This window comes from Rhinolophus sinicus, chromosome 11, assembly GCF_057876585.1.
Source record: "Rhinolophus sinicus isolate RSI-liver-muscle chromosome 11, RSI-T2T, whole genome shotgun sequence".
NCBI classification, from domain to species: domain Eukaryota; kingdom Metazoa; phylum Chordata; class Mammalia; order Chiroptera; family Rhinolophidae; genus Rhinolophus; species Rhinolophus sinicus.
Genome location: NC_142511.1, coordinates 1,001,783 through 1,533,079, shown reverse-complemented (window position 1 = coordinate 1,533,079; position 531,297 = coordinate 1,001,783). Strand labels below are relative to the sequence as shown.

General features: G+C 48.5%; 1 protein-coding gene, 1 long non-coding RNA gene and 1 other non-coding gene across 3 annotated transcripts in view; 1 reads left to right on the top strand and 2 right to left on the bottom strand.

Annotated features, from left to right (window-relative positions):
• The first annotated feature begins 61,751 nt into the window (after positions 1-61,751).
• On the top strand, positions 61,752-512,017 carry LOC141569347 (uncharacterized). Its single transcript, XR_012492884.2, has 7 exons — positions 61,752-61,891; positions 76,048-76,105; positions 128,387-128,527; positions 192,488-192,557; positions 224,180-224,280; positions 389,723-389,844; positions 511,196-512,017. It is a non-coding gene; the product is annotated as an uncharacterized LOC141569347 (long non-coding RNA).
• Positions 152,773-152,876, bottom strand: LOC141569407 (U6 spliceosomal RNA). Its single transcript, XR_012493019.2, has one exon. It is a non-coding gene; the product is annotated as a U6 spliceosomal RNA (small nuclear RNA).
• Positions 512,018-530,157: 18,140 nt separating the features above from the next.
• The window catches only part of NUF2 (NUF2 component of NDC80 kinetochore complex), a 17,994-nt gene continuing 16,854 nt past the window's right edge, over positions 530,158-531,297 (bottom strand). Inside the window, exon 14 of the mRNA XM_019747323.3 lies at positions 530,158-531,297. This exon is cut by the window's right edge and continues 409 nt beyond it. The gene's annotated coding sequence lies outside the window, so the exon portion shown is untranslated.

The following is a 531,297-nucleotide window of genomic DNA, read 5'->3' as shown; positions in this document are numbered from 1 at the left end:
GTCTTGTTTGAAAAGAGACTTAAGGTGCTTCAAATGATACATACACATAGCAAACAAGATGACTCAAATTGCAAACGGGTAAGAAAGAATGAAAACAAGTTATATAGCATGAGGGGAAAAAAACTAATAGGAAACTCGGAGCCGAAGTCCTATACCACTGTTCCAGGTAGGCCATAAATTTGCCTCCAGTCTTTTCAGCAGGCAAGGTGAGAGGGGAAATCTGAGGATAGCCACGAGATAAAATCACAGATGGATTACTTAGGAAAAGCCCAGAATATTTTGGAATATGACATAGTCTACTGTGTAGCCAGCCCTCTTCCTGACTGGCAGAACAGCCAAAGGAAACGCACTGCCCCACTTCAGCCTGTGAAATGGAACCCAGCCTGGCCAGCTGCTCCGAGAACCTCAAATAAAATGTTATTCTTTTCATCAGCCCAACCTCCTTCCAACCTCATTACAAAAAAACTAGTTTGGCAAGATAAGGGGCACTTACGAAAGGATTTCAAAAAAAGTTCTTAACAAGCGACTTGGCACTGGCATGAGGGCATGCAATAGGGAGTGTTAATTGTAATTACAATGTCATATTACTTCATAACAACTGTTCTATTCACATACATACCCTGACTTGTAAACTGGTTTTTTTAATCAACACTAATAAAAAGTTGAGTACAAAACTACATCCTCAAATCACACATCAATCACACTGAGTGTGAATTATCATATTTCTCACGATGATGAAGTTATCACATATTAAAGCATGAAAAGAAATTAACCCAGGGCCTATAAGAAATCAGTTTGTGAGCAAGTAATTCTCACTAAAAATCTGATCAAAATTTGCCAGGCAAAGTTACGGAAAAGGTACCATCCACACCAGAAGGGCATTGCCACCTGGGAACATTTTAGCAGGAAATAAGAAATGCATAGAACAATAATAGGAATGAAAGTTAGGATGCATTAAGTGCTTTGCAGTGACTCTATGTGATAGTCAGTGCTTGATTCATTTAATCACCACAGTTGTCTGGCCTCAAAACCTGTGCTTTTAGTGATTACCCTATAGTGTTGCCAAAATATGTTTCAATACATAATAAGTGCTATAGACGGGACACTGTGCCTTAAGCCTCCGCATGGGAGGAGAAAGGGGGGTGAGCCCGTTAGGGGGATGAGAAGTCACCTCCGAGGTGAGTCTGAAGGATGAACTGCATGTGGAAGGCAGGGTTCTGGCATCGGACAGGAAGGTGTTCCAGGGTCCTCTCCAGGCACGAGGGAAACAATAGGAAAGGTCTGACCGCGAGGATCTGAGCTTTATTTGGGGAACACCAGGGAGCCGCTGAGGAAAGCAGTGGGTTTGTTTCACGCAGGGGAGCAGGCAAGTTGGTTTTAGGAAGAATTATCTGGTTGCCCAACATAAAATCTTCTGAGAAGACGAAATAAGGAAGACGAATTAGGAAGATGGCAGAAGAGACGCAAAGGAGAGAACACTTATGAGGAGCATGGTCAAGGAGGAGCCACCAGGACCTGGGAACTAATCGTGTGGGGGTGGGAAGGCCAAGGACAGCGCTTCCGAGCTGGAGTGAGAAGAACGCGGGGCAGTGACAGAGCGACAACCACAACGGCAGATGCAATCTGTGGACGCCGATGGTTTCTGACGGTGTGGACTTTACCAATGATTTTTAACAATTGGACACTAGTTCTACAACTTCCTTGTGAGGTTATAATGTCCAGTGTGCAGACGAAGAACCCTTATGGGTTGTGACGGTGGGTGGGAAAAGCTTTTTGTGTACCTTCCGTATCTCAGCTGTGCTCGACTCCTAGGAGGTATTTAACACATGCGTGCTGAATGATGACGCTAGCCATCACGCTGAATTTCTTCAGAACAACACCTGAGCGCCACGGAATCACGTTTTAAGGACACGAGTCATTATCAAAACGTGACCGACCAGCGAAGTAGTTCTCAGTCCGACTTTCCTCGAATGTTTACCTCTACATCACTGAGGACCCTCCTCAGATGTCCTGAGGAGCCCACATTGTCATCCTCATCAAGGGACGAGGAGCAGGGAGCAAGCAAGGACAGGGCGCCCGGATCCCGCCATCCCCCAGCAAACACCATGGGTGCAGAGACGGGTCCCCTGGCATTGTCACCACCGCATGGCCTTCTGTCATCGAAGCACTCATCTATGCATCTTTATGATTAGTTTGGAATTGGTCCCTAGGTTTCTATAACTCTTCTGCTTTTATGGGAGAAGAAATTGTCCTCTGTCCTGAGGTCAAGACCAGACTTAGGAACCAAAGAGCGTGTGACAGGTGATGGCCGCCTAGTCCCCTGCCCAAGGACGGTGTCTTCCTGTTCCGCCCTCTCTTACCCTTCCTCCTTGCTCTTCCTCCATGTTCCCACTGCTTTCTCCACCCCCTCCCTGCGCGTCCTGCTTCCTGCGTGTGGCACTGAACTCTTCCTACAGCCGAGCAGGGGTCTTCCCCCAGGGCCCATCCGTGAGCCTCAGGAGTCCTGGGAGGCCTTGGACGTGGAGCCCCAGACCTGGCGGCATGTCCAACTTTACATGCCTCTTACAGCAGCGGCCACTATGTTTATCAGAGCCTCGAGGGATTTCAAGACCCAAAAAAGGACACATCTACTAGTGTTGGGTGATGGAGTCAAGTACAGTGGTCTGTGGAGACCAGGTGGCTCTCGGCAGATGAGATTTTCTATGGAGTATCTGTGCCTGTTTCCTCAGAAGAGCAAACTACTGGACTGTGGACAGCTCCTCAGGACGGGCTAGTGCATGACAGCCAATCCTGTGTCTGCCTCTTGTTCATGGATGGTGTCTTCTCACTGTGTGTTCACACGGTGGGAGGCTGGAGGGCGGCTGCGGGGTCTTGGGAAAGGGCACTAATCTCACTCATGAGGGTTCCACCCTCACCACTGAGCACCTCCCAAAGGCCCCACCTCCAAATACCAGCTCCTTGGGGGTTAGGGTGTCAGCACATGCTCTTTGGAGGGACACAGACACTCAGTCTGCAACACCGGAGAGCAGTATCCTCCGACTCTTGTTCTAAGGGCCTCGTTTTCCTCAACGCAGAGACGGGATTTGCGGGCGCAGGACGAATCTTGAAGGAGGTATGACAGTGGCTTAGGCCGGAAATGAAGGCACCGTGGGTGAGGTGATAGCACTGGCCATGGCACCACCTGGTCAGCTTCAGGGGCGTTGAGGAGGCGAAGACGGAGGGACTCACAAGAGGCGGGTTGTGAGTGAAGGACTAGGAAGCAAAGGTCGCTTCTGGATTTCCGTTTAGACAGTTAAACAAGACGTGGTGTCACTCGTGGGGATGGCGAAGGCATCCGCTGTCAGGTAAATCTCATCACCCCCATTTTACAAGTGAGAAGACTGAGGTTCCACATATACAACCCAAAGGCATATGCGTCGTCCACCATGGCACCTTTACCAGGAGTGAGGATTCCCGGGTCGGATTGGCCAGTCAGGAAGAAGATCCACAGCAAAATCAGGGCAGGTAGTCTCACTGTGCGGGAGGGTGTGTGTGCACGTGTGTGTGTGCACGTGTGTGTGTGTGTGTGTGTGTGTGCGTGTGTGTTCTAATAATCTTGTTGAAGAAAGAGTCAGAAGCAACTCTCCTAGATTTGTGTCCGTTCCTTTATCCTGTCCACCTAAGAAAGCGAGAAGAGGAGAGAAGTGAACCCCAGCCCGTGCAGGGGACACTGGGATGAACTCTGGCAAACTGAGGCTGACAGTGTAACAAAAAGTCCTGACACCGCAACTGAGACACTTGTCATCTCTGGTCAGCGGCGCAGCAACCAGCACCAGAGTCCGAGGCCAAATGCAAGCTGCACGGCAGACCCCGGTGTTTCGAGGTTTCGCAAACTCTGGCTCTGGAACACAGCAGCCTCATGACCTTGGCAAGTAAGTTCGCCGGCACAAAGCCCCACTTCCCCAGTTTCTAGGACTGTGGTTAGGTTGACATCAGATCATGATGAATGTTAAGCATTTAGTATCGTGCCTGGAAGAGATGTCCCATAAATGACCAATGTTTAGATTCTTACTCTCACTCTTGGGGAGTTGCTCCCAGAGCCCCTCATTTCCCTCTTATTGGGGAGGCCAGTAACAATATCATGTTTCCTCCATGGCCCCTAGATGCCGGAGCCATTCCACATAGTCACCTAGCGACCTGCCTGAATATTTTCTTTTGTCTAGTCTCCAAATCAAACTTCTTTCACTCGAGACTGTTCCCAGTCAGATTTGACTACAGCATTTTACCACACGGTATAAATAAAATATAAGTGCAAACCCTGAGATAGTGGTAGGTTTCCCAAAAGGAAGCTTTATTTTAGGGAATCCCAATTGTCAAAATGTATTAATTATCTATTGCCATGTACCAAAGCATCCCAAAACGCGTGGCTTCACAGTGTAACCATTTCTTATTGCTCACGACCCCACAGACCAGCTGGACAGTCTGCTGAGCTGGGTCATGGTTGGCTGAGTGGAACTGGTCTTCTTAAGACAGCTGCAAGGTTGGTGGGGGCCTGCCTGGTCTAAGATGGCCACACGCGATGTGTGACGATTGGGGTGACAACTGCGATGGGTCTTGCATTACTTGTCACTCATCGTTCTAGCTCAGACTTGCTTACATGAGGGACAGGTTTCCAACAGAGGAAGCAAAATTGCATGCTGGCCTGTGGCACTGGCCCATAGCCACAGTATTCTATTGACCAAAGCAAAACCCAAGGCCGGCCCAGATTCGAGGGTTGGGAAATCGGCACCATCTATACCATCTCGATGGCAGTAGCAACAAATTCCCATTGCAAAGGGACAGGTGGAGAATTGGGGACATTTGTGGAATTAAGAACCGGAGGGATCCTTGACCTAGGGCCTTTCTTGCTCATCCTGGCCTCTCTTTCCTTCACCCCTTGTCTAGTCAGTCAACAGACAGAAGTCAGTGTACGTCTGTGGGCCCAGTAATATCAGTCCAGGCTACTCTGCTCTCCTCACACCCAGTCTTCCTGGGTCAGCCTTGTCTTGGACTCTTCTCCCCTGTGAGAGGGACGTTTGGAGGGGGGAGAAAAGAATGTATCGGGAAGGCACTTGCTACTGCAGAAAACAGGTCAGACTGTCAGTCTCAGGGGGGCGTCCTCCCTGAGGAGCCCTCAGCATCTCTTTACGAAGCTTGTAGATCAAAAAGATCGACAGACACTCTGACCTGTAAGAGAACATTCTCCTTTGTCTATTGAACAGGCAAATGGGACTGGCCGACTCAGCTAATTGTATGCCCCCAACCTACACCTTCCTTCCTTACAAATCACAATTTATTTTGACAGCAGTGTACCCGGCCAGGTAACTTAATTTCCCAGGCCCCCTTGCACTGAGGCGTGGTCATGTGTCATAATTCTGGGCAATGAGGTATAAGAATAAATGCCTTGGGTTGAACTTCTGGGAAAGCTATTTTTTAGTGCTAAAAATGGACAGGCTTAGCATACACACGCCTTTTGCCCTTTCCATTCTCATTTATTGCCTGGGACATAGACATAATATCTGGATGTAAAATAACCATTTTTGGACCATGAGAATAAGAAGTGTTGCTATGGATGGCAAAGGAGGAAACTAGATCCTTAATGATTTCCTTGAAAACCATACTGATCCTTGGCCTCCTGCCTCTGGATCCCTGGTTACGTGAGACAAAACGATTCTGTGTGTGCTGCAGTCACTGTCAGTGGCTTACTGATACACGGAGCCAAACACTATCTTAACCAATATAACCATGGCAGTTGCTCACAACGGTACAAAGTGATGCTATTGTAACAATATAAGCGACGCAGAGGAGATAGCAGGAAGCCATTTTCTCCCACGAACAGCAAATGTCATCAAGAGTCTGTGGTTTCTCCCTGGATCATCAGCTCTGGTTGGACACTGGGGGTGGGCAAGGTATGGGAATCCCGTAAAAGGAAAATCCTGCCATGGCTGTGTGCACAGGGAAGGAGCTCGCGAGAGAAAGGACGCACCGGTGCCCACGGCACAGCCGCCCACCATCCCCAGCTGTCCTCGCAACACCACGCGGAGAGGCTGACTGCGAGCTGACCCAGCTCTCGTTCTCCTCCTGAGCTTCCTTCTTGTCTGCCTCTCGTCTCAGTTAAGGGCATCTCCACGGACCCATCCCCTTAGGGAAAAAAATGTTTTCTCTCCTCCAGTTCCACAGCCCTCAACGCCCACGTCCTCTTCAACGTGCCCTCTTTCCCTCCGACGCTTCTGCGCATGTGGGTGAGGAAGACAGATGCACAAAGACAATTATAAGTCACGGCGCAAGACCTCCCCGTCTCTCATCGGGACCGTTGCGTCAGTTCTCTGTCCGCCATCATGTCCTTCTTCTCCTCTTCAATCCAAGATTCTGGCAGGGCTGCGTTCCGAAAACCCAGCGTGGCACGGGGCTCCTTGGCTTTAGGCTATTAGAAGCTGCGTGTTTGGATTGCGTTCCAGTCCCTTTGCGTCTCCAGCTCCGTTTGCTCTTACTGCCTCCCAAGCGAGCCCAGCACCGTAGCTTCTCTAAGCCAGTGGCTGCTCTGTCAGAAGTGTCTTCCTCCTCTCATTGGCTACACCCAGCTCAAATTCCTCTGACTTCCCCAGGCAAATTCATTATTAATTCTTTAGGCCCCTACATTCTATTCAAATAACTATCTGCCAGTGGCCTGTGAGTGCCCTGAGGGCAGCCTCAGTGCCCGAATGGCTGGCACACGGGGACATCGCCATGTAGCTAAGAAAGAGGAAAGAGGGACAGCTCGCATGACAGATTCGTTTCTTTTCTTTTTATTTCTTCTAATTAACATGAAGCTGAATCTATTTCTTCATATACAAAGTGAAGCATTTTTAGACAATTAGTTTTTAGGATGGGATTCATGTTTCAGAAAGAAGCTGGACCTAAGATCCCTTCTAGCTCCAAAATTCTATGCAACGTTCTCTTTTTGAATTGCTGCATCAGAATATTTGAAAATCAAAAGTTAGTAGAATTCAGTTATACAACTAATTGTCTAAACTCTTCCCTGCACTTTGTATTTATATACTTTGTATTTAGACACTTTGTACATAAAAAGTAAATTGAAATCAATGAATTTTACATTCCTGAATTAGCACTCTGGATTTTGACAAATTTCCAGTCAGCATAAAATAGTTTAATAGACTAAATCATGATGACAAAATGATGGAAAAAATTATGTTTCTCTTCATTGCATCACATTTTATAAAGTCAATGTCAAATATATAAGTTAATAGCAATTATTTTCCTTCACTCAATATTGATTACCTATATTCATTGGGATTAAATAATTTTTTGGTCTGACACTTCCCCAAATTACGAGGTAACTGAAAGCAAGACATTGCTTGTCAAATAGGGCAAAGAAGAGAGAGAAAAGCTGAATTCAGGATTCTGGCCAGACCTTGCCTTCCTGCCTGGACCACTCAGGAGCCAGTGTAGCTGAGCGTGTAACATGCACCCGACTCTTTGCTGCCTCCACGGTGAAGGCGGCACCGCTATCACTCGTGCAAACAGGGACGCTTCCTGTCTATCGTGGAGGCTTGATGATGAACAGAAGACCTGAAATTTGTTCAGTTGGTTTGTGTTCACTATAACACAAGACCCGTCAAACTCTGGGGAGAGGGGAGGGGCTGGAGATTGAGTTAAGCACCAGTGATGTGATCAAGCACGCTACGTAACGGAACCTCCATTAAGACACTGAAACATGGGGTGTGGAGAACTCCCAGGTTGCTGAGCACACGGAGGGTCGCGCGATGGCAGAGGGGAGGGCAGCTCCGAGCGCTCCTTGCCTCAGGCACCTGTTCCATTCGGCTGTTCCTGAGTTGTATCCTTTGTAATAAACCAGTACTAGTAAGTAAAGTGTCTTCCCGAGTTCTGTGAGCCATTCTGGAAAATGACCAAACCCAAGAAGGGGGTTGTGGGAACCCCTGACTTAAATCTGGTGGGTCAGAAGAATGGGAGGCCTGGAGCTGAGATGGCTGTGGAAGTGGGGGCAGTCTCATGGGACTGGTGTAGAGAATTGTTTCGGGAGGGCAAGAAAAGCCAACCTTCACACATTTGGTGTCAGAAATGTTCCAGGTAGGAACAGACCTCAGTACTTACACAACAACGGAATCAAAGAAAGACAGTGCTGCCGCTAAGTCGGAGACTCACTGATGCCCTTAGACACTGAGACCCTTATGCTTCTGCTCAACCAGCCCTTGCAGTTTGGCTCTTATCATGTCACCAAGGAAGCTGCTAGAGCACCCACCCTCATATCTATGTTAAGGCAGAAAGAAAGGGGGAATCAGCTATTCCCAGTCATGTTTGTCTTCCTGGATCAGTAAAACAAAAGCTTTCTCAGAAACTCCCTCAACAGGCTTCAGCTTAACATGATTGGTCAGAAGTGATCATGTGACCTCACTTAGCTGCAAGGGAGGCTGTAAAAGTCTGAAACACAATTGTCACACGGGCTAAGCAAATCATGACCCATCTCCTGGCACTGGTATATTGTGGTCATGAAGTCAGCATCCTGTTAGCCAGGAAACAGTAGGGGGTGGGCACTGCTATGGCTAAGTAACTAACAGGGTCTGCCACAGGTCCCTTCTGCTGAAGGACTCTATATTTTTTAAGTCCCCAAAGATGGACTTTCCCAGGTTTCTATGACACACTTAGAGTTTTGCCCACAATTTGGAAATGTCTCAAATACCTGAAGCCACCTGGAGAAATTAATTCCAGCCCAGATTCACAAGAATCCCTGGACATTGGTCATATCATTAGAGTCTAATCTCTTTTCTTTTCAGCACTTAGAAAATCTGCCTTATGTAATACTTAATAAATATTTAATGAACGGATGGGTAAATTCTTAGAACCCCTGAAAAACCTGAGGCAATTAAATCAGCAGCTCATTCTCAAATCATGAATCATGTCCCAACATTGGGCTCTAAGGGTCTTTCTAGTTGGCCAACTTATCAAAACTGCTATATTTCTAGAGTTCACGGAGACATATACTATTAAAAAAATCTGACTGCTACCCCAAAACTGGCAAAGTAATTACTGTATTTGATCTCAGGCACATATTTGGAATTCTAACACATTTCTGGAAGGACTCCTTGACATAAGTGCACTGTATCTTAAAAGAGTTGGATTTTTTTTTTTTTTTTTTACATTTAATTCCTGTTTTAAAAAATAATCAAAGTAAGATACACATAGCTTTAAATGTCAGGTTATACTTCTAGGTTTTAACCAAGAGCGTTAGTCCTCTGTCCCTTTTCAGTGGAGTCCCTCTTCCCAGAAGTGACAATAAACAACAATGCTAGCTGTTCCTTCTGGCACTTTTTAAATACTGCCATATTTCTAATTGGTGTACTTTTATTTAAATTACTGATTTTTTTTTTAAAGTAAGACTTTCTGTATCCATTTCCTGTCATATTGTTAATCATTCATCTCCTAGACATTCACTAGGCCATTCCATTCTGGAATATTATATCCTTCAGTTCTGGGGAATTTTCCTGTATGATTTCAGTGACACTGTGATTTGTAATAAATATAGACCAGGTCTCTGTCCCCTTCCTACCATGGAGCTCCTAAAACCTTTGGACTTTCCCAAGTGGTAAGAGCTATAAAAGAGGCAATGGAATAAAAAAAAGTGAAGTCTTTTGTTATTCATAGTTAGCCTATTTCAACCACACCTGAAATTATGCTAATGAGGCAACTTCTGGAAAGCCCCAGAGGATGGATGGAAGGGGGCTGTTGCCAGGGAAATCAACGGGGGTTTGAACTTTCAGCCTACCTCTTACCTCTGGGGAGGGGAGCAGGGTTGGAGATTGACTTGGTCACCAAATAGCCAATGATTCAATAAATCATGCCTGCGTAGGGAAACCTCCATAAAAACCCTAACATAAAGGGCTGAAGAGTTTCCATGTTGGCGCACACGCGGAGGTGCTGGGAGGTGACACACCTGAAGAGGGCATGGCATATCTGCAGCCCTGTGCATCGCTTCCATCTCGCTGTCCCTGAGTTGCACCCTTTTATAATAAACTGTGAGCCAGTAAGGGAGCTGTTTTCCTGAGTTCTGTGAGCTCTTCTAGCAAAATACCAAATCCCAGGGGGGTGTCCTGGGAACCCTGATTTACAGAGAGTCGACAGAAGCACCAGTAACAACGTGGGGTGGGTGATCCATGTCTGAAGTGGGAGCCAGTCTGTGGGGCCGAGTCCTGAACTTGTGGGATGTAACTCCAGGTCCAGGCAGATAGGGTCAGCATTGAACTGACCTGTAGGACACCCCGCTGGTGTGCAGTGTTAGAGAATTGGAGGGAATGGGGATACACCCACCCCCATTTTGGTGGCCAGAAGTACTGAGTATAGAAAGAAGAAATAGACTTTTTTCCTTTGAACTTTCTAAATAATTCTTCCCACCTGTTCTCTCTTTATGGAACTTCTGTTTATGTGGTCTTATACCTCCCGGATCGAGCCTCTAACTTTCCCCCATATTCATTTGTTTTGCTTATTTGTTTATTTGTTCATTTTACCTTTTTGGGAGATTTCTTTAACTTATATTTCCAAGCATTCTATTTGACTTTTTATTTCTATTACATGTCTAATTCCTAAGAATTCTTTCTTAGTCTCTATTACTTTTTTATTGTATGATGTTTCCCCACTGTGTAAAATACCTTCTCTATTACTAATTATTATATAATTGTTATTTTAGTATTTTTCAAATTTCTTCATATTTCTATTAGTGGATTGTAAAATCAATTAATTAGGTAATAGACATCATTTTTTAGAGATAATAAATATATAAAATTAACAAGAAAATGTTTAATTTTCTTTGTAAACCAAACTTGTGTTTGTGTGTATACAGATACACGGGGCCAGAATACAGAGTGTATTTCTTACTGTTGTTTATGTTAAAAAAGGCTTGAAAGCCACGGATTTAGCTAATGTTATACAGTATGTAAAGATTTGTGTTTGTATCAACAGTATTTCTGGCCTATATTTTTCTACTCATTGGGCTTTAGGACAGGGACTATTGCAGGTACAAGTATGAACCACTAAGCCTTCGTAACTAGGAAGATGTCTGCATAATAGTCCTCAAATTCTCCTCCATACTGATCCTTCCTTGCCATCACCAAATTCTATTTCCTAGCAAAAAAAAAAAAAATCAGTGAAATAAGAGAGCCTGATAAAAACTGTTGAGATCAACTGTTGTAGGTTAGCGAAAGTTTATTTATTGAACAGGAAACGATTTAGATGGTTAAAAAATGGAAACTTAGAAAACAGTATGTAACTAAAAATCGCCCCCTGCCCCCCCTCCAGCCTGCCCTGAGTGGAAAGTACTCTTGTGAGATCCGCGTGCATATATTCTAACATACACAGAAGCATAGATGGCATACACACCATTCTGCGCTGTTTTACTTAACTAAATATATTTAAAATAATTTTATATCAGTACACATTATTGCCTGATTTTTTTTTTTTTTATGGCTACATATTAGTCTATTCTCAGGATATACCACAACTAATTTAGTGAGAGGCTTATTGGTAGATATGTGGGTTGTGTTAATTTTTTTTTATAACAAACACTGGTTGAAATGAACAGTTTTTATACACCTCATTCTGCACTTGTGTACATGTATTTCTGGGATAAATTCTGCCATATTTTATTGCCCTCCATGGAGGTCAGATCAATTTTTAATTCTACCATCTATGCTTGAGTTTCTATTTTCCTCCCTCCCTACCAAACCAATGACATACCAAAGTTTATGATCTGTGCCCAACTAATGGGTGAAAGAATAATATCTCAGTGCAAACTTAGTTTGTATTTTAGTGGGTAGACTGAGTACTATGTCATAGATTTAAGCCATTGGATTTCTTTTTAATCAAACTGCTGGCTAATACTCTGCTCATTTTCTTTTAGATTGCTACTGATTTCTAGAAGGTTTTTATGTTTTAGAGAAATTAATCCTTCATGATCTGATTTGCAAATATTTGTTTCCAGTGTTGTCATTTGCGTTTTAGTTTTGCTTATGGTGCTTTTTGCTATATATATATATATATATATATATATATATATATATATATATATATGATAGTCAAATTTATCAATATTTTGTTTTAGGACTTCTATGTTTTTTGGGATATTCTAAAAGGCTTTTATAAAGAGAGTATGGGGCATTGCTCCCATTATTTCTTAAAGCATTTTTTTTAGTGCGTTATCCAGACATGTATTTGAGATATGAGTCCAACTTAATATTTTCCAAATACACAGTTGTTCTAAATTTATATGCACATAATAAAACAGTCTCAAAATATATGACAAAATATTTTCAAACCTACAAAATTCACACTTTTGGGCAGACATTTTTAACACATATCTGTCAAGAAATGATAGGTCAGACATTTATACAGCCTAATAAAATGGATAAATTCCTAGCAAGACTGATCAAGAGAAAAAGAAAGAAGGCATTTAGGAATTTAAAAGGGCTATCAACACAGATTCTGTAGCAACTGAAAAAAGATAATAAGAGGATATTGTGAATAAATTTGCCAATAACGAGGTGACAAATTTCTAGCAAACTGAACTTACTAAAATGGCCACACACAGAAATGAGAACGTGCATAGACCTACAACTGCTCAAGAACTTGGATCTGCAATTACAAACTTTCCCCCCAAAGAAGCTCCAAGCTCAGAAAGCTCCACTGTTGTATTTCTACAATTAAAGAGCAAAGAACACCAGTCTTGCACATATTCTTCCAGAGAATCAGACAACGACACTATCTAGCTGCCATATCTTTGATGTCTATAATCTACCAAGACATTGTGAGAAAAAAAAAAAAAAACAATGACAGGCTTGTCTCTCTTATGGACAGAGGTGCAGAAATCCTACACAAAACACACTATTAGCAACCCAAATCCTTCAATATGTAAAAGGGTATACATTATGAGGGAATTGAGTTTATTTCATTAATACAGGTTTGGCATTAATGAAAATACCAATATTTTTTGACATGTAAGTACAATGAAGGAAAACAATAATAGCATTAATTGATTCTGCAGTAAAAGCATGTACTAGAACCCAACATCCATTCATAACAAAACCTTGTTATAAACAAGAAACACAGGGACTATTCTTAATTTGATAAAAGACTGTAAAAATACCTCTAGCAAACACAAGTCTTAATAGTTCAGTATTGAAAACTTTTCCTTTGAGATTAGGAACAAGACCAGGACGCATAATATCCAGAATAATATTCTGTCTTTTACTGGAGATTCCAGCCAGTAGTATCAGAAAATAAATAAACTATCATTGCACATAAATTATGTACATGTATAGAGATTCCCAAAGGATTCATACATAAAGTATTGGAATTGATAGGTGAATTTGATGGATATAAGCTCAAGAAACAAAAATAAAAAATATTTCTACAGTCAACTATAATCAGAAACTCAAATTTTAAAAAGTTACCATTGACAATATCAAAAAAATATCAAAAACTGATCAATAAATTGAATGAAATGTGGATGAGGTCCCTATGCAGAAAACTTTAAATCATAATTAATTTAGAAAGATCTTAATAGAGACAGATAACATGTTTTTAGGTCAGGAGAGCTAATATTTCAAGATGCCAACTTCTTCCATATTGAGTACACTGATCTATATAGTCAACACAATTCTAACAGGATATTTTGAGGAACTTCACTAGCTAATTGTAAAATCTACATGGATATACAAAGGACCAAAGAGACAAAGCAATCTTGAAGAAGAAAAAGCAGGAGGATTTGCTTTACCTTATATCAAGGCACACCATGGACCTAATTTACACAATATGGTATTGCTACAAGGACCACTACATAGAAAATAGATGAAACAGTACACCTAGCTAAGAAACAGATCTATGCACATGTGAGAGCTCAATTCATGACAGAGTTGGTTCTCCAAAACTCTGGTGAAAGGGTAGTTCTTTGAATGTGTAAGGCAGACACACAGCTCTTCCTATGGGAAAACCATGAAAATTTACCTCTACATCACACGGCAATTATTCCAAGTGGACCGTGTGCCTCAATGTGAAAGCAAAACTATCACGTTTCTAGCAGAAAACGCAGGAGTGTATCTTCCTGGACTTAGGGTAGGGTGACCACAGGCACTGATGCTCAAGGAAGAGCTGGGTGAACTTGACCACATTAAACATGAACAAGATCTACTGATCAAAGGACACTTCAGATTTTAAAAAGGCAAGCTGCTTTGTGGGAGAAGATATTTGCAACACATAAAACCAACAAAGAACATATTTCTTAAATTCCAACAAACTAATAAAAAAAGAACAGACGACCCAAGACAAAAAATGGTCAAGTGACTTCAACAGTCACGTTGCCAAACGGGGTATCCAAACGATGAGTAATGATAGGAAAATATGCTCAATCTTGTTAATAATCAGGGGACAGAAAATTAAAACTGCAACATGATATCACTACACAATTTCCAGCATGTCTACAAAGAAGAAAACAGAACATACATACCACGTGCGGCGAGAATGTGCAGAAATCGGAGCTGTCCCAGTCTCCTGGTAATACGTATTCTTTGAGAAATATCATTGACTGGAGTTAAATATGCACACATCTTCACACTGGCAATTTCGCTCTTAAGTGTACATGCAACACAGTGTACACACGTGTGCCAGCTAACGCATTATTGGTACCAGCCCCATATTGGAAACGAGAATGGATAAGTATACCGGTGTATTCGCGCACTGGAACACCATATGGTCATAAAAATGCTGCTACGTACAACAACACAGACGAATCTCTTAAAGACAGAGCCGAATGAAAGAAGTCAGATATAGCGGAATACCACTTACACAAGGTTCGATCTGTGCAGAGCTCAACTACGCTAGTTGGGGACCCAAAAATTACAAGAAAAATAGGATGTGATCACCATAAAAGTTAGGATAATTTTTATCTCTAGTGGTGAGGAAGATTATGATATGAAGGGTCCCCAGGGGCTCTGGGCTTCTAGGTTCTACTTCCTGTCCTGGGTGATGGATACACAACGTGTACTTTATAATAACAATGGATATAACAATGCATTGTCACACACGTATGGTTTGTGTCCTTTTATGGATATGTGGTATATTTAATCATAAAAGTGTATAAAAAAGAAATACATTTTATATCTTTTATACCCTCCACAGGAATGAGGTTCATAGGTGCGACTGAAACAGAAATTTCAGGAACTACTACTTACCCTGACCAGGTGTGATATACTCTGACACAGTCACTTCTCCCTTACTCTATTCTGCTCTGTTTTATTTTGTGCCATTAAAACCATGCTGGCCATCAACGACTAAACTGATGTAATGATTCACAGTTTGAAAGCATTCATGGAACTCATTAAAAAACTCTTGGGGTTTCTATACAGCAATTGGGAATTCCAAGTTGGGGTCAGGAACGACTCATCTCTCTACAGCAGGGTTTCTCACAATCAGCAACATTGGCATTTGGGCTGGGGATTCTCTGTTGTGGACAATTGTGTGTCCTGTGCACTGCGGCACGTGTGGTACCAACCCTGGCCTCTACCTACCAGGTGGCAGTGTCACCCACCCACGTCCTCTAGCTGTGACAGCCTAGAAGGCAGACTCCCCCTGGGTGAGAACCACTGCTCTAGAGGGTCTTCAGATTTCTAAAAGCAGCCATATCTTCATGAAGAATCTGTACATTAGCATTTCTCAAACATTAGTGCCTTTTGGAATCACCTGGACATCCTGTTTGAGAAGTGGACCGGTCACATGCCTTTTTACTAGGACCTGATTTTGATTTAGGTGTTTCTGAAGATCCCACTTTGAGAACCATTGCCCTGTAGGATTGCAGTCTTGGAAGAAAACCCTCTCGGGGCTACTGGAATGCTCCATATATGTTATTTTTCACGGACAGGTCAAGCATTAGGAGATAATAGTTATCTACTGGTTGGGAAACTGTGAAACACATCTAAGAGCCCTTTGTGAAGCAAACCTAGTGCAAACACGAGTGGGACCACAGCAGTGAAATCTTTTTTCTCTGTGTCCCTGTCCTGTGACATGTTTGGAGCCGAGAAGAGAGGTGCCGGGGAACTGGAGAAACTGAGTCCGACCTTTCCAAGGCCACCCTTTCCTTGACGCGCACGTGTCAGGACAAACCGGAACCCCAGCTCACACGCTGCCTGGCGTTGCCAATTACTTCATGCCTGAGAGGCAAGCTGAAATGCCTCCCGTACTTCAGAGTTTTTTTTTTCATCCCAGTTAATTGTTCTTCCTAAATTGAATGATCTATTTTTGGAACTAAAAGAGATGCAGTGTAGAGAGAAAGGAACTGACAAAGCCCAAGGCAGAGAGGGAGGGAGTCAGAGGAAATGCGGGAAGATGGGAGGTGTCTGCGTCCATCTTTCTCATCCCGAGGAACGAGGAACAGCATTCTCTCCCTCCGGGAGCAGGTGGGTGAGACACCAGGGGCAGGAGACTTTGCTTAAAAAGTGAGGAACACATGAAATTACAAAACGTAAAATTCTGGAAAGAGTGTGACCTGGAGGCCTCGGTCTCACAGCCTCTGGGTTTGACTTGACCCCAGCCGGTGAGCACGTTTGTGTTACTGCGTCAGAAGGCGAGAAAACCTGCTCCTTTACTGCGTTTCCTCACACAAATTGACTTGGAAAGCACCTTAGTCCCATAAGTGGGTGTGAGTCCCAACTGGGCAGCGGGGCTGTGAAGCGTTTGGTCCACATGAGGCACATACAGACCGACTCAGGGCGGGGCCTGAGGCCACCTTGATCGGGTTCACCAGCTACTGTCAAAGGCACGTGAAAAAAGACTCAGCAGACACTTGTCTAAGCATCAGCGGGGACCGGCTTCTGACGTTTTGCTGCCTCCACAGACGGTGCTTTCGCTGAGCCCAGGATGCTCCTCCAGAGGAAAGCGCAGGCGCAGCGCTCCCAGCCGCCCCCGCTCACCCCTCTGCCGCCCCTGCTCCAGGCGCTGCAGGCGCTGCTACACTTTACAATGACTCTCTTTTATGCCTTTCAGCAAAACTACCAAGCCAAACACACACCGTTTTCTTCAAAACACATACGCATTTGGGCCTGCAAGAGAGACGGCTCCAGGGACAGCCAGCTTGACTTTCAAAGGCACGGGACAAACTCCCATACGTCGTGTCATTCTGTTCCCCTTGGGTGGCTTTTCAACAATACTTGTGCTTCACGCCTGCAACGATTCAACTAAGGAGGGGACGAAATGCCTGGTAGGCTTGGCTTTCACTGGCATGAGGTGTCGCGAGAGGAGCCCTGGCTGCCCGCCTGGGCGACCAGTCTTCCCACCCCCTGCCATTTTCATCTTAGCATCCAGTGGGTAGTGAGCGCACCCATGCTTTTCTGTGCAGCTGAACATTCGACGTCCGTCCACTTGAACAGGGGCCTCTAACACGAGGGTGGTGACGAATGGAGTGAGCGTGGGGGATAAAAAGGCCTGGGAATGACCCCAGTCAACCAGACAGGCTGTGCGTATCCCTTCGTGTCAGGTGGTGACACAAGAGACCTTGAGGCCATGATGTGACCCCCTTGCGCATGTGTGCTCGCCTATGAAATTGAGTAGCAGGATGTCAGTGGGGCTGTTGCCATGACAAACGGTGTGGCTGGACGTCAGAGCACTTAGGAGGCTTCCCACCTATTAATTACAAAAAGTAGACGTTGTAACCATTGTTCTCGTCAGGAGCATCGTATTGTTTCTTGCATACATTCAACATCACCGCCAATGATGTGGTAGACTGGATTCTAGAAAATTCTGGAGAGCAATGTCCGCAGTCCGGGATGGACGCTGCCCCCATCCACAGGTTCTGTCAAGTCCTTTCAGAACCTCCCTGGGTTGTGTATTTCCAGAACGACCCTAGGAGTGTGGGTGTAAAGTGTATGCATCCGGGTGTAGAGGTGGAATATTTTTCTGGAATATTTTTACCATTCCACTCTGAGTTTGTTGTTTCTGAGGAGCCTCGTAGGAATGAGGAAAAGTCAGAGCCACTTGCAGTGATTGGGATGTGGTTCCGGTGGAGAGAGAGAGAGCCTTTGGGTCATTTCCTTGTAGTCTCCCTTTTTGTGGCCTGGTACTTTTTCCTGCCTTGAGTAATGCAACACCCCTGAATGAAAAAAAAATCATCCCTTTACTTAAGCTTGCTCCAGATTGTTACTGTTTCTTGAAATTAAACTCATCTTGACTGGGGACATCAGGATGAGGACTGGGTGGGCCATTGAGCTGATTGGTCCCACAGGTTGTAGCGACAAAGACAACACAAGATGAGGTGAAGTTGACCCCAAACGGTGGGGAGAACTTGGGACCTGAGGATCAGGCCAAAAGTTGGCATCTAAGAGTTTATCCAAAATGGAAAAGGCAGAGATGCAACTTCTGGATACAGAGGCCATCTTGAGCTGCACATGTTTTGTGCCAGGACAAGCTTCTTGGGTTACCTTATCCTCAGGTCAGCTTGGGGGCCCTTCAATAAGGAAAATTAAAACAGAACCCCAAACATGCCAGTCTCCATCACGCCGCTGCTTCTCCCATCTCTGTGACCGCTCCCCTGGGTCTCCTGTCTTGTCTGCTCGGTAATCAGCCCCATTTCAAGAACACGTGTCAGCGCCTTCTCTTCTCTCCTTACTCTCCCATTGCAGTCTTGTGTTTCCGTGGCTGCAGCACTGGCCTGTATGTATCTTGACTTCCATCCCCAACATGGTAGTGACTTTATAACCTCTTGTTGGACATATGGACTCGGGTGTCCAGTGACCCTTCAGAGTCAGTGAGGCACAAAGCGGGTACGGAGGCTCGCTTGGGGTCAGACTGTCTGGGTTTGCACCCTGCCCCTTATTAGCGCTATGACTGGGGGGAAGTAATTCAAATTCTGTAAGTCTCAGTTTTCCCATCTGTGAATTGGGAGGATAACAGCCTGTATCACCGAGTGGCTACAGAGATAAGCTTACAGGTAACTGTCGGCTTATAAGCATCCACTTTCTTACTGTTGTCCTTATTTTTGCTATTAAGTGTGCTCTCCCTTAGGCTGATAACTTCTCCTTGATAACCTTTGGTAAGTTATACGAATGCTGGAAGTCACAAGTTTGGGATTCCAGTCTAACTCTGTCACTAATGGCTGCGTGACCTGCAGTCAATTTCCTAAACTCTCGGGAACTTAAATTTCATCTGTCAGACTAAAATGTACAAGATGAACCCTGAGGGCTTTCCGAGGCCCAACACAAAACACAGGATCTCCTTTCCTAAATTTTAAAACTTTTGGTCATTTTTGATTACCTTCCTTTTTTCACCTCCTAAATCCAATTGGATTCCAGTTTTTGTCCATTTCACCTCCACGCCCTCTCTCATACCTGACTTCCCTCCGTGTCACTTTACTTCCTTATTCTATGCTCTTATTACTGCTTGTGGGACTACGACCGCGGCTCCCATCCACTCTGGGACGCTGAAGTGGCTCCCTGTTTCCTTGTCATTTCTTCCTTCTGTGCCATTTACACACCGCCAATTAAACTGTCCACATTTGCACTTAATTTTTATTCCCACGCTATGTCCAAACACTACTCTCCTTCAGATAATAGTCTGTTCTTTCATATCAGCTTTTGATCATCTACTCCTGTGAAATTTATTATTCATGCTAATAAACACCATCCTTGCACTGTTCCTCTTAAATGCGAAGCTGACAAAAAATCCTGGCTCTTTCATCAGGGTAGTTGATGTCTATGGAAATTAAATTGCTTGTAGGTCAGTTTTTTATTTTTTCAGTTTTAGAAAGACCATGTTCCATACAGACAAAAAAATTGAACAGACCTGGCAGTCAATTCCTTTGTGAAGGTAGCTAGCTAAAATGTGTCATTTTGGGATCCTGTATTTTTTGTATCACACACACACACAGCCATTGACGTCTTATGGCTTTATCAGCCTGGTGGGTTTTGGATGCATTTCACAGGCATATCCGTTATGTTTTTCTGTAAGGGCAATGAGTCCATAATGAACAAATTAAGGCATGACTATCAACATGCCATCTCCGAATACGCTGCTGATTCTGTGTTATGATGTCACTTCAATATGTGAGCGGTAGTTCTGAAGGCCACTCACTGGTTTCCTCCCTGACCAAGAAATTGGTCTCCTAAAAGTAATTTAAGTGGAGTCAAAATCCAATTAACTTGGCAATTCCACGAACCGGAACATCATTTTAGCAGATGATTTGAGCTGGAGTATTAGGAAACCTAAGACGTCTCGTGCTCTCGTCAATAGTGGAGGGGGATAAAAAGAGAGGGGGGAGGGAGCAAAGTGGTTTCCAGCCTCGATCCTTCCAGTTATGAGACAGAGTATTGGATAAGACAGCTGAGACTGACATAGTCTGCGAGATGTCACGCGACTTCTGTGCATCTGTTTCTGTCTCTGAAAGGGGAGCACGGAAATAGGGAGCCTCTCCACGTGTCTTCGGTGAGATTTAATGAGACCTCATTGTGCAGTGTGAGGAAACACACACTGCTGTTGTCTAATACTCAGTTTACCTACAAAAGGTGCTTGTCCCTTTTGTCCTCCGTAATCTCTGATGGCATCACTCTCTCTCCAGTCACCCACGCTGCCACACTAGCATTTTCTCTGACCACCTTCTCCTCTCCATGGCTCTCACAGGGCACTAGAATCTATACATTTTATCTCTGAAATGTCTCATACTGGACTATAGAAAACAGAAATGTGACTATGCCGTTCCCCGGGTTAGCAATCTCCCCTATGGGCGCAGTGCAGAAGGCGGTGAGGTCCATTTCCACACCCCACATGCCGTCTCCCCACTGTCATGGCTGCACGCTGCCCACATCCTCACCAATCACCACGCCGGGCTCTTCTGAGCCTCTGCGCCTTCGGACACACTATTCCCCTCGCCGAGAGCCCGCCGGTGAAATACTGTGGGTCCCTCAGACTAAGTGTGACGCCTCTGTGACACGTCCCTGGCTCCTACTCTCTCTAAAACAAAGGGAATTTCTGCCCCCTCAGTTTCCCCCGGAGGTTTGGTGGGAGCACTATTATTCTCTGCCTCGTGCTTCACAATAATGAGGTATTTACGGGACCAGGAGCGTCTTGAAACCAGGGACTGTGTTTGGTCATCGTTGCTGTCACCTGCTTCAGTTCTCGGTTTAATACAAGAACAAGGGACTAAACTAACGCAAGCGTGACTTTATCCCATCAGGTAAGACAGGGCCGACGTTGGAAGAAGTCACTGTGGCCATTCCGTAAATGCACTCCCAACACAAAACACATCGAAACTCTATTCAAAGCACAGACATAACGCTCTCTCCATCCGCACTGAACAAATAGACACTTTAGGAGATAATTAGTCTGATTATTCCCCTGCAAGGATTAAATTTCCTTTCACTTTATTAAAAGATGGGACACAGGGTTCATTTGCTCAGGCAGTTTCCGCCCACAACTAAAATCAAGTGTAATTTCCCCTTTAAGGTCAAATGAACAATGTGAGGGAACCTTCCAGGATATAAAGGCACGTGGCACAGTGTGTGGCACTGAGTGGGTGTCAGGCGATGGCATTCATGCGGAGGATGGGAGAAACACGACGGCAAAAAGCGAGACTGGTAGATGCTGCCGCCAACACAGGATGGAACAGCACTGGAGATAAGGCAGTCCTGAAATGTGATGCTATTCGGTAGGTGAACGGGATTTCTTGTAGAAATAATTCACCGGGGATTCAAGCCTATGAAGCAAAGTGTGCATGTAGATGTTTGTATGTCACCATTTCCAAGCTTTGTTGTTTCTACAGAAGCTCAGAATGTCAAAGTCTGCTTTCAGGTTCGTCGGGTCCAGGGGTATCCGTGGAAAATGCTCAGAGCAGCCCAGGAGCCCGGGGAGGGGCCCGGGCATATGTGTATCTCTCTCTCTCTTTATCTCTATCACTATCTTATCTCTCTTTCTCTCTCTCTCTCTCTCTCTCTCTCTCTCTCTCTCTCTCTCTCGCTCACTATCTCTCTCTCTCTACCATCCCTATCTGTATCTATCACATTTTGATAATAAGATTGATGTAAACTTTGGATGGCCTGTAAAAGGTGGTCATGGAATTCAGAGAAAATTCTTTGTTTGCAGAGAAGATTCAAAGAGTCATCAAACCTTGGCCTTACAGAGACTGGATTTGCCCCAGGAAGAGTCCTGCACCCATGTGATTTCATTTCCCTCTCACTGCTGGAGGACAGGGGGTGGTCACTGGCGCAACTAGAGGGAGAGGATAGAACAGTGGCTGGAAGACCATCAAGTCACTTGATCAGGAAATTAGTTTTAGGTGCCAGGGCGATGCATTGAAAGGCGAGGAAAGGCTACCGTGATGATCAAAGCTGACCGGGAAGCCAGGTGACCGTTTGGACCCAGGAGCTCAGCAGCCTCAGGGGAGATGACGCGGGTCCCAGAAGAGCCCAAACAAAGCCGCCTAAAAGCTACGTCTGAAATGTAGTCACCCAAGAATCAATTACAAAATGAAGGGGTAGGACTCAAGCAAGAGGGAGAATGTGAAAGGGGAGACTGAATCTGACAGTGGGAAAAGGAAGACGAACAACGGACAAAACAAGTGTAAGGAGGTCAAGTTTGGACTGAATCAACTTCCAAAAATGTCAAGAGGGAAAGACCAGGCGGAAGGAGACGCTACTGAAAAACCAAAGTGGAGAACTTGTTGGCATCTTGGTGAATATAGTCACAGCAAGGTGTATCCAGATGTGCTGGGCCGCTCACCCGGGACAGCGAAGGAGAAAATACCGTGGTGACTAAAGTTTCAGAACTAAGCTCCTCCCGTGTTTGGGGTGAACTAGGGCGAGTTCACGCAGAATAAAGCAATTACCACAAGGAGCTCAAGTGAAGGTTTCCTGCTCCCAATGGCACGTGAGGCTTTGGGCCATGAAACCAGAGTAGACACGACTCCCGCAGCCACTGGAATTCCAGCAAGTGGCAGACGGTACATTTCAGGGCAGAATCGCTTTTCCAACTTCAGGAGTGAATTAAGGAAGGCTTGGAGGATTCCTTATGCTAAAAGATCATATTGGAAATCACTAACAAAGTGAAAAAATGTATAATGTGTGTGTGTGTGTGGGGGGGGGGAATAAACCGGACTGGAGCATGGAAAGTAACTTAACCGTTTCAAGACACAATTGTTTCATTACTATTGACTTTTCCCCGATTAAATATTCATGATGCATCCTCCCTCATCTGACAGCGCTGCACCAGCTCAGCACATTGGAGGCCTGTTAGCCATTCAGGCTGACGGGGGACTCTCTGCCAAGGGCCCCTTAGCCTGCAATGGGCTGAAAACCCATGATGAGCTTGTCTGGGCAGAAGCAAGAGGGAAACAGACTTGCCCTGGGCTGGGATTCTAGTGGAGCAGAGGTTACAGCGTCATGGTCCCCCAGGAACAGAGAGGAGGGGGCAGGAGCACCTAAATGAACATGGGCAAGTGAAAGCGCTCTCTCTGGGTGCACCGTGTCCCGTGGGGGGCCGTACTCTACACCAGAGCAGGACTAGAACGGGGGGCTCTTGCCACTTAGCACCAGGCTCCCACCTGCCGCCATGACGCTGAGCAACAGACAACCTCGATTTGACCTCGCTTAGCCATCTGTAAAATGGGACCAGCAGCACCTGCCTGGGCAGGAGGCTCCAGGAGGCGGGCACACACCTCAGCCGCCAGCCTGCAGCTCCCACTGTGGGCTGCAGATGGGATGGCAGCACGGGTCCACCTGGTGTTGGAACAGCCGCCCCATGTTTCCTCTGAACTGCGAGTTTCTGGAACCCCTAGATGGCGTTGTGTTTATTGGGGTTTCCGAGAGTCTAGCGTGTGCTCGTGAGTAGACACAGTACTTGTGTTTTCAACAGCGTAGCCTTCGAGAGACAGGCCTGATAGAAGCGGGAGTCAGTTCTCTTCATTGTGCGAGCGGGTCCATCGTGGAGGTGCTCACAGGGTGCAGGGGGAACACTGAAGTCCATGATTTAAAATCAAATGCGAGCTTCCTCCAAAAGAACTTGCTGCTAGACTCCCCCGAAACAGACATTGAGGAGCCCAGAGAGACGACATCTGTGCGAGGCGGAATAATGGCTTCCCAAGCACGTCCACGTCCCAGTTCCTAAAACCCGTGCATATGTCACCTTGCATACAGCTCTTTTAGGTGAAGGACAGTGATAAAGGAGATGATCTCGGGTTCGTCTGGTCACCCCCAGTTATCACACGAGTCCTTACACATGAGAGAGGAGTGCGAAGAGGGGGCTGGAGAGACGCCACCTGAGGAGGGTCTGACCTGCCACCGCTGGCTTGGAAGATGGAGAAAGAAGCCATGAGCCAAGGAACGTGAGTGGCCCGTCAAAGCTGGGACCTCAGCCCTACAGCCGCAACTAACTGAATGCCATCAACGTGGCAGAGGGAGCAGGACATGGATTCTGCCCGAGCGCCTCCCGGAGGGAAGAGGCTGCTGACACGTCCATGTCAGCCCCGTGAGACCCAGCTGCCCCTGGCCTGCAGAGCTGTACGGAAGCAACTCCGTGTTGTTTCACGCCACTGCACCTGTGGGGTTTCTTAGGCCGCCACAGAGAAGTCGTACAGCACCTCTGCCGAGCAGACCACACTCCCCACTCAGCTTCAGACTCTCTAAGGATTTCAGCAACAGTGGGCTGTGCTAAGACGTTCACGGGTGGTCGGGGTGGAACCACAGTGCACAGAAACTCTCCTTAGGAAGGGGCATTGGCTTTCATTTCTATCGCCATCTGTTCAGAAGCTCTGTGGGCCCCCATTTGGCTTAAGTGGGGAGCAAGGTACAAAGCCTGATTTTTAATCTGTATTATTTAGTGTGTTTCAGCAAATGTCTCCAGAGCTATGTCACGGACAAAGTAAAATCACCTCCACGCTGTATCTTTAAAAGCCGGGAGTGCACAGAGGGCTGCAGCAGTCAATACCAATTTCCACACGTGGATCAATACCATCGGACGGCATTGCTCTGGAGCTGCAGAGATCGCTCGGCACGCACGCTCGGGGACGGGAGGCCCAGCCCGAGAAGGGGATTGCTCTGAACGATTCATGGTTCTCAGTATTCCCTCTCCCCTTCTTGCCTTTAAAAGAAATAAATGCGTAAAATTAGAAGCCAAATTTACGAACCTGTCAGTCTGCGTCCCACCCAGCATTTTCCCCTAACCTGTCACCAGTAGTGGCATCTAATCGAGCAGACTGCCTTCTGCTGTGTGGGGGGCCCTCTGTACTGAAGAGGACAGTGATGACACTGTTTGCAGTGACGCCGTACGCAGAATGCTCCCTGCATGTGGATCACGACCTCTCCTCTAGGACTCGAGGTCCGGCAACCAGGAAAGCAGGGCCAGCAGCTTTGTCAACAGCAAGTACCAGCTTCCACCGTGTCGTATGCCTATTAGGGTGACATGGCACTAAAACGTAGCCCGGCTTTGTGGTTCTCAGGGACAGTGTCCTGCATGAGTGGGACTGGGTGGCGATTTTCCACGCGGCAGAGATGCTGGAGCCGCCAAGCGACTGAGTGTGGTGGGGCCCGTGGGGAGCCCTGGGGTGCCCTCAGCTGGGCTGCAAACCTCCCCAGGAGATCAGGGCCGCAGCCACTGCTCCTGCTAAGATGGACGTGGCTTTGTTCTGCAGCGCCTCTGTGAGGCCGGGCGGCCAGCTCTGCGGCCAGCAGCCACCGGCTCACCTCGCTCACAGGAGGCACACTCGTTCTCAGGAGGAGCCAGACAAAGGAATACATATGTCCCCTCTGGGCCCTGACAGAACGGGCAGGCTGGGTCTTCGGCTGGGAAACGCCACAGCCATGACCTTGACCAGCTGCGTCTTGAGGGCAGATGTGACTCAGGGATGGTTGTGTGCCACCCGCAGCGGGAGGGCGAGGGTGGCCTGACAGTGGCTTTTCTGGACAGTGATTAGAAGAACGCTTTTCCTCTTCCCCAGCACTTGCATTTTTATCCTGCTTTCCGGTGTCACAAAGCGTTGCCATATAGATATCTGCCCCCCGCAGTGCCCGTACCTGGGAGCCCTGTGCCACTGGGAGGCTGGGAGGCAGCTGTCCCGTGGTTGGGGACGGCGATCAGGGAATAGGGAATTAGGGGACCTAGGTGGCCAGCCAGCACCGTGAGAGTCACAGGGACAGCAGCAGGGCCTTAGTCTCATAGCTCCTTCACTCTGACGCTGTACGTTTCCACAAATAGAAGCAGAATCACAGACTCCTCAGGTCCTAGCTGCCCTTTTAAAAATAGGCTGTCTCTCCATGTGGATTTCAGCCATCTGTGCCCGGGCTCTCTCTGCCCTTCAGCTGGGACCCCACACCCCTACCCTCTGCCCAGTCTCCCCAAGGACAAACCTGAAGCAGCAACTCCCCAGGGACAGTCCTGGAGGGCAGCCCGTTTCTGAAATTCTTACGGCCTTGCTTTAAGAGCCAGGAAATCCCCACTAAATTAATCTTCACTGAACAAGATTTGAGAAGAGCACGAAACGCCACTGTAATTCTGCAGAAGACCCTGGCTTCACTCAGGTTCTCAACCTGCCCCGCCTGCATTTACCGCTTCTGAGCTTGACGCCCGCCCCCCACCTCCTAAGTCACTTAACAGCACGTAGTTTGATTCTGAAACTGTAAAAGCATATGTAAACAGCCCCCATAAACCTCCCAATAAAGCACCTCAGAAAACAAAACCTTCTGGCTAACAGCTAGATTAAGTGTGTGTGGTTTTTTTTTTTTTTTTTTTTTTTTGGGGGGGGGGGGTGTTTGTTATGCTGCTGCCACATTAGCCTAATGAGACGTTTTCATTATAAAACGTGCAGCAGAACATAGGGGATTGGGAGGTAACCTCAACATTTTCTGGTCAGGGAAGATGAGTGGATGCCTTGGTCGCCATGATTTTACTGAGTTTCCTTTAGCTTCCCTGAGAGCTATGCTGTCATTTCAGGTACAAGGACCACCCATCACAACGCGAGGTCATTTGCTTTGCAAGGGAGACAGTTTTCGGTTAACCAGCCCAAGCCTCGTTGAAGAAATTACCGTGATTCCATATCATGGGATGGAAGTTGCAAGGGGCCACTTTTATACGAAAAGAAGACATGTGAATATATACCAGTTCCCCTGTATACTAGCGCATAAATGTCTAGATGTTTACAGAAAGTCACTGGGTGGAGCCATCAAATTCCATGGTGGCCAAAGGGTGTTTATGGGCGTCTGGCACGTATGGACACCAACGACCACAGAAGAGATGGACAGAAGATGCCTTGTTATCTGTCCCTCCAGGAGCTTTTCTGTTTGCATAACTGATAATTATGGCCATATAGTTTAAAGCAGCCATGAAAATGGCAAAGCACCAAACTAAGCATTAAAAAGAAAACACAGCATGTTACAGCACTTAGGTTTTTCTTTAATGTCCCTGCCTGGCCGCCTGTGGACTTCCTCCGACTTCCCTGTAGTTTCGGGGGGTCTAGGCAGCCAACACTTAGCATCCCATGAGAAAGGCTCAGTGTGTGTTTCCCTCACTAGCTGTTAGAAGGGGGTCAACTGCATTGGTGGCTGATGTGATCCTGGCCTCGGGAAAGGAGGCCGAGCTGACATCAGATCTACGTGACGTCTTCCTAGGTTCTTCCTGTGCTTGCCAGTTCTAAACCCTTTGTTTAGGGCACATGGGATTGGGGGGCACAGAACTTGCATTTGTCTTATGCTTTGTTTTCACACGTTCTGTGAGGTTTCTCGAGTGCCCACTGAACGCGCTTGCCATGTGCCTGGCGTTCATTCAGTCACGTCACGTCCTGTATCGCCCGGCAGCGCAAGTTGTCACCGCAGGTTAGACGGCTGGGACTCTAGGGTTACCCAGTTTTCCACGTGGCTGTTTTCCTCATGTCCTTCCCTGGGTGGTGGAAACGAGAGTGAGTCACAGCTGCTCAGAGGTGTGCAGGATGCATCACACGCAAGCCCAGGTGAGGCAGGTGAGGTGCGGTTATTTCATCCCCAAAGTGCCAAGAGGAGATTGGTGGAAGGGAAGCCTTGCTTTTACTCTTACATCGCAACAGTTACAGATGTTTTCTTTATTTGTTCGCTGTTTTCTAGCTTTAGTGACCACTAGCTGGTGTCCATACCAACGTTGTTAACAGGTGGGTTAGCCAGACTGGATCCCGCCCTGAGAGATTTCCGCGGCAACAAGGTGAAGACTCACATACGCCTGCTCCGGCGCTTGTTGTATCAGACCAGGACCGTTCTGTTTCTGCCCGTGCGGTGATCTTGCTTCGTTCTGATGGCCAAAGACACCCGAGCATCACCTCAGACATCCGAGCATCACCCCTGCCCTCTAAGCTGGCAAGAAATGCATGTGTGTATTTACCACCAAACGGGCAGACATCACCAACAGGTTGTGTCTAGCTTCCTGATTTCAGAATAATCAGTTTATATGCTTAAAAGTTGTTTGGTGTGGTACGTACAGTGGTACCTCGGTTTTCAAATGTCTCTATTGACGAACATTTCGGTTTACGAACACCATAAACCCGGAAGTAAATGCTTCGGTTTTTTAACACGCCTTGGAAGTCGAACATGTCATGCAGCTTCCTCTGAGTGCAAGATCCTGAGGTCTCGCTGTCGGCTGTTTTCCAACGTTTCAGAACTCGAACGGTCTTCTGGAATGGATTACGTTCGGAAACCAAGGTGCTACTAAGTCCCAACACACTGGGGCTGGGCCACGGTGGGGCAGGCACGAGTACGCCAGTGACATCCGAGTGGCTTGTCAGAGCAGGACCAGGGACAGGGGTCTTGAGACTAAACTACAGGTCAGGCACCCGGAGGTCACCAAGACCCCAGATCAGGTGGGAAGGGACAAACTGTGAGCTGTAAGATGAGGTGCTAATTTGTAAAGGCCAGAAAGCCTAGGCCACTTTTGTGATCGCCGTCCCCAACCACGGGACAGCTGCCTCCCAGCCTCCCAGTGGCACAGGGCTCCCAGGTACGGGCTCTGCAGGGGGCGGATGTCTATATGGCAATGCTTTGTGACACCGGAAAGCAGGATAAAAATGTAAGTGCTGGTGAAGAGGAAAAGCGTTCTTCTAATCACTGTCCAGAAAAGCCACACTCAGGCCACCCTCGCCCTCCCGCTGCGGGTGGCACACAACCATCCCTGAGTCCCCTGATCTGCCTTCAAGACGCAGCTGGTCAAGGTCATGGCTGTGGCGTTTCCCAGCCGAGGACCGAGCCTGCCCGTTCTGTCAGGGCCCAGAGGGGACATATGTATTCCTTTGTCTGGCTCCTCCTGATGACAAGTGTGCCTCCTGTGAGCGAGGTGAGCCGGTGGCTGCTGGCCGCAGAGCTGGCCGCCCGGCAAGAGGCCAGGAGTGGACGGGACTGCGGGCTTGGCCTGCGAGGATTCTGTAGGTGAAGATAAAGATTTCGGATGTTGTTCTCTGTGTGACTTAGAGCCCAGCGGAGGGAGGGCTCCGATCGAGCGCACGACGAGAGACAGAAGACGGAAAGATGGAGAAGCCATTGCAATAACCCCGGGAGGGAGACAGCAGGTCAGGACAACTGGTAACAATGGAGAAAGCGACGGCAGTTAGTCCTGGGATATGTTTGGACGGTCACGCCAGTGGGATTTACTGGTGGATGAAATGTGGGCATGAGAGGGAGAGAGAGACAGCAGAAAATCGAGGCTGACTCTCGGGGTTGGGCCTGAGCCCCTTGATGTCATTACTGGTGGGGAAAGACTGGAAGGAGCGTGTTTGGAGGAGGAAGGGACCAGGAGCTCGGTCTTGGCCGTGAAGTCTCAGAGGCCGTTCACACATTCAAGCAGAGAGGTCAAGTGGGCAAGGGAGACATACGTCTGCCGCCGGAGCAGTGTTTGGAAGCTCGAGATGGGAATTAGGGAGAAGTCAGCACAGAGATGATTTACATCCACGGGTGGGGCGAGGCCACTTAGGTATGACCATCGCTGGGAAAGAAGCAGCAACCTTGAAGAGTGAGGTTTGCAAACCTGGATGTTTGCAAAGAGCAGCACACAGGCGGAGGAAGAGGAAGGGGGCTGGAGAGAGTCTGCAGGGAGAGAAGAGGAAAAGTGAAGGAATGTTTTCATAAGACCGGGTACGCGGAACCGTGTCACTGCCGCTGACGGGTAAGACGAGGTGAGACTGGGCACTGGCCATGGAACTGAAGCCCAACGTCAGAAACCATGACAAGAGCAGTTTCTGTGGCGTGGATTCCAGAGAAAGGGGGTGAGGACGTGGAGACACCGAGATGGAGAATTCTTGCGAAGAGTTGTTGTCAAGGTGAGAGAAGAGAGATGTAGCCGGGGGAGGTAGGTGATCAGAGGAGAGACTTTCTTCTGTTTGTTTTTGTAAAAAAGATGTTTACATGCTGATGGGATGATTCAGCTAAGAAGGGAAAGTTGCTGACACAGGAGAGAGAGGGAAGGGGGGGGGGGCAGAGTCTCCGTGTGGGAGAGAGAAACTCTGAGCCAGAGCCCAGGGGGCAGACTTGGCACCGTCACACATTCAGTTAGTGATGAAGCTTGGACTTAAAAACCCAGCCAGTCTGCTGGCAGAACCGACCTTCACAACCACGACACTATGCTGCCTAGAGCTGTAGCTTTAAGTATTTTTAAGCAGAGAAAATAGTTTCTTTTTTCCAAATGCAATCCTATAATTTGTGTATAAGAGATAAATCGTGGTGGCCGGGGTGGGTGAGACATGGAGAGGAGACCAGGAACCCAGCAGCTCGCTGCCCCGGCTCCCCTCCGCCCCCAGCGGCCCTTTCAGTGGTTCTCAGAACTCGACGCCTCCACGGAGCACAGTCGGAGCAGCTGGGGCCTGGATAACCCCATCACCCTCAAAGCTGCACGGGTCCACACTGTAACTGGATGGTCCTTAGGCCCCCTCCCTGTTTAGGACACTTGCTGTGCCCACGCCCTCCAGCTCTGGGACAACAGCCAAATGAACTGGAAGAAACGAATGGAAATGTTTTCCTCTTATAGATGCAGAATTCCTTCCGCTCACCCCCAAGCCCCCCAAACCTAGGGAGCCATTTGCAGAACTCGATCTCCTCACGGCAGTCTTGTTAAGCGTGTAGGCGCGTCTGCGTGAACATCTGTTTTCACAGCACATGTGTGTGGGTGCAGTACTTAGCAGGCTGACCTCGGCTCTGTCTCACAGAACGTAATGGATTTTTCCCTTCTTGTCTTAAAGCCCTTCCCCTACACAATTAGTCAGTTGAAAGTGAAATCGTTCTGCTGGGGCCTGAAACAGGAGATCAATAACTATCCGCCGATGCTCTGTGCAGAGCCCCAGGTAGCAGCCATCGCCAACGAAGCCGTGGAGAAGTGAGTTCACCAGTGTCTGAGCTCCGACGCCAGGAAGTGGCCCAGGAAGACGGCCCCAAGGGCCACCTGCCAAGAGCAGAAGCCAGGGTGGAGACAGTGGGCTGTGAAGCCAGCTGTGGGGAGGGTCACACAGCCACCTGGAAATGAGGAGAGCACTGGAGAGTCTGGGAGAGAGTCCTCACAGCCCAGGAGTCCGGGACCTGGGACGACCGGGAAGACGACAGCGAGGAATTCTATTCGGACTTTTCTGTTCATTCAAGTATTCGATGAAGCCTTCCTGAGCACCTGTTGTGTGAAGCCGGCCATTATGTGCACACGATACAGCCTTTGCCCTCACGAAGTAAATATTTACTGGGTCAGATGAAAGTGAAATTGAACTTCATCATTACAAGCGTATCCGAGGATGGAGATATGCACGTGGGTCGTGTCTCATTGCATATCTTAGCATTTTAATCTCCATTTTCCTTCGATTCACTTCGTAAAAGAACGCAACGAGTACCTATTTGGCTGAGGAACAATTCTTTCTGTGTCCTGGGCATAGAGGAGGGGCCACGTAAGAGTTGTGGGAGCTGAAATTAAACAGTGCTTTTCGTTGCCTGCACGTGAATTATCCCATAAGTGCCTCAAAATCAGCCTCCCCGACAGATAAGCCTCGGCGTTATTACCAGGCGCATTTTCTGACTTGGGGTGACACCACTTCGCGGAGCTTGCTGATGAGCTAATTCCCATGACAGTGTCGGTAACCGCTAGATACCAGCGTGCAGCGGCCCCGGAAAGCTGGCTCCCGCATCAGATCAGAACTTCCGACACGGCGTCAAACATAAGCTCCTATTTTGTGGGGGATGGAAGACTGCTGGGGTCCCTCAGTCACACCGTGGAGCCTGCTGCCACGGACAGCACTCCTGGCTCACGTGCAGTGGGCACAGGCGTGTGAGAACCAGCCTCCCTCCCATCTTTAGCCCGCCCACCATCACGCAGTTTACCTGAGGACTCAGGTTAAGCAATCTCTCCAAAGCCATCGGGCTAGGGAGTCACCGGGGTGGGACTGCAGACAGGATGGGTCTGACCCCAGGTGCTGCCCTCACCCTCACCTGATGCAAACGTAACGATGCCGACTCGATCGGGTCTGGGGGCTCAATTGTGCTGGGACTGCTGACTGATCTGGGAACACACAACCGGGAGCCAACAGTGAGCAGCTGTGACGCTGGCCCCAGGCTCTGGAGAGTCAGGATATGGCAACTGCTCACAGCACTGCGTCTAGAGCCAGAGGACCCGGGGCAAATCCCAACACTGCCGCCTACTGGCTGGACAGCCTACGGGGAACCGCTTTCCATCTCTGTGCTCCAGGCTCCTGAACTGTCACTGCATCTGCCCCCAGCAAGGGCTTTTGGGAGGATTAAGTGACTAGACATATTCCTACTCTGGACAGCCGAGACGTTATGTAAAAGTTAGCTACTCCGACCATTATTGTCTTTCTGTACAATTTCTACCCCACCTGGCTGTCTCCATCCACACCTCTACCTGCACCGTTAGAAGTTAGGGAGCACGTGCTTTGGAATGGCACCCACCCCAAGTTCCTTTTGGTGACGACCTCACTTCTGACAGATCTACTGGTGGTTCCAAGGTGATAAAAATAAATCATTGAGCATTTCATTTTGACCTATAGGATCTTGTGATTTCTTAGACACAGGGACGTTCCCCTGCTCTCTTCATGCTTCTCCACATTGGGCACTGATGGCTCAAGTTCTTTGCAGAGGAAAGAAGGAAAGCCAGTGACATGGTCTGTGGGCAGGCACTGCCCAGGCACTTACCACAGACAAGGCCCTGATACATATGTAACAGCCCTAGGAAGTGGCTACTGCTATCTCTGTGGGAAGGAAACTGAAGATCAGTCACGCACTGTCCCCACTCACCCTAGTCACAGAGCAAGTAAGGGGCTGAGCTGGACTTTGAAACTACATCAATCACACCCCAAGTTCAAACTCTCACTGTACTTCTATGGACAAAATCTTCTATCACACAAGTGAGGCCAAAACTCAGAAAGCAAATGTCACTGGAGAAGTAACCCTGATGTATGTTCATATCCGGGGACAAGATTGCCACCAGACCTCCCCTTGCAAACAGGCTTTGATAAGCGAGAGAGCAGATGAGGCAAGATGCCCGACAGTCAGTAACAGAGCAATGATGTGGGACCGCCAGGCAGGAGCTGCAGAGTATGAGGGAGTGTATGAGTTTTCCATTGCTGCTGTGACAACTCGTCATAAATGCGGTGACACTGCCTGCCTTACAGCTCCGGAGGTCAGACAGCCAGTGTCACCAGGCTGCGTCACGGTTCAGCAGGGCCGCCCTCCTTCCTGTCAGCTCTCGGGCACAATCCACCGCCGGCTCATTCAGGTGGCAGAATTCAGTTCCCCGGGGTTGTAGGATGGAGGCTACTGTTTTCTTGCTGAGAAAGGTCACCATCTTTCAGGCTGCCAGCTCAGCCTGCCCTTCGCCCATCCCTAGAGGCCTCTCTCTGGTCCTACACCTGACCCGCAGCTTCTCAGAACCAGCAATGAGGTACTGAATCCTGTTGAAGCTGCCATCTTCCAGCGGACTCTTCTGCCTTCCACGGTCACAACTCTACTCCAGATAGGAAAGGGTCTTCACATCTAAGGACACATGTCATCAGACCTGGGCCATTCCGGAAGCTCTCCCCCCCCAAGGGCCTGCCTTAATCACACCTGCAGGGTCCCTTTTCCATGTGAGGCAGTCGCAGGTCTGGGTGCAGGGCACAGCCATCTCTGTGAGGAGGCACTCCACTCTTCTGTCCACCACAAGCAGAAGTCCCCGACAAACCGTGCCTGCTTCCTTCCCACCTTTGTCCTGGGTCTCATGGTCCCGGACGACAGTTTTGCCAATTCCCCCACGTTGTTCCCTAGGGTGGGGCTGAAAGGTCAGGGCGAAGAGCAAGGACCGGGAGGCTCTGAGCTGCTAAGAAACAGGCCCTGACCTGCCTCCAAAGGGTGTTGGCCCACCAGCCTTCCCAGTGTCCCTTGAAAGCAATTTGTAGCCCGTTATCCTGTCTCATTAACCTGATTAGTATAATTGCACCCAATTACGTAATCAGTGTAAATACATGCAGAATCCCATAATTAGCCGATGTAATTAGGGAATTAATAGATGACGTGGGAACCATCCCTAGAAAACATTCTGAAGTGGACTCGGTGCCTGGTGCCTGCATGAAGCGGCAAGTCCCCCACTTCAGCATCTCAGCCAACTCGCTCTGTGGGCAAAGGGAGAGCTCCCCAAATTAATTAGAATCCAAACCATAAAATCCTTGTCCTGAAAACTCTTGCTGTCTTGTATCATGTCTCTGCACCCCAATTTTATAAATAAATGGTCAGGTTGTCTCTCTGCGCTGCTCCTGGGAGAGAAACTGCTCCCCCAGAGCTGAGCAGGATGAAAGACCCCGGTCCAGTGTAAAGCAGATCTGACAGTGAGCCTGTGGCTAGAAGGAGACTGTTATTAAGGCCACGTCTGCACGGCCGAAAGCAGCCGACTGCAGCCGAGGCAGAGCTGGCGGCTCCATGGACAGTCTTCCCCGCTGATTGTCATCGGGGCCAAGTCAGGGTGACATCAGCACATATTGCTTAAGCAGACCCAGCAACTCTTGGGGGTTCAATGGAGAACGAGGGGCGAAGGGCCCTGTCAATTTCACCTGCAAATACACCCTCAGTTTATCCTCGTCATTCCGCCTGAATGGCCACCACCCTCGGTCCCTTCACTGGCAGGTGTGTCACTCAGGCTGCAGCAGCACCGTCCTCCGGAGCAACTCACATCCTTTCCCACCTTCCCGTGTCCTAAGATCACCTCAATCCACTGTCAAGCGCTTCTGACCAGAGAAAAGCCCACGTCTCCACCATGGCCCCCTGCAAAGTCCCGGGACATGAGGCCCCCGCAAAACCTCTCCAGCTCTTCTCGCCCCTTCTCCCCAGACGCTCTCTCCACACTGGCTTTTCTTCCACGTCTTCCACAGCACGAAGCCCTTGCCCATTCCGGGCTCTCCCACAAGCTCTTCCCAGCACTTGGAGCTCGACGTCGCTGGTCTTTCACTGATTCGATCCATTCATCCTGCGAGGCCCCTCGTTCCTTAGAGACGAGCTCTCACCCCTTCATTTACAACATTTCCTTGTTACAATCTCCCGTAACACCTGATAGATACCTTTTCTTCCTGGCGTTCATCCCAACCTGCCAGCCTACGTTTATTATCTGCAGCACTATTTTATGGTCTGTGCCATTCGCTAGATTGTAGGTTTCATGAAGGCAACCGCCATGTTTTTCTTTTGGCCACTGAACCCCCAGTCTCTAGCACACATTAGAAACTCAACAATTATTTGTGGAATGAATAACGTGTTGAGAGGGGGAGCTCCAAGAACCAAGAAGAAGTGACCACATCAGTGGCAAGGGCCAGGCCAGGCCAGCAGGATGAGGGGCGGGAATGGGGCTGCAGGACCGTAGACGAAAGCATTTAAAAGGCAAGTTCCTGGGAGAGCTGTGACCCCACCCACGTATCACGTATGTCCATCCTCACGTATCACAAGCCATCAGGTTAGTTGTTTAGTTACTTGTCTCTCCCTCACAAGAAAAGTAGTGCCAAATGGCAGAGACTCTCTGTGTTATTTATCGTTGGTGCCGGGTATGACACCTGGCCTCCAACGTGCTGAGTAAATGTTTGTTGAATAGATAAAAGCATAACAAGAAACGCTGTGAAGGACGGTTATAACAATGACTATTGTTATAACGTCCCCGCCCTGGAGGAGCTTAGAGTCTGTCTAGCGAGGAGATAAGACAGGCACAAAAGAACTCAATATTGGATGAATGTAGTTGGTTTTTTTTTTTTTTTTTGTTGTTGTTGTTGTTGGGTTTTTTTTAAAATTTATTTTATTGGTGTTTTTAATACAAATGATGCGCAAAGTGTGAGGGTGATGGGTCAGCAGACAGAGGAAGCCAGTCTGTTGGCACCTCTGGGAAGACTTCCACTGGCCTTCGTCACTGAAACCAGGACACAGAGTCAACTGTACGTCTATGTGACATTTCCGGTTTAGGAGTCTAGAGCAAACAGGTGAATTAATAGCATATCAACTGCTTTGACACATAATTCATTGCAAAGTTTTTCTAGCCTTTTGCCTTCGGACAGTTTACAGATGGGGTGTATCTGATGGCTTTGGTGGAGCATATCCAGGAAAAACACAAGGGTTGCACTTGACTCTGTCTGGGGAGAGCCCAGCACTTCACTCGAGGGGCAGTCACACTGGCGCTCACCACAATTTGAACACTGATATCTTCCTTCTCCAGAGGCTGATACACTTGAGGCTGTCTGTGTTCTTTACGGTAGAAGCTACTGGGCCCATTTGAATCTGAATGTTCACCTTGCCCTCTGAAATTAAGAGTAAGGAAACCACTTTGAACCATAGGTCTATTTTGGAAAACAAACAAAACAGGCTTTATTTTGTGAGGTTCCTTGGCCGGTTGCTTTTCATATCAGAGGGTTTCCTTCCCTTGATGCATCACCCCAAATTGCCAGAACGGTTAAAAGTAACAGATGTTTTTAAAGGTTGTGAGGCCCCTAGAGGGTTCCGAACTCTATGAGTCTGTGAAGAGGCCCCGTATGCAGAGAATGGTAGGGTGTCTGTGTGTCTGCATCCTGCTGTCTGTGTGTCTGGGAGCAGGTGTGGGTGCTGCTGCCAGGCTAGAGAGGGCACTGCCTGAACCTGCAGTTGGCAGGTACTGGTGACGACACCCAGTGACACTGATGCCATTTGTCCTTTGCTTGTTACTTTAGTCTGTTGCCTTGACAACTGCCATGGAAGGTGAAACCTTTGGAAAACATTAGCTTAGCAACCTCTCGTTGAGATGGTTCATGGTTCTCTGGCTCAGCCCCCTCTTTCCAAAGAGTAGCTTTAGTTTTCTTCCCATTGCTGTGGTGACGTACGTGTGCCCCCAGTGCCAACATGGTCTCCCCACACTGAAGATGGGCAGAACTTACATGCTGCTAAGGGTCCTCCAGGGAAGATGGGCCCCAGGGAGGGTCTGAAATGCAAGCATTTGGAGAGAAACCAGCTCTGTGGAATTTCAATCTGCCGTCCCTGAAAAAGGCTGCGGCTGTAAATCATCCCTCCATTCAGTCTTCTCTATTCTCATCACTGCTTTCTGTGCTTCCTGGTTCCTTTGGTTTCTTCCTCAGTTCCTCTGCTCTGTGCCACAGCTCTCTTCTCATGTGTCCCCAGGCCTTGCGAGGAGCTGACAGCGTTTCTCACTGTGACTCTGGCAATTATCCTCTGTCCCAGCAGGTGTGGCACGGCCATCCCAGGGACATCCTGCAAAGGGGCGAAGGGCCCCTGTGCTATCCAGACTCTCGGAGAAGAGTCTTCTTCCTGGAGCAAGCCTCCAGCCTCACAGAGAAGGGACGCACGCTCCCTGAGCTCCTGGCTTCTCCTTCTGCACTGCTGACAGTGAAGTGGACAGGAAAGGATTTTCCGCCCAGGCGAACGTTCTGAGATGGAAAGGGGTGCCAGAGCCCTGCAGGGGGCGGAATGACAGGTGGAGGGCCTGTCATTCCAGAAGCTTACGAAAGTTTTGTGTTGCAGGTACCATTTGACCTGAGTTTTGGAAAATGGTAAAATAAGTTTCAAGTATCCAGTTTTTCTAGAACACAAGCTTCCCACAGGGAAGCAATGGAACGTGAAGCTAGACTGCAGAGGTCTGTATCCTTCTATCAGGAGGTCTACAGGGCTGGTCCGGTAGGAGGCAGAATCCATAAAACCGAACTTAACTTTTGCAAGGCTTTTGAACGCATCTTTCACAGACTCATTACCAGTGGACTGGAAAACAAATTCTAGTTCCAACAATGATGAGGCGGGCAAAGAGGGAACTGTAGGCTTACGTTGATCGTTGTCTCTTCATGTGACTTAATAAACATCAATTTGGGGGGAAATGGAAGAGGAGGGGTCTGAGGACCAAATCTGGCCCCTCACCTAGTTTTGTAAATAAAGTTTTATTGAAACACTGCCTTGGTCACTGTTTATGCATCGTCCATGGCTCGTTTTGCACTCTAGTGGCAGAATCGAGTGACTGTAACACTGGAAGGTCTGTAGAGCCTAAAATAGTGCGTATCTGGCCCTTTGCAGAAAAAGTTGGCCAACCCTTAGGACAGAGCTGGATCACTAAGCTTGTAGTGCAGACCAGGTTGAGTGAGCGCGCTTGCTGACTTACTGTCCTGTTAAAAAAGTTTGCTGGGTTGGAAGCGTATCCCCAGAAAATTAATGAAAGTCAGTAAACACGAGGACGGAGTATTTAATCTAGGAGAAGGGAGTCACTGTACAAATGAGTATCAGAACGACTGATTCTGTGTAAATGAGGCAGAAGAAAGATCACTGCAGAGGCAGGCCAGTCGACCATGGGCCCACACGCAAGCACAAGTCCTGTAGAGCAGCAAGAGCTCTTGAGTTACAAACGAAATCACAGCACTGTTAGGTAACACTTCTTGTACCTGGTATGTTTTGAGTCTTTACATGTGTCAACTCAGTCCTGACAAGCACGTCATTATTAGGCCCATTTTAGAGATGAAGAAATTGCCCAAGGTCACAAAGCAATTGCCCAAGGTCACACAGCTGCGAGGTGATGGATCCAAGACTCGAACTCAGCCATCACGGTTCCAGAAGCCATGCTCCTAACAAGTACATAATGTTGTAGGTTTATAATAAATCCCTATTGTTTATCAAACAGGCGTGACTTTATGAGAAAGGTGGTAAGTACACAATCTAAGTGAGGAGGGTAATTAACCGACCAGTAGCAGCAACACCAAAGCATTTGGATGAGGACCAAGCCCTCAGAGCAATATCCACTCGCGGTTTTAGCTCAGAGGCTACAAATCTTTTCCTCTGCAAAATTTTCTTTCCACAGAACTCTGGCTAATAGGCAAACTCCATAGGACAGCCAATACTATTTTTAGGAATTATTCCAACGCGCTACACTCTTAAAAATAAGAAAGCTTCATATTCTGAATTTGGGCATTAGTGACTGGGAAGAAAAAAGAATCTAATTACTTAAGGAAATCCTCGACGTATTCCACAAGGTGAGAGCCCTGACGGGGAAGCAGAAAGCATCCGTCTGTCCTCTGGAAAACTTCAGGGCTACAGGGAAGACTGATGGCTGAAGCCCCCCCTCCCATCCACGTCTGCCGCCCTTTCCTCAGCACAGCAGGTGTGGGGTGCATCTGGGGACTCTTCCAGCTGAGGACGGAGACAGAGACAATCTCTGTGTGCCTTGGGTTTTCTGGGAAGCAGACTCTGAGATGGACATTTATAGAAGTGCTGTCCCCAAGGGAGGGAGGGGGACGGGGGGTCAGTGCCTCAGTCCTGGGGGGCTCTGAGAGGCCTATCACAGTGTCCACTACAGGTTCTCACCCATTTGTTTTCCCCGTACAGACCCTGGCCTGAAAATTCAGAGAAGTATCAAGGAAGCCGCTTCAGCTCACGTCATCCACAGTTTATTCCAAAGGTCCAGCTAAATCAAGGGTTACAATTCTGTGGCCCTAGGAGACGCCAGCGGTCTTTCATGAGTGGCATCCTTGAGTCTGTCCCTCTGTCCTCAGCCTTGGTTATGGGCTTGCCAAGTGCACGGCTGAGGAGGAGCTGGGGTGACATTCTGTAGTGTGACACACTCAGGGAGATTCCTGAGGTGGGTGTGAAGACAGAGTCAGTCTCCAAGGTCCCACTGCTCTCATTACATCTGACTTGAAGTTTTCCCCAGAAATGCACGTGACATTGCAATAGGCTGGCAGCCCTCTCCGCTGGGGAGGGCTTGTCGTGGGTGTGTGAGCCTGGGGAATTGGGTGGGGCAATAAACTAAATAAGATCTTTCGATGTTTGTGGTTCCCAGATTTTAGTTTGAAGCTCAGCCTTGAGCATAGTTTTTTAAAAACCTGATTTCTCACCTAGACTTTCGCCTCCAGTTTCCTGAATCAGTTGCCCTCCTACTGAGTGTGAGCCCCTGGGACACAGGGCACGCTCTACTTCGGGCGGGTCACCAGACCTGCACACTTAACCCAGGTGACGTGCCCTGGCAAGAATGCTGGCGGGAGGCTCAGGACCCCGGAGAACAGTCTCTCACAGACCTGGGATGATGAAAGCGGAGTTAGTGTCTGTGAGGACCAGGCCACCTGGAGAGACGCACAGGAGCCAGTTAGAAGGACCACAGATAGAGCAGTAAAGATGACAGACAGGAAGTAAAATACTGAGTCCGACTGCAAAGCAGTTAGGAAAGCGTGGCAGGCAGAGAGAATTGGCTGGAATTGTAGAAACAAGCCCCGTTTTCCCAGGAAAGAAAGGCGCGAGAAGAGCCACATAATGTCATACTTAGAAGCCATCATCTTTCTTCCTTGCTATGCTCGGCAGTTTCATCTCCATGAGCTCAGTGACCCTGCACAGCAAATCTTCAGGTTAGATACCGTTTACCTTATTTACATATGAGGAAACTGAGACTCAGAGGTTCTGAGTGATTGGCCAGGGGAAGCCAGGATTTCTGGTGAGCTCAGTATATTAATCGAGCAAAAGATTGTTTGGAGGTCAATTCTAGATGGATACAAAAGCGTCTAGTGATTTAAAAAAACAGATGCTTAAGACATTTATCCATGATTAGCATGACATTAGTTGCCATTAAAATCTTGATCATTTACTGTTTGGCTAGATCAAAGTGGAAATGTCACCGCATCAGTTCACTGATTTTAAAGATCATTTTCAAGTCACGTTGGTCCCGGGAAAAGACTATGGTCAGAAATGGTAACGTGGCCAAAGGATCTAAGATAAGTAACCACAGGCTGTGACCGTCCATATGTAAATGATGCTAATAGAATTATTATCTCAGATCGCTGTGCTGGAGATGAGCTGGTTTCTGAGGCAACTGATTCAAGCTTAGGTATGTTTCGATGGTCACGCATGATGGAAAGTGGTAGAAAGGGTAACCAAAGTGTGACCCAGTTCCACTGTCTACGATAGTTTCCCATCTCCTGGAAGTTCTAGGTCCCACTTCTGTCTTAGGCTGCCAATACTGGATTTTTTTTCACAAGAAGGTCACTGTATCTGGAGGGACAAGTAACGGGTTCTTGCCAAGTTCTCTAACTTCTTATTGTGATCAACATTGACAAGCTATAAAACGTCCCAAAGTGTTAGTTTTCTTAGCTTGTAACACTGACCTTGCCTTCATCCTAGGTTACTGGAAGCCCCAAACGACACAATGCAGATAAAAATTCACTGTAAGCTTGAATGCACTATGCAAAGTTGAGGGAAAAAATGTGTTGTTAAGGCATCGTCAGACTAGGGGGACCTACAATGCTACTTCATTCAAAGTGAGATCTTGAAAACATTATAGTCACGTTTGCTTAGTGATTAGCTCCAACCCTTAGCAAGTTTCATAAGACGGAACACGTAATATTGCCAATGTTCAGAAATACAGCATTCTGCCACTTACTCAGGTGAAAGAATTCTTCCCCTTGTGACTGTGAGGGTGTGAATCAATCCTTATGGGACCTCCTTGTGAAAAGGGGCCAGTGTGACCCAGACTCTGTAGAGTCACATGACATGGAACCATCACGCCAACTCCAGAGGCTTTGAAGCATCAATTTTTACTGAAGATTGTCTTGAAAGGGGTTAACCTCAGATTTTAGCCAATGTACCAAACACAAAGCTTCTAGGAAGCCTCTCTAAATCTTATTTTCGTCCCAGGCATTCTATCCTCATGAGAACCACAAACATCCCTCCTGCTGTCTCCTTTCCCCACCTACTTCCTCAGTAAACCTGCCATGTTCCTCCTCCACGCCTCTCCGATTCCTGCGTCTGCCCACTGGGCAGGCCACACAGTCCTGGTCAGCGCCATGTGTCATTACTTTCCCTTGCTTGAAAAAAAAACGCCTAATTCGTTATTCTACTTTCCTTAAGAAGAACTCTCACAAACCATTTCTAGAGGATACAGTTGACTCTGTTATGTCCGTGACAGCTAGTTCTTTGGTCAGGTCGACCTTGGAACCATCTGTACATTAAACTGGGAGTCAGAAGCATTCTATCTCTTGCTTCCGTCTCCCCTTCTCCTCAGTCCCCCATTTCAGTCCCCAGAAAAAGACATGTCTTCAGTCTTTATCAATGGAAAACTTGGGATTTATTTAACTGGTGTTAGAAATTAGCCACCACGGACAACACTGGCCACTGGACAATACCTGAGTTATAAACAGCTCTGGAACGTGACCCACGTGTAAGCTGGAGGTTGCATGTCTACGCAGATCTGGGCATCCTGTCTCACTTTTCTTTTCCTGAGAAGTGGGATCAGGGATATTTACCTGAGCACATATCCCACGTGCTTGCCCTATTATGGGAGCAACACTGATAAGAACAGGCCATGAGTTACATGCATTTTACCCCAGGATTCTCTCCTTAACTCTGCTCCTTTCTCTCCATCTCAAAATTCCCTATCAGAGTGAAAGTGGGTGCGAGAGATATTACTACTGGGATAAGTTTGCATGCACCTTACTTTCTGTTAAGTAAACAATTTGCAAATGCCCTGCTTTATTTTTAGTAACACGCCACTGTCAGCAAACTTGAGAACTAATGATGATTTACCGAGCGCTGGGACCTGGCTGAGAACTGTTGGGCTGGGGTGTGAGTGTACATTACACGGTTTTCCTGAACTTCCCTTTTTGTTTACCCAGTCGTCCTGGCTATGGAACAGAGAGCAATTACAAGCTTCCCGGGGTGTGTGTGGATGGCAGCCGTCTATATTTCCCTGCCACGGGTGGGTGTAGGGAATGAAAGCAGGCAGTGCGCAGGCACTTAAGTGAGCCAGATATAGCAAACTAAGGCAGAGAGCAACATGGCCTCGGGCCGCACGCAGCAGAAGTCAGCCCTCCCTGACAAGAGCAACGGCTCTTTCGCCCTGGAGGCCCTCCGTTCCCTGGGCTCTGAGCTGTCATCCTCCTCTCCACAGAACACGTGGGGTCATTAAGAGAAATGCTGATGCCACGCTAGGGGCCATGATCTTTCCTGCCACTGGGTTGCGGCTGACACATGGATGACATGCCTTTGGTGTCAAATCCAGGCAGAGCGTTGTCCTACCTGTCCCAGTATCTGTTGGAAATCAGCTCTTGGAAGGAATTTAATTGGCTCTACCTCAATTCAGATAAGACCGAGAGGCAAGGATAAAGTCGCCACCCGGGCCAACCCTGGATTCCGAGTAACCCTGGGATGTCCCTGGGTGCAGAGGATGCTGTGAGCAGGTTGGCAGGGACTGAACAGCTCTGGTGACACCCAAGTGTCGAGTGTGCCCGATATGTCACACTTACGCAGATTGCATGTGCATGCTTGTGTCTTCAGCGACACGGAGTAGTGGCCTTGTTAATAATGAAAATATGGCCCTTAGAACTTTCATTTCCAAGCTAAGGTGGTGCGATGGGCACGTCCATTGTTCCGGGGCACAGCTGCTCTTCCTCTGTCACTGCGATGAGCCACATCTTCCCCTCTTGTCCCCTATTCCTCACAAGGTAGCAGGTGAGTCACTGGGTACCTGTGATGCACTCACCCTCCCTTCCTTCCCATGGTTCTGCTACTAGGAATGGACACAGAGAACAGAGCGAGACCAGGGAGGAAGAGTCCTCCCTGCTTCTTGAATAATGCTGCACTGGGGAGGTCCTTTCTCAACTGGGCCTGGGCTTTCATCAATTAGCAGGGGCCAGTCCCCAAATCAGTGACACTGTCACCACTACCACCACTCTCCCTGTGCCTACCATCACCACCGGCACCACCAGCACCACCAGCACCACTATCACTGAAGTGGAGCTGCTTTTGTCTCCTTTATTCAGAGCGCAGCTGTGGGGGTATCAGACGCTTCTCTAGAAAAGCCATCCTTGTAGACGCTAGGTGTGCCGTAGGGCTGCCAGATTTGACAAATAAAAACCCAGGTCGCCCAGTGAAATGTGAATTTCAGATAAGCAACAAATAACTTTTTGTATAAGTATGTCCCCAAAATTGCATCGGGCCAGTACCCCAATCAGTGACACCACCGCTAGCACTGCAGATAATATACTCATGTCACACTGTGCAGTCTGATGATAGAAAGGGTGGCATGGGTGCTTCTCTCCTCTACTCCAGGGTCCCAAGGTCAGGCCTGACCTTGTACTCAGCCCCTCCACACCCTGCCACAGCCTGCGTTAACTGTTCATAAGTAAATGTATTTGCTCAAAGGAGGACACATTTTCAAGTCTTCTGAAGGAGGAGTTTGCACCTCTGCTAAAAGGAAGCGACGTAGAGGCCGTAGGATCTCAGCTCCAGTCACTGTATGAACAGCCCTGACAGAGGCCCCCGGGGGCACACAGTTAGCTCCTGAGGGGCGGAGCTGCAGTGAGAGGGTCCCAAATCCGTCACTCTGTCCTATTCAGTATGAGCGGCACCCGCAGGACAGAAGCAAGTATGTGCACACCCGTTGCCTAGCATTATTCATGTTCCACGTCTATTCTATTTGCAAATTTACCAAGGCCCCGTCTTAGGTTTTATTTTAGGTACAGTTCCGCAAAACAAACAACTTTTTTCTGATAGATGTTCTAATGCCAACTTTTAAAGATGAAGGGAAGAGAGCCTCGGAGGAGGAAAATGAATTCTCCAAGGTTAAGCAACCAGCAATGTAGAGATCTAGAACACAGAACCAGACCCTTTTATCTAAATTCATTGCTTTATCACTCAAAAGGGCACTGCGGTTCCTTCACAAACAAAGAGTAATATTTACCGTTTATCAAATACTTGCGATGGGTCCCAGGCCTTACTTAGTACCTATGGGATAGTGCAGGGTTGGTATTTCTATTTCAAATGTAAGTGTGGCTCGGAGCAGTGCAGTGGCCAGTCAGCCTGTCTGCGTTTGAATTTCAGCCTCGCCTGTTACCAGCTCCATGGCAGCTGGCAAGTTACCTGCCTGTACTTCACTTCACTCATTTGTAAAATGTGGATAATAATAGTACCTACCTCTGAGCATTGTTGTAAATATTCTATGAATCATGTGTAAAGTGCAGAAACAGTTCCGGCACGTAGTACACACTTAAAAATATTAACTATTTTTATTACTGTGGTGGTTGTTGAAAAATCTAGTGAAATTAAAAAGGGAAGCTTTTTGGCAGATACTCAAATAAAATTAAGGTTCCATGAGTGAAAAAATCTGTGTTCCCGATCGCTACCCAGTTCCACCCTTCTGAACAGTCCTGTCTGAGCACATTTACACTCTGACCTCGTCTACACACATCTGCACGTCTTTCAGGCTTTCACACAGGGATTTTCCATCAAAGCCTAGACCACCTTTACGAGGCTTCTCTGAGCCCCCCAACCCTTACTGAGCTCCAAGTTATATGTTTGGCTTTTTGTGATTTACAAAATTCTGTTGTTACCTAAAGGTTGTTTTATGTCTTACACGTCTCCTCGATCAGATTGCAATTTCTTGAGAGATGAGAACACTTCTGCCTCTCTCATGATGAGCATTTCAGAGAAAAACAGAAAGTTGAATGTTGGGGGCTGTCTCTTCTCATTTACTTTTCCTCTTCTTGGTGAACTGGCCCGCATTCCTTCTTGATCTGTGTGGTTCCAGCAGGCCGGACTCCGTCTTCTATTCCGACCTCATCTCCATCAGGGGGGCCGTGGGCGGGCTCTGTGTCCCTGGCCACCGTGATTGGCTCAGGTGCAGCCATGGGGTCTGAGCCCAGACTATCAGATGCCATCCTGACTTGTTGGAACTCTTGGGAGGGGGACGCTCTCTCTTCTCTAGGATGTTGCACACCAAGGACCACACAAGTCTTATTTGTCGCCATGTAGAAAAATGGGCCTCGAAATCAAAGCCATTCAGAGGACGAAGACAGGAAAGAGCGGACGAGTGAGAGACACCATGGCGTTGCTGAGTTCCAGAATTGGGCTGTGCCTGAAGCCGGGGGTGTCCCTGGACCTCTTTTAGTTCGAGGTTTAGTTGAGTAAGATTTGTCACTCGGAATTCAAGCAGTTCTGGGGACTATGCTAGCATGCTGACTTTAATTGGTGTTGCGATGGTGTCTGTTGTTTCATAGGAGTTTGGAAAGAGTGGGGCAGCCATCGCATGGTCACTCCTGTGCTGGGCAGTCCGACTGGCTGTTCTCTTTGAGGGGTCATCACAATAAGGACTTGGAAGACAGTCACATGCCACCCCACCTTAAAGTGGCCTTCCTGGAGCAAGGCTTTATCTAATGAGGTCATTAACATATGGTGACATATCTGGGCTGCCTGATACCATCACTGAATAAAGGATCATTTTTCCTTCTTCTTCGAGAATTGGGATTACTGTTGCACACTTGAGATGTTATGAACTTGAGATGTAGGACAGTGACGTAATAGACATTAATTTTCAGTCAAGGCAGGATAAATGTAAAGTAAGTTTTCTTGGTATGATTGCTTGTTGGTCTCTATTAATGAAACCAGTGAGATCTTTCCCTGGGAGAAAAGAACGTGGGTGTAGGGCTGCTGTCTCTGCAATTGCATTTTAGAAGCAGAACTATGCAGCAGGAAACTGCCGGCGCTGGCCATCGACAGAGCCCGCTTCTGCCCCTGGCACGGCACTAACAAGCTCGGTGATAAAGAGAGATGTCTGTGCCCCTCCCAGTCTCCCCCCCAGCCCTGTGACCAAGGGCACACTGTGAGGTGGCCGTCTGGTGCTGCCATGCGGCGCTTACTGTCTGCACGGCCCTGGCAGCTGGGCTTGGCACAGGGCTGCATCCCACTTGGCTGAGGAGCCCAGAGCTTGGACAAAACGCTCCGAGGCACCTGGATGAACTCTGTCATGTCGTTTGCTCACATAAATCCAGCACTGACTTTTCCAACGCCGTACGGCCATGACTTTAGTCCATAATGGACCATCGTGTCATGTTTGGTGAAATGGTCTTTCACGTGAAAACAATGGCTAGCAGTTCGATGGGCCTTTTAGTGGGGCTGCAGTGGATTTACGAGGAAGAAGAGTCTTGTGGCGGCCTTGGAAACACCCTGCGCAGATCTCCCCCCAAAGGACTCGCTGCGGGAACTCAGCTGACTGAGCTCCCCCTGTCGCCGCTCCTTGGGAACCACTATGGCAGTCGCTCTGAAGCCGTACATCCCACAGGCTATTCCAGCCAATGGTTGAGCAAGGCGCTGTCCCTACAGCCAGGCCATTTCGTCCCAATGCACGGTCTCTTTATGGACAGTTTGGGTCAGGAACTCCCCCTGGGTCTGGCCGAGGTTTTCTGAGAACTCCTCTGCCATCTCAGGGGCTTCTTACCCAAGTCTCTCCTTCACACATGTAAGTCCTGCGTCACGTCTGTGCACACTTTCCCCCTTCACAGGCATGTCCCCCAATAAACACTTTATAGTCTCATCTCACGTTGGCACCTCCTTCTTAGAGGACCCAACGATGCGTGCAGCATTGGAAGTGCTCCAAGAGCACAGGCAGGACGTTGGGGTTTTAGGACAGGTCCACTCGTTGTCCCCCCAGCAAGGAGGACAGTACGTCGAACGAGAATAGTCCCAGGTCAACAAGGCAGCCCAATTGCTAAATATGTTACAGGTATTTATTTACCTATGAAGAAGTCCCAGTACAGAGAAACGATATGCCCACCGCTTTCAGAATCACCCCCAATTGTTGGTAATGTTTTGTTATTGGTACAGCAGATGTAAGCTGTTACGCTAATGCAGGGCCCAGGTCTGTGGTTAGGTTCCTTTTTACATGAATTAGTGTAGATTCAGGTTTAGCCTGTTAGAGTCACTCTGCTCACCACGTTCCCATGAGCTTCCATGTGCTGGGGAAGAGTGGGTGGAGTTACAATTATTAAGAAACCTACTTAACCCATTTCCTATTTTATCTGCCTGGTGCATGTCAATGCACTAGGAAAAAGAGATTAAGAACCATTGGTCTAACCAATCAACTGTGCTAGCTAAATAAAGAGGTATGGTGGCCAATTTAACACTTTCAGACTTTTAAAGGTCTGGGTTGGGTTTGGCCCAATGGTGGGAGCAACTGGTGGATAATTCCAGCCGCCCTTTAAGACCAGAGCCCTGTCCCTTGGCTGGGCCTGGATATGAACTGGCTCTTCAGGAGGCACGAATATCGCGTGGCGACGGTCCCACAGCACATACCAGGGGGGTAGGCCCTGCAATCTTACTGTTTCCATAGGCTGTGTGGGTCTTTCCCAGTGAGGCTAAACCTAGGAGCTGCCCCCAAAGCAGTTTGTGCCACCAGGTATCAGAAAGTCTCACAGAGCTGGTGCAACACTTCGGAATGAAAAATGCTACATACAGAAATGTGAGGTATCGTTACACAATATGGGGACAAGACCATCAAGAACAAATGGCCTTTACCTGCAGGGAATGAATTATATTTATTCTATTTAATGCGATCACTTGTTATTTGACTTGGAGAGGTGGTACAGGAGTGGGAAACTACCACGTGCTTTGGGAAAAAAAACACCCCAAAACCTGCACTGAGCACTGACTAATGATTTCCGGGCTGAGAGTAGATGTCATTAATGACCCTTTTTTATTCATGCAGAAGTTCCCAAAGAGGAGTGTAATGTTCCATTAGTAATAATTGAAAAGTCTCTCTTCGGGATTATGTCAAAACCTAAAGTTGATGCTTCTGCCAAAACATTTTGGTGAGGAATGTGTGAAGCATTTGACAGAAGGTGCGACTGCAGGGTGAAGAGGCTTCTTGAGGACAGTCTCGGGGCGTCTGGAGGAGAGAGGCTGAAATGACACGCTGAGCATCAGCCTGTAACTCCCACCTGTGGTCCTGGCCTTTGAGGTCCCAAGTCTCCCTGATTGCGGTAGCCCAGCCTCTGCGCACACTCCACAGTTTTGACCAATATTGGTGGCAACCTAAAACCAAGACCCACTGGATAGGGAGGGCTTCCCACGACATAATTCCCGCTTTCATCCTTTCTGTAGAATGGGCATCTGTATGGCTCACGGGACTGAGAGAAATACCACGGACTCTGACGCCAGAGGCCCAGTCTCAAGACCACGGGAGGCCCGCTTCAGCCCTGCCTCCCCGGCCGACCTCAGCTGCCCATCGCCTTTGCTTTGATGCTTGCAGGTCCCCGCTGCATTTTTCATTTACACTTTTCTCCTCAACTCCTATTCAAGTGCTTGAGCGCTCACCACATGTCAGGGCAAAGGCTCAGCTGGACGCTGCCCTGGAAGTCATGCTGATTCAGAGAAGAAATAAACAAACAGAACTTTCCCTCTGGTCTGGCCCTGACCTCAACTGACCTCCTGCAGTTGCCTCTGTTCTCTGTGGGAGTCTCTGTGGGAGTCTCAATGCATATGTGACTCGGTGGCTTCTGGTTTTGCCGTGTCTTGTCTTTCTACTAGGCTGCGAGTTCCTGCCGGCCTGGGACTCTGTCCACTGAACTAATAAACCCTTAGCTCCCACGACCTGCGTGAGTGTGGGCAAGCTGCATAACCTCACCGAGTCTTGGTTTCCTCATCTGAAGTTGGAACAGTAATAAAGAGTTTAGGTTGTTAAATATCAAAGGAGAGAAATCTTATTAAAAAGTCAACTCACACAGAGCCTGGCACATCATCAACGCTCATGACGAGAAGGGAAAATAGACATCGGGCCCAAGATGGAGGTTAAAAACTAACAAGGAATGAAATGTTTCCAGCAATCAGGGGTCTTCAGACCAGGGGGTGACCAAGGTTGTCCCCACAAAAGCGCTAACCTCAGCTTATTCTTGTGTCCCCCAGGACACAGCTGGGGTCTGGCTGGTGACTGAAGGATCGTGGTCGGATTCACAGACTCAGGATGAGGACGCCCTGTGTGATGATGACACGGAACTAATGTTAGACCAACTGAGTCACGCGCGCAGTGAGTCTGGGACACAGAGCTATGAGAGAACACAGGTTTACAAACAGTGATTACTGAGCACTCATTCCACGCCTCCTGGTGTGACAGCATATAGAGGTCGGTCAAAGGGAGGTTACTGAGTCCTTAAAAGCTGGCGTTTCAGAGTAATTCGCTTGTAAGCTTATAGGTTCATTCTCCATCATACACACTTCTTATTTTAACGTAGTAGTTTGTCAGATTCTGAGTTGCCCCTCAGATACAGAAGTGTTTACTCCTGTTTTCAGCCTCTCATGCCCTTGGACTCCCTTTCCTGGTGGGAGTGGCAGGTGTGAATGGACCCACCATCTCCCTGGTGATGCCGGCCACAGACTTACGTGATCGCTGACTGTCATGACCTGACCACGGAGGTGTTCTCTCTCCAGATTTAACTGGATGACACTGATTGAACCTGAAAACTTGCCTCCGTAGCACTCGTCTGGCTGATTTTTGTCCAGAGATAGTTGTAGGGACATTTTATTCATTAGATTTCCCAGCAAAGCGATAAGGTGAACAAACTCAAAATTCACCGCTGGCTTTACGATGCAGGACTTTGAAGATGAGTTACAGTCCAAGCTCCGCAGCAAGGGCGTATCCCATGTATCTCCTTTAGCCTTGTTTTGTGTCGTGTTTTCTTCTGTTTCATTTTCTGCTGTGGCTCCAGGGGTCTGTAGCCCATGAGCCAAGGGAAAAGCATGGTTTCCCATGAGCAGTGGGACACGGGGCCGCCACACGTGGTGTCAAGTCCTTGGGAACAAGAGGCAGCATAGGTCCTGAGTGACACTGAGTGGCACGTGGGGTTGCCCTTGAAATCTTCCCCTCACCCCGTTCTGTGCTCTGTCCATACCTCAGCCGGTTGCTTTATCTGCCACAAAGTGTCCTGGGACCTCACTGTTTTCTCTTCTGGGCGTGTTGCCTTCACCCCCACTCCTACCCCCAATGCATCCTTTCTCGGAGGTTAAAATGTTACTGATTTGCAGAAATCACTTTAACATGACATTCTGAATCCGCAGCTGAGCCCTTGGAGGCGTTTCTGACAGGCGAGTCTTGTCCGCCCCCAAAATCCAACTGTTGGGGCACATGCCAAAGTGGCGATGTGTGTGTACAGGCGGAGGTAACCGCAATGGGAAGTGGCCAGGAAACCCCGTCACTGAGGTCTCCAACAGGGGTCCCCAAGTCGCCCATACTTTCCTCGGGCTCCCGCAACGTTTTGAAACAATCGATGCTACATTATAGCACTTTGTGTTGCTAGTCCTACCCTGTGTAAAACTCTTGCCTGCTTTATACCCAGCTTAGGTTACCACCGGTCAAGGACAGGATAAACCATGACTCCCTCCCCTTCACCCAAAAGCTTGTTTGTTCAAGGCTTGTGCCGTTGGGCGATATTTCCAGCTGTTTCAGCAGAGCGCTGGCATGTGCGTGCCAGCATGGGTGTCTTCCTAACTCCGCCAACCTTCCTTCCAGTGCCCGACCTGTCCGCCAGCCCCCAGCCCCGCTCAGGGCCGTCTGGCTCCGCGCACAGCCTCTCGCTTCTCCTGCTCTTTCCCTTCAGTGTTCTGTCTCCACAGCCTGCTTTCTACCCAGGACTCTCATCTCCTCCCACGGCTTCCTCTGTTACCTTTCACGGCCTGTTCCCCGGAACTGCTCCATGGTCTTCAAATCTGTAAGTCCCTCCAAGTCTGCACTTCTTTCCCCATCTACTAGATCACACACCACATCGTTTCTTCCACTCTCTCCAGCCGCTACCGCTGGCCACCTTGCTTCTTTATCTTTCCAACACATCCGCCCCCAGCACACACGGACGCGGCACCGATCCAGCCAGCCCACTCGTGTGTGATGTCCAGGTGCTACGGCTACTCAGGAACACGACACACATCGTATAAATTATGGCTTCCAAAAATTGATGGTTCGTTTGTTTAACAAACATTAATTAAACACTTACTGTGTACCAGACACTGGCCCAGAGTCTAAGCAAACACACGGTCATAAACAAAATGGAATTCTAGGGTCTGTGACCACACATGAGCTACAGAGAAAAGGAGAGAGAGGCAGGGAGGGAAGGAGGGAGGGAGGGAGGGAAGGAGGGAGAAAGTGTCAGCAAATGGTTTTATCCTGAGGTGCTACCCTTCCCTTATTATATCAGATGAGCTAGAGAGGCCGGGGAAGGCAGGCCGTGTTGTGTCATGAAAAGGGTGTAAACTTGCAGTCAGATGGACCAAGATTTGAATCAGAGAAGCACACAGAGGGCTGCTGCAGTGACGAGAACCTGAACCAGACTCGTGACAAGGACATTTGAGCAGGAGGAAGTTTTATCGGCTATCACCTGACACTTTGATTTAAAAGTGAATGACGCAGCAAAAGTAGAAACATTTTTCAACTATCAGAAACGCTATGTTTACAAGATGGCAGATTTTCAGATGAGAACACAATGCATTCTTTAAAAATTTCTGGGACAATGGCTCGGAGCAGCAAAGGCAGCTGAGAAAGGACTGAGCCTCTGATTTTTTGGAGAGTGAAACAATCTAGCATTCTATGGTAGATAACTAGTCCAGAGCTATAATTTAATTTATTACCATCTCGGCACAAACCACATATGACCTTCTTTAAGTGTGTCTGCAGAAACCTAGGAAACCCAGCAAAGGCCCCTTTCAGCCAGCCTGGCGGTGCCTGCTGGCAGTTTGGGAGCACGTCTCTTTCAAAAGGTCACCAAGTGAGGGACCGTGTCCAACTCTGTGTTCAGTGCAGCACTGTTGGGGGGACGCCATGGGTGCTGTTGCCTATGCAGGCTGGAAGCATAGCTAATGGCCTGCTGGGCACAGAGGGAGCTGGAGGCCCCCCACGGCCCCTCCTCTGCCCCCTCCCTCTCAAAATCCCTTTCATCCAGGAAAATGCCTGGAAGAGGGGAGAATGTATGACAGTTAGACCAGCCAGTGCTCTCACACTTTTCGGGCCAGAGGTAGTGATGACTTCCCCCCGCCCCTCTGGTGGAAATGCCAGAGATTATAGCAACTTGGCAAGACTTCTTACATCAAATGTCTGGGCCATATAGTCTGTCTAAATCACGCCCTTTCTTAAATTTAAACTAAGCCTCCCTCCCTCCCTCCCTCCCTCCTTCCTTTATATATCTGTCCATCTATGTATCGCTGATAAGATTATTGTAACAGTTGAACATTACTTTGGACTAAGATATTTTGGCAGACAGGACTTGAAGTAGACAAGACTCAATCAACTAATTAGACAAACAAAACACACACACATACACAAGTGAAATTTTACTGAAAAATAGTAAAAGAGTAAAAAAGTTGTTTACCCTCAAGAACAGGAGACAAAAAAAAAAAAAAAAAAAAAAGGAGGTAACAGTAGGTGGGAGAATTCAACCCCGTGAGAAGAAAGTAGAGACACGGGTTACGCGCCTTAGTGGAATGGGTGAGGTGGTAGCTAAAGGTCTGCAGTTGTGGAGACTGACATGAAATGAACCGGTCCACGCAAAACCCCGAGCCTGAGCGTCTGAGGCACATGTGGGGACAAGAGGAGGACGTGGACTGAAAGTGGGGTTGGTGGTGAGTCTGTACTCAGCACGGCTGTGGCTGCAGGTGCCCTGCCCTGCCCACCAAGCTGGGGGCTTACGTGCTGCCCTCCCTTCTCTCCTGTAGGACAGAGGTTCACACTGCGAGGAATTATATGTGCTCATCTTTGGGACACCAGTGGGTATAGCAGAGCGCAGGGCTGAGAGGAGGGGCCGAGAACAAAGGGATTCGACGAGACTCTCCACAGCACATTACGAGACCTCAGCTCCCTCTCACGTGCACAATCTACAATGTCAGGAGCCAGCAGGGAAGATTTGTCCCTGGAAAAACTACATTCAGACATCGATATCGGGTGGTCCCAGTGACATTGTCAAGGTGCTGTCATCTTACAGAGCAGTGTCTGAGGGAAACGCTACCATTGCCAGCAGAACAATGCTCACTCTTAAGTATGGAAGCCAAATTGTCAGACAGTAATTTGAGTATATCATTCTAAGTGAGACACATTTTCAGGACAAATGTAACTACCCTGTTTCCCCGAAAATAAGACCTAGCTGGACCATCAGCTCTAATGCGTCTTTTGGAGCAAAAATTAATATAAGAACCAGTATTATATTATATTATTATATTATATTATATTATATTATATTATATTATATTATATTATATTATATTATATTATGTAAGACCCGGTTTTATATTTATTATATTATATAAGACCTGGTCTTATATTATAGTAAAATAAGACTGGGTCTTATATTAATTTTTGCTCCAAAAGATGCATTAGAGCTGATGGTCCAGCTCGATCTTATTTTTGGGGAAACATGGTATACGCAAATCTTAAACTATAAATAACCACATTATTAATAACAATGTGGCATTGTTATATAAAAAACAACTTTAAAGCAAATAGGCAAGATTTTTCATAGTAAGAGAAAGAAAGTACAAATATAAATCAAATAACTCAAGAAGAAAAGGAAAACCAGCTTGTTTTCTACTATCTCCACTGAAAAGGCCTAGAACCAGAGGACCCCAGTCGCCATGAGCAGCTCTGGCCCGACACTGGTCTCTTCCAACCACAGCAGTAAGAGGTGCTAGGACTCCTTTAAGAAATGGCTGATTCCAGGTCTGAGGCAGGAAAGGGGCAGGGAGCCTGGACCATCCCATAGACTCAGAAAGCAACAAGCTTTCTAAGGCCAGCAAGACTTGTGACCAAAAGTCTCAGACGTTACCCTGGCCAAAGTCAGGATAATTTACATGGAAAGAAAATCCACAGTGGTTTAAAATACACAGAACATGTTAAAATCCATCAATTCATTACAATATTACCAAACAAAAGTGTCACGTGCCACCTTCGGAAGATGTCACAGAAATAATTCATGATTCTACAAAGTGATAAATACAGGGAAAGGATCAAGCATTTTCCGGAGCTTTCCGGTACAATCGTGTGCTTTAACACAATCAAACAGCCAGTGGGGGGAGTTCTCTTTAGAAAGCCAGCTAAGAAGCATGTCCGGGATGACTCACGCAGAAGTCACCTGGCTGCAATCCCCAATAAAGGAACAAACCAGGCGATGCCCGCCAGTGCCTACTCACATTGGGTGGATAGGCTTGCAATTTCTCAGCCCACTGCTCAGTCTTCACATCACAACGCAAGAGGCAACCAGATATATTTAAGAAATATAAAAACCCCCAGCAAACCTGAATCTGAGCAAATCCTTATTGCTAAGAACCTGCTTTGTACCATCTATAGGCAAAGAAACATGTTAAACAACATCACAGGAAAACAATCAGCAGAATCCACAACGTGGGGAACTGCCGAAAAAGTAGCAAGGGAAACAATCAGAGAAGGAAAGTTGTAGCATAAAAGAAGCTTAGAGACATACCAACCGAATGTAATGGGGAAACAAAATGTTTAAAAGAAGATGAAATAATTCATGACACATGGGGGAAACATAAACACGATGGCATATTTGGCAGTAAAAGAGTTCGTGGTAGCTTTCTTTTTTTAGGTATGAGAATAATATTGTGTTTATGTGTAAATAATTCTTACCTTTTAGCAGCATTTCCATGGGAATAGCAGAGATGGGCTGAAGGTGCATTTATTTTGTCTCTGACACAGAAGAGCGTCGCTGCCCAACCCGAAGTCCAGGTCCGAAGCCAGGAACCGGTTAGTGCTGAAAGATTAACATTTGTTGGCAATGACACACAGGAAGTTGTTTTATGAACAATGTATACTTATTGCTAAACCTGCTGCGAATCATGTTATATTTTTAGACCACACCATGTTTGGGAGGTGGTCGTATTTAATTTTTCCAGATATCAAATGATAATAAATGCAGAAGACTATCAGAACTGCAAAGCATTATCAAAACATAAATTCCTGTAATTACAGGAAGTAATACTCTATTTAATATTTACTCTCTAAACCTCTGAGATACAGTTCTCTGTTCTAATATTTTGAGCTTTCTGACACGATAGAAAGAGCACGGGTTTTAGATTCAGAGACCTCTCAGTTCTAATTCTCATATTGGAATTTGGTGATTATGGGAAACATAAAACCTTTTGGAGTCCCAGTTTATTCACCTGTAAGCTAGACATAATGAAACTTATGTCTGAATGTTATTTCAGTTCTCCAGGGAAATTATATATGTAAGCCCCCTAGCACAAAATAAATGTTGAATAAATGTTAGGCATTTTTTCCCTAAATGTTTAACAATCAAAGCCATAGGTAATAATGCATAACAGAAACAACCAACATTTAGCCTGTATTATAATTTTAAAATTTATAATTAACATCTCCTGCACGCACGAATACAAGGCGAGCTGTCTCTTAATTATTTCCTGGAAATGAAAGGATGGCTTTACCTTTGAGCCTAGATGCTCTCATATGCCATGCTCTCTCAAATATCTTTTTCCTAAACAGCAAAGTGTTTTTTAAAAGAAGACAAGTTATCCTGAAATCATGTCAGTGAATGCTCGTTTCAGTTGCTTAAAGAAATCATCGGATGACATTTTTAAAATAAAGGAAGGCAAAGATACTAGTAATCTAGTTATTGTTTCCGGGGGCATAATCTCACAATTGCAAATGTTCGATGTCACTGTGGACAACTTTAGAAAGCAGGACAGTTAAGTGGCTCAGTTTTGGAGAGAATATATAATAAGTTATAGTGTCATAATTATCGTGATTATAATTGTAGGATGAACGCAATGATGGATGCCCACGCCCCACGTGACTGGGTACTTGTGGGTTGCAACACAGCTCCATCTGGTGTAGCCTCAGACATGGACCCCAGAATTCTGCATCTCGAATGACTTTAGAGGCACAGAGCAGGACATGCGTTGCGAGACTGTGTCAGAGGACTCAAAATCTGACTTCAATAATGAAAAGTTATTCACACTAAAGGCGCACATGAAGAGTTTGAGTCTAATTGTTTCACGAGATGTGAGAACTGGAAGAAGCATTATTTCTAAAATAACATCTTACTTTATTTAATCTGAGACTTTAAATATGTATGTGTAACTAAATTAAAAAATGTTATTAAATATTATATGGGCTACTAATGGCAGAGAATTGCTTTTCCATAATCGCAGTGTAATTTAAATCTTCCTAGGCTGTCCCTCAATGATTACCACTTTCTACTCTAAGCCACTGACATGCTTTCCCTCTAGGTTCGTTCTAATTCCTCAGCCTCTTTCTAGAGGGGTGGCAGCTGGAAAGCCATGCATTTCAGAGGAGACACTGGCTCCGTTTTCTGGGTAGATGCTAAATGTGTTGTGCCCCGTATTTTACAATACCCTTTTGGATAATACTCATCACCTTGACGACCTTTGCGGCCACGCACGTTGCGATTAAATTCTCACATCCGTTTGTCAGACCACACCCGCGCCTTCACCTGTGATTCAGGTGTGGCTACCTCTTACCTAATTGCATGGCTTCCCATCCTGCCTGCTGCCATGAAGCTCACCTACGGTTTCCATGTGAACCCACCCAGGGCCTAACACATATTTAATCCAGTCCTTTTGTTTTAGGTGCAAAAATACAAACAGTAAGTCCCGGGGACGGGTGTGGGGAGCGGGGAAATGACTCCACAGCTGCTTGGTGGGAGGGCTGGAGCTCTTGCCCTCCCTCCCCCACGCCCTCCCTCCCCCACGCCCTCCCCCCCCACGCCCTCCCTCCCCCACGCCCTCCCTCCCCCACCCCCTCCCTCCCCCACCCCCTCAGCACACTGAAGGCCCCTGACGCCACACTTGCCAGGATTTGATAAACGACAGGAAATCGTTTGCCTCAGGTCCAGGACGGGATTTTCCAAGGAGGCCATAGGAGCTTTTTCTGGTGTGGCTCCCGGAGGGCCGGGAAGTGGTCAGTGGGACCCACTGCTGCAGACTGAGCCCAGCATCTCGGGCTATTCCTTGTTTGCTCGCCCATTAGTCCAGATACGTTTCCATGAGCGGCGTCCGCAAGGATACAAAGCAAGGGGCTCCTATTGCAAGCCCTGCTCGGAAGTTCAGTTTGGCAGCTGTGGGAATGTGGGCCTGACAATCCCATCCGCGGGGCCTGACTTTCCTCAGCGCCAAGAGGCAAAGCAGGAATCCTTTGCAGCTGGATGAGAACGAGGCCTTGCAGGTGACCCCCTCCCCGCCCCGGGACCCGGCTCCTGCGCCTCCGTGGGCTCCCGCAGGGCCACCTGCGGCCCCTGGGCTACGAGCCGGCCCCGCAGGTTCCACAGCCACGGCCACGCAGGCCTGTTTCTGTGCCGAAGCAGAGCTCCGCGTGGCAAAGGCGCAGCGCAAACACGCGCGAAGGGAGCAGGGGTGGGTGCACCTGTGCGGGCGCTTCCCGCGTGGAGCCTGCAGCACCCGCAGCGGAGGCCTCGGACACAGTAACGCCGAGCCGAGCACGAGACAAAGCGACGCGACCCACAGGCCGCAAACACCCACCCAGGGCAGCTGCCGGCCAAATAGAGCATCCGACGTCCGGTCGCGTGACGTCAGGCCGCCTGTGACGTCAGACCGTGACGTCAGCCCAGGTGGCGGCAGTTGCTCCATCAGGACGCGGCTGAGGAGCGGCCAGTGCCGGTCAGAGCTGCTGGGACGGACGGACGGACGGACGGCCTGAGGTCAGTAAGACGAGCTGGGCGGGGAGCGGTGTTTGTGGGGTGACGCTCACGCTGAGAAGAGTGAGGCCCAAGCCCGCGTGTGACCGCCCTGAGGTCCCGCGTCCTGTGGCCACGCGGGCCCCGCTGCCCCGCGCTCTGCCAGCTGCTCCGTGGGCTCCGTGTCCCGAGCGGGGCGGAGAGGGCGAGGGGGCGAGTGGGTGGGCGATGGCCCACGTGGGTGCCAGGGGCCCTGGGACACGGGGACTGTCCTGCGGGAGGGGCCCCAGCGCGCGTTCCGGCCACAGGCCAGGCGTTTCAACAGGTGCCCTGGAAGCGCCCTGTGACCTTGGATTCGGGGTTCTAGCAGGTCCTGGTTCCATCTCCAATGACTTTTCTCTTTGGGGGGCAATTCACAGACTCTCTCTCTCTCTCTCTCTAAATAATTCATGCACTCATTTATTGCATTTCTCTGGAATTCAAAATAAAGTTCTAAATGTAATTTTTAAACACCCTCTAAGGTTTTAAAAAATTCTTCAGTAACTATCAAAATGTTATGAGTCCCTTAAAAGTTCACCAACACCATGTAAAAAGCTGTCTAACAACAGTCAACAGAAGCCGCCTCAGACACACAGCAAGTGTACTACGGGTTTCCATCCCGATTAAAAAATTAAAAATAACTTTTCCACTCCACTTGACGTACACTATTGTATTAGTTTCAGGTGACAGCGTAGTGGTTAGGCATTACTGAGGAAGCAGTCACCTAGTTATTCCAATGTTATTGACGGCACGAGGTTATTAGTTATTACCGTGCGCAGTTATTACAGTTATTGACTCTATTCCCTGTGCTGTACTTTACAGCCTCATGTCACTTACCCTCTTTGAGCTCAGCTGGCTCATCTGTAAAATGAGGTTCGGTTACCCGTGACTCAGGGTCATTGTGAGATGCCAATGAAATAATGTGTGAAAGCATTTCTGCGTTTGAAAGTGCTCTAAGGAGATGAGGCATTATTTTTTGACAGTTGATTCAAACGTGGGCCTATAGTTGAGCTTAGCTACTTCCTGCGTGTGTCTGTGAAAGATTATTGTAATGCTCTGATACAGGAACATTTTGAATGACTCATGTTTCTGTAGTTTTGTTTTCCATTTTGAATGACCCGAAAGTATTTTTCTAGCTTGAGAGAAACAAAACAAGAACACAGTCAGACTGGAGCAAATACAGTCTCTTTGCCGGTCATGGGATTTCATCTTGTTAGGGCACAGAAACGTGGATCGTCTGTGAGGTTTGGAGAACATGTTAAAGTTAAAATAAGAGTAGAGATGGATGTGAAAACTTGAGGCCGTTTAATGATGTACAGAGACAAGTTATAACTATTGTTACTACTATGGTAGAACTGAATTAAATCCGGTGTAGGGGAATGCGTGTTCTAGTTAGTCAGTCTGTTTAACTGAAATGTACCACACACAACAGTCTGCATCTTCAAACCATCAACCTAAGAAGGAACAGAGGAATCACCCACTCCATTCTCTCAGTTAACAGGTAAACAGACCCGGAGTGACCAAAGGTTGCAGAGCTGGTTTTCAGTGGCTTTGCACGAAAAGAGATGGAAGAGGTGCGTTCCCATCTGGGACCTATGACGTTTCATATAGCTCTCTGTGTACCATGGGGCTGCCCTGCCAAATCTTTGGAAAATTGTGCTTTTCTCCAGTGGCTAATAGACATGAAAGGCTTACACTGGGCAGAGCAAACACATTCTGCACAAACTCGACAAGTCTTTTGTATAAAGTTGTTTTCTATAATTTGGTGTTTGTTACTCTTATTTCTGGTTTACTGAGTATTCTGGCAAGATGAATGCTGGTTAGTTGACATTTTTTCTTTTCTTTCTTTTTTTTTGCTTTGGTTTTTTTCAGGTAGAAGATGGTAAGCAAACAATCTTACCTTTTTCAAATTAGTGTTTTTGTTTCCTTCAATAAGTACCCAGAAGTGGGATTGCTAGATGGCATGGCAGCTCTCATTTTAATTTTTGAGGACCCCCCAAACTGCTTTCCATAGCGGCTGCACCAATCTGCAATCCCACAGACAGTGCATGAGGGTTCCCTTTTCTCCACATCCATGCCAACACCCGTTGTTTGTTGATTTATTGACGGTAGCTGTTCTGACAGGTGTGAGGTGACATCTCATTGTAGTTTTAATTTGCATTTCTCTGATGATTAGTGATGTTGAGCATCTTTTCATATGTGTGTTGCCCCATCTGTATGTCTTCCTTGGAGAAATGTCTATTCCGGTCCTCTGCCCATTTTTTAAATTGGTTTGTTTGCTTTTTTGGTGTTAAGTTGTATGAATTCCTTATGTATTTTACATGACTCCTTATTGGGTGTATCATTTGCAAGTATCAGTCAGCTGTCTTTTGGTTTTGTTGATGGTTTCCTTTACTGTGCAGAAACTTTTTAGTTTGATGTAGTCCCATTTATTTATTTTTTCCTTGTATTGCCTTTGGTTACTTTATATTTTAATCAGATCATTAGTAGGTGTGGTATTATCAAGCACAGCTCCCACTATAAGAGTGAGGCTTAGCTTCTAGCCGAATAAAGGAACTGGAAATAACTAAGCGCTGTGAAGAGAAGCACCAAGAAATAGAGAGATAAGCAGGTGGTGATAGATGGGGCGACAGGGAGAATTAGGATTTGTCTGGGGCTCTGGAGCTCTCACCCTGCCCCTTACGTTCTATATTTAACTTCAAATGGCAGAACGAGGTTGCTGAGAGTTAGAAGCTGGAGCCCAGCCAGAAGCGCTGGCACCAAAGCCGTGCACTTTGCACGTCCCCTTCTCCAGGCTGTTCCTGTGAGGGGCTGGGTGACAACAGGATCCAAAGAAATGACTTTGCCTTGAGCCGAGGGGACATCTCTTAGGAAGCCTTCTCCAGCAGGTCCAAGGAATCTCTCGAGGATGCAAAAATGCATGGAGAAGCGGTGAGCACTGCTGCCACTTGTCACAGGAGCTACGGATAAAAGGCTTGCAGTGGAAGTTGTCCCCTTTGGGTTAGAGGGTTCTGGGGGCGGGGTGTGTGTGTGTGTGTGTGTGTGTGCGCACGTGTGTGCACAATCTGTGTGAGTGCAGGCGTCCCAGAAGGCAGATATCACTTATGTCCCCAGTATTATGCAGAAGTGTTGGGATCCTATCCCCAATTTTCATATTTACCTCTAAATGTTTCTGGTTGTCAGAAGCCTTTCCCCAGGCGTCTGCGTTTTTACTGATATTTGTCGTCCTTCCTGAAGTGCTCTTTTCCCCTGTAGGTGTCATGGGGCAAGTTATGTTTTCCTGAGCTGCCTGCAGTAGTGTCTCCAATTCCACATGTTCTGCTCATGTGACCTTGGCACTTCCCATTGAGAGATGGGGTGTGTGTGTGACGGGGGGTGGGAGGTTGGGGGGATCTGTATTCCTTCCCCTGGAATGTGTGAGACTGTGAACTCCCTTGAAACCAAAAGAAGGTGGCAGAACAGGGCTGCCACCTGGGCGGCTGGAATTGTGCTGGGGCCACAGCCTGCGTCGGTGATCCAAGTGCCCTGAGGCCACCACGCTGTAAGGAAGCCCAAAGGAACCCTGGCTGAGCGACTGCCTGGAGAAGCCTGAGCCGAAACCAGAGCCACACGGCCAGCACCACGGCTCCAGCTTCTGCTGCCACCTGACGGCGGCCACCTGAGGGCCCCTGCCACTCCCACCGGCTGAGCCCTTGCCCCACAGCAGCCATGAGGTCATAGAACACGGTGTTTTTAAGCTGCCAAGCATGGCAGGACTTACAGTGTAGCAGTGGAGTCACATACTCGAAACCTTTTCTCTTGAATGCATTTAAGGCTCATTACCTCGGCTGTCGCACTGCTGTGATCTTGGGTGCGTCCATTCTGGTCGCTGGCCTCCGATGCCAGACCGGCTAGAGGACGTCCAGAGGAGAGCTGGGGGCTTTGCGTGGCATCCGGTGTGGCTCCTTCATGGCTGTGGGTTTAAGTCCACTAGGAAGCGGAACACGCATGTGTGGCAAGGTCTTTTCTAGCTTTGTTCACGTTTTAGCCCGACGTTTAGATGAATGTTGGCACCTTGGGGCTGCTCTAGCTTTTTTTTCCTTAAAAGATGAATTCTAGAAAGACTGAAATAAACTTTTCATCTGGATGCTGTAATTCCTTACTGTAGAGCTGTTCTCACTGAGGACGCCCATGGGAAATGCATCCCCGGAGGTCTGCAGAGTTGGCTGGCAGGGCAGAGGGGTACATACTGGAATGTCCCAGTGCAAATGCACCTGCTGGCTGTGTGTCTCTGACGGGTCACTTTGACCCTCATTTCCCTTGTCTGTTGAAGGATTCCATCACTTATCTGACAAGGTCACGGTCAGGATTATAGTCTCAAGGTATCCTCAGTGAGGTTCGTTGTGCCTGGACCCTGTTCGTGCCCCCTTCCCTCCTGCAGAGATGAAGCTGTGCTGTCAGGCTGTGCTGAGGTTTTCCTGGCAGGCCGAGCCACTGGAACTTTAGAATTCAGAAGGGTGGCTATGATTTGTGGCAGGAGCAGTGTTTTCTCTGGGAGTTCTCTGGTCTCAAAGGTGATGGATGGGCACCTCTCAGATGTAGTTCCTTGATCAATAAGCCATAAAGTCTCAAATTATTTTGTTAGATCCATTGATGAAATCCATCAGATTTGTCCCAACTCTTTTACTGTTAAGGTGATGTTTACTTTCTCTCTGTGCTACATTTTTCCTTCCATTTGTTTGGTTTTAGGGTGAGAAAGGCAAGAGTGGGAATGAACGTTACTGCCCCCATGCACAGAAGGAAAAAGGCTTGTTTTGGTTGTCTGTTTCAGAATAAAGCAATGTGGGTTCTCTCTTTGGTCTTTCAAGAAGTCCCTCAATGTACTGTTTTGGGGGCATGTTTGCCTTTCTTGTACACTTCCATCCATCCATCCATTCATGTAATCATTCAATAAACACTTACCATGCGCCGAGTACCATGGGCTGGTCATATTTGCACGGCTGTTTGTTTTTTCTTTACGGCACAGCTGGGTTCAGCGTCCTGGAAGCTGCACGATTTGCTAGGCACACGACCCACGGCATTGCCGGTTTTTATTGTTGGATGAGAGGATTGAATTGTTTCTGGAGTAATTTGCTAGGTGTCACTTTTACTCACTTAACAAACATTTACTGAGTACTTTCTAACACAAATAATAGCACCCAACGTTGAGGATAGTCTTTAAGATAAAAGCATATACTAGAGAGTCGTTAGCACAATTTCAGGTACGACATAAATCCCGAGTAACTGGTAGATCTTATTATCATCATTGTCTCCTGATAGATTTGAGTTATGGCAAGGGGGTACCACGTCCTGTTTACTTGGTTGGTTTATTTTAGAAAATCCTATGGCTGAGACTCTGACCCAATACAATAATTGAAATGATTCAGTTCGGTGTATTCTTACTATCTTACCTGACACCTTCTGTCCCCCCAACACACGCACAGTTATTTAACTCAGGAACAATGCCACCATCATAAAATTACCCAGCCCTCAGGGGTCCTAGAAAGGAGAAGTGTAATCAAGTCTTATCTTAATGAGTAAAATACACTCATCCTTGGAAATAAAGACACTTAGCTCCCTGTATGAGGCAAGCTGCCTCAGGTAGCTAAACATCTTTTTTCCAATAAGAGTTTTATTCACTCTCCTTAAAAGTGAATCCAATATTTAGTAATTAGTTTATCTGTGTTGTTTATAGAGTAGTTTTCCACGGATTTCCAACAGAGAACTAAGATTGCACATACTTTTAAATATTTCGTGTTAAAAACAGGAAAGAACCTGAAATTTATTTGTATCCTTCCTCTTGGCTTTCGCCCCCGTTCCTTCTGTGCTCATTCTGTGTCACCTAACAAATGAGATGCAGGCACCTTCTAGCTGCGCAGTGCTTTCTGCGTCTTCTCCTGGCTCTGCTTAGTGCTCTTCCTTGGCCTTGATCGTTTCCCTGCCTCCCCTCCCTGGACGGCCTCCACGGTGTCTCAGCCCCAGTGCAGAGGAAAGCCTAGTGCACACGCTCTGTCGGCCTCCCCAGAAAACTGTACAACTTGAGGGTGGGGACACGGGCTCATAACCCTGCTGTCCAGCACGGTTTCTGACGTTTGGTGGCTGCTCATCAAATCTCTGTCAAATGAATGAATGAATGCATGATGGAATAAATGATTGAGCAGTTGTCGGTGTGTTGGTGCAAAGTAAGACGTGAGGGGATTACTCTGTACTTGGGGAAATGAGGTACTTTTGTGAGAGAAGAAAACCATATGTAAGAGTGTTAACAATAGTTTATTCCAAGACGTAGTGTTTGTTACGTGTAAAATTACAGGAAAATGCATGGAGTGATTTTATTTCACAGAAGAGAGAGTCTGTGTGAGTTCAGATGGTGACAGGGTTGAGATGATGAAGGTGGCATTTAAGATGGGCCTTAAAGGAGGCATCTGAGTTAAATAGAGTCACAGAAAATGGCGCTGAATGTAATGAATTACGTCAGTTTGAGTTGTCCAGTGTTCATTCCACTGAGAGGATCTCCTAAGCAGCAGAATTATGAGGCATCGCCAACGAGTGCACAGTGGTTATGCACAGCACGAATATCAGAATAACATTCGAGCGGTGTCACGTGCTTTCCTCTTCCATGGGTCCTATTAGAGTTACCGTCAATATTCATCAGCAAATTAACGGTATCTACAGACGTTTTTGAATTATGTAAATCTTGTTTAGAAAAAGATCCCCACATCCCCATGTTTTCTGACTTTTTTTTTTCCGTGCTGTCAAATGCAGACAAGGAGGCAAAACTCTCTGTGCTCCTTTGCTTTGTATGAGAAAGACCCACAGACTTTCATCAACTTTATGAAAGTTTCTGATTTTAGAAATTGATAGAGACAAAGACGTGTTCAAGGCTGCAAACCTACGATCAGCGAGCAGTGGGTAACCGAGGACCGACACCACGGTGGGGTCAGAAATGGTAGACCAGTTGTTCAGTGAGTCAGGGGACACCGCTGTTGCCAAAGTTTTAAGTTAATTGCTGGCACCTCTCTCTGTGCACGGGGTCAGACATGAGAGGGAGAAATTCTTCTTGTCCTCATAAACTGTCAACAAGCCCAATGAAATATGTGTCTTTGGAGTGATTGGAAACCTTTTTCATTCTTGGAGAAGAACATGACGCAATGATCTGGGCACCTGGAAAGCATAGTCCTTTCACCATTGTGCTTACTTTTTGTATTAAAGTAATGTACTGATTGCGTACTTGAAAGGGTGCATTTGGACGGTCTTCATAAGATTTTCTTCAACTTGACAGGAAAGCGATATATAGCCATCTGTGAATTGCCCATATGTGGGTTTTCCCATTTGTGAATTATCTGTGGCATATTTTCCAGCTCTGATGGCCTAACGCTGTTACCCAGTGTATCGTAGAATTATCCCCTCTTGCTCAGAAAATGAAGAAATCATTTGAATATGAGCCCAAACACAATGCAAGTCTGCAGGTCAATGTGTTGCAAAAATATAAAACTATCATGGGGCACATTTTCAAAGCCCTCTAGCAGAATGAATGGCTTCCTTTCTATTTTATTTTTTAACCAGCTTCTATTATAACATTTATCACATTGTATTATAGTTTCTCATTTGCTTGTCTGACCCCCTAGGCCTCTGAGAGATTATGGTAAAGGGAGGTCTTAAATTCATTTTTCTTCCCTTAGCCCCACATTCTGTATCTGGTAGCCAATAACTTTCTGTTGAATTAATTGATTCATTAAGGTGCAAATGAATGAAAAAATGAGATTTTTGCATGATTGAAACCAATGTAGGGCCTGCTAGGATAGGCAGAATTGGCTGTCAATAACTTTTGTATATTTCAGAGCATTTAAAACTGAGATAATCTTAGAGAACATCCAGGAAAAAATGAGCAAGTTTTTAATCTTTGTTTTTTCTTTAAGCAAAAGAATTCTCATTTTAATAAAATATGACTTTGACCTTTACACAGTATAAGGCAGAAGGACAGAAAGCTGACCTAGGCGCGGATTAGATGCATAGCCCGGTATCCCGTCCCCTGGCTCTCTGGCCACACCACGGCCCAGCCCTCAGCACAATCTCAGGTCTCCATGGAAGCGACTGTGCGAGTCCAACCTTGCAGTTTTTCAGAGGAAGCCTGAGGTTATTGGCTTTCCCCATGTTTATTTCCCAAATCGAGACTGGGATTCAGTTCTCCTGAGCAAGCCATGCTTTTTCAGCTGTTCCACGTTTTAACCTCATCATGATTTCCATGCTGTTTCTGATTCCCCAGACTCAGCCTCAAGGAGACAAAGGCAAGGCAGCAGACTGTAGCATCAATTAGTGTGAGAGGAGACCCCTGTGGCTGAACTGCTGCCCTGGGCAGTACTCGCTCGGTTTTGCTTCTAGAGTGCCATTGCCCCGAGTGGGCTGGGCTGCGGTGTGGCTGAGGGCTCACTGGACAGGATGCCATGGGGGCCCGGATGTGAGTTATTAACCTGAGTGTGTGTCTGTCCTCCCAGGGGCGAGAGTGGCTCCACCAGCTCAGGTCTCTGTGGTCTGGGGCAATCGGTGTAAGAAGGATGACAGACTCCGTGGAGAATTCCAGACTTCAGGCCCCCGCTAGCTCCACTCTCTCTCCTGAGCTTCGGTGTGCGTCTTCCCAAAGGCAGCCTAAGTGACAGTCTTGTCTTAGTGGGTAGAGACGCGGGCAGGCCGTTAGGAGAATGATGATGGTGACAGTCTGCCCACAAGTTGAAATGCACGTCGGAGTTTACAGAGCAGAGAAGGCTGTGTGCTCTGTGGTGTCCTTCACGCGATCTCTTGAGGCAAGAGAGCAAACATACAAAAAGTGACGCAACTGAAGGTGATGCTGGAAGTATTTATCCAGGTGGTGCAAGAAATGGCAGAAACGGGAATGAAACAAGGTGATTCTCCCTGACACAAGACGCCCAGGGCACAGCAGCATTTCCGCAGAGGGGGCAGCTGGTGGCTCCCAATAGTCTGAGTGCCGCCCAGCCCTAGTCTTCCCTCCCACCCTCCCTCGTTCTGTTCTCTACACCACTTCTTTCTCATTGTTATCGGAACAGAGTCAATCAGGGAAGCTGGGCTGCTGAGTATAATGGGACAGAGATTTTCTAGTGCAAATTAGTCTCTACACGAATGTGGGAGCAAGAGGGGAAGTAAAGGGCCCACAAAGGGCGCGGGAAACCAGAGAGGCTGTGACCCAGCTCCGGCACAATGGGGCAGGGAACTCGGGCCAGACCCCTGGAGGTGCCACAGGAGGCCCACAGAAGGCGCTGCCTCTAGGTGGTGGTTGGTTCTGCACAGCTACCTCCTCTGGGAATTCATAGCGAACTTCCTGGGGCTGCCGTGGCTGTTGGTTACGAGGACAAGCTGTCAGGAAGAAGAGCTGGACATACAATGGGGACGAGAGGGAAAGGGGGACCTGTGAGCCCCTCTGTAACCACCTCTTTCCATGTCTGGCCAATGGAAACCTCTAGAAAGCAATGGCGGCTGCGTCCCTTTCCCTGCCCCAATCTCATGCCACCTCACTTTGGGCCAACGCCCTTCCTCCCCCCAGAACCATACAGAGAAGGGGGGTTTGGGGAACGTGGGTCCCAGTGTAAACAGATTGGCACTATAACAATCCAGCATACTTCTGTATCTCTGCACTTTGCTGATGACACAATTTCGTACAACAGAAAGATACGCCTTCCACACAGAGTCAACTACTAAAGACTTAAAACTTCTAGAAAAAAGACATAGGAGAATGTCTTTGCAGCATTAACATAGGCAAACATTTCTTACATAGGACCCAGAAAGCAATAACCATAAAGGAAAAATTGAAGAATTAGAAATCATCAAAATTTAAACTTCTCAAGAGAAAACACGACACAAATGAATGAATCAGTACAATATAACACAACACAATGCAAATGAAAAAATCAATAGGGAAGCAACAGACTGGGAGAAGATATTCTCAATACATACATCTGTAGCACAGGACTTTATCCAGAATATACAAAGAACTCCTGCAAAACAATAAAAAAAGACAAACTGCTCAATGAAAAATGAGTAAAAGAGACACTGCACAAGGGAAGACACACAAGTGACGAATAAGCACATGAAAAAGTGCTGAACATTTTCAGTCACTAGGGAAATACAAATTAAAACCACAATAAGATTCCACTGTGCACTCACTAAAATGGCTAAAATTATAAAGACTAACAAACTCAAGTCAAGATGAGGACCTGAGACGACCGTGATTCTAACGCATTGTTGTTGGAATGAAATTGTACAGCTGCTTGGGCGATGAGGTTGAAAGTTTTGTGTGACATGCGACAAATGCCTACTCTGTGACCCAGAAGTTTCACTTGTAGACATTTAGCAAAAGAAATGAAAAAGCACACACTGGAAGGCTCGTCTAAGAATGAGCACCGTTGGGCTACTCCTCTGCCGCAAGAAAAGATGAAATAGGACCATTTGCAACAACGTGGATGGAGCTTGAGATTATTATACTGAGTGAAATAAGACAGAGAAAGTCGAGAACCATGTGATCTCACTGATACATGGGATGTAAAACTGAAAACAACAAAGAACAAGACAAACACATGAAGAAACAAAACTCATGGACACAGACAATAGTTTAGTGGTTATCAGAGGGTAAGGGGGAAGGGAGGTGATAGTTGAGGGTAAAGGGAATCAAATATATGGTGATGGAAGGAGAACTGACTCTTGGTGGTGAACACACAATGGGATTTATAGATGATGTAATACAGAATTGTACACCTGAAATCTATGTAATTTTACTAACAATTGTCACCCCAATAAACCTGAATTAAAGAAAATTAATGACTAGTGAGAAGATCATCTCTAAATGTCTATATTTATAGCAGAGTAGCAATTCATAAATACTGAATTCTGCTTTTATCTATAAACTATACTTGGCAATTTTCTATAAATGCTGGGCTGAGAAGCTCAGGTTTGTAAAACTGCAGGCATTGATGATGATAATACAAACTGTTTAATAAAAGATTTAAAAAAAAAGAATGAGCATTGTAGCTTTACTGATAATGGTCCCAAATTGGAAGCAACCTCAGTGTGCATCAGTAAGGAACGAATGAACAGATTGTGGTGTTTCCATCCAGTAGATAGAACACTTCTCAGGACTAGAAAGGAACAGACTTCTGGAGCAGCAGTGTGGATGAAGTTAAAAATATCATGGAGAGTGGAAGATGCCAGATATAAAAGAATGCGTACTGAGTGATTCCACTAAAGGGAAATTCTAGAGCAGGTAACAACTGTGGTGGAAGAAATCTGAAGAGTGTGAGCAGGAGGTCAGTGGGGATTGAGCAGGGAGGAGTAAGAGGAACTAAGTGGGGCATTGGAAAGCTCGTGTCTGGGTAGCCTGCCAAGGACTGGCCTCGATGCATTTATCAAAACTCATTGAACTATAAACCTATGAACTGTACATTCGAATATATACACATTATGCCCCGATATAAAATAAAATAAAAATCTGTATTTTGTTTGTATCCTTGCGTACAATGTAAGTACAGCTTTGACCTTGGTACTATTTACTGTGTTCCACCCCTACGCCAAATTTTAAAAGCACAGACGCTGGCATTACAACACATGAGTTTAAAACCCAAATTCACCATTTTTGATAATACCCGGGTAATTGTAGGGAAGTCATTTATACTTTTTAAGGCTCAGCTTTGTTACCTGTAAATGGAGATGGTGACGTTATCCACCTGCTAGGGTTCTTAGGAGGATTAAGTGAGATAATGTGTGTAAAGAGCTTATCACAGAGCTTGGAGCTGCACTGCTCAATCCTGCAGCTACTAACTGCATGTGACTCTCTAAATTGATTAAAATTAGAGAAACTGAAAAATTCATTCAGTCACACTGACCACATTTCAAGTGTTCAATAGTCACACAACGCTAGTGTCACCATCTATAGATACAGAACATTTCCATCGTCAAAGAAAATTCTAGTTGGACAGCATTTTGTCTTCGAGCGTAGACAGTACTAAATAAATATCAGGTATGATTACTGTTAAGAGAGAAACAATTCCCTTAAAGATTTCACATTTTATTGGAGAAACTAGACCATGAAAAAGTTAGAACAGAATGTGATGAAATGCTACACTGAGGAGGGATGTCATGGGAAGAGCGAGAAGGTCCTTCTGTAGGGCACTGCAGGCGAACCCCAGTCGGTGTATCACGGCATATACACGCACATGATCGCCTGGCTCCGAGGTCCTAGTAGTGACACTATAACGGGAAGGCGGGAGCAGAAGCCTCTCAGTTGGCAATTCTTGTAGCTGCTCTAACAAGGGGTACGATTCCGTTACAATTAGCCTATTCCTTGTCTGAAGGCACATGTTCTTTCTAAAGGTCCCCATTCTTGACTAGGATAACACTTGACTTGTTCCTACCAGTAGTTGGCTTGGCAAACCCTCTCTGCAGGCAATCCTAGTACATGTGTGCTATGCGGTAATCTGCCACGCAGACACAGGTGACTGTGACTCTGACCAGGCTCCCCCGAGACCCCACCGGCTCGCGTACCACCCAGGGCATCGTCTGTCTCCCTAAGGATTGCCCTGCCCTGGGCCACACTGGCTGAGTTTACTGCATCTGAAGAACGTCATCACTTCCTACAGTGTTGCACTTGCCCAGAACACAGCACAGGCCCAGCACACAGTAGATCTCAAGAAGAGGCTGTTGGAAAGAGAAAAAAATGGACAGAGACACGTAACAAATGTCAGGCATGAATGAGCTGCTTTTCCTTCTATTTTTCTCATCCTGTTTTACAGTTGACAAAACTCGGGAATATGGAAGGAAACCCTTCCACCTCCCACTCACCACGGCTCTTCCGACCCCTCCTTACAAAACACTCGGGCAGTTTGCCCTGTGGACTGGGAGCAGGAGAGCGTTGCTAACGGAAGGCCAATGGAATCCCCGGGAAGCTGCCCTTCAACTACGTCACACAGCACCAAGCACCTTAAACACTAGACAAGTCTCCCAAACATCGTGTACAAACACCTTTTCCTAAACCCACAACAGTGAGCGCCATGACGAGTTACTTAGGAGGTGCGGTGGGTGTGGGTAGGGGGGAGGCGGGCTGTGCATGGCACCTACATGGCACTTTTCTCCACGTACCTCCCTGCCAAGATGCTTGGTCTTCACAAATTGCTTCCCCTACTTTTTCCAGTGCACGTGGCCTCACCAGCCTCTTTATGCGTCTTGAGTTTTTCCATCTCTGTGCATGCTTTTTGTCTTGTTTTCATTGCAGTGAAACCTACATGTACAGAAATGCACAGCTCATGAGTGCGTAGCTTACTGAACTGCCACGTGACGGCACCCATGTGAACACCAACATAGATCGAGACGGAGAACACTGCCAGCCACCCCACCCCCAACTTCTTCCCGTGCCTCCCCCCCCCCCGCCACTACCCTTGCTCCCCAAATATAACCACAGCCTCTCTCTGGACTCTAACGCCGTCAGTTTTGCCTTTGGAAGGATATCAATGGCATCGTGTGTAGCATGCTCTCTTTCGTGTCTAGTTTCTTTTGCTTGAAATTATACACGTGAGAATCATCCACGTGCCGTGTGTACTGGTGGTTCACTAATTTCATTTCTGTCTGGTATTTATTATACGAATATACCACAGTGATGATAGACATTTGGATTGTTTGGGGGTTTTGGCGATTGCGAACTGCTTCTTAGTACATTCCTGTCTGTGTTACTGTTGGTGGTTTTCCGTCTCCTTGAGCTCCCCTCCTCCCCAGCTGTGCCCCGAAACTCCTGAACTCCTAACTCAGTTTATCTGACCTCTCTGGCTGTAAAGAGCTTCCCCTGCCCCCAAAGCTCCCAGCTTCCTACTCTCGTAAAGCACGTCGTGTACGTCACACAAACGGTTCCTTCTATTAAAACCACTTGTGCATGTGAATTCCCTCTGCTATTAGATTATAAGCCTCTGAGGGTAGAAAGTGTCTCATTCTTCTTGTTATTTCCAAGTTCAGTGTCTTGCTTGTAGTAGAAACTCAAGAAAGGCCCAGTTAATGGATGAATGGGGGACTTAGGAGAACTTCTCCCCGACCTGAGGTTGTGCACCTGTTTGGTTGGATGTGCCCCGTTTGGACGATGGGCTGAATAGCAGTAAGCTCCCTGGTGAAACAGTTAAAATCTGGGTGTCTTTTCTCAATTCAACTGTAAGATTCCCATGGTCAACAATTAAAAATATCTTAAAATTAGTTTTTAAAAATCAGAAAGTAGGGTACTCTTAGGTGGACAATCTGTAAATAATCTCCTGTGCCTCTCTGAGTAAATCCTTTGCCATATTGTTTAAAAATATTGCTGTAGTTGGGATTCTTTCAACAAATAATTACTTTGTACTTACTATGTGCCAGGTGTCATGCTAGACCCGCAATATGCTCTCTATTTCGTGTATTAACAGAAAAAGGGTCAGAACTTGTTAGGGGGCTATTTTGAATTCTTCATTATGGTCGCGATTTCGCTTGGAGGAGCGTCTTTCAGACAAAGCAGCTCCGGACATATTAAGCTGCACAGAATTAATTAAGATCAAGAGGCAAAGAGAGAAAAAGAAGAGGAAATGTTGGTGTTTGGGGGACGTTAATCACTCACCAGTCTCTGTTTTGGCTTCTAAGCAATTAAGCACAGACAGGAAGCCAAATAGAGACTGCAGTATTAGCTTTTTAATTGGCTGGGCTGGATTGGTGAGCACGACGGAACCTTCTGTGTCTTGCTCCAACGCGAATGCACCCACCCAGTCACAGGCTGGGCAAGGAGATGAGCAGGCCTCCTCCCCAGGGAAGAGATCCAGCCTCCAGGAGCCCAGCCCTTAGGGTCAGGAAGCAGAGAAAAGCTCATTTCTCTGAAGCCGGGTTGGTTTTGAGGGATAAAGAGCAAGATAGGGTCGAGCTTGCTTTATATTTTCATATTTTAATCTCTTTGCTCTTGGGTGGCCAGGCTCTCCCCAGCCTCAATAATCTGATGTTCTGTCTCTGATCTTCACGCTAATGGGTGGTTGGGAGCGAAGGAAGGGTGGAGAGGTTACTCAAGTAGTCCTGTCCTCTGAGCCTGGAGGACGGCCCTCCATCTGAGGGACTTCAGCGGAGGCAGAGAGAACACAGGGAAGAGACCACAAGTAAGAAGGGGAATGAGCATGACAGAAGGCGGGAGCCTTTCCCCCGAAATGTTAGCTATCACAGCAGTTGAGAAACGCAGACAGGCCCAGGCAGACGACAGAGCAGAGGTTTAGTGTGCGTTGAAAGCCAGATCTTGAGAGAGAGAGGGAGTGAATGTGTAGATATTAATAAAAATGGAGTAAAAGAGAAACTGTAGGACATGCATCTCACTGTGCTATTTTGGTGGGTCTCTACGGTCTAGAGCAGGGGCGTCCAAACTGCAGCCCGTGATCCATTTTTTATTGGCCTACAGCAAATTCCAAAAATATGTTTAGTTTACTTAAATAAACCAGGTGAGGCAATACGTACTTCACCTTGAGTGAGTGGCCCGGCTGTTTGTGTATTTTACCGCATATGGCCCTTGGTGAAAAACGTTGAAAAAAGTTTGGACACCCCTGGTCTAGAACGTGTGAATTGTGAACATCAGGTCCCGGAAAGGCCAGTTACCAAGGGCACCTGCCGCACTTCAAGATGGAGAAGGGGAGGGAGGGAGGTGTCTGCACACACTAAGTGGGGGACCTTGGCTGATATCGTGGGCTGTCTCAAGTTCAAGCTTAGTTGTTGGGTTGAGTTGGGTGCTTTTTTTTCAGCAGAGAAAAATGTAGCAATCAAATATGTTTTGAGATAAAGAGTGAGCAATGTGTAATGGGGGCTGCGTGGCTGAAAGAAAAGTGTCCTTGAGAAAAGATCTGTTTCATTTTTTCCTCTTTTCGCTCCCCCAATAAATTCTGCATCCTCTGCCTTTTAGTAAAAGCTTCATCTTCTTCAAGTTCAACTCTGCTGGTTTGTTTAAGCTTTTCACTAGATTGCATTACACTTTTAATTTCTTGATTTTAATTACTTGATACCAGAAAATCTGAAAATTCTAAACTACCTACAGTGCATTGAGAGGTGCACCATATTGACATACGTATGAAACCTGAGAATTTTGCCTGAGCCGCCGTGGGGAGCGGGTGTCAATACCAGACCCATTTCCTCTCCACACCCCTGAATGCGTTCTTTGAATCTGCTGACGCTGCATTAGAGCTGATGGGAGGCCCGACGTCCTCTTGCCTGTTGTCTGGCCTTTTACTGGCTTCCTTCTTACACCAAATGCTGCAGTAATGCCTTAGTCTCAATTCTGCCTTGATTTTCACACTCCCTGGAATATTTTCATGGGAAATTCAATTTTTATAGGGCCATTTAGCATGAAGAAGTGGGGGGGGGGGGAACCTGTACTTCCTCAATTCAGAAAGACACATCAATAGGGAAAGAGACGATGATAGAGGGCAGAGCCCAGAACCGTTCAGCAGCCAGTGTCAGTGATGAGATAGCAGTTCCCAGAGGGCGGGGTATCCATGACCTGGGAAGTGGGGGGAGCCCTGGGAAGTGGACTGTCTGCCGGTCAGAGCACTGAGGACGTTCTCTAAGCTGCGAGAAGCCCTCATGAGTTCAGGAGAGTCTTGATTTGGGAAGAAAATATCTTGATTTCCTAAGCAAACATGTGTCCAATAACATCAAAGCACTTACTTTAAATGAAACGACGAATAAATTGAGATATAATATTGAAGGCAAGGATGTTTGTAAAAAAGCAAAACGTATAGAATATTGGTTAAGATGCAAAGCGTCCACACGTTTTCTGCTTCTTTGTATGCCTAGTATTTTTTGTTAGACTCTGGATAGCATCCTGTTATAACTGTTCGTGTTGGAACTTTGATGTTTCAATGTAAAGCGCATTAATTTTATTTTCCGGATAGTTACTTGCAGTTCACACTTACCTTTTTGAGGCTTTTATTTTATTTATTTTCTCTTTGCTGAGGTCTAGATTTGTAGCCTTTAGTTAGAATGAATTTAAACCGAAAACTAAGGCATGATCCTTCATCTATCTCTTCTCAATATTTCAGGTTTTCAGTGAAGTCTGCCTGCTTTGTCTGCCTGGAATGGAAACATCGCCTACCTTGTGTGAGTTATGGGAATTTTCCAACTTATCTCTGTCCTGTAATTGTTCTTTGCCTCGTTTTATGGAGTTTTACCCTATGCATAAGCGTCTTAGGAGTCAGCAGAAGACTCTAGATGACTTGTAAGCTGGTCTCAGGATATCTCCCTCTCTCTGTCTCTAGTTTCCTCTCTCAAGTGCTCTCGCCACAATTACTAGCTCTTTCTAGCACAATTCTAACTTCTGTCTTTCAATTCATTAAGACCCTTATTTTAAACTTCATGCCTTCCTTTTTGTGCTATAACCTGGAAAACGTACACTGAAGATATACACGTGCAGACAGGACAGAGAACCTTACATTGATTGTGTAATAACTCCATCAGGCATTATCTTATTGGAAACATTAATTATTACCATAATCACAAGTAATAATTCTTCAGGTTTAAATATGAGGAAACCGCGCTTTGGACAATTTAACTTGAAAGCAAATTCGTACATTTACTCAACAAGTATTGTATGTACTGAGCGTTTCCTCCGTGGCAGACTTTTTGAGGCAGCTCTAAGATGCTGATGAAACAAACAGACGTGCATCCTGTCTTGTGAGGGTTTGGTGTGGTGGGGAGTCTGAAACTAAATAATCAAGCATACAAGGAAATATCTGTGCACATATTGTAATACAAGCCATGAGAGGGATAGAGATGTGATAGAGTAACTCTCATGGGGGACTTGAAAGAAAGGTGGGAACCCGGGGAGGCAGGTGGAAACCGCCGTGTGGCATTAAAACCTTGAAATGGAGACCTGAAGAAGGCTGATGAGAAGCCGGCGTCAGAGAGGTGCAGGTTAGCGCTCGACACTTCAGCAAGATGAAGGGGTTTCCTATGATAAGATACATGGTTGCGAAAGGGACGGTGTGGTGGAGTGTACTGTTGTTTCTACTCGCCCAGCAGCGTGTGTCTGTCCCCTCGTGCGCCTGCTTCTGCTCCTGTGCTGCCCGGGGACAGGGACAGGCCTCCTTGCCTCAGGGAGTCAGACTCGGCCGTGTGACTTGCTTTGGCCAATGACCCGTGACCAGAAGTGTCACTGAGCAGCAGCTCCGAGAACCATCTTAAGGTTCTGTCATGACCACCTCCCCTCCCTGCGTTGTCGTTTCCAACAAGGGTTGATCCTTACGTCTAGATCCCAGGCGTTTCTAGCAGAGCTGACATTTCACATGAGTCAGAGATAAGCCGTTATTGTTCTAAGGTGCTGAGATGTTGGGGTTGTTTGTTTCTGCTACTTAAGTCAAACCCGACTGATCTAGACAGAAGGGCAGCCGAGGCGTGGAGGAAGTGGTCTTCAGACACGCACGGCCGAGGTTTGAGAGGCCAAAGTCGTCCACATGCAGATTGAAATGGCCAAATACAACGACTAGTCAGGTTGGAAAGGCATTCTGTGGACAGAGAGGGAGGAGGGCGCCTCAGCAGGGTGTGGGGAGAAACACCGAGTGAAGCGGAGCGATTGCTTAGAGGAGGGCTTTCTGTGGGAACAGAGATGGAGTTAGTCAGAGGAAGGACAAGCACTAACCTGCCTCCTGCTCTGCGAGTGCCAGACGGAGGAGCTGCTTCGGAGCTTGTGGAGGAGGGTGGGGCTTTGAGATAGGGTTGTTTTTTCGTAAATGCAATTTGCCAAAAAGAATGTGAAATGGTACTGGGTCGTGTGAGGGAAGCGGCTGATAATTCCAGAAGGCAGTAAAGAAAGGTTGAGAGCAAGAGGAGTGAATGATTGAGCAAGACTCGCAAATATGCAGAGATTTTATCATTTAGACTTTGGGGGATGATGGCTGAGCTGTCAGGACGGGAGGCTGGATGGAGTAGTCACGGTGGGAGACCGTCTCCTGCGCTGTGGTCCCCCTGGTGCCATTGGGGGGGTTCGGGGGCTCCTTCACACCCTCATCTATGTTGAAGGATGCGTCACGTGATGGAGTTAAGAGGCGAGAGCTGGGGTTTTAGGTTTTCCCTTCTCCCTTTGGTCTCTCTCCCGCCTCCCACTCAACCTGTAGACGTTCATGTTTCTAGCCTCCCAGACAGCGTCTCTTCTGGGTTCTCCCTCCCACATGGGACGTTCGGGAATGTTTCCTCCTCACACAAAGTCGCCTTAATGTTGGGACTTCAAAAACCATCGGAGGTCTCTGAGAGAAATGTGTGTGGTCACCAAGCATCCAGTGCCCTCACCTTACTCTGCCTCTACAGGACTGACTTCCCAACTGGGGCGTTCCCTCTGGATAAAAACAGCATTTCAGGAAGTCCAGAGGTATTATTAGCTGAAGTTCTCGGGTGCTCCATAATATGAATAACACCATCATTTTATATCGTTGTAACACGTAACACTTCGTACTTTCTTTTTCATTACAAGAAGATCGCTTGCTAAAGTTGGGAATATAAAAAAAAACACCCACATTAATAATTAAACCAAAATGGGGTTAATTGCCCTTGCATGAGCAATTGCTAGTTTATTAAATTGCTTACTCTCAGAATATGGTTCAGTGTTCAAACACTTAAGTAGCAGTCATTAAGACTGCTAAAATGATAGTTCCTATTTATTTAACACCTTCTACACAATGACCTCAAATACGTAAATCAAACTTAGAATACTTTGTGGAAATAAACATTGACCTTGAGAGCTCTGAGTGGATTTCTGCCGTGATTATTTCACTCTGCTTATCCGATTGGATTCAGGTCCCCTTTGCATTGGTAAAACCTTGGTTTTTGTTGTCTTCTGTTTTTAATACAAAGAAATTGGATCTACCAACTTGAAGAGGATTTCAATAGCAGAGTGAGGAAGCAGGCAAATTGACTACATTCTACCGTGGGGCTTCTTCTCAGTAGATCAAGGGCTTTGTAAGAAACTCAGTCTCTTCCACTATCACTGCCCCAGGTGAAATTTACAGCAGGGAAAAATTGCAGAGATGATGGTGATGGTGGTGACGAGGAATATAATGATGGTGACGGCAGCCATCCTGACTGAATGTCTCTTTCGCTCCAGCGACTTTACATTGATTTTTTTTTTTTTTTTTGGTCCTTTTCACAAAACCCCTACAAAGTGGGCTTTATTATTCCTATTTTGAAATTGAGGGACCTGTGACTCAATGAGGTGATAAAACTTCTCCCCAAATCACAGAACAATTGTATGTGGCTGAATCAGGACCTGGATATAGCGCTGGCTCCATCCCAGGCCGACTCCCAACCACAGGAACTGCTGTCACCTTCCTGGCACGTATCATATCAAACATTACTATGATTTCCTCACTCCTTTTTGTCAGGGAAATAAAAAGTTGTCCCTCTTTAACAAAATGTTTATTGAAATGGTCATAATCAGAGTAATGAAACACGTTCATGCTTATTATTTCTATCGATCATCGCAAAAAGCCCATGTGGGTCTTACTGTCAACCCCAAAACTGGAACTCACAGAAACGATGTAACTTGCTGGAGGCCACGTAGCTACTAAGTGACAGAGCTGCTAATTTTGCTCAAGTCTTCTACCTCCACGTACGCTTTCCACCATACCCTTGGGTCTCTCGAAGGATTTTTGTAGAGTAGATAAAAGTTTACAAAGTCCTTTTATGCATATTATTTAATTTGAGTTTGTTGGTGCTTCATGATAGAATTTTGTTCTACGTGATGAATTTCATAAAATTTTATTAGGATTTATCTGAAACTGATTGCTGATGCTTGTGGTCTGATGTTAGATCATTTCGATGTCTACCTGTCTCTGTTTGTCTGACACTAGGTAAGTGAGTCCCAAAATGAGAGCCAACAAATATGTTTTAGAACATAAATAACCTAAAATAGGGAGAAGTGTCAGTCGTCTCTGTTTCCTGGCGACGCCGAGACTGTCAGATGGCTAATTGAGCCACACTTGGTTCCTTCTTGTTGTCGCTCCCCTAGAAGAAGAGAGAGGCTCCAGCAGTTGTTTTCCTCTCCCTTCTGTGTTACAGCCCGAGATCACTTAGCTGGTAGGAAATGGAACTATACTTTGACTCCACGTCTGACGCGAAGGCAGACATGTCCCCCTGGTGTGTTTTGCAGCCATCCTGAACTCATGGACGTTAGTCCTTCAAGCTTTCTAGCCCGACACTCTCTGGGAGAGGTGGTTCTCCTGTCCCTGCACTCGCACGGACCACTTGATACATAGTGATTCATGTTTCACAATCCAGCTCAGATACGGCTGTATTGATTCAGCAACATTTGTGGACCCCTAAGTATATGCTGGGGATTATGCTAATGTTGACGAAAACATTTGTGAGAAAGACTCGTTTCTGGCCCCCAAAAGCAATAGTCTCGGGGAAGACCCTGAAACCAATAGCAATGTGAGGGGTGGCGAAGGCAAGGAGGGACCCAAGGACTGAGGACAGCACTTTGCCTGAGGTCCCAGGGGGCCAGGACGGGGAAGCTTCAACTGTGACTATAGCACCCAATGTCGTCTCAGCGTAGCTCCTGAATTCCTAGGGTGTCGGGAACCCAGGGGTCGCAGCCCGCTGGGATTGTTTTCATGAACGTACATGGTCGCACTGGCTCAGTTTGATTGTGCCTTTGGTATAACCAGACTCCGCGATGCAGGTTGTAATCCTGGTGAGTTCAGTTTCCCTACAGGTTTGTTTTCACGCTCTACTGATGTCCCTGTGCCTGTCACTTTTCCTACTGACAGAGGGCGTTGTGCCCAGGTCAGTGTCACTGTCGACGCGAGTGAAGACTCACTGGGCGACCTCACCTCACAGTTCCCGAACCCCTTGTCGCTGAGAGCGATTAGCACACTCCACTTGGTCACCAGCAGGCTGCCCCTGTGATGAAGTCCGTATCCCAGACAGGAGAACATACCCGCGTTTTCTGTAACATCAGGATTCTTAGGACTGCAAAATGAGGAGGCAGGACACAACTATCCCTAAAACCTCTCCCAGTGCTAAGAGGCTCACATACCCTCTCCTGGAATTAGGGGTCACCCCCCGAACTGAACAGTCCATTCGTAAGCCTGGAACTGCTGTCAAGGAAGAGTTATCCACACGTCACTGGCCCGTTCGGGCCCAGTTCCTGCAGACCTGAGGATAATTATTATGAAGAATGATAACCAAACATTATGATCGTGTCTACACGTGGCCAGTGAATCAAACCAAACTGGGAGTTTAGTCATGATTGATTTTCTTGGCGTCCTGCTAGGTGATGACTGTTTTATAGGAGCAAATGAGTGGTTTTGTGACTCGTGGTGCCACCATTTCCCAGCCAAACTGATGACTGCGTCTGCCACCTGGGGTTTTGATGGCAGGAAGCTGTGTCCTGGTGTCTGGCCAGCTGACTCAGCCGCAGCCTGGACCCTGAGCCAGTGACTCTCCCCAGAGGACTGGACCCAGTCTTCCCTTCAGTCCCCCCCAGGAGGGTCTCAGAACAGTCTGTGCTGTTCGCCGCGCTCCTTTGCTTCTAGTAGCTGTATCGTCTAGAAGCTGGATCCTGGTCATTTCTCTCAGTCTCTGTTTCTTCATATGTAATGTGGGGAAATATCTACTTCACAGGGTTGTTGAGAGAATTATATGAGACATAAATCTCCTACAACATCAAGCAGGACTCCAGTAACTGTCACTTTCCTTTGGCCACGTTACCCTTTCCTTATCCGTGGCTGCCATGGCCCTTGGCTCAGCTGGGACTTGAAAGTTTCATTGCAACAGTTACTCACTGGGGCAAGAACGTGTCCCAGTTAAACCCAGCCCTTCAGCGGCTCGGCTGCCCCCGCACAGCTGGACGTGCTGGACAAAGGCAGTCATGCTGACGGATGCGACTCCTGCCCGCCAGACAGGTGGGCTCCAGGCTGCCGGGCAGCCCAGCCATCACTCTTCTGCTTCGTGGCAGCTGCCCACCTCCCTCTCTTCTCAGGCTCTGTCGTCTCCTCCGCGTCTCCTCCTTGGCCGATGGCCGTCTTCCTCTTCCAGTGATTCCCGTCTCAGGCCAAGGCTCTGAGACGACCTCCGCCAGCCCCTCTATGGCACCTGTTTCTGCAGCTCCGGGGCTCCTGGACGCCACCTTCTGTTTTATTTGTGGGGGTCAGCTCTTCACTGCGTCCATGACCACCACTTCCCTGAGCAAAGACGCCCCTCCCTCCTTGGTTCCCAGGATGCCGCTCCTGCCACCTTTGTGGCAACACACCGTGTCTCTGCGGGAAATACATACAGCCTCAGACCAGTAGGGCCAGCCCCTGGGGGAGGCTGCTGAGTCACAGAGCAGTGGGGGACAGGACCAGGAACCCCAGAGCCAGGGGATGGTTAGCCACCCATCAGGGAAAACGGGCATCAGTCAGTGACCCCGGCGTTCACCGTATGGCCCTTTGGCTCCATCACGGGAGGCGGGCACTACACCGGTGTTATCAGGAACCAGCAGGAAAGGGAACGATTCAGCTGTGATGAGTGTTATGTGGAGACTCAACAAGGTCCTGTGAGAGAGAACAAAAGGACAGGTGGGCAAGGATACCAGGGTGTTCCAGCAGGTCTTCTGGAGGCGACGGCATCGAAGGAGAGACACGGCTGAGAATGAGCCAGCTGTGCCCACATCTGGAGGGAGCATGTTCTCGTCAGAGGGAAGAGCGAGTCCCCAGGGAGGGACGTGGCCTCCCATTTCCTGAGACCTGCAGAAGGCCAGCGTGTCAGCGTGAGGGGGGGAGTGAACAAAGGGCAGCGTGACACTGTACCTGGCGGAGGAGTGGGAGGCTGCATTGCCAGGGACCTGCAGGTCGGCTTGGCCCTGGGCAGTCTGAGCGTCACCTTCTCTCCTCTGGGAGTTCACAGTGGGGTCGAGCTCAAGGTCTTTCTGCCTGGAACAGCCTCCGGAGGGAAGGGTGTTAAGTGTGGAGCTGCCTGGCTCATGGGATGGGAAGCTGAGGACGGCTGCCTGCGAGGAGACAGAGAGGCAACGTGTGGTAGAAGCTCAGACAGGGCAGCACAGAGGGAACACCTGACTGCATTTAGCCGCATGTTCTGGTGCCTTCCATGAGTCCCGCCCTGGAAGGATGAGCCGACTTCATATAGTCTGTTTGCCTTTCTTGCTTAAGCGAATGTGGCTCGGACTTGGTTACTTACAACCAAAAGCTGTTAACTGATGCACGTGTCATTTCTGCGAGTTTGACATTCTTCGAAGCAAGTTAACTGACCCACGAAATCTCTGTCAGTCATTCCCAGCTAAGAATCGTTTTTCCAGGTTTGGTCTCTTCGGTTTCTGCTGGAGGAGCAGCTAACATGCGGGAAGGGTAAAAATTAGACCAAAAAAAAAAAGGAAAGGACACCCCTTATGACTGCAACTAATTCCTGTCACGTAAATATGTTTTCCATTTGTCCACAAAGACTGTTCTGTTCACATTCTGTTCTCTTTTTGCTTGTGTTGCCCATATTTTTGAGATGTTTGTCACATGTTTTTCCGTAGCATTTCTCTCCCATCATGACAAGTTATTAATAATGATCAGGGATTTGAGTACAGGAAAGATTAACCATTTCTACTGCTGTGACCACACAAAACATTTCTTAAAAGAAGCATCAATTTCCCATCATTGCTTGTTGTGCTTCTCATCACATTAATGGGACAGCAGTTCTTCTGTCACCCGTGAAAACCACCCCTTTGCTCCTCCTGTAGAGGTGGCGCTCGCATGCACTCCTGAATTTGTTTTGTGAATTCTGTCTTTCTGAGTCTTTTCTTTACCCTTTATTTGGTTCACACATTGAAAAGTCCCATCTTTCCTCGTCCCCAGTCCAAATCCTCTGCTTCTGAGACCTAGTTCATGTGTTTAATCTTCTGCTGGAAACCTTAGGTTTTTGGCTTCTCTGGTAATCTTTTGCTCTTTTAATCGAAATGACTGAGTTTAGAATGTAAGCATTTTCCCGTCCCTTCCCTTCCTTTCTCTTTGGAAATACATCTGTGTCCTGGCTCCTCAGTAAGATTATACATTTTAGAGAATGGTGTCTCCGTGTTACCTGCTGTACCAGTTAGGATTAAATTTTGCTTCATAAAACAATAAAGCTGAATACGTTGGTTGAACAATATTTATTACTTGCTAATGTCCAAGAAACCTGGAATGGCAGTTTCGGGTGTCGTGGAAGTTCCACTGTCGTCAGAGGCCCAGGCACCTTCCTTCCTTTTGTTCCACTGCCCTCCCTGTGGGCCACGATGGCTGCCTCAGCTCCAGACATCAAGTCAGCATCCCCGGCAGGAGAAAGGACGGTGAGGAATGGACAGATGGCTACTCTGGAAGGCGCCCACACGGCTGTGGTTGTCCCATGGCACTTGGCACCGTGATAGGCACAGTGTAGAGGGCTGACCGTGTGCCAGAGACTGTGCTCAGCACCTAACAAAACACCTTACACACTCCACTCGCTCACCATGTGACACAGATAACGGCTGCCTCGTTTTGTGCAGTAGTTATTTGAGGCTAGAAAGCCTACAAGCTCCAGAGCCAATGATTGGCAGAACTAGGACTCAAAACCAGGTCCCCCTGACCCCAAAGGTGGTGAGACACAAGGCTCAGTAGCTTTTCCAAACTGGGTCAGGGGGAGGTAAGGAGACTAGGAATAATGGCACATATTCTTCTAAGCTGAAGAAACATTTGGGAAAGCAATAATTAGAGGAACTACGTGGAAATGAAAGCAGACCTAACTTAGAGATGGAAGATGGGCATGAGTCCGGCTCTGAGCCCCACTCGAGTGTGCGTCCCAGAGTGAGTGGTTCACCCATTTTCTCGTGTGTGTGCAGAGTGGAGTTTTGGAAAGGCCTGCTCTGGCTTGGGTCACGCCCCAGCTTGTTCCCTGCGCGGTGGGAGCGCTGTCCACAGGACTCCGTCTCTGGGTTGGTGTGGGTCCCTGGACTGTGCTGCAGAGTGCCCACCCCTCCCCCCAATCCTTACACACCCATGAGTGTGACCTTATTTGGAAGTAGGGTCTACAGATGTGACCGACTTCGGATGAGGTCATGTGGGATTAAGGTGGCCCTAAATCCAATGACGGGTGTCTTCATAAGAGCAGCATTGTGACATGACGGTGTTCAGATTATTCGCAGTGTAACGTATAGAGTAAAACATCTGTGTGCAAAGGACTGACTCCTTGTGTCGGCTTCCAGACATTAGCGACCCCCCGCCCCCAGAGGTACTTTTGCTTTGGAAGCTCTTCCTGACACTCTTTCACCAGGGCAGGATCTTGAACTGACTTCTTTAGTTCATTCTGGGTTCTTTACCATTTATTCTTAGACTTCTAGCATCCAAGTAATAATAAACCCAAGTAACTCCCCAGAGAGGTCGCAGCTTGAGACAAAAATGCCGAGAACATGTGTGTGTTCGAACGCTCTGCCCCGCAGGTCTCAGGGAACGGACTCAGATTTGGCTGCCTGCCCTCTGACCTCTTCCCAACGGGGTTTCACCTATTTTCAGTCATATTTGCCTTCGTGGGGGAAAAAGGCAAACTGCTCCTGGGGTGACTGCAGCTGTGTCACTCGTCTTATGTTTGTTTCATGCAGAACTTAGCAACACTCCGTTAATTGGGTTCAGACTGCTCGGAGAGCTAACGTGCCACCTTTATGTGACTTGCTCCTGTTTGTCATGAAAGAGAAGGGCACCTATGTTTGTCATCCCTGAAATTCAGCCCAAGTACAGTGACATCCTGCAGGAGACAGGATGGCCTGGCACACAAGTGCCAGCACGCGAAGGGTGACTGCTGCTATGTAGGGCCATTGTGTGGGGACGCAGACCCTCCTTTGTGGGTTACAGGGCCTGCATTCACAGGGGAGGTAAGAATGAGAAGATTGTGCATTTTCCCTGTCAATGTGATTTTTTTCTCTCAATATTTATTAGGCTGATAAGACCCATATAAACTCAAGTTACAGTATTCTCACTTCCAAGAGAAAAGTTGAGGCACAATTGGGGCAAATACGTGGTTGGTGCCATTGAGCTGGACGATGAAAGGCAGGAATGAAAGTCGGAAGTGCCCGCCCTTCCGTCTGTGCTGCCGCTGAGGTTTGGTGCTGAGCCGGTTCCCCGGCTGGAGTTTCCCGGTCCCCACTGTCTCCTGCTTCCTACAGACTTTCGATTGTTTCGATTCTTCTTTGTCAGTAGCTGTTTGCACATGGTTAGGACTTGTCTTTATTCTTAGACCGACTTCTCAGAGCTTCTCCCCCGGTGCCTGGTCTTTCCTGAGGCCCAGCCCTTCGCTCAGGAAACAGGACAGGCTCTGTCGTCACACGCGGCTGCTGAGTTAACTGACACGAGCTGCAAATGTAAACTCTACGCTGGATTTCAAAGGCCAAATATCAAAACAAAGACTATAAAATATCTCATTAATACATTTTATATTGATTTCATGTAGAAATGACTGTTTGGAGATATTGGCTTAAGTATATTATGACAATTAACCGGTTTCGTACGACGTTTTTCACTGTGACTCCCAGAGAGTTTTAAATCACGTCTGACTCACACTGTGGCTCAGATGCTCTTTCTGCCGGTGGCACCGCCCTGCAGCTTGTCACTGAGGAGGGAAGAGACGTCGGTTAGGGTTGTAACGCCCAACGCCAGGTAGCGGAGTCTGTGAGTCCGGAAGGCGTCCGGATGCACGCGGAGCCCAGCCTGTGCCTGTGATGGAGGCCGCGGAGCCGTTCGTGTACACGTATATCCAGGGCCGGCTCGAGCCGTGCCCAGCTGATGTTCACGTGCTGGTTGTGGAGGAAATCCCAGGACGGGATCAGCCACATGGGACAAGAGGCAGAGTCACAGTTTCAGAAGGGGGGCCCCCCTTCTTCTGGGTAAACTCTCCTTTTGTGATGCTTGGGGCTCTGACTCCCACATTCACAGACTCGTTCCCGCGTTCTCCCTGCAGACGTCTCTTCCTGCAGTTGGGACTCTCGATCCAAGGCCTCCCCGAGGTTCTGATGACGACGTGCAGCCTGGGATTCGCTGTTACTGGTCCTTCGAATGTGCCGGCAGCTACTGAGGCTCCTCAGCAATGCCTCCCCTCACTCGCATGCTTCTTCTTGAACAAATGTTTATTTAGTGCCCATTTTCCACACCGCATAGGATTAATTATTGCTGGTAGATTGAAAAGAAACTATCAGAAGTTTACAGTGACGTTCTGTCTCCTCCTGGGATGAGGCACACCTTTCCTCAGTAGGGCTTTCATAACCCTTCCTGTCACGTTTTAAACGCAGTCTGTATCCAACTTGTCTTTATGTGCTCAGCCTGTTATCATCACCTGAAAAACCTACCACTTTCTCTCCCCTTTGAGTCCTCAACGCGAGGCCATTTGCCACATTTTCTTGCTTCTTCCCATGGCTAACGATTTATGATTAAATGCCAGAAATTGTATGTAGAAGAAACATAGGAAGTAAAGAACATTCAACCTTAGGAAAAGGCATGCCCCTAGTCAGGCCACTGCGGGTTGGGTGGGCGGTGAGTCAGTCTAGTCTGGTGGACGTGCGTGTGGGCTGTGTTTGCTTCACTTAGACTCACGTCACCACAGGCTGAGAGCCTGTCCTCCACTGGCTCTTGACTTACGGGAGGGTTTGTCTCCGTCCCCTGCCTTGGCCTCGGGGTGGGATGGAGGTGTCCCTTGGCTCTCCTGCCTCTTCTCCAGCCACAGGTACCTTTGCCCTCATACTCAGTGTGGGGCTCAGCGATTTCAGAGGACTTGATCTGCTCTCGGACGTCAGTGGCTCCGCGTACTCCCGGGTGCCTTTCCCAGCTGTGGCAGCTGCTGCCTTCTGTCCCATGTCCCATCAGAAATCCCGAAGTGTTGTCGGTTCTGCTCTGCCCCAGACCTCTACGGCTCCTGGGAGCGTTTTCGCATTTTGAAGCCACTCTTTTTGTCTCTCCCTTTCTGATATCTTTTGGCGTAGCTCAGCCGTTCCCCAGGGCAGCTTCTCACATCCTATCTTTTCTTTAAAAACCGACAAACCATTTCATGTCCTAACTCTCCACTGTCTCCAAATAGTGCAGACGGAGTGCAAGAAAAATGTCCCCGATGTCCTGGGCAGTGAGCTGAGCCCTTTCACAGGCGGATCTCACATTGTCATTAGGATGGAGTGTTAGTATCACCACTGTGCTGATACAGAAACTGGGACTCTCAAGGAGCGACCTCAGGTACACGAGAAGTAATGGTGCGCGCTTCCTGTCGTCTTTGCAATGCTGAGATGCCCATTGAAATATTTCTGAACTGGTGACACATCACACAATAGATTCAAACAAGTAATATGGCAGTAACTCTGCTGCATCCGGAGGCTGTCTCTAACCACTGAAACGTTAGGTTAGGGAGAGTAGTGTAGTGATGAAAATGCCTCCCAGGGACTTCGTAACTCCATGGAGATTACAGGCCTCTGAGAAGTGGAAAAGAGACTCCCACCCACATACGTTCTGTCGTCACACTAACCTGAGAAGCCCCCAGGTTGCAGTTTCCTAGTTCCCAGCATTGATTCCGTATCAATAGCTCCCAGCTCAATGTGGAGTACGGAGGAACTGAGTGAATATTAATTAATGAATTGAATTGAATTTTTGGTCTTTTAGTCTCATCTAGCTGGAGCTGCTTCAATTATTAAAGATTTCTGCTCTTTTTTGTTGCCTCATCATGTCCCCGAGCTGGCCTTCCGACCCTTGGGGCACATTCCTCACCGGGGGTGCTGTTCTTCCATTCCGGTTCAGCCGTGCCCAGCTGTCTCCTCCATCTCTGGTTGGTGACGGGCCGAGACTCTGCCCGCAGGTGCGGTACCAGTCGGTGCTTTTTGATTCTTTGATTTTGGCTGAGTCACCTTTCTGTCCTTGGGCCACTCACCTCTACTCAGGCTTGTCTTTGGGTGTGTGGCTCCTCCTGGAGAAGCTGGCACGGGCCTGGCTTTGTGGAAGTGTGCCTCGCTGGCTTTGGAGGCAGTGCCAGCCTCATTCCGTGTGGTCTGTGCATGTGGCCACCGTCTGCCCTCTTGTGTGTCCTCCGTCTATGCTTTTCCTACCGCAATAGATGAGGGATAATCCATAAGGTCATAATAAGGCCACTAACCGTACAGCAAGTGCTCCCAGGCTGCCTCTGTCGGCTACTGTGGGGCTCAACCCCGGGCGCAGTCTCCGCAGGTTTTTTCTTGGAATTCTCAAGGAAAGTAAGGGGTTATTTCACACATGCCAGGAGGGCAGCACCTTCGGCTGTCATGTGACCACTGCTGGGGTCTCTGCTGCTGCTTGGACCTTTTCCCGTTTCCCACTTCCTTTGTCACCTGTGATACCCAGTGAGGACACTTCACAGGTGTGGGGCCGTCAGCTGCTCCCCATCTCAGTGGCACTGTCCCCAGGCCACCTGGAATTCCCGGATGCCCAAACCACCATGTGTAAGCCCAGGGCTATTTCTGACTTTAGTAGGGGAGGGTGCCCTTGCGCTGTGCCCGTCACGCGGGGAGAAGTCCTCCTGCCACACGTTACGTGATAAGGTGACAAAACAGTGTTCTCTTGCAATGCTGTATAATAGAGTGAAGTTTTTATGAAGAAAGTCGCCCTGTTTTCATAGGACTCAGATGTGACTCCAGAGGCCTCAGGCCAGAGAACAAATCAGGTGACACCCCACTGGGCCCAAAATCGTGCTCCCATAGGTACACCTGGGGATCATAATTGGCCCGGGCTTTTGTGCTGTACTCTCTCCGTTGGGGGCGGTCTTTCCCAGTTGATCTTCTGGGGCATTAGGTACAGAATTCCCACAGACACCCAGTGCTATAGACGCACCTCAGTGTGTTCAGATTCCAGGAGGAGATCGTTTAGACTCCTCTCCACCTGCCTCGTCCCCTCTTCAAGACTCTTTTAAGTGGCCAGAAGTTAATTGATCTTTTTAGTCCTTAAGTGTTTTCTTCTGTCCAGTGGGATAAAGACAGCACATTACCGCTTAATGTAGGAATGTGGAAACCTGTAAAATAGACCAATGTCTCGGCTGGAGCTGCTGCGTTGTGTCACCAAAGTGCCTGATGGCACACGTATGACTTGGCTTTGCAGCCAGTGATTCGTGTCACATCTAGTGAGGTGCACGTAGTTAGTATTGCAGTTGCGGTGTCTGTAGTTTGTCTAAATTTGTGCTATTTTCAGAGCTAAACCATCTCCAGACCCCCAGCATCTAGTAATGAGTTGCTTGCAAAAAAAAAAAACAGTGACTTTTTTTTGGTTATACATCTTTTAAAAAATCAATTGAGATGACTGGAGTATAGATTAAAAGGATAAAAGCAGAGTTAATGCATTATGAGGCTGATATTTTCAACATTAAATGTAAAAAAGTAACATATGGTTTGTCAGCCCAAATAGTATGAATAAATTGAGGTAAGTTTAATGATCATTAGGTCAGAAATATATATATATATATATATATATATATATATATATATATATATATATAGAGAGAGAGAGAGAGAGAGAGAGAGAGAGAGAGAGAGAGAGAGGGAGGGAGGGAGGGATATGGGTAAATGGCATGGTTTACAAGATAACATTGCTACATACAATGTACCCATTGTCATAATGAAATCTGGCGTTTTAATTCATATGCCCTATAGATTCAATAATCACCATTTTGTGGAAAAAAAAACATGCACTAATGGTCCCATTAAAAATAATGACTTTGTGCTTGTTAAGTGCCCATTGATTACTTAAAAACTCATGCTCATTTAAGCTGGAAGAATAATTAATAGAAGAATCATTTCAGAGCTCAATTTCCCAATTACAAAGTTTATTTCTACACTTACTGTAAAAGAGACAATATGGTCCCAAAACGTAAAGCTGCAATTGGCCCCGTGTGAACAACCGCTGGTCTTCAGACCCTTCTGAGGGTGCACCTGCTCCTCTGCTGAGCAGAAGGGTGTCAGGACTCACCTGCCACGATGGCGACAGGTCCCGCGAGACCCCCTGAGGTGGGACGGGCGCGTGGTCCTACTATGCACTGGTGAACAAGTGCTTCTTGAACTGGAATTAACTTTGCAACGGACGGTGTTTAACTCGGCCCAGATGTGGTCTGCTGTGACAGAGTCTGAAATGCTCGTTTGGGGACCACACGCCATGCCTGACTGATTTCTTCATGGCACCTAGAGTTTCAGAGAAGGCGTGAACATGGAGGCCAAGAGAGGGCCCTAATCAACAATTTGCTTATAGTCAATTTCCAGGGCAAGGTCAAAGAGCCTGCATCTGCTGTGGCTCTTTTTCCTGGGGGTCATAAAGGGCTCGTGCTGCTGTGTGCTGTCCTGCTGATTTTGAGAAAGGATGAGAGTCAAAATACTGAGGTGCGACAATTAAGTTTGTGAACTTGTTGCAGTGATGTTGCTAACCTTCTTTGATATCAGAGGGATTATTCATTATGAATTTGTACCAACTGGACAAACAGTTAACCAAGTTTATTATTCGGAAGTGCTGAAAATGCTGCATGAGAAAGTTAGAGGAGCTGAACTTTTCGCCAACAATTCATGGCTCTTGCATCACGACAATGCACCCACTCACACGGCACTGTCTGTGAGGGAGTTTTTAGCCTGTAAACAAATAACTGTATTGGGACACCCTCCCTACTCACCTGATCTGGCCCCCAATGACTTCTTTCTTTACCTGAAGATAAAGGAAATATTGAAAGGAAGACATTTGAATGACACTCAGGACATCAAGGGTAATAGGACTACAGCTCTGATGGCCATTCCAGAAAAAGTTCCAAAATGGCTTTGAAGGGTGGACTAGGCGCTGGTGTCGGTGCAGAGCTTCCCAAGGGGAGTACTTGGAAGGTGACCATAGTGATATTCAGCAATGAGGTGTGTAGCACATTTTCTAGGATGAGTTTGCGAACTTAAGTGTCCGACCTTGTATAATTTATAATCCTCCGCCCCGTCCCCCAGCTGGGTCCAAAGAGGCCTCCCTTCTTAAGGCATCGAGAACTACATTGGTCACCTGGGAAGGCTCTGCAGTGGCTTCTCTCTGGAGGCAGTGGGCAGTGCCATCGCTGAGATGATCCCATGAGTTCCCTGGGCACGCTGGCGTCCAGGGAGGGGAGAGGGAAACACTTAGCACCAGGGGCAGGTGGCGGAGCTCCGTGTAACGGGCGTCGTGGCCCAAGCAGGGACCTCAGTGCATTACTCCTACATGTGAAATCAACGGGTGGCCCACTGTTCCTGGAGCTGTGTAAGAAAACAATCAAACAAGAAACTCTCGTGGGTCACCTCTTTCCTAGCAGTGATTTCTTCTCCTGACGCTCCCGTGCCTTGATTCTGATAACGACTATTAATCTCCCTGTGGCCTAAGACATGACAGTGGTTTGGCACACACAGAGTTAACGTTATTGTCGTGTGTGTCTGGGTTTATGAGAAAGACCCTGTGGCTGGCTCAAAGGAGCCTTAGAAATAAGAATCAGACTAGGCCCCGGGGAGGGATAAAAACTGTTACCACTATGGAGCAATCTTGTGTTTATTCTGCCTGTTTGCTTATGGTTTTTGTTTCCCTTTCTTTAGCCCCAGTGACAAAGCCTTGACCCTGTCACTTTGCAGGAAAATCTCTGAGCATTGCTTCTGCTTTGCTGAGTTCACAAGCACCAATCATTGAAATTGCTCTGAGCCATTCGTTGGCACCTCTTGTCTGTGACGCCACCGGAAGATGGAGCACAGCACAAAAGTGACACCACAGTTCATGCCCACAGACTCTGCTCCTCAGTAAACAACATGGCGCTCACGTCAACATGGCTGCCACTGACTTAGTCCCACCATTTATGCCAGGGCTGAAGTTGTCACAACTGGGTAGGGAGTGTCTGGATTGGAGACTAGAAACTTGGGGCAGGCGCCTGAAAGTGGACTCAGCTGCAGATGGTAGAAGTGATAGATCCGGGCAGGTCGATGGGATGCTCAGAAAGAACGGCCATGAGGCCTTTCCGAGCCCTTCCCCCCGCATGGTGGTGCAGGGCAACCTGGGGGTGTCTTCCTGGGGTGGGGGGGCATTGCCTGAGGCAGAGAGATGCAGATCAACGTCGTGTGGGTGCTGGGGAGTTACAAAGATCAACAGGTCTTGGGGGCCAGAGGGAGAAATCAGCTGGGAGATGGAGGAAGGAGTCCAGAGTCAGGGAAACAGGGCCAGGCAGAGCAGGTTAAGAGGAAACAGGGAGCCCAAGAAGCTTATGCTCACTACCTGGTTGGAAGAGAATTCCCAGGACAATAGAGGCAGGTTAACGGTCAAGGAGTCTGAGGGCAGGAGGGGGAGCAGTTCGTGAGTAGAAGGCGGTGCCTTGGGGACAGGTGTTCAGGGGAGGCCTCTGGCTGGGGAGGGAGTTGCCAGGACTTACATGCGGTGTCTTTCTTGGAGGAAATGAGGTAGGATTTTGAGGTGGAACTTCAATCCGAGTGAAATGAGGGAAGGGCAACCCTGGGACAGAAGATAAGAACTTGTTCCCAGAAATGAGATACAGGCTTAGGTACCTCAACCAGGACGGTGATTTCAGGACAAATGCATCACCACATTAAAGTTCATTACAGCCTCCTGTAGAATAGAGTTGATTTCAGGGTCTGGGCTGGAAATGGACCGAGACTGCAGGTAAGAAACCCCAGCTCTAGATGGGGAAGACAGCTGGACGTTCAGAATACTTTGTACAAGAACCACCGTCAAAGAGGAAACAGATAGTTTTGGTTGGGCAGCTAAGCTCAGCAAAGCTCTGGTCTGTACAAACATGGGGGGGTGGTGTGTCTGGGAGGTGAGATGAGATGCGGAAAGAAGACATGGAGAAACATTGCTTCTGTACATTTGTCAACCTTAGTTTCCTAGTTGAGGCAATAAGTCAGAACATTGCATCTGAATAACTGAAAAGGCAGCCGAGTCTGCTGAGCTGTAGTCAGAGAAGCCTTCCCCGGAGAGAGACACTTGAAACTGGACTCGGAAATGTAGGATTTGAGTAGACGGAGGCAGGGGGAAAGGGCAGACTGCACGGGAGGGAAGGCAGTAGAGACAAAACTGGAGGTGGCGGTCCCGTGGCACGTCTGGGAGAACGCCAGCTCGGGTGGCGTGAACGTTTGGGTGGGACGTGCTGTGGTTGAAGCCAGAGGAAGAAGTGGGTCCATGTGTTGTATTTGATACGTCATCACTGACCTCTTCTGTCACGCTTGGGTCTTTGTCTCATTACGGCTCTTGTTCTAGTTGCCTTGACTTCAACCTGAATTAGATGGGCTAAGAAGGTTCTAGGCACTAAACAGACTGCTCCTTTGACTTCTTGATTCTTGGAGACATTTTGAAGATTCCTTAACTTTTGTCATCACAAAGGAATGTTAGCTTTGTTTTTGTTTGTAGTACAGCAAACAAGCTAATAAGTGTTTAAGCTGAATTCAGAGTGGTGTTTCCTAAGTCCTGCATCGTCCCCAATGTACGACGACCCTGGAAACACCCGTTCCACCCCTGCTCAGACACCGCGTGGTTGGGCTGTATGAACAGACACAATGTGCTGAAATCTTAGGTGCTTTGGCAACGTGCTGGGTGTTTTTCATACATTGGAATGTGTGTGTTGGGTTTGACCTGCGTTTAATTGTGCATGAGCAAAGTAGGTCAAAGATTTGAAGCCTTGTTTTCTTTGTAAGAAGCCATCGATGAATGAGTGGCATTGTGTGTACACAGCTTCCAGCGGGGTGACAGGTGACAGTGACTGACTGCATGGGAAGGTGGCCCACTGAATCCTGAAGCGGGGTTGATGGCTGCAGGAGGTGTGAGGGTGTGTGGTTGTCTCGCTCGAACTCAGTGAGTCAGTGGGCGCACATTACGGCTGGCCATGTGGCAGGATACCAGGGCACAGCTACTGCAGGCTTGGCTCCATTTGGCAGAGGAGGATCCAGTCAGAGGTCCTAGGCATGGCCTGCGTCTGTAATTAGTGCTGAAGGCACGGCAGTTTACCTAGGTGATAAATAACTCTGCAGTCATTCCCTCTCCGAGGCCAAAAGCCCTGAGTCAGATGGCAGAAGAGGACAGATGCTGTGTGTGCACGTGTGTGTGCACGTGTGCAAGTGTGTACATGTGTGTGCACGTGCATGTGTGTACGTGTGTGTATGTGTGTGCACGTGTGTGTGTACGTGTGTGCACATGCTTCCTTCAAAGCTGGCAGTCAAAAGCCAAGCAGAGTCCTACACATAAATGATTTAAGACCCAGGGATTTTGCCACAGAGACACTCCAGACGGAGTCCAATCTTTTCATCTAACCCCCATCCCTTTAAAAGCTTTGAGCGAGGAGTTGACTCAGCACGTCAGTGGCAAGAAGCTCCATTGACCCTGAGTTCAGTGCTGAGAAATTGAGAAATGTTCTTTTTAATGTCTATTCAATAAATACCGCATCCACCTTGGCACGGGCTGTGCCGTCCTCTCCAGACACATTACAGGTGCTGTGTGGGCTGGCAAGGTGCTGAGGCAACAGCGGCCCTGGGATGAGGTCAGCCCTTCCTGGGGACCCCGCCGCTGCGGGCTCCCCCAAACCTCGAGGGGAGGTGCCGTGTGTGCTGGTGTGAGGACGCTGTGCTGTGCGTCTCCTTGCACACTCGGGCCATCTTCTTCACAGAGCACGAACTCAGACACAGAGGAAACGTGTAATATCCACAAAGCGATGTTTTACAAAACAAAAACCAGGGGGAAAAGACGTGAAACGATACCTTCCCTTGTCACCACCCTTAGGGACAGAGATCAGATTTCTGTCGTCTCCGGTGTTACCTGGGAATGCTGTGGCCTCCCTTTCTGAATTTCGAACCAAGACGAGTAATCTGATGAGGTGCAGTTGTGCTGATGGCACGTGACAGGGACGTCTACAAAATATCGTCTGGGCGTGGAAGTATTCGAGTTTTGTGCATTTCACGGGGTTCTGAGATCCGTGGGAGAGAATGATGAAAACCAGGACAATTCCAAGAAACTTCTCGTGGATGGTGATGTCCTCCTATGAGGCCACAGGGAAGAATAATCTAGAAACAAACAAACCGACAGATTTCTCCAGAGTTAGACCAAGTCAAGACTGAGGTTCGGTGTTTTAGATTCTTTATGTTATAATGGCAGGTTGTCTTGCACGAAACCGTTCACTTCACAGCCAAAGGCGTGTGCTTTGGATAAATTGTTTTGGGTTGGTAGGCTAGTTAGGGGGCTGCATGTGCTGTCGTCTTAACCAACATGGAGTGATTGTCTGTTGTTTGCCAAATGGCTAATCACTGTGGGATCCGTTCATTTAGCAAATACTTACTGAAACCCTCTATCAAGGACTCATTAAAACTGCAAAGAGAGTTTTGGGTACACGGGAGAAAAGAGTCTCAGACTTTCGGCAGGGCTGCCCCGAGTGCCTCCCTGGGAACAGCTTCACAGAATTTTATAGGTGTTCTTTAGCAAATGGGTTTCATTGTCAGATCAGTTTAGGGAACGCGACTCAAAATACAGAGGTGCTCAAACAACACTGTTTCGCTAGCACGTCACGAGATGCCGTAGGAGCTTTCTCTTGTCTGTCAATTAGTCTCCGGTAAAATCGGTTTCGTTACCTGGCGGTTCACTTCAAGTCGCAGAACCTGCGGGCCACGTGAGGACTTGCTGGACAGAATTTGCTTTGTCAGAATCCCTCTCCGATAATAAGCTCACGTCGATTGTCAGTCTCCAGAGGGGAACAGAGCTGGCACTGTTTTGCCACCTTTCGACCATAAAATAGTCCTGTTAAGAAAAGAAGTCTGTCTCAGAGCCAGTAACGTGAGGCGTGCCTTGCACGCTGCTGGTCCCCTGAGTTCACATGGCGTCCCTTTCTCAAAGCAACGCGAAGGATTTTGTAGTCAACTGTGGTGTTCTCCTGTGTGTGAGAAGGTGCTAGAAATCTGAATTCAGGGCTATGCGTCCCCACAGACCACCGTGATGTCAAGTACAGGTTGCTGCTGTGGAGAAATGCAAGCTCTGGGGGTCACGGGAGGGTGAGAGCACCAGGAAACATCTCCCCAGAAAGATGACCGACCTGCTCCGTCCCTGCTGTGCCCGCTCCCGGGCCTGCGTAGCTCAGGGACTCAGCGTGTGCCCCGGGCTCTGCGGCCTGCCTGCGGGGCTGAGGCTCTGTCACGGGCCTCTCCCGCACACCTCCACCTGCAGGTGTAGAGCTCATATTAGCACCTGCCCAAGGTCCCTTTCCTCCCCTTTGCAGAGGGAGGAGGCGTCCCCAGTATCTTAATCAGATGAGCAAGTGTGGGAGTGTCCCAGGCTTGGTGCTGGGCGTTTTGTACATGACCTTTGGGGCAGGAGCCATTGTCCTCATGGTAGAACCAAGGGAACTTATGCAACGTGGCCCAGGACGTGGGACTGGTGAGTTGTGGGAATGAGATCGTGTCTGGGCGTGCCCAGCTTCAAAGCCTCCTGCACCGTAAGCGCGTGTGTATGCAAGTGCTTTCCGGCAAAGAATTACATGTTGCATGAGCTCACTTGAGTTCTGACAAGTGTTATGAAACCGGCTTTCAGATTAAAACACAGAAGGGACTTCTGCTTCCAAGGTCACATAGCAGGTCACCGTCTCGGGAAAAGATGTGGGTTTGGCCCAGGCTAGACATTCTGCCTCAGAACAGAGCGCCACACAGAGGTGTGTTGGTGATAATTGTTACCGTCTTTTGTAAAGTCATAAGGGTCACAGGCAGTAGCCTCCCACTGAACCCTTGAAACAGTTTTAAAACTAAGTATTATTATTTTCTCTGTTCCTAATAAGGACTCCAAGGCCAGGAAGGGCTGTGAGACTCGGTGCGCTCAGTGGTAGACGCAATGCTAAGAGTTTGGCAGTCATTCGTTCCTGTAACCCTCAGTAATTGTATGAGGCAGGTACTGTTCTTATGCCCCTTTTACAGAAGAGAAAACTGAGGCACAGAACGTGTACGTAAGGAGCGCGGGACTGGGTACTCACCCCGCCCTGGATTCTAGGGCCTCAGCTCTCACCCTAGTGCCTGGCTGCCTCTCAGATGGACACGCGCCCCTAAGACCCCTGTTTCTGAATCTGATTCTCTTTCCGGCAGCTTCACGAGCTGTCAAAAGATACGGATGTAAACTGAGAGTAAATCAGTCACCCAGCTACATTGTCTGTGAGAAAGCGTGTGTGCTAAACGTGAGCACAGTATACTGTGTCTTTACACACGTAAGTTAGCACCGTCAGATGCGGGCTGTCTGTGTGGCCCCGTTCGCCCTGATGGAGTGAGATCCTGTTGTCCGGCCTCTGCTTCAATGTCTGCGTCCTGTGAGCGTCTCCTGATGGATCAGGACGGAGCGCCTGTCCGTGGGTGGGAACTGCGTACTGTGAGCCGCGTGCCAGCGTGTATCCGCCACCTTGGTCACACCGTGCCCGAGCACTGGCATTCCGCGCTGGGGCTCTGGGACACCAGCAGCCACCCGACAGTCTTTATTTTCTCGGTGGCTTTGCTGTCGGGCTCGGGTCGAGCCCCCACAGGGTGACCACAATCATCCACACCCCTATGGACATGTAGACGTCTCTGCTCCCGAGCCTGTCACCACAAGACAAGCTTGGTGTGCAAAGTATGAAGCCCCTGCGTTTCCCCAGCAGAATCCCTCCCAGGCCATGCTCCCCGCACTGTGCCGGCGGGAGGCCCCTCTTCCGAAAGAGCTGAATTCCGGGGACGAGTTCTGCAAGGCCCTGGGACATCATCGTGTCACACGCCTGATTCTTTCTGCTCAGAAGGCAGGTCCCTGATTTGAGCCTGTGCTCGCCACCACCCCTCCATGTGACGATGGGAAGACGGTGCGTGCCGTCACCAATGCAGAGGCAGGAACGGGGCCCTGCTCTGCACCCCATCTTGTTTGCCTCTATACGTGGGGTGGGGAGCAGCAGCTGAGCACCTGCTGACCCTCTGTACACAGCAGGTGGGACCCACTCAGTCCAGCCGTCCCCCAGCAAGGAGCAAGGCGTGGGGCAGCAGGGGGCCACGCAGTGGAGGGTGTGTGTGGGGAGGCTGGCCCGCTGGCCACCGTGCACCTGGGAGCTGGCTGGCTGCTTCCTCTCCACAGCCGTCCCCAAGTCAAAGGGAAGCACCTACAGAGTGGTGACAGCACTGGGACACTCAGCTGCCGAGGGCATCTGACTTCACCTGCCTTTGAACACGTTGCCTCTGTCATCAGCTGACACCATGTCATGCCTTTGACCAGCTTTTAGGGATCGTTCTTAGATGGCTTTATTTATGTGTTTTGGAGGACAGCCCAAATGCGGGCGATGGTGCCACCGGGAATGAGGGTAGAAAAGGGACCTGGGGTGGTGAGGTTCGGCCCCATGATGGTGGGTGAAAGTCTAGTTAATGCTGCTGCGCTCCCCCACTCCCCGCCACGCCCTCCCAGGTCTCGCCAGCACGGTGGATCCAGATGTGGGACAAAGCCTGGTGGGCAGAAGCGGCGGGACCAGCCTGAGCAGCCACATAACAGACGAGGGTGCCGGGGTCCAGGCTGGGCCTCCTCACTGTGGCCAAATTGCTTCCAAGTTGCTTCAGTGTTCGGGTCCCTAAGTTCCCATCCAAAAAAACCCCACTGTTTACTTCCTGAGAGCAGGAGGCAAACGCCCCGGAAGATTCCTTTTAGGCGGACGATTTGGGGAAGTACCGTGTTTCCCCGAAAATAAGACCTAGCCGGACAGTCAGCTATAATGTGTCTTTTGGAGCAAAAATTTATGTAAAACCCAGTCTTATTTTACTATAAGACCAGGTATGATATAATTTATAATATAACATAATGTAATATAATATAATATAATATACCGGGTCTTATATAATATAATGCAAGACTGGATCTTGTATTAATTTTTGCTCCAAAAGACTCATTAGAGCTGATTGTCCGGCCGGGGCTTATGTTTGGGGAAACAGGGTCGGCTTTGTCACTGTCTCTTTAACTTTTTGTTCCGACAAAACTGGCCTCAGTACCTCCCTTTGCAGAATGAAACCCCCGTTGGAGGGGGAGGTTCACCCTTTTGCACAGATGTGTGCAGCCCCAGCTGGTCCCCAAAGGGGCAAAGTGACCGGGTGCGACCGACTCGCTCTGTAGCCCCTCCCGAGAAACACACGCACATGCACACACGCGTGCACACACTCACACATGTGCATGTACACACACACACACACACACACACACACACACACACACACTTTAACTGAGCTCTATTACCCTGGCAGTAATTTAAGTGAAAGGGATACAGAGGTACAGGGGGTGTTTCAGTCCCCCTCTTGGGAGGAGACTAACAGTCATTCGCCATCAGCGCGTGTTCGCTACGGTGCCAGGCATGTTTGTGTACAGTGTCTTTTAAAGCTAGTTTAGCCCTCAACATCGAAACCTGTGCTTGTTAGTCTAAGTGTTTTACCCGTTAGAAAACTGAGCCATAGAGAGTGGTAACAGGTCACAGAGCGGTGGATTTTAGATGAAGTGCCTTCTGGGTTTTCCTCAAATGAAACCAAATGAAGGCAGGTTTGTTTCATTTCCGCCCAAGACTCCACCTCACCAGCATCTGGTCGGGAAGCTGGGCTGGCACGTGAGAGGCTTGGGCAGCTCTGCGTGTGTCTGGTCACAAGGAGCGAGTGGTAGGGTGACCCAGAGGCTCCAGGTTGGTCTTGGACGCACACGCAGGCAGAGACTAAGGGTGTGTACTCAGCCCTGGAGCTCAGTTTCTCTCTGTGAAACAGGGCTGAGTACACCTTCCTGAAGACTAACGGTGATGGGTCGTGATGTGAGAACAGCAGCGACTGAGCCGTGACGTCCCTTCTGGACGAGAGCGAGGCTGCCCTGTTGACAGTCACAGCCAGCGTGTGGGGCAGGCTCGAGTTTGCGAAATGCTTTCACACATTCCTTACTCTGTCACCTCCTGCCTTCTGGACAGATAAACATAAAAGGTAGTCAGAGGTTGGGCGTTTTGGTCTCGTCACCTATCAAGTAGGTGAATCTGAAAGGAGGAAAAAGCACGAGCAGCTGAGCAGACGGGGAGCGTGTGTTTTCTCGAGTGAGAACCTGGGAAAGCGAGGAGACGCGACGTGAGCTGCCTGCTTTTTGTATCCCATTAAAGCGTGTGGACTTGGTTCCACACCTGCTTTGTCAGTGTGAGCGGATGAGTCCTCTTTGGTCTGTTTTCTTGCTATTTCCCCGAGTCTGCGACCAACAAGAAAACACATCTCAGCATCTCACGTGGCAAGAGGAAGATGGAGGCAGCACGGCAGCTGTCATATTTATTTCAGTGGCAAAGCAGGTCAGGGAAATTGATAAGATTAATCATACAAACTAGCAAACATCAGGAGTGAGAAGGTGAGGGAACAGATGAGCTCTTGCTTCATTCTGAGCTGCACCTGCCCTTCGTTCTAATGGAAAGTGTGCGGTCAGCTGATGAAGTGGGGTGGGGGGGCCGTGGCCGTGGGACCAGAGGCCTGCAGGGGAATTGGAACATGAGACGTTATTGGGCCAGGTCTTATTCTGCTGGCCTGCGGTGTCTGTGGAAGTCTATTAAGTTCCCCGAGGCAGCGGGAAATCCATCTTTCAATGTCCCATGCAGAGAGTAGGTTCAGGACGTGACGCTGGCTTGGATCGGTGGCAGGTGGGTGTAACTGATGAGGACAGCAGCTCCTCCTGTTCGGACTGGCAGTGGGGCCTTTCCTGCCTGGCTCTGGGCGCAGGAGGTACTTGAGCAAAACACGACATCCACACCCGGCCCCAGATGAAAGCATCGGACAGTCTTGGTGTGGGGCCTGGGTGCTGGTGCTTTTTAATGATTGTCCAGGTGGTCCTAAGGCAAAGCCAGTGTTCACAGGACTTGAGACAGTAGAAACCCTGGGCCCACACCTGAGGTTTGGATTCGGGCGGTTGGGGCTGGAGCCTCAGAACATGCATCCGTCACAGGCTTCAGGACGTGCCCAGAGAGCACACTTTGCGAGCCGCTGGCGAGAGGAGACGGCAGCAAGCTCTGGTTCTGACCCCATCACTCATCAGCTGCGTTACGTTGAATGATGCATAGTTCTTCTTAAACTCACGTTTTTAATCATCACGCCCCTCATCGCAAAGATTTTTGGGAGAACAAAGTCAGGTCATGTACATGGAAGCACTTACAAACTACAGTATAGGACGAAAGTTCATTTTTATTTATTGCTGATACGATTTCCATTTTGCTTGGTGTGGAATTGATACGGTGACCATGACAGCTTACCTCCAGATTTATTCATTAGTTAAAAATGTGATTAAAAGTGCCATTACATAGCAGGCTCTAGACCAGAGGTGTCCAAACTTGTTCCTATGTTTTTCACCAAGGGCCGTATGCGGTAAAATACACGAACAGCCGGGCCACTCACTCGAGGTGAAGTATGTATTGCCTCACCTGGTTTATTTAAGTAAACTAAACATATTTTTGGAATTTGCTGCGAGCCAATTAAAAATGGATCATGGGCCGCAGTTGGCCCACGGGCCGCAGTTTGGACGCCCCTGCTCTAGACAGATGCTGTGATGTCACGCTGACATGACAAGTGCGTTTCTTCCCTCATGAAGCTTCTATTTTGGTGCAGGGCCAAATCCACCTGTTTCTGTATGGCCCACAAGCTAAGTATTTTTTTGGTTTTGTTTTTTCCTTTTTAACGGAGCAAATCTAAAGAATATATTGCATGATGCACAAAGATTATGCAGAATTCAAGTTTCAGTGTCTGTAACACAGATGTGCTCACTCACTTTCCTGTTTGAACCACTGGCCTCGTGCTGCAGTGGCGAGTGGAGTAGCTGTGACAGAGGCCGTACGGCCCATGAGGCCTGAAATACTCTCTGGTCATTTTCAGAAAAGTTTGCTGACCCTTGTCTAGGGGAACAGCTGACCTCCACCATAGCAAGTGCTGGGAGGGGACAAACAAGGTCCTCAGGGACCCCCAGGGGTGAGAAGGCAGTGGTGGCCTCTCTGAAGGGACGACAGTCACCCCGGACCTAAAGAATGAAAACAGTTAACTCTGTAGGTTTTCAGGGAAGGAGGGACGGGCACGTGTACAGACCCTGCCGGGGGCAGTTTGCCTTTTTTGGAACACCGGGAGCAGACCAGGGTCCCTGAAGCAGAGTCGGGGGCGGGTGGCTTTGTTCCTGCTCCCAATGAGGGCACACGTGGTCAGGGGCCCCTTCAGGAGGAGCTCGTCCGCCTGAACCGGCTGGATTTCCTTCTAAGTGCAGCGGACACTGTTGGAAGGAAGGGGAGACACTGATGGTTAGATGGCTAAGTGTGTTGAGAGCTTCCTGGGCCAGGTGTTGTCCTACAGGGAGCCCCGTCTTCAGCTCACGGCTCTGACAGGTGCTGTTGTTTCGTCGTTTTCCTGGTGGCCAAAGCGAGGGCCAGAGCTGCTCCTCACCTGATCACACCTGCGGTCACACAGCTGGTGAAGTCGGAGCTGGTTGTGAAGCCGAGCAGAGTGGTTTCCGTGTTGTTTGGAGGAGTCATGAGGGGACAGACAGACCCGTGGGGAAGGCTTTCTCACGTCCCCGCAAGCGATGGGCAGCCAGCGCGAGGCCTTGGCCGGTGGCGTTGAGGTTCAGTGAGGGGCCCCGGATTTTCTAGATAAGGGGCTGAACGTGAGAGGAGGGGGCTCGGGGTACCTTCCAAATCTTAGGTCTGGACAAGGGGCTGGTCACGGAGAACGCCGCGCCCGGAAGCCTCAGTGGACTCTGCACTTTGATTTGGATCAGGAATCGCACGTGGGTATAAACACGTATCTAATGCCTCCTCCCCCCAGAACCGCCAGCGTCTGAGGGCAGAGGCAGGGACCCTGGTGTCTGTGTCTCCATCACGCACTGTGGTGTGTGGCACGTCACCGTCCGTCAGTGCAAGCGACAGAGGTGGGTAGACACCGGCACTCATTCGGGTGTGGAAGTGGGCTGGGCTGTGCATATGCCTCATTCAACGTGGACAGAAAACTGGTATCTCAATATTTGAAAGTGTCAGGCTCAGTGTCCAGGTAAATTCATGTATTTGGGGGAGAGTTTTGTTTTGTTTTGTTTTCCTTTGTCATGTCTAAAACTGTCCAGGGGTTTGATTCCCTCCTGACCGGTCCTTGAGATTCCGAGTAGTTCTCAAAGTGTTTACAAGTCTCAAACATAAAGGTAAACATTAAAAAGTCAGAAAGGCACTTAGCAATGTGTGCACCTAGGGTTTCTGTCACTTCTTTTCAGGGATAATAGGAAACTAAACTCGAGAAAAATTTGATTTGGTTCACACACATTTCTACTCACGGAGTCTTCAATTTCGTGTCACAGCTGAGTATCAGATCCCTTTGAAGCAATTAAAACAAGGCCCGCAGGGACAGTGGTGGGTCCTCAGTGACCCTCCAGCTCCCTTGATTCTGATGCCGTGACCTCCCCTGACTCGCTGGACCCCTTCATATTCAAGGAGATGTCGCCGGCGGGTTGCCAGGCAACGCTAACGAGACCGGTCTTTACCCTGCATCAGGGCATCAGCATCTGTCATCACACTTTAAGTTATTATTACTATTTAACAAAACAATGGGCGAGGCCTGGGTTGCTCTCAGTGGGGTCCTCTCTCTGGAGAAAATGCTCATGTAGATTTCCTGGGAAACTAATTTATTTTCTTTTCTTAAAACAGACCCCAGTGAAGCCTGTAAAGGACAGAAAAGGTCTAGGACGGGGTGTGAGGGAGTGTGGTGTGGACTGATGAAAAGACACGGCACTGGCAGCCTGGTCAGACAATCATGAGTGTCTGCAAATTACATGTAGGGATGGGGCAGAAGACACATTTGTTTTCTGACAGTTGCTAGGACGACCAGTGTGGTGCTCAATTCCTGAGTATGTGCCTGAACTTGAATTATAGAAACCATGTACCCTTGGAGCCAAGCTTTCCCTGTGAGGGTGGGCTCTACAAGCAGTATTTTCATTTCTGAGTTTTGGGGATTTTGTTTCGCATTCTTTTCTGATGGCACAGTCTGCAGCGCGGTTCCTGGGTCGTCGTCGCTACGTGGTAAATGCCTGTGGATTTGGGCTGTTTGTACAATGGACTTTCTCCGTTGTGCTTAGAGGTTCAGTTTCTTAACCACGCAGCCCAGCACCTACGTATTAAGCTCCAACTGTTTGCCCTTCCGTGTATCTGGGACTCACAGATAGGAAGGTGCGTACGAGCTCACTGGTGCTTTCAAGCGCTCAGCACGTTGGAGACCATAACTAAACAATGGTTATGTTTGTTGAGCACCTACTATGTGCCAGGCACAGGAACAAACACTTTCTAGCCTCTGTGTTCAGTCCGGACAACAGCCCGCCCCAGTAGGTGCTGCTGCGTGTGCTACCTCGTCCCAGGTCACACAGCTTGTTGGGCGGTGGGGAGGGCGGGGTGGGGGGAAGGTCAAGTGCAGTCCCCAGTAGGCCTGGGACCAAAGCTCTCCTATTTCTCCCTGTGCCTGTGGCATCAGCTCACATGAACATATTCATTCATTCGTCCGCTTGGTCATTCACCTCATTTCTCGGAGCCTTTGCCACACACCCATGTCCTTGGGGCCGTGGAGGCCTCCTGGACGCTGCCAGCGGAGGCCTCGTCCTCCCGGGGCTTACACCCGCTGGGAAAGGCAGGCAGGCAGGCGCGTGCACGTGCAGGCCAGCAAGCCCGCACCTACAATTTCCGGTAGTAAAACGTGCTATGATGAGACTGAGGGAGGGTCAGAGGACAGAGAGTTCACAGGACGTGGCACAGTGCGCCGATTATAGACCCGCAATCGCTGACTGCTGTCCAGCATACGTTCCACTCCGTGACGTCCTAGGAAAGGCCGAATCGCCAGCCGTTCCCGACGACTGACACCATCCGATTTGCTAATTGTGTTCTCTGTAGCATCACCACGTGTGTAGTATGTCGTGTAAAATGTTCTCAGAACTTGGAAGGTAGAAAGTCAACACAAAATTACATTTTTGTAATACAGGCGACTTGGCCATCTGTCATTGCACAGGTCCCAGTTCTCTGACTTACGTGGACGGCTAGGATGACAGTGACGAAACAACAATTTTGAGGGCGTGCTACATGGTCGGTCCTGGGCTACATGTAAGAACAACGAACCAAAACCTCGTTCTCTCCCTGTGTCTTAAGACTCGGAGGAGAGAAGAGGCCCACGTGAAGGTCTTTCTAATTCTGTCACCTGCCTCCTGCTCTCACCCATCCTGCCAGATAACGCAGAATCGCAAGTTGAAAGGCAAACCAACATTTCTGCAAATGTGAAGAGTAATTTAATATTAAAGAACAACAACCCAGGAAGACACAACCACTAACAAGCATTAAAAAGAGGCAGAACCAGCCCTCGTATGGAATCTTGCTGACAAGTGCTATTAAATATTAATTCTACGGACCGTGGAGACATCATTAGACAAACATATACCCGGATGCTGAGTGTGCATTGATCCGGGCGTTTGTTTTACACGCGGTTTGGGCGACGTGCAGTCTTCTGTGCTGCTTTGCCAGGCAGAAGGCAACTCCCCCGCGTCCATTAATTGCATCCTTACACGTCACCAAAATTCTCACTGCTGTTGTGGTTATTCGTCTTGTCCTTTGCTTTCATGTCATTGGAATGAACATTTCAGGGAGAGTGACGGGCGGTGCCTATGTTACGGCCGGTGTGCTTGGGTACCAAGGTCTCACGTTTGGGTTCTGTCCCCCTAGACGGAAAGAACCGGTGCCAAGCCCGGGGCGTGGAGGAGACGGAGACCCTGCTGGGCTTCGGCCCAGGCTGATGCTACTTCCCAAGGTCTACACTTCGAGGCTCTTTACACAGCGATCCTAAATGTTAGGGAGGGAAATTCTAACCCGCAGAACCAGCAAAGCTTATTTATGCACGTTTATTCTTCAAGAGAGGCGAATCTTTAAATACTGTCAGTGCGAGGGAACAACTTCACTGTGTCTGCAATTGTAACGCTGGAGCTGCAGGTCCTTAGGGAGCCTCTGGGCCACTGTCCTCTAACTCCAGTGACATCGGAACACCCCCGTGAAAACACAGTGGTAGGTCGTGGCCGGGGATTCTGACTGAGTAGGTCTGGGCTGAGGCCCGAGCATTTGCATTTCTGATAAGCTTCCCACCTGGGACCCCACTTTGAGAATCTGCTCTACTCGAACCCTCAAACTTTACAGGAGGGGAAACTGAGACCCTGAGAAGTGACCACAGTCTCCCCAAGGTCACTCACTTCCTAAAGGCTGATTTCCATGGAATGTGGGTCTCCACAGCCTGGGCCCTGCTTGTGCCACCACAGCGTGGACAACTTAGACAGATCTCCCAGGGAGACTCCAGCTCTGCGGCTGGGCCAGGAAACCGCGTGCGGCGTTCGCCTCCCTACTGAGGAATCGGAGACCCTTCAGTGGACAGCGGTGGGGTGGGCACCCACGCTGCCCGGCTTGCTGCCCTCCAACCTGGCGGTAACCAAGCTTCGCATGGAGGTGGCATGTCCAGGACTACATCCCAGGGGCGGAGAGGGACTCAGAGGCCAGCTCTCCAGAAGCCCAGAGCGGGGCTCTTTCTGTTCCTTGTGTCAGCAAATGAGGCAACCATGAGCCTCTGCAGGATACCGGGACCACCTGAAAACATGGTAGCCACCATCCATCCGCCTGCTTTCAAGGAAGACTTCCTCCAAGCAGAAACACGGCCAGGATTTATGTTTCAGAAGCTTCTAGAGAACATCATGGAACACCAGGCAGCTCCAGGGCCTCCTGCGACTGTCACCTGCCTCTTGCTTTTGTGGGTCCCTTCCTACATTAAAAATATAAAACATGTTTCATGCCTCCATGGACATCAAAACAAATCACATCCGCGTTGCCATCATGATTTTATAGCCGTTATGATTTCTTCTGATTTTAAAGAAATGAAAATGAAACATTGTCGTGACACCCTCCACGCGTAGGCACTGTGCCAAGGGTGCCCAGTAGGGGAGTGGGTGCGGGGTCTCTGACCCAAAGGTCTCTGCACTTGGTTGCACATTCAGCTCTGGGCTCGACATTGTGGACAAAGGGGAGGGTCTCCGCGGGGCGTGGGTCCCGGGGGCGGAGGGCGGCCCCGGGGCAGCTCTCGCGTGGAGCAGCCTGTGCGCCCAGGGCGCGTGTGGGGCTCCCCTGGCGCGTGCGCGCAGCAGAGGGGAGCGCGGCGCAGTGATTTTGCATACAATTATAGTGATGGCATCATTTTTTTTTGAAACAAACTGTCCATAAATGTCACTGAAAATCCGGGTCTCCTTTTATTAAAACTGAAAAATGTGTATAAATGTAAATAACAAATGACTGATACAGGCATAGGAACACCGCAGCGGCGCGGGCGTCTCTCTCTCACCCTCTTTTTTTCTCTCCTCCTCATGTAATTTGCATTAATAAAGAGGCTGTTCCTTGTCGGAATGTGTTTCATCCGGTTTAAAATCCCAGGGCGATCCACTAGGAAGAGCTCTGGGAGAATCCAACTGTCAGAGCCGACAAGACAAATGAATCCCCGTGTCAGGAGCGTGTGGTTCAACGATGACAGATTGAGAAGAACTGTCCCCTCTCGACAGGCGGGCTTCATTTTCAAATTAATAAATCTGAATAAAATATTTTTCCTTTCATTACGAGCGGAGCCTGTTTGACAGTTCCCGTGACAAGAAGGAGTAGCGGTGTTGATGAGAACAGTTTGCATGAATCCCACCTGGGCTTTTCTGCTTTATTTTACCTGCAATCTCTTCCCCGTTTGCCGCGCTCCTCGCCCCCCGCGCCGCCCGTGTTTCCCTCTCCCCGCCCCTCTGTTCCTTTCCGTCTTCTGTCCCCCCCACCGCCCGCTGTCCCTCGTTCACAGTGCTCACCTCCCTTCCAGTCCCTTCACTCTGTCGCTCTCTGAAATGTCACCCGCTCCTATTATTTGCTATTCTTTTCATTCACCTGCAGGCTCTTACCCTGAATTAAAGGCTAGAGTAATATTTCACAGATAAACAACTGAAGAGGAAGAGGAAGAGGAAGAAGAGGAGGAAAGAAAGAAAGAGAAAGAAAGATCCACCAGCGATGGTTATGAAGGGTTTTCTTTAACGTGGTCAGTGGTTGGTCACTGGCCCTACGATAGCTGCTCTCGCCCAGGCCGGAGGAAATAGTGGATTTCTGTCATTTAGAATTCACCTTAGGAAGCAGTCCCAGCATTTCCTCTCCGCAGACACACACACACACACACACACACACACACACACACACACACAACAAGACCTCTGTTGGCAATTTCCCTCCCAAAGCCAAAGGAAGGAGCTGAAAGCAACTGCGCCTCAGCCCCTGGCTCCACGCAGACAAATCTTAATGCGCGGGTGACAGGCTGCGCCTCTTAAATAATTTAGGCGCGCTTCCTGGGGAACAATGTGTGATCATTAGAGAAACACTACTGAGAAGAGTGACTTGGTGCTAACAGAGGGCTTTGTCTTTGCCTCGGGTTGGGAATCGAGGCACAGCAGGGAAACTTAATGTCCGGTCTGCAGCCCAAGATCCACAGTTGGGAGAAAATCCCAGCGCTGCAGTCAATGCGCCCCAGGTCCCCAGCCTTAGATGCCGAACTTCCCCTGCCTCCTCCATCTGGAAAACGACCTGCCCACGCTGCCAGGTCAGAGGGGGGAGGAGAGCCTGAGGTCTTGTGCCCAGGGGTCTGCTCATGGGGTTTGTTCAGTGTCTCACATTTGTTGTCCCTGCTCCCCCTGCCTCCACAAGGCGCAGGGCCTGCATTTCTCTGCGGCTGCACAGGAAGGACGCTTAGGTCCCAGGGTTATGCATCCAATGTACATGGAAACTCAGCCCTCCCACCCCCACCCCAGCCTTTGAGAACACAGGGCAGAAAGGTACCAGCCTTGGGTTTGGGTAAATGTAGGTGAGTCTTCAAGTGACAGTCAGAGCTCCTCAGGCTTAGGAACAGTGTGATTGAGTGTGAGTGTGTGTGTGAGTGAGTGTGTGTGTGAGTGAGTGTGTGAGTGTGTGAGTGTGTGTGAGTGTGTGTGTGAGTGAGTGTGTGAGAGTGTGTGAGAGTGTGTGTGTGTATGAGTGTGTGTGAGTGAGTGTGTGTGAGTGTGTGAGTGTGTGTGAGAGTGTGTGTATGAGTGTGTGTGTGAGTGAGTGAGTGTGAGTGAGTGAGTGTGTGAGAGTGTGTGAGTGTGTGTGTGAGTGTGTATGTGTGAGTGTGTGTGAGTGTGTGTGAGTGAGTGTGTGTGTGTGAGTGTCTGTGTGAGTGTGTGTGTGTGTGTGTGAGTGTGTGTGTGTGTGTATGTGTGTGAGTGTGTGTGTGTGTGGTGCCAGGAAACGGGGTTGCAAAGCTCAGCCAGCCTCACAGTGTCCTCGTGGACTCGAGTCACACAAATACTCCTCATCTCTTTTCTGGGTTCTCACAGGGGACGTTCACAGTGCGAGCAGAGGGTGGAGCAGCTAACTTTGCGTGGGGTTCGTGGGCGGTTTGCTTCCTTGGGGGATGCGCAGCAATAGGACGATGCCATTGAGAGGCCTGGGCCGTTCCGTGTGGTGTGGTTTCATGGACCAGTATCCGTCTTCCCATCAATCGTTAACATACAGTCCATTTCGCACTTACATTGGATCATTTTCCTTTTTATATGAATAACCACTGCCATTACTGTTACCACGATACCATTTATTAGCCGCCTACTGTGTGCCGGGCATGTGCTATAGGTTCTGTATCCATCTCATGTAATTCTGACAATAGCTCTGTGAAAGTCAGTGTGTTTATCTTTCTCTTGTATCTTTATCTTACTGGACAAAGAGGAAGACATTGAGGCTTGGAAGCTCAACAGCCCCCCCCAGGTCATGTGACTAATAAGGAGTGGAACTGGGATTCGAAACGTGGACTTAACCCCTGAGAGTCCGAATCGCTCGTTGTGCAGCATTGTTACCCCAAGTGCACAAGGTCTCCGTGCCTTTGTTCCATTCACCTGGAACTGCCTGCCCCTCTATTTCCACTTGTCAGAATCTCACTCGGGGCTCAGTTCAAATGCCTCTTGCTCTGAGAAATCTTTCCTGATTTTCTACCGCCAGAGTGATGTCTCCTCATTAAGGAAATCCTCGAACTGGGATATCCAGGCAATTATTGTAGGGTAATTGTGATATCACGGCCTGAGAGCCCAGGGTCCTGCCTTCAGACAGGCGTGACCCACCCTGTCCTGCCTCTGAGGGTACGAATCTGTTCCCCCTTAAGGATCTTCAGGAGTGGGATTTCTCCTGTCTCGCTAGTAGCCCATTTCTGTGGGCAGGTGGGCCTTTCCCCCACTTAGTCTAAACGGGTCCCTCTTGTTTGATATTCACCGTGTCAGAGGCTGCCTGCTCCCAGAGAAGCATCGTTGGGAAGCCAGCCCCAGGCTCCAGAACAATAACCAAGGAACCCTTTTGCCTCCCCCTACAACCTTTTGAATTCGTGTGACCTTTCCTCCAGAGTCCATTTTTCAAGCCTTTAATCTTTTTGTCACTGCCCTTTCTCACCTCTAGTGTCAACAGCCAGGAGACCAGGTTTGATGCACAGAAATGTCACTGGCAGGTGGCAGGCAAATTGTCATGCTTAGCACAGCCCCGTGCACCCTTCGGGGACTAATAATAAATACTCTTTGATGATGAAATCTGAGTGCATTTTCTTTTCAATGAGACAGTGTCAACTGTTTTCTTCTGAAATAGAAATGAGAGGAATACCAACTGGAACAGCCGTCCTTTCTCCCCAGTCGGGAGGCTCTGACTGCTGACCTGGTTGGCATTTCTGCTGGCTCAGCCCAGACGGAAGGCACTTAGTAGGTGCTTTGCGCCTCCCCTTGGTCACTCGCTGTTATTAATGAGAAGTCGGAGATGAGGACACGGAAAGCTCTGTGGAATTTTTATTTCCTGGTCGGGCTGGGGTACCTTGAATTATTGAGCTTGATTTTATCAATTACCAGGAACTCCAAAACAAAGTAGAAAATCAGAACTGGGTGACTGGGCCAGGCTTGGCGAGCTCCATTTTCCTGACATTTAATGAGCACGTTCTGTATTGTAGGGTGGGCTTCCCCAGAATAATCTACTCTAAGTGCTTTAATTCCCCAATAAGAAATCCGAGGCTTGGCGAGGCTGCATCCTCTGTGTATGTAATTGGTCGAATCGGGGCCAGAACACGAGTTATGACGCTCCCTTCAGCTGTATTTCCAGTCTCACCCACCTACCTCTGTTCCCACCCCCACACTAAGCGCTATGACAAAAAGAAGTATAAAACTGTGGTTCAGACATCCAAGGACAGTGAGCACCAAACAGCAATTGGGTGAGTTGATCTGTTTGAATTAGGAACGGAGTCCGGGAGCTCCGCCTCCCGCTCCGAGAGCCCCAGGACTCAGAAGAACACACAACACAACCGTTTCCTCAGCTTGATGCAGAGAATCAGAGCCCCTCCTTCTGTGTTAAGCAGAGTCTGTGTGAGTGAAGGCTGAATGTCAGAAAAATGCAGAGTTAAATAATAATAATAATACAAGAGACAAACAAGGTGATTCAATATACACTAAAAATCTGAGTCATGATTCATTGCCAAATAAGGGATGTTACAAACGCTGTAAGAATGTAGATACGGAAGAAAACCTGAGTAAGGAAGGGAAAAATGTTACCGCGTCTCCAGGAACGCGGGTCATCTGAATACGTAGGAAGCACAGAAGGAACCTGTAGGGAGATATGGGGAGACTGTGAATCAAGCAAATGCAAAATGTGCTTGGATAATGACTAAATCATTCATTAGCCTGGAGTATTTGATACAGTGAGTTGTTAGAGAGAATCCTGGAAAGGCGGGTTCGGGTCAGGCAGTGAAAAGTGCTGAAAGTCGGGCCAAGGAAAATGGAATTGATTTAAATTCCTTAGTATTGGGTTGTGTCCGCGTTGCCCACCACATGACCTCCCCAGGTGCACTTCTTGCTTTTCGGATGCCTTTCACGCAGGCTCTGATGCATGAGCCCCCAGGGCACCCACCCCTCGGTCTGACTTCAGGGCGTGTCCCCACCTGCTCTCTGTGCGGTGGCTGCATCGCCCTCCAGCCCCGTCACAGCCACTGACCACAGAATGCTTGTCCACAGTCGCTGCTTCCGGCCATTTGCTCACCTGCGTCTCCCTGTCTGGCCGTGACCTGACTTCCTGAGCGGTGGTGGCTGCATCCTCCCGTCCCTCCGATGGGGGCGGCCCCACACTCATGCTCCCTGTCAATTGGCATGTGGCTGTTGTAATTCCCAAAGTGGGGAACGTGAACACTGTATGTGGAATAATCAGTAGAGATGGCACGCGTCTACTGAAAAGTCTAGGACCATGGGCAACATGAAAGGCTTGGGCCATGGGTTTGGGGGAGAAAGAGTTAGTAACCATTAAAAAATCAAGTTCTTTGGAACGTACGTATAAGTAGGTTACAGGGAGGGAAGGTGCTGGTCTGGACAGGAACTGACTTGGTTGAGAATTATTTGGTTTCATTAAATAGCCCCAGGGATGCTCGGGATGGCCGTGCCTGCCTTGAGGTCATCAGACTGACCATGAAATCGTTTCAAAGTTAGGACCAGCTTCTAATTGGTGAAAAGTAAACTGTTGGCAGGAACTTAAGTGACGGGCCAGAAAGAAGATAAAGGAGTGAGTAGCAACCACCCCATTTTGAAAGTAGCGTGAATCAGGGGAAGAAGTGAGGCGTCTCCCTCATATACTCTACAGGATGTGTAGAAAGTACTGGAAAGATGAGTAAGTGTGTTAGACTTAGGCCTCCTTACTGAACGTGTGGTTCCGAGTAAATCGCTTACAGGGACCAAGGGATTTTCTGGAGATGAGATAACATGTAATCTAAGAAAACTGCCCCGTGCATCATACAACGCTAAGAAAGCTGTGAAATATTTGAGGTTAACTTTTGGCTTGAGCTCTCAAATTTTGTAACTTTGGAATTTCCTGTCATGCAGACCAGAGTGTCCCTTGGTTCTTCTCTACAGAATCTTTGTGAGATGACTTCAGGGACATTTTGTGTGGGGCGCTGATTTTTCTACCATGGTTTTTAAAAGACAGGTCAGCAGCTTGTCTTTATTTGATAGATAGATAGATAGATAGATAGATAGATAGATAATTTTTTTTGATAATTTTTTTGGAGGTGCTTTGAGGTCCTCAGTTTGACGGGATAACAGAGGTCCAGTGATTGTTTCTTCCTCGGTTTAAAAACATGCCTACGCCTTCCGTTTATTTCTGTTTAACTGACAAGACAGAAAGCAATGCCTCTGCACCCGTGGACACGTCTCTGTGGGATGTGAACAAACACGGAGGTTGTAGCTGTCGTGGTCTCCCCACTACAGATCCACGTAACTCTCGAGGCCGCCATGCATTTCTCCACTGCATCCTCGCTTCTCAGCACATTTCAAGATGCAAGAAAAAGGGGGGGGCTGTGGAAACCATTGGGTACGTGGCTCGCAAGGCTGAAATCTGCCTGCTTGACCAGATGAAAGACAAGGAAGGAAACAGGCTCACAAAAGTTCAAACGGTAGCCTGGGAGCAGCTGTTCAGAAAACAGAGTAAAAGGCGGTGGCCGGTGCCCAGACGGGCAGCGGGGCTGTGAGGGCCCCAGGTGTCGGGCTCGAGGACAGCATCCCACGGCAGGGGGCTGTGCACACGCCTCAAACGCAGCGCAAAAGGCTGGGGAAAGGCGACTACTCTACCGTGAGGAAGGGCGTGTTTCATGTACGTCCTCATAAACAGAAATGCGAAGTTGTTATCACGTGTGCTTCTTCTTCTCGTTGGAAAACAGTGGTTTCTGTGAAGACGGCCTCTGGGCTTGACTTGAGCACATCAGACGGTACAACCCTGGTTCAGTCTGAAGAAGTTCTGGAAGCCCAGTGCAAAGGAGAGGGCGTGCAGGGTGCTCTGAGCAGGGTCGCCGGGATCTCCGGTCCTGTGTACCGTGGAGCTGGGAAAGGATACAGGGAAATGATCCACGCAGCCTGAATCTGAGTGGGAAGTGGGGAGAGAGGAGGGATGGAGTCACGTAGGAGACGCTCCTGCCCCCCGTCTTTTAGGGTCTCTTGGACGCTTCTGAACAGCTCGGTGCTGTGTTTCTAATACCTTCCCTGAGGGGACTCGTCCTCCTGTCTGTCCGCTCCTGCTGTGTTGCAGGAAGTTAGACTGAGCCTCAGGCCTCAAAATATAACTTCCCTGATCCCCATCCTCAAACATAAGTCCTCAGGAAACTTGGAAGGTGTGTGAGAGCATGAGCACGTGTGTGAGCACGTGTGTGCACGCGTGTGAGCATGTGTTCACTGTCTTTGCTGCGGCCTAAATGCTGCAGCGCGTTGCTTTCCTTAACCAAGGGTGTCTTTTTCCCCCAATGGTCAGTAGCTGCTGGTGGGTATTTCCTCCTCAGCAGATCTCAGTCTCACAAATCAGTATAATCACTCCCCATGCCCCACCCGCACCCCCACGGCCATCACTCATCGCCCGCCGTGATGGGGACCACAGTTCATACGTGTCAGGAATGTACTGCTTTGCGGGAACGCTCTGCGTAGACGCCTGAATTCCCACAGCAGGAGACTCGGGGCCAGGCCCAGAGGAGCCGACCGCTCAGTACCTCCCGCTGCCTCGCCGTGTGCGGCCCTGGGCTTCGGGTGATGGTTGGTGCGGCCTGAGCTTGTCCTCCTGAGCTGTCTCTCCCTTCCCGCTTCCATCTGCCACAGCTGCCCCCCCTCCCCAGCCGTGCCTTCCCGAGTCCGAGACCTGGACGTGGGGATGACCGAGCGGGAGACGTCTGCGTCGGGGCACCTGTGCGAGGCTGTCAGTTCTTGCAGGTCTCAGTGCACTGCCAAGGGTCACAGCTGTCTGTCGGGGCTGTGTGACTCCAGGACATCAGGCTAAGTGTGTCCCTAACTGTCCTCCACGCCCACTGCATCTGCTCGGCGCCTCCTGGAACCTGCCTGCCACCTTCTTCGCCAAAATCAAGTTCAGTTCATGCTGTGGCTGCTTCTGACAGGACGTTAGCGGTGTCTCCTGGCCCTTCTCCCCCAACTCCCTCACTGAGGGGCTCTGACCTGGTCCCGTTTTTTGGCAGAGTGGCAATTGGAAGTTGGGGTGGGGGGGGAGGAGTGGAGCGCTGCACGAAGACACCCCGGTGGGATCTGACAGCTCCACGGGCACTGTGGGTCCCCAACCTCCCACAGGGGGCTCTCGGCTGCTTCCTCAGGGGCGCTGTCCCCTCCCCGTGGGCGCTCCCCACTGTCCCTCTCAGTGGACACTCTCCAGAAGTGCTCTGGTGCCTCTTCCCTCCTCCTGCCTCCAGGGGGAGCCTCTGAGGCCGGCGGGCCCAGCGAGCTTTGGTGGAGCCGGAGTCTGGGTCTGTCCTGGGATCACTCACCTCCATCGTCAGCAGGAGAAAGAAGTGAGCCCTTGCTGTGTCCACTTCCTGACGGTGGCTTCTTGGCCGCAGCAGCTGGGGTCACTGAGCTGCCATTGGACTGGCTCTTCCATTCAAGAGCCTGTCATCCAGGGAATCCCAAGGGTTTGGGGAGCTTTGCGCCAGCGGCCGGGGATGAACACCAAACGTGTTCCTTAATGTGCTGCAGGTCCCCACTCCGAGAATGTGCTCCCCTGGCTTTTGAGCCCCGTTCTCCCTGGGAGCTGTCACGGTCCTCCCCATTCTTCTAGGAAAGTACTTTCTGCCTCTTTTTGGTTTTAATGTAAAATTTCCCTTTTCTTCCTGCCCAGCTCCCAGCTTATCCGCTCATGGTGTGTTTATGAATGATTTCAGTGCAGACTGACCTTTCTCTGTGGTCTCACGTGTTGTCCATCTTTCATCATTTTGTCTGTTATATTGCTTGATGCTACACTTAGTTTTTGTTTGTCCATCGAAATTGAAAGCTCTTTGAGGACTCAGACGCCGTCTCGCTCTTTATTCGCAGGGTTCTTAGGCATCGTGTGGGTGCTGGGTACCTACTGGGTTTCCATGGTGATTATTAGAGGACAGAGAGCCTACCTGGCATGACTGCGTAATACTCAACACGTGTACGTGTTGACAAAAATTAAATAATAGACAGTGCTTTGTAATAGTGAAGGTGCTCATTAGAAAATCCATGAATCACGGTCCTAGACATGGGATAGCTACTGCTTTCAGAGAGAGTGATGCTGAGATTACAACTAGCGTTTTGTTCAAGTATCAACAGGGCTGCAGGCCGCTGGGCCCCCCAGCCCTTGGGAGACACCAGTCGAGCTGAGGAAGGAGGACAGTGGCAGCTCAAATGCACTGGCCGTTACGGGTGATGCTGGAAATTTAAAGCAAACGCTCATCAGTCTCGTCACACCTCTGGGCCTTGTCCCCCGTTCTATGACCTGTGCCAACCTCGCATTCAGACGGCGCAGCCACAGATGCCACTCTCGCCAGCACGGCACGTTGTGTTCTGAGGGACAGAATCGTGCACGCACAGAGGGTCAGTTTTCTGGAAACTCCCTCCAAAAGGATCCCAGTTGGAACAGAGCAAACCTTCCCAGCTCTGTTTGGCACCGTCAGCTCTGCTTTGGAAGCAGCTGAGGTTTGAGATCGTGGAGGAGGAAAAGGAAAGCAGGACCAGGGGAGGAGACAGCCCTCGGGGGGAGGGGGGCATCTGCGGGGAGCTAGGCTGCAGCTTTGCAGTCCGGCCACCACAGAGGTAGGTACACGAGGGTCGTGGGTGTCAGACGCCTCTGACAACTCCACGGCTTCCTGGAACTTAACAGCAGAAAACCACGTCTGGTCGAAAGAGCTATTTCAATTAAATTGGGTGAATGGAGGCATTGTGTCCACTCCATGTTAATTTGGGACGCGCTATGCAAAGGACTGAGGCGTCTCCCTTTCTCTTTCTATGCCCCTGAGTTTCTACATCTATTTTTAGCTTTTGTCCTTTCCGCTCAGCCCCAAGCCGCCTGGAGCCTCAGTCTGTGGAAATGTGCTGGGCTCTGAACTGAGCTGTAAAGAATGAAGGTGAAGCTTTGAGCTGTTAGATTCATGGCTGGGGTTTTCACGCGCACATAAAATATGAATCTCCGTTGTGTACAAAGCTGAACCCATCGTGCCCAAAGGATCCCAGTCAAGCAGACCTGTAAAATGAAATCCTCTTGGACTAATTTAAGGAGACCTGACTGGTATAAATCGTGGCCTGCTCAAATGCAGGAAAGGAATAAAAAAAACCTTCCAACGCGAATGCATGCTCTTCTCTTGGCACCAATGCCAGCCCTCGTGTGGGAGCAGAAACAGGCCGAAAAGTTAGATCTCAATTCATTTTCCAAATAATTCTGCATCCTCTGTGTTTACACTGGTCTTGGGGGCCCAGTGAAACCCTCTTCAGTTGAATTTAATACAGAGATAAACTTTTTGGTAAATAAATGGCTCTGAGATGGCAGCACTCTGATGCCTTGCAGCCTGGTCTAGCTGTGTCTCTGAAATTGGTATGCAGAGAAGGGAGATGCTCGTAAAGCCATTCTCGATAAAAGAATTAATTCACACAGAACACTGAGCCAGAACCTCTGCTTATCAGGCCAAGATTTCTCTATTCCATTCGATTTCTCACTAACAGTCTTAAAGGTCTTTTGTTATCTTACTAGGGACCCACGCTCAAGGTCCCTCTGACCTTTTTACACAAGCCCTTAGATGGCTATTAGAGCAATGAAATACAGCGGTATGTAAAAGGCTTTCAGGATCTGTTTACGAGATTCCAGGGGGTACAAATAACACGGGGACCTCGGGGGTGAGTTTCATTTGGAGCAGGGCTCCGGCTCTTATCTTCTGTGAGAAATGAACTTGTTAGGATTTAGGAGAGAAGTGCATGATTTTCAGACCACTAGGAAAGAGGGTCTGTCCTTTCTACAGAATACAGAAAAGAATTTCTGACTGCCGGTTAGGTTTCTAGGGAAAGATGCTTCCATCGAGTCACTGATGTATTCATTTTAGAAGAATTTTTCCATTTAAAAGGATGTGAGCACATATTTTTTGAGCATTAGGCAGTGTTCTGGGTATTCATACTATTTCAGGTCACGATCCTTCACTCAGGAAGTCAGTCAACACGCAGAGAAGACAGCCTAGTCAGGATTATTTTATCAAAGATTAGGGTTCCACTTTCTTGTGGTGCACAGGAAAATCTTAGGGGTCAAAATATGCTTCCCCCCCAGTTTCGGAAACATAACAAAAACCTATGCCTTGGTGCAAATTGCTGTGACTTATTTCTCCAAACGTTGGGTAAATTATTCTTCCAACCTCACATGATCATAAAAAAGGGAGAATGGCTAAAGCCGTAATTTATTATGTAAGTGGTTCAGAAGCAGTAAAACAAAAGTGTAAGAGAAAGTAGACATTGTTTCAAGAAGCCACTTTATAAAATACTGAAACATTTTATATAAATATAAGACAAATAATTACCAAACACAATATACAATATATAAACACTTGCTTATGACTTTTTTTTTTTGGCTAAGCAATCAGTTTACCATAAGAAACTGTGATTCTCCAGTTTAGTCACAATAGGAAATTATAACATGAACAGAGTACATACAGGAAGCCAAACAAGAACTTTCAGAAACTCATTGCCACTGAGACGTGTGCTACATAAGTTCAAAAAGAATGTTCTGGACAGATTCTCTAAAATAGAGACAGTAACTCTTTTCTTTGAGGGTGTCTCTCGAATGTCAGAAGTTCTGTTTTTCCTCCAGGGAGAATTTCCATTGTTGATAATATCTATAAGACAAGAATGTATTTCCTAATATATTTAATCCAGACATTACAAAGTGGGTGGTAGGTTTGTGAGGTCAGGACCTTTTATAGAAATGATGGGCCTGAGCCCTGTTGAAGTTCAGGAGTGTCCAGCCTGGCGGGTTGCGATGGCTTTGGGGCCCCGCCAGCCTTATTCCGGGGCAGAAATAGGATCCTGGCCGCCAAAGTGATCAGAGGCAAGAGAAGCCTTCAACCCGGGGCCTCTCCTGTCAACCTGCGATGACTGCGGAGCTGGACGTCCCGCCGTGAGATTTCTTCTCATGCGTTAGCCAGGATTGGCAACAGATTCATGCCACTTTGCAGTGTTGGCAGTGGCTGCCGGGCCTGTGTCTTTAGGATTGTTTAGCTGCTAAAAAGATCATTGGAAAGAGTAATGGGATGGTTTAACAATGTCTTTGCTGGGTCAGGACTCAATTGCATCTGACAACCTTGTGGGTTATTAATTTTACCATATAAAGCAAAAGTCCCTTCGAGAAGGTACTGTACCTCTAACGTGGTCTATTGGAGCCTTCTAATTTGGGTACGTGTGGATGTACACACAGATACGTGCTTAGATACCCATTAACCTGCATCCATACATATGTAATGATAGATACTGGCACTGTGTAAACGTACGCATTTATGTTTTTACACAAAGTAAGTATAGAGCTCCATGAAGTTTTACAAGGTGGACATACTAGTAAAACCACCACTCAGAGCAAGAAATAGAGTATTAGCAGCAAACGCCCCAGAAGCCCACCGCCAGGACCCTTCACCGGCGTGGAGCACTCCCCCCTCCCAGGGGTGCCAATGTCTGCACTTCTCACACTGGTGTCAGGATTGCCTGCTTGGAAGTGGATGCTAATAAAATCCTTCGCTAACTCAACCTTCCGTGTGTGAGATCCCCTCATGCTCTTCATTTTTCTCATTGCATCGTATTCCACTTTATGAATATACCATGATGCGTTATTACGGCTCACAGCTCACTGACACGTGGTTGTTTCTCCTCTGGGGCAATTAACTCTGCTACAGACATTCCCATGCCCCACTCTTGTGGTATCTGCCTTGTTATTTTAAAATGTAGAGCATAGACTCTGGTATGTCTGCCTTTTCATTCCTGAGGCTGGTCATTTACGCCTTCTTTTGTTTTTCTTGATCAACCTTAGTAAGGGTTGCTCGGTTTTATTAGTCTTTAAAAAATAATTAACTTTGATCTTTCAGATTTTCCTCCAATCTACCTTTTTGTTTGTATGTTTGTATCATTGACTTGTGTTCTCTTCTTTACAGATTTTTTGGTTTGATTTGTTCTTTTTTTCTTTTTCTCCTGGCTCCCTGAGGTTGATTCTTAGATCAGGCCTTTTCCCCCCTGACATATGTATTTAAGGGCTTATTGAATTTTCTTCTAAGCTTAGTTTGAACGTCATCCCATAAAATTTGATTTGTTATGTTTTTATTTTCATTCAGTTCAAAATATTTTTTAATTTCCTTTAGGATTTCAGTTTTGACCCATGGGTTAAGTGGAATATATTGCCTCATTTACAAACATTTGGGGATTTCTCAGTTTCTTTCTTTTTTTTTTTTTTTAATTTCTAGTTTAATCCCACAGTTGTCAGCGAATACACTATGTGTGATTTTAATACTTTGGAATTTTTTGAAACTTGCTTTCGAGCTCAGCATGTGGCCAAATTTGGTGAATGTTTAGTTTACATGTGAAAACAATGTGGTTAATGCAGGTGTTAGACTCAGGGTTCTGTTAATATCAATACAGTTAAGTTTGTTGATCATAGTTTCAAATATTTTATTCCTCTCGTTTTTGGTGTGCTTTCTAAATCATTTACTAAGAGCAGTATGTTATAATCGCCAACTATGATTGTAAATTTATTAATTTTTTTCTCACATTTCTTTTTATTTTTGTCCCATTTATGGTATTTCCTCACATCATTTCTCACATTAGATACTGTCCTTTTTTGATTCAATCAGGTAGTTTTTGTGTATTTTGTTAGCTGTTGAAAACTCAGGATTTTGATTTTTAATTAAATCTGCTATTTTTCTATTATCTAACTTATTAATATCACTATTATCTTTATTATTTCTTTCCCTGTGTGGATATGTGCATTTCATTCATTTTGCTGTTCTTTTTGTAACTTTATGCACTGAGAATTTAATTAATTTATTTTTATTCTATCACATCTATTGACAAATATATTTAAGGTGATAGCTTTGTCTCTGAGCACTGCTGAAAATATGTTCCACAAATTCTACTGTGCAGTGCGTTCATGTTCATTCTTTTTCAGCTATTCCTTAGTTTGGGTTGGTATTTTCACTTTCTTTCCAGAGTTGTTTACTGCAAGTTTTAAAATTAGTGGTTACAAAGGCAATTTAAAATGTTTTGCTAATAATTCCTAGTTTTACTGCACTCTGATCAGATGGTATGGACTGTGATACCTTCTAAATTATGAGTTAGTGATGTTTTCTTTGTGATTTCATGTGTGTAGTTTTTGTGAATGTTCACTTTAGAAGAACATGAATTCTTCATTACCAGCGTAAAAATTCTGATATATATATTTATTATTATATATAATACATATTCGTTTATATCCATGTGATTACTTATTGATTGTATCATTAGATTCCCCGTAACCTTCATTTTTGTCTGCTGAGCTGTCTTGCACGGAGAGTAGTGTGTTAAAGATTCCTGTTACTTTGTTTCTATTTTTACTTGTGTTTAACTTAGTTTTGCTTCATAGAATTGGCTGCTGTGTTATTTGCTGTAGATACTCATAATTCTTATGCCTTCATGTAAATCTTGCCTTTATTATTAAAAAAGTGTCACTCCTTGTTACATTTCAGTGCTGTTGGCTTGCATTCTGCTTTGTTTGCCATCAGTAATGCGATACTTGTTTCCCTGTTGTTTCTATTAGCTTAGTACATAGTGGCTTAGCCGCTGCCCACTCTTTTTACTTGGGCTTTTCTGAATCATTTTGTTTGGGGCGTATCTTCTCTATATAGCCACTAATTGGGTCTTTATCAGCTAAATGAAAATCCTTTCTACTTAATAGGCCAGTAAAGCCTGTTTCCGTTTATGTCATATTACTTAACGTTATAATTATTATGGCTATTGGGTTATGTGTCTTATGTTCCTTTCTTCCTATGATATTTTAAAATTCTTGACAAAGTTTTGTTGATACGTAAGAAAGTTTGTATTTTCGTTCTGTAATTTTTGTACTTATACCCATTTGTTGTCCTTAGTTCCTTTTATTTACTCGTATGAGTCGCTAATTTCAACTTTGCCAGAACATAAAATACAAGAGATAAAGTATATTTCATATCAGAAACAGCCAATTACTGTCCCAGCCTCACTCTCAGTATTGTTGCAATCTTAGATGTACGCTGATCTACGTAGGCCGCATATTAGCTGCAGTGGCCCAAGGGGAAGGTTGTCGCAAAGTTAGAGTTCAGTGCTTCGAGTATCTGGTGTAACACCAGATATTGTATAAATATATGATGAACGCACATGTGGATGAGCGGGTCAGAGTTGTAGATTCTAGTGACCCTGCAGAAGACGCTTCTTTTCTTCACATCCGGGAAAAACATAAAGGACCTCAAGCAATGAAATTGTTTTGTGTCTGGAGCCCAGGGAGGGAGAAGGGGCGGTTTGGGGTTGTGGACACACAGTGGGTAGTCAGTTCTCAAAGAAAAGGAAATTATTTCTCTCTACGGCCCTACAGGCATCATCATGGCTATCATCAGTTTCTGAAAATTTGGAAGTGCAATCGATTTTTCAGAAATAAACTATTTGTACAGCAAATAAACTCACCTTCAAGAAGTTAACTAACAAAAACTTACTTGCCATGTGTGGGGGCAGAGTCCCGGAGAGCAGTTTCCAGGCTCTCGGCCTCACGTGGAAACTCACGTGCTGGCCTCACGTGCTGGCTCGGGTAGTGGATGGCCATCAGCTGTGACTAGTTGGCCAACAGCTGTTACCTGTTAGCCATTGGCCACTGATATAACTGCCGTGGCTGCGTTGGTGGCTTGGCAGAGAACCGGACGGCGGATTGCAGATCATGTGGCTCCTGCTTCCTGTGTCTCCAACCCAGCCACCAGCGAGAATATAGTGGTATGACCCCCCTATCTATGGCTCCGTGGGTGTTCCTTTTTGGTCTCACCACGTCCTGCGTTCTTGTGCGGGGAGCGGGAGCTGAGACCCTGCATTATACCACGCTTAAGATTGGGAGAGTGTTGATAGATACAAACTTAGCAGCTGAAACAGTTTCTAATTACTGAATGGGAGCTGCAAAACAAAAAACAACAACAAAACAAAAAAAACTGCCCAGTTTGGAAAGAAAGCCTAAAGAATGAGGGACGCAGGGAAAGAACTCACATACAGTTGACAGGAAAACACCCTGTAAGTGATACTAGTGACTTCTCTTGTTTATTTCTTCTATTTCTGAGGTTTTCGTATCAGACTAACTGATTTAAAGCAATGTTGTCTGGATCCTGATTCTTTGCAAAGGACAGATGGCAGCAGGGTCTCCGGAGAACTTTACTGGTAGTTTTACATGAAAATGCCAAGGGGACGCTGAAAGTAAAACTTCAGCTTTGAGAGAACTTACAGCCACTAACTTACCCACCACAGAAAGTGTTTTGTCTCTTTAAGGACATGCAGCTGTCCTTGTTTCAGGTTCACCTAGGATTGGACCTGAGGGTCTAAAGAGACGCACTAGTTGCTGATGGGTTCAGCCTTGTCCACCTGTAGGCAGAGGGCAGACTCAGAAGCATCATCGTTTGTTCACAGGTAAACATTTAATCAACTAGGGCACTCTTCTGGCTGGTGGTAGAGTTGCCTTCTGAAAAACAGTAAAAATCCCTTCTTTTGTAGAGATCTAAAGACTGTCCCAAAAAGGAGGTCCTTAAAGCTCATAGTATGGAATTTAAACATTTAAGTCACCATCTTTTATCAGATTCATGAAGATTTTAAAATATAATAATTCTTGGTTTTGGTGAGGGTGCAAGAAAATCGCTGCCCTCGTGCTCTAAATAGGAGGTAGGAAAATTAAATGACACAAAATAGGATAATTAAGTGATGATAGGAACGGACTATAAAATTTCATACATTAAAATTCATGCCTTAGCAGAATATTTGACAGGAGAAAATAGTCATTTCTATTGCTAAGTGTTATGTGTAGATCACTTTAAAATCACTTTATCTGTTGCTGTAGCTCTATTTCTGTCTCAGGAACAATATACCCAATGGTAGGTTTTCTTAATAAGCTTTTCTATTTTCCAAATTTAGTAATTAACATTTGTGTGTTCCATAATCAGAAAATGTTATTAATTGGCATGGAAAAAATCTGGAAGCATACATAGGAAATATATAACAATTGTTGCATTTAAATGATAACAAAAATTAATTCGCCATCCTTTAATTTGATCATATTTTCCAAATTTTGTATAATTACTACATAATTTTATAATGAGATGAAACCCTTTGTGATCCCAATTACATGTGTGTGTGCAGAGGGAGAACTGGAAATAAGTACCAAGCTGGTGGCCTTGGTGCCTTCTGGGCAGTAAGGTTTTTGATGGTTTTAATTTTCTTCCTTATACTTTCTGATAGTTTCTATTTTGTATATTTTTTAAAAAGTCTATTGTCTAATAAGAAAAATAAAGGTTATTAAGTATCCTTGCTGTGCTGTGTTTGCATAGTGCTTAGCTTGTGTGTAGTAGACCTGGGTTTTTTGTCCTTGCCCATGCGGTAACAAGAAACAGAGTTTGTCTGCATGAAGGCAGTGAGTATTTATGTATTTAAATTACCAGCAAATTAAGGTACCATCTAACAGCTTGCAATTCTTGCTGGAATTGGAGACGTTGGGTCTGATGTAAAACAGGAGAGAAACACGCCCGCCACACTGTTAATCACATAGGGTCCCAGTGACAAGGAAACTTACTTCATACTCAGTTTGACCTTTCTGCTGCTTTTGGTGGCTGGAAAAATAAGAACGACAGGAGAAGAAATGTCAGAAAGGGTGGATAGGTGGTCACACTTTCATTTAACTCTTTTAAGTGAGTCTGGACGTGTTGGTGGCTGAGCTGCCAAAGCCGCCTGCACGTAACGGAGGGAACCAGAGCCAGCGGGAAGCTGAGTGCAGGCTACTAGGAGGTCACTTGACCTTCATCTGGACTGAAATCCTAGAACAGTGTTAGGAGGCATTTTGACACAATATAAAACTTCTAGGCGAGTGGTACAAAGTGACCACTTCAACGTTCTGGGGAAAGAAAGCGCAGATTAAACAGGTTGATAACTTTTGAAAACTAACTCAGAAGGAACCAAATTACACTGAGGCGTCCGGCTTCTTGGTTAACTTGCTCTGTAGTAGCATTAACTATTTTTTCAGTATTTTTTTAAATTGTGGTAAAATATATGTAACGTCAAAGTTGCCATTTTCAGCACATACTTCTGTGGCGTTAATTAAATTCACAGCCATCGTGACTATTCATCTCCAAACCTGAATCCCCCCAAGCAGAAACTCTGTAACCACGAAGCAATAACCCTCTCTCCCCCAATCCCTGGTAACTTTTAATCTACTTTTTGTTTCTATAAATGTGCCTATTTTAGACATTTTATCATATGATACTTGTGCTTTTGTGTCTGGTTTATTTCACCAACCAAGCACAATAATGTTAAGTTTCCTCCAGATTATGGCTTGTGTCAGGACTTTGTTCCTTTTATGCCTGAATGATATTCCACTGGAGGAACAGACCACGCTTTCTTTATCCCCTCATTTGTTGATATGACACGTGGATCGTTTGCACCTTTTAGCTATTGTGAATAATGCTGCAATAAATATTTGCTTACAAGTATCTGTTTGATTCCATTTTAATGCTTTTGAATATACACCTAAAAGTGGAATTGTTCAGTCACACGGTAATTACATGTTTAACATTTGGAGTTAACATGATACTGTTTTTTACAGAGACCACATCAGTTTACATTCTCACCAGCAGCACGAAGGTGCCGATTTCTCCACCTCCTCACTACACTTGTTCTTTATTTTTCAATCGTTGTTTCTCTCCTGATAAGTATGAAGTGGTGCCTCACTGTGGTTTTGAGCTGCGTTTCCCCAGTGACGAAGGCGATAAGCGTCCTTCATGTGCTAACTGGCCATTTCTGTGTTTTCTGTGGTGAAATGTCTATTCAAGGGCTTTGCCCATTTTTGATTTTGTCTTTTTGTTGTTGAGTTGTAGGAGCACTTGACGTATTCTGGACATTAAACCCTTAGCAGGTATATTATTTGCAAATTTCTCTCCCATTCTATAGTTGTCTTTTCACTTTCTTAATAGTCTCCATTGATGCACAAAAGTTTTTCAGTTCAACGAAGCCCAATTCATCTGTTTTTGTTGTTGTTGCTTATGCTGTAGGTGTCATAGCTAAGTATTCGCGACCAAATTCAAGGTCATGAAGATTTATCCCTTTATTTTTTTGTGAGAGTGTTATGGTTTTAGCTCTTATATTCAGGTCATGGAATATTAAATGTTTGTGTTAAATTTTGTACGTGGCATGGAGTAGGGGCCCAGCTTCATTCTTTGGCGTGTGAAAATCCAGCTGTCCCAGCAATGTCTGCTGACGAGACGCTTCTTCCCACATTGAATGGACTTGTCACGTAGATGGATGGGTTTATATCTAGACTCTCAACTCTGTTCCATTGGTGGGGATGACTGTTCTTATGCCAATCTACTCTGTCTTGTTTACTTTACCTCTGTAGTGAGTTTTGAAGGGACTGTGAGCCCTCCAACTCTGCTTTTCTTTTTCAATACTGTGTAAGCTATTGGAGGCCCATGCGACTCCATACGTATTTGGAGACTGGCTTTTCCATTTCTGCAAAAAGGCTGTTGGAACTTTCGTAGGGATTGCATTGACTCTGCAGATCCCTTTGTGGTGTTAGCAACTTGGCAATACTAAGTCTTCTATCTGCAAACACAGGAGGTCTTTCCACTTATTTAGGTCTTTCTTCAGTTTCTTTCAGCAGTGTTTCGAAGTTTTCAATGTACACATCTTTTACCTTCCTGGCTAAGGTGTTAACTCTTTTAAAATTATATAATTTTAGATAAAATGGTATAATTTTCTTCTCCTTATAAGCATGAGGGAGATTAAGTTGAAAAGCTGATGACTTTCTCCATTTGATAACCAGCCTATCTTATGGGCAGCTGGCTGTTCAGACACAGAGAATTCAAGTCTCTTGTGAGCTTATAAAACTCAAACTCATAACACGGTAATAAAAGGTGTCTCTGCTTCGATAGAGAGAGTACAGCAAGCCTAATTACATCTGTCTTGGATTTCTGAAGAGATGGGAATTTCTTAATGAGATAATTCTAAACATTAATTACATTATAGTACAACCGTGAGCACAGAAGTTCAGATTGGCTGGATCGTGCAGAGGCTTCAAACACTGCATGTGGGTTTTGGTGGTTTTAACAGGCACAAGAGCTGATGTTGATCATTTTTTTCTCAAAAGAAGTAATAACGTATTTTAGATTTCATTTTAATTAATCAGGATTTTTGCTAACTTCTTCAGAAAAAAAAAACAACAAAGAAAATTCAAACCAAACCAGAAATGCTGCCGTAAAACTTGACATGACTCTTATGTTTCAATTAGGATTCCTTGTAGCAGCCCTGAGAGGCCTGAGCCAGTGTGGACCTGCCCCTGCGTGAGGACCCGGATGCGACGCCGCCAGGCAGCCTTCCAGGAATTCTGGGAGCTGAAGACGCTTCTGTCCCAATGGCCCCTTCAATCCACGTGAGTCTGGAGGGTTTTTTTTTTTTACTACTTCAGCATATTGTGGCAGAAAACCTCTTAAGATTTTCCTGAGTCTACTTGGCAAATTAAACATTTTCCTGTGAATGTTTCCATTTTATAAAACGATGTAGACTTTAAAATTTCACATTTAGGATGGGGTGTAGATCACTTGGGAGGGTTTGCAGGACGAAATCACAAATTTCCCCTCTGTCTTTATCTGTCTTCCTCTTATGCATCCTTTCTGAAAAAAAAAAAAAAAAGTCCCTTTCCTTTTTAGGAAAAAGAAAAAAAATGCCTGAATTTTCTTCTGCTTCCCTGCACTTTCCTGTTTTGATTGGTTTCTGAACACGCTTGCTGCCCGGGTGACTGGGAAGTGGAGGGTTTCAGAGTCTGTGTCTTCAAATTTATGGTGTAGCCACTTGGGCTTTATAATAATATAGGGACAGTGTGGGCGTTGATGGTATAAAACAAACTGTAGGCTTGTAGCTGAGGATTTATGAAAACCCTGGTGCAAAGTAAAAAAAAACCCCACATTTCTCAGGAAGTAGGTGTCAGTGTCTCAACTAAGTCTCCTTGGACGACAACAACAAAACGGTAAGAGGTTCAAAAGAATCATTATTTGTAGTAAGAAAATGTTACTGTACTAACATGTAGCAACATTTATTCAACTGCTTCATATATTCCTCGGTGTCCTTCACAGAGGTAGGTTATTAGGGCCCATTTTCAGATGAGCAAAGAGGAACAGTAAACTAAATGGTTTCAGAGGCAGGTGGTAACCAACCGTGTGCGCGTACGTGTGTGCTGGACCACACACGCGGGGCACCCGAGAAACGGCTGGTAGGTTGTGTGTCAGCCAGTCTTTATTTCATTCTTTTTGGAAACGATATAAAAAGTAGGTGCACATTGTTGGTCTGGGCTTGTGGAGGTATCTTTTAGAAAATCTGTCCTGTGAAGTCCTGGGACAGTGTGAAGCAAACAGGGGACTGTCCCACGCACGCCTGCCTGCCCCCCACGTGGAGGGAGACGGTTTCTGAAAGACAGCACCCCCTTTTTAAGATTTGGCCCAGTTAAGTTGTTCCAGGAGAAGGTGCGAGATTCTGGGCTCTCATCCCCGTGTGGCCAGCCGCACATTTCCTCTGTGGCCTGGCTTTGAGAAAGACGAGGCGGCCAATGAGCTTTCTCTCGCAAGTGTTCTCAGTTAGGAAACGCCGTGGGAAAGGTGGTTAGTGTTGTGGGGCCAGGAGGTGAATGGGGGCCCAGAGAGACGGGATCTGGCATGAGGACGAAGCACACGGAGAGCAGGTTTGCGTCAGGGCAAACCTGAGGAAGCCGGTGGAGGACAAGTGCAGGGGATGCACAGCCAGGGGAGCCCCTGTGTCAGAGCGCCCCCCACCTGCCTCCTGAGAGCCGTCCAGCTTCCGGCTGTGCTTCCTGTGAGGTTTCATGGCCAAGGCTTGGGTTTCTGTGAGGCTCTGCATCTTTGCATAAAGGAGCCGAAACCAGTCATTTCTGGAGGCAGCTGGAGTGGGATTTTCTTTCTTGAAGCTCAAATAAGCTTTACTGTAACCCCCAGAAAGTGCCATTTGAAACACAGGGGCCTGTGTACGCTTTGGGGGACCCTCGGGGCAACAGCAGGGTGAAGCTCATGGCCTCGGGGTCCTGGGGGTAACGGCTCTGCTGAAGGCAGCTGTAGATTCCGGTTTCTTCCGTCGCTGTCGGGGGCGGGGGGCGGGGGGGGGGAAGCATCTGGAAAGGAGTGCCCTTCCCCTGCCACCTACTTCCCACTGTGACGCAAAGGTTTCTGGTCACAGTGGCTGTGGGAGAGGGTGTGGGGAGGTGCAAGTGAGGACAGAGAAGGAATTTTTGAAGGTTATTATTGGAATGTGACATGAAGCCTGTTGTTGGGCCAAGGATTTCAGAGCTCCCGGGACCTTGGCAAGCATGTCATCCTGTCTCCTCGTTGGTTGAAAAAAACGAGCCCAAGAGGCCTGATATTCCCAAGGACCCCTGGTAATTGGGGACTGGAGTCAAGTTCTCACCTCCTCATTCAGCGCTCTTCTCTCCGTGTCTGCTGACCCCCTTCTTTCCTTGGGAATCTTTTCAGGGTTAGTTTTCATGCTCCCTGACAGCAGGGTTGGACCACAGGGATCCCGGATTCCCTAGAGAATTATGTGTGTGTGTGTGTGTGTGTGTGTGTGTTTGATTCCAGTAATCGCAGAGTGTTAGAAAGCAGGGAATGAAAACACACTCTGCCCAGGTTCGAACCGCTAAAACTTTTTAAGTCTTAGAAATGAGTGCATGTCACTCTTAAGGCACATACACCTACCTACCAGTCTAGCCTTCTCAGTGAGTAGAAAGTGGGTCTCGAAGTTACCCATTTCTCATCAATCTGAAGTTGACATGGAGTCATTTCAGGCAGAAATAAAAGCCCATGAACTGAGCCACAGATTAAACTTGTCGATTGTAAGCTGAGCACATTGAGCAAAGTCCAAATTCGGCTCTGGGCTTCATGTTTTCATCTCTGCGTTGTATGTGCCCTGAGCTTGTTTGCTGGGAGATGGCTGAGTTTTAATTGACTTGTCACCTGTAGTATGTTTTCCCCATTGAGCAAAAAGCCTGCAGGTTCAGCTTGGAGGGTTTGCCTGAGGCAAGGTGTCACAACCGCTCAGAAATCACCCCATGGGTTCTGTCAACACCACCCTTGCCCCGCACGAGTCTGAGTAACGGATCTCGCTGCCTCTGCCCAGGGGGACCAGGCCCTGTGACATCACCACTGTCTCACTGGGGACGTCATAATACCTGCTAAGTGGTGGTGCAAACCAAGGGCCCAGGAATCTGAGGCTTGAGCAAAGGGCGAAGGGGCAAGAGCGAGTCCCACCAAGCCACGTGGCACTGGCGCCATTTACCGCGTGTCTGCTGTGCGCCAAGCGCCGTCCCACGGTTGCTTCATTTAACCTCACGACTGTCCCATGGGCTCACTTTATTGCATACAACTCACAGGTCAGTAGACTGACGTTCAGAGAGGCTGAGATCACCTATCTAGGAAACGGCGGAACTGAGATCTAAATTTAGGTGCATTTCTCTGAATTCTTTTGACCAGTATATCATCCTGCCTTTCACACGACTGAGAAAATGCGGTCGTCACAGCCCTTGGAACTCTGACCAGCTAAGATAGATTGTGTGGAAGACAAGTACATCGCAGGAGACCTGAGCACGGCTGGCGGGGTCTTGTTATGGGAGGGCGCTTGTTGGGAGAAACGGTGGGCGGCACTGCGCTGCCTGCTGCCCTGGGTCTGAGGAGTGGGGGCGTCCGGCTTCACCCTCCGGGCTGTCCCCAGCGGCTGAGCCGTGAGAGGGCGACACCAAGGGGAAGTAACCACGCATGGCTTATGTGATGGCAGGTGACAAGAATGACCTCAAGGGGAGGAAAGAATAATGAGAAGATGTGAACCCCCCTCCCAGGAGAAGAGACTCACAGTACATGCTGTGCCAGAAAAGCTGTACAGAACAGGCTAATGTCATGTGAACTGGAGATGGTTTCTGGGCTGCTGGTTGCTGACCCATTCCGGCGCTAACGTGAGACTTTTTCTGAAAAGCAGCCCATCACCAAGACAGTGGGAAGCATGTCTGCTGTGTGGCAGGGTCATGCAGATGGAAACAGGACACTGTCTGGAGTGTGACACCCGTCCCCTGGTGGGACACGGCCCTGCTGGAGACTGATGTGGGACCACAGGCCTCTCCCAGCAGGAGAGTTTTGGAAGCTGCACTCCTGTGAGCTGTGTAACATGCCCGGGAAGTCCGTTTCCAGTGTCACAGCTCCAGCAAAGGACCTTGGACATTTACGAGAAGCGCCTTCAGCTTCCCTGACCTGTCACCTCCTGGGCAGTCTCCATGGGTCTGTGAAATGGGATGTGAACTGAGGAATCATAAACGTCCACCAATTAGTCATGTCTAGTGGTCTTTGAATGACGTCTCCAGGAAACGACCCAGCGAGAGAGGGGCAGAGCCGCCCACCAGTGAACAGAGCGTTTGTTGGCTGTTTGCTTCCCCTCTTCGCGAGCTGAATGCATCACCTCAGCGTGCCCGGCTGTCAGGCTCGCTTGTAAAGGCCCCCCCACCCTTGTTTCCCACATCCCACCCGTCTCCCCACGCCTGGCTGTGCCGCGGGCCGTCAGTCAGTGCCACACTGGGCCCCCCGCCTTCATCAGAGCGTCTTCCCTCCTCTTAGATGTTCCTCGTGGGCTCCTCTTGCCGAAGGGAGCCCCTGGCACATGGACAATCCTGCGTGTGGCCAGCGCCACCTGTGCGGTGATGTCCCCACAATCAGCAGAGCGCCGCGTTGCCACCTCTGATCTGTCCCTGGCACCTCTCCCTGTGTGGTGTTCTGGACACAGCTCAGGAGACCTTGCTCCTGTGTGACTTTGGTGGATGCCACCGGCCAGTAGAAAGACCGAGTATCTCTAGACGTCCTGTCACTGGAGTCACCATAGGACCCAGCACCAGCGAGAACGGTGGTAACACTCTGGTGTCGCTTCCTCAGAGGACAGGAAAGTGCTCTGGTGGTAGCTCGGCAGGGAAAACGCACGGCTGGCCGTGGCCTTCACCCAAACGCAGAAAGCCCGAGCTTGTTCCTGGCTTCTGTATCTGAAAGGGACACATTTGATTTTGTACACGTGCCGAGGTCTGACTCGTCTGCGACCTGCCTGGTGACCAGTAGCTGAATAACGTAGAGGACGTGTGTCAGAAGCTGCCCACGGCACTGATGCAGCTGGCACTGTTGCCTCCGTGGGAAACGGTGATGCTAACGAAGCTGTGGATACACAGGAGAGCTGCAGACTCTGGCCCCTTTCTGAAGCCCTTACAGCAAGAGTGAGTTCTTTTTATTCACTGTCCCTTGTGCCACACGGGTGGTCCACAACGGAAGCCAGTCTCCAGCGCAGCCTTGAGGCCCGTCTGCGTGCAGTGCATCCCCCGCCTCTCACAGACACATGGCCGCTTGTCGGCCCCACTCCTGGAGGCAGCCCAGCAGGACAGGCAGGGATTCCCGTCTTGTGTGTGTCTCCCTCTCGGTGTAAGCCTGCTAGCCTTCTGACTTGTGTTTGCCTGATGTCCAGCTGGTCCGTTTCTCAGCAAAGGGAATTAAGGACTGACACCCAGACGAGGGCTGCGCCGTGTAACCACCTCCTGTGGGTCGATCACCCCACTCGGTTAGGATGTCCTGTTAGAGCAGGAACTAGACGTTCTGGGGGCTACTCCCCGCTCCCTGCTTACGAGCTCTCACCTGGGCTTCCCTCGGGGCGCAGCGTCTGCACTGCCTGCTGCCGGGACACCATGGTCCTCGGCCTTAGGCAGGGCCTGAGCACAGCCAGGGAGGGACCAGTCAGCAGAACCAGCGTGGAGTCACTCAGGTGGCTGCGGCCTGCGCTGCTCAAAGCACGGCAGCCCCATGGGGACCTGGTCTCTCCGTGTTTTGTTTTGTTTTCCTGCAGCGCATGTTACAGAATCAGAGACGGAGAATGTGGGGCAGTTGTGTGTGTGTGTGTGTGTGTGTGTGTGTGTGTGTGTGTGTGTGCGTGTGCGTGCGTGCACTCACGCGAGCGAAGAACAGCGTGGGGTCCTGAGGGGCATGACACAGCACTGAGTGAGCTACTCTGCCCGTGCGTGGGTCTCCGGCTCGTCCAGCCTCAGGTCTCTGCTCTGGCTGTGAAGAAGGGAGTGGCTGTGGCCTGATGACAAGTCTATACAATTACCTGCATGAGAATCCGGACAGAAAACTTTCCTTGGAGAAAAGAAACTGTCATTCTGAACGTTGCCCCATTATCAGATGCCCCCCCCCCCACTTTTCTGCAAGATTTGCTTTTATAGATTAAAAATAATAAATAATAATAGTAATAAGGTGAAGAGAGTCGGAGGACTTGGCAGACTTCCCGAAGCAGAAATGGCCGTAACCCTAAGGAGAAAGCAAGTGTGACTGGACGGTGCCTTAGAGGCAGCTCGGGAACCCTCCTCTGTCGCCGCGTGTGAAGCGCTGCTGTCAGGATGGTGCTTGGAGCTCTGATGGGGTGATGGACGTGATGGGAAACGGAATTCATGCCCTCAAAGACTGTGCGCTCCAACTGGGGAGAGAAGCGGAGGAAGAGGCAGTTTAGAATAAACGCCAAATCGAGTGTTTTAGATTCTAAGAACTGCGAGAAAGAAGCACTTTGCCACCGAGCGCTGGACTATCAGAGAAACCTTGGCTAAAGCGGTAGGTGCGAGATGAGTTTTGGAAGATGCCTTAAGTAGCATTAACACGACCCCCACGTTAATTAATTCAGGGAGTTAATTAATTCTGGTGGTGGGAAATGTGACCTAGGATACAGCACTGTTGTCACCATTCTCTTTAATTACAAAGAGGAAGAATTAACGTAGACCATGAAAGCATTTCAAACGCTTGGCCACCTTTGAGACAATTTATAGGCCTGTCACTTAAGGAACGGGGTTTCTCCTAATTGACCTCATTTCTCCTTTCCACTTTTTCTCTTCTTGTAGGCGTTGTGTAAGCGTTAAAGTTTTGGAACTGTAACTTGCATTAATGTCCTCTGTGCCCTGTGAATGATGTCTGACGTGGACGGGGGAGGGGGGCCTGAAGAGGCAGGCTGAGCACATCTCCCCACCCAGCGGTGGCACCTGACCCCTGGCACCTGGTGAGTCACCAGGGCGCCGCCTCTTGTCTCCTAGGTGACAGCCAGGGGCTCGCCCAGGGCACAGTGTCCCTGGCCCTCCGTGAGTCACCCCTTTTCATGTGCCCTGGGAGAACCGCTCCGCCATCACTCCACGTCGTCTCGAATCAGGTCACAGATTGCAAAAGAGCAGCCACCCCTCACACGTTTCCTCTGGTCTTGCGCTGTGACATCCACACATCATGATTTGAAGAGTTCGAGGAACAGCCCTTTGGTTTGTTCGGTGCAAAGTGAAATGACACTAACTCACCCTTGTGAAGTGTTTCCATCTTCTTGTTCTTATGCGATTTGTACGTTAGTTCTTTGACGCATGGAGGAAACAAGAGGAGTGTGAAAACCCACCTCCTCACACATAGAAAATGCTTTTTTATTTTTCTTTACATAAAATAACACCCAGGAATGCTGTTTAAAAGAAATACTTGAAGAAATTATTTTCTTTTTCATATTGAAGTCATATTGGAGAATTGTAAAAAAAAAAAAAAGTGTGTAAAACACATAACCCCCCATGTGCTGCATTTAATAAGGAAAAAATATGGATGAAACAGCCAGGCCGCCAAGAGGTGAAGACTTGCCCAAGGTCCCGTTCCTGAGAAGCGACAGGGCTGCCCTCACGTGCAGGTTGCCCGAGGCCCCACCCTGTGCCACGCGAGTCAGGGCTTTGCTGCAGAAAGAGCGCTGGCAGCGGCGTCACCACCCTGGCTACCCGCGGGTGTATAAGTCCATCAACACAATGCGAAGGTTAATGGGGTTGGCTCCTTCCAGCTCCATCATAGGAAGCGCAGGCTTATGGCAACGTTAACAAAACGACCCCACTCTGCTTCACGCTGCTCATTAGCTGAGATGATCTCACACCAGAGATTTACTGAACCAAAGTGCCCTGACATCGCTGACTGCTGCTGAGGGGATGATACTCACACTCCGTTACGTGGAGGCAAATCCCTTTGTCAGCACTGGAGAGGAAACAGGTGGGGCCAGAGGCGTCCGCCCACAGAGCCCGCAGCAGGGCTGCGTCCGCAGGCACCTGTCCGCTGGCTCGGAAGCTCTCGGGCCGCGCACCTGACACACCTCCGTGCGAGACCGTGCTCCCTGCGTCCGGTGTTTAAGCATCTGAGTGACAGCAACTTCCCAGCCATTCAGTGGGAGGTGCGGACGGATGCAAACCCTCCAGCTGCCAAAAAAAAAAAAAAAAAAAAGGAGCAGAAACAGATGAATCAGTGTATCTGGCTTTGGCTTCAAAGTTTAAATTCGCTAGTGCTTCATCGTATGGGGTCTCTAAGGAGCCAAGTTCTGTTTCCAACAGAGAAGTAACAGAAGAGAGTGAGACAGGTAGGGTGAGTCTTCACGGGCAAGTCCACGTTCAGTTTCTACGGATGCTTGCAGGGCCACCTACCCATCAGCAGGCAACGTGTGCTCATCTGACAAACGTCACTCAGCTGCTGCCATCTCTGAGACCTCAGCATAGGTTCTGGGGACACGGACGTGAAGGGCAGAGCTGCTCTTAGGGGGCCACTCATGTCGCAAAGACAAGCACATAAGTGACTGCAATGGGACACCGAATGGTTCATAATAAACTACTGTGTGTGGGGGAGGGCGTAGCATCCAAGTGGCCTTTGGAGAAGCGCCCTTCAGCTCCTGTGTCGGTCCAGATGGATGTCATGGGTGTGGGCTCGTCCGGCCCCTGTGCACCGGCCACTGGGAGCAGGACATCTGCTTTGTTCTCAGTGCTCAGCCTCTAATTCTGTACAAGGTGCTGGAGGCTCTCAAAGCACGGGAGACATTTGGGCCATTTACAAAGAAAAACTTGTTTCTCTCAATATCAAAGCAGGTCATACTGCAATGATATGAAAATGAAATTCTGTTTCGTGTATCAAAGTTGCTCATGGGACTGAAATAGGTCTTATGGGAAACACGGGCTTTTATGAATGATTTTCCGTTGAATAAACATGGCAGGAATTTTGTTGTATACGGAAAGTCATTCAACAAGCTACAGCATCATGAAATTTCAGAACAGCAGGAGTTAAAGTAAGAAATTGTCTTCAAGGGTTGGAAGATCAGCACAAAGAATGTCCGTGTCGTCTTTACACAGCCTCTGCCGTTGGTCACGTTTTATCACTGTTGCTCCGGTATCATCTGCATGGCCCCTCTGTATCGGCGACACCTCTCAGTATCCAGATGTGTGTCATCAGTGAAGACCCATTGGAGAACGAGGCAGAACCATGAAGAGGGGAAACGATGTGAGAGTTACTAAGAGGGGCGGGGGCTATAGTGATAAGAAGGTGACTAGTCAGAGTCAGGGAGCTCGAAACCAGATCGAGAAGCAGCCATGGCCCTGAGGCTGAGACACACATCCCGGGAAGCCTGTCTCCGGGTTGGGCTGCAGACCAGTAGAGGGAGGGCACAGCCATGCTTTGCTGGATGGCAGACAAGCTACTCGCGCTGAGCTCGTGCCACTCACTGGGATCCCACCCTCTAAGGTGCCAGTGAAAGCCATTCACAGGTGTGTGTCTGCAGGTGACGGCAGGTGGCAGCTGATGGGCTGGGCGCTTTGGGCCGCCTGCCCTGCAGAAACCACGCTGGAGAGGCTGTGCTCGCGGCGCCCCCTCCATCCTAGACAGTAAGTACTCAGGCCCCCCGGGCACCTGAACACAGTGGCGATGTCATTACACAGTTCAGTTCACATGTGACTGAGGTGTGGGGTTCTGATCTAAGGGCCCCGTGAGGGATTCCTTTCAGGAAAAGGACCAGCAGAGCAGGTCGACGTGAGTGGTTCTCGTGGAGCCGGCCCTGCTGCCCTCGTTGCTCCCGCCCCCAGACTCTATTTTGTGAACCTGAGCTTGTCACACACCATTGTTTTTCTGTTAACCACCTAAACTTGCAAATTAAATCTGCACACCCAGAAACTGTCTTATCTGTCATTTTCTTTTAAACTGGTCGTAACAGCCCAACAGACTGAGGCCCACAAATGCTGACGCGTAACCAATAGGAACCCCAAGCCTTGTCATCAACCTCGACAGGACTGGGGACCTGAGTGTCCTGGGTTATATCGTAATCGCGGAGAAGCCCTCGTTAGTGTGTTCGCGTCACACTGCGTGCCCGGTGGCCAGAGCCTCCCTGCTCCGCTCTCTGCTCTCCCTTCCCTTCCCGGTCTTCGTCTTCCCCGTCTCCCACTCCATCGGCCATGCTTTCTTCTTCCCTATGGCAAGCTGGCTGCTTCTTGGCAGTGGCATATTTGTGGACTTGGTCTTTTGGTGACATCTTCTTGTAATAAGGAGATCTGTCTCTGGGTACCTCCTCGCCAGAGGGTGTGCTTACTTAAAGTGTAAAATGTCACCATCTACCAAGAATGACAGTAACCCTCTGGGTGAAGAAGCAGCAGCCACTGTGTTATTAATCACTCAGGAGGCAGAGAGGAAGCACCAACCATCTCAAAGCAGAAGGCTGGCTTTAGCTGGATTTGAACCCTCTTCATTGTGTTCCCCTCCACGTCATCTTGTGCAAGGGCCTAAATGGTCACCTCGCCTTCTCACTATTCCACAGCCCAGAAAAAAAGCCAAGAGGCAGGAAAACCCACAGCACCAACTGTGCTGGACCTAGAAGCAGCGGGAGCTTGCGCTTTACGTGCTAAGAGCCACGTTGGCTGAGCAAACAGGAAACCCCTTAGGAGTGAGCTGACACTAGCTAGCTCGACGTTACTGTCACAGTCAGTGATGTGGGCGGGGGTGGGGGTGTTGGGGGAGCAGGCAGGGGCTGCATTCTGACCCCTACAGAGCTGGCATTCGCCACTGTCCCATCTCAATGTCCCTTAAACGGGACAGCAGCCATAGCCTGCCATGTACCGGGGATGGATGGAAACTGGACCTAAGGACACCCCACGTGGCCATGACGTTCTGGATGGTTACACAAGCATGGAAAAATGGGGAGGGGGGCTCTCACTTTGGTTTGTCTGTAGCAAACCACAAAATGATCCCAGCTTTGTTCCACAGTGAGGTTGTCTGGCTGCCATACATTCCTGGATCTGGCACTCCCGTACCTGTGCACACCGGCATTCTTCCTGCACCCCACAGGATGCTGGTGACAGCTCCCCAAATCCCACATCTCTGCAACTGAAAGCAGAATACCTTTTGTGTAGATCCCTTGTAGCTTCCAATACTTTACTTTTTTTTCCAGCCAAATCATGGGTTTCTGATTATCCTGGCATAGTACCAGCTCCATCGTCATAACTGGAATTTTCCCAGGAAGGAATTCTCTTAAAATTGAAACTGAAAAAAAAGGTTTTATATTTTCCATGATCATTTTATGCTATAATGTGTGTATTTTATTTTGTATTTGTGATAGTATTTAGATTTAGTCACATGAAGCAGTTGACATAAAGAAAACAGTTGAGAGCTGGACTTTTTACTTTAGTCTGAATCGCATGGGTCAGTTCACAGCTGATGACATCACAGGTGATCAGGCCTCCATGTGGGGAGTCAGCTGGACTTTAGTTCTTAATACGTGGCCACACGCTTCAGGCTGGCAGGGCGTTTCAGAGCTCACGCAGTTACCTGCATTCATGAGCCACTGTACCTGAGTATTTCAGGATACTGTGTGCAATGTGTTTGATGGACTATGCCAGTGTTTTAGGTGCATTATTTAATTCCCTTCTCATGGCAACCACAGCGAGTAGAGGTTAGTATACCAATTTTGTAGATGAAGGTACTGTGTTTCCAAGAGGATAGATAAATTAAGCAGAAGAACTGAGTTTCAATGGTAGGTCTGTCTTAAAGTCTAAGTTCGATCCTATTTCTAGAAGAAAAACTTCATAGAAGAAAACTTCATTATTTTTTACAATAAGTGAATATTTACCGACTTGGATGCATAGATTTTTCTCTGGACCTTTACATTGAATTCACACACTTAGCTTTTCCATTTATTACCAGCATGTCAGATTTTTTACTTGAATTTGAATTTTTTAAAAAATGCAAGAACATGCTTAGTGAATAAATCAATCACAAAAAGCCCTTTGACACTCTGAGATGTGACACATTTTTCCAACCTAATACGCAAGAAGGTATGTCCACTACACAGCAATCGGTGAGGTCTTAGGTAGTTTTGAGATTTGTTGTCAAGTTTGCAGTGGAAAATATAAATTAGCCCTCTGAACTCTAAGGTTTTGGGTTTTATTTGAGGCTAGAATGGACACCCAAATATCAGCAAGATTTAAAAATTTCAAGAAATAATTACTACACACATATCCCAGGCAAGAAACACACAAGGCCTGTGTTCCTGTAGAGAGCAAGAGAATTACCACCATTAGCGTCTCCCACATTTTGAAAATTACAATGTATATATATTTTTAAATCTCAAAAACAAAATATACCAGAAGAATTACTTAGGTGTTTTCTTTCTTTCTCTAAGTATGGGATTCTAACTTAGTAAGTGAGAGTGACTACAGATTGGGTTCATATGTATTTACGTTAATTGTTTGGAGGCAGCATGGACCAGATTGGAAAATCAGTGATTAGCTGACTGGCCATTTATATTTATGTGAAAAATCTTAATAGATTTTCAGCAAGTCATTCAGTTATTTTCTTCCTTTACTATTCAAATTAGTCAACATATGTCTAATGAAATGAGTATAAACACCAAGTTTAGAGTAATTTGATTTGGGTTAAAATTCTTGACTCCTTTGTGATTAATGGAAACAAACACCCTTCCCCACAATTCAAGCCATCCTGTGTCAGTGGTCCAGAGAGTTGCACGGCCTCTGTTGAACGACAGTTTAAACTGAAATGAAATCATCAGAGCACCTTTGGTTTAACAATTATGCTGGGTGAGAATATTTTAGGGTTTCTGGATGGGTCAGCCTTAATGTTTAGGAAGGAAAAACGTGGTGGGTGCCCTGCAGAACATTTTCTGTATGTCCTGCCCAAAGAGACACAAAAGCCAGTGAAGCCCCTGAAATAAACTAATAAACCACAATTGTTCAAGCTTGAAATAAATATCAAGTAAGATTTCTAATCAGATTGACGTTGAGGGCAGCTCCTACTGCTAGGCAACCAGTTGACCTGAGCTTAATTTAAATCAGTGTCGTTGGGTCTCCTGATGGGAACTACCAGTCAGGAGAGTTTCTGTGACTTACAAAACATGCTGATATAATACTTCTTCCCACCCCCACTTTCAAAAAGTGATGTCATATTGATGACTTCGTTTGTGGAGCCAGATGAGGTTGGGAAATATTACAATTATCTGAATAAATCGGGCCAAAATAAAACGTTCACTAAAATCATCCAGGTACTGGAAGGTATGTTTGATATTTTGGGGTTGAACTGTCCAATTCCATCATTCTTTTGCTTTTTGTGTGTGTCTAGACGCCAGTGAGGTCACATGAGATCGGCGTCAGTGGTGCTGGTATGGTTTTCTGTCTCCCTGTTACATTATTCTCGTCCCTCCTTACGAGCTCTTTTCCTGCCTCTTCTGTTTCCGTGGCCCAGTCTTGAAGCAAGGCCCACCATCCCAACTATGAGCACTTGTAGGGTCCCAGTGTGGGAACAGTGGTTCTCTGGGGACGCTCGGCTTCCGGGTCTGTCCCCTTAAATCAGCTAAAAAGACGGCGGGCTTGTGGGAGGTACCAAGTGGCATTCGAAGTAACGGCAGTGTTGGATCCCCAAATGCCGAGTCCCAGCTAATGTCGTGTGTGAGTCCCGACACACACTGCCACGTCTTGTTTAGGCGTCACGGGATCCACACAGAGGGTCCCTTGAGTGTCACTGTTCCCACTTGTCGTTTTCGGTAACGCCAAACCAAGACTACATTTTCTGCCTGTAGATTTCCGTTTGCCCTCCAAACACAACTGGACAGTTGATTTCTTTTTGCTGAGTCTTCTATCCATAAGCATTTGTCCACATGTGTTTTGTCTGCTTGAGGAGCAGGAGAAGTTTCAGACACCAAACACGTCGACTGTGTCACTAGCAGGAGTAACTAAGGGCTAAGGAAACACACCTGCTAGTCAGGAGGGTACATTGAACCAAAACAGCAAGTTACCAGTTTTACCTATGAAACTGCAAAGTTTTTTTTTTCCAAATGATCATTTAGTCCTGGTAAATTGGGGTAAAACACATAGTTATTTGAAAAAAATAAATAAATTTATTTTGGAAATAAATGTGTATACATGAATGTTTACACACTTTGGAACAGTAATTTTATTTGTAGGCTTATTTTATAATTACCTAGTTCTTACATAGAAAACATTATATGAAAGAGGACGTTCAATGGTCTACTATTTTATAGTTATTGACATAACAACACAGAAGTCTACCAGTAACAAATTCTGATACAAGTGTGCAACACCCGCTAGTGCTAGTTCGCAACTGTTTGCATTGATAGTGACAGAAAGTAGGGACGGCTGCTTTGCAACAGTAACGCTGCAGAAAGGAAGGCAGGCACCAGGTGTGGCTGGGAACTGTCTGTCTCTGCCGCAGTTATGACAGTGGCACTCCCAGGTCCTGGAATCAACTACGGGGATTCAGTGGGAATTACTGGGAAAATGATACAAAGTAACCTCTGTGAGGCACAAAGTCAGCGCTCAAACGTGCTGTGATGATAATGACATTCTTGTTCTCCGCGTAAAAAGCCCTGGAAGGTAATAGAGCAAAATCCTGACGGAGGTGGGATTAGGTGATTCCCTTCCTTTTTCTGTTTCCATGTTTTCAGTATTGTGCGTATGCAACTTTTCTCATAAACATTAATTCACATGAATAGCCGGATAATAGGGTAGCCAAAGAATTGTAAAATGCGTTGTGCGTAGTGAACTCTTACGTCGTGCTTACTGTGTGGACATTCCTTAAAGCGCCTCACAGATCTGTCTGAAATGGACACTGTGGAAAAAGACAGGTTACATCTGTGCGTTCTGTGTGAGTCAAGTTGGCCGCAGGTCACTGATTATGTATGTGTCATTAGGCCTTTTCAATAGGTATGGTTTTCAATATACAAAAAGCCGAAACCAGCTCATTTCAGATTGGTGGCCCCCGCGTTTTCTGTTGGGACACCTTGGGGATTTGTTTGGTCCAACTCAGAAGGGTAGAGCCCTCGGCAACAGGAGTAGGTATTTTACTTACGGTTTCTAGATGAGAGAACTGGGGCTCAGAGAGGAAGTGCCCTGCCCTCGCTCGCAGCCTGGTGGCTTTTGGAGCTGGTGGCGTTAGTGGTCTGGAGGTGACACGGGGCCCTGAGAAGCGTTTTTATGGTGAAAGGGCAGCATTGTCCGTTTATTTGGCAATTAGGTGACAGGAAGCAGGCTAGACAGCAGGTCACAGAGGAACAGACAAGCAGAGGAAGGGACTCAGGACTCCACCCACTGGGGAACTTGGCTTAAGCTTGGCAACATTGTAAAGGCTTCTATGGCAATAGGAAATAGACGGCAAAATGCAAGTAATTAGACCTACCTGAAAAGTACCACTGTGCGTAGTTATTCATTCATTTGATAAGCCCCTCAGGGAATCGGGAATCGGACAGGAAGGATACAAAGTGAATGAGATGCAGGCACATTGTTACGAGCTGCAGGAGGAACCCAGGCTGGTATTCAAAATAGGAAACAGGTTCTTTTATGGAAAGAGTCCGCTTTTAAAGGATGCGGAAAGTAATCTGCAATAAAAAGTAACTTTCTCCTGTAGATTGTATTCAGAATGGATTACCAGTATTGAGCCCAAGTTTCAGTTGTGTGCCCATTACACACACACACACACACACACACTCACACAACAGTGGCTGTAGAGAGGACATTCAAGAAATGCTGATGCAAACGGTGGTACAACTAATATTTATTGAATCCACGTGTGTGCGAAGACAGCCCCACGTTCACGTCCTTGAGCACCAAGGTGGGATTTACTAGGGAACGTTATGGAAGGAAACGATAAAAGTGCTGTCTCAACAAACACATTTATTTATGAACTATTTCAGGCTTATTAGGAAGAATCAGTTCTGGGTTGTCGAGTTTTGGGCTCTAAAACACAGATGAATCTCTACTGATCACGAGCCCATCGCTTGGGCAGGTTTGCCTCTCCTGTACTCTGTGTCTCTTGCTTAGTTCCCCTCACATGTCAAGTCAACCTTCTCAAACTCCACGTTACACAGTATCTCCAATGAATAAAAAGACCTTTTGTGAGTGTGTGTGTGTCGTGCATGTGTGTGTATCAGTGCGCGTGAGGGTGTCTTCTGGGCCAACCCATATTGGGATCTGTTTAAACCTCTTACTTTGTGCTCAGATGTCACCCTGCCAGAATTCATTATGTCCTATTAATTAATTAATTAAACTAAATTTATCCAGAACAGGCTTTACGAGGTGGAGTAAAAACAATGTTATGAGAGGCGTCCCGGAGTGGCTTGTCTCCGATGGCCACCAGGGTTGCGGCCCCAGCACTTGCTGTCAGTGCCACTGCAGGCAGGGGCTGAGGTGACGTGAACATTTAGTAACTGAAGGTGGGGGGCAGGGGGGTCAAAGCAGTTACTTTACTTCTGGAGCTGGATATGGGGGAAATGTTTCTTTTCTAGACCACTGCGAAATCACACACGTCACTCGGGTTTCTTGATAAGCAAAAACACATCCTGCCCCTATCCCAACACACACTCAGCAGTTCCAGCGGGGACGTCACCGAGGTGCTGGAGTGGCCCTAACGACCCAGCTGATGCGTACCGACCTCTCCTGGCTCCAGTCCTGCACTGGTGCTCCCTCCGACTTTTCACGTCAACTGTGTGAACTCAGGGCAGCCACCTCGCACCCCCTTAGCGTCAGGTTCCTTCCTGTTTTCCAAATGGGGGTAAACACACTTGTCTCATCTCCCCGAGTGACTATGAGGATAAAACATAGCATGAAACCCTGTCTGCAAAGCTCAGCATGACAGAGAATAAAGTGTCATTACCGGATGGCTTTGCAAGCATCCTGTTAGGGAGTTTTCAATGTGTAGACGTGTGTCTAGGGCTCCGTCTTGAGGTCTGCCTCGGTCCGGTGTGACCTTGGGTGTGAAAGCTGGACTGGGTGACAGTGATGGCTGAGGCGCACACGTCACTGTGAAGCTGTCGTAGGGTCAGGTGAGCATTTACTGCAGGAGAAATATTACACCTGAATATTACAGGCTGTGAGAAAGCCTAAGAAGGCAGTGGCATAAAGTTAGAAAGGAATGGTTAAAAAAAATGGGGGAAAAACCAACAACAACAAGAAAATAGGTAGTGATGAGAAATAAGAAATAGAATGTGCTCGGGTCTTAGGCCCGTTGTCTCCCCGCAAATGTAGGAGTGAAACTAAAGCCTGTAATACCCGAAATAGTGGTGAGTGCATGGCTTTGTTGAATATTTGTTGAATGAAACATCTGAACAAGTATTAAGAAGGCAGGTAGTTCTGTCCAACACACACATTAGAAACGCTTACCCATTCTGGCTCTCACACCTTGAATGGAAATCAATGGGAAAAATCAAATTTGATTTACTTAAATTCTCTGTAAACCGACTTCTCAGGAACACGTCTGTTTCAGGGTGTGAAATACAGTGATTTGCAGGAAGCTGACTGTTGCCCCCCCCATGACACTAGCAGTGACTTTGGTTTCTGATGATTGACAGCTCAACTGAATTGTTTGTGGTTGTGTTTAATCGAAAATTAATCCTTTTAAAACTGTACGAGTCAGTAGTTCATAGCTGTATGAGTAACTATCAGAACTGTGGGTTACGTGTCTTTTGTGGGTTGACTCTCCTTCCTAGACCTGTTTTCAAATAAGGCAGAAAAAAGTCTGTCAGTGTGAATAGTGCAGGCCTGCAGTAAGATTTCTCTAAGAGGCACACGTATAAATTGAACTTGAGATTGAACTTGGGAACTTGAGAGGCAGATATATAAACTGAAATTGAACTCAGAAGGTGATATTTCCATCTACCTTCCCTTCGCGCTGAAGAGTTGGGTCTGGACCTAGCCTGGGTTCTTTCCTCTAAGACAGCTGTTCTCTGTACAAAGCAACCTCGTAGAGTTGTCAGGAAAATGAAATAAATTTTCCAGAACTTATCCGCTAAATAAACCAGTGTGTTTTCAGATTACATTTCTGAATACCTGATGGGATTTTTAAGCTAGTTATGCTTTGAATTGGAAGTTACAGTGTAGGCCTAACCAGCAAAAGGCCTGCTGGCTGATTTCAATTACTTGTACATGTCCCCAAACTTGATGGCAATGTTATGTTAAGGGGATCTAAGGGTAAAAGGAAAAAAGAAGTTTGAGGCAACTTAGTGTAAGTGTAACACGAGGGCTAACTGTTTGAGTCCTGCTCTCTCTCCTCTGTGCCCCCCAACCTGCGTGTCTTGGGGCTCACAGTCCTGGCCGAGCCTGCCAGGCCCCGGCACTCGGTGCTGAAATGCGTCCTTCTTCCCTCTTCCCTTCCTGCAACGTCCCTGGATGGTGTCTGTTCTGGACGGCAGTGCTGCAAGGTAGCGTAAGACTGCGTGCCTCACCGGGAGCTTTGCACAAGGCAGAGATAAACCTGTGCTGTGTTATGCTGTTCAGAGCTGGGGGCTTGGCAGGTGGGGCAGTATTCGTGCGTCCAGTTATCGTGGTGGCGGCTCTGTGCCTCATTTCCTTTCCTTCTGTGGGGCTCAGGTTGGAGTTCACTGACCTCTGTATCCGTGTCTGTATCTTTCTCTGTATAAAATCTTCCCAGTGATCAGATGTGGAATTTTCAGTAAGAACTTCCACTGGCTGAGAAACGCCACTGTTTTTGATTTGCCTCAAGACATTCCTTGTGAATTCTGTACATATTCCTTAAAAGAGAGGGTATCTTGGTTCCTACTAAATGCATTTTTTTGTACTAAAATATTATCTATTTACTAGTTTAAAAAAGGGAATATGCTGGTTGTACCCTGGAAACCTCTCTCTCCCCCTCCCCCTCCCCTCCCCTCCCCTCCCCCTCCCCCTCCCCTCCCCTCCCCTCCCCTCCCCTCCCCCCTCCCCCTCCCCCTCCCCCCCCCTGTCCGAATACCGTAACAGTATAAAGGCCACAGTTCTGTTCTTCTTCTCAATGTGGACAAGTTAAAAGTTAAATCTATCCCATGACTATACTATCCCATTATTCATTATTGTAACGATTAAAGCAAAACAAAGACCACTTCAGCAAAGACTGTGACTTGTCCTCTATGCTTTTCTTCTGCCCTACTTCTCCGGACGTGGAGTTTTAGCTTGGCACGTGGCCGTCCAGCAAGAGCCCACACTGCCCAGCCTCCCTTGCAGCTAGTGTGGTCGCTGTCGGTGGACGTGGCGTGTGTGACCTCACGGCTTTCTCTCTCTTTTCCTCTTTTCTTGGATGTGCTGCTATTGATCAGTTCTCACCAAGCAGATGAAGACACTGCTCTGAAGCAGTGCTTCTCAATTACTATGTTGTGTACCCAGCAGTCTTGTTTAAATGTCGCTGCTGATTTGGAGGCCTGTCGAGCCTGAGCATTCACATTTTTGACAAGGTCCCATGTGATGCTGCTGCTGCTGGTCCAGGACCACAGGGGGAAGGACCAGATCTTACAGGACGACAGACATGGAGACAGAAGAAACCTGGAGCCCCGGACGACCTCTAGGAGCAGGGCTTTGTCACGTGCCCTGCACCGCTCCTCTCCATGTTGCTTAGTGAGAGGCATCAACTTGTATCATACCCACCATGGTTTGGGATTTACTTGTCAGCTCTAGCTCAGGTTTCAATGAATACAAAAGGTTACGTTAACGGTAACAAGCATCACTTACTGGTGCTTAGCACATGGCAGACACTTGTAGTCATGACCAGTGTCATACTCATAATGCCCCAATGACGTATGACATCCTTTTTATGGATATAGAAACTAAGGCAAGAGGGGATCTGTAACTCACACAAGTTATCAGCGGCAGACTTGATATTAAAACTTGGATGTCTCTGTCCTCAAATGAGACGTTCATCACCAAATGGCTCTCAATGTGACCGATGCGTTTAACTTGGGGTAGCTGTGTTTTGGACCTGTTCAGCCCCCCCAAGGTTCTGTTCTCTCTCTTCCAGCCAACAAGTCAGGGAGGATCATTCTTTGTCCTCCCTGGGAAAGGGGACTGCAGACCGTCACTCTTTCTGTCCACCGTTCATTCTCAACCAAGATCACAGGAAGAAACAGACCGAGGCTATAGCAGGCACTGTGTACACGCCTCAGCTGGAGATTAAAAAGACCTCTTGTCTTTTGTTCCTTCATCTTTCGAGGGTCTCGTCTTCTACTGATCAGCTCTTTTTGGCCCCTCGTGAGCTTCCAGAGAGAAGGAAAGAGATGCTAATGGATTCCACGTCTGAAAAATGTCAGGTCTGGCAGAGAGGGGCAATCCAGGACCCATGCTTCATGTCCGTCTTCCTTTGGGCTCCATCACTGTCAGGACAGTGAGACTGAAGTTCCTGTGGCCCAGAGGAGGGTGGATGCAGACCCTCCTGCTCCCTCCCCCATCTAGCTCATCCTGAGGCTGTGTCACTGGGCGGGAGCAAAGCCACGTGACACAGCACGCTCGCCAAGTCATGCGTGGGGAGAAGAACAGATGGATTAAGACATTTTGCAAACACAACTCTGGATTAAAAGTCAAACCTCAAAGGTGGCATTTCCCCATTTCCCGCCCCAGAAAAGAGGAATCCACGTCTTCTGCCCGGAGGTTAGGTCTATTGTGTCTGTGACAGAATAACAATGACATTTCTACTTAAAACTCCCTATGACCTTTCTAAGGCAGCTGTTAGTGCTTCACTTGTTCAGATGTTTTTCTCTTTCCCCCTGGAGATCGCCTTGCGTTTATAACAACGAGAGCCTAATAGGGAACGCAAGAGAGGGGGAGGAGGAAGGAAGAGGAGGAAACAGGTGCAAGAGGAGGAGGTGGTGTGAAACCGTGAGATGAGAAGGGAAGGGGAAAGGAGGCCAAGGAGAGGAGTTTGCCTGTAGAATAATTGTAAATTCTAGGTCTCCAAGCTGAGATGTCAGACAGTGCTGTGTTGCTTTCCACTCATTGCAAGATTAGTGGATTTCAGTGGACGGGATCCTCCCGGTAATGCAGAAAGTCCCGGCAATTGTTGTGGATGCTGGGCCCGCGGTACAAGGGCGGATTTCAGCTGCAGAGCTGACCCTTTGCCCAGTCTCCCCAGGGGCTGTTCTCCGTGGGCACCCCCAGCCCCCCCGCCCCTGCAGCCTCTCGTCTCAGGGGTGGGCGCGAAGCCCCGCCTGCTGGGATCCAAAGGCACCTGTGGTTCTAGGTTCCTGCTCAGGGTTCCATCCCCACTCACCACGCTGACAAGCTCAAACCGCGCCCCTAGTGGACAGCAGTGAAATCACACAGCAAACTCCCCAAGTAATATTTGCGTGGTAATACTCAAAGGAATTGTAAATATCCTGGTTAAAATTTTAGATCTTTTGGCAGAATTCGAAATAAATGTTTTTCAACATAGAGTTTTTTCCCCCAGATACTTGGTCATGTAAAAACATATAGTAACTGACTCTGAATGCCCGCCAAGAAGAGGAATCTCGCCCTCTCAGTTTGTGACCAGTTTGATAAAAGGTATCTATTTTTCTTTCACACAGATAAAACAACCAGCATCAATAAATAACACTAAAAATGTAAAGAATTTTAAAACAGCAAACTGAACTTGAGAAAGGAGAGATGCGCTCACTTTCTTAAGAACTCGGATTGCCCAGTTGGCGACACAGGTACCAGTGGCACACTCGTCACCACAGGGAGCGGAGTCTGTTACCCACCCGGTAGTTGTTCAGTATTGTCCCTAAAGTCCTGTGCTCTCACTAGAGAAGGGATTGGTTCACCTCTTGACTGAATCTGACTGCCAACCAGCTGGCCCATAACTTGTCAGCAGTAACACGTGCATATCCATTTGTTTAAGCTGCTGAAGTGTGGTCGTGTGCTCGGCTGCGGGAGCAGACGGCAACCCCATGTGCAGCTGGCGGGTCCTGTCAGCGGCCCCTTGAATGGGTCGGCTCACAGAATCAGTCCCGGATTCAGCAGAATCCCAGCGTGGAATTCGGCTTCAGGAACACAGCTCCTTTTTGTGGTAGGTGCGCAGAAGATTCTCTCCCTCTCCCTCCCTTTATAACATACATCAAACCTCTGCGACAGGAGGTGACACTAGATGGGGAGGTCACTGCCTGTGCGCCTGAGATGGTGGGAGACCACTGGGTAAGCGCTTAAGTGCAGGGGGTGGATGGCAGATGAGCAAGCAGAGGGCGTGTGTAAGGTGTGTTAAGCGACGTCTGAGAATGCAGATGAGGGGCCGCACTCAGTTCGCCGAGAACATGAGGAAAACCTGGCAGAAGACATTTCCTTGGAGCTCAGTTTTCAGGGACAGGTCTGAACTGTGATGCACGATATCTGATCGTTGGACCAGCAGCCCCAGCCCCACGAGAGCTTGTCAGAAATGCAGACGCTCTGATCCTGCCTGGAGCTCGGAGTCGAAATCTGCATTTTGAAAAGGCCCTCAGTTGCCTTCTATGTGCTTTCAGGTTTGGGTGACAGTCCGGTGAGGGTGATGGTTCTCACCTTGTCTGCACATTAGAATCATCTGGGGGAGTGAAGAAATATTAGTGCCCAGGGTCACTCTGTCTAGAGTTTGTCACCGCACTGGCCTGGGTAGAAGGTGTGTGGAGTGTTCTGGCAGCAGCCACTGGTCTGTGTGGCTACAGGCCTGTGTTAGGGTGTTGTTTCGTATGACTGGATCTCAAGGTATGAGAACACAGCGGGTGTGATCGAGTTCCAGGAGACTGAGACAGTCTTTCAACTCTCGGAGCCACAAATATGGATGTTCTAGAAAAGGTCGCGGTGACTTTTGTTGATGCCTGGGTTTCAGGCAAGCTCACATGACAAAAACCTTAGACTACCTGGAGACATGCACATAAAAGAAACTGAAAACACAAAAACAAACATCGCCTACCACATTGAAGGGGTTGGAAGCAGGAGGCCAGGATAAAGGAGGCAGATAGTACGTGGAGATCTCCTTGTCACGGCTGCCTGTCATGAACACAGGCTCCTGGGCAACTTCCGGGAAAGTTTATGGAGGAGATGGTGTCAGGAGGAAGTTAATTAAACTATACAACTTCCTTACGGTTTGGTCCTGTGCTGCATCTTGCCTCTCTTGGCTCTGCATGGAGAGAGAATTTAAACCCCAGAATCTGTCACTGATGGATGGTACAGGTCCCATGGCGTTCTCACTGTATCCATTGCAATGTTTGGGCCAAGTTCCAATCAGAAAATTACTTTCTATTGACTGTAAATTTCACACCTCTAGCATGAAGACTTCTCATAACACACGCTCTCTAAATTGGCATCGGGTCCAAATATGACACATCCCCTCCAATGGGCTTCAAATTGAGCCACAGCCTTGGCTAAACATATTTTAATGACAACACATAACATTCAGGTCATCGAAAGAATATTTCCCCCTTCGTATGATACATGTGCTGCTGGCATAAAATTATATGAGTTACGTTCCCTTTCGGCGTTGGGAGGGTCGGGAAATCTTTTTCACTTTCAGTCTGAAATTACTCTGCGGTATAAATTATTACTCACGGTTCAACACTTGCTATGCTCGGCCCAGAGGTGGCTGGCTTCTCAAAGGCTCTGTGATTTATGGTGGAGGCAGAGACTGAGACTGCCTCTGAGCAGACATGTACCTGCCCCACGTTCCCTCTGTCAGGTCAACAGAGGGTTGAGAGGAGACGGGTCCCAGCAATCAGACCAGTCAGAACCTGTTGCCCCATCGATATGGGATAATACGCGTAAGGAGGGCAGTGGGAGTCCCTGGGGGGACGTCTGTTCTGTTCGGTTCACTCTCGATTTTGTTTCTCGGGTCCCTCAAGACTGGCACCAGCTAGAATCTGGAATGATCTAAGGGGCAGACTCTGGGCTCCAGTGCTGGACTTGCCACTTGCTAACTTTTGAGCGTGAACAATTAACATCTCAGCCTTCACTGCTTCAGTGATAAGATGGAGATGGTGTATTTCTTGCTTAATTGACAAGGTTATTGTTTCACTCAAGTGAGACAAATGATGGGAAATACTGTGTGATCAGTGCCGGTGTCAAGTGCATTTATTAGCTGGAAGGTACCATCATCGCATGTGCTGGGCTCACCTCAGGGCCATCAGTGTTTTATGCTGACCTGCCCACCTGCCCACAGGTGTTTAAACATGACCCTGCTGGGCCTTTTCCAGGACAATGTCCTTCCTGTTCACCTTGTGTAACTGGAGTTCCATATAGTTTTTATCCCAAGAAAAAAATGTTTAAATGTCTCTTCTTGATTGCAAAGGACATAAATCTCTGGCACCTGGCCTCCTTCAGAAACTAAAAGGCCCAGTTAACAGCCATCCAGAGGAGAGCAGAAAAGGATGAAACTAACAGGTTTTCTACAATTTTTGGAAACTCTTCATTACTTGAGTTAAGCCTCAAAAGGTAAAAGAGCTTTTCTTTAGCAAGTCAGAAGGTTTAGAAATTTAGAGGTACTATTCATTCATTCATTCATTCATTCATTCATTCATCTAATAAATATGGAACGCTTCACGCATTTGCATGTCATCCTTGCGCAGGGGCCATGCTCATCTCTGTCTCGTTCCAATTTTAGTACCTGTGCTGCTGGAGCAAGCACTAGTGGGATTGATTTTTTAAAAAATGGAAAAGGCACTGTGGTGGTTCTCTGTCAATAATTAATGCCTCTTTATAAGCGTGTCTGCATTAGGGAAAGCGGTCTGAGGGTCACCCTGGCCCACGAGGCAATGAAATTGGCATCGGACCGTGTTGTACTCAGGGCCCCTGGGGCTCTGTTTCTCCAGGCGACAGGGGTCGTTGATGGCAGCGTCTGAAAGGACACGTGTGTCTGTGTAGAGCAATGTCCATCTCTGGCAGAACTGGTGAAAGTGCTTTGCCGCACAAACACAGAACGCAGACTGGAATGTGGTAGCAACGCTTCTTGTAGAGCCTGGCCCAAACGAGTGACCTGTGTGTGTGGACGGCCAGGGGTTGTGGCACTGGGACTTTGGGGAGTTCTAGAATTCCTAAATAGAAATGGGCAATTCCACTGCCCATGTAGGCTGAATTTTTTTTTTCCTTTCCTATGTAGGCTATTCGACTTTCACTGTAAATATCTCTTGCTTAACACTTTTAAAGATTAATTTCTTTTTACCATGGAACTTGGCATCTGTTTTGTAGAGAAGAATTCTGGGTACCTCGAGGAAGAGTGACTTTTCCTCCACTTTCCCAGTGGATTGCGGCAGATTTTAAATGAAGGCACCTTCTAACCCTCCATTCTGAATTTCAGAGGCTTTTATCTCTAGGTCCATTATCTGTCGTTCCCCAGAGTCACGCTCCTCGGACAGGAATAACTACTACCGTGTTTCCCCCAAAATAAGACCTAGCTGGACAATCAGCTCTACTGTCTTTTGGAGCAAAAATTAATATAAGAGCCAGATGGGTGACTTAGTGCCATGGAAGGGCCTTGCCTGAATGTTTGCCACTTGTAACTGACTCACGTTAAAGAAGGCCTGGGGCCACGCTTGGGGAGGTCAGAGACGGGTGGTGTCGCTTTGCGGAAAGGAGGAGAAATCGTCTCCGCGGCAGAGCCCGCAGAGCCCTTGTTTCTGGGCACAGCGGGGCCGGTGTGGCTGGAGACGCTGACTTGAGTGAGAGCTGCCTGTTAAATACCTGCTGCATTAGCGAAGCTCCTTGAGTGGCCTTGAAAACCACGGAAGTGCCAGGAAGCTTTACGTCCAGAGCTTAAGTTTACTTCAGCGATTTGTTGCAGGAAGTGTTAAGTGAGAACCAGTAACAGAGGCCGACAGTGTCGGAGCGAGATCTGGAAGGTGTGTGAGGACGGACGGCACAGGTGTCCTGGGATGCAGGCGCCCCCCCCAAGAGGGTCGGTGGCAGCGACGTCCAGGGGTGGGGCACAGCTTGTCCCCAGAGGAGAGAATGAGGTTCCGCTCACGCACAGTCGCGTGTGTGCTAAGCATGACTGCCTCCTGTGTAATTCGGTTTGTATGGTGGTTAGGATTTTATGGGCTCTTGGAACCAAGAGGGGAGACCAACGAGGAAAGTCACTGTCGACACATGGTCTTAAGGAAAGCGTGCATTTCAGTTCACCTGGCGTTCAGGCCCGGTGCTGACATCACAAAGTTCTGGCAGACGTGGAAGAAACATCTTTCTGTACAGGGCTTCCGTCAACCCTGGAGGTCCGTTGTAAGGGTGGGGAACCCACTGTGGGGGAGGTGAAAAGAACTCAGGAAAAGGGTGCCAGTGTTAGCCAGCGCGACCGCGGCAACTGGGGTTTTCCAAAGCCGCAGTGTAACGATTATTGCAGACTCACCTCTTTCTTCTAATCATGCAAAGCAATGCGACTGCAAACAAATGTGCCGACTTCTTGTCGGAAAAAAGTGATAGTGAAACATTGTCTGTGGGACACCGTGTCCAGCAGTGGAGACATTTCCAGTTAAATTCAATCGAAAGGAAGTCAAGACTGGGATTGTCTACCTATTACTGTGTTTCCCCGAAAATAAGACCGGGTCTTAGACGAAGGTTTGCTCCAAAAGACGCATTAGGGCTTTTGTTCATGGGATATCATCCTGAAAAATCATGCTAGGGCTTATTTTCGGGGAAACACGGTATGGCCGTCGCTCCCATCTGAGCCAGCTGGTCCTGAGTCCGTTTTCTGGCAGACGTGTCTGAACAACACTTACTGAGCATTTCGAATTCTATGCTCGGTCTACTGCCAACTTCTGTATGTGGATTATATTATGTAACCCTCACAGCAATTCTCCAAGAAAGGCCCTATTAACCCAATTTTTCAGAAGGGGAGACTGTGCTATCAAGTGGTTAGGTCGCTTGCTCAAAGTCAGACTGTCTTTAAGTGCAGGACGAGGATTTGAACTTGTGACGGCTCCAGAGGTCAAGCTCTTAACTGTGACACTAGGTGATGAATTTAGTCTTTTCTGTCTATTGTTTCCCAGTTCGTTCAAGGCCGGAACCTAAGACCTGCTCCTGATTAGAACTTTGTTCTTAAAGACCTCAGGCAATAAACATTTATAACTTAACCACGAGGATTCAGTAGACAGGTCACTTTGGCTCAAAGTGGCTAATTCATCTCCAAATTCAAGATTCCTGGGTAGTCATCTGAAAAGTAAAGTTCGGGGACAGTAATCTCTGTGAGTGTGGAAAACAGGTTTTGAGATTCAGCCTAATCTTGGGTTAACATTTCACTCGTTTTGTTTTTCACTTAAAAAAAAAAGAAATAGAAATGTTTAGCTAATCGTGTCTTTTAGACATGGCAGAGCCTTCACATGTTCAGAAGCTTCGGCGAGTAGGGCCCTCTCGACTCCTCACGGGCGGTCCTACTGCGAATCACATTTTGTTCAGTTATTCTTAGCGATACTTCTGCGTAATGACTTTGTAGGACTTCCCACTTCAGCACAGGATGGCCACATCGCCTGCTGTGCCCCATCTCGGGAAACGGCAGCGTTCTATCCAGTGTCTCAGACCAAGATTCTTGGTGTTTTGTCTTTCTTGACTTTCTTGTTTCTCCAACTTACCAGCTCTGTCTTTGAATTCTGTCTGGAGTTTAACCACTTCTCAGCACTCCTCACTACTTCCTGGCACAAGCACCATCGTTTCTCCTCTGGGCTGTTGCAGTGGCCTCCCTGCGAGCCCCCCTTCTTCCATGTCTACAGTCTCTTTGTCACACAGCGACCAGAAGGAGCCTCTTAAAATGCAGTTTTCTTGGTGTAAGTCTTCTGCTCTAAGCCCTCCAGTGGTTTTCTGTCTGACAGAATAAAATTAAAACTCTTTGCAATGTCTTACAAGGCTGTGTTTGATCCAATGCACTGAAAACTCGCTAACTCGTCTCTTCCCTTCATCTTCCTCACTCATCAGAATCCAGCCGTACCGTTCTGCTTCCTGTTCTCCCAACAAACCATGCGTGTTCCCACCCCAGGGCCTTTGCACACCCTGTTCCCAGGCCTGCAAAGCCTTTACCCAGCTACCTGCACGACTCTACTCCCCTGCTTTCATCCAATCTGTGCTTAAATTTTACCTTATTAGAGAGGCTTTCCCTGATAACAACATGGAAAATAGCTTATGAATGTATATATGTAAAATATTTTCACATCACTTTTTGTTCTTTGGCTATGTCTAACTTATTCTCAATATTGGCTATTATAAGTTGTTTTATTCTAGAATTTCCATTAAAATTTTTTTCTAGATCTCTGCTGAAATGCTCAAGCCTTTTTTTAAAAATTTCTGTGAAAAATAATAAGCATATTTTAAAGTCAGTATCTAATAACGTCAGTGTTGGCCCATCTTGCTAACTTGTTTCTCTTATCTGTTGCTTCTTTTGGCTTTTATTTATAATATCTGGTTTCCCCTGGTGTTTGGTGACTTTTGACTTCATGCTGAGTGTTGTGTTTATAAAATTGTTGAAAGCAATAATTTGAGACCAGATATTTTTACATTATTCCGGAGAGGATTTCAGTTTACTTTATAGGGTTTGGAAGTGTAAGCAATTTGTCGTTGCCTTAATCCAAATTCAGAGATTGAATCCACTGGAAGCTGAGCTGCGGTCCCTTTGCCAGCGGTCTGTGTTGGTCCATTCTCACTCTGGGTGTGCCATTTCAGGTCCCAACCCCCACAGGGAGGCAGTTAGTAGGATACATTCCTCTTCCTTGGTAGGTCCCAGCCTCTAAGTCATGTCCCCGTGTGGCCCTGTGGCTTCTGAGAAGCTACGCTCAGTCTCTTAGCCACCGAGCAAGGTGACTCCTGCACAGCACTGAACTCCCTGGGCTTCCACTGTCCTACTGTGTAACTCCTGCTGCATCCTGGCTCTTCAGTTCCATCAAGAGGTTTAAACAACACTTTGTCCAGTTGGCTTTTCTCTGTGATAGGCGGTAATAGAGGAGTCGAGAGTGCTACCAGCTGCCTTTGCAAGAAAACTTGACCTAGATTTTGGTCCAATGAATAGGATGGGATGTGTTGTCCCAAATATGACTTGGATCCCATTGCCTTTGTCACAGACTATGCTGTTCATTATAGAAGTAATAAGTCACTATCAGAACAGAAGCAGACAGAATCCCAGGCTTTGAGAGGTATGCAGCTATCCTGTCAGAGAGCCATCGCGGCTTTCTGAGGCACATACTGGAGCAAACAGTTTCTCAGGGAAACGCCAGGATGCAGCGATTACAGGTAGAACATGTGCAGAAGATAAACTGGAGATCCCGCATTAAAGAGTTGGGGAGCGGAGCTGACCCGGCAGAGCCTGGACATGGGACAGGACCGTGTGGGACGAGCCGGACACACAGAGGGGCCCAGGCCTCCTGCACAAGGGCAGTGAGTGACCTCGGGGTCCCCACTCACCATTCGTTCTGCCCGCGCGTCAAACAAATGTGGAATTCTAATGTGCAGCCTGGTTTTAACCACTCTTCTCTTTCTGTTACTTGCTGAGATTCTGACTCGTGAACGTTGCTGGGTATCACATTTTACACACGCAGACCACCTGAACTAAGTGGGATAAACTTAATGACCAGGGACAAAATATGGCCACACAAAGTGGGCGAAGCCACCGCCACAGCCTGCCATCCGGACTTCCATGAGGACGAGACTGCTTTCTGCGTGGTCCTGCCCCCCACACACACACACACTGCACTGACCACAAGTACCAGCCCTGGCACTGGACGAGGGCGGAGGCTCCATCCAGGTACGGGCGTGTGATTGGCAGGACCCCCACCAGAGCACCCACTTCCTCCTGTGGCCGCAGGTTGGTCCCGCCTGACCCTGAGTGCGGAGCTTACAAGGAAGGGAGGCGGCCCTCCTGCCTCACTCGACCCTGAGCTCTCAGAGACTGGCAGCCTGGCCCGTGATGGGGTAAATTTTAATGTCTGGATTTGACCTCCACGTGCTGACTCTGTGCGCTGGCCCTTCAGCTTTCCTACAGATGCTTGTAAATCATCTGCCGTCGCCATAGCTGACAAAGAAACTGAAAGGATCCTTCATGAGTCACCGGCACACGTGTCTCTGAAGGGCAAACTTCTCCCGTCTCCCCACTGTGTCCTGACAAGGACAGCACGGCCTGCTCCGTGAATAGTAAAGGACTTGACGGGTGCGGAGCTGGGCCCACGGGTGACAGCTGAGGAGCCGCAGAAATGCAGACGCTACCCCCTGGGAGGGACCAAGGGCCGCAGAGGATGGAGCAGGGACCTGAGGGGCGAAGAGAGCCGGGACAGTCCCAGCGAGATGTGAGCTGGCCTGAGGCTAAGAGGACACCATGACAGGGTCCGGGCACAGGACACACACGGAGGAGAGTGTGCTGTGGCCGGGCTGCTTGGCACGAAGGGTTAAACTCCCTTCAGAGCCACGGTGGCCTTGACTGACCACACGCCCAACCTCCCCTGCCACTTCCTCCCATTTCTAAGATGTCCCTGGTGCCGAATTCTTATTCAACTTCAAACTGACAAACTGTTTTTAATCTTTTCCTTCCATCCAGCCTGGAGATTGGGAAGCAAAAATCAATACCAGTTGGCAGGTGATCAAGCTGCTTCAGACGGGGAGTGAGCGCCGGCCGAGGCCGCAGGCTGGGCGGGAGCGGGCCTGGCGGCCAGTGCAGGTGGACTGAGTGCCGTGAATTACTAGCCCGGCGTCCGCAGGGCTGTGATTTCTCTGGCCTTGAGCAGGCGGCCTTGGGAAGGCCATTAGAACAATTAGGTCAGGAGTTCACAGCGGCAGAGGTGCCTTTGGAGAATTCCCCTGACGCTTCAGCGGGGAGAGAGGGAGGGCAAGAGCAAGACAGACTCACTCTTTGTGTAGAGTCTTCCCAGAGGAGACGTGACAGCCTCAGTACCACACTGCGAGGCCGGTTGCTGCTTTAAAAACACGAAATGGTATACACATTTTTTAAAAATTCAGTTTCAAAAATGTTTAAAATGTGTGAAAGGGCCTCTCAAGGACCGGGCAGCAGGGAAGGAAGCAATGGGGAAACATGCTCCCCCAGCCCAGATATCCCTCAAACCTCGGGAGGGGGCGTGAGTCTGCATTTCTGGCCCAGAGGCACAGGGTCCCGGTTATTTAATTATTGACCTTCTGGAAAACTCTGATAGGGCAGTTGGGTGCCAGTTGCGAAACGTAGTCTTCCTGTGTGTGGAAGAGCTCCAGGAGCGAGATCAAAGCCTGCGCCACGAAGCTGCTGCCGCGCCCCGAAAGGGCCGCCGTGCTGCCTGGGAGCAATCGCAGAGAAAGTTCTGGGATTTTAGCTGAAAGTTCTTCCCTTGCATTTCCTTTCCCCCCATTTAGGCAGGGGTGTTGCCGTCCCATTATCTTTCTCAGGACAGGGACAACAGGGACAGAGCGTGACATCCAAATGTCTGCCCCTGGGTTTCTCCAAATGGTCTGGTGTCCGTTTTGTGGTGGACACCATTCCTCAGTGAGAGGTCTTTTCAAAGCTACGAGTTGGGGAGGTGGGGTAGAGACTCCTGGGCCGTCTCCTGCCCCGCACCTCTTGGGCAAGGAGATAAATGCTCTTTCAAAGTGGGCAAAGTGTTTTGTCTTGGCTGGGGGAGGGACAGCAGAGAAGGGCGCCAGCTGCTGGCCCTGTGGGTCCCATGCCATGTCCCCATGTCAGCTGGTCTGTGTGAGGGGAGCCTCAGAGGGGACACCTGGGCCTCCCTTCCCAGGGGGTAGCCTGTGGAGGCTGCGTAGCTTGGACGGACGTCTGAGGCCAGCCTGTTGCCAAGCCAAGAGCAACAGGGGCTGACAGGTGACCTGGGGATGGGCATGAAGGTGGCCTTCATAGGTGACAGGATTCAGGACCCGCTGCCCCAAACACAGCACCTTGGCAGAGTGAATATTTCAAGTGGAAGATCTGAGAAATGGCGGCTGCAGGGAGAACCCCCCGCAGCCGGGGAGGCCGCCCTACGCGGACAGTAGCAGCCCCCACCCCTGAGGCCGGTAGGCACTGCACAGGAAGTGAGACCCCAAAGAATGTCTCTCCAAGACTCTCGCTTCAGTTACCTATTAGAAAGTGTAGAGTGCGCAGTAAAGAGAGCGTGGGAATGAAAATTAAGTCCCTGCGGTGGGAAATGTTCTGCCAGTTATTGTTTGTTGGTTATAAAGAATGTATTGAATACTGTCCAGGCGTCGTATTTCTCAGAGCGCAGTGACCAAACGACATCATTGGGTCTATTTTTCCGGCAGCAGATGGGAGCATTTTTGTGTTCCAAAATTTGGTCAGCCAATCGACACGTTTCCATTCATTCATTCATTCATTCATTCATTCACTCATTCGTTGAAAAAATGTTTCTTGAGCCCCTTCCATGCGCCAGGCAGGGGGTGTGTGAGGAGTGGGATGTTGTGCTCCATTGACAAGTTCACAATAGCACGGCCGTTCTGTGTGTGTGGGGGTCAGGGGGACAGAGAAGGAAGCTCTCTGTTCTCCTTCAGGCCGTTGTAAAGAGTTTCATGGAGGAGTGAAGATTTGAAATCCCTATAATTGTATCTGAAAATCAAAGCAGAACAAAATAAACCTCTCTTGATTGCAATTATTGCCGACTCTTCCTTCAGCGCTAATAACCTTGGAAGCGACCACGCTGTTCTTTAACTCCTGCAGGGCGGTTCCGGGTCGTCTCCTTGGTGACACTAGAGGTCAGTCCTATCCCCCTCGTCACCATGTCCAGTGGGCTTTTCGTCGTCAGCCCCTTCCTTGACCTTCCTCTGACACTCACACTATTGGTCATTCCCCCGTTGACTTCATGACAAGTTCCTCTCTCTCTCTCTCTGTCACTTTTCTCCCCATCTTCCTCAGTATTCTTAGTTTCCGGAGCTGGACCCTCTCATTCTACCCGTCCCATAAATGTGGTGACAGCCAGGGTTCAGTCCCGGTCACCGTTTCTTCTCACTTTGTGAGCACCATTTCCATAGCCTCAGTGAGCACCTGTCTAATTATGTCTCTCACATCGACATTTCTAGCCCATATTTGTCTTATTTCCAGGAGAGCAGAACTACCGGCCTCCTGAAAACCATCATCGGATGACTTACACGTATCTTAAAATAAACACGCCCCACGTGCACCTCAGCTGTACCTTTATTCTTCTTACGATGCCTCCTCACTGGATCTCACTGGTCACTGAGAACAAATCCCATGAGTCACCCTGGGGACTGTCCTCTCTTTCGCTCTGTGAATCTAACCAGTCACCAGTCTAGCAAATTCTACTCATCATTATTTCATCTAATGATTGTCTCTGTCCTCACGGCAACCCCTCAGTTCAAGTACATTTCCTGACTGAGCACAGCTGAATGCCTCACCTGCATGTCTGCCTTGCTCTTGGTTAGTCATTGTTCTAAAAACACAAACCTCTCCCGACTGACTTATCACTAAGAAACCCTCAGGTCTTAGTATTTTCAAGATAAAGTCCCAAAGCCTCAGTGTGTTCCGCGAGGCGTTTCCTGAAACGGCCCCTGCTTTCTTCTCTATATCTTGTTATGCTGCCTTCTGTGTGGTATTTAAAATTCTTCCAATTTGCTAACTGTCACGCTGTTCCATGAATAAGCATTTCTGCCCCCGCTGGCCTCTTTGCTCAGAGTTGCTTTCCTCTGACATCACCTCTTGGTGAGATACGACCGCTTTTAGGACTCTGTGTCCAATGATGTCACATTTCAGACCAATACCTGCCCCTCTGCAGGCAGAAATGACCACAGAATCCTCGGTGGCTGTCCCGCTCTTCTCTGCTTTCCTTTATACAAACTTCACTGTATCAGCAAATATCGCACTTTACTCATTTAGGACCAGCCGTCTCTATCATTAGAATAATGGCTCCCCAGAGATGCCCACACACCGAGCCCTAGAACCCATGACTGTGGCGCGTTTGTGCCTTTGGAGAATCAAAGTTGTCAATCAGCTGATTTTTAAGGAGGTTCTGCTGGACACCCAAGTGGGCCACGGCACCCACAAAGGTGCTTGGAAGTAGGGGGAGGGGCAGGGACATCAGGGAGGCAGAGGTGATGAGGGAGGCAGGGTGGGAAGATGCGATGAGAGGCCAGAGCCCCGTCCTTGGCTTGGATGATGGATGGGGCTGTGAGCCAAGGAATGCAGGAGATTCTCAAAGCTGGGAAGGGTCAGGAAGCAGAGTCTCCTTGGACCCTCCAGAAGGAACTCAGCCCTGCCCTCTCCTTGGTTTTAGGCCGGTGAGGACCACAGCAGACTTCTGCTGTCCTGTTGTCTAAGATAATAACTTCGCATAGTTTTAAGTCACTGCTTTGTGGTACTTTGTTAGAGCAGCCATAGGAAACCAACGCAAGTTCCTTAAAGATAGCCGCGTCTCGTGTGTGGCACACAATTAATATTGAGTATTTCTGCGTTGAGGCACTCAGTCGGAATCATGGTTACTGAGGGAATTCCAGCAGTTTGCTTTCCATCTGTGCCTGTGCAAAGCTTTGAAGCATACGGCTCCAATTATGTTACAACTAGTTATGACATAATGGAATCGCATGGCCTGCGCAGAGCTTTTGAATTTGCCCTGCAGGAAATGGGGAAAAATGGGATGCGGAGAATTGCGGCAGAACAGCTCGGTGTGGAGACCTCGTGTAAGACACAGTCCATCCGTTCCTCACACGTTAGGGCCTGACTCCTCCGGGCAATACCAAATATGCATGTGAACAGGAAGTGAACGGCAGGGAGTGTATGCAAAGAGGTCAGGGGGCAAAGGGGTTTTATTCCGAGGTGGTCACAGTGGTGTTGCACACATGAGGCTGTCACACTGTGTGTTCCCAGCAGCCATACGACCACAGCCAGAGTCGTGTGAACGCGGCGACCCTGCTCTGTCCTCCTCTGCGCTCATGCTCTGTCCCCTAGGGATCACTCGATAAACCTAAAATGTCAGGGAGGAGGTTTCCGGGAGAGAGAGAAGAACTAGACACGCTTTCTCCTTGAAGACTGGCCTTGGGCAGTTCTAGCTGAAGCCGGGAAATCTGAAGTGTGGGCTGTGTCATATGTTGGACTGGGCGTTCTCATTTCCCAATTGAGACTGTGTGTGGCAACTTTAGGTCACCGTAGGAACAAGGTTCAGTTCAAGTGACTGTCAACATAGTCACGAAGGACCACAAAGGTCATGGACCAGCCAAGGTTTCCAGCCAGGGCCAAGAGACCAACTTGTCCTCTGGAACAAACAGGAAAAGGGCTGTGGGAGAGAGTGACAGCTACACGTGGGCCATCCTACAAGTTCCAGCTGATGTTTTGCTTTGGTTGCAAAAATCACCATTATTCTTTAATGATTTGTAGTTTTGTTTCTTTTCAAGTGACTGAGGAAGCTGGCTTCAAAGAGCGCAAACAGGCTTTGTTTTCTGTGGGTTGCACTTATAAATACCCAGTGGAAAACCACACTCAGTAAATAATGAGACCACAGCCCACAGCCCCCTGCCCTCGCCCTGCTGTGAGAATACCGTGGGGCCCCCCTGCCTCTGCAGTGCCTTCTGGGTCACACGTCACACGTAGGCTGTGCTGTAGTGACATCACCACTTTTCCTGAGCCTGGGACCAGACCGTATGCTGAATTCCAGAGCAAATCCTTCTTCAGTTACTGTGATTTAAAAAAATAAAAATGGATGACCACTAAAAAAATCCTTTCAGAGTTCTTACCTAATTCAGATGCTTTCGATGTTTAAATACTGAGAAAAATAATCCTCTACTGAACACACTTCTTCATTCATTTAACAAACAGACACCAATTTTCTCTGTGTTAGGCCCCACCGTGTTTCCCCCCAAATAAGACCTAGCCAGACAATCAGCTCTAATGCGTCATTTGGAGCAAAAAGTGATATAAGACCCGGTATTATTTTACTATAATGTAGGACCAGGTCTTATATAATATGAGACCGGATCTTACATTAATTTTTGCTCCAAAAGACGCATTAGAGCTGATTGCCCGACTAGGTCTTATTTTCGGGGAAGCAGGGTAACTGGTTAAGTACTGGTGGTTTAATGGTGAAAAAAAATAGACTTATTTCCTGTTTTCACCAGGGCTGCAGTTAATAAGAGAGGCTTATGTTCAATAAAGAAGCAAAAGGACTTAGGGATTTTGTTAAGTGCTAACAAAGAAAAGAGTCTTTAGAATTAAAAACAAGAGGGAACAAATTTTGATCAACGTAAAAACCTTGTTATAGCTAAAATCAGTCGTGGGCTCTGCAGGTGGGTTTGTAAATCTCTTTGGAAAGCAGGTTGGCCCATATGTATCAAGAACCTTAAAAAAAAAAATCTCAGGTGATTTAATGTAATGATTCACTTGTAGAAAGGTATCCTAATAAAATGATTTGAGATGGGAATAAAAAATTATAAATCAGCATATTTATTGCAGCATTGTTTAAAGTAATGAACAACTGAAAATGGCCTAACTTTGTAATAAAAAGGGAATGGGTACATAAATTAGAGTAAATTCACATGATGGAAAATCTGGAAGTCTTTTACAAAGCATGCTCATGACCTATTAAATTTTACCGAATTCTATACATATACACTATAGTTCCAATTTAAGAAACAACTAGAAAAAATATACCATTTATTAATGATCTATTGTGTGCCTGGCCCAGGAAGTACAGCAAATAATAGATGAGTTTTACTTGCTCTAAATTTTCTGCATTTTCTACAATGAGGATGTATCCTTTCTACAAGAAAAAAAAAACCCAACATTAAAAAACAGAAAAAAAAGACTAAAAGGCAGTGACTATATGTAAAACATGAGCATGTCTAGGTTGAATAATGGGTCCATGTTTTAATTTAATTTTTAAATATTTCTATTGTTTCCTAATTTTGAAAATTGAATATGCACTATTTTGGGGACATCAACAACATCTACCCAAATAACAGGTTTTTTAGTAAAATAGACTCGGATTCCCCACTCCGACACTGAAAAACTACCTCTGAATTTGGACAAGCTATTCAACCTCCCTGAATGTGTTTGTACATTTGTAAAACAGATGTATTAACATGTCTTGAAGTTTGTTTGTTTTGTTTTGGGGTGGGGGGAATAAAATTAGAAAAATTGCCTAAAATTGCCAGAGTAAGCCATCTTCAGATTTTCCCTTCTCCTTCCTCTTATCCCCCGTCTCCTCCCACGACGTCGGTTTTTCTGCACTGGGAAAAAAAAAATTACAGTTTAATTGTACCTGGTTAAAATTCAAACAACAATATAAAAGCTAACAACTTCCCTGAACTTCATGACAGCAGAACAAGACTGACCAATGAGAAACTCAGCAGGGTTTATGTCCTTCTTACGTAACGTAAATATTTTACAGGATAGAATTATTTTTTACACGATAGAAATATTTACGTGATAGAAATATTTACGTGATAGAATTCCAATTGCAATGTTGTCTGGAAATGGAGAGCTACTGAGTTGTTGCAAATGTGTCCAATAACTGTTTGAGTTGATGTATCAATAATATTCCACTTCTGCTGACAGAGTGATGGAATCTGCAGTGACACCCCTTTTCCCGGTCCCTTCCATGCCTTTAAGATGCCATCTTCTGTTTCAGTTGCACCCTTTCTGATTAGCCAGCTGTGGTGCACAGCTGAGACATTATTATAGTGGAGCCGTAGAAACCAGTGAGCTCCTAAATTCTGACGCAGGCCCACAATTACTCTCAGTAGTTAAGCCCTCTTTGTACATTCAGCTTAAATATTAGCTCGCTTTCTATAATGGCAGCGCTCTTAGAAAGATTCTGTGTAAGTGCACTCAGGAAGCTGGTTATTTAATGTTACCCTATGGTGAGTTCTTTATTACAATAAATGCTTGTTACCAAATTTACCTTTTCTTATGTGGGGTTTTGTTTAATGAGCTCTATCACATTGCGCCCAGCTAAGTGAAAAGACATGATTTCACAGGCCAGTAGAAGTTTCTAGAGAGGCACTTCCCTCACGTGTAGGCTTGTCGGTTGCTCTTTTTATCAGCACCTGGGCAGGGGTAGATCAGGCTGGGTAGGTAGGGAGAGGTCAGTCATTGGGCCACAATGTACCATACGGAGGCGTCCAGCGCTGTCCCAGCTGCTACCTGGTGGGTCGGTGTGTGACGCTGTTGTAAAGAGAACATGGTGGCCCCTGGGACCCAGCAGGAGGGCACCAGTGGGGGCTCAGCCTCTTGTCAGTCCTCACACGTGTTTTGTTTGGACTGTGCAGTGTTTTGCAAATTTTTCAACCAGTTCCAACATGGAAATTTTACGTAAAAGCTTGATATAATCCAACAGAAAGGACCAGATGATTTGGGAACGGAGGCCCAGGCTGAGCAACGAACACCCTGAGCCCATGACCCTCCCAGCCCCACTGGTCTTCTCCGTAAACCTGTCTTGTCCCAACAAGAATGATTTGTGAACGAAGCAGCCAACGGAAGGCATGGTGGGCGGGCGCAGCCAGTGATGCTGAGAGTTGGGTCTCTCAGGTCTACAGGAAGTGGATCCACAAAGAGCACGGGGAGCAGAGAGGCGGCTTCAGATGCATAGAGCTGGTTATACCAGCAATTAGACTAACATTTTACGTTATTTTGTACTTTTCAAATACTTCCTTACCTTTTCTTCTTTCAACAGATGTTTTGGGTAAGATGATGTTTTATCTCATACCGTGTTTTCCCGAAAAGAAGACCTAACTGGGAAATCAGCCCTAGCATGATTTTTTAGGTCGACATCCCCTGAACATAAGCCCTAATGCGTCTTTTGGAGCAAAAATTAATATAAGACCCGGTATTATTTTTTGGGAAACACAGTCTTTACAAACGTAGAATCGGAGGCTGGAGAGAATAAGTGTTTTTCCCAAGGGCAAACTCGTAAGGAATGCTGGAGTGGAGAGCAACGGTTGCCACTCTGGTAATTTCAGTGCTGCTTCTCTGATTGTATTAGTAAATAATCAACACTAATTGATTAATTGATCACTGAAATCCGAAGTGTTGGAGAATGGGCTGAGTAAAGTGCACTGCAGTTACATAATATTGTACAACATAATAGTATAAGGTACATAGCAATTATATACTATAGTACATAATGTGAAGTACATAGCAGTTACATGCTATAGTATAGAATATGAAGAACAGAGCAGTCATATAATATTATAGTACATAATAGTATAAAGCACATAGCAACCTCATAATAGTATAGTACATAATATTATAAAGCACATAGCAATTATATACTATCATGGGGAAATTATATTAACTCTCTGACATCATTTACCCATTGAATCCTAGTGAAGTGCATCGCTTGGGCCATTTGAAGCTGAACTAGAAAAGGTGCTGTGAGGCCCAGGCTGCCTCTGGGGAGCGTAGAAGATAAACTGGGCGATCTGTTAACTGTGACTGGCCCCAGTCTAGCGGATTCAAATGGCTCTCGTTGTATTCATTAGAAAGCGGTTTGCTTAAAGGTCTCTGGAGTTCCCTGAGAATGGAGCTGACATTTGCAAATGATAAGCTTAGGAACTCTCTTCCCTTTACACGTCTGCGTTTCTATTGTTCCTCTTCCTCTGAGCTTTCCTTCTGGACTCTGGTAAATCTCTAGGAAATGCACTTGTGTTTTCTGTTGTCACATCTCATCAGTGCTCTGCCAGGGGGGCTGGTGGGAGGTGAGGGAGAACCAGGAAGAAGGAGACACTGCCCTGGGGAAATGGCAGCGGCATGCAAATGAATGCCGACTCTGAGCGCTTCCCGAGCAGTCGCGTTGTATTACCACAACCAAGTTATGGGATGCGGCTCCTAGAAAATGGGAAAAGAGGGACAGAAAAAAAGAAAGAAAGAAAAGAAAAAGTAACCATGCCCTAATTCATTCTTAATAGGCTCACATGTTCCAATGACAAGGGTACACCCACCATTCCAGTGTTTATGTCCTGCAGTGAATACATACACACTCACTACCTACATACACACTCACTACCTATACTCACCACCCTAGATAGGAAATAGAGGTGCGTGTACGTGTCTGTATGACTTTTTACAGCCCCATCCAAATCTTTTGTCTTTACCATCTCGGTGCTATTGTAAATCACTGAGTTTAACTAGGTCCCTAGGCAAGCAACTCTCCCAAAATACTTCAATCCAGAAAGGCAATCCCAGATCTTAGCACATCTAACTAGGAACAGTCAGGTATCTGCCAATGACCAGACTCACCCTGGTGACTGTTTAAAAATGCACATTCCTGGGAATCACTCTCCTGAAATTGTGGTTTGCTCGATCTGGGATGGGACGTCCTGCTGGGCTGCCAGGTTTGGAATGAAACTCACAGCTCAGGTGACGCTAGACAGGTAAATGCAATTCACGACATTAACAGGCTTATAACATGGCACCAAGAAGTGATAATTGCAGCTTTTGCAGGATTACATTTGGAACAAAAAGTGAGATACTGTCTTTTCCCTTATGTTTGTGGGATGTATTCCAAGGCCCCCAGGGGATCCCTGAAACCAAACCCTCTATATACTATGTTTTTCCTAGACACACATGCTTACAATAAAAAAATCATTAATTCGTGAATTAGACACAGTAAGAGATTAACAACAATAACTAATAATAAAATAGGACAATGATAACAATATGCATTTGAGCCTCCAACAGCATGGGCTTGCATGGCGTGGGTCCACTTAGACGTGGAGTTTTTCTATAAATACACAGTCGGCCCTCTGATTCCCGAGTTTCGCAGCCAGAGAGTCAACCAACCACAAGCAGAAACAGTGTCTTCCTTTCTGAGGAGCAGAAAACATACCCCTGCCTGAGACGCCCCGTCTACAGCACCTCCCAAGCTCTGTCCCTGCGTTCTCCCGCGTCTTCTGAGCTCCGCACTTTCCACTGCCGTTCTCTTACCCCGTGGATTTATTCTTAGCGCTTCACTTCATTTTTCCCTTTTCTATCTTTACCTTGGTTCTGACAATCAAACTCTTTTCCTTAAACTTTTCCAGGTTGCTTGAAGAATCTTGTCTTAAACCTTCTGGTCTTGGAGAACGTGGCCGTCTCAGTGCCCCTAGCAATTGCCTGTGTGGGAACACAGAAGGCGGGCTCCCAGCAAACAGGCGCGCTCCTGGGTGGCTCGCTGGAAAGATAAAGAAGGGACTCATTTCTCAGGAAGGGGTGAAATAAAATGGGGTGTTCTGGAAAAGCAGAGCCACAGACATGGGGCTGCCCTTAGGGTGTTGAGCGAATAAGGAAAACATGCCCCATCTTTTCCGTTCCACTGCCCGACCTCTGGTGAACACCTCCTGTCGCCAGCTGGCAAGGGAGTACAGTGATGCCGCCTGCCAGGTGACCCGGCTGGGGGTGTAAATCGTTGGCAGAGAAAGGCAGCAACCGGATCTGGGAGAGAAACATAGCGCAGCACAGAAGGCGATCCTCACATTTTTCTTTCAGTCCACATATCTCTCCCCGTCTTACCTAGAAGGACAGAAGGGAACTAAGTTTTTCAAAGCCTTGTAGACCAGCGTCGAGGTTTGGGATTTTATTCTAAATGCTCGGCATGGTAGACAGGAGAGTGACGTTATGTGACGTCCAATTGTCTGGACGAGAAGAAAGTCTGGGTAGAAAGGGTGCGTAGACTGAACAGGAGGCAGTTGGAGTCGCTGAGGCAGGAGACAACTGTGGCCACGTCTATGACGAGAAGAAAGTGCACTGACACATTTTGGCTGTAGAACCAATGGGATTTACTCAAGAGGAGTTGAGGCGATGTGAGAGAAAGAGACAAGATTGCCTGGAATCTTCTCTTCGTGTCCCTGACAAACTACCGTCTGGCTTCAATTACACACGTTCAGTGTTGGGGTCCTCACCTCTTTGTGAGGCGACCCCTGCAGCCCGTTGCGAGGCAGCTCTGGTGTGCGTGGCAGATCAGCTGTGTGGTTGATGTGTTTTGTCCTATGAAACTTAGAAATTTGAATACGTAATCAGTTTAAACTCAGTACCTTTTTATGTTTTGTATTCATTTCTATACACTGTTGCTGCGACGTTATTTCAGTTTTCCTGCAGACGTCACTAAGTCTGCACACTGCGTCCTGAGGAGCCACGTGAAGGTCACGGCACTGCCCACACTTGTCCTGTTCTCAGTGTGGGTCAGGTGAGTGGACTTGGGTTTTTCCACCATGACGGGCTCCTTCAGCCTGGCCCTCCTCCTAGGCAGTTGCTTGTGCTGTAGGAGGGAAGGGCCATTGAAGACTCATCCCCTTTCTTTGCAATCGTCAGACTCCAAGTAACCGCCGAGCAATTGTGTGTTACATGTAGAGGTGACGCAGAGGGAAGGGCAGAGCACGATGTCAAAATAACAATAAAATAGTAGCCGCCCAAGTTATTCTGACGTCTGATATGGGAAAGACTATTCTGTGTGTCCCCTGGTGATTGGGAAACTGTGTTGTCTGATGGTTCTTCTAGGAGATGGTGGCAAAGCTACGTGCAGGCAGTAGGCATAACTCACATTTACATGGGGTCTGTCATCACAGCGCATTTAACAAAACCACGTATCAGGCGTAAAGCCTATGGTGCTGCAGGGCCAAGATGTGTGATATGTACATAGTCTGTGTTTCCCCAATATTCATGTGCTGGAATCCTAACCCCCACGTGGAGGTGTCAGAGGCGGGGCCTGTGGAGGCGATGAGGTCGTGAGGGCGGAGCCTCGTGAATGGGATCAGTGTCCTTATAAAGGGACCCCAAGAGGGCTCCCTCCTCCCTTCCACTCCGTGAGGACACGGTGAGGAGACGCCGTCCATGACACAGGAAGCAGGTCTCACCAGACACCGAATCTGCCTTGACCTTGGACAGCCGGCCTCCAGGATGGTGAGAAGTCATGTCTGTAGTTCCTAAGCCACCCGTCTGTGAGGTTTGTGTCATCGCCGCCCACACAGACTAAGAATGTACATATGAGAGAGGTCACCATGCAGATTGTCCCTCCCAGGTGAGCTGGCTCTGCCCTGTCCCCGGAGGAGCTCAGGCGGAGCCACAGGCAAGATGGCGCTTGCTTTCTGCTCTCCGTGTCCTAACAGTCGGCCTGCTTGCTTGAGTGCTCCACTTTCTAAGCAAACTCAGGCAGGGGCTCGCGGAATGCGCTTTGTGAACCCAGAGTGTCACTCACAGGCGTGTCATGAACAGCACATCTGAGCGAGAGACAACAGCTCAGACGGGCAGCTTGGGGAAACCGGGGTACCCTGGACACGAGGGTCGCTGACTGAGCGATGGCGTCTCAGAGAAGCAAAGTGAGCGGCCCATATGGTCCATGCTGCTCTGGGTCCTCTCCTGGCGTAGGAATGAGGGGCTGCTGAGAGCAAGCGCGGACACCGCACATGAAAAGCGCTGTTTTACCGGGAGCTGGGATTGTCGTGTAGGCTGTGGGGCCAGGGGTAGAGAGAAACAGTGGGTCTTGGGGTTTTGTTTAAATGGCCCTTTCAAGTCATCGAGGTCACGTGGCCTGTTGTGACACTGGCTTACTTGTCCTGGGGGCCTGGCGACTGGGCAGATGAGTTAGTTACACACAAACGCGACTCCAGGCCACTGAGCCTCCGCTGTGTTCTCCCTGCAGGCAGCGCCCGATCAGTTTTCCCGACTCCTCACCTGCCCTGTGCTGTACAGAGCTGGAAACCAGAACCCAAGACCCTTTGTTAGTTTGTCTAGTATCGAACCACTGCTTCCTTAAGAAACCCCACACCTGCCCCCAGCATCATTCTTGCCGGCCAGCAGCCATTCTGCTTCTTCTCTGAGCTTGGAGCATGTTGGTTCCCTTCTCAGCTGTGCTGGGAAGGGCTCTGTCCACGTCATGTCTCGTTCCCGGAGGCTCGGCTCTCGTGTGCGTATGTGCCGCGGCGTCTGCCCATTGGAAACGTCAGGCACCATCTCCTTCCCGCTTGAGTGCAGTCATCTGCAATCTTCAGATAACTGACCTTGAAAGAGGCACAAAGGTGCGAGGCTGTGTGGGTTTGTCAGTTCCAAGGACGCACCTACTGCGTTTCCCCAAAAAGAAGACCTCGCCAGACTATTAGCTCTAATGTGTCTTTTGGAGCAAAAATTAATATAAGACCTGGTATTTATATTATATTATAATATCCCAGACGTGTCACACCAGACGGCCGGAACTCGGTACCATTGCTTTGCCACCTCCCTGGGTGTGGCCTCTCCGTGGAGGTCGTGACCTTGGCTGAGCCCACTTTCTACAGCTGAGGGAGAAACTGAAGGAGCTTTGGACGGCATTTTCCTCGGCAGTGGGGGGCAGGTCCTCCTTGGCAGAGCCATTTAGAAGACTCGTTTCTCTGTGATGCCATTCCATTTCCTGTCACCCAGACGCACTTTTCCATGCAGTGGCCTGCGATTCAGTGGGGCTCTTGTCCCCTGATAAAGTCGTGCGCTTTGGAGCCCTGAGTTGCCGGGACACGAAACACCAAGGCCCGTGATTATGGGCTTGATGGGGAGACCGCTCGGGCCTCAAGCCCTGGGTTCCCAGAGCCGCGTGTCTTCGTGTTGGGGACCCAGCAGGTGTCCTGGGTGCTGGTGCTGCATCCTCTGGACCAGGGTAGGCAGACTTCTGTGAAGAGCCAGACAGTAATGACTTCAGGATTTGTGGGCCATATGGTTTCGGTGACAACGGCTCAAACCTGTGCTCGTACGTGAGAGCAGCCGCGGACGACGAACGAGGAAGGGCGGCCGTGCGCCAATAAAACTTTTATTTGCAAAAACAGGTGGCGGACGGGGCTTGCCAACCCCTGCTCAAAATTACAGCCTTCTCTGCAGCCGTAACTCTGCCTCAGCAGGCCATTCCCACGTCCCCGGGACCAGCTGCTTCTGCCCGCAGGCGGGTGGCCGGCCCAGGGTCCGCGTTCCTGGATGCCGTGAGTGACATGGGTCCTTGCTCCGCCAGAGGGGCTGACAGAGGCTCTATGAGCAAGAAAGGCAGACCACGCAGGCGCGAGTCCCAGTGAGGATGCACTGATGACCCTTCCGGGACACGGGGCCCAGTGTCACTCGCGTGTCTGCACGTGTCCAGACGGCCAATGAGACCTTGTGCTGTGCTGGGGGCGGTGTGAGTTCCGTTGCTGTCAGTGAGGACCTTCAGCGGCAGCAGGAGCTGGAGCAGCCTTTGTAACCAGAATTCCTGCCACTGAGCCCACGCGCGACCTCCTGTCTGTCACCCCGGCCACGCGGCTGCCGGCTCCGTCGGTGTGTGTGGCCGAGTGCTTCCCGGTGGGCGCGTCTGAGGGTGTCACACTGCACACACATCCTGTGTCTTCTTTCATGTCTTTTCTCAAGATTCCTTTGTCCTCCATACTCCAGCCTGTGTCCTCCCAGGCCCTTCCCAGCCGGTCAGCTCTTTGCCACGGCCGTGAGTGTTACATCCTCTGTCGTGGGTCGCTTCTTTTTAGCACAGAGGGCGTGGACAGGCGCTCGGTCCCAGCCCCACTCGTCGGAGGATTGTGTTGCCTGTGTGAGGCCACAGTGCGGCTGCTGCCATTCCCAGTTTTCACCCGCTACCAAGCTCATCCCTTTATAAACCTCCCTGGATGGCTCCCTGCTCCTGTAGGAACCCCACAGTGCGCAGAGGGACAGCAGTGGCGGCGCCGGCGGGAGTCCGGGTGTCTGCTGTGCACCCCACTCCTGTGCGCTGCCCTGCTGTCCTCGGTCCCAGGGGCCACCTCCATCCCTCACAACTGGTGGGTCTGATTGGGTCCGGCCCACGAGGGGAAGTTCCAGGGGCACAGTCGCCTGGTGTTGTGTGGTCAGGTCTCTGCTCCATCAGGGCTGGGAGGCATGACAGATGGCACAGTCTGGCAGCCCAGGGTGCTGCGATGTGACTGTCCCCGGCTCTGCAGGCCGTCTCCTCCCACCACCAAGACTCCTAACGGCACAGCCGTGTGGCCCACACGGCAGGACAGCAGGCACCTTCTAAAGAGCTGTCTCCTCCCCGAGACCTCACTGCAGGCTGTGCGTCCGTCTGTGTGGGGGCCAAAGCCACATTCCCAGGTGGGGAACACACAGCTGCCGGGACCTCCGGGAATCGTACTTTATCCTTTGTGGTAGGAGTGCGAAGTGCCGTAGTCTGTCTTTGTTCTGACGAGGGCGTCCTGGCACAGCCCCAGCCCTGGACTGCAGGCTGTGCAGACGGGGGTGCCCCCTTGTCTCCCCATGGGGGCCGCGTGCGTGTGCCTCCCTGTGGCCTCGGCCCAGTCCATGTAACGTACTGGGGGTTGCTGCAATTTCCTGTGGGATAGCCACCCGCTCAAGTGTCTTTTCACTGAGTTATGATGGAAGGAGCGAGACAGCTTCGGGAGCCAAGCTCTAAGTGTATGATGTTGTCTGCTCTGTGTGAATAGAAACTGTTCTAAATCCACTTTCTGTTCAGGACAGGAAGGAACGTATTCCCCACATTAATGGTTGCACCCCGTGTGCCCGAGGTTGGGAGTCTGCTCTGGCAGAGGACGCGGTGACATCGAGGCCACCACCCCGGTGCCCGTGGCAGGGGAGGGGCGGGTCTGTGCCCTGCGTGGCTGTGCAGGGCGTCCTGGTTAGCGTGCATTTCACTCAGGAGAAGCTGCTGAACAATCCTGTAGTGTGATTCTGACGCCTGACATTCCAGCCAGGGACCCATGACAGCGTCACATGTCCCACATCCTCCCCACTGTGTGGTGGGAGCACCTCTGGTGTTTGCTCTTCCAGCGACTGTGAAATGGCACCTCAGTGTGGCTGGCCTTCCCAGTGACGTCTCGTTGCCTTTTAAACCCACTTACGTCAGGCATTTGCCCCACTGGTTCCCTCTGGGTCGGTTCTTACCATGTTCCCAGTGATCGTCATGCTTTGTATTTCACGTGGTTCATCACTCTGGCTTCTGGAAGGTTCCCCACTGACGGCTCCTTGTCGTCACCGCCTGACTTCTCACGTGGGATTGCTCCAGAGCTCGTTCCTAGGCTGTGTTGTCTTTGACTCATCCGGTGTCATGACTATGAGCTCTGTGTCTCCCCTCCAGACCACCGATGTGGGCGTCCAGTGGCTTCCGCGCTGTTTCCTTCTGGATGTCTGACAGGCACAATAACTTAACACGTCCAGGCGGGACCCCCGCACCACTGCAGCCCGTCTGCCCCTCTGCAGTTCTCCCCGTCTAAGGTGATGCTGGTCGTCCATCCAGTGGCCCGGGCCCCAGACCCTGGATTCCTCCTTGTTCCTTTCTCTCTTTCACACCCAACAGCAAATTCATTCGCAATTACATACAGAGCCAGTCCCCTCTCGCCACGTCCATCGCTACCATTGCTGCCCACGCCACCAACGTCTCTCACGTAAGTTATTGCAGCACTTTCCTAACTAGTTTCTTTGCTCCCACCCATGTCCTCTTAAAGTTTCTTCTTAAAACAGCAGCCAGTGTGATCCTTTTGAAATGTAATTCAGATCACATCACTCTTCCATTCAAAGTCCTTCGTTCATTTAACAACTGTCACCTACCGTGTGCCAGCCAGGGGGACACTGGCATGAATAAAAATTGATGTGTGTCTTGCTTTCTTGGAGCTTGTGGCTTCCTAGAAAACATGGGCAGTGATTACGTAGTTATTTCATAATAATGCTGACAGCTGTTGCCAGGGATACGTCCAGGGAGCAATGAGAATGTGAAACGGGGGCTGGGGAGGCCTGGGGACGTGGTACTGAGTTTGCAATCTGGAGGATGGGGAGCAGGGCCGGTGCAGGGAGGACATAAGCCATCTCACCGGGAGGAAGGGGTGCGGTGAATATTCAAACCCAGATCATTCTCCGAACTGGGACCTTCCAAGCCTCGTGTGGTGCTGTCCTTGGTATGAACTGTGGTGACCGTGCTTTGTCACGGTCGTGAGGCCCGCAGGTGATGGAGCCTGTGCACAAACACAGGTGCAAAGACTCTTAAAAACAAAAACCCTTGTGTACACCTGAAATAATAGAAAATAGCAGGGAGTGTCAACTGTAATGGAAAAACGTCACAGGGTCACGGTGATGTTCCTGAGGAGGCTACCGTTTCGCCTCCATTTAATTTTGTGTAATTTTAAGTCACATGAGTCTGAGTAAAATGTGGAAGCAAAAAAACAGAAACAAAAACAAAACAAGCAAAAATAAACTGTGGTGCCCTGCAGTCATTTGGTGGCAAACTTACGTTTTGAGATGGATCAGAAGTGAATGGACTCATTAAGAAACATGCTGAAAAAATCAAGCTCAGAGATACTACGTCACCTGGGTTAATCTGATCCTAATCGTCTTGATGTCGGACATCCCATGTCCCGGGCGCCGTGCTGGGCTCCCCACGTGGCCATTTAGCTTCCATCTCACAGCACCATTATGGAATAGGGTCCGTTATTCCCACTTTGCCGACCAAGACATTGAGGCTGAGTCACAGGGCCAGGAAACGGCGGAAGTGGGTTTTGAACCAGGCCCTCTGGCCCTTGAGGCGGCCATTAATCACCGTGTTACCGCTGTGAATATTTCTGTGCCTTCAGTCTGAGGGTTCTCAGGCAGCACCAGCTTTGAGGACGCGAGAGGTGCAGGCAGGGAGAGTTCCTGACCTTTCTCTCCAGCCGTTACCTTCCTCTCGCCCCGGCTCTCATCACGTGCTCTGTCTCCAGGAACCCGTGTGCTTTGGTAATAGTTTCCACACCTGCCAAGTAAATCGCAGACGTGTTGTGAGGTTGCAGGGAAGGAGGCCATGTCAGGCGGCCTCGTGTCGGGGTGTGTGAGTGACAGGTGGCTGCACAGGCTCGCCCACCCCCGTCCAGCCTGGTGTTGCTATCCAGGTCACAGCGTCATAAAGCCCTTTCTTGAGTGAAGTGTCGCGGGTCTTCTTTGATGACTTTAATTGCAAACAGCGACACTAATTTTAGATTTCCTCCTTTAGCATTAGGAGTAAACACAAGTACGTGGAAACAAGAACACACAGAACCAACAATCACCGGAAGCTCGTGCGCCTCAGCGTCTGAGGAAGCCGCTCGCAAATGGCTGATTGAAACAGCCCTTGAGTTTGCGCCGCTGAGTTTTGACAGTGGTTCTGCCCCTTGTCATAAAATCAATGGTCTCTTCTGTCCCTCCCCTTCTCCCACCGCCTCGCCTCTGACTGTAGGGCCTCCATTCCCCTCGCAGAGTCTTCCTCAGATCATTGGGGTTAAGAGCTCTTTTCATACCACACGGCCAGACTGTCATGAGGCATCGAGTGGCTTTTGAAAATGAGCCGTGTTAAGTGGACCTGATGGGGTTCCCGCCACCATTACTGCTATCGCCCCTGTGATAAAATGGAGCAATAATGACGGGAAGGTACTTATCACTGTCTTTCTGAGATCACTTAAGATAGTTTGGGTCTGAAGCTTTTTGCCAAAGATAAATGGAACGTGTGCCAGATAAATGTTACTATTACAGAATCGTGTGTGTGCGGATGTGCGTGGGCCTGTGTTGTTTACGTGGGAGACAGCTGGAGCCAGGGAGATAAAGACGGGCCAGCCAGCCTCCGGCCGGCACGAGGCGGCCACCTGTCGTGGCTGCGGCTGAGAGTGCCTTGGAAAACGAGTAAGTCGGGACACAGAGGATGGAGCAGGGTAGAATCACATTGCCGGTTTTTGTTGTTGTTGTTGTTTGTTTGTTTTGCCCGTATGCCATCCATTTGCCTCAAGCACATGAGATCGTACAATGGGTCTGATTCTGTGTTTCCAGATCTAACAAGCAGTGGTTTAGTTGGAAAGGCCCGGACTAGTTACTGGGAGCTCTGGTTTCTCGCCCGGTTGTGTTATGCACTTGCTGTGTGACCTTGGATGAGAAATTCAGCCTTCCTGTGTCTGTCCCCAGGGTGACTGCCTCCATCCCAGTTGAAGGTCTCAGGGAATCCCTGAGACCGGGGCAAATTGGGATGGCTGGTGTCCCCACTGTTTCTCCTCTACCTTGTCATGTGATAACATTAGCCATTCTCGCACCTAGAAAAGAAGGCGCTGGGGGCAGTTCTGAAATCTCCAGTTCTAAGACTGTGTGCTCTCGAGTCAGCAGGAGACTCTCTGGGGTTCGGAGATTTGTGGAATGAACCCCACGGACCCATCACCACTCTCAGCACTTTACAACATTCCAGAATAGCTTTCTATAAAAACTAAACATACCCGAACGTAAAATATTACGTGCTCGTTGTGAAAATGTAGGCAAAACGAAATTCACTCCAATCCCTCCTCCCGAGGGGTCGTTACAGACTTGTTGGATGAGGCGCTAATAATTTTAAAACTTGAAATTTAATGCATAGTTGCTAATATCCTGTAGTTAAGTACAGGCGATGGATGTCAATGGGGAGCTGTGGCGTCTGCCCCAGGACTGGCCGCTTCACCCTCACAGGCCACGTTTCCTTCCTCTGGACACGGAAGCTGCGCCCTGTGGTCCTCGGGCGGGTGGTCCTTTGAGGAAGGAGCGCTCTGGCTGCTGTGTTCACACATCCAGTTCAGCCGTCATGAGAAATCAGGTTACAGCCTCAGTGTGGGATGATACAGGACAATGGGCGAAGCCCTGGGGCACGTCGTCCTGTACAGCTTCCTCACCACACTTTTTGTTTTTAAATCCGTTTTTCCTCACTTCCGTCTCACGTCCTTACCTTCCCGTTCCCCTGGCTGCTTAGGCTGGCTCGCCGATTGACTCCTAGGGAACTGGCCCATCTGTGGGGCCACGAGATGTCCCCTGCCTCTGTGGTACCCACGGTGCCTGGTCATCCCTGGACAAAGAATGTTCAGTGCAGACCCAGGGCTCAGTGTGTCTGAGGTCCAGGGTCCACTGTGGTCTGGGAGGGCTGGAGAGAAGGCTCAGACGCTGCCAGGGGCCCGGGGTCCATGCCTGAGATCCAGGACACGCTTTCCAGAAACTACTGAGAAGTGCGTTCAGAACTCAGGCATTCAGGGTTCACGGTCATGTAACCTTCTCACCACAGCACTCGGGGCAGCCCCGTAAGTCCGCTGGTGGAGGCGGTGGCACGAAACCCACATGGCTTTTCTGCTCTAGGTCTTCTTAGCAGAATCAGCCAGTGCTTCTTTCAGAGTTAGACACAAGCCAGGAATAGAGATTTTCATGAGCAGCTCGGGAGAGTCCTGTTTTTCTGGGAGCTCCCTGGCGTGCCCCGTAGTTGGCCTTTCCCTTTGAAGGCGTCATTCATTCGTTCAAGCATTAAATGTAGGTACTGTCTTCTACATACCAGCCGTTTTCTAGGTGCTGTGGTGGTGAATAAAACAGTCTCTGCTCTGTGTGGGGAATTCCCATACACCCACGTTTATACTGACGCTCGTTCGTGTCTCTTTTACATGCTTTCCCCTCGGGAACCCTTCATCTTCCGTTGACTCTGCCACCCTCTCCAGTCACGACCCCACACCTGTTTCTCTAGCCCAATGCTCTTCCCCAGAGAATTCCCTTATCTCCCAAAACCCTGTCGACGTTTCTATTTGGGTCTCACATTGTCATCACTGAATTAAAGGACCGAAAGTTGAAGTCATTTTTATTTATTTTTTTCCTCAAATAAAAATCAGCTTCCCTTTTGATTTCCCTGGTCTTGAAGTCTGCCAACCTTGCAATCTAATTCTTCTCTCTCCAAATTATTTTTCTATTCTCCTGCGTGTGTCTCTACTTCCATCTCGTTGTCTGCGTCTGGCCCAAGCCAGCTATATCTTACCCCCTTGGTATTTTAATTTGGTCTGAACTCGTACTTCGGGCTGGATCCCTCCTCTCGTATGTACTTTTCATTTCCAGATTGCTCTTTTGAAATAAGCAAAGCCGTGGAAGCAAAATAAGCATGGGATTTGTTTCCCCCCAAGCCCTTGTTCCTTCCCCTTCTCTCCTTTCCCTCCTTCCTCTATCCCTCCCTTCCCCCCTTCTTCCCTCCTTTTCTCTTCTTTCTTCCTTCCTTCCTTCCACCCTCCTTTTGCCCTCCCTCGTTTTACTTTTTGCCCCACTTCCCTTTATCCATCCTCCATTTATTTGTTCCTTATTTATTGGATGTCTTAGATGAAGAAGGTCCCATTTTAGGCACTTGAGGACGATAAGAGATTTAAGGGTGAGAAAACCATTTTGAATGCTCTTCACATGTTCATATAATACAGTGAGAAAGACAAAACCACCAGCTTGGTTCTTTACTTTTTGTTTCCATGCTAATGCGAGTTACTGCTGTGGTGGATTTTGCTGGTATTCTCCTCCTGGTTCTTTCGAGAAACCGGGTAGATAGCTGATAACTGTATCCTTGCTTTAGTCCTCTCTGTGCAGGTTTGTGACACAGTGAGGGCCGAAGGCCTGTCCTCCCGCCATCCCCTCAGGGTGGGGAGGAGTTTGGGGCACAGCCTCCACCCCAAACTTCACAGCCTGCTGCCTCTTTCCGTGCTAAAGTGTGCAGCTTCTCTGTAGTTTGTTTCTGCAAATGAGGAGTGTCTGCAGCTGAGATGTGGGCGTGATGGTGGAAGTCCTCAGTGCCACCAATCTCTGCCCTGGGGTACAAGCACCCACAGAAACCTGCAGGAGTTTACTGGGACACTGCCGTGTAATGACGTAGCACTTAGAGGTATCTGTGGGTTATCCTGTAATTACACCGGATGGGCCCCAAAGTAATTACCAGCCTCCTACCCGGGCGTTTGGAAAAAAAGATAATCATGTGCACAGAACTGCTTTTGTCAGAGCAAATCCCCCTGGAGGGCTTCCAGCAGGATGGGAGCAAAGCCGCCATGCCACTCACACAGCCAGGCGCTCAGCCTCAGCGCTGCTGCCAGCCTCCAGCTCACGACCCTGTGCTCTGGGGTCCTGCCTCAGCCGTTCGGCTCCCACATTCCCAGGAAGGTTCTGTCCAGTGGCAGCCGTGTCCACAGTGCTGACTCATGAAGCCCAGCGTGGCACAGCCCATTCCTGCCCGTTCTCTCCTCCCCGGTGAACACGTGGCATCAGCTAGGCCACAGGGAAAGCAGCAGGAGGGAGACACAGCCCCCAGTCGTGGGACGTGGGAGGTGCCGGTGCCGTGACCCAAGCAGGATGTGGTGTGTCCCTTGAGATGCTCAGGAAACAGGGGAGAGTGGGTCGTGTCAACAGAAGGGACCATTGGTGGCTTCACGGAGAAAAGTGGTTGCTTCTGGGTGTTGAAAGACGGATAGAAACTGTTTGAAGGTGCGGATAATGGAAGGGGAGGGCACGACACAGAGAAGGCGTTCCATGGACAGGATCCTGGGCACGGCAGGGAGGGACGGCTTGGACGGGGACAGGAAGTCGTGCTTGTTTGGAGGGTTGGCTACGTCGGAGATGTTGAAAAGTGGGGTGAGGTCCGACCCTGGCGAGCGCTGAATGCCAAAGTGAGCTGTGTGAGCTTCTCCCTAATGGAACAGAGAGCCACGGAGTGGAGAAGCGTGTTAGGTCTTGGCTGTGCGGATAAAGAGGCGATCCCACGAGAGGGTGGTGGGGGAGCAGGGAAGAAAGGGGTCCCAGGGCGAATGGTCTGTGAAAAGGCCATTGTCATGTCAACTTAAGATGCGACTGGGGCCACGAGGTGAGCAGCTCTGGAAACGACAGGCATTTCATAGAGTCAGTGAGCACGTCGGACGTAGGATTTCAAGTGAGGCATGAGACGGGACGGCTCAAAGGCGGCGTTCTATGTCATCGGGGTGGCATTGTCATTACAGGAGACGTAGGCAGACACACAGGAGGAGCCACAGCGGAAGGTGAGCTGAGCTCTCCCGGGTGGTGCTTCAGAAGAGATCTCAGTCCGTCTGAAGCCAGAAAGGAGAGTTTTCCATAACCCAGTGCTCCTTCCAGGATCAGAAAAGGCGCTGCCATTCTCTGGTCCTATTGTCCCTCCTACGAGCAGGCGTCAGACAAGAAGACAGCACGTAGCTCCGCAGAGGCTCTCTGCCTCCGAGAAGGGCCCAGCACGGCCATGCCGGCCCCCTGTCCCAGGCCTGGAAGGGACAGACCCAGCCAGTCAGGGCTTTGCTCTCTGCAGACCTTCTGTTGGGTCATGTTCAGAGTAACAGCGGAGACTCTTTGCACCAGGTGACCTCATTCCTGTGTGCTGGCTGTCGGGCTGCTGTCCCATCGGCTGACAGACGTAGTGGGAAGGCCAGGAAGCGGGAGCCCCGCACCACACGTTTTCCCTCCCCACCCCCACTCAGGCCCCATCTCAGCCTCAGACGGTGGTTCACGAGGGCAGCACTAAAACCAGTTTATATTGTAAACGCTTTGAAGCCAAACAGCGCTGTGCAAGTGCGAACCCTGCATTCTAATCGCTGCTGAAATGACCTCTCCTCTGCGGTGTGTGTCGGGGTGCAAATGAGCGCGGCGTCTGGGGACGTGCGGGGCCGCCCTCACAGGCTGCGTGGCTGCCATGTTCCTAGCCTTCTCGTCTTGGAGCAAGAGGTGCTTATTAGACCAAAGAAAGAACCAGTCCTGTGCACTTCCTGTGTTCTGTCCCGAAAAGAGTTTTGGGGGAAAAGGGAAAGAAAAGGAGGAAGGGAGGGAGCGCTTTCTTTGGGATGCTTCCGTTTACATGGAGAACCTTCTGCAAAATAACAGAGAAAACAGATAAACTGCAGAGAAACCTTAATTTTGAAGACTTGCTGGGCTGGGTCTTTATTTCCCAGATGCAAGAGATCAGCTGTTCGGCGGCAGTGAGAGCGTCTGAGCACAGAGAGCTGAGGCTGCGGGAGACTCTCCCTGGGTGGACGCTGCCCCTGTAATGCTCGGGGACCTTCCCCGCTGTGGGGGTGACAGGCTGTGAGTCCCATGTCCTGTAGAGAGCCGCCATCTAGGACAGCACTGTCCTGCAGAAATTTAATGAGAGGTCCGCGAGTACAGTTACATTTTCAGGAAGTCACATAAAAAGAGCAAACAGAAGGAAAGAGGTGAAATTAATGTTTAAATAATATTACATACAGTTAGCTGCATACGTCCAAAATACTATGAATTCAGTGAGTATGTCGGTTTGCTGGGGCTGCTGTAACAAAGGACCACAAGCTTGGCGGACTGAAACCATGGAAGTTATTCTCCCTCAGTTCTTGCTCAGTCCTGGAAGCCAGGGTCTGAAGTCGCTTTCTCCCGGCCCGAACCCAGGATTCAGCAGGGCCTCCCTCCTGGAGGCGGGTGGGAGACTCCCTGCCTTGCCTGTCCGGCCTCTGCGGCTGCCGGTTCACAGGCTGGTGGCTGCATCCCTCCCTCTCTGTTGCCGTGGTCACGCTGCCCCTCCTTTGCGTACATCCACGTGTCCCTCCCTGTCTCCTTTGCAGCCCACCTGCAGCATCCCCGACCTCCCGGCTCCTCACCTCAGAGTCCCTCCCACACCTGCCAAGTGATGAGACATGTACAATTGCCAGGCTGTGGGACCTGGCACCGCGGGCGCCATTCTGCAGACCGCCACAGACTGCGGCCAACATAAAACCATCAGGGAGCCAGTCGGCATTTTTTGCACCAGGTTCGAACTCTCGTGTCAGTTTGCCACTTGCAGGGCATCTTGATTTGGGTGCTAAGTCCTCAGTGACTTACATGGATGGAGTCCTACCTGACCAGGGAGGTTGTGTTTCACAGGAACAGTTGACACGGCCTCAGGTTTTTTAAATGAAAAAAATCAAAGACTGACTTTCTCAGTTGCACTGGCGGCATTTCAGGGGCTCAGTCGTCAGGTGGCCTCTGGCTGCCGTGTGCACCCTGACGAACTGGGAACTCCCTGTTTGTCCTTCTTGTGCCTCGAGCCAGGAAGACACGTACGGGCCTGTTCTGTGTAGCTGCACAGACACACAGCGTTGATTTCCGAGCTTTTTTTTCTTCTTCTGTGTTTTACAAATGTGTCAGCACACAGGTCGTGAGTGGTCCATACATACTGAACGTGGTGGTATTTCCACGGCACCGTTCCGTGTTGGTTTTCCCACAGCATGTTTTATACTGAAATATGAGAATTTTCCTCCCATTTAGAAGCTGATGCTTAGTGTTTCACAACAGCCTTGCCAGAGGTTGAATTCTGCCCCCAAACACTCTGCATAAGATGAGGGAAGCAAATGGTGTCATGCAGTTCTTCCTGTTAGGAATGATAATGTTTGAGGAAATTGGAAAAAAACAAAACAACTCTCTGCAAAAAAGTAGGGTTGTGCATTTTGTGCATAAAATATACCTGCTTTGTTTCAAAATTATAATAAATGGATACTATACTGGTGTCTGGACCATATATTATATTGCATCAATTTTGTAATTTTGGTTAAAGAAATGACATATATTTGTGTTATTTCCTATTTTTCACAATATTTTTAAGGCATTATTTCTTTTGATCTCCTGAATAGTCCTCCAAATTAGGTAAGAAAAACATGACTTCATGAGGCTACTGAGACACACAGTTTTAAAGACATAATGCACACGAGTATAAGTTTGTTCAATGAAAACAATAAAGGAAAATGAAGAGACACTGCAAAAAAGCAAAATAAAATAGAACAATTAAATTTACCAAAGACTAAAGACAGAAACAGAAAATGCCTGAGTCCGTGGCGTAACAGTTGGCAGCTAGGAGAAGTCACACATCTTGTGTGTAGTGGAACCTTGTCAATGTCAAAATTCTGATGACTCAGTTTTTTCTCCACGGCTGCTTTGGACATTTCAGCCCTGCAGACTTCTGAGGACCCTCTTCTGTGTCAAATAGATATTCCATCTTCTCAGCTAAACCTCCCCCACCCCGCCACCTCTTCCCTCCCCAGCCTCTCTTCACGTGGCGCTGGAGCTGGTGATATTGACAGACTAAAGGATTGCTCAGCCCCACAGCCCCACAAGGTAAATTAAAAAAAGGAAAAGTCAAAGCTATTTCTGGACCCTCTCGCACTTAGGGACTCCCAACTCAATACATCTCGGTTGCTTGGAAATGGAAATGACGCTTATTAATAACTGAGGGGGCACAGTTAGTTCAGGAGGCTTCAGGGTCACCCACATAGGGTGTAATTTGCTTCCCAAACAAACTTTTGCTCTGGATGCTCGTAAGGTGTTGAGCACAAGCTATTTGACAGAAGGGAATTACTGCCACCAGATCTGTGAGTCCGAAAAATGATCACAAAAGCTCAGGACAATTTCCCAAATCTTTCCCAATTCTAACATGTAAGATTTCTTAGCAATTAGCCCCCAAAGAGTGCCCAGTGCAAAAAAAGTGTATACCGTCGTTTATAGGATTATAATATGTCCACATAAAATCATATTAAACTATTACTTCTTCTTTCCAAAAAGTAAAAACAGCAAGAAATAGAAAAAATATATTAAATATATTTATATATTAAAAAGGTGTGACCGTAGTTTATGAAATACGCAGCTGAGAGCTTCCAGATACTATGGCAATTTGAACTTGGAGATCTAATCTCTTGAATCTGATCATGAATTTCTTGACATGACCAGAACAATATAATATTAGAGAAAAGCCCGCATTAGAGCTCGGAGGTAGAGAGGGACCTTCCACAGGCAGACCCTTCAAAGACTGTCTGACACATGCGACAAGAATAGATAGATATCAAGAGAATGAGAAGACAGACCACTGACTAGGAGGAACTATCTGCAGAAGACACAGCTGATAAGGACTGTTATCCAAAATACACGATGAATTCTGAAAACTCAGTGATGAGAAAACAAACACAAATGGCCTGATGTAAAAATGGGCCAAAGAACTTCAGAGGCACCTCACTTAGGAAGGTAGACAGATGGCAAATAAGCACATGGAAAGATGCTCCACGATCGATCATATGTCATCAGGGAAATGGGAATTAAAACTGCAGTGAGATGTCACCACACACCGATCAGAGGGGCCACAATCCAGAACCCTGACAACACCAAGTGCTGGGAGGACGTGGGGCCCCGGGCCCCTCAGGCACTGCTGGGGGGACACCAATGAGCAGCCACTTTGGAAGAAAGCTGGGCGATTTCTTAACAAAACTACACATCGTCTCCCCTTAGGACCCAGCAATCTTGCTCCTTGATATTTACCCAAAGCAGCTGAAAACTATGTCCACACAAAAGCTTACGTCCACACCTGTTTACAGCAGCTTTATTCATAACTGTCAAAACGTGGAAGCAGCCGATGTCCCTCAGCAAGCGATGGATAAGCAAACTGTGATCCATGCAGACGATGGGATATTGTCAGCACAGACACACACGAGAGCTAAGCGATGAAGCTCTGCAAAGTCATGGAAGAAACGGAAATGAAAGGAGCCAGTCCGAGCGGGCAGCTACTGTAAGACTCCAAGTACATGACACAGGAACAGACAAAATGCTGGACACAGTGAAAAGACCCGGCTCGCCAGGGGTGGGAGGTGGGGCAGGAGGGAGGAACAGGTGGGGCACAGAGGACTTCTAGGGCAGTGAAAACCCCTGTGTGCGTCTATAATGATAAATACATGTCATTCCGCGTAGACTGTACGTCACCAAGAGTGAAACGTGAGGTGAACTGTGGGTGTTGGGTGATGATGTGTCAACGTAGATTCTTCACTTCTAACCAAAGTGCCGTGGGCCGGGGGTGTGGAGATGGGCCAGGCTGTGCCCCGTGGAGGGCAGGAGTTCAGGGATGATTTCTGAACCATCCTCTCAATTTTGCTGGGAACCTAAAACTGCTCTAAAAGATAAAGTCCGTTCAAAAACATAAATAATTTTAAAAGGACGGACCATCTTAATGTTGGCAAGAATAGGGAAGAACTGGCAGTTTCACGCGCGGCCGGTAAGATCTGAAATTGTACAGCCACAACTTGGGGACACAACTGTGCAGTGTTTTAAAATTTAAAGTTAAGCAAATGTTACAGTTACCTACCGTGTCATGTCTGCGTCCGTAAGGTTTTACATATGTTCACTGCATCTTTTATTTGTAATCGTCAAACACTGGAAACAGGTCGTATCTGTCAACAGATGACCCAGTAACACACTGGTAGTTCAGCGCGAGATGGCCCCGTACAGGGTGGTAACCTCACCTCCTCCCAGGACACCTGGATCTGCAGCTGCGTTGGAACAACTTCCTTGGGAAAAACGAAAAGGACCCGCAGGCCTGGGGAAGGAGAGCAGGCCACACGGAGGCGGGAGCAGGGGCCTGGACAGATGTCACCAGAAACCCACCCCCACAGGACAACTGACCCCCAGTCCCCAGCTGGGAGGAAACTCACACCTGGAGCTTCTGCCTGACCAGCGAAGGGTCCCTGCCCCACACCACGCACTCCAACTTTTAAGGCCAGTACCTGAGTGGCCAGCCCCCAAACACCTGGTCTGGGGACCACCTGGGCTCCCGCCTATGAGCCCCGCGGGCTCTGCAAGGCCGAGCTTGGCTTCACCTGCCCAGGGCCGGTGGAGAAGCACCATGAGGGCACCTGGTGTGCAGGATCCAGGCATCTGCTGATTTACCTGGGGCCCTGCTGGGGGCACTCAGGGGCGGGGCCATCTACTTCCATGATGTGTCATCAAATAGTTGACCATGTGAAGAAATAGTAAACATGCAAAGTAATAACAAGAAAAAAAGTTAGACATAGTCACCATTAGACACTATGAGGGGAAAAAAAAGAAATGTGCAAACAAAAACAAGATGCAGAAATTAAAGTATACAAGTTACATCATGAAGCAGATGACGATTACAGGTCAATAAAACCCCAGGAAATCAAAGAAATAAAACAGAAATCACCTCTTGACACAAGAGTTCAAAAAATGGATACAAGGGCTTGAAGAAAAAATAAGACAACGGGATGGGATGAAAATTGAGCTGACAGAGTCTGGAGTCCAACAGAAGGGGGAAACTTCATAAGTGAAAGTCACATTAATAGCGTCAGAAAAAGGGCAATAGATGCTCCTGCAACCACAATAAAGGACGTGGAGAACAGGATTGAGAAAAGAAACACAAGTGATGGAGCTGAGTCACAGGAAAGTAATGAGACACTGATTTTGACCAAGTTAGATGAATCCTGGGAACATACGGTTGGTTCATTGTTAGCAAATCTAGCAATAAAATCACATGATGTTTAAAAAATATAAGCTCAGTCTTCAAAAATGACAAAAAAGCAGTTCATGAAATATGTCATTACTATTGATGAAGACATTAACTTTAAAAAAGAATTCCTTCCTCCCTCCCCCGCTTTCTCTCTCTCTCTCTCTCTCTCTCTCTCTCTCTCTCTCTCTCTCTCTCTCTCTCTCTCTCTCCATGGATCTGTCTTAATTAAGATCCAGCTTTAGGTTTAATGGAAAAATACACCACTCACATTTTCCCTAAAATTAGCCAAACCTAAGCCATCTGTGCCACCATGCTTACTGTTATTAAACAATGTTGTAGAATCTAGACGGACTTGCCAATAAATTAAACAAGAGAAAGAAATAAAAGGTATACAACTTGGAAAGGAAAGGGCAAAATTATCATCACATAGAGATGTGCTTCTATATGTGAAAGCTTCAAAAGGAAAAAAAACTAGAATTTATGAGAGTTCAGCAAGTAGTAGAATACAAAATTAACACTCAAAATTAAAAACCTTTCTTGCACAAAAATCTCTTGGAAGAAAAGACGTCATTGCCAATAACAACAAAAATGATAATACACTGAATGCGAGGCTTATTAAGGAATATTCAGAATCTATATTAAGAGAACTCTAACTCCCTGACATAAATAAATCTCGCATAAATGGAAAGATGCACTCTTTCAAATAGAAATATTTACTGTTGTAAATATGTTAACTGTCTCTTCAATAATCTGAAATTTTATTGCAATTTCAAAAGAAATGCTTTAAGAATATTACATGGATTGGGAAAAGAAAGCTGATTCTGAGGTTTGTATGAGACGTTTCTGAAGGAGAAAACGGGTGTGGACTACACCTCATAGTTATTCAAAGTTATAGTTATTGAAACTGTTTAGTACTGGTGTATAAAGAAGCAAATCAAGAGAACAAGAGAGAGCGTGCAGAAATCAATCCAAATACAGGTGGCCATTTAATATATGATGAAGGTTGTATTTCAAATCATTGATGAGAGAGATGAATTTTTCAATAAATGGTTTGTGTACAATGGTTGCTCACTTGTGGGTGAGGGTGAATGTTACGGGCAATATTCTTACTCTATTGTTAGGGAGAAAAGGAAACTAGGAGACTATATATATAGTGCATTTTCTCTATTGTGACAGTATGTGTGTATATATGCATATGTATATATTAGGTGGAAATATAGCAAACTGTGAACTAGGAACATATCTGGGCTTTTGGATTATAAATAGTTCCTGTCTTGCCTTCTGTGTATGTCTTAATGTTCCCCATTTTTTCGGTTTTTAAATTGGGTAAAATGTGTATTGCTTTGGGGATTAGGGGAAATATATTGGGACACAAAGGGTGTAAGGCAAACACGTGACGGTGCTCAGTGCTGGGTAGAATTATAGGGTGGTGACTTGCAAGTCTTATAAAGATAAAGCTTCTAATAATTATGCCTGTTAATGATTGAGCTTCCTGCTTTAAAAAGTGATGTGATCTCTCTCACAGGAAACATTCCAAGGGGGAACCGTATGCGTGAGAAATCTTGTTTTAAGGAATGGTCTATAGGAAATAGTATCTAAATTACCATCCGGTGGGTTAAGGGACCCTGGGATTCGAACACTACCATTGGGCAACATACGTGGGCAGGGTCTCTGTAACCTCCCCGTGGGCTTCTCACTCCTGTCCGTCTTCTTCTGCTTTATTGCGTCAGAATCCGAATTAATGTTTGTGCTCCCGAGCTTTTTTGTGGTTGACCAGAAGTCACATTGCAGGGCCGCTAATTCCAGTCTGTTCTCTACTATCCTCCCTGCCGGCTAAACATTCACCTTCTAGCTTCTGCGACTTCACTAGTTTTCCGTCTAGCATCTCTGCAACGTTGGAGAGGCCGGTACAGGCACTGGGACTCCTGTCCCCACACTGATCCCCACGCTGCCCGTGGCACAGGGTTCTACATATGTTTCTTAGGCGGTGATGAGTGAGGACGCTGCACAACTGACTCCAGCAGGTAACGCGCATTGTACCGCGACACTGCTGGCATGTGCTCAGTGACTGTCACGTGTGCCCATTTCAGCATCCTGTACACCCCTAATGTGCATTCGGTTTCCAACGGCAGAACTGGACTCCAGACTCAGAGCCGTCACACGGTGTAACCAGGACGTAGCGCCACGTCAGCCTGCCTGTGGAGCCTGCCGGCTTCACCATGTCTCCACGTTGGAGGTCCCATGAGTGGGGGCCACTGCTGAGATGAGTATGCACAGTGGCTCACAGGTCCTCGCAGCCAGATGTTTGTGGGTGCAGCCAGAGCCAGGTCGGCTTGAAGCAGCGATTGCATGAGCCCTCCAGACAACCCCCAAGCCTCTGTATGGACCAGTATTGGCTCCAGGTGACACTTCCAATGTCCGTCTGCACTGCAGCAGGCACCTGTTGTCTCGGGGAGAAATCGCTGTGCCCACTAGATGGTGGAGTTCCTGAAGCAGTAACCGATACTGAGAAGAGCCAGTTTCCTTGAAAAGCTGCTGGCATGAAGTAGACCTCTATTTGTGCGACTATATGAATAAAACAGGCTAGTTTGCATTTATATAGTGCATTTCCTCACACCAGAGCCCAGGGTCTCCCCTAAAACAGCCTTACAGTGAAGCACAGCTGCCTCTGGGAGACCAGCGGGCAGATGCTCCAGCTGTGCGGGCTGGGGGAGGCGCGGAGGGTGCACGGAGACGCCTCTTCGGAACTGCACTCGACTGAAAGCCGGGTAACAGCAGACGCTTCCAGCACACAGCGCGGGTCCACCATCGTCAGCCGCAAACGTGCCAACTAGAAGTAGAGAAGTAGGTACAAATGTTCTGCTTTGTGGGTTATAAAATAAAGCAAGTATTTTTAAAATTGCATTTTCAATTTAAGTTAAAGTGCTGTAGTGTCACTTCTGAAATTATGGCTCATAATTGGATTTAGTTTAACTCCATAGCTCTGTTCCATGTCTGTGGTGTGTGTGTGTGTGTGTGTGTGTGAGCACACACGTGTGTGTGATTGAGATTGTATTGTATGTTATACATAAAAGGCCCCTTTTCACTTGGCAGTCTGTATTTCTGTATATGATGGGAATATATATATATTCCCATCAATATAACAGAACGGCACATACTGTATTTCATTTTCTATATTATAATCCCATAATGCACTTACCATTCCCTTTATGTTGTTTCTTTTATCCCCTTACAAGCAGTGTGATGTCTTTGTGTATAAAACTCCGTGTATATTTAGTTCAGATTACTTTCCCGGAAGTAGAATGACTGCATGCAGTGTGATAACCATTTTTAAGGCTATTAATACTCGTTGCCAAGTTGGCTAATTTCCTGAAACTTGTGTGAATGTATATTCTCAGAAGCAATGTACATGCCATCAACGTCATGTATTATCATTTAAAAATTACTTTCAAATTTGATAAAATATCCATCCTTTTTAAAGTCGAGTGACTTGTATGGTAATTGACCATGTATTTCCTCTTTGGTCATTTGGTCATTGTTTTATTGGAATATGGTGATCTTGTACGTACTCAAAATAGCTTTTTCATCTATTAGGCGTATTAGCTCTTTTACCCTTTGATCAGAAGTGTAGGTTGGTGCTTTCAAGTACTATCTTTGGAATCATGTAACCTTGTTTTCCAAACTGAGCCCACAGTTCCCAGGCTGGTGGTCATGGACAAGATGTGGGAATAATCAGAGATAGATTTACCCGGAAGCATTTCCCACTTTCACGCCTAGTGGAATAGTTCACAGAAACGTCTCCATTTGTGCTGATTGCCTCGTGTCCTGATGCTGAGATGAATGGGCAGGATTTCTACGGCAGAATGAGCATGTGGTCTGGTGTTCACCATGGAAAGGATACAGCTAACAGGGGAGAGCCATGATTTGAAAGTACAAAGCCAGAAAATCATCGGCGGACAATTCTCCCAATCTCACAGCTCTCACGTGAAAGAAACTTGAGAGAGGTTTTCCCAGCGTTGATAACAGCCCTAAACCGTTATTTATGTGAGAGTGTCAGTAATGAGTTGAGAATCTGGAGAAATGTCTTTAAATAGTCGATAACGAAAACTAACATTGCTGTTTTTGTGAATAAGTAATCAAAGAGTATGCGGTGAAAGCATATACAGGGGAAAGTATGATACAAGTGTCAGACAATTATTGCATTAAAAAAAGGGGGTTTTCCTCCCGGTTTCATATTTGGGGGATGTTAGCTTATTATGTGTTAGCTTATTATTTGAAGTTATATTTTTTCTCATCCTAAATGGATATTTACTTTCATAACTAATTTTGCATTTTTAATACCGTCTTCTTTTTCTTGCAGAGGGTGCCCAGAATCGTACCAGACCAAGTCCTTCTGGAAGCTGAGTGCCTGTCGGCCTGCTGCTGTGCAGGTGAGGTGGGGACTTGTGTCCCTTTTTGCCACGTGTCTATACATTTGTGCCACACTGTGTGTTGCCACTCATTATTTCTCGTTGACGACAAGGCTAATAGATTATTTGCTGACTATTCCATACCTTAGCTGACTTAGGTCATCAGACTGTGTATTTTGGGTGCCAATAGCCCACAGCTTTGATAACTGTACGTTAACAGCATGATTCACTGTCGCACAGGAGAAGTGCGCCCATTCACCACAACTCTGACTTTGATGAAAATGCCTGTTCTTTCCTGTGCATTACTCTGCACTAATGCTAGCATCATGTTGGTTTTTGTCCTCCCGGTTTCTTTAAAAACTTTCAATGGCATTTCGGTTGGAATTGCAAGAAATTATTAAGATACTTTGTTTGAGTTGATCTCTGTTACAATTCTGTCTTTCCATCCGGAACCTGGACCAGACCTCCAGAGCTCTCCAAGTCTGCCTTTCTATTGCTCAGTAATGTCTTGTGGTTTCTTCCAAATAGAGTTCTTTCCATATGAAAACTGTCATTCCTAGGAAAATCTAGATTATCTCAGAGTTAATTCCGTTAAATCCATCTGGGCAATTGCCTGGTTTATTTGGGGATTTTGTTTATTTTGTAATTTTCTTGCGTAAATTAGAATCCCAAGATGGCTTTTAGGCCTAAGACTATCTTGCTGGTTATTCAGATGTATCAAGACTGCTTTATGCGTATTTCACCAATTCATTTTTTTAATGTAACTTCAGTATTAGCTCTAATACATTTAACTGTGGCGTTCGGAATCTGCCAAGCATATGAGTAAAATAATGCGGGATATTCCAGGGCCTCCCAGGGCACCTAAGTCTTGTAACGTGTGAGATAACATTCTGCTTTGGGTCTTTTGTGTCTTCTAAACAAACCTGTGATTAGCTCCTGAACTGTAGTTATTACTGGGGAAGGAAGGAAGCCAAACACCAACTGAGTTTCCCTGTGATGCTCCCGTGATGGTTACAGGACCGAGTTTCCCATTGACGTGTTCGGTGGTCATACCGGTCATGGCATGAGGTCCCCAGCAGTGTTTTCATGGCGGGAATCGTGTGCTGTGCATACGGTGACTGTCCTATCACGCAAAATGATGTAACTAATAGATAAACTATTAAAACTTTCTAAAGAAAACAAGAGTAAATTATTGATCATGGAATACTTATCTCAGGTGTCATGTGCCTGTTATGTCCATGTTTCGATATTATTAGAAGACGGATGGAACTTCTCTGACCCATTGATTATTAATCCCTGGGAAAATTATAGAAAACATATATAATCCACAGACCACTTACCATCTGAAATAAAGTAGATAATGGAAAATGGGAAATGAATCCAAAATATTTTCCAAGTTATCTGTATTTAAAAACTACAAAAAGTTAAAATCATATAATGAAACCATGTTAGGGCCATGGTGTCTTCGTCTGAAAACGAGGGTATTAGGTGAGATGGTTATGAGTCGGTTCTTAGACGACCGCTTGACTTTTTTACAAGTAGTTTTGCCAGACGGCTAAATTCTACTGTCAACCGATGCCTGATTGCAAGCTAAAGGAAGCATTGTGGATCTATCTTTTATGTCACAGTTAAGTTTCAATTCTGTTTTAGATGATATGTATGTACCCATCACATGGGTAGGAATATTAGACCATGTGTAAATATTAAGGTGGGAGATTTCACTAGTGAATATCGAAACAACTGATATCAGTGGGTTATATTAACCTGGGAGGACATAATGATGGATTTTCCATCATAATTATCCCTGCACTTAATGATGTTTAATAGTTCAATCAATAACCTGAATGACTGTTCATTAGGTGTACGAACGATACCATACTAGTTAGTACAATGAGTATTAGAATTCAGTACACCTAGGACCAGCTGCAAAGCGATAAGAAACACAGAACATGTAACGAAAGGAAATACACCGATGGGATGCTGAACTATATAAGCAGAATGACATGTGTATTTATTCGCCATATCTGATTGTTAGACTTACTGAGACTCAGCCTGCAGAGTGGACCACAAAATGAATAAACCTGAAACCAAACTCATTCATTCTGTGTTAAAGAAAGTATAAAGCCCCGTCCGGTTGTAGTACACAATTACATTTTAATGTAGAGCTTTATTTTTTCCAGCTTCATTGCAATATAATTGACATCTGACGTCGTGTAAGTTTAAGGTGTAAAATGTGTTGATTTGATGTGCTTATAAATTGCGGTATGATTTCCACCATAGTGTTAGCTAATAGCCCCATCATCTCCCACAATGACTGTTTCTCCAAAGGAAAATCTTAATAAGACGGACATGTAACACCCATGCGGGAGAGCTACAGCAATTTAAGTTGTGTGGTCTAGAAGAAAATGTGAGTCACCACGTAGAGATGGCCTACAGCACGCTAGTAGTAGTGACACAGGTCAGACGCGACACTGAATGGGAATGAAGTAATTTAGTAAGTAAAGGACCCTAACAGTCATCTCAGAGGTGTTTCGTCACCGTCCTGCAGACGGCAGTGACTGTGTTCTGGGTGCTGGTCCCTGGGCACTTTAATTGCTTAATTGTTCCCAATTATTCCTCACAACAACCTTACAGAGGAGGAAGCTGAGGCGGGGGAAAAAAGGTTCGCTTGTGTAAGGCCTGGAAACATCCCTGAGAGGAGGGCTCGCATTCGCTCTCGGGCCATCTGCTCACATCTTTCATTGGCTGAAACACCTACCAGCGTGCTGGGCACTTTGGGCACCGTCTGTGCGTCCGTGCGGCTCCGTGTTGTGCTTGATAAACTGTGTCTACCGCACAAGTGCTCCTTAAATCACTTCTTCCTTTTCATAGCCCCTCTGCCATGTCTCTCTGTCTCTTGCTAGAATTTGGTCACCGCATCATGGCTTGTATCTATGCTTTGCTGAAAAAGCAGATTGAGTCAATAGCCATACTAGTTCATCCTACCACAAAAATAGGCTTTATCTGTAACAACTTATTTCCTAAATAGTGACTCACACACAGCGAAGAGTGGATCGTGGACAGGTCAGGTCTTACACAGAGGCCAGCTGTGATGCAGCGTCACTCGCTCACGGGTCACTCAGCAATTGGCCAAGGGTAAGATGGGCCAACGCCAGCAGCTGAAGACCTGGGACTGTGGCTCTGAGCAGCTGTGTGTCCCCCACTCCGCCCAGCCCAGGGCCGTGCTGAAGTGGCCGCCACATGACAAGTGGCACATGCAGTCTTGGCTGCGTAAGCAGACAAATGACCTTGGAACATGTTCTGTTCCCGCGATTTCGTTCCCCTCCCACGGTGTGATACGTGCAGGTTTAATCATTTTCCCTGGTGGGAGGCTGCGCAGAGCACACGCCGGGCAGCAGCTCACAGGCAGCGTCCCCACGTGAGCTCTCCCTGCAGGCGGCCTTTGGTCGGTGCTCCTGGACATGAGGGAGCCTGAGCCCATTCCATTTATTTTATTTCAGTTTAATCCAAAGGATGTGGGCTGGGAGCGGTTCACTTTTGCTTTACCTTTGTTGGTGATTTGGCTGCTCATAGATACAACGTGCCATGAAAAAGATTCAGGGATCTAGATCTCTGCTCACTACTGACCACAGCGGCCGGCCCTGCAATTTGTTCTCGAGGCCGGAGCCTCAGGTGTCGTGACGGTCACTTCATTTGCTTTGACAAACCGTTAAAATATCAGGAGGGCTCGCCAGCTCAGAAGTTTCCATGTAGTGGTGGTGTTGTTATTGCTCAAATCCCTTAGTTTTCTCAAACATGCATTTAGGCTGGGAAGGGATCAGATAAAGGACTGTAACAGTGAAATTTGTGAGAATATGTGGATTCTGAGTGAATCTTGACATATGAAGGTGATATAAATAAATTAGAGTTTCTTTTCATTTAGTCAGTGGATTCTATTTTAAAATTCTGGTTTATCCTTTCACATATTAATTCATTCATTGATGTGAGCACTCGTTTATTCATTTATCCATTTAAAAATGTCCTCATTCTGACTGATGAGATTTGGAGAGAAGAGCAAAGTTTTGAGAATGGACCCCAGATTTTAGTGATGAGTCTCTGAACGGGTCTCGTTGCCTTTGCTAGGCTGGGAAGCACAGCTGTGAGCATGCGTGCGCCCCCTTTCTGTGCTCAGCCCCCCAGGAATGGCAGCCACAGCCTGTATCCACCCCATCATCCTTCTCATCCACCAAAGCCAAGCACAGAGACCTGATGATCCAACTCCAACCCCTCCCTCCTTTCGATGGTTATTTGTTGTTTAACAACTTACTGAGGCATAATTAACATACAATACACTGCACAAACGTGAACTGTACAATTTGGTAAGCTCTGATGTAATACATACACGTGTGAACCCATTACCACATCTATATCACTGCCCCAGCTTCCCCTGCTGCCCCTTTTCCCACCCTGGCGTGACCCCTCCCTTCCTCAGGTAAATGCCGATCTGCCGTCATTCACTGGGGATTACTTTTCTCATGCTCGGATTTTATATGAATGGAATCATACCATACGTGCTCTGTTTTGTCTGGCTTTTTTCACTCGTTGTGATTCCTTTGCAGTTATACATGTCGTGTGTGTCAGGAATTCATTCCTTCGCATGGATGAGTTGTCGTCCATTGCTTGGCTATCCCACAATTTTTTATTGAGGCATAATTGACGTAGAACATATTAGTTTCAGGTGTGCAACGTAATAATTCAATATTTGTATATAATGTGAATGATTGTCACAATAAGTCAAGTGAACGTTTGTCCCCACACACTGTTATAAGATGTTTGTTGTTGTGATGAGAACTTTTAAGATTCGGTCTCTTAGCAACTTCCCAATATGAAAGAGTGTTATTAACTGTAGCCACCATGCTATATGTTATATCCCCGGGACTTATTTATTTTATAACAGGAAGTTTGTACCTTTTTAGCCCCTTCCCCCCTTCACCCTCTTCCCACCCCTCACCTCTCGTAACCACCAGTTTGTCCTCAGTATCTATGGACTTTTTAAAAATTCCACCTGTAAGTGAGATCACAGTATTTGTCTTCTCTGACATTTCACTAACATAATGCCCTCAGGGTCCATCCATGTTGTCACAAATGGCAAGGTTTCCTTTCCTTTTTTATGGTTGAATAATATTTAAATGTATGTTACAATTTCTTTATCCGTTCGTATGTCGGTGGACACTTAGGTTGTTTTTTCCACATCTTGGCTGTTGTAAATAATGCTGCAATGAACATGGTGGTGCATAAATCTTTTCAAATTAGTATTTTTGTTTCCTTCAGATAAATACTCAAAAATGGGATTGCTGGGTTGTGCAGCAGCTCTGTTTTTAATTTTTTGAGGAACCTCCATACTGTTTTCCATAGAGGCTGCACCCATTTCTAATCCCACCAACAGTGCACGAGGGTTCTGTTTTCTCCACATTCTCACCAGTATTCATTCTTTCTTTTTGATACTAGCCCTTCTAACAGGTGTGAGGTGGTATCTCACTGTGGTTCTGATTTGCATTTCCCTGATGATTAGTGACATTGAGCATCTTTTCATGGACCTGTTGGCCATCTGTATGTCTTCTTTGAAAAATGTCCATTCAGATCCTCTGTAGAGGTGTCCTCTGGTGGCAGCTGCAAACACTGGTGCCATGAGACGTAAAATGTAAAACTAGCCCCAGACAGAAAGCCGGGACCACAGACAAGTGGAAAAGCTCCTGTCAGGGAGCTGCTGGCTCTGGAGCAAGGCAGAGGGGAAGTGTGGAGATGGCACCACTGGGAAAGAAGCAGGGAGGGAGGAAAGCAGGCAGCCTTAGAGTTTAAAAAAAAAAAAGATAGTGCTTGTCAGGTGAAGCGAGTCAGAGGAAGAGGCAAAGCTGGCCCTGCCCGGCCCCACCCACAGTGACCCTAGCAGGGCCCCAGGTGAGTCAGCAGACGCCTGCCCCCGTCCATCCCACCCCAACAGGATCCCGCAGACCAGGCGCCATGACCGGGTGAGGCCAGGCGCGGCTTTGCAGAGCCTGTGGGGCTCATGGGCGGGAGCCCCGGCAGTCGCCAGACCAGGTGTTTGGGGGCTGGCGCTCAGTACTGGCCTTAAAAGTTGGGGGGTGTGATGTGGCGTCGTCTCACCTGTGACTCCCCTCCCGGTGTTGCTGGTTCTTCCACCTGCTGGGATGTTTGCAGATGCCACGGTGTGCCTCCTGCCTGGCTCTCTGGCTGGCTGTTTCCCTCATATGCTCACATGCCAGAATTCCTCTGCCCATCTCGTGCCAGGTCCTGTGAGCACGGTGCCCAGCTGGGAGGCTTTGTCTCCTTCAAGCACTTGTAACTCGCTCTTTCTCGCTGGTACTTGTCTGGCTCAGTGAGTTGGTAGTTTCCGGCCCTGGATTTCTGGCAACTAACCCAGCCCCAGCCAGCCACAGGCTCATGGAGCAAAACTGCCATGTAGATTTCACCACCTCATAAGCCGTTCACCATTTCATCTACCCGTCCCTAGAAATCATTACCCTGCCTCTGCCTGAGGACCCCTGGGGATGGGACATGCCTCAGCAGCCACTCTTCCAGGCGAGTTCACTTTGAAAATTCATTATTGCTTTGAGGCAGGTTTTCTTTCTTTTTAGTTCGTGCTCTTTATCAGAATCTCATCATCAGGCTTAAGGACATTGGTTTCACCAAACACTTAAACACACGCAACGTTCGATTTCAGGACAGTGACAAAGCAGATGACATTAGAGCTGGTGACCTGGACGCAGCTTGAAGAAGCTGGTGACCCAAGGAAGAAGGGTAGCTCCATTTCTTCTCGTAAAGTGAGAAGCTGAACTAGATCAGTGGTTCCACAGCGGTTTGTTGGCTTCCTTATCATGTGGCTAGACAGTCGGGAAAGAAAAAAGTGCTCTGTCAAAGGAGATCAGCCCATCCTGGGTTAAATGAATTCAACAGGTTTCTACAATGGGGGATTTCTGAAAACCTTTCATAAACCGATGTGCTTTAGAAATCCAAGAAGGAAACAGAATGAAAAATAGGCACAAAATTTTAACTCTAGTTTTTTTTTATTCTTCCACTGACCCCTATTAACAGAAGCTAGAACGCGCCAGGAAAAGCCGCCGCTGGTTTCTGAGGCCTAAATAGCATGTGATTCTATGATGAAAAGACGTCACCTTTGAATAGAAAGCTAAACACAGCCTCACTCTTTCTCTCTGTCATATATGTGATCAAATTTACACCTCAAGATTTAAATATCAGTTGTTTAATGTGCTTTTCAACTATCCCCTTAAGAGCATAGCGGAAAACACACTTCTTTTAAGGCGGCTTTCACAAATAACAGCCATGCATCTTAGTCGCTCCTGGACTCTGTGTTCGGCTGGTAAGAAGTCAGCTGGGTTCATGTACTTCCCACCTCCCTAGGCGCCTCTTCCGGGCCAGGTGTCCCCTGCTCAGCCGTCACCCTCTCAGGGCCCAGAATAGTGCTGTCCACACAGGGGGACTTCACGCGACTCCCACGATTTATTTACTCCCCAGTTTCCTGATGTACTGACGTTGCTTCTCTTCGGAGCAGTTTCTTCTCATGATTTTAAGGACCTGACATTTAGCAATTGCTTAAATATTATAGCTCTTGTCAGTCGTTTGGGTTGTTCAAAAGCGGAGTCGAACTTTAAGTGATAGTGTTTTCTGGAGAGCACTTTCGTCCCACTTACTACTATACCCTGAGAAAAGTGCCATTTCAGACAGATGTCAAACGTCCTGTTGGTCCCTGCTCCCGCGTGCCAGGTCCTCTGCAGAATGAGGCGTCTCCAAACCGCCGACACAGGAACTTCCACGATGGCGTCGTTCGTCTCATGTCTTGTCTGTCCTTTCTGTTTTACGGAGGTTAGAGACATTCTTCTTGGGTGTTTGTTAAATGGTTTACCTAGTCTGGAACCAGCTACCCAGGCTGCGCTCTGACTGTTTTATGCGGAACCCCCTCCCTTGTAGCCGGCGCCTCGGCAAACCTGCGGCCACGCAGTCGGGGAGGGAACAGCTTTGATGGCTGTGCATCTGCCTTGAACCGTGTTCGTTCATGTTAGTTTTTGCCACTTGCTGGTTGGGCTCAGAATATCTGCTGTGTCGACAGATGGGCGTTTCCTGTTTGGTCAGGAGGCGGCTGCGTTGTTCTGTCTCACTCCAGTTCAGGGCACTCAGTGGGCCCCGGCTTCCACTGCCTCAGTGTTCAAACCTGTTGTTCCGTCAGGAAGACAAACACACCTTCACATCCTCTCTCCTTCTTCTCCTTTCAGTCTCTCTCTCTCTCTCTCCTTCTCTTGTGAGACATTTCTTAAGAATGAAATATAGTTTCCCTGACTGAACTTCAAACAGTGAAAAGTGCGTTTGCATTTCATCCACGAATTCATGCGCTTAAACGGTTATTAAGCACATCCATGCACGAGGTGTTTTGTTTGATATTAAGGCTGAAAATGAGACAAATAAGACAACATATTTGCCTTCAAAGAGGTTGCAAAATGTTTGGTTTGGGAGGGACCAACATGGTGGCAAGTTAGGAATGTACGCATAACTCAGTTGTTTTTTTTTTGTTTGAAATCTTCATGGCTAGAAAGGATAAACCTATATTCCAAAGCTGGTGGGAATTCCTCCATTTTTATAGAGAAGATATTTGACTTTTTCCTTTAAAGTATTCTCTTGTATTTTGGGGAAATGTCATTATGTATTTTGGGTAGGCAGAGATGAAGATGTGATACTCTTCCCGAATGGCCAGGGTCCAGGCTTGGGGACGTAAAGCTTTCCCATGGAAACAAGGATGATTATCTTTGCTGAAGACTGAGGCAGTGGAATATCCCTGAATTTTGTGTGAATGGATATTAAGAGAGTGGGATCCAGTCCATTCGTCATGCAGCAATAGAAAACTAATATACCTAGAATCGGAGCTTCAAAAACAAGAGAAAGTGACAAAAATAGGAAGAAATGTAATGAGGGTAGATCAAGCTTAGTAAAAAAAAAAGTAAGAAAAAACAAAACAGGAAAAGTAGATGATACAACATACTATTTCGTGAATTTCCTAGGAGGAAAAAATAATTCAATGAAAGAAAACAAATACTTACAATTGTCATCTATGAAAACCTTCTTGAAATAAGACAATTACAACATACGTGTTAACAAGGGCCAACTAAGTATCTGAGGAAATTGAAACAGAACAGTCAACTCTGGGACATATTTGAGTTAACTGTTAGACAAAGAAAAAGCCCGAACAGTCTCCAGGAGTAAAAGTTAAAAATTACTTAAAAGGGTAAGAAAATGTGATGGGCACCAGACTTCTTAAGAGTAGCATATAGTATAAGGCAACTGTGGAAAACACTTTTGAGCAATTCTAGAAAAGGAAGAGTTTTCCTTTCCCCCCCAAATTTTATACCCAGCTAACTTACCCTTCAAGGATCCAGGATCTAAATCATTTTAAACAGAAGACTCCGGGCAACGCTGTGCTCAAGAGCCCTTATACACCCCAGCTGCTGAAGGGTGAGCTTCACCCAACCACGATGGAATATGAATGCAAAGAGCATGATGGAAGCGTTTACCACGTGTAATCACAGATCGCAAACCAAAGCAGGATGAGGACCGGGTTAAGTAGGATGTAAACATTACACGTTCCGACGAAATCAATATCACAAGTAGAAATGTGAGCAGAGGGGAAAGAAAGAAGGAAACAGAATAAAATAATTTATTGTAAAAGTGATAGACAGGAGTCAAAGAATACTACGTAAAACTGACAAACCAGTTAGGAAAAGATTACGAAAGGAAAACAGGTGTGTGGATTAGGGAGCCTATAAAATGTACGGATGTAAATGTAACTGTTAGAAGCAAATTCAAGCCTTAAATACCAGAAACAAACCGACCAATCAGAGAAGACGCAACACTTAAAACAAGGTAACTACACACAGTAATTATAATGTTACATGACAAGAATTGAGGGCAAACATTTTAACCTCATCAATAAAACTAAATGAGTACAAATGGCATAGTAAAAAGAAAAGATTTTCAAATTAACACACAGAGTAAAACCCAATGTGTGTTGTACAGAGATTCACCTGAAATGAAGTGATACAAGATAACTAAAGGGATGAGGAGATATGTCAGCAAATGTGGTGAAGATAGGAAAGCAAGGTCCATAATATTATTACCAGAAAAGGTAAACTACCAACCAAAAAGCATGAACTGAGATGGTGTAGAATGCTTTAAATGCTAAAAGCCACGATTCTCAATGAATACATAATAATTATGAATATTTTAAAATTGCAAACAGTGACTCCGTAATGAAAAATAGTTTCAGGGTCATGACTTGCATTGAAAAAGGTAGAAAATATTAGAATGCATTCCACAAACCCAGGGGTATTGTTATTTTTGTACACAATTTCTTTCAGAGGTGTGTGGACAAAGCAGCCACACCGGCCCGGTGGTGCATTGTGGGCCCTTCGCAGCAGCACCTGGGGGATAAATGCAGCCATTCCCACACATGCCAGGTCAGGTGCCCCAGGGGCTGACACGCGTCTGCTTCTCATTTGCCCACCCAGAGGGAGCACCTTCGTCTAATTTTCACAGCCACCATAAAAACTAGCAGTGTTGGGTACACACGTGTGTGTGTGCTGGGTCATGACGTAAAATACATTCCTTATTATGGGCCGTGGTCTAAAGAAAACACTTTGAAAGCTTCCCTACCCCGTACCATCAACTAGGGGTTTTGTGTTTGAAAACAGTAAGCAGAGGAAGTGTGCGAAGCTGGGATCCTGCGCTCACAAGGCGGGGCTTGCCTGGCTGCGTGGGGCGTGGGGTGGGTAGAGCCGGAAGCCTGCGGGCTCTGTGGACGTAGAAGTGGTGCCTTCAGCAGTTGCTGAGCTCTGATCACAGACCCTGGACAGCCAGGTGTTGTGTTGTGAAAGTGCTCTCAGGACAAGTGGAATTGGCACCACGCAGAACTTAGGGCTGAGCCTGATTACTTTCTAGCCAGTTCCGTTGAAAACTGTGACGTGCCTGGACTTTCTGTGCTGACATGGGACAACTGCTGAAACTGGAAGATACTTTTCTGGGCTAGATTTTCATGAAATATTTGTAGTGAAATCTTCTAAATAGCCCCATCACTGACAGGATGTCACACAGTGCTTATTCCACTCTTTTATCTATTAAAACCCTGTGAAGAAAGCACACGTGTTTCCTTGGGATTGTTAAACAATTCCTAATTCCCCACTGTTCACGCAGCAGAGCCAGGCGTGCCCTGGGGTGTGACGTCATCACGCTTGCTACCTTCACTCTGGACAAGGCTGTCCTTTCACTAGAGCGAGTCTTTAAGGGGCGAAGGACAAGTGCTGAGACCTCAGCATCTCATTTCCACACATAGCCAGCAAGTGATAAAAACCCGAGAAGTGAAATAGAGAGCTATCAGCTGATAAAGAAATGAAAGTGTCTCTAAATGCTACGTCTCTCAGAGTTTTCGAGGCTGCCTCCGTGTCTGTAAAGACAGCCTTCCCTGCCTTAAGACAGGGTCAGTCCGGGGCAGCAGTCATTTATTGCGGACGTGGCAGAAGTCTATAACTTAAGAGCACCCCACTTGAAAATGACAGTCATCGGGAGGCCCCTTTTATGATATCTTCTTCTTTCCAGCTGGTAATAGAACAGAACTTGGTAAGGGCTGCTCTGTGCCATGAATCAAATCATGTTTCACAAAAGTCATTTCCTATTGACGTCCAGGTGCCTGTTTCCCATTTATATTGATCAGTGGACATTTGTTTGCCAAGAAAAAACTAAAAGGATGCCCTCTGACATTTTCAAAGGGGAAGATTCATTCTTCCCAGCATCCTGTATATGACTGGGTTTCTGAAAGAGGGAGTTACAAATCTACTTTAGCGATGTTGGGAGGGAAACAAGGAAGGTAATGTTTGTGGGTCACTCCGGTTTCCCAGGGGACATCTTTACAAAGTTGGAGTGTGTGTCTCTTTTTTTTTTTTAATTAATGAAATTGGGACCATGTAGTTATTCAGTTCAGTTAGGTTCTAGGATTTAAATGCTTGTAATCAAGCCTTGGTATTTATAACATGCAGTCAGGATAGTTGAGTTCCAGAAAAATCTTAAAGCTGTGCAGTTTTGTGGATGAAACAGTGGATCATGACACATATGGAATTAAAAGTCCCAATGTGTGTGTGTTCATATGCACCCATGTGCAGTGCCCCTCGAAGCGGAATAGAAAAGCTGAATGTTGATTTGGGCAAAATTCTTACATATACTCCATTCATAAAAACAACTGATCACTCAGAACATTGATGTCTGTACAATTGTTACATCACAACAAAGTTATTTGCACAAGAAGTTTATCAAAATCCAATATCTGCTTTGATTAAAAAGAGGCTAGTTTGAGAAAGAAGCTAAAAGTCACGGATTCGTGCGTTCAGAGCAGGCTCTAACCAAACACCCATTAAGCACCCGTTACTGTATTTCATCTGGACAATAAAATGTATGAGGGCGTCGAGAAATTGACCTCTTGTGGTAATATTGTAGGACAACGCTTTCTCCAATTGATCTTGGTGATACTTTGGGTCACAAACAAATCTTTTATGACCACCTGAAGAGGCCAGCGATCAAACTCAGTCACCAGATTGAGAGGAACACGGGCTCTTTTGAAGGTCATCGCTAATGTTCTGTGACCGTTCCTTGGTTTTCGAGATTTCTACACTCCCTTAGCTTCTGAAGCTAAAGGTGGTCCTTTCACCAAGAAGCCGCCTTGTGTTTTTTGTTGTTGTTGTTGTTGTTGTTGTTTTTATGTTCCATGAAAGTGTACTCTCCATGTTTTCTTCTTCATCTTCCGACATGTGCTTTTGTTATCTCTTCTTTGTCCTTTCGCAATTGCAATTGGGATCTTCTAAGATAGAGTTTGTAGCTTCCTCTTTGCTTTCTGTAAAATCCGTGATTTTGTTTTCTCCCGCCAGTAAATACTGGTTTGTGCCTTTGTGCTGGAATTTCCCACCCTCAGGCTTAGCCACAACGGGCTTCTATGCAATGTTGGGGAACCTAAACTATTGAATGCAAATAGATCTGTAGAGCCAGGCGACAGCAAGATTTTAGACTATTATTCAAAATAAAACAGATGACCTCTGAAGGCACATGCAATTCTGTAAGAAGTCTTAGCCGTGGGGGAGAGACGGACAGACATCCTGCTACGCCCCCGAGAAAACTAGCAAACCTGCACCAGCAGCAGAGCGGCTTCCCTGAGAGCTGGCTCTACATTTCCACGTTTTCCTTGGCAATCCCATGAGAATGTCAAATTCAACTGAACAGTGGAATTTGTGGAATTGCACCAGGTTTACACTACTCACCCCAGGATTTGCTGCTGTTCTCGATTTTTCTTTGTGTTGATGGCACCACAAGTGTAAAATGGACAGCACATATCTGCTCCTGCTTTGGAGACAGTCCTCACAGTGTAGATTGGTGTTAGGTCAGCTGCGGGCATGGTCAAGCGGCCAGGAGCCAAAAATACCCCTCTGCCAAGTCAGACCCCTCCTCGCATGATAGAAACTGGGGCCCCTGGTGTTTCCCAGAAAAGGCAGCAGACCCTGGTGCGATAAACAGCTCCGGATTCAGCCGCTCGCGCCCGATCTGTGCTGACTGCGCGGACCGGACCGGTGAACCTCACCCGGGGGCGCAGAATAAAGCACTCACTTTGCTCAACCTGCCTGACTCTGTCTCTTTATCTGCAAGCCTTACAATCATCAATTCTATCTGTGGATCCAACACGGTTTCATTTCATCTAGTCAGCGTGTACTCGTAGTTGTGGACTTGTTCATTCATTCACTCCCTGGAATTGATCGCCTGCCTACTTTTTGCCAGGTGAAATACTGGGCGTTGGGGATACAAGTCCAGAAAATACAACAGTCTTACTCCTCAGAGCTTTTGGTCTCGGGACCCCCCACCCCCACCCCGCAATGTCTCTGACCACCTCGGTAAGTCATAGGCAGGATTTGGAAAGTAGAGGTCACAGGACTTCAGCAGATTTGATACAGGAGCTCAAGGGCTCGGAATCAAAGGTGCCCCCTGGGTTTGGGGCTAGAGAAACTGCTTAGGCAATGGTTCTATTTAGTGAGATGGACAAGAGAAGGCGCAGGTTTGCTTATTTGGGAAATGAAATGATCTTTTTGCTCACAAATCGCTGAGTTGATGTGATTTGATCTCTGTTTAAATGCTACTTGCTAGTCATGGCTTGACAAAGGTACCAATAAGTAAGTAAGTATATACTGTTATTAATTCTGTGGTGCTAAGTTAGCACACGTTCTTAATGTAGAAAAAGCAATAATCACATGCTAGCCAAGACGGTTGTGTGTGGTGTTTCCAACTGTCATAGTACAACCTGTGCTTTCGTGGGCTAGTCTCAGTGACCCAGCCACACTCCACTCTGGAAGGTCCGACCAACACAGCAGGACTCACAGAGGAATAAAAGCCATGAACTGCTCCCATCAGCACAAAACATTTATCAAGAAGCGATCCTCATCTCCAGAAAACATACCAGAACAGGATGGATTTGTGACACTATCCAATCAGAGCCACTCTCACCGCTGAGACAGCTGGCTTCACGGGGCTGTCTCTCCCTTCCGCCTGAAGTTCAGCGTCAGCGCCAGGGGACAGACAAGCTGAGGCTGTGTCCGCCCAGCAGAGTGGCAGTATCAGCAACCTCTGCTGTTTTATTAGGTTTATCAAGCAGCGGTCTGTCTGGTCGGCTGGCCAGGGTGTGCCGAGCGGTTATCGTAGCTCTCTCCCACTTTATCTCACAGCGGTGGGCTGTGGGCAGCATCTCACAGCCATGTTTAAACCGTGATCGCCATTCCAGTGCTGCAGAGACTGCATTCAGAGGGCAGTGAGTCATATATATATATATATATATATATATATATATATATATATATATATATATATATATATAGAGAGAGAGAGAGAGAGAGAGAGAGAGAGAGAGAGAGAGAGAGAGATTACGGCCTGACCCTCTATTAGCTGTAATACAGTTAAGTTCTGAGGGCTTGTCTCTCTTCCAGAGCAGCACCGATTATGTTTGCTTGTTACTAGGTAAGAAGGAGACTTGACCTGCACTGGTGATGCGTGTTGGGTTTTACAAACCACTTTCATGTATTTCATTATATTTGATTTCACCGACGGCTTCAATTTGTGCTTTTATCAACTACTTACTAAGATGCGGGCAGTTAGCGTGCAGTCCTGGCAGCGTTGTTATACTTCGGGGTGTAACCCACAGCACCCAAAGTAGCGATTCTTCATAAACACGCTCTCTTTTCTAATGCAACAAACTTCTTTCCTAAATACGTGGCTGCGTATCCACCCTCCATTCATAACCACACTTACAGCTTCAGCAAATGCCAACAGTTAGGCAGTTTGTCCACTGGACCACTGAGGACAGTGGGAGAAAGAGGCCAGAGGTACCTTACTGGTGTCTTTTCTCCAGTTGGGTATTTGTCGTGCGATTATGTAAAGGTCAGAAATATCGAACAGTGGTCAGCTCTGTCTCCCCATTGATGACATTTGTCTTTGATGCAGCTCCTCACCATGCATCAGCTCACCTCCTAACTGGAAGTCATAACCATATTTTGTCTCGTCTGACAAACTACAACTTTTCTCTAAAGAACCTCCCCGTCTCCCACCCCCACCAGACGCCGCGTCTCACCCCTCTGTTCTGTTAACGTTGCCCCTTCTACAGACCTGCCGCAGCACATCTCGCTGGTCTGCAAGAAAGCATTGTAAGTAGGGTTGTTTTCTTCCACTAGACTCTGAAATTCTTAATGACTTTTTAATTTACCTGTGAATCCTAGACACCGAGCCGGGTGGCGTGGCACAAAGTAGCTTTCAGATGGAGCTGAGCATGTTTTATAGAATCTAATAGGACGTCAGGATAGAACTCCTAATAAAGCTTTGCCCAAGAGACCAATGTAACAGAAATAAGGTACCAAAGTGATGGTGAAAGACCCCTAAGCCCCCGCAAACCTATGTAGAATTTCCAGGGAAATACCTGTAAATCAGGTGGTCTTCTTTACCCTTCAACACATCAAGGAAATGAACTGGAAAAAGACAGTGATGAGGATTTCTTCTGAGAGGCCCTATGCTTTGTCTCCCAAGAGATGGGGCTACGCCTTTCACCTAAAAACCAGTGTCGTTCAGAGTTAAGCAGAAGTGAAAGGCGCCTGGCCAGGGATGTAGCAGTCAGCAACGCTGTGTCCCAGATTTCCCAGGGCAGCTCTCATGTCAGCAGGCCTGTCCCGTTGTCCCCATGTGTCCCCATACGTGTGCTCGGGCTATCAGACCACACGTGCCACTTGCTGTGGTCAAATATACTTACCCATCCAAAAACACAACTGAAAAATTATAAAATGGTGCTAAGGTTTTCAGATTTGATATCAGAGCGTGAAAGAAATAATGAGGGAAATAGTTTGGCAGTTCAGAAAAAGCTGGGCGACTCAGGCTGTTTCTGATGGTCCTTCTAGTCAGAGGTTCAGAACCCACGGTCGGTTACTTGTAAGAGGCGTCTGCGATCTGGGGCAGCCTGAACGTCCACTGAGGCCAATAAACTTATAAACATCTTGGCTTTTACTTGGAATCAATCCGACCTGGTAGAAAAGGAGCAGGTGTGAGAGTGAATTCGAGGACGACCAAAGACTGTGGGGATTGAGGGCCTGCAATGTAAGTGAAGTGGGAAGACGCGAGAAACGTGATGGAGTCTCTTCTTGGGCTTCATTTTGGCTTCGTCTGCGAGTCTTCGCTTTCTTTTCTGTTTGCACTTGTCTTTCTCTAATAGTCACAGAATAGTAAGTGCTGCTACGACCCAACAGTTACTGAGCATTTGCTCCGTGCTTCGTTCACATAGCAACTCATGTAATGTCCTGTTACCGTTTTACGATAATTCCATTTTACAGATGAAGAGAGTAAGGCTCCTGGAGGCTGAGTAACTTTCCCAAACCCTCAATGGATGGGTTGAAACTAGGTCTGCCCGACTCCAGGACTAATGCTGGGAGCCATGCCCCTTCCACCTGGCATGACGTACTTTCCCTCTGCAAACATCACGTTTACAGAGTAGAGGTCACGGTACCGCGAAGGTGGACCTCTAGTTTTCCAGGCCCAAGTGTCAGTCCTAGAGGGACGCTGCTTGCCTGGTCAGGACTGAGGACATGGGCACGTCTGACGGGGCTGGACGTGCACCGTGTATAACCGGACAGCCTTAGCCTCAGAAGTGGGCCACTTCCTGAAAGCCACTTCCTGAAAGCCACTTCCTGAAAGCCACTTCCTGAAAGCCACTTCCTGAAAGCCACTTCCTGAAAGCGGGAACTCACGCTCCCAAGCCTGCGAGTCTCTCCTTTCCAGGTGGCATCCAGGTCTCTGAATACAGAGTAATTGGTTTTCAACTAATATTTATTGAACACCTATTATACACAGGATGTTGTTGGAGTTACCCGATTTAGCAAATAAAAGCACAGGACACCCAGCTAAATTTAAATTTTAGATAAACAGCGAATTTGATTTTGAGCATCTGTGTGTCGCAAATATTGCATGGGCAGCGTGTGCTTTGTGTGGCGGCCCTAGGCATCATTTTATAGTGAAGGTTACGGTGTCACGAAGAATAAAGAAACTGGTCACCATTCTTAGTTAGTCATTTGTAACTGAACCCAGACACTTTCATTTAATGTACAAAGCCTTCGAAAGTATCATCTCTGTGTTTCTGTTTGGATTTCAAATACCCCAGTGTCAGCTGTCACTTGCTTTCTGGACCACAGAGCACCTGTGGCCCGGTTGTTACCAGTGGGTTATGTTGGTGGTTCTAAGGGAGTGAGCCATGGAAGAGCCCTGCAGCCGGTCCCAGAGCTTTGGGGTCAGCTGAAGACTTTTTTTTAAAACAAATGTTTTAAATTTATTTACCATTTCAGTATTTGAAATACTCTATTCTCCAATCAAAGCTACAGCTTCTTCCACTGCAAGGCCTAAGACTTTGACTGTGTTCCCATGTCTTACTATGGAAATTAATTATTCAGAAATATTAAATAGGTTGAGAATGGCTAATTTAAAATGATTAAGTGGTCTCTAATTAAAATCAACTCTGTGTCCAGAAGAGACCGCTGTCCAGGTGGGTGTTATGACAACTTGGCTCTCTGCGTATCAGCTCATTACAGTGTCTCCACATCGCTCACCACCTCCACTTCCTACGTCCCCTTCACTACATGGCCAGACGCACGCACACAACACACAGGTACACACACACGGACAGGCAGACACAGGCGCACACGCACACAGGCGCACACACATGGCACATGGACAGGCACACTCATCCATGTGCACACGCACACACACACAGGTGCACACACATGGACAGGCACACACAGGTGTACATACACACAGTTAAGTGCTGAGTTGGACCAGCTGCCCAGTTGTTGCTTACAGGAAGGTGGGTGTGAGAGCAGTGTACCCCAATAGGCAGCAGCACACAGCCCCCCGCAGAGCTCCCCCCCTTCCTGCCTGCCCCCCACCGCATCCAGGATACCTGAGGCACCGGCTGTGCTCTGTGAAGTCTACAATTTTCAACTGGTTGTGTCTTTCCACGCAAACTCATTAGGCACTATTTACACCGCTGCAGCTGCGAAGGGAGAGGTTCTGAACTCGGGCATTCTACAGTAGGCTTTGTTTCTCATTTACATTTGCATATTAAAGTGTTTGCCTGAAATAGGCTATTGAAATTAATTCAGGATTAATTGGTGTCTTTATCTCATTAGGACAATCTAATTTAAGGATGATGAAATTGTTTAGCCTCCCGTTTGCATAATTAGATTGCTCTGAATTGCTGTCATTATTGGCTCTTTAGCATCATCTGTAGGCTTCAAACAGACGAGAGCTCCAACCTCATAAAGACCAATCATGTGTTACAGCCCAGGGCTGTTAACCCCTTTTAACCCAAACTCACTCGGATTAGCCGTCAGGACAGACAGGCCGGGGTCCCTGAGAGCCTGGAGAGCCTTCCTTTCGGAATTCTGGGTGTTCAGATGGAAAACTTCCCCTGCATGTGGATGTTTGGTTGTGGGCCCTGTTACAGCATCTCTTCTGGGACCCAGACCGTTCACAAGACTCACTCCTGTCCTGTGCGTAGCACTTTCAGCGTTGCGTGGCCTCCCTTCCTGTAAAATGACCTCTTTCTACCTCCTTAGCTAATTGGAAATCCTTCCATGACCTCAAAATGTGGCAGCATTTCTGAGAGGGTGTTGGGCGTCTGTGAAGACTGACGCTCTACTTGCCTGAACATCAGCCGCGAGCGTGGTTATCATTCCAGTGACGTCATAGAATAGAGCAGACCCAGGGCCGTCTGACGTGCACGAGTGATGTCGGCCTTCAGTCTTTACCAGACACTGCATTGGGTATCTTTGCTGTGCCTGACACTGTGCCCGGTCCTGGGAAACCACTGAAACATATCCCAGGTTCCTCTGTGCTTGTTGTCGGGGAGGAGACGAGAGTAAGGGACAGGCGAGCTGGGCCTGGGGCCTGCTCGGTCACCGAGAGCTTTGGGAATTCATAGGACTGTGAATGTCTTTGTTCGTTTCATCAATGAAGGGTTGTGCTACACTAATGATTCCTGGCTCCACATTACGTACTGTGCTTTTAAACACCACCAAACCCTCATAAATTAAACCAAGATCACTGTACATGCGCTGGACCCCCAAGTTCTTTACTGTTGGTTGACTCTAAGGCACTGAAAGCCAGTCTCCTCAATGATTTTTAAAGTTGCTTATAGTAATTAAAACCAAAAAAAAAGAGATAGTATTTTCATTTTATGTTAAACTCCTGGCAAGAATGGTTCCTGAAATACAAAATGTGACTTTAATTTATCCAGGTATTAAGAACTAAAATTGCAGAATAAAGAGAAGTTTTAGATTTCAAACTGAAAAACAATAGGAACTCCAAAAAAATCAATGCTTTATCTGAATAGATACTTGAAGAAATTCAAGACACAAATTAAGAATAACACAACAATATAAATAAAACAACAACAGCGTATGTAAACACTTGGCAGCAGTTTTCTCCCTGAGAAATTGCAGTGCCTTAGCTTGCTCAGGGCACTTAAAGGGGCTTGAATCTCTTGTTAGCTGTACTCATCTCTTCCTGGGCTCTGAGGGTCATAAACGAACAGCCAGTTGCTCCAGATTATCAGCTCACAAAACAGCCCTCACCAAGAGCACACAGGAAAGAAAAAAGTCAGACATAAAATCATAAACTAGATTACACTGTGGAACTTTTTTCACAGGACAATTCAAAAACCCCTTTGTGAAGTCCCTTAAGTAATTTTCCATACCGACGATATTATGACGAGTGATGTATCGTTACCATCACCCAAGTTTTACAAAGAGAACTGGAATTCAGGAAAGGAAGGATCTCTCATGAAGGATTACAGCATCCGATTTGTAAAGTTTGTTTTTATTTCCATTGACTTTTGCTTTAACTTGGGCCCAGCTTTAATTCCGAAGGGCTGAGATTATGATTACATATTCGTATTATGTCCAGAGGGCAAACTTGGCTTCCTGAGGAAGCACCGCAGTGCTCGCCCACGGGAGGCTGGAGTCTGGGTGGAAGCACAAGGGGTGTCTTGGGGAATCTGCCTGACTTCCGTGGCCTCAGCTGCTTCAACTTAGAATGGGACCGTGCAAACGCCCAAGGGGCCTCAAAGCTTTGTTCTACCTGGAACCACACTTGGGAACATTTATTACCGTCGACTGTATCCTAGGTTTTGAAGAAGTCCTAACAAATTTGGAAGAATCACACATGAGATCCGGCCATGGATGGAGGGCGTGGAGTAGGGACTCTAGACAGCCATGCCCGTGTGTCCCATGACTGTACACAGGGAGCATTATCACAGCAGCGACCATCACAGCAACTAAAGGAACAATCAAACGTGTGTCCGAGAATGGGAGGAAACCCCACCAGGGTGCACGGAGCAACAGGAAATATCTGTGGAGTAGGGGATGGTAGATGGTAATGACCACTCCGTTCTTCCTCCTGAAAAGCAGAATTGGTGCAGAAAATGGCTGACTTCAGCCTGGGCAGCCAAGGCCCTGAGCTGAGGAGGAAGAACGAAATGGACCCTCTTCTCTGAGTCGGGAAGCAAGACAGAGAGAGGGCTGCTTTGTGAGTCAGCTCACGTCGGCGACATCTGGTCGTGTCTCATCACGTTGCAAATTTATGACCCTGGAAACACCGCGTTGACGTGGGCGATCTTTTGCCAAGAGAAGCCTGAACTATAAACTCATGACCAGAGCAGTGGCAGGGGATGTGGCAGCTTTCTCTGCTCTGACAACTCTCTGGCTTGGGTCAAACAGATAAAGACTCGGACTGCTGACCCTTCCTGCGAAAGGGCACGGATGCATACGGAATGAGGGGGCTCGCTGACAAGAGAGCAGGGGGTGACGAGGAAGGGAGGCCTGGCTTCCCCCAGGAAAGCCCAGTGGGACTTAGCGGTGGCCCAACCACACAGAAATCCAGAAATGGAGAAGACCTCTCATCAACCACGCCTGGAATATTTAACTCCCACCATGGCAGATGCAACACATTCCGGAGCAGCTCTATTCCCAGAGAATATCTGGGTTGGCTTTGGATAAGGCTGAAACGCAGAGGGTCAGAGGCAAGCTGTGTGCATGTGTGTGCATTGTAATAACCTCCGCGACTCACCGCAGCCATGTTGTAGGATGAGCTACGTCCCAGCTCGCACGCTCTAGGTTTGCAACAGCTGGATGAAAAACAAAAATTCTTCCCATGAAAGATTCTCCTTTGAGAAATTCCTTCTCTCAAGTGCAACTGAAAGCTCTAAAATCTTCTCATTTACAATACACTCCAAAGTATATTTCAATTTTTGCTTGACAATCTAGGTAATGGAAGAATGATTTTATTTCCGTGTAATATTATATTAAAATGGCCTACTATTAAGACTGCTTGTAATTGATAGTGGAATAAAATGTTTATTCCATACCATTCCCCGAGACTTGGTCCACAAAAGCAAAACTGTTTGTTTTTTAAACAAAGAGAAAATTCCACTTTTCAAAATGGCAAGAACCATGCCTGCCAAATAGAGTGAAGATTGCAAAATTAAGGGACATACTCAGCTAATACATGCCACTCTAGAGCTCAGAGTGTATGTTTGTTTTTCTTTTTTATTTCTTGTTGTTACAGTAAGTTAGAGTCTTAAAAGATCCAAGCAATGGTGGTTTCCTTGCAATGATGAGAAACAGGTGACGTGTGGGTAAGGAAGGGGGTCCAAGGGACACAGAGGCATTCTTAGAGCAGCCCAGTGCCACCAGAGAAGAGTAGGGTGCAGGGGCATTAGTGGGGGGATTTGCCCGTGTTTGCCAGCTTCATTCTCCCACCCTTGTCCTCCCCAAAAACACGATGGGGAAAACATTTAGAAAGAGAGTCCTGCACAGGAAACAACTCTAAAGTCACTGGCAAAAGTCAACTGAACAGAGATAAATAAAAAGAACAACATTTTCACAGCGTGTCATGCAGTCTTCCTGTCAGGGTAAACCATTCACCTCAAGAAGGAAACGGGCCATGCTCAGATTTGTTCTCTTAGATTGGGGGATATGGCAGATGTGATGAAAGAGGGTTTTAAGGCAACATACTTGAAGAAGCATGGACTTTTGCGGCTCATCTTTGTGAGTTGGCTTGGATGGCATTCTCCCCTTTGAAGAGGATTAATAAACAAACAAAAAGTATCCAGTATTTTTCCTATGTAAAACAATCGTTTTAACAAGGAAAAAACGTGAGTGTTGAAAACACATTTTACTAGAAGAATTGTATAAGAAAATATATGAATGTCATACACAAATGGATTAGAGAATATTACTCAAAGAAGAAATGTAAGCACTCAAGTAAAAAATAATAAACCAGAGAAGTTGTTAATAAATGACGTTACTGAGCTCAAGAAATACAGATATATTTACAGTACGGAAATGAGAATCACATGGGAAGTATTCAGAATTAGGATCGATGGTGCTTAAAGCAAAGTCCATGTCGTGAAATGTGGTTTTGTAACAACGTAAAGCGAGAAGAGCAAGAGCCACGAGATGACATTAGAAAAGGGGAAATGCAGACCCACCGTTTGCATTCTTGAAGAAGAGCATAGAACAACCGGAAAAGGAAAATACTGAACAATATAATAAAATAGTATTTTCCTGGAATGAAGATAGAACTGAAACTACGGATAAAAGGGACATGAGTTCAGTTAAGAAAGAAAGTTGAAAATTTCGAGAGTCACACAGTTTGAGGTGAAGCTGTTGAATTTTAAGGTCCAAGGACCAAGAAAGAATCCCATCAACTTCAAAGCAGGACCAGGCCACAAAAATATGAAAACACACACAAAAATACCTGATAATATATGAAAGGAAAATTCAACACCATGTTTAATGGTGACACAGCAGAAGCCATCCCTCTGAGAACAGGGACATAACAAGGAAACTCAGTATCATCAGGACTGCTTCACGCTCCACAGAAAAGAAGAGATGGAACCAGGTTTCAAACTCGGATATTCCAATTTGCAGATTTGATAGAAGTCTATCTGAAATTCAAAATGAAGTTATTTTATGCCCAAACTCTAATTGCCTACAGTTCACCACAGTTCTTCAATAAAATCTCTATAATTAGCAGCATTGATTTAATGTTGATATATATATATATATATATATATATATGTTCATGTTATATATAAAAGAACCAAAAGAGTTCCAGTCTCAGAATTTCAAGCATGAAACGCATAAAAATGAACAGAGTCTTCATGGGATGCAGGGAGCTATGAAATGCATAGTAGACCCTTCTTAGGATCTAATATGGTGGTAAAATCCTCTCCTCAAATATAGCAAAAAAATATGTATGCACATGGGAAGAAAAAATTGACAACTACTATTATGATATGGCATAAATGCTCAAGCAATTTAATTTAAACCTTAAAGGAACGAGGAATCCATGAAGACTGAGAATATGGAGAGTATGTGAGTATAAAAATAACAGCAATGTAGAAAAGGTAATGAAACAGGATGCTCCATTCGCAAAAAGGGAAACGTGCAGCTAAACAAATGAAAGGATGTGAAAGACTTGTATGAAGAAAAATTAAAACTACTTAGGAGCACAAAAGACAATGTACAGTTTTGAAAGCAATATCTTATCCTTGGATAAGAACAGCACCTATTGAACAATGTTGAGTTTTCCAAAGTTTATCTATGAATTCAATATGGTCTAAGTCACAGCAGAAATAGTATATTTGTTAAACTTTTCAGAATAACTTGAATGTTCATCTGGAAAAAAGTGCTAGAATAGCTTTCAAAAATAGAAAAACAAAGATTATAAAAGGAGCCTTATTCCTACCAGATATTAAAAACCCTTTTAAGGTACGATAGTTCAAGCAGCACATCTCCTTTGCAGAGAAAGATGATTGGGACAAAAATAAATGTAGGTTCAGATGAGAAGGTCGTAGGAGACAAAAATTGCTTTTGAAATTAATGGGAGAAAATGGATTCATCTTTTTTTTTTTTTTTTTTTTAAGTGGGATAACTGGCTAGCCTTAGCTTAACTGATCAAAAATAAAAGGGAGAAGGCTCCAGTTACTAAATTCAGGAATGGCAGTAGGTACCTCACTGTTGACCTCACAGAAGTAAAAAAGGATAGTAAGAAAGTACTATGAACAACCGCATGCCACCAGTTAGATAACTTAGATGGAATGGACAGTTTCCTACAAAGACAAACTACCAAAAGTGACTTAAGAAAAAATTAATAATCTGATTAGAGACTTATAATAGGCGAAGAGATTGAGTTAATAATTTTACAACTTCCAACAAAGAGAAGCCCAGGACAAGATGGCTTTAGTCATGAATTCTACTTACCAAATATTTAAAGAAAAATTAATACCAACCATCCACAAACTTTTCAAAAAAATATGAGAAGATGGAACAATTCTCAATTCATTCCATGTGACCAGGATTCCCCAGAAAATAAAAGTAGACAAAGACACCACTATGAAAGAAAACTATAAATTATTACCCCTTGTGAATATATATTGCCACAACCTTCAACAAATTATTGACAAACTGAATATGGCAACACATAAAAACTGGAATATATATCAGGAATGTAAGATTGATTTAACATCCCAAAATCAATCAATGTAATATATTAATAGAATAAAGGTCAAATTCTACACAATTATTTCAATAGATGCAGAAAAAGCTTTTGACAAAATCCAACTCACTTTCATGATAAAAGCAAAACGAAACAAAATAGGAATAGAAAGAAACCTGATAAGGAGCATCTAGGAAAATCCCACAAATCACATAATTAATGGAAACTAGCTGAATGCTTTCCCCCTAAAATCAAGGACCAAAAAAGATGTTTGTTTTGAAACGTGTACTCAGCATTATACTGGCTGTTCTAGGGCACAGGCTGGCTAACTAATTACCATGTTTCCCCGAAAACAAGACCTAGCCGGACCATCAGCTCTAATGCATCTTTTGGAGCAAAAATTACCATAAGATCCGATCTTATATAAGACCCTATAACATATGACCGGGTCTTATGGTAATTTTTGCTCCAAAAGATGCATTAGAGCTGATGGTCCAGCTAAGTCTTACTTTTGGGGAAACACGGGACCTAAGTGGCATCCATATAGGAAAGAAAAAAGTAAACTCTCGTTGCTTACAAATGACAGGATCTCATGTGTGGAAAAGTATAAAGATTAAGGATTCCACAGAAAACTCTGTTGGAATTAATAAATGAGTTCATCAATGTGGTAAGATAGAAAAGCAATATACAGAAATTGATTATATTCCTAAACATGAGTAATAAACAATCTGAAATAAAACCAAGAAAATAATTTTATTTACACTAGCATCAGAAACTATAAAAATGATTAGCGATAAGTTTAGCAAAAAAAGTGCAAGACTCATACACCAAAAACTATAACACATCTTGAAATAAATTAAAAAGGACCGAAGTAACTGGAAAGATAACCCATGTTTATGAGATTTCATTAAGATGCCAGTACTCCCAAAGTTGATCTACAGATTCACTGAAATTCTTCTAAAATCCTAACTTTTTTTGTAGAAATTGATAGTCTGATGCTAAAATTCATATTAAAATGCCAAGGACCTATTATAGCCAAAACAATCTTGAAAAAGAACAAAGTTTCATATTTCTCAATTTAAAGTATACTACAAAGCTTGCCAGATTTTAAGCTACTGTCATCAACGCAGTGCACTTGTGTCACTTTGGCGGTATTGATCAGTGGTCTGGAATGAGGGTAGAAATAAACCCTCACATTTAATATCAATTGATTTTGAACAAGGTGTCAAGACAGTTCCATCAGGAAAGCATAATCTTCACACAAATGATGTTGAGACAACTGGAAATTTGTGTATAAAAGAATGCGTTTTGTCCCTTACCTCCCACAATAATGAACTCAAATGGATCATAATTCTAAATGTAAAATTCCTTGAAGAAAACATAGGAATAAATCTTCATGACATTGGTGACACGATGGTTTTTTAAGATGTGACGTCAAATGCATAAGTGAAAAAAGAACAATAGGTCAACTGGACTTCCACAAAATTAAAAACTTTTTTGTGTTGAAGGATACCAGCAAGAATGTGAAAACAACCCGCAGACTAGGAGAAAAAATGTGCAAATCATGCATTTGACAAAGGAGACTTGTGTCCAGAATATAGAAAGAACACTCAACATTAGAAAGACACGTAATCCCCTTGAAAATGGATGAAGGACTTGAATAGACATTTCTGTAATGAAGACGTACAAATGGCTGATAAACACACAAAGAAGTGCTCGTCTCCAGTCGTCCTCAGGATATTGTACATAACACACTGAGGTCCCCTCCACACCCACCACAATAGCCAAAATAATAAGAAGAAACAATAATGAGTCTTGGTAGGAATGGGAAAATCGGAACCCCTGTACATTGCTGGTGGCAATGCAAAATGGTGCCGTCAGTTTGGAGCACAGTTTTGGCAGTGTGCTAAACGTAGGGGAGTCAGGTGACCCAATGATTCTTCGTAGCTGCACTCGAGAGAAATATGTCCATAAGAAAACTGCACAGAAATGTTCATAGCAGCATTATTTATAATAGCCCCAGAGTGGAAACAATCTGAATTCCCATCGATGCGTAGCCATAATGAATATCCACCATGATAAGTCACAGGTGATAAATCCCAATCACCCATGATAAATGGATGAGCAAAAATGGTGTAATTCATACAGTGGAATATTATTCAGCAATGAAAAATAAGGACTGATACATGCTACATGTATTAACCTTGAAAATACCATGCTACGTGAAAATAGCCAATCACAAAGATGACATATGGCGTGATTCCATTTGTGTGAAATGTCTGGGACTTGCAACCCATAGAAACAGAAAGTAGATTCATGTTTATGTGTGACGGGGACAGGAGAAGGGATAGGAGATGGCAGCTAATGTGTATGTGGTTCTTTGTGGGGTGCGGAGAATGTTCTAAAATTAGGTAGTGAGGATGCTACATAGCTCTGTGAATACATCAAAAACCATCAAACTGTCTATTTTATATGGCAGAATTTTATGGTATGTAAAATACACACACACACACACACACACACACACACATCAAAAAAGCTATTGAACAAAAGTGCCATCAACTCAATAGAGAAAATTTTTGTGAAAACCTAAGGACACAGATGAATACAAATTGCTAATAACTATAACAGATGATGAATTATCATCATGATTTAAAAAATTAAAATAAAACGCGGCGTTTTATTTTTGCCAGGATTTAGGAGTTTGGGAGCACTCTGGTGCATAGTAGTGGGAATCTAAACTACAGCAAACATTTTGGAGGCAGTTTTACTAGATAAATAAGTTGGAGATGCAGGTATAGATATACAAATATCTCAACATTCGAAAATGCACGTGTATATTAGCCCAGCAATTCTCTTTCTAGAACTTCATCCTAAATACCTACAAATAGGTAACTATACAAGGATATTTAATTCTCTGTTGTTTGGTATAGTGACAAAATAGACATAATATAAATACTGATCATGTGTAGTTTAAATACATACTGCTTTTCATAAAATTAAATACAATGCAGTCATTATATATTGAAAGAGCTATAACAATGCTATAAAATAAGGTGTAAAAATGGTGAGAAAGTCAAGCTGCAGCAGAATGGTGTAATAACATTTGAAATATAAAGTGAATATGTCATATACGAGAGTATACAAATGCTTTCATATGCATAGAAAGTACCTGGAAAGATACACATGTAACAATTAAAAGCTGGTGCCTCTGGGTGGAAATGGACACCTTTGTTACTACATACACATATAGGCTTATTTTTATAGTGAAGATTTAATGAAAATGTGTGAAATACATAATGGTTTGGTGCCACCTAGTCAAAACATAGATGACATGGCATAGCTATTGATGTCTTCAAAGTGAAAACATTGCGTTCTCTTTCTTAGTATTCCCAGCGTCTGATCCTACCACTTGTATTTGCTGGGCAGTGCAAGACTCAAATGGTGGCTCCACGGGTACCGATGACTCAGGCTGCGTCTGTCTTTTTGGTCTCCCATCCTCACAGATCGCAGCCTTCACCTTACCGCGTGACCCATGCTGGAAGCTGGCGCGCCCGGCAGCACACGTGTTTTCTTAACTCTTCAGTCCCCTATTTAAAATGCATTCATTGAGAGTTGAGTGTTAAGAATCACTATCATAAGAAAATTACAATCGGCCAGTTTCCGTGGAAATAATAAATAATTTCCAGGGTTAAAAGTTACAGTCACTTTGTCATTTTCCACCCTTACATAGGCACTTCTTTTGGCTTATAATATAAATTGAAATAAAAACAAAACAATAACAAAAAATAAGGTGAGGGGAGACTAATTTTATAAAGGGACCTAATTACATCAAATACATTTCCGACGTTTTTCTGGCTTCTACAATATACTTTGTCTATTGGTCCCCTCCAAGTTCCTCTCCACTAAACACATCGTTTCTCTAATTCTCCGCACTTTCACATCTGAAGGCTGGGTGTTCCACAGCAGGACACTGGGTTTTGACAGTTGGTACATCATCTCTGATGCTCACATCTGGCGGCGTTACACAGTGACGGGTCTTTCATCATTTCTTTTGAATTCATTCTGGTAACGTTAATCGTAAGTGATGAACTCTGTGTATTCTGCGGACATAATGGGCAATTCTGTGCGACTGAGATTCTGATTCTACTCCGTACTAATGGGCACTAATTGTAACAATCAGTGATTATGTCAGTTAAACGCAGTGCTGATGGCAGCTGATGACAGCAGTGAAAGCCCTGACACCATTTTGGAGCAGAACTTGGAGCAGCCATTTGCAAACATGGGAGAGCAAACTGAGTATCGGTTCATTGTTTTCCTACACTTGTTTAATCTTATAATCTTTTCTATTTTGGAATACCTTGTCGCATGTTGTTGTTAGGTCCTGATAGCTTCCTCAACTTACTTTTCTACTTAGTATAATATTATTTTTATTATAGTGGACACATCACTCTCAAAACACCAAAGTGACTTTTAAGAAAAAAAACAACTTTAAAAAAATAACACTGTATAGAATTGTCTCTTAAATTAGGGGCAAGCTTTGGCTAATGGAAGTGACAAATGATGTATAACTGCCAGGGGGACACCTGGATTGTGGGACATGCTGGCCTTACTGTCTATTTCCCCGTCAATATTCCTCGAGCGTTTGTAAGTCTTCTGCTGCCCCTGAACAGAGACAATCTTTTTCAGGGATAATTCTGTGTGTGTCTAAGCCAAAGGTAGGCTCCAGCTCCAAAATTATAATCTATTTTTCGAAAGGAACGGTACTTACTGCTTAGGTAGAGAACAGATAGTGTTCGTGGACACACACTGAAGGGGAAACAACACATAGCAATAGCAAAGAAGAGCAAACTTTGAGTTGAATGTCTGCTACCGACAGACACAACATTGAATAAGTGAAGGAATGAATGCGTGAAGGAAGGAATGAGTCAATGAGTAGAGCGAAGTTGAGTAAGACAAGGTCATTATCTTAAGGAACCAAACCCGCCAGAGGTGGCCGGGGAAGAGCCTCAGAACCCCCAAATCGTGTTGCCCCTTGGCACTGGCTGCTGCCTGGTGCAGAGTGGTTTTCTAGGTGGACTCAGTGACCTTCTGTGGTTCTTGGATTAGCCTGGTTTTTCATGACACGAGATTCCCTCACCGGGCCACAGTTCTCTCTGGAAGGTTAATGAGCTATTAGTTTACAAATGTCCTTACTCGCCTACTTCTTTTTTCTTTTGTGGGTTAGTTTGCTGCTTGCCAGTCCATGTGGGTGTCCAGTCTCCATCTTATGCTGGTTCCTCTGAGACAGTTCATTCCTTCTAATAGGACGTGATACGAGAACTCTGTCTGCCACTGAGCAAAGCTTAGCGTCTGAGTTCCAAAGACTTCCTCAGCTGAGGGCTATCCATCTCCTTACTTGAGTTCTGGTTTACAACGCTGCCCAGCAGTGGATGGTGAGACATCTTTGTACGTCCTCTCTGGGCGACCTGTTGACCATGGCTATTGGAGATGCCTGCGCAGCTGGTTGTTTCTGTCCGTCTGCTGTGAAAAGCAGACCTCACGTGATACCCCAGCGTTCAGCAGCAAGTGTAAGACCTTAAGAACAAATGCTACCGCAGAAAATTGTCTCATGTTGGTCAAGAGATTGTTCACCCAGCATCACTACTTCTTCCCACTACTGTAGACCTCACAGTAGGTTTGGAGTTCTTTGCGGTTCTGTAGCCCATGAATCAGTTGGTTTCCACTGTAGAGTCTTGGTTCTGCTCTCTCACATAGACCTGGTGTAAGACGTTAAGTTGTTCTGTATACAGTTTGGGTTTATGTTATAAACAAAGCGGTTCTACTAACAAAAAAATCTGTATGTCAGGTTTTCTGACCTGACTCTTATTCAAGGGGAACAAAGCATCTCAAGTGCCTTCCTCCCTCCACAGGGAGCCTGTGTGGGGATGCTGAAAGCTAAGGTTTGGCTCCTTGAGAAGAGGGTTAGTGTGGGGGTCCCATAAGCCGTTTCATAGCCTCCCGAGAGCCACGGGAACCTGGATATAAACAACGTACTAAATGTTCGGACATTGAGTAGCCTCTTCGCAATCATCCAGAGAGGAGAACAGCCGAGGTGCAGCCTGAAACTGGACAGCCCGAGAAGGCTGGACCAACCGGCTTCACTCACCGGCTCTGCCAACACTGAGGGCCCCTAGAGGTTCATCCAGCAGCGCCCGCCCCCATCACATGACGGCACATACAGGACGAGAGGCTGTGTTTCCATGATGCTGCCGAGAATTGTTAAGGGAGGGACTTGAGTATAATGTGCAAGTAGCAGGACTTTGTGTTAATGAGGGTTTATGAAACCTTAGAATAAAGGCATCTTTACGTTTAAGCTGAATAGAAATTTAGCTGTTTAAATGGTTTAATTCATAGGATACATGACCTTAAATCTGTTGTTTTATTGATTTATTTTTTAGCTTTCTGATACTGAATGTTTCTTTTTATAACAGACTTGGTGGCAGCATCAGAACCAAAGCAAACTTCTGACAGCATTTGGGGACAGTGAGAAGCACAGGTGTGGTGTCTATGTCACCATTTCCCAGGGCCCTTGGTAAGTCCCCCTCACTCCGAGGGTTGTGCAAAATGTGAAGTTTTTATAGGAAGAAGGTGGAACGAGGAAGTTATTAACAAAAGGAAAGAAAGGGTTATTTGGGGGCCTGGACATGTTTTCTTCACGTGAAGAGAAGGGTTTTTACCATGCAGATCACCTCTTCTGTGGGCCTGGAGAGGGCCCCTGTGACAGATGACCGCACTGGTGCTTGACCAGAAAATTCCCGACTGGTTAAGATGATGTTTCTGGGAAAGGTTGAAACTGCAGTTGGATCCGGTGTAAATTCTAGGCTGGCTTCATGGGCTTGAGCACAAGTGATGCCATTTTGGGCCTGTGCTTTTCTCTTTAACAGACAAGATGTGTCGAAACAGAATCTCTGGTCACCTGTGTAAGTGGTGATGCAAGGATTGGTAAATTACTTGGAATTTTGTTCCAGAATCTGATCTCTGTGAGTCTTTTAATTTTAAGGCTCCCAACATAATAAGAGTAATGGTTTGAGATTTTATTAGCAGCAAGTAGACTCATGGGAAGGGCCAGTGCTTAAGGTGGAGGTGACAAAGTGGAATGATGCCGGGATGTCAGGAGGTGTAACAGTTGTGCTACTGTAATTGATAACGTTAGCGAACCAGAGCTCATGTGCCCCAGGGTCTGAAAGGCCAGAACTCAAATGTCAGAGTGTGGGGTAAGGAAAGGCACCAACCCAGTGGTGCCCCAGGTCCATCCTGCTCCCCGGACTGGACGAAGGGTTTTGAAGCAGGTGGGGAACAGGTGTGCGGAAGTGCTGGGGGCTCGTTTTCATTGGAGGACCTGGGACCTCGGTGGTTTATGGTAACGGGTTTCAGCACCCGATCTTCCTGGACAGCGGACCTTTCCTTCTGAAAGGGTTCAGGAGTCCAGCTCTAGTTATTCCTGGTCCTTTGGTTCAGTGTGTGTGTGTGGGGGGGGGGGCTGGGGGGTGGAGGGGGCGGAGCAAGACTTTGGTTCCTGGTGCAGCTGGAGGTAACAGTTCTCTCCTGTGCACACGCATCTTCTCCAGCTGCATGACTATGGTTTTTGTCTCTTGTCTCTGAAAAGCAACTCAGTATCTTGTTCCCTCCTTCTGAGGTTACAATCATAAGAAACATGTATTTAGTCTTTGTCCCATTTCTGGTGTGGAGTTCCTGAAACCCTTGGAATTGCTTAAGTGAGGAGAGCCAAAGGTGTCTTTTTTATGTTGGTGAGGTGACTTTTAGAAAGTGTCTAAGGTGGGGGGCTGGTTGCCAGGAGAACCAACCACGTGATTAGAGCGTTGAAACTTTGAGCCCCACCCACCCTGGCCTCGGGGGAGGGAAGAGAGGCGGCAGGTTGAGTCAACTGCCAACAGCCAATGAATCGTCAGTCATGCCTGTGTAATGAAGCCACCAGAAAAACCCAAAAGTACAGTTTCGAAGAGCTTCAGGTTGGTGAACACATGGGGATTTGGGGGGAGCGGTGCTCCCGGGGAGGGCATGGGTGCTCCACACCTTTCCCCACACCTGGCCCTGCGTCACTTCTACCTGGCTGTTCCTGAGTTACATCCTTTCATCACACATCAGTACCTACTAAGTACAATGTCTCTCAGTGCTGTGAGCTGCTCTAGCAAATTGATCGTAGCTAAGGAGGGTCATTGGAGCCTGCAGGCTGGAGCCCATCCGGTCCACGGCCTGGGCCTGGGGGCAGCGGAAACCGGATGCACGTGGCTAGGAGGGGGTTGGGGACGGCTGCCTGGTAGGACTGGGCTCTGAACCTATGGAACCTGACGCTGTCTCCAGGTGGATAGCGCCAGAATTGATTTACATTGTAGGACACCCAACCGGTGTCAAGAATTCCTTGTTGGTGTGTGGGAGCCCCTCCCCCCCCCACGTACACTGGGATTGGGGGCAGAACCTTTAACAGTGAACAGTGATGGCAACACATGGGGAATTTGTATTGAACAAATAGACTAATGTAGATCATTCGTCTACATAAACCTTCTGCATTTCCCAATTCTATCCGTTCTTCAAGGTCTAGTTCAATGCCACCCCCTTAACGAACAGCCCCCAACCCGCAGCAGCTCCCAGGTACATGCACCGTGTGCCGTTTACACGGTTGTGGTCTGATCTCCTGCTGAAAACCTGAAGATCATTTAGTACAGATTTAAAATATTAAAAGTGTTTTTACAAATGCCTGTTGCAGATGCTCGGTAACTAATCTGATCACCAAATAGCATTTTCTCATTTTTCCTTTTCTTTCCCTCAATAATCCCTCTCTCAGATGCTTGATGATGGTGATTCCACTAAATCTTCTTCCTCTAAATACTTGTCCATGTTGTTTGGGGATAATTAAGTTTCCAGGTTGCTTAGGAAACTAACCCGAGGCGTCAGCTGCCAGAGCTTCACAGGGAGGTTGCACTCCACCTCTGCTCCTGTGTCGGACGTTAAATGGACAACCTCTATTATTTCAGAAGAAATACATTTTTAACAGTGTCTTTAATTTGAATTTAAAAATATATATTGCAATGTACTCGTTTCATCAACCCTTTTCCTCTGAGAGTTGCTGAAGGAGGAGAGGGCGGCACTGCTGTGACAGCCGCACATTCTGGGATCCAACGAGCCATTGATTGTATCAGGCAGGCAGCCGGGACCCGGCTGGGAGTGAGATGGGAGCAGCGTTTGCAGCAGTGCCGGCATCTCTGGAGGGGCGAATGGAAACCACCTGCCAGAGCCACGCGCTCAGGAGCCTGTCAGGCCCGGAAGCGGAGTCAATTGTTCTTAGAAAATGCAGGCAGAACAGAGTTCAGCCTCATAGAAAATAAAATGGGTCCAGAGCTGAGCAGCATAAGGATAACGGCTTCAGCTCTGGCGTTAGCGGCGCCATCGAGCTTCCGTGGGCACATCGTCTGCATGTTTTATCATCATAATTCAGTCATTTACTAAAGAGCCAGTTATTTGTATCACTTTCTAGGCGCAGGATATAAAAAAGTATATTGTTTTCCCCTCCAGTGTCTTTCTATTGTTGATTGTTATTTGCGTCGTTTGGAAGCATCTATTAATTTCCTCATTAAGCGTGTGTGTACTGACTGCCAGGTCTGTACCTGTGCCAGAGACAGAATGACACAAAGGGGAGTAAAACACAGCCCGTCGTCTCTGGGAGCTGAAGACGGCTGTGCAGACAGATAATAAGGCGACATCAGGACAGATGAAGGTGCTGCTGAGGCACATAGAACGGGCCAGAAAGCCCGTTGGGGATGGTGGCCAAGGAAGAGTTTCCAGGGGAATTGAAGCTAAAGCCTGGAGATGGCAGTTAACGGTTCACAGGAAGTAGCTATAGAGCAGAGCCTTCTGCGTGGAGGGAAGTGGCCTGGGTGAAGCGACCTCGGAGTAAAGGGCAAACTGTGCAGGACGGCGCCACGTTAGATGCCGTCTTCATCAGGAGGAGAAGGAAAGTTGCGGAAGCGTTTCCGACAGTGGAATGTTTGTTGTGTAAGAAGTCCATCTTGCTTGTGGTGCCTGGAGTAGAAGGAGGGGCACGAGAAGCAGAGACCTGGGAGGGGTCATTGCTGCCACGCAGTGAGGAGACGCGGGCACCTTAAACTAGGGTAGCGCCGGTGGGGCTGCACATACTCGTAAGTGGGCAGATTTGACAAACATTTTGGAGGCAGATTTGACAGGATTGGACGTGTGGGTTATGGGCACTGAGTGAAAGAGAAAAGCAAAGGTTCAAGCTGAGATTTCTGAAAGGGGCAGGTGTGGTACTGGGCCATCTGCTGTGACAGGAGAACGTCAGAGGGGACACCGACCGTGGAACACAAGCCATGGGGTGTGTCCTCTTGTAGACATTAGAGATCCAGTGAAGAGCAAGAGAGACGAGGACCCTGCGCTCAAGTAGCTTTTATTCAAGTTGAGAGAGTGGAAGTGAAGAAATTGCCAAACGCACCAGTATAATGGTGGTGTGGTGGTGACGCGTTGAAGTGAGAAGTGGGACGTGCTAACAAGAAGATGCAGAAGCAGGAAGAGAACGGTCGTGATAGTGATGGACGGTTGGAGAACACAAAGACGAGACAGTAGAGGGAACCTTCTTTAAGAAAATGTTCTATCTGCTGAATGATGAGACGGAACCTCCCTTGTGAAGACCTGGGGACACAGCGTCCCAGGCAGACGACCTGGTGACAACAGAGGCTCTAAGGTGGGACAGAAGGTGACATGTTCCAGAAATAGAAGGTCTGTGTGACGAAAGCGTGGTGAGCAGGTGGGTGCAGGGAGCAGGCGGTCATGAGATCGCACACATACGCAGGGACCCCAACATGGAGGGATTTGGAGGCATCAGGAGGAATTGCAGTTTTATTGTGACAGGAATAAGAAGACAAGGGAAGATTTTAAGTTGGCAATGGCATGATCTGACTTGAATTTGGCTGCTCTGTAGAAAGTGGATTGATGATCAGGGGACAAGACAGCAGGGTGCCAACAACGACGCGTGTGGTGACACAGGAAAGCGCACAGGTAGCTACAGCGGTGACCACACGAGGCTCTTTCCTGCCGGTTCCTGTTACTTCTCTGAGAATCGTGAGGCAGAATATTGGTTGAGGGTAAGGGGTGAAGAAGGGATTTTGGGGGATTTGAGGAAAGAGGAGAGGACCAATATCCTGCTGCCTGAGGGCCAGTGGAGGGTAAATAAGATATATGGTCAGATTCGTCCACACTTGGGATTTTGTGATGCCAGCATTAGAGGGTCAACGGAGCATGAAGAAATCAATAATGTTTGCAAGTGTATGATTAGACTATTTTGTCACAGAATGAGCAGGAATGAGTGCAGCATCATGGAAGCTGAGCAAAGCGTTGGGGGTCTTTGTGTGAGGGGGAAATGGCTGGACTGGAGTGATTAGGGTGAAGCATGAGCTGAGGAGATATTAGAGAAGGGAAGCGAGAGAGAAAGAGGGAGGGGGGGGAGAGGTTGAAATTGCGATTGCAGAGAGATTGCACTTGGCAACGACATGGAGTTAAGTGCGGTGGGCGGAGAACTTGGTCAATGGAAATAAGATCAAGGAAATGAGAGGCCAGGGCACCGAATGGACCATGCGAGTGGTTGTGGAAGTTCCCAGGCATCGTGCTGGAGGCAGGAGGAGAGAATAAAGTGTGCCAAATGCTAAAGTCATCAGTAAATGAAAAAAGGGTCACCAGGATCACAGCTAAAGAAAGAGAGTCTAATTTGATTACACGCGCTTCAAATTATCTTAGATGTTTGCAGGAGGACAGGGGAGAGCCATTTTGCTAGAGCATGTGGTTTCATGATGACTTCCCCAGACACGATGAGTTTAGTCATTAAAGGCTTGAAGTCTAGGGTAGCAGAGAGAATGTTTAATGTGGGTCTGGAGCAAGGCAGTGAGATCAGTAACAAGTTGATGGCCGCTGACTATGTGGGAGAGCTGACGAGAATTCTAGGCTGAGGAGAATTTTGAGGGGCACCACCCTTCAGGGGATGCAGACGAGAAGGAAACACAAAGCAGAGAGAAGAATTTGGAAGGGAAAGAAGGGAGGGAGGGAGGGAGGGAGGGAGGGAGGAAGGAGGGAGGGAGGGAGGGGACCACAGTTAGCGTCAGAACCAGGGCAGAGGCACCTGGGACAGAGGCAGTGGGTGACACTGTCAAATGCTGGGAAGGTGCCAAAGGAGAGCTGCAAGAATGTCCTCTGGATATAGCGACGTGAGGTCACCCATGACTCTGGAAAAGTAATCTCCATGCAGTGATGGGGGAGAGTCAGATTTCCCTGGTTTGGAGCGAGAATGGGAGGTAAGACATCTAAGTAGTTCTCAGAGCGGTCCAATAGGAAGCCTGCGACGGGAAGAAGAAAGAGAGCTGCAGGGAGGAGTGGGGCTCAGAAGGGCCTGTTGTTGCTGTTGTTTTTTAAATATAAGGCCTAGAAATGAATAAGTCCCCCCCTCCCCGTTTGTATTCCTACGGCCTCTCATGGCACTGAGCACATGGGGCTGTAGTAATGTCTGTGTCTATCACCTTCACTCCATTGTGAGTTTATCAAAGGTCGTGAACGTATCTTCAGCTGTGCACTCCAAATACCTACCACAGTGGGACATGTAAACATTAGAAATATGCTGTTTGAATTTGTTTCTACATCAAAACCATGTTTTGGAAAAGCAGATTAATGAGATTAAAATCCAGCAAAAGAAAAGAAAGGTTCAAGAATGGTTTATGGTGGCAAGATAGAGTTTAATCTTCGTGATATTATGTTTGACAGGGAAATAGATATCCAGAAAGTGACAGTGTAAAATGGTGCAGCCGTTTTGGAAGATAGTTTGTCATTTCTTCAAAATGTTAAGCATAGTTACCGTGTGATTCAGCAATTCCACTCCTAAGTACGTACTCAAGAAAATTGATACCATGTCCACACAAAGGCTGCACGCCAGTGTTTATCGCAGCGCCGTCCGTGATGGCCCCAAATGTGCATCGACTGGTGGTTGGCACAGCACATGTGGCTTGTCGTGCAAGGAAATATTATTCAGCAATAAAAAGGAGGGAAGTACAGATACACGTCAGCACACTGAAGAACCTTTAAAACGTGTTACATGATGAAAACCGGTCACTAAAGGCCACGTATTTTCTGATTCTATTTATATGAGAAGTTCAGAATAGGCAAATTTATAGGCTGCAAGTTGATGAGCAGCTGTCTGTCTAGGACAGAGAGAAAGACAGACAGGAACAGGGCACGATGCTGTTGGATGGGAGTTTCTTTGGGAGGGATGCGAATGTTCCAGATTACGGTGATGGCGCATCTCTCTTAATCCACCAAAACCATCCCGTTACACATTTAAATGGGTGAGCTTTGTGCATTGCCGACGGTACCTCAAAGATGCTGACCGAAGAAAATACTCAGGCTGATGGAATATCACAGGGACAAGCAGAGAAGTGATGGTGTAAGACTGTTTCAAAGAATGAAGGTTGTCTGGCGGCTGGACAGAATAATACGTGTGTGTGTTGGGGGATGAGTGGTGAGAAATGCTCAAAATACAGGAAGTAGCCAGCGTCGGCCTGTGGCGCTCGCGCTCATGACGTCGCTCCTGCCAAACGAGTGGTGGGTTCACGGGTGGCTTCTGAGCAGAAGACGAGTGGGATGAGGCAGGGCTCTGGGAAGAGGGATTTGGCAGTGGTGGGGTATTTGGTTTAAATGCACATCATTCTTACAATTTAAAATGCCATCGTTACTCGCCAGTATTACACCTCATGTTTTGTCAGTGCAGCACTTCTGCAGAACCAAGCTCACTGCTCTGCCATTTCTCATGTTTAAACTGTGCGTATCTTTCCTGAGTCAATTCACCCCACCCGGAAGTCACCCTTCCCTGCCCTCGACTGTATTTTGAGTCCAACTTTGAAACACGTTTCTCTACAAACCATCCCTGATTACCGCTGTTCAGCTCTGATCCTTTCTGTACATTTCTCTTTCAACGTGTGTGCATTCAGTGTGTGCCGTGCTGGTTGACATATTACCTGATATATATATTTAATGATGGCACTTTAATGTTTGTTTTTCTAATATAAATAGAAGGTTGATGCTACTTCCTTGATTTCTGTGCGATGTGTCCCGAGTAGTGGATTCAGTGCCTGAAAATGATTTACTCAAAACAATGTTCTCGCTAGCCAGCTCCGCAGGGGCGGTCACGTTCTTCTGGTGTAGTCTTCCTTCAGATTGCTTGGCCAAATCTGATTTTGTCTCTGATGTTTAATGGCTATGGTCTCAATTTTCAGAATGTGTCATCTATAACACACGCTTCCCAGATGGTCCGTTTGTTACAGTAATATTACAAACACTTACATCTTTCTGTCTACCTTTTTCTCCTCCTGACACCGTCTGACTAGTGCTGCATTCCAGTTATGGTGGCCGGTGAGAACATGACTTGCCTGGAGAACTTGGAGCTGTAATTTGTGACTTCGTTGAGGGTTCTAAGAACACCTGCCTTAGGTACAGAGGGAGTTGTCATTCAGTGTCCCGCTCAGGGGGTCTGTCCCATAACTTATTGGTGGCCACTGTGTTTCATTAAGAAACGTTTTCAGTTACCAACTTGGTTTCAGGGAACGGACTTTTTGATTTAGAAGAATGGCCATGATAATCTTTCCTGGTGTGCGAGGCCCGTAAAAGACGGGTGTTCCTGGGAGAAAAAGAGAACCTCGCAGGGGTAATGAGAGCCCAGTGCCCACAACGGAGCCCCCAGCCCTGCTCTGCCTGAAAGAAGGCCGTACGTGCGACACTCGTGAGTGGAAAACTATCCTGTTGTTCACTTTGACCAAATGACGAAGAATAAATGATTTTTATGTTTGTTTCATGTCCAAGAATTTGATTTCACTAAAAAAGAACTCGCCTTAGATCCAGGAGACTTTGCCTCTTTCAAAGGCTGCTTCTCACCGTGTGTTTATTTTGGAGCCAGTATATAAACTTGTTGAGCCTTAGTTCAAAATCTTATGAAGTTCTAATGAGCTAAACCTAGAAAGTTGACTTACAAGTTAAAATATTCAACAGATGAAATTTACTATTATTTTAAGATGAGAAAATGTCAAATCTATATTTCTGAGTAAAGAAAAAAGAGTCCAACACTAAAGGCTGAAAGATTTTCCTGAAAAGAAGTCTTGAGTAATTTCATCTTTGTTACCAAAGCCCAGGTCTGAGCTATGAAAACACCTTCAGTTTCGGGTCTAAACTCTAACGACGATGCAGAATCAGAGAATCCGGTGAAGATGGTGTCAGGAGAAGAGAAAGGGCTGAGATGGCAGCTCAGGAGAAGGGTGTTTGATGCGGAGGCGAAGGCGTGTGTGGCCGGGGCAGGCCGAGCGATTCAAAAGAGAAGGAGGGCTGGGCGGGCGACCCCAGACCCCAGAGGAGCTTCGTGCTGGCTACCTCCTGCCCGAGGTCGGACCCAGATGGACTGGGGTGGGCTCCCCAGCGTGGGCACCGCGCTAACAGGCCGCTGTGCTTCCCCTTGAAATGCTGCCTTTTCCTGGTTGTGTGCTGTCTCTCTCTCTCCCTCCGTCTTCAGAGCGCTGGCTCTAGCTTAACTAACACTATTATCTTTTAGAGATCGCTGTGATTCAAAGTGAATGTCGGCCCCCAAGTTCAGATATGTGTGAGAATCAGACAGAGCGGAAGTTGGGTTATTCAGCCTCATGGTGACACACGGTCCCAAGGCAAGTACTGATCATTGTGGAATTGTACAGAAATATCCCGGTGAGCTGGTGAACTCAGAATTTCCCAATATTTAACGCTATACTCTAAATCAGGCTTGGAAAGCTTCCCTTCCTGACGGCACATTCAGCATATTTCCACATTTCCTCAAAGGGGCGCCCCGTCACCCCTCTTTCAGAGAAAGGGTGGGAACGGAAGCGGAAGTACACAAAATAAATCAGTGAAAGGGTCGTTCTCCTCACACCGATGCCCGAGTGTGTGCACCGCCTAAGGGAGTTCCTTTAATAATTTACTGGGTGAAGTGGAGCTTCTGGGATGGGCTCAACTCACTGCGTCACTTAATTCTGGAAATACCATTACGGGTCTCCTCTGGGCCAATGTTCAACTTAATTCAACAAATATTTCTTCTGCTGCTTCTAATACGATGCATTAGGAAAATCAGGTGATTAGGACACGACCCCTCCTGCGTTCACGTGATTGGTCAGTGTATTTTAACAAGGAAACCAGTTTAATTTTGTCTCCTGTACAAGTAAAGTGCCCAGAGCTACTATGACAGGTTGAGAGTTCAGAGACCCAGGCTCCCGTAAGCTTTCCGCAGTGACATTTTTTTTCTTTATTGACATGAACTTTACACGAAGGAAAATCACAGATCTCAAGTGAGGGCAGGTAGGTTAACGAGTTTTGACAAATTTACATACGCTTGAAATCAATACCCAAATCATGACATCCCTCCCATCATTCCAGAAAGTCTTTCCCAGTGAATATTTCACCCCTAAACTCAGAGAGACAGACATCGTTCTGGTTTTAGCCTCATGGATGAGTTTTGCTTGTTCTGTAGCTTCATACAAAGGGAATAACACAGCATGATTTTCTCTCTGGCTTCTTTACCTCAGTGTAATGTTTTTGAAATGTGTTCCTGTTGCTGCCTCTCTGGAACATGCAGCATGTATTTTATTCCCCTGCCTTGCCGAGTCGCACCCCATTGTGTGGCGGTGCCACTATTTGCTTGTCTATTTGCCTGACGATCGCGTATTTGGGATTTCAGGTTTTGACTATTATGGGCAAAGATGCTAAGGAATCGTCCTTCTGTGGACGTCCACTCTCATTTATCTTGGAAAAAGTATCTGCAAGGTGGAATTGTTGGTAACAGGGTGGCTGGTATTTAGCTTTATAAGAAAACGCCTGAAGTTGTAGGTGGTTCTACCACTTAGGGCTTCACTGGCAGCGTGCGTAGGTTTCAGCAGCTGCACCTTCGTCCGTATTGTGCATTGTCCGTCTCGGTTTGAGCCAGTCTGCTGAGCGGGCAGTGCTGCGTCATTGTGGCTGTCATTTGCATTTCCTCTGTGGCCAGTGATGGGAACTTTGGCGTGTGATTGTTGACCATTCATATATTTTCCTGCATGTCTTTCTAACTGGGTCTTGTGTTTTTGTTTTCATTGATTTGTGGCATTCTTTATGTGTTCTGGAATCAAGTCCTCTGTCAGATATGAGTTGTGAATACTTTCTTGCAGTCTGTGACTGTTGTCATTTTCGTGATTGTGCCTTTTAATGAGCAGTTTTTAAATTTGATGAAGTGTTTTTAAATTTGCATCAGTGTTTTCCTTCAGTGGGCAGAGCCTCTTAGTTACGTCCTCCAAAAGAGCTTGTCATACTCCAAGTTGAGGAGGGTATTTTTCATACTCCAAGTTGAGGAGGGTAAATTTTCTTCCAGAAGCTCACAGTTTTAGCTTTTACATGTCGGTCTGTCTCAGATTTTTGTGTAGGATGCATGGTGGAAGTCAAGTCTGTTATCTGCTCAGACACGCCTGCTCACATATCTGCTCAAACGGTGCCTGCCTCGGCATCATTTGTTGAAAACTCTTTTCTCCATGAAACTGGATTGACAACTTTGTCAAAAATCAATTGAATGCTCATGTGTGTGCCTATTTCTAGACTCTGTCTCCTGTTCCATTGATTTGTTTGTCCTTTTATCAATTCCACACTGTTTCGATTACTTTGGCTTTCGTAGCAGTTCTTGAAATCAGATGTGTAAGGCCTCAAGTTTTCTTGTTTTTATTTACATTGTTTCATTATTCTAGGTCTCCGTAGATCCACATAAATTTTAAAACAGCTGAACTATGTACACGAAGCCTGCTTGGACTTCCTTTTTTCTTTTTACTTGTCAAACAAAGTGTTTATTTTAGAATAGATTTAGTTCTACAGAAAAGTTGCAAAGATTATACAGAGTATTCTCATATCAGATGTCTCCTGATGACATCTCACATTAGCGTGGTGCATTTGTCACCATTAAAGAGCCAATATTGATACATCATTTTACACTAAGGTCCATAGGTTATTATTATCGCTAAGTTTTACCGAATGCCCTTTTTATTCTCCAGAATTCCATTCAGGATATGCTACTATAATACATTTAGTTACGTGTCCTTGGGCTGCCCTTGGCTGTGCCAGTTCCTCGCTCTTTCCCTGTGTTTTGACGACCTTCCCAGTGTAGAGGAGGTCTGGATGGGTGTTTGTAGAATGTCCCCTGGTTGGGATTTGTCTGATGTTTTGCTCATGACCAGATGAATTTTCTCACAGAGGTAAAGTGCTGTTCGTATCACATCATATTAATGATACATATTTCCAACAGGATTTATCGGTGTTAACGAGGGCCGTGACCACCTGGCCGGCATAGGGCTTGTCAGGTTTCTCCACTGTAAGTGGCCCCCCTTTCCTACCATCTTCACCAGAAATCACTGCACACGGCCACACTCAAGCAGAGGGGAGTTTGTTTCTACTGCCTTGAGGGCAGAAATTATTTGGAATTCTTCTGTCTGGGAGAGTTGTCTGTTATTCCCTATTTATTTATTTAGCCATTTATTTACATCAATGTAGAATCGTGGACGTTTATTTTTATGCTTGGAATTATAATCCCATCTACTTCATTTTCTTTTGCTCAGTTGACATCTGCGTCTCTTCGGCATATCCCACTGGTTACTGGTTTGAGCATTTCTTTTCATTTCTGACAGGCTCACCTTCTGTATTTCCTGCTCAGTCCTAGAATCCAATGTTTCCTGAGGGAGCCCTGGCTCCTTTCCCTGGAGGGCGAGATTAGAAATAAGGTCTGGGTCTAGTAGTCGGCCTGGATCATTTTGGAGTGAAGTGAGATCTTAGAATATGCACCTTCCAATTCGTTAATATGATATATTCTCCACTCATTTAGCTTTTCTTCATTTATCTCAGCGATATTTTGTAGTTTCCAGAGCAGGGGTTAGACATCCTTTGTTATATTTATCTCATGTTTTTGAAAGTTTTAGAATTGTCATAGATGGTGGTTTTTAAAATATTTCATGTCCCGAATATTTGTGGCTAGTACATAGAAAAACAATTGATTTTTTTTCTGTTGACCTTGGGCCTGTGAACGTGTTACGTTTACTTCCCAATCCTAGCATTTTTCCCCCATAGATTCCTCTGGATTTTCCATGAGCACAATTGCATTGTCTCTGAATAAGAAGAGTTCTTTTTGTTCTTTTTCAATATTTATGCATTTTATTTCTTTCCTTGTCTCATGTTATATGGGTAGCAACCTCCAGGGTACTGGTGAATAGACTGCACTGAGAGCAGAGAACTTTACTTTCCCCCAATACTTGAAGGAAATGCTCACTGTTTTGTGACCATATATGATGTAGGAATTTGTTTTGAGATGCCCTTTGTTACACTGAAGAAGTTACCTTTTATGTTAATTCTCCAAGTGTTTTTATCATGAAAAAGTATTGAATTTTGTTAAAAAGATGATTGTTTTGCATCTATTCAGATTATGATAATTGTGAAGGATTTTAATTTATTTTTCCAGTGTTAGATCAATATTTCACTTGTTGGATAAACTCTATTTTGTTGTGGTGTCATGTCCTTTTTATATCTTCCGTGATTTGCTAATATTTTTCTAAGTATCTTTGCATCTATGTCCATGAGGGATATTAATTTATACATATATATATATATATATATATATATATATATATATATATATTATATATATATATATATCAACATCCCTGTCCAGTTTTGAGATTAATCTGATCCCATAGTACTTTCTGGGAGGTGTTCCATTTTTCTCTACCCTCTGAAAGAATTTGTGTTTGTTATGACTTCCTTAAATATTTAATAGAAATTTCCAGTGATGCTATCTGGGCCTGAAGTTTTATTTTGGGGAAGGCGCTCAATAGCAATTTCAATTTTTTAAAGAGGTGTAGGGTTACTTGAATTTTCTAGTTCTTATTGTATCAGTTTTGAAGTTATTTTTGAAGGAATTTGTCTATTAAATCTAAGTTACTGAATTCGTTAGCTCAAAGTTGTTTATCAAAATGTTTTATTATCTCTTTTAATGTTTATAGGTATGTATTGATGTCTATTTATTTCTGATGGTGTATCCTCTCCAATGTTAACACGTGGCTTCCCTCTTGTCCAGGGTGACGGTTCAGCCCACCCACGACATGTACACGTAACCCTGTAGGAAGGCAGGGAGCGTGTAGGCCGTGGAACCCCCTTCACTTTCCCATACACACATTCTTTAAGGGATTATCCAGACATTTCATACATCGCTTTCACTCATATTCCATTGGTATAAAATAGCGTGTGTGTCAGGTTGTATTATTCCAAAATGGCTGCAATTATAGCTTCTGTCTCCTATGCTCTTCTTATGATGGGACTTTGACACTCTTTCCATCAAGAGATGGGATCTATGATCCATTCCTTGGAATCTTGGCTGTCTTGTGACTATGGAAGAAATGACACTCTGTGACCCAAGAGGTTAGATAATAAGCAATATGGTTTCCAGATGGTTCTCTTAGGAATCTTCTGTTTGGACCCAAGAACAACCTGACCGTCTTGAGGCCACTGTGCTGTGATCAAGGCCATGCAGAGGCCACGTGGAGAGACCCTGAGACTCCACAGAGAGAGAAATTGTCAGCCAGGCACCTAATGTCCAGTCCTCCCAGCCTATTCTGTCTCTATGTGGCTGAAACCACGTGAGAGATTGGAGCTAGAAGCACCCCATCAAGCCTCTCTTGAATTTACTTACCCACAAAAATGTGAGGGATAATAAAACTATTGTCTTGACCTACTAAGTCTTGGGGTGCTTGCATGAGGCAATAAGAGAAAGGAGTTGGGAAATGTTACCATTCTCTGGGAAGCAGAATACACAGCTAAACGTAAGGGATTCAGACGGTAAAGGGTGAAGAGAAGAATGGACGTCACGGAACATCGAGAAATATCGGTCTGCTTGCCATAAATGTATACAGTTTGGTGGCAAGAGCAATAACACATCTAGAGAGCATCTGTATGTCGCAGTGTGGTGTGTTCAGCGTGTGTGGATGAGGGTAGTACGTGAGCCTGTAGTTGAAGGAAGCCTTACTTCAGGAGACTAATACTATTAATAATAACAAGAGCAACAATGGCATTTACCAGGTAGTAAGCTCTTAGTGAGTGCGACACTTTAAACACTTAATCTCAATCTGATAACAACTCTCCAAAGTAGGTTTCATTCTCCTTGATTTATAAATGAAAAAACTGCCTTTTAAAAATCATATGTCTAGTAAATGGAAAAAAAATTAATTCAAATGTTTTTTATTTTAAAGTCTACATTTGCTTTGTCGTGAAGCAGAATGCTAAGGAAGTAGTCAGTGAGTAGTGGGTGAAAAGGGAAGAAAGAGGCTTTACAAACATAGGAAGTTGTATTCATAAGAGAAGGAAGAAAACTGTGGGGGGAGCTTCAAAGAGTTTGGAATTGTTTAAGCGTGAAATTCAAGGCAGGACATGGAAAAAGATATCAGAGTAAATAGGCCCCAGATTATGGAGGCCGTAAGTGGCAGGCTGAAGAATTTCTGCTTTATGCTGTGAATGACAAAGAGCCATCGGACGCTTTTCAGCAGAGGAGTGACAAGATCATAATTGTTAGGTCAGTCATGCAGGAGTGGGATGCAGGTTGGGTTCTGCGAGGGAAGCGCACAGAATGACCAATCAGAAGGAAATTGCACTAGGTCAGCAGGAAGGAGTGTGACGGGCCGTCAAGGTGACACGAGTAAAGTTGGAGCTGGAGGGACAGATTCAAGAAATACTTAGGCAGTAAAGCCAGTGGCCCTTAGTTGTTGGGGCTGGGAGGGTAATAGGCAGGGAGGAATGTCAGATGGCTGCCTGGTATTGGGATTAAGTCACTGGGGGGATGGAGACACGGGATGTAGAAAGACTTGCAAGTCTGTGGGGAGTGGCAGAAAACTGTGAGTTTTGTTGTGAGTTTTTGAGCCCCAAGTACCTAGGAGGACATCAGATGGTGTAGCCAACAGGAAGTTCTGCAGGAAATGTTGAAGTCTGAGTTACTGTTCACATGGGTACGTTGTGTGGTGATCAAAAGCACATGGTTGTAATGAAAGCAGACCAGTGTATGTGCAGAAAAGGAAGAGCCGTGGGCTGACGCAGGATTCTGAAGGAGCCTCTTAAAGAGCAGAGGCAGAGGAGGAGGCTAAGAAAGGACTCAGAGGGAAGCATAGGAGTGGGTGGAGAATCAGAGGGAAAGGACGTCGCTGGTACCACGTAAATAGGCTGGTGCCGACTGCTAATGTCAGAAGTATCCAAGAGATCCAGTCAGAAGAGTGTTTGATAGATTGGACTCAGATCACAAGACCTTGGCCTCACGTTGGACGCTTCTCTCACACGTAACAAATAAGTCTGCAGCCCATTTTCAGCTGCACCTTCTCTAGAATTTAACCACTCACTGTCTCTCCACTGCTAAGTCACCTCCTCATGTGTACACCTGCCCCCTTACCTTCTCCTTTCAATGCAGCCCCAGGGTCATTCCATAAAACAGGAGCAAGGTCAACACACTGCTCAGAATCCTCTGGTCAGCTTGTGTTAAAATGCAGGGGAAGAAGACGTGATGGAGGGAGCCTGTAGGCGTTCTCACTCGGATCCTTTGCAGCTAGCTGCACAGAAGTCTAAGCTGCTCCTTTCAGGTGTCTTAGTGTCTCTGGAGGACGTTGTCCAAGGGCTCAGCTGCTGAGAGTAAAGACAGTGATGGACGGGCAGGCAGCTGGAGAAGAGGGAGAAGGTTAGGAATGGTCCCTGAGGGAAGTGGGGAAGGGCACTGATGAAGGACAAGGGGTCCACGAGGTGGCGGTGCTCCCAACCAGGGGGTTATATCGTTTTCCTAAACAGAGCGGTTGTTACAGTGAAGGAGCAAAGTACATGGTAGATGGGCAGTGTGGGGCTTCCTGGGAAGGGACAAAGGATGGAAGCCACAGAGGGTTGACAATAGTAGTGAGCGAGTGCTTCCAGCGATCAAACCTGTAATCTGAGCAGATAGAAGCAACTTTCTTGAGTGATCCAGAAAACTGAAACTCTACATGTTGATAGACGCGTTCTGTAGCAGAGGTGGTTGACCTTTCTAGGAGAAGTTTCGGCCCATCTTTGGTGGTAAACCGAGGGCAGCAGACAATTCATTTCCCCCCAAATTGTGTTTTCTTCAGCAGCCACCGGCTCTGAAAATCCCCATGTTGTTCCCACCACAGCAACAAATGAAAACAGATCCCACGATAAACTGTCAGATGTATCCAAGCCCCTGGAGCTGAGGGACAGGATTTGAAACCGGGTCTGTCACAGACGTGTGGGAAGCCATGTGACCATCACACTGTGTACACATCCGAGGCTCAGTGCTGGTCGTCCGCAGAAGTGGGCAAAGTGGGCGCGTCCATCCGCGGACTGAGAGGCACAGGGAGTGGGGTGCCCCAGGTTGCCTTTCGGGGGTTTTCCCTGAGGAAGCCAGCTGCCCCCCAGCGACAGCTCAACCTGGCTCTAATTACCGGAGCCCTGGGGTGTTTGTAGCAACTGTGCAGGACTTTCCAGGCACCCCAGACCTCAGTTGCCAGGGAGATGTCAGGGGGTGCTGCTTGTGAGGGGCACCCTCTGTGGGAGGCACATTTCCCAGTCCTGGTTGTCACTCTGAAAGATTTCACCATGCCAGGACCTCCAGGTACCAATGACAACACCAGCGTGAAAGCACGGTGTCCTCATCAGCCTTCCTCAGTCAGAAGTACGTGCGAGTGTGCGTGTGTGTATGTGTGAATAATTGGCCAACAATGATGATAAGATAACTGAATCCAGGTGATTTTCAGTTTAAAAGTGAAGGTTACCGCTTATGACACAGGGCACTTGGGAGGCGTCCGCTAAGAGAGACTGTTGGCGAAGAGCCCTGCAGAGTTGGAGGGATGTCGCCCTTCATCTGAGGAACATGTAGGAAAATGTCTCCGACTGAAACAAGGGGGGCACTTAGTTTCCTGTTTGGAACATAGAGACGTCTGTGCAAAGCTGCCAGCAGGGACCGTAGGTGACGAGTGGACCTCGGCCGTTCGTCTCCGCCCACCTTCACCTGGTTCAAAAGCTCCAGATGGTCTCAAGGAGCATGATTCCCACGATCTAGGGCAAGTGCACGTACATCAGTAACCGGTCCACACTGGTCCACAGCGCCCTCAAGGGCACAGGAGAAATGACGTGCCATGGCGCCTCGTTGCAGAATTTGTGTTCAATTGAAAGGATTTGGGGGACTCTCTGAACCTCCCAAACTACCAGGATGTTTATTACACAGAAAAGAAAATGGAGGTCTAGGGACATAAGTAACTTACCCAAACTAGGTAGCTGAGAGGAGAGAGAAACGGGATCCGTATTAGCTGGCAATATAATTACACTGCTGACTGAGTGCTTAATCTGTTTGCCACCCTTTACGTATATAGTCTCATAATCATTCAGGAAAGTATGTATTTTATTTCTATCTCATAAAAAAAGGTATAGGCTCCAAGAAGTATTAAGTCAGTCTGTCAGTATCAGTCAGTATTTAATAGACGAGGTCCCCTGAGAGGACCTGTATTACCTCTGACCGTGTCTCCCCTTCATCGTCTCCTGAATCAGTTGGAAGCCTATGCAACTGACTGTCGAGGAAAAGGGAGATTCTGACTCACAGGAGCCTGGACCAGAACCTAGTTTGAATAGGACTGAAAAGCATTGTCTGCTGCCACCCTGCTGATGCTACCTGAGTCGATTAAGTTTATACAGAACGTTTGCTCTCACCAATCCTTACCCCCGTCCTAGGAAACCCGATACCAGTGTTGGCAGGGCCCCGCTTCCTAAACTCAGTAAATGACATGATAACGATTCTAGACCTCACTTATCGCCTGTGTTGATGACAACAGGTCAGCTTCCTAGGCACGCAGCTGCTTTCTTCTGGGCTCACTGACATATCTGTAGCCGACTGGCTACCTCCGTTTGGCCCTCCATCTCAGGAAGAGGACAGAAATGTTAACATTCAGAATACCGATTACATTTAAAATATTTACAATATCTATGGGAGAAGTTACTAAAGTAATGACGTGTCTCTGTCTGCAGACCTGTAAACATAAGAAGTGTCAGGGCGTCTCTCCCTCTCTTTCAGCTGCCTATTTTTCAGTTATGTCTTTCCATACAACATACATTTTATAGCATGTTTTGTTTTGACCATTGGCATCTTAGCAAATGTGAAGCTTCATAAGCTCTTGTGTTTGGGGACTTAGCCTCTCTCACTGTGTTCAGGACCTTGAGACCATTACATGTGAAAAGCCCAAGCTAGCCTGCTGGAGAAGAACCAGGCTGCCCGGTCAACAGCCTGCTGCCAGGCAGACACGTGAGTGGGGCCATCTTGGATCATGAAGCCACCATCTGGTCGACCAGGTGACTGCAGAGGCTTGAGTGAGCCCAGCAGAAAAGAGCTGAGCTGACCTGGACACAAGAGCTGCCCAGACAATCCACAGAATCATGAGCAACATAAATGGATATTATTTCAAGACTCTAAATTGTGGGAATGCTTATTATGCAGCAAAAGCAAACTGATGCAACGGGGAGAGAGATAGTGATAAAGTCAGGATGAGGTCCCAATCTGGCATTGACTTAGCCTCTGTTTCTGTGTCTGTAAATAGAAATAATTGTATTTCCCAGCTTTGTTATTAAACAAGACAGGGATGACTTAGGAGAGAGAAAAAACCATGTGGAATGGCCAGTGGGGAATTGCCAGAGTGACATCCTTGAGTAGCAAGAGGGGGTGCAGTCTTGCTCACAGGTGGAGGGGTGAGTCTAAAATAGGAATAAAAAGAGTTCTATATTAACAGGCGAAAGGTAGGCAGGTTCCAGGAAATAAATACGTACCATGGTGGTGGGGGCGGGGCTTGCTGACGTTCTCGTCTGAGGTCTATATTTTTAATGAAATAAAAAGCAAGGTTCTCCACTGCGCATGAGGACGGGGAGGAGACGACGGTTTCAGGGAAGAGAAGATGGATATCTACCTGGAAAAGCATGAGGATTGACAAAATCCTCTCCTTCCCAGTCAAAAGCAGTATGTTTTAAACATAAGTGAATTTTTAAAAAGTATTTTGATACAACTCGACAATAAAATACTATACAGAATTCCAAAATCATATTTTTAGAGACTGTTTAAAGTCAAGAGTAAATACTTGAAAATGCTTGGAAGTCAACGTGAAGAGAAAAGCAGGATACAAAACTGTGCAGAGTATGACCTTACAAGGCTATTTTCACGCAAACAGATAAAAATAAACCTCAATAAATATGCCAGCATGTTTACAGTAGTGTTCTCGGTATGGGAATTCTAGTAACTTTTACACCTCCTTTGCACGTTTCTGCATGTTCTTAATTTCTTATGAAGAACATGGTAAGACATAGAAAAAGAAACAACTGATGCTATTTTGATAACAAACCAACAATGGGGACAACAATTTCTTCCTTCCTTTGCTTTGGCTCCTAAAGGCAGATTTGAAGTACTGGAAATTTCCAACAGCAGACACCGTGCAACGGGAAAATAACAGAGAACACAGAAAATAAAAGAGTTACGGAATGCAGACCAGTTAGTAAAGCCAGGCGCTCTGCTCCTGGGCCATCAGGCCCTTTCCTGCTCGTGGCTGTTCCGAGATATTTATGGTGCGGGTCCAGCAGTCAGTGCCCTGGGCAAACATTCCCCTCCCTGGGTTTCCACTTCCCACCAGAAGCTCTCACCACCCGAGGAAGCGGGCTGGGAACTCCCGGCCCAGCAGCCCAGCTGGGACACCTGGACCGCCTTCAAGGCCAGCACCGTGGGAAGAAAGCCTCGTCCTCGGCACACCTGGGCCTCTGCACTCCCACCTCCTGGTTGGAAGGCACGTGTGGTAACTGCCACTCACCACTCAGGTGCAACCCTGCCCCTCTCCACCGGGTTAACAATAGAACGGCGTTTTGCTTATAAAACAGCCATATCCAGCAAAACAATATTTTTACATCAGTTATGAGCTTGAGCTACAATAGTGGACAATACGGAGTCCCCACCCTCAAGGGGTTAATACGATGTAGAAAAGCACAATATAATATACTGGCTCTCAGTGCTTTTGACTGTGAGAAATCCTGGTGTTCATGTGCACACGCACACGCACACACACACACACACACACACACACGAATAAAAATTTCAGACAATACTGACTTACGATACGTGGTACTTACCCTCTCTGATACCTGTAAAATTAATCTTATGAGTCACGGAGAGGTCAGAACTCAAGTGCGACCAACTGTGTTGTAATAACAAGAACAGGGGGTTGGTGTCAGAGACGGAATTAAATTCCCAGCAGTTGCGGTGACTGGCTTTGTGATCTTGGAAGATTAGCCTTTGTTGGTCTTAAGTTTCCTCATCTGTAAATAGCGTGTATTTCAAGGGCGGTTCTAAGGATGAAGTGTCATAGTGTCTGAAGCTGTGAGCACGGCCCCGGTAGGCAGTGGACGTGTCCTGTCGTGCCGCTATTGCTATTATTTTGTTATTATTATAGCTATTCATTAGTGCTGTGATGGCTCAGACGTCACTGTGGGGTGTAGTGAGGCTGGTGGTGTAACGCAGTTGGGTCCGCAGCAAACACGGGGAGAGTGGGTTAGGTACCCGATGACACCTGTGCTGGGTCTGCTCCTTACAGACAGAGCAAGTGGCTTAGGAAACAAGCCCTGGTCCTGCCGACGGGGGTGCAGGGCATAGGAACAGGCGGCACCGCACGTCTGCAGGAATATTCTGTCATTCCCTTCTTTTTCCTGTTGGTGTAAGACAATTATGAACAATGTAGCATAATCTTAGGACATAAAAAACAGTTATAGAAAAGGAATGTGTATTCAGGGAGGGTTCAATTGAACTAGTTTGAGGATGGATGGTCACAGGACTTGAAAGCTCCTTTAAGGAAAACGCGGGCTGATTTTTAAAAACCCTAGGATCCCTGTGTTTTACAAACCCAGTCAGCCAAGGAGACGTGGGAATGCTGTCCACAGGGGGAAACCAAGCCCTGCTGCTCCAGAAACTACCTGGGGACATGTAGGAAAAGTTATTTGGGGAAATAGCACACGATTCCTGTCTCTCGGAGAGGAGACTCCGTGAATCCCGCCTGCTGTGACTCAGCCCTATCACTCATCTCCCTCCTGTGGGAGGTGGTGGAGATGGGCTCGTGTCTTAATTGACTGCCTAGTAATTCAGCATGAAAGAGATCATTCGAAATCCTTTTACACGACTTACAATAACATGTATATTTTCTCTGTTCAACAAAACTTATTAACCAAAAGAAAAGAAGAATAAGAATATAGAGGCTAGAATAAAGAATCTGCCCCCCCCCGTTGAAGTTGCCCAACACATTTACATTAGCCTGAGTGATAAATGGAGTTGTCACCTCACTGAGAGATAAGAATCTCTGACCTTTCAATGCTTGGGTGAGCCATTAGGGCAAATTATGAAAAAGCAAACTTCAGTACCGAAGCAGGAATTATCCCTTTCGGATCTCAACTTCTCTCTCACCTATCAACCCTCCCCTCTCTCCTTCTCGCTTTGCTATTTATCCAGCTTTTCAAAACTGTGTTGCCAGTGACTGGGAACTCACGCTTGGTAGTGGTCGGGTTTGCTTATGTCAGCTGGTAAATGATCCAGACCGGGTGTTTTGTGATCTGGACGAGGGACATTCCTGGGGAAATCAGACGGGCAGGGGTGCTTTGGAGGCCCCTGTGGAGCAGTGGGCAGTAGCTGGAAGTTCTACACAGGGAGAAACCATGTACGGAGTTATGTTTTGAATTTGTAGGAACAGTTAAGTGGAATTAAATCAGACCCTCATGTTCAGTGAAAACAGTGTCAAGAAGCCTGAAGCACCTTGTCAAATGTCACAAGTCTGGCTGGTGACAGGCCAGGTCTCCTGGTGCTTAGAAGTGCTTCTTTCAGGGTCTTCACTGCACTGCAGAAGGAGGCCTCTCATCCCCCTCGTTCCACAGAATCTGAATGGACTTCTCCCCAACATTTTTACGATAGCCAAGAAATTATTGATTGTTTAGCTCTACCTGATCCTCTGCCCATAGAAATTAAAACAACAACAGCAACAATAATAAACCCAGAATTTCTTCACTCAGAGAACTATCTTGGAAAAGAAGAAAAATACAAGAAGCAATGAGTGCATGGGGATTGTCTCTCTCTGGAGGGAGAAGTGCAGCTCCAGAAGCATTAATTGTCAAGAGAATTCGCTAATATTTTCATGTGACGGGTTTAAAATGAAAACTAGTCACTGGTTTACACGTTGCATCAAAGTTGAAAAGAATTTTAGTGTCACCGTGTCCATGAAGGCCCAACTCCCACGTGTTGACCAAACAAAGGGATACTTTCAGGTCTTTGTTAGTCTAATTGATGTTCATTGTGTCATTATTTCTATCTTGGTGTGAGAAGATAGAGGAAAATGTGGAGGGAGATATGAAAGCGGTGGTGTGTAGACAAGGGGATGAAAGAAGAACAAGTCAAGGGAGGAGATGTGGGTGAGAGACGACTCAAGTCCACGTCCAGATTCTGACCACATTTACGTCCTATTTTATAAAATCGTAATGTTACTCTGTTGATAAAGAAGAAATAAGATGTTTTATGGGCTTGTCTTTCTTACCCACTAACGTAGCTATTTACAGCCTATTAACAGGCAAAATCTCTAGTCACTCTGCCCTGCATGTTGTTTTCTGGTTAAAATATTTTATTCATCATTTGCCAAGTATGGCGTCCATTTTTATATTTGCCTATGTAAGCTTATAAATGCATATTTAACTAGGAATGTCTCTCCATTGTCTGCTGGAAAACTCTACTTGGTCTTCAAACAACAGGACGTGACTCACTTCCGCTGGGTAGCATTAGTCCCACCCTTATCTCTGCCCCTACAACGTTTCCCCGTGCATTTTACAGTAATATTTGCCATACGTATTTTAGGCAGAATATGAGTTCCTTAAGTCAGGGATGTGTGTTATGTATCGTCCGTCTGTATGCCTCACGTGTGGTTAGTACGTTTGCTGAAATTACTGTATGTATATTCTCGTGGTCCCTACCAGAGAGGAGGGGACAGATCTCAGACGTCCTGACTGATACTAGCACCCGGTCCTCTTGCCCGAGTGTTGCACATTCCTTAGTTCCCAGCCCTTTTCCGGAGCACGTCCTCACCCACCCAGCTGGAGCAGTCATGCTCTGGTGACTCCAGATGGCTGGCATGGGCTTCGGGCAGCTGGGTGGGGAGCACACCTTCCACCTGACTGCACTCACCATGGTGGGCAGGTGCCCTCTGTCAGGATGGCTGCAACCAGACGCCAAATGGGTGGCTCACGAGGCAAAGCAGCAGACAGGTATCGCCATGCTTGGGGTCCCCAGGTCGACCCCCGTGGAGGAGGCAAGTGTGGTTGACCTTGAAATACCTGGCCCCTCTCTATACAGGTCATGTCCATGGCTGTCGCCTAAGGGGCGTGGCTTCCCTCCAGTTCCGTATCCGGCTGGAGAAGTGAGCCGTCGAGAACCCCAGTGCGTCCTTCAGTCAGTCCTCTGGAGTGCCCCGAGTTCTCCTTAGGAGGTGGAGGTGGATAATGCCTCACACTCCTTCCAGATGGGCAATGACAGGGGAACAGAGGCGGGAGGGAGGCCAGCTTCGTGCGGCCCAGGAGAGCTCCAGGCGACTGTCCAAGCTCTTCTCCCTCCGGGCGTCTCTGCTGCGTCCCGCCGCTCTCTGCACCCCAGGCTCCCGCATGGCTTCCTGCATGTTGCAGGCCCCCCGACGGTGCCCTGGCGTGGCCTCCTACCTCCTCAGATCTCCCTCGCGATGAAGTGATTTTTTCTTGTTCAGAGAAGTCCGTTCAGGTGGCTCCACTGCACAGACACTCCAGAGCTCCCCGTTTTCTTCAGAGTGGATGCTAAAGGCCTTGCAGTGTCTCATGAGGCCCCATGTAGCGTGGCTCCCATTGTCTCTCTGACCTTGTCCCCTGTGTTTCTGTCCCTCCCTTGTCGGCTGCTCCAGTCACACCGGCCTCCCTGTGGTGGCTTTGCATGGGCTGCTCAGTTTTGCCGGGGTCCGTGGACGTTAGATGAGCATCAGCCTAAGCACAGTGCGGAGAAGCAGATGGTTTGCCTTGCGTTCTGCCCGAAGCTTTTAAGGAAGCACCTTTGTGCAGCTGACTACGCAGACAAATTCTCTAAGACTTTTAGCATCACATTTGTAAGTCTTCAGGGGAAGTCTTTCCTGAGACATCTAAGTCTGACCTTTTATGCTTTCCATAAGGCTGATTTCATATTTCCTCACGAAACATGCGGTCGGAAGGCAAGACGAACGCCATTTAAACTGGGTGGATTTCAGTGACTGCGTTAGTAAGTGACTCGATTGCAATTTCAATATTTTAAACTTAGATCTTGGAATCATGATATATCTTCAGGTTCTCCAACATGTAAAATTACCCCATTTTTTAATTGTCCTAATGAGAATGAATGCTCTCTGGATAGAACTATAAATGCCCCAAAGAACAGGTGAGATCTGACTATTTTAGAACCAATAGCCCGTTTCATAATCTTATTGATTTTATCACCTAATTATTGAATAGAGTCACCTGTCCCCCAGGTAAGGTCTTGCCTGGCCTGCTGGTTTCAGTTTCCTGGACACGCTTCTCTGGTTAGGAGGAGGGGAGGGAAAAGAGAGACCGTCTCTCTGGAAGCCAGCCTCAGTCTTAGCCAAATCGGCTCTCAGTGCCTATTAACATACAAGGCCCTGCTCTCTCCCTCCTTCCTCTCCAGTCTCTCGCTTTTATTATCCATCTTGCTGCTGATACAGCATCACCCCTGCGGTTTTTCCAGGAAAGAAAGGTGATTACCATTGATGACAATTGAGTTAAACAGGTCTGAGCTGGACAGCCAGCCGCTGAAACCTGACGTCATAACTGCCACTTACAGTGGCATTTCTGGAAAGGGACTTACAGCTGCTCATAGAAGTCACATCCGTTAGTGCTCGTCTGGGCAGGAAGGACAAGGGGATGAAATGCGGGAGCAGGGAGAGAGGAATGAATAATACCATTTGGCTGGTGCTTTAGTTTTCAAAGTGCTTAATATACATTATCATACATGATTTGGATAAAATACTGTGAGAGGGCGCCCCGTTCATAGATAAGTGGCTTCCACATATAATCATCCCGTGACACTGAATATTATTCTCTGTTGGAATGGCCAAAATGGGAGATGGAGATGGAAACTCAATGGACAAGAGGCTTAAGAATAGTAAGTACAATTTAAGGTGAGTGACATGCACCAAAGCCACGTGACTAGTGTGTGGGGAGCTGGGACCAGGACCAAGGACGTCACGTCTGCGTTTCTGTCCCGTAAACGTTCTCCCTAGAAGTTAGGATTAAATTCTGCCGGTAGAAAAAACGAGGCAGATTTCTGTAGGAGTCGGACATGTTGGCGGGGATGGGGCACGGCCAGCGCCGAGCCGCGGGCCTGGTCTGTCTTCGGCTGTCCTGTGCGCTTACAGGCCCCGACTTTCTGCATGGCGTTTTCCCTGACTATGTTCTCTGTCTCTCTTTTCTTAAATCAAAGTTGGAATTGTCAACCTCAAGAACTTAAGAGAGTCCTACCTCTCACTCTAATGTCTAGTCACCGTTTTGGAGTTTGGCAGAAAGAAAGAAAGTGGAGCAACCAGAACGAGAAAGAGGAAAGAGGAGAGGGGGAAACAAAAGTGGAAGCTTCAGTTGTCAAATCCTGCTCAGAGTCTGGGGAGTAGAATTACAGTTTAAGAGATAACCTGCCTTCCCTCTTTCACTCCGTTTCCTCTTCTATCTCAAACACACGTTTTCATTCCCCAGCTCCTCCCCTCCACACACACCAGCTTCCTCAGCTATTGTTCGTTTTTCTTCTCTTTTTTATCTTTTGTGTGTGTCCCTAGACCTGGCAAGGACCACACGGGGTCCTTCAACTCCCCTCCCAAACTGCCCCTCCCCCTCTGCACCCCCAAGGCTGCGGGGCAGAGGGTGTCAGCCTAAGGTTTTCTTAACTCCCACCTTAATCCCTAATCTGTAAACCATGGGATTCGACAGAGCAAGGCTGTAAGCACTGGGGCCATTTTGCTGTTTTGAGGACAGAGAGTGAGTTGGAGGGACCTGAAAACAAGAGCTCGATGGCCTCCTTCTAAAAATAACAGGGGAAGAAAACCATCCCTCGATGTCCGCTCATTGTGTCCCCCTTTCTCTACATTCTGCACGAAGTACTTGTCCATGAAAGTAATCCGGTCCGTACAGGACGGCATTTCAGGGCTTCTGGGGTCTCGTGGAGCTGGGGGAACAGCCACTGACAGGGACGTGGCAGGTAGAGTCCCCCCCTTCCCCTCCCCGCCCCCCCCCCACAGGCCAGAGGGTTCACAGCACAGAGCAGACGAGGGGAGAGAAGAAATAGATGATTGTTTCTTTCTGTGGGGAGGGGGAGAGCATGGTGGTGAGGGGGGGGCTTGAGGATTGCAGGTGAATTTGGGAACTATTTCTACTTGTGGAATTAGTTGCTCAGAGTTTCTGTGGTCTGCCTCGGGATGTTTGCTGCACACATGGAATCACAGTTGAGAAAATGTTTTTAAAAATGATTCAAGACCACTTTTCAAATGAATGAAAATACGACAGTACTGAAACATTAAGTGCCATTTCCTCCGAGTGTGAAGTCTTTATTTAGCAACAGACGTGTATGGAGGACGCGCCCTGTGCCGGGCACAGCTGTGAGCACTGGAGCTACGGCCGTGAAGGGTCGCTGCTTCCTGGTGCTCAGGGGGTGTCGGTGGGTGTCGGTGGGCGGGCTCAGTGTGGGTGCAAGGGAAGAGGAGAGTGTTGGCAGCTGACCCGCGCTGGCTCGGTCCTTCTCAGTAGGTCATTGTAGCCACAGGAAATGTCCGAAGTTGTGAGGGAAGAGCCGTTTCCTCACAGCCTCACAACAAAATACCTGGTGACGATGAACAAAGGTGGCAGACCCAGCGCTGTGACATACTGATGGATCGGCCACACGTTCTTTGGCAAGAGGCACAAAATCGTTCATGGACTCACCTAGACACATTCAATGAAGTCAGCTCTCACATGCTATGAGCAAAATTAACTCTAGATAGAAGTGGCAGCTTTCCAGGGCAGGAGGCAGGATTCTGTGTGCCGCGGCCAGAATCTGGCTCTCAGAAATCCTAAATTACTGGCTGGACAGAGGCCACTGGGGATCCAACCTCAGGGGACCGTCGCTAAGAGCCTCAGAACATGGGCCTCGGACGAGTATTTACATGCAAGGGTAGGGAGAGCCTCTAAGCTGTGTAAGCCAATATTTGTATGTTAAATGCTTTAATTTCACGAAAGAGCCCATTTCTAACGTCATCATGCTAATTCATAGGTTGCTAATTGCATCAGTAAAAACAAGCTGGACATCCCGTATGCTAATCAGCAGATGTTAGTTGACCCATGAGACAAGAGTGTCCTGTTGAAGGGCTTGCGGTGGCCACACCTGCAGTGAGGTTCTCGCTGATGCAATGCTGGGTGACGAGGCCAGGACTGGAGAGCTGAGCACCCCTCAAATTCAAGCTTCACCCCTGGAATATTCATACTGTCCTACTGACTACACTTCACATTCTAAAGCAAATTATAGCTCTCAAAATACATAGATGGAGAGGCCACTATGAAAAGTTCAAGGTTTCGCCCCAAGAAATGGAATAGAATTGTAATTTCCTGAAATACTACAGCTCATGGGAGGTACAGATTTAGGGAGAAAATCAGAAATTTACTTGAAATGGCTATTGACCATCAAGAGGACACATTGAATAGGACATTATATATTATACATACGAGTCTAGAGCTTGGAGGAGAGAGAAGACGCAGACACGTCATTGGGAATTACCAGGCTCTTCATGGTAATTAGAGTCATAAAGCTGATGAAATCCCTAAAGAAATGAGGCACATAGGGGAATGAAGAGGTTCGGGAACCAAGCCCTGGGGGCACTGCAGCATGAAGTGGTCAGGGTGACGGTCGTAATGACGATGGTGCAATGACAAAAGCTAACACGTACGTAGTACCGAACATTATTTAGGAACTTTAATTAAATGTACTCGCTCCTTGTGTCCTCAAAACAGTCTCCTGAGTCAGCTATTGTTACTAATTCTGTTTTGCAGATGAGGAAACTCAGAAAGGTTAAGTATCTTGCCCGAGGTCATAATTAAATAGGGTGAGAAGAAAAAGGAGGAGCAGCCAGTGGGCGAGGAGAGCCAGGCACAGTGACGTCACAGGGCCAAGTGACTAGTGTGATGTGAAGGCCTTTACGTGACTAGCATGATCTGTGCCAAATGCCTTTAGGTCAAGTTACAATAATTGCGGGGCATGGCCACTGGTGACCCTCCTAAGATCAGTTTTATTGGAATGAAGATGGACTGAAGAAAGAATGGAAGAAGGAAAGAGAGAGAGGAAGTGTAGAAAACCATTTTAAGGAGTTTTCCTGCAAAGGGGAGTAAAAATATGCAGCTGTACATCGAGGTGGAGTGTGTGTTTGCTGATAAGGGAGACTAACGAGAAGGGGAGATGTTGATGGCACAGGTGAGCGGTGGGACAGTGAAGAGTAGTGCCATTTGGAAGTGGATGGGTAGCGGTCCAGGAACTAACTGGAGGCACTGGTTTTGGAGGAGCACAGGGCAAGTTTATGCCTGTAATGGTTGGGGGATTAAGTGTTCGATTGGTCAAAGGCAGGTGGAAACACTTGATGGGAATGTGCACGTGCTCGTTCGATGGCTTGTGTTTTCTCAGTGAAATAAGGAGGAATGTCCTCAGTGAGAATGAGGTGGCACTAAACTAAGGTTGTTTGGGACGGTGGAGGAGGCATAGAATAGAGAAGATGAACTGGTTGGAGAAACGCAGGAGAAGCAGGGCGCCCTGACAGTCTGCTGAGGTTCGTCGTCATGAGGTACAGGGCAGGTCCTGTTGGAAATCATGGCAAGTGTTCAAAGTGAAGCTTTGCCAAGAAACCAAGATGCAGTCGACACAGAAAACCCACGTGTGGGGCCAGAACAAAATGCAAGCTTTCCAGACAGGTGGCTGTACCGTAGGAGTGTTTGGTGGAACAGATGTGGCCCAGAGTAGGAAAGCCACCAACCGGGGGGACATTTCATGTCCTGATCAAGATATCCTGGGGACAGCAGTGAGAGATTCTGGGTGTGGAATGAAGCAGGGTTGAGGGGAGAGGAAAGGTCCCCTCAGGAAAGGTCCAGGGCATGGACGCTGCAACCAAACCACCTCTCCAGGGGAGCGGTGCCTGTGAAAAACCCGAGGGACAGTCCTGGTTCATCTGCCCATGAAAGCCCCAGGCCCAGAAGCCAGCTGCAGGCTCCTGTCCCCCGGGACTATTTCTTCAGTCTCCTCTGCCCCCAGAGTGGCTAAAACCATGTCAGGCAAGGGAAGAGAACATGCTCAAGGTTGGAAAACAGAAGACCCGACCACCCCCCTCGCTCTGTAAACGAACAGCATACAGGGCCTGTCGTGGGCAGACTTGTCATGAAAGAAGTTTTGGAACTTAGTGACTTATTCATGAACTGGGACAGTGTTTATGAACTAAAGTGACTCTCTACTGGGCTCTTTACTAGGGGACAGCAGAAGAGGCAGGTGACTAAGAGCCACACCAATTTGTGGCTCGTTCAGTATGTAAGTTAGTACAATTTTCACATCTCTGCTTACTCTTGTATTAATGTAAAAGTGCTAGTTCTCGCGTGTAGGTTGTTCTATGCGTGTAGTAAGTGTGGGTTGGTGGTTTCGTCAGAGAGGGCGGGGCTTCCGATCCAACAAAGACCTGGAAATTGAGAGACTTTTCTTAGCACTTGACAAATACCGTGCTGGCAGTGACGACCCCATCGCACTAAAGAGCGGGAAGGCTTCCTGCTTCAGCCTTCGGGGTCCGTGAACTCTGGAAAGTATTTAGCCTTGTTATCATTGTGGTATTTTGGTGCGGTTCTACACTGTTTCAAAGAATGGGTAATCTGTCTTTAAATGATAAAAATCAGTCAGTGACAGAAAGTGAAATTTTGGTGATTAAAATGTTTACACCATAGTTTAGAGTCTTTAAAAAAAAAAAAGCTAATATCTTAACCTCAAAACATTGAGTATATTCACCCAGAGCGTTAGGCACTCACTTTGTCACCACATTAGAGCATGGGAGCAAGCCACGGGCCGTCCTAGAAATTGGTCTGTATTGGGAGGTGAAAAAAGTGGCTATGGCTGCATCATCTTCACAATTGTCTGTCTCCTTCCAGAGCGAGTTAGGCTGATGAGGCACAGGTTGACCAGCAGTCTCCGGAATAGAGTTGTGTGCGTGGGCCCTCAGGTAGAACTTCTTTCACTCTCTTACCTGTTTTCGGCCAGTACTGATCGCAATGTATCACTTTCAGTTCCTATCTCACGGAGTCATCAAAAATGTGATGTTTCCCGTATGATGGCTTCTTGGTCACTTACAACCTGTCTGCTAATCCTCGTCCCTCACTGGGCATGTGTCGGGCTGTTTCAGGCCACACATCTGTCATTTCATCCACACAGAAGGCAAAATCCTTGCCCCCCAGACAGAAAGGGACCGTTTGCTCTTCCGCTTGCGGCAACTGCTGCTTAGTCACGGCCACCTGGTGTCTTGAGTCCAGAGTTGCTGGCACCTTCTTCTGACTTACCGCTAAGGAATCCCTTTGTCGTTACCACTGCACGAGTTTCAGGGGAAGAGCAAGACCGGAGCCCACACGGGGCGCATGCCCATTCTAGGGGTGTCCCTCTGAATCAGGCCCCTGGAATTTTCTTCTTTCCTCTATTTTTGATTATATATAATGCCTTTCATTTTGACTGCAAAGCATCATTTGTAATTCCGTTCAGTGGGCAGTCAATTACTAGAAAGGTCTCTGTGCTTCATTCTGTAGCGATGCAGAAACCTCAGTGACTTCCTGCTGTGTTGTACACAGTGCACATGGTGACAGTGGAGGCCCACGGGGACCCACTAAGACCCCGTTTTCAGAATCCGTCTCCGCATGCTCTCTGTGCTCTTTCATCCTAAAGCCTCATGGTAAAACCACCGTGATCACGGATGTGTGTGGAGACGCTCGTTCTGACGTCCTGTTTGGGGTGTCCAGGGGGGCTTCTGGCGTTGTGACTGCTTTGTCACTCCTTCTCGTTTCCAAAAGCCACGCAGAGACCTTTGCCCGTTTCTGAGACTGTCGGACACTGCACCACAAAAGAATTGCAGATTCGACAGAATTAGCATGAACTTGGCGTCCAGAGAGCGTGTTGGCTGAAGTGAGCTGAGCCCGCCTACCGAACGCAGAGGGGCTGCCCTTCCCAGTGCAGCTGCCGACGCTTAGAAGACGCATCTGTCTTAAGAAGGCTACCGAATTTCTTTGCACATCGTGACTTCACATCTCAGATTTGTGAAGTGTAAGTGAAGGAAGTTGCTGAATTGCTTTTCTCTTCTGCATCCATCAAACGGCTGGTCACCTCCTGCCGCCCGGCTGTGACCACTGAGTCATGATTTGGGGTACAGAAATGTGGGTTTAGAAAGCCGTCCGAGTCCTGTAGTCTGTGTTGTGGACATATAGGTTCATACGGATATACATGTAGCAGAAAATTACCTCTCCTTCGCTGGCCAGCGTCTTTGTCCGGCCCCCGCGGCCTGAGTCCCAGGTTATTGCGGTCACGTCCTGGTTGAGTTCTCTGCTTCTGCTCCCAATACACACATCAGAGTCCTGTTCAAACCTGGATCAGCTCACATGACTCCTCTACTGAAAACCCGGACCCTTACAGTGCCACCCACAAGCCCCCATCATGGCACCCAGGTGTCTACAGGCACGCGCGAGCAGGAGCTGCTGTCTGCCCCACGCACCCCGTCACCCATGGCTTTCTCTGCGCACCTGCCCTGCCACACGCGCCTCCCGGGACCTATACCTCCTAGAATTCCCATATTACCCTGTCTCGTGCCCTTGCAATCTCATTCAATCCAGAATGTGCCTGTCCCTGCATTTCTGTGCTTTGCCTCCTCCCCTCCCCACATGTCACCTACTGGGGACGGTCTTCCTTACACACCTACTAGGAACTGCGCCCTCCCTCCACCCCGAGCACACCGCTGGCTTTCTGTGTCGTCTTGCTCCCTGGAGCTGCCTCCCTCTGGTCTGCTGTACACCTGTTGGGTTTCCTCACTTCCTTCTACCTGTCACAGCGTCAGTGCCCAAAGCTCTGGACCGACGCAGGCAGGGGGCTGGATCCGGGACTGAGCCCAGCCTCGGTGAGCAGGACGGAGGCAGCGCTCTCCGGAGTGGCTGGCGCCGTGCGTGGTGAAAGTGAGGTGAGGAAGGTGCTTTGCTCAGAGCGCATCGCAGAGCAGGAGGCAGGTTTCCTAAGTGAGCTGCACACACAAGGCGTTTAACCCTGGGCACTTTCCCTTCGGACTATAAATGTTATATATGACTTGCCAGGTTTACTGTCTTGTTTCATATGATGGAATTCCCTTCAGCTTTACGCAAACATCGTCAAGTCGAAACACCCACACTCAGCGTGGTAGGTGTTAGAAGGCAAGCTCCTGCCCGCCTTGTGGAAACCCCGTGGGAGGGCAGCTGCACGTCAGGGAGGGTGTGTGCTGAGACCGAGTGACCGGTGCCCAGAGAAGGGTGTCCGAGCAGTGAGCAAGGTCACAGCTGGGAGCAGCCACAACAACCCTCCCACAGCCGCAAAGAGCCCGGTTGGAAGTGGTCGTCCTGGGGACCCTTGAGGTCCACGTGGGTGTGGGAACAGACCCTCCAAACAATGACTTATGTGTCTTCATGTTTTCATTCTTGACCCAGAGCTCGTTGCACAGTTCCAGGCCCCTCATGTCTTCTGCTCGTCTTTAGTGCAAACATCTGTGGACCCCAAGACCCTAATGTACGATATACGCACAAAAGTTCTTCCCTTTTAACTTTCCTCGATTTATGTGTCTTCCACGTCTCCGGACTCCCTGGGAGTTCCGTGCACCTTGGAGCTTACAGAGTCAGGTTCTAGTAAATCTTAACAGTGGCTCTGCTTTCAGCTGCTTGCAATTACCAATAGCCCCAGTAAAAGACAATTAAGAGAGGAAAAGCTATATGTAAAAAAATATCTGTGATCTATGCAGACAGTTCTTTTCCCCCCCTTCTGTCTATCATTGCACAGCGAACAGGATAACACCCCCAAAGAGAACCAGACTGATGTGGGGATGATTCCTCCTCCCCAAGGTCTGTGTTTTCTAAGCCCACTTCATGTTTTAAGAAATGAGAAAAGGAAGAGAAAGTTTATGTTGGTTTCACATCACGTGTGTAGTTTTGTCCTTTTGCGATGAAAACCACCCTGGTCCTCCCAAGGACGGTTCGCCCGGCCTCTGTGAAGTCCCCACCAGTGGAGCCCAGACACTGGACCCCACGGCTGGTGTTGGAAATAGTGTCTGGCTGGGTGAAGTCACGCGATATTGCAAATGTTCCGATGGTGTGTTGTTTCTTTTCTCAACAGTAATTGCCTTTCTTTTAGTTTTCAGTGTTTCCCTTTTGTGTTTACGATAACGGAGGGATGCTTTATTGCATCTCACAGGCCGGTTGCCATGGTGATCAGCCGTTGCTGTGTGCTGTAAAAATAACCCTCCTTCCTTGATAGATTTCACTTGAGTGAAAATAACCCTTAAAAATAGGTTGAAATTTACATACTAACTCTTCCAGCAGGTTCAAGGGGGAAAAGAGATGAATTACATCCCAATTTGATGCCCTGTTAGGCTAGGGGCTACCGGATGAGGTGTGAACAGAGAAGTCTGCTGTGGGCCAGTGAAAGGCCCGTCAAATTTCAGCATAAAACCATGCATTTTATTGTGTCTTTCCTCATCAGCGTTGTATGTCAAAATAATGTATTAGGGCAAGTGAAAATTTCTGTGGCAAGTAGGGATGGAAGGAGCTGGTGGCTCATGGGTCGTATCCCGGGTTGGTCTAGGTTAGAGCACCATTTTCAAAGTGTGTTCTGGAGGACACCATTTCAGAAAATGTGTGCGGGATGCTGTTCCAGAAGTTAATAAGGCGTTCGATGGTCAAACATACTTGAGGAGTGTAATGTACTGTACTCACAGCTCATGTTGTCATGTTCTTCTTTTGTATGCTTCTGAACGACTTCATAACAATGGCTTAGCAAACTGGAGGGTCTTCTGCTAACTTCTCCGGCCATGTTCTTGCCCAAGGAAATGAAGAAGAAACCAGAGTATTTGGCGGTGATAACGTTGGTACAGATAAGCTGGGTAGTGGTGTCCACGGAAGGTGTGCACCATCACAGTCTCCCAGGAATGAAGAGATTAATTATAGAGTCGAACATGTTGCAGAACAAAATCAGAGTTGTCTACACACCTACATTAGTCGTCTGAGGTTAATGAAGACATTAAATATCAGCAACAGATGTCCGAAAGTAACTCTTGATTTTTAAAGGAGTCTATCTAAAGAGTTTGTGGGCACACACACAAACACACATACACACACTGTATCTGTATCTCCCTCCAAGGTATCGAGCCCATGGCGATTACTCGTATGTTATTTTTTGCTGGTTGCATTTCCACATCTGGGATCGTCTCCTGGTTCATATGTGTCACGTTACTGTCACATGTAATATGCTTTTCCCAAGCATAAATCAAAGTCTGGTCATTTATTTTCCTAGCTACCTTCCAAGGACTTCTGGAGACTCATTGGTCACTTCCTGAAGTGCTAGGCAAACCCCTAACTCGAGGTAGGTTGAAATCTTGCATGGCCAGCAGATTCCTCTTGCTTGTCAGTTATTGACCTGAGGATACCCGTTTTCCCCAGTATGCTGGAAACTCTGCAAACTTCTTGTTAGCTCAGAGCTCTCAGTCTCACTCTTTGGAAGAAGACGCCACTCTCTGATCATACATCTACCCCTGAGAATGTATCAGTTGGGATGAACCGTGTGCTTGTTCTTTGTGTATCTTAATATAGTAAACTCTCTTTTCCTTTAACCTTGAACCCTACCTCACACCATTTGATTTAATTAGTTTGAGATGGATCGTATAAAGCTCTAAGGAGAAAATATAGTAAATTTCTTTGCAACCTTGAGCTAGGCAAAGATTTCTTCGATAGCAATAGCCACACACACACACACACACATACACACACACACCATAAACTGGACTTCATCAAAATAAAAAATTTCTGACCATCAAAGGACATAGTTAAGAAGATGAAAAAGCAAGCCACACACTGGGAAAAAATATTTGCAGTACATATATATGACAATAGGTACATATCTAAACTATATAAAAACTCCTACAGATTAACAACAAGAAAACAACCCATTAAAAATTGGCAAAAGGTGTAACGTATACTTTCTGTTTTGTTTTGTTTGTTCATTTATTTTGGTTTTTTTAGATTCCACATATAACTGAAATCATAGGGTCTTTGTCTCTGTCTGACTTATCTCACTTAGCATAATACCCTCTAGGTCCATCCATGCTATTGCAAATGGCAAGATAGCATTCTTTTCTATGGCCAAGTAATTTTCCATTGTGTTTATGTACCATCTCTTTATCCATCCATCTATTGATGGGCACTTAGGTTGCTTCTGTATCTTGGCTATTGTAAATAATGATGCAACGAACATATGGATGCATATATTTCCTATTAAGGTTTTTGTTTTGGATACTCAGAAGCTAAATTGCTGGGTCATAAAGTACTTCTATTTTTAAATTTTTGAGGAACTTCCATATTGTTTTCCATTGTGGCTGCACCAATTTGCAGTCCCACCAACAGTGCACCAGGGTTCCCTTTTCTCTACAGCCTCACCAACACTTGTTTGTTAATTTATTGGTGATGCCATTTTGACAGGAGTGAAGAGGTAGCTTATTGTGGTTTTGATTTGCATTTCCCTGATTAGTGACGTTGAGCATCTTTTCATGTCTATTGGCCATCTGGATGTCTTCGTTAGAGAAATGTCTGTTCAGGTCCTCTGCCTGTTTTCTAATCAGATTGCATTTTTATTTTTTTCTTAATGTTGAGTTGTATGAATTCCTTCTATATTTTGGATATTAATCCCTGTCAGATGTATCATTTGCGATACAAAAGTGATGTTAACTTTTTTTTTAGGTAATGTTTACCTAGGACACCATGAAAGTGGAAACAAGCAAATCAGGAGGGTTTCTAACTCCCACTTCTGACTTTCTTCATCTGCAATGTTATGTTTCATGTACTGAAGCAGGATGCATCTTTTCTCTCTAATGTTCTTCCTGCTTGAGGGAGATGAGTGAGAGGGACCAGAGAGGGGTCCTAAATTTCTTTATCAGATTCAGAAGGAATATTTTCTTTTGGAAAATATGAAAAATGAAAACCCTTACTTTACCTTTTGTTTTCTAATCTTCATGTAGATTTATAAAGCAGAAAATGTCTGGTGACAAATACACTGCTGCTTTCCTTTTAGACTCAGTTATTTCACTTTTTATTGAGATACAGTTGACATGTGACATTTTATTGGTTCAGGTGTACAATATAATGATTTGATACGTGCACATCGCCAAAAGCCCACCACCGTGAGTCTAGTGAACACCCGTCTGTCACCACATATAGTACCAGTTTTTTTCCTCATGATGAGAATGTTTAAGATTTACTTTCTTAGCAACTTTCAAATATGCAAATACTGTTATTTTCTATTCTGGCAAATATGTATAATGTAATTTTGTATATAATCCTTAATGTTTGGCTTCTCCCTTTTTATTTAGAAACTTCTGGAAGAGAGTATGATGGTTATATTTGAGCCTTTTGGTTGCAGGGATGGTGCCATGTTTCCCCAACGATGACCACACGGTGAAGGGTGGTTTTCTCACAGCAGGCTGTCAGTGCATGTGTGCACAGGAGAAAAGCAGGTGTTGAAAGACCTGTCCTGTGTGTTACTGAAATAGTGTCATCACGGTTCTAGTATCAGCAGGGCTAGGAGTTTAGTGTCTCTGATTTCATGAATTGGCTTTCTTGGATTCTCCCTAGAGAATTACCCTGGGACTTGTTCTTAGCGCCCCCACCAGGATGAGGTGGGTGTAAGGAACAATTACCCTTGGCTTTGGCTTTCTGCGGTTTATTTACATTCCTAGCTGGAGTGTAATGAGGTTAATAAATAAATGTTGATAAAGCCCTGAAACATGCTAAGGAATTGGTCATCGCTGCTGTTGAATTTTGGGGGAAAAACATCATGTAAAAAGCAATATTTTTGACTGCATGGCAATTAGAGAAAAGCTGTTTCAACATGTCTTTCAAGTTACATTTGGGGGTTTCGCTTGCCTCCATCCCGTCACTATTTCTGTTTCCTTGTTTTTGATTTTTCCCTTCCCGATAGAAAGGGATAATGAACTAGACAATATAACTTGTGTTTTTGTAAAGTGATTCCTTTGTTGTTTTGAGTGCAGATTCCTTGTATACTTTGGGTTGTGCTTGGAGAGAAACAAAGCCTTTGTAATGTAAAGCAGAGACAGCACATTTGAGTACTTAACGCTCGCATCTTGATGGTTTCATTACTGACTTCTATTAAGCTCTCTCTGGGCTAAGAACCAAACTCCCCACAGGTCTACAAAGCTGCATTGCGGGATCTATTTGCTCTGAGCTTAAATCCTCATTTCTCCCCATGACACACTCATTGGCTGGGGATGGCTTCCTTCTGGTCCTGGGAGAGATCTGCAGACACTGCATTAAAGTGCCTCACCCCTACCTCTGCACGACGCTCCCCCCAACTGTTCTCTATGGAATCTCTTCACTCACACATTCCTCTCTTTCTCTCTCTCTCTCTCTCTCTCTCTCTCTCTCTCTCTCTCTCTCTCTCTCTCTCTCTCTCCCCCCCCCCCCCCCACCTCTTTCTATGTCTCCCTCCTCTGCTACTTCAGGCACTTTCCCCCTTTCCCGGCCCTAAAGGCCGTTCTTAGTTCTGAAACGGAATCAAATTCTTCTTGCAAGGTGAGTCCCACCATAGAAGTAAAGTAATGAGATTATGATTAAAAGTACACCTTGATCGTGGAGTATCCATCAACCTGTCATCGAAATCTTATCTCTGGAGCCCATCTCATCAATCTGACCTTTCAATTACGATCCCCAGTTCCTGACTCTGAGGACACGTAGCTCAGAGATGGGGTCTGCGATACGCAACTCTTTGTGTGGTGCCTGTAACACTTGGCACAACTGGATGTCTCTTTTGTGACATCTGTCGCCTCCTCTGGGAGTGACTTCTGTTAGGCTCAAGCCTGGTTGTGTTCACTTTGACCTGTGTGTGCAGCTGCCTCTGTGACGTGTAGCAACTTCAATATCAGCCGCCAACACGGGAAACGTGGTTTCTACTCAGGTAATAGTCAGAGGGTGTCTCTGGTTGGCAGCTGCTTTCTTCCACAGGGAACATCAGAGCCTCCGGGGGCTGCATCTCACAGGTCCGCCCCCCGCCCCCCAGGTGCTGGGAGGTTCTTTACTCAGTTAGTAGGTGAGGAAGAGGATGAGGGCATCGCAGAGCCTCTTCTCAGAGCCCCGCCTGCTGTGCACACATCCCTTCCCTCAGTGACCGCAGCTGGGGGCAGGGGAGCTGGTAGCAGTTGGGACCTCCACGTCCCACTTGCAAGTCACTGCCGTAAAAGGCAGAACAAATGAGAACCTTTGGTGGAGCGCCGCCCACAACCCCCTTCTGTAATTCAAATGAGTTTAAAAATGTTCGTTTAGTGGCTGTTTGACTCCCAGGGGACTATGATTTGATTTCAGCGTGTACTTATATTCTGGTGCTTCTGATACTCCAGAATCTTCCGTGAGTGTGTGATGGTGGTGCCATTGAATGGGGACCCTGCAATGTGCCAGCGTAGACTGTCACTGCCGGGTACAGATGTCCCAGCTTCCAGGCTGCCGAGTCCTTTTGGTTGTTGCCAGGCACCCATGCCTGGCTTCCGTGCAGTCTGACGGCAGGAACCCAATATGTTCCTGGGCGTAAATCAAGCACATAGTGCAGGAGACCCACCTACAGCTCATGAATGAGCTTTCCAAAGGATGTGGGTCCATCTGAGGCCAGGGAGACGTCATCCCCTCACACATGTCGGTGACCGTCTTACTCACCCTCCTTGAGACCTCGGGGGCAGCAGGGGGTGGGGGCTGCTGGCCTGGGCACGGCATCGCCGTCCTGACCCCCCTCCACCTCGTCTCCTCACTCAGATGCCAGGTGGAGCCAGATAAGGGCTGAGGTTCCTTCCACTGCTAATATTCCATGCTTTTTAAAAATCCCTTGACATAAAAAATCACATTCCAAAACCAGGGGAAGAGGAGGAAGAAACCTTTGTAGAGCCGCCTCATCTGTGTCGCTTAGCAATCTTCCAAACGGGCAGCCCAAACCCCTTTGCTTAGCGACTGGTCGTCCAAGTATTATACCACATCCGGTGACTGGCCAAGGCTGAGGAGGGATACGTACAAACCAGTCTGTCCTGGGCAAACCGTCACGCCCTGCACAGTCCGAGCTCCACACACAGTACGGACTGACCTTGCTTCCCACGAGGCCAGCACCTGTGTCACCTGCCTGCAGGCTGTCCTGGGGAGGCAGGCGATGACCACCGCCTTCAGACGGCAGCCTGCAAGCACACGTGCAGACACCACCTGAGGACGGGCTGTGCCCTGGATGCATCAGCTCGGTTGTGGCGTCTGACCGCCAGCCGTGCCGCCAGGCAGCGGTGCTCCTATAAATGGCTCATTTTCCCGAGAGCAGTAGACATGGCAGCAGCTCTCAGGCAGATGGGTAGCTGTCTTAATGCTCAAGTGAGGAGAAGGGAAGAGGCCAAACGTTACTGATGGAAAACAAGCGAGAGAGCTAGAAGACGGCAGGGGGGCGGGGACTTCTGTTTTGACTGCCCAGGAAGGTTGCCCGTCCACCAGCCAGCCAGCTGCTAGCTCTCCGGGTCCCACTGTTCCTACACACACTGTTTCATACTTTGAACAGCACTTGGAAAATTTTGGGAGGACTGCAGATCAATCACTTCTGTTTTGAGTAACGTGTAACGTTTATTGGGACGTTTGAGAAAAGGAAGGAGGCACATAAGCATCCAACAAGTTAGGAGGCTTGAAATATAAAGAATCCTGCTTAGAATTTTAAGCCTTATTAATAATAGCAACAACCATTGTTAAGAAACCCCTATTCTGTCTATAACGGTTCTCTACGTGCTTATCCACTGAGTTGTTACCGTACCCCCAGGGTAGACATTGAGCTCGAAGCATTGTGAAAACAGCCCCAGATCAAAAATTCGAGGCCGCATTCAATGCCCCTGCATTTACTGTCCCATGCTGAGTGCTGTCCTAGCATCCCTTTCCCCTTTGTTTTATTCAAGAAACCAACTTTTCCTTTGTATAACGAAGAATCAAAGGAGAACAGGGTTTAGGGAACAGCTAGAGAGCCAATTAAGAGTTTGAAGTATGTGAGATTGGTATCTTCTAGCGGACATGCCCGTAAAAGTACCAGCTAAAAGCTTCTGACCCTTAAACGACTGAGGCAAAACTGAAAGATTCAGGTTCTTGAAAATAGAAACTGAGTTAAGTGAGGGAAATGGTTAACTATGTTTTGGAAGATGAATTGGGACAAAGATGAAATGAAGCAGTGATTGCTGATAGTTGGAAACTTCAGGTGGGCACTAAACTCTAGGTAATAGTTTTGAATTCCTTATAGCTTACTCTGAATTGCATACGCCTTTTTGTTAATGAGAAGCAAATATGTTATTCTCAAATGATTTCTTTAATAGAAAAATCATAGTCTTTTTAGAAAGTGTGCTTTTTTTCTTTCATTATTTGTGCCTGAAAAAATGTAGCCCTGGCATAGTTAGGTAGCACCATCTATCTTGTAACAGATGCTGTTTATTAAAAAATAAAATACCTGCAGTTTTAACTTTACAAATCTAAACCTGTAGTTACAGAAAACTGCATGATTACGTTTGTTTTCTAGGTCCCATCATTTCCTGGAAATTTTGTATTTCATCGAATCTCATAATTTTAGAATTCTAGACCCCTCACAAATTACCGAATGCATTGTTTCTCAACCATTTTCTTTTCCTATTATTGCAATCCTATGGATAAAATAAATTACATTTAAGTTCTCCCTAACAAGAGAAGTTTAACACTAGAGAATATGATTTTGTTGGTTTGGGTTGAACTTTGGAAGATCACAAACTAGGGTAAGAGGAATTTTTTCATCCTTCCAGAACCGATTTTCACCTTCAGGACGCACGATCCAGATTCTCATTTCACAAATGAGGAAATGGGGCGCTGAGAGGCACGCACGCATGGCCCACAGCCACGGGGGCAGGATTTGGGTTGTCACGTGGCTGTTCCCCCCCAGCTGGCCTCTGCTCCCTCTCCCGGGAATGCGGGCAGGTCCCAGTGGGCAGAATGTGACATGTGGCTGCTGGCACACCCCCCGCCGTGACTGTGAGGGGTGGCGCAGAGCACGTGGCTCATCCTGATTCTCGCCTCGCACTTGCCGAGAAAAAGGTTTGGTGGGAGGGCCTGGGTCAGCGGTCCCTGTCGCTCCCAGCACCACTCACTTTGAAATTCAGGCCCAGTGACCACTTACTCCGGGTTTCTTAGACAAAGGATCTGAGAAATCAATATCTACCGTTGACAGCAGGAGTTGTTCTTAAAACCAATTGCCCGCTCTCAGAATGAGCCACTCAGAGGAGCCAAATTGCTAATAGGATGAGAAAAGGAAGAAAGAAAAGCATTTTCTTAGTGGTCGGGCTGAGCATCGGGGTCGGGCCATCTGGTCCTTAGGGGACGTGGCCGGCCGGGTGCCAGCCCCGGGTGCCAGGGTCAGAGCCAGGCAGAGGCAGCTGCCGGGGAGCATCTCCCATGGCCCGGCCCCCGTGTGCTGGTCCCATGTGCTCTTAAAGGAAGCTCATAGTATCGCTTTAAAGGCAGAGCAGGCCGCGTTCTGAGGCGTGACACACCGCGGGTACTGAAAGCACGATGGTCATGGCCCAGAATTATGATGGAGGTGCTGGGCACTGGGCAATGAGCGGCTTGCATGGCAGGCTTAGTAACTTAGCTGAATGCTGTCGCTGCTCTGTGACTCGCAGCGGAATTTCCCTCTCACATGTTTAATATCAAAGAACTTGAAACAGCCTACATACAAAGTTCATAAAATGAAGTAACTCATTTTCACGGCACAATCTCGGGGTTTCCGTCTGCTAACTGACAGTAGTAGCTCCGGGTGACCCGGCGTGGGTGGGAACCTCAGCCCTGGCCCAGCGACTGCTCACGGGGTGTCGGCGGGTCCGGGAGGTCTGGCCCCACCCCTGTCAATGTGGGGGTGCCGGGGAAAGACCGCACAGAGCAAGGGGGACACGGGAGGGGCCACCCATGAGCGAGGTCATCTGTGTGCAGTGGGCAAGCTGCCCGTGTTGTCCTGCACGAGATGGAAACTTCATATGACTCACGTGTCCATCAAGAAAGAATGGCCGACTCGGTGCCTCTAATTCAAAAATCAATCGTTTGTGTTTTGGAGGGGCTCCTCTCACGGTATTAAGGAGTTTTTCCTTTTGATCCGATTGCAGGTATAAAATACTCTTTTATGAGATGTCACTTAACCCACATTATGAGCGGTTTGCCAGTTTGTTAAACTCGAGACCTCGGTTTCTCAGGTGCATAGAGAGCTGCTTGAAAAGTGCCATCGGAGGACGACGCACGCCTCAGGTGTCATGTGACATTGTCCTGCATCTGTGGTCACAGCTCTCGGTAGCCGTGCAGCTGGACATGCCCGGTCATCGATCCCTTTAGCCCTCAGGTGACCGTGTGTGTGGAGGGCAGGGAGGCAGAGAAGTCAGGCTGGCAACGTTCCGACCGGCTCCTGTGGGCCTTACGAATGCTGTCGTTTTCTCAGTGCTTCATGAGATCTGAAAGGTTAGGCGGCTGTGTCCTCATGGAATCTGCCAGAACACCAGGTCATCTGGCCACCAACAATCAAGTTGGAAAGAATCTAGACTTCAGTGTTTCATTTTATTCCTTTTTTTTTTAATCAAAACCAATGATTGTAGGCTGGGATTTAGCCAGAAAAAGCAAAACTGATTTTTCAAAACACAGAAATACTCTAACATTAGTTATCAGCATATTTTTTTCCAAGAGATTCACTTCTTTTGCAACAGGCTGATTTGTAAATCCAGGAAGGTGTTTCATAAAATGCGCTGCCTCCGTGTTTCTGCTTCTTGCTTTGGGAGGAACGTGTGGTGCCGGGGCCACATCCAAAGACAAAGTGTGATAAAGACGCAAAGGGGAGCCTGTTGGGACTGGAGCCCAGGACGCCCGTGTGACACGAGGACCAGCCCACGCTCTGCAGAGGTTGAAACGCCAGCCCCTGCCTTTGGCTGAGCGGCTGAAGCGCAGGGTCAGTCGGACTGACATCTGAGGTAACAAAGTGAGCACAGGAAAACGTAGGTGTGTTCAGGAAAGGCCAGAAAAGTCTGAGTACTGTTGAGTCTCCAGATGCACTTGCTTTTAAACAAATGAAGAAGCGGGAACACTTTGACCAATATGTCAAAGCCACAGAACTCTTTCCTTGAGAGAAGCCAGAGGCTTCATCACGTTGCTGGTCTGGGTGCTAGAACTCATGGTGAGACTCACGGAGCCGGCAAAGTCGAGTCAGAGACGTCTCTGCTGGGCTCTACCCTTCGGAAGTGACGTCTCTGGGGAAATAGTCTGTTCCCCTTCGTTCCAATGCCAGAGTAGAGAAGCCATGTAGGGTGGACTGTAAGTGGCCCGGCGGTCTTTTCTGATGTTGAAAGCCACCTTGATTTTTCCCCCATGTGCGAGTGTGTACAGGCACTACACACACACACACACACACACACACACACACACACACACACAGCAGCGACCTCTCGCACTGCTTGTGTTAGGACAGCTATTGGGAGGCTCCGAGATGGTAGGACATCAGGCCTGAGTGCACATAACCTCTCCACATCCACCGAAGGCGGGGGCCCTGCAGCATGGGGGGCTTTATGCTAATAGCACCCTCATGCTAATTTATTTTATCAAATTAAAGCAATGCTGCTCTCTGACCCCAGGGACCTTCCATTCTCTCCCTGAGCGCCCACAGTGAGCTTGAATCCATTTAGTGGAAGAGTTTGCCAAGAATATAAATTAATAAAACAGGATTAAAGGGAGACATGGTTATAACCGATTCCTTAATCCCAGTGAATAATTAATGACAGTGATTCATGATTTTGCTGAATTCTTTATGTATTTGAATAACAAATAGCTTCAAAATAATCCTCCCGTGGAAACCAACGGGGGCCGACTTGTGGCCACTGGAGCTTTTCGTGCGGGAATCCACGTCACGGAGGCGGGTCTGGGGCGGCCTCCTCGGTCCACACGCTTTTCAGTGCACGTCGCAGGGTGGAAGGTGAAGCCCACCACCCACACTAGCCTCGCGTACTGAATTACCAGGAATATATTTAACGTTTTGCCATTATCATAAGGTGGCCTGCCCAATATTGCACTGAGGTTTGGGCCGACAGACACAATCAGTGACAGTAACACAGCGGTGTCCAGAAAGCAACCCCACCCACTCATTCAAACGCAGCAATTCATGTCAGGCCTACTGTGTGCCAGCCCTACTGTGTGCCAGCCCTGTGCCGGGAACTGGGAGGCATGTGTACGAAACACAGGCTGCTTTTCCGTGGAGTTTTGTTCCCGGTGTTGCCAGGATGGATCTACTTATTTGTCTCGAGATCTTTCTCCAACAAAATACAATGTTTGACTTGTGCTTAAATGCTGCAAATAGAGTCACGTGAAGTGGGAGCCTTCCACGACAGCTGTGCCATTTCTGTCCATTGACTTAACTCATGTGTGTCCTGCAGCTGGTGGAGCCGTGGGGACCGAGTGGAGAGTCAGCTGTGCCAGTTCCTCCATCGCCCCCCGTATAGAACGTTCCATAGGGTCTCTCTTTGCTTTTGACCCTCTCCCAGTATGTTAGCCGTGAGAACATGAAGGGCACAGAAAGCACCTCAATGAGGCCGACTCATGAGCACCCCCTCATTCATCCATCGCACCCCAAACTATCCCTGGTGCCCTCGGTCTTTCTAATCGACTCCAGTTCTGTAAGGACAGGCTGCCCCTCATTGCTGTCCACGTCGGGCCTCAAACCCCATTTGGAACACCCTGTTTTTATCCTAAAGTAAAGTTCATAAATAATGCAACCTACCTGCAAACACGATTTTAAAAAAGCATTATAATCTCTTAATTTCAATATAAATGGCAAATGAAGGGAAAAGAACAATAAGATGTACATTTTGCTGCAGGAAAGCTTGGGAACGTGGCACTGAAGTCACCGTGAAGCCATCCTGTGCTTGCATCTGTGTGTGGATTTCCTGGGAATGGGGCAGCCACGTGTGCAAACTGTGCCGTGTGTGTTGCGTTGGGTGCTTAGTCCCACACGCAGCTCTCCCTGCGATGACCTGACGTTCCGAGATGATTACCAGGTCACGTCAAGTTTTCCAACCAGATGAAGCACAGTCTGTCCTCAACTGACGTGGAAGGTGCAGCCCTGGAACTCTCAGTGTATATTAAATTCATATAAAAATACATAAATCTTACATGGCTTGGGGATTTAGGTTTCAAACTCAGGTCATTGAGGCAGCATTTTCTCTCACAGGGTTGTCGTCTTTCCTACAGGCGGGTCCTGTAGTTGGAGAATGTTCTCCATGCTCCTCAATCACTGTGCCACCCAAAGTTGGCAACTGGAGAATCAAGTATGACGTTTCCTGTCAAATGGGATGTTATTTCCAGGTTCCGGCCAAACATTACGTGCAGAGACGGGACGTGATGGGCAGGGAGGCTGGGTGGGGTCAATTCAGTCTAATTGTTATTTTGTTCAGTTTTCTCAGCAGAACGTCTCTGAACTGCAGAATGGGGACGTTGCTGTCTTAGAGACTTCCAGGGGAAGCACCATTCCTTCGTTCATTTGCCAAATATTTGATTCCCTGCTTAGAGTGTGAGGCTGCAAAGGGGGGAGAAGTAACACAGGCTCTTCCCAGTACCGGGGGCTTCCCCGGTGGGGCAGACGAAGCATAAATGTGAAAGACCCCCGTCCCTACAAAGGTTCCATGAATGTTCACAGGCATCCCAAGCTCACAGCACTTGTGTGCGTGCTCTGCCAGACCATCAGGTAGGGAAGAAACGTGGTGTCTCAGCTGCCAGCCCCGGTCCTGTCTCCTCCTCGCAGCGCACTGTACAGAAGGGCTCCCAGCTGCATCGAGGATATGGGGCCCCGTCTGTGTCCATAACTTGGTTTAAAAATACGTCACACATTTCAATCACCCGTGAGAGGCACAGTGACTTGTTCAGTGACTTATTAATGCAGTTTTAGGAAGATGAGCAGAGAAGAGGTGCTTAGAAGAAGACTTGTGTTGTCCAGGCAGCCTGTCCTCTGCTCAGTAGGGTCATTTCCTCAGGTTCTCTGTTGTCAGAGGTGCCATTGCCGACTACTGTCACCTCTGACACCAGGAGAACAGGCTGAGGAGGGGAAGCACGGAAACCTGCTCTTGTTGAACCAATACGTGTGCTTCCCAATTCCATCGGTTAGCGCTGGCTGCCTCATGATAAGGGGCGCTGTGTTTTCCGCCGTGCCGCCTGTAAATGCTGTCTTTCTGTGACGGTCCCACGCTGGTGATGACTGCAAATCAGACCATGTTTGGGATGTGCAGGAAAATGTGCACAATAATTTCATTTACCGCTCGTAACTTTCTGGCATCGGCAGCAGACCTGACAGCCACGTCCTCTGTGGAGCATGTCAGGCCGGTATCGCTGAATTCTTCCGGTGGGGCCTCTTCCAGTGTTGCCTGCACCTCTGCTTTGCACACACAGCCACCAGCGGAGAGGGCGGGTGAGGGACACGCAGTGTGGCCTGCCTGCTCACCACGTGCCCACCCTTGTGCAGCGTGGTAGGCGGACAGGTGGCCATGAGTCCATCAGGTTAGTGCCTGGAGCTTGTGCATGTGAATTCTGTCACATCCGGAGTGATGGAGTTAGAGACCCTGGGATGAGGGTATTGCCTACGTTAGCCAGGTGGGCCCTGAATGCAGTCACAGACGTTCTTATAAGAGGGAAGCAGGGGGAGGGAAACTTGACTCTGAGGGGTAGGCCGAGTGAGGAGGGAGGCCAGGTAATGGGGAGGCCAGGTGAGGGGGGAGGCCAGGTGAGGGGGGTAGGCAGGTGAGGGGGGAGGCCAGGTGAGGGGGGAGGCCAGGTGAGGGGGGTAGGCAGGTGAGGGGGGAGGCCAGGTGAGGGGGGAGGCCAGGTGAGCGGGGAGGCCAGGTGAGGGGGGTAGGCAGGTGAGGGGGGAGGCCAGGTGAGGGGGGTAGGCAGGTGAGGGGGGAGGCCAGGTGAGGGGGGAGGCCAGGTGAGGGGGGAGGCCAGGTGAGCGGGGAGGCCAGGTGAGGGGGGAGGCCAGGTGAGGGGGGTAGGCAGGTGAGCGGGGAGGCCGGGTGAGGGGGGAGGCCGGGTGAGGGGGGAGGCCGGGTGAGGGGGGAGGCCGGGTGAGGGGGGAGGCCAGGTGAGGGGGGTGCCGAGCGCCCCAGCAGGTGGAAGAGCCAGGAACCGATGCTTCCCTAGAGCTTCTGTCACGACCACAGCCTGGCTGACACCTTGATTTCAGCCCCGTGCAGTTGATTTCAGTTTTGGCCTCCAGAACCAGGAGAGAACTCATGTCTGTTGTTTTGTGCCACCCGCTCAGTAGTGAGTTGTTAGCGGCCTTGGCCAATATCCAGCATGGCTTAGGAGTGACCCAGGAAAGCAGGAGGCTGGTGCAGTGGTTTGAGTCCTTAGAGACCCAGGAGCACCTCCTAGGAATGTCGCCTGACACAGCAAAGGCACCGCAGGGCATGTGCCCGTGCTGGGGGGCACAGCAGAAAGGAGACCCAGGCCAGGACCACCGCCTCTAGAGTACAGAGGGGCCGGCAGTGACGCAAAGGCCCCCATGCAGGTAGAGCCCGGCGTCAGAGACGAACACCTGGGAGCTGAGACCCTGGTACTCATGTCCCCATGTGAGCAAGTACCACCGGAATCCGTGCGTCACCACCATTTTTGCAGCTCGATCTCCACAGTCCTGTGAAAGAGACGCCTCATCTGCCCGGGGGAGTGACCCACCTCTCGGCCGTCTTCCTGCCACAGTCCCCCACACATGGAGCCTTAAAATGAGCCTACGGACATCTGGTCAACTCCACATGTGGGCTGATGGGTCAGAGGGCGCCACAAATTGCAGAAAGGGAGGCCAGGGCCCACCTGGGCCCTGGGTGGGGTGTCAGGCACCTTGTGACAATGACACTGGCAGTTCTGAGTTGTCCCAGGTGCCGCAAGACGACTTGGGCCCTGGGGTACGGGACCTGGGGTAAGGCTCCACTGCCCGGTCCCCGGGTGTTGCTGGAACATGTCATTGGCATCGCAAGAAGGAAGTTGTCACTATGGGGAAGAGGGCATTTCCAATCTCTGGTGAAATGCTTAGTGTTCAGTTTAGATACAGTTGAACATGTGGCCGCAGCGTGAGCCCTTCAAAATCGCGGATTCCATTTGGCTGAGTGGGTTTAATAACCTCCGAATAGATAGAATGTAGTGCTTCTTGAAGGTTTTGTATATTTCAACAGGAAATTAACTTTAAATCCTAATGATTTAATCAAGCGTTTGGGGGAAGCGTATTGCATTTACAGCATTGTGCTAAACTCTGATTAGAACAAGGAAAATATTAAACCCAAGCTTTGCTTTCAAGGAACTTATAATCTATGTAGAAATAGTAGGATGGAAAAGACTAACAAAATAATTAGAAGTCCAGCCCTGACTACAAGAAACAATTGTTTTATACAACTAATTGTGTGTGTGTGTGAGTGTGTGTGTGTGTGAACAATTTAAGTTTTCAAGTCAGTCAGTCAAAAGGTGAAATTGCAAAGAGATCTCTTCAACGTTTCTTGTCTATTAGCTCACATTTGCTTTCAATTAGCTGGAACCTTGGGCTAGCCTTGGAAATGAAATAAATGTATATTTAATCAACAGTTCCATAAATTATAAAAGAAAAAAAGCAGCACTTAAACCCACTTAGCAGTCATGCCAGGAGGAGCTGCGTAGCTATTTCAGCTCGTGAAAACGCGATTGCCAAGTCCCCCCATCCCAGAAAAGGACTGTCTGTCTGCAAACTGCCAAACACAGGAAGTAACCACTCGGGAGAATTTTGTATTTTATAGACTCAGAAAGAAATGGGCTCCGAGCAGCTTCCTTTACCTGAGAGATGAGACACTGATCATTTTGCTGACTCTCTCCCCTGGAAGGAAGCCAGGGTAATAATGACCATCTGAGGATCTTCAAAGATTTAATCTTGGAGATGAGTTCTTTGCAGGGCTCAATTCCTTTTGCTTTGCCAAGCTGTCTGCTTTGTGAAATGGCCGTTCGTGGAAAGGTAGCTGACAGAGGTGTACACGTCCTGAAAACCAAGTGACTGAGCTGTTTCTGTGGAGGGGGCTGCACTGCTGCCGTGCTCCCGGGCCCTGCGACTCTGTGTGGACGTGGCCCAGGCCTCCTGACAGCCCAGGTGCCCATCCCCAGGGGCACAGGTGGGAGCCAGGAAGGGCAGACCCGGAGGGGACCGTTCATTCAGCAGTCATTGGTGGACTCACCTGTCAATCATCGAGGCCTCTGAGTGGCTGCCCCTGGCTGGGGCGTCCCACAGGCTGGGGTACAACCCAGAGCCATGCGACGTCCCTCCCATCGTCGCGGAGCCAGGTTAGTGCAGACAACGTGCAACGAGCAAAGCAAACCAAACAAGCCAACACACACACAAGGTAACGTCAAGGAGTGACGAGAGCTACAAAGACTAACTTAGTGAAGTCAGTCTGGGTACGACTGAGCTGCTGTGATGAGTGAAACATCTGTAGGAAGTCGGGGGCTTCAGGAAATGGAGTTGTTTTTCCATCCTGGCTGGAGCCGAGTGTCCCGGGAGGGGCTGCTGTGCTGTGCGTGCCCTTCAGGGGCCTGGGGTGTCCCTGTGCTACTTCTAATTCTCCAGAGCCGTCTGTGACCTGCGTAACTGTGACGGGGTGGGACAGCAGGACGAGGACAGAGGGCAGGCAGAGGGCAGCACACACCTCCTCGGGTGGCACTCGGTCGCCATGGGGGGCCGTCGTGCCCTGCAGCTGGCAGCTCCCGTTCTACAGGGAAGGAAAGCCGAGAGTCGTGAACACCAGACCCACCGCACCGGGCAGAGGCTGGGGCGCTGGGGCTGCTCGGTAGGTGGGGTGACTGGGGCGCTGGCGCCGAGGCCGGGCTGTCACAGTGAGATCCAAAGGCATCGAAGGAGGGAGCCCTGTGAACACCTGAGGAAAGAGTCTTCTGGACCCAGAGCCTCAGGCACACGGCGCTGAGACAGGACAGAGCTCAGAAGCTTGGCGCCCTTTAGGAAGGCGCTTCGTGCAGTTTAAGGCTGTTAACAGCGAGGGGAGTCGCTCAGGCCGGCGTGCAGGGCTCAGGGACAGCAGAGGAGGAGAAGGGACCTGGACGGAGGCTGGCAGGGGGTGGGGCAGGCGGAGCGGCAGAGAGCAGCTGTGGGAGGCGGCATCCTTTTAGGACCCGACCTTCCAACGGTGGCTGCAATGTGCTTTCCAAGAAAAGAGATTTTTTTCCTTCGGGTTTATGTTGCTCATTACCAAGAACAAGTACGGAAATGTTCTTTGAACTGCCTGCCACCATCATTCGAGACGAAGGTTACAAAACGTACTTTAGCTACAGTATTTACAGCAATTCCTCTGCTTAACATTTTACTTATACTAATGAAAAAGCACTTACATTCGCTCTATAACACAAGCTGCTCTTTCTAAGAGGTTGAGGTAACGAATGTGAGCCGTGAGCACGTGCAGTGACTTATCACTGCCCGGCAATTGTTCCTGATAACAGGAATCGAAACTGCAGACGAAGTTTCGCTCTAACGCGCTCCAGAAGTCACAAGTCCTGTGGCTTTCCTGCTAATGAATGCTTTCACCCCTTATTACCTAAGCAGTTTGCAAGAGGAGGAAAAATAAAATGTCCATGTTTCCCTTCGATGTTGGACCCAAGAGTAAGACAAAGGGCTGCCCGCACATCTTACCTGGACGAGGAGACAAAAGCCAGACCTGGGAGAAACAACCTGTCCTGCCCGTACGCCGTGCAGGACTCCGACCCTGGGAAAGCTCCTAAATGAACTTGATTGTCGAGGTGATTTGAATCCGTAGCCGTGACGCTCAGCGCTCCTGGGAAACAAAACCACACCAAACAACACAACACCAACGAAAACAGCCTGTGGACTGGAGCTGTCGGACCTTTGGCCGAGCTGAGCAGCTCTAGGCCCCAGTGAGTGCTGCCCAACCCTTGGACGGGGCCTGGGGTCCCCCCTGCCCCGCGCCCCTCAGGCTTTGCAGTCTCCCTCGTTCCCCTCAGTCCCGACACAGACCTGGCCTCCTGCCCAGGTCCCAGGAAGCCTGTATTTCCTGCCCCCAAACTGACTGATCCACATATGTCCCGCCACCTGTGAGGACCCTCCTTTGGTCAAAGACGCATCCCTGGCCTGCACCCTGGGTCCCGGCCTCTCATTGATTGGCCGGGGTTTCTAACTCCTCTTCTTATGAGCCTTTGTGAGCTTCTCCCCCTTTTATGTCCCACCCCCCTTGCATTTTCAGGGTGTTCATTGCTGTCCCCATGTCCTTACCTTTTCATGTAACCTTTCGTTACGTGAAAGTCATCGGGCTTCCGTCCCACCCCTCCAGGACCGGTTTGGCTTTTGTTCACGGTTATGAAAATGGAGCTGGGGCCTCCTTTCCGAGTAGCAAATGCGTTCTGCCCGTTTTCTCAGATGAAAGCACGACCCCAGAGGGGCTGGAGTCCTAGCAGCGCTGAGACCGGACAGCAAGGTTCTGAGTGCTCGTGTCATTGTTTTCTGCTCTGTGATGCTGGACGAGGGGGCAGAGGTTTCCAGGATTTCACCCACCTGGGACCCAGGGCTCCCGGGATGTTGTGGAGGACGTTATACCCCAGCAATGCACAGTGTAAAGCACCCGGGCGGGTGTCTCCCGAGCCCCAGCTCAGTCTGCATTTCGGGGCGTGGAGCCCGGCTCCACCCACCTCGTCCTCCTCTCTCCTCTCCACGTCCCCTCCCAGCGGGCTCGCACCTCACTTGCTGAGCGAGGGTAATAGCACTGACCTTCGTGCTTCCTAAGGCAGCCGTGAGCGTGTCATCAGCCGCCACAAGGGGTCGTTGGGAAAGCTGACGGATGAATGGAACACAGAATCTCAGCAGAGAGGCCTGGGACGGCCTCGTCTTACAAAAGGTAACTTCAGGAACGCCTTTGTGGGGGATCTAATCCCTGACCCGCCATCATTTCAGTGCCCTGGAAATACCGTCTGAGTCTGTTGGCCGCTGTATCCCCGCTCGGCCCTGGACGAGAGGCTTTGTTTGTTTGCCCTTCATCATGTGGGTATTCTGGCTTGTTTCTCTCACCTTGATGCAGAGAACTTAGCTGTATAGAAATCTCCCTCTGTTCTTGAGGCGACTTGGGTGAGAAGTGGAGAACTGCAACAGTTTGTAAGTGGCCCAGTGAATTCTGTGTTGGGTTGTGACACTGGCAGAAAGGGTCTGCACCACCGTTATGAAGCTCCGTCCTGTGGGTGCCACAGCAGACCCTGGGTGGGGCGGGAGGGGCCTCGACCAGCTCCTGCTGGCACCTGGGGAGCAAGGATCGGGGTCTGTGTCCAGCTGCTTCCAGCCTCTGCTCTTGTCATTCGGAAAAGGAAAGGGGACAAGCACTGAGCGAGACCACGGCTGGGAGCCACCTGGGAGAAGAAATAGTTCTGAGGTTTTAGGAGCGCGCTTAAATTCTGTGGTTAAAAAGGAAAAGAGATGAAGAGGTAATTTCAGGGAGTTTCGAAGAAGAAAACCATGGATAGGTCTCTCGGATGGAGGATTTGGAGAGTTGTTAGGAAATGTTATTGTTTAGTTTGAGCGTGAATGGTCACCACCTGGGGCAGCACAGCTGTCACCTTCAGCAAGATCAGACCCAGCGGTGTTTCTCTCTCTCTCTCTCTCTCTCTCTCTCTCTCTCTCTCGCATTTCTCCAGTCTTTACCCCCAACACTCAGGCCCGAGAAGCACTGAGTTTTTCAGGGCTGGAAATGGGGTGGGGTGACCTGGTAAGCTGACTGCATTATATGAATCCTGCGGATGAAGTGGCTTTACCAGCCACCGCAGTCACTGGTGGTTTGGCTGCCTCAACCAGCAGGAAGAGACATTATTTAGGGTCGTCGTGACCTGATCTAGACAAAGGAAGAAAACCCAGGGGAATGGGCTGTTCTCCTCTTTCTGATTTGCCTTCATCTGACCCATTCCTTTTATCGTAAGGAATGTCCTACTGTGTTACAGTCGGCTTCCATGTTAGGGTTTCCAGACACTGCACAGAACACACTTACACTAAAAGGTCTTTGTTGTTTATCTCAATGCGATTAACTCAAACTTAATCGTACGTCCTATGTTTTATGTGGCAACGCTCCCTTATAGCCATTTTCCCACTTGAGGTCCAGAGCAATTTTTGGCGTAGTTCTAAATTGTCACCATTTTCAAGTGAATAAGCTGATGCCATGATGATTGATCTCATCTCACTTAAACCCATTCTCAATATGTCTCTTTGTACTTTTCAGCCCAACCCTACCGTCCCACGTCACAGGTTTCTTCTGTGGCCCCGTTATTAATTCTCCATCTCTCTCTCTCTCCTGGTCTGCGGACCGTTCTAGATGCATATGGGTGGTGACAATATATGTAACCAGAGACCCAGGAGAATGCTGGGAAAGTCACTTAAAGGGTTTCAACCTCAGTTTATTCATCTGAAAGTTATGATAATTCAGAACTTCGTTACAAACCGTGCCGGAGCTCCAACAGCGAACGCAATCCTAAGGAAACAAAGCTGATTTCCAACAGAAGAATTTTTTTTGGTGAGAAGGGTGTTTTCAGACTGGTGTGTGTTTAAGGAATGCTCGTTACTGTTGGGTTGTGGCCACAGGGAGCCTGTCTGCTTGTATCCATTTCTTAATTATGTATTCACTCCGTAACGTGGGGCATTATTATGAGCAGGATAGTTGATATTTGGATGAGTGCTATGAGAATGTAAAGATGACACCATGTAGATCTTCCTTATCTTCACAGAGCTTACAGCATAGTAAACAAACAACTAAAATCCTGGGTAAAGAATAATAGTTTTTGTTGTTCTTGCATAAGCTTTTGGTGTTGGATCTAAGAATCCTTTGCCAAAACCAAGGTCATGAAGATTTACTGCTGTTTTGTTCTAAGAGTTTTATAGTTTGAGCTCTTACACTTAGTTCTTTGATCCATTTTGAATAAATCTTTGTATCTGGTGTAAAAGCCCTACTTCGTTGTTTTACGTATGACTATCCTGCAGTCCCAGCTCCATTTGTAGAAAAGCTGCTCCTTTCCCATTGGATGGCCTTAGAACCCTTGTCTTGAATCAACTGCTTACAGCTGTCAGGGTTTATTTCCGGAACCTCAACGCTATTTCATTGCTGTATCTCTTTATCCGTGTGTCCTGATTATAGTTGCTTTGCAGTAAGTTTTGAAATCAAGAAATGTAAGCTCTCCTGCTTTATTTTTGTTTCTCTAGACTGTTTTGGCTGTTTGGATCCCTTCCAATTCCGTATGAATTTGAAAACCAGGTAGTCAGTTTCTACAAAGAGGTCAGCTGGGATTCTGATAGGGACGGTGAATCTGTAGATCAGTTTGGGGAGTCTCGTCACGTAACCACATTGAGTCTTCTATCCATGAACATGGGATATTTTCCAGGTATTTAGATCTTTCCAGTTTCTTTCAACGTGCTTTGTAGTTTATACTCTTGTGCTTCTTTTATTGCATTTACCCCAAGTATTTTATTCTTTATGAGACTATTATGAATTGCATCGTTTTCTTAATTTTATTTTCAGGTTGTATATTGGATGTGTGTGGAAATTAAATTGATTTTGCATATTGATCTGCAACCTTGATGAACTTATTCATTTTTTTAATGTATTGCTTAGGATTTTCTGTGATACTGATATTTTCTATACCATCTCATCAGTGACTAGAACTAGTTTTATTTCTTCCTTTCCAATTTGGATGACTTTCATTTCTTTCTTCGCCTAATGGCCCTGGCTAGAAGGTCCAGTACAGTGTTGAATAGATATGGTAAGAACAGACATCCCTGTCTTGTTCCTGATTAGGGAGAAATGGTCCAATTTTTAATATTAAGTATGTTGTTAGCTGTGGTTTTTTTCACAGGTGTTCTTTGTTCAGTTGAGGAAGTTCCCTTCTGTTCCAAGTCTGTTGAGTGAGTCTGTCAATACAGAGTGGATTTTGTCCATGGTCGTGTAGTTTTGTTCTTCATCCTATTGATAGGATGTATTACATTAAATGATTTTGGGGTTTTTGAACCAAACTTTTATTTTGGGGTAAATCCCACTTAGTAATAACGTATGATTCTTTTTTATATGTTGGTAGACTTGGTTTGCTAGCATTTTGTTGAATATTTTTCCATCCATATTTTAAGAGATATTGATCTGTAATTTTCATTCTTGTGATATGTTTGTCTGGTTTTATTATCCACGTAATACTGGGCTCATAAAATGAAATGAGAAATGTTTCCTCTTATTCTATTTTTGGAAGCATTTGTGAAGAATTGGTATGAATTCTTCAGTGTTAAATATTTTGAGTATTACCCCATAAGTTATAGTCATCCATCCGATAAACACACACACACACATTCTTCTCTTTCTTTGTTGTCTTTATTTTTATCCTCTTGCAACATATTGGAAAATGGGAGTAAAGCCTCCGAGAAGTGGTGGTTCACCCACGTTGTGGGAGGCTTTATGTGGGAGAAGGGGAAAGATGGTCAGAGTGCAGTGGATTTGGAAGTCCCCAACCACTGGAATACTGGACAGATGTGTTTTCTCCTGCACTTCATTCTCTATTACTGACTATCCTCAATAAGGGAGATAAGCCCACTCTCTTAGTGACGCCGATGCCATCTCAGTCCAAGGTGCTAGTTAAAGGAGAAACTGACTCGGAAGTCTTGTCTTATGCAATGATTAATGAACCTCATCTATATTGCTAATTCCCAGCCCATGCCCCATCCCCCAACTTCCAATTTTCTGGTCCAGCTGATTAAAGCCAAATTAAAGAAGGCCATCACCACAAACATGGCTTTTATTCTTTATTAGTTTTAATCATAAGCAACCTTTCTACTGAAACCACACTGCACCGTGCATGTGTTCACGAAGAGGGGAGACTATGGTAGTGATAACATTTCTTGGGCCTTTTTATTTTAATTGTGGTTTAGCATCAAGTTGTTCAAACAAAAAAGAATAAAGATTAAATATCAGCATTGGACTGTAATGAAAGAAAAGTGCACAGCAAACATGGGATGGTTGTTTTAAATCCAGTGTGTGGGAGGGTGGCCTCAGGTGACAGCTTAGCCGCTGCCCTCCTAATCCTGCCTGAGGCTACCGTGGTTTCTGTTTGGGTTACAGAAAGGATCTGGGTTTCACCAGCGCCTGACGGCTGGTTGGTGAACCAAACACCACACGCCTCCTTCTTTGGCATCTGACAATATTGTTATTAATATTATACGCTGGAAAAAGGAAGCCACCGATGATAAGCTCTGCCTTGGAAAACTGTATCAACTCATTAGGGTCTTGAGACCTCTCAGACTTCATTAAGTAAGGCGGGCAGTTTGAAAGGGGATGAAAAAAGAGTCTCAGTATTAAGAAATGCCAGGCTTTCAACCCATAGCATCAGTGCTGTAGGGGCCAGATGTTTTATTGGGGGCAGGGGGGGTTCCGCCTCCACATTTCCTATTACAGCAAGTCAGAGACCTGACCACCATCTCATTTTGCCGAGACACGAGCAGCGCGTGTTTGTCTCTGACTCTGTGCCGTAAACCCGGCTGGTGAGTCTCGCCCTCCCTGACAAGTGAGCCCTGACAGTGAACCAACCGCCAGGACCCGCTCCTCCTCTGGCTGCTGCCTGGGACGTGCTGCTGGGCTGGGCCGTGGGCACCGTTGCCTCACACCGTTCCCTCTCTCCAGCCCTTTCTGGTTTCCTGACCTCAGGTTAGAGGGAGCGAAGGCAAAAGTGCATAGCAGGGCCCTTAAAATAGTCAAAGGAACCTGCATAACTCAATATTATCTCTGCAAATCGTGCTACAATCGTTGACTGAATCGATGAACCGCCATCAAAATGTAAACACTGCTGGGTGAAAACTGTTATGATTGGTGAGTGTGTGAGTTTGTGATCAACTGGGAAAGAAGAATGGAAATGGTCCGTATTTTGTTTCTCTTACATCCTAGAATTATGCCGTCTGCCTTGCAAGCATCCTGTTACGTGAATGTTGGGGTTGTCTTCCAGCTTCTGATCAGATCACCCACACGGCGGCCTCAGCACCAACGGCCGCATTTCGAGACCCATCTCTACTTCTGACAGAGCCTTTTGGTCAGGCTAGTTTGTCTTTCTTGGCCTCTCTTTTCCTATTTGAAAATGAAGAATAATGATATAATAGTATCCAGGGTCTTTCAGTTTCTTTACTTCCATGATCCTCTAATAAGGTGCATTTCTTGGTGATTTTCTAGAGCCGATTTTGAAGTGTCTGTGATTATGGATTCCTTTGAGCAGGTGATGAAAGTTACCACAGTGGACACCCTTTGGTTTGCCGGCCCCGTATCCTTCCCTTTGGGGATGTTCTCCCTAATCCCATGTGCTCTTAGCGGGACAGAAGGAAGCATATGGCTCGGCCTAGGCGGCTCATAGTGCTACATCCCCTGGAGCCAGTAATTGGTTCAGAGGACGGACATGTGTCACGTGCGGACCCGTCGTAGTCTTTCCAACCAGTTCTCTGAGTTGGGCATCGAGCGCTGGTCCTATAGACTCCGTGGAGCTTCAATCTTCCCAGTGTGTGGAGTAGACACAAGACGTGGTTCTAGCAGGAAACAGTGAGACAATCACACAAAGAGACAGAGAAAGGAAATGAGGGGACAGAGAGAGAGACTAGGAGCAAACCGTGTGTAAAACAATGCACCCAACCAGCTTCACCTGTCGACACCCAGTTTTGTGAGTCTGTAAGTTGATATATGTCAGGGTGGGGCGGGTGCAGACCTTAAAGGCAGTTTCAGAGCCTCTTTCTTGGAATGTAACAGTAATAAAACCTTACATTTGTGCCGTTCCTTATCAATTACACGGCAGTTTTCTATAAAATCTCATTCAGCTCTTATGAGAACACTGAAAGCGTTTATTATTATTATTCCCATTTTGCAGATAAAGGAACAGAGGCTCAGAGAAGCGAAGAGAGTTTCCCACAGTAACGTGAGTCGGAGGAAGGAGTGACAGACCCGAGTTCAGGACACCTTTTCCAGCTTTGCTTTTTAGAGAGAATCTAGGAAGTAGCATGGACAGGAATCTCCTCTTTCTAACCTCTTCCATTTGCAGCATAGCAGCAGTAAAATTCATAATGAAAAGTTACAATAATGTCTCACATTATCCCAGCCAACCTCCCATTTCTAATTGACTTTTCTGATGCTGCTTCTCCAGCTTGTAAGCACTATTCAGACCAAACGTTTAAAAAACTCTCCTCTGGAAGGTTTCATGGCTCCAAGTCTGTGTCTGATTATTTGGTTCCACTGGGGTTTGTGCTTGTGTAACAGCCAAGACAGAAGAGCAAGAAGTCTCGGCGGCCATGCATTATGGATGTGCTGCCCCGGATTTGGGCCGAGACCGAGACTGTGACGTCTTCACTGGGCTTAGAATTTGCTTTGAGCTGTTTGCTTTGTTTGAACATCCCCTCTTCAGACTGTGAGGGCTTTAACTCATGAGTCAACCGTGTACAACTGCTCGCACTATAAATTCCAAGAAAAGTCAAGGAGATTTAGTTCCTGGGTTTGCTCTTTAAATGACCAATAGATTTCATCTTCTTATAAAGGCAGTTAAAACCCTTCCCTTCCTGTTCCCCATTCACCCCACCACACATCAGCTCTTCTGGAGAGAACCACAGGGCCACTGTCAAGACAGCAGGCGATCCGTTGGGAGCCTGACTAAGGCAGAAGCCAGAGGACAGGGCCGGCCGTCCCATTAAGTCGTGGTGTGGTCCTTGATCAGCCGTCTCACTGTCCATTCTCAGACCCCGCAGGGGTCAGAGGAGATGCAGGTCCCAGTGACTCGAGAGGCCCATCGCGTCTCTAAAACTATGAAACTGTAACGGCAGAGCCATTTCACATCATATGTAACGTAGCTCTCGTTCACAACAACGTCTCGGTCTTTGGTCCTTATTGAATGTACTGACTTTTAATTAGGTGTCTAGATATAAAGAAAATCTTTTTCCAAGTTCGGTGAAAATGCGATACTTTGGGGATGACACAAATTCAAATTCTGGTGTAAGTTGTTTGTTTTCAAACATTTGGTTCAAATTATATATGACTATGTGTGTGAACATGTGTGTCTTTTGACTTCCTGGAGAAATCAAGAAGTCCCTCTGAATAAAATCTGAAGCCATTGTAGATGTCAGTTCATAGTTGCATTGATAATCACTGACTGTATCTTCATTGGGACATTGGCACATGGTATGTTTAGGATGATTTCAGATGCATCTTAAACTGCTCCCACTGATTCTCTAGAAGCAGGTAAAATACACAGCACGTGCAGCTACCATTGTAAAATACAGTTGAAACTGTATGATTCATTTGGAAACCCAAACCCGTCTGTTTTCTTTGTAGAAACCTCTCTTTTGCTATGACCACACCCACAGGGGCTCAGGATGCCATTCTGTAGAGCAAAGCTAATTTTTGCAAGGGATCTGGAAGATGGTCTTAGCATAAAAACAAGCTTCGGGTTGTGGAATTCTAGCCACATCGCTCTGCTGTTAACGCAGAAACGCCTTTAAAGACATTCTGGTCTCTGTTACTTAACGTGCACCCCTCCCAGCTTGATATCTGAAATCCTTCATCATCTGACCACCCCGACATTTAGGCCATTTTTACCTAAATTCTAGTTCTTTCCCGCCACGCGCTGCCATGTCACTTCCTCCACCTTCCCACTGATGCTTCTTGGTCATTCTCTGTTTCTCAAAAATCTACCAGTTCTTAACTGAGCCAAAGGCTGCTTCCTTCATGAATGGCTTTCAGCTCCTTCTAATGAGAATTCATTTCTCCTTCCCACTCCTTACCTGGTCCTCACAATATTGTGTTGGTACCTTTTCTGTGGCATTTAGCCCACCTGTCGTACAGAAGAGCTAATGTGAGAGGCCGATAAAAGGAATTATCATCTGCTTAGAGGAAAGCCAGCATATGGGAAATCAGAACTTATAACACCGAGTCACTAGGAAATGATTATTTTCCCAGCAAGAAGATTCTTTGGCTAATAAGATAATTTGCTGTGAAAATCCTTGAAATTACAACTACTTTTAATACACTGAATAGTATTTACTTTATCACCGTTATATTTAAGTTTGCTCTGTAGGGGACATAGCTACTGTATAAACTGAGACAGTAGAAAATAAGTGAAATTCATTTTAGTTCATAGAAGTCTAAAACTTGGAGCCAAAGTGACAGTGTAACCCCTGGACCACTCATTTGCAATGGCTCCAGGAATTCTGTAGACTCTGCCTCCGGGAGCTCAGTCTCTCCATTAGAAGGGGATCCCAGGTCCTACCCACTGCTCGACTTCTTCCAGAGCCTTCGAGCAGGACAGAGAGCCTCTAGAGATGTGATGAAAGTCCCAGCAGCTGTGCTTGGGGAATGCGGACACCGCAGGCTCTGCTGCACAAAGGGAGCTGCGTGCTTTGTACCCAAAGGGAGTGAGGTAGCAAGAGACTCCACCTGCCCGAACAGTGTCAGGCCACCTGGATGCTCAACTGACCTTTCCTCCACTCAGACCCGTTCTCCTTCCTTTCCCTGTTCCTTTCTGAGTCTCTGAAAACTATAGAGCCTCTGGCTTCAAGGTGGGTTTGGCCAGAGGGCAGCAGGCCAGGTGGAAGGTTGGGGGTGTTGGAAGGGCTCGTCCAGGGCATCTCATCTGCTGTCTCTACTTCACATGGACTCTCTGGCTGTGGCTGTGTCCCCTGTATGCCTGCTCCAGAGAACCACTTCCTCTGTGACCGTGGCTCCTGCCGGGCAGGTAACACCTCAGTCCAGCCCATCTAGGACCCTGGACTCTGCGCTCTGCTAACCCTGTCCCGGACACGAGCGTCTCTCCCTCCTTTTGTTACCTCTGCTTGCCCACTGTCTTTCTGGCTTCTTTCATCACCTGCAGAATGGATTTCCTGAGCTACAGCCCTTCTGTTTGAAATATATAGAGTGGGTTCTGCTTTTGTGATTGGATCCCAGATGACAGAGGGTACATGCCTCCCCTGAGGACTGAAAGCTCAGCAGTGTCGGGACGGGGTTCAGACTGGGCTTTGTTTTCAAACCAACTGCACACATGGACATAGGACCCGTGTTCTCAGTGGGTCCTCAGAGTAAACCCATTTGCTTTGTCCACTTCCAAGCGGGATTGTTTGTAACTCTGAATCAGAAGATGCTTGCAAACCCCTCCTGCCCTTCACCTCAGAATTTGCTCATCACAGGAAGTTTCATTATGAAAAATCATTGAAAGAAATTTAGTAGAAAAAACGGTCTGACATTCACATCAGGGTCAGAGTTCTCCTTTCTCTTCCTGAAAACCCTCCACATGTTGCACGTGGGCTGAGGTGGGCTGACGTGGGATGACGCGGGCCAGGGTCCTCTGAAGTGCTGTCATTAGCATCCCAGGTTCAGGTTGGCTCTTCTGCTTTTGAAATGCAAATTCACCAGAGGAATTTAAAACCACCCAGGCTTGAAATCAGGTTGTTGTCTCCAGTAGGAGAAATGGGAGCTGTTATTTGTCCTCAGAACTAGAATTTCATTCATTTGTCCATTCCTTCATTCATTTGTTCATTCATTCATTTGTTCGTTCATTCTACAAATGTTTTTTGAAGACACCAGGTATGAATTGTTCAGCCATATGCTGCAAAGTTTCACTTGAAAACGAATATAATAATGTCACCAACGTGCAAATAGTCACAAGGCCCGGCTCCCGTCCTGGAAACTGGAGTCTGTCTCTGCCATGGCCTCCTGGTTCCCAGCTCCTCACCACTTTTCAGAGCCAGCCTGCTGAGCTTACAGACACCGTCTGTGTTTTAGTTGTTTCCTACTGTTTCCTCTTTGACATCTCAGCCCTTCAAGCCTTGGTCCTAGGTTCTGGCTTTCTTCTTGGCAAATCCCGCTTTTCCTCTAAGGTTCTCTGAGTTCTGAAGACCCCACCCCCGTCTTGCAATGTACACGTCGGTGTGTCTGGTTATTCTCACTTCCGACCCAGGAGTTCAGGCATTTCTGGGGCCATGGAACTTTGGGGGTCTGGACAAAGAGTAAGAACCTGGGGAAACAAAGTGAGTGCTTGAAAACAACGGGAAATAGACCAATGTTGCTGTGTGGGCAGGACCGCATGGGAAGCCCAGAGCCGCGTGAAGACCCTAGATGTCGGGGAATGCACAGGGTCCCTGGGGACAAAGCTGTGCTCTCCAGGACCCTAGATGGTGGGGAAAGGGTGCAAGCTAAGGACGAAGAAAAGCTTTATAAAACATCTAACTTCATGAAAATCGGTTGGATACCTGGGTCTGGTGACTTCTCCGTGCTGGCTGCAGGCACCTGGAGGCATACGTGAGACCCGCATGGTGAGGCTGTCACAGACAGATGTACGCGCTGGACAGCAAGGGGACTGTGTGACCCTTCAGGTCCCTTCCAACGAGGCGCCTGTCGTTGTCAAGTCAGAGTGACGTCCTCCCCCTGATTCCATGTCCATCACGTCTAGTGCTTTCCTTTGTGATCCCACTCTATATTCTCATCCTCAGCGCTGACACTCTGTGTGTCTTAAGTATCCGTCTGGGGCAAAGCCTGTGATAGGAAGGAGAAAAATGAGAAACGAAAGATAGAAAGTTCTGTTGCGCTCAGTGGCATCCTTTCTCATAACCCGGCAAGGGATTCTCAAGTGAAAACGCTACATCTCTCAAGAATGCTTGTGCCAAGGGTCTTCGTGAAAATTTTTGGCAACAGAAACAGAAATCCTGGCTCCTGCAGAGAATTATGCCTGAGCTGCTGCCGGTGGAGCCGCGTCACCCAGGGCCAGCAGATAATACGGTTACCTGCTGGAGTGGAACCAGCTCATCTGCATGTCACGAAGCTGGCAGCTCTGTGTGCCCAAGGCACATTAAACTCTTACCTTACACGTGTCAGGAGAGCTGGAGCCATGGCCGCCTGCCCCTCCCCTGCTGTCCCGCTTCTTTTCTCTGCTCTGGTTTTCACGTGACGTCTACCACAGGCGATGGGCAGGGTTTCTGTCCTTTGTCCTTTCTGGAGCCCTTCTCTCTCTCTCTCTACCCCCCTCCCCACCCGCTCTTCCCACCATCAGAACAGCTCCTTCCTCATAAGCCTCACAGGTCTAACCTTGTCCCGTAAAATCTACGTTGTCCACACCACCATCCTCCATGTGTGTTGTCCCCCACTGGGACCTAGAAAGTCCCCCAATTCTTCCGTCTCTGTTTCGGCTTCTCTAGTTTGTGGCTAGAATGCCCTACACCCAGCAATCCTTGGCCTGTCATTTGCCCCTGTTCCTCAGGACGCAGTCCTGTGCGGGCTGGAGACCCGTCTGTTTATCCGAATGTGAGGCATGTGCTGATGACACAAACGTCAGAGTCACGAAGGCTGTGTCCTCTGCAGGTTCCTGAGGGAAGAGGGGTGGCAACATGTCACACTGCTAGGGGAACCCCTGGTGGTTCTCAGCCACCAAAACCCCAGTGGGCGGAGTCCTCACGGGACTGACAAGGTTAGGATTCAGGGGAGGACCGGTAAGGATTTGTGAAAGCTATAAAAACAAGTGACATAAAACTGCCTAACCGGGAGTCGATGGCCCACTGTCCCAGTAATGTTTCACGACGCTTGCCCAGCCTCCACGTCTGAGACCCAGTGCTGACGCAGAACCCACGAGTTAGAGGACAGGTGAGGTCCGCGGAAGAAGGGCCCAGGCCATGATGGCTCTACCAATGGAACAGGGACCAGGGCCATTTCCTTAGGAGACTATATGCTGGGGAATAGTCAAGCGTTGGGAGACGCGTTGGCCAAGGGTCCAGGATCACACTGATATCTGAGAACTTGCTCACACGACCTTCCTCTGGATGAGGATGGACAGGCCCGCGGGACTGCATGTGTCCCGGCCAGGCCTGAATCCCAGCGGGCCCCAGGCCCACCGTTCGTCACCCCACCCCATTTGTTAAATGTATGGCGTCGTTGCGACCAGAGCTTACTGGCCCTGCAAATGCTAAAGTACTGCCCTGGCCCTTAATAGAAAACGTTTTGTCACCCTGGCTTGAAGCCAATAGCCGGAGATTCAGTGTCTTTGGATTAAGTGTTTTTCACCCGTATTTCCAGAGACAGACTTTTCCTTTAGGTAAAAGATACAGGTCACGTTGACCACGCTAGGCACACTTTCTCAAATATCTCTCTTTCAAATGCGAATCTTTTATTTCGAGGGAGTCTGGTCTGGAAACCTGGTCCTGAACTGTTTCAGGGCCCTGCTCTGTCACAAGGCTCAGGTCACCCTACGAAGGGCGGTGGTTTTCTGGAGGACCAGTGTCTGGTGTTCAACGTACGACTTTGTCCATCTTCCTATGACTTTTTCCAGTTTTGTTGAGATACGATTGACATGTGAAGTTGCATTGGTTTAAGTTGCACACCCTAATGTGCGATATGTGTATATGTTGTGCAGCGTCACCTCAGTAAGTTTGGTTCACGCCCGTCACCTCACATAGTCACAGTTGTTTCCTGGTGAGAACTTTTAAGATCTACTCTCTTAGCAACTTTCAAATATACAGGACGGTATTGTTCCCTGGTCACCATGCTGCACATGACATCCCTCGGGCTTACGACTGGAAGTTGGTACCGTTTGACCACCTTCGCCCATTTCTCCCCCACCCCCAACCTCCGGCAACCGCGTCTATTCTCTGTTGTTTTTTGGGGTTCCCACACACACTTGCCTGTAACTTTTCTTCCAGCAAGGGCTCATCCTGTGACATCATGGCCAGACGCACCCCTTTGGACTATTCAGAGCGTTCGTTGGCAAATGTTTGTCTGAAGATGGAAGCTCGTTATGTCTGTGTTAAGTATTATTGATTAAGGGGCCTCCTGCTCTCTCCTCACCGTCTTTCCACTAATTATGTCCATGTTTCATTTTTCTAAGTGAACATCAATGTCACAGAGAGGATTTCCCACAGAAGCCAACAGCCCGGCACTATCACCCTTAAAACAAATAGATTTTTCATTGAAATCAACATATCTTTCTGAATTGAATAGGTTTTCATGGGGCCAATAAATTTCTTCAAAACAATGCATTTTTATTACAACATATTTTTGTTTGAACCAATACTTTTTGACAACCAGATATTAATGACCTGGCCAGAACTATAAATTTACCCCAAACTATGTGTTTTCTCAGCAGAAAATAATTTTTCTTATACAAACACATTTTTATTTGAATCAATCCTTTTCTGAAATCAGATATATTTCTGCAGGGGACACTGGGAACCTCTTTACTAAGAAATGTCATTCTGTTTAAAGGGACATGGCCTGGGTTTCCAGCTTCCCTAGCGACCTGCCTTAAACATCGTTATTCGAAAACGAGGGCAGTAAAGGCTATTAAAGAAAATCTACTTGCTTTGGTCGTCTGTAAATGGACAAAGGAATCAATAGACACTTGGTGTAGATCTCAAAAGAAAGAGATCTCCAGTCCTACGTAATGAGAGGGGAGACGTCAGCCACGTCCCTGAGCGTGGCCAGCACAAGAACCGTGTCCACCCAGGAATGTTCTGGAGAGACACTGGCAGGCGTGCCCAGAGCCCTCCCAGGGCCCGCGCCTCGGCACCGGCAGCCATGCCTGTGCTGCCTCTTTTAGGAACGTTACTGCTGTTTTGGGTTTTCTCTGTACTTAACCGAAGACTAGGAGAGACCTGCTCTAAGAGGAGACTATTACCCCCACCTCCTCTGGAAGCAGGTTGCCATCTCGGGTACAGAGTTTCTAACCCGTCTCACTTGGAAATCAAATATGACAAATCCAAAGGGCTTAAAGATCCTGAATTTGCAGTCCCTGAAAAGTAAACGGCGTGAAAACAATCTCCAAATATCCTTTCCCAGTTAGCTGTGGTTAGAGGCGGTGTATTTCCAGGGCTTTGGTCTGTTCTCTTCTTCTTCCCTGTGCGAGCGTCTGCCCAGTTGATCAGCTTTAGGCCTCGACAACGATTCATCAATTCTAGAGTGTCTGGGGACTGCTATCTTTGTCTCAACTACAGTAAATTTATGGGACCTGTGTTTCTTGCTGCCCGGGTTCATTTTTTTCTGTTTCCCACTCATTTTCATAAAATAGTAAAAGAAAAGCACCAGGGGAATGTTCAAATAATTGCACAATGCATTTTCAGACAAAGGTGGCTATGCAGCTAAAGCCGAACTCTCGGCTGGCAGATGTGTAGTCATTTGAAACCTTCCTGTCTCGCCGAGTGGGAAGAATCCACTTTCAGTGTACGCGAGGCAGTCTAGAGCTCACAATGTACGAGGCAGAAATGCTCGTACTGTAAAACATTAAGGACCTCGTTGACTGAAAAAAAGTATTCAAAGTGCAACACTCAGGTTCTTATTAATAAAAATGATTTCTGTTATTGAGCTTTTCCCATGTGCAGAGGACGTTGTGATAAGCACTTTACATCCGTTTGCTTATTTCCGTCGTAGGACAAAGGTAGGACATAGGTATTCTCTCTCCTTCCCTTGTTTAAGAGCAAACGAAACCGGTACATGCAGGGATGCCCTTTGTCCAGGCTCGCGAGGTGGGTGAGTGAGGACTAAGGTGGACTTTGGGAGGCTGATCTGTGTGACCTTGGAGCCTGTGCCAGGACCGCCAAGCTCTCCTGCTGCCCTATCCAGGCCGGGGGCCGCGGTCTCTCCCACTCGCCACGACGTGGTCTCCTCCTTGGCACAGGGTGACCCACATGCCCTCCCACCTCCCTGGTTTCCAGTGAGACTCAGATGAGGACGTGAATGGGAAAATATTCCGAAACGAGAGGTTGTAATAGAAATGTATTAAGTGACGCGTCTGGGTAAAGGCACCTTCATTTCTCAAACACGGATTGTGAGAATATGTTTTAGAGACGCTGATGGATTTTTCCCCCCACACTTTTTAACTGATTACTTCACTTCCCTGTGCAAATGTTTATGTGGACAGAAGATTCCTTACTGGCAATGGAAGGCTCTTGTGCCCCAGTGAGGGAGGCAGAAAATGCAGCTGAGATGACACATAGAAAGGTTATAAACTAAATAAATGAGCATTAATAGTAATCGTGTCACATTTATGGAATGTCTGCTTCCCATTTACAAGGCATTGTTACTTAAAGTAGCTCCCTTGGTTGCCACGGCAACTCCAAAGCAGGCAGGGCCAAGGGTCATGCCCACCTAAATGCACACACTGTCCAGGAAACCAGGGACCTGCCCAAGAATGTGCAGCCTCACTAAGTGACAAAGCCAAGGCCATTTCCACGTCAGCCTGTGGGGGGATATTTAGTTGTCAAATATGAAGGGATAGGATGGACCAGCTCAAGGAGGGGAATGAGGCAGAAACATGGAACCTCCATTAGGTGAAGCATTTTCAAATCTGTCTTTTTCCTGTGCTCTTTCCTTGGAATCACCCAGAGCTGCCTAAAGCTGCCCAGACCTGCTGACTGACTGACGTTCACGTTTTCTTATCTCTAGTCTGGTGCTTTCTACAGGAGCCTGGCCTGTGAAGGTGGGGCCCGGCATGAGAGGCCAGACAGTGGGGCTCGGGGGGATGTGGTGGGGACCCTGCAGACCTCCTTAGTGTAGACACCACCAGACGTGGCTCAGGTGGTGGCCCCAGCAGCTGGCTGTCGCTAGGAAGACTTGGGAGCTGGGAAGCCACCGCAGGAGCAGCTGCAGACCCCAGGGTCAGGCTTGGCTGAGCCCAGCAGCCAACTCACAATCAGATGCCACATGCACAAGGCCAGGGCCGGCCATGTGAGCATCAGGAGGAAGACTCTGGAGGGTGGGGGGAGCAAGGATACGAGGCTGATCCCAAAGAGCCATCTCATCCGTGAGAAGAGGCCGTGCTTTGCAACTTCCGTTTGAGAAGTAGGATCCGTGTGTGTGGCTCCTTTATGTGCTAAGCCTGGTGCAAACTGAACGTGACGCTAAGACTCAGCTTCCCTGGACCTCAGTTTTCTCATCTAGACAAAACGTGCGCTGGAATCGCCCATTTCCCCAGGTGCTCTGAGCCTTTCCTGCTGTGACCAGTACTGCCTGATGTCACGTACACTGGTGGTCATAAAGGGAGAGCGTCAGCAGTGGACAGGCCCCTAGCACCCGTGGGGTTCAAACCTGAGCAACAGAAGCTCAGACTTGGCTGGGCCGAGAGCCTGGGTCGCCGGAAGCCGGGTCGGGGGCCCTGTCTCCCACAGCCCAGAAGCTCCCACCGCCGACACAGTGTGGACCGTCCGCCCGTGTTGGGAGAGGCCTCGGGGGCCTTGACGCCGGCTGCCCGTGCACTGCTGAGACCTGCCTTTGCACAGTGTCACCGTGGGGACAGCGCGGCCAGGCTGGCCTGTGCCGCCAACAGAAACCTCCTGCATTCCAGAAGGAAGCTCTTGTTTGTGTAAAGCTACACACTTTAGTGTTTCTTCCTTAAGCTGAGCTTCCACCTCTGGCCCACTGTTTGGAGCCCCAGAGAACATATCCACAGCCTCTTTTAGATAACTGACTCACTCGGAGTTCTTGGCACCGGTCTACACAGTAGGTTGTCCCAGATGGTTTCTGGGATTAATAAGGAGTCACAGTTTGGAAAGAGCCGTGACGTCCTTCCAGGGAAGCATGTCGTTTTGTGCCAACTAGAGGAGGGCCCTGCAGGGCACATGGCCCGGGAGATGGCAGCCCCGTCGCTCAGGACTCCTTCTCAAGTGCAGGGCCTGGTTCCCTCCTCCCTCCTCCTTGTCTGGGGGCCCGACCACATGTCCCCATCTGCCCTTTCTAGCACCCCAACTCCCACCAGACTAAGAGAATTGAAGGAGATCTTCGTGGAGCCCAGAATGAGGCAGACATCCCTTGGTCACAATAGCCGCCCCATTTTTACCATTGGGGGCTGTGGTCATGGTGCTGCTTGGCCAGACAGCTGTTCTGCAAAGGGGGCCTTTTTTGTCCCCGCACAGAATCCAAGGCTCCCTCATTTCCTGCCGGCTCCGTGAAGGGCAGACCTTGGCCAGAGACTGAGAGGAGGGAAAAGCAGACCCTGACGGGGTGAGTGGGAAGGAAGCAGGGAGTTTAAAAACAAGAAACACAGAAAAACAGACAAAACCAGGAGTCCTGTGAGGGAAGAAAAGACAAGGTGAGAGGTGGGAAGGATGGATTCTCCAAAGCCCACCTCGAACGGAGTAAACGTGGGCGGAAATTCAAGTGGAAAGAAAAAGGACTGGACTCTTGCATTACCCCTGGACGGTGCACGCGCCGGCTGTGACAGCCAGGCTGTGTGGCAGTGCCACGGTGCCCAAAGGTGCTGGGCTCAGGGAGAGCCTGCGTGCGGAGGAAGGTGAAGGTCATGAGACACGAGGTGACTGATGTGTTCAGACTAGATCATCATTCACTCATTAGTTCATTCCTTTAAATAATAACTTTCAACACTCACTGTGTGCAAGGAACTTCACAGGAACCGTGGTTTATCCTTGTACTGGCAGCTTAGAAGCCACTTGCGCAAACGAGACACTGAATTACAGCATAAGTGGGGAGAAATTTCACAGAGGATTTACCGTAAAGAACCAAATGAGTGGTGCAAAGCAAAATGCTCTGAGTGCCTGAGGAGGTTGGCCCTGAGGACCAGGGAGGGCTGTACCGAGGGGGTGTCTTCAGTGGCTTTGATGGGTGGGTGGGAACTGGATGAAGCAGAGAGGAGAGATCTTGGGGCTGAGACACCTGTCCCCAGGACGGAGGACGAACGAGTGTGCCACAGTGAGCGGGGACAGACCCAGCTTCACGGATGCCAAGAGTTTCCAAAAGTAATTAGTGAAAGAAGAGCTCGGGAAGGGAGGTAATGGCGGGTGTGACTATCAGGCTATGGGGGAAACTGTCATCAGGAAGGTGACATGATGGAAACGACATCTTGGAACGGGAATGGACGGCAGTGGGAGGTGGGGGTCGAGTTCAGAGAGAGATACTCATCAGCGGGGCTTTATAGTGGTCCCGGTGGGAGGATGAGGATGGTGGGGCCGGGAAGTGGAAGGAATCGTCTGAGTGCGTCGTGTAGGGGACACCGGTGGGATTGTTACTGACTGGATACGATGCGGGAAGGGACTCGAAGATGATGCCGAGACTTTGAATTTGTGAGTTTCGCTATTGACTGAAGATGCTGAGGGCTGAAAAAATATGAGCGAGCGTCTGTTACCATATGAGAGAAGTGATGAGGACGGAATTCCAGCCAGATTCCTGGAATTCTCTCCACGCTGCCTACCTGACGCTCAAAGTCTCCAGTTTCTGCCCCGCCTCCTCGTCCTCCTGTCAGATCCTGCCTTCCCCTTACAGCTGTGGCCTGTGACAGTGGCGGCACTTTAGAATCACCTGGGGTGGGGGGACTTCCAGGATCCTTCCTCTAGGGTATAGCCCAGCCGGGGGTGGGGGGCATCCAAGTGGTGTCTTTGTTTAAAGCTCGTTGGGTGTCCCTGTGCGGCAAGGTGGAGACCACGGCCTGACTGCCTGGCATTTACTACCTGTGATTTTCCGTCTTCTTCCCTGGAGAAGCATCTGTAACTGGGCAGAAGGCGTCGTGCTGTCTTGCCCATCGCAGCACCGGCACTGCCAACCCCCAAGTGCCCGTGCCATCAACTCAGACACGTCCCCGGCCCCTCTCCCCCTCAGACCGTCACCTAATCGCCGAGTCCTGCGATTGTAGGATTTCCCTTCTGCCCCATCACCACTTCCTCATCCAGGTTATTCTTTCCTACCATGCAGAGGATTGCAGGAGCCTCCGAAATCCTCCAGCTTTGCTGCGTTTCCATCCTGTATCAGGCAGTGGCTAGAAAACTTCTCGTGAGATGTAGATCTGGCCGCCTCACTTTCCCGATTGGACCTCAGTGGTCTCATCAGGCAGATAGGACGGCTTCAAAGGAGCCCCACGGCTTGTGATGATGACCTGTCCAGGTTTACGTCTCGCCAACCCCTCGCACCCATGATTTGGCCGCGCTCGCGCCCTCCCTGGCTGCGTCCTCCTCCCCTGACGCCTGCCCACCTCTTGTCGCCCTCCACGTGGCAGCCTCGATGACAGATGCTTCCACAGGAAATCCTCAGCGCCTCTAGGTGTGGATTAGGGGTCCCTGCTCTGTGCTTTGCCCGGATGGTAGTGTTTATTACCCGGTTACTTACCTCTGATCCTCACTAATCTGTTAGTTGTATAAATGCAAGGACTGTGTCGATTCCATTCACCATTTCAACACCAGCAAAACGCTGAGAACATAGTAAATCCTCAACACATAATTTTGGAGTTCCTGTGACATGGATCCCGTTACTCCATTACAAATAGCTTGGAGGCAGGCAGTGACTGATACCCATTTGTCCTCACACAGCGAACACTCAAACACTCGGCAAAGAAATACCCACAGGAAAGGTGTATTCAGTCTAAACTCTTCATCTGTATAGAAAAGCAGCAGGAGACCAGAACACAGGGTTTCAATCCACCTAAAAGCAGAGAAATAGGAGGCTTAGTTCGAAAAATCTAAGTACTTATCTCTTTGAAATAACACATGGGAAGTTATTTGTATGAAAGACAATAGACAGAGGAACAAAACGAATGAAAAGTGTTGGTGAAGCACTGATTATGGTGATTTAGCCGAGATGAATTAAATACCAGAATCACATGGTTACCTCTACCGTGCTTTTCCAATCGCACACATTTACTGAGCCCCCTTTCTTGCCATTCTAAACACTCCTGGAATGTCCATGTCCACATACGGGCCACTCATTTTCTCATCAGAGAAGACTGAGACGAAATTCTGCTGCTTCTATGTTTTGCGATTAAACTCCTTTGGGAACTCGGGAGGGAAATGAAAGTGGTTTGGGCATCTTATGCTGTGGTTCCCAGCTCCTTTGGCACCCACAGGAAGGTGCCTGACAATGGGGACCGGGCGGCCGCCGGCCATCACACCAAGCTGTGCTCTTTGTTCACTCTTCTGTGGGAGGACGTTTCGGGCATGTAGCCACGCCCCCTGAGACACAAGGGTGAATTAAAACTGGATTTAGAGAGCACCCAGCAATGATAAACTGCGGCTCTGAGACGAGTTAATGTGCCGCCCGGACTCCCCTAGGCTGCTGAGGGACGGAACGAGTGAGGGAAGGGGCAGAATTCACCTTCTCCAGGCCAGTAACACGCAACAGCAGGCCATCTTCTTGTTCTGGCTGCTCTGCACGGAACCACTGAGGACGGATCAGGGCCTTGCTTACCAGTCTTAGGTTCTGAGGTTAAACAAACGCGCAGAATGAGAGTCATGCCACAAAGACAGGTGTCTGAGAATTAATTCTGAGCCCTGGTGACAGCATTGGGAGTATGGCAGATGGGCTGTCGAGTCATGTAAGCCAGAGGGCACCTGGTGCTTGAGTCTCCTCTGCGATCAGGGCCCTGGGCTGTCCCGCGGGTGCCCCCGTTCACAGGACCGTCCTTGATGACCTCGAGGAGGAGCCCCGGAGTGGTGGCCCGCGGCCCCCTTTCTCCTGCCCAGCCTGGTAGGCAGCTCAGTGCCATCGGGCTCTTGCTGCTTCTGCACGGGAGTCAACGACCCAAATGTAAAGAAACTCCCCTCCGAGATCCATATTCAGTCCGGCCCAGAATCCTCTGACTATGGAACCAAAAGCTTCCATTGTCCTTTGTGACATCCTCTGAGGGGCTGGCAAATGATGCAGAACCGTCGCGTTTCCCCATCGGGACCTCTCGCTGGCACGCGACGTCCCAACCAACCCCGCTCACGTCTCTTGAATTCTGCTAATTGCTCTGTCCTCTGGGAGACTGTCCGAGGGTCTGCACGGGCACGTAGTGGCCCCGTTTAGCGTCTTTATAATTCACAGAGTGGTCCCTCTCCTGATCCTTCGTTTCAGAGGAAAAATACATTAAAACTGAGATTATGAGCCCCTCTCCCCATTAGAGAGAGTATTATCCGTCACTACTTATTGGTTGATTGTGGATTTAAAGCTATGTTTTAACTTTCCTTTCACTTTTTCTAATTATTTTGATCCAATATCTCTCAACATTTTCCATTGAAGTATTCCAACAACTTAGGCCCCCCAAAAGGTCCTTTGGGTCTTTTGCAGAAAGGGATCTATGTTTTAACTTTATAACTGATCTAAAGTTTGCATTTTGTGTCATTAAATATATTAGTTTTAATAAAACACACTTTATACGAATATTAATTAAAGTCAGTGTTTATCTCTGACTTTATATTTCTCCTGGCACATGAAGCGGGAGCTAGGGAACAATTATCTTTCATATTAAACAGAAAAATAAAAGGCTGCAATTCCCCCTGGGCCCCCCTGGCCGTTCACACACACCCCCTGCCCTCCCTGACGCAGCCCCCAAACCTGGCAGTCCTGTGCCCTGCACAGGCCCAGCAGAGGACCTTCTCTCAGAGGCCCACCTGACGCCCGCTCTTTCCATCCACACTTCCATCCCGTAAATAGTTACTCAGCACCTACTCTGTCCCGGGCACTGACATAGAGACGCTCCGGTTCTCTTTCTGTCTCAGCCCCTCACCACGCGACCCTGTCCACTCATGACTGTGGAGTACAGCAGAGGACTGCAAAGAGTGTCCGACCGCGTACGTGTGTGCCAAACGGCTCCAGGTCCTAACTTCTTGTCTAGGCCTCACTTTCTGTGAATGAACTTGGACCAGAGAGGCTAGTTTTACAATCGGATTTTCCTGAGCCCTGTATATACTTGGTTCACCCGCCTCTTTCCCCTTTTCTCTCATGAGACCGGTTTTGGAAACTCATGATACTAAGGCTTATTCGTTCTAGTCTGTGGCTAACTAGCTGTGTGACCGTAAGACCCTTGCTTTCCTAGGGTTGTTTTCCTCCCTGAAGAAGAGGGGTAGTGACACTTACTGAGGAAGTTTTCTGTTAAAGGGCAGCGTAAGTAGGTCTAGTGACGTAGAACCCATGCACGGACCTGACCCACAACAGGTCTTCAATGAGTAAACATATTTCAACTAGAGCCAAGGCCCAGCTTTTCTCACTGTGAGACTACGTCACGCACAGGTGGCAGCCTGCACTCACACTTACGGTCCCAGCAAAGAACGCACACCAACCATGAGGGAAAACTTCTAAGAAAAATTTACATAATGTAAAGCACTGGTCATCATGAGAACAAGCAGAGCTGAGTGCAGTTTCTCGCCTGTACTGGACGTTGACCTAGGGGTGTTGTAAGGTTAGGAGCAGCGAGGTTTTTCAGTTCTTACAGCCTCTGAGGTCTTAGGGCTGCGGGGTCGACACACGTGAAACTCTGCCTGAGGCTAAGTGCCCATACGAGCACACCTGGAATCTACCTGATGTTATTAAGCAATGTAACCCCAATACATAGATAAATAAACAAATAAATGCAGCAATGAATGAATGAATGCCCATCGCCAGAGCTCAGTTCTACCTGCTCAGGTTCTCCCTCAGAAAGGGTGACCCAGCCACATTGGCGACGAGGTTCCCTGACTTACGGGATAGGAAAGCCAACAGCTGTGGAGCACCTACTGTGTGCATGGCCTGCTGTCCCCACGGGTCACTGCGTTTGGACCTTACCAGCATCCTGGCCTTAGCACACGAGGAGGTAAAGCCATGTGCCTGAGCCCCCCAGCCCCCCAGAAGCAGCGCTGGGGTCTGCAGCTTAGCGCCCCTGATTCTGCAGCCTGACGGCCCCTCCCCTGAGCCAGACCACCCATCGTTTTCCCAGTGCGAATGGCCATTTCCAAGGCAGCGTAGTGTAGTAATGCCATTTAGGACACATTGTTTTTCTAGACTCTTCCAGTATAACTTTCTTATGGATTAAAAAAAAAAAAAAAGGTGATGAAGGAAACGAAACCAGAAAACTGAAGCGGGAGGACAGAGATTATACGAGCCTGGAAAGCGTTTGCGCCGAGACAGCAGAGCCGGCCCCGCCACCGAGGGCTGTGGGGACGGGTGAGGCCACGCGTGTGGGGGCTCCGTGGTCCCTGGAGGAAGGCGCTGTATACACAGCCGAGGCCACTTTCCTCTTTAACAGAGAATTAAATGCATGTCGATTGTTTGCTTAACTAGGCAACTTGACCTTTACTGCTAGTGATTTTCTTCTTCCCGTAAAAGTCAAGGCCCCTGAGATCACAGGGCGTCTTTGCATGTGGCGCTGCCCCAGCTTCGCACCGAGGGTCCCCAGAAAACCATCTTGGTCCCAGACGGCCTCGCGCAGGCGAGCGTGCGGAACGCATGGGATAAGCAAAGGGCTGGGTGGCAGGGCATTTGTTTTCCATTGAACAGGATTAGGGATTCTGACACGAATGATTAATCACCACATTGCAGACGGCTGACGAACACAGGAAGGAGCCCACTTGGATGGATGGCACAGGCAATCTCTTCCCAACAGCTGCGGGGATTCCTGGCTCCTCCCCCGCCCGCCCCCACTCTTCCCCCAGGTCCCTCACTCCTGGCTTTGCTCCTTCGCGTTCCATCTCCCCTCCTCTCTCTCTCTCTTTCTCTTTCTTTCTTTCACAATCTGTTTCTCTCCCGCCCCCAGCCCGTCCTTGTGGACCGTGAGTCTCTCGTTCTCCCATCTTTCCATCCTCAAGCCCCTTTTTGTCTCACGTATGTACTAAGCCAGTGCTGGGCTGCAGCCCTGAGGCAGGGCCCAGGAGGCTGGACCTGACAGCGTGGCCGACCCTGCAGTTTTCCCATCACACCCCTAGGTACAGGGCTATGGGGCTGCTGGGACGGAGAATGTGACTGGGGTGGACAGGGCCTCGTACGTAAAGAACAGCAGTAGGAACAGGACTTGTGTTTCCAGGGTCTCTAGTTCTGGAGGCTTCAAGTATCTCCCTTATGGGAGTAGGTTTGGAGGGAGACTGTTTCCTCCATGTTTGCTGTAGCTTGTTAATTTATTGCCTAACGTCGAGTAATGTCTCCCTTTGAGTCATTTGGGTTTGGAGAAGCGGTTTGCTGTGACTCCCCTTGGAAGAGGGTGCCATCGTGGGTCCTTGAGTGCTGACGGCCAGAGCGAGAAGTGGGCAGACGGACTGTCGCGTTTGATGCCTGGCACTTCCTGCTCATGTTACCCTCAGTCAGCATCAGAATCACCGGGAAAGCGTAAAAGTACAGCCCACAGCTTCCCACCCCAGAGTGTCTGGTTCAGTGCGTCTAGGGTGGGCCCATTGCATTTCTCGTGAGTGTCCAGCTGGTCCGATGCTGTTGGTCTGGGAACCCCACTGAGAATGACTTCCCGGTGTGATTCCCAAACTCTCTTATCGTAAATTGCCTTGAGTGCAATGGGAACACACCCTCTGAGTCACAGATTTGTGCGGAATAAGAGAGACTGAGTTACAGCTACTGGGAAGTGCCTGCAGATGGTCTGGCTTTGTTTCCTGTCTCTCCCCCTGCCACCCCCACCGACCCACCCCCCTCCCCAAGCAATTCCCTGGGAGGAGCTGAGCAGGGAAGGTGTGATGGTGGCCTGTGCTCCTTGTGTGCCGGTGTAGGCGACCACTGCAGGCGTCATTGCCGACCTCCAGCCCTGCTTCACCCTGAGGGTGCAGGGAGCTCTGCTGTCCTCACGGAAAGTTGACATTTAGAGCAGCCACAGGAGAGCGTGATGTGAGCGTCCTTGTTGCTGGTGGGCTCGCTGTGGGGCAGCAGGCCGGACACCTCTCCTCTCTGTCACCAGGCCACGGGCATCCAGTGTCTTCAGCATAAACGGTAAAGCCTGGCACACAGACTGAGCTTCCTTGACGCTTGGGAAGGGGGTCGCGTCCCAGACGCAGGGCCAGGTCAGGCTCGGGGCTGATGACCACGCACAGGAAATGCTGTCGGAAAGTGCTTGTCCTCCATCGGACCAACGTGGGCCTGATGCTGGGGAAAGGCCGTCGATTGGTGCATGAAGCTGGGGAGGAGGTCTGCGTGGAGCTGACAGGGACGGTGCTGCTTGCATCTGCTCCAGGTGCTCTGACCTGCCCTGTGTGCCGGCCAGGACTCTCCCTGGGCCCCTCCCACACAAACAAATGGCGGGGGGGGGGGGGGATAAAGCTGAGTTAAATGAAATCACGAAAAAATCATCAGTTCTGATTTCCAAAGTAAACGTGGATTTCAGCCTTCCCAACCCTCTTCCTCACCCACAAGCAAAGCCACACGATTTGTTTCTGGAGACAACTTTGGTTTACAGCGTGTGCTCTGGGAAGTCACAGCTCTGCAGGCGGGTTTGACAATGAATGTGAAGCCCTGAGAATCCAGACCCGCCCCCTCATGTTAATTTTTTAGTGATATCAAGACACTGTGGGGAGTCCTTTTATTCTCAGGGTCTCTAGTACACAGCCCACGGTCAGCCCAGGGTATGTGCCTCATCCAAAAAGGAACGGAGGAGATACGTGTGCGAGTCACTTACAAGTCAGTTCTCGGCTTCATTTTACTTGTGTTTGTATAATTAGGGGCATTTATGGGGGGGGCGGTCTGTGTATAATACAATGTACTAATATTATTATATTTGTGTACAAGAGACGGACGCCTTTAATGCTGGTCAGGAAATGCGTTCCTGTGGTCACGCGCCCGTCGCTCCCCACCGCCCTTCGCTGACATTGCAACCTGAGCCGTTCTGTCTTTATTCCAACGGGTTTGAAAAGCGAGCGTTTCTTGTGTCTTATTTTTCTGGCAGTTCATAGGAAACTGTGTTCGCTTGCACCTGATATTACACGAGTACATGTGCTGAAATATAGACTCACTGTGTATGACATCGATATTCGTGATTTAAAGACACACTTTTCTAGAGGCTCTGATGACACAATAGTTATCATCCCACCCCACGGCCACGCCCAAGAACCACTGATTTTTCATCTTTAATCACTTTCTTTTGGAAGCAATTTCCATGCTGTGTGACCTGCTTACACTATGTCTTAATTTGCAGTAGTTAGACATTATCCTTTGATGTCTTCATATGTCAGGGGACACAGTTCTTTCTTGTACACACATACTCACACAGCAGCTGCCGTCCTCCGTCCCCCACTGTCATTGGTTCACAATTTTGAGTGACATCTGTAGCAGCGTTTCATTTGCAGTGACGTAACTGGGGCCACCGACTGCACTGGGACCGCACCTCCACTTTGCACAATATTTTGTTTCTTAGTAATCACTGCCTTGTTATTCATCTCTGAACGTACCATGAATTTGCAGTGAAATTTCTGACGGATTGCTGAAACTACCCCCAAATGGCCAAACACAGACGCTGCCCTCTCAGCTCCGACTTGTTTGGTCTGGTTTGCTTGGGGTCCTTTCTTGTTGGACCGTGTCCCTCGCCTCCCACACAAGGACCGCTGCCCAGGTCATCATGCCGCAGGTCCTGGGACGACCGTGCTACCACGTGTTAGACCCCCATGGCCCTGACGCCCACGTCTCCTTTCTGTTCCTCCTTGTGTGGGAGTAGATACCTTCCAGTAGCTTCTGAGAAAGTGTGCGTGGGCAACAGAATGTCTGAGACCTTGCGGTTCTTGCGGACGTCTGTTCTACCTACCATCTCATTAGGTCGTCTGAATGTGAACTCTAGGTGGGAATGTGAAGACGGTCCTCTTTGGCCTTCTAACTTTTCCATTGCCTTCTGACTGTCAGTGTTTCTAGGAAGTAAAATGCTACCCTGACTCTCACTAGTTTGTTCGGGACCTATTTTTTCCTCCTCAAAACCTGTCTGGATCTTGCCTTGTGTTCTCAGTTTTACCACCGTGGACCTTGTCAGGGCTGGTCCTTCCACCATGATGAGGTCCTAACGGTCCTGTCAGTGTCCAGGTTTATCTCCTTGACTTTGGGGAAACATGTGAGACCTTCGCTCATGCCTTCTCCCCTCTTCTCTTCCTAAAACTCCTGTTATTCAGATGATTCACTCTCTGTCTCGAGCTTCAAGTTTTATCATTTCTCCCTGATTTTCATTCGTCTTTTTTTCTTTCTAGTGTTTTGGACTTCTTACTCTTTGAAAGTTCTTACACATCGAATCTTGCCCTTATTTTATTCATACAATCAATACCTACTTCAGTATTAATTATAGTCTTTTTTCTTCCATTCTCTGTGACTTTGTTTTCCTCCATGTAAGTTCCTTCCTCCCTTCCTTTTCTATTTGTGTGTATTGGTCTCTAACTCACGTGTCTGGTGATTCTGTGTTACCGATTTATATTGACACTAAAAACCCAATTGTACGCGGGTAGGGCTGACTAGTAGCCCTCACAGGGACGTTATTGGTTGGGGACCTTTTGAGCACCTTCAGAATGGGGATCTATCTGTCTCATTTTGTGCCTTCATTTCCTCAGAGAAGAATTCTGATTTGTCTTTGACAGAGTTCTTAAAAATAAAACAATAGTGGCATCTATAAATATTTTATTGCCGTTGTTTAATTTTACTATCCCATTTGAAAATAACAGGTCTTTACAAATTCTGTTTTGAAATCATGATGGGAAATGTCCTGATGAAAAACTGGAGGAGGAAATTTATAATTTGTCATAACCTTCATGGCAGGAGCTTGTGACAAAAAGTGCTGTTTACAGGCAGACGCAGCTGGACTCCTGCGTGACATGTCTCGTGGGTCTTGTTCTTCGTGGTTTTCTTATTTGCTTCACGGGGCTGATGTGTTTGAAGTAATGCTGAAGTTTCTTAAATTAACCAGGATGTGGGGAGCGGCACGAGGCCGCAGGCTTCCCTCAGGTAACTCACTGGTCTGTGCACACAGCGCTTTCCGAGTGTCTTCTCCGGCGTCCGTGGCAGGAGAAGAGCGAATGGACAAACACAATGGAGCATTTCCTTTAGTGCTTGGGCCTTTTCACACAGAGTCTACTACTAGTCATTTATTAAGTGGGGCTCCTCTTGTAACCTCAAACAGGGACTGCTCTGATAGAAAAAATGGGCACCGTGCTCACGTCTCAGCCCTGATAGCTAGTCGGAGGCCAACTCCTGCCATCTCTGCTTCACTAGGCATCAGGGCATGAGAGCTGGTAGAGTCTTTGCTGATGTCAGAATATAAGCCTTTTATAATAGGAAGAACTGTCGGAGTGTTTTTAAAAATTGCCCCTGCTACCTTGGTGCCGGCAGGAACGTTCTGTGGGAGGTGGTAACCAAGCAGACACCGAGTCATGTCAACACCAAGACACACTGCGTTGTTGGTCACCAAAGAGGCGACACGTCACGTCAGAGATGGATGAAGTCATTGGGGTCATTTCCAGTGCCAAGGAAGCAGAGAGGGTCCCTCTGACCATTGCCTTGAGGATATGAACCTTGTATTTTTGTCCCCAGTGGACAAAGCCAGCTAATCAAGAAGGATTCAAGGAGACCATGAGAAAAGCTGAAGAAAACAACCTTCCCAGACCATTGCTGGACACACACACACACACACACACACACACACACACACACACTGGCCGTTCTAAGCCTGTACATTTCATAATCAATAGAATTAAGAAAACCAACAAGACAAGATTTCAGAGCAAGTGGGTAGGGGAGCAGACACAGGGTCATCATTTTTTTTTTCACAATAGAAACTTTAAACAAAGCAAAATCTACTATCTTACCTTTTCTTTTATTTCCTATAAGGACACAATAAAATCCAAAAAAGTACCTGCTCAAATGAATACCATCTCAAAATCAAAGGTGGTCCTTTATTAGCTTAAAATAAATTCAAACAGAAGGTTTACTCCGTGGTCCTTCGTTTGCATCTTGGAACGTGCCTGGTGCAGCAGTGGTTCTCAGAGGAAGGTTTGTGAGCTTCTGGCCCAGACGTTGCCAGGTGCCTTGACATAGTCTACTTGACCCTAATCTACCCACGTCCTGGAGCTGGACAGGGGCTTGGAAATTGCTTTGTTAAATCAATGAAGCAACTAAGGCGCCGTCTCATGTCGGGTAGCGCAGCCAACCAGGACCTGGGCAGGGTGTGGGGCAGCTGTCTGTCCACGCACTTCCCGCGTTGCCCATCGCTCAGTCACTTGTCCTCCTGGCTGAGATGCTGACATTATAGCACAGCTGTGCGGGGTGCGGAAGCTCTTAAGGTGGGGAGGGCTCCTTTCAGCTGAAAAGGCTTCATTATCCAGAAGTATTTATTGGGTACCTACTCTGAGCCAGTCCCAGTGGACGGGAAGAGGCCTTTATTCTCCAGTTGAGTATAATGTGGTCTGGAAGACAGGCCAGGTGCATGAAAGTAAACTCAACAGTGTGTGATGACACAGGCTCGAACATTTCATGAGGAGATGGGGCAGACATGTGTCTGAGAGACATTTATGGGAAGCACTCTTGCCATCTGTAATTTGGCTTTGGGACCCAGAACTCGCAGCTGGCTGGCTGAGCACGACGGAGCTGGAGCCTGGCTGGACCTCTCACGAGAGCTTCTGGCAGCTTCACCTTCCGCCATTTCAGTTCACAAAAGACGAGGAAGATGGGAACGGGGCAGATTTGAAGAGGGCAGGAGGCTGAGAACCAAATGGTACCACCCTTCTTCATTCTCATGAAACGCCGTGACCTTCACTACTCAACATGCTCGTGACCTTCAGGGACAAACTCTAGAAGCACATTTCTCGTGTGCAGGCCGCTCCTGGGCCTCCTGTGACAGACTGCCGCGCAGACAAGTGCCGTTGTTAATGGGTTTACCAGGAAGGCTGGGCTGCCTTTCCATCTGTGCCTGCTGCCGGCTCCCTCCGAAAGCGCCCGCTCGCCAGACGACATTCCCTTGAATTATTTCGGCTGGTAAATCTTCCTGCATCTCACATCTTTAGTCCATCTGTTACCGGAGTGCTGCCTTTGGAGGGAGTGTCCTTTACGCACGCTGGCATCTGTCAGCGGTGCACTCCCCTCTCGGATTCATGACCTTCTGTGGGAGAGGGTGTGAGCCGCAGGAGCACTGCACGCCTGGTGTGCATGTCATCCCAGTGGAGGGGTGCAGGACGCGGCACTGCTCTGTTACCACTGCTGCCCCCATTCATCACCCGGCAGCCCCTCACCCAGCCTGCTGGGGGTACTGGCTTCTGCCGCCCTCGGTCCCTGCTTTCTACAGGAAGTGGGCTTGACGGGGAGAGAAAACCGATCCCTCAGAAAGAGATGAAAGATCGTGAGAAAAGAAAAATACATAATGGAGAATCGTGAGCAGGAAGAGAGACAAAAGGCCTTGACCTCGGGCCAGTGCCCAGATGCAGGCCCGGAGCTGTTTATACAAAGTGCCAGATGAGTAAGGCGCTGTCGCTGTGAACACCACAGCCCGGCCGGCGAATTCCCCCTTGTCCTAGACTCCTTTCCTCGTCCCCCTGCGCGGGCAGTCCAGTCTCAGCGAGGCCGTCTCATCCAGTTTTGCTCTGAATGCTGGAAGAGCCTTTGTAACGCTGTTGGCCATGTGAGGATTATCCGTGGGAAACAATCCTCTACGGGGATTTTCAAGTTGTCTGATGTGATCATTTTGGTGTCCATCTAAAAATAATCTATCTGAGGATGACCAGTGTAGGCTGATTCCATAACCTGGTGGCCTAGAACGTGCATGTTCTGTGCCTATTGTGCATAATTTAGTGCTTGATGGTGATTTTGGTCACGGTCCATTCACTCACTTAAGTGTGCCCGTTTGCAGCCTAAGGTATGGTCGCCCTAACGAAACAGTGTCTGGAGGACCAGTCTGCATCTGACTGTTGCCTGTATGACAGTGTCACTGTTAGGAGCTGTTTACTTTCCCACTGGTATCTTGTCCTGCTTCCTTACTCTGGAAATAACGGGTATGTGCCCAGTGAAGAAGCGACTGATATCTGTATTCGGAAGACGATGTCTCCTTCTAACTGGCTCTTTTGTCAACACCACATCCGTTCATTTGCTTATAAATATGTCACATGTGCTTCCTATGTGCCACATACTTTCCTGGATTCTGGGGCTATAAGGAGAACAGGACAAACGTCTTCGCTCTCGGTGGGACTCACATTCATTGAAAATGACTGAGATTGTATTGTGATTGAGAGCCCCTGAGGGTTTCTCATGCGTGTTTACATGTATGCCGTGTGTTCTAGCCCTGGGTGAGGACAGATTTTGTTACGTAGCAAAGATAAGCAGAGGGAGGCAAGACACCGCTCAGAAAGACCACACAGACTGGTTCTGAGGGGCGGCAGGTGTGCCAGCTCCTTATGCCTGGGGGACGTGCCTTTTTCCCTCCCCTGTGCTGGACGCGTTGCATAGGGAAAGCGGGAAGGCAAAGGCCGAGGTCCTGACATTTGTTATGGGGACCTATGGAAAAGCTGGAAAGTGAGGAAGATACACTCGGACTAACATCTATAAGCAAAAGTGAATATTCTCAGCTTTCTTATTGGGCGAGAACATTGGAAAAACCCAAGTTGAGACTTCTGTGCACTAATAAGAACCTGGCATGGAAAGAGGTGGATGTACAGGTTACTGAAAATGTCCTCAGCTGTATCTCCCTGCCCTTCCATTACATTTCCCCTCATTCTGTTCCTTAATTTTCAAGTTCTTTCTTATTCTCTGAATCTTAATTTATGATGTCATCCTATTAGAGATTTATTAATGAAATATCAGCTCTTCCCTCTCTGCGGATATCAAATTACAATTGGGAAAACTTTCTTCTCTTTGCAGTTGTCTTTCACAAAGTCCTTGGTGTTTTTATACTTGACTTTGGTCCGGTCTTTAATGTTAGATGCTTTTTATAAAATGTTGGCTGACCTTTGATGGTCCATTTATAAGAGTGAGACACTGAAAAGCCGCCTGGGAGCTCCGTGTCCCGGGAAGGGCTCGTGGCCGCTGGGAAGGGCGCCACGATGACTGGGCAGGAGCCACGCGTTGTCATTGGAAGACCCCACGTGCCAGTCTCTCTAAGTCTTTTCTCTTTGATACACTGTTTCCCCAAAACTGAAGGAGTGGGGGGACTGGAGCATTTCAGGGTTCAGGGTGAATATTGTCACTTAGTCCCCGTATGACACCCCGTGTCCTTGCTCCAATATGCCTGGAACCCCTTGCCTGGAACCTGTCTGGTTCATTGTCTCCTTACCTCCTGCCAGGATGAAGGCAAATAATCACCTGTTTGAGAGGGGAGGGGAGGGCATGGAGGTAGTGCCCCCGTCAGTCCCTTTGCCCCCCACCTTCGGAGTCAGCAGGCACCTGGACACTGACTCCTGGAGCACGACCACCAGTCCTGTGAGTTATCTGTTTTCTCCAGAGGATCCTGACGATATCATTTGGGTCGTATAAAACCAGAACTACCCCGTTTCAAAGACATCTCACTCATGACTTTCACATTGGGTGACAGGTAGGACCTTTGAACTTCACTTGCTGCAGTGGTTTCTCTAAGACGAAAGTGAATTGTATCTTTAACAAGTCAAGCGCCCTGAAAAGCCCGGGGTAGGTTCTCCTAAGAAATGCGATGGTCTGCGGTGGCTTCTGTGTGTGACGTGAAGGTGAGAGCAGTGTGCACAGCACCTCCCACAACCCTCCTGAGAACAGCGCAGGCCAGGGCAACAAGACCCCAAGGCTACCCGGAGGCTAATCCCTGGGAGCCGTGAATATCACCTTATGTTGCCAAAGAAACTCCCAGGTGTGGCCAAGTCAAGGTTCTGATTATTCTGGACTATCTGAATGGACCCGGAATAATAGCGGTCAGTGTCTTTAAAAAGGAACTAGGACATATGATGACAGTCAGAGCAAGAGGTTGGAGGGATGCAAGGGAGAGATGAGGGGCCAAGAATCGCAGGTGGTCTCCAGGCCCAGAAGAGGAAAGGGAACGGGACCCCCTGAGCCTCAGGAAGGAGCGAAACCTACCATCACCCTGACTTTTAGCCTCCAGAACTTTAAGATCCTTTTGTGTTGGTTTAAGCCACCAAGTCTGTGGCAGTTTGTTCATGCACCGATAGGAAACGAATACACATTGGTTTCATCAGTTTCAACTTCCCCAGAAATTGCAACAATTGTATCATAATAATAACTAAAACATATTGAGCGCTTACTATGTTCTAGACACTGAGTTAAGTGTCATATTTTACACACGTCACCTACTTCATCTGCCTGACAGCTTCTGTGGTCGACCTCAGTATTCTTCCCATTTCACTGAAAAGGAAAAATGAGGTGAATAAGGGCGAGGTGACATCCTCGAGGTCACCAGCTAACAACCCGCCTGCTTTCACTGTGTTGTATGTGTCTTGCCCAGCGACTGACTGGGGTGTTGCCTCTTCAAGGCACAGCTTGTACCTGGGCTGCCTGTGTTCCGAGTTGGTTCTCCTCATAGTCCCCGAATTCAAATGAAAATAAAAATAAAATGAAGACCACCTGAAACCATGATGGTCGCCAACGAGAGGATGATTTTAGATGCATAAATTTAATCTGCATCCATCTGTTCAGAATTCTGCTAATTACGTGAGGGAAGGTGCATCTGATTTCCCGTAGCAGCCACCTCCCCTCCATCCCTCCTGTCTGTGGCCGTGGGAAGATCTCATCCATGAAACTGGGTTCACATTCTTCCTATTGCCTCCCCCACCCACCTTTTTCCTATGTGATTCAGTCAGTGGAAGTCGATTGCTTACAGGAGCTCGGTCCTGCAGACGCCCAGGCAGTGCTGTATTTCCTCGGACGCGGATGGCGCAGGATCGAAAGTGGACACAGACTCCCAATTACACATGACACCTGTGCACACATTCTGCAAATGAAGACACAGCGCATCCCGAGCCCCGTCTAGAAGTCGGACAGAAAGCTGTCAACCTGCAACGGACGCTGTTCAGTGCTTTAAATACAAATTTTGAATTTAAAATGCAAATAGGGTGAAGCCTCCTTTCCTTTCCAATTGGAGAGGAAAATTAAGTGGTATCGAGAGGGTCGTCCTTCCTTTTTCCCTCCTCGCTGAGTTTTGACTCGCGTGGCGACCCCAGCAGTGGGACACATGGCAGGAGGAACCAGCCCACAGCCAACAGCTCACTCTGGACCCTCACAAGCCGAATGAAAAGCAGGAGCCAACCAACCCCATCAATGCTGACACGTACTGAGGAAGAAAAGAGTTTTCGGATGGAAGCAGCCAGGACCCCAGCCTCTCCTCAGACCCGCACAGCGTACACGACTTCTGTACCTGCCTCCATCAGATCGGGCGCCGAGGTGCTGGGGAAGCCGGTAGGCCACGCAGCCCCCGCTGATGGGCTCCAGGGCTGCAGGGCCAGGGACGGGGAGCAGTGAGCAGAGTGGCCTCAGGACAGTGACGAAGAGGTGATCGGGCTCAGGGCGCCCTGCCTCCACCCGTCGCGTCACTGCCAGTTATGTGTCAGCAGGGCCGTGGCCAGTGCGGGTGGAGCGGAGGACCCATCGTGCGCACGTCCAGTTCCTTGTCTCCATTTGCTAGTGTTCAGTCTCACTTCCTGCTTTCCTTTGAAATGGTATTTGTATTCATCCAGCAAATACCAAGTCTTTGCTGTAGTCATGCTCTGAGCAGACACACATGGGTGAAAAGCAGTTTCCTCCTGAAAGACTTTGCATTTGAGTAGTGGAGGCAAATACAGGCAAATACCGTGCCCACCGCCCTTCTACGTGATAAACCCCGCCACACAGAGTGACCCAGTGTGACCTCCCCCGGGCTGGACGTGCAAACGTATGTGAGGCAGGTGAGGGAGGGGGTGTCTGTGAAGACGTGACAATGACAAACTATGGAGGTGAGATCTTAAAATAAAAGTAGAATGTGGGCTGTGGGGCCTGAGTGAGAGGTCGGACACAGGCTGAGGGGCTTCGACAGCAGTGCCTACAAGTGACGTTGTTGGAAGAACGAAGCGGGTAACGGAGGGGACACATCACGTCTGTCCAACCAGAAGAATCACAACTCAATCACTTTCTTTTCCGAGTGACTTTTTGGATGAAAGCTGACTCGAGGCCAGTTATGTGGCTTTTCCAGGGGCTGAAATGGCAGCATTGACGATTTTGATTTTTTTTAAATTATTTCCTTCTTAATAAATAGAACAGACTTAGGTGGCAGGGATATAATTGAACAACTAATCCAGAAAATCAGATGTGGTTGGTTTTATAAGCTGTCAGTGGCTCATTAAACTCGTTTACATCTTATAGGCTCTTCAGAAACGACTCCATGAGCCTTGGTCAAAGCCCCGTGCCAATAGCCAACCCAATTTATCTTGTTTCCATTCAGTTCGGTTCCCGCCATATGTGCGGTGATCTGCTGCGTAAATGGAGAGCACACACATGTGCACCCTCACGTGCACACACGCACCCTGTCTTCTGCTCGTAAGGGAGTTAACATCTTGACGGGAGAAAGGATTTGTGTGCGTGAGAAAACTGCAGAGCAATAATACACTGCGTGATAAGATGCGCAATTGAATAGAATTCAGTGCCAAAATCTATAGTCAAGACAAGGTCTGTGGGTGGCAGAGAGGGGAGAAATCACAGCGGGAAAAGCTTAGTTGAAATTGGCTCTGTTCATAATTTTTTTAATGTACAAACACTGTCTTAAAAAAGATTTGATAATTTTATGATGGTCGGAAGTCTGAGATAAAACGTGAAAAGTGACATGGATCCATCAGAAAGCGCAATTTTCTAATTGTCAAATTATGCCGTATCGGAAGTTCCCATCTTTAAAAAACATCTTGAACTATTAAATTTTCTTAAAATTTTCCTGGGAAAATTGTGATTTTTCAAATTCACCTTGATTTTAAGGGTAAATGAAACATAATTTACTAAACAACAGAATTGTAGGAGCATTGATTGAATGGCATTTAATGGATTTTCCTAACTGAAATAACTAAATGATAATTGCTTAATAATGTCAAATTATTTTCTGCTGTGTACAGTTATTAATTACATGCAAGGAAGAATTGAATAGTTTATCTTTTTGGTAACTACAATGATTTAATACATTATTTAATAGCATCCAATTAATTGTGTTCTCTTCGCTGATAAGACGGGAACAGATTGAAAAGTCAGAGATGAATTTGGTCTTCACCCTCGTGAGCAAAACTACACCGAACAGGAATCCACACGAAATCAAGGAAAAGCATGAGACTTATACATCGATAGATTATGTTAAAGTTAGTGTCTTTTTTATTTTTAAAAATGAGGTAGTGTACAAGTTCGTGCCTGTAAACCTTTTTTTCTAGAAAAAAACAAAGTTGGAAGGTGGAGCCCACAGCAGCCTGGCCCATCTCTGTGCAGTGAAGCAGCCCCCCCCCGCCCCCGTCACGGGGCTGCAGGGGGGATGGCGGGCAGCCCAGGCTGCGGAGCCGGGGAGGCGTGGAAACACCAGTGCTCTCCACCAGGCACTGCTGACGAGCCCGACCACTGAGAGTAGCTGCCTTACGCGTCCAGGCACAGGAGGTATTTCCCAGCAGGTTCCCTCCCTTTTCCCAGGTTGGGGAAATGCCGTCTTTCTTCACTAACGAGCCGCCCGTGATAACGTAGCACTCAGGGCGCAGCAACACTGGGGTCTGGAAATTCATCCCATGCCCAGTCTCCTGGTGCACGAATGCATCTCCTTTTGGGGTGCGTGGGCCTGGGCATCGAGTGGGGTGCAGGGTCTTGGCGAGAGGGCAGTGATCCGGATGCCCCCCCCCCCGGCAGCAAGAGCTGCCCCCAAATCTTCTCCACACAGTGGAGCCAGCACTGCCCCCAAGTAGTAACTGATGACAGTGTCCTAGAGGAGAGGGCGGAACGAAAGAGGAGGACGAGGCCGTGGAGGAGGCGATGGAGGAGGCGAGGGGGATAAAGAGAAGTCCTTGCTGGTGGAGCGTGTGCTAATCATACGGTGAAAATTGGCTCTGCTTGTACAGACAAGATTGAGGTGACGGACGGACGGATGGATGGATGGATGGATGGATGGATGGATGGATGGATGGATGGATGGATGGGTGGGTGGATGGATGGATGGATGGACGGACGGACGGATGGATGGATGGATGGCCAGATCAGTTGGTTAGTCTTTCTTAGGATTCTTTAATTGGTCACACGACAAAACACCCTGTGTACCTCTGCTCTCCATAACTGTGGTGGCTGAATGCAGGCAAAGAAAATATCACATTTTGTAGGCCTAGAATAATTTTGCTCTTGGACTTCTGAATTTTTAGTTGATATCTTCACTGTAAATTAAATGTATTTATGGTAAGAAATCAGAATAGAAATAATCTTCCATAACCAGCCAGTGCATCTCTACCAAGTTTTATTCCCCAGACTTACAGACTAAAGTTTTGTCTGGCTTTTTATTTATTCATTTATTTTTAATTTATTTTTTTATTTTTTTGAGGTGGGGAGTGGAGGAGTCTGTAAAAGCAGTTGTAAAAATTTACACAAAAGAATCATCAAAAAATAATATTCGCAGTTTGCTTCTTATTGTAAAATACGTGTTGCCTATTGAACTTTAATTCTTTTTAACAGCTGCATAATATTCTATTGTGTATTTGCACCGTTTATTTAACTCATCTGCACATCATCGATGCTTAGAGTATTTTTGGTCTTCCAGCAATGCAGGCCGGTTGTATTTTAAAAACATTCAGAAAACTGGGTTGAGAGCCATGCAGTACAGAGAATACTCACTAAATAATACTGTGAAAACAAGCGTGTCAGTGTGTTCTTCTTAGCAGCCAACTAAGGCAGCAACAGAGCTGATTCAATGATTACAACATACAAGGTTGGACATGGGGCAAAAAAGTGTAAAACTGTTGAATGTAGTCCTGTCTGTAAACACGGTCACTTTGTGACCTCGCGACCTTGGCAAGCCCCCGCCTCTTTACCCCCTTCGGGAAAGTGATAATAAATCACATCATATCACGAGTGTCCCATGTGAAGTGTGACCCAGTTTGAGTCCTTCCTGCAGCGTTGCCGTTAAAGAAAATAATTAGGAGGAACTTACGTGGTATCGATGGGCAGTGGTTTTGGCTCCATTCTCTGAAGCTCGTCATACACATGACCGAGGGGATGAGAGAAAAATAACTACTTATTTCTTGGCTCCGTACTTTGGAATGAAGGCTCCGTACAGAATTCTCTCTTTTTCGCCTTATTTACCTTGGAGTTTCACCGACTCTCACTCGCTGAGTCATTCACTTTGTGGTTTTTTGTGTGTTTTTTGTTGTTGTTGTTTTCAATTTACTGGGGTGACACTGGTCCGTAAACTTATATAGGCTTCAAGTGTACAATTCTGTTCTACGTCAGCTGCTTATTTCATTGCGTGCTCACCACCCAGAGTCAGTTCTTGTGTTTTTTAACGCCCCCCATGGCCAAGGGTAGAAGATCAAAGACGAGGGTGCTCTAAGCTAGTCCCCCTCCCCACCCTGGAAAAGCCTTCGGAAAGGGCCAGCGGTCTGTGCGCCATTTTCCCGTTAAATCAGAGTGCCCGGCCCCGGACTTCACAATCACGTCCTCGGCAGCAGGACGTTCGGTGCAGCTGCCACTGAGGGTCGCAGCTAATGGAGCAAGACCGGAAATGACCTCGGCTAAGGGCTGCGAGCTGTGCTCTTCAGGGGAGCGTTTGCAACACGGGGTGATGTGGTGAACCAGTGGCGGAGGGTCGATGGAAGAGAGACTCGTACTGATAAGCAGAGATGAGGGGACGCTGGCGGCCATGACAGTGCCAAAGGCAAGCAGAGGTGGAGGCGTTTCTGAAGAAGAATCAGGAAGACGGTGGGGACAGCTGAAGACTGGAGCAAAGGACAAGGGCAGACAACATCTGAAAAGCCCGTTCCTGTATTTGGTCGCCTGGGGTGGGGGAGCGTGTTCTTCATCTGTGAGCGTGTCACCCTCAGCAGAGAGCTTGGGGCTCTGTGTGTCCCCGTAAAGCCCCCCGGCGTCCATTAAACAAAGTGCTCCTTTCAAATGCCTTCCTTGTAAGACCTGCCTGCCCCACCCCGAGCCATTAGCGGGAACAGAACGTGAATAAGGAGGGCCGTGCCATCTCGTGGAGAGGTGACCTCCCTCAGCGGAAGCAGGCACCCATTATGGTGTCATGATAAATCACGAGCTTTTCCCTTCCATTATTTCCCCAGAAGACTCCTCTCTGAATGCATAAACACATTGGCGGGAGGACGGCAAAAAACAAGCAGCAGATGAATGGAAAGGTGAGCACAGAGGAACGGGGCAGGCAGACCATTCGGTAGGGAATGCACCATCAATACGCAGCCACACATGTACATACAGCGACCCCTGAACGCAGCCTCGGAAGGAACAATCTCCACAGGAAGATGCACACGTGTAGGAAAGATGCAAGGGCCCCCCTCTGAGAATTAGGAGCTCAAACGACACCTCCAGGCGTGCCTCACGGGACTTAATAGTAATAAGGTGCTTTTCTGATTCTGCTGCAAATTCGAAGGCAAAGTGAGCCAGGGCGTGGGAGGGCGCGTAAATAATCGGTGTGTTCGTAACTGAGTTACTATCTGCCCTGCGTAGCCAGCCTTTCAGCTACACTAGTGACCCTACCCCCACCCCCCATTTAACAGGACGTGGCTTTTAGGCCGAAGCATTTGTCGGGCTCTCCTCTCATGAGACGTTGATCAAGAACCAATTCTAAGGAGGTCGAGACACTCTTGCTGGCCACGTGACGGTGTCCACGACATTCCGGCTGCCCACGGTCTGCTCCTTCAGCCCCAGTGCTGTGGCTTTCAGGTGGCTTTGCCTGTAGCACCCGGGATACACCAGCGAAACAGCTCCGGGAAGGAGGCCCGCGTTCAGGGGACATGGGCTCGGAGTGACAGCGTGACAGGAAGGCATGAGGCAGGTTCCCAGGTGCCCGATGCAAACACTGGGAGCTTTGCCGTTTGTCTGTGTGAACCAGTGAGCTCCATGGATTGGCCGGACTCTCTCCATGGACTCAGAACATCAGACTCCACCTCTGTCATCTCCTCTGCTTCTGATGAGCGACAGCCGCTGGTGGAGACGTCTCCGTAGGTGAAAGCTGATCCCCCGTCACCTGGGCACGGCTCTCCCAGGTTCTTACACTTTACCCCACCTTCCACTTGTACCAGATATGAGCCCTCTGACCTGCCTCTAGTCCAGTGGTCTCGTCTGCCCAGGATGCTTGTTGAGGGACGTTTGCAGAGAGGAAGGGGTGGGTGGGTGTTGGGCATGAAGGCCTGGGCCCAAGGGGAGGCTGGCTGGTCCTCGGTCCTCATGCTCTGGATGCCCCTCATTCTCTCTCTGACCTTCTAGTCGGTATTTGGTACTGGTCTCCAGCCTTTCCCCTTTGTCCCATCTGAAACTTCCTTTTGCTCTGAAAAGCCAGACCTGTGGGCTTCTGAGAGATTCCATTGGCCTCTGGCTGCAGAAATGAGGTCACTACAGGCAAAGCCAGTGGGTACATTGCACCAATCTCTTCCTTTACATCCTGGCCAGAGTGATACTTTCAGGACTGGAAACGTGACCTCAGCGGGTCCAATCGGAAGGCATTTCGGGACTTCTTCTGGGGGGCTGGGGCGAAGGTGCCAGCTCACTTCTGAGGGTGGGAATGAGGAAGCATGTAGAGCTGGCACTCGCATCCCACGGCAGGCAAGGTGGAACGAAGACGCAGGGAAGAAACAGGCCTTGGGGCTCCGTCTCAGGCTTCCTGTCTCCAGCCCAGCTTCTGGAAACGTCACTGACACGAGGCGTTATATTCAAGTTCAGACCAGTCTGAGTCAGGTTTTCTGTTGCTCATAATCAGACACACACAGGTTGTCTTGTGAAGGGTGGTTTGCGTGCCTGGCTTCAGTGTCTTTGGTCGGGGTGTTTGATTTGCTGGCTGTGGGTTTGTGCATCCTCCGTGCGTTGCCACTGCTCTACCTTCCAGCAAAAAGGAACCGGCGTGTTGAAGTGCATATTCGAAAATTACTGGTGAATTTATTTTTTTCTCGCTCGGGCATGTAGCTAAGTTTGAAATGAGACTTCCAACACATGAGATGTGCCGTGCGTCCATGCCATCGGCCTTGGACAATTTTATCAAAAAATTGTTTTCTGGGTTCCTCCCCCTCTCTCTCTTCTCTCCATGATTGCTTTTGGGTTTCTGGCTCCATAGCTCTTCCTGTGACAGTTACAGGAGCCCCCTCCCTCGTTTTCGTGACGATAACAGCCCCCACCACCGGCGTGCGTGCTAAGGCCCCACATCATCTGCGCCTTGAGCCGACGACTGTTTCCGCCCAGACTCCTGATTTATGCCTCAGGTTTTTCAAATGTCCTCTAATAGTACTTTCCATCAATAGCTACTTTGTACATACAAAGTATTCATTGCTTTCTAATAACCCCGAATGCTCTGCCCTAGCTTCCGTGTTCACATCTATTTCTTGGACCATACGTCAGTCCAGTAACTCAGTCATTTTTGAGCCATCATGATTTTCATCCCTTTTCTGATTTATTAGCAGCCTGCTCTCGCTCTCGTCGGTCTTTCTTCCTCGATACACTTGTGCAGGACTCTTGGACCCCGGCTGTCCTGGATGTTTTACTGTGCTCGCTGGCCAAGGCCTCCTGATGGGCGGAGTTATATGAATCTCGGGATGAGCTTTGCTGTAAAAGCTCCCCTTTCAGTTCATTTAAATAAAATGCCTCCAGCAGTGTTTATGCTGCAGAACCATTTGTAACCGTCTTCTCCACTTTGGCCCCAAACGTTCTCATTTCTCTAGATTGCAGCTACCATGGCTCTTGTTTTTCTACTTTGCTGTGAACCTATAACAGCACCCTTTTCAACAATCGCCAGCTGCTACTCCCATTTCTGGATCTGCCCTTTGGCCCGAGTCCTGAGGTCAAAACACTGGCCTCGCGAGCACCCCGCCACTGTAAGCCCTCTGCCCACAGACACAGACCGTGTCTCCCACCCCCAGTTTTCATGGTGTCCAGGGAGCAGCCCAGTTACTCTACATGGGGTTGGGGGTGGGTCATGACCAGAGGCCCTGTGACTGCCGGAAAGGCCACTTACGGGCTAAGGGACTTGTCCCCCGAGAGCTGAAAAGAAAATAATCAACTGATTTTAAAACTGCATTTTCAACATGGCGGTGAGTCAAACAAGCAGAGTCCCTTCGGGGGTAAATAGCTGGTTCCTTATTTTGCCTTCTCTCCACTGTTTTGCTCCGTCTTCCATTTTCTTTTTCTGTTCTGCCCCGATGCCATTTGAGTGCCCCTTCAGTCCCACACAGAGACACAGGGTGCCCACCTGACCGGCCCCTCTCACCAGCAGCAGTGGCACCACCCTCCTGAGACTGGCAAGCCCCAGTGCGGTTGGTTGGCGTTTCCCCTGCAGTGAGAAGGTTGCCGGTTCTTGTAACTGGCCTCCGACCGTGCCTCACGCCCTCCCCTGACTCTGGGCAATGCAGGGCTGCAGGTTATCAAACACCAGTGTGGCTCCGTAACTTTAGGATCGAGCTGGGGAGACAAAGCACTGACGTGATCTCAGAGCGAGGAGCGTGGCTGCTGCAGACCAGGTGGTCAGAACACACGTCCCTGAGATTCGTGCGGGAAAGCTCACTGATAAGTAACTCCGAGGTGGTTAGAATTTGGGGCCTATCTACCATCTTAACAAACGGTGATAAATTTGTAGAGAAGTGACAAGAGAAAGGAAAGGGGGTGTGGGCTTCTAGGGGCAGTAAATTGTGGGAAGGGAAATGTGTGGGGAAAACTAATGGAGGCTAAGGATGATTTTACTACAGGCGGTTTGGGTCCATCTTTGTACCTACTTTCTGTTTCCAGTGATAATGGTACCTTCTGGAACAGGAGCGGGAAGGGGGGCACCTGTGCAAAGAGAAATTGATGTCTGCGTTTGGGCAGGTCGATGGAGGGCAGAGAGCTCTTTTTGCATTTGTTGCTGCATAAATGACTTGAGCTCAAAATAATCCTATGCCAACATGGCATATTTTGGGGTGGTTTTCTCTGATACGTATCAGTGCTTTAGGATCAGAACTACATGGGCCAGTGCTTAACACAGTGTTAGTGCTGGAGTTACACAGTCGACCCACATTTGCAACAGCCATGATGTTGGTGGTGATGGTGGTGATGGTGGTGATGGTGACAGTGGTGATGGTGGTGGTGACAGTGGTGATGATGATGGTAAAATAACCTGATCCGTTCTTCTCTCTCTTGTATTTTTCACTTCTGACTCGAATATGACAGAGGCTGAGGAGCCAAGCTCTCAATTGTTTCTGTTGGCAGAGATTAGGTGATTCAGTACCTTGGGGTAAAGTGACCCAGCTTCTAGAGGATGACTCTGATTTCCAATGTCATCAGAGAACATTTCCCTGAATTAGGCACTGGGATCAGTGAGGCCCAGAAATATCAAAATGTGAGGTACACAGTTCTGCAGACTGTGACATGACAAGATAGGAAGTAAACATTATGCTTTATTTCAGGAATGTCTGAGTTTATTAGACAAAGGCCTAATTTTACTTCAAAGAGTGTACAATTTGGGGCACTGCCAGGTATATACAGATAATAGCATGTTTGATGAAAGCAGAGCCTGTCTTTCATAGCTTGTGTAAATATCCGTGAGAACCTATCAGTTTCTCTGAATTTTCCCCTGAGACGAGGGTACCTATGTTTACATTTAAAAGAGGATAAAGCCCTGACCCTTCCTTTAACTTTCTCTGTGCTGGGACGGCCATAAATCCTCATTGCAGATACAGAGCTGCTCTTCAGGCCTCGCTCGGGGCCTGAACCACTGGGTAGGTGGGGTTCTGCATCGCCTGCTGGAGGCCACACCACAGCACAGGCCTATCTGAGACGAGCTGTTTGGTCTGAATGTTCCTTTTTTCTTTCAATCAAGAGTTAAATGCCTTCTCTTTTATATAACTGGCCCTAAATGCCCTGACTTATTTTGTTGCCTTTAATGATAAATCTAATTGGGTCTCGATCCTGAAAACAACCTCTGGTTTGGCAGTTATCCCGAGAGAGATGGCGTGTAGAGTGGAGGTTAAGCAAAGGGTGATAAATGGAGGAATTGTGGCTCATACCTTCAGCCCTGTTACCTTTAATTGCTCTTAGCGTCCTGTGAAGGACGGCCCATCCAGCAACACTCAAACACTTAACAAAATAAAGCAAGAACTGAGGGCGTGACAAACCGCCGTGGGCGAGTCCTGATGTGGGGACTTCTGAGGTCAAGCCATGGGCAATTCCAGCTCCTTCAGACATGAGCAACGGGGTGAGGATATTGTCGTGTAGGAGATGCCAAGCTTCTCAGGATCACTGATTCCAATACCTGGCGTGGAGAGACCAGTAGCAGTGACTGGGGAGTTGTTTGTTGGTGGATGAGCATCTCATAGACGCACTGGATGCCAGCACGGTCGGCAGGGCAGCAGGGGGCTCCCAGGGCAGTCAGGGGCTGAGGACAGTCCGCTGGTTCTGCAAGGACCTCCTAGTTTGGACCCAGGGACCCAGGGAAGATGGACGTTGACTAGGATGGGACATTCAGGGGATGCAATGAAGGCGAATGCTGACACCCAAAGAGCAAGCATGCAGCCCTTTGGAGTCACTTTCTTTTTTTCTAACGCCATGATTACTCTGGTGAAAAAATATAGGGGAGAGGGGAAGGAAAGAACACAAGAAACTGATTATGTAGTTAACCAAAATTCAGAGTTTTCAACCAAAAAGGATGATTTATACCAATGGATAAATTTTAGTTTTCTGCCGCCAGCAGAAGGTTACATATCTGCACACCTGAATCTTGTGACCGTAAGAGCCCCTGGAAGTGTCAAGAAAGACTGAAGGTCTTGTAGAAGGAAGAACAATAAGCCAGAAAAATAAGGAGTGAGAAGGATCCTCAGAAACATGCAACATGCTGGGCTTAGGGGTCTGTTGAGAGATTTTCAGTGTCTTGGTGGGAATGGAGGGTACGCTGAGGAGTGGGTGGGGAGCAGGACGTGGACACAGACCTGCAGCTGCCAGAGACCAGGAATGGGAAGGAAGGAAATGGGACTGGAGAACAGATGCATCAGGACTGCGGTGGAGCAGGGCTGTGGTAGTGGCAATGCTTGTAGGATTAGGTCAAAGGCCACTGAGAGATAAGGGAGGTCGGAGGAAAAAGAGAAGAAACCTTGGGGGAGGTGAGGACTGTGGCATGAAGTGACCTGCACATTGGTGATTGTGGGTAGGAAAAGATCTGCTTTATCTCCTCAGACAGGAAGAAAGTCGGTGAGAACGGTTATACTGCACTTTATATAAAGGGGACTGAGAGGTTGAGGGAGGTCATGATGGGTCCCATTTGATACATGAAAATCCTGCAGTGTCTCAACTAGACACCCCGGCATGGTACCCACCTCCAACTGCTCTCTCTCATCCCTTCTTCCTTCCACGGGGATCTAGCACCTGAGATCGTGACATCTCATAAAAAGTCCCTGAAATCTCTCTTCTCCGCTTCTTACCCTCTCTTTCGACCTTCTGGCTCTTCCTACGTGCTTCTCCGTCATCCCAGGGATCCAGCCCTGGTCTGTATGCATTGTGTGGAGGTGTCTGCCATGTTTCTAACCGGGCAACTTCCTCACGTGCCGCCTGCACTGTCACCTCACGAGCTGCATAAGGAGCCAGCAGACACGGTGCCCTGCCCTGCGTGTCCGAGGTCGCTACCTGCCCTCCCTGGGACCCCACATACGTTAGAGGCACAGGGAAGACCTTTTCTTTTGAGTTTTTAGAAAGACATGTACCTTCTCCCCTTCCTTTATCGCCCTAAATCATTATGGTAGTGCAAGTTCTCACTGCTAACTGCTGACCATCTTGAGATCCTATCGGGTGTAGGAAACATTTAGGAAATTATAGGGAACAGGAATCTGAGACTGAGCCTGTGGTGCTGTTTTCCTCCCTGGAACCAAGCGGACGCTGCTGCTTCCCTTCCCTTCTAGAAGCAGTGCTTCCCCAAAGAAAGAGGGCTGTGCCGTACGTGGGCAACAGTCACCCGATCTGACGGCCAGGAAACAGCCAGGATATAATTTTGTGGCAAGAGGGGCAGGCGGGTCTGTGTTAGAGCTGAAAATACGAGTTTCGCAGGGTGCTTGCTGACTGTGCGTAAGTGATAAGTGGGTCCTTGGGGTCACAGGGTCCCCACCTGAACAATTTCTGCCCAAGTAACGGCTCCATCTATTTACGAGTATATACAAACAATAAGCATCACGTGAAAACTTTTAGGGTACGAGCTTTTGTAAAAAGGATCCATTTAAGAGGAGAGAGTGCCCCCTTATACTAATGGGGAGAAAATCATAGTTACTTACGATTTTCCATAGACAGAGATTTGGAGTCAGACGGAGCCGACTTCCCACCCAGCCAGTCACTGGCCGTGTAACCTCGGGAAGTGACTCAGCCCCCCTGAGCTGTCATTTCTTCCGTCATCAGAGGGGGGTGATGGGACCTAAGCCAGTCGCGTCTCTCCTACAAAGGGCTGTGTCAGCATCCAGAATTGCTAAATCCTCTTCTGTCATCAATGGGATGTAAACCACGCCTCCCCCGACCCCTGAGGCTGGACGTCTGTAACTCTGCGCAGCTTTACCCCAGACAGAGGCTGCCCTATCTGCCCCTGGACGCATTGCCCTGGAGCAGACAGTGGGGGGGCATGACAGGGCACGACGGGCCTACGGTGTCAGAACCAGAATCAGAGCGCCCTGTGCCGATGACGTAGCAGGTCCCCCAAGTCTGCAGTGTGTACCGTTCCTCGTGCTCTGTCTGCACCAGCCCTGGAAGGGAGCCCACCTTCCTGGAGACGCACAGGTGCTACCCCTGCGGGCACGGCGCACTGGCTGTGTGTGATGGCAGCTCTTGGTGACCTTCTGCCACTTGCACTTTTTCAAGGTTCGTGGGGCCCCTTCCCCTACCTCGAGGGCAGACAGCCCTGAACCTGGACTTGCCGGCACTGCCTCCCATGAGTAACAAGCGATGGGGTGACCCTGCGGGGTTCACAGCTCCCCGGCCACTGTCCCCACGCCGACTCGCCCCCACCCCGCCCGGACCCGCGCCAGGAGCCACAGTCTCCAGGGCACAGGCTGAGAGGTCTGGGCGGGCGGCCGTGTCAGGCCGGCTGGTGGGACACCGGCCAAGGGGGAGGCGCTGCGTGTCTCGGGGTGTCGATCAGGCATCCCATAATAAGCCGGCGGGTGAGCAGAACCGGGCAGACAGCTCCTGAGTCCTGCCACGGGAGGAGGCCATAAACATATCACTGGAGCACGAAATGGCCTCTGGGTGGCTATAGAACACTTAATTATTGATTAATCTTCATTAATTAATGAATCTGAACGTGAAGCTGCTGAACAGGAATACGCAGAACCCTCAGTCCATGAGAAGAGAGGGGCGGGCGGGCAGCGCTCGGGCGCCGGGCTGCTGGGGCAGGGCCACGCGGGGGTCGGTAGTGCCAGCCCCGAGACTGGGCGTGAAGTGAGCTGCTGACGAAAGGGGAGCAAAGCAGGAAGGTGGGAGACACGCAGGCCCCCGGAAAACAGTTCAGCTCAACTTTTACTCACCATCTGCTACTTGCCAGGAATTAAGCTTTCAAGGGTGAATAAGAAATTGTCCTGCCTTTTGGTCATTCACAGTATAGTGGGAAAATAAAAGATTTCAATTTGTTGTCCAATGCACTTGTACTTGGCACTGCCTGGAAAATTCTGGAAATACAGGGCAGGATCAGAGAGGGCTGTAAGCAATCATCTCAACTTAACATACATACCAGTCAGTGCAAAGAGGCCCTGAGATGGAATCGTAACAGTAATAAGTGTCTCCCTTGCGTGGGAGGGGGAAACAAGTGAATCACTTATGGGCCAATGTCATCCTTTCCTTAGAGCTGTGCGGGTGCCCAGGTGCCACTGGAGGGCACGGCAGGCAGAGGCTGGCTTTATCCGTCGGCGGCTGTGGGGCCGCGTGCCGGCTCCTGTGCCCCGACGGCCTTTAGTTTCCTTGTCTTCTTAGTGAAGATAGTTCTACTCTCTTTACAGGGTTGTTGTGAAGAGTAGAGATGATGCTGGAAGGTGGAGGAGTCATTTATTAAAAGTATTAATGCAACTTTGCTGTTGTCGGGTGGTGTGAATGCTAATCCTTTCGTCATGTGACTTCCGTCCTCAGAAGTCTTCTGTGTCCAGCGATCACCATAGAAAGGCTGTGACACAGGGACATCAAAAGTGTCCACCTGCAGGGGGACAGACTGGTCCGTGGCTTGCCAGCAGGGGTCCTGCCTTCAGCTGGCATGGCTGGAAGTCTGCCAGTGCCATTTACTAGGCAAGGGACGCTGGGCACATGACTCAGCCTTGGGCACCAGAACCTCGGTTTGCTTACCTGTGAGGTGAAGCTACTAACGCCGATGTCGTAGGGTTGCCGTGAGAACTGAGTTTGGCGTCGTGTGTAAAGGACTTAGCACAGCACCTAATGCTTATAAATTCTCAAACGTGAAGTGTTCACGTGATTATTTATGATGTGGTTATTAGAGGCGATCACAAGTATGTAAGTCCCATTAGGACAAAATATTCTCCCACCCAATGAGAAAGCACTCTCCTCCCGCCTCCCACCGTCACTCCCTCTTTCCCTTACTCAGACCCCCCACACTCATCCAAACACGTTTGCTTTATCGGGTGAACTCCAGAGCGTGTCGAGGGGCTTTTTCTAACATCCCAGCTGCTGTGGTCTAGGCAGGCACCAACCCTCACAGCAGGACCGAGCTCTGGCTGCATTTCTTTCATGATGAAAACAAAATTACAGTGAAGCCTTCCAGGACGTGTTTCCAAAGGTTTCCGCTTTTATTGGGAGAAGTTGCAGACATGAAGGAGACGTGCCTGCCTCCGAGGAGTTTACAGTTTACAGGGAGAAATCATGTCTCTGTGAGTAACTCGAAGACGAGGCTGCCTGCTGTAAAAGCTAGAGCACTGGAGTAAACCAAAAGCAGCAGGAACTCGGAGGAGAGACTGAGACTCTCCTCGGGGTGAGAAGGTCACTTTTCAGGGAGGACACGGCATCTGAATGGTGCTTTGAAGGATAAGTCAGGTTTTAATAAAGCGCGAAGGTGAGCAAGGTTATTCTAAGCCGAAGAAAACACACATAGAAGCAAAAGGCATAAAGACATGGAGAACGTTTGGAAAATGCTATATTGTCATTTTTTAACAGGTGACTTTCATAAGCGTGTCTGCTGTTTACTTTTATGATTCCTTTGTTTGAGTCTGAGTTACAGTGTCAGTTCCTGGGACTCACAAGGAGGCCCATGTTGTAAAGGCGATGGAAATAGGTGGTTCTCTAACGGAAGAAGCCGTTCTTTAGAGACTAGTGTCAGCTGGACTCTGGGGCTGGCCCTTGAGGAAGACGGCTCCTAGGAGTTGCGGAGAAAGGGTTTTCTTAGCATGTCGCCCACATTCCTTAGCATGTAGTCTGGGATGGATCTTATTTAAATTAAGAAAATAAATAAATAAAACAATAAGAAAGGGAAGGGAAGGAAAAATAAGACAGAGAAAAAAGATAAAACAAAAGAAACAAAAAAATCCCAACCCAACGAAACGCTTCCCTGAATTCATGGGAAGACTGGAGAAGCCGCTGGTGACAGCGTGCGGAGGGGCAGCCGGAGGGGCAGCCGGAGAGGGAAGCCCGGTGCCACCTTCTGGGTCTCGGGCGTGCTCCCCCCAGAAGAGAAGTCAGATGGCATGGGCTTCCCATTTCCTCAGTCCTCCCCTCTGTGCGCCATTGAAGGCCTTGGGGGGAAAGAAAGAAATAGGCAGGTAGAGTTCAAACCAGAAAAAAACGAAAAGCAGATTCTCTGAGGGAAAAACACAATCAGCGACACAGCGAGAGAAACCTGGAAAGCAGAAATGCTAAAAGCCAGGGAACGCGGCTCCTGCAAAAGGAAATTAGATATGAGCTGCCAGGTGATACAGCCGCTGAAAGGTCAGGGCTATTTTGGGCTGAACATGAAGAGGCTGCAGGCATCTCAGGACACAAAAGAAGTGTACAAACTAGAGAGGGTTCAGAGAAAGGCAACAGCATTGATTCAAGAATGGCCGCTGGCTTTGCGGTGAGAGGCGGAAGGCTTGAGGCCGGCAGGGCCAGTTGTCAGGTGTCTATTAATAGCACTTTGTGGTGACAAAACACTCAGCACCATGTTTATAGCTTATCTCTCACCTGATTGTTCTCTCCTTGTAAAATGTGTTCATTCATCCACCAGTCCCTTACCGACCACGTGCTCTGTGCCACTTACTGTGCTGGGAGCCACAGGGAAATAAGCACTGCCTCCGTCCATCCTTGGAGGGTCCTGGCCACCAGAGACAGGGGCAAGTGGCAGGTGGGATGCCGTGGGGTTAGCACTCGACAGGTGCCATGAACTCAAGAAGAGGGGTTGTTACTACTGTGCTGCCAGGGGGCGGGATGTGTTTGAAGACACAGCAATCTTTCAGCTGGCTCTGCAGGGTGAGCAGGTTTGCACAAAATGGAACGGGTGGGCTGGGGGTGGGAGGGCATGGCAAGCAGAGGAAACACGTGATGGAAGACACAGGTTAGGGGGCACGGCCAGGAGGCTGAAGCCTGGGGCCGGGGGGCAGAACAAGGAGCGGTTACGGTGGCCAGACCCAGAGCATCAGAGCATTGACCGGACAGTGAGGGAGCGCGCTCATTAGCGGAAGCCTCACCACCAAAGCCCTGAGTGCAGCTCTGGGCTACACGCTGGAGGAAACACCCAGGGGCATCGCACAGTCTCAGCTCTGAAGGAGCTTATCAATCAATCAATCATCAATCAATCAATAAACACTTGCTGAAGTCTTACCAAGGCCCAGGTGCTCAGCTGCAGATACATCTCAAATAAGGCAAACCGCCAAAAAGCTTTCGGTCAACCTGGTAGCAACAGCTCAATTATATGAATTATTAAAATGTTAAAAAAGAATAGACTAGCAGACCACAGACATCACCAGGTACCACTAGTAGTGAGGGAAGACAGTATATGATCAATTCCTATTCCAGATCCCTACTAGGGGAAAATAACCCCCTCCCCCCAAATTTTAGTAGTTTAAGAAAATACTTGTTAACCTAAAAATAAGAGGCCTTTCAACGTGAGAGCAACAGCATTTATCTGAGATCAAAGAAGAGCCACTGGGATGTAATGATTCCGGCAGGAACCCTAACAGTGTCCGATGAGGAGACCGAGGCCAGGGGTGCTTGTAAGAGGGGGAGGGGAACAATTATATTGATGGAAGGAAGGCATTTCTATTGGTGCAGATAAGCTCACATAGTGCTGCTAATTCTGAAGAATGTTTTGGATTCTCAGCCTGGTAGCCATCAGTCCGGTGGTCATAGCATTTACCTTGTTATTATTCTCGCAAAGGGTTCTTTGGGCCACAGTGTTGCTTCAGCCCCATCCAAAGATTATTGTGCCCTGTTTTAACGTTACAAAGGTTTGAGCTACCGCACATTCAGGGCGGTTCTTCTGGCTCTGCTTTGAAGTGGCTCCGTTTCTATTGTCGACACACTTTGTCGTTATAACTCATGGTTCTGTGAGTCCACTGGGCCCAGCTGGGTGGCCCCCACTGGGTCTGTCATGACAGATGGCAGCTAGAGCTGGACCCACCCTCACGCCTGTGTGCGCTGCCTGCTGGGGTGGCTGGCACAAAGGGGGGCTGCCCAGGCCTGTGTCTCTGCACATGGCATCTTCATGCGGCCACCTTGCCCTCCGTCATGCACGGAGGCCTCACATGGTTCAGACATCTCACATGACGCGTGGCTTCCCAGAGTGAGCGTTCCCGAAATGCGGAGAAGTTGCAAGGCTTCTGATGACCAGCCTTGAAGGTCTTGCAGTGTCACTTCCATCACATACTCTGCGTCCAATGCAAGTCACAGTGACAGCCTGTTCAGGGCCCGGACATCAAGAGGCACAGGCCATTGGAGGGCTGTCTTTGGAGGAAGCTACCGTGGTTCCAAGTGACAATGAGGATTGCGAAGGAGGAGGGGTCGTGTAGAGGACAGTCAGCAAAGACACTTTCCTGGGGAGGGGAGGCTGACGCTGGGCCTTGGAGAAACGTGGGTCCATCAGGGAGACAGAGCCCGTGCTGAAGCGAGCGTTGTTCTCAGAGGGACTGGACTTCAATCTGGCTCTTCCACCCACTTTCTAACTGTGTTTCTTGGGGGCAATACCTCACAGTGTAATCAAAGAGAGTAGTGATAACGTGAATAAAAAACCAGGTTCCTAGCCAGAACTGATCCAATAGGAGTGACTAACCACAAAAGACCAGTGTTCAAAAGCAGTTAAAAATTATGGACATGGGATATGTTGACGACACAACGAGTGAGCCACAGCATTATCTTGGTGACATTCAGAACGGATGAGAGGGGGCAACTTGCAACAAGAGCCTAAATCCCACAATTCCTGCTGTTGTCACAAACTGTACTTCCTAAAATGTGTTTGTGGGTAATACTCTGGCCAGACACCGTCATGGTCTGATGAGCGAGCAAGAAGGACGGTCTTATCCCCAAATGTCATCCTCTGTAATGTGCCCAAGAGTCTTCTCCTCTGTCATTAGTTCATCCTTCTCGGTTAAGATGGCTTGTCCCCTGGGGTCTCCTCTCACAACGGAAATACTCCGGAAGAGGTAATGCATTAAGATAGCATCAATTACTAACAATGTATTATACTCTTGAGATTACTTTTCAACCGTAATAGTGAAATTATTCTAGGTTACGTAGTGCTGAAAATAGTCCTACAATCTTCGTTCTTTCTGGTACAACAAAACCTAGTCGCTAACACAAAGTCATGTTATGTCCAGGCCGGCCCCCTCCTCGTGTTGGCTCAGCCTATGGGCTGCTTTGACCGTAAGGCACTTGTGCCACGATCACAGAACAGGCGAAGAGAAAACGGGGTGGGGGCCGTGCACTGGCCATTAAAGTTTCCTACGAGAGGGTGACACGGGTCACATCTGTCCATACCTCACTGGCCAAAGCAGGTCGCTGACCACATGGACCACAAGGGAGGCAGGAGACTGTAGAGTCTGGTGTGCCCAGAAGGGGCACTGTTGTAGGTTAGGCGTCACACACACACATTAAGCAAGAGGAAATTCAGGGAGAAAGAAAGTAGGCTGCAGTTGAGTCAAATGCTTGCTAGTGACGTGGACGTGCCCAGTAGTTGGATATACTTCTCTACAGCGCACAGCCGTACACCTGCCTACCCTCAGATGTGCTCTGCCCCCAGACGGGGGCACAGACCACCACTCGCTTTACACTTCACCTCGGATTTCCAGGTTTCTAGTTCATTAGTGGAAAAATAGGAGAGCCCTCCAGTGGCCGAAAATAAAACCTATAAATCCGCGCTGCTCTAAGCACAGCTTCTTTAGCCTGATGGGGGGGGAAAAAAACAAAAGTTGTGTCCATATTTCAAAGACTGAATTCAGTGTCAGCTAAGGTGGGATCTTGTTGTCATCCTGTGGACTCTCAAATCACTTGAGTCCTTCTCAGCACAGCCAGCCAGAGGCACTGAGTCAGAGGTCAAACGCTACAACACAGCAGCGACACTCTTGGTGTATTTCCCTAAGTGGAGATTTGTTATGGAAAAACAAAGCAACCGGGCAGAAGAGCTGGCATTCCTTATGGTCACGTCAGAGAACTCACGTCAGAGGAACATGCAGGCCCCTTCCAAGATATAAACTGTAGCCGTGATTTATGCTAGAGCTGCGTGGCCGGCCTGGCGTCCCCGCCCTCCGGCGTCTCTATGCGGTGCACTTTCTCTTCTCCACGCTAATGGAGGGAACCAGGAAAGCGGAGAATTGGAGGGCGGTGTGCCCACCAACTGCTGTGGGTGCCGCTGGAACACGTGGGCAAAGGCACGGCCCCTCCCACAGCATTCCAGGACGGCGACAATGGCTGTTATTTATCGAGCCCTGACTATGTGCTAGATGACGTGCTTTACACCCAATTATCTCGTTTCTTCTTCACCTTCAGCCCATGAAATTGGTGCCTTTTCTCTTTCATGACTGAGGAAATTGAGTCTCAGCTGGTCAGGTCACTCCCAGGGCTCGCTCTGCTCAGATAGTGGGAGAGCTGTCTTCCAAACCACGTGTTTTATGAAAGCCAAGTTCAGACTCCCAGCTGTTTTGCCTCCCCACCTGTAAATGCTGTCATGTGTCACCCAGGTGTGTGGAGTGTCCTGCCGGTCTGGGGTCCCGGAAGTGGGGTCAGGCCGTGGTCCTGCTCTGGCCTCCACAGGAACACTTCCCGGCTACACTTGTTTTTCACAGGCTTTCTGGATTGGAGTTCCTCACGAATTTTCTGTTAATCTCTGGGTGAAGGGAGGGTTTGACATTCCACACGCAATGCGTACATTCTATTCTTGACCTTACGGAGGTTCTCTGTAGAATCTGGCCTTGTAACAGCCTTCTTCTCGAATAACTTCTCTCAGCGTTGGGACCCCATTCAACCCTGGTTCTTTCTTTACAACTGCATCCCGTCTCTTCCTCTACCCACCCCTGAAATACTGGGGTTCCCGTGGAGTTGCCCTTGGCGCTCTCCTGGGCTCGCTCTAAGTGTTCTTGACCTAACTGCAGGACCCAGGTGCCAGTGTTTTCCAGCTCTGATCGCACTGCATTGCCCAAGCGCCGTACTTCCAACTGCCGACTCGTTAGCTCCATTTGAATAGCATATTGGCACCCCACACGCAGCAATTTTGAGTGTATTGCTTAGACTGCTAAGAAAATTATGCTATTACTTAGCAAAGTGCTCTTTTATGTGCTATGTATTACTATTTGCACATTCTCAATAAGTAATTAAGCAAGACATGAATAAATATACAAAGTTCAAGTTTCTTAGCCAACAGTGTAGTAACTGTTCTGACCCCATGACCATGTACCCTCAGACTCTCCGGTTTGGTCCTTAATTTCCCACAATGAACCGTAGACAATTTTTGACTCCACGCCTCTGGTTCTCTGCATATTGTTTTCTTCATTTTTCTCTTCGTCTCGTGAACTTTTGCTCATCTTGTAAATTTGATTCCAAGTGGTCTCTCTATTTTTGCCCAGGTCTTCCAGGCAGAGTTAGTTAGCACGACTTTACTCTGTGACCCTGTAGTACCTTGTGCACAGAGGTGATACAGAGTTTGTCCTTTAGTGGAAAAATCGGTCCGAGTGTGTGTCCTTTCCACGGTGCGGCATTGCGGCAAGGGTCTGAGATTCATGCCTCTTGCTTTTTGTTATCAGACACGTTCCCTGGGACACAGTAGAGCTTTGATGAAAGGTTAAATGATCCATAGCCCATATCTTTGGCGTTTCCTGGTACACACAGTGTTTACAACAATCAGAATTAACTAAATTAATCTCAGCCAGATGCCCCATCAGGGAAGGGAAGAACTTGCAGAAATTACTTCTGAAATTGTGTCGCATTTAGAGTAAAACAGAAAAGGGAAGGGTATAAATGAAGCCCAGAAAAGAGAGGTGGAGACGACTGGAAGGCAGGGAGGAGCTGGGAATCCGATCATTAGAACTTACCCGGGTGGAGATCGGCACAAAGATGGCCGCCTCCCCTCCTGTCTCGCAAACCTGACGGTCTTCGTGTCCGTCCCCGATGGCATCACCGTGGCGCTCTCCCGTGGCCCCACCCTCCGCTGGCCACACTGGACGGCACTCCCACCTTCCCTTCTTGTTCTTCATGACTTTCTGCTCTTTTGGTTGCATGCGACGTACTCAAGTGGCCTCAGGTGCGAAGGGACCCAGGGAAAGCAGCAGGAGCCAGAAGCAAGTGACAGGGACCTCTGTAAATGTGGGAGTGGGATAGAGCTGGCGGGAAAACAGCTGGGGAGCGATGGGACCGAGGTGTCCTCGCGGCGTCAGCACAGGAGTTAAGGACACCAACCCAGGGTCCTCAGTACCCACTTCTAACAAGTCGGCGCCGCCTCGCGTGTCTGGGCCATGGTTTCCGTACAGCCGACTGGCTTCTCCTGTGCTCGCTGTACACTTGGTCTTGGTGTGTTTGTTTTCTGTTTTTAATGTCAAAGCTTCTACTTGTCTGATGTCTCAATTTACTCGTAATTGCTGTCTCCTAGTTTGACTTGCCACATTCCTTTGTGGAAGAGGTAGCTTACTGTCGCCCCATTTCCTGTTCTCTCTTTCCATGGTAGTGTTTTCACCCTGTCGGACTGAACACCCCATTTTTACACAAATTTCTATGCCCCTTTACTATCCTAAAGATTGTAAACATACCTTACTTCCCCAAATACCTTGAGGAGAACCAAAAATGCCCTAAGTATACGGTGAAGACAATGAAAGTAAATTAAAACAATTTACCAGGGCTGCGAGCTCCTGGTCTGACATGAAAGAAACATACATGTATTGATGCCGCCATCATTTTGGCTGAAACACATCCAACTACTGGGCCTCTATTCTAATATGACTGATATTCCATTATGACTCCTGTTCTACTTATTTCTATCTTGGTGTGTCTTTACAGATTCAATTTCTGCATCTAAATGCTCTCTTCCACCATTTTTAATTTTAGTTTTGTTTAAATTCTAGAGAGAAAGACTTTGGTTGGTTTAACTCATCCGTTCCTACCAGGTCAACCCATAACCTGAACACAGATTGACTGATGAAAGAAGGGTATTACTGGGGGAATTACACAGACAGCCGGGGCGGAGGGGTCCCAATGGTCATAGTGAAGGCTTCACTCACAGCGTAAGTGAGACAGTGTCCCGGGAAGGGATGGGAAGCCCACTCAGCCTCGTGGCTGAGCAGTGACACAGGCCCCAAGACTCCACACGTCCCCCAGGCGTCTCCTGTTCCCACCCCGTCATCTTCATTCCTGCTCCCACGGAAACCCCCACATTTACCAGGTTTGATCGGTAACACACAGTCTCCTATACCAGCTCCCATCCATCCAGTGTTACCACCTTTTTATTCTGCTTTCAGCCCTGTGCACATTGGGCTTTCCACTTTGATCATCACCCTCCCCTGTTCACGTACCTACTGTGCACAGGTCTTCCGTACACGTCAGCTCTAAGCCGCCAAGGCTCATATTCAGAGACACCCACAAACTCCCTGCTGCAGTGCAGGTGCTTTCGGGCAAGGCTGTAACCTCTGTTCCTTTAAATGCCTCCCAGACTTTCTGCCAAGTCCTAGGCAAACAGAAAGCGCTCAGTAAATGCGTGTCAACTTGAATTTCATAGACGCTGCTGCATCTCTCATCTATCATCTTCTTAGGCACTTAAGGAACGCTCCAGTCTGAGAAAACAAATATTTTCCAAATGAGAAACCAGCCTAAACATAGGAAGAATCTACAGCATGAGTGAGAGAGAGAGAGAGAGAGAGGGAGAGAGAGAGAGATCAGTAAGTGACATCGGCAGAAACAGGGAGAGAACAATAGATTACATATCAGCTTAGGCTTTTCTAGGGAAAAGGTAACCCCAGAGTTAGTCTTGATTTTTTCCCCAACTAAAAGACTAATACAGATTGTTATCTGATTAATTTTATTAATTCCTTTGTAATTAATTACTAATATGGACCCAAAAAATCCATGAAAATTGGTCCACATGGAAGATACACGTAATATTCCTGAAAGAAAAGATCACTTACTATGTTTATTATTAAAATAGAGACATTTAAAAATGTTATAACACGAAGTTAGTCAAAGTCTGTTAACGGTGGGATTCCCTCCCAGGCAGTCTGCTCCATACTCTCAGGTGTGGAGAGGCTGCAATGAATGGAAGAGCAATGTGACGTCCTGAACACAGCAGCGTGGGTGCCATCACGAGGTGGCATGTGGAGCCAGATGCCTGGGAGGGAGGCCGGCCGTGGCCTTTCACCCCGTGCGGTTTTGTGCTCTGCGCCCGGTGTCTCTTTCTGTAGGTCGCATATCAGACCATATGCAGTTCCTGGGGTTTTGTGAGGGTTAAGTGCCTGGACTGTGGTGTAGGCTCAATCGACCCAGATTTATTACATTAAGATTATAAATTCTGATTGTTGGACTCATGGGGGAGGACGCATCCCGCTGACAAAGCCCCACGTGACTGAATGGGAGGGGATGGCGACTGGGGGCCCAGACTGGGAGTGGAGTGAAGGGTGGAGACGGAATGCACTGCCTGGCCCCCGAGCTCTCCTTTGGGGTTCTCCGAGCGCCGTCTCCTAGCGTTCTCCAGCGGACTCAGGGGTGTGATACTTTTCTCTAGGAAACACACATCCCTCTGGTAAATATTTGCAGGAAGTGCTGCTGTCCCCACAGAGTGAGTGACTTGAACGCGGTCACATGGGGACGTGCCCACAGAAAGGCAAGGGACCCGCTCGTTCTCGCCTGCTTTCTTTGCGAGCACATCAGACAGATTTCCAAGTGAAAATTCATGTCCTGGATTTATCCAGTGAAGCAGACATCACTTTGCAAGACAAAAATTATCTTGGGCGGGTATTGGAGTAGGATTTTCTCAGGATGTGGAGCCGCTGTTTGCAACGTACGAACGAGAACGTCCTCAGGATCATGACATGACACGATCGTGCGATACCCACCATTCGCTCTTCACTTGAGTCTCCCCAGTAATAAGTCCATTCACTGTAATAAAATTAACCCATGTCCTTTTTGTTATATTAATAAACTTACAATCTTCACAAACTATTAAACGTCACATTTTGTTTACCTAATAATGCTAATAGAGGTCCAATTCCTGGAGTACGATTTTTTAAATGTTTTCCTATCTGAGCCAAACTAGAAGTTTCTTTCATGCTTTTTGCTCCTTTATCCTAAATCTTGGTTTTGAGAATTGAGTGAGTGTGTAAATCACCTGTCATTAGCAATACCAGTAATGAGTGTCGTCATCCACGTAATATGTTTACTACGGCAGTGACAGATCTTTTTAATACACACACAGAAAATGTTTATAGATCCGGTGGCTGGGCCACGTTGACCCACACACACAGGGGCAACAGGTTTACTTTCATGGCCCGCAGGGAAAACTCATTCCCTTGAAAATATTCCTTCCTTTTTGCTTCAGATTTGGAATTTCATCATCAGATTTCAGACTTGGTTGCGAACTTCACATCACAGGTATCTGTCACTTCCCCCAGCTCTGCCACTGAAGACTAAGCATTTCAGTTATATCAGTGGTTTTCCCCTAAACATGACAAACACCCAGAGAGAGTCCATCAGGGTTGGAGGCACAGAGCCTGAAAGCGCAGGTGTCCAGTGTAATGAAACTCAGACGTTTAGGCCACCCTGACTCGGGGACACGGCTTGGGCTGTGCCCGTCGATGCTGTTGTCCCCAGGCTGCTGACCGCCAGACTTTTTGTCCCCTCCCTGCCGCCCTCCCTGGTGAGCCATGGTCGTCAGGGCTGAGCTGTCTACAGGTTGAGGAGCTCAGGCCTTCCAGACCCAGTCACCATGCTGAGGCCGACTGCCCTGTCCAGCTGCCCCCAAGCTCTGCCCACTTGGCAGTCTCCACAGTCTCTCCGGGTGCCGTGTCCTCTCTATGGGCCATTGCCCTTGGCCTGTCTACAAAGTGCATGGAATGTTCCCTTTACTGGTCCCCTGAGCTGGGAGCGCCTTGGCAGCAGGAACTGTCTCTTGTTCATTCAGTCACTCATTCACTCAACAAGTGTGTGATTCGTGTTAGAGCTCAGGGAACAGAGCTGTGCTTGGCCAGAGACGCTGGTCAATGCGTGTTTGTTGAATGAATGAATGTTGAAGTAAATGAATGAATGAATGACCAAAATAAAGTGGCTACAACACTGAAGGCAAACTTCTACTTCCCCAGTAGACCTGGCAGGTCCTGGTTGCTGGTAATGAGAAACTGCCATCGCAGCACATGCCTGCCTGTCCGTCTCCCGGAACGTTGTGTCGCAGGGTTCAGGAAGAGGCGCCGCGATGAGCGTGAGATTACGAGTTTGATAACATCAGTCTCCAATCACCGTCTCTCATGGGGACCGAGTGATGAATGCACGGCTGTCAGGCTTGTGCCGGAATTCCTGGGGCACCAGGATCCTGGCTTCCAGGGCACTGCTTGTCTCTGTCTCTACAGAAGCGAGGAAATGCGTTTCCACCTTAACTTTATCGCAGCAGCTCCACAGACTGATTTTACTTCTTGGAATTTCCCATCAGGAGGTTGCCCTTCCTTTGACCTCTTGAGTCACTGAAGTTGGGCTGGATGGTGTGACTAGCACGGTAACGGGTCCATGGAACAGAGGGAAATATACCTTGCAGCTTCCTAAAAACGCGTTTTTCAGGGCAGAGCAAAGATTTCTCATTTGTAGCTGACATTGGGTCCTCATGTTCTGAAGTGTCTTGCTGAAGATCATGCAACCGTGTGGTTGTAGCACCTACCGTGGACCCATAACGGCTTCCTGGAGTAGAATCTAGAAAACGAGGGTAGGATGACAGCAGACTCCTTCCCCATTCTTCCCCTTCCTTTATTTTGTTTGGTTTGGTTTTGAATTGTACCCCGTGGTCCTCAGAAAATGTACCGTGTTCTGACATATTCAGAACCCACAGTTTCCTTCAGTATTCAACAAGACTGATTGCGTATTATGCAGAAGGTGCTCTGCCCGACATTATGGAGGATTCAAGGAAGACTCCGGCTCTCTGTGTTCAGGACGCGTACAGTCTGCTCTCTGATAAGATAACATGAGAGCTTCAGAAACGATCTGTGGTGTGGGAGCAAAGAAAGGAAAGGTTTCCTGGGGACCTGGACACTGGGTCTGCTCTCTGTGCTGTAATAGAGTCTGACTGGGCGTTGCCAGCTGTCACCCTGGTAACCTTCCTTACAGGCACCCAGGGACATGTCCTTTCCGGGTGATAAGCAGGACGCACATTCGTTCACCAGTCTTCCATTTGCCATTTCTTAGTGCTGTCATCCATATTTCTCCAGGGCTCTCTGGCATCACTCACCCAAATCCCAACTTAAATCCCTGGTGACCGTAGTGCTAAGCGGAGGACGCTGTCCTCACAGCAACTCGAAGCCACTTATGTGCCTTCCGCAAGGCTCGGAGCTACCGGGATGGTTACGTCTTAAGTCCGAAGGTGAAAATTGGTCTGCAGGTATATTTTGTTTGACTTATGTCATCTTGACCTGGATAGTGTTTTAAATTCAAACTAGTTGCTAATATACAATTACTGGGAAATTGCACCTACTAATCTGGGTTTCCAGGCTTCACAGGGAAACTGGAAATTCCGCCCCCCCTGGGCCTGCCCTGCCACACGGCAGGCATTGCTTGGGGTTCGCAGCCACCCTTTCTTTAGACAGAGCGTGCGTCTTCTGACTAGCCCCAGTCCCCTGGCGGGATAGGCCTTTTGCAAAGCTGAGGCTCAGGCTGACATAGCATTTGTCATCTGCCAAAAGGAGGCAAGGGAAGTCCTGCCAGCTGAGGCAGGCGTCTAAGTTCGAGGTGGGGGGTGAGACCAAGGAGATGGAGACACGGTGTTGCTTCTGCATCAGGAGGTACAATGTGAGGCACCCGGGGGAGGAAGGTCTCACCATAGGTGCTGGGACTTGACCCAAAGCGTAACTGAGCTCAGAGATGTATTTATCGTATTGACACAGTTTTTACCCTGGGGTGTGGGATGTCGGGTGAGGGCGGCCCACGGTAATGTGAGGGGCGGTTGAGGGCGGTGCTGCTTCCTACAGGCCAGCAGCCGAGCCCAGGACTGTTAGGCAGCTCACTGGGAGGATGGACAATGCTGTCTGCCATCCCAGGGCAGGTTTGCTGCAGGACACAGTGGGTCACCAGGGCCTCATGCAAGCGCTCATGGCTTTATCTCCAAACAGTCTGGGAGGAAACACGAGGGCTGGCAGGGAGACCACGGCAGAAGGCGGACCATGTAAACTGCGTCCACACACGTGGGGAGGGAAGAGGCTGAGCGTCAATGCCCAGAGGCCTCTCTCTCAGGGTTTATCAATTGTGTCCCAGAATCGCGTTCTGTAACCACAAAGCTAAGATGGATGCTGTCAGCTGATAGGTGCGACAGGTGATGTACCTCTGCTCTGCTCGTATCACCTGACAGACGGAGCTAGTCTGCACATGACATCAATGGCTGTCACTGGGAGAGTCTGGGGACACCAGAGCTGGCAAATGGGAATGCTAATTGTTTTACATTTGGTCATATGCATTAGAAAAAATAAAAACTCACAAATCGGTAGAATGTTTATCATACACATTACAAGGAATCCAAAGATAGTGAAAATCTAAATTAAGCATTCAGCATTATGGGTCTGTGGCCATGACTATGCTATCGCCGCAGCCCACAGAATGATCCTAGCTCGTCTTCCGCAGAAAAGACCTTCAAGTGTTGGAAGAGACACCTCATGTGTCCCCAAGTCTTCTCCTTTCCAATCGGAACAAGCCAAGTGTTCCTGACAGCTGTCAGGCCATGATCTTACAGCAGGTTGACGAAGAGAAGAACCGAGTCGTCCGGGCTTCCTTGTGACCCCGGGGAGCCATTCCCACGCACTGTCCGTAAGGAGGATTGTGGCGTCCAAGTGGGTGAAAAGATGTGTCTCATTTTTAGTTTGCTGCCTTTGTACGACACGTGGTCAGTCTTGTTTTATTTTCTGGTCCCTCCTCCCCCACCTGTGATTCTTCCATTCTCTTTGGATGGACGTTTCAGGTTACAAGTCTCAGCATAAGCAGACAACCCCGTGTGCAGCCCCAGAGCCAGAATCTGGAACGCAGCCTTTGCTTTTGAAGGAGAAGCACTGAATCACCATTCCATGAACAGCACGTCTGCTCCTTTAAACACCAGCACCCGACTCCTGACACACAGTGAGGTTCAGACTCTCCTACAGACTCAGCGGGTCCCAGGTCACCGCACACACGGGGGGCAGGATGCCTGTGGCCACAGGCTTTGATAGCTAAGAAAGTCTTAGGACATTTCCTGTTCCAACTTTTCTCCTTTGTTTATGGATCTGAAGACTAAGATGTCCAGCGTCGTGTCCCAGAAACTAGAAAGTATCCTCCATGTGGGTGTGTCGGTCCACGTCCATTTCTCTACTGTCCCCTACAGTTGGGCTCAGCTTTCCGACTGCAGTGGTCAGAGCATTTTGCTCTGTAACCTGCCTGCCACCTCATTCATTCAGAGGCCGACGCCACACCAGCCGGAAGCCACGCCCCTGTGCCGAGGCGGGACTTGTGGTACCGTTTCCAGTTTGCTCTTAGGAACCCGAATGGCACCGAGTCACCACCAGCACTGAGTCAGCAGGATGGGGGGTAGAGACCGATAAGGTCTCAAACTGTGAAAACTTGTTCAATCAAAATATCCGAACGATTGGATCACTGATCAATTTTATTTTCACTAAAAGTTAGAGAACCAAACATTAGTCACTTCCTAATGTGAGAACTACTGTAGAAAACACAGTGCCAGCCATGAAGTAGTCCAAACATAGCGACAGAATCCCATCGAAGTTTATATCTAACTCTCCATCCACAGGAAATAGACGGAATAGAGAAAACTAAAAGACACCAAAAATAGACAAATTCAGAATGTGGAACATTCTCTCCTAATGTTGTCAGTTAGTCAGTCAGTAAGGTAATAACAGGAAAATAAATTAATTGAAAAGAGACCCTAGATAGTTCTGGATTAAAAGAAAATGTAAAAGATAGTTATGCTATAATAAATAAATAAGTAGGCCTTGTCTATATTCTGATTGAAAGGCCAACAAAAAAACAACAAACATTTTTTGAGACAAATGGGGCATTTAAATATGAACGGGGTGTTACATGGTGTTTAGAAATTATTGCTATATTAGGTATAATGGTATTTTGACTATATAAAACAATATTGCCTTTGAAATGCAAACTAAAGCATTTGGAAGAAAAATGAAGGTTAGTATATGATTCAAATTATTGTAGAAAAAACAAAGTGGGAGTAAGGCCAGGACAAATGCAACTAGGAAACGGTGCTGTTACGGAAGCTGGGTGATCGCACTCTGCTTTCATGTAAGTGGGGGTATTTTTATGATAAAAAGTTTGTAAAACCCAGAATGGCAAAGAGGAGACGTACGACTGAAAGTTTCATGTTTTAAGATCAGTGACACTCGGCCAAGTGATTGAGTATTGACGTTAACAACATTTTGAGGGCTTTCGAGCGACCCCTGACGATGGCTCCATGTGACTTATGAAGTGTCCTGAGAGCTTGTGCTTGATCGTAAGTGGAGCAAATTGAAAAATGTATTTGTTAGAAAGCACGTGGATTTTACGTGCGAGGAGGCTCCAGTAGTGGTCACAGACGTGATTTTATTCCTGGTCCTACGTCTAGGCTGGTCCGTCTTACGCTCAATCTCTCCTAATAAAATGATGTGGTTCAATTTCACCAGTTTAGGGATGAAAATTGAAAAAAAAATGTTTTAAAGCAGAATGAGCATCAGATGAAGAGAAAATGAGAACATTCCCCTAAAACCACTTGTTGTTTGTGGCCTCGTTTTGTCCATCAGGACGTCTCCATGCAGCGGCAGCTGTAAGAGGAACAAACCCACCCAGGTGGCGGTGAGGACGGGGGCAAACTGGTGGCCAGAGTCAGTGGCTCTGCTTGGCCAGCCCCCACGCCAACTGGTGCCACTTTGAACACATTGTTTTGCTCACCAGATGATGGCATCTCACAGGCATAGCTCGTCCTGTGGAGCTGGCACTTCTGCCGGCTGCCCGTTGGGCTAAGGGCTGTTGGCAGAGTGGGCGGTCAGCCAGGAGATGCAAAGTGCTTCTCTCTCCTTGTCAATGCTTTGAGATGTCTCTCTGCTTACGGGCAGGCGGCAAATTCCCTATCTGCGCGAAGCTGGTGTTCACAGAAATCTCCCCTTGTTTCACCTAAGAAAATCGATTAAGGAGTCTATTTCTCTGAGCAGAAAGGTTGACACTAACAGCCGTCAAACATAATCAGAGGGTCCCGGAGTGGTCCCTCGGTCATGCTGTGGATACGGCTGAGGTCCTGCCTGCCCACGTCACCTGACCAGCCTTCACCTTGGACGCTGGGAAGCCAAGGGAAGAATGTTCTTCATGCAGCTACTTATTTGTAAGAACCTTCAGGTACCAGGCACAGGGCTAGGTGCTGGCACATGCCTGGGAAGGACATATGTGCGTCCTGTTACCACAGAACTGGCAGCCGAGGGGACAGGACAGAGTGTTTCAAAAACAAGAATGCTGTTTGCTGTTGGACCCGAAGGTGAGGGAGGAGGCTTCCTGAAGAAAAGGACATTTCAAGTTGAGATCTGGAGGGTGAGGATGTGGAGAAGCCACCTGTTAGGACCGGGAGAGCTGCACAGGAAGCGAGAGCGGTAGGTCTGCTCCTCAGGGTGGCAGTCACCTCCCAAATCGTGTTAAATTGCTGGGTCGAAATAGTTACTTCAGAGTAATATGTACGTCATGTGTGGGTTACAAGTAAACTATGAAAATGCGCAGACGTGCTAACTTGACCGGAATGGGTGTGATCTGCTTGGGTTTTCTTATGCTGTTCCCAGCTGAACAGGGACTCACGCAAACCTCTCGCCCATTCGCTCCTGTAGCTTTCACTGTTTGTACCAGTCACTGTGTTTGGCACATGTGACACACCGTTTGGCACTTAGAGGACCTTCTGCTCACCCATGTTGAGTGTGTGTGTATGTACGTATGTATTTTTAATTACTAGTAAGTCCGCGAGCTACCTCAATTAGCATCCAAGTTGGCATGCATAAGCTAGAACATCTGGGTAACAGAGACAAACAAGATAGAAGCTTCTTTTTCCCTCCCATGAGAGTTCTAAAGCTACGTGACATAGAGCAGGGGTGACGGCTTCCGGTCACCACGGGCAGACTCCTTCTGTCAGTCGGTTCTGCCGTCCCTACCAAATGGCTCTCGCCCTCAAAGCCAAGCCGTGGTCCAGTGGTTACTAGAGCTCCAGCGTCGTGACAGAGTCTGGGGGTGAGGAGGAGACCCGACGCCATGCCTGCCAGCTGAGTCAGCTGGGTCTGTGCCCTTCGGGGACCCCTCAGGAGGCTGCCAAATAGCTTTGTGCATCTCAGCAGTTGTCGTTACCTGCTGAGACGCGCGGCTGGTTGTGTGTTTCTTGGGCTTGTCTGGTTTCCTTCAATCTGGGTACTTGGTTGCTCTTAGTACGAATTCCGTTACTCAGGACAAAAGGCAGCGCACTCATCCTGGAGGAAACAGGCAGCCTCTGTCACAATAGCTGTCACTTGGTGTTCACTCACCCCAGGCTAGGCACCGTCCCAGATACGTGAATGATGTTCATTTTATTGAACTGCACAACAGTTTGTAAGGGAACTATAACTACCCCCATTTCGCAGGTAGGAGACGCCAAGAGTAGATGCAGAGTGCAGACGCGGCCTGGTGGAGTGAAAGGGGGCCGTAGGCAAGTACTGTTACTCGATGCGCTTACGCCCAAGCCCGCTCTCACGGGCAGCACCCCAGGTTCTGAGCGAGAGGAACCCTTCTTGCTCATCTCTCTTCCCCCGTCCTGTGGGAGCCGCTTGTGAAGACTTGCGTTCTGGGTGTCTGTTTAGAGCCAGGTGTGTCATCCTCCCAGCCGTCTGCATGCCACAGGTATGTCACCTCCCAGGGCCGGCGTCCCCGGGTCAAGCTGTCTGCAGGGGACAGTGCAGGCAGGACCAAGCAATTGGTGCTTGTTCTCTACCCGCCAGGGGCCGGCTGCTCGCAGCTGCTCCCTCTATCCAGGCAGAGGCAACTCTGAAACGGACAAAAGGTGGTCTGTCTTGTCCCCACAAAGCCAGGACGCAAAGAGAGCATCCAGGGAGGGGGAGATGAGGCACAGCCCAGTTCTTAGGCAAGGTTTTCAGTCGTACCTGTCATAGCCGGTGCCGTCTACTCCCCGCAGGCCCAGAGAGACAAACAGATCCGCTCCCAAGTGACGCGTGTCCCGTGTGTGCCCACAAAGGACATGGTCTTCTAGATGCAGCTCCTCTGACGTTTTTACAGAAATGCTTGAACACCTTTAGCTACGAATAATCAGAGACTAAATATATTTGCTCAGGATGTTATTTGTTCAGTTCCGCGTGTGACTGCGCTGAGAAAAAAATCTACAAATTCAAGGACACACACAGATGGCTTCTGTTATCAAACACTTCTCCCCCAAATACAGTCAGAAACATGTGTCAGGAAGGAAAACAACATCAGAAAGACGTCGCAGTGCAGTGATCAGAAATACCTGCCACCCGGGGAGCCTTTCTCGTGGGGTGCTGCCTCACTCGTCCCCACCCCGCTAAGGGGGGCAGGTCCAGAGGCAGCGAGTGGGTATAAATTAGCCATTTGCCCTCTCCTGCTCTCTTCCTGTTTCACTGCATCTCCCTTCCCCTCATGGCCCGTCTCGTGCCGGTTTCATAAGGGGTAACATTTATTATCTGCCTCCTAGAATGGTTGTCAAGTCTTAAATGAGACGGACCATATGAAGTGCCCAGTGCAGATACATCACTCTTTCAGAAATAGGTAGTTTGTGAAAAAATAAAAAACATTACTGTAAAGGAAAGCTAGGCCTTTCTGAAGCCACCGCGGCTGCTGTCTTCCCACCATGCCTTCGTGGCCCCGGATTTTGGAAGTCCCACGGGAGCAGCTAGGGGAGGTGACACAGAGGTACGGTGACCTCTTTAAAAGCTGTTTAAAAAAACAGACACTACGCCCAACAAAGTTGCTGTTTTAATGTAAGTTTTATGAATGCCACCCTGTGTCTGTGTCAGCACTTTAGATTCTCCAGCACCAGGAACAGTACTGTGACGTCGTAGGGGCTCAGGCAGCACTGTCACATAGTAGGGGCTCAGGCAGCGCTGTCACATAGTAGGGGCTCAGGCAGCACTGTCACATAGTAGGGGCTCAGGCAGCGCTGTCACATAGGGGCTCAGGCAGCACTGTCACATAGTAGGGGCTCAGGCAGCGCTGTCACATAGTAGGGGCTCAGGCAGCGCTGTCACATAGTAGGGGCTCAGGCAGCGCTGTCACGTCGTACACGTCAGACACAGACTGGGGAGCCCTGAGTGTGACCTTTGGGACACAGTGCAGAGCTCTTTTTAATTCCCTCCAGTGTAACAACAATTAACTGGATTTTGAAAAGCTTGAACTCCCATTTCTCCATATTTTCATGTCTAAGGACAAATGAGCCCTTCACTTATTTTGCAATTCCTTGAAGAAAGAGTTCATGAACGGCTGACTGCCCCCTTGGTGGGCACAGAGAATTCACACAGCTCCCAGTCTCTGCCCTCAGCTTGCTCGCAGTCAAAAAGAGAAAAGCACACATCCCACTGTTCCCACGAGGAGACACGCACCATGACAGTCGCTAAAGGATATGCTCCATTCGCCTAGAGGGGCTCAGAAAGGGCTTCGAAAGAAGATGAGTCTTAATCTGGGTGGTGAGGGGAAGTGGTTTTGTCATTCGCTCAGTCCTCAAGGCAAACGATTTAATCCCTCGTAGAAATAAATCTGTGGCTCAGAGGAGGGCTTCATGATAAGGCCCCTCACAGACGGGCGAGAAGGGGTGCAGTCTGGACAACTGCACCGAACCCCTGGAGCCCCGCGATTCCGCGTCCATCTGCTGGTGGGCGGGGTGTCACCCTGCGGGGAGGGGTGGTGGTTGCAGCTGGAGCGCAGTTGGCTGATTGTAATACCAATCACAACCCCACCGGCATGGTTTCTTTAGCGCCATCAGTGGTCACCTGAGATGTGCTGAAGGCTGGCAAGTTGGAGATGAACCAAGAGCCATTAGATCGTCCTGGCTGTCCCCTGGAGGCCAAGTTCAGACCAGGTTGGGTCATGGTGTCTGCCTTCGCTCTACAGCTATGGTCAGGTCCAGCAGGGACACAGGGACAAACAACAAGCAGAGGTCTCACTGAGGCCCTGGCACTAACGACGGGTGAACCCTCCCAGGGGAGTTTCTATCCCAAAGAGACCGCTGCGAACCACACAGAACTTCCGTATCTAAGGAATGCTCCTTCAACGGGGGGCTTTCTGGCACTGAGGCAAGACTGTGAGAGACATATTTTAAGCAAGGGTCATTGCACGGCTCGCAAATCGCATCATAAAAATGACTGCTTGCTCTGCCTTCTTCTAAAAACAGCTCCCATTTTGGTCTTCACGGTCCATACCCATGTTATCGTAATCTAAATAGATTAGTGGTCCTCAGCTCCACAATGAGGTCGTTAATGAGAAAACGGGGAGCCCCCCACAGCTGGTACGGTGACTGCACTGCCCTGGGAGGGGGCAAAGCAGCAAACATGTCTGCTTTGGGGACACCCACACAGCCGTCCCATTCAGGGGCTCTGCTTCCTGACTCCCCGGTGTGCGTCAATGATCTCAATGGGAGTTCCACATTTTCCAATAAATCTCCAAGCAAAATTAATTTTAATGTCTTTAATTAGCCTTAATTGTATCGTCACTATTATTATATATATACTCCTTTTGTGAGGTTGTTGAGAAAATACTTTGAGAGAAACAAACCAACAGGCAAATGAGGGATATGATAGGTTCAAAATATTTGGAAATGAATTGCCTCTCTGCCTTTTGACTTGTGTTTCTGAGACTGGAAATAAGTCAGTTGTGAATGGTCGTGGTGTATTCACATCTTCTGAGACAAGACCAAGAACCATAGATTCGAATTTAGTTCTCGTTAAAGTGAATGTTTCTTCTCTGATAGACACACAATCAAGAGAAAAAAAATTATATTTATATATATACACATATATATATATTAGTTCTTCAAACATGTATATATATTTTCATCTGGGTTTTTCTGGTCCTCTAATTCATAGTTCTGAGAACTGTCCTGTAGGTCACTGTTTCAAGTCGCCCCTTTGTTTGTTTTAATCTGGCCATGGTTGTCAAAAGAAAATTAATCTTTTGCAGCCAAATGAAATTTGGGCTTCCCAGCACTAGCCACTAATGAAAAATGCATTAATGGCCAGCCTCAGAAAACCCCTGGCTCTCAGTACCAGAGGGTACATTTAAATAATTCTATGAATATAGATCAATAAAACTAATTTACTTATAGCCTTTGTGTGCAGTATTCAAATCTGAATGAAAGTCATTGGTATTACAGTGTTTTGTATTAATTTGTGGCAGCCATTGTTTTCCATATTCAATTAATCTCGGTCCTCAGACAGAACTTCTTGTGCGATATTCCCATCCGAGGCCTGGGATCTGGTGTGAGCAGAGCTGTGATTTCATCATCATTCAGCCTGGTGGGCCTGGATGTCATTTGAAAGGCTTGGCGAGGTCCCAGAGGGCAGCTCTCAGAAGCCGGGGTCAAGTTGGAGAGAGCAGAGGGCTTTCATATTCCAGGGGACAGATATGAGCACCGTGCCCAAAGGCCCACTGGGAGTTTGGGGTGTGTGTGTGGGGGGGGGGGCGCAGGCAGGGATGTGGGGCTGGTGTTCATAGCTCCCACGTGCCCAGGGCAGAAAGGGTGCCTGCAGAACGTGAATATCCCGACCAAGGGCTGGGACCAAGGTACCATTTCCTGTTTCAGTGAAGATGGTTATTTCTTCACCAGGAGTTCTCTTAGTGCCGTCTCTTTCCTAGCTGGATGGACACAAAGATCCGAGCTAAGATGCTGAGAGCTTGAAACGCGCGCACACACACACACACACACACACACTGACACACTCACACACACTCACACTCACACACACACACACTCACACACACACACACGCACACGCAGAAGTAAGCAAGCTGGGTCAAGAGCATCGCATGAGTTGGAGTTGTCACTTTTCTCCTTTCTTTTCTCATCCATTCTAATATTTTAATATTTTAACAAGTCACTGAGCTAGCGGCAAAGACATGTAATGCCATTTTCTTTCCAGAGTCTTCTCTGAAAACAACCCATAATTCACTGTATTTGCAGCTTGAGCACTAGCCTATATGTCCCCCATCCCCCATATATGATGCATGTACAAGGTCAAGTTTAAGGAACAAAAACATTAACAAATATATTTTCACAAAACTCCTTCTCACCATCATCATTATTGTTTTCATTATTTTATTAATTTTATTCTAAAATAAATAACAATAAAATTGTCTCACATGTATGAAGGGCTTTCTGCATTTAAAAAGTATTTTCACAGTCATTACCTGATTTGGGTTAATACTCAAAAACTGTAAGATTAGAAAGAAAAATACCGTTTTTCTATTACATTGATGAGAAAACTGTGGATGAAAGAGGGTAGCATTACCCAAGGACGCAGAACGAACACCAGAAACGTCTGGATCCTGGGGTCCTGCTTCCTAGTTCAGGGCCTTTCAGCAAGTGCAGCTCATTGCATGTTGTTCTGTCGGGAACCACGTGTAGGGCTGAGGAGCTAGCCATGGAATATCCTCGCAGAGGGGGTCATGCAGCTAAAAGGGGGAGAAAACGTCTAGTTTCTCTAATATTCTAAGGAAAACAATAAAGGCAATTGCTTTCTTAGCACCTTCCAAGAAGCCATCACCGTATAAACCAACAGGTTACCCCTAATTCTGAAACACAGAGAGTCATCAGAGGGTAACTTCCAGGACCACGGCCCTAATTCTCCCCTAATGACCCAAACAGAGGCAGGTTCAAAGTACATACTCTACCGTGTTCCCCGAAAATAAGACCTGGCCGGACCATCAGCTCTAATGTGTCTTTTGGAGCAAAAATTAATATAAGACCCTGTCTTATATTATATTATATAAGACCCGGTACTAATATTATATTATATTATATTATATTATATTATATTATATTATATTATATTATACCCGGTCTTACATTATATTAAAGTAAGACCAGGTCTTATATTAATTTTTCCTCCAAAAGACGCATTAGAGCTGATGGTCCGGCCAGGTCTTATTTTCGGGGAAACACAGTAGCACCAGTCACATAACACGAGGCTATTCATTTTCGGTTGCCTCCTAATTTTTCCTAGTTGATACAACACATGGTACAAAAGTCAGAAAGAATTTGCTGCAAACGGAGCTGCCTCCCACTCTTCGGAGGGTGTCAGGCTTTTCAACAGCTTTATTAAGATGTGATTCACATACTGTATGATTCACGTATTTAGTGTTTACACTTCAAGGTTTCTCGTCTACTCATAGAATGACGGCACCATCACCACACGCTAATTTTCACCTGAGCGAGAAGCCCCGTACACATTTGCTCCTTCCCCCGTTTGCCCTCTCCCCTAGACCCTGGGAAAAATGATCATCATTGTATCTCTGTGGGTTTGCTATTCTAGCCATTTAATATAAATGGAATCCTCCAACGTGTGGTCTTTTGCGACTGGCTTCTGTCACTTAGGCTAAGTATTCCGCGTTCACCCTCGCTGCAGCGTCTGTCGGTACTTCCTTTGTTTTGATGGTGCAACAGAGCTCTGCAGTGCGAATAGACTACTTTATTTATCCACTTACCAGCTGGTGGACATTTGAGTTGGTTTCACTTTTTAGCTATTAGGAATAGTGCTTCCGTGAACACTTGTGACCAAGTTCTTGTGTGGGTGTGTTTTCCTTTCCCCAGGTTCGTACCTGGGAGTGGAGCTGCTGGGATATAGAGTAAATCTATGTTGAACTTTTTTGAGGAACCGCCAGTTTTCCAAAACAGCTGCACCATTGTACATTCCCAGAAGGTGGAAGGACCCCTATTTCTCCACATCCTGACAACACATATCATTGTCGATGTTCTTGTTTGGTTTGGGGGTTTTGGATGATAGCATTCTTAGTGGGTGTGGGGTAGTATCACACTGTGCTTTGATTTGCATTTCCCAGTGACTGATAGGGTCAGGGGTCGTTGTGTGCTTAGGCGCCCGTATGAGCTTGTTTGGAGAGATTTCTGTTCAGATCCAGTGCCTATTTTGTAATTGCAGTGTTTATCTTTTATTATTGACTTACAGGAAATTTTTACATATTCTTGATATAAGTCCCTTATCTGATACATGATTTATAAATATTTCTCCTATTCTGTGCTTTGTCTTTTCACTTCCTGGATAATATCATTGTAAGACAAAATTTAAAATTTTATCAAGTCCAGATGATCTGTTTTTCTTTTGTTGTTAGTGCTTTGGCACCATATGTAAGAAATGTTTGCCTAAGCCAAGGAGGCAAAGATTTACACCTATGTTTTCTTCTAAAAGTATAAGAGCTAGCTATTACTTGTAGGTCTGTGATCCATTTTGAGTTCATTTTTGTGAACTCAAAGAAAGGGTCCAACTTTCTTCTTTTGAATGTGGATATCCAGTTATGCCAGCACCGTTTGTTGAAAAGACTCTGTTTCCCCCCACTGAATTGTCTTGACATCTTTTTTGAAAATCATCTTTGTTGACCATAAGGTAAGAGTTTATTTCTGAACTCACAATTCTAGCTCATCCATCTCTATGTCTATCCATGCGCCAGTATCAGACTGGACCTTCGTGGTACATTTTCAAATCACAAAGTATGACTTCTCCAACTTTGTTCTCTATTATTACTTGAACATTTAAATTAGTATTTTATTTTTCTTTTTATCCTGCGTTTTTAACCACTTACTTCTGTGGTGTGAATTTTTTTAAGTTAATACTCTCTGGGTTTTGTCAAGGTTTTGGATATATGGCTTTATAATTTTCATCAAATTTTTAAATTTTCTGGCCATTATTGTTTCACGTATTTTTTTCTGTCTCCTCTCTCTTCTCTTGTTTGGACTCCAATTACACTTATTTCTGATTATTTGATATTTTCACACAATCATTGGGCTCTGTCATTATTTTAGTCTCTTTTCCTCTCTGGCTTTATTTTAGCATTTTTTGCTATGATTTGACCTTCTATTTTACCAACCTATTCTTCTACAGCGCCTACTGTGATGTTAATTCATTACAGCCTGTGTGTTTTTAATTTCAACATTATATTTTTTATTCCCAGGATTTCCATTTGAGCCACTTTTATACGTTTCCATTTTCTTCTTATCACATTCATATTTTACATTACCGCCTTTAACAGATAAAGCATATTTATAATAGCTCTTTTAATGTCTTTTACAGCTACTTCCATTATCTCTCTTATTTCTGGGTCTGTTTCTATTGATCGATTATCTCCTTGTACGATTGAATTTCCCTGCTCACGTGCATGCCTGATAATTCTTGTTTGGGTGTCAGGCATTTTGTATCTTATATTGTTAGTGTGGGATTTTGTGGTTGTTATTACTTTAAAGAGTTTTAGACTTTGTCCTAGAAGGTAGCTGAGTTGCTTATTATTAGTTTGATCCTTTGAGTCTTGCTTAGGGCAGGCCAAGGGCATTCTTTAGTCTAGAGCCAATTTCTCCCCACTAACAAGGCAATACCTTTGTGAGTACTCTGCCAAGTGACTCATGTTTTATGAGGTCTTTCCACTCTAAGTCTTAAAAATATGAACTATTTCCTACTCCCCATTAGCTCTCGGAGTTGTTCAGGGTGATACTTGCCTGTGGGTCTTCCCCTGTGCACAGTAATTTTTTCTCATGTGGCCACAGTTGCTACTCAGTGACTCAGAGTGAGCCCTCTGCAGATTTCCAGAGCTCACCCTGTAAAATGTTTCTTCTCTCGTACTCTGCTCGCCAAATTCTAAAATTCCCTGAACAGTAATTCTTGTCTTCTCAGTTAAGGAAGGGCCACTGGGCTCTGCTCGGGTTCTTCACTGTCTCCAACGGCTGGAAACTCCAGGTCGGAAGCTGGGGAACACAGAGCTTCTTTCATGTGTTTCCCAAGTCTCAGGGATCGCAGTCCTACACTCTCTATTATCCATTGACCAAAAAAGGGATTTCATATATTTTGCCTACTTTTTTTAAGCTGGAAAGGTAAATATGTTCTTTATGGGTACATCATGGCTGGATGTGAAATTTCACGTTTTCATTTCTGGTAGCCAGCGCTGGCAAAGGAATTCACCATTATGAGCCTCTCTTTCCTCTTTCATAAATTGGGGATAATAATATCTAGCTCGCAGCATTATTGTAATGAAAACACCAAGCATAGAGCTACATCTGTGGTAGACATGACATAAATAATCATTTATTTCTCTTTCGTTTGATAATCCAGAGATACAGTATTCTTCTCTACTTATCCGAGTCACGTACCGTCTTCAAAAGAGTCAATTGAAGCCTTTTTCCTCTTAACAACGTCTCTGCCAAGCCTAACCCAAAGGGATCTCTCCTTTCTCTCAAATATTTTAACAGTTATCGTCTGTACAATTTGTTCAGTAATTAATCATAGGTGCCCTCAATGGGCATAGCTACTGTTGCCCAGATAAATGCTATTTAACTCCTTCATTGTTGGATATTATCTCATGTTTGTAGTTCTCTCTACTCAACCAAACTAGCTTCCATCAGGAAGGTCACTCATCATACGTGTGTTAATATCCGCTACAGATTCTGACTGAGTGCCCAGCACATAGTAGGGAAAAATTATTAATTTAGTTTTAACAATATGGAGTCAACATAGCTTTTATTCCTTCATTTGCCCCTTCCCTTTTATATTTTCTATATTTCAAAAATTTATCCTAGGAAAGTTAACAGTATGAAATGTACTCAGAGCTCATGGGAAAGAATCACCCCTCCTCTTCAAATTACTCTAAAGAGTCAGCTTCTGGTCATTTCTCTCCGAGTCCCATTCTTGGGCATTCTTCAGAGAGAAGGGTGGGTAAGGCGAGGGCTGTAGGATCTAGGAAAGAACTTACGGGGAAGCACATGCCAGTGAGACTCAGCACCATAGCTCCTCCTGAGGAAAGCACCGCATCCAGGCTGGTCCCCATGTGGGGCCTGGGGTCTGGCCCCTCCATCCACGCGAGATTAGACTCCCTGATCAAGAGGTCAAAACATCAGGTGGATAGGTCTCCGCGTTTATGATTTATCGGTGATGGTCAAAGCTAAATTATGTGCTCAGTGTAAGTTGTAGGATTTATTGTGCTATACTCTGTTACTATTAAAGAGAGATTTTTTCCCCCAACAAAACCTCTTGTTGCCCCATGAGCTAGAAATCGTAATGATAGGCTGAACACATCCAAAGTCATCTACAACGCTCGTTGGAGGGGCGATCGGTATCTGATTTTGCTTTCCCTACCCTATGACCATGCATCATGTTCCCTTGAACTGGAAATTTCCAAGGAGAAATGACAGTGTAATGAATGATGATGTGGGTTTGGAAACCTATTTCATCTCAGTAACTTCCTCAGAAATTGGATGTTTGCTGGTCACATGACGGCTGGTGTGCCTGAAAACCCGTGTGCAGCTCAACTCTGAAAATGCTCCTGCATTCTGATGGCCCTGGCACAAAGTTGAGGCACATGTGATTGTAACCTGATTACAGCTGCCTAGGAGAGGGATGGAGCTTCAGGAATCAGAGTCAGCTTTCCTGAACTACTCAGGCTGGTCCCAGGCACTTCCTCTGGGGTGAATTACAGTGAGAGAGCTGTTCTTTCTTACCTCCTGGGACCAAAGGACTTATGCGGAAGAGAACGTTGCATATCACAGTCACCAGGATGACAAGCATGGGGTCAGTACGTGTTTGTTCTTCTCATGTTGCCTTCGCCAGATCTGGAGACTTTCCTGTTAAGGAAGACCATGACCTCGTACACGGAGCTGCTCTAGTTTCCTCTGGTCTGGCAAGGGTGCCCCGTCGTCGGTCTCAGATGCTCAGTCCCAACCTATTGTGTCCCCTCTCCCACGCCTGACGGTCTCAATCAAAGCAAGTCTTTAAATCTCTCATATTTTCTCCGTGTTCCTACTTTCACATGGCCAAAGCCTGATCCAAAACAGCAGAGTCTCTAACGGGGCATTTTCAACATCGCAAACAAAACTTAGGGTCCCAGAGGCTTTCTCATGGTTCATAACCCCCAGGCACGACGGCTGTCCCCACGCCACCATTTCCTAAGTGAGGTCCAGCAGTGCTCAGGCAGCCACAACACAGAGCTCTCTTTCGGCAGCTGCAGGAAACCCCCGCAGAACTGGCTCATGTCACAGTGGGAGAGCCAGGAGGGAGCCTGAGGTCCCGTCTTTCACTCACTGTAGCCGACTTCCCTCATTTATTAAAATAATGACCAAGCCTTTCCTCTCTCTGAAGCCCCTCCTGACGTCCTCCTCCAGGTCTTGGTGTGCGTGACGGCTACTCTGTCCTTTCCTTGACCTGTTCTCTGGGATCAGTGATCCAAAGGCTGGGAGAGCTGCTTCCTGTGTGAGTTCATCCGTGTCTCGGGTGGGAGGGGAAGGCAGACTGGTCTCTGGTTTCATCCCCCTCCACCTCCATTTGTCACTCCCGTCGAAGTCCCAGCTCCCTCTGGCTGCCCCCCATTGTCAGTACCTGAACCCAGCCCCCCAAGTCCCCATTAACACACAGGGCTCCTGGCGGTGCAGGACGCGGGTGAGGGCAGTGGCGAGGTCACCTGTGCTCCCTGAGAGTACACCGAGCCTTGTCACACGCTGCATCTGGACGTCCCGTTACGGAGATTTACTGTTCTGTCCTAAGGCTGCCCTCCAGGTTGGAATCGGCTGACAAGGTCTCAGCTTGGGGAGGATTTATGCCTACGTATTAAATTATTTTTTTAATTAGTTCAATGCCCCGTCATTTCTAAACCAAAGAAATGTGAAATAACTAAGTGCCTGAAGTAGAAAGGAAACAGGCCACAGGCTGAGTTAGCTGTTCAGTTTGTACAAAAATGCCTGCAGCCCCGAGTCCTTCAGTGTTTCCCATACACGGCCTTGACCTTCACGGCTAACTCCTGGTGCCGCCACTGTCGTTGGCGCTGCTTGCAGACCAGCGAGCGTCCTCTTCAGGTGACACGCAGAGCGTGGAAAATCCTGCGCCAGAAGGAGAAAGGAGCCGCCCGTCATCCCATGTGAATGTTTTCCGCACCCCTGGTTCAGTGAGCGTAGGAGCCTGGCAGACCGTGGACAGCAGGTACGCCTGCCACACGCGTGTGCACTCACAGACACACGCAAAGCCCAGATGGCACCTACACGACCCGCAGAAGCCAACAACCCCAGCAGTTACTTCGGGAGCAAAACTAGAAATCTGCATGCGGCTAGATTCTTCATCCCGAATGCTGCTGTTACAGGTGACAATCTCCCTGGAGGGTGGAAGCCAGGCCGTGGATCAGTCTCCTTATTGCCCAGTGCCTTGCACTTGGGAGGCAGAAGGAAAGAGGTGTGAGTCCCTCCCATAGGACCGAGGTGCTGCAAATGCCCCAGAACAGGCCCTGTCATCCCCCAGCCCTGTTCCCTCAGTGCAGACATGCAAGGGCCAGTGATGGCAGAAAAGAGGCAAAAGCCAGCCGGACTGCGGGCCCTCGGCGGTCCCTCCAGCCTCTGCACGTCGATGAGCTGGGTCGACTGTGGGATGTGGCTGCTGGGACAAGCCGTGTGTCCGGTCTACAGCACAGTAAGCGTTTCTGATGCTCCATGCTCTCCAGCTGACCCTCAACTCTGGTCAACAAGAGCACAGTTTCATGCTGTTTAGGACACAAAAAAATAAGAATCTTTACTACCAGATTCTTCACTACTCTGTTACCACCACACAACCCCAAGCACAGCCATGCGTATGATACTGTACTAACGTCGTCTCTCTGTATGTAGTTACTATCACTGTCCGTGTGTGAAGCCGGAAGGAGACGACCACTCACCTCACTTTCTCCTGGTCCATTTTTTGACCAATCAGCAAACATCTCTCTAGCGCTGCTATAGGACGATGTGAGTTTCAGAAGGAATCCTACTTTTCAAAGCAATATTTCGCTGAAATGCAATGGAAAGTGTTTCTTTTTTCTCCCCATGTTGTTGTTTCAAAGACTTGTTGCTTCTGGGATGTGGGGACAGAGTCTCAAACCAAGAAAAAAATCCCTTTTTGCTTCCATAGCAGGAGCTCGAATGCCTCTAGAATAAAGTGCCGAGCTCTCAGCCAGGAACTGGGTACATACAAGAGCTGTGGACACGGACACGTGTGCTGGTCCCAAGGAGCTCGCAGTGTAGAGAGGAAGACGGGCACATAAGCAGTCACCTCAGGGCGTGTGTGCAGCGGTTTCCCAGCTGCACACGTTTGATGCTGCAGGAGCAGGGGGAATGTGCCCTGAGCCAGAGTGGGGGGTACAGACATGGTCCCTGCCCGATTCCAGACCCTCAGAGTGAGGCTCAGCGCCAAGCCGGCATCACAAGCTCTCACTGTCCTGTGTGACACTCTGAGAGGGCATGGGACGCACGAGACCTTGCAGAATGGACCCACACGTCTTCCCCTAGGACAACTGTCTGCATCTGTGGGCAACGGAGGCGCTTCCTGACGATGCCGCTGCCAGCCTGGAAGGCTCGCTGGAGTTTCCCCAGCAGATCCTTCCATGGTGTTTGGCCCCTTTTGCTCTGAAGCCAACACACCCTTTGTTGACACTGGCTGCTGCCACATCTGTCACCCTGACAGGAAAAGGAGCCGGCCGCTCCTCAGGACGGACTCGGCACTGTCAGCTTCAGCACAACTTGTCATGGGGCAGAAGGAAGCCTGTTGCTAGTGGAAGCTTCCCCAGTGCTGCAGGATGGGGCAAGGCAGAGGCCGGGCCCCTAGTCCTGTCCCCGAATCCTGCTGTCACCTAGGAAGAGCCCTGGAGAGATTCAAGCCCCACTTCTGAGGACACAGGAGGGAGCTGTGTGGGGACCCACACCGGCCGTGGAGAGCGTGTGTCACGAGGCTGCAATCTCATCGAGCACATATGTGCACTGAGCGCTGTCTGCACCAGCGTCTGCGGCGTCTCCACGCCAGGCAGTGTGCTGTGTGATCTGCAGTCCTGCCCGGACTTGGCATTCAAAGGAGAGGCTGTAGCTCCAGACCAGACTGAGCTGAGGTCCTCTGGAGGTAATAAAACACCGCCGAGATGCTATCTCGTGGATTCGGAGCATGTCACTCCCTGGAAAGTCAAGGAGACGGCTGATTTAAAGTTTCCAGCTAGGTCACCGAAAAGTCAATGGGGGCTGCTTCCAGCTGAGTTCAGAGTTTGAATATTTATGGTGTCAATCTGAAATCCAGATAACCACAAATAATATAAATCCATTAACCCCCCCTCCATGAGAAAAGCTTTTGGGCGGCTAATGCCTTGATTGCTAGGTTACAGCAGACTGTGCGTGGGTTTTTGCTTTGAGGCTTTCTTTTTCTTCTCCCTCCCTCTCCCCTCCCTCCCCTCCCTTCCCTCCCTCCCTCTTCCCCTCCCCTTCCTCCGTGTCACCTCCCTCTAGTGACTGTACAGTCATGCCAAGCCGCTGGAAGCTGATTGAGGTAGCTTCCCGAGAACATTAGGCTGGAGCAGCAGTGCTGGGAATGCCTGGTGTCCTCTCTGCTCAGCATTTATTGCTGCAAAGCTAGTGTTCATCATCCATCTGAGAACCACGGTGCTGGATTATGCAGAGTTTCTACCATTTACATAGAGAATGTGTCTTACCCGGGTCACCACATTACTGCACCTCAAGGCCCCTGGATTACGTGCTTCCTCTGTAAGGAAAAGTTCTGCCCATCAAAAAATTATTGTATCTCCTCTGTTCTCAACCGCTGTAGAGACGGTAAGTGGGAGTATTCAGTAAGTGTGGCCCCGCACGCATCATGTGATGCTCTCACATGTATGACCCTGTACATGTCATGTGGCTCTCACCTGTATGACCCTGTTGGAGCGTCACCGTAACCCTGTGACGGAGTGAATATCGTGGCCTGTTTTGCGTGAGGAAACTGCGGTGCACAGCCAGCTGAGGGTCACTTAGCCACGTTCAGAGGATCTGTGGCCGTGAGAGTTGTCACTCGCCGAAGGCTTCAGGGTGACATCATTGGGAGACGGGCAGAGAGGACAGGCTGGGGCCTGGAAATGCCGTCTCGTGACGGCACAGATGGGTGTGCGGGGAACCCCTGTAGCACGTGCCCGGGCTGCACCCCTGCCCCAGCCTCCTTCGTTTTAACAATATTATGCTGACTGTGAAGACAGTGGGTAAAATTCAACAATCATTCTTCTGCTCCTGCTCCCTCTTCATCACCTTTATAATGTGCAGGCCCCACATTAGCTGCTTGGGCGTGAGTGGCAACAGAGGGACACCCTGGCATCAGGAAATTATAGCCTTAGACAAAATTCTAGGGGCTGGCTCACAGCTCCTGCATAATGAGTGAATCATGAGCTGCTAGAGGATCGAACAATTAAACGTGCTCACCAGCATCCTGAAACGTGACATGCAAACCCCCGTCGCCCCGGGTCTCACGGTTTAGCCTCAGTTCTCAACTCTGTGTGTGGGTGTCACTCAGTACAGGCCTCTGGAACCCGACCCCGGACCCCTACCCAGCTGGCAGCAGAATGGCTGGGGGTCCCCCGGGTGATTTTAGCGGGCGTCCGGACGGACAGTCCCCCGTCTAGAGATTCTGATTGAGTGCGTTCGGTAACCCAGGTTCTGAAGAATTTCTGATCCATCCGAGTTGCATGTTTGCCAGGCAGTTTTAAGTACTTTATGTGTGTGAGCACATTCCTTTGTCACTGGGACCCTGTGATACGCACGCTTCTATTATCCCAATTTTACGGACAAGACAACTGACACACACAACGTGTGGACGCTCGCCCAGAATCACGGCGTTGGTTAGTATCAGAACCGGGGCTTGAATCAGGAGCCAGACGCTTGCTGTGTGTCACCATGTCCCCACTTGGTCATGCTTCCGTGACGCCCGGGCCACTCACTTAGAAACTTCATTCAGAACCTGTTAGAGAGCGAAGAACTGGTTCTTGAGTCTCTCTCCATTCAGGGGACATTTCTGCTGATTCGGGTACAAAACAATGGACGTCCCTTCATCTCTCAGTGTCGGTCTCAGCGGAGAGGTTTAAAGTTTAGAATCGACTTATGCAGCCGTTGTCCTTTTTTTTTTTTTTCCGAAGAGCAAACTCGCGGAGCTAAAGCAGACTTGTTTTCGGTGATGTGTCACTTCCTGCTCTTAAGGCCAGGAGACCTTTTAAAAGCTTATTTGAAATCTCAAGTTGCTTCCCAAGCAGTTAGCGTGTCTTCCAAAGTCACATTTAGATGAGTCCAGGCCACATAAATCAGAAGACTGTCAATTACGTAGCCTTCGGAAGAATGTCCCTCCTGAGGGCCAGGAAGGGACAGTCTGGGACGTGCCTGGCTTCGCGAGCCCGCACGTCTGGAAAGGTGTCTGGACTCATTTTGAAGCCCTAAGTGGCTTTCTCCTCCTCAGGCACTAATAACCGTAATGGATGATTGAAAGTTGAGGTCACCTTTTCATCTTCCCCCCAAGACCATGCTTCTCACAGGAGCGCAAACCACCCTCCATCTCCACGGTACCAGTTAGAACCAGAGGATGCAGCTTACACAGAGCTGGTGCCTGTGGCCACTGCCAAGGACGACTGGCTATGGCGTGTCCTGACCCTGAGACGCAGCTCCGTCTGCTGCGGCCGCTGGGAGGGCCCACTTTCCGCCTCTGGGGGTGGTCCCCCCGCCCCCCGCCTCAGGGAACAGCTGCAGCCCCAGGCAGCTCCCCCACAGGCTCCTGGATGGCGGTGCCGTGGCCGGAACGCCCAGCCTGAATACGTGATCATTCAGTGCAGCCCAGTCCCAAACATCTCGGAGGCAGGGTCCCCCCACCCAGACCCGTGCTGCCCTCGCTCCGGCCCACGGTCCTCCCGGGTCCTCCCCTGCCAGCAGCGTGGCTAACTGTCCCGCTCTGTGTAGACTGTCCCATTTTAGTACTCAGTACCATGTCCCCTGGACTGTCCAATTTCACCCTGACGGCACTGTGCCCCAGGAACCCCCTCTGTCCTGCACAAAGCAGGATGGCTTGTCACCTCACCCCCACAACTCCCCAAGTCTCACCTTGCCTTTGAGCTTCCCCTGTGAAATTCTGTAGCTCAGATGGTTCGCGAGGGCACTCGGTCCCCAAGCCACCGATGGGTATCTACCTGGACAGTGCTATGACCTAGCGCTATCTTACCTAAACAGTGCAGTGTCACCCCAGTCTGGGGACACGACCGTCACCTGCGGCTTGTACTGAGAAGCTGAGATCAGTGAGGATGGTTTCCCTTAGACCAACACAGGGCAGCCGCCAGTCCAAGCGTCCGTGATCTCCGGGCCAGGCCTGAACCCACACAAAACTGGCTGAAGCAAACACCTCTGGGCTCTGGGAGGCGGGGCGGGGGGGGGGTCTCCTCTTCCTCCCAGGACAGCAGTCTCCTGTAAAGGAAGTGCAGGTGGGGGTGACACGGGGAGTCTATCCTTGTCAAGAGCACTGGAAGGCCATTTATGCCTTTCTGTGTCCCATAAATCACTTGCCTCCATACTTGAAAACCTGGAGTCGAAATGCTCGTCCAGAATTGAGAGATGGTCACTTGCCTTCGGCGACTTCCTCCCGTAGTCGTTTACAGAGCAGGTACCAGCCGCCTGCGACTGTGTGTTGGGTCATCCATCACGCGAGACTAAACCAACAAGGCGTGAAGAGATGGTTGTGGGGACTCTTGTCAGAGGGGTCAGACCACTTCATCAAGGAGGCAGGCCAGTGGGACGGGCCGCGCGGGTGGGCTGTTAGGGCCGCGTTCGCAACCTCTTCTCACATCTTCGGGGCAGAAGCTCGCCTTGACTCTTGGGCACCGAGCGGGTTTGAGAAAGTGCTGTCACCACGGGGGACACTGCTGAAAGGTCCTTCTCAGCGTCCTTCCTTATCCACAGCAGAAGTGGGCACCTTGTCCCATGGAGCCGTGGGGCTACTTTAGAGTCTTGTTCCGATTTTCTGAAGGATGTGATTGTGAAGGAGGCCTGTCCCTGAGCCAGGCCCGGAGCCCCCGGCCCCACTGTCCACACCGATTCCTGGCCCGTCCTCTGGGCAGATACGAGGATGCCACTGCTCGTATAACAGGAATCTTAGATTCGGATGAGACTTAGGGTTGTGCGGCCCAAGCCCTTCCCCAATCCCCGACACTGAGGAGAGAAGTGTGTCAGAGGGGCATGACAGGCCACAGTAATAGAGTCACTTAGTGGTGGGGACAAAGCCAGAACTACAGCCTGTGTTCCTATAGGTTCCAGTGAGACCAGCACAGAAACATTAAACTTTAAAATACAGACTCGTAGGAAAATATAAAAAAACTTTTTTTTTTTTTTTTTGGTCCCCACATGGTGGGCTGTAGTAGAATCCATGCCCGGTACATACTTACGAACTCAGAAATTATTTGTTGAATAAGATGATAAATGGATGTAGGAAGGATACAAAACTGCCACGATTACCGTACTCGACTCAGAAAGCTGGTCTGTAAGTAAGAACACGAACGTTCGTGGGGACTCTCTGTGTCCTGCCACTGTTTTAAAGGCTTCACATTCATCAGCTTATTTAGTTGTCACTGCGTCTTGCTGAGGTTTAATCCCTGTTGTACCACAATGACACTGAACCATGAAGAAGTGAAGTAGCGTTTCAAGACCACGCAGCTCGTAGGTGTTTGGTCACAAGTGCCCTGGCAGAGCCCAGACGGCCCCTAAGCAAACTGCACCCACGGAGCCACACGCTCACCATGATGCCAATGTGTTTCCCGTGCCTCCTTCAGAAGACACCTGAGTGTCGGCAAGTGCAGGCAAGGGAACAGGAGAGAAATGGAACTCCGTAAAGCAAGTTCAGTGGTGTCTGTGACCTCCCTGGGGTCACTTCCCCCACCTCCAGGCTGGTGAGCAGCAAGTCAAGAAGAACCAGATGTTAGGAAGAGACGCTTCATCAGAGCGTCTCCAATGCTGGGAGAGATAAAACGAGTTCTAAGATGATTTAAGATCAGTACAGAGGGATAGTGAGAATGAGGAAGAATCCGTGTAGTTACTCTAGTTTGATGAAAATAGCCCTTGCTAGTAACGCGCTCCGAATAGTCTCAGATTCCGATCATCAGAAACTTCCTGACTTCTACTGCGTATAGATGCCCTTTTGTCAAGTCTGCTCTCCTGAGTGGATCTTGTTCTGCTTGGGGACTTCCCCTCCACGACCGAGCCAATCACCTCAGTAGGTGTAGCGTACAGTAAATCAGTGGTCAGGGGGGCACTGAGCACATACATGAGTGTGAAGGTCCCTGGTCTGGGTTTTCCACTGCGCGAGTGGGAATTCTAACGTGGGAAGGTTATTTCTCAGGGAAGGTGTTTCCAGCGGTGGCTGTGGCTCTCCCTCCTACAGAACCTAAACTCTAACCTCGTTCTTCCCAACAAACGACCAGAAATGCTTGGCACGTTTTCTCGTCCTTTCTGGCCCCTCGACTCTCCCACGTTGGAAGGACGTTGGCTCCTCCCTGCAGGCGGCCCAGAGATTCTGCACAAGCACAGTGAAGCGCAAGTTCCTTCATAAAGGGTGTTCCGGGGTGTCAGGTCCAAACTGAGGTTCTGGGGAGTCATTAGCGCTGAGCGGAGGGGTGACGAGGGGTGAGGCCGAGCCCTCCTGCTGACAGATGTGCTGTCACTGGTATCAAGGCACCAGGGCGGGAATGAAGGGCAGGGCGGCCTCTCCCAGACTGACGGACTGATGACCCCCTTGCTCATCCAGGGCTGACGTGGGCGCAGTGGAATGTTAAGTGCTTTTTAACAGTTGCTGAGCACATGTGGGCATTTACATCATGGTCCTTTGGGCCGTTACCAAGTCCCTGGTGAGTGAGGATGACACAGAAGTTAGATGGCAAACTACTGAGCTCAGACTTCTCTTTTCCACCTGGGAGTCCCAGGGCTAAAGCACAAGAACACGGTCCTTTGGGGGACAAAGAGGAGCTGGACAGGAATAGAGCCCCAGTTTAGCTGCCCACGGGCCTGGCCTGCTCAGAGCTGCTGTGCTGGGACCAGAGTCCCCGTCTGAGCCCCTGCTCTCTGTACACGTGACATGTGAGCCATGTCACTTAGCGCTCGAGCCGGCTTTGGAGAGGGGGAGAGTTTGGCCAGAGGGCCATGCGCACACTCATTAAGAATTATGCGTTTATGGTAAGTGACTCATACGTCATGTAAATACGCTTGCAGATAGCCAGACCCCTGGAGAGTTTACCGTGTGTGATAGAATCAGTACTTCTGATGGAAACCCCCTGCGTCCCCCAAACAGTACAATTAGTAAATACTTCATCAGTCTGTGTGTATTCTTCCAGCCCCTTAACCCGCACTTCCACACATGTACACACAGCGATGACAGGTGTTCACAGCTCTGCACCTGGGGGACGGCGGAGTCTCAGGGGGCCTTCCAATTTCTAAAGACACATTATCTTATGTTAAATTCACTTTTGGTTGTACACGTGTGTGTCCGTCTCCTCACGTGGCCTTTGTCATGACCAACCTACTCCATCTGGTACGAACTCATCTCAACTAACTACACCCACAACGACCCTATTTCCAAACAATGTCACATTCTGAGGTGCTGGGGTTGGGATGTCAACGTGAGAATTTTAGGAGGACGTAATGCAACCCTCTTCCTCCAGCTTCATAGGCTCCGAGCTGGGCCACGTCCCTCGCATATCTCACGTCTCCCCGACCACTTCTTCCATCGTCCCTCGCTAACTCTTCTGCCTTCTTTCCTTGTCCATTTCCAGGACTCCCATGGGCTCACTTGGATGATCCAGGACAATCTCCCCGTAGGAATAAAGTCCTTAATTAGCTTGTAAACACTTTTTTGCCGGATAACAGAGTATTCATTCACGGTTCCTGGGCTTAGAGCATGGACACCCTTGGGAGGCCGCTTTTCTGCCTACCACACCAGTGTTCACTGCAATTTTCTTTCAACCCCATTTGTAATATGTTGGGGGACAGAGGGGGGACAGTAATATCCACCGTATCCAACACGAGGCTTGTGGCGAGGGCCAAGTAATGTAAGTAAATGATAGAAAGCGGGATTTGAGTAAAAGTCATCTTCCTGTTGATATCCTTTTATTTTACACGAGGTGTTTGTTGAATAACAAAACAGGTTCATTGAATGGATTAAAAGTAAATCTATGATTTGAATTTTGGCTTCTCTAAGCTCATCCTTTCCAACTGTCTTTGATACGCTACTTGCCAACCACGGTGATCGTCTTTCTGTCCCAAGAACACGAGCTCCCACCTCCTGGGCAGGGCTAGTCACTGGGCCTAGAACAAACATTCCTCTCTTCCGTTACCTTCCTAGTCCTGCGTCTTTATTGTTAGCATCCTGTTTTTGCAAGGCTGAAACTCATAGGTATCCCTCATATTATTAAACTTTGTTTCCGGGTCCACTTTCCCCCAAACCCTAAATTAAATTAGGGCTCCACGTTGTGAATTTTATGTTTATTAAAGAGAGGCAAGCGGTATCAGTTTTCTCTATTTTCACACTTTATTCTAAATATTCTTTGTAATTCTCTTTTCCATGCTCAACTCTAGAGCCTCTGAAGGTTCTGTCTCACTCACATTGTGTACTTAGCGCTTCTCAAAAGGCCTAGCAAATCGTAGGTGCCCATTAAACGTTTATAAATGAGTCACTGAGTGGGTGAATGGATGAATGAGGAAAGTCAGCATTATCTCAGGGTCAGAGTTCCACTCTGTGACTTACCACTGCTAGTGTGGTTCTTGCACATTTTTGGATGTCCTGGATCCATCTCTCATAGGCAGTGCTCGGTCTCCGTTTTTCTGCCTTAGCCAGCTTTCTAGAATATTCTCTCTGGACCCAAAGTCCATGCTGCCTGCCTGGTGCCCTCAGCCCTGTGCCATCTGAACTTCTTGCTTGATAAATAGAAGATATTTGTCAGGACCATCTTGCATGGCCAGATTTCTGGTTCTGGACCTTTCTTAACAGCCGTGCTGAATTGCCTCACACCTCGTTCTCTGTCCTCCGAGGATAACTGTAAAAATAACGACAGGCAAAAGCATGACGCACACATTGCCATCCGTGATAAGATATCGTCATTAGCGTTCTTATTTACTTCTAACCTTTTCCCTCAGGCATTTCAACCCCTTCACGTCACGTGCTATTATATCCTATGATTGTAATTGTCCACTGAATAAATAAAGAAAATCACCGGATTGCCCCTAATCTAAACACAATGAGTATGTGTTGGAGACAGATGTCAGCTCTGGCGGAGCAGCTGCAGCTTGCACAGAGCAACACGGTGGGGCGATGGCAGGAAGACCCCGCTTTCGGAAGTGACTGACAAAGCCCTAACAATCGTGGCAGCGTAATCACGGCTCCGGGCGGCTCCACACAATGGTTGGCGTGGCTGCCTGTGAAGATGTGATTACAGTCCAGCAAGGTCCACGCAGCTGCACTCACAATGGAGTGGGATTCTTTGCAGAAAATCGGTGATGCACCACCAGCAACGAGGTCTCACGAAAATGAGAACAGAGAGAAGAGGTTTGTTTTCCGTTTAGATTCGTGGAAGCCGACTAAGGACATGTCTATCGCTGAGGCTGAGAGCTAGACACCTTGGGCGACAGTTCCAGTCTCTGGCTCCCATGTGTCCTCCAACTCCAACGCACCAGGCGGGGAAGTGGGGTGGCCCCACCTGGAAGTCGTGCTTACGGAGCCCCCAGTACCAGCGCGCTCATCAAGCCTTCCCGGCTCCAGCCTGCGCCAGGATGTCCTTGGGCTCTGTCCCTAGTCTGTGAGTGTCCTGGAGTTATTTGCAAAAGGAAAGGGTGCTTGACATGGAGGAGTCGCTGCCGTATAAGTTTTCTCCCACAGCAGTTGAGCGTTTAGACCCTGGCTCCTTATGGGGCTGGGGGGGCCACACATTTTGAGGACAGTCTTCCTCAAAGGGTGTTACGTGGCTCTGCTACGCCAGAATTATCAATTATTTCTGGAATGTTGAACACCGGTGGACTCACTTCAGGTTGTAGGGCCTGTGATTGTGCATTTTAACAAGCTCTCTAAAGTTTGAGAAGCCCGAACAAGGACCAGGGGTGGGTTTCCAGGGACCCTCACAGCCCCCAAACTTGCAGGTAAAATTGTGTGCACTTTCCAAAGAGAAGGACCATCGTTTTCATGAGAATTTCAGAGGCCTTTGTGGCCCCCCAAGGTTTTCAGCCATCCAGTCAGACCGTCTTCTGGAGCGACGTGGGCGTGCTAGCTCATCCCTGTGCTAATGACGGCCTTTCCTGAAGTATTACAGAAGCAGCTGTGAGCCGGTTCTCAGGCCGTCCCCACCTGACCTGATGCTCAGTGAGAAAGTCACAGGGCACAGCCCCTCATGTTTCCCCCCATCTCCCTGCTCCTGCCGCCTACGGTTGCAGAGATCGGGGTTCTCAGGCGCGAGTCCTCTCTAAGTCTAAACATCCTGACGAGGGTTAGCAACATCCAAGAGCCCAGAACCTCAGCCGGATGCCTCTGGAATAAGTTTTGCCGCCAACAGAGTGACAATCTTGGTCCCAGATTTGAGCCATGAGTACCTCGGTCAAACCGAAGTTCCATTTCCCGCTGACCTTGTTTTCCTTCCTCTGTGTGGGGCTTCTACTGGAGAACAAATGTCACTCTCATACCACGAGACCAGCAAACAATAAATGTCCATTTGTTGCCCTGACAACCCTTTGGCTCAGGCCTTTCCCCGCCTGCAGCATCTTCCCCTCCCCAGTGGAAAGACTAAGTGTGGCCCACAGGCTGTCTTCCTCCAGGGTCTTGGATGAGTGTGTGTGTGTGTGTGTGTGTGTGTGTGTGTGTGTGTTAACAAAAAAGCACAGTAACATACATGTGTATAATTTAAATAATATTAAGAAAATCCATGTTCCGCAAACCCAGCTTTAAAACAGAATGTTATCAATGTATTGACAATCACCCGCACGGCTCCATCCAGTCCCACCCCTTCCTCGCAGCCGCCATTGCTATTTGGGGTCATTGCCTTGTTTGTGTTTAGTTTTACGCCGTCTTTGTATATATGCCAAGAACATATGTGATCTTACATATCTTTTGGGACCTGGGACTCTTGTGCATGGAATCCTGCGTCTCAGTTCGACATTTTTCCTACAGTGTTTATGGCCGTCACTTTTCTGTCCTTCGTGTGTGGCTCTGTTTCGTCCATTTGTGCTGCCGGCTAGATTCCTGTTCTCTCTCCAGCCGCTGTGGACCATTGACTCTTGCTTTTTTGGCCTGGCTTTGGTCCCAGACAGTGACTCACAGGTCACCCTTGGTAGTGTGCTCTGTAGGTCTGGGCTAGTCCTGTCCTCTGCCTCCTGTGTAGCCCAGGCCCCAGGTTCTCCTGGAGCCCAGACTCCTAGCTCCATGTGAGGGCCGTGGGGACCTCAGGCATCTGCCTGCCCAGTGAGGTCACGGCTGCTCTCTGCAGCGTCCACACCTGTGCAGAGAGTACAGCAGCTGCTTCTGACCCCCCCACCCCAGTAGCAGGACGTCGGTCACAGAGGGTCTGGCCCCACAGCACAGTGGGGCTGCCATCGAGCATCCCGGCCCCCAGCTCAAGTCAGGCACGTAAACCATGGAACCAACATGCAGGAAGGGAAACCGAGTCCATAAGAGTTAACGAGCGACTTCCTGTAGACTTCTTTCAGGGATGAACAGTGCGCCCTGATTTTGAATTTGGGTCAGGGATTGAATTAGCTCTGAGGAGACCCTTTCCCCTCTGTGGTCCCTCATCTCCTCTCACACCGTCCCCAGTCTTCACATCTGTCACGCGTGCAGAGAGACACAGGAAGCTCAGTAGGGTCCTCACCGAGGCAGGGCTCCGTCTGCCCTTCCTCTCCTCTCCCGGGCGACTCTCACGGGATGTGCTGTGAGACACGTTATGATGGTTTGTCGCGCAGGCACGTGGTGGCCCATTTGGGCTGGGAACTGGTGGGACAGAGGCTCGGGACGGGCGAGAGGGAACCACTGGCCATGGTGAATTGGGCAAAGACAACGCCAACAGAATTTTGGCAGTTTTGCTGACACTTGAAAACAGAGGCAAGATTAGATTAAAATACTCTGCAAAGGAGCAACAGCTCGGCCACTTCTCTGCTCCCGTGTTCAGGCTGGCTGCTGCTGCTGACTCTGAATCCCTGTTTAAGTGTCAAGTCTGACCTTTACTCAGTTTAATTCAGTTCAATTCTGCGTAATGTATTGAAGCCAACTTCTGCCAGGTCACTGCACACAAAGCGCCTAAAGAACACATCATTTAGTATGAAGATGATTTCTGAACATTAAGGGAACATTCCAAGGGACGCAGTGGTTCTCAGGGCTTCTTTCTAGTAGTGGGTTGCTGCTTTGGAGCTCGCGGTCATGAGCAGCAGTTACGACAGGGTCAGAGAGAGGGGATGAAGGAAGAAAGGCAGAAGGAGACAGAACCAGAAAAGAGAAAGGAATGAAGGAGGGGGTGCGGACGCTGCACGGGGCTCAGGACGCACTGTGATGAGCGCTACGAGCCCCTCTTCCTCGTTCTCTGCTGACAGGCAGCGTGATGCAAAGCAGTGCCACTGAGGATGGCGGAAAGATCCTTCTGGACCTGGGTGAGCGGGTCACCCCTCTGAACTTTTGTTTTCTCAGCAGTAAAATGACATGATATGACCTTACAGTTCAAAGTGGGTCTGAGGATCAAATTGAGGCAGTTTGAGAAGTGCTTTATCTGCCAAGACTTTGGACTTGAAACTATTTCAGAGTCGTGTCCACGTGGCCATTCGTTTGAGTGAGCCTCTCCGCAGGAGCCGTCCTCAGGGAGCGGCCTGAGACCCAGGGAGAAAGAGCAGTTTCTTCCAATGGCCCAAGCGAAGAGTCTGTGCAGTCTGAGCTCATGGTGGCAGCGGCTGGGTCTGGTGAGCTGTGGTGACGATGGGAAGGACAGATCAGGAAATTCAGAACGGTGAAGACGGCCGCATGTACTGCATCTTTGCAAGGTCGCCTCTCCTCACACATCTGTGGACATGACTGTCCCCGTGTCAGATTAGTGCTACCGCTGGGCAGTCAACTCTGTCTTTACCAGGTCACTCACATTCTGTGGGCAGACAGTCTGTCCCCTCTCTGTACTGCACAGAGATGCCACACAGCCTGGGGACGGCCTGTCTGAAGACCTGGGCTGCCCCAACCAGCAAGAAATCTTGACCCCCAAAGGTGTTTTGGAGAATGAGGATTATCCTCTGTGCTTCACTGAGCCCCCCACTTGCTAGAGGAGGTCACAGCCACGCTACGCAGAAGTCGGTATATTTGGCTGGTGGCCTTTCACCATCCCAGAGGGACCCACAGGCTGTCTGTCGTGTATCTCCCCTCCTCCCAGCCAGTTCGCGCTATCTGGCCCCAGACGGTCACTGAAGAAGGTTTAAGGAGTTAGGTCTGCTCTTCTAATAGGATAGTCCGAAGAAGGACAAGCTTTCCCGTTCCCCAAAGAAGACCCCTGGCGTGGATGGTAACCACCTGGAAAGGTTTCTATTTGTCTTCCTTTCGTTTCTTCAGGAGTGAGGGGAGGGCGAGGGGAAGGCCTTGTGCGGGGCCCCTTACGTTTAAAAGGTGCTTCTAGCATCGGTTGTTTCCGCTTCCCCAGAGCAGAGCTGTGTTCTCGTTGCAGCCTGTCCTGCGTGGTAAGTTTCTCGTCTGAGACAGCAGTTCCCAATCTCAGCCCCGCAGCCGCCTTGTACCACGAACAGATGAGTGTGTCTCTGGAATCAGGTCTGTGTCCGAGCCCTGCCTCTGTCACTCACCAGTTATAGCACGTTGGGGGAGTTCTGAATATTCGCATGTGTGCGAGGCTGTGCCGTCCAGTGACAAAGAGCACGGACTCCAAAACAGGAGAATTTGAGGTCACTCACACTTGTGTTAAAATCCCGAGTCCTCTCAGAGACGCATTTGCCTCCCCTGCAACAGGAGGAAAGTGATGTAGTGACTGTGACATGGGTCACTGGGTGATTGAGTGGCTGTGACGTGTTTTGTCCACATAACGTGCTGTTAAATGTTAGCTGTTACTGTGTTCTTCTTCCTCTGACAAAGGAATGGCAGACGAAACACTCCCTCTTGGGGCACTGTGAGAACACGTAGTAATAGCTGCAGCCTGCGGCAGTGGTTTGTCTTGATTTTTGAATATCCAGCATATAATAGTTTCTCAGTCGCTGCTACTAAGTTAGTAAATGCTGTGAATGTCCTATTTTAAACTTGATCAAATGCTGCTTCTTTTGGTCTCTGTTTCCTTGTTAATATCCATTTTTCCTCCCTTCTTTTTTCCCTTTCTCGCCTCAGTTTGTCCAACAAGAATCATGTTTTCTCTGAGACTGTGGTCTTCACTGTTCTCTTCCTCTTCAAATACATCTGTAGCAGTTTTCATCTGGAGGACTGGTACCCTGGCTGCAGTAAATCCTATCCTCTCTCCCTCTGGACTCTCTTTTTGGTGAGATTTATCAGTCCCAGGTTCTCTAGGGCAGCCTGAGTCAGTCAGATTTGTTGAACTGACTTGGGTAGATAGAGGGGTGGTCGGGTTGCTCCAAGAATTTGGACAATCATGGCCCTTAAGGAGGTGGCTAATTTCTACACACAGTGAGATGCATTGAAAGTCAGGCTAGTTGTTTCCATTCAAATCAACCCAACAGAGACGCCTTCACCAGCCATTAAAAGCAGATATTCAGGATGGGTTGTTTGATGACAATAAAATCTTGACCCACTGACTTGTGCACACAAACAGAAGATGTTTTAAGTTGAAAAAAAAACTTTTGTTAAAACTGTTTTTATATGAAGAGAGACGTAAGGGTTATTTCAAAGTCTTGTGTCTACAACGCCCAGTGTCTTAGTTATCAGCATGTGTACAGAATTCTGACTCCGTGTCTCAAGTTGCTAGTGAAGCACTTTGTAAATTCTCCAGGAGCCTCCACACACCACATGTTGTTAAGAGACGGAGCTGAGATCTGACTTAATCAATTGCTCCAGTAATCTTGTTCCCCCTCAGCTGCCAACTGGATATACAGATTGTTGTACAAATGTCACTGGTGAATTCTAACACATAAAAATGGAATTTCCAGGCCAAGTGTTCAATAACTAAAAATGTCCAAATTGTGATGTGATAGAAGCACAGGTGAGATCCAGGATCCTGCTGAAAATATAAAGAAAATGGGAAAAAACAAACAAACAAACAAAAAAACATGCTTCAATTATTAACTAAATTGGAAAAGGTCAAGTTCCAGAGTCCATCTTGGAGGCCAAGTGAAAACTCTTCGATGGAAAAGTACCGACGCTCTCCCCACCGAATGACACATAACTCTTCCCTATAAAACAAGAATCAAAAGCTGACTCCAGAAGAAATAGAAAGTCTGAATATATCTATAACAAATAAAAAGATTGAATTAGTAATTTTTAAAAATTCTCATGAAGAAAATACTAGAGGCAGATGGCTGAACTGGTGAATTATACAAACATTTAAAGAAGAACTAGTACAAACCCTTCCAAAGAACGTAAGAGGAGGGAACACTTTCTAACACGTTCCATAAGGTCAGCTTTACTCTGATCCCAAAACTAACAAAGACATCACAAGAAAAGGAAACTACAGATGAATCTCTCTTATAAACAGAGATGCAAAAATCCTCAATAATATCAAAACAAACTGAATCGAGCAACGCATTTAAAAAGCCAGATTACATCCCATGACCAAGTGGGATTCATTCCAGAAATATACCAAGTAATGTAATGCTCCACAGCAGTAGAATAAAAAGCAGAAACCACATGATCACTTCAAAAGATGCGGAAATAACGCACTTGACAAAATGCAACACCCTTTCATGATTAAAAACAAAAAGACCAAAAAGCAAACAAACAAACAAAAACCACTCAATAAACTAGTGGTAGAAGAGAACTTCCCTAGATGGATAAAAACACCGACAGAAGCCCAGACCCGGCATCACACTCACCCGTAAAAGAACAAATGCTCCTCCCAAGCACAGGAGCGTGACTGGGAGGCACACGCTTCTCACGTCCGGTCAACATGTCTGCGTTTCAGGTTCTAATCAGGCCGAGTAGGCAAGAAAGAACAAGAGCCATCCAGGTAGGAAAGGAAAGCTCAGAACTCTCTCGGTTCATATGACAGTGGCCTAGTACCTAGAACATACTAAGGAATGCAGTCAATTATTGGAAGTAATAAACGAGTTAGCATGCTTTCAGCTGCTAGAGCCCTGCACAAAAGTCCGTGTGTTTGCGTTCACTGACAGTGAAGGGACAGAAACTCCATCTGCTGTGTCACCCAGGGCGAGGGGGTGATGTCAATAAAAGCATTTGACTAAAGGCAGGGTGTATAACCAACAAGCCGGCATGGAACCGTTTGAAAAAGTGAAGCTCCAGCCCAGCTCATCCCCCCATCCTCAAAGAGAGGTGGTTATTTTCAGTAGGGTCATTTTTACTAAGAAAGGAAACAGAGGAAAACCTCTTTGATTCCTAGGGAGGTCGTCCAGGCCCTTTTTAGCACAGAAGTATTTCTTTTCCCCACATGAAGACATGGCGTTCTGAAACATCTCATCACAACGACATTCTCATGGCCCGGAGAGAGGTGGGCAGGGCTGAGCAGTGGGAACAGAAAGGGAGGATGGGACCCACGGAGACGCTGCTGACAGAGCCCTTCCGTCAGGGCACGTGGGCCGTAGACAGAACGCAGAGCGACTGCTGACAGACAGACTGAGTGAGTGTCGAGCTCAGCATCTCTGAAGTAGGACGTGATCCGTCTAATTCTGACGACTGTAGGTGACACTAACAGCCAGGGTGACAAAGGAAGATAGTCAAGACCAGAGCTGCTGCAGAAGCGTGACAGCAAACACTGCTGGCTGAGCACTTGGCCAACACCGGCTGCGGAGGTCTTGGGTATTTAGACCAGAATCTCACGACACCTGTGTCTGTATATTATTTCCGAACAGCTCTCTATTTTGTTTCATATTGTTGCTTTCACTTTTTACAGTGTTGTGTGTCAGGGGCTGCCATTAAGAAGTTTTAATGTAGGCGTTAATTAAAAAGAAGAACTCACATTGAATTGATGGGAGCTGGTCATGACAGGCATGGAAGCGCTGAGAAGACCAGAGAAGGCTGCCTTTGTAGGGTGTTGTCTGAATAGGGACCAGGCCTTACAAAACTATTCACCAATGGCAGCAGCTGTTCTTTATGTTCGTCAGAAGAAACTAATAAATTCCCAAAGGCAGGATTTTTCAAAATCTAAAGGGCTTTCTGTTTCATTTACATCATGGTGGGAGAACCCGTCTCAGGAAAAACCATTTTCCCCACAATGTTGGAGGCATTTGCTTAGAAGCAGGTTGGGAGGTGATCAGAGATGGTGTGCAGGGGTCGGGCAGAGGGGGTGACGTTCTTTCGGTCACTGAGAAGTGCTTGCTGAGTGCTAACTGTGAGAAGGGTGCATCCTGCCAACTCCAGTGGTTTGCAGGAGCTTCTTTCCTGGGGCAATGTTGACACACACCAACTCTACGGAAAGACGGCCGTGGTCGGTTAGTGATGCCTGCCGCAGAGTCAGGAGTGAGGAGCAATCGATTAAATCCGGGGGTGGGGGGAGGGCGTTCCTTCCTGCCCTGATAGGTACTGAGAATACAGCAGTAAACAGCGGAGCCGTGGGCCCTGCTCTCATGAAGCCTGTGGGAAGGTAAGCAGACCTCCACAAACTCCTACCAGCTGTGCTTCCAGATTACACTGAACCCTTTCTGACTGGGCACCAAATAAACACAGCAGGTCCTGCATTGCAGGTGATGGAAAAATAATTGAAAGTAGAAGCTGTCCTCTGTGAGATGCCAATCTAGCCGAAAAGATGAAACAGTCAGTTGGTGGTGTGGGGACAGAGTCCCAGAGAGCAGTCTCCAGGCTCTCGGCCTCCGGTGGAAAGGTGTGGGCTCAGATGGTAGATGGCCATTAGCTGTAACCAGTGAGCCATTGGCCACTGATGTAACTGCCGTGGCTGCGCCAGCAAGCGCGGATTGCAGTTAGCAAGGGGTTGGTTGGCTGGCAGAGAATCGGGCGGCGGATTGCAGACAGTGCGGTCCTGTTTCCTGTGTCTCCAACCCAGCCGCTAGCGAGAATATAGTGGTATGACTCCCCTACCTATGGCTCCGTGGTTGTTCCTTTTTGGCCTCACCATGTCCTGCGTTCTTGTGCAGGGAGCGGGAGCTGAGACCCTGCATGACAGTGGTGTGGGGGACGGAGAGTTTGATGAAGGCCAAGTGAGCCAGGAAAGGATTGAAATGGGCTGGAAAGGTTGGGGGAGAATGATTTAAGTAGCACACGAAGAGGACACATTTCTTGAGTGTTACCAAAAGACAGGAAGTGAGGGTCCTCATATCAGTCCCCTCCCAGGATGGGGCAGAGCTCGTGCTCAGCGCAAGGGTCCTTACCTCTCAGCCTGGACGCCCTCTTCCCCCCACACGTGAAATCCATCCTTCTTCTCCACACGTGAAATCCATCCTTCTTCTCTGTGAATCTCCTCTGATCCATCTAGTAGAACTTTACTGCTTTTCTTTTCACCCAACAACACGTGTCTTGGGTTTGTTTCATATTTACTACGTTGTACATCGTGCCACATTGAAATGAATTGATTGCATGCCTACTTCCTCCATCCGACTGTAAACTCCTTGAGGGGAGCGGTACCACTTCTTACGCACTGTTGAAATTTCCTGGTTCCTGGTATGGTCCTTTGCACATAGAAGGTGCTCGATCTGTGCATGTTGAATAGGAAACAGTCAACCATGCAACCAGACCCCCAGACCCCACACCGCTTTCCACACAAGCACTATATGCATTTGTAGGGTGTGGCTTTGTTATCTGTTCACGTGGAACAGAATATTCTAGAGCCCAGAATGCCGGGATTCAGATCCTGGCTCAGCCACCGAACAGCTGTGTGACCTTAGATGAGCTGGTTAAGATCTCTCTGCTGCAGTTTCGTCCTCTGTAAAGTGGGGATAATAGCTTTTTGTTACTTGGGTGTTCACCCAGCTCTATGAAGACAGTGCTTAGACAGCGTGAACGCCTCACTTCAATGGGAAATCCTGCGTACTCTGAGCCAGACACGGTCGTTCCATCCTCCATGCTTTAGAGGCAGGTGTGCAATGGGACCACAGGACAGACGTGCCGAAGGCTTCTAAATTAGTCCTGCCCTCTCCCCTTCGCTTTCCCTTTCTCTTTTGTTTTCCCTCTTTCTCTCTCTCTTTCTTCCTTTCCTTTCCTTTCCTTTCCTTTCCTTTCCTTTCCTTTCCTTTCCTTTCCTTTCCTTTCCTTTCCTTTCCTTTCCTTTCCTTTCCTCTCTCTCTCTCTCTCTCTCTCTCTCTCTCTCTCTCTCTCTCTCTCTCTCTCTCTCTCTCTCTCTCTCTCAACTAAAACATAAAGACAGTTCCTCTTCTGCTCTTTAGGGGACACCGAGCCCTGCAGTGGCTGTTTAGTGGCTCTGAGTGTCACTGAACACTAATGACAGCAGAGCAGATAGGAAGAGCTTTGGCTCCAAACAGATATTATTGACTCCATTGGTTTGCCAAACTTTTAAAAATATAAGGAACACCTGTGGTTCCATTTTTAGAAGGATAAATTCCCAGGTTCTATGCCCAGTCCCAGAATCAGCACATCCAAGGGGAGGGGTTGACAAGCTGTAGGTTTTCAGCAGTGAGTCTTATCAGAGAAGTTGGGAAATACGAGTTTAACGTATCTTTAGTCTGGTTTTCTATTATTTCTCCTGACGTGTCCTCCCTGATGCGACAGCTTCCTCAGTGACATGCTTTAGGGTACTGATCACGGACTATTGTCAAGTTTCAGGGGAACAGCTCCTCAGAGTTGCAAATGAGTTAAGTAACTCACCACATTCCAATGACAGCGACTGAAGGCGACCTTCCCTGCCCCTTCCCAAGCCCCCCTCCTGGAATACAGGGCTTCGTCAGTGGGCAGAGGCGTCAATGAATGTTTAGAGCATCCTCAGAAGGTGAAATCAGTCCTCCACTCTGTCCCACTAAGAGACAACCACCGACCAGCACACAAGCAAACTGAACAGTGGAATGCAGTGTAACAAAGCCACACCTCAGCCAGGCCCGAGAGGCTACCCTGTCCCGTTCAGGTGGCTTTCAGTTTAGGATTTAGGAATTCTGACTCTGCTAGACCCATCCTTGGTCCTTGTTATGGGCTGAGCTGTGTCCCCCAAACTGTTGAAGTCCTAGACCCCAGGCCCTCAGAATGTGACTGAATTTGGAGATAGGGTCTTTAAAGAAGTAATTAAGTTCAAGTGAGGTCATATGGATGGGCCCTGACCTACTACGGCCAGTGCCCTTATAAAAGAGGTGAGGACACAGACACACACAGAGGGACCACCATGTGAAGACACGGGGAAAAGATGGCGTCTACTCGGCAAGGAGAGAGGCCTCAGGAAGAACCAGCCCTGGGACACCAGACCTCGGCCTTCGTGTCCCCAGACTGTGAGAAGATAAACTTGTCTGGTGTGAGCCCCCAGAGTGCGGTGTCGGTGTGACAGCACAGCAAACTAATGCAGTGCCTTTTATGCACGAACGTGGGCAGCTGACCCACTGCCTGCTCTGACGTCTCCTGAATCATGCATGAAGGAAGCCCGCACCCACTTCCGGTCCTGCTAACACCTGAGCTGACGTCAGGATTCTGCTACAGCCCAAGCCCGTCACTCCTGGGCATCGGCATCGGAAGGAGCAACGAGGCTTCATTGTGTGGTATGCTCCTTGCTACCCAACCGTAAACTCCTCGGGGGGAGACGGTCACCCTCCTGCTGTGCACATCTCATCACATCCTTTTCATAATTGTCTGTTTTCCCCGCCACTGACAAGGTCTTGAAGATGAAACTGTCTTGCTCACCTTCGTTTTCCCAGCACCTACCACGATGACTTGTACCTAACAGGCACACCAAAAAGGCATGATCAAAGATGAGTGGTAAAGGGGGAAAGAAAGGAGGGAGGGAAGGAAAGAAAGGGCGGATGGATGATGGAGGGAGGGAGGGAGGGAGGGAGGGAGGGAGGGATGCAGTCCAGAGAAGCTGTGCCCTGTTATGCAGCACCAACTGGGCATTTGATAAATATGCCGACTGGCTGACTAGCGAGCAGAGTGACTCCGTAAAGATAACAAATTACACCACTTCCCGGGTTAGATTGATCACTCGTATTACCGAGGCTCTGGCTTTCCTGCAACATTTCTCACTCTGGGGAATGTTAATGAGTTAACAAGGCCCCTATCTCTGTTTATCTCCTTTCCCATTTTAACAAGTAATTCCGATGCTAATTGACAAGTCTCTGGATTTAGAAGAACCTGACCACTGTGAAAACCAGTGTGGTGCGACTTTTTAAAAATTCTCTGCAGAAATAATCATTGGAATTCCGCAGTAAGATCTGAAATCACCGCGATAGCAGATATCACACTGTCCATCTGTAGGTCGGGAGTTGTGCTGGGGCTTTGAGTCACAACTTTTTAATCAATCGATCGATACATGTTTGTTTATTCTCTGAAATGTACAGTGTACTAAGCTGGGCGTCAGCAAGGACAGAAAACATGCATCAAACTTTATTCTCTTACCTTGAGTGCTTACAACTCCACTGTTGAAAAGATGTGTACAAGTGAAAACTTTCCGTGTCAGGATAACAGTGTAGGTTTGTGAACGTCAGATAATTTATGTGTTGTTTGATATGCACTAAACTTGACAAAAATCACTTCTGTTATGTAGAATTTCCCGCAGTGTGTTTCATTGTAGAGAATACACATGAAATCTATTTCCGGGTATATATGTCCATGCGTGTAAGTATGAAAAATCTTGCCGGGAACAAAGAATTTCATTCTAGAAAGATAAATACCCAAATGCAATGGTGGTTCATAGGGTAGTAAGGTTGTGAGTCTGTCTGCTCTGCACCTTACTACGTCATGTGAATGCGTCTACGTGTGCACACGATAGCCGTGTTTAATGACAAATATGAGCTGCAGCTACCAGAGCAGGGAGGGCGGTGCAAGGGAGGTGCTGAGGCTTCAAAGGAAGGGAAGGCAAGTAGGACTCGGATGCTCAGGAAAAGCCTGGTGGACTAGGTTGGATGTGAGCAGGATGGAGCGACGGGCAGGGCTGCAGGGAGGGGAGACAGTGGAGGGTCCTCCCAGCTGCACAAACGGTCCCTTGAAGTCACCACACTGCCCCCCACAAAGTGAGTGGGGTGCTCAGGAACTGCTGACGATTTTCCCCAAACACATCTGTTTATCCCCTGCTTTTTTCTGTTGCCCCCCAGGCTCGGCATTTCAGTCCCATCCCACCCTTGTGATTCTACAGTTGGTCTTTGGCTTGGCCTTGAAATTGGTTTCCACTCTTTGGCTTCTGCCCTTTCTCCAGGACTCTGACCCCGTCCCCCCACTACCCACCTTTTCTTTTTCCCTTCACCCACGTCGAGTAGCAGACCTCACCCTCGGGACCCCACACTCTGTCTCGCACTGGCTGGCCCCATGGTGTGTGTGTGGGGGGTCTGCCTGGCCCTCACCCCCCAACCCCCATAGGAAAGTGTTTTACTTCAGACGCAGGATATGGAAAGAACACATTTGGAAAATGCAAAATGCATTCAGAGGCCAGGTCCATCTAGGGAGAGGGTGGACGAAACAGGCTGACACCTAAAGAGACCGTGAAGGCGGTGGGTCAGTGTCCTATTCACTGCTGCCATCAATCACCACAAACACGACAGCTTGAAACAACAGGCATTTGTCACGTTACTGTTGTGTAGGCTGGGTGTCTGATTCGGGAGGCACCTAACATCAAGGTCTCAGAAAGGCTGTTTCTTCTGGAGTCTGGAAAGGAGGTCTGTCCCTTGCCTTCCCAGGTGGACAGGCTGCCTGCGCTCCCGGGCTCACGGCCCCTTCCTCCTTCAAAGCCAGCAATGGCACGTCGAGTTTTTCTCAAATCCCAGCACAGTGACTCTGCCTCTGTTTCTTTTCTTAAGGGCACTTGTCATGACACTGGGCCCACCCAGGCAAGGCAGGACACCCTCTCTGTCATAAAGTGAGCAGGCTGACAGCACTCATTGCATCTCTTCGTGTCCCTATGGAACAGGACATAGTCACAGCTCTGGGCCTTAGGACACGGCCATCTTTGCGAGGCCATCGTCCTGCCTGCCACAGAGAGATTAAAGATTCGAATGCTGTCCCCTGGATAATGGGGAAATTGTGAGCATTTTTAATAGGTGGTGATGTAAAAGGAGGGTTAAGACGCCTAAGACGCAGTCGGGCGCGTTTATCACCCGAAAATCAAGTATTTTCCCCTTAAATGATTAAATACTAGATCATATCTTCAGTAGATCCATGTCTACTTTTTGCAAAACTCCTCTAACAAAGGGAAATGGGGTCACACAGATGCCAATGGGGCAAAATGCACACTCGGTTGATCAAAAATTAAGGCAACAGGATGGCGTCATAAGTCCCACATTGTTCTTACGTCCCAGGCTCCAGTCACGTGCGTCTGTGCAGAATAGGGCGTTTATTGCAGCAGGTGGGAGTAGATTTCACTCAACCAGTCTCAATTCTCCACCATACTATTTCTCTTTATCTTCCTGTGACTTTTTGCCACCCCCCAAAATTAATTTCAGACAGGCCTTTGTGCTTTGGCTGACATTCAAAACTGTCACCTCCATGCACACATTAACTGCAAGGCCTCTGCCATCCCTCACATTAAAATCCTGTCACCAGGAACCAGCACGGCTTGACTCGGCCAGCTAAGGGGCTGCTTCTGAGCAAGATGCAGTGACAGCAGGCTTCACGTGTGACAACTCGGGTCAATTTGACAGCTCTAAGACACCTCCTTAGAACCAGCTGCAGCTCTCGTTGACCCAAGTGGGAAGGTCACTCTCCCGAACGATTCTGTCCCCGTCCCATGAGAAAGGCAGGCCAGGGGTTATGAGCCTTATGTGGTGAGTATTTGGTGGTGAAAACGGCCACATTAGTGAAGATCACTTAGTGACTTCCGGAATCCAGCTTTACATTTTAGTGGTGAAGGCCAAGCTTTGTTGGCTTAAGAATGACTCTAAAATGAGAGCCCAAGAAAACGTACCCGCAGTGCAGACACAGGCTGCCGGCCGTCTGTGTAGAAGCCTCGCATGGAGGGTGATTGTGAGGGCACCCAGGACGCCTTCAGGTCTCAGTGAGGAAACCGCCAGTGGCCACATTCCGAGCCCCCCAAAGCCACTCCCCTCCCATCTGCCCGCCTTCCCCACGTCTGCCCTTTCTCATGCCGTCCCCCGTTGGGGTGGGTGTACAGATAGCAGCACTGTGGGGTCGGGGACAGAACTTCACGCTGCTCAGAGACGAACTGTTCATTCACTCGCTCGCCTTTTTAGACTGAGCTAAATTGCACACAAACCAATAAGGAGAAGCGTTCCCTGCCAAGACCACGTCCTCCAGGAAGCCTTTCAGGACCTCTTCCCAACTCCCAGGAGAAACGAGACCTGCTGCTGCCCCGACTGTTGTCTTCTTTCTTAATCCAATTTAATTCTGTAATATGTCAAACATGTACTTTGTTGAAAAGTCAAAGCCACATAAGCAGGCTGAGACGGCTCTCGCATTTCCCCTTGTCCCCTCAACCCGCTGGGAAATCGTCCCCACCCACCCCCGTGTCCCCGACCCCTGCCATCTTTGCTCACCTCTGTCATAAAAGCCACGTGACCTTAGGACAGACATGTTTGTCTCCTGTGGGACTGAAACTTTCGTCATTAGAGTGACAGTGCCAACCACATGGTTAGTAGATAGTAGACCTCACAGAACGTTTGTAATGTGTTGGATGAAAACACCCAAGGACCCCTGACGCCACAGACACAGACACATGCCGTCCAGCTGGCCGGCTTTTATTCCTAAGTGACTGTCACAGCCCTAACATCACGTGTCTGTCACTTGGGAGGGAAGGAGCAGAGCAGGACTCCAGCGTGGGGCTCAGAGTGAGCAGCAGCGGGTGGCGTTTTGCCTCTGTCAGGAATGAGCCCGAGCATGGGGGCTGTTGCTTAGAATCCCTAAGTCTGTTTTTTGTCACGAAAATCGGGTTGGTCAGAGAGCACAGGGCACCAGCGATTTGTGGCGATTCGGTGAGGGGATCTATGAAGGAGAAGAAGCTGTGCAACTTCATTCCCCCCGATGGTGGGTGCTCACGCACAGGTCCCCGCAGAGCGACGCGCTGCGGCCTGAGACCGCGAGGGCCCCTGCAATGCTTACACCTGATGCCGCGTTCCTCCATCACCAGAGACGGGGCCTGTGAGAGCCGTCTCCAGGGCTTCTGCCAGCTGCCTTTTAACTCACTTCTCTCTATAATAGAGATTGGGAGCAGAAGATGACACAGAATCATGACTGGAGGGTGGATTGGGGTCGAGCATAGGGTGTCGTGGAAACGGAACTGGGAAGTGAGCAGGAGAAAATCATCAGGTCCAAAGACTGTCATCCCGACCTGATCTCCTCCAGACACTGTTCACAGCCGTCCCCGATTTCCCAGACTTAATACACTGAAGCTGCTCTCAGCATATGTGACATCATCCTGAACTTGGCGTGTCAGCAGGAGACAGGCCAGGAACACAGAGGGCAGTCAAGACCGCACTCAGGAGAAACGTCAGTGTCAGGCAGATGACGCACACGTGTGTAGACTGAGGCAGCTGCATCCCTGCGAGACAGAGCGACTGTGTCACATGGCGGCTGGTGGCCAAGACGCTCCCCAGTCACTCAGTGAAAGCAGTGGGAAGGTTTCTCTTGTGATGATAGCAACTAATGTGTCTGGAGCACTTCAGAATCCACCGAGAAAGTTCATGAACATTATCTCGTTGGAGCCTTTGCAGCTGAGGAGACAGAAGTTCAGCAAGTTTAAGGGACTTGATGGAGCGTGCAGCAGCCATAAGCCACAGACCTGGCTTCCAACACGGCTCTTTTGATGCCAAATTTGAGGCTTCAGACTCAGCTTCCGGGACGAGGACCAGCACACGGTCTGGTGACACGTGTCACTCTCTGACCCACGTGCACACGTCCCTTCCCTTTAGGTGTGTGCCCTGTTCGTCCACTGCCTGAGCCTCCCTGCCCAGCCCCGCCGGCCTCCATGAGCCCTAACTAGAATGAAGCCACGTTGTAGAAAAAAGTATGATTTTTAAAAAATTAATAGACTTTACTTTTTCAGAGTAGTTCAGCATTTCAGAACAATTGCTGGGAAAGTACAGAGAGCTCCCACACACCCCTTCTCCCATCCTCCCTGAACACACCTCCCCGGTTATTTACTATTTGTGGTGCATTTTTAGAGTTGATGGACCAATATTGACACAATGTCACTAACTGAAGTGCATAGGTTACAATAGGGCTCACTCTGTGCAGTGCCTTCTGCACAGCTTGACAAACGTATCCTGACATGTGTCCATCACTGCTGGATCACAGAGAACAGCTGTCCTGCTTAAAAGTCCCCTGTGCACCCCCACCCCTCCCTCCCTCCGCCTGACCCCTGGCAGCCGCTGACCTGTCAGTGTCTCCGGTCTCGCCTTTCCCAGAATGCCGTATACTTGGAACCGTGCAGTGTGTAGACTTTTCAGTTGGCTTCTTTCACTTAGAAATATATGTTAGAGTTTCCTTCATGTCTTTTCATGACTCAATAGCCCACTTCTTCTTAGCACTGAATAATGTTTCATTGTATCACAGTTTGCTTATCCATCACCTAGTCAGAGGCAGTTATGAGTGAAGTTTCTATGACCATGTGTGTGGACAGACGATTTCAGCTCCTTTGGGAGAAAACCAAGGAGTATGCGTGCTGGTTCGTACAGTAAGAGTGTGTTAGTTCTGGAAGAAACAGCCGAACTGTCTCCAAAGTGGCCGCACCATTTGCGTCCCCACCAGCAGTGACGGAAGGTTCCCGTGGCTCCGAGTCCTTGCCAGCATTTGGTGGTGGTGTCGGTGTTCTGGGTTCTGGCCTTTCTAATAGGCATGTGATGGTGTCTCATTGTTTTAATTCCCATTTCCCTGATGACATATGACGTGGAGCATCTTTTCATGTGCTTATTTGCCATCTGTATATTTTTGGTGAGGTGGCTATTCAGATCTTTTGCCCATTTTTAAAATCTGGTCGTTGGTTGTCTTTAGGGCCAAGGCACTTTTTCTCTGAAACGTACTATCTCCACCCAGCACTATGAGTCTTGCCCCTCTGAACACGCGTGGCTCGCGCTGTCTGTATACTAATAATAGCTCCCATGTATTCCGACTTCCGCCACGGCAGTGCCACAGTGGTGCGGCCTTCCTAACTTGCGGGAAGCCCCTCCAAGGAAGGAATCTATCTGTGTTGTGCAGCCTTGAACCATCCAAAGGCCTCCAAACATGTTTTGTGCATAGTAGGCACTCAGATTTTTTTAAACTAAGCAAAAGTTAATAGCCTGGAAAGTAATTCAATTAGAAGCAAGACTATTTTTTTACATCGGAACATGATAAAGCTGAGTAGAGAAAGTATTAGAACACCTGTGTTCTAGTTGTTACTCTGAGAAAAACTTATTTCCTGGGCTTCAGTCTCTTTCTGTCAATTATCTGGTATAAAGGGAAAACATTCTACGGGTACGAAATCGCTTGGGATGTTTGTGAAGGGAGAACTCACCACTACCTTCTAGCCTTTTTCTGTCCTTGTCATCTTAGCCCCAACTCGGAAGGAAGGAAAACCAGACTTAAAGCGTGTGCCTAACGACAGTCAAGGAGTGTTAGTTTGCAGGGGTACATGCTACACCATCCACCCGCCACCGAATTAATGAAATACCTCAACTGGACAGAACGGCTTGTGTTTGGTAGAGGCTAGTAGAGAATTGAAAGGTCGGACACGTGGTAAACGTAACACTGAAGAGTCAAATGTAGTCAGTTCTGGGGTTCCACCAGGCCGGAGAAGCCAGGAACTGCTCACTCATTCATTCCTTCTGATCAACGTCATTCATTCCTTCACTGATTCGGCCTTCTCTCACTGGAAAGAGTAACCCTCAGGGCCCTTTGTGTGTAAGCAGGGTGTGTGCGTGTGCAAAACGAGACGCGCCCGCGTCTGGACGAGGCTCTGTAGGGTCACGAGCTGAGCCCCCTCGATGGACCCCAGATGTCTACGTATGGCTTTGCAATTCCCTTGGGTGAGGAAGGATTTGGGCAGTCGAGACAGAACCTGCGAGAGCAGTGCAGCCGAGGCAGGGCTGTCTTGGACTTTTCCTGTTCCTGGTTAATTAAATTGTCCAGTGTGCTCATTTGTGAAGAACGCTTAGTATATACTTTAGGGAGCTGTGACTTAGCAACTCCAGGGGTAGGGAGACAGGGAAGAAGTAGAGAAAACCCAAAACCAAATCAACAAATTCCAAGTGGTCCACAACTTTTTTTAGTCTTACTAGACTGTTTTGGTGAATCTCTTGCGAATGGAAAAGCTGCCAGAATGAACTGGTAAGTCATTCTTCTCCCCGAGCTTGTCCCTCACTTGCGTGGCTGTGGTTACACCACTGCACAGACCCCGCCTCTGACCCGCCTCCCCACAAGGAGGACCATAACTGGCCTCATATCCTGTGAAGGGCCACTGAGAGAAATCAGCTGTCCTGTGTGCGTAACGGTGAATTCAGCTAAAGTACCCGAAGGCGTCCGCCGCGTCTCTGCCCGCTCTGGAACTGGTCTTGGAATGTGAAATCCCGTCAGCACGATTTGCTTCCAAGGTGAATATTAGAAAGTCCAACCTAATATGAAGGCAGATGCTGCCAACTTAATTTTTATTAAAGGAACTACAAGTGATTTATTCAACTTTAAAAAAAAAAATGTCCTTTTATGTTAATATTCTGATTATGCTCCTCTACCAAGTGAATGAAACATTTTAACTATTTTCAGAGTAATTTTGACATATTTAATTGAGAAGAAATGTGTCAAATGCAAAACCATAATGATTTGGGGGGCAAAAAAAGCACTGAAATGACTGATGTGTTGACTAGCCTGAAACATCAACGGTATTGCAGACACCTGAGGTGCATTCCTGGCATGCGGCTTCTGCCTTCTGAATGTTAAACGCGTTCCCCGGACGTCCCGGCTTAGGCTGCGTTGGCCCTGCATTAGGTTCTGTGGGTTCTAGAGAGAAGGTCACTTGCACTTTTTCTCTTCATTTATCTATAGGATAGATGCTGGTAGTGCAAAGACTGGTTTTCAGTTACCATCATTTCTTCTGTTTAGTGGGGTCAGGATCAGCCTGGATATTAGGAGACAGACCACCCCGAGCACCATTCAGCTTTCTCTAGATTAAACAGCCTTCTGTGTCAGTGGTTCCAGCAGTGAAGGCTCATTTCTCACCCACATTACACAGTGGGGGCAGTTTTGCTTCTCCGCCACATGTCTTCTTGTGGGGACAGAGTCCCAGAGAGCGGTTTCCAGGCTCTCGGCCTCACGTGGAAAGGTGCTGGCTCGGGTAGTGGATGGCCATCAGCTGTGACTGATTGGCCATCAGCTGTTACCGGTTAGCCATTAGCCACTGACACAACTGCTGTGGCTAAGCTAGGGGATTAGTTGTTGGTTGGCAGAGAAGTGCAGATTGCAGTTAGGGGTGGGTGGGTTGGTTGGTTGGTTGGTTGGTTGGTTGGTTGGTTGGTTGGTTGGTTGGTTTGCAGAGTAGCAGACGGCAAGTTGCGGATTGTGTGGCTCCTGCTTCCTGTGTCTCCAACCCAGCCTCCAGCGAGACTATAGGGGTGTGACTCCCCCATCTATGGCTCCGTGTGTGTTCCTTTCTGGCCTCACCATATCCTGCGTTCTTGTGCGGGGAGCGGGACTAGAGACCCTGCACGACACTTCTCTATTCTAGAATGTGGACAGTGAAAACGGACCCCCTCCCTGCTCAAGCCAGCCTGGCTTGCTGTCTGGTTACTCCAATGAGTGTCCCACACCAATGTGGTCAGACAAAGGGTTCAGACAAATCACACAGATATCGGGTGGTTACATGTCTCTTCAATTGCTTCTTAATGGAAGGGGTAGAGGTTTTTGTCCATCTTTGAATCCTTCAGAATGAAGAACAGACATTCCACAGCAGCTGGAGAAGTGAATGCTAAGCGGAGATGGCGAGGAAGGAAGCACAGCAGGACGGGATGAAGAGGGTTTTGCAGACCCGTGTGAACAGCCTCCCGGAACACGGGTGTGTCCCCTGTACGGCCCGTGCCTGTGGGGCCGGTGTGGCTTCCTAAACCTTCGCTTAGACTCCCATACATCCAGGCCTCGGGGCTTCCACAATTAAGATTTAGCATCTCGGCCTCAGCAGCGGGCCTCATGTACGAGGGAGGCAAGGCCATTCCATTCCAAGGAGCTGCACAGTTCTTGTGTAAAAAGCAACCTTAAAACTTTTCAACTATTTAAAGAAAAGCAGTAGCCCCACCCTCACTTTTTCATAACACAGAATGGCCCTGACAGGGCTTTCCTGCTCATTTGAGTCAATGAGGCTCCAAGAGCTTAAAAATAGATGATGGCTGTACATTTATCATGTGAACAAACATGGGAAATTCGGCAATGGTTGCCGTGGGATTCCGGGAGTGATTTTTCCGTCCCCACAGTTGGCAGAGTGGTTCTCAGGGAGCAGTAGACTGTGAACGCACACACTGGGGGCCGTGCTGGCATCCAGCCTCCTAAGATGCCCTGAGAGCCAGTCTCAATTGGACAGCAGACAGCACACGAGTGGTTTCAGACACGCGGCCGAGAAATCCAGGGCCTGAGGACCTGAGACTCCACCCGACTTCCATTCCAGGTCCCCCTGGGAGTGTTGGCGAGAGCTAGGGCGCTGAGGGTTAGGGGAGAGACTAATAGAGAGAACGGAAAGGGACTGGAAAGGGGGAGATCCGGGTTGTAATTTCAGGTGTATCGGTGATTAGCTGTGTGACCTTGGGCAGTTTATACAATATGGCGGCCTCAGTCTCCTTTTCTGTACGACGTGAGGATTAGGTGGGATTTCTAAGGACCTTTCCCGTGTTTGCCTTGTACACACACACAGTGACATACATAATTTCAAGGACGGCTTGTGGAAGGCTTTCATGCGTAAGTGTATGGAAGCACAGCGTGTGCAGAATGACCCATATAGACGGCATTTATGGGACATAGAGAAGAACCAAACAGAAAGAAGGAAAAACAGAAAGCTTTCATAGACAGAGCCAGGAACTGGACGTCGGAAGGGTTGTCCCACTCGCTTATTCATCATTCATTTGTGCGCCGTTCGTTTATTCAGGGAAACTCACCTCGAGCCCGTCACTGTCGCAGGGCCTGGACTGTAACACTGGAAAAAGGCAGACTTTCCTGCCCTTTTGAAATGTATATTCTCATGGGAGAGGCAGGTTACGTAAAAACAGAGAGAACAAGATAATGGAAGATTGTTATAAATGTCACACAGCAAATAAATGAGACACAGAATCCCCAGGTAACAAAGACTTGATGTGTGAAGGAAGGGAATGGAGTGTGGTGAGAGCACAGTGAGACAGAGAGAGAGAGAGAGAGACAGAGAGAGAGAGAGAGAGAGAGAGAGAGCCGGAGGGGAGAGGGATGGAGGGGGGGAGAGAATATGAGATAAAGCTGCAGGCAAACGAGACCCAGGCCATAGGAGCTTAGAGACCATCATAAGCGTTTTCCATGTTAAGAACAAATGGAAATAAATTGCTGAGTTTTCGGTGGAAAAGTGACATGTACATTGTAAATCAGTCTTTCTGGCTTTTGAGTGGAGGGGAGGGATGTTGGACAGAGCGGGGTCGGGGGGGGCGGTCACAGTGGACTCCCAGGTTTTTCTTATTTTTCAGTTATTTATGGCCGATTAGACTTGTAATTCTTTTTACATTTAGATTTCCCCAGTTTGGCCTGGGTGGAGAGCAGGTGGGGAGGTTTGGGGGTGACTTCTGTGATTTTGGACTTGGCCCCTTTTAAGTGCCTCTTTGTTTTTGTTTTTCTGTTTTTCTCCAAAAAACAAAATGTCCCCTTCGTACTTGCCCTGATCCGGTCCTGGAATCTTCTGTTTCCCCGGGAGCCTGGGTTCCTGAGTGGGAACATGTCTCGACACGAACATTTGGGCCCCGCGTGTGTCCACTGCTGCAGAGGGTCACTGCCTCTCGGTCCTTTCCTGAACTTCCGTCACATTCAGAAAGGCTTCCTCTATTCTGGGTTTATAGAGGCGTTTACCCACATTTCCTAATACTTAGGATTTTGGTCAATTTAGCTCTCTGCTTCACTTTTATCTTTTTATCTTTTATCTTTTATTAAATGATAAGTTACCTTCATTGTCTCGTTCCAGGATCTGGTTCTGCACTTTCCCTGTTGTTTCATCGTCCATCTATCCATTCACGTGCCATGCGGTCTTTATTTTCATCTGTTTAGCACATTTTTTATCAGCTGGGGTTGGCCCTCGGTCATCGGTCATCCTGTGCATGATATTCTTGGCGATCATTGCTTATTTATTTTTCCATATTAAATGTAAAGTCAGCTTGTCTTGTTTTGGTTAGAATTAGTTTCATCTATAACTAGGGAGAAGCGTCATTTCTGTGAAGTTCACGTGCCCTGGGAGAGAGCATGGTTCATTCGTCATTTGTTCAGTCGTGCTTCTGTGTCCTGCATAAACGTTTTAATGTCCTCCTCAAAACAGTTTTGGACTATTTTTATTAAGTTTACTCTTGGTATTTTATCTTTTTTTCCTTGTCCTTCTGCTATATCTTCTAATAATGTTATTATGTTTATATGAAGACTATTGATATTTTTATTATGGTTAAAAATACGTATAAAATATGCCATCTTAGGCCTTTATAAGTGTGTACTCTAGCGGTGTTCAGTATATTTACACTGTTGTGAAACTGATCTTTGAACCCTTGCCATCTTGCAGAATTGAAACTCGGTGCCCAGTCAACAATTCCCCTTTGCCCCTCCCCCAACCCCTGCCAATCACCAGTCTCCCTCTGTCTCCATGAAGCTGACTCCTGCCTCATCTAAGTGCAATCCTACGGTACTTGGTACTTGTCCTTTTGTCACTGGCTCATTTCACTTACAATGTCCTCAGAGTTCCTCCATGTTGTAGTATGTGATAGAATTTCCTTCCTTTTTAAGACTGCATAGTATTCCATGGGATGTATGGATCACATTTTGTTTATTCATTCCTCTCTCAGTAGACGTTTGTGTTATTTCCACCTCTTGAACACTGAATAGTTCTGCTACGAACATGTGTGTGCAGATGTCTCTTCAAGACACTGCTTTCTTTTTTTGTTCAGATAGTTACTCAGAAGTGGGATTGTTAGATGATGTGTAAGTCCACTTTTAATTGTTCAAGGAAGCACCATCCTGTTTGCCATAGCAGTTTAGCAGTTGCACCATTTCACAATTCCACCAGCGGCAGCCAAGGCTTCCAAGTTCTCATCCCTGTCAACACTTGTTATCTTCTGCTTTTATTTGTGTTCTGGGCTTGTTTTGTTCTGTTTAGAATCACCATCCTCATGGGGGAAAGTGGTATTTCATTGTGGTTTTAATTTGCATTTTTCTGGTGATTAGTGATGGTGAGCACCTTTTCCTATGTCTGCGTTTCACCTTTGGAGACATATCTATTCAAGACCTTTGCCCATTTTTTTAATACTTGATTTTTTCTCGTTGAGTTATAACTTCTCTGTATAATCTGGGTGTGAACTCCTTGTGAGGAGCTGATGGCTTTTATCACGAAAGCGTGTAGCATCTTGTTAAGTGCTTTTTCTGCATCAGTTACGATGATTGTGTGGTTTCTGTGCTTCATTCTGTTAATGTGGGGTATGAAGACGATTGATATTTTTAAATATTACATTAATTTAGTATTCTGCAATTTTACTAGTTTTTAAATTATTTGTATTGTATTTCTCTGAATTCTTGAGAGTTTTCAAGATGTACAGTCATATCGTATCGTCTGAAAATAGAGGTGTTTTTAACTTATCCTCTTTAATTCCTGCCTCTACTTTTGTACTTTCATCAGAATGTGTGACCTGAAAGCTCCAGTTCTGCAGTGAATGATAATGAACGGACCGTCGTCGCCCGGTGCCAAACTTCAGAGAAGGGAGTTCGGTGTTTTTCCACTGAATGGAGGCCAGCTTTTGGGTGAGTTATAAATATTTTACTATTTTAAGGACATATCCATTGGTTACTTTCATTATGTGCTTTTATTGGGAATACGACTTAAATGTTGCAAATGCTTTTCAGCGTGTGTGAAAATGAACACGGGGTTCTTTCATAGACCTAATAATATGGCGAATATATTAATGGGCTCCCTAATATTAATCTGTCTTGCGTTTCTGGCATAAACTTTACTTTGTTTTGATATATTATCTTGATGTGCTGTGGGGCACTGTGGAAATATTTCTTTTGAACGATTGTATTGATATTTGTAAGTGAGCCCTGCCTGTAGATTTGAGGAAAGAAATTTTTAAATCAAGTTTTGTTATTAATGTCACATTCTTTTTGCTGGAGGGGTTTGAAAGGTTTCCTTCTTTTTTTATGCTTTTGTACAAATAGGATGACCTGGGTTTTGGAATTTCCGTAGAATTCCCCTCTGAAATACTTTTAACTTGCTGGGTTTTTTTTTGAGACGAAGGAGTGGGAAGTAACTCTTTGGTAACTTTCCTCATTTCTTCTATAAAAATTGGTGTGTATTACTGGAATTCGTTTTGGCATAGCATGTTTTCTTAGATAACTGTCCACTTTTGCATTAGTGAAATCTCCTTGGTTTCAGTGCTTATTTTCCTTTGTCATTTTTAATCTTGTGTTTGTGCTTTCTCTTCTCACGCACTTCTCACAACAGTTTTACCTTTTTTGCTTAATTTGGTTAGTTAGTGATTTTTTTTTTTAATTTTGTAACCCAATATTTACTTATTGGGATGGCTATTTTTTTCTCTTTTCTACTTCATTAATTTCTGCTTTTATTCTTACTATTTCCTCTCTTTTGTTCTCTTTATTAACTGAATTATTCTGTTTTCCAAATTTGGGGGTTAAGTATTTAATTCATGTGCTTTCACTGTTCATTTTTATTGATTTATATATGATCATAAAATTTTATCTGATCATTGCTTTAATTGTATAAAAATACAGATTCTGATACATAATAATTTTAATCATTATTTTTCCAATGTCTTTGATATGGGTTTGCGTTTCCTCATTTAAATCCATTTTCACATAATAACCAGAGACTCTTTGTATTATTGCTACTTTGTGTAATTTCTTGAATTTTTATTGAGACCCAAATGTGGTGAATTGATGGATTTTCATAAATATCCTGTGTGCATAGGAAGTAAGATTTATTCCCTATCATCGGGGTGCAAATGGACCCGCACGTGTTATGTTGCTTGCGTCCTCTTTCTGCTTATTTATTTCGTTTGCACTTGTCCTTTCTCAGGCTGGACATTGTGCGCTAGGGCCCCTGGTGCTTGTAGCTCTGTCTCCTGTGTTTCCTGTGGTTCCGGGTTAGGGAGGCGTCTGATGCACGGAAGGGCTCCACCCATCTTCGCTGGGACGTGGCCTTTGCCTGCAGAAAGTGTTCTGTTTATCTCTCTTTCCCCTGAACCCCACCTTGTCCAATAGCAGGACCACGGCCCGCTCTCCCTCCGTTTCCCTTGGCCTGGTCCAGGTGCTCCATTTTCGGGCTCTCTCGGCCACCTTGTTGGAGGTGTGTCTGCATCCTGACGAGTCGGCTTCACTGTGTGCGCCCATTAGAAACATGTTCCCTCTCAGTGTCTGAGTTAAGCTGATTTATTAGCATGACTGGTATGTTTCATTTCAGCTCTATCGATTCTTTCACTGTCTTCATTGAATAGTTTCACGATAAAGTGACTTGCACGATATGACCTCTTTTTCTGGGGGGGGGGACTGGAGAGAGGGACGTGTTGTTTTGTATTTCGTTCCTTCTTTAGAAAGGCTTGTATTTATGGCCAAGTTGTTTCCTCACACTAACGCCATTCCATAATGGCCCGTCTCTTTGTCCCTTACTTCGTTTTGCCTGCTCCGCTGTCAGCTTTAAATTGTATTCTCGGGTTGCATTCTGCCTCATCGTCCACTCTGCACTCCCCACTTGTTTTTCCAATTCGTTGTCAATTAAAGTTTGTGAAGTTCTTTATATTTATGTGACGTTGCAAAGCAAGATGTGGGTGATTTCATTTGCTCTCCTTGCCCGCCTGGCTTGGGTTCTGTTTTGCGTGTTGGGGGCTTTTCTGAGGATGTGTGGAAACTTTCTTGTTTAGGCTGCTGCCGTTGTCCCGTGGACCTGGAAGCCTCTCATAGACTTTGATGAGAATGAAATGAGCTAAACTCTATGAAAATAAAGGTCGCTGGTTATCCTTTGGTGGAAAGAGTTTAGTACATAATTGGTTTTCTTGCATGTAGAGGTAACACGTTTTTATGACTACTCCATTAACCCTTTGCTGTGAAGCATTTTGCCCCCTTCAGCTCCCTAATATGCCCCTACCTGTTTTGACAGGTAGAAAGGCACGGGAAGTAGAGGGGAAGGTGACATCTCAGTGGCCTTCCCTGGAGGGAGCAGGAAGGGAAAGCACCAAAGGGGGGGGGGGGCATTGATGACAAAGAAAACAGGGAGGAAAGAAATCCCTAGTTCTCTTGTATTTCTAGCCAGTTTGTCCCAGGCGTGGACAAGTCTGGAAAGTCCCATGGTTCTCATGTCCCAACCAGCCGGTTACTAATGAAAACACTATAGACCCCTTGAGCAATAGCCACGTGTGTTAACTTTTTCTTTGAAGACGGCATGAAACTTGGGCTCCCCGGACGGGTAATACATTCATGCACCAGCGACCCCAGGGAAGGTCAAAACCTATGAGACAATAAGCCGTAGCTTCACACCATGTTTACGCAACCTAAGAGCTTCAAATTTTATCATCTTCATTTTAAATATGGAAAACGACTAAACTTGAGATTCAGAGATGTTGAGTGAAAGGCTGGAAGTCACATAATTCAACAAGGACTTGATTCAGGGGTCTCTCTGCTCAGGTCCCGCCTGCTGTAGTATCGTTGAAGACGACGACGAAGGGCAAGAGTGGCCGTAAGGGACAAGTTCTAGATGCTCCGAGGACGCTACTTGTGGTTGGAATGGTCTGGAAGACATTTCAGGAAACCTTAGATTTGGTAGCGTCCCCTCCAGTGCTGGCAGCGTCTCTGCCCACAGTGTGCCCCTGTGTGCCCCTCCTGTCACCGGGCTGGACCCAGTGTGGCCAGCGCCCCAGTCACTCCAGGGCACTGTGACTTAATCAGGAGTGGCTCTTCCTTCCTTAACAAAGAAACCCTTTCTCTGCACCGAGACCTTCAGGCAGGAGCCCCCTTTAAATTAGAAGTTGTAATTAATATTATCTCTGGGTCCTGAGAGGGGAGCGTGATTGAGAGCGCAGGAATGGAGAGTGACAGGACACAGATTGCCTGTTATCTGATCAGGAGGCCATTGGAATTCACTGGGAAAAACAAAGGTCTCTGCACTGATCCTTTGAGCCAGATAAACACCCCGGTGTGAAGTGGCTTTGGAGGGAGTGACCTGAGGTCGAGTGTGTTGTAAAGGGGGGGGCAGGGGGTGAATATCACAGCAGCCGTGGAAGTGGTTCTATGAAATTAGGTGAGATTATGGACAGGACCTGGCTCAGGAGTGTCTGCCCAGAGAGGCTGGTCCTGGGGAGACACTTAAATGAGGGGCCCCTCATTTAAGACTGAGAATAAGCAGAGAACTCAGGAAAGACAAAGAAGAGGTGCCAGCCCCAAAGGCAAGCCCGTCTGAAGTCACTGCCCATTTGTGTCAGGTGAAGGCGAAATCACCAAGTATCAGAGCAGAGTGACCTCGGAGGGAAAGGGCTCGTGTTTTCATTTTTCCAAGGAGGACAGAGGACTCTCCCTGCTCAACCCCCCCCCTCCCCCACTCTCCCAAAGTGAGCACTCGGCCCAGTGACAGAATGGAACCCAGGTCCCCAGCTGTTAAAGGCCATTCTTTCCAGGGCAGTTCTTCGTGGGTTACCCCAAAGGGGGACGGGGAGATGAGGGGAACGCTCAGAGGGCCCGGGACACCTGTGTTTGTGTCCCACCTTCGTCTCCTGTGTCGAGCTGTGCGCTTGTGGGAAGAACCACTCACCCACCTTGAGCCTCAGATTTTTCATCCAGAAAAGTCTAGGTAATAGTCCTTCCCCTGCAGAGGAAGCTAAGCAGCCGGAGCGCTTAGCTCCGCCTGGAGAAGGTGACAGAAAAAGGGTATTTCAGTCTGTTCATTGGTGACTGTTTGAGGCCTTCAGAAAACAGGCTGGAGAGAATGGACTTTTCCGACAGGAACTTCAGAAGCAAAGTCAGGACTGAGAGGAAACGGCAGGTCTGGGAGGCAGGGGTGCCGTGCTGAGGTTTCAGTGCCGTAAGAAGTTCAGACTCAATCTGGGGGAGCAGGGACAGGAGCGTGCCTTGAGAGCACGTCCCAGACGTTCTCTCCTGAGAACGTTACGTTAGTGCCACGTGCACCCCTTACAATCACACTGTCAGGTCGGGTCTCCGGTCCTCATTGCACCAGTGAAAAAACTGAGGCAAAGAAAGGTTAGGACATTTATCCGACGTCACTTAGGTCAACCTAGTGCATTTGGGGAACAGTCACCCCATCTTTCGTCCCCATCCAAAGTCTCCATCTGCCTCTGCTGCCGGCCAGGCTCTTCACCTGAGTGGTCAGCATTGTAATACCTGCAGTGTCTGTTTCCATCCCTTCTCTCATCTCTCCAATGCCACCTCCCACCCCAAAATAAGCAGCCTGGCTCTGGCACTGACGCTTTTGAACTCATCAAGAACCCAAGCAAAGGCCAAACAGGTTTTGTGGAAAGAGTTTGGAGAAGGGGGTCGTCTCCATCCTCAGTGGACACAGCAGACCTGGTCTTTGTTGGGGGACCAGGGCCTGCGGCCCCCGTGGGGTTTCCTGAGGGCGGAGAGTTTCAGCAAAGAGTGGGACACCCGGGTGTGGGGTCTGAAAACGCTCTGGGCTTACTGCACAGGCGCCACCCACAGCTAAGCCGACTAGCCCAGGCCTTGGTCTACGCAGTATTTCATCCTGCTTCCGCCCTCTCTCCTCCCCCCCTCCAGCCCCTGACTTTTTTACTCTCTTTTATTTCCTGGAGTAGCAGCCACAGAGCATGGGGTGAAAAGTCGCTGGGAGGACAAGTTGACAGATAGCACTGGGGTCGCTGGGTCACTGGCAGGCGTCGTGATCTGGGCTCCGACGGAGCGATTTCCTCGGTGATTTCGGTCCTTCGTCTGTTCACACGTCATGCCACCTGGACATAATGCAGAGACCGGGAGGGCGCACTAACCCGTCGTCCCCTTGGCCAAAAGCTCTCCTAGAAAAAAGAGAGTGAGTGAACGAGGACTGAGTTAACCCTCTCCTGCCTGCACATGCCCGGAAAGCTCAGCAGTGGGGGTACCTCCCTGGCAATTAAGAAGCTGGGGGCTTTGTCTGCACAGCAAGGCCCTACCTTTCTGGGGACTGTGAATAATGTAAGAAGGTCCCCTTCGCTGCCTGACACTCGCAAGTGGCAGCGCTGTCCTTTGTTGCTGCCCTCTATCCAGGTTTTGATTTACTTTCAAATCCCTTGTTGTAGGTTCCTGGAAAACATTTATTTCGGTGGTGGGTTGGGGGCAGGGTGCAGGCAAGGGGAGAAAGAGAGCCACGTGAAGGGGACTATTAATATCTTCCTGTGACTGCGGCCAACCTTCTGCTTTTCTTACTTCCCCATACGGTTTGGAGCTATTTCCGACCAAGGGTGTTAAAGCTTAGAATTAATGGGTTTCAGCAACGGAGGTGCCCACATGCAGAGAAATGCTTCTTCTGGACTTGTTAGACATTGGGGTCTGTCTGCAGGCTGGGGAGAGGGGCAGGGAGGGGCTGGTCCTGTCCCCACTCTGGACACCAGGCTGCCGCCCTCAGCCAGTGCTGGCCGGCCCTCCGGTCAAGCACTGTCCACACTTCCCCACGGTTACCTGGCCTGTAAGGTCCTCAGGCATGGACTTGAGCTCCCATCTCTCAAAGAGCCTGGGATCTGTGGGCTGTTGTAAATATTGGCTTGGTTATTTACCAAGTGTGGTCTGAGCACCTCCTCTTGCTGGCCTAGAGGATACATGCATCTGACCTGCGAGGTGACATCTTGCTGTGGTTTCGATGTGCATTTCCCCGGTGACGAGTGACGTCTAGCATCTTCTCATGTCCCTGGGGCCACCTGTGCGTCCTCTTTGGAGAAATATCTGTTCAGGTCTTCTGCCCCTTTTCAGTCCGAGTTTTATTTTCTGTTGAGTTGTATGAGTTTCTTACACATCTTGGATATTAACCCCTTATCATAGAGATGATTTGCAAACATTGTTTCCTATTCTGTAGATTGCCTTCTCATTCTTCTCGTTGTTTCTTTTACTGTGCTGCTGTGCTGGAGGGTCCTCAAAATTTTTAAACAGAACAACTGTAGGATCTGGAGAAAGACAGACGCTGCCTGGACTCACGTACATGTGGAATCTAAAAAAAAAACAAAAGCCAAACTCAGAAACAGAGGAGAATGCTGGTTACCAGGGGCTGCGGTTGGGAGAAATGGGGAGATGTTAGTTAAAAGGCACAGACTTTGAGTTATAAGATGGATAACTTCTGGTAACTATAGTTAACAGGACTGTGTTATCTACTTGAAAGTTACTGAGTGTCAATCTTAAATGTTCTTGCCACCACCAGAAAAGAAGAAAGGCAGTTACGTCAGATGATGGAGGTGTTAACTAACCCTAGTGTGTTAATTGTGTGTGTGTGTGTGTGTGTGTATATATATATATATATTATCACATTTTATGCCCTAAGCTTATTAAATGCGATACGTCAATTATATATCAAAAAAAGCTGCGGAAAAAAGTAAAACATTGTGTAGTCTACCCAAAACTCATCTGTGAGCCTAATTGGGTTTGTGGGTCACTGGTTTGTAATTGCCCATCTCACTGTGAAACCTTACGAAGAGTTAACTCAACTGAAAATAAACAAATGACGGGACATGGGTGGGTGCAGGCGCGCCCGGCGGGTCTGCGTTTCTGTCTGGCCTCCATCACGGCGCGAGGCTGCACTGCCGTGCAGGCTGCTGTCTCTGCCGACCTCTAAAGTGGCATCGCTCTGTCACGGTTGCTTTCTCCCAACCCTGATGCTGGAGGTGTATTCATGGTTCGGGAAGAAGAACACTGGGGTTTTGAATCAAAAGATACGAGTCCAGTCCTGCTTTTCCCCATCACAGCAGGTCACCCTGGACCAGCTCCCTGACTTTTGTGAGCTTATTCTCTATTGGGTGCTGAAGACTGTTCCTAACTCTCTCGGTTGCAAGTTTTAGGGGCGGTCGAGTGTTTAAAAATTGTCCAATTACGTGTGCAGTGGGTCCATTCTAGGATACAGTTTATTGGAAGATCAGACTCACCACCTACACTTATCAAACTGATGACGTTTCTGTCACTGAAACCCCTCCCACATAAATGCCACCCATGGTGCAGTAAGTATTATTGGAAAATCAGATCCTTGTAAATTGGGGCAACCCCCATTAGAATCATTTTAGAAATGTTAACAAGATAATACTGTGTAAGGGGCATTGAGTTCAGACAGAATTGGGATTAAAAACTAGCTGTCATTTAAATCTTTGTGACGTTGGATAACCACTAGGTTTCGTTCCCCGATCTGTGACATGGAAACATCAAGACTCCTGCACCAGCCAGGATTAAATGAGGGTGCACGCAGTGCAGCGGGCGCAGAGGAAATGCTGACGTGGTCGTGTCTTGTATTTTATATACAGGTATCTCCCTTAACACGCTTCCATTCTTCCCTAGCAAAGTCCTAGGTAACCAAACACAGGTTCACTCTAGAGCAGGGGTGTCCAAACTGCGGCCACAATCCATTGTTAATTGGCCCGCAGCAAATTCCAAAAATATATTTAGTTTACTTAAATAAACCGGGTGAGGCAATACGTACTTCACCTTGAGTGAGTGGCCCGGCTGTTTGTGTATTTTACCGCATACGGCCCTTGGTAAAAAACATTGAAAAAAGTTTGGACACCCCTGCTCTAGAGGGTCTCTAACCTCTTCGTGCATGGAAAGGTTTCTTGCACGTTTTTTCCTAGCTGAAAGAGTTAAGAAAACTGAAAATGTGACATAAGTGAGGGGAGGTAGCACGTGGCTGCTTCCCAGGGTCTGAATGTAATGCATGTCCTCAACTTGCCCAGTAGGGCTGCTCCCCGGTGGCCCCTTGACTAAAACAACGCATTAGAGAGGAATAAAGGTTGGGTAGGTTTCAGAGGTTTCAACTCGTCAGGTGCTTTTGCTTTACAAAGATATTCATCTTCCAAATGAGTGACGGGTGAGAAGAACTCCCGCCATACTCGCCCACCTTCTCCACAGAGGGAAAGTTCTGAGTGACAATTTTGCGGTCAGCATCTAACCTTAAGGATTTCTTCTTTGAGCAGCTAGCCTCTTGGTCACATGGATTGGTTGGATTGGAGAATCACGGGCTTGGCCAAGTGAGGGGTGGGGCGAGGGCACGATGGAGGAAAGAAGGGGTGTAGGTGGGAAAGAGGGTCCCCCCCAGCCCCCGAGCGGTCCTGGAACCCTTCGTCTTACGGAGGAGGCAGCGTGCTTGGCCTCGTAGAACTTTTGGCATCTTCATCTGGGACTGAGGCCTTTGTGTCTGTGGATTTCATAGGCAGCTCTGTGCTCAAGGTTTGCTCCCTGGTTGGGATTTGAACTGAAATGAGACACGCCTGTGCTGGTGCAGGTGGTAGGAGTTACAGCTTAGCACGGCCAAAGCACTAGCGCCACTCCCGGTAGGTAGATTCTTGGAGGCAGGGTCAAATAACTTCATGACGTGAATATTTTAGCTCAACTCCCATATTTGATAATAAATGAACAAGGCCCAGAGAAGTTGAATTGATTACGTAAAGTAACAGCTGGCAAACGAGGGCCTCTGGGCTGATCTGGCCCCACGTCCTTGTGTAAATGAAGTCTTATTGGGAACAGCCATCCCCACCCGTGACGTACGGTCTGTGGTGCTTCCAGTCTATGGCAGCGAGTGGACAGCCATGTGACCCTCACAGCCTAAACTGTCTACTACTTGTGCTTCACAGAAGTTTGCTAACCCTGGTCTAAAACCACACAGCCCACTGGCCGCAGAGCCAGGTCCAAAAGGAAGGTCTTCTGGGTCTTGCTCCAGTGGCCAATCGCTTACATTGCACGAGAAGGGACAGAAATATTGTGAGGATGAAACTACAAGAAGGCACGTACATCCTGGGGCCCTTCAGATAAGAGAGGAGACTGAGCCGGACACACTTCTCTTATATATGTTGCTGCCATAACCAATGTCAGGAGACTGCCAGCCCTGAACTGGACGTCGACCAAGTGCAGAGGCTGGGCCCGCGCTGCAGCTCCCGGGCGTCCCCTGCGGCCTCTGTGCCCCTCGTCCCGGAAACCTGTCGGCCCTCTCATCAGACATGCAGTTGTGGTCCGTCCTCTTTCTGTGCCTTTAAAAAGAAACCCTGCTTAAGGATCACTCAGCAACCTAGTCAGGATTCATGAAGATTAAGCAGCAAGGGCATTTAAAGAGCAAATCCCCCCGACAAACGTCAGAGCCTTTTACAGTGTAATTCCAAATTAGCAGATGAAAGAAAAGCAAGGGGTCGTACGTCTCCGCCTTTACTGAAACACTTGCAACAGGATCTCTGGCAAAACGTCAAAGACACAGCTATTTTCTATCAGCCTTTGCCGGTTCAAATGGGCGTGAATGCTTCTGTGTGGACCCAAGAAAGAGAGGTGATGAAAGGTAATGCAGAGACTGGGGAGCAGTGGGGCATTTCTGAGGCTCTTGGTATCTCATAATTGACCTTGAATCAGCCGTGATCGTCAGGCGTGTGGGTGACACTCAGATATATACTAAAATCTCAGGAAGGTCAGGCAAATAAGAAAAGGAATTAAATAAAAGGAGATGTGTGTTCATGGGTCCAGCCAGTGAGAAGCCATGGAGAGAGATAAATAAGCCCGAGGCTTATTGTGAAACAGCTCCCCCAAATTTCAGTGGCTCAGGAACAGCTGAACACCCAAAACCTCTGCCACTGGGCATGGAAGTTTGGGTGCAGCTGAGAAGATGTAAGCAGCCTGGCAGATGGGCAGTTAAACAAGAAAAGAGAGTCATTCATTCATTCTTCATTCATTCATTCAAAATGATTTACTGGGCGGGTACCTGCCATGTGCTCAGCACCATTTTAAGTACTGAGGCTCCGGCAGCAAAGAGGAGGCACAGACCCTGTCCTGGTCGTCCCACAGAGTCCTCTGTCTCTCTGTCTCTCTGTCTCTCTGTCTCTCTCTCTCACACACACACACACACCATTTGTCAGAAGCTCATAAGTGCTAAGAGGTGATGGGTAACGTGACAGGGAATGACGGGAGAGTGGGGGACACGGTACCCCATTTAGACGAAGGACGCGGGGAGGCCTCTCGATGAGATGAGTTTAGGGAGTGGAGGCTGTTCCGACAGAAGCAACAGAAGGCGCAAAGGTCCTGAAATGAGCCCCATTGCTTCTCGGCCTTTTGCTAAGATCAAGTGAAATGAGAGCCCCCTCGGCATGTGGGGTCAGAAAGGAGAACGGGGAGAAGAAGAGGACAGGTGCCCAGAGCTGAGATCAGAGAGGCAGGCGGGTGCTAAGGAACACACCGTCCCGTGGGTTTGGGTCCTTTCTGCTGAGAGGAGACATTTCACAACAGACGCTCTGCCTGCTCTCTGGGAACAGACTACCAGGGGGCCAGGCTGAATGAGAAAGACCCGCCGACAGGTTATTGCGATGTGTCAAGTGAGAGCTGACGTGGCTTGGACGTGGGTGGCAGTGATGAAACGTGGCTGGTTTGGGGATATATGTTGAAGTAGATCCCACAGGACTCACCCCTGCTTTGCATGTGGGAAGCAGGAGGTGAGGAGTCACAGGTGCCTGCAAGACTTGCGCCCTGAGCCTCTAAGTGGGTCAAAGAGCCATTTTACTCAAAATGGGGAAATGGCGGAGAGAGACGGGTGGCAGCGTAGAAACCAAGAGTTCAGTTGATGCCAGTTCAGTGAGTCCCAGGAGTCCACGCAGCACCCTCCTTATGCCCCATCCCAACAATCCTCCCGAGTTCTCCATCTTAGGACCCCACGAGGTCACTGTGACTTCAAGCTTATGCCACAGAACCAGTTTTAGTGAGCAACTGTTACGCTCGAAGAAAAATGTGTAAGAACATGTAGGGCAAACAAAAATAAATGTGCCCCACCAACAAAAGGCCACAAGTTAAATTTGTTGAGAAAAGTAGTGAAAAGGTGGTGGAGCGCACACTTTGCTTTTGCTGGTGTCACGTGTGCACATGGGTTTGGTGTGTGCAAATGTGGGGGTGAACAGAGAAAAACAGGATTAGGGAAAAGACGTGAGTTTCCGTGCTGCGTTTAGAGAGTAGAGAGATGTGTGGGCTCCAATCTATTGTTCTTCAATTCAGAAAGACAGGAAAATAAGTAGTGTTAGATTGTAGGGTGTCGTGACTGTTGGTTACCTTCAAAGGTGACTCCCTTTCTGGAGCGAAGCTTTTCTGCTAAGTGTAAGGTGTGGCCTCTGTGACCTTTTACAAAGTTTCCACGTCAACATTTTTATATTCTGGATTACACCCCCCATTATCCTCACTTCACGACGTGACCCCTCCTACACGAAGCTGTGTGGTAACGGATGGAGAGCAAGGGTTTGAAAACATTCAGTTAGGAAGATAGTCACAGCATCACCAAAAGTTAGGAGCCGGAAAATGAGCTCTGGTCCATGCTCACGGCCGTAGGAGGTTGTAGAAACGCTCTCCACCCCAGAATCCTCTTACCCTAAGAGTTCAAACCTCATATTCCGCTGCCCCCCAAGATTTGTTCTTGAATTTTCTGTAGGAGACATCAGCCACACGATGCAGGTTCTAACACCTCCCCCCTACATCCAACCTTCAAAAACAAGGTTTTCCAACCTCGCCATTACTGACATTTTGAGCCAAACAATTCTCGGTCGGGTGGGGGTGGGGGGCGGTTCCTGTGTGTTGTGGAGGGTCTGGCGGTGCCCCGAGCCTCTGCCCACTAGACTCCAGCTATTGCTTGTCCCTTCCCTCCAGTTGTGACAAGTAAAACCCGTCTCCAGGCTCGGCCACACGTCCTCTGGAGGACAGATCTGTGTGCACTGGAGAGAGAACCACTGACCTACGACCAGCAGGTCCAACGGGCTCCACTTCCTGCTCGAATGAAATGCCGCCCTGGGCGCTTTGCCCTCTGACCACTGCTCATCAAAGTAGTTTACGGACAACCACATGTGCTCACGACGTAAATCCCCGTCCGTGCAATTACGGGCGACATGGTTTATTTGTGCATTAGCATACCCAGCTGCTGGTTGCCTGTGCTTGATATTTCACTCTGAGTGGAGCGGTTTGGCATAAATAACCCCCAGTCAGCCCAAGGCTGCACGGCATTGTAAATATCCAAGTCCTAAACTACTGTGGTTTTTTTCAAGTGTGCTCCATACAAACCACTCTGAGCTTGAAAGGGGAGGGGAAACCCGCCCCAGTGCCATTACTTAAGTAGGCCCATTAAAAATGAGCTGAGAGTGAAATATGGCTTTATTAACAGATGACATTACATCAGGAATGATGAATCATAAAGTTTCTTTTCAGCATTACAATGCTATACGACCTTTTAAACTTTAATCACTCACCTCGGATTCTGCACGATCGTCAGGTGTGCAGGCTTCTTGCTGATTGCATTAACATGAGGCAGCTGGGAGCTGCTGGCATCAATTCTCAGCAGGCGTCTGCTCGCGGGGCTCAGCGACACGCAGCACAGTGGGGCAGCCCCAGGCACCCCTGGATGGGCAAGTGTGGCCTGTCGCTGCCCGCCAGCACCCCAGAGCAGTGAGGGAAGAACACTCGTGTGTTCTGTTGTCGTTTGCCCCAAAACCCGGGATGGTCTGGCACGTAGTGGGGACTCTGTGGGTTCGCTGAACCTTCTGGAAGCCCAAGATGCTGGAGGAATCTGTCCCATTTGGGCCGGGCCCCCAGGTTACAGAGAGCGTGTTTGGTCTTCACAGGGACAGTGAAGAAAGCCCCGTTCACACGGGTAGTCACGGGAGAGCAAGGCTGCATGTTAGTGCCCCGCCCACGGTGAGCACATGACAGTGTTACGCTGTCCCAATGCTGTACATGGTTACTGTGTGTCCTCGCAGAGGGAAAGCCGAGTCTGAAACTGCTGGGACCTCGCACACAGTCTCCCCTGCAGACTGACTGGGGTCCCAGCCAGCGTCCAATCACCTTCCTCTCCGAGTCTTCTTCTAGTTGTCAGGAAGCAGAGTAAAGGACACTTTGTCACTTGTCCCCTCAATAACTCCATCCTGAAACCTGGTCCCCAAAATATCCTCAGACCCTTTATGAGAAATTCCACATCATGATGTCGTCTCAGTGATAATCTAACTAGTACCATGTTTCCCCGAAAATAAGACCTAGCCCAGCCGTCAGCTCCAATGCATATCTTGGAGCAAAATTTATATAAGACCCAGTATTATATTATATTATATTATATTATATTATATTATATTATATTATACCCAGTCTTATATAGTAAAGTAAGACTGGGTCTCATATTAATTTTTGCTCCAAAAGGCACATTAGAGCTGATGGTCTGGCTAGGTCTTATTTTTGGGGAAACACAGTATGTAGCTCTCTTGCCTCTGGTCTTATTTTCAATGGCACAGAAAAACATATAGAGGTTTAAGACTAATTTTAGTCAACTTTATGTGCTAGATATGAAACAGATTAATGAAAAATAGGAAATTTCGGAACACATCACTAATCTTTGAGTTGTGGCCATGTAAGAAAGCTGTCATAGTTTCCCCCCAATTTTCCACAGGTTTCTCGTCAGGGACACTAAGTTTGGAGTCAGTCACTGTTTCGTCCTGGGGCACCATATGCTGCTATATTCCTCATGAGACTTTGAGTCTGTGTGTCCCTGAGGGCACTTGGCCTGTAAATGGCAGCAACACCAGCGAAAGCACATGCATGAGAACCGCAAGGCAGGGGGTGTGCTGTGCTCGGCTCCGTTAACTCGGCGGCATGAGCCGTCGTCAGCAGGACTCTGCTTCCTTTCACCTTCCGTTTCCCGTGGTGAGCGCGGGGCCTCCCTCCGTCCTCTGTCTCGCTCCCCAGGGTGTCTGGATGACTGGATCTGCTCAACACAGTCTCATCCAGAGGTGGAAGGAAAGGAACTGTCTTCTCAGCGTCTCTTCTGTTGAGAGCAAAGACACCTTTCCCATAACCACCCCCTAACAGATATATTTTTCCTACCGCGTTGATTAGCTCTGGGTTCTAGAACGACCCCCAAACTTATTATTGCCAGAGAAAGTGCAGTGACCACGGCTGGTGTAGAACAGTCATGATTCGCCCCTGTGAGCGGAAAGGGTCCCCACCTCTCGGTGACACGGCCATTTAATACTTGAACAAAACAGGTTCTCTTTGTAAAGAAGAAATGGTGTGGAATGGCTGTCGGGGAGGCAGGCAGATGTCCGCTGTCACCATGTTAACCACCCCTTCGTGCAGTCACCCCTAGACTTGTGTCCACATTAGAATGACCTTTGAAACGTCCGGTCACGTGTGAGATCATTTGTGTCACAGGACACAGGAATCAGTATTGTTGACACTCCCTGGGTGACCCCACAGGGCAGGAAAGTGTGGGGTGACGGGCTGCCCAGCTGCTGGCTCATGCAAGCCTTGCTGCCAGACCTCCACTGAGGGAGGCCGGGACTGGCCCGTGGGGACCCTGGAGGGCGCAGGCAGTGGCATGTGGCACATATAGGAATGTCATACGATGTACTGTGGTCTTGAGCAGACGTGACATATGAAATATGCCATCACGTCGCTGCAGCAGCTACACAATAGTCAAAACCCGAAGGCTAACCGTGAGTTTCTGTAAGTTGGCTGCGTGTGTTAAAGTACCAAGTGTTGTGTTGTTTTGTGACTTCTAAACCCGTTCATTATTTCCAAATGATGATTACGATGCAATGACAAAGCTCTGTAGCTCACCTGACACCTTGGAGTCGTAGAATCCCAACGATCTTCTCACACACACCCCAGCATGTTGGTGCCCAAAGCAAAGACTCCGTCTGGTTTTCCTGCGGGGTCCTCGGCGCCCAGGGGACTGCCTGATGTCCCCACCGCTTACGCCATGCCTCACTTCCTCCAGCCTGAGGGTCTATGATGCGGGGGCACGAGTGCCCTCTGCGCCTCATCGGAGGAAAGAATCACTGCGTTTGGAGGAGGCAGAATTGAGACCCAGACCTTGAGCCACACAGCTACTCTGTGCGGCCGGGAGCCCCTTACGTGCCGGAGCTTCTGCGGGAGACAAGTGCTGCTCGTACCTCCGTCCCTGTGACACCCACTGGTGTGAAAGCGCCAGCAACACGCACATTCCTATAATGGATGCGAATGGTCATTTCCAACGGGATAAAGCTAAGCATCCAGGTAATTCAAGCACCATCCAGAGCCTTCGCTCCACATGCGCCTTTGTCACCCCTCCCCTTGGCCTCTGTCACCCTCAAAACGTGACTGCGGGTTCCTCTATAAATAAGGGCCTGGCATGCTGGCATCCAGATTGAAACGCTGCCGCACAGCACCCTGTAGGAGGAGGCTGACACACAGCTTCTATTTTTGCGTGTTTAGTGACATATCCAAGTGTCACTCAACAACAGGAAGGGAGCGACCGGGCTGCTGTCATTCCCTCGTACCTTCGCCCCTCCTCCGCCACCACTCAGACGTGCCTATGACAGGCGCCACCTGTTCACCACCTGCCAATATTTGGAGGGGGAGGCTCCAGCACGTGACTTAGTTTCCATGAGTGTAAGTGTGGGTGTTCAGAATGATAATCTCTCAGCACGTTCCCTGCCAGGCCAGAGAAAGCCGTTCTCCCCTGAAATGCGCTACCCTGTTTCCCCGAAAAGAAGACCTCGCCGGACAGTTGGCTCTAATGTGTTTTTTGGAGTAAAAATTAGTATAAGACCCGGCCTTACATTATATTTATATTTATATTTATGTTTATATTTATATTTATATTTATATTACACTGGGTCTTCTATTAAGTTTTGCTCCAAAAGACGCATTAGAGCTGATTGTCTGGCTAGGTCTTCTTTTCAGGGAAACACGGTATCTCGTATCGAACTCCCCTGCAAAGCGACTGCAGACCTTCTGAGATGGGAATGGAAAGAGATCGCAGCTCTCGGCTGAGAGCACTGGGCACGTGGAAAGAAATACCCTGGGCTCTGAATAGAACACCATTGGACTGCGGGGCTGGTTCCCTGGTGGCAAGGAAATGTCACCCTGTGGTTTGATCCCCTCATGGGCCACAGCCCCTCCCCCTTCGCACAAACTCCCAGGGGCTGCACTGGGGCATTTGTCAAGGGCAACGAGGGGAAGGCCTCACCTTGACCTTCAGCGAGGCTCACGCCATCTCGGGGCATGTGTCACAGGCAAGAAGATAAGTCTCATGTGCAGACAAGTGACATCCCAACCTCACCGTGCTTTCAGGCGGGAGAGGGTGTGAACACGTGCCCAAATATTTCACAGTTCGGTGGTTGTTCGATGCGTTATATGCGATGGACAAGTTTGCGTGTCTCATAAATTTGGTGAGGGAGCTGGTCATAGTGCATTAGGCTTCGAAACCAGACAGTCGCAGGTTCAAATTCTAGGTCTGAGGCTCCCTGGCTCAGGGATTTTTAATGTGTTATTTTATTTCTCTAAACCTGTTCCTTATCTGTAAGAGATAATAACAAGTATATTTGCACAGTACCTACATGGAGGCTGGTTTATAGGAAGTTATAGCTAATACTTATTAAGCCCTAATGCACCTTGAACACTATTTTAAGCACTTTGTAAGGTGCCTCTAATTTTATTAGTAGTTTAAGCGGCGTTTTTCCCTCTGAAATTTTACTTCTGTAATTGGATTTACCCGTGCTAACAATAGCAAGCCTGTAACAGGTTTTGTATGTGTTGTCCCAGGACATACGTCTTAAAGAAAAGGCACTGACTTGTAGGAGTGATGAGTCTGGCCCGAAAGTGGCATCGGTGACAGTCCCGCACCGTCATTTCGGCGGCTAGAGCGGACTGAACAGACTCCAGAAGGGAAGGTCGCACTGTGGCTGCCGTGGGTCCTGCCAGAGGCAGGCAGCATCCACTTCTCGGTCCCCAGGTGTCACTGTGTCCTGAGTGACCGGGCCCTGGGCCAGGCACCGGGGAGTTGCGGGAACGTGGCCCCGGCAGCACTGCTGCTCTGCGTTCAAGTTCTCCTCGCACCCCGGGCTCAGAGCACTCGTCCTGCCCGGCTCCAGCTCTGCGGTGGCGGCGACGGCCGTGCCAGCAGCAGCGTCAGGGGGCAGTGGTGTTGCCCGGAAGTGGAGGGGCCCAGTACGTCGCTCTGTGGGAGCCCCAGAAGACGGAGATGTTTGAGGGTCTGTCACTGTGTGTTCACTCAACCAGAAACCACCACAGCAGGTCACAAAAAGCGGGAATGCGCCACCGAGACGGAAGGGCCCTTCCTGCTTCCAGGTGCAGCTTGGCCTGTACAGATAAAGCAAAGGGAGGAAACGTGTATTGTGGAACCTTGTATAATCCAGACCCTGGGTGATTCAAATGGTATTTTAACCTTTATATTTTGATAATGCGATTATCTCCATTTCATAGGTGGGGATATTGAGTTCTGAGACTAGGAAGTAACTTTACTAAAATCACAGACCTACGTCCAAAATGACGTCTGTGTGGCTCTAAAACTCTACGTAGGAAACAACTCTCACCATAATTAGTGTGAAGACTAATAACATCATGTTATTTAAGAATTTCTACTTGGTCTCTACTGTCGGTTGGGTCACGTTTAACCTTCTTAGTTTTATGTGCAGTGTTTGCTACCTTACCTACAAAATCTTACTTACAATGAACCTAACCACAAAAAAGCAATTCCTGTGAAAATAGTCACAGATGCCAGGACAGCACGCAGCACTGAACACGTACTCACACGTACTCACTGAATTGAATTTGACACTTAGAACCAGGAAAAAACGCAAATATGATGAGGATCGGGGTGATAACTAAGGAGCCCTGAGGAGATTCCAACAAGAAACAATTGGTCCCGAATCGGATGGAATCCACACGTCCGAGTTATAAATGGGAGTGACGGGCACACGAAAGCTCGGATGTGCCCTAAAACCCTGAGAAGGGACCACATAGCTTCCCAGTAAATTCTCACTGACGATGGAGGGTGCACGGCCTCCTGAGGTACCTGCACCCAAATCTCAAAGTGTTGAAAGAAAACTGAGAGCCCTGTTGCTTTGCCAGTGCATCGAACGCTGCCTTCCTTGCCTGTCTGCACATGGCTAAGACGCCCCCACCCCGCCCCCCAGGAGGACGGCAGGGATCTGAGAGTAGCGTCACCATGCTCCCAACCGAGCGTGTGAGCTGCTTGCTTCTTCCTGCTCTCAGGAGTATCAGCCTCCTCGGCCTCAAGGCTGAATGTCCTACAGAAAAGGCAGAGTCCCTGGGACCAAAGGGACTACACAGCATGAAAGTTCTCAGCAGACGTGGGGGCCTGAAAAAGCACCCACTTGGAAGGGGACGTGGACGTGAGACAAGCTTTGACGGGTACTTCATGTCGGGGAGGAAGAGGAAAGGACGTGGAGGTGGATGGAAACTCAGCCCATGAGCAGAGTCCTAAGCTTTACATGCTTTTCCGAAGGACTGAATTATTTATGGGATTTTGATTTTTTCAGTTCTCTTGTTTGTGGACTTCTTTTAACTTGCTAATTTGCCCCTCTGCTTACTGGTCACTCAATCGGTGATGAAAAGCAGGGGGACCAGGTGAGCTTAGAGCATCCACCCTGTGAATATGTGGGGACCGTATGGCAGAGTCAGACTCGGTGGGGATGGTGCGCGTGACAGGATTTGTGGGCAAGAGGAAGGCCTGTCCCTGACATGAAGTCACTACTCAGAAATCCCTCGGGGGGGGGATGGAGTGTCGATCACCCAAAGCCCTGGAGTAGACAGCCTGCCAGCCTCCGCCCTGGAGCCCTCAGGCTGAGCCAGTTTACACTCTGATACTTGAGCTATTGCTCAATTTCTGGCAAAACAAAAGTTTACTGAGTCAAACCAACTCTAAAGAAAGGGTAAACTGTGGAAAATTCTGAGTCACATGATAATACATTGTGTGGAAAACTGACTCTTATTGCATTTGAACACATGCCCTATCGGGATAATTTGCTAATGGGGTGTCGAGGGGTTTTGACCCTAAAAATACATTCCTTTTCAGATTTATTGAAAGACAAGGTTCCATTACATATAAGTAGCGTTAGGCACTAAACACGACGTCCGTCTTCTAACTAAGAATCGATCTCTGAAGGGGCTGAGCGAGCCGCCAGCCTGCCGTCTTTAGACTCCCTGCTTTGTAAAGCGCTTGTCATAAACAGATGGATGACACAGCCAGTGTCCAGGATACCCCTGCCCCTCAGTGGTGTCCTCATACGGAAAGCATTTCTCTGCTTCATCGGGGTTTGCTCAATGCATATTGGTGGCTTTGTCCCACTTGCCACAAAATCCGTTTTCCCCGTGTTTCTCTTGTTTCCCCCATGCCTCTCAGCACCTGCCCCACCCTTCTTCTGTTGCCACAACATATTTTCTCAAGCTGTTCTCAGTGAGGCAGCACGTGCAAAGGTTCCCACCTGAGGAGTCTGCAGTGGTCACACGCAGCCCTTCATGCTGGAACCGCACACTCTTGGGGCCAGCGAGATGCGTGGGTGTCACGGCAGAACGTGTGCTAGGAGAGGCCTAGCAAAAAACTCGGGCTTGGGGAGGGGCAGAAAGAACAAAGGGAAAGAAAAAGAAAAGGATGCATTCGGAAGGAAGCAGAGAGATGCAGGCTGCCATCCGTGCTGGAAAGAAGTGGGTCGTAAGTGCCGTGAGCCGGGCAGCCTGACGTCTGGACTTGTCTGTCCTCTTGGGTCTGAGAACACGAGGGCCCCAGAGCTGAGACGTCAATGAATGACTTTCTTTGATCCTTGTGTCCGTCCCCAGACACACATTCCCGGCGTGGGTCAGAGCCCGCCCTTCTCGAGTAACCAGAAGTAAACAGAGGAAGCACCATCCACACTGGGTCCCTTCCACCATCCAGGCCTCTGCTAATTGAAAACAAAACTTGCTCTACCCCCCTGCCCACGCTCATAACTTACACGTTTCTAGTTAACAGTCTCCCACCCCGGCCTTTGCATTGGCTGAGATTCAGACAATGCTCCTTTCTAATATTCCTCTCACCAGAGCCAGCGTTTGGGCCAAGACCGTCTGCCTTCCAGAGAGCGGGCAGCAGCAACGCAGGTTCATCCAGAGCATGGCGGCTGTGGCACAACTTCCCCGAGTGCTTTGGCCCCGGGGACGTGTCAGTATAGGTTAGTCATTGTCTCACACACGGCGACCACATTGTCTGAGCCTCAGACGAGGACGTGGTGTTCTCGCAAGATGACAGAATGCGTGCTGATGGACGAAGGGTCCCGTCTGACGTGTGCTAGCCGCCCACCTTCACCAGCCTCTCTCTGACTTCCTTATCCAGTTCTAGACTGAAAATAAGTTTGCTTCTATATATTCCGTTGTTCTCTCCTCAAGTTTTATCCTTTATTCCCCCAGCTTTACGCGTCTAAATGCCATGTTGTCCCAAATGCTACACCAAATGGTATTCAATCCAAACAGGCAAGGAGGACGAAACACCTGCTAATCCCGTCCCCTCCGCTTCAACTCCCCAAAGGAACAGACACCAGAACTGCAGGTGGGCGGCTGGGCCCCAGGCTCCCACGTTTCCTCCATGTCCTGGCATCTGGGGAAATGGAAGAGCAGGTTCCACTCAGGAAATTCGCACAAGGAATCCTGGGTCGCTCTAGAAAAACAACTGTGAACTGCTTTGCCTTTGATGCTTCTAAGATTTTCTTTCCAGGGTTCCCCTCGTGCCACTGTTTCCTCTTTCCCAGTGGGTCTGGGTCAGACCCTGACATTCTGTATTTTTAGGAAGTCCCCGGACGACTTCAGCATTACTTGCCACAAGGCACATTTTGAATCGCGAAAAACTAGATCTCCGAGAAGTGAAAGTGCAAGGCCAGTGCAAGGACAGGTGTCCCAAACAGCACCGTTTTCTCCAGAACTGGAGGCTGGCCCCCTGATGGCGAAGAGCACGGAGCAGGCAGAACATGATCTCTGGCATCAGAAGTCATGAGTTTACACGCAGTCTTTGCCGTTTGCCATCCGAGTGACGATGGGCTGGTCTTTAATATTTCAGTGCTTAATTTTCCCATCTGTTAAATTAGAATTATAATAACACCAGCTTCTTCTGGTGGCTGTGAAAATCCAAAGGTATAATGCGTGATAAAGCTTAAAACGAGGATCACTTACTAATATAGGTAACGTTGGCCGGCCACCGCAAGAGAGAATTTCAGGCAGAGGGCGCTATCCAGGGCTCATCGAATCAGACCAGCATGTCCTGTCCTCAGCCCTTCACTTCCACAGGCCGTGCGGGAGAACACGCAAAACCAACCTCCCAGTTAGAACCCCTGATGCAGGCAGATGACTTGGTTTTAATCAGTCACACAGTGGTTACAGAGTAATTTGATATGTTGTTTTCCTCTTGTACATGTGTTTCCTGAGTTGTCTCAGGCCCCATAGCTTCAGCACAACTAAGATAAATCGCTGAGCAAAAACTCTTACGTCTGTTCATTGCCCCAGCGTATCTGAGTCCTTTTACTGTTATGGTTTTTCTAGAAGCAGGTTAGAAAGGCTTGCTTGTCCCAAGAGGAAGACTCGTGTGCTTCGTGTGTAAAATACCCAGCTGGTTGGGGCTGCAAGAGACTCATGGTGTTCTTTGCATGACTTCCCAGTAAAAGGGAGGGGGAAGCAACCTGTGCCAGAAAACCCAGAACGAAGTGGACGCCGTGTCCCAGAAAAACATACGGACTATCTTAGAATGCCTTGAATGACGTCAAGGAGAGCTTAACCACCTGGTGCTGAGACCTGGCCCTTACCATCCATGGGGAGGTAGGTGTTAAGGAACAAAAATGCTTCCAGAAGGTGGTGACTGGCCCCAACCTAGACCAAGCCCAGGATGTCACAGTGACAGGAAGGAGAATTGGTTGGCAAGGTCAGGTTCAATCCACGAGGCGAGTGGGAGGAAGCAGCATGAGAAAAACGAATGTCCAGTACCAGAAGTTCAGTAGAAGATAACAGGAGAAGACGGAGGGAGTTCCCAAACACAGAGCTGACAAAGCCAATCAAGGACCGGTGCCTAGGGAAGTAGGTGAGGTGACAGGAGATGGCAAGAGGGAAGCAGGCACTAAGCCGTCTGACAGTTCTCTTGACTCCTTCCCTCCACCAAGGGCTGTTTGCAGGCGCCTTAGCACCAGCCCACTGCTTTGGCTCCTGGGCGTCCTACAGGCACTGCCAACGCCCGAACGCTGCGTCACCTTGCCAGGCCTCTGCATGTTTTCTGCCCACTGAAATTGTGAGTTACAAAGCAGACCCGGATTTCTTGTCTACCTTTCAGTTCTATGTCCAGAACACAGGAGCAGTAAATCGCACATGAACAAAAAACTGTGATTTAGTCTTATGTCTGATGCATTTGCGGTGAGACGGGGTCACCCTAATTTGGGGACCTAGTTGCACCCCTCATGGTCAGCCTTCCGGAACCTGTGTAGAAACACTGGGCCTATCAGCAATCTAAACGGGACATTGTTGCCACTGAGTCCTCTGTCCCAGAAAGCAAATAATTTTCCCATGACCTTGGACAGGTTCCCAGACTAGACCCCTGGGCTGCTGAGGCACTGGGGTTTATACAGAAGACCGTGTCAGAAAAGAATGCGTTCCTCTCGGCGGTAGAAATTCCCACTTTCTTGCTTCACGTTGATCAGAGAATTTCTCAACTGCAAACTCCCAGCAGAAAATGTGTTTTCCTCTTGCCAGTCTGGATTGTGGTAAATATCTACCCTGCCCCTGTGTCCTGTTAGCACACCTGCCAGCGGGAAGGGCCTCAGTCTGTTGGTAACGTGGGCAAGCCCCTTGTGATATGTGGCACGACCTGATTTTACCTGTGGTTGTCTTTATTTGTCCCCCCTTGATTAGGGCTCTCTTGGATTTGAATGGCATCTTTAAGGGGAGAAGCAAGGGTTTGCAGTGTTTGCCCAGCAACGTCCACATGGGCACATAGTTAGGAATGAACGTGTGCTCCCTGCTGGCTGTGGCCATTGCTTCTGCCAACCCCCAGGACTGCCTGCGGGCGGCTAGCAAGCTTTTCATAGGGGCAGAGGCGATGTGACGTGTGAAAGGGACACAAGAGCCCACGTCCTGAGGGAAGCAGGCATTAGCTGCTTTTCCTGCGGGGCCTCCCGTTGCAAACGCCCACCCTGGTGAGGATGGTCCCGTGGCGCCTGTTTCACTGTCATTTCCTCTCGCCCGTTGGTATCACACACACGGGACACGTGATGGTCGCTGCTTTGTGCAGAGCTTTCAAGTTCACGAAGACGTTCTCATTTGCTCTTCATGGTGTCGTTGTCGCATTGAGCAATGACAAGCCCCGTCTCACAGACGGAGAAAAGCAAGTTCAGAGACGTGACAGACACACCCACGGGCACATCGCGAGTAACAAGTGGGGGCGAGAGGACCCGGGTCCCACGGCTTGCACCCCGCGCTGTTTCCTGCTGCACTGAAAACGGGGTGCTCGATGCCGGCGCCTGCGCTCCCCGCAGTCGCATCTGTAGAATTCACGTATTTGTTCATTTTTTTCAACAAAGTTTCACTGAACAGCACTGTGTACGTAAAATCTGCTAAACGGTCTTGGAGAAAAAGAAAACGCAAGATGGGGTTCTTGAGAAATTCTCAGACGTCAGACGTGCATCGACATCTAAGATGTGAGGTGCAAACCCGGTACTGGGGGGGGTCGTGGGCGGGGCCTGAGGGCTCGTGGGCGGGGCCTGAAGGCTCGTGGGCGGGCCTGAGGGCTCGTGGGCGGGGCCTGAGGGCTCGTGGGCGGGGCCTAACAGAGAGGAGCAGCTGTGCCCCGTCTCCTCGCGTTCTCTGTCCTTTCTTTATTTTTCTTCACGGAGCTTATTACTAGTGCTAATATATGTCTTCACATTTGTTGATTCTGTCTCCCTCCCTGGAGCGTCAGCACCACGAGGATGGGCTCTTTGTCAGATTCATCCACTGATACGTTTCCAACTCAGAAAACAGTGTGTGGCTTTTATTAATTCCGTGGCCAGAAGCTGCGTGACATCATTGTCAGCTGGCTGCGTGGCCAGAAGAGCCTAGGATTGCAGTGAGCGTTTCTTTGCCTTCCTGGGTTTGAAGCATAATCTGAGTTTGGAAGAAGCTCCATTTACTCTCCTGTCTAAAGAGAGAAGGGGCCTCATTCACGGAAACAAAAACTTCTTCTTTGGGAGCGTCTGCCCAAGGTGCTGGGACAGTCTGGGGGAGAAGGAGTGCTAGCAGAGACCCACAGCCCTGCCCCTCTCTCCGCGGTGACGTCCCATGGCTTCCTGGCTTAGGTGACCACGGACTGGAAGGAAAGTCAGGATGAGTCTTCACATCCCAGAAATGCCTCCCTGTGGGTCTAGACATCACCTGGGGGTGGGAATGTGCACGTGACCAAGTGGATATGAGGACTTCAGTACCCGCACCCAAAAGCCGGGCACCCTGGGCCATTTTCTGGTCTGTGACAAAAGTACACTTCCCAGGATTCTTCGAGGATGGGAACAGGGATGAGGGAAGGGAGAGGAGGCCTCAGGCTCTGCCCTGAGGGTGGGAGAGCTCCAGCTGGGCCGCCCTCATGCACCCAGTGGGGGGAGCTCAGCCAGTGCACTGAGGGCTTTGGCTCCCAGCCCAGCCTAAGAAGTCCCCTGAGATAGTCTTTCATAAGCCTCCCGGGAGGGGCTGGGAAAGTTAATTAGGGCGTTAAAAAATATTTAATGCTCTCTATTTAATGCTCTCCAACGGCTTATGGTTCAAACCATAAGCCGTTGGAGAGCATTAAATATTTTTTCAATTCCATTTGTTTCCCTGAGGGATGGGTTCCTATTCACAGTGCTTTACCAGAAAAGCTGTTGGTCCCTGAGAGAGGGTGGAACATTCAGAGCCCTGTGTTTCACTGGACAGTGACCGTCATTCCACATCTATGGTGTCCCACTCAGTAGCCAGTAACCATACAGAGCTGTTGAGCACTTGAAATGAGGCAGAGGGACCAAGAACTAAATTCTTAATATTATTTTATGCAAATTAATTTAAATCTAAAAATGGATACTTGACTCAGTTACTGGAGAAATTTAAGAGGACATTTGGAACAACAGGGCTATATTCTCATGTGTGTCTTTCACAAAAGATACCGTCATTATAACCGACACGTGGACACGTGATGAACTCCTTCATCACCAGATTATAATTCAAAATATTTTTCCCTGTGCAAGAAACAACACGTAAAATCTATCGAGATTCGTTTGTGCAACAACTCAGGAACTTAATTCATGTTTTTAAGCCTCCTTTAAATTGACATGTTATTGGTTATGTGTTCTGCCTTTTAAACAACTAGTTTAGAAGAAAGTTTTGGAACCACACCTATTTCTAAGTTGGGAACTGCGTACACAGCAAAAAATTTGTTGCTGAATCACCAATTTGATATGCCTGTCATAACTACTAAATTATCCAGACATGGTCTATTTATTCCAGTCAACATAATGTCTGAATTGGATTGAAGAAATTGGATCAATAGACCTCAACCATCGACCTGCAAGTGGTCATTCTGGACAGTTGTAGAAAATCAACCAGTCCAGTTGTCTGAAAAAAATAACATTGGCAAACAAATTATTTTATCAGTCATCCTTGTTTTTAGTGGGAAATGGCATGGTTTCAATTTAGAAAGAGATAAGGTCCACTAACCTCGTGGTGACCAGTAACTAAAAATTGAGAGATGTGTTATATCACAAAGCTGATAGGATGGAGGATTTCAACAAAATGCGCTTTTTTAACTGAAAAAATAGTATATACATCACTTTGTTTAAAACAATAACAGTAATGGTGTACTAGATGATTAACACAATGTCACAAAGGATGGAGGGAGGAATTGGGAATGTTCTGTCACAAGGTGCCACACTGCATATGAAGTGTTACACTGATCTTTACAAGGAACTTAAATTTGTTATAAACGTACATTATAAACCATGGGAAAACCACTAAGATCTGTAATTTATATGCTAGAGGAGATAAAATAGGATTGTTTCACTACGCAATTAAAACCAGAAAAAGGCAGGAAGACACAAGAAACAAACAACAAATGCAATGGATAGAAAATAGTTACATGTGAGTGGTTTAAATAAACCCATTACAAAACAGGGGTTGTCAATGTGGAATAAAAAAACAAGACCCCACTATATGTTGCTAATACAAAACTCACTTTAAATAAAACGATTCATGTTGGCTAAAATTGAGAAAAAGAAGTGACCCAAGTGTCCATCAATAGATGAATAAATTTTTTAAAAGAGTGGAATATACAGACAGCAGAATATTATTCAGCCTACAAAAGTACAGAAATTCTGACACATGCTACAACAGGGATGAAAGTGGGTATTATGCTAAGTGGAAATAACCCTGTCACAAAAGGACAAATATAGTGTGATTCCACTTGTATGAGGTACTAGAGTCGTTTAATTCATAGAGGCAGAAAGTAGAGCAGTGGCTTCCAGGACTGGGGAGAAGACAGGATGGAGAGTTGGTATATAATGGGGACAGAGTTTCAATTGGAAAAGATGTAACAGTTCTAGAGACAGGTGGTGGTGGTGGCTGCAAACAATGTAAATGTACTTAATTCCATAGATCTGTGCAGTTTAAAATGGTAAATGTTATGTTATATATATTTTACCACAATAAAAAGTACAAAAAAAGGAAAGGGATGGCGGAAGATCCAATATGCTAACACTAATCAAAAGAAATCTGAAGTAGCGACATTAATTTCAAACAAAGCTGCCTTCGCAAAGAGGAAGATCATCAGAGATTCTAGGGGCATCACACGGTGATGAAAGGGTCAATTCTCCAAGAAAACATACAATCCCAAGCACATATGCACCTAACTCCAGAGCATCAAAATACATATGGTAAAATCTGATAGAACTGAAAGGAGAAATAGAAAATTCCACCATTATAGTTGGAGATTTCAACATCCATGTCAGTAACTGCTAAATCAAGCAGGCAGAAAATCAGTAAGGATATAGATAACCTGAATAATGCTATCAATCAATTTGATTTAATTGACATTTATAGAAAATTCTATCCAACAGCAGCAGAATACATATTCTTCTTATGCTCACATGGACGGGTTACCAAGCTAAACCACGTTCTGTATCATAAAACACCTTAACAAATTTAAAAGAATAGAAAGCATGAAGTATAGTCTTAGAACAAACAGGAATTAATCTAGAAATCAATAACAGATAGCTGGAAAATATTTGAAAAGTAAACAACACAATTCTAGATAACCCATACACCAAAAAAGTGTCAAAAGACATTTAGAATATTTTGAACTAAATTAAAATGAAAATACACCTTACTAACATTTGTGACATGCAGCAAAAGCAGTGCTTAGAGGGAAATTCATAGCATATATGCATATATATGTATATATATTCATATATATATTCATATATATATATTCATATATATTTTTATATAAATATTCATATATATGATCATAAGTAAGAGGGATCTAAGGCAACATGACTATTCAATGTGTGTGGTATCCTGGATGAGATAATAGACCAGAAATGTACATTAGATAAAAACTAATGAAATTTAAATCAAGTATGAACTTTAGTTACTCATACTGTGTCAAGATTGGTTTCCAAGTTGTGACAAATACGTCATACTAAAATAAGATAAATAATAGGGGAAACTGGGTGTTTGGTGTATGGGAACTCTCTGTATTATCTTTGCAATTTTTCTGTTAATCTAAAATTATTCTAAAATGAAAAGTTAATTAAGAGAGATTGGTATCGTATCTGGTGCCAGGGCACATGTGATCACTTTCTTCCCTGTATTTCTCATTTGTCCCTGCAGATCTACTTCCCATCCGTCTCCATCCTGTCCTGTGCCCTGGGCTTCTAGCTCCCAGGTGTGTTCAGCCAATGGTAGGAAATAGCAAGATGTGACGGAGGAAGTTAGGGGGATGCAAACAAGGCGGGAGCAGTTATGTCTCTGGCTGTTTCCCTGCAGGGCTGTGTTCAGTAGACAGTCTTTCCATATAACTCCCTGTCCGGGTTCCAGTAACAGATTTCTCTCCCGCCCTCATGTAGTGACAACTCCCTTTGTCACTAGCCTGGGGTGCTGCCCCATCCCTGTTGGCTTCCCTAAGCCTCGCCCTGCTTTGTGACTAATACCTTCGTTAAACTTTCTCCAATGACCCAGCTGGTGTGTGCCATCTGACACCTACTGAACCCTGCCCACAAACCCCAGATTCCCAGACTCCACGGCCTCGTGAAGATAGTCATGAGCCAACACCTCTAACTCCTGCGAGTCTCCGTTTTTTCATCTAAAAACCTGGAGTAACATCTATCTCAAAGGCTGTGGTGCATCTCCAGTGAAATAATATGAAGATCATAAGATAAATTGCCGAACATTTTTATAGCACTTTTTATATATAGCAGGGGGTGCTGGTGTCATACCTGACACCCAACGTTAGTGCCCTTCGCAGAGCATTCCAGGGATCCAGGGGAGACTGAGGGAGGAAGGAGCTAGGGCAGCAGAGGGGTGCAAGCTGCGTGCAGCAGCCCGAGGCAGTGGGGAAAGAGGACCGGCCTCGGCCGAGGAAGCCCCCTTCCATCCGGGAAGAGGCGGTTACTAGTGCCCCAGAGAGCAGACCCAGGTCAGATCTGCTTGCCAGTTTGGTTTTCAGAGATGCCAGAAGGTCAAAGACAAGATTGATTCATATTTGTATAACAGATTTTAATTTACAAAATACTTATCTTCTTCGTACCTGATTTACTCAACCACAATGCGAAGGAAATACTTTCAAGCTCATTGATAGATGGGAAGGAGTTTCTGAGAGGTCGTGTGACCTGGCTCAGGGTACCCAAGAGTGAGTACAAGCTGGCACTCTGCAGTGAGAAAGAGACTTGTGTGCAGAAGAAGCCAGCTGAGGGCTGAGAAGGAGCCAGGGGGCCAGGAACACTGGGTAGGTCACAGGCTGGCAGAGACTGGGCAGCTCCGGTATCCACGAAGGGCACAGTTTGAACTCTGATGGGCAAAGGAAGATGCTGCAACATTTGGTCCCCTTATGCTGGTCCCTCCGGCTTGTCAAGACCTCAGGGCTAAAGCAGACCCAGGGCCCTTAGGGGTTCTGCCAGATTAAAAATGAGGGTTGTGATCTTCATGGTGGAAATACCGTTCCCAATGGAAGGCTTGATACAACTTGGAGCCATAAATGCCTGCTAGTAACCTTCCAGCAGCCTCACTGCCCGAGTGTCAAGCGTCCTTTACCATCCAGGTGCCCTCATTTGCCTTCTCAGCAAATCGAGTTTCTCACTGTTGGACTTCTTGAATGGCAGGCCGCTCGGTAGATCATTTTTCCATCAGCAGTAACTTGAAGCAGACAACTTTTTGTCACACCCAGAGGGTTTCCTTTTGATTCAATTATATAATAGGTTGCCTGGTGTTTTTGTCCCCAAATGTAGGTTAAAAAGCACTTGCTAAAATTGACTTCCGTTATTCTGCACTCTCGGGGTTTTCTGGGGGAGGGCTGTCCCCTTGAAATAGCTTCTGAGGGAACTTATGCGGGACTCTTGTCACTTTAGGTTTTAGTAAATGACATGGGCTGCTGACGCTGGCTTTCCTGGGCGTGTGACTGCATCTCATTCGATCAGGGAGCAAAGTGCTTCCCGCGTGGCTGGTGAAGTAAAGGGGCTCATGGCGACGCCGTACCGCTGTGGTAGCGCGGGGTGAGCTGGGGGTGAGCGCGGGACAGAGTGGGGGCCTGATGAGTGAACAGGACGGCTTGGGGGAGACAGTGGACTCAGGCTAAAGGGCCCTGCTGTCCCTCCTCCCTTTACACCACCAGTGAGGAAACTGTGCCGCTGGGACATGCCATCAGCTGTCCTGCGAAGTCATCTGCAGACCTTCGGTCATTGCTAACTGCCCCCTCCTGCGTTTCCCACTCGTTTCCCCTCACACCTCCTTCTACACTCAGTCACTCCCATGGGACGTAACATCCAAAGGTCAGGCCACCTTTAAATGTCCTTTCCCCCATGTTCTTGCAGCCCTCCCCCAACACCTCGCTTAAGTTCTATCACTCATTATTTTTTATATCATATCACTGCATACACACTCACCTCCGTTGTCCCTCTCTCTGTGACACTTACCTCAGAACAGTCCCCAACTGGTTCTGTGCAGCTCTCTCCCTGCACGGCACCCACACCTGCCCAGGAAAACGCCCAGACCCTCCTCTGTGATCTCGCTTCGAAATTCAAGACCACGAGCTTCAAGGGGGCAACTGACGTCACTCAGCAATCCTGTCACATGTGCCCAGTCCATTTTCTTGCCCTCTTTCCTCGTATTTCCTGCCTTCTCTTCTGTCCTCACGCCTCCTTCCTCAGAAGCTGGTGGCTCCACTTCCTACTGAATTTAGATATTTTATAAAGTAAAAGCAATTAAAAGAGAATGTCCACACGTTTCCACCGTCAGGTTTACAAACTGCCGATCTACGTCCGTGCGTCCTGCCCGCTGTGTGTTGCTGCCAGCTCTCTGAGCTCGCTCACCTGGAAACCAGCCCTGTCCGTGGGGCGGGCGGCGAGGCCCTTCCCCTGCCCACGGGATGGCAGCACTCAGTCAGTGTCCCTTCTGCCCCCTCCAAGTTCCCTGTGTTCTGGAGCGTTCCCAACAGCATATGCACGTGTGCTGATATCTCCCAACTTTAAAATGTGTTTTTTCTTGGTCCCATACCCCTCTCCACGTATTTCTTCATTTATTTTGCTCTTTTTAAAGCGACATTTCTTGAAAGAGATGTATCTTCTCGCTACTTCCAGTTCTTCTGTTCTGACTTGAGAACATGCCCATCAGTCTCTTAACCCAGGACTCACTGAAACATCTCCGGCAGGACACGCGAGGCTGCCACACCAGCGTCCGTCTCCGGTTCCTTCTCCCCCCCCCCCCCCCCAGCAGCCCGGGGCTCGACTGCTCATTTCCTCCTGCCTGAGACACTAGCTTCACGTCGCATGCTCCTGACACCTTTCCTTCTCTGTCTTCTTTGCTGCTTTTCTCCTCGTTTCTCCACCTACAGGGCTCAGTTGTCAGACCCCGTTCCCCTCTACCTACATGCACTCCCCAGGGGATCCAGGCTCCTCTCAAGGCTTCCAATAGCATTCACACACGAATAATTCCCAAATGTGCCTTTGTCCTGGAAAGGTCCCCTGAAATCCAGACTCCACAGCCAATTGCTTGCTTACTGGCTCCACTTCGCGTGTCCCCAAACCACTCTTGTTTCCCCACTGAGTTTGCATCCTCAGGAAGCAGCACGTCCAGCCTCCTGGGGGTTCAGTCCCCAGAGCTCAGAGCCATCAGTCCCCCGGCACCGCTGTTGGTTCTGTCTCGAGCGCACGTCAAGGGTCTGACCCCATCATCCCTGCGCATCACAACCACCCGGGTCCAAACCACCACCAGGCCCCTCCCGTGCTATCTGGGCCGCTCCCCGCAGGGCCCCTGCAGTGGCCATTCCCCGACAGCTAGTCAACTTCACCTGCGTATGTCTCTGCTATGCTCAAAACTCGGGTGGCTTTCCATATCACCCAGAATAAAGCGGAAGTCCCCAGATTCCCGTCAGCTGGCCTCCTACTTGCGCCTCCCCCGTCCCCCTGCTTCAATGTCACTGCAGTGACACCACTCTAAGAGCACCCCCACCCAGCACCCCCTCTCACGGCTCCGCTTTATCTTCCTCCACTGAGTCCATCACCATCTGCCTTACGCTCGCTTTTGTGTTTGTTTTCTGTTCTCTGCACCAGAATGTAAACTTCATGCATGTAGAGACGGCCTGTTTTGTGTCCTGCTGTGTCCCAATGTCTAGGATCGTGTTTGGCGTGTCGTAGACAATAAATAATTGGGACAATGCATGTTGGAATTATGACAACAAAACTAAGTATTCTAATAAAAAGGGGAAATGAAACAAAGAGAACCCCTTGAATATTGCAAATTTGTGAGATCTTTGAGCTTCAAGGCTAATTTCTGATTTAATTAAATAGCCCGTCAATGTAGAGTGAAGGAACCTAGTGAGACATCGACCATTTTATATTGACCGAGAGAGAGGGAGCGAGAGGGAGAAATGGAGAGAGAGAGAGAGAGAGAGAGAGAGAGAGAGAGAGAGAGAGAGAGAGAGAGAGAGACCAAAAGGAAGACCATGGACAGGCAGAAAAAGGAGAAGAGAGAAACTGTCAAGAGCAAAGTCGTCTGAGTCCGGGGAACAGTAGGGAGGACGCGGGCCCAGAACAAATTAAGGGAAGGGAAGAAGAAAAGGAGGGAAGCTTGTAAGGCAGAAACTCGCCTCTGATAACCCGCCTTACATTAATTTAGGATAATACTCCATTAATCTTCGTAGCAGAATCTTTAATTGCAAAATCTTTCATCAGCCTTGGTATTTGCTGCACCTGTCATTGGAGACACGCTGTGGTTTTTGTTGTGTTGTTGTCATTTCTCACGCTAATTAGAGGCTGTTTGGTTGGGTCCTCCTTCAGTGTAGCTGGGTTTACACAGTAACACTGTCAATTACGCTTCTGCTCCCTGAGCAGATTTCACACTGCATTTGGGGCAGATTTCAAAGGACAGGTTGTTTAAAATATTAATGAAATACCCCATAATATTAACAGCTTTCTTCCTGCCCTTTCACCACCACATAATCCGTCCTGCACCTGCTGCACAGTCGTTAAACCTCAGATTTTTGTGTTTAACATTCAATTGGGTGCTTAATGGTCTCACCTTAAGTGGGACTATGAAATTTAAAGAGATGTGCGTAACTGAGCTATTGCACATTAATTATAAATACCTATTGGCTATTAAAATCACATTCCGAGGGTTAGCACCTATCGCCAGGTTTGGCTACACTGTGGCCTTCTTGGTCAGAAGACGCTTTCTGTGATAAAGGAATGAGGAAGCTTGGCGCTTAAAGGGATGGTCCAGTTGCATGGAAACCACAGATCCCAGTTCCAACCAGATAGCCTGGCGACTTCTTACAGGGTTACGCAGAGAAAATCGATGGATAATTCTTGACAATTTTATAGCATTTAGTACATTTTAAAGGATTTTCACTAAACATCATTGCTTTGCAACTTCCCGAAACCCTGGCAGATACACAAGAAATGTAAGTCCCTTTGTAACTGATGGGAGCATGTCCACGCATGGGGCATCCAAGCGACTTCGCTGTCCATTCAGAGCTGACTTAGGTGCCAGAGGGCATGGGGAGACCACGTCCAGCCATTTTGTTTGGGAAAGACAAAAGGCAGCAGTGTCCCTAACCAGCTCACATTGTCTCTCCATCTTCTGGAATCCTCTACTCACTGCCCTTTGCCTCGACCTCCCCAGAAACCATAGTTTCTACCCCTTTTGAGCAAGTACTGACCCCGTTTCCACGACGCAGATGTGACCACTTATTTATCTCTCTGTAGACTTGTTATCTACCTGGTTTTCAGGGGATACAAGCGTGTCTCAGCCAGCACACCTTGATCCTATACGTTAGTGTACGTTTGGTGGTCACGGAGGGCCGTGAGGTCTGCTTCCTCTGTGTCACATGCAGTCACAAGTGAGCACTTAAAAATGCCCAAGTAAATTAATCCTTGATTGACACTCTCGGTTCACCCTTGGATGATATTTTGGAAACTTCTGAATCTTTAACGGATCATTGGGGACAGTGTTCCTGAGTTTGGATGCCATGGGACTAAAGGGGGCCTGTGCCTTGGTCCCCCGTCCTTTTTGTCTGTGCTTATGCTCTGAAGGTCTTAGGTATCCGTCCTCTCCATAATCAAACATGACTGATAACAAGCGAGGCAGCCTTCCAAATGGTTCCCTTTGTAGAAAATCCCCAAACACATTCATTTCAAATTTCAACCGTCACATTTGAAACAAAGAGAGATGGAGCCAGGGGGCCCCTGGTCTGTTTTCTAATTGTCTCCAGAGACAGATGTCTGTTTTAATTTCTCAGCCGGGTCACGTCAGGGCACTGATGGGTCCTGTCCTTCTCCATTGGCCGTGGAGCCTTTCTTCTTAGGCATGGGGCAAGGTGGGCCAGCGTGACCGGGGATGCAGCGATGACCTTTGTGGCTTGTGGGCATCGCCATGTGTGGCTTTGAAACTTGGGCAAATTCTTATAAACAACAATAATAAAGTCCGACAGCACGTGGACTTTCGGCAGCAACTAGCGTCTCTCAGCCCACATTCACCTCCTGCTCCTTCCCATGGTTCTCCTCTGTTACCTGAAGGAATTGTGGGGGTTTAGTGTCACTCTCATCACCGTATCAATATATGACAAAGAAAGTCACTAAATCTCTGTGTGCCTGGTTTGTTTCAAGGGTCAAGGGAAGACAACGGGGCCGGCCAGCTCACCTCGTAGAGTCCTGGGGAAATGCAGGGGACACAGGGATATCAAGTGTTTTAAAAGAGGCTAAACACTATATGCAAGTAAGAGGATTGCATCCTTTGTGCCAAATAAACAAGCTAACGGGGGCCACGTATGCTCTACAAGGCCTAGAACTATACAATTAAGTGGGCACCACGGGAGAAGTACCTGAAGTTAGAGGAAGACACAGACATTCAAGAGTGGCTTCAACCAGAGGAAGGAGGGATCACGTCGTGGCTTCCCTTTAAAAGAGATGATGGTGTGATTTCGTGAAAAGAGCACTGAACTGACACAGGAGACCTGGGCTTTTCTCCCCACCACAAGCTGTGTGACCTCCAGCAAATTACTGAACTTCTCTGGGGTCCGAGGTCATGGCTCTGGGGTACCTGCTGGCTCTGACGTTCCACACCGTCACGTAGGACCCTGCGTCCACGCGGTGCAGTCTAGCGCGGGGTGGCAATGAGCTTTGTCACCTGCCCTGCAGGTCAGAGGCTGGGCTCATGTCACTGTGCGTGAACCCCTCCCACTGTGGGAGCCTGGCTGTCCACGGCCCCTCTGAGATGCACAGCCAGGCAGGGTTGGGGGGCTGGCGTTGAAAGGCTGGACAGTGCCCCGCACGGCCCTGGCCAAGAACCGGGGCTGCGACCTGCTTTCTCACCTGAGAAGCAGTCAGTGCCACATCGATTCCACTTTAACTGAGTTGGTGACGTTCGGTGACCCCGGCACCGTGCCCACTGTGTGTGTGTGGGACTCGGTTGGGCGTCTCTCCAGAAAGTTCAGGTTGATTTTGCATGGCGTGCTGCTCACCCTGAGTAGGATAGCGTGCATATTTAATAAAAACTGAAACACGGCGTGCCGTTTCGGAACCGGGGCTAAGTCCATTTGCTGAAAGGCCTTGACAGAGATTTATAGTGAAATAGTCTTAACCATCAGTGGCATTCTTTTGAAGGGAATGCTTATTTTATTGATTAGCGCCAAACATACTATTTGAGGAGAAACCATCTAAAAGCTGGAGCTAGAAAGGGTTTCACAGAGGAGGTTGAGTTGGTAAGCTTCCCCCTTTCCCATCGATAATTTCCACACTGTGATCTCTTCCTGACATGTCACGATGTTCTGATGCTAAGTGCACACTCCCCCCGCCCCAGTTTCTGCAGGTGGAGAGATATCAAAGAGCTCGATGACAGCACGTAGCAGGCCTCCCCGTGACAGCCTCATGGCAGGTTTCCACAGGTCCAGGGTCCAGCCCTCGGTGTTCCCAGACCCCAAAGGTCTGCAAGCTCTGGGCTCCGTCCAAGGGGAGACCTGCATTCCCCAGACCCCCCCAGACCCCACATCAGCATGTCAGCTCCTTTGCACGGGGAGACCTATGTGGGAATATCATTTGAATTGTAAATTTAACCATGTTACTACCCCCCTGCTTGACATTCTCAGTACCTGCTCTCTGCCTGCAAATTGCTAATGAGGCAACTCCTGATATAACCTCTTCCTGCCTCATCTCCTCGTTACCTCCCCTCACAGCCAGCCTATCAACTAATGTCCCAACTTTCCCCAAACATGATGCTCTCCAGTGCCTCCTGTCCCCGGCCCAGGCTTTCCACATCTGCTCTGAATGTGCCCCTCTGCCTGTTTTAAACATAAGGCCAGCCTTGACCCGTCCTAACCCTCAGTGGCCCCCACAGGCTGGGGATGTGCCTGTGACAGATCCTGTCTCTTCTCGTTTGTGCAGCTGCATCGTGAGTCCCTTGAAAGTGTTAAGCAACCACTTTATCCCTGCACCTGGGACATGGGGTGCTTATAACGGTTTCCAATCCGAGAACAAACACCTGTTCTCAGGACCCCTCTTCTGACAGGTCAGGTAACTCAGAATTCAAGGTTCAGGTCAGAACCTTGCTTGGCGACAGCCTTGGGACAAGAGTTGGCATATGTTTGTACCGTCTGTTTTGATCAAGTTAGGGTAACCAGTTGAAGTGCCCTTCTCGTCGCTCTGGGTATTTTGTTAACATCGGAAAGCCCTTGCCCCCAGGTAATGCTCCCGGCACCGCCACCCATCCTCGCCCTGCAGCTCATGTCATTCTAGTCTCAGAGTTGCCTCACGTGGGCAGGTCGCTATTTTTCGAGCTTTTGCTTTCACTGCTGGTTACATGTCAGCACTGAGGCAGCGTGCTGGTCACGTCGATACGAATGCAAAACACTGGTCTTCTGTCTACACAGTGACCTCTGCTCCCCCAGGCGGGAATTGGGGTGCATCTGAGTCTCGTCATGCCCACGTTCTCGTTACCTCTTGAGAGTCAGGTCCCTTCTGCCGGTGGAAAGTTTACCTGTTATGTGGTGATGCTCACTAGCTCCCACTTCAGAGGCTGCCTTCAGCCTGGTCTGTCCGCTGTTTCTAAGGGAGACTAAGTTCCTATGCCTGTCACTATTCGACATGCCTTTTAAAGATAGCTGCCAGATCCGTCTAAATCTGCGTGGCCTCTGGGCCCTGGCAATGGAAAGAATGCCGTTCTGCAAAGCCTGCTCACTGGGTGGTCTGTACCCCAGAGAAGGCCCGTCCTGGGGAAGGCAGCAGCCTCTGCGGGCGGGCTCACGGCTTGGCACGATGGGGAATTTCCCAGCTTGCTTTGCAAAGGCCGCCCTTTGGCTCAGCACACTGTTCAGAGAGGGAAGCTGGCGGTGCTTCCTGTGTGCGTCCCTTCTAAACACAGTGTCTTTCCCTCATCCCTTGAAGCCTATTGTGCAGTTTAATTGCTACCCTCTGCCTCCTGGTTGCCAGCAGGATGTGCTGGGACCAGCACACAATGCAGGGTGTGCTGGGAGGGCCTGACAAGCCCGGCTCCCAAACCAGGTCCTCAAAGGGAGAGGCCAATGAAACCCGTTGTCGAGAAATGGTTCATTTCAGTGCCGTGCAATTACAGCCTTTAAAAAGTCTGCCCCTGGTGCACTGTACTGCCAGCAGCTACTGACGACGAGGAAACAGAACCAGCGGTTGGTGCTAGAATGGCTATGGAAACCCTGCAATCATCTTAAAAATAGACTGATGCAGGGAACCTGCTTGTTATGAGTGCGGCTCGCACTCGTTTCCCAAGGAGAACGCCTCTGCCCCACGCCAGCCATTTTCCCCTCCTGCAACGTGGTGGCTCCTTGCGGTTGGAGGGGGAGGAGAAGGAGGCATAGGACGTGTTGCTGACATTTTCCTCGTGTCGCATGCTTACCCTCAGCTTGCCCCACACAGACACCCCCTCACCACACCCTGTCCTTACGGGAACATCTCCCCACTGACCGTCCCCACCAAGAAGCCATCTAAGCAAACCTTGTCATCGCAGCTCCCCACGCACGAACAACGGCTGCCAGAAGCCCCACGGTGCCCGGTCTCCCCGTCTGTGTAAAGTGTCAGCAGCACTTTCTCTCCCACCACACGCACATAGAACCACCGGTGGGAACCAGTCCGGTGCAGCGTTCACCCCCGTGGAAACGGTGGGGCTGTGCCCACGCAGGCCCCGCCCCCTTTCCCTACATTTCCTGCGTGAAAGTGGTAAGAGCCCAAAAGGCCAGGGAAGGGACGAAGAACCAGCTGACCCAGCCCTGGGTGTGCAGGACGGCTGGCCTGGGAGCCTAACTCCATCAGCTTCTGTCGGCATGGATTGCATGCTCCCTAGTAGAGTGGATGAGAGCTGTATAGCTCCCGGTTACGAGTAAACTCTGTGCTTTGGCTCTGAATCCAGCCTCTTCCATTGACTAGTTTATACTCTCGGGTAAATTACTTCTCTCTCTGTCTCAGTTCCCTCATCTGTCAAGTGGGAACTTAAATAGTACGTAACGCAGAAAGTTGTCGTAAAGATTCAGTGAGTTAATATACATCAGCCACTCAGAAGCAAGTGCACTTAACGATATTTGCTACTGTTATTGTCACTTCTTGTATATCAAGATTCAAGGATTAACCCTCCTGATTGAGAGTTTCTGATCCTATTTGGACCCCTCCGTGTGCACTCAGAGCCGTGGGCTTTGCAGAACGTTATGGAATTCTGTCGGACACACAATTGGCTCAGCTTCTATCCTGTATCGTCAGGAAAGTGGTACCATGTGATTGAGTCAAACAGACAGGACCAGTGGCTTCTGTACAGAAATGACCTGAAACAGAGAATAGGTGATGGAGTAGGAAAAAAGAAGGGGGTAAAATGTAAAATTAAAAGGAGAAGAAATCGCATGGAAGAGATGGCAGAGCATGAGAAAAGTTAAAACATAATGAGAAAAACACCAATACTTATAAATAGCACTTAGATCCACACAACCCATAAGATTATTGCATCACAGTGGGGCTCTCTTTCAAAAACTTAATTTATCATGTTTGCCCTTAAAAGTGACCTGCCCTTGGAAAGCTGTGTAGGTGTCAGAGCAGCGGGACTATTTGATGTTCTGGAGAATTTAACATTCACCGTTCGCTTGAACTTTGCGTTCCCGTCAGCGGTCGCTGGACCATGAGTGTCTCGTGGCTGGGGTCACGCCCACCTAGTTCCCGGTTGTTTCATTTGGCAGAGTGCCTGGGGCGTAGCAGGTACTCAGTCCTATTGAAGAAATGGAAGAATGCAGGACGAAGTGAGTGAACCCACTCACTCCATGTGCCTGGGACGGACGCAGTATTGATGATGCGGGAATCAGCTGTGACTCAGTGGGGCCTGGTCCCACCTTCGGCAGATACTGGCCCTATGACATCAGCAAGTCGTCTGAGAGGGTTTTACAGCAGTGACGACAATAATTAGCCCGTCACAGGGATCATGTGAGGGTTCCGTGAGGAAAAGCAGGTGACATGCTTCGTCGGGCACAAGTCCATACACAGACGCCATGTCTACCTTTTATCTGAGTAAACCAAGGCCCTGGGAGGAAGTCGGCTCACCATTGCTCAGAGCTTCTGTAAGGGAGCTTTAATCCAGGCGGTGCATTCGTTTTGAAACCATCTTTATAAAGAAAGTAGACTCACTGGAAGGCAGAGAAATGGAGAGAACGTGGAGAAGGGAAGAGGGGAACGAGGAAGAGTTAGAAGAACACGGAGAGAGAGGATCTCAGCTTCGGTTGCACTGGTCCAGCGATGGTGAGAGCAAACTCTTCTGGAGCTCAGTCTTGATTTTCTTTCTAGATCTCCCGGAAGCGCTGGGGCTGGTATTTAGAGTGACTTTTCAATTAGCCGGCCCTCAAGAAGTCTGGATCCAGGCTGGGACAAGCCTGCCAGGCCAGTGGCTTTTATCTTACTCAGTCACAAGGAACATGGAAATCAATTTTTCCCAATCTCAGTTAGAGCTGGAAATCCATCCTTTTTAAGTCAGCAGGAGGATTAATCTATTGAATGGTGTTCGGGATTTTGCTGACATATAAACATTTTAAGAATACATTACACTTTTTCCTCCCTCCCTAGCACTATTTTTTAAATGAAGCCAACTTGCTCTGCCAGCCGGGAGAAGAACGATGGCCACACATTACCTCCCCACGAGAGCGCAGATCCATTTTTTTCCAAAGCCTGAAGCACAGACTTAGATTCATATTGGTCAATGCTTTCCTCTCAGCCCACTGCCCCAAGTCACAGGAAAGTCTGCTTTTTCATGCAGACGCACACGACTGCCTCCAAGCCGAGCCGCAGTTCAGGTGCGGGGACCCCACCCCGGAAGGTTTGCCTTCCCACTGCCGCCCTTGGAGCTGGGACGGCCGCAGACGCAGAACCGGTGCCGTTTTTAGGTAGAATAAGGTTGAAAGTGGTAGTTTCCAAAATGTGGGCACTAGAATTCTGAGATCCAGGAAGCCATTGCCCAGAGGGCAGGAGCACCCCCAGGTATCGTCTGTAGAACGAATAAAAATTTCCCCGCATATATACTCCTACATTTCGAAGTATTTCAGTACTTTTATACCATAGTATAACAAGTCCATACGATACACAAATAATGTATTTCATTGTAAATAACAATAGAAGCATTGTATAGTAATATAATATTTAATAGTAAGTAAAACATTGCAATATGAATGTACTAATGGATAGGTCATATTTTAATCACACTAAACATAAACTAAAAGTGCTGAGCACCCAGTCACGTCTCTGCGTTTACTCGAGCAGCAGCCCTGAGCGTACAGTCGTGCATAACAAAAGGCGAGGGCAGCCTGTGAGCTGCTGCTCGTCCTCACAGGCTTTAGGGGCCCTGACACGCAGCGCATTCTCACAGGTGAGGTGGGCTTGAGTGGCCTGCAGCCAGGGAAGGAAATGAGCCCCAAACAAAGACTGTGCCATGTGACGTTACAGGATGCGTGATGGGAGTGCGAGGGGGAGCGAGGCCCAGTGAGCTCCGCCAGTGGGCACAGCCTTCCATCGAGGGATCTGTGAGGATACGGACGCAGAGGCAGAGGCACCAGGACGCTGATGAAAATTCAGCTTCAAGGTCCCTCCCATGCATGGCCCCTCCCCAGGCCCTGGGAAGGGCTCTAAGATGATAAGATTTTGTAAAATTGGCAAAAGTAAAATATTTTGACATCGCTCAGAGTTAAGTCCGCTCGGGTAAACTCTGCCTCCGTTCAGGTATTGTTGGGCAGCTGTGGTCATCTGGGGATTCAGGAAATTGAGTTCCTGAATTTGACTTAGATTCAGGGGTCCAGAGTTAGCAGTCTGCAGTCACTGCCGCAGGGAGCCAAGGATTGCTAACCAGCACAGTGGAGGAAGGGCTTCCAAGACGACCCTGTAGCTCTGCGCTGAGCTTCTCGGTAATGAAAGGATGCCAGGGCTGGAGGCTTCGGGTGAAGCAAAGGGGTCGCTGCGCCAGCCAGGCAGGCAGTGGAAGCGGGACGAGGTTTGCAGGGCACGCAGTCAGAAGCTGGTCTGCGGAGATGGTTTCCAATAATCAGACATCCGAAATTGTAAGCAGAAGATTCAGTCCTCGTCAACACTGGGAAGATTCCCGTGAGGCATACTCTTGATATTTCTATAGAGAGGACCATTATATATATAACACCACAGAAGTTGTGCCTTTATTCTCAAGCCTGTAGCAGGACAATAAATACTATGTAGACACAGAGACAGAGACAGAGACAGAGCGAGATAGAGAGAGAGAGAGAGAGAATGTCCATCCATGGGTCAAGTTGTGTGTCTTGCCACTAACAATAAAAAACAAATTTTGGTCAATTGTGTTGGAGGAAATAAGAATTGTACTTTTATTCTCTAGTTAGACAATATTACAACTATTACTTTCATATGAACAAATGATCAAAGAGTTTACAGCCAAAATATTTAAGGAAATATTATTATAGAGGTGTATAAACATTAACTCAGTTAATCAACAAAAATATTATATGATTTTTCTGCATTTTGTATTTGCAGTATTTTAATTGGCTATGATTTCTTTTCTTGTTCTAAATACTCACTTTTATAGCTAAGATTGTATTCATAATTTTGCATCATTTTTCTTTAATTGGGTCCCCTAAATTTTACCTGCCTTGTGCTCACTCTCATCTTTTGGTATGAACCCCCTGTAACTTTCATCAAGTTGTCATATTGTCAGTGCTAGTCAGGTGTTACGTGGCTGCAAACTCATGCTCTGAAGTCAGATAGACCTGAGTTCAAATCCAGGTTTTCCCACTGACCACCTCTGCGTCCCACAGAGTTTGCCCACCTGCTCTCAGCCTTGTTCCGTCACTTGCAAAGCTGGACCATTTGGTTGAGAACTAAGTTCCAGTATCTATAAAGCACGTCCTACCCTCCCTGGTACATGCGCTGCCCTCAGGAATGGAATGAGACATAAAGAGCCTCGCGTATGCAATGCACACACACGCGTGCACACACACGGTCCTTGTGACATCGGCCTGACAGCACAGAAAGCTCCCACCCTGTGAAGCCTGTCCCCCGGCCTGGAAACAGACGCCTGCAACCTGGCCTTGCCCACAGGACACATCCTTGCTGGTGCCTGTGATGAAGTCAGGTACTTCCTCTCCAGACCTGAACTGCTGTTTTTCTTTTTCTTTTCTTCTTCTTTTTTTTTTTTTATGCTAAACAACTAGTAATTCATTGCAGGGCTAGTTTATTTTCCTCCGTGTGTACTTACAAGGGTCAGAGCAGGTTGTGCAAGTTGATAAATTGTGTTTATTTATTGGCAAGACTGCACCCAATAACATGCAAATGATATGCAAAATGACACACACATTCACATCAATGACGCAGCCACTTACGGTGATGGCGCTCCAAGCCAGGCGCCCTGACTGTGGCCGGTCGTTTCCTGAGCATCGATTGCCCGGCTCCTGCTGACGCAGCCAGACAGTTGTCAGGAGACAGCCGAAGGCGCCCATCCCTGGGCTTCTGCCCTTCACTCACCTCCCGCAGGGCGCTGGGACCGGCTACTGCAGCGTGTGGGGTGCAGGTGACCGTGGCTCTGCAGGCACAGTGGACGCCGTCGGATGGCCTTTCTCGAAGTTAAATGACTTTCACATTGGGGCCCCCCACACCTAACCACAGAACGTAGGATGTAGTGGCCCAGTCCCTTTGTCTCCCAGGGGGACATCTAGGGAAATCGTGCCCTCGCTGCCACGCGGCAGTTGACAGGGCCACTCATCCCAGGCGGTGGCAGTGTTCTCGCCACAGAAATGGGCCCCATCCGCCTCCCCTCCGTGACAAAGGTGTCTGGATGTGACAATCGTTTCCTTCCCTGGGAAGCAATGATGATGTGATTTCCAGGGCCCGGCTCTGGATGTCTCGGTAACCAGCCCGCGATCCGTCATGCACAATAAACTGCCTCGCGCGGGTATTAATTTAGACTATGGATGCACAGGGCCGAGTGGGGCAGGCATGCAGGGCAGCGCAGCCCGCACGCTGTACGCGGAGCGGCCGCAGCCGGGCCTCCCCTTGCTTCTCTCTCCCGATCTGCACCCTCTGCTGCTGCAGTTGCCGGCTGTTTTCTGAAGCGCTTTTGCTCGGTCTTCATTGCAACTCAGAGCTGCTGTGGAGAAGAGATGGAGGGCGGCCGGCTGAGCGCTCTGTGTTTCCAGCATCTCAGTTTAGGAAGCAATCGTGAGACAAAGAGCAGTGCAGACAGAAAGGTTTGTTTTCGCTCTTTAACGGTTTTTGAGTAGATGCTAATTTTCATGGGCTATTTATTCATTTGAACTTGGGCTCTCAAAGACATGCTCCAACTTAGGAAGGCCAAAGATTCTAGTTCTGCATGAGGAAGCACCCTCTGTTTTTAAGTTTTGTACCATCTTCTATATCAGCTCAGGCCAATAAAAATATAATAGAGTCATGCATGTAATTTAACATTTTCTAATTAACCACGTTAAAAATACCTTTACGAGGTGAAGGTAACTTTAAATCATATATTCTATTTGATGAAATGTAGAGAGATATTTCTTTTCTTTTGGCACGTAGTCCATACAAAAATGATTTTCATGCACGTCAACGTAACCAGGTAGCTCATACGTTGTCTTACTACGTCTGACAAAGCCGGAGTGTGTTATACTCCCACCAAAGCTCCGTGTAGACCAGCCACACACACTTCCTGGGCTTAGTGACCACACGTGGCCCGTGGCTCAGTGTTGGACGGCACGGCTCTCGGTAGACACAGGTGGGCCCCCAGCCTACAGCAACCCAAGGCCTCAGTTTTCCCTTTGATCAGAAAAGGGCAAAAGGCGTGCTGTACTGACGCCTTACACATTTACTAATGAATGGCACTGAAATGTTTGCCGACAGGAAGACGCGGGTCTGTGGACAGTGTGAGCTGACAACTCCTGACATGGTCACTGTTCCGACGTGTGATGGGATTCCATCCCCCACTTACAAAATGAGGTCCTTTGTCGAGGCGACTTACTAACCCTCTTCCAAATGTAAATTCATGTCTTTCATGTTTAGTTATTAGTCTGTCTTATCTTTCGGAGCAAGAACAAAGGGGTCCTTCCCCCCCACGGTCATGACTGGCAGAGTCCCCACGTTTTCAGTACAGCCTCGCTCACCTCTCCCTGGGAGAGCTGTGTCTCAGATGGATGCCTCCTGTATCGGGGCCCTCCCCTCCACTGTCCCTGACTGACGCTCTCTCCTCCTCATGGCCTCTTGGCCCTCTCTGAGCCTCTTCTCCCTTCCGTGGTGAGTGCTGTACGCCATTGATACGTCACTCCCCCCTCAGACTCCCCCAGCCGTGTTCTCGAAACGCACTCGTTTCTTGTCAGCTCCCCTCACCCCCCGGGTCCTGACTCACTTTTCATGGCTGTGCTTTGGGTCCCTGCTCACCAGGAGGCCGTGATGTTCAGACTGATGGCAGCGCCCTCCCCCACCCCCCGCCCTTCTTTCACTTCGCAGCGGAGCAGACAGCTTGTGGCCAGTGGAGGGCAGCAGGTGGGAGCTCTGGTCATCCTCCCCTCCGTCCCCAGGACCTTCCCAAGGAACTGCAATGCCCTTCGTCCTCTTCCGTCTTCTACAGGACACCTGCTGTCTTTTTGTGCCCATCGAGACGTGGGGAGGCCTCCCGGGTCCTGCTTCGTGGCTTAGAGTGAGGTGGCCCTCCCTGCTCGTGCTGTGCAGTACGGTGGCCGCTGGCCACAAGTGACAACTGGGCACTTGAACTGGGCCTCGTGGCACTGAGGAGATGAGTCCCAATTTGAATTAGTTTCAGTTATTGGAAAACATCCAAGAATGTTTACAACATGGGTATGTGAATCTACTGTTTCACCTGGAAACTTTATGAAATCTAAATCAAGATCAAATACTTCTGATGAAAATTCAGCCTGGAATTGGGGTGCCTGTAGTCATAAAATATACACAGAGTTCTAAGATTTTGTATAAATAAAAGTAAAATATCTGGTAATAATTGTTTATACATGTTATATGTTGAAATGATAATATTTTTGACATATTAGGCTAAAGAAAATATTATTGAAATTAGTGGTACTTGCTTCTTTTCATTTTTTATGTGGCTACCAGAAAATTTAAAATCATGTGTGTCTCTCTTATGTTCCCGCTGCTTGGGGCTGAGCGTGTCTGGATTCCTGAATCTTCTTTGTAATTCACATTATTTAATATGCTGAGCACTCTGAACACTTTATTTCACGCAATGCACACAGCTATATGTATAACGTCAACATTATTCTCCTCCCACAAATCAGAAAGAAGCTCAGAAAACTGACACAAACTTCTCAAAGTCACAGAGTTGTACTTACCAAGTGACAGAGTTGGATGTGAACGCAGGCGGGCTCGGTCCCCCACGGCCCATGTTCTCTCCGTTTCACAGAGCTGCCTCCGTCCTGACACAGACTCTTCCGCGTGCTGCCGTCAGATGCCCACTTCTGACAACCGTAATAGGAGGAAGCCTCTCGTTCTTACAGCTGACAGAGCCTTTTACTTACCTCATCTCGTTTGATCTGCCTTCATTTTGTGGGTAAAGAGCCAGTGGGTGAGAGTCAGGACCAGACTCCAGGATCCCTTTCGAGCCCCTTTATCGAGAGTCAGTGAGGGACCAGGGTGTGTGTAAAGGGGGTGAGGTCTGTGCAAGTCGGGAGGCCAGGTTTAAGGCAGGAGAAGGGCAGGGAAGCTCCCTGGCAGAGTGAGGGACACTGTCCTGGCACCTCAGAGCCTGGAAGTGTGGCGGTAGGCGCGTCCGCCCTTCCCTCTGTCTCTTCTGCTGCATCACAGGCTATTAGCAAGTGTTTGAAATGGGTTCTGTCTAAGCTGGCACTTCTCAACCTGCAGGTCAAGACCGCTAATGCTCGTGAAATCATATCAGGTGCTCACAGTGAGTATTTTAAGAAGTATAAATACAAAACACCAGCAAATGCCCGTGTGTCTTGTGTCACAGGGCAAACATTGTTTCACAACATTCCACCCTCAGTTATGGGTCTGTAAGTGTGGGCAGCACCAGAAATTGTATTCATCACAGTGAGTGACCATAAAAACAATTTTTTCAGTTGGAAAACACAGCCGCGTGCCCCTGAAGGGTCAGAGCCGTGCGTTGCGCTGCGCCAGCCCTGCAGTGGACTCTCGTTTCCAGGAAACCTTCTGACTGTGCACTGGATCAATCGAGCTGACTGCCTCAGCCAATTTCGCAAGGCAGAGAATTGTCTCAATTGGTCCAAGAAGCTGTCAGTCAGGATGATATACAGTCAATTACGCCCGTCCACACCTTGGGCTAACATTTCAATATACAGCCTCCTCTACTCCCCCGGATTACGTCATCGTCATTATTTTTTTCCTTCTGAAATGCAGAAAAATTAAGCTCTTCCACAACAGCTCCGTGTGTTGGCCCTCGCAGTAGGTGAAGGATTAGACGGCAAAAGAGACACATGCGTTTATTCACTAGGTACTCACTGCTTGCTTTCTATGGATGAAAGTTAACTCACTGTGTTATGAGAAAGAGTAATTCATTTTGATGGTGAGTGTAAGGTTCTCACACATGTACAGACCTCTACTAAGTAGGAAGATAACATGGTTTCTCTGAGAAAAAGATGTTTAAGCGAAGACCAGAGGGAACCTGACCAAGAGCCATGTCAGCGAAGAGATGGACAGAAGGTCGATTGGTGCAGCCGCCGTGGAGAACAGTACGAAGGGTCCCCAAAAACTTAAATACAGAACTACCTCAGGACCCAGCAATCCCACTTCTGGGCATTTATCCGAAGAAAATGAAAACACTAATTTGAAAAGATATCTGCACCCCCATGTTCACTGCAGCATTGTTTGCAATAGCCAAGATGTGGAAACAAACTAGGTGTCCATCAACAGACGAATGAATATTCCATATACACAGTAGAATATTATTCAGCCATAAAAGGAATGAAATCTTACCATTTGCAACAACATGGCTGAGTGAAATAGTCGGACAGAGAAAGACAAATACCATATGATCTCACTTATATGTGGAATCTAAAAAACAAAACAAATGAACAAACAAACTAAACAGAAACAGAGAACAAACTGATGGTTGCCAGAGGGGAGGGATGGGGCATGGGTGGGAAAGGTGAGGGGAACGAGAGGTCTGGACTTCCAGTTACAAAACGAAGGCATCATGGGGGTGTAAGGTACAGCCAGGGAATGCAGCCGATAATATTGTGACAGCTGTGCGGTGACAGGTGGGAACTAGACACAGTGTGGTGAGCACATTGTAAGGTCTGTAAATGTTGGGTCACTGTGGTGTACACCTGAAACCACTTAATGGTCTGTGCCAATTATACTTTAATAGAAAATCAATACAATACAGCACAACACAACATACAACACAACATAACATAACCCAGCACAACACAACAAACACAACACAACATAGCATAATAACATACCAAAGCATAACATAACATAACATACTGTAACATAACATGGAGACAACCCCGATTACCCTGTGGGCCCATGGTGATCACAGGGGTCCTTAAAATCGGGCAGAGGGAGAAAAGTCAGCATCAGAGGGAGGCAGTGTGACACTCAGGGGCCGACCCAGCTTTGCAGGTGGCAGGGCCGCAAGGCAAGGGACATAGGTGCCTCTAGATGCTGGAGAGACAAGGGACTAGAGTCCCCAGACCCCAGAAGGAGCACAGCCCTGCCACGCCTGGCCTGTGCCACAACCACGGCAGACTGGTGACCTGCAGAGCAGTAAGATAACACATGTGGGTAATTTTAAGCCCCGTGTTTGTTGGTCATCTGTTCCAGCGGCCACAGGAGACTCCCACAGCATGAAATCTCACGAACGGAAATCCTACCCAACTTTGTGTCCCAGGCCGGGCATCCCCAGCTCGTAGCAGCTCAGCTCTTAGCGGCTTACGCACCAGTGAACGTAGGATGGTGAGGCTGTGGCTTGGTTTGGCGTGGGTGGCACTCGGTGCCGTGCTCGAAAGAGCCAGGATGAGTGTTTGTGCAAAACCTTAGGAATCCTGATCTTTTCCTCTTCGGTGCGGTCATGGCTTCCAGTATTTTGGAAGTTGGCTTCAGAGTGTTGCAGAAAACAGTATTGTCTTATAGCCTAGCATTTCTACTGCCTTTTAAAACCTCATTTGCAAACAGAGAAATATGACTCAACCTTCTTACCTCACTACGAGGTCAAGAATTCTGACTGTTTGCAAAAATTAAATACAACCCTCCACAGACTGACCGCTGAGGTGACCCCAGTCAGTGTGCTCAGATGACCCTCCAAAGGGCATCTCAGGCACGTGGAGCAAAGGTGGCATCTTGGAGCAAGGTGGTACAGGCCCTGCTGTCAGGGGGCAGCCGATGGGTATAGTTGTGTATGTTTTTTAAAAACAAACAGATCTGTTTCTGTGGTAGCAATGGGGACATTTGTTTTCCTTAAATGAAACTTCGGGGAGGTGAGGGGCGGCCAGAGAGGCCCCTTGCCTGCTCCTATCTCTTCTTTCTGTCATGAAGCTAAAGATACAGCCTCTCCTGGTTCCCAGCCTCCACCCTGGCAGGAAGATAGAAATGGGTCCACATGTGTCACTTAAACAGTCCTGCTGGAATTGTATATGGGCTGGGAGTGACTTCGCTGGGGCACAGGGGGCCTGGAGAGACAGCTGGAGGCTCCCGCCGCCTGTGACACGTTTTCTTTGTGGTTTTTAAGGCACTGATCCCTAAACAGCCTAATAACTCTGGACACTCCACTAATAAACCTGGTAATGGATTTTTTCTCACTTTCAGCATTTCAGAGGCTTTGCCCAGGCTGCCAATGAAAGAGAAGCGTTCTCTGCATTCTTCTCTCTCTCTCTCTCTCTCTCTCTCTCTCAACCTTGTTCCTTTTAAGTTATAGTCGCGGGAGAGGCTTGATAAGTTTCGCTCTTATCTCACTAAGACATCTGAGACTGATCCATAGTAACTGAATAATCAATTAATTCTGCTGCAGAGTTCCATTTACATAATGAAAATGCAACGCGCTGATATTTTATACAAGTCGTTTTAGGTCGTCTAGACTGATAATATATTGTGTATTGATTGAGGGGAAAAGCCTAATGCATCTTCTGTTGTTGAAGTTGCAAAATTACAATTAAAGTGAAATGGCAGCCGCCAGTATCTATTGGGTTCGTATCTATATATCTCTCTTTAACGCAGGATTCTAAATGTCCAGGCTTGATTAAGGCTTTGCTCTCTTCTGAGCAAAAAGGGCACACACGTGTGCATGCTCGCGTTCTCGTGGAGGGGGGCTAAAACCAATACTGCACTGTGTGCAAATATCACCAGTGTGCAAAGCTGGCCCCGTGTCCCCTGTGTGACCAGGGCTCCTGTGACCAAAATCACGCCCACATGGAGGGGGCAGTGGGCTCTTGGCCTGGGGGAGGCAGGGAACCTGAGTGGCACTTAGACCAAAGAAACGAGAAGTAAGACTCAGGTGGTCTGCAGAGTCCTCGGGGAATGTAAGGCTTGGCCCTGGCTCCCAGCTCTCCTGCCTTCGCATGTTTACAGCATCAGACTTTCACCAGTGATGTTTCTGGTACCCCTAACAGAGGAGGCAGTAAAATGCGGGGCGTAGGCTCGTGGGCTCGGGGGCCGAGCTCCCTCCCTCCCTCACATAGTAAACGTGAGATGCAGGGCTCGGTCCGTGCGTCTCTGAACCTCAGTTTTCTCATCCATACACGGAGTCGGTGCTGTCACGCCCCCCACAGTGGTGAGTCAGAATTTCAGCAGCTCCTACTTGCTGGGTCCGATAGCAAGTGTGCAGTGAAGTTAGCTGGGATCACTAACAAACCGACAAAGAAAAGCATCTTGTCCTGGCTCGCCAGGTCGGGGGCTTTCCATTTAAGGTGGGGGGGGGGCACTAGTGCGTACTTTAAAAGACAATTCAGAAAAATAAGCTTGGACCACAGGCAGTTGGCAGCTGTGTGTTCAGACTCAGGTGATAGAATCATATTTACTATTTTTCATCTCTTTTACTTTCTCTGTATTTTCTAACATTTTCGCATTGGCCATGAATTACTTTTATAACCTTTAAATACAAAAATTATTTCCCCTTTGAAGGGGAGAGGGAAGGCCTCAGCCCAGGAAGAGGTGGTCCCCGTTCCTGCCTCGTCTTGCCATCTCATATTAGTTTTCTTCCTGAAATGCATTATCCACATTTAAGCTCTGATCTCTCTCAGGAGCAGCTTCCACCAGATTTGGGGACATCTGCAGGGCAGAGCTCCTTGAAAGTCAGGGTTAGTTCCAGCCGTTGCACCTTTATCTGTGTTCATGTGCTTCCCACTTGCCCATGTCCCTCGCCCGCCATCACAAAGAATTCCTTTCCTTGGGCTGAGAACACAATGCTGCATCCGACCCTCACAGGCAGGTGACAGGTGAGGCTCATTCTTAGTGACGTCCTTCAGGGGCACCCCCCCCCCCGGCCCAGTGAAGACTGACCCCTGACAGGGAGGAGGTGCCACCTTAAGGTGCTACGAACGAATCAGCACCCTTGTCCTGTGATGGGACCAGGCCCCTCGGAGCTCAGTCAGCTCTGGAAGTGGGTCCTTTGAACAGCACCTGTGGACTCATCAGACTCAGGAATGGAAACCAAGCCGATCCCAGAACCCAGGACATTTACCACCGCGACCGACGGTGCAGACAGAGCATGGCCTCCTGTGAACTCCTTGAACTCTGGACTCCGCCGTCAAGAACAGTTGGTTGACATGTGAAAAGGGAAGAGGCAGCTATATAAGCGTCATTTCTTGAAGGTTCATTAACCACCATTTCTGACAAGGAGGGACACTCAAGTTGTTCAGAGACTGGAGTTAAAATTAGCACCGGTGACAGCACTGGTCCCATCCCAAGGACAGAATTGTCCCTGGGCTCAGCCCCATACCTGGCGGCCCAGTAAAACCATGTGCAGACCCTGAGAAGGCCCAGGTGAAAATAAACTGGAGTCTGTTACCTGCCATGTACTACGATTATTGGCTTTGTCCCCTAATCACCAACAGTCGCACTTTGTGTGCGTCCCTGGTCTTCCTACATAAGGTCTTGGTGTTGGGACCGTGGTGTGAGAAAATGAGCAAACAAAACAGACTAGTAGCTTCTCGTTCTGCCAGTGAACCCTAATGAAACCCCCTGAGGGGTGGGGAACTGGACACAATGGGACCGAGGCACCAAGAAAGCCAGTGGTAGATTAGGGTTCGCACCGACTGGGAAACCGGCAGTAGTTGGGGTCCCCGTCTGAGACCGTGAGGATAAAGGGGCCCCAGGAAGGGAAGGGGGAGGGATTTAAAATACTCGTACTGTGAAATACAAGTTTTTAATTGACTAAAGAGAACCCTGAAAACTCCTGGAGGAGATAAGAGACCAGTAGTACCTCCCTGAGATAATTAGAGTTTAACACTATAAAACTGTGAGAGTAGCTGGGTGCCCCCCCCCCCCCCCCACCGGCAACGGGTTCAAACGCCTCAGTAAACCCCACAACTGCTTTGCACATGACGCCTGATAGGGGAACTGGGACGCAAGCACAGACCACGTGACTAAGCCTTGGGTTTGTCCTGCTCTATTGAACCACTTCCTCCCCCAATACCAACCAGTCCTCCCTGTCTGACACAGGAAGGACGTGGCAAGAGTGGAAAAAAGCATCAGCAAGCTTTGCATTTTACTTCCAGGACGGCCCTAAACTCACCACGCCCTCCAGCGGGTTTCCTAAGTGACCAGAATTTAAACAGTGTTCTTATGGTGACTGGAGTAGCCTGGAAACCGGTCAGGGCTGGGCTGGGACACCGCACATTGTGCCGGTCACCGTGCTAGCTGCCGCCGTCCTCGGGCGTCACCCCGAGGCCAGCCAGACCTGCCGTGTGCTGAGTCAGACCCAGCACATTCAATCACCCAGATGGAGAAATAGGGCTTGACGGTCCTCTCGCTCCTGTGAGTAAATTGTCAGGACACCCGTGCATTAAGTGAGACGAGTCATTTCCATAGTGTGACAGGATCGTGGTGCCGCCCTGCTCTGGGGACAGAAACGCGCCTGTGTCCTCAGGGCTCCGGAGGGATTGACAGGAGGCAACACAGTAAACCCCGACCAGGTTCCCTGCTGACTCATCTCGGAAGTTTCTGGTTTCTTCTGAAGGATGTAAAGAAACAGTGACTGCCGAGATTGCACCCTCTCGCAGGACGTCATATGAGAGGGAGCAGCTTCTGATTCTGGCCTCCCCCCGAGTCCATCCATTGCTCTTGACTAAGCAGTGAGCTCATGCCGCCCCCCCCCCCCCCGTGACACTGGACCGCGCCCAGCGCTTCTGTCTCGTGGGTATAACCCAGGAATCAGAAATGTGCCATCTTGCGCTCGGTCACTTCCGTTCTCCCAAGCCTGTTCTCTGTCCCTCAGGCAGGAGCCTGCATCCTGTCAGGGATCCTTGAGGCTGGCATGGGTGGTGTTTGTCATTCTCTGTGGTAATTGACAGCATGGACTTCCCGTGACAGAGCTCACCAGCCACACTTAGGGGTCATCTCTAGTGACGCATTTCGTACTAGCCAATGTTTATGAAACGCTTAATATGCGCCAGACACCAGTCAAAACACCTCACAATTACTACCCCACTTTATCCTCAGCAACTCCATGAAGTTAAGTCATATTCTTATCCTCATTTTACAAATGAGGAAACTGAGATGGGCAATTAATTCACCGAAGGTTAATTAAAAGTAGGAAGTGGCCTATCAGTGGATGTCTGAGTCGAGAACCCATACAAATGCCGCATGGATTGGAGTCACCAAACAGGTCAACTGGGTGACCCCACAGCAATTCAGTGTCATGTTCATTAGCGTTTGAGCTGATCTCCATGAACAGACGCCAGGTTCTCACGCATGAGAGCTGGGAGGTCTGTGCAGTGTGGACGCTAACTGCCCAGGTCCAAACCCCAATTCATCAGAACGATCACGGTTAAACTAACTCATCTTTTAATCACCCAGTTAGCACTTTGGACGCTAATAATAATAACAGTGATGAAAACGATAAGCAGTGATTTCAAACACTGGTTTTGAATGGAACTGATAATACGGTTTTGAGAATTTCTTTGACTGTCTTCTTATTCTGTAACCTTGTTTCCTGCGGTGGAAAAGATTGGCAGCGTTATAAAATATTCACAGTGTGAAAACACATCTTGTAACTTCTGTAACTATAATCCTATGAAACAGTGTACTATGGTAAAAATAAAATGTTTTTAATAACACTTAGAATCTAGAATTTGCATGGAAAAATAAGGCCTGACTACCACTCAAAATTTTTATGTCTTGGTACGTAAGTGGATTGTTGTGTTAAAAGATTCCATCATCATCTCAGAGCTCAGTTTCGTGAACCCTGAGAAAGGTTTGGATAATAGTTGAACAGACAGAATTAAGCCCATTGTTTCAGTTGTGATCCAATGAAAATGGTTTCAGACAGACATCCACACAAATATAGCAGAATGTATACAAATTCATTTTGCCCTTTCTTCAAACCCATAATATTTGTGGGCTATTTTTGTGTGTATCATGTTCATTCATTTTCTACCATTTTCAACTGTCCACCTACCGCGTGCGAGGCCCTAGAGACTGGAGGGTGAGTAAGACATGGTGTCTCCTAAGATTTTATCCAGATGGTGGTTCAGAGCGTGACACTGATTGCTGGCCCTCGTGGGAATCCATGCTTTGTCCAGAGACACGTGTGACCAGAGGTGAATCACCTCCCCCACAGACCGTTTGGCTTCTTATTCACAATATGACAGGCTTGACCACAGAATTCCTGCCTCTGACCCTTCTCCATACCACTGTCACTAGCCAGAGGGTGAGGTCTACAAAATTAATTCACGTTCTGTGTCCAGAGAGCTAAAATTCATCACAATAAAACCATCTCACAAGAAAGGCCATGAAGGGGTATCATATAAAGCTTGACTTCTAAGGCAAAGGGTATCAAAGGACTAAAGTTTCTCTCTGTGACGATGTGGCCCGTTCAGGCTTCCATTCTTGCTTCCAAACCTGTCCGCACCCCCATCACCCTGATTTCCTCTGTCACCGGGTGATGGTACAGAGGCAAGATTGCAGATCTAATTAGCATAGCGTGGATAAGCAAATGAGGCCTAATCAATTATGGTTCACACTTGCTTTCATCACGCATGCCAACAGTCGGCAAATTCACTGACAGTTCAAATGCGACATTTTTAGAAGCCATCAGTAAATCAATAGCAAGTGACAGTAATTTAGATGCACACTTCGTTCTGCCTCCATTTCTGTCCGGGAGAGGCAGCCTCACAACCCAGAGAGAGACACCTGAGCTTGGCACTCAAAGCCTGTCCCTGCATCGCACACGGGGCCAGGCCTGGGCCCCACGCCACCTGCAATGGCTCACGTGGTGGTTGTGGCAAGTGTGGGGACTGGAGTTTCTCGGCAGTTTGTGTTCGTTTGGGAAGAAGCCGATATCGCTTCTGTGAGAGGTGGAGCATCCTAGGAGCAGCCACCACAGGACGGCCAGCGGGGTCCTGGTCCTGGCTCCACGCCTCACTGCTTCTACACCCTCGGGGACAGTCACTTAACCTCAGGCACAGTCACTTAACCTCGGGGACAGTTACCCTGTCTGTGTGGCAGCCACACCATCTGTTGAGGGGGGTGGCAATACGTACCCTTATTTGCCTCACAAGGCTGGGGGGGTGTGAAATGAGATGTCAGCGGTGAACACACTTTTTAGGCAGAGTTTCGCGAGAACAGGGTTTGAGCTTTCAGAGTGAAGAGAAATGTTCTGTTCTCTTGTCTGACATTTATAGTCATTTTATTGTATTCCTAGGGTATTCATGTCAAAAATCCCCACCCTAGTATGATTCATAAAAAGGCAGAACGGGAATTTTAAAGTTCAGAGTCAGGGTGGGGAAGGGAAATCTGTGAAAGCCAGAGCCGGAGGGGACAGCGGCCATGCCCTGCGACGTCACTGCTGACCCCTCCATTTCTCCAGCGCTCACATTTCTCCAGCGCTGTCAGTGAGCAGAGGCCCCCACGTGCAGGGTTCGTCCCTGGGTGTCAGGTGTGCGTGACGGTGACGTCGGAGACGGGTCTCCTTCCAGACTGACGTCCTGTCCCACTGCTTCTGGGATGTGTCCACTGACTAGTTCTAAACCCGGTAAACAAGGGTCAGTGCACGGCTGTCTGTCCACATCGTCCACAGGTCATTGTCTCTGAAATTCACATCGACCAAAATAGCCCTTCAGGCCGTGTGCTTAGTCTCATTATAAAATTCATTTAATGATTCCATAGGTCTCACAGATCGCTGTTCCCCATGTGAAGTCTGTGCAAATTAGTCCTTAAATATTTAATTCTAGACCAGAAAATAGTCTTATTTCAATTTCTTTGAAGGCGTTTATTGAGTACTGTATCCATTGGCTGTTGCTACCGAATTGCTGTGCAACAAGTAACTACAAAAACCCAGCAGCCTGGGACAATAAATAGCTGTTTCTTCCATGTGTGTCTTTGCAGCTCAGCGCATCTTGGCCGAGCTTGCTTATGTCTCTGGGGCTGGCCAGCAGCTCTGCAGGTCTCTCAAGCTTTCTCATGCTTCCCCTCATTCTGACAGCGCCTTCTCGGGAATGTCAGGAGAGCGAGGGCAAAGACAGTCACACAAGCGCCTTCCAAGGCTCTGCTCCCATCACACCTGCCAGCACGGCCCGCCCGCAGCCAGGTGACACGTATCTGTTGGGAAGGAGAACTGGAGGTCTTTACCCTGAGTGCCTTCTGTGGAAAAGCCTGGGTCTGTTTCTGCAGGAAAACAGTTGTGCGTGGAAAGAGATTTCACCGTTAGGACCTCACAGTCTGCAGTCAACATGGGAGTGCTTCGTTTAAGGGAGAAGGTACATCTGATTATAGAATGAGGAGGCTATGAAGGTGTCATTTGAGATGGATCTCAGTGAACAAGCAGGATGTCAGCAACCAAATAAGAGAACAGGAGAATGTGCTAGGTGGCGGGAGCCTCCTGAGCGGTGGCACCAGGAGCAAAAGCGTGGCAATGCCCAGGAAAACAACCCAAGTCCCTGTGGCTGTGGCTCAGGTATATGAATGACTCACACGGCCGGGAAACGGGTTAGGCTCACGATTTGAGTCTCGGTTACCTCACTTGCAGTCTCATTTCTGCCACTACATCGTCTATGACCAAAGTCCAACCAAACAGGCAACACACATGCACTCATATCTGCATGGACCAGAGATTTAGCTATTTATTATTAAATTTATGGATTTGTTACCGAGAGGTGAGCCCGGGGGATATGCTGGGGTTCCATGAACTGAACCCCTCCCTCGACTTAGTAAAGAAACGTTTCATTCGAGAACACCCTCCAGCCCCCACCCCCAGACACATTTCCCTTGTAGGACTCAGCTTTAAGCTGACTAGAGAGATCAAACTTTCCGTCGCCGATCCTTTGACACACTTGAATGTTATTGAACAAATGTCAGTTATGTGTAGCTCTTGAATCGTGTCAATCTGAATTGAAAATGTGCTGACTTTTTTTTTTTTTTTTAGCGTCATCACTCTTTGGGTTTCTGTGCCAGCAGTACAATTGGACATGACTACAAATATCGGTCACTTCTGTCCCTGGAACATTTAAGTTACTTCTTCCGTCGGCATTTCCAGGACCTGGCCCCTCCTAGCCACACAGAATCACACCTGAAAAGCGGGGCGATCATTACAGTGTGTTTGGAGCAGACACAGTTGCTGATCGCATTGTAGAAATATTGTCGTTAGCCATGCAGCTGTGTGCGATGACAGCGCCACGGGTGTGAGGGAATCTGTGTATCTTAGTTTGTACAGTCCTAGCCACGTGCACTAACTCATCTCGGTTGAGGAAAGGGCCCTCTGAATTACTAATAACAGGGATTATCAGCTACTTCTGAAATATATAAGATTTAATTTGTAAAGCACTGTAGTGATTTCTGCCAAGCTAGCAAAATGTTATAAAGTCGCAGATATGTTAACAGGCAGACAGGAACAAATAAGCGTAATATATGCCATTTATTAACGGGTTTGCTGCTGCCCGTGTGCTGGATATATTATTACCCAATTTAACCCCCACGTTTACTTATGAGGCTGAGACTCTTGTCACCCCCTGTGCACATATGGTAAGAGGCTAGATAATAACATCCCAAGACCACACAACTGACAAAAGCTAACCCGCCTGACTCAAAATCCCATTCAGAGCCATTCAATAAGGAGTCGAGTGCCCATATCTGCCAGGTACTGTTCCAGGCTCTGGGCATCTCACAGAGAACAGAACATACAATCTCCGTCCTCACAGAACTTATTTCCTGGTCTACATTACACGTTTATATAAGTAGGATAAATACTCAAATCTCTCGACTTAGTGGAGTCTTTTTCTCTGGCGTATTAGCCTACCCTTCATGACTAAGTCACATATTTCTTAGGGCTGGAAGGATATTTTGTATTTCTGTTTTATTTTAATTTCCCTGTTGGAGCATCGATAGGTTGTGCTTTCCGATACGTACTTGTTGACCGATATGTTTTTTGAAGACCGCGTCATTTACAAACCCGTGAGAAGCCACCAGTTTGGGCTGTGTTGTTGTTTAAATGGCTGCTGGTTCGTTGTAAGGGAAGGTGATTAACTCAGGGCCCCAGTGTCTCCATCATCGTCATCCCCGACGCTGTGCTGGCTTGGGTCACTGGTGTCAATGCACATCCAGAGACAAAGTGGGAAAGGATGTTCTCTGGACACTTAGCACCACCTCGAACGTCACTGCGTGACGTCAACCAAACCCTTTCCTCTCTCCTCACCTGCTGTGTGCGCTGTGCGTCTGCAGAGGGAAGTGTCAGAAGGAAAAGACGGGAGGCACCTGGCCTCCTTCCCTGCTGTGGCCTCTTTATTACCCTTTTCTTTCTCCATTTATTCCAGGGGCTGTCGGCTCCTGCCTCTTAGCAGCCACCTCCGCGGCCTCTGCTGTGGCTCCTTTTAGGTAGTACCCTCCTCCCTCTGTCCCCTCCCGTCTCCCCGCCCGGTCCCCGGTCCCTACTCCTGGATCTCCCGGAACTTGTGTCTCTGCCTGGCTGAGTCTCGAAGTCTCCGCCGCCCTCGGCGCCTCTGCCTCCCGAGTCTCACGTCCTCTCCCCGGCTTGCTCTTCTGTGAGCGTCTGTAACCGTGTTTTGGAACATTTACCTGTGATTGTAGCCTTCAACCTCATCCTAGGTTTTTCTATCTTTATCTCCCACTGTTTTCCTTCCTGGGGTGAATCGGCTTTTTCCTCTTTCTTTCTGTCTCATTTCTCTTTGTGTCTATTATCTCCTCTCCATGCCCCTCCATCTCCCACCGAATGTGTGTTTCTCTCTTTTCTTCTGTGGTGTTAGTGTGGGGGGTGTGGGCCTGGTGTCTGTGTGGTCACAGGCTGGCTCAATGTCTCCTTTTCTCAGTGAATGAATGAATTTTTCTCTCTCTCACTTATTATACATATAATCAGATATAATTCCACCATAAAAAAGAATGAAATCTTACCATTTGCAACAACGTAGAGGGACCTTGAGGACGTCATGCCAAGTGTAATAAGTCAGACAGAGAAAGACAAATACTGTATGATCTCACGTATTTGTGGAATCTAGAAAGGCCAACCTCATAGATTGGTGGTTTCCAGGGGCTGGGGGTGGAGGAAATGGGAAGCACTGGCCCCGGGCACCAGCTCCAGCTGTAAGGTGAGTGAGCTCTGGGCTCCAACACCGAGGTGGCAACTATAACTCACGTGCTGTGTTGTCTACTGGAAAGTAGTTAAGGAGGTGAACCGTGAGCGATCTCACCACACAGGCGACACATGGAGGTGCTCACCAATCGGTCACTCTGCAATGTACATGCATCAAATCATCACACTGTAATCAAAGTTAAACATATGACAATTTTATACCAATAAATTGTCCTCATTATTAGAAAATTTTTTTTTAAAGGGTCAATTTTAAAAATCTTACACCGAGCCAGCAAACATTGCTTTGAGGTAATCCGGGTCATACACATTGTTAAATATTAAAACACCGACGCGTGACCTTTTAAGAGGCCTTGATTCCCAAGTACCACCTGGACCACCTGCCCCTCCCAGGACCCCATCAGCCTCTCTACAGCCCACTCAGCCGAAGGTTGATTCTGGGTACTGCAAACCGCCAGACCCCGTTTCGGGGCGGTTGGTTGGCACCTCTCTATCCTGACTAGTCCCAGCCCTGATCCAAATCACTAGAAAACATTCTACTGGACGCTTCTACCTGTAACCATAATTAAAGTGAATATCCAGTTAACAAACTACCATCAAAAACACACCAGGTCCCCATGGTTTTACCAATGAATTCTACCAAACATTTAAGAAATTGGCAAATTCACAGTTTTTCACACATTCCATCAAAGATTATAAAAAGAGGGAACGTTTCCGAATTCATTCTACAGGAATAATCTAGCTGCACATTCAAAGTCAGACAAAATTATGAAAACTATAGGCCAATTTCATTCACAAATTTAGATGAAAAACGCTTGCACATAATATCAGAAAACCAAACTCAGCAACGTACAAAAGGTGATGCATCATTAGCAAATTAGATTTATCCCAAGGAGGCAACATAGTTTCAGCATAAGAAAAGGCATTGAGGTAATTTACCATATTAAAAGAATAAACCAAAAAAATGCTCATCTTAATAAAGGCGAAAACAAATTGGATAAACTTCAGCTGATACGATTTTTAAAAATAGAATCTTGGGAAACTTGGAATAAGTGTCATTTCTTTCATCTGGTAAGGAGTCTGTGCCAAAAACTATAGCAACTCCATATTGCATGGTGAATATTAAAAGCATTCTCTTTCAAATTAGGAAAAGGATTTAAAAGCCTACTGTCACCACTTCTAGTCAACATAATATTGGAACACAGACGGCTCAATTTGACTACAACACATAATAAATACAAGAATTGGGGAAAAAAGAAACTAAACTGTCATTATTTTCACATATATGGTTTCTACATAGGAAAAACAAAACAAAACAAAACCATAGAGATTAATTATTAGAATTAATGAGATAATTTAGCAGTGTTTCCAGTGATAAAATCGATCTACAAAACTCAATTGCATGGCTATCAAGGATATGAAAGCATTAGAACGTGTGTGTGTGTGTGTGTGTGTGTGTGTGTGTGTGTGTTTATGATAAAAAAGTACAAGTAACAAATGTGTCAAGGTTGAGCGAGACAAAACCCTTATGGAGAAAACTAAAATGTTAGTGAAATACATTACAGAAAACTTAAATGAAGGGAAAGAGATCCATCTTATTTATTTGTGGATGTCAATTCTCCCCGTTATTTTTACGTTCAATTCAATTGCAAAGGAAATTCTTCAGGTATTTTTTCAAGCTGATTCTAACATTTATATCTAAGAGCGAAAGGTCAAGGAGGAGGGCACGATTGGGAATCCGGCTGTAATCAAGAATTCTTACAAAGTCGGCTAAAGACCGTGTAGTTTAGGGACAGGGTAAGAGAAATAGGCAAGTGGAATCAAACTGCGGTCCCAGAAACTTAGAAGCTCTATATGACAGAGCTGTTTTTGCAAATCAGTAAATAACGTAGACTCTGTCCAATAAGTAATGTGGAGGCAAGTAGTTAACCATATGGGGGAAATGAACTTGAATGCTGTTTCCCACTATTTGCAAATATTAGCTGCAGCTACAATTATTATCTAAAAGTCAAAGGCAAAACTTAAAAGCTTTAGGAGAAAAACAGAAAAGAAGACCTTTGTGACTTCAGTGGAGGAAAAGATTTCTTAAACTGCACTCAAAAAGCAAAAATCATCATAAAAAAAGAAATTGATAGGTGAACTATATTAAAATCAAAACTTGCATTCAACAAAAGACACCATAAAGAAAGTGAAAGAGGCAAACTACAAATGAGGTAAAAATATTTGCAACACATATAATAATAAAGAATTTGTGTTCAGAAGAAAAAAAAAAATCAGACACTCCAATTCAAAAGGAGGAAAACAAAGTCCCAATAGGAAAATTGGCAAAAGTCTTCAAACAGACATTTCCCAGAAGAGAAAGCACGAATGGTCCATAAACATATAAAAAGATACTAATTTTATTATTAGCCAGTGAAATGAAAATCTCAGTGAGATGCAAGTGTACAACCAACAGATTAGCAAATTTAAAATTTCGGATAATACCAAAAGTTGGCAAGACGTTCCATGAAAAGGACCACTTGGAGGAAGAGTTGGCCCAACTGCTTTGGGAAATAATTCGGCGAAAGATACTTAGAGAAGTTGAAGATGTGTAGACCCCTCCACCCAGGAATTCTAGCACACGCACGAGAACGTTCACATTTGTAAGAGCAAAAAACTGAAAACAACACAAACGCCCAGCACTGAAAAGGCTAAACAGATTGTGTTGCATTAAAAGAGGAAACACTACCCAGTAAAAATGAGTGACTATCGCTACAAGTAAAGGGTTAGGTGAATCTCAAAAACATAGCATTGGGCAAAAACAGCCAAAATTGCAAAACATAGGCAGCATGATTTCATTTCTATAAGAATGAAAACCAAGGAAGTACAAAATATATTGTTTCGAGGACATTGGTGTGCGACTGCGACAGCAGGAAGAATGGCAAACACCCACCCGGTCCAGACGTGGTGTTTGGAGACAGGTGGGGAGACAGGGGGCGTGGTCTGTGGTGGGCGTGGTCCGATGGGGCGTGGTCTTTGGCAGGGCGTGGTCTGATCGGGGGCGTGGTCTGAACGGGGGCGTGGTCTTGGTAGGGCGTGGTCTGATCATGGGCGTGGTCTGAGCGGGGCGTGGTCTGGGCAGGGGCGTGGTCTTGCCAGGCCCACCAATGCCCAGAGGTAAGGGCGTTGCTCTAGTCTGTGTGCAGACGGAAGGGGGCACAAGTCCGCTCCAGTGTTTTCCTTTAAATTCCAAATATATGTCATATATGCTGCTCTCAGCGGATGACATATTTCATACTAAAGAAGTTTAATATCGTGGAAATCCCATGTTGAACACACTTTAGGCGTCTCCGAAAAGGAAAGCGCTACGGACCCCGCATGGAGGCCCCGCGATTCCGCGGGAGGAACGAGCTCAGAGGCCGTGAGCAGAAACGAGGGCTCATCCAGAAGCATCCGGTGCGGTGCACAGACGGGCGGCCGAGCACAGGCGGGCAATGCAATTTTAGCGCAGCCCAAGTCTGCCAATAAAAGAAGACAAAAAACCCGATACTGGTTTCCGAGAGGAATGCAGGGTCACATCGGAGCGAGAGCACTGTGTGCAGTGAAGCCACGGGATGCAAAGCCTGGTGGGCGCGTCTGGGATGCGAGCAGGGCTGGGACGGCCTCAGGCCGGGCACCCACCCCCGCCCTGGGAGGGGACCCTGGGACACAGGAGCAGCTGGCGAATGGGTTAACCCACAGCTGGTGGAAATCAACCAAAGACTGAGGAGACAAAGGGAAGCGCCCGGGACATGCAGAGAGGAAGACCTAGCGGGGAAGGGAGCTGGCAGAATTAGAGCAGACATCCATGCAGAGTCAGCGTTACCAAAATGGTGCCACGGCTTGGCTCTCTTAATACTAGTTTATTGGAACATTCTAGTACTTATTTGACACATTCTTACACCTGAGAAGGAAGACGGTTCCTTGTGCTCAGCGTGGGGCTTCCCACAATCTTTTCTTCCTTCCGTCCTCCAGCCCCCCAACCTTAAAGGAAGACCTGCCTGCCTGCCCTCGTGAGCCCCGAAACCAGGCCCTGCAGAGCGGAAGCCCCAGTGAGCGGCTCTGGTGACAGAGCATAACCTACACGGGCCCAGCTTGCAGACCTTACCCTGAAGAGAGTGTTTCTAACTGTCAAACGCAACAGACTAAAATACATTTGCTAAAGAGAATGTTTCACCGCGGAGGCACTAAAAGCTAAATGGGCCACATTTCTGAAAGCTCCATAAAGTTAAGAGGAATTAGAGGAGAGATCTATCAACATTTATAGAAGATGAATGAAGGACTGCGTAATGTGAGACGCAGTGTCCTTCAATTAGTCTGGGAAAGAGAAGTGGAAGGAACTGTTGTGAGACCTGGGATGAAACTCGGAGAGAACCCTCCTCGACGGAACATCAGGAGACAACAGACAAGGAGAGACCGGCAGCCATGGAGGGTCGTTCCCAAGGAAAGGAGCAGGTGGCCCAGAGGACACAGGCCACCTGGAGCCCCTGTCAGGGGCGCAGGAATGAAAGGACCCGTTTGGCACTGCATCTTCCGTCTTTAACGTCTCATTCCTGTCCAACCCCAAGTACCCATCTTACACCCAGACAGCCCATCACAGATGTGTCGCTCCCAGGGCGGGCGGGCACGTGGACCGTGGGATAAAAAGAAAATTCCAAACTTCCTCAAACAGTAAAGAGAAGCACCCTTCCCCAAGGGCCCTCTTAATGCACCCTGTCCAGTTCCTAAGTATTTTCTAGAAGAGGTTGGGGATGGAGGGCCAGGTAGGACATAGATGGCTTTGCTTTAAATAAAGATAAATAACATCTTGGATTTTTGATATAACAACAACAAGCAAAAATTCATGGCCCTATAATGTTAGAGCCTCCGACAAACCAGAGTGGACCGAATGGGAAAAAACTTAGGGCACTAACTTCAATTGTCCAGTTGCTGCTTTTATGTATTTTTCCAAAGGGAGAAACAGCTGCTGCCTCCTAGTCCTGAAGAACAGATGACAAGTAACAAGTGACAGTGCTTTGTGACGGTGAACAGTGAAACTTTCATAGCAGAGGAGCCCAGAAAGAGTGGAAACCTTGTGACAGCTGAGCTTCACTGGGAACCCCATTCCTAAACACGCTCAGTGGGGTGACGGCACTCACGCTGGCCCACAGTGTGGCTGCACAGGACGGCCTGCTTCCGATGTTGCCGGCGTCCTCAGCACTGACTCATTGCATACAAACCCCATGAAATGGACAGCGATTCTGCCTTCGTTTCCAGAGGAAACACCTAAGCGTAGAGCGATCTGCTGGGCTGCTGCTGGTCACGTAGTGAAGGTGATGGTGATGGGCTTCCAGCCCAGTCCCACCGCTCATTAACATTGTGACCTTGAGGAAGCTCCTGGTGGAAATATAACGGCACCTTCTCCTGGGATTTCCAGGGGGATTGCATGAGATCATAGCCATAGAGTGCGGAGACAAAAAGTGTTGTTGTTTTTTTATTGTAGAAAACTGGTTTCTAGAATTTGGCTCCCATCAGTACTGCCTGTGGAAATTTTAGAAAAACTGCGAAGCCCTGCGCTTCACTCCCACTTGGCAGAACGCGACAGAATCTCTAGGAATGGGGCCCATGCCTTGGCATTTTGAAAAGGTTTCCTCCCAAGGGATTCTGTTGCAGTTGGTACAGAACCTGGTGTTTAGAAACTCTTAAGACTGGTATTTTGGGCAAAGAAGGTCAGTGGAAGAGAGACCTGAGGCTGTGACGGTTGGAATATCCTTCCTGGGACATGCACGGAATGTGCCCCTTTAGACGCATAAGCTGTAGAGTCCTCAGCAAGCACCGCCCGATAACTAGCCACCTGGTGGTGCGCGCTGCAGCCTCCTGTGCATGTGCCAGGCAGCAGTCAGAAGATGGAGACCCACCCCCGGCCCCACCCCCCACAGGTGATACAGTCGCAGCAGGACTCCTTGGGCTCAGACAGAACATTGTAGTGGGGCGGAGCCTCGCTCTTACCCAATTCTAAGTGCTCATGGTGCTGAATGCCAGTCTCCCCTGAAAACTAAAGTCGGGACAAGGTACAAAGTCTGCTGGCCTCCGTACCCCAGCGAGAAAGTGAGAGGGGCCATGGGCCTTCGTGCTCCGGTGCACATCCTGAGTTTAAGACCTACTGACATCCATACATAGACTTCCAGTGTGTGTGCGGATGGGAGGTGGGGGGCAGAGGGACGGTGAGTTCCTGGGGGAGTCTGCGCCCTAAGAAGCGCCACCAACGTCAGGAAGCCAGATCCCCTGGGTCCAAGGCAAGCCTGAGTCCCCATTCCGGTGGGTGCTGCTCCCCTGCCTTTGTCTCTGCTCGGCTTCTGTTAAGAACAAGACTCCCCAAATGGCGTCACCTATGCTAAGCCCCATGTCCTCAAACTGAGACTTAGAGTCTCGGCTCTTCCAGAAAGGGGATCTTACAGCAGCCCGTCAGGAATCATCTGATCGGCACCACTTAGGTCTCTGCCTGGCAGAGCCCTCCACCCACTGAAGGAACGTGACCTTGACTAACCAGTGTACTTCCGGCCAAGTGCAGCTTCCCTGCCCTGCTCCCATCTGCCTATACGCCCTTCGTTTTGCAAAGCTTCTCAGAACTCCTTTCTATATGCTAGATTGGATGCTGCCCGATTCAAATATATTTTTGCTTAAAAAAAAAAAAATCCTAAAATGTTTCAGTCCACTTTGAACAGCCCCCATCAGCACTCCGTCCTTTTCGCCCCTGACCTCAGCCCTCGGGGCCGCTGGTCATCTCACCCTCACCATCCCAGCCCTCATGTCCGCCCTCTCCCATGTGTTTATCCCACTGAAGCTCTGTGCGCTCTGCTGGAAATCTTTTGTTCAGACTTGAGCAGCCCGCCTCCACGCTGGCGGTAAAGTGGGGCGATTGTCTTCTGAGTTCCAATACCCATGGCTTCTGTGTCTGCAGTGGGTGTCAGTGGACGTTGTAGCAGCTGGTCCACATAAGCCAAAGGATGGCGTCTGTTTCCCCTTCCTAAGCAGTGGCGAGTGCAGAGTTTTCAGGAGCTTGCCTTGTGGGTGCTCCCAGAGTGTGTCACAGAGCCACCTCCTGGCCACGGAAGAAGCCAGGAGGCAGGGCAGGGTTGGGGGTGGGAGGTAGTGTCTGCGGACCCGAAGGGTCTGCTCTGGGCCTGCTCCTCAGACGACTCTCCCCTGAGTCTGTAAGTCCAAATGCTCACGTGGCGTCTCCCCACGGGTGACTGGCAGGGAGGCCGACATAACAGTCACGACGCAGCTTGGTTCTCCCGTTGTCCTTGTTTCACAAGCCTGTACCTCCCTCATCTTCCTCGTCTTAGCACATGACAGCATCGTCCACTCCGTCAGGCACAGACGTCACCCGTGATTGCTCTGTTCCCTTCATTCCCCACATCGAATGCTTCAGCGTGTCATGTCAGAAATACATATTCCCAAAATACACCCAGGGCCCAGTGCTTCCCACCACTGTCCTTGTACCTGCTTTGTTCCAGCAGGAATGAATGAGTGAATGAGTGATGTGACGGCAGCCATGGAGGAAAGGGGGCTTGGGACCGTCTTTCTCATCATTCCTGTGGTGGGATGTCAGGTCAGCATGAAGACAGAGCTTATGAGAGGGCAGCACCCATATCTGTTTGCTTCCTGGCCACGCTGCTGCTGCTGCCATAACTCACGGGGCTTTGGCTGAAAGCAAATTAAAAATGGAGTCCAAGCAGGGTTACAGAGAAATTTTTCAGAAGTTCAGCACCTGCTCTGTCCTATTTTCCCTGCGTCTGTGCAGTGCAGAGATCGGGCTTCTTCCAGGGCTCACCGTCTCTGGCTGTGGGTAAGGTCGCTCTGGGATACCTCTGCTCTCAGACAACCAGGAGTTCTAGGGACTCAGTTTGCCGTCCCCCTTGAAACAAACAAGACCATCCAAAACACGTGAGGTGGCCATTTTTAAAACACTGGTTATCAAGCAGCAAAGGGCAGGGAACCTCAGACAGAAAGCAACCTGGATGACCCTACAATTCTCGCAGTCTATTGACAAGGAAGGAATCCCAGGGATCTTTTCCAATGAAAACAACTAACATCTGTGTGGCGCTTACGATGAGCTGGTCCCGCTCTAAGTCCTTTATGCATGTGTCATCTCAATAACCCCCAGAGGAGCCCTCTGAGGTGGGTGTACGATCATCATCATTTTTGGAAGGAGAAAACCCAGACAAGATGTTGTGAAGGTCAGTCAAGGTCACAAACTGTTGCATGGTGCAGCTGGGATTGAATTGAACCCATTGGATCCTGAGTTTATGCTCCTAACTCCCACCCTGAAAAACCGATTCCATAAGGTTTCTTGAGTGTGGCAGGGGTTGGGGTTGGGAAAGCCGAGGAGGGTGTGGGGCAGGGTTTTCAAGTCTGCAGCAACGTGAAGAATTCAGACTGGGCATTAACAGTCAGCTGGCAGGGAAGGGGGCGGGAATTTCATCCCAAATGAAGCCTGTTTTAGTGGAACGCAGCACACGGGGTGTAGAGAGGTCAGTCTCCCCGCCACACTGTGTCCTGCATGCGTTTCTAGGGAGGTTTACGGCCTTAACCGCCAGACCCGTGACTGTGCTGGGGAAGGTCCCGAAAACAAGACGATGTCGCAACTGATGAGCTTTTCTTTTCACTTCATTTGTGGCTTTATGTGATTAACAGAACATTTTAAGTAGACAAATGTATCAACCTTTTTTGAATGGACAGCACGTTCCTTATCTTGTATGAGAAAAATTTTAATCCTTCTTCAGATTGCGTCTTGCTTCCTTCGTCTGTAGATACATGGTTTTCATTAGTGTGGGAAAATTCATAACCCTCATCTCTAAGTATTGTCTCTTTCCCATTATCTCTACGGCTCCTTCTGAGACTCCAATCACACATCTGTTAGAACGTCTCACGCTAGTTTTCATATACATGTATATATTTATTCCATTTTGTGCATCTTGCCCTTCGACTTTGCCTCATCTAATGTTTGAGGCTATCCACTGCGGATTTCTTTTTATTTTAGTTATTATGCTTCTTTTGCTTGCTGGAAGTGCCATTTGCTTCTTTTTTCCAATCTCTTTTTTAATTTCTGAGAGTTTCTTGTTTTGAGCTCAGAGAGAGTACTTCTGTTTCCTGGGCCTGACAACCGCAGCCTCTCTGTCTTTGCCGCCGTCTGCAGTGCAGCCATCATTCTAAGTGCTTCTCGTTTGTAATCTCACTTGTCCCTTCATCCTTTCTGTGAGATGGACGGACAGGTGTGTTTAACCCCATTTCACGTGAATACATAGAGGGCTGATGGGGCTTGTTACTTGCCCAAGTTTGCACAACAAATGAGTGACGGTTAAGATTTAAACCCAGGTATGTCTGTCCCAGAGGAGTGTCGTCTGCGTAAGGACAGCTACCTCTGAAGGCAGACAGGTCCCCTTTTGCCTGCTGATAAGGTCGCATGTGACTTGAGTAGCAGCCCCTGTGGTAACAATGGGCTTCATTCCTACCTCACAGGCTCCACATGAGAAGTAACGTATTAAATGAGCTAACGCAGTGCCTGACACAGGATAAGGGCTGAGTAAATATTAGTTATAACCATTGTTATCACTTTCTGCCCCAGATCTTGTTTTCTCTCCAACAAAACTACACTAGAGCCCAAACTGTTTCCATCACAGAAATTAGAAATAGAAAAAAAAAAAAAAAAAGAAAAAAAAAGTCTTCTGCACAAAGCTTTTCCCAAACATCTAGGCTCACGTTCAATAATACATTTTGATATCTGCCCCTAAATGTCGGCCTAAGCTCAGCCTTCCCCCAATGAACCCCTCCTCTTCCTTCCTTCCCAGTGAAAACGTTCACCCATCCTATTTTCCAAGCCATAACCCCGGGGGCCCCCTCCCAATCGCCCCACGTCCAGTCCAGAAGCCCCCTTCTTCCCACCCCCAGGGGCATGTCTCTGCTCAAACCACCGTCGCTTCTCTCCAGGGCTGTGTAACTCCCTTTCCAAATGTCCTCACTTGAACCAGTCTCCTCTTTACACTGTCCCAGGTCTTCTTTCTAAAACATACATCTAATTCTGTGATTCCCTTCCTTAAACTGGCTCCGATTTTCAGGATAATCCTAAACATATATACGGGTCCCCTTGACCTGGCCTCGGTCTACCTGTCTCGCTTCACCCTCCACCATTCTCTTCACTCCGATTGGCTGTGCAGTCGGCAGGAGAAGCAGAGTCCTCCCTGTCCTGTGATGTTTGTAGCAGAACTGTAGCTTGTGGCGGATGAAAACTGGGTCTGGCAGGGCGCCCTCCCTGCCCCGGACTTTGGTCTCCTCGTCTGTGCCATGTAGAGGTTGGACCCGGTGTTGTTTCCAGCTGTTTCCAGCTGACACGCTTGCTTCTCTGTTTATTCACAGCTGTGTGTGTGTCTTAAGTTACACTCAGTGGAAAATGTCCTGAAGGAGGCAGTGTCTGGAGAGGGAAACAGGTGACCAAAGCGGATGTAGCTATTTCTCTTTAATAACGGAATCGACTCGTGTGTGGAGTGGCTCAGCGGTGGCCCTGCCGGGTGTTGGCTCGTCAGAAGTCGTGTGCGCTGGGTGCCTTTCTGGCTCACAGAGCACTTTCTCCTCCCACATTATCTCATGTGGCCCCACAGTATCCTTGCAAAGTGGCTGGAGCACGCGTACTTGACCTTGTTTTCTAGACCCAAGACTCGGAGCCTCAGAGCGTTTGCGTAATGACGCCAAGGTCACAGAGTTAGTCAATGACAGAGCCAGGTCTCAAATTGAGGGCTTTTTGCTCGAAATCCGCGTTCTTTCTATGGCATCATGTGAGCCTCGCCTTCTCAGCTACAGTCCTGAGCTGACACGAAGGGCTCAGCCAGCCCCCTCCTTTGTTGTTTCCTTGACCTCATTAAAGCTCTAAATGGAGCCTGTCCTCACAAACTTAGGGTCCAGCGGCAGAGCTGTCTGAGTTTCTAGGGCACGTAGCAGCAGATTGCTTTAATCTAGTAATTGGCTAAAGTAGAGCCACAGAAAGGACATAAAAAAGGCAAATTGTTATTTTTTTTTCAAAACCAAGCCATTCCCCTGCCTAAAGGGTTCATAGCTTTTTCCTTTTCCAAGAAAATATTTATCCCTCTAAAGTCGTCTTCCCGTTAACAGTATTTTTACAGCCTTTGTGATACGTTTACAGCATTTTAGATGCAACCTAAACACTATATATTTCAAGAATGGAACCATTACATTAAGAACGCTGCATATGTTTAAAAGTGTCTTTTATGAGGTTTATTAAAAGAAGCCATAAATTTCTGAGAAAGGTTTAAGCCATATTACAGTGATCTTACTTCTCATTTAAACAAAATGTAAACTTTAAGTGGAGCCTCGATGACGGGGCGTAAACTCTGTCCTGGAGCTTATCAGTCGCGTGCGCCCCTCGAAAGCATCGCACGTGCCTTCTGTCCGAGCACTTCTGGTCACAGCACGTAGGTCTCCGCTGGTTGCTTGTACCTGCTGGAATTCTTGGGTCCGTTCACAGCGAGTGAGAGATGGGTGATGCCAGCTCAATACCCAGCTGGGTTTCACATATTCTCAGCTGGACAGGCCAGGCCACCTGCAGGCCGGCCTCGCTCCTGAGGTGCCCTCACCTGCCATGAGCTCAGACGCCAGAGGTGGTTCTGTTGTCAGCCCCATTTTATACATGGAGACAGTGAGGCACCTGGGAGGGCTGGGCAACTTTCCAAGGTCACACTGGTAATGAAGGTTAAAACCAGCAGGTGGACCTGGCCAGTCTGGGCAGATGGTCAAGGTGAAGCTGTGCTGGGCGCCCGACCCTGCCTTCGTGGGAGGGTTGCGAGGCTGCTGAGATGACCCACATAGAGCGTTTAGCACAGTGCCTGGCAGAAGCGTGCCACGAGGTCAGCAGGCACCCACCCCCCAGCTAGTGCTGCCAGAGCGTGCTAAGGCCAGCGGCTGTTCCAGGCCATCCTCTGACGGCCCAGGTGAAATCATGCTCCTAGCCCAGTTCCTGCGAAATGAAGTGAGCAGACTGCCCGGCACTGACATACAAGTTACAGAGTCAAGCATGTGGGGAAGAGGGTGGTCCCAGCTGCTTGTATGCGAAGGCTCCACGCACGAGGTCTGCAGGCCTCTCCAGCACTGACGGGCCGTCCCCCTGAGCTGGCAGGGGCGCCGCCTCTTTCCACCTGAGCACCTAGCCCCTCGGTTCAGAGCGATTGCTGCTAGTTTTGCTTTGGAGTTTCTATGTGTGTGTGTGTGCGTGGGTTCTGTGTGCTGTCCCTTCTCTCATGTGTCCACATGACACACTCCAGTTTCCCCTTCGGTACAGACTTCACTGATCCTTCTTAAATAATAGCTAAAAGCTTGTGTTATGGCTGCGTGCTTGCCCGTCTCTCTCTCCCACTCAAGTCGAGACCAGGAACTGTCTGAAGAAACCGGCCACACGTCATTCACCTCTGTCCCCCTCCACGGAGCACAAAGCCTGGCCCAAAGGAGATTTTCCGTGGAAACCTGAGAGGCACATGAGCCTGTGGCAATGACCTCTGGGGCTGGGCCTACCCATTGGGCCTCCACGGCTGGTCCTGTCAGAATCAAAGACCAGAAAGGAATCATTTGCCCAAGCTGAGATCTACAGAGGTCACGGGGCAAACCCCGAATCCTGAACTTTGACTTTTCCTGACCCACAGGAAGTAAAGCTGTAGGCTCCGCCCTGGTTTCGTACGGCCGACTCCAGTGACGGTGCCTCGTGCTGCCTCACAAAGGGTCTTGCTGCCACCATGTCCCATCTTGAGCTCCTTTTAGGCCTTGGTAGCTTCTGGCACTCGCTATCCACAGGCTTCTCAGAAATGGCTTGAAAACGTAGAGATGGGTGGTTCTCCCTGAGCTGAAGGGATCAAACCCAAGGTTTCCGGGAAGCCAGGAGGACACGGCTGCCCGCAAAGTGCCCCTGGAGACGCTACAGCTTGCAAATGGGTGTGAAGATTTAGAAGAACCGTGAGGCAGGGTGGTTCTCACCGTCACCCTGTGCGTTTCAGCCCACCAGCCCTCGGCTGTACTTGGTGTTTCCAGGGGAGGCCATTTCTGTGCCGATTTTCTGAAGGCTTGGGGAAGGGAGACTTGAACTCAGATGGTGTGTCACCCGACTTGCTACGTAGCAGTGACATCTACTGGGGAACCTCGTCACTTCAGGGTTTCATCTTCTGTGCTAACTAGAAAACGTTAACTCATTTTATCTTTGTAACAGCTCCGCGAGGTTGTTCATAGGACGATCTGCGTTTGTGCGATGAGGAAACTGGGGTACAGGGAAATGGGGTGACTGACCTCAGAGCAGAGCCAACATGTGGCTGAGCCGGACTGGAGCCCAGAGCTGTGTGGCCCGTGACCTGCCCCCCTGAGGCTGCCTCCTGACCCATATTTCTGCACATTGAATCCATCCAATGCGCAGCATTTTCGTTCCACTTTGAACGTGTGTGTTTACAGCTGAGCTACCCTGTAGACTCCGCCCTTCTCAGCACGCAGGCGTCACCGGTGCAGGTGACATTGGTGCCTCACCCTGTGCTTCCCAGGGGCCTCTTAGTAAATGTCTGCCTAGTAAATGTTGCATAAGTGAGCGAGCCTGTCAGTATGGATGCAGGTAGGGCATGGGGAGTGGTGGGGGTGGGGGGCTGGCTGCTCTCTGTGGCCCTCACACGGGACCTCTGAGGCACATAAGTGAAGGTGGGAGGGTCTAGGGACCCTCGAGCTCCTGAGAGGTTCTTTGTAGCTTTCAGAGTCGAGTCCACGGTTCTCAGCTGGGAAGGGGTCCCTTTGTGACAGGCCCCTGCCTACCCCTCCAGCCTCTGCGCTCACCACAGCTCACGCCCTGTGCTCCAGCCATCTCATCTGGGAGCCTCCAAACAAGCCTGCCCTCCCCCATCTTCAGGCTCTGATATTGCAGCTGACTCCAGCACCCTTCCACCACCACCCCCCACATCCCTCGCCCTTTGCCTAAGCAGCCTGTGTTCATTTTCCAAGGTCCAGGTATCACCTCCTCCAGGAAGCCTTCCCAGATGGCCAGTCAGGGCTGACAAACAGCAGTGTCGTGGGTGGAGGAAGAGCTGCGTGGTCCAGCTAAGTGGCCTGGGTGGAGTCCAGCCCCCCGTTTACTAGACGTGTGGCCTTAGGCAAGTTACCTAGTGCTGTACTTCAGTCCCCCCATTATCAAAACAAGTAACGACAATCGTGTCTGACTCACGGTGCCGTACGTATTGGATGTGTGAATAAATATAAACTGCTTAGAGCAGGGCGCAGCGTGGGGAACGGAAGTGTTTGCGACGATTACATTATTATCTATTTCCTCATCTCCCTGTCCCTGCCAGTTGGCGAGGTCCGTAACCAGGACTGTTTCTGCAGCATCTTCGTGTCCCCAGAGCCGAGCGGCGAGCCTGTTGGGGAACAGTCCTGAGTGTGTGTGTGGGGCGGGGAGACAGAAAGAGCATGTCTGGCGTTCCAGTGGCCGTGGGGTCTCATGCAGGGGCCTGGGCATCAGAAGGCAGCTTGAGCCACAGGTGCAGCAAAGGTGGGCACAGACGTGACTCCATCATGGCTTCCGCGTCCCTCTCGTCTACTATGTTCTGGGCCCAGAGGGCCTCTGGCTGTGGCTTCTTTCCCCCGTCCCCAACCTAGGTGTCCTTTGAGGGTTACACCCCCTTCCACACATGGGAAGCACATTGAAGCCATTCTGAGCGTCCTCACGAGGAGACAGGTGAGACGGAAGCCATTGGTCCTTCAGGCCCGGGTCTCCGCACCTGTCACCTTGTCCTCATTGCTGACCCGGATGTTTGCTTACTGGGGCTGTGAGCCCCCGGGGGCCACAGAGTATCTGTATCTGCCATCAGGGGTCCCCTCATCCTGCAAGACTCATGGGAGGGGTACAATCCTACATGAAAGAGAGAGAGGAGATCTTTAAAATGAGTGAAAGTACAGTGAGCTTGTGTGGAGGGGCTGTGGGGACACAGCAAGTGTTTCATACTCTGCCAAGGGGACGTGAGGAGAGGCGGTTTCCATGAGGACCTGAAGGGTGATGAGGGGACATCTGCCTACTGTAGGTGGAGGGCCGAGAGCACACCCGAGGAGCAGTGCTTTCACGACACAAGTTAGATTTTCACAACTGCCTTGTCGCGAGTTCCTGAGTTCACACCATTCCACACATGCCTGGCCTGTGCGTACCCATCCCGCCTGGGAAGACCTGTCGGGGACGAGAAAGCCTGCCCCAGTGTGGGAGGAGGGCCGAGGGGGGCGGTGGGCACAGAGGGCGAGGGAGGTGGGGAGGGCCTCAGTCCGATGCTTACACGTGGCGGTTCAGCGACCCCCCAAAGTTAAGTGGAAAGGGAGCCGTACTATGAGAACACTGATGGAGTTCAGAAACTGAAGGAAGAGATGCAAGTGCCCGGAAGACCAGCCAGTAAAACAAGACCAGAGAGCAGGGGGCTGCTTTACAGGGGCTCCCTTTGCAGCCACCTGGTCTCATCCCCATGCTTTCCACTGGTCTCAGAGTCACAGGGGAGAAGGTGCGACTGGCCCAGCTCAGCCAGGTGTGAGACCACCTGCATCAATAGCCACGGCGAAGGAATGGGCAGGTGTCAAAGGCACAGCCCGTCCGGAAACACTAAACACTTCGTGTGCTCTTCTTGTGCCTCCGCATGTTTGCGGAGCTGGCGATCACGTGACCAAGAAGCAGATGGATTTCTGCTCTCGGGACACTTTGTGGGCAAGGCTGCCACCCAGCTAGTGTCTGGGACACTCAGCAAGAAACAGCGTTTCTGAGGCAGAAACAGGAAGTCTGCAAACTACCAGAAGTCTATAGACTCGTTTATGGAGGCATTTTCTTTTTTTTTTTTTGAGACAATGTCCTGAGCTGAAACCCCCAAACCACATACCAGCCGAGGAAGGGGTTTGATTGTAAGGAGAAGAGGCAGGTAGAGAGGCAGAGACTGATGGAGAGAAAGAAAACCCTTATCACGTGTTGCAAGATCAACTTTATGTTGACGAACATTCGATAATCAGGGTTAATGGGAAAAATCCAAAATGTGCCCACATTTATGACAATCACCCAGCATCGTACCTAGTACAATGGATGCCTATTAAATATTAGCTGGACGTGAATTTCCATTTTATTTATGCTAGGAAGCCACAAAACATAGGCGTAGAGCAGATGTGCGGGCTTTACAGCCAGGCCGCCTGAGCTCAGGAAGTCGCTGCTGTGTGACCTTAGACAAAGAAGTCAAACGTCTGTAAAGTGAGGACACGAAAGCTCTGAAGAGTGTTGTAAGGATTTGCTGTGTGTAAGTCGTATGGTAAATGTTTGTTCTCTTCCTTTTCTGCCCTTTATCTCCTTATTACATAGAGGCTCTGAACACTCAGGGTATGGTTTATTATGGTTTTAAACAAAGTCTCGAAAAGTTATTCTGACAGGGGGCTAGAACGGAAAACCCAGGTCTCAGCTAAACCTCGTTTCTTGAAGTGCAAACAATGAGACTGTTCATCCGCGGTTGCTGTTACCGCCACCTGGTGGCAGCATACTGTATAACATTTTTTGAGTCGAATGTGAAATCCTAAACATTCCTTATAGTCTCATGTATTATACATACTTGGAAGGGTTTAAACAACACTATGTGGTGGCACTAGTACATTATGAAGATGCCAGAAGCAGGAATCTGGGTTTTCTGCATCCACCAGTGTCTACCTTTAATGCCATCAGTTCCAGTGCCACTCTCCCTCAGTACTTCTGGGGTGGCCTGCATCCGAAAGCTGAGGCGTTCCTGTGAAGGGTCAAGTAAAAATAAAGCAGGTCATAGAGCATGAGCAAGAAAAGAAAAAGAAATAGAGAAATTGGACAGGATCAAAATTAAAACCGTCTGCTTCCAAGGGCACTGCCAAGAAAGGGGGAACCGGAGGAACATGCAAATAGTGTATCTGATAAGAGATTGGTGCTGGGAACAGGACACTTACAGCTCAGCGATACCAAGACAAACAATACCATTCAAAAATGGGCAAAAGATTTGAGGAGATAGTTCTCTAAAGAAGATACTATATGACCCACCCGCCTCCAAAAGAAGCTCAGCAATGGGCCATGAGAGACACACAGATCAGTCATAACGAGATGCCACTGGGCACTCACTAGGACGGCGAGGCCAGAGGCAGTCGATCACAGGTGCTGGTGAAGATGGGGACACATGGGAACCCTCACACATGGTTAACGGACGTGCGAAATGGTGCGGCCGCTTTGGAAAACAGCCTCGCGTCTCGTCAGAAGGCACCGCCTGGATCGCCACGGGACCCCAGCAATGCCACTCCCGGCACGTTCCCCAGAGAAGCGAATGGGGTCCACACAGACACTGTGCGTGGGCGCTCGTTGTTTGTAACGGCCCAAAGTGGAAACAACCCAAATGCCCATCAACGCTTTCCGTGAGCCTTGCGATGGACAACTGTCCAGAGGTGGAAAGAATGAAGTGCGACACCTGCGACCACATGACTGAATCTTGACATCGTGCCCGGTGAAAGGAGCCGGTCACACAGCCGCACGCTCTGTGCTCCCATTTATATGAAATAGCCAGGATGGCAACTCCCTGGAAGCAGGAAATAGAGTTGTGTGTGCCTAGGGCTGCAGGGGAGCACGGGGGTGGGAGGTAATGGCTGAGAGGCAGGGTTCCTTCTGGGGGGGGGGATGTTCTAAAATTGGTAGCAGAGATGGTTGCACAATTCCGTGACTGTACGAAAAGCACGTGGCTCTATGATCTCTGCCCTATAGATGGGTGAAGTGTGTGGTATTTTAATTGTGTCTCAATAAAGCCATTAAAAAAGACAAAGAACAAAGAATGTCTGAAAGAGTGAGAGGACAGCGGTCCCCGTCGCCCCCCTAGGCAGACAAAGCTTCATGTTCCAGCAAAAGAGTCAGAACTGAACTTTCAATCCAGCATTGGATTTTTTTTCTTTTTTTCTTTTTTTTACAGAAACAAAAATTGTTTTCATTAACTAATCTGGAGCAGAGGAAACATTTTGTCCTATTTGATTTTACATAAAAGAATCATCTCCTCCCCTGGTTTTAGGGCTGCTCGTCCAAATGGGAGAAGAATACCATTCACATTTAAGTGGAGCCAGCTTCCCCCGAGAGCGATCTCACTGCCAGAAAGCCTTCACGTGGGTACCGTATCACTCCTTGGATGACCTGAGCCGTGCCAGCCCCCCATAACCGCGGACACTCACGTGTGTGCTGCACACGAACCTCTGGCACATTAGGTTGTGGCGACCCTCGCCTGCAGTACCAAGGCTGATACTGGCTCCACTGGCATGTGTAGCTGTTTAGTTTGGGGTTCTTACTGTACCCTGAAAGCGGCATTTCTAGACCTCTGTGGCTTGCTGAAACAAGCTCCAGAATCTAAGCTTTGGAAGCACTTCGCCAGCAGCTGAGTCCCACGGAGGCCCTTCCAACGCTGGTAACCCAGCCAGGCTTCCTTTCCTGTCTGAGTCTGCTGTATTCACAGAGAGGCCGGGCAGAGGATAAAAAAGCCATTTTCCTGCCCTTCTGAACAAAGCCCAGTGTCAAAATCTTTGAAAAGCATGTATTATATTAGTAAAGAGCCCGATTCTCTCTCTCTCTCTCTCTCTCTCTCTCTCTCTCTCTCTCTCTCTCTCACACACACACACACACACAATGTGTGGAAGTGTTCATGATACAGAAAAATCATTTCCTTCTCTCTCCCATCCCAAAATAAAAAACCTTATGATGCGTTAGATTGAAATGTTTAAATATTGAACCAGTGCCCAAAAAATGATTTGTAAGCCTCAACAAATTTCATGAAATTTAAAAATGATATTATCCCATCTGACAGAGTGCCTGTCAGGACTTGAAGCCGTGTGGCCCAGATCAGGGGCCTTCTCTGCAAAAGAAACGCGGGGCACACTTGACTTATAAATACGGTGACACACAGAATCCTCTGAAGACACACATTCCTGGGGCCGTTTGCGACTGTGGTGGGGGTATCGGGCTGCCTCCTACACAGAGCGGTGCAGGCTGCGTGAGTATTAGATGCTATGGTTACAACACAGCTCCTTTCCAGAGAAAAGAGGCGCCTGAGAAAGGCAATGCAGTGTTCACCCTCGTGGCTTCCGCCTCGAGACAGCACGAGGGACGGCTGGTTCTCCAGAGGCGGTGATGCCGCGGGGGTGCGAGGAAGCTGGCCTGGCAGCCGCCTCCCTGGATGCCGTCACATGAACCAGGCCAGGGCACCGGTTCTGGCCTTTCCACGGACTCCGCTCTACCCACGCCGTTTCCTGGCGTGGAATGTGCTCCCTAAAGCCAGCACACAGGGGGAAAGGGCCCTTTGGTTCTCTTCTTGGGCTTCCGTCTTTACCAGAAGCACGTCAGGCCAACGGCAGCACTTTCTGTACCCCTCTGCCCTGCAGCAGAGGCCTGCTCTGTCCCGTCCTGTAGGGCGTCCGGAAACGCCACCTCCCACAGCGCGGCCGGTCCCCTTGTCACCCTTTGCTGCACGTGGCCCCAGAGCAAGCTCTCTGGTGTCCTGTCCACTCCAGTCCCCAGGGAGCGCTTGTCTCTGCCTGTCCAGGCCCCACCCACGGAGCTGGGCCCCGCACCCTGTGACTGGAGTTGGCACTGAGTGGGTGTGTCCACAGGGGAATTCCATGTCCCCCCCTCCTCAACTTGCAACCAGGCTTGATTTTGGCAGGGAAATAGGCATAACCGTTGTACTGATCGCTTCGGTTTTCACTCTGATGTTGAATTCTGCTCCCCAGCGTGCATCTGCCCCACGGACCCTCCTGAGGCCGGATGCGGGCATCTTGGGGCAGCCCCAGGGCCTGTGCAGGAAGCAGCCTTTCCTGATAGGTGTTGCCATGATACCGACTCCAGGACCACAGACGCCCAGGAGGTACTGAGCCAGCCCACAGGCCGCTCGTGCTCTTGGTGTTTTGGAAACTAAATGACCTCTGTGGATGAACTCCCATGTTTCGTGGTGATGTTCATTTCTAAAAACAGACAAAAGGTGCTCAGAACTGAGTCTGACAATTAAGGTGACTAATGCGTTTCAGGGTCAAAAACCAGATGTGACGACATTGCGATGACAGTGGTTGTTCTGTAACTGGGGAAATAGCAGTTCGGGGTTTTCTCAGAGACCAGTTTACAAGATGTTTTGAGTGAGCGGGGTGGGGGCGGGCCAGGCTGCAGTCAAGGCCAAGGCCACACCACCCCTCTCTGTCACTGTGGGGACTGTTGGCGGCTTCTCCTGCCATGTCCCTCCGCTATGACAGGTGAGTGATACCTGCCGCAAAGAATGGCTGTGAGGCTGATGTATCCGCCAGGTGAGTGGACCACAGGAAACCACCTCTGCCAAAGCCTAGGACGCCGTACCACCCTTTCTTACTTCCGGTCTCGACGTGGCTATTTTAGAAGCAGTGAAAAGGGGGCTGCATCCCTGTTAAAGCATCCCAAGTTTCAGTGTGCAGGGGAGCAGAGCAGCAAATCCTGAGTGTTGAGGACACAAACATACCGCGTGGATGAGGTGTAGTTTCATAAATCCAGCATTCGTAAGTGCTGGCTGCCAGATGGCAGAGTGCCATGTGCCCAGTGCCCCATAAAACGGGGTCTGCTTGTCACTTAGCTGCCTCGACTGGTCTGGGGGGGGGGGGCAGGCTGAGCTGGCAAAGTAACAGAAGCCAGAGCAAACCATGCAAAAATCTACTGCACTGAGATTTTTCCATTATAGTTTATCTTACACATACACACTCTCACATTCACACACACCACACACACTCACACACACTCACACACCCACACACAGAGTAGAAGAGTGTGAAGGCTGCAGGAGTCATCCAGTGTAGAAATCCTGTTTCGGGACAAAGGGAATTATGTGAAGACATATAAAGAAGCACGGTTTCCCATGGTAACGGCGTTTATTGGTGGAATTTTGTCAGCAACTGGATATACTTATTATTAAAACTAATTTCAATAACAACAGCAGTATTTACGGAGCCACCAAGCACGGCACTAAATGCTGCTGTCAATTATCGCACCGGCTTTGGTCAGTTGGAAAGTCGGTAACCACTGGTCACACATCAAGAGCGAACTATTGTGGACATAAACATGGGTTATATAGACCTACCAATTCGCCAATGAGGGTGTCGGGCTGTGGATTCCTCGGCACATGCTCTGCAGGTGAGCAGACAGGCCAGTGGGTGTGGACGGAGATGCTGGAGGGAGGCAGAGAGGTCGCGAGGCCACGGCCACAGCCCACTCCTGCGAAGCAGACGTTTACTGCTGGCTCGCTGGTGATTTTACAGAGGACGTGAGTCTGCACCAAGCGCGGGCCCCGTTTCGCCGGCAGCCAGACTTACAGGGTGGGGCTGGATTCCACAGATGTCTGAGGTCTGCGGGCGGCCGCATGGGCCGCAGTAAGCAGTGGTCAGCTCGGCCTGGTGCTTCCGAAACGCTGCTGACTCCACGTGTGGCAGGACCTGGTTCTGAACGTCCGTCACCGTGTCCCCCACTCAGCAGATCTTCGCGTGTCTCCGTCCACCTGGTGCCTGTGGGCACGGGACCTCGGGGAAGGTGACTTATGTACCACCAGCCCTTCTGAGCCAAACAGGAGAGGCTCCTCGGCTGAGCGTTTATTGTCTCTATCTCCTCGGGTGGGCTCCTGCGCCCAGGGTTCCTTACAAAGTGGTGGCATAATGTATGGGGGCTCTGGGGTGGGAGCGGAGCATACGCGTTTGCAGCCGTAATGAGAGCTTGGAGGTAACGGGGGGTGATTTGGATCATCCTGAGTTCCAGGAGCAACTGGAACAGCATGCACGTTCTGTGACCCTACGGTGGCACCTCCTGACAGAGAAGGTGCTTTATTGCCTCTGTCACGCGTTCCTCTCTCAGCAGCGATTCCTCCCAGCCTTGGTGGTTTGCATGCAGCAGCTAAACATGAGGCAGTAACGAGTGACAGCCCAGCCACTCTGCGCACATGGCAGCGGCAGCGAGAAGCCGTCACCGTCACCCTCCCGCGTTGCAGAGGAGAGAGGCGCTGATGGCCGGCGCTCTGACAACAAAGGGCAAGGGACCCAGCCCAGGACTCAGAGGGCACAGATGTGGTGGTGCCGACCACAGGGTCACACCCTCCACAGGTATGCAGACCTCCCGCCCGCTCGCAATACAAGGGAGATGTGCAGCTCTTCCCTTCACACCCTGGGAAGGGCCGACTGCAGGCGGAGAACATGCCGGAAGGCTTCCTTTTTGTGCCTGCTTTCCGGGCCTCCTCCCTGCAGTGTCTGGGTTCCAACTGTGAAAAGCAGAAATGAGAACATCCACAAGACAGACTGCAGGAAAGACAGTGAGCACCCTTGGCCTTATTTGGATTTTGTTTTCTCTGGGGCAAATCGAGGGGGTTGTTGTTGTTGTTAATGTCAGGCTGAGCGTCTGGACCTTCATTCTCACTTGATGACTCTCCCACTGAATGTATCTGAGCTGTACACAGCAACAGGGTGTCAACGGGTTGGCGAATGAGTCCCATTGGGGTCACTTAGGGCTTGGTGACAGGGACCAGCGGTAGCCTCGTCAAATCCTTTCTCCTCTTGTCCCTGTGACAGAAGCTCAGTGACTTCTGAGTTATGAGCTTCGGCAAAGCATAGTGTATGAGGCATATGACTGTTCCCCAAGGGTGTCACCCAGGAGCAACTCCAATGGAAAGTCGATATCAGAACTAGTCTCTGCCTCCATTTCTGTGTATACACCCTCCTGGCACGAATGGTCACTTAAGTTCAGAAAAGAAATGGGGTAGCTGGTCTTCCTTGACTCAGAGACTCTCCTTGGTTTCAAAGAGGAGACAGATTGTCACAGAGCTCACTGGTGATTCTCACGGGTCTCATTGTTGGAACCTGGGTTCGAGCTGTGGCAGTTACCCAGGTGTGAATATTTCTGCACTTTTCCTTCCCTGTGTTTGAAATCAAATAAAATCATTTAAGATTTCAAGTCTAATTTTTGCACAAGGGAGATTGTTCATTGATCGCGGTAACTTCTCGGAAGAGCCTAGGCAAGCACACATGGGATGCGGTGCTTCAAGCCCACTCACCTCTCCTCTATTAAAATCACCAGTGGGAGCCACTGAGGGCATCTCTGGTGAGAAGCTTTCTATCTCCCTGCTTATGTTTTCCAGCGGTGACTACCAAAACTACTCTAAAATTACTTCATCCAAAGAAGCGTGCTTTCTGTGCACACCCAGCTAAGCCAAGTGTCCTTGGACTGTCCTTCCCATCTCACTTTGTCTCAGTCGTTCCACCTGCACAGAAACTCTTCGTCTTCCCCTGCGTTACCAAAATCAAGGCACTGTGCTGTGAGGACGCTCTGTCGTACTCATTGGCAGCTTCTCTAGGCACTTCCCTTGCCCAGCTTCCTGTGATGGTCTCTGCCAAAGCCAGATGAGGAGAGCTCCTTGATCAAGGATTCATATATGACCAAAACAGTCACCATCCACTCCTATGGGCCTACAGCCGAGTGGAGAAACACTGAAGGATCAGAAGGCCTTCTGCTGTCACAGGAGAGAGGGGAGGACATTGCAGCCACAGCGTGAAGGTCAGCATGTGGAGTACTCAGCAGTGAGCACCCAACACAAAGGTCAGCATGTGGAGTACTCAGCAGTGAGCACCCAGCAAAAGGTCGGCGTGTTAGGGAGTACTCAGCAATGAGCACCAAGCACGAAGGTCGGCATGTGGAGTACTCAGCAATGAGCACCCAGCATGAAGGTCGGCGTGTGGGAGTACTCAGCAATGAGCACCCAGCACAAAGGTCAGCGTGTGGGAGTACTCAGCAATGAGTACCCTGTTTGCAACGTGGATTGCAATACAGCTTTCACGTAGAGTAATAGCAATGGAGCTAAAGGTGTAATAAAATCTGCTGCCGTATTTATTGTCCAGACTGTTTTTCTTCTCATGTTTCCACTCCAGCAGATCACCTGTACACAGGGATCTGTGATGCCTACTGGTACTTTCACCCCTATTTCTTGGGTAAAGAAAAAGGATGTCTGGAACTCGGGAGCCCATGTAGCATGTGCGATTCCCAGAGAGACTGGCTGGCCTGAATGGGGGCAGCCATGACGTTGCGAGCGTGGGCTGTGAAGGCTGCACGGTCGGGGTGAGGGGCAAACCCAGGAAAGGGGCGAGTGAGCAAGTTCAGGTCCACAGAGGAAAGCCAGGATGTGTTTGCGCGGGAGAATATGTTCCGATGCCGAGTCGTAGGAGCTGGAGGATGTGGATCAAAGCTGAGTGAACAACTCCCGGCTTCTCGTGCATCCAGCCCCCTACTGAACAAGCGTCGCGAGAGCGTGGAGCGCGCCTGGGCGGTACCGCGTGAGTGTCTTGAGCGCCAGCTGTGGTGATCCTGTAGGTGACAAGTGCATGTTGCAGAAGCTGCTGTGCTGATGTGATGGGCAAGAGCCAGGTGCCGTCCAGCTCCTGACACAGTCCTAGGGAACGACCCCTCTTAGCCCCGGTGCCTTGATACGCGTTACCAAGACGAAGGTGGTTCCAACTCTTGACCAGAAAGCTCCTCGGGAGCAACTTTTCCACATAGACAATCTCTAGCCAATAGCCTTGACGCATTAATACATTAAACCCCCCAAAAGGCTCTTAACTTAAAAACCTGGGCTTTCTAATTAACCTTGATAAACTTGACTATAAAACATCTTACTAGCCTTCGTGTCAGTTTTCTACTGCTGTGTAAAAAAGTTATTACAAATTGAGCAGCTGGAGAGAACACTCACTCACTGGCACACACTTCTCCAGGGGGGAGTTTGGCAGCGCACGACTGGGTTCTCTGCACGGCTGAAACCGTGTTCTCGTTCTTGGAAGAAAGAAATTCCTTGTGGTTATAAGACAAGTGCCCATGAACTCGCTGGTGTCAGCCAGGGCTGCGTCTCAGCTCCCAGAGCCCCGCCTTGCCCACGTCCGTCTCCCTCATAAAACCAGCAACAGAGAGACGCCCTCACGTGCACAGTCTGCATTTTGTGCAGAGGATGGTGTGTTTGTGTGTCTCTCTCCCCACTTGAATTTGCATTCCCTCCTTATCCCATTGAAATCGATCTCCCACCTGAAGCCTCCACTGAAACAATTCTCACTCAAGGCCGTGGTGACCCACTGAGCGCCGGGTCCAGTAGCCACCAAATGGCTCTTGGTGTAACTGGCTTCTTTCCGGCATCTGCTGCTTTTTTAGCGCCTCTTTTCCTCAAATGCTCACCCAATGTGCACATGCGTTTCCACCTTCTCCTTAGTGTCACATCCCTGCACTTTCACTCTTGATCTTTTCTTACTGAATAAACTTCCCAGGCGAGGTTCTCCAGTCCGACGACATCTGCCACCTCCCTGCCGGTAACTTCAAAATGTGTCTTTACGTTCACTTCTGCACCTGAACTCAGGACTCACTCACCTTCCTGCAATCTGAGTATCAGCTGCATCCACAGTGACCTTGTTTTTCTAACTCCTCAGTGGACAAGTCCTTTCTGGTTCCCTCTCCTGCTGGGAATGCACATAAACCACGTCACTCGAGCTCGGCCGAGGGATTATTTCAGGGTCCTGACCCCTGTACATCCAACTGGTCATGACATCCTATCGACTCTGTTTCTCAGTCACTTTTAAATCACTTAGTTGTTCCCTTGTCAGACTTACTCAAAATAATGTGACTACGAGATGACCCTTATTCCATCCCAGGTTTACGAAGCAGGAACGCAGTATAATAAGCTCAGTTTGGGGCACGCTGGTGTGTAGGCAAATGAGCAACAATCAACAGGAAGTGTTCACGGGCCCGGACTCGGGAGCTCCTGTCCGTGAAGGGAACAAGCCCGAGGAGAAAGTGCAGCTCTGGGAGCACTTAGGAAATGAGTGGCAGTTGGAGTCACGAGAGCTGGCAGCCAGCGACGGGCCGCGGCCAGAAGCCTCGCAGCCCGTTTCCTTCTGGGAAGAAAGGGTGGCCGTGGGGACTGGGAACTTGCACGGACAAGTGAGGGCTTGAGGTACGTGTGTGGGACGTGGGCCGGGAAGGTGTGACGAGGCAGGAGGACGAGGGATGGAGGGGCCGGGGTCCCACTCAGGATCCCGTGCTGTGCTGGTGTGGGGCCGGTCCTGGGCCAGGCAGGGGCGGCGTCCTAGCAGAGTGGGCAGACAGGGACCTGAGACCACAGTTAGGACGGGACGTGCAGTGTCATAGCAGAGCCAGCCGCCCCGAGGGCAAGGCTTAGGGCAGAAAAGGGGAGACCACGGGTGTGGGGGTGGGGTGTGAGCATGATTAGAACCAGGCACAAGAACGCCCCATAATTTGGGGGCATTGGATGTGACGTCCCCAAGGACCCTGACTCTCCCCAGCATGTGAGGTGGTTTTGGAGGTGACCAGAAAGACTTCAGCCAGATTCCAAAGTCTCTTGGAAGATGACAAAATGACAGGAAGTCTGCAGCCCCCATAATATCTTGAGAAAAAGAAAGAATACTAGTTGCAGCAAATTATAAGTTTTAGGGACTCTGATGGGCCTGGAGGTCTGGAAGCTGCTCTGCGGGCTTGTGGGGTGGGGTGGGGGTGGCAGGAGTGGGAGGGCGAGTATCAGGGTGAGTTCCAGCCCCTGTTGCCTCAAATCGGGGGCACAGCTCTGGAGAAAGCTCTCCCTCTGTGTGCCGAGGACGTCCACGGCCCATAAGTACTTTTTAAACTGGCTCTGATGTGAAGCCCTGGAACTTTGAAACCTGTTTTACTCGTGGGGGGACGGGCAGGGGAGGTACTTTGTCCCTTCTTCCTGGAAGCGAGACCCTTCTTGGTGGAAGCCCGTGGAGAAGCAGCTGACGCTGGCAGCACCCTGACCCCCTCCCCTTGGCAGCACTTCTCACCAGGACCCGAGTCACACAGGTCCCAGCTGCCAGGAGAGAGTGCGATCGGTGCCCCTCCCGCTGGCCCATCCTGAAGACACTGGTGTCTGGCCGTTTTCAGTGCCGTCTGCACTTTTTCATGGAGCTGAAGGCAAAGGGATTGGGGCCCCGTCTGCGTCTGAGTAAACTTGTGTTAGCTGAGTTTTCCTCACGCCAGTATTTTTTCCTTCTCATCTTAAGTGGAGGTTAGAGAGAGACAGAGAGAGACAGAGAGAGACAGAGAGAGAGAGAGAGAGAGAGCGCCTCCCAAACTATTACTGAGATAAAGATGGACACACATAATCCTGAGGATAGCAGAGGCTGCAAAACACAGAGAAAAGCAAAAGGTCGAGAGGGAGGGAGGGAGAGAGAGACAGAAACTACAGAGAGCTTTTAGAAATCACGAATGACAAAGACGTGGTGCCAATAAATGCATAAATTTGTAAGATAACTGATATTTCCATCAGAAAATAAACTTGTCATCCGAATCAGTTGTACACATTCAGTGACGAACCCTGAAATACAAAGAACCAGCGGAGGAAGATGAAGTTTGGAGATGCGACCAGACTGGCTTCCAAGCTCAGTCTCCCTTCTGGAGGTCGCCACCTCCTGTGACAGGAAGCCCCAGGCCACCTTCACTGCCTCGGTGGTTGAGATGGTGGGAGAGACATGTCCAGCTGTTCCCAGCAGCCCAGGGGAAGATACTGCAAAACAAAACAAAACAGGGTCGGCAGGCAGGGGGTTTGGGAGTGGAAATGCCATCTCTGTCCCAGGGTTTTCTAGGCAAACCTGAGGTCTGTGACCTGAGACAGCCTCCCCACTCCTGAGCGTGGGGAAGGGCCCTGTGGGGACTGCCATATGCAGTGACAGTGGCTTCTACATCGTTCCCGCGATGGTGTGGCCTTTGTTAGACAGTTGTCATTTAGCAAGACAGCCCTGAGTGTCAGAAGGCTCTGGTGTAGCTGTCAGGCTCTGTGCCCCTGCTGGACTCAGGCAACTATCGGCACCGTCATGAATGTCTATTGGTTATTTATTGACAGCATGGATTTATTGATTGATCATTTATTGGAGGAATATATTTATTGATTGATCATGTATTGTGGGCATATATTTACTTATTGATCATTCACTGGGGACATGGCACTGCACCGATAGCCCACTAGCAATGGCTGAAGACACCAAAACCCAAATGTGGTCCCTTACATTCTAAGAGAGGACGAAAGACATGTGCACATGATAAGATTAAAAAGGAACAGAAACACAGGCCAAGTCAAATGAGACACTCGAGTAAGTCCAGGAGGCGGAAAGGGCGGGGAGCCCAGGCTTCAGAGGGCGCCTTTCATGAGGCCAGACCAGCAGGAATGCTGCCTGGACTTTAAAGGGTGAGGTGTCACGGCTTTTGCTTTAGACTCTGGAGACATTATTAGGGATGGATCAGAGGAGAAAAGAGGATAAGACAACACATCCAGAGTGGTCCAATTTAATGTCGGGGGAAGGGGAGGGAAGATGTGGATTCAAGAGACGTAGGTAGGTCTCTTGCCAGAACATGGTGATGGGTTGGAGGAGAGGGTGGCCAGACAAAGAAGAGTGAAGAATGACACCCAAGACTTTTGTCCCAGGAAACTGCTTTGATGGCTTCTGCCTCCCCTGGGGTGGGGGATGGATGGCGGGAGGACGCTGAGTGAGGTGTGAGTTGAAAGGCTTGGATAGCACGAGATGCTGCCCTTACTGGGTCCCTGCTCTCTTCTCGCTCTGTCTCCTCTGTGTCAGGGGTCTTGAACAGTTTTGTTTCACACGTTTATTTAAATATGTGTGTGGCCCACTGTATTGTCACGTTACCTTAACTTCAGCCTTTAGAAAGGTTTGTGGAAGTCAACTTGAAAATGCCTACAAATAGCCCCAAACCAAGAGACCCAACCTGCAGGTGCCGGGTGCCTCACTGGCCTGTCACCCGTCCTCTGCCATGAAGAGACTGCGATGACCTTCGGCACCTGCAGAGAGCAGCCAGGTTTGGGCATTTCTCAGACCCGTAGTCTCCCATCTCTGCTTGTTTCTGGGCTGCTGTTCGAGTGCCAACAACACTGTGGTTGGAGGCCGGGGCTGCAGCCTGAACGGTACTTTCTGTAAAGATTTCCGCTTCTGACAATTGCAGCTCCGAGCTGGGCACATGTCTGATTGTGGCCTGAGCCCGAGAGGCGAGCACCAGGCACGGCTGGACTCAGCACAGCATCGCCAGCCGCAGGTGGCCCAGACAAGAGCTGCTATTCCCCAAATTGCCGGTGCTCCAGGGGGGAAGGCTCCGCCGCCCGCCTCCTCCACTTTGTCTCCAGAGTTGATGGAGCAGCACGTGTCTGGTGCAGGAGCAAGAGGAGAGAGGGGGGAGTTCGCACATGTCAACATCGTGTTGGCAGCAGACGCCCCTCATGCACGTCTGGAGGCCACAACATAAGCGTGAATGTGCCAAGATGAAAGTCGCTGGAGAGGAGCCGGGGCCCAGGAGAAACTTGCCACCCACAGGCTTGCAGAAGCCACCGGAGCCCTGTCCCTCCGATGCCTTCAACAGAAGACAGTTCATGCGTGTGTGTGCCCCCCACCCCCCAGCTGAAGACACCCAGGTCCCAGGCGGGAGCAGCCCCGTGCACGATGTCCCACTCGGTCGTGGCTGCAAAGGTCGGACACACACCTGGGCTAAGTCTGCCTTTCAGTCCTTGATTTAAGTGTTTCTCCTCTGTTTCCTGGTCTGGAGCCACCAGGAATGGAACCAGCAGGATGCTTTTCTAAACGGAAACCACCCTGAGACCAGGTGGTCACCGCGCCGGCAGCAGTGGCAGCGGCAAGGCAGAGTTGAATTCCATTTAAATAAAATGCCAAAAGGCAGTCAGCAAAAGTGACATTTATGGTGTTCCTACAAATCCATTCAGTGGGGAGGCTCGGTCGCAGCAGCAAGGGGGGAAAAACAAGCTGTAGTGAGAACTGCCATCTGTATATTGTGCCCCGTTTTTAATATTCTGTATTCTCATAAAAAGTGTTGTTTCTGTCACTATTCAATCTCACAAACTCACACGGAACACTGTTAAAAGTCAGCAGTGTGTGAAATGGTATTTTAAAATAAATGAAACCGGCCCGCCGAGCCGCGCCACGATATTGCAATGCTGGGCGCTGACAGACAGGCACTGAAAAGTAACAACCGTTATCATCTTAAAGCAAAACGGATTAAATAAAAACCCACAGCCAGCGGTGCATTACCAAGGCCGATATTGACACAGCTGCTGTGCTGGTGATTTTTCATTGTCTCATCAAGACAAAGCATCACGGGTATCAATCTTCGCCCTGTCAGGCCGGGCCTGGCAGAAAGTTTTTCGTTTACATTTTCATTATATCCTTTTTATCTCCGATGCCAGCATTTTCTCTTAACTGCGGGGTCGAGTGACCTGGGGGGCAGTGTCGCGTGGGCACCTCCGGCCTGAAGAGCTCCCTGGTGGGGCAAAGGTGGTTGTTCCTCTCCCCGCCCCCAGCACCTCTCAGCGTCGTTCCTGTCACCATTGTCCTGTGTGCCGATAGGACATGAGAAGCTGTGATGGGCGTGTGCACGCGCGCGTGTGTGGGTGTGTGTGGGTGTGTGAGTGTGTGTGTGAGTGTGTGCACGCGCGTGTGTGTGTGTGTGTGTGTGTGTGTGTGTGTGCAGGAGAGAGAGATGAACAGCAAGAGGGAGACGGACAGGCCAGGGTTAGGAGACCACTGGAGGGCATGGTTTTCTTTCCTGCCTTTTTCACTGGACAGGAGGGAGATGGTCGAAAGTACACACGTCCCCTGAGAACACTCCCTCTGAACCTTTATCTGCCACTGTTTTGAGTTTCAGGACCCGCTCACCCTTCCTCGAATCGCCTTTCAGTTCCGAAGTTGACGTATGTGTGGAAAACACATTTTAATTTGACTCACAGAAAACAGCGTCTTTGAGAACAAGCAGTATCCTGGCGGGTGTGGGGGGCTCGCAGTCTTCTCTGCAGCTCCCGCCCCCTCCACTCTCAGGTCCTCCGTTTTAGAAGTTTATTCATGTGGGTTCATTAGGAAAGACGTTTCGGTTATGAAATGTCGCCCAGCGTTTTGATCTCTGCTGTGCAGGTTGCTGGCCTCAGTGACGGGAAACGCGCCCATCAGGTCCTTTAGCAAAGATTAGAAACGTGCGGTTTTAGAAGATTGAGGCAGATATAAACAAGGGATAGGGCTCCAGGCCCCACAGGTGGGGTCCTGCCTCTCCGAGTGCCTTCCACACACCCCCCAGGATGGTTGGGGACAAATGAGAGGACAGCTGAGGGCTTTGTGACATGGTCATCACAGGCTCCTCCAAGGTGCCATGGCAGCAATGAGCCGTCAGGTCCCAGGAGTCTGTCACTTAGCTTCATGGCCACTGGCTGCTGAGCAAACTGCCTTAGTTCTCACGTCTCAGAGGCGTATGCAGCATACGTTCACTTCTCTCTCACGTCACAGCCGACGGGGTGAGGCCGCCCCCACGATCACTGCGCGAGGACAGAGTGCCCATCAGAGTCTGACGCAGGCCATTCTCAGGGCCGAGCGTGGGAGAGGCTGGCGTCGCCCTGCAGACAGGCCCCCGGCTCAGCCAGCTGCAGGGCAGGCCAGGGCTCTCCTGGGGTCTCCGTGAAGAGAGCTGCAGGGGACGTGAGGGCCGTTGTCTGCCATAGAAGCAGGGACGGAGCGGGAAGGGTGCTGTGGGAGGGACAGGGTGACGTGTGAGCAGGGAGACGGGAAGTACTGCTGCACCGCGGTCAGCCTCCTTCAGGCTCAGCTGCTGCCCTTTCACTGTCACCCCGCCCGCCATCTAGAAATGCTCCTCAAACTGTGTCCTGGTTGTGACTCCCCCCAAGACTGGCTCGACGCAGTGCCGCCATTAATCGTGTTAGCGAACCTAGGGGGTGACTGGGCTCAGTGAGTGTTGGAGAATGAGTATTTGTGCCCCCAAAATTCACAGGTTGGAAATCTGATGCCCAGTGTGATGGTGTCGGGACCCTGCAGATACCACCACCACGGATGCTCACATATGAAACATTGTGTGTCGATGCATGAGGCCGGCCCTCCACACCCGCGCTCAGCCACAGACTGAAACAACACAGGTATTTACGAGCAGAACATCTGCCTAGAAGGGGACCCATGCAGTTCAAACCCGTGGTGTTCAAGGGTCAACAGAACATTCAAGAAATGATGATGTGTGATTCCATCTATCACCTCTGTTCCGACCAGCAGGAAGTGATCATGAGATATGATACCCTAAAGGTCGTAATCACGTCCGCAGACGCCGGACCAGGAGTTCCCCACCTGGAAATGGGCAGGGCAGTTCCTAGCTCCTGGTCAGGGGAACTAACGAAATTTCCCTTAGCTTGTGCCTTCCGAGTCCTCTCCAGATCTTTGATTTCTCAAGTTGTGTGACGTCTCTGACTCCTCTCCAAAAGCCAAGGGGGTCACTTTAAAGAAGAGAGGCAGGGAGCGCCCCACCCTGCCGACTGCCACATGCACATGCAAACACACAAGTACACATGTGCACGCACACACATGCATGTGCACACACGTGTGCACACACATGTGCGCACGCACACACCTCAAGGAGGGTGTAGATGTGAGAACTCTGAGCTTCCCTTCAGATGGTTCCAGCAAAGCGAATAGCACCTGTGCATGACCTGTGTGCCCTCATCTACCCAGTCAGATCCATCACCAGGTGTGGAGAACTGAGAACACACCTGGAGACTAGAACAGCTCCTGCGATGTCAGCAAGCAGACTTGGGCTTCTAGGCAGAGCTTTGTATCGTGACCTGGTGTCTCATTTCTTGTTCCTCTTCATTTACGAAATTATTTAAAGAAATGTGAGGCAGCTTATTTACCAACATTCCATTTCACAGTGATTATGTGGAACATTTCTCTAACATGATGAACCGCAGAGCAGAGTCACTCGCATCAGTAAAACTCAGCTCTCGAAGCGCTCCATGAGGGTTCCGGGAAGCAGTGTGGCTCGTCAGACCCTCCCTCACACAGGTGCGTTTCCATGACCTCCGGCTAAGGCCCTTTTCAGTGACAGCATCACACTCCTCCAAGGTCCAATGAAGTTTTGTACTTGTCACCAGACAGGACAGACTCTCTAGACATCTGTCCAAATGGTGGCCCATTTTCCAATTCCCCCAGTAAGAGGTCCGGCTGGCCTACCTACCACCATAGATGCTGGATTTAAATGGGCTGGGGCGTGCCAGGGTTTACGATATTCCATTCTAGGGGAAACTGGAAGCTAAAGGGGTGAAGGCAGCTAAAATCTAAAGAAAAATACTGAAGTCAAATGTTGGGAAAATTGCATACGAGCCATAAACCATAGAGGCGGAAGTGGAAATAGAGGGTGTGTTATCAGAGAGAAGGGTCATACATCAGAAGGTCAGAAAGTAGAATCCGTAAGAGATGACCTCACAGTATCAGCAGGTCAGAAACCCCAGTGCCCAGGGCAGGCGGTCTGAGTCACGACAGAGCTCCCTGGCAGGCAGATGCAGGCTGCCACTGACCCATCGAGGGCTTGCGGTGGGGCAACCTTGCTGAAAGGCCGGGAGCAGCATGGCTAATGTGTAGCAACATGATTTTGGACAGCAGCGTTGAGATGTCGACACAACCTGCAAAGGCGTCATGACACACGTCCACAGGACTCACCCATGAGGTCATCAGACGTCACCTGTTCTCACTGACTGTGGGAAACGTCAGGGGAGCAGCTTGGGAGTTTTATGAAGACACCTCATTGTCCCTCTATCCCTCCCTCTTTTGCTCTCTCTCCTTATTTCATTTGACAAAGCTTCACAATTTTGGTTAGTAAATGAGCTCCTCTCTAGTGCAGGAGAATCAGAACACTCGGCTGGGTCGAGACTTTCAGATCCTGGAGAAACACGGACGGTCAGTTGATAGGTGGCTGCTTTTATGCACAACCTGTTGGCAATGCTCCTTCCAAAACACGACCTCAGTTCTCGTGGCCCCTTGTTAAGCAACGACTTTGATCTTAAGTGCTCTGTGGGTGTCAGCAGGTGTCTGCTTGGACAGCCGCGTGCTCTGAGAGCTGGCACAGAGGAGCTGTTCGCACGCCTTAGATGGGGTGTGACAGGGCAGCTTACCTGTGCTCCTCTGCCCGTGTGACCTGTCGGTAGTGCCCTTGCCCACCCACTTAAATCAAATGGAAGTTCCATCCATGCCTGGGATTTGCCTCTAGCCACAGCATCCGCAGTTGTTAAATCTTCCACCAGTTTCTTCTTTCTCTCCATTTTCTCAGTAGCAAAGCTTTCTGTTTTCTCCATCCTACATCCCAGTATTTGCAGAAGAGCTGGGGATGCAGAGACCCAGGAGATGTTTGTGTCATGAGACGTGATGCTCACAGGCGGGTTTCCAGACACAGGTCCCTATTTTCAACGCTTCCAGTCTCTCTGCGAAGTTCATTCTCACACTCGGAGCGTCAAGACGGCGTTCTGGGTGTGAGAAGTGTCAAACAAGACAGTTGCTGTCAGCAGCTTGACGCGGTGACTGAATGTGGGGAGTGTCGTTCTCACTGCGGCACTGTGAGCGGTTAGAGCTCCATCTGCCCAGGGACCCAGTCGGAAAGATGTGGGATGAGTTTTATGTTACAATCAGGGCATGAATGACATACTACACCCCTTTAGTTTCCGCTGGGAGTCTGCTTCTGGTAACGTAAGGTTATCGGTATACACTGTGCCGCTGCCGGTGGCCGAGCACTGCTTGAAAGGCTTTAACATGTGGACTCTTTCTGTCCACTTAGCAGCATTCCTAAACAGTACCAGGCATGACTGCACTTTTAGTTTCCTGTGTTACAAAAGGGGACGTGAAGGCAGAAAGGTTACGTAGCTTACCTGAGGTCACAGAGCTGGGATTCGAAGCCAGGATGCCCAGCCCTAAAGACATGTCACCCAACACACTGTACCCCCTCCCCGGACTGTCCCTGAAAGCCACAGCTCGGCTTCTATGCTCGGCCTCACTAGTCAGTGTTTCTCCACCAGGTTCCTTCTGTGTTCCTAAAATAACTGGACGGCAGGGAACACAGGCGATTTGGGGCTGCACGGCTGCGTCTGTCATCATGGCCGTGTGTCAAGGCTAGTGCGGGGTGTTCTCCAGAGCACCTTTCATGTTGCGTCCAGGGAAGCTCCACAGCCACCCTGCACGTCCAGGTCAGACCCATGCGAATGACCCCTCGGACCAACCGTGTCCAAGCTCATTAGATGGCCCCAAACTGCTTGGGAAACTTAACCCACATTGTTTTGTCTTTTCCGTGACTTTGGATTCTGTCATTTCTCTCCCCCAGCTCTCACCTTCCCACATGTGTCAGTTCCCACCTTCCCACACGTGTCAGAACATCCTTGCAAGGAATCTGACCTTGGTTCCCCTTTAATTCTTCACTCAAAACCATCGAGTCACACAAATCCGTGCAGACACAAAATAGATGAGAGGCTGCCAGGTCGCGGGGCCACCAACACCTTAGGTCTGTCCGTGATGGACAGTTGAAAGAGCAAGTAAGTGACCCTGCGCACACAGGCATTTTGGAGCCTTGAGAGCAAGAGAGAAGGAGGAACAAAACCCTTAAAGGAATAGTTTGCCAGGGACACTAACTAGCACGGTGCAGAGAGAGGAGAAACGTTTGTGAAAGGCATTTGTTTTGCACGGACCTCGCAGGTGGCCCACACTGTCGGGTGTCACTAAAGTCTCCACTTGGGACAACCCGGTGCCTCCCGTCCTCTAAGGACCCCTTGGCGCCGCTATTACGACCAGTATACACAGCAGCGGTGAGCCTTTGCCGCCAGCACGTAACGGCCTTGGGAGCGTGTGGGACAACGCTGGCTCAGTAGAAACAGGCGCAGTGTTGTGGATGGAGCGAGCAGTGGGTGAGGAGCAGAGCGGCCGCCTCCGTGGTTCAAGGGCTCCGCTCCGCAGCCTGCACCCCACCCCCTCCAGCCCGTCAGGACTCCCCTTAGGCCGAGCTCCGCGCAGGCCCTGCAGTGTCACCCTGCGAGTTCACGGGGTCGCCTTCCGGCCTCCCCACCTCCGCTCCTCTGACGCTCTCTGCTTCTCACGTGTCGCCGACTGCTGTCCTCCCAGCACCGCTTTCCCAGCTCCTTCCATCACCTCCTCTCACTGTGTCGTCTCCTCCTCACACACCTTTCCTCTCGCTCGTCCCTTTTTCTGTCCGTTTCCTTGGTGGCCTTTCACACTTGGGCTCTTGGGCTCGCACAGCAGCTGCCTCCTGCCTGGGCGCCTCCCGGCTGAGCCAGCACGTCCCCCCACGTGAGGACCCCGTGAAGTGGCAGTGCCCCTCTTTCCAGCACACGCCGGTCGCCGTCTTCTGTAGCAAAGGGAAGAGCCCCGGTTGTCAGCCTGAAGGTTGTCAGCCTGAAGGCTGTCCAGGGCTGTCTCATTTGTCAGCCTGGTTCCACCTGCCACACGCGCAGCCTGAAGCCCATGACCCATGACAGCCCTCATTTTCTCCACTGAACTCCAACCTCTGCCCTGTGACCCTTGGGTGTGCATTCTGTGATTGCCGAGGGACAGAGACACACCCCCTGGAGCCTCGTCCCCGCCCCCGGGTGACCCTCAGCATCTCTGCAGTGACAATGACCCTGAGCCCTCCTCTGTGGTGACGGCCAGTGCTGAAGTGACGTTTCTTTACCCGTGTCTCCAGTCCTCTGCCGCTCGGATTCTGCGTGGTCGTGCTGCTCCTTTACAAATCCAACGTGTAATACAGAGCTTACAGGATTCTGAAGACATTGTTTGAATTGTCCTGAGACCTTGTCGATGTGTGTTATTTCCAGGACGACTGGGCTTCTGTCCCCAAACTCCCCGTGGGGTGGTGCCTCGGGCCCAGACCCAGGACTTCTTACGATGCCACAAAGCAGAAGTCAAAGAGCCCCGCGTGGAAAGTGGGCGCCTCCCAACACACAGCCCCAGGGGGCGGCCTCCTGAAGGCTGCTTCTGTCGCTTTCTGGTGACTGGAGCAGCCTGGGGCTGTCACCTGGGTGGGAGACACACAGGGTCGGCAGGGACCGGAATGGGAAACACTGTCCCACTTACTCTTCTTCAGGGAACTGTGGCAGGGACTTGCTTTCTCCACTGAAGAAGCAAGTGCTGGAGGTCCGGGCACAGGGGGCTTCGGGCCGGCCTGGCTCACAGCGGGTACGCTGGGCTTGGGACAGGCTCATTTGTAGAAGCAAATATGCATCTCTCTCCCTCTCCCTCTCCCCCTGCCCCCTCCCCTCCACACCCTTGAACACGAGAGAGGCTCAGTGGTACCTGCTCAGTGCTTAACGATTCTCTCCTGGGGGAAGCTGGATTTCCCACGTTTGCCACTTTCTGCAGTGTCTGTATTCCCACTGCACCCAGCTTGAGCGCTGAGCAGTGGGGGCCCCCAACGGGCTCTCGCAAGCTGGGGCCCCACAGCCCTATGTGCGGTTCCTTTTCTGGGCCACTGTTTACTGAGTGCTGATCACTCCTGGCCTGGGTGGTCACAGGGCCACAGGACGCAAGAGGACATGACCCTGCTTGCACGATGCTTACAGCCTCCTGAGGGGACAGATTCTCCAGGAAGGCAGGCTTCTGCCGCCCTTCTCACCTTCCGTCCAAGTCACTTTTCCTGGGTGCCGCATAAATCGTTTTTACAATGTACATGTATAAACTGTTACGGAGATGTCTTTCATCCTGCATTATAAACTCCCCCGGAGATGCTTTGATTTGGGCTGGGCCATATCGCGCGGACGTCTCACACATAACAAGTCTCTGCACACGTTTATTAAGGAGGTGGGTACGTGCAGGACTGGCTGACGGGTTCACTTGCTTTTTGTGCAACTGGGTGGCAGCTGGTGCTGGGGGTGAAACGGAGAGAATGTCCATTAACAAGCCTCTTGCCCTCCAGTTCCCTCTGTTCTCAGGCGAATGAGTCCATGAAGGAATCAGGCTCTGAGTGTGACTCCGTCCGTCCCTCCTCCTCCCAGTCCCAGATAAAGCCAGTTCCACACAGCCCACCAGCACTGCCCTACGAGTGCTGGCAATTGCTACCGTGCGTCCTTAATAGCAGCATAATCAAAAGTTATGATGCATTTTTCTGTAATCACAAGAAATGATATCCACTTAGCACTAAGTAAAGCCAATTCCCACACACACAAAAAAAGCAAAAGCATTTCAATTTTCATTTTGAAGCGAGCGAGTCAGAATCCATTTGGTAAAGCAGTTACCAGCAACTGTGTGCCCCTTTCAGTTCGTAGCAGGTACAATTTTCTTTTAACAAACAGCCAGGCAGAGGTCTCTGATGCTGGATTAACAGGGTGTGCGCAACCTTCGTACTATTGTGCATTTAAATGGGGTAATAGGGACCATCAGGAGAGCAGCAACATGAATCTTCAGACGCACGCCAATTTGCCAGCGACGAAAGCATAGCCTTAGAAACAAAGAAATGTACACAAACTGGTAAGGGGTTGTCTCGGGGGAATACCAGAGCACTACCGCCTAAAAGTGCACCCCAGCTGTCTTCATGGGGCCTGTTAGCAGCTGTGCCAAAGCCAGAGAAGGAAGGAAATACCTTTATTTTGTAAAGAGCGTCTGTGTGTTGTATTTCCTCACTCTTTCCCCCAAAAGGAGGATGTCAGCAAAAAACAGACAAGTGCTAAATTTTAATTGGGTTGAGAAGACCAACGTTCTCCCCTTTCTTCATCACACACACTCACACTCACACACACTCACACACACTCACATACACTCACACACACACACACACTCACTCACACACACTCACACACACTCACACACACTCACACACTCACACACACTCACACACACTCACACACACACTCACACACTCACACTCACACACTCACACACACTCACACACTCACACACACTCACACACACTCACACACACTCACACACACACACTCACACACTCACACACTCACACACTCACACACACACTCACACACACACACTCACACACACACACTCACACACACACTCACACTCACACACACTCACACTCACACACACACACACACACACTGCCTTCTCTGGGAACTGTAAAGACAGTTGACAAACTGTATTTGTCTAATGTAATTATGTGTCCTAAGGAACTGATATGCAATTAAAACAATCAAACCTTAAATTATCACATGGCACAGTGTTCCCTGTATCTCCTTCCTTCTCTGTCCTCTCTTTTTCTCTCTTTAATTCTTTAGGAAACCATATTGTACAGTGGGTTTGTGTGTGTACATATACATACACATGCGAGCATATAGACAAATACTTTTTTTTAATCCAGCAGAAAGTTTTAATAAGAATTATTGAAGCACATTGAAAAATTCATGTTCTCCAAAGTAATTGGCATTTTGTGGGGGGGCATTGTTTTCTCGCAATTTAGTTAGTTCCTTTAAAACGTAACCAAGAAAAGCACATTGCAATTGTTAAGTCCCTACTGTAAAGCGTGTGCTAAGGCACTACAGTCAAATCCAACAGACACACATTCCTGGTGCTGCGTTTTTAGGAGCCACAGGTAAGGAGAGCAGAGCAGACATTCACAATTATTAAAACGTAAACCACTAGAAATGAAGTCATTTCAACAAAGCTGTGTCCTACTTTCTCAGTTTTCAGACTTCAAATAAGTTTCCCCCAGATTTTTACTGAAGCAGCTGTTGGCAGCAACAGGGCAGGGCTCTCATCCGAACTCAGTTAACAGGATGGTGTGGACCAGCTGACGTGAAATGGGAGTCAGTGTGTGGGCCTGCGGACCTAGCACAGGGGGAGGGGAAGCAGCGCCCTCGTTTGACCCGTGCAGGGCATGTGCCCGAGTGGGGCATGTGCCAGCGTGGGGGGTGTCGTCTGGTCGACGCCGAGCGCAGGGTCCTTCCAGCATCACGGTGCAGTCTTGCCTCATGAAGCCGCAAGGATCAGTGTGCCGACTTTTAAGGCACAGACCACGCTCTAGACTCAGCATGGTGGGTACAGGTCACAGGTTTGGAAACACAGTAAAATTTGCTGGAACTATTTATGGAGAAGGATAGATCATTTGTTCTTTTATAGCATTCCGTGTGGAAAACTGACCTGGGGTCCCTTTTTATCTGAAAGAAAGCCTTCTGAGGTGAAGCTGAATTAAAAAAACAAAACAAAACAAAAAACCATATTTTTGTTGGAAAATATAGCAGCAGGATGGTTCCTATACCCGGATGGAAATATAAGGTCGAGAAAGCAGATGCCAAAACATTACCAGTGTTGGGCTGCCTCCCTATTAATCAGCTTATAGGTGACTTTAGTCTTCTTTAAGTTTACGACATGTCTTTCCTGATTTTCTGTAATTATACATATTGCTTGTAAAATAAAAATAAAAACAAATGCGCAAGTATGCAGAGATGACCCAAAGGACTGTGGAACCCAGGATAAGAGTGGGAGTCCAGACCAGCAGGGAGAGACGGGCTGGCCGGACCAGGACGGCTGAAGTGTCCAGGTCACGGGAGGGTGGGGCGAGCTCAGCCTGGACACCGCAGGAAGGTGAAACCATTAAGCCATCAGGGCTCAGTCTGTGGTCGCCTCCTTCCGTCCTTTGGAACGGTGGCAGATTACAGAGCAGACCAGCCTACCTGGGGGGAGTACAGGTTGTACCCTGCACAGGGGTCTGTGCGGGGGTGGGAGCTGAAGCCCAGCTCTGGGGTGGGGGGGGACCTCCCAGAGGAACAGGCACCGTTTCCTAACCACTGGGTAGCACGGTGCGAGCTGAGATGTGAGCTAGGGAACCGGTCCATTATAAGACGGGGTGCTTTAAACTCAGGCATGGTCCCTGCCAGCACCCCCAGTCTCCAAGTGTACCCACACATCACGAGGAGGGTCCCCTCATGTGTGCAAACCGTCCTCTGCCAAATCCTAGTCTGGGCAGGTGAGCGAACGCATTTACTGGTCCCCAGGCGTAAATTTGCAGGTTCTTGACGGTAACTGAAGTAAGAGCGCATAATAGGGTACAATTTCGAAACAGCAGCTCTATTACTTGACTCTAAGAATATTCCCTCTTTTATATAATATGAACTACAGAAGGAATTATCACCTTAAAAGACAGTTTTAAAGAAAGGGCGGTTTTGACGCTAACTGTGGAGAAAGTGCCAATTAGGAAAGAAAACTGGTTAAGTACTTGCGACCATTTGGCAAATCTTGTTGGCATGAATACCTGTGATGGGTACCTCTCACCTTGCTTTTCAAAAGGATTTGCAGAGGGTGTCACATGTGTTTAGCCTTGAAAGAGGTGACAGCCCCCAGCTCCTCTGGCTGTAGTCACCCCGGACAGGCCCAGAGGGGAGAGAATGTGGCAGAGGACAGACAGAGAGGATTGCCTATCACTTAGACTAGGGAGCCTGCCGACTCCTTTCCTGTAACAGCTCACTTACTCACACCCTCCTAGTGGGTCACTGGTTATTCCTCGGCATGGATGCCAGCGTTAGATCTTGGCCAAGCCCTGCATTCAAGGACAGAGGAAAGAACTGGCCACATCCTGCTGGGCCTGTCGCCTGGGCCAGCTGCCCATCGACCAGGCTGTGAGTTACCCAAGACCTGGCAGGCCGTTCACCAAGGAGGGGACACCTTTGGTGGGGAAGCAGAGACTGAGCAGGACAGTGGAGTGAGTGGCTTTGTCAGTTTTTAAGCCCAACTCATTGCGACCAGTAGTGGCCCAGTGAAGTCTGGGTCCATAACCCCTGGCTAGAGCTTTGCGGGTGACGTGAGGAGATGCCAGACGAGGGACAGGAAAGCGGGGCCTTCCACGGAGTAGCAAAGATGCCTTCTCGCTCTTTCTCGTTTCTTCTGTTTCCTCAATCCACCTCCACAGATGCTTTCTACAAAATGCCCTAGAATAAAATAGAAGGAGCAGCAGTGTTTGAGACGTCGGGTAGAGGCACAGCAGATTCAGAATCAAAACTCATCGCTGGGAGGCAAGGTCAGGACCCCCCGGCTGCATGTGCTCTGCAGGCTTTCACGTGTCCTGTGAGGCCCCCAGGCTCTCGGGGGGGTTGGTGGCAGGGAGGGGGAGCAGTGAGGGGCCGGGCTGGTATCGGGAGGAGGGGCAGGCAGAGGCTAATTTTACTCTCCTCTGTATTAGGATTCTGTATAATATTTCCTGTAGAGAAAAAAATGAAAGAATTCTATCATGCTGGAAAAAAAGGGGGATGGTGGGGGCAACCACCTCTTCCTAGCAGTTAAGTCCATGGTGTTAAGTCCACGGTCCCAAGGGCCCACCCGTCAGTGGCAGGGCCTCCTGTCCCGACTCCGCAGGTTACCAGGCTGCTTCTCGTTACACGGCCTAATTCTCTATGAGGTGGTTGAATTAAACTAGGCCATTTCGGTTTTCAGCTTGAGATCCTAATTATTTTATGTTAAATACCTCGGTAGCGCATACACATGAATTAAGTATGTGAGGACAACCTTAAGTCCCGATGATATGAACCCCTATCTGTCTGTCTGCCCGGAGTTTCGTACTTTAATCCATTACCGCCTCTGCTGATAAAACTACGTGGCATTTCTGAGGGTCAACACCTGTAACTGCTTTCTTTCTTCAAGGTCAGGGTATGATTTTTTTAGGAGGAAACTTGTTCTCTTAAACCAACCAAGTGGTTTTGTTTGTTTGTTCTGTTTTCATCCGGCAAGAATTCACGTAGAAATGGCAGTCGGCGAGGACAGAGTTGCAATCCCTTCCCAACCAACCCTGGTCCTGCCGTGACCCCAGGGACGTCTGGGAGCACAGCTCAGCTTTCCCGCCTCGGCTCAGATGCGTTTCGTTTAGTTACAGACACAAAGGCTTAGGCCCTTCAGCTGGGAGACACACACGGTCCTCTCTCCTCACTGGCCTCCCATCGCTCCTCACGCGTAGTGAGGCCTAGTGTGTGTGAGAGTGTGTGTGTCTAAGTGTGTGTCTAAGTGTGACAGAGAGTGTGTGAGTGTGAGTCTCTCCAGTGTTGTTACGGTGCCACGCGTGTGTTAGCTCCTGGGTTCCACACAGGGCGTATCTGTGGGGACTGCTCTTCGCTATTTCAAACCAGAAGAGGTGAAAGCACAAAGATACAACACTTTCCAGTCACGCAGGACCCGCCGGGCAGCCGGACGCCAGAGCCCAGAAGGTGGGGTCCCCAAGAGGCAGTGCAGGTGCCTTGGTTCAGTGACTCAGGAATCGGACCAAAGAAAACAAAACAGCCACCATAGCAAGGCCTGCGCTGGACAGAGCACAGAAGTGACGGCCCCTGGGCCTGTCCTCCAGGGACGTCTGACATTCCCAAAGGAGCCAGGAAGGGGAGGCGGGGTCCAGGTGCCCCAATCTGAGAGCATCTGCAACCCCAGAAGCCGAGGAGGAACAATCTGGACGACAGGGACAGAGCTGGACAGGGCCTGGGCAGGAGGACCACCCGGCACTGAAGAGCTGACCACGGGGGAGGTGACAGAGGCTGCAAGGAGACTTGCCCAGGGAGGCACACGGAGCAGAGCCTGACACAGGAGGAAGGGCAGGGAGCAAGCCTGGGTGGTGGCCCTCGACTCCCACCCCTGTGCCCGGGAGCCCCTGCCACCTCATTCACACGTCCCCCACCTCACCCACTGGCGTTTTCAAAGTAACAATTGTGTCTCGAGTCCTTCACATACACCACACTTTCCAGGACGCAAACGGCCAAAAGCAAACTGCACTGAGGACGTAGTGTTACCAGCCCCAGCTGGACGGCACCCTGTCCTCCTACAGCCTCTGACGCGCCCTGGCCGCAGACACCCAGTGGTGGTGACTGAGCTGGAGCTGAATCGATTAGCGAGCCTGCGCTGGAGGTTTCAGGCATGAGGTTGGGACACTGGTGCGTAAGCAGATTTCTCTCCACTTCTAAAGTCGCCTCGGCTGGGAGAAGGACAGTGACACTTTCCGCTATCCCAGAGGGCAGCTGTCAAAGCTGACGCAACAATGCTCTCCCTTCACAAAGCCATTCTCAGACAAAAGCAGGAGGAACCTGGACGGTGAGGGGATAGAGACAGAGGCTGGAGGGGGGCAGGCTCCCTGCCCACCACGTTGGGGAAAGTGGGGGAAGGTTTGCCAGCTGAGAACCTTGTGGGGGTACAGGAACCCCCATGTCCGCCGTTCTGCATGCTGCCAGCTCGACCCGCGTGCATCTGTTTCCATTTGACGCAGACAAAAACCTTGCTTCCCTCTGGTTAACATCAAAGCTGCAGACCTGGCCTCAGCTCATTGTCACAGCTGCTGTCGCTAGAAACCCAGCCACGATTACAAGGCCTTGTGCTCAGAGTGTGGAGAGGGAAGCAGAAGCTGGGCAACTACAATGGAGCAGACCCCTCAGGACGCAGGATGTGCCCACATCCCAGCCTCACACTGATTTTGGGCAGAGCCCAGCAGTGTGGGACCCGGCCAGCCAGCTGGGTAGGACCCTGGACTCGGCTCTCCCGGTGTGATTGCAACCTCAGGCCCGGCCATCTCCTTCCCACTTGGCTTTTTCTTATCACGCTGCCTGAATCTGAGTGACAAACAGGGATCTTCACCAGTTTCAACAATACACAGATTTGTAAGGATTTCACGGACCCAAAAACACCACACAAATTAGCACAGGCCCTGGGGGTCTCAGAAGAAATTAGATGCAGGACTTCAGTGAAAAGTAACGGGTGCTGCCTCTCCTTTCTTTGTCTTTCTGGTGTCCTAGGACCAGGACCGGGGTGGCATGTTGGGGGGCAGCTGCTCTGTCCACTCTGACTCTCCTGGAAATGCCCAGAGGATGGAGTTGGGTTAAACTTAGGTCAGAGCGGAAAGAAATGACAACAGCAGTGCAGATGTTGAAAGCTCATAAAAATGAATGCAGGGCTGCAGTTACCCGCCCCCCAGCCTGGCACATACCTGGCACTCAAACATTTGGGGAATGAACACAGAGTCTATGTGAGATTGTACTGGACACGTGGTATCTGATTTTGCTGGCCCTTGGCGATCTCTGTCCTCTTCTCTCTCCCACCCATGCTGGCATTTAAGCTCCTGTGACAGTCCCTCCGGCCACTAGGCATGTGCCCATCCTGGGCTTCTGTCTCCAGTGCCCCTCTGCCCCTTGGCTGGGCTTTGCAAACCCGGGTCTTGTACGTGGACTCGCGGGAGGCTGGTGGGGACGTCACCCTCCTCTCGCTGCTCTGTCCCTCCTTCCCCACACTCCCTCCCACGTGCACGTCGCAGGGTGTGTCCCACAACCACTCACATTCAGTTGTCTCTGCAAATGTCACTGAGTCCCACCCTGACAAGTTTCAGTGCACAGCAGTGGGCACGTGATCTGTCCTTGAAGAAGTTTGACGAATGAATAAATGACCTTCAGTGGATTCACATCAAACTGGGAGGCAAAGGGGTTTCCGTGACCAGAGTTTCACAGCCAATCACAGGACAGCAAAGAAAAGGACCACGAACCCCTTGTCACCCTGCAAAAAAGAACTGAGGGCACAAGAAGTACCCGTGATGCAATATCAGCACCGTTCTACTTCATGAGGGCGGGAAGGGGGACGTGCCGACTTGGGGTTCAGCATGGAGGGTGCCCCCACTTCCCAGGGGCACTGTCCTGCCCCTGCTTCCACTGGCCTGTCACCCAGTCCTGGGCGGCAACTTGGCGTAGAAATGATGCCCCTGGAGCGAGTGTGCAGAAGAGCCTGAACTCGGCAGCATCCGCAGCGCAAGCAAGGCCTCTGTGCTCGGCTTCCAGGGCCCCCTGTGCGGGTCCACACGGCAGCCTGTGCAGCCTGTGCTGCCGTGAAACGAAGCCCTCGCTGTCCTGGAGTCAGGGCAACGACTCCACTGCCGCCTGCGTTTCCGGAAGCTCAGGGTGACACTCCGTGTCCAGTTCCAGGACCGTCTTCCTCCCAGTCGCCAATTTTAACAACAGTGTCCTTTTCCCATGTGTTTTCTGACCATTTCCTAATATTTACCTTAGTTGCCCTGTATGCACCGGTGTCCGTGTGTTTCCAGGGTGGTTGTGTCCTGCAGGAAACAGACAGACCCCCGGTCACACGTCACATGACTCAGGGCAGCATCGGGAACCCAGTGCTCACTGTAGGGACCCCATGAGACCGAGGACCCGCGACCGCCATCGATTGCTTGGACCACACGAAATGGCCAATAATCGATCACCTTTGCGTGTGTGTGTGTGTGTGACTCTGAATTTAACCTTATTTTATTTAAGTGTAGTTGGTATACAATATTATATTAGTTACAGGTGTGTAATATAGTAATTTAACATTTTTATACCTTACAGTGTGATCACCCCACTAAGACTAGAACCCAACTGTCACCCTTCTGTCACCCATCTGTCACCCTTCTGTCACCATGCACACTTATCGTGATATTATTGGCTAGAGGCCCCTTCCCCTTTTGCATCCATTGCCCTCCCCCCAGCAGCCATCAGGTTGGTCTTTGTTTCTGAGTCTGCTTTTGTTTTATTTGTTCATTTGTTTGTTTGGTCCACTTACTTATAAGTGAAATCATCTGATGTTTGTCTTGCTCTGTCTGACTTCTGTCACGTATCATGAGGCCCTCCACATCCCCATCACTTCTGACCTACAAAAGTGGCCATGCTTTTCAGGCTGATTCCTGCTTTCTGGGTTAATTTCCAAGCCTTTGGGGTTTCCTGGTTTTGGGGCCTCTGACCACAGTGGTTCGCAGGCTCAGGTGTGTGGTGGGATCTTCTCTGAAGCTTCTAGATATCCTGACCCCGGGCCTTCCCCCCGAATATCCCTTAGGACTGGACACGGGTACCAATATTTTTAGGTGAGTCCACTGAGCAGAAGTAGTTGACAACCCTCCATGTTTCAAATAAAGGCCTCAGAATAGGTCTCATGAGCTCCGCCAAGCTCATCGTTATCAGGACCGAGACACCCGTACAGACCAAGAGACTGACCCGCAAGCTGGGTCTCTGGGTTGGACCCCAAGCCTGCGTCGTTTCCAGTGTGTGATCCCGTGGTCCCAAGGTTACCGGGGGGGAAGGCCAGGAATCCGTGTCCTGCCTGCCCCCTGTGTGCCGTTAGCTGATGCTATCCTTTCCTTTTCCGAATCCGCCAGGCGCAGGAATGGCCTGATGCTAAGCACACCATCCCCACCTCCACTTAGGAAACGTGGTCTGTTGTCGGAGGCGCTTCTTCTAGAAAACACCTGTTTTCCAAAACAGAAAGGAGAGAAAGAAGCCTGCCCGTCCCCCAGTCTCACCGTCTGCGTCCGTGCTGCTCGTGCCTGCAGAACCATCTGTGAGCGGGCCCTGCCCCCATGGGGTGTTTGGCGAGGGCTCGCCTCACCGAGGGGCCTCCCGTTACCCACCTTGGCTCAGCGCCCCAAGGCCAGTGATGTAAGCCAGATGCCGAGGGCTTCAGGCTGAGTCTGACGTCATCCCCTGTCAGGGCCTCCGGCCTCTCCCACCACCAGCCAGCCGCTGCCGTGTGTGCCGAAGTTCAAGGTGGGCGCTTGGTGTATCCTTCCATACGGGGCTTATTAGCAAGCCGGGCTGCGTGTGATAAATTGGCCGTGTGCTGCGTTTGGACTCGCAATGCTCTGCAGGTTTTTCTAATTTAGCTTTGCCATGGCTCAGCCAAGATGGGACTGAGGGCGGAAGAGAGGAAAGGGGGAAACGAGAAAAGAGCTTGTGTTGTATATCAAATCCTCGTTGCGCCTTGGCTGGCTCTGAAATGAAAGGCCTTTTAAGCTGCCACCCTCCAGGCGTCCAGAGAGCTGTCTTCCTGGGGCCTCGCGTTTTTCTTGTGAGTGAAGGGCCCCAGCTCTTTCATGATGACTCCCCCATTCATTATGAGTGGCTGCGGCTTTGCTCCAAAGCCGGCCCTTTCTTCTTTTCCCTTCCTTTTAAGTTTGGACGGAAATGTGCACACATTCACCCCCACACACACCTCCTCAGAACCAGCACCCAGGTGGGTGGGGGGCAGGCGGGGGAGGGGCAGGGGGGACCCGCCAGGCTGCGTCCTGTGTCAGCCGCTGTACTTGCCGCCTTGAGACGCTTGGGATCCTGTCTTCCCAGGCTGTGCGTGCGTGTGTGCGTGCATGTGTGCGTGTGTGCGTGTGTGCGTGCATGTGTGCGTGTGTGTGCGTGCGTGTGTGCGTGTGTGCGTGCCTGTGCAATGGAACAGCGAGTCTGTCTCCCATCAGAGCGACTGATGTTCCTGCCCCCCTGACGCTGGCCTTCCCGACTGTGTTTTCTGAGTCCCTCCTGCTGCACCCACATCAAAGGGCAGGAATCATGTGGCCCTTGGTGCCAGGCCTGCCTTAGTCTGCTATGGCCACTGAGCACTTCCCGAGGGCAACACCTGGGGAGCAGATGCCAGCTCAGTGGCCTTGAACGAGGACAGCCCCAGCCCGTGCCACCTGCCCCCTCGCCTGTGCTGACTTGGAGAGAAGGCGAGTTTTCCTGCTTCCTCTTCCTTCCCACAGTGTCACGGGGTGCTTTACGGCCGTTCTCTGCCAACAACCCCTTACCCCAACCCATCCTATTCCAGATCACCCCTGAATGTACTCAGGCTAGTCCTGGGACACAGAGGAGAGAAGCACACAGCTTAGCGGATCTGTTCTGGGCTTTGGACTGGACAGGCGTGGCCGTCCCAGCTGGCTGCGTCACTGTGCTTTTGTCAGTTAATTAGCTTTCCCTACCTGCACGCTCCCCCACCCCAGGGCAGGAGGTGCAGTGGCTGTGCCCCCTCACACCCGGGTCACCAGGCTCTGGAGCAGCCTTGGCTCGGAAGAGCTCAGTTCCCCATCGTCACCACGATGGTTCCTTACACATTTCCAGTGTCAGAGCACTTCCCCCGGCTGCTCCTTTTCCTGAGAAGGGATTTCAGGTCCTACTTCAATGGGGGAAGGGCAGAGGCTGGGAGGTGGGGGGAGGTCGTGGGCATGGCCTGAACACCTGACCACCCCTGCTCCCAGCGTGACAGGGACCCAAGGTCTCAGGCTCTGTGGCTCTGGTACTCAGGTCTCTCCATTCTAAGTGGACATTTTTCCTACATTCAAACGTTTCTGAAATCAAGATGTATTTTCAGTTAATGTGTAGATCTAATATGGAAGCATTTTTTTCTTGGAAGGGAACCACACTATTGCCGGTGCATCCGAGCACTGATGCGTCATTAGAGTCCAGAAGATGAAGTATTTGGCAGGGAGTGTGGCTGCTCAGCCGTCCTCTGTGCACAGTCTGCTTTAGAATGGCCAGGCGGCAGCTGGCCCATGTGGGGACCCGAGGATTTCCGTACCATTCCGGTAGGAAACGGGCGGGGAGAGTCGGGTTCCGCTGCCATTCCTGGGACCCTCGCCCGTGACCTCATTTAGATCTGACCCTGCCCCTAACTCAAACTCACAATGTGGGGTGACTTGACCAGCTCATAACCTTTGGTGTGTGACTCCCACACGTGAAGACCAGGCTGAGTCTCAGAGCCCTGCAGAGTGAGGACCCCTCACAGGCACCCCCTGCCCCCCGCAGTGTCTGATAGTTGGTCATTTACTGAGCGTCCACAGGGGATAAGGGCTTGGGGTACAGAGGTGACTGTGCCACAAAGTGACAGGCTGAGAGAGGAGATGGGTGGGAAAGACGCGTTTCCTAATTGCACGAGGACCCCAGGCATCTGCTTCTCCCTGTTCCTCACGGTTCTGCGGGTTGGGGTTCGTATTCCCACTTCACAGAAGGGGAGCTGGCACTGTCAGTGGCTCCGAGACCTGCCCGTGGACGGGGCACTGGGTCCTGAGACCTGACGTAATACTGCAGCCAGCCCCGCCTCGGCGCTCCTGACCCCGTTCCCCGGCTCTGCTTTTGCTTTTTTTTTTTCCACTTCTTTGTTTTTTCCATGCCGTTTACTACTTTCTCATGTACCGTATCGCTGACTTTCCATTTTAGTGGTTGTTTCTTAATTTTCTGTCTCAGTCCCCCAGGGTGAAAATGCCACAGGGCTGCTGTTTCGTTCGCTGAGAGCACAGTGTTAATAAAAGTTGTGGAATAAATGAGTTGCTAGATGGTTCCAAAGACTCCTCTGATCCCTGTTGTAACGTGAGTCCATAATAAGTGTTCTTGAGAGGTTTAGATAAAATGCTAAGGGGCTCAGAGAAAGAATACAACACGTTGACCAAACCTGGCTGCACAGTCTGAAGAGAATAAACAGTTTCCCAAAGGATGGCCCGCTGGTGACTGTTTCAGAGCCACCTCAGGACGGGCCAGCAAGGCGGGTTTCTGGATCCCTCCCCACATGCTGTGCGTTACATGTTCTGAGCCCAAGCTTTTTAATGCATTTCCCAGGTGGGCGGTGTGTACCCGCAAAGCCCGAGAGGCGCTGAGGGTTCCAGGGGGGGGGGGGGGCTGGGAAGGAGGCAGGCAGGGCAGCAGTGACGCAAATGCTTTGACAGATGAGGAGTTGAGGGCCAGACGAGTTTAGTCACTTGTCCCAAGTCACAAGCCAACAAGTGGGAGATGGGTGTCGAGGGTCTCCCTGGCGTATTCCACGGGCTGTAGGGATGTTTCACTTCTTCACACCCCTGCAAAGGGGGACTCCGTTCTGGGCGCTCACGGACGTTTGCTGAGCGAGCTGATGTCTCGTGCTGTGACACCAGGGTGACTGATGCTCCAGGCCTCTCCGTCTTGGTGGTGGGGCCTCCTCATTACGTGAGCCTCCGGCCAACCCCCCACGTCCCAGACGTCAGAACCCAGGGCCTTGCGTAGCTGCCAGCAGACAGACCGGCTGCTCTACCCCCTCTGGTGGGAAGGGCGTCGGGAAGGGCGGGGACACGTGTGGGCAGCAGGTAGGAGGGCGAGGCTGAGACTCCCGCGTCCACTGGTCCAGTCTGGCTGGGCCGCTCGGTGCTTGTAAAGCGTCACAACCCTCCCCCATCCTGAGGTTGACAACACGCGCACAGAGGTTTCCGTGCAGCCTCAAGGGGCACTTGCCTCCCCGCCAGCACCCCACATGTCACCCCCAGCTCTGGGGAACCCATCAGCCCTTTACCTTGCCAACCAGTGGCTCAACTCAAAAACAACAATAAAAACAGGAAGACTGTCATAAAGTTTTATTTTTACTACAAGTTTCCAGGAAAAAAGAAAATGAGAGAAAGCAAAGCACACCCTGACGACACCCCACGTCCTGTCACATCCCATTTGTCCCGGGGCAGCCGTGGGGCGTGTGATCCGCAGCCAGAAACAAAGTGGGGCTGGCAGAGCCGGCCGGCCGTCTGTGTGACGTGCCCGTGCTCCCAGATGGCGCTTCCTCTCCAGCTTTCTGGTAACAATCTCCTCCGTCTAACGAAATGAGGCAGAAACTGCCCTGCGCGTCCGTGGGGGTGGTGAACCCCGCCCCCCCCAGCCCAGCTCCCGGTGAGAACCTCTGACCCCAGCACCGCTCAGCCATTCTGTACACATTGTGCTGCCCTTGTTGTCACGGGCCACACTTGTTCCTCTGTCCTTTCAAAGCATGTGTGTGTGAGTTTCTCAAGGGCAAGAACTCTTTCCTCCTCTTCTCGCAACCCAGGCCCAGGCCACCCAAAGGGCGACCAGTACTTCCTCCAGGAAGCCTCCTGGGACTGCGCCCTCCGTGCCCCTGGGCATGTGCCTCCTACTGCAGTCTCCCCCTGTTAGAGCTGTGCAGTCAGCATCCTGAGTGCAGAAGCCACGCGGCACGTCTTGGAGCTGGTGGTAGCAGAAGACAACCTCAACTCACTACGTAGGGCTTAGCTGGCTGCCACGTGCTCTGAGCTGGACCCCAGCCGCCCTGTAGCTCACCCGTCACTGTGCCCCCGGTGGCAGCAACATAAGGCAGAGGGGGCGGCTCAGTGTAGGAGCAGAATGCAAGCTCTTGGGACCTTAGAGTCCTAACCAAGGAGGACTTTATCGTTGTCACTTTATGGCCACTTGATGTCACTCCAACAGTGAACTCTCCTGTCCCATTTACATGAGTTGTAAATGTGTTTTCACACTCCTGCCTGGTGAGGTACTTTCTGTAATGCTGATGCTTAATTACCTGACAATGGCCCCTCTCCTGGGGGAGGGGACAGAGGGGCTTATGTGCCTGAGGCTTGGCTCAGACCCGCTGTCCCCAAAGGGTCCCTCCAGACCTACGCAGCCCCCAGCTCTCCCCAGCCTTCACTTCTCACTCATTTTCCCTCTGTTCCCTCTGTCAGATCCCAGAGCACAGCAAGGAACCTTCTGGGTTTTTAGGAGATTTCATTGTACTTGGTAATGTGTGATTTATAAACATAAATAAAATAAATAGGATTCTGAGGGAATAAATTCTAACAGGAATACAATAAATCTCCTCCCTCCGATGCCGTCTCTCCGATGTTCTCTCCCCATCACCTTTGGTCCCTTCTTTCCATCAGAAGAAAGTTGGGGGAGGGGAGGCGAGGAGGGAGTGGGGGAGCGTGTGTGAGGAACAGAGCACAGGCTGCATTGAAATGTAAATTCCTTCAAATTATTAGGCACCAGAGAGCAGCTCTCACCAGCCCTTTGTTCCTCAGAGTCACAACGTGGAATCTGGAAGAATAAATATCAGTCAGATCTCAGCCACACAAAGACACCCGAGCCCCATGTAATCGGAGCCCCAGGTCCACAGAGAGCCCCGTTCCTTATCAGCAAGGTCCTGGTCACCGCAGCCCCCACCCCTCGCCCCCCAGTCTGAATCCCTGTGCCCAGGGCTTGTCCTGTCTGCCTGCCCGCCTCCCGCCCCTGCCCCGTCAGCTGTCTGGAAAGCTGGGCCTTCTCCTCCTCGGCTGCAAACACAGGCCATCTGGATCACACCGTCTCCCAGCCTCACGCTGGGGACGCGGTGGGACTTCTGTCCACGGGAGGGTCCTTCCCGGGCGTGTTTGCCCAGAGCAAGCTCCTCACGGTGGATGAACAAGCCGTCGTCTGGGTCTGCGCAGAGCTCCCTCGGGTCCATCACCCAAAGCCAGCCGGGCCTCACCTCACCTTCTTCCCACCTCAGACGGGACAGTCAGCTGAAAACCCACAGGGTGGCAAGGGCACATGTCACAGGCGTGCCTACCAGGGGTGCCAGCGCCCCCGCAGACCCCGGGCTGCCTGCCTGCCTCTCAGGTGCCCCCTCAGTGTGCTGGGACCCAGGGCGTGTGTGTGCCCTTTGTCCTCGCTCCACTGCTCTCTGTCCCTATCTCGTCGCCTCATTCCGGGCCCTCAGAACATGGCTGCCAGGTCGGGTCCATCGTGTGATACACTGAGGGACGTGTGCTCACATGTGCTCACGTGAGCTCGTGCGCATGGCTGGACACAGGGCGGCAGCCACGAGGAGGGAATCGCATCGTCTCGCATCTGAACGTCCACACTCACCGTCTTTCTTGGCCGTGGTGGGTTTGCCAGAGCGATGGTTCCTGTGAGAACAGGCCTCCGTCCTTACCTGCCGGGTCTTTGCTGTCTAGCCGCTCTCGGTAACGGTAACGCCTGTCACCTGTGTCAGCACTTGTCAGACCTGCCTCGCAGGATCTCTGTCTGGCTGTCCTTTCAGACTGGAACCTCTCTACGAATGTGGATCACTCAGTAGTCACTTTGTGCAGAGTCCCAGGCACAGCCTCTGGTCAGGGAAGGCCCCAGGACGCGCCTGCGGGGCTGAGGGCAGCTGGGTGGCCGGCCCGCACCCCGTCACAGGCTTCCTTTACCAAATGCATCGTCCCTGCCCAGGGCCTGGGAGTCTGCAGGCTGTGGGAAGACAGGGAGCACAGGGAAAGCGGGTGTGTGCTGCGTCCTATGTGGGGGACTGACACCCTCCCCGGGCTCCTGAAGAGTTATCACCGTGCGTTATGGGCATGTGCTCTGTGCTGTGTGCGTAGAACGTGCCGAGCTGAGAGCAGTCACCAACTGCCTGGTGTCCTTACAGTGCCCCCGTTAGCACAAGAACAGTGGCTACTTGCCGTGACAAGCGTTGAGATGCTCCCGGCCGTGGTGCCGCACTGGTCATCATTGTCGGTCCCTCCGCCCTCCCTGTCGGCCCCCCTCACAGGTCATCTGCAGTGGGGGCTGCATCACGTCCACACACACGTCACATCTTCTGAGCCTGACACAGACGGGAAGGCAGCCAGTGGGCGTCACACCGCTGCCTGAGGACCGTTCTCAGAATCTGTCCGACCGCGGCTCTGACCCCACGTTTTCCAGTCAAGATAGACAGTGAACTCATTAATGTCGTCTTTTAGTTCTGGTTTTCGTGACTGAAACACAGTCAAACCCTGTGTGGCCTTAGTCCATCCAGATTGGACTGCGCCTTCAGAAGGGCGTGAATGTAGTGGACACTGAACCACCGCAGGTCTGTGGAGAGAAGGGCTCCCCGGGGGGTGGCCTCTGGCAGTTTGTCAGGCGCCTCCCCTGGGGCCGCACGAGTGATCACGCTGACGTGTGAGACCCGGGGGCTGTGGGCACGCGTGGGGCTCGCACACGGCGCCAGGAGCATCCCCTTGATTCTGTCTTTTCAACCACATGTCTTTCCACGTTTGAAGCCGCCTACCTCCCTATAAAACCTACGTTTTAGCAAAAAGCCCAAGGCCGTGGAGGGGAAGGGCACTGCTTCTGTCTGCTCAGCGTGGTTCTTCGCCCCGTCCCGCCACTCCCCACAGGTTCCCCTACAGGAAGAGGGAAGCAGACAGGCCTCGTTTCCTCTGCCCGTCACACCGTTCACGGCAGAGCTCAGGACCTGTTAGGACACAGCACAAACGGGCGACACTTGTCTAACGTCTGCATGGACTGATCATCTTCTCTTAAGAAAACAAATTGCTCCCCACAGGCTCCTAAATGCCATGCACGGGCTGGTCAACGGTGGGTCCCCAGTGCTGGGGACACTCCTGAGAGCAGAGCCATGAGGGCTGAGACACCAGGTCCTGGAAAGGGCTCTTCGTGTTACTTGAAAACTGTGCCTGACGATCCTTTGTTCGGGGGGAGGCGTGCTTACCTTCTCCCAACTCACTGTCAACTTTTAAGAATCACTCTCTCTTCAGTAGCACTGCCACCCACGTCCTGAAAGAAAAGATGGCAGCCGCCGGTTAGTATTTTGCTTTCTTTATGGAACAACCACAAATGTTTATTGAGCACCATTTTGCGGCCGACACTGAATCTAGGCACTAAGGACTCAGCAGTGAAAAGGAAAGCCGACAACTATTCCACTCTCGATGAAACTTAGACTCCGGCGAGGAGCAAACAGACGATAGACATTGAACGAGTGAGTTATATAGGGTGTCAGATGGTGAACAAGGGAAGAGAGAGAGGATAGGACATGCTTTTCAAAGGGTGATTAGCAAGCGTGTCTTTGGTATGATGACTTTCGAAGACAGACTTCACCGCAGTGACAGGGTGAGCTCCTGGAAACCCCCAGGAAGGTTCTCCCAGGTGGAGGGCGCGGCAAGTCCAACGAGCCTGGGGGGCACTGTGCTGCCTCGCTGATGTGAGAGCTTTGATTCTGAGATGGAAAGCCATCGACAGGGGAGGCACAGGATCTGATCTGGGCTTTCGAAAGGCTCCTGCTGGTAGCTGGCTTGAGAATCGAGTGCAGGGGGACGAGGGTGAAAGCAGGGAGGCCATCGTGGTGGCCTCCTTAATCAAGGATGGAGAGAAGGTGCCGAGCAGTGGTTGAGATCGGGTGTGCTCTGCCGGTAGAGCGTGTAGGGTGGGCTGGTGGTTGGTCATGAATATGGGAAAAAGGGCCCCAGGACGACACAAGGTTTTTATCTGAGAAAATGTAAGAATGAAATAGCCATTTGCTGAGGTGAGAAGAATGGGGTGTGGAGAAATGAGGTGCAGGGACGACGAGGTATGAGGTTGGAGACATGGAAAGTTTGGGATGCCCTGTGGACATTCTGGGTTAAATGCTGAGTAGGCGGCTGGACTCCGGGGAGAGGCGAAGGCTGCGGCCATTGATTTGGGAATCCGTAGCATACGGGGTCTGCCTGACGTCACGAGGCTGGGTGGTGTCCTGTCAGAAGGGAACAGAGACACAACAGAGTGGGGCTGAGCTCTGTGCCATGGCTTCCTCTCGAGTTTAAAGATCCACGAGGAGGAATCAGCAAAGGCGGCAGGAGAAGGAATTGCCAGTGGGTTAGGAAGTGGACGGGAAGGTTCGTCCCTCTGGAAGCCAAGTGACTAGGAGAGTGAGCCTGGTGTCAGACGACGGGACAGCTGGACGAGGACCGGGATGGACCACGGGACTTCGGCACAGGGATGTCACAGGCCATCTTAGCGAGAGCACAGAGGCTGACAAGCGCGTGTGAAAGGAATGTGGGATCCTGGCAACAGAGTAGAGGCAAGAACTCACGTTTTATCCTAACAGGCAGCAGACATGAGACAATAAATGCACAAGGCGTGGGGTCCAGACATGTTTTTGTTTTCCTTTTTTAAAAACATGGGAAAATCATGCTATCTTTATATCTGGATGGGAATCACCCGATAAATGGGAAATTTGATGGTGCAGCAGAGGGAAGGGGGCATTGCCGGGAGAGCTCCTAAGTAGCAGAGACAAGACTGGGCGTGATTTACCACCCCAGCTAGCACCCCACTGCGCGTTCACTCACTCATTCAGCAGGGTTTATGTGTGCTGGGCCTGTGTGGGAAGGACAAAAATAAGGATTTAAAGATGAGGAAAATATTTCCTATCTGGGGAAATATGCCTATTGCCCCAAAGAAAATTAAGTCTACCGGGGGCCATAGGATATGTGATAAACCTCATAAAAGAGTCACAGCCAAATGCAACAGGGCTTTAGAGAGAAGAAAAGATGTAGAGTCAAGTCTCAAAAAAGATGACGGATGAAGAGCATTTCACCCAACAAGGGAGAGGGAACAGCGTCCCCGGCAAGGCCAGCAGCGTGAGCAAAAGCACTGATGGGGAAACCGAGCCAGTACATGTCATCGTCTCAGTGGGACCTGTCGTCCCCACCACCTGCATCACTGTTGGTGGTGTTTTGTTTTCCACCGTTACAAAGATCAAGAGAGACAGACTTTCTAGGGAAAGATCCGAGATTAAATCTCAGCATTCATGATATGAAATACTCATTACTCAATGTCCCCTTTCAAAGTCAAGTCTAGTTAATAAAAATAAACGCGAGAGATGTGATCTCTGGTCTTTGTAAAGATGGAAACACATTTAAGTGTGGCCAACACATAGCACAAATCCAAGGGAGAGGTTAGCGTAGGGTCGGGAATACTTCTGCCTTATCTACACACACACACACACACACACACACACACGCGCGCGCACGCGCGCGCACACACACAACGGCTGGCTGAAACCACCTTGCTATCTTACTATTTCCGGATGTCATCGTGAAGGCTCCCCTCCCTGTGCTGTATCTGAGACAGAGAGGAGAGAAGAAACTTCCTGTGACTGCATGCATTGAGCCAGCACTGACCACCGCTGTGTGATGGGCACGTGCCAACTCCAGGCAGTGTAGGGACCGTGGACAGGGACGCAGGGCACAAAGCAGTCCTCAGTCTTCTGCCATGCTCCACACACGTGCACTGACGGTACTCAGAAGTCGGGCGAGAGGGTTAGCAACAGCGTTGCAACAAGTCCATGAACTTAATTGTCAGACCTCGTATAATGGGAGCATTATATGTAATGCAGTTATTGTAAAGGTTTTAGATAACATATGTACAGTGCCTGGTACGTAGCACACCGTCAATAAATAACACCGTTTTTGAACATGTATCATCAAGTACGATACCTCGCCCCTTGGTTGGACTGTGCTCTGCCACTCGCTGTGTGACCTTAGAAGAGTCTTACATAGTTCCGCGTTTTCAAAATGCTGTCATAATATTATCAGGATTATCGTAAGGACTGAACGCAGTAGCGCATTTAAAACTGTGCCCCGCGTGTAAAACCATCGAGAAATGATAGCTGTAATTATTCCGTACATTGCAGTGCGAGGGGCTCCTGTTCTTCATGTATAGATGGAGAGAGCGGGACAGCGTGGTCCCTCGTTCTTCCTATCGGTGGCACACTGTGATGACAGGACATGCTCTGCCAAATGGGCCAGCATCCCCAAGGAGAGCAGAGTGTCGTGCAGGGGAGGAAAAGCCAAGAAAGAGGACAGCCACGGAGACAAATTCTGCCACGGCCACACAGCTCTCCTGCAGAAGATGCCCACTCAGTGTGCGACCCCCAGGAAAGGTCAGCCCCCAAAGCCATTCCACAGACGCCCTCAGCCACCAGCTGTCCAGGTCCTGGCTCTCTCCCCCCAGGGCTCATGGACACTCAGCTCTACTCCTGACTCACAAGCTGTCCCCTGGTGCAGCAGGAGAGTGAGAGCTGCCAGGCCCAGGGCAGAACCCGGCGAGGACGAGCTGGCGGCCGGGCCCTCCCTGGGCCTGCAGGAAACCCAGAGAGCATCAGAGGAACTGATCTGAGGGGTGCGTGTGTCTATATTCCAGGCAGAGGCCAGGCCAGCAATATTTAACCCCCACGTTCTCCTAGAGGGTCACCCCGAGGCCCCGCATGTCACAGAACAGAGGTCAGCCCCTGAGTGAGGGAGGTCGCCGCTGACACGGGTTTGAGGCCGAGGGCTCGCAGGCCCTGCTGTGCTGCAGAACCAGTATGTGAAAAGGCGGCGTGTCAGCAGCCTCGCCGAGGACACCAGGACCACGACAAGGGACCTCATGCATGAGGGCTCATCTGTCCTGAGTGGGGACCTTGGCTGGACGGGCCGGGCAGCGAGCGCTGTGACCGTGACCCGCAGAGGGAAAGAGCGGGGGCTGGGCGGTGCCCCGCGTGTTGGCCCCGCGTGTCGGCCCCGCGTGTCGGCCCCGCGTGTTGGCCCCGCGTGTTGGCCCCACGGGAGCTCTAAGCCTGCGGGGCACAGGCAGGGTCTGCCCTGCTCACGCGGCCACGGCCACGTGTAAAGGACAAGCCGCGCACGCTTGGGCACAAACGGGAAGAAACCCTCTGCAAAAACGGCCACGCGGGAGCAAAACCCACAGCCCCGGGGAGGGAACCAGACTCGGCAAGTCCATTTCCAGGCGAGCGACGCCCTCTAGCGGCGCGAGCGCCAGGTGCAGGCGACGGGGACAAAAGGCGCACGAGCCCCAGGGCTGGGGACCAGCCGCCTGCGCAGGGGCTGGAGGCGCCTCTGGACTGAGGGCGGGGGCCCGACCCTTCCCACCCCGATGGGCGGCTGCATCCCTGACCCGTCGTTCTCATCCATTCTCAGAAGACAGAGATCGCTCGGTCACTGCTGTGTCACAGACAAGCTGACGAATGCAGTGACAAAGGCCACGTTCGTAGAGTAAACGTGCAGCTTCAGTCTGTGGCCGTGGAAATGGGCATTTTCATAGGAATGCCACCGCGGAAAGTCAGCACCAGGTGGGAGGGGAGGGAAAGGGGGGGTGGGGGGTTGTAACACGTGCCCTGGAGCCTAGACCTTGGCGAGTCAGACCTTTGTCTCCCAGTAAAGTTCCTTCTGGAGGCGTCGCTTTCAGACGTGGAGGGGTCCCCCGTGGGCCCCTCCTCGAGCCCTGGGGCCACTCAGACCTCCGTCCCTGAGCCCTGCCCGCAGCCCCCCTTCCTCGCATGCTCCCCCCACAGCGTTCTCCTGGGGGCCGAGCACTTTCCCGAGTTTGTCCCCCGCCACGGATGACATCATTTGGTGGTTCTTTTGTAAACTTGCCTGCTTTCGTTCCCCGCCCTCCAATAATGAAGCATTCACCTCATATTTCAGAAAAAAAATGTCTTAACCGTCCATGAGTGTTAAACAGCTTTACACATGTCTACTAGTCTGAAGGGATTCTGGACTAAATTACCAAATTTTGGTTAAATGAATTCTCTCCAGACCAAATATACACATTCTCCGCTGGGGCTCAAATAGGGACACGTATGAATTAGGGAACGACACTCCCAGGTGCTGCAAACACGTCTGCAAACAAAAATCCGTGTTGCTGTCATCGTCATGTTGAAGTTCAGAAATATTTGGCCACTGACTGCAAATACACCTCCTGAAGGTCTGATCTCTTCGCCACGGGGCTTCGTGGTTATTCAGCAGAAAGGATGGAGGGGACAGAGGCCTGGTGGCCAAGTCAGTCCCCAGAGTCTCCAGTGCTAGAAGGTTTCACTTAGCTGTTAATTGCAAAAGAAACAACTCCTCAGCTTGTCCCAACTGAGGGACTGAGTGGCTAAAATGTACGTGGACGCGCAGGGGAGGAGGGGCCGCCCGGCAGCAGCCCTGAATCCAGAGGCACCCTGGGCTCAGAGTTCCTAGCACACATCCGAGCCTGTGGACGTCTCACGTTGGCAGGAGGGGGTCCTTTTCAGGCTCAGACGCTCTGACATGGTTGGGTGGGTACGGTAAGTGGCACATAAAATGGTGGGTGGGCTCCAGAAACTTGGGGTGCTCCTGGATCTTCTAATGGACAGGGCACAAGCACAGCAGGACCTGCTGGGACTCCCGCTTGGCCTGTTTGGTCCCTTTCCAGGGATGTCCCCAGGGGAGGATGGGCCCCAGGACGGTCCCCAGCAGGGCAAGGGCACGGAAAGTCAATCCACCACCTTCCCGTCTTCCCAGCCTTGTCTCAGACAGTCTGGGGACTCCAGGAAAAGATGACATTGAGACAACTTTGAAGGGGAAAGACTCCAAAAGATACCAGGCTCCCGGAGGAGTGGGAAACCGAGATGGAAACATCATGCCGACTGGGCCTCAGTCCCTGACATAATGATTCATTGATTAATTCAGCAAGTATCTGTGAGCACCTACTATGTGCTAGGCCATCACTGGGGGTATGTGGGAGAACAAATCTAGTGTTATTTACGCCTAGTGCCGAGTACCAAGTGAGATGCTGCTTATAGTTCAAACAGTGAAAACGAAAGTGGGTGAGTCAGGGCGCTGGGTCACCTGCCTCACCTCACACTCAGTGTGACACTTGACTGTTCGCCGAAGTTCCTTAAAGACAAGTCCCTCAGCTCCGTGGTCTTATATGCCCACTACCTGTGTGTACGTAGTGCGTCCTCAACAACCGTTTGTTGACCAGGAATGACTTTCTCTTTGGTGTACCCCAAAATGTCTGTGCACACAGCAGACGCTGAATAAAAGCTTGCTGGATGAATTACTGAGGGGGAACACAGTGATGCCTGTGGTTCTGTGTGGAGGAAAACCATACTCTCGTCAGCCACCTGAGCGAGAGCACCTCTGAGGGCCGCACGGTGCTAAGGGAAGTAACACTGAGGTTAGATGCCCTTGCAGGTGAGGACGCGTCGGCTGACAAGCCACACTGGTCCGGGTACCATCCCGCCTATGATGGAAGCCTTTGTCACGCTCACTTATAAAGGACTCAGGCTGGCTTTCCAGAGCACTGGGTCCCTCCAGCAACATCTGTGGGCCGAGCACTGAACCCACCTGCAGAGGTTGCAGAGGGAGCTGCTGACATGTGCTGTCCCCTTGGGCTCCCATGGCCAGGAGCTGCCCTGTGAGAAGTGGTGCAAACCCCCGGGGAAGCGCTCAGGGCCTGCCCTCAGGGGGCCTGAGGAGCCTTCTCAGGCTGGGGCCACAGGAGGCTTCTTTCCTTGCACTTGGCCCCTAAGAGAAGCCGTGGCTTAAACCCACTGGCTCTGTGCACGCAGCTCCGAGACCCGCAGACAGGCAGGCGACAGACCAGGGGGACACTGCCAGGACTGATAAAGGACTGGCATCCTCACATCACTGGAGTTACGCGATGTCACCTAGGAGGTCGGCTTGCGTGAAACAAAAAGAGCTTTGGAGTCTGGGTTGGAGAGCACGAAACACATTCTTCCTGGGGAGAACCAGGGGGCGCTGCAGAGTGCCCCCCCATGGGCTCTGCTCACCAGCCGACAAACTTCATAGGGCACGATCAACTTGTTCTGTCTTCAAACGCTCTTCATGGACCCGTCTTTAAAATGTGGACAATGGGAGGGGGTTAGGCCCTTGTGTTTCTTTTCGCTTTATTTCCTCTCTCTTCTCTTTCACTGTCTTTGTGGAACGGGCTAAGGCATGGCAGTGCCTACTGACAAAGCCCTTGATAAGGATCAGACTCGAAAACCAGTCCCAGACGTCAACGGTCGCCCAAACTAGATTGGAGAGGTGGCTTTACTAGTAATTAACTAACGTTTTTGAACCCCCGTTTTCTTGCCTCAGCTTTTTTTTTGGACCCTCTGTTTGTAAGTCTTCTCAATTTCTCCTTAACAGCTTACAACTATTTTTTACAACTATTTTTTTTCTTTTATATTCCAGCTCCAAGTTGAAAAAGAGAAAGATAAGCAGGAAAGTTCTAACAGTATTCCACTTGGAAATTATAAATGGGAAGGCACCGCAAATCAGCCCTGGGCTGAGAGGAAAGAAAACATTATTGAGATTCTCTAAGTCTGAAGGTGCCACCTGGGAGGAAAAGCTGGGAAGAAACAAACCAGTGTTTCCTTCATGCAGAAGATACTCTCTCCTCGGGAGTCTCAGCAGCCCTGAGCAATTGTACGTAAGCGTCTTGACAGGAGGGAAGAAATTACTGAACTGTGAGTCAGGAGACAGGCGTTAGATGTCTGGTTGGTGTGTGACTCTCACCAAACCCATCAGCCTTTCTCAGCCTCTGTGACTTCGGCCAGTCAGGCTCAGACCCCCATGAGGGCGCACAACCAGTGTCAGAGCATCGCTCTCTGGGGTCTCTCCGTGGATACTCCTCAGGAAGACCTCCCAAGAACTTCTGCGTGCTCCTGGGAGCCTACATTTTTACTTTTGCTACATTCTTGGAGCAGGAAAGAAACTCGAGAAGACAAGATATGAGGCAAATGAGCTAACGTGAATTATCCTTCGGGAGGTGGCCTGCGTTCAGGAAACACTGAGTGCAAGTTCCCGCAGCGGCTCTGTGTTTGCAGAGTGAGGAGTGAGGGACACACACATGACGGGAAGCAGGTCTGCGCTCAGAGGAAGGTGGTGATACGGGAGGACCCTCGGGCTCTGCTCGTCGGCGCTGCACCTTCTCCTGGCTGACCGGCTCCCTGAGATCCTCTGCTCCACACCCCAGTTTGGTGAGCACCCTAATGTCCCGTTTCCGTGACTCCTTTTCAGGTAAATTACTTATCTCCATTCCCTTAGGATTTTTATGGGGGGGGGGGGTCTTCTTGCTTCATTTGAGAGATATTCTTCTGCATTTTCGTTTTGCTTGACCTCCTATGTTTGTTTATATGAATTAGACAAAATAGCCTTCTTTTCCAGTCTCGGAAAAGTGGCCTGATGTCAAGGGCCTCGGTGTGGTGGTGGCTCGGGCAGGTAGCGGCCGAGCGGGTGCCCTAAGGCATCCTGGCGCCCGCTCCCCCTCCCCCGCGGGGCCCAGGTGGCTAGGCCAGGTGTGCGTGGTGCTGCCTCCATCCTGCCTGCTCACTTTGTTCCGGCGGAAGTGCACCCGCCATCTCGCAGGTAGGTCGGAGCACCCGGTGGATGGCGCCCTGCCCACTGTCCCAAATGGCGCCGCCCGCAGCTCCCAGCCCCTGCTGGGCTCTGTCGCGTTTGCTGTCACCGTTCACTCACGCTGCCTGCCGCCGTCTGGCAGGAGTGAAGGCCCTCCGTGGACATGTGGAGGGAGCTCGCTCGTGGGGCCACCGCGCCCTGGGCCTCCGTGGGGTCGTTTCCGGGAGGACATGGGGCGGAGAGGGAGCGGCCGGACACCGTCATGCAGAAGGGCCGTAAGGGACAAGCAGTGGTCCGTGGAGATGGAGCCCCACGCCCTGGGTTGGGAGGCACAGTGCTCCCTGGGGCGCAGGGAGGGCTGCGTTTCCAGAGTGAGCAGTTCCTATGAGGGACAGAGGAGGGCCAGCCAGGCCTAGGACGGAGGGTGTGAGGTGCGGGTGGGGGACGCGGGGTCAGAGTAAGGACCTGCAAAGCAGGAAGCCAGGGAGGGCGTTGGCGTGGGGCCTGGGAGTCAGAGGACCAGTCACGGCAGTGACCTACCTGTCCCACCAAGACCTCTGCCGCTCGCCTCGTGACCCCAGGTAGGTGAGTCGTTGGTGTGGAAGTCAGAGGGCCCAGTCCGAGCTCCCACTTTGTTGAGACAAAGCAGCTTTAGCTTAAGGAATCTCCATACTGTTTTCCATAGTGGCTGCACCACCAACGGGGCCCCAGGGTTCCCTTTTCTCCACATCTTCACCAACAAACAAGTTGTTTGTTGATTTGTTGATGGTGCCATTCTGACTGATGTAAGCTGCTGTCTCGCTGGGGTTAATTTGCGTTTCTCTGATGGTGAGCACCTTTTCCTATGTCTGTTGGCTGTGTGTCCTGTTTGGCGAAACGTCTATTCAGATCCTTTGCCCATTTTTTAATTGGGTTGTTTGGTATTAAGTTGAATGAGTTCTTTACATGTTTGGGTGTTAACCCTTTGTTGGATGTTCCATTGCTGAAGCTTTCCCATTCACTAGGTTGTCTTTTCATTTTGCTGATGGTTTCTTTTCCTGCACAAAAACTCTTTGGTTTGATGTAGTCCCACTTGGTTACTTTTTCTTTTACTTCCCTTGCCCAGTGAGACATCTCCAACACAAATACTGCTGACAGTGATGTCAGAGAGCTTACTGCCTGTGTTTTCTTCTAGAAGTTTTATGGTTTTGGTTCTTACATTCGAGTCTTTGCCATTGTGAGTTTATTCTTGTATATGACATAACAAGGTGATCTAGTTTCATTTTCTGCATGTGTCTGTCTAGGTTTCCCAGCACCACATATTGAATAGACTGTCTTTACCCCAGCATACGTCCTTGCCTCCTTTGTCATAGATTAATTGACCATATAGGCATGGGTTTGAAATCTACAGTTTTGAATGTCGGTGGCTGTGGCAGAGCCCGATGGCCACCCAGCAAAACCCATTTCCGTTTTTCTCTCCGGGCTAAAAGCCAGACTCCATTTCCCAGCCTCCCTGGCAGACGGTGGCCATGAGCCCGAGTGCCAGCCACTGAGAGGGCAGAGACTGCGCAGCACTTTAAGGTCTGCTCCACTCATAGCAACCCTCAGGCACCTTCCGTTCGCTTTTTCCTTCTACCTGGCTGATTTGGGGACAGCCCTCAGCGCCCCCAAATGAGAGTGTGGAGAAGGGCCACCCTGGAGGCGTGTTCTGCCACCCTGTGCTGTCAGGTAAAGAAAAAACCTTCAGTTGGGTTTGAGTCATTATACATTACTGTCTGTTTTAGAAATCAGACTCTCTAACCATGGTCTCAGGGATGGTGACACCACTGACAAAGTCTTAATTTGCAAAGGGAATGCTCAGCTGGGGGTTTAGAAAGTGCCAGAACAGTGTGGACCGTCTATTGGGCAGCTGCGGGCACAGAAGATCAGCGCTGAAGAGAAGTGAGCCAGTGGGAATCAGAGGTTTGTTCTTTGCCAAGAGAAGCCTGGTGATACCACAGAGTATGATAATTCTTGGGTGAAGAGAGTCTGAGAGAAGAAGATCAGCCCCGAGAACCGAGTCTTCGATGGGAGCCCTTACCTGAGGTCAGGCCAGAGGCCAGGGACCAGGGAAGGGTGGAGAGGGGCGGGCTGCTGATCCAGGAAAGCAGCAGGGACTGCTCAAGTTTAAAAGCTCATTGCGACCTTGCTTTGTCCCTGATGCACCTTCCGCAAGCCCGGGTGACGGCACCGTGCTGATCCGGGGACACGTCGCAGTGTCAACCAGCCACCACCGCTCAGCGCCTGATTCCCTCTTACCCTCGGGACACCCGCTGACACTCAGGCCTGTTCCTGGAAACCAGGAAGCCGCCAGCACACAGGCGTCTGGGGAGGACGAGCAAGCCCAGGGCCCGGCTCTTGGAGCCCGCTGGCCCTGCCTCTGCTGGCCTTGCATTCGCTCTCGTCTGTGTGGCTCAAACAACGTCTCCACTGATGTTTTTCCTGTGAAATCGTTCAAGTTGCCTGGCTTTCATTGGCATTATGTGGGCACAACCTCAGCGGCAACCCACAGACCAAAAGAACTAGCTCTAACCATGACCTCGAGGTTTGTTCTCTAGCCATCGTTCTACAAAAGGAATAAATAGTAAATTTGGACTTGTTCACAGCTTAAAAGTAAATTCCTAAAAATGGGTGTGGTTTGCTTCTGAGTTCAGGAAGTAAATACAAGTTATTTTGTTGTTGTTAGTAACACCGTGTTTCACCAAAAATAAGACCTAGCCAGACAATCAGCCCTAATGAGTCTTTTGGAGCAAAAATTAATATAAGACCCGGTCTTATTTTACTGTAATATAAGGCCAGGTCTAATATAATATAATGTAATATAATGTAATAATACCCGGTCTTATATTAATTTCTGCTCCAAAAGACGTATGAGAACTCATTGTCCACCTAGGTCTTATTTTCGGGGAAACACAGTATTCATAATTATGTTTGGGGATAGTCCTTAAAGGAAAAAGAAGAAATTCGAAGCAACACAACTGTCTTTAAATTAAGTGTCAATGGCACAGACATTTCAAAAAAGAGATAATTCTGACTGGAGGGTAGAAAATACAAGCATTTCTGGGTTTCACTAGCAGAAAGGTCTTTTGTTGGTCATTTTCATGAGTGGCTAAAGGAGAAACCGTCAGGCAGAGAGAAAGTGTGCCCGTCAGCCAGCCCAAAGCGCAGGGACAGCAGCCTGGGACACTCAGCAAACACACGTTGCCCCGCTGGTCGCCGGTCCGCTCCCCACCCAGACAGTGTGTCCCAGGCGTGATCAGCACCACCTGCAACCTGGCTGGGTGGGTGGGGAGTAAAACTGCAAGAAGACAGGACTTCTTTAAGGTCACATCTTCGTGCCACCAAAGCAATGGATGATTGCAAGCCATCTCGTCAACAGAATCGCTCAAGTTAGAGAAGACGGACAAGCCACACTGACCACTGAACAGTGAATTGCGACATACTGTCCTTGGCGACTGACTGCACCGTGTGAAGACAGAGATCCAGGACCTACATGGCAGCTTCATGTATTCTCTCCACGGGGCAAATCACCACTTTCCCTCCTTCCTTTTTTCATACGTTATAACTTTTCCCAACTCTCAGTAGACAAAATAACAGTCATGGAAATGACTCAATGATCTTTTTATTTTCTTAGGCTTGTCCAACCTCTGTAGACCCCACTGTAATGCAAATCAAACTTAGGTGGATTGTAGGTTATCTACTGAAAAAATTGTTTCAATTAGAAATTTAATTACACCGTCTTGAGGAAATGGAATTTTATATATTGTGGAAACCTCCGCAGTGCTATAAATCTGCTAATTGATTTCTGTACCTGTAACGTTTGATTAGGTGTATTTTATTGTCTTCTCGGTTTTAATTAACCCTGGGCTTGTCAAAATGCTTCCAGCGACAAAGCATATATGATGAAGTGTGATAAACTCTATTAACAGAGCCGGGCTTTTGTCAGTAATTGCTCTCATGCACAAGAGTTATTAGAAATTAGCACCCAGAAAAAAGAAACTGTACTTTTGGTAACAACTTTTATTGGCAGCCATAAATCTGTGGATTGCCCCTATGTGTGGGCGATAAGCAAATGTGAGTGACCACAGGGTCCTATGGGAAATCAATCACACACTAGGTGTCATATAAATATTAAGAGTGACAAAACAGAAAGAATTATGAAGTCTGAGTGATAAGAGCCAACATTATACCAACATCCCTTACTATCCACATTCACGGACTGGATCCAGAGAGTGGACATAAATGATACGTCCAAGCTTGCCCCACTGCAACTGACCCACAGCCGGGGCCCAATGGGGGTTAGGCAACTGATGTCATAATACATGAATCAACCAATCAATGACTTTCCCTGGGCGATCAGGGTTGGTTTTCATTCCAAAGTCATTTTTCTCATCACTTCCTACAGAGGTGGTCAATACAGGCCCTTCTGTTAGCAATGGAACGAAAAACATTTATGTTCCAGGAGCTGTGCTTCAGAAGCAAAACAGAGGGAAAGAATGATTCGTTTGTCCAGCTGTGACAGCTCACTTCTGTTTGCTTTACAGTCTGACGAGCTAGTCCAATACCAGCAACGACTTCTTGGTTTGAATCTCTATGATAGGGACGGAAGCACTCCCCCAGGAAAGTATCTTATGAAAGCTGTGTTCTACACTGACCTCGTGTTAGAGCCCTGAACACTGGCTGTGGGACATGATTTAACGTAGGGATGACTTTGCCCCATCAGCTGAGACAACGGCCCCTGATGCGTGGATCTTGGGCACAGTCTACAGGTCAGAAATCGAGGCCATGGGGATGCTGGTGTGGGGGGCCCCCTGGCGGTGAATGACCAATCACAGCGAGGAAGATGGCTGCCTATAGCTAGGAGGTTACTCTCTCTTTACTGAATCAAAATTTGCAGGCCACTCTCTGGTGAAATATGCAGTAGGACCTCAAAATTCTCAACCAATGACAGGGTAGTGCAAACTCTACCAACAGGACAACTTTGTTCTTCTTTCTCTCGGGGGGTGTTTACTGAGTGTGTCCTCCGGGGGCAGGTGCTGTGCTAGGCAATCGAGGAGAACAAAGAGGGATTAAAACATTATTTACACTCAAGAACCTTCTTACTCGAAGGGTTAAAACAGATTGGGTAGGAAACAAGTGAATTAATACACACACGTAAAGGTTTAGGAGAGTGCGGGAGAGATCAAAATGCAGTAGGCAGCCAGAGAAGTGTCAAGTATTAGGCCATATTAGGAAGTAATAAGCATGTGTGAATTAAGTGAGAGATTGTTCTTATATGAAGAAAGAGGAAACATGTCATGGGATTGCAGTGTGGCTTTGCAGCATGTTTTCAGTTTTAATAAATAGAAATCGTCAGTGTAATCCAGGCAGAAGTGCTACCTTCCTTATGGCATGGGCAGAGGAGAAATTTTCTAGGCGCCCGAGAGGAGAGGGGTAGGGTTGCTACGATGGGAAAGGTAGGAAGAGGCCTTTCGTGCCAGGCTGGAGTCCGGCCTCGGCCAGTGGAAGCAACACATCTGGTGTAACATCACTGAATGGCTATGCTGTCGCCTGCTCTGTACCCCAAATTCACACTGGCTGGACCCCAAGAACCCTCCTAGACAGAGCCTGGTGTTCCTGTAGTTATAAACCCAGGAGCGAAGGTAGGCAAGTGGTGTTGGGAGGACCGACCGGTCCTGGCAGACGTACCTGGCCTCTGAGTGTGAAGGGCACCTGCCTTGTGGCCCTTGTCCCACAGGCCTACGGAATAGACATGGCTCACCAACACTGACCCCCAGAGAGCTCATGGCAGCTGAGCTAAGGACCGGCAAGGAGGGAAACAGGTTATCCAACATGAGAAAACGCCAGGAAGCACCCAGCACACACTCCTTCCTGGTAAAGAACACTTGCAGGAGTGAGATGGCCACTTGAACGTAATTGGAAAATGATAGTAATAATACTGTGAGCACTGAAGGAACTTTCTAGAACTTGAAGTATAAGTTTTGAATTTTGAAATTCTGTAAATGCAGCCTAAGAATTCTGTGTCCCGCCATGACCGCACTCATCTCTCTGTCAGGATAAGAGGAATGTACACAAGAATTTAATAGAAAACACGCCACCCACGCGCCCTACCTGAGAAGATTCACGTAAAGGACTTTAAACAATGAATAAATCCCACGGAAGTGCAGGGTGAAACTCGCAATGTGTGCAGTTGGATCCAAAAGCTGACGACAGGCCCGTATCACTGTGAAGCGAAAATTCTAGAACAGATGGCACAGGCTGCCAGGAAAACCCTAGATATCATTTGAAATTAAAGGTATGAAACTGCCTCAGCATCAACGCCTGGACGTTGTAGATCTAGGAGATGGATGAGTGAATTATAAAAATACTACTTATTGGGAAAGAGAAACAATGGTCTGTAGATATCATTGTGTTGGGGAAGGGGAATCAGAGTGTCTGTGAAAAGGGAAGGCGGTGCCATTTTGTTTTCAAATTAGTAAAGGAACACACTCCACAAGTAACTGTAGGAATGTATTAAATATTTGTTGAAGTAATAAATTGCACGTGTTGAGAAAAACACCATGGGTCAAAGAGAAAATTATTTTAGAACTAACAAACAAGAGAAAAAGTGAATAGATCATAATTATTTTGACTCAACGAGCACACAAAAAAATGAAACGCTAAGGTAGAGTGGAAAGATTAAAATCAAGTATATACTGTTTTCATAAATGTGACTATGCCAGATTCTCTCATCGAAGTAACAAAGACTGAGTCTTCTTTTAGTTTCTTTAGAAAACAATCTCAAAGAGGAAAAAGCAGAGCTCAGCCACGTGTCATTTAGACCTTGTTACTCACCGGCATCTGTGAGCCTGTGGGAAACGCAGAGTCCCAGGTCCCACCCCAGCCCCGCTCAACAAAGCCAGTTAAAGGAGGTCCTGTGTGATTCCTGTGCACATGAAAGCCTGAGAAACAGCATTTTACAAGATACACACAAAACAAATCTACCAGAAAACATTGACAATAGATGGGCAGAGGTACCAGACAAATGCAAACACGCAAAGGTTGGTGTGAGTATCAGACAAGCAGGTACTTAGCGGAAATACATAGATCAAAGAGGAAGGTGAATGTCGGGTTTTTTTAAATCCCCATTTATTATTTTTATGAGACCTCGGGCTCACTAAAGGGTATTATTTGTAATTCCTGGCTCGTGATACAGTCTCGTGATTGGTTCTTTCATAGCCTACTTTTATTTAATTAGTTATCCATTTTGTTCATTATTTTTAATGATGTTACAAACATCTGAGAAACCCCACCCCAAACAACTGGTAGGAAAGCAGCAATGGCCCGCGTCCACCCCTGTGGTCCCTCCGTCTCCCCCCACCCACGTCCCCACCAGCGAGAAGTATCACCAAGGCTGGAATTACCACACACACCTGCTTCCCTTTTCATGTACTGTCCATCCGTCTATAGGTCTGCATCCACACTCGCACACGCATTCTCTATTGTATGCAGAGAAAGTCCATGTGTGAAACCTTTGGGGATTTACTTTTTCACTGGCATTGCCAAGATTCGTCCATTTGGTTGTAGCCTTGAAGTTCATCTGCTTGGACTTTTGTGGAATATCCCACTGAACCGTAGTCCACCTTCCACTGCTCTCACTGAGGACGTTTGGGATTTCGTAGGCGTAGGTTTGTTGGCCAGTGCCGCTGGGAGCGCTCCTGGGCCTGCTTCTGTGCAGATACAGCAGGAGTGTCCCCTGGGTGTGTCCACGTAGACACACGGTCCACGGCCATGTGACTTTACAAGACGGCAGTGCACGTTTTTCCCAGGTAGAGAGTAAGGAACTCTGGGTAAGGGACCTTCCTGCCCACGTCCTGTCTCACACTTGACCTTGTAGGCTTTAAACAGTTTGTCTATCGAGTGGGGAAGCCATTGTGATGTTGGTTTGCATTTGCCAAGTCACAATGGTGACAGACTTTTCTCCATGTCAGTAACAAAGGTAACATTACACGGTGGCTGTATTTCCTTAAAGCCAGAAATGACAGAAATGCCTGTTATCACCAGTTACACAGCATTCTGGGATTGATAGCTAATTCAAGAGATCCAACCAACCACTATGAAAACAGCTATTAGAACTAAGAATTTAGGAAGCGACTGGATACGAGGTTAATATTAAACAGCTTTCTTTGACCTCACAAATCAGGTAGAAACTGTCATTGAAAAGGGGATCCCACTCTCACCTCTCAGCAGCGAGAGTACAAAGCACCCAGACATGAATATGTGAGGAAATGTGTAGGGTTAACGAGGAACGGAACACAGGGTCCTGGCATATTTCAGTAATTCTAACGTTTATGCTTAGTTGTGTTGGTGTTTCCTTTTATGAACGATGCAAGACAGAAATTTAGCTTTTGTCTTCTCAAAATAGGTGGGTGGCCTCTGGCATCGACACTCCCCATTGCCCGTTATGCTGAAACATTGCATCGATCACCTAAAACATTCCTGTATTGGAGTATTTTTTTCTAGGCTAGTTATGCCATGCCACTGAGCTGATCTATTTGCACATTGCTGAGCTGATACCGGTTGGTGCAAAAGTAATTGCGGTTTAAAAGTTTAAAAATAATTGCAAAAATTGCAATTACTTTTGTACCAACCGAATATATTCATTTTTAAGAGAAAAACATATTTGCCAGAGTATTCCAACCTACAAGTTAATAACTCCTAGTGTAAAACATTTAAAAAAAAATGACTTGGAGAACCGTTAAACAGACTTCAGAATTTTGGACCCAGGTGGCCTTCTGCATTTGAGAAATCCTGTGCACAGGAGTCTGACTCCTTCAGGCTCCTTCGCTGTCAGCATGCCTCCGCCCCCCCACCTCGCTTTTGAAACTGTTATTAAATATAATGCGAAGTTGGTGAAGTTGGTCGTAACAGAAAGTTCCCACTTTCTATGTTCACTGACCTAGTTTGGAGCCCAGCAAGTTGCTCAGCTTTTAAAAAACTGGTGACGCTCTCCAGGGGGTTTTAAACTCCGGTGCCAGGTGCTACTCCTCCCAGGAAGGCTGGGCTCAGCACTTCCAGGGTATTGAAGCTCTGCCCTAGGCTGAGGCTAGCAGTTCTGCCAGAGTGTCCCCACGGTGGCCACGGGTCCCACCAGGAGAGCGAAGAGCCTTGCTTACTTAATTTTGAGTTGCTTTAGAAAGCACACACACACACACACACACACACACACACACACACACACACACACATTTCAGGAAGCACTTACGAGAATTCATTTGTTCACCTGATAACTATCTCATTGTGTAAATGTATGGGCATCATCTTCCTGTTGCCAAGGAGACAACTGTCCCACAGACAAGGCACACGAGGACAGGAAAGCCTCCTCGTGTGGCTCTTGTGGGAACTTTTCCTATTTTGACCAAGGATTTCAAAAAACTTCCATAGAACTGACAGGTATAATCTGGCATTCAGAAACGTTCCAGAGCTCAGAATAGGACCGAGCGAGGGTGCATTGAAAAGTGGGGAACCAGGCACAGTTTTTAAGTTGCTACTGTGAAGTGAGTCACTACGTCAGTGGGTCACTGTGTTAGCTAATGGCCTCCGGATTTTATTTTCAAAGTGGCTGATATGGAAAAAAGACTGTAAAAGTTGTACACACGTCTTGTCTTCAGGAACTAAATCTAGTTTTTTCCAGAAATGTATTTCAAGGAATAGTTGAATTGACCACCAACGATTTCTGAGAGAGGGAGGGGAACCATCAGTGTACTTTTGGCCAAAGTCCAGTCATACAGAGGAGAGTTGGGACTGGCCCAGGACCACAGCCTTTTGGGGACTGGCAGGACCCAGTGACATTTGTTCTCAGTCAGACTGTGGCCCGTCCATCTGGCAGCAGTTGGTCCCTGGTTCTGGGAAAACTAAACTGACCAAGAAAATGATCTGACGTAATTAGCCTGATCATTCTGTACTATCTGGTCAGGGAGGGGGGCCTCATACGGGTCACTGTCCATCAGACAAAGACCTTAGCCATCCAGGTACGGGTGCGAAAGTAACAGGAAAGAATTCAGTTTGAGAAACGTCGACAGACTGTGACTGTGTGTTATGTGCAGGGACCGTGTGTGGTGCACAAGTGTAAGGATCTGACCCCAGCCATCGGAAGTTAGCAGTCACGTGGGAAAGACAGACGAACTTGTAAAGAGATAACGTAATGTGACCGACAGAATAAGACAAAAAAAAAAAAAAAGTCATCACTTCTCCATATTGTTTTCCATATGAAGACACCAGGTGAACTGGACAAAAGGGAGGCAGGAGGGCCTCAGAGTCACATGGCAAGTGACAAGAATACAGGCGGGGCAGGCGTGGAGAATTGGGGACATTTTTGTAATTATCACAATGTACATGGACAAAAGTTGAACGTATTTCTGAGTGGTAGAATTACTGGTGATTTTCAGTTTTTTATCTTTTCCCATTTTTCATTTTCTACAAGCAGATAAAAATGAATATTTAAAAATGGACATCTAGCGTTCTAGCATCTAGTGACAATGGGACCGCAGAGGAAGGCCGTTGGCACCATGGTGGGGGGAGGACAGAGGCGTCGGAGGGGGTGACATTTGAACTGGAGGCTGGAGGTGGACTTGGCTCAGCATGGGCAGGTGAGGGTGTCCCTGGCGGGAGAGGGGGTAACGCTGGGGGCGGGAGTGAGGAGGGGCCCGGGGGGCAGGTGGGGCCCCAACGGGCTGGTATTTCAAGGCCTGAAGTGAGCTGTGAAAATGCACAGCAGCCCTCACCAACTCGGAGCTGGAGAACTTAGAAAGGGGTTCTCTTTTAAGGCTGGACAAATACTCGGTTTGGTCACGTGGACACTGGTGTCGAAGAGGGGGGGTTTGCTGAGCTGAGGTCAGAGCTGGGGGGGCGCTGACAGTCCCTGGCCCCCTGCAGCAGCGACCCCCTCCACCTTTCAAAGCAGAGACAACTGGGCGACCGGCCGTGGAGGGTTGGTTTGTAGGGCAGGACTGGTCAGCACCTGCTGATCAGATGTGGGGCTTTCAAACCGCAGTACAGCCGTCGCGGTGCTCGTGACCGTCGTCTGTGTGACATGTTTTCCAGTGAAATGCTTAATTAAATGCCCAAGTATTTGAGTTCCTAGAGCCAACCAATCAGCTCGTTGTCTCTGACTCAGCAAAGGGCCCGTCTTGTTCCCAGTGTGATGTAGCCTGAGGCCCCTCATACAGGTAACAAACCCCTGAAAACTGAGTTCACGGCCTCACGGTGCTACCAGACGTGAGTGAGGAGGGGGCTGAGACCAGGCCCCAGCCTCGCAGACGCCACTGCTCAGTGCACTCTCAACCCTTCCCTTCTGCAGGAGGCCACGTAACGAACGCTTTTTCCCCTTGAGTCTCTTGTTTTGTTTGTTTGTTTATGCATTTATTTATTTAAAACGATTCGTTTCATTTTTCAATTGCAGTTGACGTACAATATTGTATTAGTTTCAGGCTCCAACATGTTGACTAGACAGTGGTTACTTCCAAACAAGTAACGTTTCTCTTACGTGTAACAGCAATTGTCTCAAGAAACGCTCTCTTCCTGCTCTAACTTTCTGTGGCTTTGTGTGATTGTGGGTGGACAGAATTGAGGAAAATGGTATTTTTTCTTTAATGAGGAATTAATTTTAATTAGGATTGCTAGACTTAGCAACTGAAAATTACAGGATGCCCAGTTAGATTTCAGTTTCACATAATTAGCAAATATAAATATGGGACATATTTGACTAAAAAATTGCTCCCTGTTTATCTGAAATTCAGATTTCGCTGGGCAATCCTGTATTTTATCTGCCAACTGTAACTTCAAGTTTTTGCTAGGATGGCGAAGGCCCTTCCTTAGAGAAACCACAGGACGGCTGATGTGTGAGGTGACACGTCTGGGTCACCCACAGTCATGGCGAACCCCTGCTCTCCTGAGCGTGGTGGGATTCTCTCATGAGAACACCCTACCTGCTGTGTTCGGGCACGTCACGTGATGGACGTCATTACCTTCCAGGTGGTTCCACTCGATCGTATGTAGCTTACCCAGAGAGAAATCAACTTGTTCAGGAAAACCTGCAAATTATCTCATCTGCTCATCTGAGAGCCAACAGATGAGCAGCTACCCCGTCAAAATGCACAACGATGTTGGAGTTGAAAAAAGTACAGAGACTCTGTGAAAACACAACAGTATGAACTGCACGTGAAAATGTTCGCTTTCAGGACCATAACCAAGGGAAGGCCCATATCTCAGCAAGAACAACCACAAAATAAAGTGTGGACAGTCCTCTTCGAGTCCTTCTCGTTAAGACAGTTGGGGGGAACTCTTCAGCTTGGGTGTGACCGAGAGGGAAACAACAGCCACAGAGCCCAGTCCATGGTGGCCTGGCTTCCTGTCCCGACTGGTCACTAACAGAAACGGCCAACAGCAAACGCTACCCAGTGTAAAGATGGATGCAGTGATCTCACCACATTTCCGTGTTCCTTTAAGAACCGTATTCTATTCCCGAAACACACAAGACTGCTCCATCAGGAGTCATAATGCACGTCCCCATCCCCGTGCCATCTCACAAAAGAAGACTCTACAATACAATAGAGGCCCTTCTGTCGCCCCCTCGACGACCAGCTCTCACTGTGCTCAGGGAACCCAGGGAACTGGCACCCTGAAATGGACGTCTGATCCGGCCCCTGTGCGGCTGGGACCTACGAGGCTGGTTTTCCCTTAGCCCAGGCCCTGTGACGGTGGGTGGGACGCCCTCCCGCCACCATGCAAATCCCTGTTATAGGCAACGCCAGGGGAACGGCAAGAACCTTGTGCACGCAAGAGTAGTTGAGTGCACTTTAAAAAATTCAAATTCATTACCATGAAAATGAGCCTCTTCCCTGTCACCGCCAGCAGTTCTGACATTCAATTGACTGATCAGCAGACCTGTGCTTTATTGTAGGCGACATCCTGCTTTCCTCTTTGATCTGATTCCCCCCGATTTAATAGACAATTATAGGCTCTTTGAATCCCTAAGGTTCAGAGACAGCAAGTAATCACCAGTGGAAGTTTTAGCATAAAGTCGCCCCAAATGAGTTCAGTTAAATTATGCGATACTAAGTAACGGTGTTTTTCATGTTAACCAAGGACAGGAATCCAAAAGCCCAAACAGTCTTTAAACTGCCTCAAATTCATCCTGACAACTGCCTGTTAAACTTCTGACCTGTGTGTGAAAACCTGCACACCACCTACCAAAGGGGCACACACACGATTGCAAACTTCTGTTCTGAGGACAGTAAATAAATTATTTCTTTAAGATCATATGGCAGATCTATAATTAATTAAACCCACCATGATATTACGGCACAATAATTCCACTTTTCTAAAAAGGTAAATGGAATTTGCCAATCTGGTATTTGGAAGAATGCTATGCCCAAAATCAATTCCTTTAGTTTCTAGAGAATAGAAACTAGAGGCAATCTCATTTTAATTATATCTCTGTATTGCTAACAAAGGAATGATTTATGCAATTAAATTAACTGGCTAGAAAATTATTCTCAGCTGGGCTGTCCTAATTCTTGGCTTCCTGAATTGCAAGCTCTCACACTTCTCTGTGTAGATTAATTTTTCTGATATGCAAACAATGACTCTTGTGTTCACCTTTTCTTTTTTTCTTTTCTTTTTTTTTTTTTTAATTCAGAAGTCCCTCTTTCTTCTTGCCAGCGACATGAGTAATATTTGTTGAACTGCTGGGCTTAGACTAGTTTTTTTTTTTTTTTTCAATGTTAAAAAGATGAAAAAGATCTTTTCTTTCCAATCTCATTATTTCAGAACAGAGCGAGGTTTGAGGGGCTCTTATCTGCGCTTCTGGAACGGCAGCACAGACATGGAAAAATTGCAAAAGTGTCAAAGGCTGAAAATCTGAAATGGCTTTCAGCAGCCCCAGAAGTTGTAAATGAGCAAATGCTTTTCGGCCCATCTTTCTTCCTTGCTTCCCTCTGTCCCTTTGCCCTGCCTCCACCCATCCTGGGCCCTCTGTCTGCCCCAATTATTTCTGACTCAGTGCCACCAGGTAAATGGTGTGCTGTAATATCACCAGCCACAGTCGGGTTGGTGGGGTGACCTCAGGGGCAGAGACTGAGGAGCCTGGGGCAGGGGACACGGGGAGGGTGGGCTCCCCAGGGATTCAGACAGCCCCTCTGTCCTAAAGTCACTGATGATACAAGAGGCAATTTCCCGTAGGAATTCTTATGAAATGAGATCCATGTTTGCACTGGTGGATAAAAGATGGAAGGATGGCAGTCCTGGGACCTATATTAATTCAGATTAATTATCCTGTTTATTTTGTTATGCCTTCTTTTAGGATACTGTGTTTCCCCGAAAAGAAGACCTAGCTGGACGGTCAGCTCTAGTGCATCTTTTGGAGCAAAAATTAAAATAAGACCGGGTATTGTTATATTATTATATTACCCAGTCTTATATTAAAATAAGACCGGGTCTTATATTCAAATAAGACCATGTCTTATATTAATTTTTGCTCCAAAAGACACATTAGAGCTGATCGTCCGGCGAGGTCTTATTTTCGGGGAAACACGGTAAGTCCTTTCTGACACTTTTGAGCTGCTGTCACTGTCAACGTTTCATCTTTTCAGTTTCCAGGCCTGAAGCTTGTTGTACAGGCTGTGCTACGCCCCCTGGTGGCAATCGGGACAGGACGCCGAGAAGTGTCTGTCAATCAAAGGGACAGCGCTAACTTAATTGAAATGGGTGGCAGGCCCTGAATTTGAAATGGAATTGCATATAAAACGTTTCGGGTCTTTCTAAAAATAGGAAGGGATCCGTTAAACTAAAACCAGACGCATTAACTTCAGCCTGCAAGGTGCATATTTCAATTTCCCCTGCTTTGTCATAAAATGGATTAGCTCCTTGAAATATGTCAGTTGAACTTGAAATTAAATATTTGCCCTACATACAGCTGAGCAGCCGGACCCCTAAAGGTAACTAATGTCTGTTCACGCACAGAATCTCCTTCAAGGTCAGGCCTCAGCATGTCACGTAGGTCGGGTGCCGTTTTCTTGAGAGTACTGTTTTCACAATGTTAATAAACTTGAACATGTATGTGGTCCAAACAGTCATTTTCAAGAAGGCTTTGGAAACAAAGTTCTAAATTTTGTAGTTCTGCAATCAAAACAGCCAAATGCAGGTTTTAATGTGGATGATACTGAGGGCTTCTGAATTCGGCTTTTATCGGTTTGGGGACAAAAAAGGATGCAAGTCTTCTCTAGGACTAGGAATCGACGAGAACATACTTGTTCGTGTGGGACATGCACGGCGGATGAGCCATGCTTGCTGGCTTAAGACAAGCCTGCCTCAGTGGCTGTTAACCTGCTCACAGGAGAGGAGTGGCTTCTCCTTAAGTGACACAAGTGACAGGTGCCCACGAGAGTACTGAGGGGACATGTGTGGGCCCCGAGAAACCACGTCCAGCAGCGTGGCAGACGTGTATAGCATTGCGGTGTAACGACACACGTTATAGTGAATAAGAGAAAAGGAAAACCTGGCCAAGTTTGAAAAGGTTTCACAGCTGTAGACCTAAGAAATGAATCTTTTCCAGTTGAACATTCAAAGGAAAAACATAAACTAAGAAACGTAAACACACAGAAGTGGGAGGAGCTGGGGAAACCCGGATGGTTGAGTGTTGCTTGGGGACAACGTGCGATGACAAGTGTCAAGAGATCGAAGTCCAGGTTAGGAAGGGCCCCCAGACGGTGCAAATTTTCTTTCTCCTGTAAATGACAGTCCCAACACGTGCTCAGTTCACAGAGCCGTTCGTGTATCAGAATGATTTCACCGTGCCCTTGGCCAGACACCAAAACGAACAAAACTTCACGGTTTCATTATGAAGCGATCAGGTGCCAACAACTTACCAGGCGTTTGCATCCTAACAGAGGAGTCTGAGAAAAACACGCAGGCTGAAGGAGTGTTTCTGTTCTGCTTAGGCAGTTGTTCCTTGGATGTGCCTCCTGGGCACTGTGCAAACTAAGGTGGAGGCACACGGGACATTGCCACCCTGGTCTTATTCCATGATTTTCAGTCGATGCTGCTTATCACAAGCACCGAAACCCCAGCTCAGTTTTGCTGCCATTGAGAGGAAGGTGGTGTGACGTGACACTGAAACCAGAGTGGTTTCAATGGCGTCCAAAGGGGGCTACTGCTTCCTTGGCAAATGGAAAATATTCATCCACCCCCGCCCAGGTTCATTATGGCACCATGGCAGCGCGGTTTGAAAAGCCAAACACCTTGTATAAATCAGACATAACCTAACTGGCATGTTTGGTTGGCCCTAATGAATGAATGCTTCTGTACAGGTGGGTTAGAGACGGGGAGGCAGGCGTTACTGCAAGTTTACCAGGTAGGAAATGGTGACCATACAATAGCAACGTGGGCAGAGATGTGGGAGGGCGTTTGGGGACATCACCCAGTTCTCACTATCTGAACGGATGTGAAGGAGCGAGGTGGCGGCAGAAGAGGGCAAGGGGATGCGTCCTCCTCCAGCGTGGGTCAGAGGGCACTCAGTGATGCTCGCTGGCACGTCTGTTTGGTCATATCTGAATCGAATCGGTTTCCCTTGCAATCCTGTATTTATTTCATGCATGAGAAACATAATGAAGGTGTCTTGAGGATTCATTGGAATGGCTCAAGGGTTCCAAACATCCACTGGCTGTTGGATTCGCGAGTGTGAAATTCAGGAGATATGACAACTATAATGAAATATACACAGGGGATGTTTAATTCCAGATTGAAGCCATGGGTGTAGGTAGAAGTTTTCGAGGAGAACGCAAGTTGAGGGTCAAGGGCAGAAGCCTGGAGAACAAACACTTCAGGCTGAACAGAGAAGGTGACCTCGTGGGAAAACACTGGAAATGGTGAGTTAAGGGAGCAAGTCTGGTGTCACTGTGACAAAGGGAGACGTATTGGGCAGGTAGGACGTCAAGAGATGCAGATCCAAGTGTCCCGGGGATTTTGTAACTGGTGACGTCTCGGGGACCTTAAGAAGTTCAGTGCATGAGCACAGTGGGGTGACAGTGGGAATGACGGAGGTTCACACGTGGACAGGTATTCAGAACTTGGGCTGTGAAAAAGCAGCTCAAGGTGGAGACAGGTGCAGGGGGGCTAAATGTTGTTAAAGATGTTTATACTTGTCATCTAGCCTCGTCAACAGGCCTTTCTATGTGTTAAAATGGTCTTTTGAAAGGGGCCAGGAGTGGTAAGATAGTATTTCTGACAAAACAGGTTTCCTTTGTAATTTCAGTGGAAACACATCACGTTCTTGGCTCTGACGATTTAATACCAAGACGGCGACATCCCCACATTGATCTGTAGATTCAGTGTCGTCTATCAGAACCCAAGCTGCCTTTTCTTTTCTCACCAACTCCCTCCCTTTTAGCAACCATCAGCTTGTTCCCTGCATCTTTGGGTGTTTTTTGTTTATTCATTTTTCTTTTTTTCAGATTCCACATGTGAAATCATATGGTATTTGTCTCTCTCTGACTTATTACACTTAGCATCATATCCACTAGGTCGACCCATGTTGTAACAAATGGTAAAATTTCATTCTTTTTTGTGGCAGAATATTCTACTGTGTATGTACCACTTCTTTATCCACTTGTCTACCAGTGGGCACTTAGGTTGCTTCCAAATCTTGGCTGTTGTAACCACTGATGCAGTGAACACAGGGGTGCATTTATATTTTCAGACTAGTGTTCTGGATGTCTTCGGATAAATACCCAGAAGCAGAATTGCTGGGTCATAAGGTAGTTTTATCTTTAATTTTTTGAGGCACCTCCATACTGTTTCTCATAGTGGCTGCACCAATTTACAACCCCACCAACAGTGCACAAGGTTCCTTTTCTCCACCTCCTCGCCACCACGTTTGTTGATTTATTGGTGATGCCATTCCGACAGATGAGGTGACATCTCATTGTGGTTTTTAGATGCATTTCCCTGATGATTAGTGATGTTGAGCATCTTTCCAAGTGTGTGTTGCCCCATCTGTGTCCTTTGGAGAAATGTCTATTCAGGTCTGCTGCACATTTTTTAATTGGATTGTTTTTGGTGTTGACTTCTGAGTTCCTTATACACTTTGGATATTAACCCCTTACGGGATGTATCATTGGCAAGTATTCTCCCACTCACTAGGCTGTTTTTCATTTTGATGGTTTACTTTACTGTGTAGGAACGATTTAGTTTGATGTGGTCCCCTTCCTATTTGTGGCCCTTGCCCGAGACCTAGCCAAAAAGAGACGCTAAGAGTGTTGTCCGAGTTCACTGCCTCTGTTGTCTTCTAGGAGTGTTATGGTTTCAGATCTAACATATAAGTCTTTAATCCACTTTGGGTTTATTCTTGTGTGTGGAGTAAGAAGGGGGTTCAGTTTTCCCAGCACCACTTATCGAAAAGGCTGTCTTTACTCCACTGTGTATCTTTTTGTCTCCTTCGCCATAGATCAACTGACCGTGTGAGTGAGGATTTATTTCTGGGCTATTTTGTTCCGTTGACCTGTGTCTGTTTTTATGCCAGTACCATATTTTGAATATTGTAGCTTTGTTATTAGGGAATGTGATACTTTGTTCTTAAAATTTCTTTAGCTATTTGGAGTCTTTTGTGGTTCTGTATAAATGTTAGGATTAGTTCTAATTCTGAAAAGAGTTAGTATTTGAAAAGAATTGGTATTTGAAAAGGGATTGCATTGAATCTGTGTATTATGCTAGGTAGCAAGGACCGTTTAACGATATTAACGTTTCCCATCCCCGAGCAAGGTACAGCCTTCCACTGACCTGTGCTTCTTCCGTTCCTTCAGTGTCTTAGTTTTCAGAGGACAGGTCTTTTACCTCCTTGGTTGAATTTACTCCTAGGTATTTGATGTTTTGATGCAATTGTA